At 42.4% G+C, this 482,079-nt stretch overlaps 36 protein-coding genes, 6 long non-coding RNA genes and 1 pseudogene across 53 annotated transcripts; 27 read left to right on the top strand and 16 right to left on the bottom strand.

Moving 5' to 3' along the window:
• Nucleotides 1-20,590: 20,590 nt before the first annotated feature.
• Nucleotides 20,591-22,993, top strand: tceanc (transcription elongation factor A N-terminal and central domain containing). Its single transcript, XM_084574832.1, has one exon. It carries the CDS (start codon nt 21,471-21,473, stop codon nt 22,440-22,442), a length of 972 nt encoding a protein of 323 aa, XP_084430958.1. The 5' UTR covers nt 20,591-21,470; the 3' UTR covers nt 22,443-22,993.
• A 1,718-nt stretch (nt 22,994-24,711) lies between these two features.
• On the top strand, nt 24,712-28,433 carry LOC311509469 (ras-related protein Rab-9A-like). The gene is made up of 3 exons (XM_084574693.1): nt 24,712-24,885; nt 26,653-26,687; nt 27,077-28,433. Exon 3 carries the CDS (start codon nt 27,161-27,163, stop codon nt 27,764-27,766), a length of 606 nt encoding a protein of 201 aa, XP_084430819.1. The 5' UTR covers nt 24,712-24,885; nt 26,653-26,687; nt 27,077-27,160; the 3' UTR covers nt 27,767-28,433.
• Nucleotides 28,434-29,478: 1,045 nt separating this feature from the next.
• Nucleotides 29,479-62,225, bottom strand: LOC311509468 (neuronal membrane glycoprotein M6-b-like). Of its 2 annotated transcripts, none has more exons than XM_084574692.1 (7): nt 62,111-62,225; nt 37,625-37,811; nt 36,349-36,508; nt 35,685-35,853; nt 33,283-33,356; nt 33,131-33,196; nt 29,479-32,498 (listed from the first exon to the last, which is right to left on the bottom strand). In XM_084574692.1, the coding sequence occupies exons 1-7, from the start codon at nt 62,112-62,114 to the stop codon at nt 32,346-32,348; spliced, it is 813 nt and encodes a 270-aa protein (XP_084430818.1). In that variant the 5' UTR covers nt 62,115-62,225; the 3' UTR covers nt 29,479-32,345. The 2 variants fall into 2 exon arrangements, with proteins under 2 accessions (XP_084430818.1, XP_084430817.1); XM_084574691.1 differs by lacking the exon at nt 62,111-62,225 and adding an exon at nt 50,978-51,109.
• Nucleotides 62,226-62,740: 515 nt separating this feature from the next.
• gemin8 (gem (nuclear organelle) associated protein 8) lies at nt 62,741-64,557 on the bottom strand (the record flags this gene model as incomplete). Of its 2 annotated transcripts, XM_084574739.1 has the most annotated exons (4): nt 62,741-63,580; nt 63,687-64,026; nt 64,205-64,275; nt 64,485-64,557. In XM_084574739.1, the coding sequence occupies 3 exons, from the start codon at nt 64,205-64,207 to the stop codon at nt 63,324-63,326; spliced, it is 600 nt and encodes a 199-aa protein (XP_084430865.1). In that variant the 3' UTR covers nt 62,741-63,323. The 2 variants fall into 2 exon arrangements, with proteins under 2 accessions (XP_084430865.1, XP_084430864.1); XM_084574738.1 differs by lacking the exons at nt 64,205-64,275; nt 64,485-64,557 and having other exon boundaries at nt 63,687-64,032.
• A 14,740-nt stretch (nt 64,558-79,297) lies between these two features.
• LOC311509113 lies at nt 79,298-81,579 on the top strand. The gene is made up of 3 exons (XR_014699797.1): nt 79,298-79,959; nt 80,253-80,376; nt 80,935-81,579. It is a non-coding gene; the product is annotated as an uncharacterized lncRNA (long non-coding RNA).
• Nucleotides 81,580-90,835: 9,256 nt separating this feature from the next.
• LOC311509200 (uncharacterized protein) lies at nt 90,836-92,648 on the top strand. Its single transcript, XM_084574289.1, has 5 exons — nt 90,836-91,130; nt 91,322-91,642; nt 91,913-92,060; nt 92,282-92,330; nt 92,414-92,648. Exons 1-5 carry the CDS (start codon nt 91,073-91,075, stop codon nt 92,525-92,527), a joined length of 690 nt encoding a protein of 229 aa, XP_084430415.1. The 5' UTR covers nt 90,836-91,072; the 3' UTR covers nt 92,528-92,648.
• A 25,963-nt stretch (nt 92,649-118,611) lies between these two features.
• LOC311509529 (nectin 1a-like) lies at nt 118,612-119,944 on the top strand (the record flags this gene model as incomplete). Its single annotated transcript, XM_084574768.1, has 4 exons — nt 118,612-118,648; nt 118,962-119,051; nt 119,205-119,456; nt 119,550-119,944. 4 exons carry the CDS (start codon nt 118,612-118,614, stop codon nt 119,942-119,944), a joined length of 774 nt encoding a protein of 257 aa, XP_084430894.1.
• A 2,318-nt stretch (nt 119,945-122,262) lies between these two features.
• Nucleotides 122,263-123,597, top strand: LOC311509528 (OX-2 membrane glycoprotein-like; the record flags this gene model as incomplete). Its single annotated transcript, XM_084574767.1, has 3 exons — nt 122,263-122,323; nt 122,759-123,100; nt 123,230-123,597. The coding sequence occupies exons 1-3, from the start codon at nt 122,269-122,271 to the stop codon at nt 123,595-123,597; spliced, it is 765 nt and encodes a 254-aa protein (XP_084430893.1). The 5' UTR covers nt 122,263-122,268.
• A 9,588-nt stretch (nt 123,598-133,185) lies between these two features.
• LOC311509467 (OX-2 membrane glycoprotein-like) lies at nt 133,186-137,777 on the top strand. Of its 2 annotated transcripts, XR_014699838.1 has the most exons (8): nt 133,186-133,874; nt 134,207-134,548; nt 134,678-134,986; nt 135,067-135,102; nt 135,187-135,277; nt 135,367-135,405; nt 135,507-135,774; nt 135,964-137,777. XR_014699838.1 is itself a non-coding variant. In XM_084574690.1 (7 exons), the coding sequence occupies exons 1-7, from the start codon at nt 133,709-133,711 to the stop codon at nt 135,721-135,723; spliced, it is 1,200 nt and encodes a 399-aa protein (XP_084430816.1). In that variant the 5' UTR covers nt 133,186-133,708; the 3' UTR covers nt 135,724-135,951. The 2 variants fall into 2 exon arrangements, 1 of the variants encoding a protein (XP_084430816.1); XM_084574690.1 differs by lacking the exon at nt 135,964-137,777 and having other exon boundaries at nt 135,507-135,951.
• Nucleotides 137,778-139,417: 1,640 nt separating this feature from the next.
• Nucleotides 139,418-142,428, top strand: LOC311509527 (OX-2 membrane glycoprotein-like; the record flags this gene model as incomplete). The annotated part of the gene is made up of 2 exons (XM_084574766.1): nt 139,418-139,778; nt 139,908-142,428. Coding segments are annotated over 2 exons (729 nt in total), but the record flags the coding sequence as incomplete, so codon positions are not given.
• A 96-nt stretch (nt 142,429-142,524) lies between these two features.
• On the top strand, nt 142,525-144,412 carry LOC311509526 (OX-2 membrane glycoprotein-like; the record flags this gene model as incomplete). Its single annotated transcript, XM_084574765.1, has 5 exons — nt 142,525-142,621; nt 143,333-143,674; nt 143,804-144,112; nt 144,219-144,254; nt 144,339-144,412. Exons 1-5 carry the CDS (start codon nt 142,567-142,569, stop codon nt 144,410-144,412), a joined length of 816 nt encoding a protein of 271 aa, XP_084430891.1. The 5' UTR covers nt 142,525-142,566.
• Nucleotides 144,413-145,316: 904 nt separating this feature from the next.
• On the top strand, nt 145,317-146,868 carry LOC311509524 (OX-2 membrane glycoprotein-like; the record flags this gene model as incomplete). The annotated part of the gene is made up of 4 exons (XM_084574763.1): nt 145,317-145,878; nt 146,071-146,409; nt 146,539-146,630; nt 146,863-146,868. The coding sequence occupies exons 1-4, from the start codon at nt 145,824-145,826 to the stop codon at nt 146,866-146,868; spliced, it is 492 nt and encodes a 163-aa protein (XP_084430889.1). The 5' UTR covers nt 145,317-145,823.
• Nucleotides 146,869-148,050: 1,182 nt separating this feature from the next.
• On the top strand, nt 148,051-149,617 carry LOC311509523 (OX-2 membrane glycoprotein-like; the record flags this gene model as incomplete). Its single annotated transcript, XM_084574762.1, has 3 exons — nt 148,051-148,069; nt 148,745-149,083; nt 149,213-149,617. The coding sequence occupies 3 exons, from the start codon at nt 148,051-148,053 to the stop codon at nt 149,578-149,580; spliced, it is 726 nt and encodes a 241-aa protein (XP_084430888.1). The 3' UTR covers nt 149,581-149,617.
• Nucleotides 149,618-152,383: 2,766 nt separating this feature from the next.
• LOC311509398 lies at nt 152,384-155,244 on the top strand. The gene is made up of 3 exons (XR_014699831.1): nt 152,384-154,119; nt 154,221-154,273; nt 154,447-155,244. It is a non-coding gene; the product is annotated as an uncharacterized lncRNA (long non-coding RNA).
• A 15,105-nt stretch (nt 155,245-170,349) lies between these two features.
• On the bottom strand, nt 170,350-173,479 carry LOC311509286 (uncharacterized protein). Its single transcript, XM_084574424.1, has 2 exons — nt 173,212-173,479; nt 170,350-172,050 (listed from the first exon to the last, which is right to left on the bottom strand). Exon 2 carries the CDS (start codon nt 171,931-171,933, stop codon nt 170,806-170,808), a length of 1,128 nt encoding a protein of 375 aa, XP_084430550.1. The 5' UTR covers nt 171,934-172,050; nt 173,212-173,479; the 3' UTR covers nt 170,350-170,805.
• Nucleotides 173,480-175,266: 1,787 nt separating this feature from the next.
• On the top strand, nt 175,267-176,985 carry LOC311509522 (OX-2 membrane glycoprotein-like; the record flags this gene model as incomplete). Its single annotated transcript, XM_084574761.1, has 2 exons — nt 175,267-175,624; nt 175,754-176,985. Coding segments are annotated over 2 exons (726 nt in total), but the record flags the coding sequence as incomplete, so codon positions are not given.
• A 126-nt stretch (nt 176,986-177,111) lies between these two features.
• Nucleotides 177,112-180,566, top strand: LOC311508989. Its single transcript, XR_014699774.1, has 3 exons — nt 177,112-178,237; nt 178,339-178,391; nt 178,566-180,566. It is a non-coding gene; the product is annotated as an uncharacterized lncRNA (long non-coding RNA).
• Nucleotides 180,567-182,805: 2,239 nt separating this feature from the next.
• Nucleotides 182,806-184,228, top strand: LOC311509521 (OX-2 membrane glycoprotein-like; the record flags this gene model as incomplete). Its single annotated transcript, XM_084574760.1, has 5 exons — nt 182,806-182,845; nt 183,102-183,440; nt 183,570-183,878; nt 183,959-183,994; nt 184,079-184,228. 5 exons carry the CDS (start codon nt 182,806-182,808, stop codon nt 184,225-184,227), a joined length of 873 nt encoding a protein of 290 aa, XP_084430886.1. The 3' UTR covers nt 184,228.
• A 2,653-nt stretch (nt 184,229-186,881) lies between these two features.
• On the top strand, nt 186,882-188,488 carry LOC311509520 (OX-2 membrane glycoprotein-like; the record flags this gene model as incomplete). The annotated part of the gene is made up of 5 exons (XM_084574759.1): nt 186,882-186,936; nt 187,244-187,582; nt 187,712-188,020; nt 188,219-188,312; nt 188,434-188,488. The coding sequence occupies 5 exons, from the start codon at nt 186,882-186,884 to the stop codon at nt 188,486-188,488; spliced, it is 852 nt and encodes a 283-aa protein (XP_084430885.1).
• A 4,648-nt stretch (nt 188,489-193,136) lies between these two features.
• LOC311509519 (uncharacterized protein) lies at nt 193,137-196,020 on the top strand. The gene is made up of 7 exons (XM_084574758.1): nt 193,137-193,194; nt 193,670-194,022; nt 194,074-194,446; nt 194,527-194,553; nt 194,629-194,725; nt 194,830-194,883; nt 195,050-196,020. The coding sequence occupies exons 1-7, from the start codon at nt 193,140-193,142 to the stop codon at nt 195,168-195,170; spliced, it is 1,080 nt and encodes a 359-aa protein (XP_084430884.1). The 5' UTR covers nt 193,137-193,139; the 3' UTR covers nt 195,171-196,020.
• Nucleotides 196,021-196,156: 136 nt separating this feature from the next.
• On the top strand, nt 196,157-200,820 carry LOC311509376 (nectin-4-like). Of its 3 annotated transcripts, XM_084574561.1 has the most exons (13): nt 196,157-196,609; nt 197,140-197,187; nt 197,273-197,611; nt 197,741-198,049; nt 198,130-198,168; nt 198,241-198,331; nt 198,478-198,525; nt 199,051-199,101; nt 199,301-199,360; nt 199,609-199,662; nt 200,009-200,059; nt 200,216-200,245; nt 200,493-200,820. In XM_084574561.1, the coding sequence occupies exons 1-13, from the start codon at nt 196,555-196,557 to the stop codon at nt 200,602-200,604; spliced, it is 1,287 nt and encodes a 428-aa protein (XP_084430687.1). In that variant the 5' UTR covers nt 196,157-196,554; the 3' UTR covers nt 200,605-200,820. The 3 variants fall into 3 exon arrangements, with proteins under 3 accessions (XP_084430687.1, XP_084430689.1, XP_084430688.1); XM_084574563.1 differs by lacking the exon at nt 197,140-197,187; XM_084574562.1 differs by lacking the exon at nt 198,130-198,168.
• Nucleotides 200,821-200,937: 117 nt separating this feature from the next.
• LOC311509377 (OX-2 membrane glycoprotein-like) lies at nt 200,938-209,529 on the top strand. Of its 2 annotated transcripts, none has more exons than XM_084574565.1 (11): nt 200,938-201,113; nt 205,686-206,024; nt 206,154-206,462; nt 206,655-206,748; nt 206,884-206,937; nt 207,506-207,556; nt 207,774-207,833; nt 208,081-208,134; nt 208,480-208,530; nt 208,689-208,718; nt 208,966-209,529. In XM_084574565.1, the coding sequence occupies exons 1-11, from the start codon at nt 201,059-201,061 to the stop codon at nt 209,069-209,071; spliced, it is 1,203 nt and encodes a 400-aa protein (XP_084430691.1). In that variant the 5' UTR covers nt 200,938-201,058; the 3' UTR covers nt 209,072-209,529. The 2 variants fall into 2 exon arrangements, with proteins under 2 accessions (XP_084430691.1, XP_084430690.1); XM_084574564.1 differs by lacking the exon at nt 200,938-201,113 and adding an exon at nt 204,903-205,055.
• A 2,251-nt stretch (nt 209,530-211,780) lies between these two features.
• Nucleotides 211,781-217,710, top strand: LOC311509378 (OX-2 membrane glycoprotein-like). 2 transcript variants are annotated; one of them, XM_084574566.1, is made up of 8 exons: nt 211,781-211,932; nt 212,551-212,889; nt 213,019-213,327; nt 216,412-216,450; nt 216,571-216,609; nt 216,690-216,789; nt 216,922-216,972; nt 217,186-217,710. In XM_084574566.1, exons 1-8 carry the CDS (start codon nt 211,878-211,880, stop codon nt 217,304-217,306), a joined length of 1,053 nt encoding a protein of 350 aa, XP_084430692.1. In that variant the 5' UTR covers nt 211,781-211,877; the 3' UTR covers nt 217,307-217,710. The 2 variants fall into 2 exon arrangements, with proteins under 2 accessions (XP_084430692.1, XP_084430693.1); XM_084574567.1 differs by lacking the exons at nt 216,412-216,450; nt 216,571-216,609; nt 216,690-216,789; nt 216,922-216,972; nt 217,186-217,710 and adding exons at nt 213,408-213,443; nt 213,528-213,618; nt 213,693-213,755; nt 213,993-214,458 and having other exon boundaries at nt 211,881-212,889.
• Nucleotides 217,711-222,231: 4,521 nt separating this feature from the next.
• Nucleotides 222,232-228,056, top strand: LOC311509297 (OX-2 membrane glycoprotein-like; annotated as a pseudogene). Its single transcript, XR_014699905.1, has 5 exons — nt 222,232-222,306; nt 223,082-223,858; nt 223,939-227,417; nt 227,531-227,618; nt 227,752-228,056. The product of XR_014699905.1 is annotated as an OX-2 membrane glycoprotein-like (transcript).
• Nucleotides 228,057-228,640: 584 nt separating this feature from the next.
• On the top strand, nt 228,641-239,662 carry LOC311509035 (nectin-4-like). The gene is made up of 7 exons (XM_084574075.1): nt 228,641-228,894; nt 230,117-230,295; nt 230,502-230,825; nt 231,186-231,515; nt 232,378-232,662; nt 232,842-232,943; nt 238,063-239,662. The coding sequence occupies exons 2-7, from the start codon at nt 230,226-230,228 to the stop codon at nt 238,065-238,067; spliced, it is 1,116 nt and encodes a 371-aa protein (XP_084430201.1). The 5' UTR covers nt 228,641-228,894; nt 230,117-230,225; the 3' UTR covers nt 238,068-239,662.
• Nucleotides 239,663-254,220: 14,558 nt separating this feature from the next.
• On the bottom strand, nt 254,221-259,506 carry btla (B and T lymphocyte associated). The gene is made up of 5 exons (XM_084574757.1): nt 258,925-259,506; nt 256,353-256,871; nt 256,085-256,213; nt 255,971-256,005; nt 254,221-255,887 (listed from the first exon to the last, which is right to left on the bottom strand). The coding sequence occupies exons 1-5, from the start codon at nt 259,022-259,024 to the stop codon at nt 255,561-255,563; spliced, it is 1,110 nt and encodes a 369-aa protein (XP_084430883.1). The 5' UTR covers nt 259,025-259,506; the 3' UTR covers nt 254,221-255,560.
• Nucleotides 259,507-260,232: 726 nt separating this feature from the next.
• LOC311509265 (splicing factor U2AF 35 kDa subunit-like) lies at nt 260,233-265,510 on the top strand. Its single transcript, XM_084574391.1, has 8 exons — nt 260,233-260,295; nt 261,112-261,199; nt 261,523-261,589; nt 263,239-263,288; nt 263,926-264,024; nt 264,135-264,268; nt 265,059-265,151; nt 265,230-265,510. Exons 1-8 carry the CDS (start codon nt 260,252-260,254, stop codon nt 265,336-265,338), a joined length of 684 nt encoding a protein of 227 aa, XP_084430517.1. The 5' UTR covers nt 260,233-260,251; the 3' UTR covers nt 265,339-265,510.
• A 1,072-nt stretch (nt 265,511-266,582) lies between these two features.
• LOC311509261 (cystathionine beta-synthase-like) lies at nt 266,583-275,744 on the top strand. The gene is made up of 15 exons (XM_084574387.1): nt 266,583-266,685; nt 270,039-270,321; nt 270,528-270,634; nt 270,869-271,003; nt 271,130-271,209; nt 271,512-271,716; nt 271,820-271,911; nt 271,995-272,120; nt 272,562-272,646; nt 272,737-272,842; nt 272,947-273,024; nt 273,122-273,256; nt 273,344-273,452; nt 273,571-273,655; nt 274,775-275,744. Exons 2-15 carry the CDS (start codon nt 270,047-270,049, stop codon nt 274,906-274,908), a joined length of 1,752 nt encoding a protein of 583 aa, XP_084430513.1. The 5' UTR covers nt 266,583-266,685; nt 270,039-270,046; the 3' UTR covers nt 274,909-275,744.
• Nucleotides 275,745-276,087: 343 nt separating this feature from the next.
• LOC311509258 (uncharacterized protein) lies at nt 276,088-286,207 on the top strand. Its single transcript, XM_084574384.1, has 10 exons — nt 276,088-276,443; nt 277,774-277,919; nt 278,763-278,844; nt 278,966-279,101; nt 279,229-279,431; nt 279,532-279,668; nt 279,776-279,917; nt 280,010-280,291; nt 280,424-285,350; nt 285,480-286,207. Exons 1-10 carry the CDS (start codon nt 276,318-276,320, stop codon nt 285,494-285,496), a joined length of 6,198 nt encoding a protein of 2,065 aa, XP_084430510.1. The 5' UTR covers nt 276,088-276,317; the 3' UTR covers nt 285,497-286,207.
• Nucleotides 286,208-288,522: 2,315 nt separating this feature from the next.
• On the bottom strand, nt 288,523-298,781 carry LOC311509262 (vascular endothelial growth factor C-like). 2 transcript variants are annotated; one of them, XM_084574388.1, is made up of 8 exons: nt 297,470-298,781; nt 294,552-294,813; nt 294,274-294,464; nt 293,809-293,939; nt 293,596-293,699; nt 292,238-292,372; nt 291,726-291,927; nt 288,523-289,944 (listed from the first exon to the last, which is right to left on the bottom strand). In XM_084574388.1, exons 1-8 carry the CDS (start codon nt 297,569-297,571, stop codon nt 289,833-289,835), a joined length of 1,239 nt encoding a protein of 412 aa, XP_084430514.1. In that variant the 5' UTR covers nt 297,572-298,781; the 3' UTR covers nt 288,523-289,832. The 2 variants fall into 2 exon arrangements, 1 of the variants encoding a protein (XP_084430514.1); XR_014699811.1 differs by having other exon boundaries at nt 292,238-292,370; nt 293,809-294,464.
• Nucleotides 298,782-299,558: 777 nt separating this feature from the next.
• Nucleotides 299,559-303,710, bottom strand: LOC311509263 (stomatin-like protein 2, mitochondrial). Its single transcript, XM_084574389.1, has 10 exons — nt 303,463-303,710; nt 302,886-303,038; nt 302,699-302,798; nt 302,555-302,613; nt 302,277-302,378; nt 302,053-302,187; nt 301,741-301,885; nt 301,380-301,459; nt 301,166-301,294; nt 299,559-300,798 (listed from the first exon to the last, which is right to left on the bottom strand). The coding sequence occupies exons 1-10, from the start codon at nt 303,502-303,504 to the stop codon at nt 300,691-300,693; spliced, it is 1,053 nt and encodes a 350-aa protein (XP_084430515.1). The 5' UTR covers nt 303,505-303,710; the 3' UTR covers nt 299,559-300,690.
• A 760-nt stretch (nt 303,711-304,470) lies between these two features.
• Nucleotides 304,471-305,924, bottom strand: LOC311509264 (trace amine-associated receptor 13c-like). Its single transcript, XM_084574390.1, has one exon. It carries the CDS (start codon nt 305,649-305,651, stop codon nt 304,665-304,667), a length of 987 nt encoding a protein of 328 aa, XP_084430516.1. The 5' UTR covers nt 305,652-305,924; the 3' UTR covers nt 304,471-304,664.
• A 2,673-nt stretch (nt 305,925-308,597) lies between these two features.
• Nucleotides 308,598-309,611, bottom strand: LOC311509266 (trace amine-associated receptor 13c-like; the record flags this gene model as incomplete). Its single annotated transcript, XM_084574392.1, has 1 exon — nt 308,598-309,611. Exon 1 carries the CDS (start codon nt 309,582-309,584, stop codon nt 308,598-308,600), a length of 987 nt encoding a protein of 328 aa, XP_084430518.1. The 5' UTR covers nt 309,585-309,611.
• A 3,973-nt stretch (nt 309,612-313,584) lies between these two features.
• Nucleotides 313,585-323,496, top strand: LOC311509260 (NLR family CARD domain-containing protein 3-like). The gene is made up of 12 exons (XM_084574386.1): nt 313,585-313,665; nt 314,140-314,229; nt 316,382-316,516; nt 316,627-316,749; nt 317,146-317,224; nt 317,368-317,593; nt 317,767-319,564; nt 319,659-319,832; nt 320,692-320,865; nt 321,344-321,517; nt 322,251-322,423; nt 322,610-323,496. Exons 3-11 carry the CDS (start codon nt 316,425-316,427, stop codon nt 322,420-322,422), a joined length of 3,012 nt encoding a protein of 1,003 aa, XP_084430512.1. The 5' UTR covers nt 313,585-313,665; nt 314,140-314,229; nt 316,382-316,424; the 3' UTR covers nt 322,423; nt 322,610-323,496.
• Nucleotides 323,497-323,881: 385 nt separating this feature from the next.
• Nucleotides 323,882-356,795, top strand: LOC311509267. Of its 3 annotated transcripts, none has more exons than XR_014699812.1 (4): nt 323,882-325,053; nt 325,325-325,504; nt 325,604-325,652; nt 356,650-356,795. It is a non-coding gene; the product is annotated as an uncharacterized lncRNA (long non-coding RNA). The 3 variants fall into 3 exon arrangements; XR_014699813.1 differs by having other exon boundaries at nt 325,315-325,504; XR_014699814.1 differs by lacking the exon at nt 356,650-356,795 and adding an exon at nt 326,043-326,097.
• On the bottom strand, nt 327,171-327,785 carry LOC311509270. Its single transcript, XR_014699816.1, has 3 exons — nt 327,759-327,785; nt 327,327-327,416; nt 327,171-327,239 (listed from the first exon to the last, which is right to left on the bottom strand). It is a non-coding gene; the product is annotated as an uncharacterized lncRNA (long non-coding RNA).
• Nucleotides 356,796-357,149: 354 nt separating the features above from the next.
• LOC311509268 lies at nt 357,150-357,856 on the bottom strand. The gene is made up of 3 exons (XR_014699815.1): nt 357,729-357,856; nt 357,351-357,397; nt 357,150-357,285 (listed from the first exon to the last, which is right to left on the bottom strand). It is a non-coding gene; the product is annotated as an uncharacterized lncRNA (long non-coding RNA).
• A 6,029-nt stretch (nt 357,857-363,885) lies between these two features.
• On the bottom strand, nt 363,886-396,481 carry unc80 (unc-80 homolog (C. elegans); the record flags this gene model as incomplete). The annotated part of the gene is made up of 66 exons (XM_084574383.1): nt 363,886-364,401; nt 364,534-364,748; nt 364,965-364,985; nt 366,676-366,781; nt 366,868-366,949; nt 367,952-368,008; nt 368,384-368,531; nt 368,623-368,802; nt 368,889-369,054; nt 369,130-369,314; nt 369,391-369,597; nt 369,690-369,813; nt 369,899-370,024; nt 370,095-370,218; nt 371,908-372,138; nt 372,215-372,433; nt 372,510-372,602; nt 372,679-372,849; nt 372,952-373,048; nt 373,136-373,274; nt 373,371-373,505; nt 373,609-373,874; nt 373,959-374,139; nt 374,264-374,365; nt 374,466-374,555; nt 374,683-374,777; nt 374,864-375,047; nt 375,137-375,223; nt 375,322-375,422; nt 375,533-375,676; nt 375,822-375,953; nt 376,079-376,265; nt 377,575-377,706; nt 377,791-377,972; nt 378,096-378,234; nt 378,338-378,445; nt 378,524-378,727; nt 378,816-378,913; nt 378,992-379,201; nt 379,303-379,480; nt 379,563-379,696; nt 379,910-380,045; nt 380,132-380,344; nt 380,425-380,597; nt 382,292-382,445; nt 382,528-382,634; nt 383,948-384,156; nt 384,364-384,462; nt 384,857-385,020; nt 386,077-386,225; nt 386,694-386,744; nt 388,584-388,731; nt 389,025-389,156; nt 389,243-389,572; nt 389,662-389,930; nt 390,283-390,423; nt 390,815-391,031; nt 391,100-391,234; nt 391,316-391,589; nt 393,708-393,850; nt 394,135-394,199; nt 394,280-394,403; nt 394,882-395,225; nt 395,587-395,743; nt 396,060-396,108; nt 396,390-396,481. The coding sequence occupies 66 exons, from the start codon at nt 396,479-396,481 to the stop codon at nt 363,886-363,888; spliced, it is 10,371 nt and encodes a 3,456-aa protein (XP_084430509.1).
• A 2,450-nt stretch (nt 396,482-398,931) lies between these two features.
• Nucleotides 398,932-451,943, bottom strand: LOC311509423 (uncharacterized protein). Its single transcript, XM_084574632.1, has 17 exons — nt 451,605-451,943; nt 432,757-432,819; nt 424,007-424,076; nt 416,851-417,035; nt 416,264-416,338; nt 411,504-414,134; nt 411,099-411,302; nt 410,853-410,990; nt 410,104-410,159; nt 409,207-409,324; nt 408,980-409,036; nt 408,193-408,503; nt 403,156-403,248; nt 402,496-402,588; nt 401,794-401,875; nt 400,881-400,993; nt 398,932-400,780 (listed from the first exon to the last, which is right to left on the bottom strand). Exons 4-17 carry the CDS (start codon nt 416,987-416,989, stop codon nt 400,571-400,573), a joined length of 4,320 nt encoding a protein of 1,439 aa, XP_084430758.1. The 5' UTR covers nt 416,990-417,035; nt 424,007-424,076; nt 432,757-432,819; nt 451,605-451,943; the 3' UTR covers nt 398,932-400,570.
• Nucleotides 451,944-452,781: 838 nt separating this feature from the next.
• On the bottom strand, nt 452,782-456,299 carry LOC311509001 (long-chain specific acyl-CoA dehydrogenase, mitochondrial-like; the record flags this gene model as incomplete). The annotated part of the gene is made up of 11 exons (XM_084574011.1): nt 452,782-453,695; nt 453,772-453,858; nt 453,933-454,060; nt 454,141-454,254; nt 454,339-454,440; nt 454,522-454,686; nt 454,762-454,828; nt 454,915-455,079; nt 455,176-455,313; nt 455,395-455,574; nt 456,211-456,299. The coding sequence occupies 11 exons, from the start codon at nt 456,297-456,299 to the stop codon at nt 453,602-453,604; spliced, it is 1,329 nt and encodes a 442-aa protein (XP_084430137.1). The 3' UTR covers nt 452,782-453,601.
• Nucleotides 456,300-456,729: 430 nt separating this feature from the next.
• On the bottom strand, nt 456,730-460,862 carry LOC311509000 (long-chain specific acyl-CoA dehydrogenase, mitochondrial-like). Its single transcript, XM_084574010.1, has 11 exons — nt 460,731-460,862; nt 459,896-460,075; nt 459,673-459,810; nt 459,419-459,583; nt 459,271-459,337; nt 459,021-459,185; nt 458,838-458,939; nt 458,170-458,283; nt 457,962-458,089; nt 457,803-457,889; nt 456,730-457,726 (listed from the first exon to the last, which is right to left on the bottom strand). Exons 1-11 carry the CDS (start codon nt 460,817-460,819, stop codon nt 457,633-457,635), a joined length of 1,329 nt encoding a protein of 442 aa, XP_084430136.1. The 5' UTR covers nt 460,820-460,862; the 3' UTR covers nt 456,730-457,632.
• Nucleotides 460,863-462,036: 1,174 nt separating this feature from the next.
• On the bottom strand, nt 462,037-466,285 carry mylz3 (myosin, light polypeptide 3, skeletal muscle). Its single transcript, XM_084574689.1, has 6 exons — nt 464,632-466,285; nt 464,221-464,248; nt 463,093-463,236; nt 462,829-462,999; nt 462,655-462,732; nt 462,037-462,574 (listed from the first exon to the last, which is right to left on the bottom strand). The coding sequence occupies exons 1-6, from the start codon at nt 464,632-464,634 to the stop codon at nt 462,546-462,548; spliced, it is 453 nt and encodes a 150-aa protein (XP_084430815.1). The 5' UTR covers nt 464,635-466,285; the 3' UTR covers nt 462,037-462,545.
• Nucleotides 466,286-466,848: 563 nt separating this feature from the next.
• Nucleotides 466,849-472,741, bottom strand: lancl1 (LanC antibiotic synthetase component C-like 1 (bacterial)). Its single transcript, XM_084574688.1, has 10 exons — nt 472,662-472,741; nt 472,241-472,383; nt 472,035-472,152; nt 471,017-471,227; nt 470,778-470,925; nt 470,497-470,643; nt 469,902-470,084; nt 469,628-469,804; nt 468,891-468,963; nt 466,849-467,323 (listed from the first exon to the last, which is right to left on the bottom strand). The coding sequence occupies exons 2-10, from the start codon at nt 472,325-472,327 to the stop codon at nt 467,247-467,249; spliced, it is 1,221 nt and encodes a 406-aa protein (XP_084430814.1). The 5' UTR covers nt 472,328-472,383; nt 472,662-472,741; the 3' UTR covers nt 466,849-467,246.
• Nucleotides 472,742-482,079: the final 9,338 nt, after the last annotated feature.

Raw genomic sequence — 482,079 nt, 5'->3', positions numbered from 1 at the left:
AGGTCGGCTTGAAGCTGGGTAAACAACAGCAAAGCGACACACTTACAGTGCGAGGTAGGTCAACAAAGGAGGCCGAGAGTCAAATCACAACATCAGTCCTCGCGCTGTCGGCGTTAGCGATACAAGAGATTAATTCTGACCGCAACCTTGGCAGTAGTAGACGACACAATCTATTAAAAGCATTAAGTGTAAAGCATTCCTTCACTATCGCCATAATTGTTGTTTACTTTGAAACATCCTGCTCAGGTGAATTCCCACTAAACTAGCAAATGTGTATCAATCCGCTGCTGAAAACAGTCCCCGACAAAAGCGCAATTTGCTTCTGTTCTGGTAACATTTGCTAATAACGACAGAGGCTAGCCAGGCAAGGGGTTGGAGGACACCTTCTCTGTTGTTAGCAAATAAATCCCAAGATAATTGAGAAATGAGACGCTGTTAATTTAGCAAATGCGTATCAATGCGCTGCTGAAAATAGTCCCCAACAAATTTTGCTAACAACAACAGCGGCTAGCTACACAAGGGATTGGAGGATACCTTCGCTGTTATTAGCAAATTGAAAAATCTGCCGCACCATTAGCTGTTAATTTAGCAAGTGGGTATCAATCCGCAGCTGAAAATAGTCCGCATCAAGCACTGTTTTGCTTAAAACTACTCAGACCTTTTTAAAAAGATGGCCATATCAATTAAGATTCATGGGAAATCAGGAATTTGAGATAAAACAGTTAGCATGCTAAATATGAAGCTAGTTGTTTTAGCATTGCAGAGAGGCTGCTATCAACCTTTGGCTATGTCCAAAGGTAACATGTTATTGCTCATCTCATTACAAAAGCTGACTTCGTTACCTTTGTACCGGCCTTTTCTTTCTGTTTGTATCTTCCCGCTAAGCTAGCGTTAGCTTCATATTCATAATCCAGACATGAATCTTCTCGTCTGACAAGAAAGTGAATGTTGAGCTGTTCTTTTAAAGGATAGCAATCTGATCTGATTTGGTTATGGATATTTTGTTGATGCTTGGCTGCACACATATAGACCGTGTTGACGGTAACACACACACAAACGCACAAACACACGCTCGTAAAGGCCCAGAGATTTTACCAGCGAGCACTGGCTGATTTCTCCCTCGTTAGCGGAAAGTTTTGCCCCGTCTTGAGGTTTATTGACGCTCTCACATCACAGCAGCGTGCCGGCGGCGTTCAAACGCGACGACGTCACTGATCTCGCAGCTTCGCTTTCCCTCAACCGCATCTGCTAGTCGTACGACAATGTAAACAACAATCTTCTTTTGTCGAACAATAGCAGTGGCCTTTAGCTGTCAAGCGTCCAGCGCAGCCAGGGACGTCAACGCAGATGCGGGCAACACAAAACCTTAATTCACCAGGCTCTCTGGCATCTTAGGAATCCTGCAGCACATGTTGTTTTGTCTAATGGAGGTCAGAGCTCCTTGTTGAGAGCGCTCATTCTGGCAAATGTTATTGCTATGAAAAGGGTTGCTCATTGTCAAGAATTGTCAAAATTCAAGCTTTTCTCTGATTGATCTGCGAGGACGTGTGGAAAAATAAGTTTTCGAAGGCATTTAAATCTCTCCAATCTCCTGGATCAGTGCCTGACCTTTGACCTCTGTGGTTCCAGACATAAACTCAACTAGCTGTGAGATTCATTATCATCGCAACAGTTTACTGGATTGATTTGTTGTCCGTTTTCTTATGCGGACCAAACCCGCAGATAGCATTCCAGGGCCCCAAGATCTGCTTCCTCTGCCCTATGAATGTCCCAGCATGCCTTTCAGCGTGTGCTCCTTCTTTTTTGTTTGTGTGTGTGTGAATAAGGCCTTTGTGTTCTCACTCTGTCCAAAAAGAGAAGTCTGGCTTTACTTTACTTCCTTTCAGTAATTACTGTGCTTGCTGTTCTTGGTAGCAGAGTTTCGGAATTAGTTTAGATGATATTTTAACTTGCCAAAAAAGCAGTTTCACCTCCATTTTCAAATGTCACAAGTCTTTTTTTTTTTTTTTTTACATAAAGGCTGATGTTTCGGAAAACAGCAGTGACTCTTGCCATCATGTGTAGCTCAAATCACTTCTGTTCACAGAGAGTGGGAACAACACATTGCGGCCTGCATTTTATTTTCCACCTCAGTCTAGATAGTTAGAAAGGTGTCAGACATGTTGCTAATGTTACGGTGCACGTATTAGGTCAGCTTTATTGCAATCAAAGTAACCAGGCCAGACTACAATTGGCCTTGTTTATCGTTAGATAAAGCGTTGATAGTACCAGACTGAGTAACTGATAGCGTGTGAGAAATCTAGGGCAACAACCAATCAATAAAGATAACGAAAACCTGATTCACTCAGGGTGTAAATAGTAATCTCAATTATAATAGTACAGCCAGTGACTATTGTTGAGGTTTTGTTTATTGTTGGTTGACCTCATGTTGGCAACAAAACGCTGAGCTTTTCATGCGGGGCTTGTGTGGTCTTATGTTTCTAGTTACGTAAGAGAGTCTCTGTCCTGACCCGCTGGAGTAATTCTGCTGATTTCACTGCACAAGGAAGTCAGGGGAGCTGATTGCTCTTCCTGTTTTCGGGTCTCAGGCTCTGCTCTCTCCTCTGCCAAGTTTCCTCCATTCGAGTATCAAAGGTGAAACCGCGTTGTTGGGATATCTAGATTAATAAAATTGCGGAGGTTAGCGGGCGTGTTAATGTGGTAGATACTTCCTATGACAGAAAGCCATGACCTAGGGACAAAGTTTAATGAAGGTACGCGCGCATAAAAACAAAACAATGAGAGAACTTTTTTTGGAGCATGCATGCTAACGCCGCTATGCTAGTACTCCAAATGAGCAAGCGTGGACTTCCTGCAAGCTGTAGTTCCCCAAAAATGTTGCAGCCGTTGTTGGGTGAATAGAATGCCAGATGCCTGAGTGCCCCTCCGTCTTTGCGGCGAGAAACAGCCGGTCCCTGTGTCTTTTTGTCCGTTGAGGCCCCCTCCTTACAGAAAGGCTTTGGTCAGACGTGTGCCTGCGTTCGCTCCCCCCTCCCCTCACCTCCACTGTTGCAAGTTCAACTGGACTCCTGCCCGGATGAGCGCCAACTCACCCTCTTTGTCCTGCGAATCTGGCACATGAGCGGCTCTGGCAACTGGCACCGCGGGCCGAGCTCCAAACACCACCCACGCCCCTATTGTTCCCTGTTTGTGGCCCGTTTTGCCCCAAAAAAGTCCCCGGCGCTCAAGCGTAGGCGCGGCGCCAATATGGGCACAACAACAATCGTGGCGTCATGTGTAACGATTTCGATTGGCACGGCGTTGTTGTTGTCTAAATTGTCGCAGTGTGGCTGAATTAAGACAAATAAGGCTCCAGAACACCACGTGATGCAGAAAAATTCAGGGATAACCATCTTTTACCTCGAACCACAAGACCTAATGATGCCTAAAATGTCAGCCAAACCAACTGTGCAGCACTATAAAGAACTGGCCTTCTAGAAATATGTGTTTCACTTTCTGATCTGAGCTAAAATACTTATTTTTGCTGCGGCATGGACGAATAGTGTGCAAAAACAGTGGTAAACCACAGCTGAGAAGGCGAGGTGTCACAGATACCGGCCTCATTTTTTTGAAATTGCTCTCATCAGAATGTAAATGTTTAGGTTGGCACGGAGAACGCTCGCTTCACCCCATCTGTTGCGCCGCAGATTAGCATTCCGATGTAGTTCGGACCTCGCTGGATGTGGGCGGGAAAGAAATTGACGTGGGCAGGGAGGGAATGCGAGCTGTGAGCTAGAGCGCCCCCGCCGTGGCGGAGAAGCGAATGTACGAACAAGAGGGGAGATTGGAAACGCCGCTCCGAGGCACAGTTCTTCCCCGTTCCTTCAATAAATATTTCAGTTAATAAAAGCGGCTGAATGAAGCTCAAACATATCCCCGCGATGAGGCACGTAAAAAGAAGCCAAAATATTCACCAGCGAGAGCCAGTAGAGTGAATTCCAATTCAATCTTGTTTTCATTTGATTTAGAGGGAGTATTTCTCCACACCGCAGCTTGTTATGAACATTGCATGGCCCTTGGCTTGGATGAGAAATTTGAGACAAAACAAGAGTGGATTAACATGAGAAATGCAGAGGGAGAGAGTTGGGCGGGGCGGGGCGTGAGCTGGGGTGGGTGGGGGGGGTCGAAGGGAACGAGGGCTGCCACGATCCCAAAGAATCTCCTCTTCCTTCGTCCACCATCCCCCCATCTTCTCCTTCTCAGAGGTCAGAGCGGGGTTATTTCCCAGAAACAGGCCCACCCTCGATCTCCGACTTTCCATAACAAATCTCCCCAAACACAAGAGCACTCGTTGCTCCAAGAGATACAACACTCTGATTGAGCAGGATGGGTTTCACACAGCTACAGAATGTAGAAAGAGTGTGTGAGGAGTGATATGTGTCGTCTGCAGCCCGTAGGGTTACTAAGTCTGTGTGAGGTCCCGTCATCCTGATGTAAAACCCACTGTGAGATTTGATATTGTTGCTTACGTGAACTTAGGAGTCAGCTGTGAGTATGACTCACGCTGTCCGTCCATTGTTTTTCATTATATAAACACATTGCGACTTAGTCTGAAACAGTTTCAGACTAAATTTGTCATTTGTCAGCTACAGAGACTCGGAAACATTATAATAACCCACAGGATTATTGTAGCTGTTGAGCTAAAGGCTAACTGAATAGCAAGCTGGAATCACACTGACCTCGCTTTTTTGTTCCGAGGATACTGTTAGCATGCTAGCTGTCAGTTAGCAAGTTCTTGGAGAATAGATGTATTTTTCTGCTTTTGAATGGATCTTGTCATTTAGTGGTTGCAAAAAAAAATCAACTGATGCATATAAATATTTATATGGGGAAGACGTGCTAAAAAAAACCTGCAGTTCCACAAATGGCCACTTGAGGCTAGCTCCAACAGCGAGTCGATCTCAATCCAACTTTATAGCATAAACATATCTACTAAATATGACTAAAATCTGGCCGCTGCACAAAAGAGTGCAGAACAAAATCAGCTGACATTTCAGAGAAAAAAAACAAAACATTTCTTGCATGTCACAGCTCGATGTCTTCCAGCAAATCCCTGCGTTGGTGGATCACTCTGAAACATGAACTTGTGTAAAGTCTCATATTACAAATGGCCTTCCAGTGTTTTGGCTTCTGATAGTCTGGCAATAAAACTCTTAATAGGATCTACTGTATTACTCAAGCTGGATTTCTTGGATTGTTTTTCATTGCCTCACGGCCAGTTAAAAAAAAACACCCCCGTCTTGCATTGTTTTAAACACAGGACTGCTACTGGAGGGCTAAATGTGAGCCAGTTAAGCTTTTTGGATTTGGGTGAAATTAGTTTCTAGACTTGGCATGACTGAGATTAAATAAGATCAGAACAGAATGTGTAAACCCTGTGTTCGCACACTTAGATCAGATACTGTATGTGTGCGCATCCTCATACTGCGCACATCTGTATCTCATCTACCTGGGTAATCCGATGTGGGAAGGTCCTACCAAGACTCCTGCTTTATCTTTGCTGATGCAGCCTGTGGGCAAAACATACTTAAGTACTTCAAATTAAAAGACCGAAACCAAACAACGTGGTTTTATAAGTGTGACTAAACAGTGAAAACAAAATAAACTTTTGAAAGATATTGTCAGAGTCGGTGGAGACAAATACAAGAGCGGTCTTAAACATTTACATTCATTCATGACATTGCATTCCTCCAAGTTGACCGGATGATGAGATTAGATAGTTTCCCCACAATGCATTGCCTGTCATCATCTTCAGCATCTGATATGGGAACAATAGAGAGAGGCTGGTAGGGAGACTGGCAGCCTCTTACATTCCTGAAGCCTCATAGACAACTCATAGCCATTAGAAACGAATCAATTTGCACAGTGACGGGAACAGCGCTGCTAAATGGATTCTCTCTTTTGCACTTCTGTGTCATATCAGGGCTCGGCTGTGCTCGCCCGGTTGCCAGAGGGGTTAAATGGTTCATCTGGACTGCGGGTCCGGGCTTGGTGCAGATAAATAGGACAACTGGTGCTTCTAGCTACAGTAATGCTGCATGTCGGGAAGCCCCCCGCACAGCGAGGGCTCACATTTTCTCTCTTTGCTCTCAGTAGAAGAGACATGCTGATGAATGTCCCTGACAGCGCTGAGAGCTTAGCATGCATGTATGTTTAAAATGATTTTAACTGTTAGCTCAACAGCACAGTGTTTGACGCTTTCATGCAAACTGACACGCCTTAAAGCTATACAGGAAGACTCACTGCAAGTATTATTACTATTAACATTGAACTCAGTGTTTCTGTTTTGCACGTGAAGTGTACTGTGAAGGAATATGAGCAGGAAGGAATATAATTGCTGACCGAATCGAATAAAGAATAGGCATTTTTAATTGGCAGCCACTCCAGCCTGTCAAAGAAAACACACACTCACACTCACACACTAATCCGCCCTGACAAGATGCCGATCACACAGAGGTGAGTTGCAGCCAGACTCCTCAGACAGACATGCAAGTCCTGTCAGTTTCATGCAGTGTGTGTCCTCAGGCTGGATCTTATATAACCACTGACAGACAGATAGCGAGACAGTAAAACAGATGGGGTTTTAGGTACCTCTGGGCCATACAACCCGACTTTTGTGCTTCCTGCACAAATTGTTTGAAGCTGATATCGCTTGCCCACATTTTTCACACCTGTATGACGCCGCTACCCACGGAAAAGTAGACCGATTTAGCATTCAAGGGTCTCAGCAAGAACACAAAGGAGGCGCTGTTTGCTGCAATGTCAAAGGTGAAGGAAAATTACCAAAGTAACTATTGACTTCAAGTGTCAGATCATTTTAAAACATAGGCTATACCACATGTTTTCACACTAAATGTCGAGCTACAGCTAGCAGATAGTTAGCTTAGCTTAGCATAAACAATAGGTAGTCCACTTCTTTTAAGCTAATCAGAATTTAAATTGCAGTTGTTAATTATCCAGTTAATCAACTGAAAAGCTTAATATAACAGACAAATCGGGCTACTTGTTTCCCCTGTTTTCGAACTTTATGCTAAGCTAGGCTAACAAACTAAATAAACTCTGCAAATTCAAATATGATCCAGTCCATGATATTTCTGATGTCAAAAACTCCCACTTACTTACATATAATATTGGCCTACTTCTTGCAGCTCGAAGGTTAGCTTAGCTTAGCACAAGAACCAGGGACAGCTAGCCAGGCTCTGTTCAAATGTATTAAAATCTACCTAGCATTTGTAAAAATCACAAATTACCACGGCACTTTTCATTTCCTATTTCATACAAAAGCTAGCCGCTCTCCGCGTTTCTAGTTTTTATGCTAACTTCTCGCTGCAGCATCAACATTAGCAGACAGCTCCCTCTCAGTTGAACTCTGTAAGCTATGAGCTAAAATAGATTACAGTTGGAAGGTCATTGGTGTCTTTGAAGTCCTTTAGTGTCTGGAGTACAGTATTTTGTCTCAACAATCAGTAAAGAAGTTTATACAATAGGCGGTTAACAGGCGAAGAGCTGCAGTATTTATATCTCCTCTTCCCGGTTTGAAATATACAATCTGTAATTAACAGCAAATGAAAGTGCCGAGAGCTGCGTTAGATCTACTCCTTCACTCTCGAAACGAGAGACAAACCAGACCCTGCAATTCACTGTCTATGTGTCTTACATCTAAACACGAGTTTCACAATATTTAAACAATTGCACAAGACTTATTTTTCACAGATGCTTCCCAAATCATAGAGGAGTATGTGCTGCATTATGACTGAGATCTAACACCTTCTTTGTGACACTTCTGCAACACCTCCTTCAGCAGGTTACGACGCTATTGAATCAGACGGCAGGTTGTAATCTGGAAAGAAAGCGGCTATACACGAGTGGGAGTGGACGAACCCCTGAGGAATTGAGAACTCGTGGTTAAAATGTGAGAGAAAAGGTCGCAGGAAAGCGGATCTCCTCGCAGACAAAAGGCGAGCGACCTGTTTTCATGGGAACTGGAGCAGCGGTGGGGATGTTCTGTTTTGTTCACAGGGCCCGGGGTGCATTTACAAAACCGCTGCATGAACTTCCCCTAAATATAAATTCTGGTTTGCTTTTAAGCAGAATCACAGCGGCGTGGTAGATACCAGCTGCTTTAAGGTGTCTCTCGAGAAAATGTATTCTTAATTCCTGAAAACCGTGATTTTTAGAAACGTGTTTATGACGACAGCCAGTTCCACTCTGTTATGAAAATGTTCATCCAGGATTACAGCTCACCAGCAGTCACTTTAGTAATCGCAGAAAGGAAGCTGCAGAGAGCTCACTTCGCCACATGAACAGATTGCAGACTTAAATAAGACTCCCCTCCATTTATCAACACTGCGTTGTCATGGAAATGTTCGCGGGGGCCAAAATCGAGCAGATGGCTTGAGAAATCGATGGCTACCGCTCAAACTAGCTGATCCGCTGATTTGCTTGGGACCCAGGGAGGGAGAGTGTTTGGGCTTGTTCTCAGCTTGTGTTTCACCGGCCTTGTGCGGGGGTGTGTGTCTTTGCAGTGGAAGATAGGGTCAAACATGCACAGGCCTGCTGCTGTCACCCATGCGAAGGTTTGTTATGTTATGTCTTCTTCTGTCTCAAAAATTCCCACCAAAGGTTTGGCTTACCTGTTATAGGTGAGAGTTTCTGAACTGTTTCAAGCTCGAAGTTGATATTTAATTGTATTTAATTATTTTTTCTGCTACAATAGCACCTGCTAAATTCATGTTCACCAACAGTTAGCAAGCTTATGCCACTCGCTTGCTCATTTTGAGTGGCAGCCATTAGCCTAGCTTGTCAGCTTACATTAGCTTAGCTTACCAAGGAAAATACAACCAGATTGGGTCTTCTCAAATGCTGGCTGCTTAAATTGCTAGCTGATAGCTAAATTAACGTGTGCTTGTTGACAAGTGCAGTAAAACGGCTTGTGAATGACAGTTAGCTTTATGCTAGCTCACTTTTCCAGTCAGCAGTTGGAGAGTCTTCGAGAGACATTGTTTCTGCAAAAATGTCTTTTAACCTTTTCAAAAAACACAAAATATCCAGTTGTAGCATGAATTTGTACGCTGACTGTGAAAATCAAGCTAGCAAACGCTGTCTTGTCCTGAAATTACTTTTTTGACGGATTTGATCGTGCTCTTATGCAACATTACATAATATTGTCTCAACAGTTCATCATTAATTCTGTTTATTGTTCTTCACTCTCCTGTTTATAATTTTACCCGCACACACTGTGGGGCTTTTATTTTGAAACCCTCTGCGCGAATACAGATTAATCCCCTTGTTTTCCCTGCTCAGCCCTGCCTAATGTGAGTATTAATATCAATAGTGCCCAGAGTAACAGAGAAAGCAGTCGGTCAGACGGACAATCTGCCCTTAATGCAACTTTCCAATATTACCCATAATCCTCTGCCTGTGCAGACCAGTCCAGTCATCATGCTTAGAATCAGCCAGTCAGACCTCATCTTATGTAATGCATCCCTGCATTCGTCTAGCGGCGCAACGACAGGAGACAAATCGTGGGGCTAGAGGTTTGCATGTGGGTGCACACGGCGATCTTCAACAACACCTCTTCTCCTTGTCCCTCGAGACAAGGAGAAGTCTCCCCCCCCACACACCTCTTTTGTTCTTTCAGCCATCTTGCACGCGGACGCACACCTCCGCTCCCTCCGGACCGGCCGTAATTGCGAACATACCTCCTCCTCCCCGAGCCAGCGTCTCCTGCCGTAACATTCCTCAGGCATTAGACCGAGCCCTGCTGCGGCAGATGGGAATTACTGTAACCGCTTTCTGCTCCACTTATGTCATCGCACATGTTGCATGTGAATTAAGGGTGACGTATAAATCCCTGGATGTTTGGGATGTTGCGAATGCCGACTTGTGTTTCGTTGACGCGGCGAGGCTCTCAACTGTGGAAATTAAAACTTCTAGGTGTTATGCAGCGGCGGGGTTATAGCAGCGAAGCCCGGCGTGTTCCATGCTATTATCATCATGGTTCACTGTGCCACATAAAGAAATCATATCACTGTTGATGTTTCACGACTTGCATGGCACGTGGTAGACATAGCGTTTTTTTGGGAAGAATGCTGGGGAGCTGCTGCAGCAATAAGGGATGAGAAAGTTGTTCATCTTGTGGCAGCTGACGTGACTCACTCATGTGCCATGCAGACCTAACTCCCCTCTGCTCCTTCGCTGCTGGTTGCTCTTTTTCTCTTTTTTTTTCTTTGTACAGTGCTAACACTCCCGCGGCGGGGAAAGGCCAGGCGTGCCATTGTCAGATCGGGGGGCGCCGTTGGCCGCGGACAACAGCCTACCAACGAGAAGACCCCCCCTGCCGCGACAGCTGCCGCGCTGCTGCACTGATCTGAGGGCATTCCTGCTCATTAACAGCCTCTGTTGTTGGGTTTCTTGCGTGGCCATGTGTGTGATGAATGAACCGTGGCAGGTAGAGTAAGAGGCACAGAATGAATATGGATGAGACTTCCCAGACAAACGGCTGAAAGCAACCCAGGAAAGTCCCTCTCACTAGTTTTGAACTTTCATCACTATTTCAGCCTCCACCTGGACTCAGGGGTATGTTCTCTTGTTTTCGTGCCATGGGCGGCGAAAAGCTTTCCCTTTCGGGGGCTCTATGTGGAAAACGCGCTCTCAAATATGTCGCTCTTACCTCATTTTTTTTTTTTCTTGCCAAGTGCCAGCATGCAACCATATTTGGACACGAACGAACACGCTCCCGTTTTCCCTGCAGGAATTTCTCATTCTATCCCCTTATCGGCCGCGCTCTGCTCCGTGATAAGATATAACGGGAGGAAGAAAGCTTCCAGAAACTCAAAGCACTGTTTCTTTCGTTAAGATTTGTATTCACATTTTTACCTGCACTTTTAACTTTTAACTGAAGTTTTTTTGGCCACGGGTCCTGCTATCATGTAGTTGGAATTTAACTCAGATAACAGAAAAACTGTTCCTGCAGGTTATCCATTTCAGCCTCATTAGTTTTTTTTTTGTGTGTGTGCCCACTTCTTTCGATTTTTTTTTTTTTTTAGTACACAGGTTTTCATGCATGAGGTCAGCTCGGAAGAATGCGGGCCGCCCCTTCCTTTGCTACACTGAAACCGGGCGGACAACCTGCCCATTTCAAGGACAATGTGTTACCACATCAAGAGGGACTTTTTCCCTCTCTCTCTCTTTCTCTCTCTTTACCCTGAGCTGAAGAACGGCTGTATTTGGTACAGAGAGCAGCCATTGTTTCAGGAATGTGGGAGGGATGGTGTGTTTATTAAGAGGAGGACATTAGATTAGGCCCAAAGAGTCGTTTTTGCTCCATCCGTTTATAGTCATATGGCTGCTTTTTATTTCCATATCCCATTATGTCAGCGTTATATGTCACAAATAACACACAGTTTAGTTGTGTGCAGCCTTCATAGTAATATGTCTCCCCATTTGTTGTCGATGCGTGGGCGGTGCACGCAGCACAGAGCAGCGGTTTGTTTTGCTTTCACTGGCTCACGGTCACGGAGCGTACACAAACAGTACAACTTTTCGCTGTTGTTTAACCGAGGCAGGTGAAATATTATACGCTCATGAGGTGAAGAACAGCCACCATGTGACACCGCGAATAAAGGTCGAGAGGTTACGGTCGAAACAAACAATAACTCGTCACATCTGACTTCCTATACTTCCTGACGAGACCACTTTTTGATCTCTTCGGTTCACGAAAGCGCACCAAACTTGCTAAACTTGCTAAAGTTTGAGAATATTTGTTGGGTGTGCATGCATAAGAAGGTGGAATAGCCGTTTATTTTGGGTTTTCTCATAAAACTGAGGAAGAGGATGATGATGAAGAGGTTCACATAGAGAACTGAGAACGACCTTTCTTCTGGTAGAGCCATTTACACTTCTGCATTTGAGGAGGAAGTGGGAGCACTGACTTCCTGTTGCCAACACAAGTGGGCGTGGTCAACAGGGGCCTTGTGGGCGGGGCCTGCTCCACCTCCGGTCCTTACCCAGAATCCCCGGTGTAAATTAAAGTCGCAGAAAGGCAGGAAGTGTGACCCAGGCTTGATAACGGCGGGGGCGGCTTTTTCTGAAAATGCAGAGCGCAGAGCAGACAAGGAGGTGTCTGTTCTGTTTCCTGTTGGTTGTTTTGTCAGATGTGAGCGGCTGAATGTGTCTTTATGTGTCAAAATGAACTGTTTGTGCTCGGAGGTCGCCGCGTCGGCTCAGAGACAGACAAAGAAACCACTGCCCGGGTTCAAAGCCCCCTTTTTTTTTTATTCTCATCAACGTAACAGTTGAGTTTAAAATCTTTGTTTACTTGCAGAAAAGGCCTTCAAGCCTCAAAATGGCTGACCTGATCGCCTCCAGATATTGTTATCCGGGCTATTCGCGCTGAGCTTGAAAGGCCGCTGCTGACTCCACATCAGTCTTGGTTTGATAAAAACCCGATGTGGAATTTTGGCCGTCTTTCCTTCCTTTTTTTCCTTCTTCCCCGCGATGCCAAATAAGGCCAGTTTGCCACATCTGCTGAAATTCGAGGCCTGCGCTGTAGCTGGCGTCTCGCGCCGACTGAAAGAATGAAGGGAGAGAAAAAAAAGTGTGATGTTTTCGCGTTTGCTCTGCTGACTTGATCGCCTTCTCGTACTATGAAATGACATCATCTGGTTTCTTTCACCTCCACCCCTCGTCTTTTTACTCCCTCTTCTATCTGTCCCCTCTTTTTTTTTCTGCCCTTTCTCTTTCTTTCACATGTTCGCTGTTATGTAACTCTGTCGAGGCAGCCAGGGAGAGATTGTGAACCTTTGCACCGCGTGGAGAAAACATTTCCCCTTTTCCACCCCTGGCCACAGCTGTTGCATTTCACAGAGTGTCGGTATCGGACACAATTAACCCCAAAGTCTCCGCTCTGCTTTTAGTGTGTTTAGATAAGGAAAGAAAATCGCCTAAAATGGGCATTTACCACTCGTCATCAGCTGATGTAATTGCTGGCTTTTAAAGGGGTTACATGCTAGATTTGTGTTTGCTTTGACGCTTAAAGGAAACATGAGTAGTGAACTGATACTCGCAAGGAGGTTTGTTTTCTGTAAAATGAGCCGCGTTTTGTTGCTTTTATAGATTTTTGCAAAGCTGCGGCAAGACGATCAATATCTTCTGCGCATCTGAGAAATGCAACATCGCTTTTACAATTACAAAATTAAGCCAGTTATTTCAGCCGTGCTAGCAATGGTTTCCGCTTGATTGAAGTAAAACAATCCTTGACGCTAGACGAGATGACTACATGGCATCTTCCTTCGAAGTGTTACTTCCCCAAAACTGTAAACTAGCACGATGTTTGTTTTTTTTTCACTGTAAAGTTCTCCTTTTTGAATGAGACAAGTGCTACATGTTGGCTCGTAGTGAGGAAGTGAGATGCAGTGCTGTGGTTTACCTCAGATCGAGCATGTAGCAAAGCACTCCAGTTCAAAGCTGAGGCGAATGAAAAGAGCATGACCTATGCTCCGTCTTCAGATGTCCCCCACTCGGAGGGAGCATGTGTGTTTCATCTTACCAGCATCGTCGTAGGAGTCGCTTTCATCCTCTAAATAGAGTTTTGGCCGCAGATTCAGCAACCGCCACCGTTTGTTCCTTTTGAATTTCTCACCACATTCTCCACATGTCTAGTTCAGAGGTTAACTATCAGCAGAGCTAACAGGGCTGGAAGAGACACCTCATTCCTGACAGCATGTTATCAAATGCATGCTGGTTGGCTGTTTGTCCATACCACGCGTGTTTGGAGAGGCTGGCCTGACTTCTGTACAACCAAGTCTTTAATTTGATGAAATGATGCCCTTTTTCTGTTATCTCTTCACAGAAGCAAAGCCTCCTCAGTTGAAATCTGAGATCATAATTGCACAATTTTCTTGAGATAAAGTTGCAAAAATTCTATTTGTTTGGACTCAAACCCACATAATGCTACAGCTACATGCTAGCGAGCTGAGCAACTAGCAGTTAGCAGCAGCATCAGGTCATATTAATTGTTGCTATAGTGTTAAAACCTCTATCCATCTTTCTTTCTTTCTTCTTCTATTCTTCTTCTATTATTATAAGGAAAATAAAAGTTGCACATCACCTTTAGAAAAATAGCAGTCTTGAGTTGTTGCCGTTGATGTTGTGCATGGCTGTGGATGTGTGCTGCTGAACTGAGGGCATGCTGCAAGAAAGTGGTCGTGATCAACGTATTGGGCACCCCTGATATAGAGCAACTCCAGATGTCGTGCATTGTGTGAATTTTGAAAGCGTTGTGTTGTTGTGTGAAATTGGACCACACGTCCTATTTAGCCACCGCTAGCTGCCACATTACCGTACAGAATCATTGCAGAGATCAAAATTAAAGCGGTTAATGTACTGATAGTGAATATACCATCCTGTGCCATTTGTCAACGTAAAGTTAGTCGGTATAGTAAAAGTAAATATGGATAAAACATGATTTCAAACAAAAGACTTTTGCTAAACAGCGGCCACTGTGGCCACAGCTGGTAATACACTTTGAATCTGATAATCATAATTTACCTGCGACAAAAAGGAGTCACAATATTCAGACATACTTGTAAATAAAATCTATTTAAAGTTCAGATGACGTAAACGGCAGGTCTCATATTACCTTGTTAGACTGTAGATGCAATAAGCCCTGAGTGTAAGAGGAGCAAAGGTACAGTTATTGCTTATGAATTTTTTACTACTACCAGGAGGAAGATAATTTCTTTCAGAAGTTGCATTCTGTTGTTTTAATCCTTGGTTTGCTTACACTGCAGATTTTAACGATAATGGAAGTGAATTCAAAAATAGATTCTGTTTTTGTTTTTGTTCTCTAGCAAAGAACCGTAGGTGTGATTGCACCCTTTCCGACACCTAAACTGATCACAGCTTTTTCTCATCTTGTGGCTCAAACAAACTGCTTGTATATTTATGTGAGTGAGTGCATTCCTTCATCGATTACACGAAGACACGAAAGAGGTGGTGACTCCTGCATACCGTTAAAATGTGTGTGGCTTTCGCAGCGTTTTCTACCTTCAGCTCTTTTTCTACAACACGTCACCCTGCAGCTCTGCACTGCTGATTCTCCTAATCGTGCCTCCATCAGACGGCTGAAGTGGCGGACAGGCGCCGAGAGGAGAAATGGAGGATGTAGGAGGGGAGGGGAGGAATGTGTTTATCTAAATCGGCAAAGGGGGAGACGAGAGAAGCGGGGATGTGGAGGAGGAGGAGGAGGAGAAGGTGAGGAGCAGGAAATGGAGGAGAAAGAAAAGACGGAAGGCAGAAGAGAAGAAAAAGGAAAGGTAGAAGAGAGTTTAGGGGTTAAAGAGTGTCCTGTGCACGCACACCGCAGGCCCATGAATCTTAACTGTGGGATATCTGGAATTCTGGCTCAATCACCAAACGGAAATTACAAGAAAGGAATGGGAGTCGGGGGGTTGCAAGCTAAAAATGTAAAAAGGACAGTACAATCTGCCTCGGTCTTTTCCAACTTGAAAACAAACATAAAGTTTTGAACTGTGCACAGGTGTATCCTCTTCCTACTCCTAGTCCTTGCACCAAGACTTAAAAAGAGACAAATGACTATCTCATGGGAATTCTGCTTTGGAGAAATTTATATCCTGAAAAATCTCCTGCTTCATGTCAGAGAGAACATATAACAGGTCACGCTGGACAAAAGCCTTCTGTTACAGTGGTCATTCACACACAGGGCACCGCCCTTCCAGACAAAAGCACTCTCAGTTCTTATCACCCACTTAGTCAATCACACCTGTTCAAACCTCGCCATTGCAGGTAGATATTTACCTGAGTGTGTGCACACGGCCGCAGAGCTTAGTGCAAAGGAGGAGGAAGGTTATCTGTTGGATTCCATGAGCTTCTTTTATGGATCGATGTGCTCTGATTGTGCTCTGCCACACCTTTTCTGTCATACAAAGACTACAGACTATAGACTGTAGGAAAAAATGGATGACACGTCTACACTTCTTCCCTCTGGTTCCAAACTGACGCTAGTATTCTGAGTATCGGGGCAGCGCCATTGTGAATCTGGAGCCAGAGTCTTAGCAGTACTGTCCAAGAGTCCTACACAGTCCGACAGGATTCCGTCTTGGAGCGGTTGTCGACGGCAACTGTCAATTATCATGATGTCACATCCTGTTTTATAGCGTCCAATAACTCAAATGACACTTGAACATACATCAGCATTAAATCAACTACATAAAATGACAGAAACCATCCGCTAACGTGGAGGGGGTAGTGCTTATGACCTATACCGCAGCCAGCCACCAGGGGGAGCTCCACATGTTTTGGCTCCACTTTTGAGGAGCTGTCATGGCGTCCATTTTTTTTTTTACACTCTTCAAAGTGAGGTGACGTCACAGTCGGTCTTCGTTGCCAGTAGTTCTTTAATGTCGTTTTGGTGTTTAATCTGAACCTTTACTTATTCGGGAATGATCAGTATTCTATGCTAGCTAATATTAGCAAACATTATATGGGTATTTAGCCCCTCTCCTGTGACTAGCACTGTGCATGAAACGTGCTTTAATGTTGTGTTTTGGCTGTTGCTCACATGACTTGGTTACTTAAGCTATGTCACAATTAGATGTTTTGAAAGAGTGCAGATTCCTCCTGTTTAATTTTGAACTAGTCGCTCGGACGTAGACTCACATTTGTCGCTGCTCCAAGCCGAGCGCAGCACAGCTGAACCCAACTAAAGAACAGGCCCTCACACCTGTGCACACAATTTGAGCCCTCCACTGTGATCGCATTACAAATGTAGGTCTGGTAGATTCTGCACAACTGTGAGCAACATGGGAGGAAGTGGTTATTTGTAACTCGGGGCCCGCCGGTGGTGGATTTCCCATAAGGCCGAGCATGTGTCCAGTTGGTGTGTGTGGGAGAGTGCGGAGGGGGCTTCATGGGAAAACAAATGTGATGAATCAATGTGGATAATTGTTGGTGCACTGGAGGGAACATAAGGTCGTAACCACAGGGGATTGGTATGTCACGTCTTTTAGAGTAAAGTCATGTGTGAGCAGAGTATTAAAATCAATACTCATGCTTTGTGTTCATGTTTCAGGTCACTGCTTTTAAAACAATGGCTTAAGAGAGCTGTTTATTTCAGAGTAAACAACTCAATCAAATGATTTCAGTTGGAGTGCAACTTTGCTTTGAAATGCTCCCAAGTGAAATGTTGCGCCATATCACAGAAGGTGTTGCGAAATTCGGCTTCTGCCGATATAAATTGCGTTGAGAGAAGAGTGAATGCATCTCATGTTTGTGCTTTTGACTCATTCCTCCACTGCAGACCGAAAACACAAACAAACGGCTATCTGCTGTACTTCCTTATTGTTCCCGGATTCAACAGAAGTTTTATCAGAGGGGGGAAAACTATTATGACCAGTCAGAGCAGACATAACATTTGCTGCTGCTTGCGGCTTCGTGTGTTGGGGGAGCCTCATTTCCTGCACGAGGCGTCGCGGGACGGCAGATTGTGACACTTTGCCGAGGTTGTATTAGAAAGTCGAGAAGCAGCTTGCAAAGTGTCAGTCAAAACACGGCGCAACCCGTGCGCTAGGAGCAGAGAGAGAGAGAGAGAGAGGAGACAAAAAATAAATAAATAAAAATCTTCCAGTCATCTGTGATCACCCTCAAGGTCACGATGAGTGGGTGGGGTGGGCACAACGGGCAGGAAACAGTCAGGCAACCCCCACTCCACACACACACACACACACACACACACATAAATGTCCTGTCACATCAAACTCAGATACAAAATTGAGGTTGCTCTCGCAGCATAAAAACCACAGCCTCTTTCACATGTGCGTCTCTGCAGCGGCATTGTGAACCTATGATGCATCAACAGAGACGACGTCAACAAATAAAATCCTCCTCCTGGGCACATATTTATCAGTACGAATTCAAGAATTCATTATATGACGTTTGAGCATTAATTCGCCCTTAGTTTAATGGGAAACATGAATATTTGTGTTCTTGCTGAGGGTTGGATGATAAGATTGATACCAATGCCATGTCTGTGGGATGATTTTGCAGCAGCAGAGATCATTAGCTTAGCTGGAAACGACTAACTACGGGTTACAAAATCCTACCAACCTCTCTAAATGTAATTACCACATGTTGTTTGAAAAACTGTGTTATAGCTAAAGACGGACAAAGCGTAAAGAACCATGACGCTACCTGTGTACAGTCCCTAAGTGTGCTGATCAGTGAGACAAAACACATCAGAGGTGGACATCACCTAAAAAACTCATGCTTTATTTGGCAAATGCTCCCAATATGTCTTTGTTGTACACGTTATACGTAAACAACCTACATATATGGGTTGTTGGGGAGTTTTCAGGTTGTGATGGTGGTGGGGGGGCCAGCAGGGACTTACCGTGTTGTCATGAATGTCTGCCCGTGAAGAATATGATCACTTTAACAAGAAGGCCTCCCTCCTCCTCCTCCTCCTCCTCCTCCTCAGGATTTCTCAAGCTCGGGGCGGGGTGGTGTGTTTATGTGTGTGTGTGCGTGTGTGCTCATGCGTGCGCACCATCAAGAGGCGGAGACAACAAAAGCAGGATGTGATACAGCAGGACTCCACTTCCTCATGCGGCCCCGTCGAGATCCAGCGCAGTGCAGAGGGCGCCACCTCTCGTCCACCGTCCGCCACGTCTGCGGCGTGCTGGTAAAATTCCATTCCCACAGATAAGTAGCCTACAAGTGCAAACAGGCCGCAGTGAAATGGCTTGATAAGATCTGAGGACCCTCGTGTTTTCGGGAATTCCAGTCATGTGTGGTTGGAGGAACTAAACGCAAAGGTCCTGGTGTGTTTAACAGCTGAGAGTTGAGCTTTTTTTGTGTGTGTGTCTTAGGTATGTTCACTGAACCCCACCCATCTCAATCCGCACACAGGGGCTGCGCACAGTTTGAGGTTGGGGACCCTCCTGCGCCTGAAAGGTCGAAGGTTCAGTCCTGAAAATCCTCCTAACAACCAAAAGATCACACAGCACAATTGTGAATCTCAGAAAACTCCTTAAGCCAGCACACTCATGTCCAGAAAAGTTAAACATTAACGCTGCTAAAAGCCCCCTGGAAGCTTTAACTTCCATTTGAGGTCTTAAAAGCGGCTGTTTGAAGACTTGAGAGCCAGAATCCATTATGCGGAGAGATGTCGTATCACGTTCCCCCCCCAGGGACTCCTCTGCTATTGGTCAAGCTGCATGAATCTTGAAGGCGAATTTTTAATATAAGTCTAAGAAGGTGATGTCATGCTGCCAGTTACGTAATGGCACCCTGCTCATCTGTTTTTTATGTCATGGAGGTATTTGTGTATGAATAATGACATATAGGCCTATAATTTGACTGTACTGCACGTGATTCAGTGAATTAATTTTAATGTAAAACTCACTTTCCGGTATATTTCATGTCTAATGTATGTACGCTGAACTGAACTCCATCTCATCCTCTACATACATGTTTTAAGATTAAATTATCGATAGATAGATAGATAGATAGATAGATAGATAGATACTTTATTAATCCTGAGGGAAATTCAATAAGGGACTGTCCAAAAATGAGTATAAATAGAGGATGATTCAGAAAATATGGAAGTAATTTTTCTTTTTTCTGAGCTCTTTCTCGGACTTCAGACTTAAATTTAGGCCTAACTTTAGCTTTGCGTTGCAAGATATTCATAAGTGAAACTGTAAACTTTAAGGCCCGATAGTTTGAGGAGAGTTGAGCTAGTGCACAGCTAAAGTGCAGGGAGCCAGCTCACTGGAAGTGTTGCACCATTATTATTATTATCTCTCATCTGCTAGAGAATAAACCGCTTCACAAAAGAGGAATGGTTTACAGATGGCTGCGGGACAAGTGTCTTATTGACCCATCAAATGAAGTAGCTTAAAAAGTCGGTTAGCAAGCAAGCTAGCCGGTTTTTCAATACAAAAACAAATATTTGATGACATTACGTTAAATTCTGGGAATCAAATGACAGGCAGTAGGAAACTGCACAGTAGAGTGAATATGGAAGAGCTTTTTAGCTGTTTAGCATCAGTTCCTGGTTACCTAGCTTAAAAGTAGCTCGCTAGCTAACTACAGTGGTTAGGCTCTACCTGTAAGTAAACACCTGTAGCTGTATTCAGCAATACATTGTTTTAAGATAAGTAATTTGTGATGAAATGAGCTGTGTTAATAGTGGTATGTTATATGAAGTTGTCAGTACGTGTGTACTGAAGTTTTAAATAGTTCAGCGAGAAAGTCTTGTACATTTGTAATAATACACATTTAAAGGCTTCAGACTCACTCCTCGCCTCAGTAACTTTCACAAATTGCATACAGTTTTTGGAAATTCCAGTTAAGTTTGCATTTCAATGATGTTCAAACAAATGTGTATGTAAACTTGGAGTGACACAAAGCTTCTATTTTTTCATTCACTCATGTCAAGTGTGGGATTACATGAAACTGTCGTGCTGGCTCAGAGGGCATAATAACAACCATCTGCAAACTAGTCTGTCCAGACTGTTTCAGGAAATACACCATATCAACCGTGAATTATCCAAAGCGCTCATTCATATTCTTCTCTCATAACATGTAATTTCACCACAGCTGAAAGACTCGCCTCATCTTGTTCGCTATACCTTTGACTTTTGCATTCTTCTCTGAAGGGGGTTTGTATACGAGGACTGCATGTTTCTGCATGCAGAATCCAAACATCTGACTCCAAAACGCCTGCAAACCATCAACCATATATAAATATACTGCTATTATTAATTTGTCCACTGTTTTAGTAAATCTTTATTAAAGTTTATTAAATGTAAACATTCTCTTAATTTACTTGTTCTTCTTTGCTCTAAAACAAATTTAATATCTGGAGTTGTTGTTACTTAAAGGTTACCATGCTATTATCTTACTGGTCCAGCCCATCTGAGATCAAACTGGGCTGTTTGTGGTCCCCAAACTAAAATGAGTTTGACACCCCTGCAATAAGCACATATCCTGCAGCACATTTAAATCAAATGACAAAATGCTTTTATGGATAAAAACACACCACACATTCCTTCATGTCTGTTTAAATAGTTTGCATTAAACTCCACTTATGTCGACATCAAAATACATTTTAAGAAACTAACTCCAAACTGATCCTACATCTTCATGGTCACACTCTGATTCTGTGAGGCTACAGCTCCATCTAGTGGCGAACGAGGGTCACTTTCGCTCCCTGAGAGACATCCAACATGGCGGCTTCCTTGTAGACGTTTTTTGGAGTCACTGTCAGCAGGAAGAAGCTGAAAACCATGAAGGAGATCAGGTAAACCTATAAACAAACATACAAATAAACATTTAAATGTGTTAAATTGTGCAGACACAACAGAATTTTGCAGCTAACTGTTCCCTCTTCTTTTTTTGCAGCCGCCATGGATGCAAAGGAAATAGTCCACTGTGCTCTTCAGATAGAGAAATTCATTGCAGACAGAAGTTATGGAAACATCCTGACACTGCTTGGTGACCTTCATAAGGCTCGCATCACAGCGGAGCAGCTGGAAATGACTGACATTGTTAAAGTGCTTTACCGGCTTCTGAAAAGCTGCTCAGACGGTGGCGTGAAGAAGGAAGTCAAGAGCTTGTTGTCTAAGTTGAAGAGAGAGTATGGCAAGGATACTCGAGGACTGAAGTGCACTGACAAGGAGGCAGAGCTGGTTTCTGTCCCAGAAATTGGGGATGGAGTTTCCAAGCAGGGGGATTTCCACTTGGACATTAAGGAGGAGAGTGCTGCAGAACAAGTAGCATCCTCCATAAAGTCTGAACCTTCCCTCCAGACTTCCTCTACAGAGAGCATCCCTGCATCTTCTGATTCTGTAAGAACCAAATGTGTCCAGCTCCTTCTCGCTGCCCTCTGTGCCGAACCCCCTGATCAAGACAAGGCCGCAGATCTAGCTGGAGACATCGAGCGGCACATCCACGAGCTGCACACACCCAACCAGCTCAAATACAAAGCCTGCGTCAGGAGCAAGGTGGCCAACCTGAGGAACCCCAAAAACTGTCACCTGCGACAGGGCCTCCTGAGCGGCTCGCTGCCTCCCCAGGCCTTCGCTCGGATGTCTGCAGAGGAGATGGCCGGCGCAGAGCTCCGACAGCTGAGGAGGGAGTACTCGACCCAGGGTGTGAGCGAGAGGCAGCTTCCACAAGGGATAGAGGGGACGCCCACACGGAAGATTCGCTGCCACAAATGCGGGGGTTCAGACTGCAGAGTGACGCAAGTCTCCAGGGGTGTGCTGTTCTTGCCTGCGTGGGTGAAGGGCGGCGGCGATGGCGAGGATGCAATGACCTTTGTGACCTGCAGCGGGTGTGGGCAGCAGTGGTACCACAGCGGCTGGGTCTGCCTCTAAATCATCATCAGCCTTGAAGGCACAAGAAAGATCAGCTTTTGTGACTTTTGACTGAACAGTGCCTCCAAATCCAACTGTTATGTGGGGCTTTCTATATTGATTCATCTGTTTTATTTTTAGTTTAGTCGATAAAATGTCAAAAACGCTGTAAAACACCCATCCATATTTCCTGGATGCTAAGGAAAAATATTCAGATTGCTTGTTTTGTTCATCCAAAACGCAAAGAAATTCAGTTTATTTTCACAGACAGCTAAAAAAAAAGTACATATTTAATTCTAAGAGCTGGAACAGTTGCGGTTTCTTTTGCATTTTGGCTTCATCCCCAGATGAAGGACTTAATTTAGTTAGTTTATGTACTACTGTAGCCACAAAATGAACAAGAGTTTGTCCTGCTAATAGTTAAACGATTCAAATGTAACAAAAGACAGAGTTGTCTTGAGTGATGGGGCGCATACTTGTGGATTAAAGAAGATTTTTAAAATTCCCGTTGGCTGTGAGACGAATGTCTTACTGACCCATCAGATTAAATAGCTTAAGAACACACGGTTAGCAAGCAGTTAGCAACCTAGCCAGTTAGTCACTTTTCAATACAATACAATACAAATATTTAATGAAAGAAATATTGGGAATAAAATGACAGGAAGCAGAAAGCTGTATAGTAGAGTAAAAACATAGGAGCTAGCTGATTAGCATGTCCCTGGTTGCCTAGCATAAAAATAGCTCGCTAGCTAACGACAGTGGTTAGGCTATTAAGAGCAGTGACCTGTTTTAGAGCCAAATGCTACACTATACACTCACAATTTCTGCTCTCCATACATTTGTCAAGAACTTATCTTACTTCTTCAGTAAACACTTGTAGCTATATCAATGAATACATTGTTTTAAGATAAGTAATTTGTGATGAAATGAGCTGTGTTAATAGTGGTTTACAAGAAGCTGTCAGTGTGTGTGTGTAATGAAGTTTTCAATAGATTCAACAGTTAAATACATTTAACAGTGACACAAATGAAACAAAAGACAGAGCTGTCTTGAAGGATGGGCCTCATACTTGTGGATTAAAGAAGATTTTTTTAAATTCTCATAGCTCCGTAACTGCAGATGAGTCACTGCTCACTGCAGCCGCAGACTGAAAGCGCAACATTTCAAGAAGTAGCTCTCGTCATCCTCTTCCCCACTCTTATCATTTCCTGCCTCTCCTAATGGCCCTGTATTTCGACTCATTTAATGGTGTTTACCAGCTTCTCTATCTCTTTCTCTTCCATTTCCTGGTCAGGAATAGTGTAAAGTCACTGGGGCCTTGACTTTAAGCGTGAATGGTTTTTATTCTGTTTGATTTATTCTGATCTGGGTATGAATGTTGAGTCAAAAAAAAAAAAAAAAGGACTCTTACAATATCCCATTCATGTGCAGCATACTGAATGCCATGGATGAGACATGTGACCTGAGAAAACGTCGATCATGTGAGCCGGTAATCTGCCTTCCAGAGCGGCCTCGGGGGCGGATATCCCATGGTTCTCCAGCCGACGTGGCACAACGGCTCACTCGCACATCGCCGTGACATCACATGAAGGGGTCTTCACTGTGAATGCCAGCGATTTTTAGCATCTCGGCCTTTCTCCTCTGTGTCTGGAAAAGTCCGAAAGATAAAACCCCCTGCAATGAAAATCATGCAGATATGTAGCTGCTTGGAGTATCTTGTATCTAAAAGTGTGTCTGTTTGGTATCTGAAGCCTGCGACATTTCTCTGCGCTGCATCTCCTGTCACGCTCTCCTTGTCTCTTAGGGCTGATAACTTTCACCAGATACAAGATAAAAACACACAGATCATACAGTAGAGAGAGTCAGGGCGAAAACACTTGTGACTGTTTTGATGAATCCTAGTTTAAAGGGATGCAAACCTGCAAAGATGTACAAATATAGACCATTTGCTGCAGCACATGGCACAAGGGATGTTGTGGCCCCATGAAACAAATCACTTAATGAGACAAAACATCACGAGAGTAGGTTATTAGAAACTGAAAGTGGTACAAAGCTCAAGATAAAAACTACAATTCAGAGAATATTAACCTAGTTTTGTCCGTCTGTAATAGATTTTTCTTTCTAATAAGTTATCATGTGGCCCCTCATATTTGTTTAGGGACATTTTGGAATATCCTATTTTTTTTTTTTTTGTTTGTTTTTTTTTTTGGATTTTTTTTCAGTAGATCACACTATTTTTATTAAAAATACAAATCATTTAATAAAATGCAGATGCCCTGACTGCATCCAGGAAGGCGCCTGATGTGAGGAGGCGTGACACTCCCGGGTCATATGAGCGTCACCAGCGGCTCCGGGGCCAGAGAGCAGGGGACACCGGAGCGCCATGTCACCGTATCACAGCCACGCTCGGCCGGGAAGAATGGAGTCGATTTAACCGCCCGGTACCCGGAGAGCACATCGACAGGTAACGTTACCGAGCTTCTGCTGGTGAAAATGCTCGCTTTGTTTCGTTTTGATCGGGAAGTAAAGTCGCGAACGCTCTTTGCGAGCGGCTCGCCCATTATCGGACAACTGTTTACGGCGAGGCTTCCATTATCGGACAGATTTTTACACGATTCATCAAAAATACTGACGCCGACTGGATACAAGTAAGCAAGCTTTAATAGACAAACAGCCATTTTAGAAGTAAATTTATGCTATTTAAAATCGCGTTCAAACTTGGTACTGTAGCCACGCCCCGGTTTGGCGCCTGTCCGATAATGGATCTACAAAGGCTACAAAGTTTACAACTCTGCAATGTGATTACTGCCGATCCCATGATGACCTTGTTTATTGATAAGACATAAGTTATGTTTAAGTCACGCTCACCTCAGGTGTCCTGTCGTGACTTTTGGGCCCTGCTGACTTAACATAATAGCTCCTGCACTGAAACCGCAACCAAAAACAGAAGCATTTTATTTTGAAGTTTCAAATTAACTTATATACTTGAAGTAGATAACGTTTTTATTATTATTGTGACTGGAATAAACCCACAGAGCAGCTTTGCCTTCACATCCTTCTGGGAAGGAAACACATGACTCCCATGTGTGTGGCCATTCATTCCTGCCTCTTTTTCTGCTGCTTCAGAAATGTTAATGCTTCTCCAGAACAAATGACAGGAGCTATGGTGACCAGGACAAAGACATCATTTACCCGACTTTAGCCCTTTGTTAGAAATGCTTTTTTACTGCTAGTTCATCTGATGGTGGGGCCTTATGGGAAATATTTATGGACTACAAAGAAATTGGGTGAGTAACATTAATCTAGCGGTCTTTTTGTTTGTTGTAATGAAACTTGTAGTGTAGCCTACTGAACATACAAAGATATTTCTCATGGTGCATATGGGTTTGTAACTGAAGTATCACAGGCCCTGCGATACAATACTGTCTGGATACTTATGTCACGATATGATATTATCACAATACACAACATCAAGTCACAACAAGATATTATGGCAATACTTAAGTCGCAATACGATATTATCACGATACTTAAGTCATAATACGATATTATCGTGATACTTAAGTCACAGTACGATATTTTTACGATACTTAAGTCATAATACGATATTATCACGATACTTAAATGATAATACGATATTATCACGATACTTAAGTTTCTATGCAATATTATCGCTATAGTTAAGCCATGATAAAATATCATCACAATACTTCATTCACAGTGAATATTATCACAATACTTTGCGATATATCACAACGCTTAAGTCATAGTAAGTCATGGCATCTGTATTATTAAGTGGGAAATACGCAACAGGTACATCTAGTGGGCCAATAAAGCAGTTAATGTTATTAGTTTAATGCCAAAAGTTTATTTATACCTTCAACATGGATACTTGGAGTGTGTGTGTATGTGAACATAACCACTTTAAAGGACAAGTATCTGCTGTTGATGCTTCCCTGAGTAATGAGGCTGACTATCTCTGTCACTGACCGTGATGGATGAGGTGAGCCTGTTCATGTAGAAAAGCTGTTGGATTGCCCACGTCCTCCTCTGAGATTTGGTCCGGGATGTAGGCGGGATGATTGCTCTTATCCTAAGCTGATATGTAAAGTATGCCAGCGTGTGGTGCAGGATTAAGTGCGCACTTAAATCCTCATTAGTCACTTTGCTGAGCCTGTGTGGGTGAACTTCTCTGGCCACTTCATAATAAGTCTCTCTTTCTCTTTTTCAGGTCGCCGATGCAGTGATCTGTGTGCAGATGTAACGGTGAGGAAAAGTCAATTCCCGTTGCTGACTCACTGGTCCTGTGATCAGGATCCATGTGATGATCATATTGCACCAAGTGTATGAAGTTCATTAGTTGTGTCATGTAATGAGTGTGTTGTGGCTGTGTAACAGGATTAGCCAGTCGACTGACTTGAATCAGTTTTACTCGCAGTGTGAGGAAATATAATTCTTGTTTACAGGCCACGGGTGGCAAAGTGAAACTTGGCAGAGAGGCACTTTGTTCTTATTTGTATGACTAAAGGTCAAACATAATGAAACAAACATTTGTCAGGCCTGTTGTTATTATGAGATGTTGTCTGACTAAAAATGATTTGATTGCACAGTACATATTTTGCTTTCTAAACTAACTGAAAGTTTTTCCTCCCCAGGGCAAACTGGGTTTTCCATCGTTCTCCAGATCTTCTGTGCTGACTCTTGGCCCAGACTACTAACCCCAGCAAACCCCATCAGCCATGATGTCCAAGTCAACTCTCCTGAAGGTGATCCTTCTGGGTGACGGTGGCGTGGGCAAATCTTCCCTCATGAACCGCTACGTCACCAACAAGTTCGACTCGCACCTCTTCCACACCATAGGCGTGGAGTTCCTCAACAAAGAGCTAGAGGTGGACGGGCAGAAAGTCATCCTGCAGATCTGGGACACAGCCGGTCAGGAGCGCTTCCGCAGCCTCCGCACGCCTTTCTATCGAGGCTCCGACTGCTGCCTCCTCACCTTCAGCGTGGACGATGGACAGAGTTTCCAAAACCTGGCCAACTGGAAGAAGGAGTTCACTTACTATGCAGACGTAAAGGACCCTGACAACTTCCCCTTCGTGGTGCTGGGCAACAAACTGGATGTTCCTGAGCGTCAGGTGTCAGGGGAGGACGCTCGGCAATGGTGTCGTGAAAACGGCGGACACCCGTACTTCGAGACAAGCGCCAAGGATGCTACGAATGTAGCTTCAGCCTTTGAGGAGGCAGTTCGTCGCATTCTGGCGCTGGACCACAGAGATGATCAACTCATTAACACCAACACAGTGGACTTACAGAGGAAGCGTCACCCTGAGCCCAGCTGCTGTTGAGCTGAATGCTACTTTAAGAGATGGCACATGAGGGTTTGAGTGTGCAAAGAAAGAGGAACGGGTGGTTTAGCAGTTACTGTTCAACACAGCATGTGATGTCCTCGGTTAGACTCTTGGTCAGGATCAGCATTTTAAAACCAATCTGGATATATTTAAGCTCAGAATGGAGGTTTCGTGACATTATATTCAGCATTTTTACACCATCAGGAGACACTATTCCTGTTCACTGGAAAAAACTACAATATGAACTGGTTGATGTGAACTGGTTGATAATGAAGCGCTCAGGATTTCCACTACAGTCAGTCTATAAGACGTGCTAAAGGCTAAAAAAACATTGATGAATCATTGACGGAGCGGTGCCTGCCAATTTCAGCCCATAAAAACAGAAGTCCTGAGATTATGTTTTGCCCAGATACTGATACAAGAGGAAGTACAGATTAGAAACTATACAACCTCATTTACAACCTTATTGTGAGGACAACCGTTGCAGTTTAACTCGAATAAACAAACCGGTGGCCCACAATAGAAGAGCCCATAAATACTCAGAATTATTTCAGGTCAGAAAAACTAAAAACAACAATGTCTATTTCTCTTGAAACGAGTGTTGATGATGTTAAAATTGTATTCATTAATAATACAAGTGATAAAACAGTAATTAAGTTATTAATTTCCTGTATTCATGCGTTGTTCTTAACATTCAAATGTGCCTTCATCAAGGTAAATGACTTCCACAATTTTTTACACTTAAAATAAAATGTCAGCCAACAAAGTAACTGGATAAATGCTTCAGTTTGTCTTTGGTTTTCTAGCAGTGCAGTACCCCGTTTTGTCCACAAGATGGTGCCCAGGTGTCAAGAATTGGAAGAGCTAAACCCCAGTTTGTGGCTTCACAGTCACATTAATCTCCATCAAATTGAAATCATGGGCTAAAGAGGAAGTGGACTTAAATTTCAGATTGAGTTTTGAGGCTCTGCGCTGTATTGATCAGGCTGTGGTTGGACATGTTATTTAAACGCTACAACAGAAGCAGCAAATTAGATACAAGAATTATTGGGATACCAATCAGCAGTAGCTCTTCAGGGAACATTAGTGAAAACACCTGGGTGGGTGTGACCTCCAGAAAAAGCTGAAACAGAAAGAAGCACAGGATGACCCAGATTGGCATCACCTGCTGCAAGAGTGGCCTACAAATGCTGACACGCTCCAAGCTTTTCAGCAGTTAAAAAAAAAAGCAAGCTAACATCAGCTAGCTTAAACATTGAACGCACAGGAAAACTTCGAACCTCCTTCAAGCTAAATGATATAAAGTAGCTCACCACGCTCATTAATAGGTATATTGTTCCTTTGATTCACGGTAGTCTTCAAGTTAAACCTGCTGTAGATTCACTCGCAAGCTAGCTCAATCATGAATGGGGAAAAAATGCTAACCTGCAGCCATCTGAAAGAAATGGTGCTAGCTTACAGTTTGCTGGCATGCTAAGAAACAGTATTTTTCCTTGCTTTTCTACAATTAAAAAATTGCCAGCTGCTTGAACTTAGTAGTAAATGGGGAAATTCAAATATAGAATAAACAAAAATTCATTTAGAACTAGCCATGGTGAACTTTGCCAGTATTTTTTATGATGGTTATAGATATAAGCGTGCAGTTGAGAAAATATTATTTTTTTCCTCATAAAAATCACGAACTCAAGAAAGAGGCAGGAGACGCACGGTGTCACGATAATAAAAAATATCGGTTTTACTAGAGAAGGTTACAAAAATCATCACTATATAGGAGTCATAGAACTATTTCCAACTTAAAAAATTAAAACCATAATGAAACACCTACAGGGACTACAATGCCATCAAAGTACAATGGAATTTTCTTTAGAAAAGAGTGGGAGGAAGGGGGCAAACACCGCCTACCATAGTTGTCAGTACATTTGACTACACATCACCTGAAAAACTGCAAAGACACAGTCATGTCTCCTTCATGCAAATAACGAGGAAACAACAACACCCTGACACGCATCGTCTTATAGGAAATTGAAATTTGCCTTTACATCAACCTGGTGGCAAAGCACGTATATTTATCAACATAACACACATGGCAATATAGTCCTTTTTTATACAGAATAGACAGCTGCACACATGGACGATACTGACATGCTTCATCTCATCGAAAAATTTGTCTTTTTTGTTTTTTGAGGGTAAACTAACCGGTTTTAGAATATAGTTCATGATTATTAAACAATATCTGGTTATAAAATCAATGTATGAAATTCCTGACTTGTTTTATTCAGAGTGTAAACATCCAAAAACAGTCTCTGTGGCTCATGTAAGAGGCATGACGTTAAAGGTAAAAAGAAAAAAAGAAAAAAGAAGCGACTCTGTTTTTTGTCAACGCGCTGACGAGTCACTTTGGCCGACCATTGAAAAATAAGCACAAATGTGTTTCATAAAATAATTGTTACTGAATCACAAGAAAACCTCAGCTGCCTAAAACTGATAAAACATTAACAAATCAATTTTGTGTTTTTTTTTATTTTGTATTTTAAAATGTATACGTCACAAGCACCTCAATCCATCATATCATATCATGACTGCACTGTATCCCTCTCACAACATATCATTTAAGATGTTACATTACAATTATTATATCAAATGCAGAACTAGTATTTGAGTGCTAAACACATATCTCAAAGGGTACATTTACATATATTGGTGGAAAAAAAGAATAGAAGAGCATGGCAAAACACTGATTGTGTTCTCCCTGTTTCGGGAGAGGTGTTAATCGAGCTTTTTAGGGTGATTCGGCTATTTACAGGTGAACCTTCATTCTCAAAAGGAAGAATTGATTGAACAGGTTTTTACGGTATAAGTCACACAGGACAGCGTACCAGTCTGGTAAGAGTTTCAATGGTGAGGCTTTGGAAAAGAACACAACTGGTGAAAATCTGATTTGGTTTGATACCTGAGGTGTGTGTTTCTTTTTAAGACCCGGACAGATTTATCTTTTATTTCTGCTGCCGCTGGTGAAGAGTGTAGCAAAAATCGCAAAGGTCTTAAACAGGATAGTTTGACATATTAGGAAGAGTGCTGGTTCGCTTTCTTGTCAAGAATCAGATGAGAAGTTTGATACCAATATAAATATCAAGTTAAAGTTGGCTAGCTTCAGCACTGAAAACACAGGCGACATAGCTAACCTGGCTCTGGTTCAATGATATAAAGTTAATAAGATAATTAATGAAAATTTATCTTGTTACTTTCATTAACACCAAAAGCTGTTGCTGTTTCACTGGTTCTGATCTGTATGCTAATCTTAGCTAACACACTTGGCACACCTGTAGCGTCACACCTTATTGTTTAAAAGGCGAACCTGTCTCCATCTTAAAGAAACAGAACTGGCTTACCAAGCCAGTGAATATGTGTATTATCTTTTCAGTTTAATTCACATAAAACAGTCTGAATTGTTCTAAAAAGAGCTTGCTGGTTACCTGGTACCAGTCTTCATGCTAATCTTAGCGAGCCCGGTACTGGTTCTAGCTTAGCAGCTTTGCTAGCCCAAACACCAGAATGGCTAACCTACAATATCCAATTGTTTCATTCAGACAAAAATGTTCAAATTAGGTATTGTTGAGCCATTAATCTTCTCCAACCCATGAAACGAAAGCAAATCAGCACTTTCCTAGAACTATTCCTTTAATAATAGCATGCTATGCCTCTGGTCTTAAATGAACTGTTAGAATCTTGGTGCTGAAAATAAACTGTTCATGTAAATGCACAGTAATCCTTGAGATACCACATGAATTGAGATTTAGGTAATTATATGAGAGAGGGGGGTCGGGGTGGTTTGTGTTTTTTAGGGATTTTGAATCTCCGTTATCCTTTTTGTTTGTTAAATAGTGCAACAACGTATCAAGCATTAGCAATTAAAGTTAAAGATGGAGAAAAAAGTAAAGGAGGAAAAAAAAGCTATGAGCGCAAATCATAAAGAAGAACAAAGATCATAATAATACCTGGCATACTTTTCAGAGTATTAAAAAAAACAACAACATTCGTACACATTCGCACAATATATTCATATTCATATATATATGCATATAAAACACCAAAAAAAACGGAGGAAGTTGGTCGCTGCCTGGCTTCCCTGTGGATGAAGCAGACAGTGAACAATGTTTTTAGGCTGTTAGGAGCTGTGTGTTGAGAGGCTGAGCTGGCTCAGGGCGCGAGGCCATCACAGCCGGGACCACGTTCACAAGCCGCCGCCCAAAAGCACGCGGGAGGAGACACTTCTGAACTGATGTACTGTACCTGAGCTCGACCCCGACGGACGAGCCCTCCCGTTCTGAAGCATCTGCCTCCGTCTGGGCCTGCCCGTTCTCCTGACCCTCTATTCTCTTCCCCTCTGGTGCGAGCAAGCGCCCACAACCCCTTAGAAACATCGGGAAGAGGATGGAGAGTCAGGAGTTTGGGGGACTATCAAACATGACCGAGGTGGTTTGTTTTAACTGAGGGAAGGATGGGCACTGGGTGTTGCGAGGTGGGGGTTCGAGGTCTGGAGAGGAGATGGATGGCGGTGGAAGAGGATCTCTTGTCCTTATGAGTAGGAGGAGGAGTTCTGGCCATCCTTGGAGCGCGCCTCAGCCTCCAGATCCTGGTCATCCTTGGTCTTGATGTCCTGGTACTCGTGCGTGGAGACAGCGCTCCTCAGATAGGCCCAGTTGGCTGCCAAAATCATCAGGTAGTGGACCTAAAGAGAAACAACATGTTTTCTTCATGCTCAAGGATAGCAAATAAAAGGGGTGACTAACTCTATACTACATTATATGTTTTATAATGTTGTATAATGAATAATGTTCTTTAAAGAGCTTGGTTAAAGCTAATGATCACATGTGACTCTACGAATTAGTCTGGGAGATCAAATGGGATTGAAACCTGGAGTTCAGATTGCCCAAATTTTTGCCCAATAATTTTACTTAAATTACACGGCAGGAGGTCTAAATATAAGAAAATAGTTATTATATAAAAAAATATGGAGCAAAGTAACAAACCAGTTGCTCTATCTACCTCCTGAACAGTTGCCTGTAAAGCATCACGGCTTCCAGATGATCCAGCACAATATTTAGAGAGGTGCTTATTTTTTTTTAGAATCTCCATTTCCCTGGACACAAAACAAAAAAGCCCGCCTCCACAGCAGAGTAAAACACTGACCCTCAGTACGAACACATACTCAAACACGGAGAGAGGCTGGCTGCGGGGCAGGATTTCAACCCATAGAATGACATACATGAGAGGCGGTGTTGCTACGGCAACAGATAAGCACGCCATGGCAACGTGCATATTTTCAGCAGCACATTATCGGCGCGATCATGAGGAGCTTACCAAAGCGATGACGGTGGCGCCGGCGCCGGCCAGCGCCACGATGTAGAGGTGGTACGACAGGTAGAACTGTGAATCAAAAGAGATATTAGTGAGGGGAGGAAAGGAAGGAGAGGAAAACAAAAAATAAAATCGAGAGGTCAGCGTCCTCTCACCTCGCTGGTGTTACAGATGTCGCCCAGTGTGGCTCCACAAGCTTTTCCTGGTGTGGCGTTCAACGGAATTACACCTGCAGGATCAGAGAGATGAAACGTCACAGGACTGCCGCTTCTCTCATCTGAGACAAGAAGCTTTTATCTCCCCAGAGACTGTATGATTGAAGGTATTATGAATTAGGCTCAGATAAAGATTAAAGGAAACAGGGCTGCTGCTGCCGCTGCTGGAAAAATATGGGTCATTATTTTGAAGCCCTTTTTAGCATAGAACTGACAGCTTTTTATATATATTTCTTATAGTTTTTCTACTTTGCACCCATATTAGCATTAAAATGTGCGACAGGATGCTTTGCACAAAAGGAAGAGATCAGAAATCTTTCCTCAGAAAACTTTATCTCCTGAACAATAATTTGATGACTGCCAGTAATTGGGGTTAATATTTCATACAGCACACTAGTACAGTACCGCAGCCAATGAAGCATATGTGATATGTGATGCTCATCCCACTTCATAAGCGGGCCAGCTGTCTTTCAAATGTGGGTCACGTATCATACACTGCGGCCATAAAACCGATAACCTCATACGCAATCACAGGAGAGCGTTGCGTTGCTTTAATACTTCATGGTTTGTTTTCACAGCGACACTATCAGGATCTCAATATTCTAAATGTACACGCTGACCTCATATGCGTAAAATGACATTTAAAGCAGCTGGAGATGAATATGTGATGTTTATAGGGAGAGTAAAGCCTTTCCAATCATGAAAAGTCTTTCTATATCTTGCTGTCCTGCAGGTAAAGCCTGGTCTCCGTGCGGGAAAACAGCCTGAGCTCTTTCATGTGCAGTTAAAAGCCTTTATTGCTGAGGGTTAGCCAGCGTGTTTGAGCACACAGGCCTTGATCAGGATTTGTCTTAGAGTTTGAAGACATAGCATGCATTTTTGTATCATCAGGGATGTGCGTTACATTGGGATTGAGTTTGTTATTCAGTGTTTATCTCATTGGACAATCCTGTAAGTGTGTTTTTAACCACTTAATTAGCATAAAAGCATGTTTTCTGTGTTGAAGTAGACGATGAGCTGTGTATGTAGTGAGTGTGAAGCCACACAGGGCCACATAAAGTAGCATTTTCATTGAAAGTCATTGTTTTAATAACCTAGATATCAAGATCCACCTGTGCTGCAAGTTCTGCTCCTCCACACCTGAGCCAATTAAACTCCAATTAAAATGTGTCACCCTTAATTAGATCAGGTGTTCAATCAGAGCTGGAGCAAAAGTATAAAGGACAGGCTGGCCTGGATGGCTCGAGAATGAGCTGAGAGTCACTCCATGCTTCCTGTTCCAACTGGCTAAAAATCCTGCTTTCAAACTGTTATTGGGGCAAAGGATAAAATCCACCTTGTCACACTGCATTAATAGTTCAACAGCCCTTGATTTGTTGGATTTGTCATCATCACATAATGTTTGCAATGCTCTAATGCTGAAAGTGGAAGAAATTTTAATTATCTGCAATGCTAATGACAAATATCTTTAGGTGACAAATGTCAAAACTGGTCATAGAATTTTTTTCTGCAACTAAATAATGTATTTTATTGAGGCCATTGTTAGCTAACTTTTAACAAATGTGACTAGTAGCGTATACTTGGTATTTGAGGATTTGTATTTGTATTAGATTTTTGATTTTAGACAATAAAAGCAGGAACTCATGGTGGCTAATGCAAGCTAACTTTAAACAACAGGAACAGCTCTTTGTGGTGACTAATTTTAGCTTAACTTAAACAACATGAACAGTAGCTTATGATGGCTAATGTTAGCCAATTTTAGACCAATACAACGAGATGCTTATGGCGGCTAATGTTAGCTAACTTTAGACCAATACAACAAGTTGCTTAAGGGGACCAAAGTAAGATTAAGTCAACATAACGAGTTGCTTATGCTAGCTAATTTAAGCTAAACTTAAATATGAACTGCAGTTCATATTTAAGTCTGCATGAAGGCTGTTAGCTAAGTTTAGACCAACACAACAAGTTGCCTGTATGGTGGCTAATGTAAGATAAGTTTAAATCAACAAAATGAGTTGCTTGTGGTAGCTAAACTTGGCTAACCATAAACAAATATGAACAGTAGCTTATGATGGATAATGGTAGCTAAGTGTGGAGCAATATGACCTGTGCCTTATGATGGGTAATGTTAGTTTAAACTAATGTAACACGTGACTTGCTATGGCTAACTAGATACAGAGTTTGGCTAAAATGACCAGTGTCAATAGGACTTGCAACTTACTAAATTTACTGACAAATATATTAATGCTTAAACAAAAAGTAAATTGAAGAAATTAATTAATGAATGCATACAACTCCACAAACCCATGCAGTATACTGTGACTCTATGTGGCGCTACTGACCATACTGCCTGACATCCACACAGATGGAATCAGGAGAGGTGATGTTGGCGTCAGGAGACTTCATGGCAGCACAGGTATTCCACATGTTAAAGAACAGGAAAACGGGGATCGCCGTGAAGCCGAAGATGGCAAAGAAGGCCAGAGCGAGGATGTAGGTCAGGAACATGAACTGAGGAGAGGGATTTAGATTTTGTCACTTTTTGCATTTCAAATAGGTTAATAATGCTCATTAAAAACCTCAGCCCACACAATCAGAGGCCTAATGCACATGTTAGTGGACGTCTGCAGCAATTAGAGTAATCAGGCCAGAAAGGACCAACTATGCCAGAGTTACCCAAAAGGCACAAGAGGACTTTGTAGTATTTGTGTGTGTGTGCATGTTTTGGTGTATATCTGTATTACTTATGTGGATGTAAATGTGTAGAGGTGTGTGATTGCGCCTCTGCATAACTTTTCATGATGACACTTGACTTGCAAAGCATAACGAACGACTGTTGTGCTAGAAATTCAAGCCAGTAGTCACTATTTAAAGCAAAAACCCTGTAAATTACACATCAAAGTAATTAAATCTAATTTAGACGCCTTCATTTGCAGCAGAACTGGGTCAGTGGGTGTGATGATTTGCTGCAGCTCCTTGTGTGTACGTGTGTATGTGTCGACATACGAAGGCAGTGATGCAGCGTCCACAGACGGTGGTCTTGAAGTCGCTCTGCAGCTCCTTCTTGATGGCGCTGGTGGTGTAAAAGCCCTCAGCCAGCAGGACGATGGCGTAGACGAAGAAGAAGGAAGCGATGCCATAGATGATGTACTGAAAGATCTGGATTCTGCACACACAGAAAAAGCACAATATTAGGAATATTAATATTCAAACATAGGGCTTTTGACCTGGACATGGCAACTTTGGATACCTGCAGCCCAACCAGAAGCTAATGTTTGCTAGATTTGGCCTTCATTTTTCTGTTGCGTGTTTTTTTTTTCTGTTTGTTATATCATATAAAAGAATATTTTATGAATTGATTTAATTACCAACTAACTATGACTGATGGTTTCAGTCATAGTTAATTTTAGAGCTGTGACTTAGGGTGGCTTATGTTAGCTAACTTAAGACAAACGCTGGCAGCTGCTTATGGTGGCTAATGTTAGCTAATTGTATACAAGTATGAACAGTAGCGTATTAAGGCTAAAATTTGCTAACTTATCAGTAGCCTATGACGGCTAATAACTTGAGACAAACATAACCAGTAGCTTATAATGTCTATAGCTGTATAACATTAGACAAATATGGACAGTACCGTATGCTAATGTTAGCCTGCTTTCGAAAAATATGACTTGTAGCTTATTCTTGCTAGTTCTAGACAAGTCTGGTCATATACTGTATCCTATGGTAGCTAATGTTAACTAACTTTAGAGATTTTTTACGATTAATAATACGTTTGGAAAACAAAACAAGACGAGTACCAGTATACGACAATCTCAAATTGTAAAGCTTTAATTAATCCCCTTAATTGGATAAAGTAGCAGAACTGTGTCAAACAGAATAAACTGTCTATCGTGGGAGCAGGGTTCATTTTTAATAAATGTAGCAAAAATATTGCATGTATTCTTTAAATGTCTTTGACAATTGAAATACTGTAAATGCCTTCTCCTTTTACTTATAACTGCATTCTTGCATGCTCACTCACTTAGCTGAGACATTTATTGGATTTAGTGCGCTCTGAATCATGACAGATATGTGGGTGGCTGTCCTCGACAGATTTCATAACTGCAGGGCGAGTACTGATGTATTCTGGTCCTACTAGAAAGCATGAAAGTAAATGAAATCTGGTGCCAGAACTCAACATCGATTCATTCTTTTCTACTGGAAACCTTGAAGCATGTGTTCACAAAACGGCTCACAGAGCACATGTGGATACTTGGATTGGAAGCATATGAGGACTTACACCACGGTGAGGGTGGCGTGGTCGCTGGTGACCCTGGAGAAGTGGTTCTCTAGCATGGTCAGGGTCCCAGTCAGTGCCACGTGGCCGCAGCCACAGAACAGGGCCACCCCTGAGAAGCAGAGGATGGTGGCCACCAGTGAGGCGTAGGGCACCCCGCCCAGACACTTGATGCAGCACTCGAAGCATCCTACAGGAGGAGACAAAGAGCATGAGTTATTCACTTCCACACCATTCCTCAAGCTGAAAGAAAGCTTAAAACTAAGAATGTAACAATTTAGGTCAGACTTGAAAGCACACGACTGGTAACTGCTTGAACAAGCAAGAGCAAAGAGAGCGGACTCCTGCAGTGTGACATCTCAAACCGATACTGGGTCGCCTCTGCTGATGACACTGGGTGCAACACTCAACAGCTTTTTGTCCACTGCCGTTACATTTTTTTTGACTTGTGCAGAAACCTGCGTGGATGTTCAAGCATGCACGCTTCAAGAGCGCTACTCTCGGAGAAGAACACCTCTCCCTGTCAGGCATGTCGAGCGACTAATCATAGCATCAGAGTGCGTTCGCTTCGTGCTCAGCTGGGAGTGTTGAATATTACATGTAAGCTGTGCTATATTCTCACATGTACCTTCCTACTGCGAAAAAAAAAAACGCTCCCTTTTGTCCGTTGAGTTGTTTTTCTTTCTTACGAGCGGATTGAAACACATAATTCTACCATTTTCTAGCATGTCCTGCTTCATTATTTTATTTGCATAAGAACTTGCCTGAGCCTTCCACATCTTCCTCCAGCACTTATCTAAACACCAAAATGACGATGAATAATTGACAATGATCCCTTGTGCGAGAGCGGTTTCTACACAGAGACAATGATGAATTAGTAAATTTGTTTTCCATTAGCCGAGCTTTCCTGCACGGGTTACAGGCTTTGGGGTGCACAGGTGCTCCAAGCGCATGCAGCGCATCCCGCCGCCGCTCCCGCTCGCTTCACAGTCAAGAGGATGAAGAGAAACGAAAAGTAACACATTGTGTTGTGCACAAGCGTTGCATCTTATATAACGCCCGTTTAAAAATAACTCCTCAGGCAAAGCAGGAAGTAACTACGGGGAAAAAAAACTGAAAAAAAAAAAAAGACAAATGAACTGTCTTGTGTGTGCCACTTTGCTGTTTCCATGACAACCTTTTTCCAATTGGCAGCTCTGAAGCATCATTATTTCATGTTCAGAGTGGTGAATCAAAACATTTGTGAGGCCTCGGTTTGCCACGTCGCAGTGCATGTCCCTCCAACCTGGTCATGCAGGTTCACACACATACACAAGATGATCGGCTGTGACATCCCCTGCTACTAAAGCGATACCAGGCATTATGGAATAACACACTCAGCGCCGGTCATGGTGCTTTATGATATATGACAGTCAGTCCGGTGAGAACATGAGATTCACTCCAACATCCATACAAGCAGGAGCGAAGACCCTCTGACAGCTTTTATTAACGTCATGCTCAATCGATAGAGTCGGACAGCTGATGGCGTGAGGCGATATCCTTCCACATAAAGCAATTAATCCGCAGAGAAAGAGAGAGGAGGCTCTCGAGAGAGGAGGCTCTCGAGAGCTTTCACCGCCGAGGAGAGACAAAACAGAAATCCTCACCGAAACACAATAAGTGTGTAATTTTATTTTGAAGTAAAACGCTTTCTGAACTGTTCGAGCTGGGTTGCGTTACAGGCCTGAGGGCAGTAAGTTATTGATGAGTTTAAAAGAGAGAATTGATTTCAGCTTCCCTGAGGTGAAGAAAGGCCGTCAACAGGAAGTGTAGGAAAAATGTAGAGCACCCCCAACCTAATAGACTGATTTAATGTCATGCTTTTATTTTGTTTTAAGCTCCTCTATTCACGAAATTAAATTCTACAGGCCTTTAATGTATGCTTTTGTGTACTCACGACAAAGACCGAGAGTGCTGTAACTGTAGAAATCTTTACAACCCAAGTTGTAACTCTTTATTTTCCGATTTGTTCTTGACAGAAAAGCCTAAACGTCAATCTAAGATGCTGCCACCCAAAGTGCACCGGCGTTGATGAAGATTGCGTAACGCAGCGGAGGCTCGTTGCGCAATAGATCCAAATCCTGTTAATGTTATTAATGAAGGAAGCGGGCTGATGGAGGAGCGCAGCCGATAAGGCCGGGCGGCTCAAAAATCCTGAGGCGAGAAGCAGGCCGGGCCCCGAGGGGCCGGCAATGGACTCGCGGGTCGATACAATGACGACCGGGGAGGCTGTTTAAAAGCCGCTCTGCACTGACACTCCATCCAGCTCGAAAAGGTCAATCTCAGCAGGTAATTTGGTGTTAGTCCTACCTGTCAAAGGGATGTAGTAATCCTGCTTTTTCAAATGCAAATCATGAAGATCCTGGTGATACTGCGTCTATTCACGGACTAGAAAGGACTTTGTTCACTGGAGACAAATTCCAACACTGCGTGACTGGTATTTAAGGATTATATTATTTCTGCTGTTAACTCTGTCAGGTCCCCGACTCCATGCAGCTTCATGGATGAATTCATGGGTTTCTTTTGAACGCCGATCGGGCCCCCTCATCCGGTGCGCCTCTGGCTACGACTGTTTGTCAGCCTCAGTTTAAAAGTTCGCTAATGGGAAACAGACGGGGGCCAAGTGGTCAGCTCCAGCCAGGCCTAATGGAAATCAATGGACAATTCATTAGAGCAGAATTTAGGTGACACACCGATGCCGGCCCATTGCTCTCGTTTTATACCTCGCCGCGTCTCGCTACCTCTGCCTTGGCCCCTGCCTGTCTTCGCTCTGCTACTGCTCTGAAACACGACCGCATGCCCACGCTGCACTTACAGTCGGAGTTAATAGCTGAGACAATATGTCACGCTCCTGTTACGATGCTATATCGTATATCATCTCAACAAGTCAGTGAAGGCGGATCGCCGGTGAAAAGAAATGAACGATGCATAAAAATGAAGAGGAAAGGATGCATGAGTGAGGGGGTTGAGAGGAAGCTGAAAAAGCAGAGGTGAATGGAGAGGAAGGCCGGGAAAAAGACGGATCATAAGTAAGCGGAGGAAAAACAGGATAGTAGAAAGAGGCAAGGAAGTGGAGAAGGAGGCAGAGCGAGCGAGGAAGAACAGAGAAAAGAACAAGAAGGAAAGAGGAAAGTGTAAGGGAAAAGCAGCCCTTGGCCCCAGGGCTGGCAAATGGCAGTTGCCATAGCAACGTGTTACCCACGACCCAGTTCAGCGGTAGCGTAGTCCTTCGCAGCCGCTTCACTCTTCTCACACATCGATGCGGAGTGATGTAACCTCGATCGAAACCCAAAGATTGGCGCTGAAGGGCAACAATGATCTTGATGTTGGAGCAAAAATAACAAATGAAGCAAGCGAAGGGATGTCAAGATAAAGGGAAGGAAGGAAGATGCAGTGGTTATACATATTTCCCCTCCATTTGGTTCCTGGGAATTGGGTCAAACTCAGATATTTGACCCAAAGTTTTTGCTCTGTTTTTGGTCTCCTCCTCCACTCCTGAGGACAATATTTGCGTCTTTAGCTAAAAAATACTACGCAGTTTTCACATGCTAACAACTAGCTTTGGCGTTCGAGCTGAGATTAACGTGAAGCTCGCTGAATAGCTGCCGGAAATGGCGTTCAGACCGGATCATACGGTAAAATTTGAGCGTGGTAAAACCAAAACAACGAGCTGAAAGACACTGTAATGCCCGACATAAAACAAAAACATAAAAAAAACAATAGTCGCTTTAAATTCTTCACCATCGTTGCTGGTTTTCTGCCACATCTTCCACAAAGCCAATACAAAACCTTCCCTTTTTTTATTCCAACTCCAGTCTTCTTATTGGACATTAAGCATTTCAGGCTGGATAAATGAGGCCTGGCACCCGGTAGACGCGCTTAGAGACAGAACCTGTCACTGAACGCTGACATCTTTTGTGACTGCGCTCCGCTTCCTGTCAATCACCTGACGCCCACGACGCGAAATGAAAAGTGCTCGCCATGAAATAATCCTTCAAATGCGCGTCGCCACCGGAACTTAATTGTAGCGTTTGTAGAAACAGCATGGAAAATAACAGAGGTAAACTGTCATCTCTACGTATTGTCTGAATTCGTCCACATCATGTCTCCAGCTACACTGATTTCCTTGCTGCCACTCCTATAAATCAGATTTGAATATAAACTGAGAGTAGAGGTGAGAGAGAGATTATATCGACCGTCCTGATAGTTAATGATTTGCCATAAACTGTACAACCCATTGGGACAGCGTGATTATCGCCAACTGTTAGCACGCACGGTGCATCTGCCAGGAAGAGCAGCATTATTAAAGCTTTGTGAATATTTCAACGGCCGATCTGGTCCCTGCCCACGGCTGATTTCATATTTAGAAGTGCAGTATTCATTATGGGGCAATTTCCTCACGGTGCATTATGGGTACAATTCAACAAGAGCTGGAAGAGAGAGAGAGAGAAAGGGAGAAAAGGTGTGGGAAAGTGAAAGGAAAACGAGACGGGGGGAGAGGGGGTGGATGGCGGTGTCTCCTCTGGTTGAGATGAAAAAGAAGCCCCATGTGTTTGATGGCAGCAGGCTCCAGCCACAACAACGCAACGTCTTTCAACTCGAGCGGAGGCACGAGGCGCTCCTTCCGAGCTTTTATGAGAGCTGCTTCATAAAAAAAAGCGAGAGAACATCAAAAAGCACATCATCGGGAAGCTGTTTGCTCCAGCTTCTTTCTGTAATTTTGGGCCATTTGTGTTACAAACCGCACAAGAAATGCCTCAAATCTGGGAACGCTGCAGTTGCACAAACAGAATCAACAACTCATAGCACGAAGCTGTCCAAGTGGAGACATGAGAATCGGACTAAAACATCATCATCTGCCACCAATGTTCTTTGTTAGAATGTTAATTAATTTAACTATAAAATGGGAGTAAAACATGCCTGTGACAAATTCCAAGAGCCCAAACAAAGGACTTATCCACGCAAGTCTTCATTCAGTGACCTGTGATGCATTCAGGAACCGTTCTGGGTGTCAGTCATATACATTTTGTCAATGTTCAGAATCAAGTCACTGCAGTTATGCATGATAAGATACTTATAAATATTCAATGAAACTCCTCGTACTTAAGCGAGCTTTCAGGGTAGTATATCTAATCTGATCAAGGCAAACGTTTTCATCAGGTAAGCCAAAGTCACCCTTTCAGGCCTTTTTTCTCTCTTTTTTTTTTTTCCCACGGTACATAACTGACCCTAATCTTCTGTTTTTGAGAAAACCTTGGCAGGTGATGCGGCATTATCAAAGTTCACAAGGTTGGCGTTTGGCCAAGCGCGACGGAGCACGGTGCTCTGAAACCCGTTCTTGGCGCTCTGCTCGGTGATCAATACCTTCATCCCGCCGACCTGCAGGATGTCGGTTCCCTCTAGCTCCCTCGCCCTGTCACCAGTTCTGAGCTAAACCCTGAGAGAGTTGGGAAAGCGACTCAAGTCCCAAGTTGCACACCTGACACATCTACTTCGTGCAAAAAAAACAAAACAAAACAAAATTTTGCTGAGATGCTTACACAGAAGGGGCACATACGAGAGTGGGTGCTCTTGTGCAAAGCACACACAGATGTAGAAAAACACACACAGCTGTTCATCTGGTGTAAATTACTATCAGCTTGTTGCAAGTTTACATTTGGACAGCCATATTTGACATTCCTGATTAAGCAGGAAGATATTTAAAGTCTAGTGACCTTGATTTATCGTCAGGCATCAGCGTAATTGACTGTAATTGACTGAATGGTTTGCTGACTACCAACTGGAAGGCTCCTACATGTTGAGTCCCAACTATATTATGTTACTGTTGCTAGGCTTGACAAACTTTAGTCAAGTGAGGGTCAGTTCCCATAGAAATATTACTAGTTTTCTCACCAGTTTACAGTGTGTATACACTGTAAATGTTCCACACTATTGAAGAATCACATTTACCTGGTTTCATTTGTCTAACCTAGCAATAGTAACACAGGAAGTTCGGACTCGACTAAGTGTAGGAGCCCTGTGGCCTGGTTGGTGGCTAGTTTGGATAATGAGGAAAGTACAATTAACAGCAGAGCACTAAAGGAGTTCATTTAAAAAGGTGCAGTGACTCGATCTAAGATATAATGGCAGAAAATCCACCAACTGCCTACACAGTGTAAAAGCTCTCTAACCGCCTCTCAATTCTCTGTCATCTCCTATTCAGGAGCAGGATCACCTGTCCTGAACGGCTGTCTGCTGGCTCAGCCGAGCAAAGTCTTGTTCCACCGTAATGTAAAATGGCCCCTCTGGCCAGGACCTCCGTGCCGTTCAAGTGAATGGCTCAATGGTTACGCAACCATCTTGGCTAATGTCGCTTGCCCTGAGATGTCAAAGAAGTCACTGGCCCACCCCTGGCCCCTCAGCCTCCGCTCCATCTCCCTCCCCCCGATGTGATTATGGAGATCCACTTTCCAGTAGCCTCGGGGGCTTGCCGAACACTGTGTGGCTGGCACAAGAGCCCAACTGAGCATGAACTCTTAAATATGAGTTACTGAAGAGAGGCTCATTTACCGTAAGGCACTTTCTGTGAAGGCATGTGCCTGCATCTCATGCACCCAGAATAAAATAATGCCCCGCCAAATAAACCACAAGATCTATTTCTTAGATAGTCATCTAGAACAAAGACCTGAAACTGAGACACAGGATGACCTGCACATCTTTCAAGTGAGTCATTTATCGATGCCAGTCATGGGTAATGATGACAAGAGCTAATCGGCATTGGGCGTTTTATCGACTATGGATGAGAGGAGCAGATTGGGCATCAGTGGGTGATGGAGGAAGGCCAGAGGAGGTTGGCTTCACTCAGGAACAAGGCATGCTGCGCCAACCTGCCGCTTGCTGCTATTCATATACACACTGCAGACTCGGGTTCAAACATAGATGCAATGTTGGGCGGTGGTGGTTTCAGATGAATTCTTTGTGATAGCTCATGGGCCTTTGTTACCAATCTTTTTGAAATACGACTGTAAATTATACATAAAGATGAAAATAAAAGAATAAAAGAAGAGCAGGACATACTGCGAACCTCACAAATGGCGGCAAATGGCTAATACTAGTTAGTGTTAGCAAATATTAGCTTACGTGGTTGTTATTCAGTTTAAGACAAGCTTGTTAACAAAAGCTAATGTTGGCAAGCCTAGAATATGGTAGCTAATATTGGCTAATGTTCGCAAATTTTAGGTATGGTGACTAATGTTTGCCAATATTAGCAAATATGACCTAAAGTGGCTAATATTAATCAAGGTAGCTAATGGCAGCAAAATTAGCTAATTAGCCAATATCCATAATGTTTGCAAATTGTAGACAATATAGTTAGAAGAATAACGTTAGAAGCTAACACAAAGCTCACGTTTAATGTTAGTAGCTTTAAATATTGTCGCTAATGTTAGCAAGCTTTAGAGGTGGAGGCTCCGTATTGGTTATGCCAGTAAATGTATAGCCTAATGATAACAGGTCCCAAATGTCTGCTAATGCTAACAACCAACAAATTTAGCAGCTACTGCCAGCTACTGCGATCAAACTTAAAAATTCAAATGTTTGAGTTTAACCCAATGGTGGCTCATGTTAGCGGAGGCTTGCAAAAGAAGCTAATGCTAACAAGGATTTAACGTTTTTCTTTTGTATGATATATGTAGGTTTTTTTTCCCAACCCCTGCAAGCTTTCATGCGCTCAATAAATGGTAAGACACTTATAGATACTAAATGCTGCTTGTTTTGTGCACGAAAGCCTGTTTAAATATAAATGTGACCACAATGTGGGGCTGAATATGAGCACAACGGTGCATCGCACGGTCTCGCCCACACACGTGTGCACAAAAATAGAGCTTTTCTTTTGATGCAAGCGAAGCACTGACACAGACATTCCTCTTAACCACTCCTGGTCATTGACACGTAAACAAATACAAGCATACACACACACACCGACACAGACGCATACACACACATATATCCAGATGGAGGCTGACAGCATGCTTTGGGCAAATGGCTTCAAATGAGGAACACATGAGCCTCTCTCTGTGTGACGGCTTTCACATGCTCCCACAACCTCACACACCTCCGGGGCGAGGGGAGGATAGGCGGAGGGTGTGTTGCATGAGTGTGTGCGGGGAATGAGAGATGAGCAGGAGAGAATCTGGACGGGACACAGAGGAGGCCGAAGAGAGGCAAATTTATCAGTAACAAATCGATTCGTGTGCACAGCCGAGATTTGAGCGCGCATAGCTGCAGATCCGTCAGAGCTGCTTTGAGAGCACGCAGAGACGGAATCGTGAGTTTAGTTTGTGTTTAGTTGTCACAATATTTTTGCAAGGGAAAGGATTTCCTTCCAGTTTTGCTTTTTTTAGCTTGCACGCAAACCGAAAGCATATACAAACTGAATTAAAGAGGCGCGTGGGTGCTTCTGTTCTGGCAAAAAGAAACGAAAGTAGGGAATTTAATTAAGAGGTGTTTTTTTGGTTGCGTTGAACTGTCAGTTAAAGGCAAGTCGGTGCATGAGCGTAGATGTGGGTGTGTGTGAGAAAGATTGTGGGTGTACGTGTGAAAGATTGAGCCACATAAATTCCATATCTGTAAATCTTAATATTTAGATCCAGATTAGACACATCAAATTCACTCATTCTTCATCCATAGCGTCCTGAGCAAAGCTACAGTAGATACGGGCTCAGAGAAGAATTTGCCCTTTCTGTGCTCTCTTCTAATGCTTACTCATTGACAAGTGTTTACAGGAAGCTTCTTAGGATTTGTGTGTGTTAGCAATGCTCTGCTCTGTAAACTGGATTAGGAGGCAGAATATCTGAGCATGGGTGACAAGTTTACCGCTGGCCACTGTCTAATACAAGCTTCAGCGCTGAACAGATGCACAAGAAGTGAAATGTGGAATTGCGTTAAAGATTAGAGGAGATTCTTCACACAACGAATGACCAAAAAAGGATTGACATATTAAATGTCAGCCCCAACAGGGAGAGCAGGCCAGCTCCTCCCGTGTCGCCTCACCCGACTGATGATCATCAAACAGGGGTTGGCCTTTAGATTCAAGGCCTCAGCCTCGGCTCAGCTGGACAGTCTTTGTTGAAACTTTTTTTTTTTTTCTCGGATGACCCTTGTCTTCAAGCAGAAATAAAAGTGCCCTGGGTGTCACTTGAGCTTTCAGTCAGGAGGGCTTGTGGGTGCAATTAAATCTTTTTTTTTTCCTAGATTGACTGTTTTGTTAAATTGCTCATGCTCCCACAGCAATTAGCAGAGGGAAATCAGCACATTTTTGCATTTGAGAAGCTAGGACCTCAGAGCTTTTAGGCATTTTTGATTAAAAAGAAAACCCCAAACATTGCAATTAACTAAAGTGATGCACAGCAATTGTTTGACAACGGACTTATCCAGTAAACCTTAGTTTTTTTGACTTGGGCGTCACTGAGGCATTCTGGGCTCCTGTTGTCAAGGCAACCCTCTTGTGTATTTCCCACCTCAAATGTTTCAGCAGAAACAAGCAGAACGTGAAAATATTGCTCGGGGAATGGACAGAATTGGACAGAATAACAAAGTCGCGGGGATCTGTGTCAACCGTATCGCTCCACATTGCCACATCTTCGCTAGTCCAGTGTACGTCTCTTTAATGTGGAAATAATGAGCGGTTTGAACATCCAAATGGTGAAGTTCCTATTACAAACTCTTTGTATTTGTATTCACAACTTTAAAAAGAAATGTATAGCATTTTCATGTGAATACGCTCAAGGTGAAACTGGAGCTAGTATTCGGTAGCTTCACTTAGCATAGCATAGCTAGCTCTGTATGTCTGTGTAAAGCTTGGTAATTAACACATTACAGGCTGTTTGTTCTGTTTTTGTACTGATTGAACAAATGAGACACAAAACTAATTAGAAGCTAGTGTTTCTCGCCCTTGTGCTAAGCTAGGCTAACAAGTCTCAAGCTGTTCTCCCTCCAGTGTTTTCTTCTCCCACTCAGTTTATTCATTGCTTATTCTCCTATGAAAAAAAAAAACAACAATCTGAAATTAGCATGTACTTGCTTTGTACTTCAGGAGCTGCAGAGGCTCTGCCCGTCCATGCAGAAAATTCAACAAAACCTGCAGCCCTCCAGACGGTGATGTAATCTCTTACGGTTCTGATCTAAACATCATAACCAAGGACAGCGAGCCAGCACTTACGTAAGAGCGGGCAAACACACACACGAAGGAACGAAGGAAGGTGTGTGTGAACAGGCCAATCATTTGCAACAAAGTGGAGGACAGACGTTGAAGTTGAAATGCACTCAGGGCCACTTTGAAGCACTCAACACTGATCAGGGAGTCACGTTAAAGGAAACAATAAAAACGTCACATGAGGCAATTGCTTTCTCTAATCAAACCATCTCATACTAATGGAATCACATATAATTGTACCTCTGAGAGCACGGTTGATGTCTCGTTACGCGACTCCTGAGCGCGGGGTAGTTCTACGCACATACAGATTAGAGATTATAGGAAGCAATCAAGCAAAAAGATCAATCCATACCCACCGCCCGCCCCCCCTCAGATTATAAACTGTGTTCATTTTGTAATTACTCACAGCTCAGTGTCATGCGGAGAGACACGACAGAGGTGCAATCAAGAACATGGACTCTTGTTTACCATAATTAGGCCAGCTAATAGAGCCTCAGCTAGTCAGCATGCGCCAGCATACTAGCCGAAATTAGCCATACGTCTTCAAAATTCATACTTGTCGTTCAAAAAGTTCTTTCTGTAATTCTTTTTTCTCTCATGTGCAATGTCTATACGTACTCCATGAGTTGAGTTGAGACTGATCGGTACAGTACTGCTGTGGATGATGCTACGCTAATGGTGTTAGGAAGTTGGGAAGCCACTTTTCCGAATTCATAGACACTACAAACGAGATGTGTATGTGTATATATATATTTTTGAGCACTTAAATGTCATGTGTTTCCGGTATTTGATTGACAGTGACCAAAAGTGTGGCGTTAGACACTGGTAGCTGACAATGGCGTAGCTAGGGAACATTCCGGGCTATGGTCGCCCAGGTTACGCCTCGTACATTTCCCACCGCAAATGTTTAAGACCTGTCGCTCCAAGCACGCTATCACCATGGCAACCAGAAGTTGTACTCCCATTGGACGTTGCTTCAGTCACACTGCGGGAAGTTGAGATTAGTTCGACTTCGCCCACTTTGCGTTGCCAAAGGTTTCCTTGGCCAATCGTCGCTACAATTCACTTAAAAGTCCATGGTGTCTTGTTGCCACATGACTACAAGTCTACGGCTCGTCTATGGTATTCAACCACTTCAACAAAATTTCCAGAGTCGGGATTTGTGATTCTGGGATTCAAAATCCATTGTGATTTTGCCATTATTGTTCTTGCCTTAAAACCCAATGATAATTTGTTTCCCCTACATTTAAACATTCACAATTTGCGTCTAACAACTGACCCGGCCCCCGGGGGCTTGTTACAGTGTGGTGCAGGATATACAGAATGATTCTCTACATGTGCTTTCTGATTCAGAAGCGCGGGCCAACGCCGACACAAGCTCCTTACATGACGGCTCCCATCTTCTTGCCCCCACTGTAAATCTTCAGCTTCTTAACGGATGCTACAAGCTTATGGTCGCATTCCAGATGTCAAATGATTGCGTCGGCAAATAGGCCATCCTCCGACCCGGTCTATTTTGAGTCGCCGGTGTAGGTGGAATCGGTTGCGCAACGTCACACCTGGAGCACATTGGAGGTTGAAGTGGGTGAAAGCGCAACGCTAATTTCGCTGCCTCTATAACGATTAAGGAACTCGGTTGAGGAACTATAAATATGGCTGCCCTTCTGCCCAGCTATCCTCAGGGCCCTTAAAACAAGCTCGCCCACACTGGCAATTGAAGCTGCACGGTGGCGAAGGCTCTCGTTTGGACACTGGCCGGTGGGGTGGGAGGGGAACGGTGATGTAATGTCTGTTTAAAACACCACTATTGAGGGACACCCCACTCATCTGCGCCTTACGTCATAGACAAGACTGTGACCCAGCGACATCCGCTGGGCAAAGTCCAAGATGTTGTGTGTTAGTGCACAAAAAAAATTAAATCTGAAGCTGGATCTCTGGTATCTGCAAAACAAGGAGGCAAAGGAGCGATGTCGGGAAGTGTGTGTAAAGGCCTCCAGGCCCTCTGACTTGGTATCAAAATCTCTAACAGCCTCATGACATGACTAATGCAGAAATAAAAAATTAAACGTGTGTGATCCACCCCCCCTCCAGCCAGCATCATTTTTTAATCTTTACCCACAAAGAAAGCAGGCCATACCCTGATGCTGCCTGCTGCTGCTGCGCCCTAAACTGAAAGATGTGATTTTACTACTGAGCCACGGTGAGAACAATTCGGTCACATCCACTCTGTATGGGCGTTGAGTCCTCCAACGCACAGAGACACACCTACACAACACACACATTCACCGTGAGCAACAGTTTGAGAAAAAAAAATGATTGATTTTTAATGCAAATTGGAAAAAATGGTTTAAAGAGGATGCCTCTAAGGGATTTAAAGGGTGAATAATCCTAAATTGATTGCACGCACTCTTTACGGAGGCTCCGCTAACATGTCTAAGTGGTGGGAACTGATAGACACAACCATCTCCCTGCGTCAAGTGCATCTTTTTCAGCCTCCAGCTCCGCTAATGGAGCTGATGACTGCGGCTGCATGACGGGGGGACCTGGTCTGTCGCGTCGCCCGTCGACTAATCTGACAGATCAGACACCAAAACCTCAATTGGAACCGCCGATGGTAATCGACGCGGGCTGCGGCGGGAGGATCCACCTGGCGGAAAACAATGCAGCCGCGCACGGAGCGCACGCAGCAGCGCGCAGCCTCCTCATCAGCCGCTCATTAAGCACAAATAAGCTCATGATCGTGCAGCAACGCAAAAGCAAATTGGCATTAATATGCGCTCCATAAAACCAGACGGAGCACCTTCCTCCAAGACAAGCCCACCCTCCCGCCCCCTTTATTTATCCTCCATCAGCCTGCAAATCCCTTCTAAGGCACGAAAGAGCACAATTACGCTCGACCCCGTCGGGAATAATGTCGGTCACCTGCAGAGCAGAGACCGTCGTCGCCTCCCAAATCGCCCTCGAATAGGTGAGGGACCAAAGGAAAGGGCTCCGCTATTGTGTCGCGCACGGGCGAGGAGCCATTGCAAGTAGGTTAAACCGCTCAGGGCTGGCGCAGACGCAAATGTCTCCAAAGGAAATAAAAGCGGGGGGGAAAAAAAATGTCAGCGGCTGATTGAGCGTACCTTTGCTCTCCTGTCCCTCGTCCTGAGTCTCCTCCGCGTTGGACTCCATGACCGGCTTTGTCCCATCCATGATTATAGAGGAATATAGTCTCCTTGTACTTGCACTTGTGCCTCACAGTAGGCTATGTGAATGGTGGAGCCTATCCTGGTGACTTGATGCTCTCTCTCTTTCTCTCTTTCTCTCTCTCTCTCTCTCTCTCTCTCTCTCTCTCGTTCACACCCTCCCTCTCCCCCAGTATCTCTCCTACTCCCTGTTAAACCTCAGCACCGTCTCTATTCCAGCAAACCAAAATGCAAAGACAGATTTATTTTAACCGTATAATGATGGCACATTACGCCTTTTTTGGCCCCTAAAATCACCCTCAAACTGATGTTCTTTTGCTAAACATCTCCCTTGACGACACATGATTGCCTTCATCTGGCGCGTCCTCTCCACTTAAAAGCATGTCATGCCATTTCATCAGCGGTATGTGTGGTTTTAAAACGACCTGTCTTCATTGTTTCGCCTCGGCAAATCAGAGGGGGCTATGAGGAGAAAATGTGCAGGAGATGTAAATATGCAAACTCATGGGTAACCATGCATGCACGAATACAACCGCGCACACACATACACACGCATACACACACCGCCCCCTCTCCATCTGGTGAGATGAGACAGAAAGAGGGAGAGGAAGGGAGGGAAGAGGAGAAAAGGACTATAAGAGAGTGTGGAAGATAGAAGAATCTGAGGCCTGCTTGAGCCTTTGGATGCTTAAAGGTGTTTGGTGTAACAGAAAGCTCAATCAGACCAACATATCTAGTTAAATGAGTCTGGTTCGGTTTGCTTGCTTCACTTAAATTGATCAGAGCTTTGATTGGATCACCTTTGGCCAATCAGGGCGTCTTAACTGCTCAACTAAAACCCTTTGTTTGCCTTGGAGTTTGCATGCTTATTGGTTAATCCCGCAGTCCAATGAGAAATCCAGCAAGTCTTTGAGAAACGGTTAAAAAGTGTTTATTCAGAAAACGTGTGTGGTGGTGGTGTTGGGGGGGGCAGCTTCCATCATTCACCCCGTTTTCTAATAATAAGCACATCCTCAAACAATGGGACACCATCTGTCCCGAATCCTCTTAAATAAGGGTTTAATTCGGGCCCACGTGGCCCTGTTTCAGACAAAGCTCAGCCCCGCACAGCAGTCTACCCCACCCCACCCCACCCCACAACGCAGACAGAGGTGACCCCAGCAGCCACTGATGTTTTCATCCAAGACAACAGAGGAGCCAACATGACATATACTAGTGGATCTGTTCGCCCCGAGGGTTGAAATTAACACCCTCTCTGCACCATATGCCGGTGAATACAGCAAGGTCTCCCGTCACAGTGACTTTTTGACATTTGAAAGGCCCTGGAACCTGATCTGCCGCTTAAACGACTCTCCCTGAGAAACATCACGAAAGACACAATGAAATAAAGGTAGAAAACATGTGTGCTATACAGTGAAAAATATAAATTTCCTTGTGTTAAGACAAATAAATGGAAACAAGTAAAGCAAATGTATTTAAAACCCACATTATACAACTTAAATAGGCCTTTTATAACAGCTGATTTAACACAGTTTAAGTCAGTGATTGTCTTTTTATATGAACTTTAAGTTAATAAATGTCTGCGCTGCAGTGCTTTGGTGTTTTGTAGTCCTTACGCTAAAGAATAAATGACGTAAGTTCAGTTTAAGTTCCCCCTTTTGTAGCAAACAGGCTTCAAGGGTGAGTTTCAAGTCCCATTTTTCTCTCAAAACTTCCATAATCCCTTGCTGGGTCACGCAGATTAAGGACTTGTCCAGAAGATGAGATACAGTGCTTCCTGGCACTCTTCACCACCACCCTGTCGCACACATGCGCACAAACACATAAAGATTGTCTGTGCTTGGACTCCGGCCCAAACCTCTAACCGTGCTGCATTCCAAAGACGTCAAAACGTCAGAAAGCTCATGATTCCTACCGAGCAAAATGCAACAATAGTTGGAATTCTGAGTGGGATTTATTTAACCTGGAGGTATTACAAATTTTTGTTAGATCACATTGCAGGTAAACTGAGATCATTTGTGTGTCTGACAAAAAAAAAGATCTCTGGGCAGGATTACTAAAGCACCAAAAGGGAATTTTAGATACACACCCAAATCTATCTTTATCTTCACCCCATCTCCTCCAAACAATGACATGCTAACATGCAAACAGTGACAATGTTAATGAATAGTTAAATATTCAGTGACTTCTCTGTTGTTTTGTCTGTTAGCATGCTAATAAGTTATTGAACTATCATAGTCTGAGTTGAATGGTCACAGGCTAACAGGCTAGCTGTGACAATACCTAATTTTAAACATGTTCTCTGTTGTTTGGAGACAGAGACATTAAACATTTATGAATTACTGCTACCAAAAGAAAAGTCCTTGTCCTATCATCAACTGTGACATGCTAACATGCTAAGAATGACAGTTTTAATGAGTAGTTAAATATTGAACACATTCTCTGTTGTTTAAAGTGTTAGCATGCTAACATTTACCAATAATTACTACAATAACAAAGGTCCTTGAACTATTATCATCTAATCCAACACAGGACATGCTAACATGCTAACAGTCAATGTGGACTAGTTTAATGGTAAACATTTGTTAATTATTAATAAGAAGTTCATGAAAAATCATCGTCTGAGTTGAATCATGACATGCTAACATGATTTATTACATTTACTAACAGTTACAATGTTAATATTGACATTAATAAATAAACATGTTCTCTTCTGTGTGCTGTATGCTAACATTTGCTAACATATGCCAGTTAGCACAACAAAAAAGGTGTTTGGTGGTTCTAGGTGAAAAGTCAAATGCTACCTAAAGTAAAAAAAATTCACCCATTTGTAGCTAACGCCAAAGTCAGGAGATCAGCAGGATTCATCCAAGATAACCATTAATATCAATACCCAGTTGCAAGAGAATGTATCAAATCAGATATTCTACTATGGAGCAAAGGTGAATCAAGCCAACGACATCGATAGAGCCACCCTGGATTGTTTCATGCTGAATGTACAGACACAAATTTGTAAGCCATGCAATGATTTAGCTCTGTAAAGCTCCTCATATCAAAGGGAAGAGGCCGGTTTGTGATTCATATATAATCCTCTTCAGCTTTATGATTGCACCTGTGCCCATTGTATTATCCAGACACGAAACAATACGGGACAGAGGACACCAAAGATAAATCCATGTCTGTGGCCCAAAGTTTCAACTTCAAACAGTGTCCTTGTTTGTGTGGGCACGAGTTTAAATGTCAGTGATGCCAGCAAATGTTTTAAATTCAAACTTTGTGTCACAATGTGAAACATTGTCCTCTGAACTGACCCATGCAGCAACTGATTTTGCTGAATCATGGGGCATCTAGGGCATTTTTAACTAGTTATTGGGCTTCTGAAGGAGCTCAGTGAGGGTTGCGCTCCTGCTCCGCTGTAGAAACCTTCTTATCAGCCTCCACAACTCTCAGAGTCCATTAAAGGAAAAGCCATGAGTGCCTGTCGAATGCCTGTCTTCCCTCATTACAGCGAGACAGAAAAGAAAGTGGAGCCCAAATGGGGTCGTACCAGAGTAATGAGGACATTGCAGCTCCTTTGTAGGAGCAGATGTGGAGTTAATGGGAGAGAAGAAGAAGAAGAAAAGGAGGGCACAGCAGCTTCTGGACAGCTCTGTAGAGATAGTCATGAGTGGCCTTAAATTGATTTCAATCTACTGTTTAAAATATTTCTAAGCTAAGTTGTGGCTCTCGTGTCACATCCTCAACATCAGAGCGGTCTGATCGGAGTGATACAGGCTCTGCTGTTGCCATGGAGACATGAAACACAGCAGTGATTCAGATCTTTCAGCGACGCCGTCAGTTCCTAGAAAACTTCTCACGTGGCTTTGTAACAGCTTGAGTCCGCCAACGGCCAGAAAATCCAAAACCAAATGAATATGATAGCCATGAAAGGATCTGACTGACTGAGAGGGACCTTATCGGGGTACCATCAGTGAAATGATTTCCGCTCCTGCGACCAGCTCGGCTGAAGGCTAGAGTTGTTCACATGCAGCCGATAGTGCCTGAAAACATCAGAGGAAAAATCATCTTGTGCACAGTTTAAGTGGGTGTAAATAAGTAAGTTATAAAAGGGAGCTATTCTGACAAGATGCTTCGTGCCGTCAAAGACTTGTACAGCTCAACAACTCGGATGGATTAAGCAAATGTTAGCACTAGTATGTTAGCATTTAGTTCAAGGTGCAGTCCATAGACAGTATAAAGATAGGCAGAACTGCTCCTCAAAAGTGAAGGAAAAGCAAGTATAGCTCCCCCTGGTGACCGGCAGCAGTATAGGTCATAAGCTCCACCTCCTCCATGTTAGTGGATGGGACATGTGCCAAACTAAAACACCAAAATACACATCAAATATTTTTATTTTTATTTTTTTTTCGAGGATGGTTTCTATCATTTTAGGTCGTTAATATAATGTTGATGCATGTTCAAGTGTCAATTTTGCTAAGTTTTGTTTTAGTGGCGACGCATTGTCAATATTTATATACAGTCTATGGTGCAGTCACGCAGAACAGCTAGTGTGGCTCTCTTCATAAATGACTGTACCAACATGTATTAGTACATAGACAACCAGTGGTCTTCAGATATTACATATGGTTATTTTGACTTTAAATTGTAGAATCCCTAGTCATCCAATCAATGTGCAAACTAAGATGAATACTTTTTAAAAGAGGATATACAGCATCAAAGGGGACTGATGTTTAAATCCTGGTTATTGTCTCCTGAGTGTAGCTCAGCCTCACTACAGGCATCGCATTGACCTTTTAACCGTCTCCCTGACACGCTCCTCAACGCCATTATGCGTCTCTTATGTCGAGCACTGACACCGGCGATCAAGCCACGAGGCTCTGATCCCAGAGGTTGACCTCACCATGACCTAAAGTATTCTGTTGTCCGACGCCTTGGGAAGTCAGCGCCGCGCCGCTCAGAGCTGTTTGCGTCCGTCTCTGTTTAACACAGGGTGCTAGGTCGCCAAGAATGAGATGATGCCGCTCCAGGGACAAGTGGATGTGGCGATCAGGCTGGATACTGTCTGCGTGACTGTAGTGAATGCTCCTGTGTTAAACATCAACAGGACATCTCTTCTGTCTCACTTATCGGTTACATTGATAGTGTCTGTTTTGTATATTTTACTTACTGGAGTCACAAATCAAATCTTCTCCAGCGTGCAACAGTCCAGGCATCTGTTCGATCACGGCACGCTTGTCTCTCCCTGTATGCTTCTGTCTCTTCGGGTGTCTGTCTCCATTAGTCACATATAAAGTGTTTTATCAGCCATGTTGAAAACAGGCCATCACTTAAGCGAGCGCAAACATGAAAAGACGCCGGTGCACACATTCGCGCACACACAAATACAGTGTCTCAGCCACGGCTTTACGAGCCTCCCGCTGCCGCTTTAGTCTAATCCTTGCCATTTTAATGGGCTTCTGGATCCTCTAAAAGGGAAACCTTTGGCAGAGAGCGAGGCTGAAGCGCTGCACCTTGCTCGTCTCTTGCCTGAGAAGTTGATCCAGTTTCTCAGCAGAGGTGTTTATGTCTGTGTATGTGTTTTTTTTTTTGCCGTATATACGTGTGTGTACGTGTCCAGATCCGGGGCCTTAATCTGTGATGATGACCCAGTTTTGCCCCCGCCCTCAGCCGCCAGTCGCCAAGGAGACGCTTCGCCCTCTCATCCCTGATCGGAACCATCGTATGCTGGCAAAGGTTAATCCACGGACACACCAACACGCATTGATTGTGTGAATACACTTAAACTCTTAGGAAATCAGCAGGAAAACAAACAAATAAATGAAAGTTGGTCTTATTGTGTTTTGTAGCTTTAAAGGAATGTTCCAAATAAATGTGATTAGCAGAGATTTGCTCTTTTTTTTCTCTTTCTCCTCTCACGAGTTGAGACAGAACACGGGCACAAGGACAACTTTAATGCAAATCCGCGCAAACCAGTCCCGTCATGATCGGGTTCATGTGTGCTTCCTGAAACACGAATTTGCATGAGCTTGCAAAGTTTCACTTTAATGTGAAGCGAAAACAATTCACCAAAGCTTCTGTTTCATCTCTCACGCACATAATCCCAACTGAACGCCCGCCTTCTACTGGAGCCATGTGCAGGAATATAATCAAACTGAGAGAACATCTCCAATATGTCTCGTCTTATTCACAATATCTGACTCCTGTCAATACCGGTGGCTTAACCGCCACACACCTCCACACACACACACACACACACGCCTGCACACCCATCCCCCCACCACGCCCTCCGCACAGCAATTTATCCGACGAGTCGCTAATCCCACTGGCCCAGATTTGGTCCACAGTCTGCTCCACATGATGTTACGTTGTCATCACCGTCCCAACGACAAGCACATATATTTACCCCCGCCCCCCCGTTCACCCCTAACCCCACTTCAGGCTGCATCATGTGACCCCTGCAAGAGTCATGTGACTCAGGAGCTGTGCTGCACCTGTGACCTACTGTACACGCCAGCAGCAATGTGGGATAAGAGCCTTTTGCCATCTACAGTGTGCAAGAGCACCATGAGTCACCGTGTGGAGGAAATGCAAAGCAGGGTGGGCTCATCATCTTCATCATCATCATCGCTGCACAGGTGGGGGGCAGAAGAGAAAGGTGATGGAGTACGACATTTCCCCGCTGTCTGTGGGTCACGTATATATATGTATGTATGAATATATATATTCATGCTCTGTCTATTTTTTGCCTGTGACTGTTCGCATGTGCCAAGATTTGAAATGACGCCCGCCTCCGAGCTTTGTGCATCGCTGCGTTGCCACGGCAACAGGTCCTCTCGACGACGACTGATTCCGACACATCAGAGTAGCCGTTGGGCTGAGCTTCAAATGCTCACATGGAGAACAAGGAAAAGACAAGTACGAAAGCAAATGTCAGGGTTGGGAGGTGGGTGTACGGAAGGCACACAAGGTAACATGTAGACTATGCAGTATTATGAAATAAACTCAATTCTAACAGGAAGATGAATAACAGATGCCGCAAAAGATAGAAAAACTTTGACCCTGGCAGGAGAACAAAGAAAGAGGACATAAAAGCAAGAATGGTCGTCTCATACTTGCTTATGGAGGCGTTTAATGAAATATTTTCTAACTGTGCAGGTCAAGGCTGAACACCACTATAAAGAAAGAACAATCATTTCAAAAGTCAGCAACTTTATTTAACTTTCAAGTTAGTCCAGTTCTTCATGCTACACCTAATCATTACCTGTCTACTACTGTACACCTGCCCCTGTCATCTCCTCAACCCTGCACACGTTCGTCAGTTCATAGCCACAATGTATCATAAAAGCTTTGACGTAATAATGTTAGCGTTTAAAACACAAAATGTTAAACAAAAGCATATTATCTATTTTTTTTTTATCAAATACTTGATACACACAAAAGTAATGCTTCTAAAACAGCTGCTTTGTTAGAAACCTAGCTAACAGGCTAACTAGCTAGCAAGCTTGTTGGCTACTCAAACAAATTATGAACAATTCTGAGAACAAAATATTACGTGGCACAGTAGAGAAATTATAGAAAGGTGCTGTGAGTGCTCAGTGACTGTTTAGCACTAGCATGTTAGCATTTAGCGGAGTTCACTGGTTAAAGATTTGAAGATTATTAGGGTATTTTGTAGCGTCACACACCCTGGTTACTGTTTCATTCATAAACACATTCAAATATAAAAACAGACACTAATTCTGATTCATATTAGACTTTTCCTAATAATATTAGCAATACTGCTGTTTGAGTGTATGCTGCTATTCTAATCAGGCCAGCGGATCGTTCCACTTTTCTCTTTTTCCCTCTCCCAACTGAGTGATCATTTATTCCTTCAGAATAAAACATTCCTTTAAACTCCGAGGCCTTTGAAGTCTGTCTGCTTGACGGCTGCTGCGTTCAGTATCCATTCTGCAGATCACCGCGTCGCGAATCCACAGGAGAAGATGCAAGAGGACACGAGTTTCCACATGCAGCCGAGGAGCAAAAAAAGCGAGCACAAAGACCGAATTCATGGCGGAGGGCGCGCAGTGGGGGGAGGAGGGTTAGAATAATGATGGAGACAATGAGCGGGGAGATGATGAGAGGAGCAGATGCAGATGAAAGATGGGATGATGATGCTGACGATGATGAGACGAAAGTAGCAGTTTTTTTTTTGGAGGGGGAGGATAACAGGCGAAACGGGGGGAGTTTTAGGAGGAGAATTTTACGATGGCTTCCTGCAGAAAAGTGGCTCCAGTTCCCCATCGCGGTAAATCATGTCACTGGGCTACATCCTGTCTGCTCTCAACTTCTCACCAGCCTAAAGGCGATAAACAGGCCTGCTGCCTTATTGGAAACAGATGTTATGAATGGAAACAAAGAAAGCAAGAGAGAGAAAGATCCAGAGGAGGACAGTGAAAGAGAGAACTAAGATAGATTCACTTCTAAAAAGTTGGTAGCCGTGGTCGAGTGGCCTAATGAGATTAAACTGACTGTTATTGATTTCAAATTGGAAAGCAGTGATCAAACATGTGGCCTCAGTCACAAGACATAGACTTCTAAATGAGTCATATTTATTATAAAATGACTGGAAAATGTTTCATGATCTCTCCGCTCTACTGATCGCAATCTGGATCCGGTTTCTGTTTCTTTTCTTTAAATTATCAGTAATTTTCTGTCAAGACTAAAGAGACCCATAATATTGTCCTGCTTGGTTTGTTTTGATTGCATTTTTTATGCTTGAGGAACTCCTATTATCAATGTCAACAACAATCCCTGTGTACCCATCAATTAATACTGTATACTACACATAAATGTCTGGGTATATAACCTTTTGGAGGTTATCTATTGAAAGTGGAATAGGGTGGCTCTCGTCAAAATGAAAAAAAAAAAAAACTCCATGTAACCTTTTGTTAAGGCAAGGGCATACCAAACCAAACTAGCGTTTACTAAGGCTGGCGGTGTCGTCTCTTGTTGTGCGGACCAGAGTTTTGCACTTAAACTACACCACAAACCAAGCCAAAATCGGACGAGGTAGCATTAGTTGGGAGGCTAGGAAGCTAGGAAGAGCTACAAACCGTTGTACATGCTGATCAGTTGTTCTATACAAGCAACAAAGAGGCACCTACAGTCGGACACCAGAGAATGGCCAACCATCGGCTTGGTGTGTCACTTTAAAGTAAACATTGCATCAGCATCATTGGTTTTCTGTCAAATGTAAAGCCCAGACCACGTAAAGTAATGTGTTAAAGCCCACTGCTTTGCTGCTGGCACTTGGTCGCTAATGGATGTCCCAGGCTCTGTCCCAGGCCTACCCTAGATGTTTCTGAGAGAAGCAAGCCGGGCATGAAATATTGCCAGTGTGTGGACAAAGCTTGGTCTTCTTACCATCACCACTTTCTCTTTCAAAAGAAAATACCATCAATGACACCATCGCTCCGTCTGGGTTCACCCAAGGCTTTGGTGGTTTCCTTGTGGTAAACGTTTACAAAACATTTGGCATGCGTCAGTCAACTATCACCCGCATCTATTGGTCGCCGTCTTGAGGCTGAGATCACTTCAGCTCGGTACCTGCAAACCATGGCCTCTTGTCACCACATCACTGCTAGCTTCTTCCTGTGTTTACACCGCTTTAACATGCTCCTAGAGTCAATTTAATGATAAAACGATGCCACCAAAAAACTACTGATCCTAAAATAACTTGATACCACCATCACTGTTCCCTGCATATCATTAAAACTCATAAATGCCATACTGATTCCTGTGTTAAGCGGAGTTTATACCTCTGCGGGACATTGACGCCATAGCCTACGCATGTAACTTATGCCAGTGTGACTCATTTATACTTGTGCACTTGTCAGTCTGGTTCGCTCTGTCAAAACACCACCAAAAACACTAGTCGGCACTGTGTCTTTTTTGCCATTCATTTAAATACAGGTTCATTTTTTCTACTTCTTGCTTCACTTTCAACAATGGCGACTGAAACTTTTGCCGAAATTTTGCAGAAGACCAGTCATATAAACGTTTGTATCTCCGAACCTCCTCAGTTAACCTTTCCTTGGTGTGTTCCATATTTATTGGTCCTAAACAATCAATTTGAAAAGTGCGGAGAAGGAGAATCAGCCAGAAATAGTAAAGCAGAAACACTAAGCAATTAGCTGCACCGGTTTCTGGTTGTTCACAGAAACATGTCAAGCAAGTTTCTAATGGGTTACCGACAGAGTTTCCTATTTAAACCTCAAACTTCCCACCAGTTCCCTAGAACTGACGAAGCTCGTTGGATGAGTGGTGAAACTACAAGTCCAGTTGCCTTTTTTGAACCCTTTTTGGATATACCACGACCTGGATGACTGAGAACCTTCACAGACAAAACTAATAATGCATAAAAAAAAGAAATGCGCACCACTGCGCTCCGTTTTCTTTTGTTTTGCAACATGAACGCGCATCTACACAACAACAAGCTTGTCCAGCCCGATTAATCCACGACCACGGAGCGGATCACTCCCTCTTTAATCCAATCAGCATCAACTCTCACATGAGGAGCTGACAGGGGGATGACGAGGTGAGACTTCATGCACAGCTACAGTGAGGGAATCTAAAGAATGTGGAACTTGCAGCAGGAGAAATACTCAGATGACCAAGCACAAAGATCTTTGCAAATATATTGTTATTTTGAATTTTCTCGCTGTATTGATTGTCTTTTAAAGTCCATGGACACAAACCACACGGACACTGCATATGGCTACATGCATCCTCTTTGCAGGACACACCATTCCTGCAGATGCACAGTGTGACATGAGTCAGAAACACACAGAGCTGCAGATATAACCGTGCACCAGAGAGTTGACGTGCGTGTCTGGACGGAAAAGGTGACTAAAAGTCCCAGAAGGGCGCAAAATATTCAGAGTGACTCGGTGAAAGTTCAGCAGGATTTAGTCCGCTACGAGAGCAGCGGCCAGAAAAGATCAAAACGCAGCATCCAAATTCATTTTTAAATAGAAAGCAATCAACAACAAAAAAAAAAAGAAAATCTAACTATAGATTGCTTACCCATTTTTTTTTCAGGTCCTGCGGAAACTGGCACGGAGACAAAAAGTGACTAAGATGATGTCCACAGGTTGTCCGAAGGGGGGCTGCATGAAAACAACTGGACGTCCCGTTTTGGAATGGGGGGGGGGGGGGCGGGGGCGGAGGAGGAGTGACGTCAAGGCCGCGGTTTGAACTGGATCATTAATCCAAAACGCACGAGACGAGCGGCCACCTCCCTCCCTCCCTCCTCCTCGTGCGTTGTTGAAAAGAACGCCGCGTGCTTTTATTAGAAAAAGGAAAGTTTCTCCATTTTTCGCGCATGCGCGGTAGGGGCTTTAATTTCACACTTGTGCGCTCATTTGCGGGCAATTAGATATTTTTTATTCATTTATTTTTTTCCATTAAATTATACAATAACGAAAATGCATAAAATATTTACTTTTAAGATTAATCCGAATTAGAAATACTTTATTATTATTGTTATGGACAGAAGACATGTGATTATCTTATTAAATATAATTATAGTTATGGTGATGTCTCTTCTTGTCATCTTCTTCAGAGACTGTTTTACAAATCTGTATTTTTGTGACATATTCGTGTATTCCCGAAGGCTGGAAGCAGTTACAAAGAAATCACCAACAACAAGTGAGCTCTTATCCAGACATAAAACACTTTATTATAAACAAAATTCATATTAAAAACACACATAAAAGATGTGCAAACACAAGATAAAACAGAACAGACGAAATCCCCTCCTGAGAAAGCACGCGAGCAGGAGCGAAATCTGAGAGGCGTCTTTTTGAAGTAGCGACGGTGAACCACTCTTGGTGCATGTTGAGTATCAGGGGCAGCCACGCAGGAAGGAATCTGAACAGAGGAGCGGGCTGGAAATGTTTTTGCGGTTAAACCAAGTTGACAGGCATAAGAGGAGCTACCGCAGCATGAAACATCAACCAGGCTAGACGGTGAACAAAAACAGATTAGGAGGAAACACGGGCACATGTTGTTTGAATATATTTGCATCACCTGCAGCACGGCTCTTCTGCACCTCTGACTGTCGTTCTTTCATGCCGCTGACTGCGTTCTGAGATATCTGTCCCAAAATTCAAAAGAGCGACTACACAATTACATCCCGAGAAATGTTCTGCAATATCATGAGGTAGTGTTTAATACTAGAAGACCCACCCTGCCAACCATCAGAGCAGGGATCTCCTCCGAATCAAACAGTTTACCGCTACAGTTTCAGCGGGATGACAGGCCAGTACTTGGGCTGCTTGAGGTCACAGTTCCTGTCGAAATTGAGCTGCATTGCCGCCTCCATGGCCAGGATCTTGGCCGCGTCCTTGCCGTACAGCTTCTTCATCTCGGAGGTGCGTCTCTCGCCGGGTCGCTCGGAGGGAGGGCCGACGCTGCTCCGCCAGGAGACGCTGTGCAGGTCCTGGTCGGCCGGCACATAGCTGTCCTGCTCGGCTTCCAACTGCTGCTGCTTTTCTGCAAAGGCAACATTAAACTATCATTTTTAACTAATTCCTTACATGTGCATCCTGTAAGCGGAGACAAGAAAGGAATCCCATGTTTTTAAACTTTTTATACTTACTCAGCTCCTCTCTGTGTCTCTCAGTGTGAGCGAAGTACTGTCGGAGCTCCTCGCTGATCTCCATGTTGCTGACGTCGCACTCGATCTCGCTATCCGAGCTGCTTTCCTCGTCTCCCTCCTCTCCTTCTTCAGAGTTGCTCGCCCCGCAGTGCCAGTCTGCGTAGCGCCGGTGGCTGCGGGGCTGCTGCCCCTGGCAGGAGCCTGGGCCGTAGGCGGCCTCCAAGGCCCTTCGGTAGGCGCGCCTGTGCCTCTGGTGCCAGGCCATGGCCTGCTGGTAGTGCTGCCAGTAGCGGTTGTACACAGGGCTGGAAAACCAGGACATCACCGTGCTTATGTCCTCCTGCATGAAAACAGGTTATATGTTTAGTTTAAAAGTTTAAGCAGAGGGAAAACACGAGCTTTAATTGTCACTTCCTGTGTCTTAACACCTGAATTTCACGTGGGCACCAGGTGTCTTTAAATGAGGACCTGCTACTCTCCTATGTTGCTATGGACACGACATAATCACGTCTCCTTACCATGACTGGAGATGCCCTGCTCGTCACTGGATCTTCTTGTTAACGTTAGAAACGCTGTACCATCCGCAAGCCTGCAATGTAAGCACGAAGACACACACAAACTAGCGTGAACAACTAGCATATATACAAAGTAAGAACTTTGTTCGGGCGAGGAAGACGCATGCTGACATCTTGAAAACAAAGATGGACGCGAACAGTTTGCCACACTTCGAACTAAAGTCAATATGCACCGAAAAGGGTGTATTCACAAGTTTAATATCTCTCATTATCAAACATTTACCTCTCTGTTGTCAGCTCCTTCCGTGCCTCATGATGCTTCCTCACAGCAAGTTTCCCAGCAGCCTTTGCGCCACAGAGGGAATGCCGTCTACGTGGCGCCACCCAGTGGATACTGCGCGAAAATGCACAATGTTAATAAAAATACATATTTTCTTTTTTCCAGCTTTGTTTACAAAATATTACAGTATTTTTTTCCCAAATAAATATATATAAATATTTATTTAAATAAAGCAATAAATAAGACAAGTTTTATCATATTGTAAACTCCTTTCCATTCATTTTCCATTAAATCATTAATATGACGCCATTTATATGCCGAAAACGAAATAGTTAATTTAACAAATTCGTTGTCATCATACATATTTTCAAAATATTATTCACATTTCTTATTTTTATTTTCATTTATTTATTTATTTCATTTCACTCTTTCCAACCGTGGTTTTATTTTGAAAAAGGAAATCTACCTGTTTCCGACACTTATATGGTCACCTGCTGTTGTCAATTAATGGCGCATTTAAATTCCCGCTGGTCATTGACGTTGTAAGTTCATGCATTTTGTTTTCCCAGTTTCTATTGCCAAGACATTTAAACGCTTCTCACTGTAATAAATTAAAAAACGTAGACTTATAGAGAGGTTCAGGTAGCTAGCTTTAGCATAACGTTACGCTAGCTACATAATAACTGAAATTGAGTGTCGTATTTTCTGGAATACCAGGTTAAGTCAATGGGTTACAGCAAATGGGTTACTTGCTTTTAATGTTTAGCTCAGTTTATTGTGTTTTGATGTTATATTTCACATTGTTTTGCTAATTTGATGTTCTTTTTATGTAAAGTGTCTTTGAGTATCTTGAAAAGCGCTTTTAAATAAAATGTATTATTATTATTATTATTAAATAACTTTATGCCCTAGCTGATTTACTCTACATCTAATTAATTCGAGCTTGGAGTTGAAGAGCCAACAACGTCCGAACTCAGCTCAAGGAAAAACAAACAAACAACTACTATTTTACAATGTTTTGGGGTTTGTTTGTTTGTTTGGAACGCAAAATTTCCGGAGCTGGACTCATTTACTGCTTCTGTTTGTGGACAGATGGCCCACGTAACTCGCAACAGGTAATTTATATTAAATGTAAGTTTTTACATTTTGTTTTTATCTGGTTTGTTTCTTATGACGACCAAAATGTTGGTTAAATGTTTGTATGAACGAAACAAAGACAAACCAGACAGTTTTCAGCTAGCTAGCATTAGCACAATATTGTTATGTTGGTTGCAGCTAGCATGAGTTGCTAATTGACGTCAATGGTCATATCTGTCTACTTAACTGTTATTTTTGTAGCACTTACAGCTAACTACAGCTTATTTAATGCTAAGTGTAATTAATTGTAGGATAGAGACTAGCCGTTAACTGTTGCAGGCAGTTTACACCGATTGATTAGGTGCCATTTAAAGTAGCGTAGCTGTTAAAAGCTAATCTAGCATTAGCCTAGCTAGTTAGCTTAATGCATTAGCTTAACGCTTGCTTCTTTATTTTTTAACAGCTCACTATGTATCCTTTCACATGAAATCCCTTAATATACATGTAGCCATGGCACACTGTATGTTTTTTTAGTTGTCGTCTTGATTTATTTCAGTAGTTTGCTCAAATAATTGTGCTTAGAATCGATCAGGGGTTTACAAAATGCAAAATGGCAAAACGTATGAGCGAGGACACTAACATATGTTAGGGAGTAATGAAAATTATTAGAGTGCGCGGGAGACATGTTTGACTGTGTATCTGGGTCATGCTTTGGCTTCAGGCTTCAAAGGTTTCAGAGGAAATGCAAAAAGACAGATGTGTCTTTTCAAAAGTCCAGCACTTTCTCCTGAACAACATGGACGTTATTAAACGTGCAGTTCATTTGTTTTGTGAATATTGCTATGATAGCGGTGTTTTATTGGTGAAGATATTACCCAAAACATGGTGCAGTGTGTAAAGCATGCCGCAGTATATTTTGGCATGCATTTTTAGGGCTAAAATGAACTTGCAGACTCTGAATGTTTCACATTACACCATGATTGTGTTAAGCCTCTGCTAGCGCGTCTCGTGTGATATGTGCGTGCGCCATAAATGCACCCTCGAGCTTGGACAAAGAAGTGAAACCAGTTGTGTGGCGCCGTCTCGGCCACCATTACAAGCGAGAAAGCTTTATCAGTTGGCAAAGTAAAAGCCACTAGACCGCAGGTGAAAATAAGGGATGCTACAGATTTCATCCAGATTCACACAATCGACCACAACTTGGTGTGTGTAATAATTTTCTAATCAGATAAATGTAACCCACATAAATCCTTATACTTAGTGATAGTGGCTGATCTAACATATATAACTATGAGAAATACTGTAGCTTATTGTGTCGTCTCTTGACTGTAGTGTATAAACGACAGTCAAGAGACAATACAATCCTACATCGAATACTACACTCAACAAGTGGCCCACATCTTGTCTGCCAGAGTCAAGACAGTACTGCCTTTGCTGCATCTGGGCCATGTCTGCTTCACATGCCTTGTGTCAGTGCCGAATAGGGCTTTGACTTTTGCCCAAAAATCATATTTGAAGTTCGTTTGTTTATTAATATTAAAATTAGAATATATTCGAATATTTATTAATTATATTTTGACCATTAAATTCAATTCAATTTTCAATTTTATTTATATAGCGTCAATAACAATACAAATCGTCTCAAGACGCTTTACAAAAACCCGGCCTGAAACCCCCAGAGCAAGCCTGAAGGCAACGGTGGCAAGGAAAAACTCCCTTTTAACAGGAAGAAACCTCGAGCAGAACCCAGCTCATATGGAGGGACCCATCTGCCTAAGGCCAGCCGGGTACAGACAGAAGAAAGAGAGAAGAGAACAGCAAAGAGAGAAGAGAAGAGAACAGCAAGATAAACATACATCTGTCATAGATACACATATCTGACTAAAGTGTACATGTGGAATCTTATGATACAAACTGATGATGTTACATGACAGTTTGAAAATGTAAGAGGAATCATAGGCAGGTTGGAGAATTGGAGAATACACACACAGCAGTAAACATTCTACATAGTAATAGCACAGAATTGTATGACTAGTAGTATATAGGAAATTAGAGGGCAAGAGCTCTGTGCCAGAGAAAAGAAAGTGGAGGATGCGAGAGAGGAGAGAGAAGAAAGAAGGAGGACATGTGTTTGGTGCATCGTCCCCCAGCAGCCTAGGCCTATAGCAGCATAACTAAGGGATGGTTTAGTCCAGCCCTAACTATAAGCCTGATCAAAAAGGAAAGTCTTAAGCCTGACCTTAAAAATAGAGAGAAAAATGTCTTCAGTAAGACTGATATTGGCATCAAACTTAAGTTCTATATGTTCTGTCCACCAGAGGGCAGTGTATCAGTCAATGTTAATAGACTACGTGCACGAAAGGCTGAGTATTTATTATTTATTTATTTATTTATTTTTTATGCGTGTTAAAATTTTTATTAAGCAAACAAGACGACTTCCAGGACGAAGGCAGAAGCATCAAACGAGGTGAAAATCATTATAAATCGGGTCACGTCGAGAGCTGTAGTTACACCAAGGGAGTTTTGGTCGGTTCTGTACGCGCCAGCATGCGGGACTTGTAGTTCGTTTAATTACGTATTTTCCATGTAGCGTTTTACTTAAACTATCTTGCGACAAACTGTGACATTCATGACATGTAAAATCATTTTTTATTCTGAAAAACAATATATGTATAATCCAAGGCACAAGTCGATCGGGACCAGAAAATAATTTATCTTTCGCCATAGACTGCCGTTCATATTTTTTTCGAAAGATAGGTCCCATGACCCGGAAATAGAGGGGGCGGGACTTCGGCTCTCTATGAGCTCGCGATTCTTCACCAGGCGTGAAAAAAAACAACTCGGAATCTGAATTGAAAACAACGTTTACAAGCAATCACATTTACATAAAATAATTCCCATACAGGTTCGAATATTAAGAGATCCCTAAAATTCGTTCGAATACCTTCAATATTCGAATTATATTCGAATAACGAAGTTCGGAGTCAAAGCCCTAGTGCCGAATCGACTGAGCTCCACCTGTGCCGGCTTCAAGCCAGATCCGGGGCAAATGTCACTGCTGTGTGGGTAGGAACGCTTAACCCAGTTCCATTTGTTCTTTTGTTCATCACTTGAATGTATTGCAGTATTCAAGGGCGCCCACGCTTAAGATCTCCTTCGGTGAGAGCTCCTGCACAGATGACAATACCAAGAAAACTTGCAGTTCTTTTTAGTTCCACATCCCTTGAAACCTGAATCTGTTTGAGTCATTGTGTAAGCCCCCATGTTTCTCTTTTATTTTTAGTTTGTATTGCTTTAGTTTGTGTACTGTACATCTGCCCACTTTGTCTGGTTGCAGTCCAGCTGAGGAACTAAGCCTGAGCCTGAGAGTAGACATGGTGAGGACCACTTCCTCATTGAAATGGGGCCTTGACACACCTAGTCACAGTCAGGACCTGGTCCAGTTCTGGGTGTTCTTCCAGGAAATTATGTAGCAAAGGTCACACTGCTAATACCATGGCACTCCAATACATAACAGATACATTCATTCCTGCCTTCAAAGGGAAGTCTTGAAACCCAAAGGCACAAAAAGGCACATCTTAAGTTTTTAGTTTCCTTTCCAGAGTGAAGTGTGACATCCTGTATGATGTAAAGCCAACCAAAAACTACCATACCCCAGTTACCAGAAGCTGAGGCATACCACGGTTTAGTCCTCCGCAAGGTTCAAGTAAATTAGAAGACGAAACTGGACATCAAAACACCAGTTTGAAATGCAACAAGCTGAACAGGATTTGGTAAGTGTTGTTGGGTTTGTGTTCTAGTTTGTCTATATGCATCTCTTATAATGGACTTCCATAAATATAGCTAATATTTAAAATTTTGAAGTGCTTTGACTTGACATGCGGCATTGTTTGGGACTAAAAATGACCCTCAAACTGAACAAGGTAAGTGAATGCTGAAAGAAGGATGTTTGAACTGAAATTGGTACTTTCGCAGAGAAAGGTTTTTGTAACTCACAGTGTTATAGGAAATTGGTAGTGGTCGTGTCTTGCACTTCCTGTTTAGGCCACCTCACTCATATGGTGCTTGTGTTTTTTCCACTGTAGTTTGAGGTTAAGGTAGCCAGACGACTACGTCAACACTTACCTTCCTCCTTTCAGTATAATTTACTGGTTTGTGGAGTGCCACTGTCATTTGGACTTTTCTGCCATTATGAATCCTGGGAAACAATGGTTTCTTCTACTTCTCCCCCTGTGTTGGTGCTTTGACACTGAAGGTACTGTATAATACATTTACGTTTTATAAATGCATGTCTTAGTACTGTCTTAGTTTTTCAGCGTAGCCTTTAAGCTGTTAAACTGGCTTCATATTTTCTCTAATTGTAGAAACTGTGGTGAAAACTCTTGGGAGAGAACCAGATGTTACTGCATTATGCTCCAATGCCACACTGCCTACAATCGTCCTGATAGTATGTAAGATCGAAACGAAGAGCAGAGGAGAAAACTGCAGTCTTCTCTATCAGCATGGACGAGACTTTGAACACGGCTGCGACTCCAGGTTCACGCTTATGTCAAATAATCAGAGTGTGTTTCTCCACCTGAGCGATTTAACACCAGAGGACAGTGGAGTGTACACCTGTGAGTGTTCCCATTCCCGTGGAACAGATACTGTCCATTTCCGTATCACCGTGGAAGGTACGTGTTTGCTTGGCTTTTTCACAGCTTTTGTCTTGTACTTGTTTCTGTTTGCCTCCTGAGCTGCTGTTTAGATCAGAGGCAGAATACTTCGAAGGCTGAGGGATGGTAATACAGTTGTGAACTAAATGATTATTAGCACTGGAAGTAATTTCTCTAGTCTGGCTGTTTTTTTGTTTTATGCAGATTTTACCACACATTGGTCAAATTGTTGTGCCCTTCAATTAAATCAGGAGTGGCTTCCTTCTGAGTTGACAGTAAAGATTTGATATAATACTGTGTCAAGGCACAGAAACATGAGAGTCTGTGAGGATTAGACCCAATCTCGACGTTGTTATATTTTAGGGGGACAGTGTAAGGCCGTGCTAGGCGCCGGAAACCCCTAGGAATAAACACTGGTGGTGGGGATGAGGAGAAGGGAATACTGAAGAGGTAGTCGTGAATGAGTGAAGTTAGGATAGTCTTCCTTATTGAACTTAAACTGAGCTTCTACATACTGATGTGGAGAGTATTTTCTCAATCAAAATGATGTGGTATGATACTATCATTACTGTATTTATTGCTCTATTTTCTGACCTTTATATTATTTTGTTTTAACAGATAAAGAGGCTCATGGTTCTTTTATGGCAAAGCTCATTTTTACCACCACTTTTACGGCATTTATCATTGTGACTGGAGTTTTCCTTGGACTTATGCTGAGGAAAAGTCATTGCAGGTAAAATCAATGAATAAAGAAAATGTAGACATCCTATTTAAAGTACCATTAAAGTACCAGTGTGTATCCACGACGAGGAATCACATGACCACAGGTTTGGTAGGGTCTCTTAGTTGAACAGGGCCTCTAAATGTGTCTTGCCTGGGATCTTGGCACAAGGGATTATAACATCTTATCCTGTGTATTACTGAATATTTCACAAGGTTTGAGTTAGTGTCAGCTGCTGAGCGGGCCATACAAGCCAGCAGCATTTACTTAGTTTATTTAGATTATAGGTTAAGCGTCATATTATATGACTGTAGGTTTGTTAGGATTTCTTAGCTGGACAGGGCCTCTAAAATGTGTTTTGCCTGGGATTTTGGCACAAGGGATTGTTACATCTAAATCCTGTGTATTAATGAATGTCATCAGCTTATCTTTAACTATGAATGGTTGATTTTTTTTTTTTAACTGAGAATAAGCTGCCCTTGTTTCTAGAGTGGTTCAGGATGTAAAAACCAAACACAGGCTCCTTTCCCCTTATTAACTGAAGTGTTGGCACTCAGTTGGTTGCAGTTATCAGTCTCACCACTAGATGTTACCACATCCTATTCCTTAAAATGGAGGCAGCTGGTGTTAAAGGGGAATTACCGTTTTTTTTTTTTTTTTTTACAACCTGGACCTTGTTTCTGCCATAAACTACGATCGTTTACTCACCCATATAACTTTGTCATTTGGAGTTGTTCGGAAGATATTTAGGTTCAGCGGAATGCCGCGTATATCCATATAGTGGGAGTGACTGGGGCACCGAAACGCAGCACGACGGTCGGCCTGTTTACCTGTAATTTGCTACTGCGAGTTTTTTGCAACATGGCTGAATATTTTTCCGATTCTGGGGTTGTGGAAGACAACTTTGTTTATGATGGACGTCCTTACCGTTTTGAGCCAGAGTATACGGATGAGGAGCTCAGTGAAAGGAGGATGCAGAGGCAGAGAGAGGAACAGCTGGCCAAAGAACAACAAACTGCTGCACTTGCGCAAATAGACAACAGGTAACTCTGAACTCAACAGGGAATAGCACTAGCGTATCATAACAAAATATTGGTGAAATGAACGAGTTTCGCGGCACATAATGCGTTATTGAGAGGCTGCGTTTCGGTGCCCCAGTCACTCCCACTATATGGATAAACGCGGCGTTCAGTATTTCCCCTTTAACAGTATATTGAGGAAAAACGCTTTAATTTAGAATATTCAACAGTTTTCTTGCTATAATAGGAGTCTTTTTGCAGAGAATAAAATGGATCTGATAGTATGTTACCTCTGATCGGCCTCTGATCTGTTGTTAATTTTAAGGTTGTTAAAACCCTGGTAGTGACTTGTAAACACACACACATTGAGAATCATTTTACAAATTGCTGCATCAGCTGCAGCTTGTCCAAGCAGTTTATCCTGTTGTTGTTTCAGGGATATCTACAAATATAACTCCAATATCCCCTCTTGTTTTCAGAAATCATACAAGGTCAAGTCAGTCTGCATTATCTGTAAGTGAAACCTTCAGTGCACGTGATTCTGTTTTAAACTTTACAACTCAGTATGTAGTCTGTTTCCTACGTGCAGTTTTATTTATTTAGGTTTGGTTTTAGTATGAGTCAGATTTTCACAACAGTTAGATTGTGGTGCCTGTTTTCAGCCTAATTTAATGTTAATATTTTATTAAATGGCATTATCTATGTATTTTTAATTAATTCTTTATAGATTACCTATAGCCTTCAGGGTGCCAGGCTTTGAATTCATTTACTGAGCTTACTGTAGTTTATAACCAAGCTACTGGTAATTTCATTCATATTAATGATTGATATTATTTTGCAAACTTTTTTTTTATTATTTAGAATGAAGACAACCCACATGACCAATACACAAGTCTCAGGCAACCACAAAGTGACGTCTACCAGGCCATATACCCGACATGCCATCAAGACAAAGCACATGTCAAGAAGACAAATTCAGCCAGCAACTATAAAGCCACTACCAATTTGGTGCAAGAACTGAATAGAAGAATTGAAAGAGAGACTGACCATCAGTGTGAAATCTATGAAAACATTTAAACCAAGTGTCAAGATATATCTGATATATGATGACGGTTTTGAAATGTCCAACTTTATTGCTGATACTGGCTGCAGACTGAGATTGCTGATTATTAAAGACCCTCAAACTGACCAGACATGGGTACCATGGTGTTGACTAAAATGTGCAATGTGTTTTTTTTTTGTTTTTTTTCTATTAATCATTGTGGTTTCGCTGAATGGTGACGCCTAAGGAAGTTATTAGTTAGAAGAAATCACTATTAGTAAGGTCCAGTTACCACGACACTGCACAGAAAGAAGACTTAGGATCCAGCCATTGGTTTAAAATTGATATTTGCCTTCTACTGCTTAAAGTTATAACACCTAACTGTGAAATATACAGGCATTAAACAAATGAACATACACAAAATGAGTGTCTTTGGTTTTGTGTCTCTATTGGTGTTTGGAAACCCCCCATACCTTTACTAAGCCAAGAAAGTGCATGTCAAAGATTTTTCCATTGATAAACATTAAGCGTGGTTTTAAGTTCACAGCAGCTTTGAATTTGGCCTTTGGCCGTGACGGAAGTTGCTGTGGTCTGTTGGCAGTGTCACACTTAAGCAGTTCTTCTTCAGACATTGAGTGTTGACATCAGAGGTGCTGTGCAAAGCCTACCATATTTCTATTTGTATGAATGCAGTTGTTTTTTGTTTTTTTTTGGTGGGCATGGTAAGTGATAAACTTGTGCAAAATTTTGCACAGAAATGCATGTGGTTCTTTATGCTAGTTGGAGACTGGTCTAGAAATCATCATGTTTAGTACATAGTATCCTGTGCCCAAAGGTGCTGCAGAGGAAAGTTGCAGAAAGAAGGATGATTTGATTTCCCTTCAGCCCATTGAAATATCTCAGTAATGACTTCTGCTCATGTGCATCTTTGTGCCTGCTCTAGCTTGGGATGTAGCTGCATAAATGGCACAGTATGGCCTGCAAAATGCTGGCACACGCCTTCACAGAAGCCAGGAGTCTCAGTGCTGCATGCATCTTTGTCTTCCTTATAGAGAGGTTTAGTCGCCCATTTAATTTGTCCTGTGGTGATATAGTTGTCTTCCTTTGGGGTGAAGGTCTTTAGTTAAACAGTAAGTCCTGCACATGTTGAGACCTTGTTTGAGACGCTCACGTCACCTCATACTTTCGCAAAAGCCACGAATCTGAGGTTTTGGCAGCAGTAAAATGCAGAGGGTTGTGTGTGCCTTCGCCTATGAACTACAATACACTGCTCACTAACAGCAGGAGCCTCATTGTTGTTTAGATCTCATTACCAGTATGAGTGGAGGAGGTAAACTGTGGTTTGTTCTACTTCTGCGGCTCATGTTTTGTACTAACGGCAAAGGTATTTTTAAAGGACCATTTTTATACTATTATACTTTATTATAATCTTGTTCCGTGAGTCTGTCTTATGCTCGTGAAATGTTTGCTGTTACTTTATATACAGCACTCATTAAATTAGATTTTTGTTTTAATTGTCTAATTGCAGATGTACTGGAGCACCTTATGAAGACCATTGGTAAAGAACCAGATGTCTCTCCAATATGCTTCAATATAACTGTGAACTTGATCATAGGTATAGTTTGTACGATTAGAACTGAGATGAGCCGGGGAGAAGAGTGTCGTCTGCTGTATCGATACGGAGGAGACTTTGTAAATGAATGTGGCTCCAGGTTCACGCTGATGGAGGAAAATCAGACTGTGTTTCTACACTTGATCAATTTAACACCAAAGGAAAGTGGAAACTACACCTGTGAGTGTACATATAATGGTGGAGCACACACTCTTCATCTGAATATCACTGTGGAAGGTAAATAATTCATTTATTCTATAAGAGTGACATATTTTTTATATTGCTGCTTATTTTCTGTTGTTTCGTAGTATCAACACGGATATGGCTGTTGCTTTATTTTAAAAAGCGTGGTTCACCTAAACCAATACTTGTGTTTGTGATAATACACTTAATATTAACAGTATAAATTGTAGTAATTCAGTATTGGATGATAACTGTGTTCAACAGAGAGTACTATCCTAACGTTAGTTATTAATGTTAAATACCTGTTCTACATTTCTGATCTTTTTTTTACATTTTAACATTTAAGAGGATGAAGATGAAGACTTGGTCAGAGCTACAGAAATCCCTCTCTCTTATGTTTATATTGGAGTGACGGTGTTCGTCTTTGTAACTTGCATCATCCTGGGATTTATCAACAGAAAAACTTGCCTTGGGTAGGAAATTAAAATAGTAAAACAAAAAGAACTATTTTGTTTCTGTATCTATTCAGCAAAGTCAAGCGAATAGACAATTTCTGGACAATTTCTTATAATTAGTTAAGTAATTAGTCCTTAGTTTGTCAATTACCCAACAGAAAAGAAATGGAGCTCATGACCAGTCACACAACCACCACTAGATGTTACCACATCCTAGTCCTTAAAATGGAGGCAGCTGGTGTTAAAGGGGAATTACCGTTGTTTTTTTTTTTGTTGTTGTTTTTTTGACAACCTGGACCTTAATTCTGCCATAAAATATGATCACTCACTCACCCATATAAGTTTGGTGTCATTTGGAGTCGTTCGGATGATATTTCGATTCAGCGGAACGTCACGTTTATCCATATAGTGGGAGTGACTGGGCCGCCAAAACGCAGCCTCTAAATAACGCATTATCTGCCGTGAAACTCGTTCATTTCACCAATATTTTGTTATGATATGCTAGTGCTATTCCCCGTTGAGTCCGGAGTTACCTGTTATCATCATCCGGGGTCTGTAGATTGACCTACTAACTTCTGACCTGGATGATGTCATCTCTGAGCGCTGCGCGCACTGCGACCGCCGGCTTGTTTACCTGTAGTTTGCTGCTGCTAGTTTTTTGCAACATGGCTGAATATTTTTACGAATCTGAGGTTGTGGACGACGACTTTGTTTATGATGGACGTCCTTACCGTTTTGAGCCAGAGTATACGGGATGAGGAGCTCGTTGAAAGGAGGATGCAGAGGCAGAGAGAGGAACAGCTGACCAAAGAACAATAAACTGCTTCACTTCCGCAAATAGACAACAGGTAACTCCGGACTCAACAGGGAATAGAACTAGTGTATCATAACAAAACATTGGTGAAATGAACGAGTTTCGTGGCGGATAATGTGTTATTTAGAGGCTGCGTTTCGGTGCCCCAGTTACTCCCACTATATGGATATACACGCCGCTCTGCTGGATCTAAATATCTTCTGAACGACTCCAAATGAAACCAAAGTTATGTGGGCGAGTAAATGATCATATTTTGTGCCAGAAATAAGGTCCAGGTTGTAAAAAACAGTATTTCCCCTTTAACAGTATATTGAGGAAAAACGCTGTAATTTAGAATATTCAACAGTTTTCTTGCTATAATAGGAGTCTTTTTGCAGAGAAAAAATGGATCTGATAGTATGTTACCTCTGATCGGCCTCTGATCTGTTGTTATTTTTAAGGTTGTTAAAACCCTGGTAGTGACTTGTAAACACACACACATTGAGAATCATTTTATAAATTGCTGCATCAGCTGTAGCTTGTCCAAGCAGTTTATCCTGTTGTTGTTTCACTGATATCTACAAATATAACTCCAATATCCCCTCTTGTTTTCAGAAATCATACAAGGTCAAGTCAGTCTGCATTATCTGTAAGTGAAACCCCCTTCAGTGCACCGTATTCTGTTTTAAACTTTACAACTCAGTATGAAGTCTGTTTACCACGTGCAATTTTATGTACTGTACATTTGAATATAGATATTTAGCTTGTGGTCTTATCCCAAGCAACATAATAACATCTGCGGCAGTAAAGATATGCATTCCAGATTAATTTAGGAAATCTCCTATCTGGTAACGATAGTCACCTAAAAATGACCTCAGTTCAACCAGGAATGACATGATAACTGTTTTCACACATGGTATGAGACAGGGGTTCACAAACTTTTCCATGCCAAGGCCCCCCAAACAGCATTAGCTTCTGGCCGGGGACCCCCTTTGCAAACCCAAAGACAATGCTACAAAATATGTAAAGAAACATTTCTTACTTTTATTTACTATTCAATAACCATTACATTTGTCTATCATAAGTGCTGCCTCATATTTTCAGATTATAGTTAGCCAGGGGTTTGTATGCTTTTTTTCAACAGTGTCCTCCACAGCAGGGCTGTTGGTCTGTTCCTTTGGCCTCTTTCATCTCAAAAACCTGTCCATTTTGCACGAGCTACGCGATATCTTGAGGAGCAAAGCAGCTTGATAAATGGTGCAAACCGCCAGGTCTACACAGATTATGATAATGATTAGATTAAATTCATTACATTATGTTTTATAATAATGTTGATGGAAAAATAATTAGATTTTTTTTTTATTTTAGAATTTGTTTTTTCTTATCTTCCCTCCAATTTTCTGAGGCCCCTTAGCGCCCCCTGGCGGCTCCACAGGGGGCTGCGACCCCCACTTTGAAAGTCACTGGTATAAGGTGTTAAAATGACAAGGAAGTGGCGATTTCTGAGAAATCAAAATGTCCGTCATATGCCCTTCTGAATGATTAAGTAAGCTGAAAACAATGCTTTTGTCTTTCCCTGAACCATATGAGAAGTGGGGGAGATACTTTACATCAAAAATAACTGTGCCACTTTTGCACATGTGCAGGGGTTTTTGAGGGTCAGTGCTGAAAAAAGAAATAGGTTTGGTTTTAGTATGAGTCAGATTTTCACAACAGTTAGATTGTGTTGCCTGTTTTCAGCCTAATTTAATGTTAACATTTTATTAAATGGCATCATCTGTGTTTTTAATTAATTCTTTATAGATCACCTGTAGCCTTCAGGGTGCCAAGCTGTGAATTCATTTTCTGAGCTTACTGTAGTTTATAACCAAGCTACTGGTAATTTCATTCATATTAATGATTGATATTATTTTGCAAACTTTGTTTTTATTATTTAGAATGAAGACAACCCACATGACCAATACACAAGCCTCAGGCAACCAGATAGTGACGTCTACCAGGCCATATACCCGACATGCCATCAAGACAAAGCACATGTCAAGACGATAACTTCAGCCAGCTCCTATAAAGCCACTACCAATTTGGTGCAAGAACTGAATAGAAGAATTGAAAGGGTGACTGACCATCAGTGTGAAATCTATGAAAACATTTAACCCAGGTGTCAAGATATATGTCAGATATATGATGACAGTTTTGAAATGTCCAACTTTATTGCTGATACTGGCTGCAGACTGAGATTGCTGATTATTAAAGACCCTCAAACTGACCAGTCATGGGTACCATGGTGTTGACTAAAATGTGCAATGTGTTTTTTGTTGTTGTTGTTTTTTCTATTAATTGTTGTGGTTTCTCTGAATGGTGACGCCTAAGGAAGTTATTAGTTAGAAGAAATCACTATTAGTAAGGTCCAGTTACCACGACACTGCACAGAAAGAAGACTTAGAATCCAGCCATTGGCTTAAAATTGATAATTGGCTTCTACTTCTTAAAGTTATAACACCTAATTATGAAATATACAGGCATTAAACAAATGAACATACACAAAATGAGTGTCTTTGGTTTTATTTGTGTCTCTATTAGTGTTTGGAAACCCTCCATATCTTAACTAAGCCAAGAAAGTGCATGTCAAAGATTTTTCCATTGATGAACATTAAGCGTGGTTTTAAAGTTCACAGCAGCTTTGAATTTGTCCTTTGGCCGTGACGGAAGTAGCTGTGGTCTGCCACACTTCAGCAGTTGTTCTTCAGACATTGAGTGCTGACATCAGAGGTGCTGTGCAAAACCTACCTTATTTCTATTTTTGTTTCTGTTAATGCGGTTGTTTTTTTCTGGTGGGCATGGTAAATAATGAACTCGTGCAAAGTTTTGCACAGAAATGCACGTGGTTCTTTATGCTAGTTGGAGACTGGTCTAGAAATCATCATGTTTAGTACATAGTATCATGTGCCCAAAAGTGCTGCAGAGGAAAGTTGCAGAAAGAAGGATGATTTGATTTCCCTTCAGCCCATTGAAATATCTCAGTAATGACTTCTGCTCATGTGCATCTTTGTGCCTGCTCTAACGTGGGATGTAGCTGCATAAATGGCACAGTGTGGCCTGCAAAATGCTGGCACACGCCTTTCACACAAGCCAGGAGTCTCAGTGCTGCATGCATTTTTGTGTTCCTTATAGAGAGGTTTAGTCACCCATTTAATTTCTCCAGTGGTGATACAGCAGTCTTTGTTTGGGGTGAAGGTCGTTAGTTAAACAGTAAGTCCTGCACATGCTTGTTTGAGACCCTCATGTCACCTCATACTTCCGCAAAAGGTGCGAATCTGAGGTTTTGGCAGCAGTAAAATGCAGAGGGTTGTGTGTGCCTACGCCTATGAACTACAATACACTGCTCACTAACAGCAGGAGCCTCATTGTTGCTTAGATCTCATTACAAGTATGAGTGGAGGAGGTAAACTGTGGTTTGTTCTACTTCTGCAACTAATGTTTTGTACTGACAGCAAAGGTATTTCGAAAGAACCATTTTTATACTATATACTGTATGAAATGTTTGCCGATTATATACATCACTCATCAAATTTGATTTGTGTTTTAATTGTCTGATTGCAGGGCCACAGGACCACCTTGTGTGGAAGACTATTGGTAAAGAAGCAGATGTCACTCCACTATGCTCCAATATAAATGTGAACTCTATCTTGTTTATAGTTTGTACGATTAGAACTGAGATGAGCCGTGGAGAAGAGTGTCGTCTGTGCCTACATGAAGAAGACTTTGTACATGAATGTGGCTCCAGGTTCACGCTGATGAAGGAAAATCAGACTGTGTTTCTACACTTGATCAATTTAACACCAAAGGAAAGTGGAAACTACACTTGTGAGTGTGTATATAATGGTGGAACACACACACTTCATCTGAATATCACTGTGGAAGGTAAATAATTCATTTATTCTATAAGATTGACATATTTTATATATTGCTGCTTATTTTCTGTTGTTTCGTAGTATCAACATGGATATGGCTGTTGCTTTATTTTAAAAAGCGTGGTACACCGAAACCAATACTTCTGCATGTGATAATACACTTAATATTAACAGTATAAATTGTAGTAATTCAGTATTGGATGATAACTGTGTTCAACAGAGAGTACTATCCTAATGTTAGTTATTAATGTTAAATACCTGTTCTACATTTCTGATCTTTTTTACATTTCAACGTTTAAGCAGATGAAGATGAAGACTTGGCCAGAGCTACAGAAATCCCTCTCTCTTATGTTTATATTGGAGTGACGGTGTTCGTCTTTGTAACTTGCATCATCCTGGGATTTGTCTACACAAAAGGACACCATGGGTAAGAGACGGATAAAATCAAATGAAGTTACTTTATTAATAGTACTTAAAACTTTGTGTACCTTATGTTTCATTTAATCAAACAGTTTTGAGCTTTTTGGGAGAGGTCTTTGCAGTCGTTTATATACTTTGTGATATTGGTGCTTTTTCTCATAAACTAACAGGAAAGTAAAATTGATTTCACATGTTTATGCGTTACTGTAGTTATTTTCCAGGGTGGTAACATCAGTATCAGTATGTCTGCACTGTATTGTAGGGAAAAAAGGTGAATTGAAATCATCAATAACGGGCATAATGCATGACCAACAACTTACGATAATAATAATAGTAGATGAAGAGTCCATCAGTTCTACAGAGATACCTCTAATGTTTTTTGAGCCACTGCGTTCGTCATTATCATTGGCGTCATCCTGGGATTTATCAACAGAAAAACTTGCCTTGGGCAGGAAATTAAAATTGTAAAACAAAAAAAACCTACTTTGCTCCTGTATCTATTCAGCAAAGTCAAGCAAATAGACAGTTTCTAATAATTCGTTTTTGTCTGTCAATTACCCAACAGAGAAGAAATGGACCTCATGACCAGTCACACAACCACCACTAGATGTTACCACATCGTAGTCCTTAAAATGGAGGCAGCTGGTGTTAAAGGGGAATTACCGTTGTTTTTTTTTTTTGTTGTTTTTTTTTGACAACCTGGACCTTATTTCTGCCATAAAAAATGGAGATCGTTTACTCACCCATATAACTTTGGTGTCATTTGGAGTCGTTCGGCTGATATTTCCATTCAGCGGAGCACTGCGTATATCCATATAGTGGGAGTGACTGGGGCACCGAAACGTAGCCTCTAAATAACGCATTATCTGCCGCGTAACTCGTTCATTTCACCAATATTTTGTTATGATACGCTAGTGCTATTCCCCGTTGAGTCCAGAGTTACCTGTTATCATCATCCGGGGTCTGTAGATTAACCTAACTTCTGACCTGGATGATGTCATCTCTGAGCACCACGCGCACTGCGACTGCCGGCTTGTTTACCTGCAATTTGCTACCGCTAGTTTTTTGCAACACGGCTGAATATTTTTACGAATCTGAGGTTGTGGACGACGACTTTGTTTATGATGTACGTCCTTACCGTTTTGAGCCAGAGTATACGGATGAGGAGCTCGTTGAAAGGAGGATGCAGAGGCAAAGAGAGGAACAGCTGACCAAAGAACAACTAACTGCTGCACTTCCGCAAATAGACAACAGGTAACTCTGGACTCAACAGGGACTGGAACTAGCATATAATAACAAAATATTGGTGAAATGAACAAGTTTCTTGCTATAATAGGAATTTTTTGCAGAGAATAAAATGGATCTGATAGTATGTTACCTCTGATTTGTTGTTATTTTTAAGGTTGTTAAAATCCTGGTAGTGACTTATAAACACACACATTGAGAATCATTTTATAAATTGCTGCATCAGCTGTAGCTTGTCCAAGCAGTTTATCCTGTTGTTGTTTCACTGATATGTACAAATATAACTCCAATATCCCCTCTTGTTTTCAGAAATCATACAAGGTCAAGTCCATCTGCATTATCTGTAAGTGAAACCCCCTTCAGTGCACGTTATTCTGTTTGAAACTTTACAACTCAGTATATAGTCTGTTTATTACGTGCAGTTTTATATACTGTACATTCATTTGTAGATATTTAGGTTGTGGTCTTAGCCCAAGATACATAATAACATCTGCAGAAAGATATGTATTCCAGATTCATTTAGGAAATCTCCTATCTGGTAACGATAGTCACCTAAAAATGACCTCAGTTCAACCAGGAATGACATGATAACTGTTTTCACACATGGTATAAGGTGTTAAAATGACAAGGAAGTAGCGATTTCTAAAAAAAAATCTAAATGTCCGTTATATATGCCCTTCTGAATGTTTAAGTAAGCTGAAAACAATGCGTTTGTCCTTCCCTGTATGAATTTGAACCATATGAGAAGCGGTTTGCGCTATGTAGGGGAGATACTTTTCATCAAGAATAAGCAACTGTGCCTTTTAAAGTGGCCACTTTTGCACATGTGCAGAAGGTTTCAGCCTAATTTAATGTTAATATTTTATTAAATGGCATTATCTATGTGTTTTTAATTAATTCTTTATAGATTACCTGTAGCCTTCAGGGTGCCAGGCTTAGAATTCATTTACTGAGCTTACTGTAGTTTATAACTAAGCTACTGGTAATTTCATTCATATTAATGATTGATATTATTTTGCAAACTTTTTTTTTTTATAGAATGAAGACAACCCACATGACCAATACACAAGTCTCAGGCAACCAGATAGTGACCTCTACCAGGCCATATACCCGACATGCCATCAAGACAAAGCACATGTCAAGAAGACAAATTCAGCCAGCTACTATAAAGCCACTACCAATTTGGTGCAAGAACTGAATAGAAGAACGGAAAGGGAGGCTGACCATAAGTGTGAAATCTATGAAAACATTTAACCCAAGTGTTAGAGTCATTTTGTTGGTTTATATGTGTATTTGTGTTTATTTTTTGTGTAACGCCTGTAAGCCACAGTAGATGGCGCTGTGTACTGTGTGTGCAGGAACTTGTTAAATAGACCAGCAGGTAATTACTCAGCAGGTGTGCTGCTGACTGTGGAAGCACACAGTTTTTGACCGTCGTCGTCGTCTTTTGTTTTTGCGTTGTGACAAACATGTGAGCCTTTGGTTTGATTTTACACTCAAGTTACAAACTTAATGTAAGTGTGTGTACAGTTCGGCTGAGGTCGCTTATTTGTTAAAGAGCGCAAACCAGGAATAAACAGTTGGTGACCGCATACGACGCTCGTGTTTAATTCATTCATTGGACCCGGAAGACGACGCGTCAACTACTTCCAAGTACCAGTACAGCAGCCCCTCAGTGGCTTAGATTCGTTTTGTTGTTTTATTTTGATAAGAACAAGTCACTACACCAAGTGTCAAGATATATCTCAGATATATGATAACAGTTTATAGCAGTTATAACACCTAATTGTGAAATATACAGGCATTAAACAAATGAACATACACAAAATGAGTGTCTTTGGTTTTATTTGTGTCTCTATTAGTGTTTGGAAACCCTCCATATCTTAACTAAGCCAAGAAAGTGCATGTCAAAGATTTTTCCATTGATGAACATTAAGCGTGGTTTTAAAGTTCACAGCAGCTTTGAATTTGTCCTTTGGCCGTGACGGAAGTTGCTGTGGTCTGTTGGCAGTGTCACACTTCAGCAGAGGTTCTTCAGATCTTGAGTGCTGACGTCAGAGTGGCTGTGCAAAACCTACCTTATGTCTTTTTCAGTTTCTATTAATGTGGTTGTTTATTCTGGTGGGCATGGTAAATGATGAACTTGCTGCAGAGGAAAGTTGCAGAAAGAAGGATGATTTGATTTCCCTTCAGCCCATTAAAATATCTCAGTAATGACTTCTGCTCATGTGCATCTTTGTGCCTGCTCTAACTTGGGATGTAGCTGCATAAATGGCACAGTATGGCCTGCAAAATGCTGGCACACGCCTTCACAGAAGCCAGGATTCTCAGCGCTGCATGCATCTTTGTGTTCTTTATAGAGCCCTGTGGTGATATAATTGTCTTCCTTTTGGGTGAAGGTCATTAGTTAAACAGTAAGTCCTGCACATGCTTGTTTGAGACCCTCACGTCACCTCATACTTCCGCAAAAGGTGCGAATCTGAGGTTTTGGCAGCAGTAAAGTGCAAAGGGTTGTGTGTGCCTACGCCTATGAACTACAATACACTGCTCACTAACAGCAGGAGCCTCATTGTTGATTAGATCTCATTACCAGTATGAGTGGAGGAGGTAAACTGTGGTTTGTTCTACTTCTGCAACTAATGTTTTGTACTGACAGCAAAGGTATTTCGAAAGAACCATTTTTATACTATATATTGTAATCTTGTCCTGTGAGTCTGTCTTACTTTTCTTTTCTTTGGTTTAAAGAGAGCGTCTGAATATTTTCTGTATTTTGCTTATTCTAATGAAATGTTTGCCGATTATATACAGCACTCATCAAATTCGATTTCTGTTTTAATTGTCTGATTGCAGGGCTACAGGAGCACCTTATGAAGACCATTGGTAAAGAAGCAGATGTCACTCCACTATGCTCCAATAATACTGGGAACTTTATCATAAGTATAATTTGTACGAATAGAACTGAGATGAGCCGTGGAGAAAAGTGTCGTCTGCTGTATCGACACGGAGAAGACTTTGTACATGAATGTGACTCCAGGTTCACGCTGATGAAGGAAAATCAGACTGTTTCTACACTTGATCAATTTAACACCAAAGGAAAGTGGAAACTACATCTGTGAGTGTTCATATACTGGTGGAACACACACTCTTCATCTGAATATCACTGTGGAAGGTAAGGGATTAATCTGTTTTATAATATTAATGTATTTTATATAATGCTGCTTATTTTCTGTTGTTTAGTAGTATCAACATGGATATGGCTGTTGCTTTATTTTAAAAAGCGTGGTTCACCTAAACCAATACTTCTGCTTGTGATAATACACTTAATATTAACAGTATAAATTGTAGTAATTCAGTATTGGATGATAACTGTGTTCAACAGAGAGTACTATCCTAATGTTTTTTATTAATGTTAAATACCTGTTCTACATTTCTGATCTTTTTTACATTTCAACATTTAAGAGGATGAAGATGAAGACTCGGCCAGAGCTACAGAAATCCCTCTCTCTTATGTTTATATTGGAGTGACGGTGTTCGTCTTTGTAACTTGCGTCATCCTGGGATTTGTGTACACAAAAGGACACCATGGGTAAGAGATGGATAAAATCAAATGAAGTTACTTTATTAATAGTACTTAAAACTTTGTGTACCTTATGTTTCATTTAATCAAATTGTTTTGAGCTTTTTGGGAGAGGTCTTTGTTTACAGTCGTTTATATACTGTATAATATTGGGGCTTTTTCTCACAAACTAACGGGAAAGTAAAATTGATTTCACATGTTTATGTGTTACTGTAGTTATTCTCCAGGGTGGCAACATCAATATCAACGTGTCTACACTGTATTGTAGGGAAAAAAGGTGAAATGAAATCATCAAAAACGGTTATAATGCATGACCAACAACTTATGATAATAATAGTAGATGAAGAGTCCACCAGTTCTACAGAGATACCTCTAATGTTTTTTGAGCCACTGCTTTCGTCATTATCATTGGTGTCATCCTGGGATTTATCAACAGAAATACTTGCCTTGGGTAGGAAATTAAAATAGTAAAACAAAAAGATCTAATTTGTTTCTGTATATGTTCAGGAAAGTCAAGCAAATAGACAATTTCTTATAATTTGTTCTTGTCTGTCAATTACCCAACAGAGAAGAAATGGACCTCATGACCAGTCACACAACCACTAGATGTTACCACATCCTAGTCCTTAAAATGGTGGCAGATGGTGTTAAAGGGGAATTACCGTTTTTTTTTACAACCTGGACCTTATTTCTGCCATAAAATAAGATCGTTTACTCACCCATATAACATCGGTGTCATTTGGAGTCGTTCGGCTGATATTTTGATTCAGCAGCGCGCCGCGTATATCCGTATAGTGGGAGTGACTAGGGCACCGAAATGCAGCCTCTAAATAACGCATTATCTGCCGCGAAACTCGTTCATTTCACCAATATTTTGTTATGATACGCTAGTGCTATTCCCTGTTGACCCTGGAGTTACCTGTTATCATCATCCGGGGTCTGTAGATTGACCTACTAACTTCTGACCCAGATGATGTCATCCCGGCTTGTTTACCTGTAATTTGCTACTGCTATTTTTTTGCAACATGGCTGAATATTTTTACGATTCTGAGATTGTGGATGACGACTTTGTTTATGATGGACGTCCTTACCGTTTTGAGCCAGAGTATACGGATGAGGAGCTCGTTGAAAGGAGGATGCGGAGGCAGAGAGAGGAACAGCTGACCAAAGAACAACAAACTGCTGCACTTCCGCAAATAGACAACAGGTAACTCCGGACTCAACAGGGAATAGCATTAGCGTATAATAACAAAATATTGGTGAAATGAACGAGTTTCGCGGCAGATAATACGTTATTTTGAGGCTGCGTTTCGGTGCCCCATTCACTCCCACTATATGGATATACATGGCACTCTGCTGGATCGAAATATCTTCGGAATGACTTTAAATGACACCAAAGTTATATGGGTGAGTAAACAATCGTATTTTGTGCCAGAAATAAGGTCCAAAAACAGTATTTCCCTTTTAACAGTATATTGAGGAAAAACGCTTTAATTTAGAATATTCAACAGTTTTCTTACAGTGGGAGTGTTTTTGCAGAGAATAAAATGGATCTGATAGTATGTTACCTCTGATCGGCCTCTGATCTGTTGTTATTTTTAAGGTTGTTAAAACCCCGGTCGTGACTTATAAACACACACACACATTGAGAATCATTTTACAAATTGCTGCATCAGCTGTAGCTTGTCCAAGCAGTTTATCCTGTTGTTGTTTCACTGATATCTACAAATATAACTCCAGTATCCCCTCTTGTTTTCAGAAATCATACAAGGTCAAGTCCATCTGCATTATCTGTAAGTGAAACCCCCTTCAGTGCACGTTATTCTGTTTGAAACTTTACAACTCAGTATGTAGTCTGTTTACTGCGTGCAGTTTTATATACTGTATACTGATTACCTATAGCCTTCAGGGTGCCAGGCTGTTTCGCAAATTTTTTTTTTTTTTTTTTTTTTTTAGAATGAAGACAACCCAGATGACCAATACACAAGTCTCAGGCAACCAGATAGTGACGTCTACCAGACCATATCCTCGAGGTGCCATCAAGACAACTTCAGCCAGCTACTATAAAGCCACTACCAATTTGGTGCAAGAACTGAAAGGGAGACTGACCATAAGTGTGAAATCTATGAAAACATTTAACCCAAGTGTCAAGATATATCTCAGATATATGATGACAGTTTTGAAATGTTCAACTTTATTGCTGATACTGGCTGCAGACTGAGATTGCTGATTAGGAAAGACCCTCAAACTGACCAGACATGAGTACCATGGTGTTGACTAAAATGTGCATTGTGTTTTTTTTTTCTATTAATTGTTGTGGTTTCTCTGAATGGTGGAGCCTAAGGAAGTTATTAGTTAGAAGAAATCACTATTAGTAAGGTCCAGTTACCACGACACTGCACAGAAAGACGACTTAGGATCCAGCCATTGGCTTAAAATTGATAATTGGCTTCTACTTCTTAAAGTTTTAAATATACTGTATATGAAAAATACAGGCATTAAACAAATGAACATACACAAAATGAGTGTCTTTGGTTTTATTTGTGTCTCTATTAGTGTTTGGAAACCCTCCATATCTTAACTAAGCCAAGAAAGTGCATGTGAAAGATTTTTACACTGATGAACATTAAGCGTGGTTTTAAAGTTCACAGCAGCTTTGAATTTGTCCTTTGGCCGTGACGGAAGTTGCTGTGGTCTGTTGGCAGTCTCACATTTCAGCAGAGGTTCTTCAGATGTTGAGTGCTGACATCTGAGTTGTTGTGCAAAACCTACCTTATGTCTTTTTTTGTTTCTGTTAATCCGGTTGTTTTTTCTGGTGGGCATGGTAAATGATGAACTTGTGCAAAATTTTTCACAGAAATGTACGTGGTTCTTTATGCTAGTTGGAGACTGGTCTAGAAATCATCATGTTTAGTACATAGTATCCTGTGCCCAAAGGTGCTGCAGAGGAAAGTTGCTGAAAGAAGGATGATTTGATTTCCCTTCAGCCCATTGAAATATCTCAGTAATGACTTCTGCTCATGTGAATCTTTGTGCCTGCTCTAACTTGGGATGTAGCTGCATAAATGGCACAGTATGGCCTGCAAAATGCTGGCACACGCCTTCACAGAAGCCAGGAGTGTCAGCACTGCATGCATCTTTGTGTTCCTTTATAGAGGCGTTTAGTCGTCCATTTAATTTCTCCTGTGGTGATTCAGCGGTCTTCGTTTGGGGTGAAGGTCTTTAGTTAAACAGTAAGTCCTGCACATGTTGAGACCTTGTTTGAGACGCTCACATCAGCTCATACTTTCGCAAAAGCCACGTATCTGAGGTTTTGGCAGCAGTAAAGTGCAGAGGGTTGTGTGTGCCTTCGCCTATGAACTACAATACACTGCTCACTAACAGCAGGAGCCTCATTGTTATTTAGATCTCATTACCAGTATGAGTGGAGGAGGTAAACTGTGGTTTGTTCTACTTCTGCGGCTAATGTTTTGTACTGACAGCAAAGGTATTTCGAAAGAACCATTTTTATACTATAATTTATACTTTATTACAATCTTGTCCTGTGAGTCTGTCTTACTCTTCCTTTCTTGGGTTTAAGGAGAGCATCTGAATATTTTCTGTATTTTGCTTATTCTAATGAAATGTCGTTTGTCGTTTTCTTTAGATACAGCACTCATCAAATTCGATTTCTGTTTTAATTGTCTGATTGCAGCTGTACAGGAGCACCTTGTGAAGACCGCTGGTAAAGAACCAGATGTCACCCCACTATGCACCAATACGACTGAGAGTATTATCACATTTATAGTTTGTAAGATTAGAACTGAGATGAGCCGTGGAGAAGAGTGTCATCTGCTGTATCTACATGGTCAAGACTTTGTACATGAATGTGACTCCAAGTTCACACTGATGGAGGAAAATCAGACTGTGTTTCTACACTTGATCAATTTAACACCAAAAGAAAGTGGAAACTGCACCTGTGAGTGTTCGTATCGTGGTGGAACACACACTCTTCATCTGAGTATCACTGTAGAAGGTAAGGGATTCGTTTATTCAGTAAAATTGATTCCACATGTTTATGTGTTCGGTTATTTTCCAGTGTGGAAGTGTCAATGTCAGTATGTCTGCACTGTATTGTAGGGAAAAGAGGTGAAATTAAATTGTTAAACGGGTATAATGCATGACCAACAACTTATGATAATATCAAGAATATAATACATAAGTAATACAATATTAAAGATAATGAACATGTGTGATAGTGATTTTCCTTTTAACGTTAAGTGGATGAAGATGAGTCCACCAGTTCTACAGAGATACCTCTCTCTTGTGTTGTTTTTGGAGCCACTGCATTCATTGTTATCATTGGCATCACCCTGGGATTCATCAGCAGAAAAACTTGCCTTGGGTAGGAAATTAAAATAGTAAAACAAAATATAACTGTATGGACAGCACCTAATGCCATTCCTTATGATTTATTGTAATTACATTCCCTTGTTTTTTTTAAGATCTATTTTGTTTCTGTATCTATTCAGCAAAGTCAAGCAAATAGACAATTTCTAATCATTCGTTTTTGTTTGTCAATTACCCAACAGAAAAGAAATGGAGCACGCGACCAGTCACACAACCACAACAGTGTACTCGGTAATATGTTGTTACTCCTGTAACTTTTGCCAGTCCTTTTAACGTCAAAGTACTTTGTTTGGATTGTGTGTTGTGTTTCAGGAAGTAGAAGGCACCGAGTCGCACAGCGTCTTCATGCAGAAATAGACGAGGCCGTTCAAACGCCAACGTGCTTGAAAGACATGATCCAAATTCTAAAGCCTTTGCATATATACTTGTATATATTTTTTTTTTTTGCGAAACAGTTCCTACAGTTTTACATACATTTAATTTTTTTGTCTCTTTGAAATGAAACATACCGTCTTGTATAACAGTTATAATAAAAGAATAAATTGTTCAAATAAAGTCGACTGTTGTTCTTTCTCTGAACAATTTTTTAAATTCATATATTATTAATTATCCCTTCAGTCCCATAAATTCATCACTCCATTTGTGGTGAAGGGCATTTGTCCACCTTAAAGGGGAAGAGCTGATGTCTATGATGTGATATTTTCTGTCAGAGTAGTTACATATAATAGTTTCTGAACCCTTCTTGATTTTCACCAAACAAGACAGCGAAGGTTTTGTGGGTTTGGGTTTTCCTGTTGTTGATTTCCTGTTTTATTTTGAAAATATCGTTTATCTCATGCGGCCATGTTTGTTTGACTTCCTGTTCTTGTGTTTTTTCCTCCTATTTTTTTTTTTTTGCGCATACAAACACAAAGAGGAGATGGATTGTACTGTCAATTGTACAGTACAACTTATTTAATGAGACGCACATAGACAGAAGTGACAAAAACAGTATATTGTTGCAGCTTTTTACTACAGTTGATATGCCGAGCAGCCGTCTTGGATTTTGAGATTGGGGTTTGTCTGACTATCTGACCCCTTAGTCCAACTTTAGAGGCTGCTTCCTGGTTGGCATGAAACACACCAGTAGTCTCTTCCTCGGTTCTTTCAGTTGTCAGTTCATCAGTGTTGCATCAACCTGTTGTGCCATGCTTTTTTTTTTTTTTCTTTTAAACTGAACCTTAACAAAAAGAATCGTGGTAGCCTATAAATAAATGTTTCTCCAAATGTTTTTTTATTGTTGGTTGTTTGTTCTTTCACAATTTGCATAAAAGCAGAAACTGAAACATGTTCCACTTCCTTTTCAACGACGTCACACCAGCCCATATCTTTGCGAAAGCTGTGAACCTGAGGTTTTAGCATCTGAAGTAAAGCGCGCTCTACTCTTGCATAAAGAGTACAGTACACTGTAAACTCCCAGCAGTTGCACTGCTGCTTCGGTGTCTTGTCCACTATGGTCACATGGAAACTGTGGTTTGCTCTGCTTCTGCTTTACTGCGCTGACAGCAAAGGTATCGTGAACTGCTTTTTATATAAGACGTTGTTGCTCTGTTGATCTTTGTTTCTGGAGTTTAAAGGGAACAGCACCGTGTTTTCTTGTGTTTTCTGTTGATTGCATTTTACAAACTCAAGTACAGGACATGCTAACTCATCAAATCTGTTTCATACTGAACTGATTTTTGTTTTAATTGTCTGATTGCAGGTGTACAGGAGCACCTTATGAAGACCATTGGTAAAGAATCAGATGTCACTCCACTATGCTCCAATATGACTGTGAACTTTATCATAAGTATAATTTGTACGAATAGAACTGAGATGAGCCGTGGAGAAAAGTGTCGTCTGCTGTATCGACACGGAGAAGACTTTGTACATGAATGTGGCTCCAGGTTCACGCTGATGAAGGAAAATCAGACTGTGTTTCTACACTTGATCAATTTAACACCAAAGGAAAGTGGAAACTACACCTGTGAGTGTTCATACCCTGGTGGAACACACACTCTTCATCTGAATATCACTGTGGAAGGTAAGGAATTCATTTATTCTATATTGCTGCTTATTTTCTGTTGTTTAGTAGTATCAACACGGATATGGCTGTTGCTTTATTTTAAAAAGCGTGGTACCCCTAAACCAATACTTCTGCATGTGATAATACACTTAATGTTAACAATATAAATTGTAGTAATTCAGTATTGGATGATAACTGTGTTCAACAGAGAGTACTATCCTAACGTTAGTTATTAACGTTAAATACCTGTTCTACATTTCTGATCTTTTTTACGTTTCAACGTTTAAGAGGATGAAGATGAAGACTCGGCCAGAGCTACAGAAATCCCTCTCTCTTATGTTCATATTGGAGTGACGGTGTTCGTCTTTGTAATTTGCATCATCTGCATCATCGTCATCATCGTTTGCATCATTGTCTACACAAAAAGGCACCATGGGTAAGAGACGAATAAAATCAAATGAAGTTACTCTATTAGTTGTACTTAAAACTTTCTGTGCCTTACGTTTCATTTAATCAAATTGTTTATCATACTGTTTGAGCTTTTTGGGAGAGGTCTTTGTTTTGCAGTCATATATGTACAATAATATTGGTGTTTTTTCTCACAAACTAACACAATGAAGAGCAATTTGTAACGATTCATTTTTCTATGTCCAACAGAAGACCAGCGGTACCCATAACCAGTCCTCCAAACACGATGCTGCCCACGGTAATATGTTTAACCTTCTGAACTTCACACTGCTCACGATTCTGCTTTACGAAAATAATTTCCATCTCCGCGTTCCTTTGCAGGAAGCGGAGGCCATCGAGCCGTACAGCGTCTTCTTGCAGAAGGAGAACGGCCTTTACGCGACTGCAAGAATACACAGTTTAAAAACAAGGACTAATAATGTGTTGAATACTTAAACCGTGCTGATTTAAGAATGTCTTTGTAAAGTTTCATTGTGCAACACACTGCACACAAACACAAAAACGCTATTTTACATGTATTTAATTCTTTGTGTAAGTCTAACATTTTAAAGGAGCTCTGTTGTAAAACTAATGCAGCAAAAAATCTAATAAAATATGTGCAAATCTGTTAAGGGATGGTTGATTCTTTTTTAATTCTATCAGCATCCTCGTGAAGTATGTTGATGATTTTACTCTTAACCGCTGCTCGAATAACATTCGTCGTCCCTACTGTGAGCGGATCAGAGATGTCAGTGGCCAACGTTGGGCGCTTAAAGTTCAAAACACGCTTGACCCGACTCTTTGTGTTTACATGCTTCCTGCCTGAGCTTCCTGTCCTCGCCCACGTCTACCTTAAATCTTTCTCTGCAGCCTGCGTGATGTCGCAGATCCATCGCATGTCTAAAACACAAAGCGTCAAAGCCAAAAACACTTTGCTTTTGGCCGAGGGTCCCTTGGTTACCCCTGTGAGCAGTGTGTTCTTAATCATTTTATGAACTGTCTGTATATTCTGTCTATATTAAGCATTTTGACATTCAGAAGGGATTCAGTAAAAGTAGTGTACACCTAAATTCCTGACTGATTCTTGATGATAATCTTTTGCGCCCCTCTTTTTCTTTTCATGCTCTGTTTGAAGTGTGCTGCAAGAATCAAAGCCTGACTTGAGAGACATGGCCAACGACCCTGGGACGCCCGCCCGGTCCTGGTGGTTTGTGGCAAACAAACCACCAGGACTTCATGAAGAAGAATGAGAAACGCTTGAAGAAACAAAGAGGGCTAGGTGAGTTTATCTTTTCATGCTTGGCCACTCGGGCAAATGAGGCTGCTCGGAAACTGGTGTCAGATTGACAAAAAACATCGGCTTTAAAGATGAACTAGATGAGGCTTACGCTTCCTGTCACAGTATAGTGTGGCTAAGGTTTGGGGTTTAGGTGACAAAAAGAGCTGTGCTGGTAACTTACCATCCTCCCAGCAATAGAATCATAATTTCTACAGCGAGAGACGTTATGGATCAAGCTTTTCGTGACATATTGTTTGCGACATTTGACAGACTTGCATCCAGCGAATAAAACTTTATTGGCTCATTCTAGTGCAGTCTAAGTGGGCTTTCTTTTTACGTTCAAACGCTCTTCTTTTATCTTTAGAGGGTGCCACACAAAGGCAGCACTCTAGAAGCACTTGACATTTAGGTTGAGTCCTCCTCCTCCGCTGTGCTTTGCCGTCAGCCTCCTGACCACCGAAACTGTTTTGTCCTGCTTCTGCCTCTTTCTCTGTGTTCTTACCACGCTTATCTCAAAGTATTCTGCACACGTTTGGTGTAAAGAGGACAACTAAACACACACTAGACACAAAGCAGCTCAGGCTGTTTGTCATGTTGATCGTAATCTGAGTGCAGAGGCGTTTGTGAAACATTCGCCAAGGTAAGAGGTGTCGCTCACAAGCAATAAAATCTGTTATCAGGCTGAAGCTGTGCAGAAGATCACAGTGATCTTTTCTCATACGTTCTCTAAGTCGAAGGTGATCAGTTCCCACCGGCTGGCTTTGTGGAGATCGTCGGTGTCAGCACTCAGGGATGTCCACGCGACGATCAGACCGGTTTCATTTTCCGGAACACGATGAGTACGCTGTTAACGACTGAGTTAATAAGTCAAACGTTGCTTTTAATGTCTGGAATACAACATGATTGTCAGGATGTTTCTTTTATACAATGTATATCAGACTAATTCAGAGTTTTTAATAGTTAAATGTGCAGTCTTACTGTATTCAAAGCATTAATGAAGCTAATGTTTAATGCAGAACTTTTACTTTCGAAGACCATTTCTTCTCACTTGGGGCATGAGTGACTATTGCAGAAGAAAGGCTGATGCTGTTCCCACAATACTTGCTTTGTTAAGGAACTACAAAAGAAGAAAAGAGATGCTGACTCATTGCCTGAACCATCTGTTAAGGTGTGGTGGATGAATGGCGTGAACGGAAAACACCCATGAGTCCAAGAGTTGCTGCTGTGTCATGGTCATGTGCAGTCACCTCCAGAGCTTCCTGATTCAGAGCCGTCGCTGTCAGATTTTGGGCCTTCTTAGTGATTTCAAGATACTGTTCTTTAAACAGAAGGGGTGATTGTGTGGCTTTTGGCTATGAATTGAACATATGCTTGCAAGAAGTCATATTATTTTTGTTTACTTGTGTTTACTTGTGATCAAAATTGTATCAATCCGGCTCAAACCGTAGTCTGAACATGTGACTTTAAAACCTGGTGTTCGACGACCTGACACAACTGTAAACTGAACGTTTTTTTTTTTTTATTCAAGCGCTTGCCCGTTTTAGAGCATCTTTTGAAAAAAAAAAAAAAAAGGAGCCGCCGCTCAGAGGCGCTTCCATTTTCGAAGAGGTGAAAGTTTGAGGTTTAGTTGGCGACAGTTCAAAGGAGTTTGTCTGTTCTCCGCACTGCAGTACGGTGCACTGCACGCTGCTGGCAACAGCCACTTCATGTGTGTACCCAGTATGGAGGTGTTGAAACTCGGCTTTGTTCTGCTCCTGCCACTGCCCATGCATCTTCACAGTAAAGGTAATCTTAAGTTTTCCTGATCTTACATTTATCCATGTTCATTTTCTCTTTCATCTTCAGTTTAAAGAAGAAACGTTTTCTCTAATTTGTCTGCTGTCGTCTTGTGGAATTAAAAATGTGGTTTAATATTCAACAAATTCATTAATATTTAATTAATATTTACATTTGGTTTAAATCGATTTCAGAGACTCCTGAGACAACAGCTGGGAAGGAATATGTCACTGAAATATGCACCAATAAAACGCAGCACATCGTCACGGTTGAATGTAAAATAGGTATAGAGAGGAGCCGGGGAGAAGGGTGTCATCTGTTGTATCGACACGGGCAAGACTTGAAAGATGAATGTGACCGCAGGTTCACACTGATGACAGAGAATCAGATTGTATTCCTCCGCCTAAGGAATTTAACACAAGCTGATCATAGGAGCTATAACTGTTCGTGCTCATATATGGACGGAACATATATTTTCCGTCATGGATTGACTGTGGAAGGTGAGAATGACTTTTTCTTCTTTTCAGCATTGAGTGGCAGATCTTGACAAATTTCAAATTTCTAATGAACTTTTTTTGTTTTTCATGTGGAAGATGTCACCCCCTCTGCAGGAAAAAGAAATCACGGTGCTGTCAGCGGTGTTGTGTTCATCCTCGCAGCTTTAGTTATCCTGGGATTTATCTACAGAAGACGATGCCACAGGTGAGAGACAATTACAGTAACTAGTTCATGTTTTTATTATATTTAATTTCAATAATTTTCTAGAACATGAATTTCAACTCATGTTTCATTACCTGTAATATTGTTTCTTCTTAAAAACAGCATTTTGGCGTTACTGGCACCTGGATTGTTTGTGAATCAAACTCCTGTGTCTTTGGTGAGTGACATTTTTATGTTCTATTCATTTTAAAGTCAAAGAATCTGCTTATTTCAAGTATTTGTGGTAGCAATAAATGCACTTTAATAGTATGGGTTAAAAACCCTGTGTACAGTAAAACTAACTATTGCGGTTTTAATAGATTGAAGGGGAATTACCGTTATTTTACAACCTGGACCTTACTTCTGGCATAAAATACGATCGTTTACTCACTGGTTTCATTTGGAGTCGTTCAGACGGTATTTAGAGCCGCGTATGTCCATATAGTGGGAGTGATTGGGGCACCGGACTCAACGGGGAATAGCACTAGCGTATCATAATAAGATATTGGTGAAATGAACGAGTTTCATGGCAGATAATACGTTATTTAGAGGCTGCGTTTTGGCGCACCAGTCACTCCCACTATATGGATATACGCGGATCCAGGTTGTAAAAAAACGGTAATTCCCCTTTAAGTCAAGCAATAATTAGCAATAATAATGGGAATAATCTATGGGAATATACCATAATATCCGTCTATTATCTAAGACAATAAATATGTTGCAGCTCATTCAACATGCAGCTGCCCAAGTTTTGACCCAAACCAAAAAGAGATTGCACATGCACCTCTTCTCAAATTACTGCTATGGCCACCCGCGACTTTTTTTTTTCAAGGCATTGCATGGTAAAGCGTCAACATACAGTACATTAGACAAACAGTACCGTGCAAAGGTTTTAGGTAAGTGTGGAAAAAATGCGGTACACTAAGAATACAAATAATTATTGTTTATTTTCATTAATTTACAAAATGCAAAGAGAAGGAACAAAAGAAAAATCTAAATCAAGCCAATACTTGTTACAAGCCATTGCCTTCAAACTGGCTTCAATTCTTAAAGGTACACTTTCTCAAAGTAAGGCATTTTGTAGGATCGTAGACGCAATGGTCGGCCAAGGAATCGCATCAAGCTTCGAAATCGGAAGATGTCCAGCAGTACCATCAGCTCAGAACTGGCAGAAACCAGTGGGACTCGGGTACACCCATCTACTGTCTGGAGATGCCTGCCCAGAAGTGGTCTTCATTAAGGATTTGCAGCCAAAAGGCCATAGCTCCGTCATGGACACAAGGCCAAGAGAATCGACCGTGCGCGAAAACAGACTGGGGTGCGGAAAAATGGCAGCAGCTGCTCTGGACCGATGAGTCAAAAATTTGAAATAGAGCTGGAGAGTGGTACAATAATAAGTGTCAGCAGGCAACAGTGAACCATGGTGGAGGTTCCTGGCAAGTTTCAAGGCTGCATTTCCGCAGATTGACTTGGAGATTCGGTCCAGATTAATGGTGTCCTCAATTCTGAGAAATACAGGCAGGTACTTGAGTGGTACCAAATGTATTCTGCGGCAGGAAGGACAACGACTCTAAACATGCAGCCAATGTCATTAAGGACTATCTTCAGCGTAAAGAGGAACAAGAAGTCTTGGAAGTGATGGTATGGCCCCCACATGGCCTTGATCTCAACATCATCCAGTCCATCTGGGAATATGCGAAGAGACAGAAGGATTTGAGGCAGCCTACATCCACAGAAGATCTGTGGTTGGTCATCCAAGATGTTCGGAAAAACCTTCCAGCCTTCAAAAAAGTGTACCTAGAAGAACTGTTGATGGTTTGACGGCAAGGGATGGTTACGCCAAATAGTGATTTGATTTAGATTCCTCTTCTGTCCATTCATTGCATTTTGTTAATTAATGAAAATAAATGGTTAACACTTTCAGGTTTCAATAAAAGTGACAAATTCTGTTTTCGAAAACCCGATTCATGTTCATTTGTTTAGGACCAAGTTGACCAAGATGACACTTACGCAAGCCTCCAGCAGCCTGCAGACGATCTCTACCAAACTGTGACCTCAGATCACCTCCGACACGACACCAAGGCAAATCCTGAAAACGACATCCAGTTTTATTATCAGGATTGTGACGGTTCGTCCAACCGGTGGTTGGACCCCAAGGCAGGAGATAAAACCGCGGGTAAAAGTCAATCAAGAGGAGTTTATTCACAAACTCGGTAAGTTCCAAGTCAACAAAACAACAATACAAAAGGGCAAACAAAAGTCGCTGGAAACTCCAGGAGTACCGACAAAAGAACTGAAAAAACGGCTGCCGGGACAGGACTCCGGCTCTCCCTGGGAGGCACTGGATGGAAGGAACAAGAAAACACGAGAGATAAGTCCCAAGTAGCAAAAGATTCTCTAGGCACGACGGAAACCGAAGAGCTAGCACAAACCATGACATGTGGAATTATCTGGCACTGGAGGGAAGCCACAGCCAGCCTTTTAAGGAGTGTAGATTGCAGAGTGAATGCGGCTGTGTCATGAGCTCCTGCCAGAATCCTGCCCAGGTGAGCCTAATGAGGGAGGGAGAGAAAGAGAGAGCAGGAAAAGAACAAAACACCAGCACTGGAAACCCAGGACCATAACAGTACCCCCCCCTCAATGGGCGCCACCTGGCGTCCTACCTGGCTTGTCCGGATATTTGAGATAGAAATCAGAGAGCAACTGGAGGTCGAGGATAAGAGATCTGGAAACCCAGGAGCGTTCCTCAGGGCCGAACCCCTCCCAGTCAACGAGGTACTGATAGCCTCGGCCCCGCCTGCGGACATCCAGGATCTCCTTGACCGTAAATGCGGGTTGACCATCAATGATGCGGGGAGGTGGGGGGGAGTCAGTTGGGGGATGGAGAGGGCTCTCCACCACCGGCTTCAGAAGGGAGACATGGAAAACAGGGTGAACCCTGAGGGCTGCTGGCAGCTTTAATCGGACGGCACTGGGGTTAACGATTCTTTCGATGGGATAGGGGCCAATGTAGCGAGGAGCAAGCTTCCTAGAATCCACCTGAAGTGGAAGATCGCGGGCCGACAACCAGACCTTCTGTCCCACTTGGTAATCTGGAGCTGGAACCCGGTGTCGGTCGGCTATGCGACGATTCCTCGCAGTGGTACGTTCCAGAGCGGCCCGCGTCTCCCGCCAAACTCGTCGGGCTCGGCGGAACTGAGCCTGGACAGAGGGCACTGCCACTTCAGCCTCCCGGCTAGGAAACAGCGGGGGTTGGAACCCATGGGTGACCATGAAGGGGGACAAACCTGTGGCAGAGCTAATCAGGGAGTTGCGGGCGTATTCAACCCACGGCAGGTGAGTGGACCAGGAAGCCGGGAGACGTGATGCCACGCAGCGCAGTGAAGCCTCCATATCCTGATTCGCCCGTTCTGCTTGTCCGTTGGACTGGGGGTGATAACCGGATGTGAGACTGCAGGTGGTCCCCAAGGACTGACAAAAGGCCTTCCAGACTCGGGAGGAGAACTGTGGACCCCGGTCAGACACGATGTCCTCAGGGATGCCGTGGAGGCGGAACACATGTTGCACTAACAGATTAGCGGTTTCTAAGGCCGATGGGAGTTTAGGAAGGGGAACCAGATGCACGGCCTTAGAGAACCGATCTACAATGGTCAAAATAGTTGTGTTCCCGTCAGATGGAGGAAGACCCGTGACAAAGTCCACTGCTATGCACGACCAAGGGCGGCGGGGAACAGGCAGAGGTCGCAGGAGGCCGGCCGGGGGGCGATGTGAGGCTTTGTTGCGGGCACAGACAGAACAGGCGGCAACAAACTCCCTAATATCTGCAGACATGGATGGCCACCAGAATCGTTGTTGGACCAAAGAGATCGACCGATGAGACCCAGGGTGGCAGGCGAGTTTGGAAGAGTGACCCCACTGGAGTACGGACGGCCTTACTGCCGGAGGAACAAACAGGCGTCCGGGTGGGCAACCCTCCGGGGTAGGATGTTGTTTAAGGGCATCCCGAACTTCCTGCTCCACCTGCCAACGAATGGCACCCACAACACAGGAGGAGGGCAGGATGGTGTTCGTGGTCACCTCTTCTTCCTCAGGAGGCGTGAACTGGCGAGACAGGGCATCAGGTTTCAGGTTCTTGGGTCCAGGTCGATAAGTCAGTGTAAAATTGAATCGCCCCAGGAACAGAGCCCACCGAGCCTGGCGGGAGTTGAGCCGGCGAGCCGAGCGGAGGTAGGACAAGTTTTTATGATCTGTCCAGACAATAAAGGGGTGAGCTGCGCCCTCCAACCAGTGCCGCCATTCCTGGAGAGCCAAGACCACTGCCAGCAACTCACGGTTCCCCACATCATAATTCCTCTCAGCTGGAGAGAGTCGACGGGAGAAGAATGCGCAGGGGTGAAGTTTGTTGTCCGCAGGGAGGCGCTGGGAGAGGACGGCCCCCACTCCTGAGTCAGAAGCGTCGACCTCCACGATGAATTGCATCTCTGGATCTGGGTGGACAAGCACAGGGGCATTAATGAACATTTTCTTCAAGTGATCAAAAGCTGACTGGGCATCGGAACTCCAAGCAAAAGGGGCCTTAACAGAGGTTAGCTGAGTAAGGGGGGCAGCTACCTTACTGTAGTTTCTAATGAATCGCCGGTAAAAATTGGCAAAACCAAGGAAGCGTTGCAGCTGCTTACGAGACTCGGGAGTAGGCCACTCTGCCACTGCCTTAACCTTCACTGGGTCTGGGTGAAGCTGCCCCTTCTCAATAACATACCCCAAGAAGGTCGTTTTGGTGACATGAAATTCACATTTGTCTGCCTTCACAAACAATCTGTTCTCGAGCAGCCGCTGGAGCACCTCCCGGACGTGTTCGATATGTTCCCTGGGGTTGCGGGAGAACACCAAAATATCATCTAAATACACAAAAACACGTTTATTTAACAAATCACGTAAGACATCATTTACAAGTGCCTGGAAGACAGCAGGAGCGTTAGTGAGTCCAAAAGGCATAACTAAATACTCAAAGTGTCCAAGGGGAGTGTTGAAAGCTGTCTTCCACTCATCTCCCTCACGGATTCTCACGAGGTGATATGCGTTTCTAAGGTCTAATTTAGTGAAGATGGTGGTGTTGTGTAGTGGCTCAAAAGCAGAGTTCATAAGTGGGAGCGGGTACTTGTTCTTTATTGTGATGTCATTCAAACCTGCGTAGTCAATACAGGGGCGGAGCGATTTGTCCTTCTTTTCAACAAAAAAAAAACCTGCACCCACCGGAGAGGAAGAGGGCCGAATAAGACCGGCGTCCAGGGATTCCGTGATATACTTCTCCATAGCCTCCTTCTCAGGTTTGCTGAGATTGTACAGCCGCTTGGATGGGAGAGGTGATCCTGGAAGGAGGTCTATGGAGCAGTCGTAAGGGCGGTGAGGAGGGAGAGAGAGGGCCTGGTCCTTACTGAAAACCTCCTGGAGGTCGTGATATTCCTGGGGTACGTTGACCAAGCTAATGTGTTCCGGTGTGGTGGGGTTCCTGGAGTCTGGACCGGGGATAGCTGACCGGAGGCAGTGGGCGTGGCAGTGGTGACTCCACCTCCGTATCGTCGATGTTCCCCAGTCCACATGAGGGTTATGAGTCTTCAGCCAGGGTAACCCCACTACCACCTGGGTCACAGGAGAGGAGATAACATACAGTTCAATATGTTCTTGATGATTACCAGAGATCAAGAGTTTCAGAGGTTCTGTTTTGTGTGTGATCAGTGTCAATTGTTGGCCATCTATGGCTAAAACCTCCTTGGGCGAGTCCAATTCCCTCAGGGGTAGATTGTGTTGCTGAACCAGGCCCGAATCAATGAAACTTTCGTCGGCCCCACTGTCCACCAGCACATGGACTGGAATGGCAAGATGGGGCCGGAGCAACATACCTTTGAGATAAGAGCGGGAGCCAGTTCTGGCCGAAGTAGCCGTGGACCGGACCACCTGGGTTCTCTGGCGCGGGGAGGAGTTTCCGGAGTTCTGAAGATCTGGGCACTTGGCCAATATGTGTCCCTTGTCGCCGCAATATATGCAAAGACCTTGTCTCAGGCGTCGCTGCCGCTCCGCCAGAGTCAAGCGGGCGCGCCCCAGCTGCATTGGTTCCCCTGGAGGTCCCATCGCTGTGGGTTGAGGCCGGCCGTCGGGTTCCGTGTAGTCAGTGGCAGGGAATGGCAGCCCCTTATCTCGTTGGTGGTGAGGAGCAGGGTCGAATAGTTGTAATCCGTCACTGGCTCTTTCCCTGCGCCTTTCCCTAAGCCGATTGTCTAAACTGATGGCTAGCCGAATCAGTTCCTCCAGGGAGGTAGAATTGTCCCTTACTGCTAGCTCGTCTCTTAATTGGTTGTTCAGGCTTCTGCGAAAAATGGCCCGAAGAGCACCATCATCCCATCCACACTCCGCCGCCAGAATGCGGAAGGTGATGGCGAACTGGGCCACAGGTTGGTCACCCTGCCTGAGCTCCAGTAGCTGCCCCTCAGCCTCTCTGCCTCTGACTGGGTGATCGAAAATCTGTCTCATTTCTCTGGTAAATAGCATGTAATTCGAGTACAATTCGGGTCGCTGGTTGGAGACAGCCATGGCCCATGTAGCTGCCTGACCGGACATAAGGCTCATAACATAAGCTACTTTAGCTGAGTCTGTAACATAGGTTGTGGTCTGTTGGCTGAAAACAAGTGAGCATTGGTGAAGAAATTGTGCACATGCCCCTAACTGACCCTCATACCTGGTGGGTGTGGGAATGAATGGTTCTCGAGGAAGGGGCGCCAATGCTGGATTAGACTCGGCTGGAGTGGGCGGTTGAGGAGGAGTTGCTGGGGCTGCTGAAGTGGTGAGCCGGGCAACGATGGTCTCTAGTCGCTTGTCGAGCTGAGTCATACCCATGGTGAGAGAGTCGAGACGGTCTGAAAGTGAGCGTAAAGCGGAATCATGCTGTCCCACCATCGCTCCCTGTTTGGAAAGGACGTCAAACACGCGGTTAGTCTCCGCGGGGTCCATTGTGGGGCCAGATAATTCTGTGACGGTTCGTCCAACCGGTGGTTGGACCCCAAGGCAGGAGATAAAACCGCGGGTAAAAGTCAATCAAGAGGAGTTTATTCACAAACTCGGTAAGTTCCAAGTCAACAAAACAACAATACAAAAGGGCAAACAAAAGTCGCTGGAAACTCCAGGAGTACCGACAAAAGAACTGAAAAAACGGCTGCCGGGACAGGACTCCGGCTCTCCCTGGGAGGCACTGGATGGAAGGAACAAGAAAACACGAGAGATAAGTCCCAAGTAGCAAAAGATTCTCTAGGCACGACGGAAACCGAAGAGCTAGCACAAACCATGACATGTGGAATTATCTGGCACTGGAGGGAAGCCACAGCCAGCCTTTTAAGGAGTGTAGATTGCAGAGTGAATGCGGCTGTGTCATGAGCTCCTGCCAGAATCCTGCCCAGGTGAGCCTAATGAGGGAGGGAGAGAAAGAGAGAGCAGGAAAAGAACAAAACACCAGCACTGGAAACCCAGGACCATAACAAGGATACTGAAATCTACGAAAACGCTTAAGTCATCTCGGTGTACAAAACGGACCGTAGGATGTTGTTCATACGGCAGTAACGGACAGCAAAGTCGTGTCACTCGCTTCAGTTGAAGTTATTGTTATGTTAGTATCATGTAGCCGTTTATAACAGCGCGAAGTGAAGGCGTCGTGGTTTCTTAATGAAGAGATGAGGAGCATAATCTGCAACGAGCTGCTCAGAGCGTGCTGTTTTATATTTACACCTCGAGCTCAGGCCTGATAATATGTGAAAGCCACAACTGCAAATATGTCGCTGTTATCATCTGTCTTAGTCTAACTCGCTGAAAACAACACATAGTGTAAGAAAGTGACTAACGTCTGAGTGTGGGATGCAGGTCTGATGTTTGATGACACAACCGCTTTTTAACAAACCCACACGTTTTTGAATTTCACATATAATCCGTTTTGAGTCTTTCACTTTCACCAAACAAGACAGTTTAATAAACGTATTCCAGCCTGAATGTGTTTCCTGTTTGTACTGTGTGCCTGCTTGCTGCTTTACCTCTAAGGTGTCTTAATGGGAAAGCAGAAGCAGACCCCGAAGCGCACTTCCGTTTCAGAAGTGTTCACACTGCTGCGCACCTCTGTGAGTGCAGCAGAGTTTGAGGTGAAGGTCGCTCGAGAACATATTTCAGAAGGCTTTGCTGGTCCTCCTCACTTCAGCGTTCAGTTCACTCCCAGCAGCAGTCAACCAGGATGGAGACACTGAAACTGTGCTTTGTCCTGCTTCTGGCCCAAACAGTGCACTCTGACACTGAAGGTAATGAACACACTATATATTTTATTACGGAAAAATGCATGGAATTTTTAAATTTTTTTTATTTATGTTTTAAATAATTTTTTGTAGTTTTCTCATGATATTAACTGTGATTTTCACCAAATGCAAAGTTACAGCGGTGGCTAACCCAGAATTTATTTTACACTGATTGTAATTGTTTGATTGTAGAGATTTATGTGAAAACAACTGAACTATTTTCTGTCTGATTGCAGTGATTCGGGAGCTATTTAAGAAAACTACTGGTAAAGAACCAGATGTCACTCCAATATGCACCAATAAAACTGAGAATGTTATCATATTTATACTTTGTGAGATCAGAACAGAGACGAGAAAATGTAGTCTTCTCTATCGGCATGGACAAGACTTTGAACATGGATGTGACTCCAGGTTCACACTAATGACAAAGAATTACACTGTATTTCTCCATCTGACCAATTTAAATTCAACTGATAGTGGAAACTACACCTGTCAGTGCTCATATCCTGGTGGAACAGATTCTCTCTATCTCAGTATCACTGTTCAAGGTAAGCACCTGTTTTTCTTCTTTTCATTGTACAGTAATTAGCCAAACTAATTCACGTTTGTGACTTAGCTTCAAGTTGCAGATCCTGATACATTTCTAATTTTCTGACACTTTCTTTGTTCCTGTTTAGCTGATGAAGTTTCCAACAATTCTCCAGGACTTAATAAGGACTTAATAATAATTAGCTGTGCTTGGACCGTTGTCGTTATCACTGTAGCTTTAGCTTTAGAAGACTCGGCCATAGATAAGAGGCGATTGAACTGAGACATCACCTTGTGTTTATTTACATGTTGAATATATTTTAAATTAACTTTAATTTACAAGGTTTCATATGAACCAGTAAAGGAACTCTTCGTCTTTCATTTCCTGTTCAGCCAATAGAAAATAATAACACAATGAGTAAGTAAACACCCAGATTTGCTGCTGCTGCATCTCTCTGTTTATCAACCAGAACCAGAAGTCACTTAAGCCAGGTACTGTCTCGAAAAATATGACACCCTTATTTTCTGTGGATTATTTAAATGATGGTTTTTGATTATGTGTCCATCTGAAGGCGTCACATCCAGACACTGAGCCGTACAGCACCTTCAGGTGGACAGAAAGTGGACTTTATTCAACCGTCAAGCTGCAGGTCTCTCAAACAAAACAGTCAAATGTGTCATTTTGACTGTAAATTGCAAAAGTGTGTCCTTCATGTCTGACAGCTCTACTGTAACAATGATCATAATCAGTCTGATGTATAAATGGTTAAAAAAAACATTAATTTGTATTCTTTTAATGCCAGCCTCAATCATATTTTATCCACGGTTATGTTTTTTTTTTTTAGTTATTCAGTACAGAGATGTTGACTACTTTATAGATAATGGTGTAAAATTATAAATTCAGCAAATGCAGTGCCCTCATTCTTTACTCATTTTTCTGCCTCTTGTGCGTTACATCAAATGACAACCAGTGCTGTATGTAACAGGACAATATCTGAAATTGAAAGATAATAATAGACATGAGTCAACAGTGTCACCTGCTGTCATATGCAAGAATCACTTTCTTCTCTCAGTTTAAGTATTTGATTGAACCCTCATACCTTTTTTTTTTTTTACATGAAGATTTTAATCAACTTAAATCCAACAGTGAAAAAATAGAGTATAATGGGATTTGTTTTTGAAATATCAACATTTGTTAAAAAATACACACCTTTGCCAAATATCATAGCAACAAGCATAACCAACGCTAAGTAATCAAAAAAATAAAATTTGAAAGGTACACTTTTGTCCATATCAGGTATGAGGGTTGTTCTTATTCATGGTTCTCATTGATTTACAGTAAAGTAGTATCTTCCAATTTGTTCTGAAGTGATAGTAAGAGGTAAAAAGGCCTGTCTTTATGACCCTTTAGAGGACATGATTGAGACTGTCAAACAAGCTTCAGTCTTATTTCCACAGAGCGACCAAATACTGTTAGTAGTTTAGGACCATTCAGTGTGTTGGCTGACCAGTTTCAGGTGGAGTTGACCGCACGAACCACCTGTTGAAGAGCTCAGGTTTCAATAAACGTGACAAATTCTGTCTTCGAAAAAACTATTCAGGTTCATATGTTTAGGACCAAGTTGACCGAGATGACACTTATGCAAGCCTCCAGCAGTAACGGGTTTTTACCATGAACAGCGAAGTTGTGTCACTTGCTTCAATTTATTGAATTTATTGTCATGTTATTGTCATGTAGCTGTTTATAACAGCGCTAAGTGAAGGTGCCATGGTTTGTTAATGATCAGATGAAGGACATGAACTGCAGCAAGCTGCTCAGAGTGTGTTGTTTTATATTCATGTGTGAAAGCCGCAACTGAAAATAAAGTGCTGTTACCATCTTTCCTGTCTAACTCACTGTAAACCAGAGCGTGGGACTGCAGGTCTGATGTTAGATGACACGACCACATTTTAACAGACCCACACGTTTTTTGTATTTCACTTATAATCCGTTTTGAGTCTTTCTCTTTCACCAAACAAGACAGTTTAATAAACGTATTCCAGCCTGAATGTGTTTCCTGTTTGTATTGTGTGCCTGCTTGCTGCTTTACCTTTAAGGTGTCTTAATGGGAAAGCAGAAGCAGACCCCGAAGCGCACTTCCGTTTCAGAAGTGTTCACACTGGTGCGCACCTCTGTGAGTGCAGCAGAGTTTGAGGTGTAGGTCGCTAGAGAACATATTTCAGAAGGCTTTGCTGGTCCTCCTCACTTCAGCGTTCAGTTCACTCCCAGCAGCAGTCAACCAGGATGGAGACACTGAAACTGTGCTTTGTCCTGCTTCTGGCCCAAACAGTGCACTCTGAGACTAGAGGTAATGAACACACTCAATATTTTATTATGGAAACATGCATGGAATTTATGTTTTTTGTAGTTTTCTGAAGGTATTAAATTAAGATTTTACTTTTCACCATATGCAAAATTAGAACAATGTCTAAGTAAGTATGTATTTCATAATGATTGTAATTGATTTGTTGTAGAGATTCATGTGAAGACAACTGGAAAGGAACCAGACGTCTTTCCAATATGCACCAATGAAACACAGAAAATCACTGTGATAGTATGTAAAATAAGAACAGAGATGAGAAGGGGAGAAGAATGTAGACTTCTCTATCAGTATGGACAAGACTTTACACATGAATGTGACTCCAGGTTCACACTAATGACAAAGAATCACACTGTATTTCTCCATCTGACCAAGTTAAAATCAACTGATAATGGAAACTACACCTGTCAGTGCTCATATCCTGGTGGAACAGATTCTCTCTATCTCAGTATCACTGTTCAAGGTAAGCACCTGTTTTTCTTATTTTCATTGTACAGTAATTAGCCAAACTAATTCATGTTTGTGACTTAGCTTCAAGTTGCAGATCCTGATACATTTCTAATTTTCTAACACTTTCTTTGCTCCTGTTCAGCTGCTGAAGTTTCCAACAATTCTCCAGGACTTAATAAGGACTTAATAATAATTCGCTGTGCTTGGATCGCTGTAGTCATCACTGTAGCTTTAGCTTTAGAAGACTGGGCCATAGATAAGAGGCGATTGTCCTGAGACATCACCTTGTGTTCAGCAAATGCAGTGCCCTCATTCTTTACTCATTTTTCTGCCTCTTGTGCGTTACATCAAATGACAACCAGTGCTGTATGTAACAGGACAACATCTGAAATTGTAAGATAATAATAGACATGAGTCAACAGTGTCACCTGCTGTCATATGCGAGAATCACTTTCTTCTCTCAGTTTAAGTATTTGATTGAACCCTCATGCCTGATTTTTTTACATGAAGATTGTAATCAACTTAAATCCAACAGTGTAAAAATAGAGTATAATGGGATTTGTTTTTGAAATATCAACATTTGTTAAAAAATACACACCTTTGCCAAATATCATAGCAACAAGCATAACCAACACTAAGTAATCAAAAAAATAAAACTTGAAAGGTACACTTTTGTCCATATCAGGTATGAGGGTTGTTCTTATTCATGGTTCTCATTGATTTACAGTAAAGTAGTATCTTCCAGTTTGTTCTGAAGTGATAGTAAGAGGTAAAAAGGCCTGTCTTTATGACCCTTTGGGGGACATAATTGAGGTTGTCAAACGAGCTTCAGTATCATTTCCACAGAGCTACCAAATACTGTTAGTAGTTTAGGACCATTCAGTGTGTTGGCTGACCAGTTTCAGGTGGAGTTGACAGCTCGAACCACCTGTTGAAGAGCTGAGGTTTCAATAAACGTGACAAATTCTGTCCTCGAAAACCCAATTCATGTTCATTTGTTTAGGACCAAGTTGACCGAGATGACACTTATGCAAGCCTCCAGCGGCCTGCAGACGATCTCTACCAAACTGTGACCTCAGATCACCTCTGACACGACACCAAGGCAAATCCTGAAAACGACATCCAGTTTTATTATCAGGATACTGAAATCACGGTGTAGAAAACCGACTGTAGGATGTTGTTCATACGGCAGTAACGGGTTTTACCACGAACAGCGAAGCCATGTCACTTGCTGAATTTATTGTCATGTAGCCGTTTATAACAGCGCTAAGTGAAGGTGCCGTGGTTTGTTAATGAAGAGATGAAGGACATGAACTGCAGCAAGCTGCTCAGAGCGTGTTGTTTTATATTTATATGTGAAAGCCGCAACTGCAAATAAAGTGTTGTTACCATCTTTCCTGTCTAACTCGCTGTAAACCAGAGCGTGGGACTGCAGGTCTGATGTTTGATGACACGACCACATTTTAACAGACCCACACGTTTTTTGTATTTCACTTATAATCCGTTTTGAGTCTTTCACTTTCACCAAACAAGACAGTTTAATAAACGTATTCCAGCCTGAATGTGTTTCCTGTTTGTATTTTGTGCCTGCTTGCTGCTTTACCTTTAAGGTGTCTTAATGGGAAAGCAGAAGCAGACCCCGAAGCGCACTTCCGTTCCAGAAGTGTTCACACTGGTGCGCACCTCTGTGAGTGCAGCAGAGTTTGAGGTGTAGGTCGCTAGAGAACATATTTCAGAAGGCTTTGCTGGTCCTCCTCACTTCAGCGTTCAGTTCACTCCCAGCAGCAGTCAACCAGGATGGAGAGACTGAAACTGTGCTTTGTCCTGCTTCTGGCCCAAACAGTGCACTCTGAGACTGAAGGTAATGAACACACTCTATATTTTATTATGGAAAAATGCATGGAATTTATCTTTTTTTCTAGTTTTCTAATAAATTAAGATTTTGCTTTTCACCATATGCAAAATTAGAACAATGTCTAACTAAGTATGTATTTTATTGTGATTGTAATTGATTTGTTGTAGAGATTCATGTGAAGACAACTGGAAAGGAACCAGACGTCTTTCGAATATGCACCAATGAAACACAGAACATCAGCATCATAGTATGTAAAATAAGAACTGAGATGAGAAGAGTAGAAGAATGTAGTCTTCTCTATGAGTATGGACAAGACTTTACAAATACATGTGACTCCAGGTTCACGCTAATGACAAAGAATCACACTGCATTTCTCCATCTCACCAATTTAACATCAGCCGATAGTGGAAACTACACCTGTGAGTGCTCATATCGTGGCGGAACATATCTTCTCCATCTCAATATCACTGTTCAAGGTAAGCACCTGTTTTTCTTCTTTTCATTGTACAGTAATTAGCCAAACTAATTCATGTTTGTGACTTAACTTCAAGTTGCAGATCCTGATACATTTCTAATTTTCTAACACATTCTTTGATCCTGTTTAGACGATGGAGTTTCCAACAGTTCTCCAGGACTTAATAAGGACTTAATAATAATTCGCTGTGCTTGGACCGCTGTCGTCATCACTGTAGCTTTAGTCATCCTGGGATGTATCCACAGAAGACTAGGCCATAGGTGAGAGGTGATTGTACTGAGACATCACCTTGTGTTTATTTACATGTTGAATATATTTTAAATTAACTTTAATTCACAAAGTTTCATATGAACCAGTAAAGGAACTCTTTGTCTTTCATTTCCTGTTCAGCCAATAGAAACTAGTAACACAATGAGTAAGTAAACACCCAGATTTGCTGCTGCTGCATCTCTCTGTTTATCAACCAGAACCAGAAGTCACTTAAGCCAGGTACTGTCCAAAAAAATATGACCCCCTTCTTCATTTTCTGTGGATTATTTAAATTATGGTTTTTACTTATGTGTCCATCTGAAGGAGTCACATCCAGACATTGAGCCGTACAGCACCTTCAGGTGGACAGAAAGTGGACTTTATTCAACCGTCAAGCTGCAGGACTCTCAAATAAAACAGTCAAATGTGTCATTTTGACTGTAAATTGCAAAAGTGTGTTCTTCATGTGTGACAGCTCTACTGTAACAATGATCATAATCAGTCTGATGCATAAATGGTTAAAAAAACATTTTTATTCTTTTAATGCCAGCCTCAATCATATTTTATCCACAGTTATGTTCCTTTTAGTTATTCAGTACAGAGATGTTGACTACTTTATAGATAATGGTATAAAAAAATAAATTTAACAAATCTGCAGCCGTCTTTCTTTACTCATTTTTGTGCCTCTTGTGCGATACATCGAGTGACAACCAGTGCTGTATATATCAGGACAACATCTGAAATTGTAATATAATCACAGACATAAGTCGACAGTGTCACCTGCTGTCATATGCGAGAATCACTTTCTTCTCTCAGTGTAAGTATTTGATTTAACCCTCATACCTGGTTTTAAAATGGTTACGTTGTTACCATTAAGGGACAAAAGTGTCCTCTTCAAAAATGCCATAAGAATGGCATATGTTAATATTTTTTTCTGCTTTTTTTTTTACATGAAGATTTTAATCAACTTAAATCAAGAGTGCAAAAATAGAGTATAATGGGATTTGTTTTTGAAATATCAAAATTTGTTAAAAAATACACACCTTTGCCAAATATCATAGCAACAAGCATAACCAATGCTAAGTAATCAAAAAAATAAAACTTGAAAGGGACACTTTTGTCCACATCAGGTATAAGGATTGTTTTGTTTTTTTGTATTCATGGTCCTCACTGATTTACAGTAAAGTAGTATATTCCAGTTTGTTCTGAAGTGATAGTAAGAGGTAAAAAGGCCTGTCTTTATGACCCTTTAGAGGACATGATTGAGGTTGTCAAATGAGCTTCAGTATCATTTTGACAACACCTACGCACTATCCAGGTGTAAATGCAGGAATCTAGTTGTCAAGGATTCCACTCCCTTTTATTTCCTTTTATACAGTTTGGGATTAAAATGGTGAAATGTGCTCAGTTTCCTTAAAGGGGAACTACTGTTTTTTACAACCTGGACCTTATTGCTGGCATAAAATACGATCGTTTACTCACCCATATAACTTTCGTGTAATTCGTATTCCTTCGGGAGATATTTAGATCTGCGTATATCCATATAGTGGGAGTGAATGGGGCACCAAAACGCAGCCTCTAAATAACACATTATCTGCTGCGGAACTCGTTCATTTCACCAATATTTTGTTATCGTACGCTTGTGCTATTCCCCGCCGAGTCCAGAGTTGCACGTTATCATCATCTGGGGTTTGTAGATTGACCTACAGACCCCTGATAATGTCTTCTGTCCTGGATGATGTCATCTCAGAGCGCCACACGCACCCGTGACGTTTGGCTTGTTTACCTGTAATATGCTACTGCTATGGTTCGTCCACAACCTCAGAATCGGAAAAATATTCAGCCATGTTGCAAAAAAATAGCACTCCTGTCCACCAACTTATAAAAATCGTGTTTCAAGTTCAGTGAATCAAAACCATATACTTGCTCTTCACACCGTCGGCAGTGACAACAATAGCGAAAACGCTAGCTTGCTACATAAACAAAACACAAGCATACAGATGACAGCTCGAACCGCCTGTTGAAGAGCTCAGGTTTCAGTAAACGTGACAAATTTTGTCTTTGAAAACCAGATTCGTGTTCATTTGTTTAGGACAAAGTTGACCGAGATGACACTTACGCAAGCCTCCAGCAGCCTGCAGACGATCTCTACCAAAGTCTGACCTCAGATCACCTCCGACACGACACCAAGGCAAATCCTGAAAACGACGTCCAATTTTATTATCGGGATACTGAAATCTACAAAAACGCTTAAGTCATCTCGGTGTACAAAACGGACCGTAGGATGGTGTTCATATGGCAGTAACTTGTTTCAGTTTATTGAGTTTATTGTCACGTTATTGTCATGTAGGCGTTTATAACAGCGCTAAGTGAAGGCGCCGTGGTTTCTTAATGAAGAGATGAAGGACATAAACTGCAACGAGCTGCTCAGAGCGTGTTGTTTTATATTTATATGTGAAAGCCGCAACTGCAAATAAAGCGCTGTTATCATCTTTCCTGTCTAACTCACTGAAAACCACATTTAGTGTATGACATTTGACTAACGTCAGAGCATGGCACTGCAGGTCTGATGTTTGATGACACGACCACATTTTAACAGACCCACACGTTTTTTGAATTTCACTTATAATCCGTTTTGAGTCTTTCACTTTCACCAAACAAGACAGTTTAATAAACGTATTCCAGCCTGAATGTGTTTCCTGTTTGTATTGTGTGCCTGCTTGCTGCTTTACCTCTAAGGTGTCTTAATGGGAAAGCAGAAGCAGACCCCGAAGCGCACTTCCGTTTCAGAAGTGTTCACACTGGTGTGCACTTCTGTGAGTGCAGCAGAGTTTGAGGTGAAGGTCGCTAGAGAACATATTTCAGAAGGCTTTGCTGGTCCTCCTCACTTCAGCGTTCAGTCCACTCCCAGCAGCAGTCAACCAGGATGGAGACACTGAAACTGTGCTTTGTCCTGCTTCTGGCCCAAACAGTGCACTCTGAGACTGAAGGTAATGAACACACTCTATATTTTATTATGGAAAAATGCATAGAGTTCATGTTTTTTGTAGTTTTCTAATGGTATTAAATTGTGATTTTACTTTTCACCATATGCAAAGTTAGAACAATGTTTAACTAAGTGTCTTTTATAGTAATTGTAATTGATTTGTTGTAGAGATTCATGTGAACATAACTGGAAAGGAACCAGACGTCTTTGGAATATGCACCAATGAAACAAGGAACATCAGCATGATAGTATGTAAAATAAGAACAGAGATGAGAAGGGGAGAAGAATGTAGTCTTCTCTATCAGCATGGACAAGACTTTACAAATACATGTGACTCCAGGTTCACACTAATGACAGAGAATCACACTGCATTTCTCCATCTGACCAATTTAAATTCAACTGATAGTGGAAACTACACCTGTGAGTGCTCATATCATGGCGGAACATATATTCTCCATCTCAGTATCACTGTTCAAGGTAAGCACCTGTTTTTCTTCTTTTCATTGTACAGTAATTAGCCAAACTAATTCATGTTTGTGACTGAGCTTCAAGTTGCAGATCCTGATACATTTCTAATTTTCTAACACTTTCTTTGTTCCTGTTTAGCTGATGAAGTTTCCAACAATTCTCCAGGACTTAGTAAGGACTTAATAATAATTTGCTGTGCTTCAACCGCTGTAGTCATCACTGTAGCTTTAGTCATCCTGGGATGTATCTACAGAAGACTACGCCATAGGTGAGTGGCGATTGTACTGAGACATCACCTTGTGTTCATCTACATGTTGAATATTTTCTAAATTAAGTTACGGTTTACAAGTCACGTTTTTGTCTTATTTTCAAAGACACTGCAGCCACAAACTTAAAGTATCATATGAACCAGTAAAGGAACTCTTTGTCTTTCATTTCCTGTTTAGCCAATAGAAACTAGTAACACAATGAGTAAGCTGCCAATGCATCTCTCTGTTTATCCACCAGAAATCAACGAAAAGCACTGAGCAGTCATTTAAGCCAGGTACTGTACCGAAAAATATAGCACCCTTCTTCATTTTCTGTGGATTATTTAACTGATGGTTTTTGCTTATGTGTCCATCTGAAGGGGTCAAATCCAGACATTGAGCCCTACAGCACCTTCAGGCGGACAGAAAGTGGACTTTATTCAACCGTCAAGCTGCAGGACACTCAAACAAAACAGTCAAATGTGTTAAACGGGGAGGACAAAAGTTTTGTAGAGTATTCCCATGTGACTTGTTGTTCAGCTGAAGTGTAGTTCGGTCTGTTGTCCACCAGGTGTCAGGATTTTGACTGTAAAATGCAAAAGTGTGTCCTTCATGTCTGACACCTCTACTGTAACAAAGATCATTATCAGTCTCATGAATAAATGGTTAAAAAAAACATTGATTTTCATTCTTTTAATGGCAGCCTCAATCATATTTTATACACGGTTATGTTTTGTTTCGTTTTTTTAGTTATTCAGTACAGAGATGTTGACTACTTTATAGGTGATGGTGTAAAATTACGAATTACTCATTTTTGTGCCTCTTGTGCATTACATCAAGTGACAACCAGTGCTGCATCTAACTGTACACAGGACAACGTCTGAAACTGCAAGATAATCACAGACATGAGTCAACAGTGTCACCTGCTGTCATATGTGAGAATCACTTCTCTCAGTGTGAGTATGTTTTTTTTTTTTTTTGTATTCATGGTCCTCATTAATTTACAGTAAAGATCTTCCCGTTTGTCCTGAAGTGATAGTAAGAGATAAAATGTTTTTATGACACTTTAGAGGACATAACTGAGGTTGTCAAACGAGGTTCAGTATCATTTTGACTGCATCCATGCACAGTCCAGCTATACACGCTGGAATCAAGTTATTGAGGATTCCCCTCCTCAAGCCGGTTTATCACCCGGCTATCTCTTACTGTATGTGACTGAAACTTGATAATGTTTTGGTTCAAAACAAACCATTTAAGCTGAATAAAACTTAACTTTCAGTTTGCCATGCCTGAGGTGAATGCATATTACAGGTCGTGCGAGGTATCTTGTGTTTGTAATTCCAGTTTAACATGTAAATTCCGTTTGCTCTCGGTGCAGCAGCGTTGGTGCAGGATCCTGCTGCCGTGTGAGGATCAGACATTGGACATTATGGGGTATTTCCTTGGCACTGCCGGTTCTGGGTGAGGATGTACGTTTGTCACATTGCAGGATGTGTGGTGCCGTTTTGCCTGGCCTTTATTTCCTTTTATACAAATGGTGACGTGGGCTTAGTTTCCTTAAACAAACCAAACTTCTGTTTCAGCCTTAAAAAAAAAACCTTGTCTCTACACTGCAGAAGAATTATACGTAGATATTCCCTTACTTTGCTAAATATCGACCTTTTTTTAACCCTATATTGTAATCCATATAAAGGTTATTTTCAGAGAAAATATTGCTGCTGTTTACCCTTCTGTCACATGTGAATACATCATTTCCTGCATCTTGTTATTTTGAACTGAAAGCCAAATTTGTGACCTCTTTTTAACCGGACTTGTGCTAGCCGAACCTCGGCTGCAGTTAATTTTAGATCGACGCCAGAAGGTATGTTCTTTTATTTCCTTCCAGAAACACTCAGGTAAATCAATTGTTGTTGTTGTTTATTCATCTGGTATTCCCCTGTTATATTTGACATTCCCTTTCATTTGTAGAGGAAGTAACAGGTCGATAACATTTGACCTGAAACCCCCCACTGTTCGGTAAATGGCGTACACCTTTATCGTCTGTTCTCTCTTAGCCTACTCGTAGTCTATTCATATAATACGTGCAGTTTATTTACATTTCCTGTATTTGGAGGTTGACTGTACAAAATTGGAGTACTGAAGAAACGAGAGGGTCAAGAGAACTGGTTTTCTCAGCACAATTGACATTTAGGGAAATGAGTCAGCTATCTGGATTAGATGAGCAAATTCAGCACTATGTTATATGCATTCAACCGTGCACGGAAAAGGCAACTATAGGGCGCCGTGATGGCTAAATGGTAGGAGACACAATATTAAAAATGCCATCTTTTGCCAGTATCAATTTTCAGAATAGTTTTAAATACAATCAAATACCAATTAACAGGAATACAGTGAATAGCTTCAAGGCAAGAAATGCAACTCAAATCATTTCTTAAGATTGCAGAACTTTAAAACTAAAAACAAGAAGCTTAAACTGCGACTTCCTGGCAGGATGTGTTCATTAAAATCAGAGAAGTGACCGCGGCAACTAATATGTCATACTTTCTGGTCTAATTTTAACGATTATAGGGCCGGGACTTTAATACTACTAATATAGTTAAACCACAAGCCACTATCTACGCTTATACAGGTTTTACAGGTGTCAGCTGTCAGGTAAATAAGGTACTTTCCTTCAAGTAGATTTTATATCTAAAAGAAAAGAATGTTTCACGATCTATTATCTGTAATCAAGATAAAATAGTTCCAGTGCATGGCATGTATTACATAATGCACTCCATCAGTCTGTGTCAGGATTTATGGATGAGTAGCTACAATATTAAAAATGAAACTGATCCTTTTAATATTTCGCCCGAGGTTGAGACACTTACTGTTAAAAATGTTGGCTCTTACATAAACTGGAGTAACCCTTCCACAGATCACTTAGGTTCTTTCCTAGTATATGACACACCTCAGAGGAATCAGGAGAGTAACTTCCCTCCAATGCCACTGCATATGGTAAACAAGATTGCACAAGAGTGTTAATTATGGTAATAGTGGCTGTTTATTGCATGCAAACATGATATCACACCTGACCACTAAACCTCAAGGGTAAATCAGTGCTGCAGCATCTATTAGTGCATGATCCTCCTTGTGTTTTTTTTTGTGATGGAGGTTAAAATGGAGAAAATAATTGAACGAATCAGCCACTGACAAAGCTTACAGGAATCTTATCTTTTTTTTTAATTTTTTTTTTTTTATTATTAATGATTCCCGGTTTATTAATTGACATCTGTCAGTACTGACATGAATCATCAGTTCTGAGATCAGGCTGTGATCAATTGCGAGGAATCTATTTCCGCTTTTAATGCTGGCAAACATGAATCATGATAGAAGTCAAGCAGTTTAGGTTGAATTTTTTTTTTTTTTTTACTATTGTTTTATTGAAGTGAAACAGAGCTTACCAAGAACTTTCACACGCGAAACATGAGTCAGTGCTGAGAAGCAGCGTAGTAAGATTTAACACAGGACCTTGATACAGCATTTTTGGACAGATACACAGGTGTTTATACCAGCACCAGCAGCAGCCATTCTCCACTTGGGATTAATCCCACAATATCATGCTGACTAAGCTGTGTTTTTTTTGCATGTGACATACTTCCATAAAGCCACCAGAACCACACTGACACGCAAGACTATTTGATGGATAGGAACACGGTTTTACACCGTTAAACTGTTACACTGTTATTTTCTACACTGTTTAACACATCTGTTTAACTTAGCTAGAACAACATCCCGTGACTGTAGTCACACTCAAAACATAAATATGGTCATAAAAGTCTCTTGGGACACAGAGAGGTGTTATAACGTCAAAACACAGTTCTACTTCTGCTTCTGAAAGGCGCAGGGTTTTTTTTTTTTTTTTTGACCACTTGTGATTACTGGAGATGCTGTCAACACAGTACAGTAAGTCTTTCTTTGCCTTAATGTTGACAAAAAGGGAAATGCCATACGAGTAAGTGGGTTTCAACTGAAGCTGAAATGCCGTACCTTACCTGGAATATCAGACTAGTCATGCAGCCATCCCGTTGTTCCATGAATATAGTTGAAGTCCCCCCGCCGCGGGGGCATTTACATTGTTAAAGTGTGACAGAGAATCAGAAAACGTGTAGTCATGTCGTAAGTCCAAAAAGACGTTCATGGTGTCCACTATCTATCCTCCCTGCCCCCAAGTACCCAGTGGTCTCCAGTCGCCATGAAGTGCTCGATTTCTAACAGCTTGCACACACTGCACTCACCTACCTGGACATATTGAATGGTTGCTCTTCCTTCAAAGGCTGAGCTTGTTCATCTTCGACGTCCAATTCCAGTTTGCCAATTCCAGATTGCCTGACCACCCATCCTGTGTGCTGGGGAAAAAGTACACGAACATACTGTTTTATTAGATTAATTCTGCTCCCTGGTATTTATATACACACAATAAAACCCTTTACTGTGGTGACATCTCCCTTTACAGCATGTGATTATATCCTGGAGTTTCATTCACATCCACAATAAAACAATAATCCTGGTGCAAGATGAGTTTTCAGTAAAGACATCAGTCTGCACGTATTTGATAGTGCAGCGTATGTGCCATCAACCGTAGGATCGTTTTTCCTGAAAGAAAACCAAAATGATCATCCAAGCATGATGAAATTGCAGTGTAACCCCCCCGCCCACCCCACCCCCACCACCCCCACCGCCGCCGCCACCACCAGTATCATCACCATCACCACCTCAAGCGTGTTCAGTTTCATTTCGTCCATGACTATTTAAAGGCTGCTCAGACGCAAAACAGAAACTATTGACTGTACAACAGAGGAAGAAAATGTTGCTGCTCCTCATAACTGTTTGCCTCTTCAAAGGTAAGGTATCCTCATCTATATTACTACATTACTATGACTTAATCTTTTAAAAAAATGTATTACCCCATCATATCACATGTTAATTTCATTTATGGGCTACATTTAATATGTGGCAATATTTAAAAACATCTACATTTAAAGTGCTTTGAATGATGTTAATGTTTCACTGGAAGTCAAATAAAATGTGTTCTGTACTTTGTATTTTAGTAACAGTTTATTAAGTGATCATTGATCGGAAGTCTAATCTTATTTAGTGTCTAAATATTTGCTTAAAGTCTGCAGTCACTGGCTAACAGCTGTTCTTCTGTTTTAGCCACAGCCTCCCAAATCAGTGGAGGTGGAAACGCAACAGCTGTCTACGGCGGCTCCGCACATTACAGCTGCTCCCTCGCTAATCCAACAGGTGTGGAATGATTTATTTATTTATGAAACCATATTTTAATCTCAGTGATCTGAAGGATGTAGCCCAGGTCATCATCAGTTTTAAGAGTTTAACCCACCCTGAATCCAATCCTGGACTGTTTTTTGAGGATTCTACTGTTTGGCTTCCCGCCAGGTGTGCTGCAGGTGACTTGGCAACGCCTTTTCCAGGATGAGTCCGTGGAGAACCTTGCCACGTACAGCAAAAGGTTTGGAGAGAGGATCAACGAACCCTTCCGTGCAAAAGTCAGCTTCACGGAAGCTTCCCTCAGCTCAACATCCATCACTCTTAACAACGTAAAGTGGGAAGATGAGAGCTGCTACATTTGCTCATTTAACGTGTATCCCGATGGCTCGAAACGAAAGCAGACGTGTCTCACAGTAAAAGGTAAAAAAAAAAAAATATATATATTAATGTCATAATTCTGAGGAAAAGGTCACAATAAGATGCTCAAAGAGACCGTTTCAATTCTCCCTGAAGGAATATCCAAAGCCAATACAAGCCACGCGGTCACCAGTGAATTTGACAATAAAGACCGGGAGGTTGAGTTCAACTGCACCGCCACGGGAAAACCGGCACCGACCATGGAGTGGGAGTATTCTGACGGTGTCACCGTCCAACGTGAAGCATCGAGAACTGAAGAAAAGAACAGCGACAGCACGTTCACCAGCTCCGGCAGCATCTCTCTGAGGCTGCCCACCGGCTGGAAGGGAAATGTGGATTGTGTGCTGAACAGTGGACTGGAGTCACAGAGGCGGGAGACGATATCCATCCCTTCCATTCAAGTGCCTGAGAACAAAGGTGTGTATTCGTCAGAGGGAGCGTTCATTCATTGTCCAGGAAGTGGAGTTCCCGAGAAACTTCCAAGAGAATGATTCATGCTGACGAGGAAGTGGAATGTTAAAATCTCATTGCCCCAAATTTAGAGCGTCATGCCTAACTGTAAGAGCGTCGTCACACAGTGATCACGCCTTTTATATATGCACAGCTGTGTAATAATACAGCTGAGCAGTGACTCACAGCTTACGGTATATCCAGTTTCACTTTGAACTCGGTTTCGTGTTTGAGGAAATCTCTGCGTCACAGTACAGTGCGCTCATTATCTGTAACTCTGCGGGGAGGTTCGCTGACACGATCAGGGAAGTGAGTGCTTAGCGTGTTAAAAGTGAGAATGCTGTTGTCAAAATCCCCCCGTTCCTCTTCTGGGAAAATGTTATTTATCTTATTCCTGTACAGACAAACCAACGTGCTGTTTTTCTTCTAGGGGCGGGACCGTCAAAGTCCGGGACTGCATTTCTCGTTATTGCAATTGTCTTGATTGCCTGTGTCGTCGTTGGAGCTGTAATAAAGTGGAAAAGGTGAGGCATTTTACACTGCACTTACCTGTCAGTTCATTAGATACACAAATTCCTCGTAATGTAAGAGTCCTGCAGCAAGTTTTCCTGAAGGTTATGGTATTCAGCATTCATTTCAAATAGTTGAGAGAGTGTGTAGATTTTTTTTTTTTTTAGTTAGCATGCTAGGCTAAATAGTATAGCGGACGGTTGAATTATCACCTTTGCGACGTTTCTCAACATAAACTGAAGCAGGACTCATTTATATATTAGAATGTATTTATATTTACTAGTGTTATTTATACAAATGTTCTGCCCACAGCATAATAGCCTGTTTATTTATTTTTGTCTTTCTGGCAGGTCGCAATGGAAAAGACAGCCGAGGCCTGCAACATGTGAAGCTGTGTAAATTCAAGCATGCGTTCATTGCATCTCAATGGTTCATTAAGCTAAAGTTAAGGTTGCATTATTCACAGATAGTTTTTCAACTAAAACAGAGACTGGTTTGTTTTGTACTTTTGTCCCAGCGTACTTGGCACTTTAACTTTCAAGAGCTTCAGGCAAAATGCTTGTTTATGCCTCCCTGAATGTGAAAATCCGGTGAGCCCAGCGGACTTTGACGGACCATTTATTCTGTGTTACACTGACTGCGACGCAATAGTGCAATAGGAAAGGTTTTCCTTCAGCCAACCCAGACAGGCAGATTGCCAGCATTAGCGGGGTGGTTTGGTGATAGGAGGAAACTGGAAGCAGGGAAATGCCCCATGTGGGGCACGAATGTCAAAGAGTAGTCTGTAATGCCATCTAGTGTGCGTTTTGGGGAATGAATCTGAATCCAAAAATGCAGAGATCAGATGAAAATATATTTCAGTTTCAGTCTGTTCTGCAAATGTGACAGATATATACCTCAAATAAGTGAACTTTATTTGAAATCATATATAATAACTGTATGTTTTAATGTGTGTTGTTTGGTGTGTTGGCAATTTTGCACTTTTGCACTTTCTTGCGGTTATTGGCACTTTTTATTGTTATTATTATTATTATTATTTGTTATTTATTGCTTAAACATGCAGAGACAATGCACTGAGTGGACACAGACACAGACTAAGATAGTCAAACATATGAATGTGTTATTAACCTGTGTTTTAGCTATATTATTGTTTCCACAATGTGACGATTTAATCATTTTTGTTGTGGCGTGTTATTAATTTATTTAATAATTTCAACTGAATATTTCTGACTGTCCGTCTAATAAAAATGTTTATTGTGTACAATGTTTTTTTGTCAATTAATATGCCTCAGTATGCTCTTTCACACTGCTGAAACACCAACTTAAGATCCGTTTTCATTTAGTCAAGAGTAGAGTTTGAAGATTCAGGGCAAGATTCAGAGCAGCTACATACTCATCAATATCTCATCAACTATGAGAAAACAAACCAAAAAAAAAAAAGAAACAACTGTATTACTGCTGTGACTGCAGACGACATACGTAATGCACCAATCAAATTTCCTTTTTGTGTAGTAATTCTCCACTCTGACCCAGTTGCTGCCGACCACAAGATGTGCTGATTATAACAAATATGAAAGTGAAAGTAGTGAGGTTGTTCCATTGTGGTGTAAACAGGGATACCAAGAGACATGCGCTGTAATAAAACACATTTTAGAGCAAAATCATAACTATTTATTTCATCTGTTGCTTTTTGGACATGCCAGTGAACCTGTTATGTAATGTGTTTAGTGATTATTTATTGAAGGAATGATTTTTTACATTGTTGTCTTCCTTGTTAACACCCATCCACAGAGTAGAGTGGTAGAGCCATAAGTGAGGAAGCAAGTTTACCCTCTAGTCTCTAGTTGTATTCAGGATGCCAGACAGTGCAGTCTTATATTTCTCTGTTCTGTTGGGGATCTTTTCAAAAGGTGAGATAGAAAACTTGTGTTCACGACTAAAACTGTACATTATGATTTTAAATTTTTTTTATTGTGCCTATTAAACTAAATATGCACTAATTATAAAAAAGTTCAACTTTATAACACTTGTAATAACATTTTATGTATTTTTAATTAATTGAACTAATAAGGGTTAGGGGGTTAGGGTTATGTTGAAATGAAGTGTTGTATTTAACTGTTGATATTTTTATTAAATTGAAATGGGACAACAGTCTGCATTCAGATACTTGATTCATGACCCCTATCTAGGATATATGAGGTGGGAAATATACAAGAGGGTTACCTACTGTAGGTAACCACACATCCACTAGCAACCAGTGGTCAGCTGGATAGAAGATGATGAGAAGACGAGAGCTTTGCTCTAAATGTGGGTGGACCTTAACCGTCATTATTTCCTCCATGCAGGTCTAACAGCTGTGATCCAGACACAGCAGACTGTGATGGCAGCAGTGGGAGACAAAGTCTCTTTAAAGTGTCAGCTCATGGAAACTAAAGATATCCTTCAAGTCACATGGCAGAAGTTCTCAGCTGATAGAAGAAAGATGAATGTTGCCACCTCCAACAAAATCTTTAACCAAACAGTGAATCCTGTCTTCAGAGATAAAGTAGAGTTTGAAGATGCTGGACTTCAGAGCAGCTCCATAGTCATCAATAATGTGACGGAGCAGGATGAAGGCTGCTATCTCTGTTTGTTCAACTCCTTCCCTGAAGGAGCTCTGACAGGAGAGACATGTCTCCAAGTTTATGGTAAGAACCTGACTGCATTCCAGTTTGATGTTGTTTCATCGTAACAGGTGACTCTTGATCCTCAGACAAACTACCAGACTGGACACAACATGTTCATGGTGATATCTGTTCAATGTCTTTTCTTTGCAGAGCTGCATCAACCTGTTCTACATGTCAGAGGATCAAACTCTACTGAAGAGTTAGTTGTGTCCTGTTCAGCCACAGGTCGACCTGCTCCCACTGTAACACTGAGAGCTACACCACAAGACCACAACTTGACTCACTACAACAGCGTCAGTGTGTCCAACACCAATGGTACAGTCACTGTCACCACTACAGCTGTGCTGTCAGCTCTCCATCTAAACAGCACACAGGTTGGATGTACAGTTGGAGTGCTCTCTGGTCCTCAGATAGAGGTGTTGGAGACGATTCCTGGGCTCAAACCGACGTCTGCTGATGGTGAGAAACACTTTCAGAGATCACACATTTATAGACTGATGATTACTTTGAGATCCTGATGTCTGAGTTTCTTTGTTCAAGTTTGGACGATGCAGTTAATGTTCATGTGGTCTCAAGTTAGTATTTCTATTCATTCTGTTGTTACTTTATTATCATTGCTGAGTCTGTCATATCAATGTTTGTTGCTCTTTCTCTCATAGGAGGACGTTTATTCAGCATAGTCTCTGTGTTGCTGACCACTGGTCTTGCTGCAGTGATCATTGTCAGGCTTTGAAGAGAAACTCATAACAGGTACGTCTTTCAAACAGTATCATTGTTGTGTCTCAATCAGCTGATCAATGTTTAACTGTTCTTAAATCCCTCAGTCGGTCACACAGGACAATTCGGTGTCCACTAGTATCATTACATAGAATTACATCTGTAACTGCTTGTCCTGTAGGATCGCCAGGGAGCTGGACTCCATCCCAGCTACTACTGAGTGTGGGGCACACCCCGGACAGGTCGCCAGTCTAATGATGTCAGTGACTCCAGCTCTCCCCCTACCTACCACAGATCTGACTTGACGTGATGCATGCTGGGTTGAACAAGTTCATTTTAACCAATCATATTCGAGGTCTATGAGCATGAGCAACCCAGCATACATCACGTCAAGTCAGATCTGCACAGATCTGCATGAAGTCGAACACGCCTAATGTCAAAGAGGAGTCTGTAGTGCCATCTGGTGTGCATTTTGGAGAATGAATCTGAATCCAAAAACGCACAGAGATCAGATGAAAATATATTTCAATTTCAGTCTGTCCTGCAAATCTGACAGATATATACCACAAATAAGTGAACTTCATTTGAAAGCACATCAAATGACTGTATTATTGGTACTTATTATTACTATTATTATTATTATTTGTTATTTATTGCTCAAACATGCAGAGACAATGCACTGAGTGGACACAGACTAAGATAGTCAAACATTGTATAAATGTGTTCTCAACCTATATTTTTCATTATTATTGTTTCCACAATGTGACGATTTAATCATTTTTGTTGTGGCGTGTTATTAATTTGTTTTCTAATTTCAGCTGAATATTCCTGATTGTTCGTCTAATAAAAATGTTTATTGTGTACAATGTTCTTTGTCAGTTAATATCCATCAGTATGCTCTTTCACACTGCTGAAACCATGAAACCACAACTTAGGATCCTTTTTAATTTAGTCGCTCTTACTCCATTCATGTACATGGTAGTAGTTCTCAAACTTTTTTACACCAAGTACCACCTCAGAAAATACTTGGCTCTCCAAGTACCACCATAATGACCAAATTTAAAATATAGTTTAAAAATAAAATACAGTAGTGTAGTAGGCCTAAGTATTCATTAAAAACAAGGCAGAGGTTTTATTTAACAAGTACGTTTAATATTGTTGGCCACTGTAACATTACACACAGTTTGAACAGTAACACTTCTTAAATATAGGCAAATAAAAAAACTGTACTTAAATAATGGTCCACACTTCCCTTCGCAGATTTAAGCCATGACAGTAGTTTTGTCGTACTCTTCATTATTAACCACCTCCACTTCTTCCCAACCTGTAGGATAGGCTACCAACGGCGGATAATAACGTCTATGCGGAAACGCTTCGTTCGGCTACCCAGAAGCTAGGTAGGCTATCAAATTCCTTTGTATCTCCTTAAATTTTCTTGTCATAGGTTTATACGATATTTTCATCTATTCTAATATGTTGGATAGTATTTCACGTTTTAAATTTATTTTGTTTTATTTATAATTAATTAAGTGATTCTCTTGCGTACCACTAGAGGGAGCCCGCGTACCACACTTTGAGAATCACTGCAATGGACAGATCACGAATAACATCCGGTTAGTCTTAGATTTCCTTGACTACCAACATTTGATTTCAGACAATAGTTTCTTACTTTTCTTAGATTTGCTTTTGACTCTGTTGAGCATAATTTTATTTTTCACTCATTAAGGAAGTTTGGCTTTGGAGATTTCCTTTGTAATGCTATTAAAAGAAATCTCCAAACTGTACCATAATGCAAACTGTTCAGTTAAGCTTAAACATGGAACTTCCCCCAGATTTGAGGTGGAACATGGCGTTCGACATGGCATTTCTCCCAATCTATTTCTACTTGCTGCCCAGCTTTTATGTGAACATATCAGATCTAGTAGTTTGCAGCCTTACAGGAAGCATTCCCCCGGCACAACCTGCTACTGTTGGAAAAACTGCTGAGCAGTGCTCAGAGGCAAAACAGGAAGTATTGACTGTACAGCAGAGGAAAAAAATGTTGCTGCGTTTTGTTAAAACGTTCTGCTTCTGAAAGGCTCAGGGTTTGATAAGTTGTGAGTACTGGTATAGTGTTGTCAACACCTCCGTCTAAGTGTTTCTTTGCCTTAATGTTGACAAAAGGGAAAATGTCATACGAGTCGGTGGGTTTCAAATGAAGCCGAAATGCAGACACTGTAAAAAAGAAAAGGTCAAGGAAAAGTAAAATATCAAGGCAACATGATGCATGACGGTTTGCCAAGAGTTCTGCCAACTTGGATCTTCTTGTTCACCTTATTAGGATGATTCTGTGAGACTAATAAAGAACTATTTGCTTGAATGCCGTGTATTTCTACTTCCATCAAACAATAGTGAAATTCTGTTATTCACATGTATGACTGTCATAAAAGATTTCTTCTTACTCTCCCTTCTATGAGGCAGAGAGACAGAGCGGAAGAAACTGTATGTACTGGATATGGTTTGAGGGATTACATGCAGTATCTAAATATGTGAATAATACAACATCAAAATGACATCACCCGTATTTTTCTTGAAAGGTCACTTGAAGCAGCCATGCCCTTAATTCTGCAGAACTTCAATCCTTGATATAATGTACAGGTTTAGAATTAACAGGTGACTTATATATTGGTCAGGTTCATGTTGATGTCATGTTTAGCAGTTCTTTCATTTGTTTTGATGGGACAAACTGAGCAAGCATATAGGATACTCCATAAATTACTGCAATCATACATGTGCTACATACATAATGCGCCTGTGGCTGGCTGGTACGGTCCAAACATAAACTCCAAAACACAGAAAAATCGAACCCCACCTTTTGGGGAATGTAAAATAAATAATCAAATGGGAGGAGTCCCCAGAAAAGCTTAAATCCTATTGGCTGGTTTTGCCCTCCAACTATCCAGAAGTCTGCCTGCTGCCCGACTGCACGTCCCTCCCCAAGTGTGTGTTCAGGTCATATGTCTGGGCTATAAAAGCAGCTCAGAGGCAAAACAGAAGTATTGACTGTACTGCAGAGGAAGAAAATGTTGCTGCTCCTCATAACTGTTTGCCTCTTCAAAGGTAAGGTATCCTCATCCATTGCCAGCATGACCAGCTTGGTTTGGTGTACATTTGGAGTATATTTTTTTCAATTGTTTGCTACATGTTAACAATCCCACTGATGGTTTCACCCACACTTGCGTCCATAGACAGTTTGATTCTTGGCGGAAATGAATAATAACCACGGTATGCGGTACTGTCTTCTATTCTTTTTTTTCTTTCTTTTTTTTCAAAAGATGAGAAAGAAGTTTTGGAAATTTGAAAATGGGTTCACTCATTATCACTCTGCTCAGTCTTCCGGTGTTAATCTGTCCATCCACCTTACCTGTCCTTCTCATAACTAAAGAGAGAGAACAAGCACAGATCCACACCTAAAACCTTCATGTTATTTCCTCCTAGTGGGTCTAACAGCTGTGATCCAGACACAGCAGACTGTGATGGCAGCAGTGGGAGACAAAGTCTCTTTAAAGTGTCAGCTCATGGAGACTAAAAATGTCCTTCAAGTGTCATGGCAGAAGTTCTCACCTAGAGGAGACTATAATGTTGCAACCTACAACAAAATCTTTGGTCAAACAGTGAATCCTGGCTTCAAAGATAAAGTAGAGTTTGAAGATGCTGGACTTCAGAACAACTCCATAGTCATCAATAATGTGACGGAGCAGGATGAAGGCTGCTATCACTGTTTGTTCAACTCCTACCCTGATGGAGCTCTGAAAGGAGAGACATGTCTCCAAGTTTATGGTAAGAACCTGACTGCATTCTAGTTTGATGTTGTTTCATCATAACAGGTGACTCTTGATCCTCAGACAAACTACCAGACTGGACACAACATGTTCATGGTGATATCTGTTCAATGTGTTTTCTTTGCAGAGCTGCATCAACCTGTTCTACATGTCAGAGGATCAAACTCTACTGAAGAGTTAGTTGTGTCCTGTTCAGCCACAGGTCGACCTGCTCCCACTGTAACACTGAGAGCTATACCACAAGACCACAACTTGACTCACTACAACAGCGTCAGTGTGTCCAACACCAACGGTACAGTCACTGTCACCACTACAGCTGTGCTGTCAGCTCTCCATCTAAACAGCACACAGGTTGGATGTACAGTTGGAGTGCTCTCTGGTCCTCAGATAGAGGTGTTGGAGACCATTCCTGGGCTCAAACCGACGTCTGCTGATGGTGAGAAACACTTTCAGAGATCACACATTTATAGACTGATGATTACTTTGAGATCCTGATGTCTGGGTTTCTGTTTTTTTTTTTTTTTTTCAGATTGAGACGATGCAGTTAATGTTCATGTGGTCTCAAGTTAGTATCTCCACTCATTCTGTTGTTACTTTATTATCATTGCTGAGTCTGTCATATATTATACTCAATATTCGTTGCTCTTTCTCTCAACCGAATATTTCTGATTGTCCGTCGAATAAAAGTGTTTATTGTGTACAATGTTTTTTGTCAGTTAATATCCATCAGAGTGGTCTTTCACGCCGCTGAAACCATGAAACCACAACTTAAGATCCATTTTAATTTAGTCACAAAAAGCAGCTCAGAAACTAATTAGACCAGATTAAAATTATGTGTTTTTTTTTTTTTTTGTCTTTTCTTTTTTTTGAAAGCTCTTACTCCATTTATGTATGTGGTATTTATATTACAGTATATCTTTTCAATTGTTTGCTACATGTGATGGTCTCACCCACACCCTTGCCCGTTGAGAAAGTTTGAGTCTCGGCGGAAATGATTAACCATGGCCAGCAGTACTGTCTGTTATTCACTGTATTTTTTAGCTTTTTTTTTTTTTTTTTTTTTAAAAAGGTGAGAAAGACGTTTTTATTTCCATAATAATATTGAACGATTTAGTTTCTAAATTATTGAGCTGTTAAAATTTGAAAACAGGTTCACTCATTACAAGCAAAGCAAAAGTTACTGGCATGGCGTCTGATTTACAGACACAAATTTCAACAAAGCATGATGAGTACACCTTGTGCTTTATCGTACTGGTCTATCTTTGTTGGGAACATTTGTTGGAATGAACTTTGGCTTTTACCAAACAAGTTTTGTTTAACCAATAAGGTCAAAGAGATCTCCTTCAAAATGATCCACAGATTTTACCCTACTAATATTTATATACAAAGGCTGAACAAAAAGACATTGATGTAAAATCAATATCTGACAACACTAACCAAAAAGCAATTAAAACCACTACAACTATCGAGAAGCCTCGCCTGCTGCACCCATAAGCTGTGTGTTCAGATACATTTCAAGACTATTTAAGGCTATTCAAAACAGAAACTATTGACTGTACAGCAGAGGAAGAAAATGCTGCTGCTCCTCATAACTGTTTGCCTCTTCAAAGGTAAGGTATCCTACATTCCTATGATTTCATCTTTTCTAAAAATGTATTTATTACCCCGTCATATCACATGTTAATTTGATTTATGGGTTACATTTAATATGTGGCAATATTTAAAAACATCGCCATTTAAAGTGCTTTGAATGATGTTAATGTTTCACTGGAAGTCAAATAAAATGTGTTCTGTACTTTGTATTTTAGTAACAGTTTACAAAGTGATCCCTGATCAGAAGTCTAATCTTATTTCGTGTCTAAATATTTGCTTAAAGTCTGCAGTCAGTGGCTAACAGCTGTTCTTCTGTTTTAGCCACAGCCTCCCAAATCAGTGGAGGTGGAAACGCAACAGCTGTGTCCCTCGCTAATCCAACAGGTGTGGAATGATTTATTTATTTATGAAACCATATTTTAATCTCAGTGATCTGAAGGATGTAGCCCAGGTCATCATCAGTTTTAAGAGTTTAACCCACCCTGAATCCTGGACTGTTTTTTTGAGGATTACTGTTTGGCTTCCCGCCAGGTGTGTTGCAGGTGACTTGGCAACACCTTTTCTAGGATGAGTCCGTGGAGAACCTTGCCACGTACAGCAAAAGGTTTGGAGAGAGGATCAACGAACCCTTTGGACCCAAAAACTGTTTGCCTGCACAAAGTTAAGGTATCCTTATATATATATATATTTACTACATTCCTATGAATCCATCCATTGCCAGCATTACCAGGGTGGTTTGGTGATAGAAGTTAAAATTTATTGTAGTATTTATTATTGGAGTATATTTTTTTCAGTTGTTCGCTACATGTTAACACACACACTGATGGTCTCACCCACACTTCCGTCCGTAGACAGTTTGAGTCTTGGCAGAAATTAATAATAACCACGGTATGCGGTACTGTCTTCTTTTCATTTTTAGAGTTTTTCTTCAAAAGGTGAGAAAGAAGTTTTTGAAAATTTGAAAACGAATTCACTCATTATCCCTCTACTCAGTCTTCAAGAGTTAATCCGTCCATCCACCTTACCTCTCCTTCTCATAACGAAAGAGAGAGAACAAGCACAGACCCACACCTAAAACCATCATGTTATTTCCTTCATGCAGGTCCTCTCTGGTGTGTCTCTGGTCCTCAGATAGAGGTGTTGGAGACGATTCCTGGGCTCAAACCGACGTCCGCTGATGGTGAGAAACACTTTCAGAGATCACACATTTATAGACTGATGATTACTTTGAGATCCTGATGTCTGGGTTTCTGTTTTCAGGTTTAGGTGATCAATCTGGATCTGATCACAGAGATTTCAGTCAGTCTGGGTTTGATTTGTGATCAGTTTATAAATGCTGTTCCATGTCACGTTTTCCTTTTTTTCTTGTAGACTTCACTTGGATCGTTATATTGTTGGTGGTGACCTGTGGTTGTGTTGCTGCATTCTGGATCATTGCCTATATTAAACAAAGAAACGAGAAAAGGTCATTTTCTTTTTAAGGTGTTTGTAATGTTTGCGTCTTGAAGTTAATATGTTTATGATTTATTGACTTATTGACTGTGAGGCCACATAGACAAACCCATAAATAGCTAAGAAATGTTTAACTGTTCTTAAATCCTTCAGTTTGTCACTCAGCGATGCAGTAGTCACCACACCTAAAACTACAACCAATGACACTCAGCAGTAAGAATCTCTTTTCTTTCATCCTTCTCTTGGAGATTTTGTCTGCAGTCTCTTATTATCACATTTATATCTTCTACTTTTTATTTCATTGTCTTTATGGCTGATATAATGTTTACTGAACATGTCAACACATTCAGATTGAAGTTAATATATTAGTAATTTACTGTGTTACGCTACATAGACAAAACCTTTAAATAACTGATATACATTTGTTAACTGTTCTTAAATCCTTCAGGCAGCAGCACTGTGACCTTCAGATGGATGAGGCGCTTGATGGACTCTGTCAGCTGTAAGATATTTTGTTAATTCTATAATTCTTCACTCTGTTGTAGATTACATTTTAGATCTACTTTTTAATCTTCTCCTTTGCTGGCTAATCTGATGGTTACTGCATATGTCAACCAGATTCTAATATCACTTTACTTTAGAATACTGGATGTGTCACTTGGTTCATTTAATCGTTTGTGCTGCTGCATCACTGACCAGCTTCAATAAAGAAACAAGAATAGGTCATTTTAAATTGAATATCCTGTATGTCTTCCTGTAATGTAAGTGTCTTGACATTAATATGATTAATTGACTTTGTGAGGCTACACAGAAACAACATATAACTGTTCTTAAATCCTTCAGTCTGCCTGGAAACGTTGAGGGGGCAGAGATGTCAGAAACTACAACCATTGAGGGGTAAGACTCTGTTTCAGTCATTCTTTACCTGCAGAGTTATTTAATCTTTCACATTTATATCTTCTGTGTTTTATTTTTCCTTCTTTGTGGCTTATATGATGCTGACTGCATATGTCAACACCGTCTGATACATTCATTACATTCTGTTGGTCACACAGGGTTACAGTGTCTGAATCACCCATTAAGAAGTAAGACTCTCTTTATTCTGTCATTCTTCACCTGCAGAGTTATTTGAACCCTTCACCTCTCTCTTGGAGATGGTCACATTTGAGATGTTAATTCTGTTCTCCTGGCTAATGATATGTTTACAGCATATTTAAAGCTAATTCTGATACCTATAACTTTGCTCTCTTCAGAATGATTTAATTGTGTGATATTGATTGAATGATGAAACACACGGAATGAAACATGTTTTGTTTTTGTTTTAAGGACTATGGTATCTACACTCTATGTCGCCAGATGGCGCAGATGTAGGAAGGATGAAGAAAACAAACCAAATCCATCATCTTCAACCGAAAAACTTAAATCAGTGTAGTTTTGATGCATTTTAAGCATCAAATTATTATTTTTTTCTGAATAGTTCTGACCATCTCTTACGTGTTTATGTGTTTCTATATATTTTTTGTGTACATCTGTAACAGGATCTATTCAGTTTTATGCAGATTGTTGAATTCTGCATTTTAAATAAATATATGTCACTATTTACTGTTGTTGTCTGTGCTTGTTATTTTTCATATTTATTGGATTATATGATAGATAGATAGATAGATAGATAGATAGATAGATAGATAGATAGATAGATCCAATTATCCAATTTCACCTAATTGGTCTAAAAACATTTTTGAAAACGAATGAATTATTATCTGCAAATAATATGCCATTGTCAAGTGTCTGTGTATACCTGTGTACCTATAGGCCAAGAGCTGTGTTCATCCAAACAGGCTCAGGTTTCACACTGAATGAACAGAAATATGAAAGATCATAAGACTTTTTTCTTTGTGTTTATTTGATTTCTATTTAAGACACTTTGACAAGAATGACTATTGTTATATTGATATTGTTAATATACGCTACAGAGTTTCCTTTTTTTTAACATTTTCTGTTGGTGGTGTGCCTTGTGATTTTTTTCAATGAAAAAAAATGTACCTTGGCTCAAAAAAGGTGGAAAAACACTGGCATACAACACTGTCAGACATACATGTAGCCTACACAAATTGTATATTAAAACAGTGAATAAACCCCAAATACGAAACACCCAGAAAATAATAATAATAATAATAATAAATATTGTGACTGTACATACGTGGTTTGTTATTGCATAAATATTGTGATTGCACATGGTTTATTGCGAGAGAAAAATATTGAGAGAAAAATACCAACTGCACGTTATTATTGCACCCTATTATTGCAGATTATTTAGAAAGGTCAGAGAATCAGGAAATAAGGAAACTGGCTGTCCCGTTCAAAAGTTCAAGGATTTATTTTTTATTTTTTTGCAGAGACGCATCCCGTTCACAGATGCGCTTCTCAACACAGTTTGGCGCCTCAGTGACGGACGAAACAGCGTCTGTGTCGGTCACGTGACTTTTTCTTAACCGATACGCGCACCGACACGGGGGGTTTCTATGGCGTCATAGGTTTCGCTCTATGAGCCCGACACATGCGCCGACGCATCGGTGTTGCCGGACCCATCACTAGAGTTTACATGGAGCACAGAGAAACCCGTTTATTCATATCCCTGCATACATGATAAATACCAGAAACCCGTTTTCTGATCGCTGCATCCTATCTGCGCATGCGTGTTTTACGTATTTTTCAATGTTTTCTAACTTGTTCAACGGAGCGAGGTGGAAAACCAGCGTCACGTAGCTTTTCCGCGACAGATTTGAATACATCAGTATTTCGGTGTTTTCTGCCATCTAAACACGTAGTTATGTTTAGTTCTTTCATTACTTTAAGGGAAAATTCTGTCTCTTCGTCGCTCCAAAACTGAGAAGTTCTCGTTGCCGCCATGTTGTTTGTATATCTAGTGCGTCACTCGCGCCAGCGCAGACAGCCGTCAGAGATCGGGATAAGGTGTATACATGCTCCAGTATCCCGGCTTATCGGAGTACTCCAGGTGGCAAAACGGGTTTCTTGAAATCGGGAAATGGGCATATCCCGATTTCTGAATTCGGGATGTGGTGTTTACATGCACAAACACAAAAACGGGATACTTCAAAAACCTGATCAAAACCGGGATACTAAAGAACATGTAAACATGGTCAATGATACGTTGTTGCGGTTGCTTTTCCTGTTTTGGACTTTTTCAATGGGTGAGACAGATTATTTGTGTTAAGATATAAAATGTTAGGTTTTAGTATTTAACTTATGTGCTGATTATATGTTAAACTTTTACTTTAATTATTATAAATTACCAATTTAACAACTTCTCAATTTATATTAAAATTAAATAATTTTATTTAGTGGTTTATTTTGTTTAACACTAACGTCTTATGAAATAAAAGTGTGGGTCAATCAGTAGTCGTGTTGTGGAAAGAATGCAGAATCTGAAGTGTGGTTGTGGTAAATAATTTTAGCCAGAGATATGTTTTCAGACAGGCAATTTAAGGTGGACATTTAAAACCATCATGTTATTTCCTCCTAGCTGGTCTACCAGCTGTGATCCAGACACAGCAGACTGTGATGGCAGCAGTGGGAGACAAAGTCTCTTTAAAGTGTCAGCTCATGGAAACTAAAGATGTCCTTCAAGTCACATGGCAGAAGTTCTCACCTAGAGGAGACTATAATGTTGCCACCTCCAACAAAATCTTTGGTCAAACAGTGAATCCTGACTTCAAAGATAAAGTAGAGTTTGAAGATGCTGGACTTCAGAGCAGCTCCATAGTCATCAATAATGTGACGGAGCAGGATGAAGGCTGCTATCACTGTTTGTTCAACTCCTTCCCTGATGGAGCTCTGACAGGAAGAACATGTCTCCAAGTTTATGGTAAGAACCTGACTGCATTCCAGTTTGATGTTGTTTCATCATAACAGGTGACTCTTGATCCTCAGACAAACTACCAGACTGGACACAACATGTTCATGGTGATATCTGTTCAATGTCTTTTCTTTGCAGAGCTGCATCAACCTGTTCTACATGTCAGAGGATCAAACTCTACTGAAGAGTTAGTTGTGTCCTGTTCAGCCACAGGTCGACCTGCTCCCACTGTAACACTGAGAGCTACACCACAAGACCACAACTTGACTCACTACAACAGCGTCAGTGTGTCCAACACCAACGGTACAGTCACTGTCACCACTACAGCTGTGCTGTCAGCTCTCCATCTAAACAGCACACAGGTTGGATGTACAGTTGGAGTGCTCTCTGGTCCTCAGATAGAGGTGTTGGAGACGATTCCTGGGCTCAAACCGACGTCTGCTGATGGTGAGAAACACTTTCAGAGATCACACATTTATAGACTGATGATTACTTTGAGATCCTGATGTCTGGGTTTCTGTTTTCAGATTTGGACGATGAAGTTAATGTTCATGTGGTCTCAAGTTAGTATTTCTGTTCATTCTGTTGTTACTTTATTATCATTGCTGAGTCTGTCACATTAATATCTGTTGCTCTTTCTCTCATAGGAGGACATTTATTCATCATAGTCTCTGTGTTGCTGACCATTGGTCTTGCTGCAGTGATCATTGTCAGGCTTAGAAGAGAAACTCCTAACAGGTACGTCTTTCAAACCGTATCATTGTCGTTGTGTCTCAGTCAGCTGATCAATGTTTAACTGTTCTTAAACCTTTCATTTGGTCAAACAGGGAGCCTCAGAGGGATGAGAGGCCAGAAAATACTTGGAAGTGAGTCACTCTTCATTCTGTCACTCTTCTTCACTCACTACATTTTATAGTTTTTATTTTTTCTGACTAATTTGGTGGCTACTGCCTGTTTTTATCTCAAGGGCTGAATCACCTTCAGTGACAAATGAGAACACCGGGCTCAGAAACCGGACACCACCTGAGAACAGCACATCAAGTTCACCTTCAACACCATCAAGGTTTGATTTAGATGACTCTATGATGGACGACTCGAGAAGCAGCGACCAGTCTATATCTGATGAATCTGGGAATGAACCCACTGTTACTCCCAGCCAGTTTGTTTCGCTAACGTCTCCATGACGGATCATTCATATGACAACGGCTACTGAAGGACACTGACAGGACAGAGAGGTAGGAACCACAAACAGGCAGCTCAAACGCCTCCAATATACTTAACGGAGGGTTTTTCTTTTTTGTTCATTTGATGTTTACACTTGTTATACACTGTATGTTAATATTGTTGTGGTGTTTTGTTTTCGTTAAAGACTTTTTCTTTAGTTTCATTTATTTTGGTTATTTCTTTGGGTTCTCTTTCCTTAGATGGCCACGTTTCACTTCCTGTCCTTGATGTTTTTTTCTGCCACGGTCGTCTGCTCCGCCCTCTTCATCTTCTTCACCGCCTTTTCTGTCATGTCGGCCATGCTTCTATGGTCAGGGTTTAGTTTTTGAATTATTCTGCTTTACTTTAATTTCAGGTGTAGTTTCCTCTTAATGTTTTGGCCATTTTATTTTATTTTTTTCCTTGGGTCCTTCCTCTGTCTGAACTGACAACCTAACAAAACCCATGAGGAGGGGTGGGACGCTTTGCATTGTTTGCATAGTTATCATTTAGTGCCACGTGTGAAATTGTGTGATGCATTTCTAACTAAGAATTCCTGCATTTTCAAGTTGTCCATCCCTAGCTCTGTCCCATTTTTGTGAAGTATATATCTCAGGAAAAACTCCTAGATACTTCTTCAGATATGACATTAACTTCACCAATCACTAAAAGCTGTGTCGCCTTTTCTCAAACCTTCCACTAAACAATACACATAGCCATCACATTCTTACCTCATCAAATAAACTCTAATGTGATCGACTCAAAACTCGACTGCCACCAAAAGTGTTTATCATGAGCCAAATAAATATACTAAGTGTTCCTCTTAAAAGGACACAGGATTGAAGTTCTTCCTGGTGAGTTTGAACGAGGTAACATGAAGTAACGGTGTTTCTTACTTTTAAAGCCAGGAGGCAAAAAAAAAGTGTTGAATGATTGTGAGAAATGTTTGCGTCGAGAGATTTAGGATGTCTGAGTGAGAACCAATGGGATTGTGCTTAAAATGTAGCATCTTGGAGTTTTACAAATTGTGACCGTTGTGCCTTTTTTTGATATGTGCACTGTGACAAAGTGGGTGAGAGAACGCCATTTGTCCACATCTACAACAACATTGCTGGTGTAACCATGCTTATAATTTATTTGTTTGAGCCGTACAGTTTTTGTAAAAGACTGAGTTCTATTATTATGTGTTGCTTCTGCAGCTAGATAGTCCTGTCTGTTGTTTTGTCTGTAGATATTTTTTCTACTATTTTATTTTATTTATTTTGCAGTATTTTTTTTATTGTTTCTATTTTTTAACAACAAAATAAAAATGAGAAAAAAAACGAAATATTGTTGTCTTGTTTAGAGGTCTCTTAAACTTAGATCTTTAACAGAACAACTGTATTACTGCTGTGACTGCAACCAACATCCATAATGCACCAATCAAACGTCCTTATTGTGTATTTACTCAGAATTAATTCTCCACTCTGAAACAACGTGTTGCTGCTGGAATAGTAATGACACACCATGACCACAAGATGGTGCTGTGTAAAATAAAAATAATGATGAAAGTGAAAGAAGTGAGTTTGTTCCATTGTAGTGTAAACAGGTGGATATCAGGAGACGTGCTGTAATAAAACACATTTTAGAGGACGCAGGGGAGTCGGCCATCTGGTCAACTGTTGACTGATGAATCTGGGAATGGATCCACTGCTCCACCCAGACAGTCGTGATTTTTAATGTCAGAGTGACGGATCACTCAGACCAGAAGAGATTCAAAAGGAAAGAATGATGGGACAGAGAAATACGAAGCACAAACAGGAAGCTACAACACATTTAATAATAATGAAGTGAAACTGTAAAATCTTTCTTTGTGTTGAATCACAAGCTGCTGTAAATTTAGAGCCAAAGCTACAATATCTGTAAATGTACTTCTAATATACATCTAATAGAATTATATGGGGTGTTATTTTGATTAGATTTTAGAGGTCTCGTTTGGCAGCCAGTTTAATTAAACTTATGAACTTGTTTATTTTTAAACAACTGTAAGATGCTGTAAGGTGGATATTACTGCTGTGACTTCAAACACTACTAAAAACATCTATAATAAACCAATGAAATGTCCTTATTGTGTATTTACATGGAATTTATTCCCTACTCCCAACTTATTCCCACAAGATGGTGATGTTGATCCACATTTGCCGAATTATCGACCAACAGAGTTAAGTTTAAGAATCAGCTTCCCCACTTCCACAGAGTCACATATTAATATTTGTCGAAATAACACTTAGTTGTAGGTTCAGTTAACAGATTCAACATGTCTTTGTTGTACATGTTGGGTTTTTATTTCCCGACCCATTAATATCCATTGTAGCGTAAGTAAAGGCCAAAAATATGTATAATATTTCAATTTAACTGAGCAGCAGACAGACAAATTACAGGTAAACAAGTCGACTGTGGTGGGTGCACGCGGTGCTTAGACGACATCCTCCAGGACATAAGACATCATCCAGGGTCTGTAGGTCAATCTACAGACCCCAGATGATGATGACAGGTAACTCCGCACTCAACAGGGAATATCATTAGTGTATCATAACAAAATATTGGTGAAATGAACGAGTTTCACAGCAGATAATGCGTTATTTATAGGCTGCGTTTCGGTGCCCCAGTCACTCCCACTATATGGATATATGCTGATCTAATTATCTCCCGAAAGACTACGAATTACACAAAAGTTATACTGGTGAGTAAACGTCCATATCTTATGCCAGAAATAAGGTCCAGGTTGTAAAAAACAGTTGTTTCCCTTTAATTCTCCACTCTGACTCAATGTTGCTGCTGAAATGGTAATAACACAAGATGACCACAAGATGCTGCTGTATAAAATAAATATAATAATGAAAGTAAAAGTAGTGAGGTTGTTCCATTGTGGTGTAAACAGGGGGATATCAGGAGACATGTACTGTAATAAAACACATTTTAGGGCAAAATCATAGCTCTTTATTTCATCTGTTGCTTGTTGGACATGCCAGTGAACCCGTTATTTAATTTGTACAGTTATCATTTATTAAAAGGATGACTTTTTATATTGTTGTCTTCCTTTTTGACACCCACAGAGTTCAAAGTACTGGCTGTGAGTGTGTAACCGCCAGAGTGTGATCATTTTGGCGCACATTCATTCAAAATGTCATACAGTGCAGTCTTATATTTCCCTGTTCTGTTGGGGATCTTTTCAGAAGGTGAGATAGAAAACTTGTGTCCTCTACTAAAACTTGACATTTTGGTTTTAAGATTTTTTATTATGCCTGTTTTGAATAAGTTAAACTTTATAAACAGTAATAGCTTTTTTAAATATTTTCAGTGAATTGAACTCCTAATAACTCTTCTGATACTTTATATTGAAATGAAGTGTTTTATTGAACTGTTAATCTGTTTATTAAATTAAAATGTTAAACAGCAACAACAAATATTTTCAGACACTCATATCTTCGACTGTTTGTGATAACGCTACTGGACACCAAATTTCCCACGGGATAAATAAAGTATCTATCTATCTATCTAGATATCTAGACATATGAGGTGGGAAATATACAAGAGGATTACCTAGGCAACCACACTCTTGCAACCAGTGGTCAGCTGTATAGAAGATGATGAGAAGACAAGACATTTGCTCTAAATGTAGGTGGACCTTAACCTTCATGTTATTTCCTCCTAGCGGGTCTACCAGCTGTGATCCAGACACAGCAGACTGTGATGGCAGCAGTGGGAGACAAAGTCTCTTTAAAGTGTCAACTCATGGAAACTAAAGATGTCCTTCAAGTCACATGGCAGAAGTTCTCATCTGGAGGAGGCTATAATGTTGCTACCTACAACAAAATCTTTGGTCAAACAGTGAATCCTGACTTCAAAGATAAAGTAGAGTTTGAAGATGCTGGACTTCAGAACAACTCCATAGTCATCAATAATGTGACGGAGCAGGATGAAGGCTGCTATCTCTGTTTGTTCAACTCCTTCCCTGATGGAGCTCTGAAAGGAGAGACATGTCTCCAAGTTTATGGTAAGAACCTGACTGCATTCCAGTTTGATGTTGTTTCATCATAACAGGTGACTCTTGATCCTCAGACAAACTACCAGACTGGACACAACATGTTCATGGTGATATCTGTTCAATGTGTTTTCTTTGCAGAGCTGCATCAACCTGTTCTACATGTCAGAGGATCAAACTCTACTGAAGAGTTAGTTGTGTCCTGTTCAGCCACAGGTCGACCTGCTCCCACTGTAACACTGAGAGCTACACCACAAGACCACAACTTGACTCACTACAACAGCGTCAGTGTGTCCAACACCAACGGTACAGTCACTGTCACCACTACAGCTGTGCTGTCAGCTCTCCATCTAAACAGCACACAGGTTGGATGTACAGTTGGAGTGCTCTCTGGTCCTCAGATAGAGGTGTTGGAGACCATTCCTGGGCTCAAACCGACGTCTGCTGATGGTGAGAAACACTTTCAGAGATCACACATTTATAGACTGATGATTACTTTGAGATCCTGATGTCTGGGTTTCTGTTTTCAGGTTTGGACGATGCAGTTAATGTTCATGTGGTCTCAAGTTAGTATTTCTATACATTGTGTTGTTACTTTATTATCATTGCTGAGTCTGTCATATCAATATTTGTTGCTCTTTCTCTCATAGGAGGACATTTATTCATCATAGTCCCTGTGTTGCTGACCATTGGTCCTGCTGCTGCAGTGATCATTGTCAGACTTGGAAGAGAAACTCATAACAGGTACATCTTTCAAACAGTATCATTGTCGTTGTGTGTCAGTCAGCTGATCAATGTTTAACTGTTCTTAAACCTTTCTTTTGGTCAAACAGGGAGCCTCAGAGGGATGAGAGGCCAGAAAATACTTTGAAGTGAGTCACTCTTCATTCTGTCACTCTTCTTCACTCACTACATTTTATAGTTTTGATTCTTTCTGGCTAATTTGGTGGCTACTGCCTGTTTTTATTTCAAGGGCTGAATCACCTTTAGTGACAAATGAGAACACCGGGCTCAGAAAACGGACACCACCTGAGAAAAACCAAACAAACAGCAAATCAGATTCATCTTCAACACCAGTAAGGTTTAATTTAGATGCCTCTGTGATGGACGACTAGAGAAGCAGCGACCCAGTCTTCATCTGATGAATCTGGGAATGAACCCACTGTTACTCCCAGCCAGTTTTTTCGTTAACGTCTCCACGATGGATCATTTGAATGACAACGGCTACTGAATTCCTTCCTTCCTGTGATGCATTTCTAACTAAGAATTCCTGCGTTTTCAAGTTGTCCGTCCCTAGCTCTGTCCCATTTTTGTGAAGTATATATCTCAGGAAAAACTCGTAAATACTTCTTCAGATATGGCATTAACTTCAAACCTTGGACTCATGGATGGAGTGATTAGATGATGGTTTACTAAAGTCACAGACCTCAGAAAACAGAATCCTAACCATCACTTTCATCCATATCTACTACTACATATCTATTGTACCACATCTTGTTTAAGGGAAAATATGAAGAGAGTTTACCAATCACTAAAAGCTGTGTCACCTTTTCTCAAACCTTCCACTAAACTATACACACAGCCATCACATTCTTACCTCATCAAATAAACTCTAATGTGATCGACTCAAAACTCTACCACCACCAAAAGTGTTAATAATGAGCCAAATAAATATGCTAAGTGTTCCTCTTAAAAGGACACAGGATTGAAGTTCTTCCTGGTGAGTTTGAACGAGGTGCCATGAGTGACACTAGTTTGTAATGACGGTGTTTCTTACTCTTAAAGCCAGGAGGCAAAAAAATGTGTTAAATGATTGTGAGAAATGTTTGCTTTGAGAGATTTAGGATGTCTGAGTGAGAAGTAATCGGATTGTGCTTAAAATGTAGCATCTTGGAGTTTTCCAAACTGTGAACGTTGTGCCTTTTTTTGATATGTGCACTGTGACAAAGTGGGTGAGAGAACGGCGTTTGTCCACATCTACAACAAGTTGTACAGTTTTGTACAAGACTGAGTTCTGTTATTATGTGTTGCTTCTGCAGCTAGATAGTCCTGTCTCTTGTTTTGTCTGTAGATATTTTCTACTATTTTATTTTATTTATTTTGCAGTCTTTTTTTTATTTTTTCTAGTTTTTAACTTGGAATTTTATAACAGAACTTCACAAGAGGTCATTCCTGCCTGTTGCCATCAAACTTTATAACTCCTCCCGCTGAGTGTCACTCACCTTTAACACTTCAGATGCCGTTAATTTATTTACAACCTCTTACTTCTGTATTTTGTGAATACTTGTGCAATGTTGTTCTTTTAGAGGTCTCTTAAACTTAGATCTTTAACAGAACAACTGTATTACTGCTGTGACTGCAACCAACATCCATAATGCACCAATCAAACGTCCTTATTGTGTATTTACTCAGAATTAATTCTCCACTCTGACTCAATGTGTTGCTTCTGGAATAGTAATTACACATCATGACCACAAGATGGTGCTGTGTAAAATAAAAATAATGATGAAAGTGAAAGTAGTGAGGTTGTTCCATTATGGTGTAAACAGGGGGATATCAGGAGACATGTGCTGTAATAAAACACATTATAGGGCAAAATCATAACTCTTTATTTCATTTGTGGCTTTTTGGACATGCCAGTGAACCTGTTATGTGAATTGTATCATTATTATTTATTAAGGGAATTAATTTTTTACATTGTTGTTTTCCTTTTTGACACCCACAGAGTTCAATGTACTGTTTAACATGAGCTGTGCAGGGAAAGGCCCAGTTTTGTCTTCCAGATGCAGCTGTATTCAGGATGCCAGGCAGTGCAGCCTTATATTTCTCTGTTCTGTTGGGGATCTTTTCAAAAGGTGAGATAGAAAACTTGAATATTTTGAATAAGTTAAGCTTTATAAACAGTAATAGAAGGTTCTGGGTTCGAATCCAGGCAGACTAGGACCTTTCTGTGTGGAGTTTGCATGTTCTCCCTGTTTCTGTGTGGGTTCTCTCCAGGTACTCCAGCTTTCTCCCACTGTCCAAAGACATGCTTGTTAGGTTCATTGGTGATTCTAAATTGGCCGTAGGTGTGAGCGTGAATGGTTGTCTGTCTCTCTGTGTTAGCCCTGTGATGGACTGGAGACCTGTCCATGGTGTACGCTGCCCCTCCATCGATGACAGCTGGGATAGGCTCCAACTCTACCCCCGCAACCCTTCACAGGACAAGTGGTTACAGACAATGAATGAATGAACTCCTAATAAGATTATGTTGAAGTGTTTTATTGAACTGTTGATCTGTTTATTAAGTTAAACTTTTGAACAGCAACAAATATTTTCAGACTCTCATATCTTCGACTGTTTGTATGTGATGAAGCTACTGGACACCAAATTTCCCATGGGATAAATAAAGTAGCTATCTATCTAGATATCTAGATATATGAAGTGGGAAATATACAAGAGGGTTACCTGGGCAACCACACATCCTCTTGCAGCCAGTGGTCAGCTGTATAGAAGATGATGAGAAGACGAGAGCTTTGCTCTAAATGTGGGTGGACCTTAACCTTCATGTTATTTCCTCCATGCAGGTCTACCAGATGTGATCCAGACACAGCAGACTGTGATGGCAGCAGTGGGAGACAAAGTCTCTTTAAAGTGTCAGCTCATGGAAACTAAAGATGTCCTTCAAGTCACATGGCAGAAGATCTCAGCTGATAGAAAAAAGATCGATGTTGCCACCTACAACAAAATCTTTGGTCAAACAGTGAATCCTGTCTTCAAAGATAAAGTAGAGTTTGAAGATGCTGGACTTCAGAGCAGCTCCATAGTCATCAATAATGTGACGGAGCAGGATGAAGGCTGCTATCTCTGTTTGTTCAACTCCTACCCTGATGGAGCTCTGACAGGAAGAACATGTCTCCAAGTTTATGGTAAGAACCTGACTGCATTCCAGTTTGATGTTGTTTCATCATAACAGGTGACTCTTGATCCTCAGACAAACTACCAGACTGGACACAACATGTTCATGGTGATATCTGTTCAATGTCTTTTCTTTGCAGAGCTGCATCAACCTGTTCTACATGTCAGAGGATCAAACTCTGCTGAAGAGTTAGTTGTGTCCTGTTCAGCCACAGGTCGACCTGCTCCCACTGTAACACTGAGAGCTACACCACAAGACCACAACTTGACTCACTACAACAGCGTCAGTGTGTCCAACACCAACGGTACAGTCACTGTCACCACTACAGCTGTGCTGTCAGCTCTCCATCTAAACAGCACACAGGTTGGATGTACAGGTGGAGTGCTCTCTGGTCCTCAAATAGAGGTGTTGGAGATGATTCCTGGGCTCAAACCGACATCTGCTGATGGTGAGAAACACTTTCAGAGATCACACATTTAAAGACTGATGATTACTTTGAGATCCTGATGTCTGGGTTTCTGTTTTTTTTTTTTTTGGTTTTGTTTTTTTTTCAGATTCGGACGATGCAGTTAATGTTCATGTGGTCTCAAGTTAGTATTTCTATTCATTCTGTTGTTACTTTATTGTCATTGCTGAGTCTGTCAAATCAATATTTGTTGCTCTTTCTCTCATAGGAGGACATTTATGCAGCATAGTCCCTGTGTTGCTGACCATTGGTCTTGCTACAGTGATCGCTGTCAAGCTTTGAAGAGAAACTCATAACAGGTACGTCTTTCAAACAGGATCATTGTTTCTGTGTCTCAGTCAGCTGATCAATGTTTAACTCTTCTTAAACCTTTCAGTTCGTCAAACAGGGAGCCTCAAAAGGATGATACATCTGAAACTACAACCAAAGATTCTGAAAAAGACAATTTTCATTCTGTCTCCTTCAGAGTTATTTGGTCCACATTGTACTTTTTATTCTTCCACTCTCCTGTCTCATCTGATGGTTACCTCATCTGTCAAGCAAATTGTGATTAAATTCCCTTTTCTTTCTGTTAAGGTCTGAAGAGAACAATAAATGGACACTTAAGAAAAAAACAAAACAAAATCCACAAAATGAACCAGACTGGACAGTGAAAGTCTGTTATTTATGTGTGTCTATCGAGATAGATAGTTGTACATGGTTGTAAGTAATTATATCTGTAATTTGTATTTCTTTATTGCTTTTATTACTATGAGGAAATGCTAACAACAATGTTGAGAGCCACATTCCTGCTGTTACACTTGATTATTGTTTAAATATGAATAAATATGTCAAAATAAATTAAACCATAATAGTCCCAGTTTCTTCAGTTCATCTTGATAACATATAATTCTTTTTTTTTTTTTTTTTTATCTCCGAGCTGGAAATGTTGCTGGACTTCATTTCAGAAATCTGGTCACCTTATAGCAGCACAACCAGCTACTGTAATAACTGTTGTTCTAGTCTACACGCAAAATTTTTTTTTTCTCATTCATAAAATGGTAATGCTGGCATGTTATTAATTTATTTAATAATTTCAACCGAATATTTCTGATTGTACGTCTAATAAAAATGTTTATTGTGTACAATGTTTTTTTTCTTCTTTGTCAGTTAATATGCATCAGTATGCTCTTTCACACTGCTGAAACCGATCTATTTTAATTTAGTCACAAACAACAGGTCAAAAACCAACTAGACAAAACAAAAATTTTGATTCATTTTTATCGATTTTTATGTGTTTTTATTTATTTATTTATTTATTCATTTATTTATTTTTGTCTTTGTGTGTGATGATGATTCTGTTATTCAGTGTTGCTCTTGAACCATTGACTGTATATGGCATGAACGTGTTCACTACGCTCTGTCGTCACGAATCAGGTTGTTCCATTACGCTGTGAATATAGGGGGAGTAATGTGCCGTAAAATTGCTTGCTACAACTAACTAAGTAAGTAAAGACTTACTCGAATCGGCTGTTCGTTTAAGGCCGCAAGTGAACACTCTTACTCCATTTATCTACGTGGTATTTATTATTGGACTATATTTCTTTCAATTGTTGGCTACATGTTAACACCTAACACCCGCACCGATGGTCTCACCCGCAGTCACAGCGCCCTTTGACACTGACAGTTTGAATCTCGAGGGAAATGAATAATTATGGATTCCCGTACTGTCTTTTATTCGTTATATGTTTTTGCTTTTTTTTCAAAAGGTGAGAAAGAAGTTTTTATTTCCATAATAATATTGAACGACTTAGTTTCTAAATTATTGAGCTGTTAAATTTTGAAAACGATTTCACTCATTATACCTCTGCTCAGTCAACCGGAGTTAATCCGTCCATCCACGTGTCAGAGAACAAGCACAGACCTACACCTAAAACCTTCATGTTATTTCCTCCATGCAGGTCTACCAGCTGTGATCCAGACACAGCAGACTGTGATGGCAGCAGTGGGAGACAAAGTCTCTTTAAAGTGTCAGCTCATGGAAACTAAAGATGTCCTTCAAGTCACATGGCAGAAGATCTCACCTAGAGGAGACTATAATGTTGCCACCTACAACAAAATCTTTGGTCAAACAGTGAATCCTGGCTTCAAAGATAAAGTAGAGTTTGAAGATGCTGGACTTCAGAACAACTGCATAGTCATCAACAATGTGACGGAGCAGGATGAAGGCTGCTATCTCTGTTTGTTCAACTCCTACACTGAAGGAGCTCTGACAGGAAGAACATGTCTCCAAGTTTATGGTAAGAACCTGACTGCATTCCAGTTTGATGTTGTTTGATCATAACAGGTGACTCTTGATCCTCAGACAAACTACCAGACTGGACACAACATGTTCATGGTGATATCTGTTCAATGTCTTTTCTTTGCAGAGCTGCATCAACCTGTTCTACATGTCAGAGGATCAAACTCTACTGAAGAGTTAGTTGTGTCCTGTTCAGCCACAGGTCGACCTGCTCCCACTGTAAGTACCACCATAATGACCAAATATAAAATATAATTTAAAAATAAAATACAGTAGTGTAGTAGGCCTAAGTATTCATTAAAAACAAGGCAGAGGTTTTATTTAACAAGTAGCCTACATTTAATATTGTTGGCCACTGTAACATTACACACAGTTTGAACAGTAACACTGCTTAAACATAGGCAAATAAAAAAAACTGTATTTAAATAATGGTGCACACTTCCCTTCGCAGATTTAAGCCATGCCAGTAGTTTTGTCATACTCTTCATTATCAACCACCTCCACCTCTTCCCAACCTGTAGGATAGGCTACCAACGGCGGATAATGTCTATGCGGGAACACTACGTACGGCTACCCAGAAGCTAGGCTAAGTAGGCTATCAAATTCATTTGTATCTCCTTAAATTTTCTTGTCATAGGTTAATACGATATTTTCATCTATTCTAATATGTTGGATAGTATTTCAGGTTTTAAATTTATTTTATTTATATTTAATTAAGTGATTCTCTTGAATACCACTAGAGGGAGCCCGCGTACCACATAATCACTGCAACAGACAGATCTCTAATAACATCCGGTTAGTCTTAGATTTCCTTGACTACCAACATTTGATTTCAGACAATACTTTCTTACTTTTCTTAGATTAGCTTTTGACTCTGTTGAGCATAATTTTATTTTTCACTCATTAAGGAAGTTTGGCTTTGGAGATTTCTTTTGTAATGCTATTAAAAGAAATCTCCAAACTGTACAATAATGCAAACTGTGCAGTTAAGCTTAAACATGGAACTTCCCCCAGATTTGAGGTGGAACATGGCGTTCGGCAAGGTTGCCCCATTTCTCCCTATCTATTTCTACTTCCTGCCCAGCTTTTATGTGAACATATCAAATCTAGTAGTTTGCAGGGTATTTCCATTTCAGATAAAACTATTGTTATTAGTCAACTAGATGATGACACAACCTTGTTTCTAAAGTACAGCTCCCAGGTCTCTATAGCTATCAACATGATTGATCAGTTTTCTAAAGCATCTGGTCTACGTCTAAATCTAAAGAAGTGTGAATTATTAGCCATTTAAGCTTGCTGTGTTGACTCAATCTCCAATATACCAGTTAAAGATTCTGTCACATATTTAGGTATTATAAATAAAAATGAATCTCAGAGATGTGATAACTTCAGTCCAATCATTGAAAAAACAAAAACAAGATTTAATCAATGGCTCCTTCGTGACTTACCCTTAAGAAGTAGGATCCTTCTGTCAAAGGCTGAAGACGATAGTTGTGTAGCCTTACAGGAGGCAGGTTCATGGTTAGGTTCATGTTGATGTCATGTTCAGCAGTTCTTTCATTTGTTTTGATGGTACAAACTGAGCAAGCATATAGGATCCTCCATAAATTACTGCAATCATACATGTGCTACATGCATAATGCGCCTGTGGCTGGCTGGTACGATCCAAACATAAACTCCAAAACACAGGAAAATTGAATCCCGCCTTTTAGGGAATGTAAAATAAATAATCAAATGGGAGGAGTCCCAAGAAAAGCTTTAATCCTATTGGCTGGTTTTGCCCTACAACTATCCAGAAGTCTGCCTGCTGCCCGACTGCACGCCCCTCCCCAAGTGTGTGATCAGGTCAAATGTCAGGGCTATAAAAGCAGCTCAGAGGCAAAACAGAAAGTATTGACTGTACTGCAGAGGAAGAAAATGTTGCTGCTCCTCATAACTGTTTGCCTCTTCAAGGGTAAGATATCCTCATCCATTGCCAGCATTACCAGCTTGGTTTGGTGTATATTTGGAGTATATTTTTTTCAATTGTTTGCCACATGTTAAGACGCCCACTGATGGTCTCACCCACACTTCCGTCCGTAGACAGTTTGAATCTTGATGGAAATTAATAATAACCACGGTATGCGGTACTGTCTTCTATTAATTTTATTTTTTTTTTTTCAAAAGGTGAGAAAGACGTTTTTGAAAATTTGAAAAAAGGTTCACTCATTATACCTCTGCTCAGTCTTCCGGTGTTAATCCGTCCATCCATGTTGCCTGTCCTTCTCAGAACTAAAGAGAGAGAACAAGCACAGACCTACACCTAAAACCATCATGTTATTTCCTCCATGCAGGTCTACCAGCTGTGATCCAGACACAGCAGACTGTGATGGCAGCAGTGGGAGACAAAGCCTCTTTAAAGTGTCAGCTCATGGAAACTAAAGATGTCCTTCAAGTAACATGGCAGAAGTTCTCACCTAGAGGAGACTATAATGTTGCCACCTACAACAAAATCTTTGGTCAAACAGTGAATCCTGGCTTCAAAGATAAAGTAGAGTTTGAAGATGCTGGACTTCAGAGCAGCTCCATAGTCATCAATAATGTGACAGAGCAGGATGAAGGCTGCTATCTCTGTTTGTTCAACTCCTTCCCCGAAGGAGCTCTGACAGGAAGAACATGTCTCCAAGTTTATGGTAAGAACCTGACTGCATTCCAGTTTGATGTTGTTTCATCATAACAGGTGACTCTTGATCCTCAGACAAACTACCAGACTGGACACAACATGTTCATGGTGATATCTGTTCAATGTCTTTTCTTTGCAGAGCTGCATCAACCTGTTCTACATGTCAGAGGATCAAACTCTGCTGAAGAGTTAGTTGTGTCCTGTTCAGCCACAGGTCGACCTGCTCCCACTGTAACACTGAGAGCTACACCACAAGACCACAACTTGACTCACTACAACAGCGTCAGTGTGTCCAACACCAACGGTACAGTCACTGTCACCACTACAGCTGTGCTGTCAGCTCTCCATCTAAACAGCACACAGGTTGGATGTACAGTTGGAGTGCTCTCTGGTCCTCAGATAGAGGTGTTGGAGACGATTCCTGGGCTCAAACCGACGTCTGCTGATGGTGAGAAACACTTTCAGAGATCACACATTTATAGACTGATGATTACTTTGAGATCCTGATGTCTCGGTTTCTGTTTTCAGATTCAGACGATGAAGTTAATGTTCATGTGGTCTCAAGTTAGTATTTCTATTCATTCTGTTGTTACTTTCTTATCATTGCTTAGTCTGTCACATTAATATTTGTTGCCTTTGTCTGTGAAGGTTCTCAGTCATCCAGGTCATGGTATATCCAAAAAAGGTTTAAAAAAGGCAACTGGACTTGTCGAGTTTGTTCAGAAGACGTTTCACCACTCATCCGAGTAGCTTCTTCAGTTCTGGTGGACTGGTGGGAAATCTGAGGTTTAAATAGGAACTCCTCCTGAAAAAACTTGCTTGTTATGCTAATAACCAGAAACTGTGTTAGCCAGAGGCCTGAACTTTGCCATCACACCAGACCAAATTCCAGTGGTGGACCTCATCACTGCCACGGAATCAGCGATTAAGAACAACAAACTCACCCACACAGAAGCAGAACAACTGAGACTGAAGGTAACAGCAGCCCTTGCCAGTGCTAAAACGCCACCTTCCAACATCACCACCCAGGAAAGGAAGGCGCTGGTGTCACTACAAAGAGACCAGGACATCACCATCTTGCCAGCCGACAAGGGAAGGTGCACCGTGGTGTTGAATACAACGGATTACCACACAAAGATTAACAGCCTCCTCAGCGACAAGGACACATACGAGACACTGAGGCGAGACCCAACCAACACCTACAAAACCAAAACAATAAACTACTTACAACAGCTGGAGAAGGAGAAGGCAATCGATAGACGCCTTTACTATCGTTTGTATCCCGGGGACGCCATCCCGTGTATTTATGGACTTCCGAAAATACACAAGGAAGGAGCACCTCTCAGACCCATCGTCAGCAGCATAAACTCGGTTACATACAACATCGCTAAACACCTGGCATCCATCCTGTCTCCGTTGGTGGGCAACACTCCCCACCACATTGACAATTCCAGGGATTTCGTCCACAAAGTTAGTAGCATCACACTGGGTCCAGAGGAAACCATCGTATCCTATGATGTAACCTCCCTCTTTACGTGTATCCCCACCGGAGAAGCCACTAGAGTAGTAAGGGAAAGACTACTAAAGGATGACTCCTTGGCTGATAGGACCACCCTCACCCCAGACCAACTATGTTTGCTACTCGATCTGTGCCTGACGACCACCTATTTCCAATTTAATGGAGGATTCTACAGGCAAAAACACGGCTGTGCAATGGGGTCACCGGTGTCACCTATTGTGGCCAATCTCTACATGGAGGAGGTCGAGACCAGAGCCCTGAACTCTTTCACAGGTAACACCCCCACACACTGGTTCAGGTACGTGGACGACACTTGGGTTAAAATCAAGACGCCGGAAGTGGAATCTTTCACACAGCACATCAATGCAGTGGACAGCAACATCAAGTTCACTCGGGAGGACATCAGCGGAGGTAGTCTGGCTTTCCTGGACTGTCTGGTGCATGTGGAAGAAGACCGAAGCCTCAACATTGAAGTGTATAGAAAACCCACCCACACTGACCAGCACTTATTATTTGATTCCCACCACCCTCTGGAGCACAAACTAGGGGTCATCAGAACGCTCCAGCACAGAGCACAGACTGTACCCACAAGACCGGATGGCAAGGAGAAGGAGCAGAAACACATCAAACGGGCACTTAAGACATGTGGATATCCCAACTGGGCCTTTCTGAAAGGCTCAAAAAGATACCCCAAAAGGGACAGAGAGGAGGAGAACAACAAAAGAAAAAACATCGTCATCCCGTACGTGTCTGGAGTGTCCGAAAAACTCAGGAGAATTTTCAGAAATCACCGTATTCCAGTCTATTTCAAACCAGGAAACACACTTAGGCAAAGACTGGTCCACCCAAAAGACAAAACACCCAGGCAAAAACAGAGTAATGTGGTGTACGCTGTTCAGTGCAGTGAGGAGTGTACAGATTTATACATTGGGGAAACCAAACAACCCATCCATAAACGCATGTACCAGCACAGGAGAGCCAGCTCATCAGGAAACGATTCAGCGGTCCACCTACACCTGAAGGACAAAGGACACTCCTTTGAAGATAACAACGTCCAAATCCTAGCCAGAGAAGACCGATGGTTTGAAAGAGGAGTAAAGGAAGCCATCTATGTCAGACTGGAAAAACCTTAACTAAACAGAGGAGGTGGACTGAGATTTAATCTGCCATCTATTTACAATACAGTTTTAACTTCTGTCCCCAAGAAGTTTCAGTCTCATTCACACCTTGACACTGGAGCCTCTGACGGACAAGAGTCGTTAGAGAACCATTCATAGGAAAGAGGACAGGAACAACACAGTCCCCCCCTCCACTACAGGTAAGTACCCAGTCGTTAAGGGAAATTAGCTGCACCAGTTTCTGGTTATTAGCATAACAAGCAAGTTTTTTCAGGAGGAGTTCCTATTTAAACCTCAGATTTCCCACCAGTCCACCAGAACTGAAGAAGCTACTCGGATGAGTGGTGAAACGTCTTCTGAACAAACTCTACAAGTCCAGTTGCCTTTTTTAAACCTTTTTTGGATATTTGTTGCCTTTCTCTCATAGGAGGACATTTATTCAGCATAGTCCCTGTGTTGCTGACCATTGGTCTTGGTGCTGCAGTGATCATTGTCAGGCTTTGAAGAGAAACTCATAACAGGTACATCTTTCAAACAGTATCATTGTTGTGTCTCAATCAGCTGATCAATGTTTAACTGTTCTTAAATCCCTCAGTCGGTCACACAGGACAATTCTGTGTCCAGTTGCATCATTAAATAGAATTACATCTGTAACTGCTTGTCCTGTAGGGTCGCCAGGAAGCTGGACTCCATCCCAGCGTTCATGGGTGAGAGGCGGAGCACACCACGGACAGGTCGCCAGTCTACTGATGTCAGTGACTCCAGCTCTCCCCCTACCACAGAGCCCTCCTTCTGTATCACTTTGTCCAGCCGTGAGGTGAACCTTCATCTTAGTGCTGCCTCCCCAGCACACCACAGCGCAGCAGAGGACACTGGCAACCACTGGCAGTTCTACATTGAATTACGCCCCGGGCGAGACCCCCTCCGAGCTTCTGGCAGATGTTAAACGACCTTAGCCACCTGAGGTAATACAGACGGTCTGACCTTTTCTGAGTACTGAGTCTATGTTAGCCGACCAGTCCAGTCTGTGATCCAGCTGTAGACCCAGGTACTTATTGGTCTGAACCACCTCTACATACTCCCCGTTGATGGTTACAGGCTGCAGATGGGGCTTGGTCCTCCAGAAATCCACTACCATCTCCTTGGTTGTAGCTGTGTTGATGAGAAGGTGGTTCACTAAACACCATGAGACAAAGCTGTTCACCAGTGCTCCTCCAGGAAATTGCAGTAGTAAAGGTTTTCCTTCAGTTAACCCAGACAGGCAGATTGCCAGCATTACCAGGTGGTTTCCTTGAAACTTGAAATTACTAGGTGGTTTCCTTGAAACTTGAAATTACTAGGTGGTTTCCTTGAATCCACCTGGTAATTTCCTACTGAAACCAAGGGGATGAATCATGTGGGGCACTAATGTCAAAGAGTAGTCTGTAGTTTCATCTAGTGTGTGTTGTGGGGAATGAATCTGAATCCAAAAAAGCACAGAGATCAGATGAAAATATATTTCAATTTCAGTCTTTCCTGCAAATCTGACAGATATATACCTCAAATAAGCGAACTTCATTTGAAAGCACATCAAATGACTGTATTATTGGTACTTTTTATTGTTATTATTATTATTTGTTATTTATTGCTCAAACATGCAGAGACAGTGCACTGAGTGGACACAGACTAAGATAGTCAAACATTATATGAATGGGTTATTAACTTATATTTTACATTTTTATTGTTTCCACAGTATGATGATTTAATAATTTTTGTGGTGACGTGTTATTAATTTGTTTTCTAATTTCAACCGAATATTTCTAATTGTCCATCTGATAAAAATGTTTATTGTGTACAATGTTTTTTGTCAGGTAATATGGATCAGACTGCTCTTTCACACTGCTGAAACCATGAAACCACAACTTAGGATCCTTTTTAATTTAGTCGCTCTTACTCCATTCATGTACGTGGTATTTATATTAGAGCAGTAGTTCTCAAACTTTTTACACCAAGTACCACCTCAGAAAATACTTGGCTCTCCAAGTACCACCATAATGACCAAATTTTAAATATAATTTAAAAATAAAATACAGTAGCGTAGTAGGCCTAAGTATTCATTAAAAACAAGGCAGAGGTTTTATTTAACAAGTACGTTTAATATTGTTGGCCACTGTAACATTACACACAGTTTGAACAGTAACACTGCTTAAATATAGGCAAATAAAAAAAACTGTACTTAAATAATGGTCCACACTTCCCTTCGCAGATTTAAGCCATGACAGTAGTTTTGTCGTACTCTTCATTATTAACCACCTCCACCTCTTCCCAACCTGTAGGATAGGCTACCAACGGCGGATAATGACGTCTATGCGGAAACGCTACGTACGGCTACCAAAGAGCATAGAAGCTTAGAAGAGAAACTCATAACAGGTACATCTTTCAAACAATACTGTTTGAAATGATACCATTGTTGCGTCTCAGTCAGCTGATCAACGTTTAACTGTTCTTAAATCCCTCGGTTGGTCACACAGGAAGCCTCAAAGGGATGACACATCTGGAAATACAACCAAAGACAGAATGAAAAGTAAGACAATTTTCATTCTGTCTACTTCAGAGTTATCTGGTCCACATTTTAGATTTTTCATCTTGCCTTTATAGCTACTTTTTATTCTTCCACTTTCATGACTCATCTGATGGTTACTTCATCTGTCAAGCAAATTCTGATTAAAATGTGTTGTTTTTTTTTTTTCTGTTAAGGACTGAAGAGAACAATAAATAGACACTTGGGAAATAAAAAAATCCACAAAATGTACCAGATCGGACACGTTCAGCAGCAAGAAGACTTTCGAAGACTTTTTGCTGACAACAAACAATGACCTCAGAGACTGTATAGTGCTGATGGTGAGACAGTCAACCTGAACAAAACTGCATCAAGTGTTGAGACAGAAACTTGGATTTGAGAAGCAGCAATGACACTTTAATGTTCATGGATCATCATGAGGAGGACGTCAGCTGTAGTTTTCATGTTGATATTTTGTGCATTTGCATTGTCTTTACCATACTGTATTAAATTTGGACTTATTTCATATTTGTTTATATTTTTACACTGGGGAATGATGCTTGAAAAAAAAAGTGCAATAAAAATGTGATATTTTCTTGTCTTGTTCCAATGGAACTTTTGAAAATACATAGATAGATAGATATATTCCTGTTGTTCTAGTCTACACGCAACATTTTTATTTTTCTCATTCATATAACGCTAAAATCTGGGACATTTTCTGGGACAGATTTAGGTCATCCAAAATGGGGACTGTGTAATGATTCATTGATTTGTTTCAAAACATGAGTAGCTGTGATATTAAAAATGAAACTGATTCTTTCGATATTTTGCCTGAGGATGAGACTCTGTTATTAAAAATGTTTGCTGGTCCTTATCACTTCAGCGTTCACTTCACTCCCAGCAGCAGTCAGCCAGGATGGAGACACTAAAATGGTGCTTTGTCCTGCTTCTGGCCCAAACAGTGCGCTCTGAGATTAGAGGTTATGAACACATTCTATATTTTATCATGGAAAAATGAATGGAATTTATCTTTTATGTAATTTTCTAATGGTATTAAATTATGATTTTACTTTCACCATATGCAAAATTAGGAGAATGTCTAAGTATGTATTTTATAGTGATTGTAATTGATTTGTCGGAGAGATTCATGTGTTTTGTTTTTTTTTGTATTCATGGCCCTCATTAATTTACAGTAAATATCTTCCAGTTTGTCCTGAAGTGATAGTAAGAGATAAAATGTTTTTATGACACTTTAGAGGACATAACTGAGGTTGTCGAACGAGCTTCAGTATCATTTTGACTGCATCCATGCACAGTCCAGCTATACACGCTGGAATCAAGTTATTGAGGATTCCCCTCCTCAAGCCGGTTTATCACCCGGCTATCTCTTATTGTATGTGACTGAAACTTGATAATGTTTTGGTTCAAAACAAACCATTTAAGCTGAATAAAACTTAACTTTCAGTTTGCCATGCCTGAGGTGAATGCATATTACAGGTCGTGCGAGGTGTCTTGTGTTTGTAATTCCAGTTTAACATGTAAATTCCGTTTGCTCTCGGTGCAGCAGTGTTGGTGCAGGACCCTGCTGCCCTGTGAGGGTCAGACATTGGACATTATGGGGTATTTCCTCGGCACTGCCGGTTTTAGGTGAGGATGTACGTTAGTCACATTGCAGGATGTGTGCTACTGTTTTGCCTCGCCTTTATTTCCTTTATACAGTTTGTGCGAGCCATACTGATTCAGTACTTCTTTCATTACTGAGAGAACTGATTTTCTCAGCACAATTGACATTTCAGGAAATGAGTCAGCTATCTTGATTAGATGAGCAAATTCAGCTTCTGCATAAGGGATGCACTATGTTATATGCAGTCAGCCGTGCACGGAAAAGGCAACTATAGGGCGCCGTGATGGCTAAATGGTAGGAGACACAATATTAAAAATGCCATCTTTTGCCAGTATCAATTTTCAGAATAGTTTTAAATACCAATTAACAGGAATATAGTGAATAGCTTGAAGGCAAGAAAAGCAACTTAAATCATTTCTTAAGATTGCAAAACTTTAAAACAAAAAACAAGAAGCTTAAACTGTTTTGCAGCTTCCTGGTAGGCTGTGTTGATTAAAATCAGAGAAGTGACTGCGGCAACCGATATGCCATACTAACGATTTTACTGATTATAGGGCTGAGCTTCAATACCGCTAATATAGTTAAACTACAAGCCACTGTCTGCGCTTAAACAGATTTTAAAATGACAGGTGTCAGCTGTCAGGTAAATAAGGTACTTCCCTTCAAGTAGACTTTATATCTAAAAGAAAATAATCTTACACAATCTATTATCTGTAATCAAGATAAAATAGTTCTAGTTTGACCCATCCAGTTGGAGCAGTGGGCTGCAGCCTCTCAGGACCGCGCCCGGGGAGCAATTTGGGGGTTAGATGCTTGCTCAGGGCACTTCAGCCATGGACATGGCGGGAGTCGAGCCTGGGACCCCCCGGTCCCAAGCTGCACCTCTAACCACGACTCCACAACCCCCCAAATTGCATTCGGATTTGTTCCTGATTTGCTTTATAACATGAGTAGCGATATTAAAAATGAAACTGATCCTTTTAATATTTTGCCCGAGGTTGAGACACTTCTTGTTAAAAATGTTTGGCTCTTCCATAAACTGGAGTAACCCTTCCACAGATCGCTTAGGTTGTTTCCTAGTATATGACACACCTAAGAGGAATTAGGAGAGTAGCTTCCCTCCAATGCCACTGCATAAGGTGCATAGATTGCACAAGAGTATTCATTGCGGGAATGGTGATTGTTTATTATGTGCAAACATAAAGAGTCATCAGTATCAAACCTGACCACCAGACCTTGAGTGCAAATCTGCCCTGAAGCCTCTATTAGCGCATGATAGAGGCCGAGTTTCTTTTTCTTTTTTTCACATCTGCAAATACAACCAAAGATTCGGAAAAGTAAGACAATTTATATTCCGTCTCCTGCAGAGTTATCTGGTATTGATGGTTACAGGCCACAGATGGGGCCTGGACCTCAGGAAATCCACTACCATCTCCTTGGTTGTTGCTGTGTTGATCAGAAGGTGGCTCACTCCGCACCATGAGACAAAGTTATTCACCAGATTCTTGTACTCCTGTGCTCCTCCAAGATAGTCAAGGTTTTCCTTCAGCCAACCCAGACAGACAGATTGCCAGCATTAGCGGGGTGGTTTGGTGATTGGAGGCAAGGGCGTAGCACCAAATTCTGGGCCCTATACAGTTTTAATGTCAGTGGGCCCCTATCCATTCCAGTAAGCGATCAAAATAAATAAATAAAATAAATTGGGGGCATTTATTTATAAATAAACAAGCATAAATCGGGTGTTAAGCTAAAATCAGATCAGATTATATTGATAACTGGTTCTTTCATTCACCACCTGAATTGATGCATTTGGCCTACTTGTGCTCAAACACCTTTAAACGTTAGGCTACATCTGGTTGGTGTACTAACGTTTTGATCCATGACACATTTTGATTTAAAAATATTTATTCTTGAACAGGAGCCAACAACTGTACACAGAGAAGGAAATCATTTTTCAATAAAATTGCTCTTCAGCTTGCAGAAAAAGAAATAAAGCCTTGCTAAAGCCTTACATGAGATGTAAGGATGTAATTTACTGACTCTGGATTATGACAACGTTAATTGGATGCAGTTACACAACAAGTAAACTCGGTTCACCTTTCAGAAAGAAAGCAGTTAACAGTTGCTTCCCCTCATTCTGCCCCATTTCTTTTCTTTCTGCTCTTTATTTTTCTGGTACCCCGATTAGTGTTTGTGCCATCTGGTGTGCGTTGTGGGGAATGAATTTGAATCCAAAAAAGCACAGAGATCAGATGAAAATATTTTTCAATTTCAGTCTGTTCTGCAAATCTGACAGTTATATACCTCCAATAAGTGAACTTCGTTTGAAATCATAATAAGCAATTAATATGCACCAGTACCTATGCTCTTTCACACTGCTGAAACCCCAATTTAAGATCCATTTTAATTTAGTCACAAACAACAGGTCAAACACCAACTAGACAAAATTACAATTTAGATTAATTTTTATCTATTTTTATGTCTATATATATATTTTGTTTGTTTGTTTTTTTGTCTTTGTGTGTGATGATGGTTCTGTTATTCAGTGTTGCTCCTGAACCATTAGGCGCGTTCGACTTGATGCAGATCTGTCTGAGTCTGACTTGACGTGATGCATGCTGGGTTGTCATGCTCATAGATCTCGAATATGATTGGTTAAAATGAACTTGTTCTACCCAGCATGCATCACGTCAAGTCAGATCTGCTCAGATCTGCATGAAGTCGAACGCGCCTATGTGGCATGAACGTGCTCACTACGTTCTGTCGTCATGAATGAGGTTGTTCCATTACGCTGTGAATATAGGGGAGTAATGTTCCGTAAAATTGCATGCTACAACTAAGTAAGTAAGTAAAGACTTGATCGGATCGGCTGTTCGTTTAAGACCGCAAGTGAACACTCTTACTATTTATTATTGGAGTATATTTCTTTCAATTGTTCGCTACATGTTAACACCCCCACCGATGGTCTCACCCACTTACCCGCCCTTTGACATTAGGCGTGTTCGACTTCATGCAGATCTGTCCAGATCTGACTTGACGTGATGCATGCTGGGTTGTTATGCTTATAGATCTCGAATATGATTGGTTAAAATGAACTTGTTCAACCCAGCATGCATCACGTCAAGTCAGATCTGCACATATCTGCATGAAGTCGAACACGCCTACTGACAGTTTGAGTCTTGGCGGAAATGAATAACCATGGTTTGCCGTACTGTCTTTTATTCGTTATATTTTTTTGCTTTTTTTTCAAAAGGTGAGAAAGAAGTTTTTATTTCCATAATAATATTGAACGACATAGTTTCTAATTACTGAGCTGTTACATTTTGAAAACGAATTCACTCATTATACCTCTGCTCAGTCTTCAAGAGTTAATCCGTCCATCCACGTGCCTTTTAGCCTAGAATCTAGACGCGCCCCTAGCGGCAGGGGCGCGTCTAGTTACTCTCCGTTGAATTGAGATTAGGCGTGTTCGACTTCATGCAGATCTGTGCAGATCTGACTTGACGTGATGCATGCTGGGTTGTTCATGATCATAGACCTCGTATATGATTGGTTAAAATGATTAAAAATTAAAAATGATAAAAATCAATTCCTTCCGCCTACTCTTTCCCAAGGATTATTAACCCTAATTCCAAAGCCTAAAAAAGATTCCCTACTTATTGATAATTGGAGACCAATTTGTCTACTCAATAACGACTATAAAATTTTAGCTCAGATTTTTGCAAAAAGAATATCACATAATTGATGAAACCCAGTCTGGTTTCTTAAGACATAGACACATCTCTAACAATATCACACTTGTACTGGACCTTATAGATTACAATGACCTTTACAACGACAAGGCCTATATTTTATTTCTAGATTTCTGTAAGGCCTTTGACACAGTCGAGCACAATATCATTTTTCAGGCCTTAGATAAATTTGGTTTTGGTCCTTTGTTTTGTGCATCTATTAAAACTATTCTGGGACCTCTCCTAGGTTTGAGGTTAATCGTGGTGTCAGACAGGGTTGTCCTATCTCCCCCTATTTGTTTCTGATCTGTGCTCAGCTACTTTCTGATCTTATTAAAATTAGCCCCTTAAAGGGTATCTCAATTGCTGGAAAGGAAATCATCATCAGTCAGCTTGCAGATGATACTACCCTGTTCTTAAAGGATGCCTCACAGATTCCAATAGCGATAAATACAATTAAATTATTCTCTCAGGCCTCTGGGCTATACTTAAATACCAATAAATGTGAGCTGCTCCCCCTTAAAACTTATAATAGTCCATCCATCTCTAACATCCCGATTAAAGAAACTGTCACTTACCTTGGTCTAGCTATCAACAGTAAACAAGACACTAGATGCTCTCTGAACTTTAATCCTATCATAGAAAAAACACAGAAAAGATTTAATCAGTGGCTTCAGAGAGACCTCTCCATTAAAGGGAGAATTTTGTTGTCCACAGCAGAAGGCTTATCCCGCTTGACATATGCAGCTCTATCTCTTGATGTAAACAAACAAACATCTATGTCCATTGACGAAATTCTTTACAACTTTACATGGAGAAATAGAATCCACTACTTAAAAAAAACTGTTTTAATGAACTCCTATACACACGGTGGCCTTCACTTTCTTGATTTCTCTACCTTAAATAATACTTTCAAGATAAATTGGACTAAGCATTTTCTTATGAACCCTAACTCTATATGGAACCTCATTCCTGATCACGTATTCTCTAAACTTGGTGGCCTCGAATTTCTTTTATTGTGTAATTATAATATTGAAAAAATTCCCTTAAGTCTTTCTAATTTTCATAAACAGATGCTTCTTTCCTGGAACATGATATATAAACACAACTTCTCACCACACAGATATTATATCTGGAATAATAGAGACTTGCTATATAAACACAAAACATTATTTTTGGAAATCTGGTTTGGTCATGGTATTTACCTGGTTACTCAGCTGCTCAACTCTAGTGGTGATTTAATGTCCTACACTGAACTTCTACACAAGTATAATATATTCCTCCCAGGGAGTATGCTATAGTCTTTGATGCTATCCCTTCTGGTGCTGTCTCTCTTCTTAAAAATTCTTTACATGACTCCTCTGTATTACCTTTGAATCCCACTGTTACTGAGATTGGCCAAATCTGTTTCTCTACTAATAATAGAAATAACAACCGTAATATACGCACTCTTTTTCTAAAAGACAATGTATCTATCCCAACAGCACTTTCACACTGGAATAACCTATTTTCTGACATAGAATGGAAGAAAGTATGGTGTTTATCTTCTAAATATTTGATTACGAATAAAATTAAAGAAGTGTCTTTTAAAATAATCCATCGAATTTACCCATGTAAGACTTTTATGCAAAGATTCAAAAAGGACATTACTACAGACTGCTCGTTCTGTCAACAGGCTCCCGAAAACCTTGATCATTTACTCTGGTCCTGTCCCCATGCTTGTACCTTTTGGCAAGATCTCTGTGCATTCATTTCTCAACATATTCTCTCTGATTTCTCTTTCTCCTCTCTATCTCTTAAAGATGTATTGTTTGGCTTCTCCTCATACCCGACGTCTAAATCCAACCAATTCTATATTATTAATCTAATTTTAATACTAGCTAAAGCACATATACACAAAATGAAATTTTCTAGTTCCAAACCTTCCTTTGCAGCTTTTGAACGAGAATCCAGGCAATACATCAAGAGTATACTATTCTCTAAGAACTCCAAAGCTCTCAAAACCCTCAATTTATGTATATTATTCAATATATTTCTTTCCTAAAGTTCTGTATGCGGTTTATACCCTCTGGCAATGTTGGCAATGTTTGCTTTTAGTCATGTTTGCTGTTATTCATGTATTGTAATCTGTACCTTACCGTACACACCTTATTATCTGTATTTTGTACCATTTTTGTACAATTACTTCTATTTTGCAAATAAAAAAAAAATAATAAAAAATGAACTTGTTCAACCCAGCATGCATCACGTCAAGTCAGATCTGCACAGATCTGCATGAAGTCGAACCATTGACTATACTAGTCGAACACGCCTATTTCGAAAAAGTGGGCGGGCTTAACATGATGACGACTGACCTGCGACCATAAATTCCGTGACTTACGCCAGACGGGCTCTGATTACGTGTGAATTCCCCATCCTGCTAGAACTACCAGAGCGATGGCTGCTGCTAGCGAACAACTTTCTTTCGAATCGGCTTTGGCCGCCACTCTGAAAGACTTGAAGTTAAGCTTTTCTCTGAGAAAAGAACAAGAAACTGCACTGAGGTCGTTCTTACAAAAGAAGGATGTATTTGGACTTTTGCCAACCGGATACGGCAAAAGTTTGATCCACAGCTTAAAAATGATTAATGCAGGAAAAACTCAACCTGTAGGCGAACTCATAAAAAAAACAAAAACAGGATGCAACAAGAACTATTTAATATCTATTAGGATAAGTTTTTTCCACAACACATGCAAGGAACTCTCTTTTCCGTCGCTCTGACTACGTCACCTTCTTCGTTGCTCTGATTGGTTGTAGCGCTATCCTATTGCGTGGAGAGGGAGTTTGAAAGACAACCGTTTATCCCACCCCTCCAGTTGAGCCCTGTCTATGGAGAGTGCCCAGACCCTACATTTAATGTGGGTCTGGCTCGTCAGGCTACGTGCCTGTCCTTCTCAGGACAAAAGAGAGAGAACAAGCACAGACCCACACCTAAAACCATCATGTTCTTTCCTCCTAGCTGGTCTACCAGCTGTGACCCAGACACAGCAGACTGTGATGGCAGCAGTGGGAGACAAAGTCTCTTTAAAGTGTCAGCTCATGGAAACAACAGATGTCCTTCAAGTCACATGGCAGAAGTTCTCACCTAGAGGAGACTATAATGTTGCCACCTACAACAAAATCTTTGGTCAAATAGTGAATCCTGGCTTGAAAGATAAAGTAGAGTTTGAAGATGCTGGACTTCAGAACAGCTCCATAGTCATCAATAATGTGACGGAGCAGGATGAAGGCTGCTATCACTGTTTGTTCAACTCCTTCCCTGATGGAGCTCTGACAGGAAGAACATGTCTCCAAGTTTATGGTAAGAACCTGACTGCATTCCAGTTTGATGTTGTTTCATCATAACAGGTGACTCTTGATCCTCAGACAAACTACCAGACTGGACACAACATGTTCATGGTGATATCTGTTCAATGTCTTTTCTTTGCAGAGCTGCATCAACCTGTTCTACATGTCAGAGGATCAAACTCTACTGAAGAGTTAGTTGTGTCCTGTTCAGCCACAGGTCGACCTGCTCCCACTGTAACACTGAGAGCTACACCACAAGACCACAACTTGACTCACTACAACAGCGTCAGTGTGTCCAACACCAACGGTACAGTCACTGTCACCACTACAGCTGTGCTGTCAGCTCTCCATCTAAACAGCACACAGGTTGGATGTACAGTTGGAGTGCTCTCTGGTCCTCAGATAGAGGTGTTGGAGACGATTCCTGGGCTCAAACCGACGTCTGCTGATGGTGAGAAACACTTTCAGAGATCACACATTTATAGACTGATGATTACTTTGAGATCCTGATGTCTGGGTTTCTGTTTTCAGGTTTGGACGATGAAGTTAATGTTCATGTGGTCTCAAGTTAGTATTTCTATTCATTCTGTTGTTACTTTCTTATCATTGCTGAGTCTGTCATATCAATGTTTGTTGCTCTTTCTCTCATAGGAGGACATTTATTCATCATAGTCTCTGTGTTGCTGACCATTGGTCTTGCTGCAGTGATCATTGTCAGGCTTGGAAGAGAAACTCATAACAGGTACATCTTTCAAACAGTATCATTGTCGTTGTGTCTCAGTCAGCTGATCAATGTTTAACTGTTCTTAAACCTTTCATTTGGTCAAACAGGGAGCCTCAGAGGGATGAGAGGCCAGAAAATACTTTGAAGTGAGTCACTCTTCATTCTGTCACTCTTCTTCACTCACTACATTTTATAGTTTTTATTCTTGTCTGGCTAATTTGGTGGCTACTGCCTGTTTTTATTTCAAGGGCTGAATCACCTTCAGTGACAAATGAAAACACCGGGCTCAGAAACCGGACACCACCTGAGAACAGCAATTCAAGTTCACCTTCAACACCATCAAGGTTTGATTTAGATGACTCTGTGATGGACGACTAGAGAAGCAGCGACCCAGTCTTCATCTGATGAATCTGGGAATGAACCCACTGTTACTCCCAGCCAGTTTGTTTCGCTAACGTCTCCACAACGGATCATTCATATGAGAACGGCTACTGAAGGACACTGACAGGACAGAGAGGTAGGAACCACAAACAGGCAGCTCAAACGCCTCCGATACACTTAACGGATGTTTTTTCTTTTTTATACATTTGATGTTTACACTTGTTATACACTGTATGTCAATATTGTCGTGGTGTTTTGTTTTAGTTAAAGACTTTTTCTTTAGTTTCATTTATTTTGGTTATTTCTTTGGGTTCTCTTTCCTTACATGGCCACGTTTCACGTCCTGTCCTTGATGGTTTTCCTGCCGGGGTCGTCTGCTCCGCCCTCTTCAGCTTCTTAACCGCCTTTTCTGTCACGTCAGCCATGCTTCTGTGGTCAGGGTTTAGTTTTTTAATTTTTCTTCTATACTTTAATTCCAGGTGTAGTTTTCTCTTAATGTTTTGGCCATCCACTTCCTCTGTCTGAACTGACAACCCAACAAAACACATGAGGAGGGCTGGGAGGCTTTGCATTGTTTGCATAGTTATCATTTAGTGCCACGTGTGAAATTGTTTTCAGGTTGTCTGTCCCTAGCTCTGTCCCATTTTTGTGAACTCTATATCTCAGGAACAACTCGTAAATACTTCTTCAGATATGGCATTAACTTCAAACCTTGGAGTCATGGATGGAGTGATTAGATGATGGTTTACTAAAGTCACAGACCTCAGAAAACAGAATCCTAACCATCACTTTCATCCATATCTACTACTACATATCTATCTACTGTACCGCATCTTGTTTAAGGGAAAATATGAAGAGAGTTTACCAGTCACTAAAAGCTGTTTCGCCTTTTCTCAAACCTTCCACTAAACAATACACAGCCATCACATTCTTACCTCATCAGTTAAACTTTAATGTGATCGACTCAAAACTCTACCGCCACCAAAGATGTGAATAATGAGCCAAATAAATATACTAAGTGTTCCTCTTAAAAGGACACAGGACTGAAGTTCTTCCTGGTGAGTTTGAACGAGGTAACGTGAGTGACACTAGTTTGTAATGATGGTGTTTCTTACTTTTAAAGCCAGGAGGCAAAAAAAAAAGTGTTGAATGATTGTGAGAAATGTTTGCGTTGAGAGATTTAGGATGTCTGAGTGAGAACCAATGGGATTGTGCTTAAAATGTAGCATCTTGGAGTTTTCCAAACTGTGAGCGTTGTGCCTTTTTTTGATATGTGCACTGTGACAAAGTGGGTGAGAGAACGCCATTTGTCCACATCTACAACAACATTGCTGGTGTAACCATGCTTATAATTTATTTGTTTGAGCCGTACAGTTTTTGTAAAAGACTGAGTTCTGTTATTATGTGTTGCTTCTGCAGCTAGATAGTCCTGTCTCTTGTTTTGTCTGTAGATATTTTCTACTATTTTATTTTATTTATTTTGCAGTCTTTTTTTATTGTTTCTATTTTTTAACAACAAAATAAAAATGAGAAAAAAACGAAGTATTGTTGTCTTGTTTAGAGGTCTCTTTAACTTAGATCTTTAACAGAACAACTGTATTACTGCTGTGACTGCAACCAACATCCATAATGCACCAATCAAACGTCCTTATTGTGTATTTACTCAGAATTAATTCTCCACTCTGACTCAATGTGCTGCTGCTGGAATAGTAATAATAACACACATGACCACAAGATGGTGCTGTGTAAAATAAAAATAATGATGAAAGTGAAAGTAGAGGTAGAGGTTGTTCCATTGCGGTGTAAACAGGTGGATATCAGGAGACATGTGCTGTAATAAAACTCATTTTACAGCAAAATCATAACTCTTTATTTCATATGTTGCTTTTTGTACATGCCAGTGAACCCGCTATTTCATTTGTATAGCTATTATATATTAAAGGGATGATTTTTTACATTGTTGTCTTCCTTGTTAACACCCAAACAGAGTAGAGTGGTAGAGCCATAAGTATAGGAGCAAGTTTACTCTCTGGTCTCTAGTTGTATTCAGGATGTCAGACAGTGCAGTCTTATATTTCTCTGTTCTGTTGGGGATCTTTTCAAAAGGTGAGATAGAAAACTTGTGTTCACTACTAAAACTGTTTTAAGAGTTTTTATTGAACTCCTAATAACTTTTCTGATACTTTATATTGAAATGAAGTGTTTTATTGAGCTGTTGATCTGTTTATTAAATTAAATACAACAACTAATATTTTCAGACACTCATATCTTCGACTGTTTGTGATAACGCTACACACAAAAAAATGATTTGTAGAATTTACTTAAAAAAATCTTTGTAACAAATTGCACTCATTAAAACTAAGTAAATGTAATGCTGTAATATCAAGTACAACTTACTTGCCAGAATCAATCAAAATGTACTTGCTACTATCATTGACATTTATGAAAAAATTAAGTAAGTTTTACTTAACCATGTCAATACAGAAACACCATGGTCATGAAAATATGGAGTAAATCTTACATGTTTATAATAAGTAGATTTTACTAGATTTGTTTTTGTTTTAAGTACTCAGTTGTATTGAGAGGTCTTACACACCAAAATTATGTAAATGTTGCTTGTTTTGTTCTGATAAATGTTACTGAATGGCAAATTACACGGATCACACTATTGAAGTAAAAAGCAATTACACTTTTATTTTACCAATTCAAACAAAAATTCTCTATATAACAAACAAAATATCACTGATATTTCAAGTGAAGATACAACAAAAACACTGGGGTGCAGTCAATTTGATGGAATAAATATACAGACGAGCATCCATACCAACTGGACTTCAAGTACGGAAACTAGTGTACTGACAGAACCACAAAACCTCCTGAATCACTACTATTTTCCAGAACATGTGACAAACAGAGAGAGAGAGAGAGACTCAGAGAGAGAGAGAGCCTGCCTTCCTGAACTTCACTATTTTTTAGAACATGTGACAAACTTGGAAAAAAACAAAAAAAGAGTATACATTGGAATGACTTCATGCTTTTCATCAACTATACACCAATGGTTCAACTGGATCCTCTTCGGAATCACCATGGACGACCATAATCTTCAAAACGTGACCAGTAGGATCACTGTGGTGGGTCCTCCTGCATACAATTGACAAGAAAAGACAATGCTAATGAGGAACAAAACCAAATTCCTTCAATCATTCATATCAACTTCATTTCCACAGTAAATCCTATTTAGTTCACTGTGAGCAGGAGGTTGGGATACCACATGGTATTAAGATTATTACCTCCCTGGAGGGAGAAAGCAAAGAGCACTCTGTTTTTAAAATCAACCAATGAGCAGTATCTCCAGCAAACAAAACACTCCCCAACACCAAATGTTTGACTAGAAGACTAGATTCATCAGAAGGCTCTATTGATTTGAGAAGGGCACATCCATCTTCCTTGAATTTCCCCTTGGGTATCAATAACGTTTACTATCCATCTCATCTCATCTTGGATTTTGTGATGTGATTGTACATATACCTGGCAATCTTCAAACAGTTCCTCCTCCTTCTCGCAATAACGCGTGACAAATCACTGATTCCTGTTGAGAAAAATACAATAGTAAGACTCAAATAATCACAAATTAATATTACCACAACATTTCCAGTCAGTATTTGAGTATACTGTACTTATATAAGCATAATGTAACATAAGAGCCAGACAAGTTGACGTTTTGGAAGGTAGATCAGAGCTAGTGAGCTGAGCGGATGGAATTTTGGTGGAGCGCTTGTTAATTTAGAGGCCGGAGCGGGCGCTCTGTTCCGCTCACACCATTCGCCTTATTCACCTCGAACGTTCCACCGAGCCTGAGGGGTACACTTACCACTTCCGGGAGTTCTCCCAACGCGATTTCCGGATTTCGCTCAGTGCAATGGCGCCTCACTGCTGTGTTCCCCAATGCACTTCATCACACAGAAAAAAATCTAACCGAGGACAAACGTTTCACCGTTTCCCCAAAGATAAGGGACTACGTCGACAATGGATAATAAACATCAGAAGGGATCCTGGTCGTAATTTTAAGGTAAGTTTTATATGTCTGGTGCTGTGAGGCTGAGCCGCCTGCTAGCCAACTAGCTTGTATCGCTAGAAGCTAGCTAGGCTAGAACTAGCAAGTTTTAGTAGATAGATTAAGGCAGAGAGCCAGGTTGTTGAAATATACAGCCTAGTCCAAAATTAGTAGTATGTTATTAAAATCTACCACCACAGATTCACTAATATAAGCATATTCTGAGTGACCTTGTTTGTATTAGCTTCTAGTCACAAGCTAACCTAGGGAACACATCACATCAGTTTTCCTAGCTAGGAGGAGGATGTACAGGAGTCAGATTGAGTCTGATCAATAAAATTATACATGTAAAAATGTTTATATGATTACATTTTATTTGCTGATGTAGATAAACACATACACTAAAGTGTGCTCGGAGCATTTCCTCCCAGACTGCCTTGTGAAAAGCAAGACTGGCATCACCAAGTTGAGACAGGGAGCTGTGCCAACTGTGTTTGCATGGAGTTCTGTCAGACCAGAGAGGAGGAGTGTTGTTAGAACTGCAAGGTAGTATTTAGATGAATTAAGTCTCTAGTTTGGTTGCATTTATTAACTGTGTAGTGACAGGATTTCTCTGTTGATTTCTCTGTTTTCCAGTAATGTTTCCACGGATCTCGATGATCGACATGGTGTGAATGTGTTGAGGTATGTAAAAGATGTAATTGTTTACATGAATTGAGCATGAGTATCATTGTAAAACACCTAATGTGTCCATCAATATGTTTCTCTTATACTTCCAGTGAAGAGACACCCCCTCCGCACCCAGACCATGAATATGCTGCACTGCCTCCCTCACTTCAAGATCAACTTGAGGAAGCCCGCAAGACCATCGGTGATCAAGAACTTTTAATTTTAGAGCTTCAACAAAAACAGTTTTTGATTTCAAATTTTCAAGGTGACGATAAACAGATTTCATTTTATACAGGGTTCCCAGATTATGATACATTTAAAGCTGTGTTTATGGCCCTGCAACCTACTGCAGAAAATATGGTGGGATGGAGTCAGGCTCAGCGACTTAAACATACAAGTGAGGAGGTACTTCGTCAAGGCTTTAGCGCCTCTAAATTGTCCACTATGGACCAGTTTTTTCTTTTTCTTTGTAGGTTGAGGCAGGGATTTCCTGAGCAGGATCTTGCAACCCGTTTCCATGTTTCACAGTCAACAGTAAGCAGGATCTGTGTGACCTGGGTCAATTTTTTGTATTTTATGTTGGGATCACTTCCAATTTGGCCTTCAAGGAAAACTGTGGACGAACTTATGCCAGACTGTTTTAAATGCACGTTCCCGGCTACTAGAGTTATATTGGATTGCACAGAAATTCATGTACAGAAACCTAGCTCCAAGGTCCTTAACTCTGCGATTTATTCACACTACAAAGGTAACACCACATTTAAGGGCCTAATAGGCATTGCCCCCTCAGGTGAAGTGACTTTTGTCAGTGATTTATATACAGGTTCAATATCTGACAAAGAAATTACCAAAAAATCAGGTATCCTTTCTGTTCTCGAAGAAGGAGATATGGTAATGGCCGATAAAGGCTTTCTCATCGAGGACCTTCTCTCTGAAAGACAGGTCTCCCTTGTAATCCCTCCTTTTTTAGGCCCAAGTGGACACTTCACTGCAGACGAAGTTCGAAAGACTCAAGCGATAGCAAGACTGCGAATTCATGTAGAGCGCGCTATTAGGCGGATTAAAGAGTACCATATTTTTGATAAAGTCTTACCCATGACACTGGTGGGATCCGTTAACCAACTGTGGGCCGTCTGTGCCCTTTTGACTAATTTTCAAGGTCCTCTCTTTTAAAATTGTAATGTTAATGTAAATATCTACCAATGTTAGGTAAATCTCTACAACTGAAATCTTAATATCCACAAATGTATTCAAACCTTGAATAGAAAGTGTTCATCTTTATGAATCTATACAAATCCTTTACCATCATTATTGTTCTTCTTTATGAATCTATACAAATCCTTAACCATCATTATTGTTCTTCTTTATGAATCTATACAAATCCTTAACCATCATTATTGTTCTTCTTTATGAATCTATACAAATCCTTTACCATCATTATTGTTCTTCTTTATGAATCTATACAAATCCTTAACCATCATTATTGTTCATCTTTATGAATCTATACAAATCCTTTACCATCATTATTGTTCTTCTTTATGAATCTGTACAAATCCTTTACCATCATTATTCTTCTTCTTTATGAATCTATACAATATGTGAACTTGTATTGTTACCATAGCACCTTATCATAGTCAGTGTATCACAGGATCAGTCCCTGTCAGACCTTATAATCACTTCTCATGCTCTTTACTTTTACATACCTGTGAGTGATTTGATTGTTTTACGTGTATGTGTGTGTATGTATAAGCTACTGGATGTCTATCTATCTAAAGAATAAAGTACAATTGTATTACACATGGATGATGTCCTTCATAACTTTATAATTTAATATACCGGAACCAGAACAGGTCGGAACATCAGAAAACATTAAAAAAAAAACACTGATAGGCACACTGGTCTAGGTTTGTAAAGGTAACTTTGTACATAGAAGTATGGAAAAGGAACCGGAACAGGTCGGAACATTAGAAATTACATTAGGAACAAACCATTTAAAAAACATTAACAAAAGAGAACTATATACATAAACAGATTATCAGTGATGTATTACATGATTTTGTTACACAAAGAAGGCAGAAAGTGAGAGAAAAAGAATGTGTCCAATTTACATTTCATGTTCTCCCACTCCTTTGGTTGGAAGTGCACCCGCTCCAAGTGATGGTCATCACTGCACTTCACAAAAAAGTCACACCATTTCAAACCAGTGATGCCCATCTGCCCCATCACTTGAAAATAGTACTCGTGTGTGGTCTTCAGGCTAAGGCTACCATCAGCCTTGCAACGCAAGTATTTGCAATCCTTCACGCTGCCTTTGTTGGGACACTTGATCTCCAGGAGGCCGTGCATTGGTGAGGCACTGGGGTCAATCACTTTTCGGTCAGGTGAGGCACCTAGGTGTGGGGCATGGTGGTTGATGACGAACCCACAGGGGAAGATCTCATTGCCAGTGAGGTCTTGATATTCGGCCGCAGCAACAGGCTCCAGTTCCAAACCTCTCTTCATCACCTTAGTCTGCACTATTTTCTTTTTCAAATCGGCAGCTAATGCGTTGTAGTCTGCCACCCTTGAACAAATCCTCTTGAAGGAAGAGGAGGTAAGACGATTGGCTCGAACTTTATGCCAGGTCTTGCTATTGCTCTGTTCCCTTGTCTCTATCTCCAGCTGTACTGCAACAGCCTGAGTGACCACCAGGCCACCATAGTAGCACGACTCGGTGTCATCCAGGACAGTGTAAAATGAGCATGGCTGTGATGGTAAGGGAAACAGGGGATCATCATTAGCCCTGGAAGACTGTGTTGCGTGGTAGGTAAGCACAGATCCCTTTGGAAGGTCTCCAAAGTCGGTAGAGACAAGAGCAGCAGGCTGTTTTCTGTTCTCCTCCAGCAGCTTGAACATCTGACTCCTGCTTTCTATTTGACTCAGGTTTCGGTGTAGGCTCTCTGCAAAGGCATTTGATGGAAGCGGGAGTGGCACAGGACAGTACAGGTTTGACATCACCCCTTCAGACGAGCGTTGCCTCTTTGGCGGAGGTGCGTTGGTCACCGGTGGTTTTAGCTTTGAGACACTCACAGAGCTCACCGTTCTTGCACTGACACCCAGGGCCCTCGATGGAACGTGCCAGGCTTGAGGCAGTGACGTCTTGCTCGTTGTTGGGGGGACAGATGTGTAGCCCATCTTGGCAAAGTGAGCGAGAGTGTAGAGCAGCCCGATGAGATGGTTGCACTGTCCCAAGCCAGCTTTGCAGTTGCACTGTGTCTCCCTTATAAATGGCTGCTCAAGTGACAGCTCCACCTGAAAAGATAATCAAACTTTAGACACTTGACACTTCAGAGTTGCTATTAACAAATATATGGCATAAATATATATATATAACGTAAACTGAGTGTGCAGTGAATCAGGTACATCTGGCATTTAATTGATCGGTCATGAAAATATTACAGCTACATGCTGGTATTGGTAGGTTGTTTACAGCTGTGATACTTGCGAACACAACTTGAAAGATACCTAATATCTTGGACACTCATTGTACAAAAAAGTCAGGGTTGTGGAAAAGCTCATATGTGACCCTGCAAGGCGAAACCAGTCGCTTTGCGCACGGTGCTATTTTGAGAAAATTCACGATAAACAAACGTATGGGTGAAAATGTTGAATTTCACGTTTTCGCATAATTCGACAGTATACAGAGCACAATAACTTAATTTTGTAAATTTTACCAAAGCGACTGGTTTCGCCTTGCAGGGTCACATATTAAGATTGAACAGTATGGATTCCATATTATGTCAATTTTAAACAGACAAGTGATTTGTAAGCTAATTACATTTTGAAGAACCTTCCTCAACCCTGGATACACTGCTCCAAGAACTGAGCAACTCTTATCTTAACATGAATGTTAAAACTTACCTTATCACTTACCTGATAGTTATACTGTCATTACACTATCATTGTCAACAAGCAATAGCAACATGCACCTAGCCCTGTCTGGCTTTGCTCATTTGAAACAAGATAATATTTGAGTAGATATCAATGAAGCTTATGTGATATTACATCAACTACAGATAACATGTTAATGAGATAAAATCAACATGTTATTTTCAATCAGACAGGGAAAGGTGCATTGTTGATATAAACTCATAATGAACATTTAGCAAGCTGGTTTAACTGTGGCACTGCTCTGCGAACTGAGCAGTTTGTCCACTTAGCACTATGATACCTGTATGTTGTAAGGTGCCTCATTTTTCCGCACCGAGGGAAAACACCTAGCCCTCACAAATATGTGTGATGGGCTCCTATTAACTGTCGATTAAATACATGTTAAGTGTTAAATAAAATCTGACATAGTACACAGTCAACAACTCCATATCACTGCTAAGCTTACTACCCCTAGCTGCTATAGTAACGTTACAAGCTAGCAGAAATTAGCGTAAATTAGCGTAAATTAGCGTCCATTCATACCTTCAATGTCGTGGATAAAACCTTCGATCCAGTTACTGTATCCCTTAATTAACACTGCCCGGGGGATGTTGCAGTCGGTACTGGCCCACTGCTCCACATTTTGTATGGTTAATTCGGGCAGACAGGAAAGATTGGTGGTCCACACTGGAGTTTCCATTGCTGGTGCAGCTGAATCTCTGAAGATCGTATGCGTCAGAGTCAAACTTCCGGGTTTGTGTACCCCTCAACGGCGTTCGAGTTTTCAAAATGGCCGCCAGGTGAATAAGGCGAATAGACATAATAAAGAGTAGACGCCGCATTGGCTGCTGGGGCACGAGAAATGCGGCCGCCATCTTGAACCGGTCATCCTACCAACGCGTAAACCTAGCAACCACCAAAGCAACAACATGCCTGAGCACTGTGCAGCGTATTTCTGTAAAAATCGGCGGACTATTTATAACAGAGCTCGGGGGATTACTTTTCACAAGTAAGATTGAAAATTATCCTTTTTTGTACTTTGTGAATAGCCTTATAGGTACATGTATGACGTTTGCAGCAAAAAAACCCGCGTGAAAATCAGTTAAGTATTCAGCGAGTTATGATTGATTAAATGCGCTGACACTTCACTGCGCCTGCTAAACAGATTACACTGAGTGGAGCGGGTGACCGGTCCAAGATGGCGGCCCCACGGCTCGTCAGCGCCAATAGGCAGTAGCGGTCGATGCGGCGTCTACTCTTTATTATGTCTATGGCTCACACCACCAGCCTGACGCGTGCCCAAATCCACCCAGAATTCATTTCTTCCTAATAAAACCAAGACCGTTCATTTTCAAAAAAAAAAATGCCATGGCAAGATGGAGTTCGTGAAATATTTTAGAAAGGAAACTGATAGGGTTATTTCTCCCTCTTTTAAATTGGAGCGAGCGTGGAGCGATTTCGCTGGAGCGGGAGGACTTTTAGGTGGAGATTGAGCGGAGCGGCCTGACGTGAATTTGAGCGGATGAGCGGCCGACTGAACAGCCACCTGAGCGAGGAGCGGGAAATTCGCACCGCTCAGCTCCGCTCACTAGCTCTGGTAGCGCTACATATGTGGACTTCAGTGAAATTATAGCTAGGCTAGCGCTGACTTAACAGTTTAAGGCTCAAGTCATAGCACTACATTGCCGCCAAAAGTTTCAGAAAGTACTTTGTTTCGACTGGACCTCAACCACAAACACTTAGATATAAAACCTTTATCGTTTTTGTTTTGAGAGAACATATTCTAACTTAGAAGTTGCCGTGCTTATTATCAAGATAACCTCCAACTCACCTCAAACGTTTGCAGACGTTAACTGAGTAGCCTAACTTTTGATCACCCGATATCCAAACTAATTGTAGCCTACCCGAACTACGAACAGTAGCGCTAATGTGTGCTACTGTACGTCAAGCAGACAATTATCAAATTACCAACATGTACACGAACTCCTATACGACCACAAATATAAAACAAAAAGGGAATACTCACTCGTTTCGACAGTCAGGTGCAGCAAAATGGCGACTTCTTCGGCGACAGGTCTTCAGTTCAAGTGTGCCCATTGACTGTATATAGTGTGCCTCACTACCACTAGGCATTGTCCAACGGCGCATGCGCGAATTCAAATGCGCGAAGCTTTATTTAGTAAAAGTTACTTAAAATTTTCAGGTGTTGGTAAATCATTTAGATACTACGAGTAAATATCTAGTAAAAAATACTCTTCCAAGTCAAGAACATTTATTACATGAATATGTTGTGTTATAGTTTCATGTTTTTTTCTAGTCCCCACTGAAACTTGATATTACACTGTAAGAATTGCTACATTTGAATAAGTAAATATTACAATGCCTAAAAGTCTTTTTTTTCAGTGTACTGGACACCAAATTTCCCACGGGATAAATAAAGTATCTATCTATCTAGATATCTAGACATATGAAGTGGGAAATATACAAGAGGATTACCTAGGCAACCACACATCCACTAGCAACCAGTGGTCAGCTGTATAGAGACCATGATGAGAAGACAAGACATTTGATCTAAATGTGGGTGGACCTTAACCTTCATGTTATTTCCTCCATGCAGGTCTAACAGCTGTGATCCAGACACAGCAGACTGTGATGGCAGCAGTGGGAGACAAAGTCTCTTTAAAGTGTCAGCTCATGGAAACTAAAGATGTCCTTCAAGTCACATGGCAGAAGTTCTCACCTAGAGGAGACTATAATGTTGCCACCTACAACAAAATCTTTGGTCAAACAGTGAATCCTGGCTTCAAAGATAAAGTAGAGTTTGAAGATGCTGGACTTCAGAGCAGCTCCATAGTCATCAATAATGTGACGGAGCAGGATGAAGGCTGCTATCACTGTTTGTTCAACTCCTTCCCTGAAGGAGCTCTGACAGGAGAGACATGTCTCCAAGTTTATGGTAAGAACCTGACTGCATTCCAGTTTGATGTTGTTTCATCATAACAGGTGACTCTTGATCCTCAGACAAACTACCAGACTGGACACAACATGTTCATGGTGATATCTGTTCAATGTCTTTTCTTTGCAGAGCTGCATCAACCTGTTCTACATGTCAGAGGATCAAACTCTACTGAAGAGTTAGTTGTGTCCTGTTCAGCCACAGGTCGACCTGCTCCCACTGTAACACTGAGAGCTACACCACAAGACCACAACTTGACTCACTACAACAGCGTCAGTGTGTCCAACACCAACGGTACAGTCACTGTCACCACTACAGCTGTGCTGTCAGCTCTCCATCTAAACAGCACACAGGTTGGATGTACAGTTGGAGTGCTCTCTGGTCCTCAGATAGAGGTGTTGGAGACGATTCCTGGGCTCAAACCGACGTCTGCTGATGGTGAGAAACACTTTCAGAGATCACACATTTATAGACTGATGATTACTTTGAGATCCTGATGTCTGGGTTTCTGTTTTCAGATTCAGACGATGTAGTTAATGTTCATGTGGTCTCAAGTTAGTATTTCTATTCATTCTGTTGTTACTTTCTTATCATTGCTGAGTCTGTCACATTAATATTTGTTGCCTTTCTCTCATAGGAGGACATTTATTCAGCATAGTCCCTGTGTTGCTGACCATTGGTCTTGGTGCTGCAGTGATCATTGTCAGGCTTTGAAGAGAAACTCATAACAGGTATGTCTTTCAAACAGTATCATTGTTGTGTCTCAATCAGCTGATCAATGTTTAACTGTTCTTAAATCCCTCAGTCGGTCACACAGGACAATTCTGTGTCCAGTTGCATCATTACATAGAATTACATCTGTAACTGCTTGTCCTGTAGGGTCGCCAGGAAGCTGGACTCCATCCCAGCGTTCATGGGTGAGAGGCGGAGCACACCCCGGACAGGTTGCCAGTCTACTGATGTCAGTGACTCTCCCCCTACCACAGAGCCCTCCTTCTGTATCACTTTGTCCAGCCGTGAGGTGAACCTTCATCTTAGTGCTGCCTCCCCAGCACACCACAGCGCAGCAGAGGACACTGGCAACCACTGGCAGTTCTACATTGAATTACGCCCCGGGCGAGACCCCCTCCGAGCTTCTGGCAGATGTTAAACGACCTTAGCCACCTGAGGTAATACAGACGGTCTGACCTTTTCTGAGTACTGAGTCTATGTTAGCCGACCAGTCCAGTCTGTGATCCAGCTGTAGACCCAGGTACTTATTGGTCTGAACCACCTCTACATACTCCCCGTTGATGGTTACAGGCTGCAGATGGGGCTTGGTCCTCCAGAAATCCACTACCATCTCCTTGGTTGTAGCTGTGTTGATGAGAAGGTGGTTCACTAACCACCATGAGACAAAGCTGTTCACCAGTGCTCCTCCAGGAAATTGCAGTAGTAAAGGTTTTCCTTCAGTTAACCCAGACAGGCAGATTGCCAGCATTACCAGGTGGTTTCCTTGAAACTTGAAATTACTAGGTGGTTTCCTTGAAACTTGAAATTACTAGGTGGTTTCCTTGAATCCACCTGGTAATTTCCTACTGAAACCAAGGGGATGAATCATGTGGGGCACTAATGTCAAAGAGTAGTCTGTAGTTTCATCTAGTGTGTGTTGTGGGGAATGAATCTGAATCCAAAAAAGCACAGAGATCAGATGAAAATATATTTCAATTTCAGTCTTTCCTGCAAATCTGACAGATATATACCTCAAATAAGCGAACTTCATTTGAAAGCACATCAAATGACTGTATTATTGGTACTTTTTATTGTTATTATTATTATTTGTTATTTATTGCTCAAACATGCAGAGACAGTGCACTGAGTGGACACAGACTAAGATAGTCAAACATTATATGAATGGGTTATTAACTTATATTTTACATTTTTATTGTTTCCACAGTATGATGATTTAATAATTTTTGTGGTGACGTGTTATTAATTTGTTTTCTAATTTCAACCGAATATTTCTAATTGTCCATCTGATAAAAATGTTTATTGTGTACAATGTTTTTTGTCAGGTAATATGGATCAGACTGCTCTTTCACACTGCTGAAACCATGAAACCACAACTTAGGATCCTTTTTAATTTAGTCGCTCTTACTCCATTCATGTACATGGTATTTATATTAGAGCAGTAGTTCTCAAACTTTTTACACCAAGTACCACCTCAGAAAATACTTGGCTCTCCAAGTACCACCATAATGACCAAATTTTAAATATAATTTAAAAATAAAATACAGTAGCGTAGTCGGCCTAAGTATTCATTAAAAACAAGGCAGAGGTTTTATTTAACAAGTACGTTTAATGTTGTTGGCCACTGTAACATTACACACAGTTTGAACAGTAACACTGCTTAAATATAGGCAAATAAAAAAAACTGTACTTAAATAATGGTCCACACTTCCCTTCGCAGATTTAAGCCATGACAGTAGTTTTGTCGTACTCTTCATTATTAACCACCTCCACCTCTTCCCAACCTGTAGGATAGGCTACCAACGGCGGATAATGACGTCTATGCGGAAACGCTACGTACGGCTACCAAAGAGCATAGAAGCTTAGAAGAGAAACTCATAACAGGTACATCTTTCAAACAATACTGTTTGAAATGATACCATTGTTGCGTCTCAGTCAGCTGATCAACGTTTAACTGTTCTTAAATCCCTCGGTTGGTCACACAGGAAGCCTCAAAGGGATGACACATCTGGAAATACAACCAAAGACAGAATGAAAAGTAAGACAATTTTCATTCTGTCTACTTCAGAGTTATCTGGTCCACATTTTAGATTTTTCATCTTGCCTTTATAGCTACTTTTTATTCTTCCACTTTCATGACTCATCTGATGGTTACTTCATCTGTCAAGCAAATTCTGATTAAAATGTGTTGTTTTTTTTTTTTTCTGTTAAGGACTGAAGAGAACAATAAATAGACACTTGGGAAATAAAAAAATCCACAAAATGTACCAGATCGGACACGTTCAGCAGCAAGAAGACTTTCGAAGACTTTTTGCTGACAACAAACAATGACCTCAGAGACTGTATAGTGCTGATGGTGAGACAGTCAACCTGAACAAAACTGCATCAAGTGTTGAGACAGAAACTTGGATTTGAGAAGCAGCAATGACACTTTAATGTTCATGGATCATCATGAGGAGGACGTCAGCTGTAGTTTTCATGTTGATATTTTGTGCATTTGCATTGTCTTTACCATACTGTATTAAATTTGGACTTATTTCATATTTGTTTATATTTTTACACTGGGGAATGATGCTTGAAAAAAAAAGTGCAATAAAAATGTGATATTTTCTTGTCTTGTTCCAATGGAACTTTTGAAAATACATAGATAGATAGATATATTCCTGTTGTTCTAGTCTACACGCAACATTTTTATTTTTCTCATTCATATAACGCTAAAATCTGGGACATTTTCTGGGACAGATTTAGGTCATCCAAAATGGGGACTGTGTAATGATTCATTGATTTGTTTCAAAACATGAGTAGCTGTGATATTAAAAATGAAACTGATTCTTTCGATATTTTGCCTGAGGATGAGACTCTGTTATTAAAAATGTTTGCTGGTCCTTATCACTTCAGCGTTCACTTCACTCCCAGCAGCAGTCAGCCAGGATGGAGACACTAAAATGGTGCTTTGTCCTGCTTCTGGCCCAAACAGTGCACTCTGAGATTAGAGGTTATGAACACATTCTATATTTTATCATGGAAAAATGAATGGAATTTATCTTTTATGTAATTTTCTAATGGTATTAAATTATGATTTTACTTTCACCATATGCAAAATTAGGAGAATGTCTAAGTATGTATTTTATAGCGATTGTAATTGATTTGTCGGAGAGATTCATGTGTTTTGTTTTTTTTTGTATTCATGGTCCTCATTAATTTACAGTAAATATCTTCCAGTTTGTCCTGAAGTGATAGTAAGAGATAAAATGTTTTTATGACACTTTAGAGGACATAACTGAGGTTGTCAAACGAGCTTCAGTATCATTTTGACTGCATCCATGCACAGTCCAGCTATACACGCTGGAATCAAGTTACTGAGGATTCCCCTCCTCAAGCCAGTTTATCACCCGGCTATCTCTTATTGTATGTGACTGAAACTTGATAATGTTTTGGTTCAAAACAAACCATTTAAGCTGAATAAAACTTAACTTTCAGTTTGCCATGCCTGAGGTGAATGCATATTACAGGTCGTGCGAGGTGTCTTGTGTTTGTAATTCCAGTTTAACATGTAAATTCCGTTTGCTCTCGGTGCAGCAGTGTTGGTGCAGGATCCTGCGGCCCTGTGAGGATCAGACATTGGACATTATGGGGTATTTCCTCGGCACTGCCGGTTTTGGGTGAGGATGTACGTTAGTCACATTGCAGGATGTGTGCTGCTGTTTTGCCTCGCCTTTATTTCCTTTATACAGTTTGTGCGAGCCATACTGATTCAGTACTTCTTTCATTACTGAGAGAACTGATTTTCTCAGCACAATTGACATTTCGGGAAATGAGTCAGCTATCTTGATTAGATGAGCAAATTCAGCTTCTGCATAAGGGATGCACTATGTTATATGCAGTCAGCCGTGCACGGAAAAGGCAACTATAGGGCGCCGTGATGGCTAAATGGTAGGAGACACAATATTAAAAATGCCATCTTTTGCCAGTATCAATTTTCAGAATAGTTTTAAATACCAATTAACAGGAATATAGTGAATAGCTTGAAGGCAAGAAATGCAACTCAAATCATTTCTTAAGATTGCAAAACTTTAAAACAAAAAACAAGAAGCTTAAACTGTTTTGCAGCTTCCTGGCGGGCTGTGTTGATTAAAATCAGAAAAGTGACTGCGGCAACCGATATGCCATACTAACGATTTTAACGATTATAGGGCCGGGACTTTCATACCACTAATATAGTTAAACCACAAGCCACTGTCTGCGCTTAAACAGATTTTAAAATGACAGGTGTCAGCTGTCAGGTAAATAAGGTACTTCCCTTCAAGTAGACTTTATATCTAAAAGAAAATAATCTTACACAATCTATTATCTGTAATCAAGATAAAATAGTTCTAGTTTGACCCATCCAGTTGGAGCAGTGGGCTGCAGCCTCTCAGGACCGCGCCCGGGGAGCAATTTGGGGGTTAGATGCTTGCTCAGGGCACTTCAGCCATGGACATGGCGGGAGTCGAGCCTGGGACCCCCCGGTCCCAAGCTGCACCTCTAACCACTACTCCACAACCCCCCAAATTGGATTTGGATTTGTTCCTGATTTGCTTTATAACATGAGTAGCGATATTAAAAATGAAACTGATCCTTTTAATATTTTGCCCGAGGTTGAGACACTTCTTGTTAAAAATGTTTGGCTCTTCCATAAACTGGAGTAACCCTTCCACAGATCGCTTAGGTTGTTTCCTAGTATGTGACACACCTAAGAGGAATTAGGAGAGTAACTTCCCTCCAATATCACTGGATAAGGTGCATAGATTGCACAAGAGTGTTAATTATAGGAATGGTGATTGTTTATTATGTGCAAACAGTCATCAGTATCAAACCTGACCACCAAACCTTGAGTGCAAATCTGCCCTGAAGCCTCTATTAGCGCATGATAGAGGTTTCTTTTTCTTTTTTTCACATCTGAAAATACAACCAAAGATTCGGAAAAGTAAGACAATTTATATTCCGTCTCCTGCAGAGTTATCTGGTATTGATGGTTACACGCTGCAGGTGGGGCCTGGACCTCCGGAAATCCACTACCATCTCCTTGGTTGTTGCTGTGTTGATCAGAAGGTGGCTCACTCCGCACCATGAGACAAAGTTATTCACCAGATTCTTGTACTCCTGTGCTCCTCCAAGATAGTCAAGGTTTTCCTTCAGCCAACCCAGACAGACAGATTGCCAGCATTAGCGGGGTGGTTTGGTGATTGGAGGCAAGGGCGTAGCACCAAATTCTGGGCCCTATACAGTTTTAATGTCAGTGGGCCCCTATCCATTCCAGTAAGCGATCAAAATAAATAAATAAAATAAATTGGGGGCATTTATTTATGAATAAACAAGCATAAATCGGGTTTTAAGCTAAAATCAGATCAGATTATATTGATAATTGGTTCTTTCATTCACCACCTGAATTGATGCATTTGGCCGACTTGTGCTCAAACACCTATAAACGTTAGGCTGCATCTGGTTGGTGTACTAACGTTTTGATCCATGACACATTTTGATTTAAAAATATTTATTCTTGAACAGGAGCCAACAACTGTACACAGAGAAGGAAATCATTTTTCAATAAAATTGCTCTTCAGTTTGCAGAAAAAGAAATAAAGCCTTGCTAAAGCCTTACATGAGATGCAAGGATGTAATTTACTGACTCTGGATTATGACAACGTTCATTGGATGCAGTTACACAACAAGTAAACTCGGTTCACCTTTCAGAAAGAAAGCAGTTAACAGTTGCTTCCCCTCATTCTGCCCCATTTCTTTTCTTTCCGCTCTTTATTTTTCTGGTACCCCGATTAGTGTTCGTGCCATCTAGTGTGCGTTGTGGGGAATGAATCTGAATCCAAAAAAGCACAGAGATCAGATGAAAATATTTTTCAATTTCAGTCTGTTCTGCAAATCTGACAGTTATATACCTCCAATAAGTGAACTTCGTTTGAAATCATAATAAGCAATTAATATGCACCAGTACCTATGCTCTTTCACACTGCTGAACCCCCAATTTAAGATCCATTTTAATTTAGTCACAAACAACAGGTCAAACACCAACTACACAAAATTACAATTTAGATGAATTTTTATCTATTTTTATATGTATATATATTTTTTGTTTGTTTGTTTATTTTTTTGTCTTTGTGTGTGATGATGATTCTGTTATTCAGTGTTGCTCTTGAACCATTGACTGTATATGGCATGAACGTGTTCACTACGCTCTGTCGTCACGAATCAGGTTGTTCCATTACGCTGTGAATATAGGGGGAGTAATGCTCCGTAAAATTGCATGCTACAACTAAGTAAGTAAAGACTTGCTCGAATCGGCTGTTCGTTTAAGACCGCAAGTGAACACTCTTACTCCATTTATGTACGTGGTATTTATTATTGGACTATATTTCTTTCAGTTGTTCGCTACATGTTAACACCTAACACCCGCACCGATGGTCTCACCCACAGTCACAGCGCCCTTTGACACTGACAGTTTGATTCTTGAGGGAAATGAATAATTATGGTTTGCCGTACTGTCTTTTATTCGTTATATTTTTTTGCTTTTTTTTCAAAAGGTGAGAAAGAAGTTTTTATTTCCATAATAGTATTGAACGATTTAGTTCCTAAATTATTGAGCTGTTAAAATTTGAAAACGATTTCACTCATTATACCTCTGCTCAGTCTTCAAGAGTTAATCCGTCCATCAATGTGCCACACCTAAAACCTTCATGTTATTTCCTCCATGCAGGTCTAACAGATGTGATCCAGACACAGCAGACTGTGATGGCAGCAGTGGGAGACAAAGCCTCTTTAAAGTGTCAGCTCATGGAGACTAAAGATGTCCTTCAAGTCACATGGCAGAAGTTCTCACCAAGAGGAGACTATAATGTTGCCACCTACAGCAAACACTTGGGCCAAACAGTGAATCCTGGCTTCAAAGATAAAGTAGAGTTTGAAGATGCTGGACTTCAGAACAGCTCCATAGTCATCAATAATGTGACGGAGCAGGATGAAGGCTGCTATCACTGTTTGTTCAACTGCTACCCTGAAGGAGCTCTGAAAGGAGAGACATGTCTCCAAGTTTATGGTAAGAACCTGACTGCATTCCAGTTTGATGTTGATTCATCATAACAGGTGACTCTTGATCCTCAGACAAACTACCAGACTGGACACAACATGTTCATGGTGATATCTGTTCAATGTCTTTTCTTTGCAGAGCTGCATCAACCTGTTCTACATGTCAGAGGATCAAACTCTACTGAAGAGTTAGTTGTGTCCTGTTCAGCCACAGGTCGACCTGCTCCCACTGTAATACTGAGAGCTACACCACAAGACCACAACTTGACTCACCACAACAGCGTCAGTGTGTCCAACACCAACGGTACAGTCACTGTCACCACTACAGCTGTGCTGTCAGCTCTCCATCTAAACAGCACACAGGTTGGATGTACAGTTGGAGTGCTCTCTGGTCCTCAGATAGAGGTGTTGGAGACCATTCCTGGGCTCAAACCGACGTCTGCTGATGGTGAGAAACACTTTCAGAGATCACACATTTATAGACTGATGATTACTTTGAGATCCTGATGTCTGGGTTTCTGTTTTCAGGTTTGGACGATGCAGTTAATGTTCATGTGGTCTCAAGTTAGTATTTCTATTCATTCTGTTGTTACTTTATTATCATTGCTGAGTCTGTCATATCAATATCTGTTGCTCTTTCTCTCATAGGAGGACATTTATTCATCATAGTGCCTGTGTTGCTGACCATTGGTCTTGCTGCAGTGATCGTTGTCAGACTTAGAAGAGAAACTCATAACAGGTACATCTTTCAAACAGTATCGTTGTCGTTGTGTCTCAGTCAGCTGATCAATGTTTAACTGTTTTTAAACCTTTCTTTTGGTCAAACAGGGAGCCTCAGAGGGATGAGAGGCCAGAAAATACTTGGAAGTGAGTCACTCTTCATTCTGTCACTCTTCTTCACTCACTACATTTTGTAGTTTTTATTCTTGTCTGCATAATTTGGTGGCTACTGCCTGTTTTTATTTCAAGGGCTGAATCACCTTCAGTGACAAATGGGAACACCGGGCTCAGATGGACACCACCTGAGAGAAACCAACCGAACAGCACATCAAGTTCACCGTCAACACCATCAAGGTTTGATTTAGATGACTCTGTGATGGACTAGAGAAGCAGCGACCCAGTCTTCATCTGATGAATCTGGGAATGGACAGACTGTTACTCCCAGCCAGTTTGTTTCGCTAATGTCTCCACGACGTCTCATTCGTATGAGAACGGCTGCTGAAGGACACTGACAGGACAGAGAGGTAGGAACCACAAACAGGCAGCTCAAACGCCTCCGATATACTTAACGGAGTGTTTTTCTTTTTTGTACATTTGATGTTTACACTTGTTATACACTATATGTTAATATTGTCGTGGTGTTTTGTTTTAGTTAAAGACTTTTTCTTTAGTTTCATTTATTTTGGTTATTTCTTTGGGTTCTCTTACCTTACATGGCCACGTTTCACGTCCTGTCCTTGATGGTTTTCCTGCCGGGGTCGTCTGCTCCACCCTCTTCAGCTTCTTCACCGCCTTTTCTGTCACGTCGGCCATGCTTCTGTGGTCGAGGTTTAGTTTTTGAATTTTTCTGCTTTACTTTAATTCCAGGTGTAGTTTCCTCTTTATGTTTTGGCCATTTTATTTTATTTTTTTGCTTGCATCCTTCCTCTGTCTGAACTGACAACCTAACAAAACCCATGAGGAGGGGTGGGACGCTTTGCATTGTTTGCATAGTTATCATTTAGTGCCACGTGTGAAATTGTTTTCAGGTTGTCCGTCCCTAGCTCTGTCCCATTTTTGTGAAGTATATACCTCAGGAACAACTTGTAAATACTTTTTCAGATATGACATTAACTTCAAACGTTGGACTCATGGATGGAGTGATTAGATGATGGTTTACTAAAGTCACAGACCTCAGAAAACAGAATCCTAACCATCACTTTCATCCATATCTACTACTACATATCTATCTACTGTACCGCATCTTGTTTAAGGGAAAATATGAAGAGAGTTTACCAATCACTAAAAGCTGTGTCACCTTTTCTCAAACCTTCCACTAAACAATACACACAGCCATCACATTCTTACCTCATCAAATAAACTCTAATGTGATCGTCTCAAAACTCTACTCCCACCAAAGGTGTTAATAATGAGCCAAATAAATATACTAAGTGTTCCTCTTAAAAGGACACAGGATTGAAGTTCTTCCTGGTGAGTTTGAATGAGGTAACATGAGTGACACTAGTTTGTAATGATGGTGTTTCTTACTCTTAAAGCCAGGAGGCAAAAATAAAGTGTTGAATGATTGTGAGAAATGTTTGCTTTGAGAGATTTAGGATGTCTGAGTGAGAACCAATGGGATTGTGCTTAAAATGTAGCATCTTGGAGTTTTCCAAACTGTGAACATTGTGCCTTTTTTTGATATGTGCACTGTGACAAAGTGGGTGAGAAAACGGCATTTGTCCACATCTACAACAAGCCGTACAGTTTTGTACAAGACTGAGTTCTGTTATTATGTGTTGCTTCTGCAGCTAGATAGTCCTGTCTCTTGTTTTGTCTGTAGATATTTTCTACTATTTTATTTTATTTATTTTGCAGTCTTTTTTTTATTTTTTCTAGTTTTTAACTTGGAATTTTATAACAGAACTTCACAAGAGGTCATTCCTGCCTGTGGCCATCAAACTTTATAACTCCTCCCGCTTAGTGTTGGTCACTCTTAACACCTTGAACACTTCAGATGCCGTTAATTTATTTACAACCTCTTACTTCTGTATTTTGTGAATACATGTGCAATGTTGTTCTTTTACTTTAAAATGCACCTTACTTATTTTTTATATATTTTTGTGCAACTTTTATTCTGTTGTATTTGCAATAGCAACAAAACAATTTCCCTGAAGGATTAATAAAGTATTCTGATTCTGATTATAACAAAATAAAAATGAGCAAAAAAAAAATCTAAGTATTGTTGTCTTGTTTAGAGGTCTCTTAAACTTAGATCTTTAACAGAACAACTGTATTACTGCTGTGACTGCAACCAACATCCATAATGCACCAATCAAACGTCCTTATTGTGTATTTACTCAGAATTAATTCTCCACTCTGAATCAACGTGTTGCTGCTGGAATAGTAATGACACACCATGACCACAAGATGGTGCTGTGTAAAATAAAAATAATGATGAAAGTGAAAGAAGTGAGGTTGTTCCATTGCGGTGTAAACAGGGGGATATCAGGAGACATGTGCTGTAATAAAACACATTATAGGGCAAAATCCTAACTCTTTATTTCATTTGTTGCTTTTTGGACATGCCAGTGAACCTGTTATGTAAATTGTATAATTATTATTTATTAAGGGAATAAATTTTTTGCATTGATGTCTTCCTTTCTGACACCCACAGAGTTCAATGTACTGTTTAACATGAGCTGTGCAGGGAAAGGCCCAGTTTTGTCTTCCAGATGCAGCTGTATTCAGGATGCCAGCCAGTGCAGCCTTATATTTCTCTGTTCTGTTGGGGATCTTTTCAAAAGGTGAGATAGAAAACTTGAATATTTTGAATAAGTTAAGCTTTATAAACAGTAATAGAGGGTTCTGGGTTCGAATCCAGGCAGACTAGGACCTTTCTGTGTGGAGTTTGCATGTTGTCCCTGTTTCTGCGTGGGTTCTCTCCGGGTACTCCAGCTTCCTCCCACTGTCCAAAGACATGCTCGTTAGGTTCATTGGTGATTCTAAACTGGCCGTAGGTGTGAGTGTGAATGGTTGTCTGTCTCTCTGTGTTAGCCCTGTGATAGACTGGAGACCTGTCCTGTTAACCTTCATGTTATTTCCTCCATGCAGGTCTACCAGCTGTGATCCAGACACAGCAGACTGTGATGGCAGCAGTGGGAGACAAAGCCTCTTTAAAGTGTCAGCTCATGGAGACGAAAGATGTCCTTCAAGTCACATGGCAGAAGTTCTCAGCTGGAGGAGACTATAATGTTGCCACCTACAACAACATCTTTGGTCAAACAGTGAATCCTGGCTTCAAAGATAAAGTAGAGTTTGAAGATGCTGGACTTCAGAACAACTGCATAGTCATCAATAATGTGACGGAGCAGGATGAAGGCTGCTATCTCTGTTTGTTCAACTCCTACCCTGAAGGAGCTCTGACAGGAAGAACATGTCTCCAAGTTTATGGTAAGAACCTGACTGCATTCCAGTTTGATGTTGTTTCATCATAACAGGTGACTCTTGATCCTCAGACAAACTACCAGACTGGACACAACATGTTCATGGTGATATCTGTTCAATGTCTTTTCTTTGCAGAGCTGCATCAACCTGTTCTACATGTCAGAGGATCAAACTCTACTGAAGAGTTAGTTGTGTCCTGTTCAGCCACAGGTCGACCTGCTCCCACTGTAACACTGAGAGCTACACCACAAGACCACAACTTGACTCACTACAACAGCGTCAGTGTGTCCAACACCAACGGTACAGTCACTGTCACCACTACAGCTGTGCTGTCAGCTCTCCATCTAAACAGCACACAGGTTGGATGTACAGTTGGAGTGCTCTCTGGTCCTCAGATAGAGGTGTTGGAGACGATTCCTGGGCTCAAACCGATGTCTGCTGATGGTGAGAAACACTTTCAGAGATCACACATTTATAGACTGATGATTACTTTGAGATCCTGATGTCTGGGTTTCTGTTTTCAGATTTGGATGATCAATCTGGATCTGATCACAGAGATTCCGGTCAGTCTGGATTCATGTTTGATTTGTGATCAACTTATAAATACAATTCCATGTTGCATTTTTCCTCTTTTTCTTGTAGGCTTTACTTGGATCTTTGGCGCGTTAGTGGTGACCGGTGGTTGTGTTGCTGCATTCTGCATCATTGTCTATCTTAAACAAAGAAACAGGATGAGGTAATTTTCTCTTTAGGTGTGGCTGTTGTAAGTGTCCTGAAATTATGATTTATTGACTTTGAGGCTACATAGTCAAACCATAAATAACTGATAAATGTTTAACTGTTCTTAAATCCTTCAGTGTCCGTGACCATGGGGAGGACCATACATGGGAAACTACAGCCAATGAGGAGTAAGACTCTGTTTCAATCATTCTTTACCTGCAGAGTTATTTAATCTTTCACATTTACATCCTCTGCGTTTTATTTTTTCTTCTTTGTGGCTTATATGATGCGAGAGTTATTTAATCTGTCTTCACTCTATTGTATATTATCACATTTATATCTTCAACTTTTTATTTCATTGTCTCTGTGGCTGATATAATGGTTACTGCACATGTCAACACATAGTGTTTGAAGTTAATATATTAATAATTTACTGTGTTACGCTACATAGACAAAACCTTTAAATAACTGATAAACATTTTGTTAACTGTTTTTAAATCCTTCAGTCAGCCACTCTTTGAGCTTCAGATGGATAAGACTTAAGGTGCACAAACAGTCGTCTGACGGGGCCTGCTGATTGGTTGGTTAGGACCCGGGTCATCCAATTACCATCCAGGGCCTACATTAAAAGGGATCCAGCTTGAGGCTCCTCGGTCGCTACTTATCTGGCTGCTCAACTCTGGCTTACCTTCGTATGGTCCACTTTATCCCGTCTCTGCTGGTTTGCATGATCCAGTCTCTGGTCCCTGCTGCTTTATTGCTTGACCACCATGTTATCAAGACATGTGGACCTTTGAGTACTGTTTAAGTTGTGGTGGAAGGTGCGGACTATAGGTAAGTTTGGGGTACCCTATACACCTGTATAGACCCTACACACAAATAACGACTAAACGACAAATCAGATCCGTTGCATTCAGCAATCAGAAAACTTAATTTCAACTCGTGACTTTTGATGGACGAGTGGAGAGGACGCAGAGGAGACGATCACCGGTCGGTTGACTGTTGACTGATGAATCTGGGAGTGAAACCACTGCTCCACCCAGACAGTTGTGATTTTTAGTGTCAACGTGACGGATGATTCAGATCAGAAGAGGTTCAAAAGGAAAGAATGACGGGACGGAGAAATATGAAGCATAAACAGGAAGCTCCAACACCTTTAATAATAATGAAGTGAAACCGTAAAATCTTTCTTTGTGTTCTTTAGTTGAACAGTTTACAAGTGAATCACAAGCTGCTGTAAATTTAGAGCCAGAACTATAATATCGACTATACAATATACCACAAACTCTATGCATGTACATACAAAAGAATACCTTTATATTCTATTTTATATAGGGTATTATTTTGATTAGACTATAGAGGTCACTTTTGACAGCCAGTTCAATTAAGCCTGTAAACTTGTTGATTTTTAAACAAATGTCAGATGCTGTAAAATATACTCTGCCTGGCCAAAAGTCGTCACCTGGATTTAACTAAGCAAATAGGTAGGAGCCTCCTGTTGGATAATTACAGCATGGGTGATTATCTTTCAGCTGGCAACAAGTTATTTAACCCCAAGCATAAAGATTGAACTCTGGAGCAATGGAAGGAGGTCATGTGGTCTGATGAGTCCAGATTTACCCTGTTCCAGCGTGATGGGGGCATCAGGGTAAGAAGAGAGGCAGATGAAGTGATGCACCCATCATGCCTAGTGCCTACTGTACAAGCCTGTGGGGGCAGTGCTATGATCTGGGGTTGCTGCAGTTGCTCAGGTCTAGGTTCAGCAACATTATGTGCCCAAAGAATGAGGTCAGCTGACTACCTGAATATACTGAATGACCAGGTTATTCCATCAATGGATTTTTTTCTTTCCTGATGTTCACGGGCATATTCCAAGATGACAATGTCAGGATTCATGGGGCTCAAATTGTGAAAGAGTGGTTCAGGGAGCATGAGACATCATTTTCACATGGATTGTCCACCACAGAGTCCAGACCTTAACCCCATTGAGAATCTTTGGAATGTGCTGGAGAAGGCTTTGAGCAGTGGTCAGACTTTCCCATCAGGACTATATTTCAGACCTAAAGGAAATAACAACAATTGTGCTACAAAATAAATTTCAGCCAAAAATCAGTTATGTGCCTTTTGTTTTTTCTTTAACCAGAATTTCAAGGCAACCGTAACACAGTAAACTCTTAAGGACATGATTTACAACAACAAAACACCTTTCGAAAGTTCTCCATGTCATCAGTCAATAACATTTCGGGTCATTACCTGTGGTAATTAATTTATGTCCCAACAGTTCAATGAAAGTTAAATGCCCCACCATACAAAGCAATTTCAATGTTCCTCAAAAATCCCCAGTTCATAAATCCCCCCCTCTGAAGTTCATGCAAAATCACATTCAGTTCTATGGCGATGTGTAATGATATGTATCTAAGAATGTAGAGATTTCACCGTTGCTGCTCTAGGATTTCAGTATCCCCATATAAGCTCCAGATTACAAAGACTGACTGAATTCACCCACTCTGGCTTCCTATGTGCTTTCTTTTTCAGTCCTTGGCAGATATATGACTTCTTTAAACTATTTTTTTTGTGTGTTTGTTTTGCTCTGTCCCATTTTTGTGAACTCTATATCTCAAGAACAACTCGTAGATACTTCTTCAGATATGACATTAACTTCAAACCTTGGACTCATGGATGGAGTGATTAGATGATGGTTTACTAAAGTCACAAACCTCAGAAAACAGAATCCTAACCTCTCCACTCTGACCCAACGTTTTGCCGCTGAAATGGTAGTTACACACCATGACCACAAGATGGTGCTGTGTAAAATAAAAATAATGATGAAAGTGAAAGTAGTGAGCTTGTTCCATTGTGGTGTAAACAGGGGGATATCAGGAGACGTGCTGTAATAAAACACATTATAGGGCGAAATCATAACTCTTTATTTCATTTGTTGCTTTTTGGACATGCCAGTGAACGAGTTATTTAATTTGTATCGTTAGAGACTGATGACTACTTTGAGATCCTGATGTCTGAGTTTCATTTTTCAGGTTTAGATGATCAATCTGGATATGATCACAGAGATTTCTCTAAGTTTGTATTCTTGTTTTGATTTGGGATCAGTTTGTGAATGCTGATCCATGTCACCATGTTTCCTGGTGACTTATTTAATCTTTATTCACTTTCTTGAATATTATAACATTTTAGATCTTTTGTCTTACCCCTATAGCAACTTGTATTCCTCTAATTTCCTGGCTAATCTGATTGTTGAATGAATGGTTGTTTTTTTAAGGACTGCATCACCTTCAGTCACACATGAGGACAGAGAGCTCAGAAAAAGGTCACCTCCTGAGAAAAATCAACTCAAGAAGAAATCCCACTGCTCCACCCAGACAGTCGTGATTTTTAGTGTCAAAGTGACGGATCATTCAGACCAGAGAGATTCAAAAGAAAAGAATGATGGGACAGAGAAATATGAAGCACAAACAGGAAGCTCCAACACCTTCAATAATAATGAAGTGAAATTGTAAAATCTTTCTTTGTGTTGAATTACAAGCTGCTGTAAATTTGGAATCAAAGCTACAATATCTGTAAATGAACTTCTAATATACATCTAATAGAATGTTTTTATTTTATATGGGGTATCATTTTGATTAGATTTTAGAGGTCTCGTTTGGCAGCAAGTTTAATTAAACTTGTGAACTTGTTGATTTTTAAACAATTATAAGATGCTGTAAGGTGGATATTACTGCTGTGACTTCAAACACTACTAAAAACATCTATAATGTACCAATGAAATGTCCTTATTGTGTATTTACATGGAATTTATTCCCTACTCCCAACTTATTCCCACAAGATGTCGATGTTGACTCACATTTGCCGAATTATCAAGTTTAGAGTTTAGTTTAAGAATCAACTTCTCCACTTCCACAGAGTCACATATTAATATTTGTCGAAATAACACTTAGTTGTAGGTTCAGTTAACAGATTCAACATGTCTTTGTTGTACATGTTGGGTTTTTATTTCCCGACCCATTACTATCCATTGTAGCGTAACTAAAGGCCAAAAATATATATAATATTTCAATTTAACTGGGCGCCAGACAGGCATATTACAGGTAAACAAGCCGACCGTGGTGGGTGCACGCGGTGCTCAGATGACATCATCCAGGTCATAAGACATCATCCGGGGTCTGTAGGTCAATCTACAGACCCCGGATGATGATGACAGGTATCTCCGCACTCAACAGGGAATATCACTAGTGTATCATAACAAAATATTGGTGAAATGAACGAGTTTAGCAGCAGATAATGCGTTATTTAGAGGCTGCGTTTCGGTGCCCCAGTCACTACCACTATATGGATATACGTTGATCTAATTATCTCCCAAAGGACTACGAATTACACAAAACTTATATGGGTGAGTAAACGTCCATATCTTACGCCAGAAATAAGGTCCAGGTTGTAAAAAACAGTCGTTCCCCTTTAATTCTCCACTCTGACTCAATGTTGCTGCTGAAATGGTAATGACACAAGATGACCACAAGATGGTGCTGTATAAAATAAATATAATAATGAAAGTAAAGAAGTGGGGTTGTTCCATTGTAGTGTAAACAGGGGGATATCAGGAGAAGTGCTGTAATAAAACACATTTGAGGGTAAAATCATAACTTGTTATTTCATCTGTTGCTTGTTGAACATGCCAGTGAACCTGTTATGTATATTGTACAGTTATCATTTATTAAAGTGATGACTTTTTATATTGTTGTCTTCCTTTTTGACACCCACAGAGTTCAACGTTCTGCCCGTGAGTGTGTAGGCGCCAGAGTGTCGTCATTTTGGCGCGTATGTATTCAACATGTCATGCAGTGCAGTCTTATATTTCTCTGTTCTGTTGGGGATCTTTTCAAAAGGTGAGATAGAAAACTTGTGTTCACTACTAAAACTTTACATTTTGGTTTTAAGATTTTTTATTATGCCTATTTTGAATAAGTTAAACTTTATAAACAGCAATAGCTTTTTCAAATATTTTAAATAAATTTAACTCCTAATAACTCTTCTGATACTTTATATTGAAATGAAGTGTTTTATTGAACTGTTGATCTGTTTATTAAATTAAATTGTTGAACAGCAACAACAAATATTTTCAGACACTCATATCTGTTTGTGATAACGCCACTGGACACCAAATTTCCCACGGGACAAATAAAGTATCTATCTATCTAGATATCTAGACATATTAGGTGGGAAATATACAAGAGGATTACCTAGGCAACCACACATCCACTAGCAACCAGTGGTCAGCTGTATAGAGACCATGATGAGAAGACAAGATGTTTGCTCTAAATGTGGTTGGACCTTAACCTTCATGTTATTTCCTCCATGCAGGTCTAACAGCTGTGATCCAGACACAGCAGACTGTGATGGCAGCAGTGGGAGACAAAGTCTCTTTAAAGTGTCAACTCATGGAAACTAAAGATGTCCTTCAAGTCACATGGCAGAAGTTCTCACCTAGAGGAGACTATAATGTTGCTACCTACAACAAAATCTTTGGTCAAACAGTGAATGCTGGCTTCAAAGATAAAGTAGAGTTTGAAGATGCTGGACTTCAGAACAGCTGCATAGTCATCAATAATGTGATGGAGCAGGATGAAGGCTGCTATCTCTGTTTGTTCAACTCCTTCCCTGATGGAGCTCTGACAGGAGAGACATGTCTCCAAGTTTATGGTAAGAACCTGACTGCATTCCAGTTTGATGTTGTTTGATCATAACAGGTGACTCTTGATCCTCAGAAAAACTACCAGACTGGACACAACATGTTCATGGTGATATCTGTTCAATGTCTTTTCTTTGCAGAGCTGCATCAACCTGTTCTACATGTCAGAGGATCAAACTGTACTGAAGAGTTAGTTGTGTCCTGTTCAGCCACAGGTCGACCTGCTCCCACTGTAACACTGAGAGCTACACCACAAGACCACAACTTGACTCACTACAACAGCGTCAGTGTGTCCAACACCAACGGTACAGTCACTGTCACCACTACAGCTGTGCTGTCAGCTCTCCATCTAAACAGCACACAGGTTGAATGTACAGTTGGAGTGCTCTCTGGTCCTCAAAAAGAGGTGTTGGAGACGATTCCTGGGGTCAAACCGACGTCTGCTGATGGTGAGAAACACTTTCAGAGATCACACATTTACAGACTCATGATTACTTTGAGATCCTGATGTCTGGGTTTCTGTTTTCAGGTTTAGATGATCAATCTGGAGATTTCAGTAAGTTTGTATTCTTGCTCTGATTTGTGATCAATTTGTGAATGCTGTTCCATGTCACGTTTTCCTCTCTCGTAGACTTCATTTGGGTCATTGGACCGGTAGTTCTAATGTTAGTGGTGACCTTTTGTGTTGCTGTGTTCATCATTGTCCAACTTAGACAAAGAAAACGGAGGTAATGTCCTGTATCTCTTCTTGTAATGGAAGTTAATATGTTTATATATATTTGCTTCTCAAAAACCACAAGTAACTGATAAATGATTGACAAAAATCCTTCAGCCAGCCACACAGAGACTTTGAGATGCCTGAAACTCCAATCAAAGACTATCAAAAGTAAGACTCTCTTCATTCTGTCATTCTTCTCCTGGTGACTTATTTAATCTTTATTCATTTTCTTGAATATTATAACATTTAGATCTTCTGTCTTACCCCTATAGCTACTTGTATTCCTCTAATTTCCTGGCTAATCTGATTGTTGAATGAATGGTTGTTTTTTAAGGACTGGATCATCTTCAGCCACACGTGAGGACAGTGAGATCAGAAAAAGGACACCTCCTGAGAAAAATCAACTCAAGAAGACGTTGTTGCATTCAGCAAGCAGAAAAATTAATTTCAAATAGTGATGACTTTTTGATGGATGAGTGGAGAGGACGCAGAGGAGTCGGCCATCTGGTCGACTTTTGACTGATAAATCTGGGAATGAATCCACTGCTCCACCCAGACAGTCGTGATTTTTAGTGTCAAAGTGATGGATCACTCAGACCAGAAGAGATTCAAAAGGAAAGAATGATGGGGCAGAGAAATATGAAGCACAAACAGGAAGCTCCAACACATTTAATACTAATGAAATGAAACTGTAAAATCTTTCTTTGTATTCTTTAGTTGAACAGTTTACTACCCAATCACAAGCTGCTGTAAATTTAGAGCCAAAGCTACATTATCTGGAGATACACTACAAACTGTGTGCACGTTCATCGAATAGAATGTTTTATTTTATATGGGGTGTTATTTTGATTAGATTTTAGAGGTCTCTTTTGGCAGCAAGTTTAATTAAACTTGTGAACTCGTTGATTTTTGAACAAATGTAAGCTGCTGTAAAATGAATATCACTGCTGTGACTTGAAACACTACTAAAACATCTATAATGCACCAATGAAACGGCCTTATTGTGTATTTACATGGAATTTATTCCCAACTCTGACTCAACGTGTAGGCCTACTGCAGAAACTCAGTTGAAATTACACGACCTGGCCACAAGATGTCGGTGTTGACTCACATTTGACGAATGATCGACCAACGGAGTTTAGTTTAAAAATCAACTTCCCCACTTCCACAGAGTCACATATTAATATTTGTCAAAATAACACTTTGTTGTAGGTTCAGTTAACAGATTCAACATGTCTTTGTTGTACATGTTGGGTTTTTATTTCCCTTCCCATAAATTTCTTTTTCTTTTCACGGTGAATTGAACTTCATCGGGTCGATTACGCTGTTTTCAACGATTAGAAAATAATTACTATGAACACATGATAGATTTCTGAATTCATTAAGGTGTCAACTTTCTTTATATGGAAAATTAAGCGTTTTTTTTTTGTTTGTTTTTTTGTTCTTGTTTTTCACAAAGCATGACTCATATTTTCTTGGTGACGTTTCAACCGTAAAAACAGATTTTAAAGACGATTTTAAAATTTTTCTTAACATCACAAATCCGTCTAAGATTACTCTAGATGGTGTTTTGGTTTATTACGGTGTGTTCTGAACGCCTTCTGGATTATGAGGGGTTATTATGGAGGTTGTTTTTTTTAGCACTTCCTGTTTAAAACTGAAAGAAGTCTGAAGCTGATACACCCGAAGGAATTAACTCACTTCGCTCTGACATTTATCAAAACGAGGTGTACACCGAGGACGCTCAGGAGTCATGAGCTGGAACGTGACATTTTAGAACAATAATAGAAATGGTGCTTCACTTTTCTGGTCGATATAAAGAGGTGTAGCTCTGCAACGATGACGCATAGTGCTGCCTTGTGTTTCTTCATAGCGTTTGGGATCTTTTCTAAAGGTGAGAGAGATGGATTCTTCTCTGTAATGCTACCACACTGGACATTTTTACTTAATTTCCTGGTTTGTTTGCGGCCACTTGTAGATTTTCTAGGACAGTCCGTAGCTTGATATTAGTCTCCTGTTCGGATCGCCCTGGAGAGAGTTAAGTTGCTGCAAATACAAAGACGGGTGTGTTCCAGTGGACATTGGACGATGGTTGTCTTGTTTTCAACACCGTCTTCAAACAAATAGCTTATCTAAAAATAAATACTTTAATTCTTTTGTAGGCGTGATCGGATTCTTTTTTATGTGTCACTGAAGTGATATGATCTGCTGAAAGAAAAACAGTCCCTTTTCCTGTTAGATCAGCTGGAAGCCAGGCAGACATGCTGCATTTAGACTTTTTGGAAGGACTTTTTTCCATTCAAATACATTTTCAGTCGTGTAACTGAATACATTGGACAGAAACTTCACAGATCAACGTTTCTATTACAAATTATGTTGTTAATGATTATGAATTTCAACTGAACTGATGTGTTGCATTTATAGAAAGATTTTCATCAGTCAAATCTTCCTGTTCAAAAGTCAGAGCATGCAGTATGTCCAAATATGGAACCATTTCTCTATAATACACAGACTTTTTTGTCCTATCAAGTATTTAACTTTCATTTTCTCTACACAGGTCTACCAGCTGTGATCCAGACACAGCAGACTGTGATGGCAGCAGTGGGAGACAAAGCCTATTTGAAGTGTCAGCTCATGGAAACTAAAGATGTCCTTCAAGTCACATGGCAGAAGATCTCACCTGCAGGACACTATAATGTTGCCACCTACAACAAGCCCTTTGGTCAAACAGTGAATCCAGGCTTCAAAGATAAAGTAGAGTTTGAAGATGCTGGACTTCAGTACAACTCCATAGTCATCAATAATGTGACGGAGCAGGATGAAGGCTGCTATCTCTGTTTGTTCAACTCCTACCCTGATGGAGCTCTGACAGGAAGAACATGTCTCCAAGTTTATGGTAAGAACCTGACTGCATTCCAGTTTGATGTTGTTTCATCATAACAGGTGACTCTTGATCCTCAGACAAACTCCCAGACTGGACACAACATGTTCATGGTGATATCTGTTCAATGTCTTTTCTTTGCAGAGCTGCATCAACCTGTTCTACATGTCAGAGGATCAAACTCTACTGAAGAGTTAGTTGTGTCCTGTTCAGCCACAGGTCGACCTGCTCCCACTGTAACACTGAGAGCTACACCACAAGACCACAACTTGACTCACTACAACAGCGTCAGTGTGTCCAACACCAACGGTACAGTCACTGTCACCACTACAGCTGTGCTGCCAGCTCTCCGTCTGAACTGCACACAGGTTGGATGTACAGTTGGAGTGCTCTCTGGTCCTCAGATAGAGGTGTTGGAGACGATTCCTGGGGTCCAACCGACGTCTGCTGATGGTGAGAAACACTTTCAGAGATCACACATTTACAGACTGATGATTACTTTGAGATCCTGATGTCTGGGTTTCTGTTTTCAGGTTTAGATGATCAGTCTGGATCTGATCACAGAGATTTCAGTCAGTCTGGGTTTGATTTGTGATCAGTTTATAAATGCTGTTCCATGTCACGTTTTTCCTCTTTTCTTGTAGACTTCTCTTGGATCATTGTATTGGTTGTGGTGACCTGTGGTTGTGTTGCTGCATTCTGCATTGTCTATGTTAAACGAAGCAAGGAAAACAGGTAATTTTCTCTTTAAGGTGTTTGTAATGTTTGCGTCTTGAAGTTAATATTTTTATGATTTATTTACTTTGTGAATCTACATAGAGAAACCCTTAAACAACTGATAAATGTTTAACTGTTATTAAATCCTTTTGTTTGTCACTCAGAGATAAGTTGGTCATCACACCTGGAACCTCAACCAATGATATTCAGCAGTGAGAATCTCTTTTCTTTCATCCTTCTCCTGGAGATTTTATTTAATCTGTCTTCTGTCTCTTATATATTATTACATTTATATCTTCTACTTTTTATTTAGCTGTCTCTGTGGCTGATTTAATGGTTACTGAACATGTCAACACATACTGATTGAAGTTAATATATTAGTAATTTACTGTGTTACGCTACAAAACCTTTAAATAACTGATATACATTTGGTAACTGTTCTTTAATCCTTCAGGCAGCCACAGTGTGATGCTCAGATAAATGAGGCGATTGATGGACTCCCTCAGTTGTTATTCTATAATTCTTCACTCTGTTGTAGATGACATTTTAGAAGCTGGCTTGTACAGCCCACTCAGCAGCTAACAAACAAAGAAATATAGCAACCAACCGAGAATAGATCATTTTAAATTGAATATCCTGTATGTCTTCCTGTAATGTAAGTGTCTTGACATTAATATGATTAACTGACTTTGTGAGGCTACACAGAAAAAACATACAACTGTTCTTAAATCCTTCAGTGTCTGTGACGTTAAGGAGGTCGATAAATCGGAAACTACAGCCAATCAGGAGTAAGACTCTGTTTCAGTCATTCCTTACCTGCAGAGTTATTAAGTCATTTACATTTTGTTGTCTTCATGGCTAATTTAATGGTTACTGAACATGTCAACACATTCTGATTGAAGTTAATATTTTAGTAATTTACTGTGTTACGCTACAAAACCTTTAAATAACTGATATACATTTGTTAACTGTTCTTAAATCCTTCAGTTTGTCACTCAGCGATGCATTAGTCATCACACCTGAAACCTCAACCAATGACACTCAGCAGTAAGACTCTCTTTTCTTTCATCCTTCCCCTGGAGATTTTATTTAATCTGTCTTCAGTCTCTTGTATATCATTACATTTATATCTTCTACTTTTTATTTCATTGTCTTTATGGCTGATATAATGGTTACTGTACATGTCAACACATTCTATTTGAAGTTAATATATTAATAATTTACCGTGTTACGCTACATAGACAAAACATTTAAATAACTGATTTACATTTGTTAACTGTTCTTAAATCCTTCAGGCAGCAGCACTGTGACCTTCAGATGGATGGCGCGCTTGATGGACTCGATCAGCTGTAAGATATTTTTTGTTAATTCTATAATTCTTCACTCTGTTGTAGATTACATTTTAGAGCTACTTTTTAATCTTCTCCTTTGCTAATCTGATGGTTACTGCATATGTCAACCAGATTCTGATATCACTTTGCTCTGTTAGAATACTTGATGTGTCACTTGGTTCATTTAATCGTTTGTGCTGCTGCATCCATCACTGTCCAGCTTAAAGAAAGAAACAAGAATAGATCATTTTAAATTGAATATCCTGTATGTCTTCCTGTAATGTAAGTGTCTTAACATTAATATGATTAATTGACTTTGTGAGGCTACACAGAAACAACATATAACTGTTCTTAAATCCTTCAGTCTCTGTGATGGTAAGGAGGATGATACATCAGAAGCTACAACCATTGAGGGGTAAGACTCTGTCAATCATTCTTTACCTGCAGAGTTATTTAATCTTTCACATTTATGTCTTCTGCGTTTTATTTTTCCTTCTTTGTGGCTTATATGATGCTGACTGCATATGTCAACACCGTCTGATACATTCATTACATTCTGTTGGTCACACAGGGTTACAGTGCCTGAATCACCCATTAAGAGGTAAGACTCTCTTTATTCTGTCATTCTTCACCTGCAGAGTTATTTGAACACTTCACCTCTCTCTTGGAGATGGTCACATTTGAGATCTATTTTTTTATTCTGCTCTCCTGGCTAATGATATGGTTACAGCATATTTAAAGCTAATTCTGATACCTATAACTTTGCTCTCTTCAGAATAATTTAATTGTGTGATATTGATTGAATGATGAAACATACGGAATGAAACATGTTTTGTTTTTGTTTTAAGGACTATGGTACCTGTATGCTATGTTGGTGACCTCAGACAGCGTGGACGTAAGAAGGCTGAAGAAAAGAATCCAAATCCGTCACCTTCAACCGAAGAACTTAAATCAATGTAGTTTTGATGGTTACATTTTAAGCATTAAATTATTGTTTTTTTCTTATCATTTCTGGCCATCTGTTATGAGTTTCTATATTTTCAAAAAAGTTATTTCCACATGTTTTGTTTTTATGTTTCTGTAATAACATTTTTTTTTTGTGTACATCTGTAACAGGATTTATTCTGTTTTATTCAGATTAATTGTTGAATTGTGCATTTTAAATAAACACATGAAAGTTTACATTTCTCACTATTTACTGTTGTTGTTCATTATATGGATTTATTTATTTATTTATTTATTTTTTATTTGGAGCACTTCCTGTTTAAAGCTGGAACCAGTCTGACAACCTGATACACCTGAATGAATTGACTCAGTTCGCTTTGTCCTTTATGGAAACGAAAGCATTTTAGGACAATAGCAGTAATGGTGCTTCAGTTTTCTGGTAGATGCAGAGAGGTGTAGCTCTGCAACAATGACGGATGGTGCTGCCTTGTGTTTCTTCTCAGTGTCGGGGATCTTTTCTAAAGGTGAGAGAGACGGATTCTTTTCTGTTTCTATTTAACTTCCTGGTTTGTTTGCGGCTACTTTTAGATCTCTGATTTTCTAGAATAACCTGTAGTTTGATTTAAAATGGTTAAAAGCCTAACACATTACAACGAGGTCTTCTAAGTAACACGTGCCTTATCTGAAAAGAAATATGTTCATTCTTCTGTAGGTGTGACCAGATTTCTTTTCATTGCACTGAAGTGAGAATGTCTGCTGAATGAAAACTAGGCCTTTTTCCTGATCGATCAAACTGGTTTATGTGATAACGTCACAGTATAAATAGTTACATTTATAGAAAGTCAAATGTTCTTAAGGCTGGACATGCTGTCTGTCACATACTGAACTCTCTCTCTATAATACATAGACTTTGTTGTACTATCAAGTATTTCATTTTCATTTCCTCCATGCAGGTCTAACAGCTGCCTCTTTAAAGTGTCAGCTCATGGAAACTAAAGATGTTCGTAAAGTCTCATGGCAGAAGATTTTACCTGATATGGAGACAAATGTTGTCTGCTACGACAAATACTTTAACCAAAGACTGAATCCTGCCTTGTGTAACTGTGTTATGATCATGAATTTTATGTAAAACTATGTGTTGTGATGGAGATGACGTTGCGTGGTGGAAAGACAGAACATGTTGGTTCATTTTCATTCTTGGTTGTCTCCTTCTTTCTCGTTGTTATCCTACTGTTGTCATCACGCTCCAGAAATTATGTAATTTTTTTTGCAGATTTTGTTGCATTGCAATTTTAAGGCATACTCGAGTTTGAGTGGTTGTTGTCACATTTGTTTTCATCAGCTTAGGAGAGGACCCAATCTCCTTTTTGGCACGGCAGAGCAGGCGTTATTTCTTCAGCAGCTTACCTGCTAGAACTTTAGAGATCACTTGCCGAGCTTTAGCAGTGTGCATATTTTGGTATTTCTTTTTTAATCTCTAAAATAATTGTGTTCTGAAACAGGAGAGCTTTGTTCTTTGCTTCATCTGTTGTTTTGTTGTGAGCTCAGGGGAATCGGCTATATCCATTTTCTTCTGAAGTCAGTCACACCTTTTCTTGTATTTTTCCACCTTCCGTAAAGTATCTTAAAGCTTCACAGTAGTTGCGTAAAGATCTCCTGTTGACCTTTGCCCTTGTCTTTGCAACCTTGTTCCTCCCTCTTCTTTGCGTACAGTTTTTATATGCAGGCAGGTGAGGTGTTTCAGGTGGCGCAGTGGAGCTGTACTCGTTGCCCATTGAGACATATACTGGGTCTAGGTCCGGGGGAGAAACACTTACAAAGACCACACATTTGAGATCCTGATGTCTCACTTTCTTGCTCCAGGTTTGGTCTGAATCACAAGCTGCTGTAAATATAGAGCCAAAACTACAATATCTGTGAATATACACACTACCAGTCAAAAGTTTTAGAACACCACACTTTTTCCAGTTTTTACTGAAAATTATTCAGTTTAGTGTCTCATTGTACTCTGAAATGAAAGCATAGAACAAATAAGCAACTTGAGTTGAAAAAGAAATCATGGTATCAATTTATAGACCAAAATGTATTCTAAACTTTTGACTCATCAAAGTAGCCGCCTTTGTCAGATATAACAGCTGAACACACTCGTGGCATTCTTTCTACAATAGAAATCAAATATTCTTCAGGAAGTTCCTCCCAAGTCTGTTGCAGAAGTTCCCATAAATGTTTGGCACTTGTAGGTTGCTTGGCTTTCACTCTTCTGTCCAGTTCATCCCCAACCAGCTCGATGGGGTTTGAGTCTGGAGACTGTGCTGGCCACTCCATGTTTTCAAGCTTACCATCTTGTTCTTTTTTCCTGAGGTAGTTCTGGCATAGCTTGGACTTGTGTTTTGGGTCATTATCTTGCTGTAGGATGAACTCTGACCAACTAGGCGCGTACCAGAGGGTATTGCATGGCGCTGCAGAATGCTGTGGTAGCCGTTTTGGTTCAGGGTGCCTCTCACTCTGTACAAGTCGCCGACCCTGGATCCAGCAAAACAGCCCCAGACCATCACACTTCCTCCTCCATGTTTGACAGTTGATGTCACACACTGTGGAACCATCCTCTCGCCTACTCGACGGCGTACAAAGATCCTGCGTGATGAACCGCAGATTTGAAATTTTGATTCATCAGTCCATAATACCTTCTTCCAGTCTTCAGTAGTCCAATGGCGGTGTTTCATGGCCCAGGTGAGCCTCTGTCTTATTCTGACATCTTAGCAATGGCTTTCTTGCTGCAACTCGTCCTGTCAAACCTGCAGCTCTAAGTCTTCTCTTCACAGCTGAAACTGAGACTTGCTTACTACGACCACTATTAAGCTGTGCTTGAAGCTGTCGTCCTGTGAGCCGCCTATCACGCAAGCTGTTAACTCTCAGAAACTTGTCCTCTGATTCAGTTGTGGCTTTGGGTCTGCCAGACCTCTTCCTGTCAGAGTTTCCCCCAGTTTCTGAGTGCCTTTTGATGGTGAAGAAAACTGTACTCACTGACACCTTGACTTTCTTTGCAACTTCCCTGTAGGAAAGACCTACATTTTTAAGTGTTATGATGGTCCGTCTCTCTTCCATTGTTGATTGCCTTTTTCTCCCCATTTTTGTAGCAACACACTACTTTCTACAGTACAATACTGTTCACCTGATGCTCATGAGGGTCTGGTACCACAGCGTGTTCCAACACTGCTTTTATGCAGGCAGAGGGGGTTGTAGATAGATAGATAGATAGATAGATAGATAGATAGATAGATAGATAGATAGATAACTTTATTGATCCCTTTGATCCCGACCAAGAACCAAGTAACCAAGAAAAGTTGGAACACTGATTCAACCTTCATTGCTGCAGAACAGCTTTAAATTGTTAACCCACTTCGTATTCCCTGAAAGAGGCCTTTTTGTATAATTCTGAAATGTACATTATTTTTTAGTTTTGGGTAACCAAACCTTTTTTTTTTTACCTCTGGCTGTTCAGTACTTACCTTTGTACCATTTTAAGCTATTCACTGGACTTGCACAACTTGAATTGCAATAAATAACTGGAAAAATTAGGCTGTTCTAAAACTTTTGACTGGTTGTGTGTATACACAAAACGGGATGGCTGCCAAACAAGACTTGTCCTTTTTGGAAGTCTTGTTTGGCAGCCAGTTCAATGAAAACTTGTTGAGTTTTAAGCAAATGTAAGATGCTGTAAAATGTATATTACAATACTGCTAAAAACCTTTGTAATGCTCCAATGAAACGTCCTTATTGTGTACATGGAATTTATTCCCAACTCTGACTCAACATGTGCTGCAGAAACTCAGCTGTTGCATCACATGGCCACAAGATGTCGTTGTTGATCTACATTTGCCGAATTATCGACCCACAGGGTTTAGTTTGTACTTTACTTTAATAAATTAATCAACATGGACATATGATATATTTCTGAATTAGTCCAGGTGTTGACTTTCTTTATGTGAAAAATTAAGGGTTTTTTGTTTTGTTTTGTTTTTTACAAAGCATGACTCACTGACATGTTGGTTTGTTGGTGTCATTTCAACCATAATTGTAAAGACGATTTTAAACGTGTTTCTAGTTTTTCTCAACATTACAAATACGTCCAAGATGACCTGAGATTGTGTATTAGCCTATTACGGTGTGTTCTGAATGCTCAGTGGATTATGAGGGGTTATTATGTAGGGGATTTTTATTTATTTATTTCGCAGCACTTCCTGTTTAAAACTGAAAGCAGTCTTACTACCTGAGACACCAGAAGGAATCAACTCACTTCGCTCTGACATTTATGAAAACAAGGTGTACACCGAGGACGCTGAGTCATGAGCTGGAAAGTAACATTTTTGGACAATAATAGAAATGGTGCTTCACTTTTCTGGTCGATGTAATGAAGGATGGTGCTGCCTTGTGTTTCTTCATAGCGTTTGGGATGTTTTCTAAAGGTGAGAGAGATGGAATATTTTCTGTAATGCTACCACACAGACATTTTTAATTTAACTTCCTGGTTTGTTTGCGGCCACTTTTAGACCTTAGACCTTTAGACCTTGATTTGAAATGGTTAAAACCTTAACACATTTCAACAAGGTCTTCAAAGTAACACTTGGCCTATCTGAAAGTAAATATTTTCACTCCTCTGTAGGTGTGACCAGATTTTTTTCAGTGCACTGAAGTCAGTATCTCTGCTGTAAAACATGGCCCTTTTCCTGGTTGATCAAACCGGTTTACATGATAACTTCACAGTAAATTTTTTTTTTTACTTTTTGGAAGCCATGCAGACATGCTGCAACTTGACTTTTTTCAAGGGCTTTGTCGTTTCAAATACATTTTCAATAGTGTACTAAATGCCAACATTGGACAGAAACTCCACAGATCAACATTTCTAATAAAAATTATGTTGTTAATGATTATGAATTTAAACTGAATGGATGTGTTGCATTTATAGAAAGATTTTCATAAGTCAAATGTCTTTTTCAAATGTCTGGGCATGCAGTATGTAAAAATACGGAACCCTCTCTCTATAAAACAGACTTTGTTGTACTATCAGGTATTTCATTTTCATTTCCTCCATGCAGGTCTAACAGCTGTGATCCAGACACAGCAGACTGTGATGGCAGCAGTGGGAGACAAAGCCTCTTTAAAGTGTCAGCTCATGGAAACTAAAGATGTCCTTCAAGTCACATGGCAGAAGTTCTCACCTGCAGGACACTATAATGTTGCCATCTACAACAAACCCTTTGGCCAAAGAGTGAATCCTGGCTTCAAAGATAAAGTAGAGTTTGAAGATGCTGGACTTCAGAGCAGCTCCATAGTCATCAGTAATGTGACGGAGCAGGATGAAGGCTGCTATCACTGTTTGTTCAACTCCTTCCCTGAAGGAGCTCTGAGAGGAGAGACATGTCTCCAAGTTTATGGTAAGAACCTGACTCCATTCCAGTTTGATGTTGTTTCATCATAACAGGTGACTCTTGATCCTCAGACAAACTACCAGACTGGACACAACATGTTCATGGTGATATCTGTTCAATGTGTTTTCTTTGCAGAGCTGCATCAACCTGTTCTACATGTCAGAGGATCAAACTCTACTGAAGAGTTAGTTGTGTCCTGTTCAGCCACAGGTCGACCTGCTCCCACTGTAACACTGAGAGCTACACCACAAGACCACAACTTGACTCACTACAACAGCGTCAGTGTGTCCAACACCAACGGTACAGTCACTGTCACCACTACAGCTGTGCTGTCAGCTCTCCATCTAAACTGCACTCAGGTTGGATGTACAGTTGGAGTGCTCTCTGGTCCTCAGATAGAGGTGTTGGAGACGATTCCTGGGCTCGAACCGACGTCTGCTGATGGTGAGAAACACTTTCAGAGATCACACATTTACATGATTACTTTGAGATCCTGATGTCTGGGTTTCTGTTTTCAGATTTAGATGATCAATCTGGATCTGATCACAGAGATTTCTGTCAGTCTGGATTCATGTTTGATTTGTGATCAACTTATAAATACAATTCCATGTCACATTTTTCCTCTTTTTCTTGTAGACTTCACTTGGATCTTTATATCATTAGTGGTGGCCTGTGGTTGTGTTGCTGCATTCTGCATCATTTTCCATGTTAAACAAAGAAACAAGAAAAGGTAATTTTTTTCTTCAAGGTGTTTGTAATGTTTACATCTTGAAGTTAATATTTTTATGATTTATTGACTTTGTGAGGCTACACAGTCAAATCCATAAATAACTGATGAATGTTTAACTGTTCTTAAATCCTTCAGTCAACCACGCTATGATGCTCGGATAGATAAGACGCTTGATGCACTCAATAAGCTGTAAGATATTTTTTGTTAATTCTATAATTCTTCAGTCTCTCTTGTAGATTACATTTTAGATCTACTTTTTAATCTTCTCCTTTGCTAGCTAATCTGATGATTACTGCATATGTCAACCAGATTCTAATATCACTCTGCTCTGTTAGAATATTTGATGTGTCACTTGGTTCATTTTATCATTTTATTGGTATATTTTGTGCTGCTGCATCCATCACTGTCCAGATTAAACAAAGAAACAAGCATTCATTAATACACAGGATTAGATGTTACAATCCCTTGTGCTAAGGTCCCAGGCAAAACACATTTAGAGGCCCTGTCCAACTGAGAAACTCTTAACAAACCTACCATCAATCCGTTGTGAGATATCAACTAAACAAATGATGCTGGCTTGTACAGCCCGCCCAGCAGCTAATCAAACAAAGAATTATAGCAACCAACTGAGAATAGATCATTTTAAATTGAATATCCTGTATGTCTTCCTGTAATGTAAGTGTCTTGACATGAATATGATTAATTGACTTTGTGAGGCTACACAGAAACAACATTTAACTGTTCTTAAATCTTTCAGTGTCTGCAACGTTAAGGAGGTCGATAAATCGGAAACTACAGCCAATCAGGAGTAAGACTCTGTTACAGTCATTCCTTACCTGCAGAGTTATTTAATCTTTTGCATTTGTATCTTCTACTTTTTATTTAATTCTCTTAATGGCTGATATAATGGTTACTGAACATGTCAACACATTCAGATTGAAGTCAATATATTAGTAGTTTACTGTGTTACGCTACAACCTTTAAATAACTGATATACATTTGTTAACTGTTCTTAAATCCTTCAGTTTGTCACTCAGCGATGCAGTAGACATCACACATGAAACCTCAACCAATGACATTCAGCAGTAAGACTCTCTTTTCTTTCATCCTTCTCCTGGAGAGTTATTTAATCTGTCTTCAGTCTCTTTTATATTATTACATTTATATCTTCTACTTTTTATTTCGTTGTCTTAATGGCTGATATAATGTTTACTGAACATGTCAACGCATTCTGATTGAAGTTAATATATTAATAATTTACTGTGTTACGCTACATAGACAAAACCTTTAAATAACTGATATACATTTGTTAACTGTTCTTAAATCCTTCAGGCAGCAGCACTGTGACCTTCAAATGGATGACGCGCTTGATGGACTCGATCAGCTGTAAGATATTTTTTATTCTGTCAGTCTTCACTCTCTGTTGCAGATTACATTTTAGATCTACTTTTTAATCTTCTCCTTTACTGGCTAATCTGATGGTTACCGCATATGTCAACCAGATTCTGATATCACTTTACTTTAGAATACTTGATGTGTTACTTGGTTCATTTAATCGTTTGTGCTGCTGCATCCATCACTGTCCAGATTAAACTAAGAAACAAGAATAGATCATTTTAGATTGAATATCCTGTATGTCTTCCTGTAATGTAAGTGTCTTGACATTAATATGATTAACTGACTTTGTGAGGCTACACAGAAACAATATATAACTGTTCTTAAATCCTTCAGTCTCTGTGATGGTAAGGAGGATGATACATCAGAAGCTACAACCATTGAGGGGTAAGACTCTGTTTCAATCATTCTTTACCTGCAGAGTTATTTAATCTTTCACATTTATGTCAACTGCGTTTAATTTTTCCTTCTTTGTGGCTTATATGATGCTGACTGCATATGTCAACACCGTCTGATTCATTCATTACATTCTGTTGGTCACACAGGGTTACAGTTCCTGAATCACCCGTTAAGAAGTAAGACTCTCTTTATTCTGTCATTCTTCACCTGCAGAGTTATTTGAACACTTCACCTCTCTCTTGGAGATGGTCACATTTGAGATCTATTTTTTTATTCTGCTCTCCTGGCTAATGATATGGTTACAGCATATTTAAAGCTAATTCTGATACCTATAACTTTGCTCTCTTCAGAATGATTTAATTGTGTGATATTGATTGAATGATGAAACATACGGAATGCAACGTGTTTTGTTTTTGTTTTAAGGACCATGGTACCTGTATGCTATGTTGCCACATGGCGTGGACGTAAGAAGGCTGAAGAAAACAAACCAAATCCGTCACCTTCAGCCGAAAAACTTAAATCAATGTAGTTTTGATGGTTACATTTTAAGCATCAAATTATTATTTTTTTCTTATAATATCTTACCATCTGTTATGAGTTTCTATATTTTCAAAAAGTTATTTCCACATGTTTTCTGTAATAACAACCTTTTTTGTGTGTACATCTGTAACAGGATTTATTCTGTTTCATTCAGATTAATTGTTGAATTCTGCATTTTAAATAAATATATGACAGTTTACATTTCTCACTATTTACTGTTGTTGTTCATTATATGGATTTTTTTTTCTCTTTCTTTCTTTTTTGGAGCACTTCCTGTTTAAAGCTGGAACCAGTCTGACAACCTGATACACCTGAATGAATTGACTCAGTTCGCTTTGTCCTTTATGGAAACGAAAGCATTTTAGGACAATAGCAGTAATGGTGCTTCAGTTTTCTGGTAGATGCAGAGAGGTGTAGCTCTGCAACAATGACGGATGGTGCTGCCTTGTGTTTCTTCTCAGTGTCGGGAATCTTTTCTAAAGGTGAGAGACACAGATTCTTTTCTGTTTCTATTTAACTTCCTGGTTTGTTTGCGGCTACTTTTAGATCTCTGATTTTCTAGAATAACCTGTAGTTTGATTTAAAATGGTTAAAAGCCTAACACATTACAACGAGGTCTTCTAAGTAACACGTGCCTTATCTGAAAAGAAATATGTTCATTCTTCTGTCGGTGTGACCAGATTTCTTTTCATTGCACTGAAGTGAGAATGTCTGCTGAATGAAAACTAGGCCTTTTTTCCTGGTTGATCAAACTGGTTTATGTGATAACGTCACAGTATAAATAGTTACATTTATAGAAAGTCAAATGTTCTTAAGGCTGGACATGCTGTCTGTCACATACTGAACCCTCTCTCTATAGAACATAGACTTTGTTGTACTATCAAGTATTTCATTTTCATTTCCTCCATGCAGGTCTAAACAGCTGCCTCTTTAAAGTGTCAGCTCATGGAAACTAAAGATGTTCGTAAAGTCTCATGGCAGGAGATTTTACCCGATAGGGAGACAAATGTTGTCTGCCACGACAAATACTTTAACCAAAGACTGAATCCCGCCTTGTGTAACTGTGTTATTATTATGAATTTTATGTAAAAATATGTGTTGTGATGGAGATGACTTTGTGTGGTGGAAAAGACAGCACATGTTGGTTCATTTTTATTCTTGCTTGTCTCCTTCTTTCTCGTTGTCATCCTATTGTTGTCATCATGCTCCAGAAATTATGTAATTTGTTTTGCAGATTTTGTTGCATTGCGATTTTAAGGCATACTCGAGTTTGAGTGGTTGTTGTCACATTTGTTTTCATCATCTTAGGTGAGAACTCAATCCTCTTTTTGGCACGGCAGAGCAGGCGCTATTTCTTCAGCAGCTTACCTGCTAGAACTTTAGAGATCACTTGCCGATCTTTACCAGTGTGCATATTTTAGTATTTCTTTTTTAATCTGTGAAATAATTGTGTTCTGAAACAGGAGAGCTTTGTTCTTTGCTTCATCTGTTGTTTTGTTGTGAGCTCAGGGGAATCGGCTATATCCATTTTTTTCTGAAGTCAGTCTGTATTTTTCCACCTTCCGTAAAGTATCTTAAAGCTTCACAGTAGTTGCGTAAAGATCTCTTGTAGACCTTTGCCCTTGTCTTTGCAACCTTGTTCCTCCCTCTTCTTTGCGTACAGTTGTTATATGCAGGCAGGTGAGGTGTTTCAGGTGGCGCAGTGGAGCTGTACTTGCCCATTGAGACATATACTGGGTCTGGGTCTGGGACTGGGTGAGAAACACTTTCAAAGACCACACATTTGAGATCCTGTGTCTCACTTTCTTGCTCCAGGTTTAGTCCGAATCACAAGCTGCTGTAAATATAGAGTCAAAACTACAATATCTGTAAATATATACACAAAACTGGATGTTGTGTCTTGTTTGGCAGCCAGTTCAATGAATGTTGTTGATATCACTGCTGCGACTTCAAATGCTGCAAAAACATCTATAATACACCAATGAAACGTCATAATTATGTATTTATATGGACACACTCTGACTCAACATGTGCTACAGAAACTCAGCTGATGTTGCATCACATGGCCACAAGATGTCAATGTTGACTCACATTTGCCGAATTATCAACCAACAGAGTTTAGTTTAAGAATCAACTTCTCCACTTCCACAGTCACATATTAATATTTGTCACCTAGTTGTAGGTTCAGTTAACAGATTCAACGTATCTTTGTTGTACATGTTTGGTTTTTAATTCCCAACCCATCAAATTTCTCGTAGGCTACACATTGAATTCAGTCACACCGAGTCTTGGGATCACGCTGTTTTCAACTGTAACAAATGAATCAACATGGACATATGATACATTTCTGAATTCGTCAAGGTGTTGACTTTCTTTATGTGGAAAATTACGTTTGTTTTTTTTGTTTTTTTTTCACAAAGCTTTACTCGCTGACATGTTGGTTTGTTGGTGTCATTACAAAGACGATTTTAAACGTGTTTCTAGTTTTTCTTAACATTACAAATACGTCCAAGATTACCTGAGATTGTGTATTAGCCTATTACGGTGTGTTTTGAATGCTCGATTGATTATCAGGAGTTATTATGTAGTTTTTTTTCTTTTCTCTTTTTTTCGCAGCACTTCCTGTTTAAAACTGAAAGCAGTCTTACTACCTGAGACACCTGAAGGAATTAACTCACTTCGCTCTGACATTTATGAAAACAAGGTGTACACCGAGGACGCTCAGGAGTCATGAGCTGGAAAGTAACATTTTAGGACAATAATAGTAATGGTGCTTCACTTTTCTGGTCGATGTAATGAAGGATGCTGCTGTCTTGTGTTTCTTCATAGCATGTGGGATCTTTTCTAAAGGTGAGAGAGATTGATTCTTTTCTGTAATTCTACCACACAGACATTTTTTTTTTTTATTTAACTTCCTGGTTTGTTTGCGGCCACTTTTAGACCTTAGACCTTTAGACCTTGATTTGAAATGGTTAAAACCTTAATGCATTTTAACAAGGTCTTCAAAGTAACACTTGGCTTGTCTGAAAGTAAATATTTTCATTATTCTGTAGGTGTGACCAGATTCTTTTCAGTGCACTGAAGTCAGATCTCTGCTGTAAAACACGGCCCTTTTCCTGGTTGATCGAACCAGTTTACATGATAACTTCACAGTAAAAATAGTTATTTACTTTTTGGAAGCCATGCAGACATACTGCAACTTTTTTCAAGGGCTTTGTCCATTCAAATACATTTTCAATAGTGTAAATGGCAACATTGGACAGAAACTCCACAGATGAACGTTTTTAAGACACATGATGTTGTTAACGATTATGAATTTAAACTGAATGGATGTGTTGTATTTATAGAAAGATTTTCATAAGTCAGATGTCTTTTTCAAATGTCTGGGCATGCAGTATGTAAAAATATGGAACCCTCTCTCTATAAAATATAGAGTTTGTTGTCCTATCAAGTATTTCCTACTTCCAGGTCTACCAGCTGTGATCCAGACACAGCAGACTGTGATGGCAGCAGTGGGAGACAAAGCCTCTTTAAAGTGTCAGCTCATGGAAACTAAAGATGTCCATCAAGTCACATGGCTGAAGTTCTCACCTGGAGGAGACTATAATGTTGCCACCTCCAACAAAATCTTTGGTCAAACAGTGAATCCTGGCTTCAAAGATAAAGTAGAGTTTGAAGATGCTGGACTTCAGAACAACTCCATAGTCATCAATAATGTGACGGAGCAGGATGAAGGCTGCTATCTCTGTTTGTTTAACTCCTACCCTGAAGGAGCTCTGACAGGAAGAACATGTCTCCAAGTTTATGGTAAGAACCTGACTGCATTCCAGTTTGATGTTGTTTCATCATAACAGGTGACTCTTGATCCTCAGACAAACTACCAGACTGGACACAACATGTTCATGGTGATATCTGTTCAATGTCTTTTCTTTGCAGAGCTGCATCAACCTGTTCTACATGTCAGAGGATCAAACTGTACTGAAGAGTTAGTTGTGTCCTGTTCAGCCACAGGTCGACCTGCTCCCACTGTAACACTGAGAGCTACACCACAAGACCACAACTTGACTCACTACAACAGCGTCAGTGTGTCCAACACCAACGGTACAGTCACTGTCACCACTACAGCTGTGCTGTCAGCTCTCCATCTAAACAGCACACAGGTTGGATGTACAGTTGGAGTGCTCTCTGGTCCTCAGATAGAGGTGTTGGAGACGATTCCTGGGCTCAAACCGACGTCTGCTGATGGTGAGAAACACTTTTGGAGATCACACATTTATAGACTGATGATTACTTTGAGATCCTGATGGCTGGGTTTCTGTTTTCAGATTTGGACGAAGCAGTTAATGTTCATGTGGTCTCAAGTTAGTATTTCTATTCATTCTGTTGTTACTTTATTATCATTGTTGGTTATATCCTATCAATATTTGTTGCTCTTTCTCTCATAGGAAGACATTTATTCATCATAGTCTCTGTGTTGCTGACCATTGGTCTTGCTGCAGTGATCGCTGTCAAGCTTAGAAGAGAAACTCATAACAGGTACGTCTTTCAAACAGTTTCATTGTTGTGTCTCAATCAGCTGATCAATGTTTAACTGTTCGTAAACCTTTCAGTCGGGAACGCGAGGAGCCTCAGAGGGATAAGATGTCTGAAAGTACAACCAAAGATACTCAGAAGTAAGGCCATTGTTATTCCTTCTCCTGCAGAGTTATTTCATTATCCTTCACTCTCCTGCACATTGTCACGTTTTTAGATCTTGCCTCTATAGCTACTTTTTATTCTTCCTGTTTCCTGGCTAATCTGACAGTTAATGCATATATCAAGCAAATTCAGATTTTTGATTATGTCACATTGGCTGCGTAATAAAGCTTATTATGTTATTTTTGTTTTCTTTTTTTACTTTTCATTTCAAGAACTGAAGAGGACAAAGAATGGACACCTGAGAGAAATCAAGATAGCAATGAACCAGATCCAGCACACCCAGCAGTAAGAACACTTGTCTTTGACGAAGACTTCTGATGCTGATGCTGAGGCCGTTGAACCTGAACAAATGTGCGTCAAGTCTTGAGACACCAACTTGGACTTGAGAAGCAGCAGTGACACTTTCATGTACAGGTTCATGGATAATCATGATGATGATGTACAGTTTTCATATTATCATATTTTGTTCAGTGTTGTTATTTTTTGTATATATGCATTTTTTTATGTAAATGAATGTGTTTGTAATACTTGTATATATTTTTATGTTGGGAAATTGTGCAAAAAGTATAATAGCATACAAGCTGTATAAACATGTGATACTTTGTCTGTCTTGTTCTGAGGTAACATTTGACACCATGTGTTGACTTTAACATTGCTGACATTGGTTATTAAATATATTATCAAATGACTGACTGCTTCTGTGCTGTTTTTATTGATGAATTAAACAAAACAATAGTATTATTCATGTTCCTGCGTATATTACAACTGTTATCAACAACATCCATAAAGAACCAAAGAAACGACTTTGTTTTTCTTAATTTAATCTCAACTGTGATGCAGAAACTCGACTGAAATTGCACAACATGGCCACAAGAGGGCGGTGTTTACACAGATTTGTTGAGGAATGATTGAAAGACCACAGATTTTATATAAACAAGGGTGAAACTTTAGAGTTTATAGTAAGAATATTTATCATACTTTTGTAAAAACCATAAATAATTATGGAAAGGAAAGAAAACGTAGATTTTATCACGTTTTTCAAAATCTAGTAATATTAAACTGGATTATTTTGTCAGTGGACATCAAATTATGGAAGGTGAGACCTTTACTATTAAATAGATGTAAAACAAATTGGATTTATATCCAACACCCAGGTCTTTCGTGTTGTTTTCGACCTAAACACACAGCAACTGTAAACTATTTTAAATTAGCACGCATGCTCAGTACGCACTGCAATATGGGGTCAACCGTCAACAAAAGTGAAAGTGTTTTTTGTGAGGTTGAACCACTGCGCTGTCAACGTAGGGGACATTCAGAATTTAAGAGCTGAAAAATAACATTCTAGACCAAAATAATAAACCTTTATCGAGTAAGGTGTTCATCCGTGACCCATGTAACCACACTTTTATAACTCGTTTAGTTATCATTTATTCAAGAAACCTGTTATTTCACATGTTATCTTCATACTAACGCCCACATAGATAATGGTCTAATCCACACCTGAGTTAGCTGAAGATTTTGAATCTAGGCGGCATACGGTAACAATGGCAATCGTTGCAGCACGTTTATTTCTGCTGGTGGGCGTCTTTTCAAAAGGTGAGAAAGTCTTTTGTATTCTGTCTGTTAATCTTGGTTGGATCAATCAACATCAGGCTGCCCCTCATGTTTAAACAGTCTTGTATTTTAAACCCTGTTTTACTTGTACGGTGACCTTGGGTGCTTTGAAAGGCGCCTATAAATAAAATGTATTCTTATTATTTTCCTCCATGCAGGTCTAACTGATGTGATTCAAACACAGCAGACTGTGATGGCATCAGTGGGAGACAAAGCCTCTTTAAAGTGTCAACTCATGGAAACTAAAGATGTCATCCAAGTCACATGGCAGAGGATCTCAGCTGATGGAGAAAAGAATCTTGGCTCCTGTGACAAATACTTTGGTCAAACAGTGAATCCTGGCTTCAAAGATAAAGTAGAGTTTGAAGATGCTGGACTTCAGAGCAGCTCCATAGTCATCAATAATGTGACGGAGCAGGATGAAGGCTGCTATCACTGTTTGTTCAACTCCTACCCTGAAGGAGCTCTGACAGGAAGAACATGTCTCCAAGTTTATGGTAAGAACCTGACTGCATTACAGTTTGATGTTGTTTCATCATAACAGGTGACTCTTGGTCCTCAGAAAAAAACTACCAGACTGGACACAACATGTTCATGGTGATATCTGTTCAATGTCTTTTCTTTGCAGAGCTGCATCAACCTGTTCTACATGTCAGAGGATCAAACTCTACTGAAGAGTTAGTTGTGTCCTGTTCAGCCACAGGTCGACCTGCTCCCACTGTAACACTGAGAGCTACACCACAAGACCACAACTTGACTCACTACAACAGCGTCAGTGTGTCCAACACCAACGGTACAGTCACTGTCACCACTACAGCTGTGCTGTCAGCTCTCCATCTAAACAGCACACAGGTTGGATGTACAGTTGGAGTGCTCTCTGGTCCTCAGATAGAGGTGTTGGAGACCATTCCTGGGCTCAAACCGACGCCTGCTGATGGTGAGAAACACTTTCAGAGATCACACATTTATAGACTGATGATTACTTTGAGATCCTGATGTCTGGGTTTCTGTTTTCAGGTGTGTATGATCGATATGGATCCGATCACAGAGATTCCAGTAAGTTAATGTTTATGTGGTCTCAAGTTAGTATTTCTATTCACTCTGTTGTTACTTTATTATTATTGTTGATACTGATTATTATTTTGTGATTTTAAAATTTGAGTTTTCTCTTTATAGGTATTTCTAAGAAGTTGTCATCTAATCGAAGAGAGTCCAGTAAGTTTGTATTCCTGTTTGATTTCTAATCAAGTTGTAAATGTTGGTCCATGTCACATTTTTTCCTCTCTTTCTTGTAGGCGTCAGTTTCATCATTGTTTTGGTCGTGGTGTCCACGATGGTCTGTGGCTGTGTTGCTGTGTTCATCGTTGTCTGGCTTAAAAAAAGAAATATTCAGAGGTAATTTTAACTTTCAACTCAATATCTTGCATGTCTTCTTAAAATGTAAGTGTCTTGATGTTTTTGTGCTAAAGCTTCATTAAAAATAACTGATAAACGTTTGACTGAAATTTAAATCTTTCCGTCACTCAGTGACCTTGAGAAGACCAAAACCCCACTAAAGGCACCCCAAGACATTGAAGGGTAAGGAACATTCATCAGTACTGAACATATTTGTTATTTATTGATTCTTTGCAAGAAGATTAAATCTGTCATTTATTATTTTCTCTTCAGTTTGTCAACCCAAATGTCAGACTGTAGTTCTCTTAACTTATCACAGTCATCTTTCTGTACTTTGTACAGGAGTAATGTAATATTTAGAATGTGAATTAACCAATTCCTTGTTTTTGTCTGAAGGATCAAAACACCTTTAATCAAACAGGAGAGTGAGACGACCAGGATGCGAACATCGACGAGGAAAAGTCCAAAAGACGAGCTCCCAAGATCATCAAATTCAAAAGGAAAAAGGCTGTTTTAAGACTGTTGTTTTATCACCTCTCTTTCAGTTTTGTATACACTTTACTTTTTGCACCTGTCATTAAGAATAAATGAATAGAAATTTGGATTATTTGAAATCAAGGTAAATAAATAATAGATATTTCTTATTACTGGATTAAATACATGTTAAACAAAATGAAGAAATCACCAGAGAATCGAATATTATAATCGTGTTCCATTGCATTCACCATATCTGGCCTGAAAGAAAAACATTTTTTTTTCCTATTGTTTTAAATGGAAAGTAACATATAATTGCTTTATTTAAACAAAAGAAATTATTAGTAAGCGTGAACATACATTTTTAAAAAAGTTCCTATGAGATTAAGTCATTGTACATAATGTTATATGCTTTTGAGATATGTGCAATAAATTAAAAAAGCTACATTGCAGCTGCATGTTTTTTTTTTACATCAATAGACCTCTGTTACCATTACCCATATATTAATCAAAAACTGATTAGATGAATGAAAAATTAACCACAAAAAATAAACTTATGTTGTTTTTTATTTCTATTGTTGGCAGTCTATACATGCTTGCATTGTTGTAAGACAGCCAAGAAGCCATGGCAAATAGTTGAAATGAACCAACTGGGTGGAAAGCTTCAGTGCTTCATGAGTCTTCATTTGGCCATCATCTGAAGTGTGGTTATGGTAGATAACTTTACCTGGAAATCTGTTTTCTGACCAGCAAGTTAAGCTGGACATCCAAAACAGTCATGTTATTTCCTCCATGCAACTCAAACAGCTCAATATTATATACACTGCTGAAGATTCATAAAAATCCTCAAGGATCAACAGAGCCCATTTCTCATTTTAGTGATTTTTACGTTAAATTATTTATGCAAGAAAATAAAAATATACAGAATGGGATGTTGCCTCACAGCAAGAAGATTCCGGGTTTTATTCCATCGGCCGACAGGGCCTTTCTGTGTGGAATTTGCATGTTCCCCCTGTGTCTGCGTGGGTTGTGGGTACTTAGGTATTTAGGTTCATTGGTGATTCTAAACTGTCTGTAGGTGTGTGTATCTCTATATTAGCCCTGCGATTGACAGGCAACCTGTCCAGGGTGTACCCCGCCTCTTGCTGGATGACAGCTGGGATAGGCTGTTTTCAACAATTAAAAAAATAATTACAATGAACACATGATATATTTCTGAATTCCTTTGGGTGTCCACTTTCTTTATGTGGAAAATTAAGTGGTTTTTTTTTATTATTATTTATTGCTTTGTTTGTTTTTACAAAGCACGACATGTTCATGGTGATATCTGTTCAATGTCTTTTCTTTGCAGAGCTGCATCAACCTGTTCTACATGTCAGAGGATCAAACTCTACTGAAGAGTTAGTTGTGTCCTGTTCAGCCACAGGTCGACCTGCTCCCACTGTAACACTGAGAGCTACACCACAAGACCACAACTTGACTCACTACAACAGCGTCAGTGTGTCCAACACCAACGGTACAGTCACTGTCACCACTACAGCTGTGCTGTCAGCTCTCCATCTAAACAGCACACAGGTTGGATGTACAGGTGGAGTGCTCTCTGGTCCTCAGATAGAGGTGTTGGAGACGATTCCTGGGCTCAAACCGACGTCTGCTGATGGTGAGAAACACTTTCAGAGATCACACATTTATAGACTGATGATTACTGTGAGATCCTGATGTCTGGGTTTCTGTTTATAGGTTTGGACGATGAAGTTAATGTTCATGTGGTCTCAAGTTAGTATTTCTATTATTCTGTTGTTACTTAATTATCATTGTTGATTATATCTTATCAATGTTTGTTGCTCTTTCTTTCATAGGAGGACATTTATTCATCATAGTCTTTGAATTTGAATTGAACAGTGTAGCAGTAGATTAAATAAAAAAAGGTTACACCATCATCCACCTAAACTTGAGTGTCCTATCCTATTTTTAACGTAACAGGTACCAGACGAGTTATAAATCTGACCACTGTGTCAACCGTAGTATCATACCACAAGTGAGAGGCACACAACTAGTCACCACTAGTGTTGTAATGTCCTACCTGCTCCCTTACTGACAAACACGTCAGTTATTTTACAGCACTTTGCTGCATCTGTGGCCAGTACTTTTATCTTTTTAATTCTCTCCCTCTCTACTCCACCTTTCCTCTTGACCTGTTGACCTTGCTCTATTTTGCATATAGACCTAGGCTACAGGTGCGGGCGGGAGGCGGGGGCGCAACTTGGTGTGTGTATGTCTGCAGTGCTGTGACATACACACGGTCCTCAGAACCTCTTAAAAATAGAGGAGGAGGTGTGTTTGTGCGGTTTGTGCCCAATGTTGCTGCTCAGTCTGTGTGAGCTTAAGCGGGACAAATGTCCTAATGAGCCGCATGAAGGATTGTTTATTTAAAAATCAAGCAAGACCCCGACCTGACCATCGGCAATTGCCGGGCGGGCCAGTTCGACGGCCATGTCCCGGTGCTCCCGATGGCCAGTCCGCCACTGATTATATACATAGGAATGATGGTAAGGTGCAATATTGTCCATTAACATGACTAACATGGAGTTATCTGTTACAGAAAGGTGAGTTGTTGTACAGCTGGACTGAAAATGGTATGAATGAAGTAATTTAGTGTTCAGTGTGGGAGCAGAGCTGGATCAGTCTGTTAGAGAATGAGCTCTGCTGTCCCTCTGTTGTCTGGTGTAGTGGATGTGACGGATTGTCCATTATGGAAAGCAGTTTGTCTAGTGTCCTCTTGTCTCTCACTGAGACAAACATCTCCAACTCACTGCCAATAACATGACCAGCCTTTCAGATAGATCAATTTGTCAATCCTACTTATGTCCTTTCTGCTGGTGCTGCTCCCCCAACAAACCACAGCAAAGTACAGGGCGCTCACAACAGTCTGGTAGAAAATCTCAAGCAACTTGCTGCGTACATTAAAAGACCTAAGCTTCCTCAGGAAGTAGAGTCTGCTCAGGTCCTTCTTGTACACAGCATCACTGTTGTCCCTCCAGTCCAGTCTGCTGTTCACGTGGATGCCCAGGTACTTATATTGATCCACTGCTTACACCTCCAGGCCCTGGATGGTGATGGGCTCCACCAGTGTCCTCTTCCTCCTGAAGTCAATGACCAGCTCCTTGGTCTTGTCCACATTCAGGAGTAGGTGGTTTGCCTGGGACCACTCCACAAAGACTCCGATCAGTGTCCTATACTCCACCTCCTGTCCATCACTAATACACCCAACCACTGCAGAGTTATCAGAGAACTTCTGCAGGTGGCAGGACTCAGAGCTGTACTGGAAATCAGAGGTGTAAAGGGTGAACAGAAATGGAGACAGGACAGTCACCTGTGGTGCCCCCACATTACTGACAACAGTATCAGACAGGGAGCCCCCCCAGCTGCACAAACTGGGGCCTGTCAGGCGAGTAATCAGCAATCCAGGAGACTGATGATTACTTTGAGATCCTGATGTCTGAGTTTCTGTTTTCAGATTTGGACAATGAAGTTCATGTTCATGTGGTCTTGAGTTAGTATTTCTATTCATTCTGTTGTTACTTTGTTATCATTGTTGAGACTGATGATTATTTTGTGATTTTAAAATTTGAGTTTTCTCTTTATAGGTATTTCTAAGAAGTTGCCATGTAATCGAAGAGAGTCCAGTAAGTTTGTATTCCTGTTTGATTTGTAATCAAGTTGTAAATGTTGGTCCATGTCACATTTTTTTCCTCTCTTTCTTGTAGGTCTGTGGCTGTGCTGCTGTGTTCATCGTTGTCTGGCTTAAACAAAGAAATATTCAGAGGTAATTTTAACTTTCAACTTAATATCCTTCAAGTCTTCTTAAAATGTAAGTGTCTTGATGTTTTTGTGCTAAAGCTTCATAAAAAAAACTGATAAATGTTTGACTCAAATTTAAATCTTTCCCTCGCTCAGTGGCCCTGAGAAGACCAAAACCCCACTAAAGGCACCCCAAGACATTGAAGGGTAAGAAACATTCATCAGTACTGAACATATTTGTTATTTACTGATTCTTTGCAAGAAGATTAAATCTGTCATTTATTATTTTCTCTTCAGTTTGTCAACCCAATGGTCAGACTGTAGTTCTCTTAACTTTATCACAGTCATCTTTCTGTACTTTATACAGGAGTAATGTAATATTTAGAATGTGAATTAACCAATTCCTTGTTTTTGTCTGAAGGATCAAAACACCTTTAATCAAACAGGAGAGTGAGATGACCAGGATGCGAACATCGACGAGGAAAAGTCCAAAAGACGAGCTCCCAAGATCATCACATTCAAAAGGAAAAAGGCTGTTTTAAGACTGTTGTTTTATCACTTCTCTTTCAGTTTTGTATACACTTTACTTTTTGCACCTGTCATTAAGAATAAATTAATATAAATTTGAATTAGTCCTGTTACTCTAAATGTTCTGAATTATTTGAAATCAACCTGAACAGCAGACGTGTCTTATTACGGGGTTAACTTGTTTTTCTTAAACAAAAACTTATTAGGAAGTGTGAACATAAATGTGAATGTAAAAGTCTTTCCTGCGGTACGAACATACTGTTACAAGTTTTGCGATATGTGCCATAAAGTTAGAGAGAGAGGAATGAAAAAAGATGCCCTGCCTGGATCGGTTTTATGATTGTGCGCATGCTCAGTGCGCTGCCCTCTGACTTCCGTGAACAACGTTAGGATGTTCCACTGCACGCTTAACACTGGGGGCAATGACTATCAAAATAAGCTAAAAATGACACTTAACTTGACGGTTTGTACTGAAAGCCAAGTGAACGCCGTCATATTACTTGTGTACCGTTTAATTGTCGCAAGGAGCGTTTTGTTTACATTTTTTTGTGTTCATAGCTCCCCCCACAGAGATTGTGGTATGACCCAGCGGTTTAACTACGGGCGCCGGTCATTTCAAATACCGTGTTTAGTGGCGGTTCTGGATATTGGCGGGTGTAATGGCAGTCGGCGCTGTCCTGTTCTTCGTTTCTCTGTTTGTCATATATTCAAACGGTGAGATAAACGGCTTGTTCTTCACTCATCTATACATATGTTTTAGTTTTTTATGCGTTTGTTGTGGGTACATTTTTAGCCCTTGGTGTGTGAGGAGAAGGAGTCTGAGAGGGGAAGTTGCTTTTAGACATATCAGATTCATGTTTTAGAGGTTTAATCACTGGTGGTTTCTCAAATTTATTTTCTTTTTACTTTCAGATTTCTTTTATTAGTTTTACGACTTTATCCAAGCTAAGCAGGTTCAGACTATGAGACTTCAGCATAAGGTGCGGTATGAAGAGCCTGTTAAAGGAGTGGATCTCAGAGAATGGCACAGAACTGGGGAGTCAACTCTGCCTTCACAGTCTTTACCTGAGTCTCTACTCCGTAGCAGTAGTTTGGGAATTCAGGGAAATTCCCGAATTACTGCTCAGTAGTTTGGGAATTTCCCTGAATTCCCGAACTACTGCTCCCTAGCAGTAGTGTTGTGTAATGATGGGATGTACTCTGTTGAAAAATCCAGGAAGTATTTTATGAAGGACGTAAATGAGGCTTGCTTCTTCAAGGGCGAGTGACATGACTGATGAAGCCTCACTGGTTCAGAAGTCGGTTTCTGAACATGTATATAGTACAAGAGATTCCTGCGACATGCGTGTCTGGGCTCGTGTTGGACTGTCAACCGTTTGCCTGTGACGTAGATTGGCTTGTTTCCATGTGGCCTACTGAAAGGAGGAGGGTTTCCCCTGTATTGCAACACTTGGTTAAAAAAAATAAAAAATATTTTTTTTTCATGCAGGTCTACCAGCTGTGATCCAGACACAGCAGACTGTGATGGCAGCAGTGGGAGGCAAAGTCTCTTTAAAGTGTCAGCTCATGGAAACTAAAGATGTTCGTCAAGTCTCATGGCAGAGGATCTCACCTGGAGGAGACTATAATGTTGCCACCTACAACAAACCATTTGGCCAAACAGTGAATCCAGGCTTCAAAGATAAAGTAGAGTTTGAAGATGCTGGACTTCAGAGCAACTCCATAGTCATCAATAATGTGACGGAGCAGGATGAAGGCTGCTATCTCTGTTTGTTCAACTCCTTCCCTGAAGGAGCTCTGACAGGAAGAACATGTCTCCAAGTTTATGGTAAGAACCTGACTGCATTACAGTTTGATGTTGTTTCATCATAACAGGTGACTCTTGATCCTCAGACAAACTACCAGACTGGACACAACATGTTCATGGTGATATCTGTTCAATGTCTTTTCTTTGCAGAGCTGCATCAACCTGTTCTACATGTCAGAGGATCAAACTCTACTGAAGAGTTAGTTGTGTCCTGTTCAGCCACAGGTCGACCTGCTCCCACTGTAACACTGAGAGCTACACCACAAGACCACAACTTGACTCACTACAACAGCGTCAGTGTGTCCAACACCAACGGTACAGTCACTGTCACCACGACAGCTGTGCTGTCAGCTCTCCATCTAAACAGCACACAGGTTGGATGTACAGTTGGAGTGCTCTCTGGTCCTCAGATAGAGGTGTTGGAGACGATTCCTGGGCTCAAACCGACGTCTGCTGATGGTGAGAAACACTTTCAGAGATCACACATTTATAGACTGATGATTACTTTGAGATCCTGATGTCTGGGTTTCTGTTTTCAGGTTTAGATGATCAATCTGGATCTGATCACAGAGATTTCTGTAAGTTTTTATTCTTGTTTTGATTTGTGATCAATTTGTAAATGCTATTCCATTTCACGTTTTCCTCTTTTCCTTTTCTCATAGACCTCACTTGGTTCGTTACAGTGTCTGTTGTGTTTGTGGTGATCTTTTGTGTTGTATTCCTCATTGTCTGTTTGAGACAAAACACAAGATTTAAAGGTTTAAGTTCAAAAGAAGACCCAGAGCAGAGCCAAGAAATGATACAGGATGAGTAAACAACCAAAAGTGACTTTAGTAATATTCCAATTCAGTCCAACTATACCCTTACTTACCAGTTCATTAGTTACACAAGTTAAAACTAATGCATTCTAATATAATTACATTACAGTTTAGCTTCATGGAGGTTATGATTTTCGGCTTTTCTTTAAAATAACCGAGAGAGCTGTTTCAGTTTTCATGTTGGAAGCAGCTGTTCGTAGTATTATTTATTTTAATGTTTCTGTTATTTTGACAACCATGTTTTAATTGAATCCAGTTTAACACCACCACAAACCACCACAAACTACACCACTACACATCAAAACAACTATCTAGTGAATTACCACTTTTCTTACAATGTTTTAATGTAAACTTATAACATTATAACCTCCATGAAGATAAGATTTTGTGCACGACTGTTACATTAGAGTACATTAGTTTTCAAAGGCATAAGTAACACCACTGAGACTCGAGGAGACGGGCAGGTAGTGCCCAATAGAGCTAATGGAATAATGAGACACAGGTGACAAGAAAGCAACACATACCACAAGAACACAGGAAAAGAAGAGCCAAAAACAAGTCAAACAAACAATATGTCTGTCCACCCACTCACTCCAAACGAACTGAGAGACCCTGAAGAAGCTGTGCGGGAGAACGGCGTCGAGAGCAGTGACCCTGAAAGTTGTGTGGGAGAAGGATGTCAAGGGCAGTGGTGACAGCAACGACTCTTGAGACGACATCAAGAGCAGCAGTTCCCAAGGCCATGCAGGAGGCCATGCCCACGACACGTGGTCAGGGGCGCTGACTCTAAAGATCGTGCAGGCGAACTGCGTTGAGCCCAGGGACTCTGAAAAGACTGTGCGGGAGGACAGCGTAGAGAGCAGTGACTCACGACCTTGTTTTTGAGGGCACTGTCGTGCAGGAGTATGGCTCGAGCAGGAGAAGAGGCTGCCTGAAGCCTGAAGAGGCAGTGCGGGAGAACGGCCTATAGGCCAGTGACCCACCGCGCTGTCGCCGAGGGCGGTGACCCACCGTGACCCTGAAGAGGCTGTGCGGGAGAACGGCGACCCTGAAGATGCTGTACGGGAGAACGGGTTGAGGTCAGTGACTCACGACCCTGTCGTCGAGGGCACTGACCCTGCTGGTCATGCAGGAGAATGCCGTAGATGGCGCCGACCCTGAAGAGGCTGTGCGCGAGAACGGCGTCAAGGCCAGCGACCGTGTCCTCGAGGGCACTGACCCTGAAGGTCGTGCAGGAGAACGACCTATAGGCCAGTGACCCACCGCGCTGTCGCCAAGGGTGGTGACCCACGGGAACCCTGAAGAGGCTGTGCGGGAGAACGCCATAGATGGCGGCGACCGTGAAGAGGCTGTGCGGGAGAACGGCGTTGAGGGCACTGATCCTGAAGGTCGTGCAGGAGAACGGCCTATAGGCCAGTGACCCACCGGGCTGTCGCCGAGGGCGGTGACCCACCGCGACCCTGAAGAAGCTGTGTGAGAGAACGGGTTGAGGTCAGTGACTCATGACCCTGTCGTCAAGGGCACTGACCCTGCAGGAGAACGCCGTAGATGGCGCCGACCCTGAAGAGGCTGTGCGGGAGAACGCCGTAGATGGCGGCGACCGTGAAGAGGCTGTGCGGGAGAACGGCGTGGAGGGCGGCGACCCTGTCGTCGAGGGCACTGATCCTGAGGGTCGTGCAGGAGAACGGCCTATAGGCCAGTGAGCCACCGCGCTGTCGCCGAGGGCGGTGACCCACCGCAACCCTGAAGAGGCTGTGCGGGAGAACGGGTTGAGGTCAGTGACTCACGACCCTGTCGTCGAGGGCACTGACCCTGAAGGTCGTGCAGGAGAACGCCGTAGATGGCGCCGACCCTGAAGAGGCTGTGCGGGAGAACGGCGTCAAGGCCAGCGACCCTGTCGTCGAGGGCACTGATCCTGAAGGTCGTGCAGGAGAACGGCCTATAGGCCAGTGACCCTCCGTGCTGTCGCTGAGGGCGGTGACCTGACGAGTCTGTGCGGGAGAACGGCGTGGAGGGCGGCGACCCTGAAGAGGCTGTGTGGGAGAACGGGTTGAGGTCAGTGACTTACGACCCTGTCGTCAAGGGCACTGACCCTGAAGGTCGTGCAGGAGAACGCTGTAGATGGCGGCGACCCCGAAGAGGCTGTGCGGGAGAACGGCCTATAGGCCAGTGACCCACCGCGCTGTCGCCGAGGGCAGTGACCCTGCTGGTCGTGCAGGAGAACGGCCTATAGGCCAGTGACCCACCGCGCTGTCGCCGAGGGCGGTGACCCACCGCAACCCTGAAGAGGCTGTGCGGGAGAACGGGTTGAGGTCAGTGACTCACGACCCTGTCGTCGAGGGCACTGACCCTGAAGGTCGTGCAGGAGAACGCCGTAGATGGCGCCGACCCTGAAGAGGCTGTGCGGGAGAACGGCGTCAAGGCCAGCGACCCTGTCGTCGAGGGCACTGATCCTGAAGGTCGTGCAGAAGAACGGCGTGGAGGGCAGCGACCCTGAAGAGGCTGTGCGGGAGAACGGGTTGGGGTCCAAGAGCTCTTGGGCTGCCACTGTGCCACTGATCAACCGTGGAAGAAGCATGGGGATTTTTTTTATTTATTCTTTTTAAGATTTGTATCCTATTTGATTGTTGCATCCTATATTTTCAATAAACGTGTTTTAAGTTGTGTTTCTTCATATTTACTGCTCGTTATTCTTGCTACTTTTTTCCCCCAACTCCCAGATCACAAAGAATTGATAATGTCATGCTATTATAAGGTCAAATTGTGTCAAAATGAAGAAGCCACCACCACTGGAGGATTAGGACTATTTCTGTCTAACAGATTTCAGTGAATCTTATAAGTCATGAAGCATTGCCACTAAAAGTTTAAATAGTTTCTATGTTGGTCTTTGAAAATGTATGAAATTTTCCTATTTTGTTATTAATAATGTGACTTCTTTGTTTTTGATTTTTTCTTTTCAAGACCATGGTTGAATCTTTGAGGCAGATTCTTGGCATCAGTTGCATATTTGACCACTTGTAGACAGCTTGAGACTGTTTGCTAAGATTCGTGGCTAAAACGAGGCAGCAGGAAGACAATGCAGCTCACTTGCAGTTTAGTATAAGAACCAAGCTGTTCCACTTTCATAATGATTGTAGCAGTGGGAGCATCTCAGTCACTGGGAGGCTGATTCATCTCTGTGAAGTAACTTCTGTCAGCAGGTAAGTTTGATGTCTTTGAGAGGATAAAAACATCAGTTAAATGCCAATTAAAATTAATTTAAACGACAAAAGCCACATTATCCTCAATGCTTATTTCCTTATTTTGTTTGCAGCTGCAGCCCTTGTGTGATACTGAGAGTTGGTGACCCAGCTGTTCTCGGCTTGTGCTGCCCCTGGACTACAGGAACCCTGCAATTTAAGGTAGCCTCTGCTTTTAGATGGTGCTTTTTAAAATGCATCGTTGCTCGTGTTTTGGACGCCATTACCGATATAAACCGCTGTCTTTGGAACTACATATTCATTCTGATGTTTTTCTAATGTCTTTCTTTTTCAGAGCTGCAAGAATGACCGCTCTCTGGTGCTCGGGTAGAGGCAGAACCGATGTCTGCTAATGGTGAAAACACAAGATCAGACTAAGAAACGGGGAAGCTCCAAGGAAACGCGAAAATAAACTGATGCAAGAGAGAGCTACGTGATCGATGAATTGATTTACATATAGTTGTCATCACTGTGACTCCTGTTTAGAGATATTTTGGTGTCTTTGTCTTCACTTAAATTAAGGATTTTAAATGAAGTGCAAGCCTGATGTTTCTGTTGTTTCTATTGGAGAAGAAAATAAAAGTGAGCCATAAAAATTTATATTTGTTGTCTTGTTTTGAAGTAACTTTAGGCCAGGCCGCAGATGCTACTAACTACATCAATAACGGACCAATGACACCTTCATATTGTGCATTGAGACGGAATTTATTCCAGACTCAGAGTCGATGTGTGCTGCTGAAATTCTCCACAACGACCACAAGAGGGCGCCGTTTATTCACATTTACTGACAGTAGGCTCAGTGAGCTAAGGTTGTTTCACTTCAGTTTTTTTGAGATGATTGCTGTCCTCTTCCTCTGTCCTCTCCCACCTGATTGAAAGAGCTTGGTAAGTGCATGCCCCTCTGTAAATTTGCATTATTATTGTTTTGCTAACTATATGTGTTACTGTTGAACTCTCACAAATGATACAATGGTTGCCCCAGTCCATTTTGTTCCAGCACAGCCAGTGCCACACTATACTGTGAAAATAATTAGAACGTGTTGCTTATCTATTGTTTATTGTATTTTTTTAATCACTGATTGTATGTGATAACATTAAATTAAATACACAAATAATTGTTATTGTTATGAATTACACACGTTGGTGATTTATCAAAATAATTTAGGCTTAATAAGATTGTGTCTGTGTCTGGCAGATGATTTTTAGCAGCAGTTGCGCCACTTGGCCGCCAGGGGTCGCAGTTTCCTCAAAATTCATGTCCACAAATTATTTTTGCAAAGATCCGGGAAACCAGGCACAGGAACTCAACGCGGCTCGGGCGCAGTTTCATGTATGAACCCTGGATTATGCTGCTCCAGTTTGGGATTACTCGCGGCACAGCGAGCATCTCAGTCACTCTGAGCCAGCTTCGTCTCTGTGGACTGACATCTGTCAGCGGGTAAGTTGGACGTCTTTTAATCAACCATTTAAGTCCCAGTTAGAACTTATTTGAATAAAAGTTTAACAAATGTGTAGTTTTAAGTTTTTGCTTGTAAATTTATCAATAAGCCATTAATAATAATTAAAAAAAAAAACACCTGCAGTCAGTATTTAAAGGGTAATTGAACTTGTTTGATGTTTTTGACTGAACTAATGTAGTTAAGCTTCATAACTTTGCCATAAATGTTCTGAAACTGTTTAGAAGAGTTGTTAGACTTTTTCTGTGTACATTTGCATGTGGTGTCAGTATTATCTTGTGCATTTGTAATGATTTACTTACAAACGCACAAGCTTTTACTGTTTTTAAATGGGAAATGATCCCCATGGGTCTTAACCATGCTGTGGCCAAAGTGTTCTGTCGCACATCTGGATGTAGAGCAGACTCTTTAGGATTTAAGTTGGTGGCAGGGTTTTCACGCCTTCTCTCAAATCCTCTATATTAAACGGCTACATTTTGACTGATTGATTGAATCAGATCGGAGGCAAATTCAGACATCAGTGGAGTTTTTTTTTTTTTTGTAGTGGAAAACTGCTGCCCAACAGGAGCAAGTCTGCAAGTCTGAAGCCAGATGTTTGGCACCGTAAAAGAGCAAATAACGCCCGTAAAGCTGTGAGGTCTGCGCCTGGTCTGTGTTGTGGTTTTAGTTTGGGTTCCTCTTTTCCCGCTTAACCCCCTCTGCATCCTCATCAAAGGCCAGTTTGTGCAGTTCTGTCCAGGATGCGAGATGTTGATCAGAACCCTGTTCGTAAACATATTTCTTTTTGTTGTCTCCACTAAACAGTGAGCAGCAGTGATGATGTGTAAAGCCAGCTAACCACTGGGCTTGGCTGGTGGTCATGCTCTGATTACACACACACCTTTTGCCGTAAACGTGTTGTATTCACCTGAGTGACTAACGTCTTCTCATCCCGTCTTGCAACATGAGATAACCTCGCAGGTATCGATTTTGAAACGTCCTCACCTGATGCTGTCTCGACATGAAAACTTGTTTTGGTGTCAGGTAATTACAAGCTCGCTGAGGTTAGAGTGCGTGCTGTGGATTAACATTAACGCCTCCATTAGACCCCAGGTGATGTTTCTTGAATCAGCAGCTCTTCGCGGTCGAGGCTTACGCGTTACCTTGGCAGCGACTTTTAAAAGCGTGCCCTTACGATGCTGTCCCCTGGCTTGGTGTTTGCAGCAGACGCCGTGCCAGTAAGATGCAGCTGCGGCCGTTTCCCAGTGAGATTTAGGCCGTGGTCGGAGACTCCGGGTCAGCGAGTGGGCTGCTAACCCCTCTTCAGTGTGCGATGTGTGGACGCCTTCCCCCCCTGTGCCTCCTGCTCTGGATCGCCGCGACACATGTCTCTACGGTGCAAGGTATCTCCTCTCAGATGTCTTACATGTCTACAAATACAATACACCAAATCAGAGGATGTATGACTACTAAAGGACAAGAGGAAGTTAGAGAGTGTCTACATACATTTATTGTGTGAGATATATTGCAATTTAAACTCATTTATGATTTCAAATCTGGACCTATTTCAGTTGCAGCCTCAGATCTCATTGTTTGTTTCCTACGTCAGGTGGGGTCGTAGCCCCCGCCAGCCTGACGGCAGAGGCAGGTCGCCCCCTCCTGCTCGGCTGCAACATCACCTTGGCGAAAGGTGACACCGTCCGGCAAGTGCGTTGGCTCAACAGGCACAACAAGGTCCTCGTGGCGTACGAGCCAAGCGTGCCGCTGCGCCTCAGCCGCCAGGATCCCATCGTGCAGCTCACGGCCTCCCACAACAACGCCAGCTACATCACCATCAAGAGGGTGCGGCCGGAGGACGAGGGCTGCTACCACTGCGTCTTCGATGTGTACCCCGCGGGCTCGCAGCAGGCCTCGACTTGCGTCAGCGTCATCGGTGAGCGTTTGAGGCTCGAAATCCGTCAAACGCGGCGTTTGCCATTTCCTCGGGAATGCGTTTGATCCTGATTTAGACGATGAAAGTTTTAGTTCTGCAATTAAGCGAGCAGTAGCAGGTCTGATCTCAGAGATCAGAAGACAAGAAAAGCCACCCCACCCACGCACTCACCCACCCAGCGCTGCATCCTGTTCGGGTTAACACACATTTTGTAATTACTCACAGATTCCTTCTGAACGCACACACTGTTAAGATTGTATTTTAATGAATCCCCCATCTTTAACCACGCAACCGCACCCTGTATCGTCTATTTTACGTTAAATAATAACAATAATAACAGATGAAGTTTCTTTCTACCAGGTAAGGTGCACCTGGAGGGAAACAAGACGGCCATAAGTGGGAAGCAGGCCACGCTGTCCTGCTGGTACAGCCTCCCCGAGCGGGTTCACCAGGTGCTGTGGAGGAAGACGGCCGAGCAGGGCGACACCGTCACCGTGGCGTCCTACGCCAAAAACGGCCACCAGAAGACGGAGGAGCAGTTCAAGGACCGGGTCAGCCTGAGCCGGGCTCTGGGGGACACCCAGCTCACCGTCCATCCGGTCCAAACGGAGGACGAGGCCTGCTACACCTGCGAGTTCCACACGTACCCAGACGGCACCAAGAGAGCGACGGCCTGCCTCACCGTTTATGGTGAGACTTCTGTGTCCTTTTTTTCTGTCTTAAATGGACACGTTCGTGCGCTGGGAGGAAGACGCGAGCTACGAAAAAGCACTGCCACAAAACATTAGATTCCCAAAATGCAACTGCCATGCAGAAAACCTGCCGGCACATTGCTTCTAGGACAGATTTATAGTGACTGTAGGCTGAAAGGAAATGTGTGCGTAGTTTCCAGATGTAGCTCAGGAAAGGGAAGCTCTGTACATAAACAAACCACAAGCAGATCTGAGGTGAGTGGCACAAGGGTGGGTCATTAAGCTACCGTTCTGAGCTGCCTCGGAGACGGCGCTTAGTGTCCCTCGCCAACCCTTATCCACTTTTGACTCTCTGTGCTGCTGCTGTGCTAGAAAGAAGACTTTTCAAAGTAAGCAAACCTTCCACGAGTATGCGCTGATCTTCCTGTGGGGGGGGCATGTGCTTGGAGCGATAATGAGGAAAGGGTGTCACTGAAGGGAAAGTGGTGATTAATTTGGGATAAATCCCACAGGATGAGTGCTGCACTGTTTCCCTGGACACAAGGCCTCAGTGTGCGTGTGTGTGTGTGGGTGTGTGTGTGGGTGTCCTTCTTGCTCTGCCGAACAAGCTTTGCTTTTGTCTGGACTGACGGAACCAAATACCCAGACACACACATGAACACACACACAGTCAGTAAAAGCTGCTCCGCTTCTGTTCTCTGTCTGGCCTTTGTTTCCACGTCGACTTGTGCCACTATGTCCTCGGGGCAGAGGGACCGATGGACGGGCTGCAGATATAATAATCAACGCTTGATAAAACGAACCCAAATAAACATTTTTATCTACAAGAAGCTGCTAAATCACACCTTTCTCCCCCTCAGTGTTACCCAAACCGGAGGTGAGCCACGTGACCACGTCCCCTGGAGTCACAGAGGCCAACTGCACCTCCCAGTCCCGTCCCGCGGCTGAGATCACGTGGGACGTCGGCGACGACAACCGGACACTCGGGCCGCCCATTTCGTCCACATACGTGCAAGGCGACGGCACGACAGTGGTGACGAGCACGCTGCTCTTCCAGTCGGCGCTGCTCAGTGACCTGTCCGTCAAGTGCATCGTGCACCACCAGGGTTTGGAGAAACCCCTGACAGTGTCCCTCAACACAAATGGTGAGGAGACGGACAGTAGTGCCAAACTTGATGGGACTCAGTCTGAATACATACGTAGTATAAATTTACTGCTCCTTTCTGAGTTTGTTTCAGAAATCTGACTAGCTGTACTTCCCCACATGTTGCTCATTGCACTTTTACACAGTGTTGTGGATGAAATGTGTGTTTCTGCGCCGCAGTGGCTCCAGCCATGGTGATCCTCCTCTCGGTGTGCGGCGTGGCGGCGGTCCTCCTCCTGTGTCTGTGCGTGTGTCTCTGCAAGTGCTTCATCTGCACCGACGGTGAGTTGAAACGACTCCCCTCGGACAACTTTGGAAACCTCAGCGGTGCAGCGTTTGCCGCCGCTGGGTCGTGCCCTCTCCTCCGCGGTTTCTCCGAAGGCATTTGAGGAAGTGCAGGGGTTGTGACTCGCAGTTACTCAGAGTCATCAGAAATACTGCAGCTCTCGTTGTGAGAGTGAAGGTTTTCCCCAGTTTCAGCACCCTAGTAGGAAAACGTGGGTGAACACAAATATTCCTTGAACGTTCTGCAGAAGGCTGAGGTTGTTCCGGGAATTGAGCCGAGAAATGACATTAAAATGACACATTCACACATTTTCTCTTTATTACAGGATGTTTATGAGTGCAGAGCAGTGTTTGTCTTGTGGCCTGTTGTGCTGCTCGCCAAGTTTTGAGCACGTCTTGTGATTAGAGACTTTGATGAAGAAGTGTGTCCTCTTGGTTACGTAAACAGAAAACATCCTGGGATTCATTAGACCCCTCTGACACACCAAGCCGACCTCTCAGAACGACAGTAGCACAAAAACTTAGACCGCAATAAATACTTTTGTGATATCAGTTGCACTTAAAGCTGCATCACACGACAGAAGCTAGCTTTCCCTGCTGTTCCCTTCAGCTTCGCTTTACATTTTAATCCTTCATCCTTTAGATCATAGTTTTTGTTTGTAAAAGACAAATCCAGCTCTTAAAACCTGACCAGCAGCAATCGTATTTCCAACTATACTGATCAGCCGCAACATTAAAACCACCAACCAGTGAGAAGTATTGATGATCTCATCCAGATGGAACGCTATTCTGACACATCTGGGTCGTACCACCCTCCTGAGCATTGTTGCAGACCACCGCAACTACAGGAAGTGGGTGGTCCTTGCATCCTGGTGCCATGTGTTCCCCAGACAGCCTACACGTTCATGACACCATGCACACATGCTACACAACGTGTGTTCTGGCGCTTCTCTATCACGACCAGCTGTCACTTTTCCAGCAGTTTGAGCTACAGTGGCTCGTCCGTTTGACCAGACCGCATGGGTCAGCCTTTGCTCCCCACACATGCGTCGGTGAGTCATGGCTGCCCATGACCGTGACTCTGGTTCACTGCTAAGAGATACTGACCGCTGCAGACCGGGAACACCCCACAAGAGCTGCTGATCTGGGGATACCCTGACCCAGTCGTCCGGCCGTCAGAATCTGGCCCAAAATCACTCAAATTTGTCAACTTTTTCCTGCTTCTAACATCAACTCTGAGGACAAAATGTTCAATTGCTGCCTAATACATCCCACTCACTGGCGGGTGAACTGATAACCAGTGTAATTCACTTGACCGGTGATTGGCCAGTCATGGTGTTATGGCTGAAAAGGGAGACCAAAAACAACAAGAGCCTGGGAACACAAATATGCCTCCAGATTAAGGATAATGTTGACACTCAACTTGATATGATAACAAAAACTAAAGACTGGTTGCCAACCACTGATGGTAACCTTGTTTTTTCCCACCTGTGGGAGGAGAAATAAGTTGTCTGTATTCACACAATCCGATGAAATACCTCACATCAACTGGAAAGGTCGGCTCACAGCTGCTTTCCGCACTTAGGGGTCAGAGTGGATGCTCACTCCCTCCTGTTGACACCTTTTCCACAATCCTATCTAGCCGACATGGAAATGGACGCAGCGCCAGGATAAATGCGGCACGTGGACTGTGGCCAGTTTCCTCTTTATTGTGAATTTTCTGCGCTTCAGGGGAAAGCAAATGTATGCGTCAATGACAGAAAGCTTGGCTGGGCCTGGTGCTCCCGGTGGCCAAACAAGAGTCGTAAAGGAAGACAAACAAAAGCGGCGCTCCCGTGTCAAGGCCAGAACCGTCCCCCGTCTGCTCTCCGTCTTGGCAACGTTTAAAGTTTAGCTTTACTATTGTTTTTTGTGGCACACGAGTGAACCAAAGTCTCAAGAGAAATACCTTAAATATCTCGTGTTTTTCTGTCAAGCACTAATTTATGTGTTCCTTTTTTTTCTTCAGCTACCCCTCGCGTTGTTTCCAACACAATGTGAAAGCGGGCTGCACATGCTCACATTTCCTTGCCGTCTTAAAGATGAGAAGTCACTGACACATTGCATTCCAAACAAGCTCCAAAACCAACTTTCGCCCACATGCTTTGCACATAACAAAGGCCTCAATCACGCTGCTGATTTAAGAGTGTTTATCTCAAATTATGATTGATTGTCTTGTTCAAGACTTAAAAAGAAAAAAATCTTGTGAAATAAAGCTCCAGTCTGCTCCAGATTTCCTTCGAACTACTCCGCAGATCCTGAGCAGAATAACAAGTGGTCGCGCTGATTGTCTTGAGTTAGCAGCCGGAAGAAAAGAGACCCCTTTTCTCAGTCTAATCCCTTAGACTGGGGAGGAAGACAGACATTAGAGGCCTCGTTGAGGGAACAGGGACAAAGTTGAAAGGCTGCCCAGTTGATAACAACGTCCCCTCTCACACTCGACTGTACAGACACACACACACACACACTGTATTTCCCAGTCTTGGCTTAGATGAGATGTTCCAGGAACACAGGCTCTTACTGTGATGTGATTCAGATTGCAGTCAAGGGAGAAAATACTGTGATGCAGCTGTGATGTCTCCAGTGCCTATTTGGAGCTGCCATGATAATTTAGCACTTCATGATTGTCCCATAGTTTAAGCATGGCTCATCGTTGACATCAGCGTAGTTATTCGTGTAGTCACAGTTGAACATCGGAGGGAAAAAATATAAAACCTAAACTCTTATATTGTTTGCTCATATTCAAGCGAGACAGTTTTAGTCTAATAAAACTTTTCTCATTTGAATTTATACATTAAACACGTTAGCGGCTTCGTGAGCCAAATGCTAACATTCTTGCTAACGCGTAAGTTGTCAAACAAGGTAAGTAAACATGTTAAATATCACCGTGTTAGCATGAAAGTGTTAGCATTTAGCTTTCAAAGCCATTAGCACGTTGGAAGTGTCAGTTCAAATGAGCGCTTTGCCTTGGTGATACTTTAACGTGTTTATTTACCTTGTTTGACGACTTACTTTAGCGTGTTAATGTTAGCAAAGTGTTATATATAATGTACAGCCACTGGCAGTAACTTAATGGTGTGCAGTCCATCAAATAATTGTGTAGACATTTCGCTATGGCCGTAGCTGAAATCCTGTGTAGCAGTAGTCTGAAAATAAAACTCTGTGTTGACAAAAGTCTCTGAGGCAGAGAAACCCATTGCGGACGCACTGAAGAGCTGTCATGTCTGCGGCTGAAGTCAAACCACGAGCCGGCCACAAATAGACCTCTGTGGTTCCTTTTGAAATCAGCGGGCAGGGTAATTCAGCTTCTGCCTGCTTCGATCGCGGCTGGGAAGAAAAAAAGGCTGAGGTCCTTCCAGGAAAAAATGCTGCTGGTCTATTTGTGGCCGGGTTTCCAAAAGGTACAATGGTGACAAGAGATAAGATGTTTTTTATTGGTGGAGCCGATGTTTCCGGTTGCACCTTTCAATCTGTAGCACCCCAGGAGGTAAAGGGCAGCCACCGCATCCGGTCCGAAACACAAACGTGATAAAGAAGGAGGAAGAGACCTTTCCTAAGAGATTAGAAGGAGGAAAAGAGAACAAAACTTAAAGGAAACTTAACATGATGACAGGTGACACCTGCTGGCCGCTGCACCACAAAAACAACAGTCGTCTTTCCAGAAACACTTATGAGTCTCTATAGTGTAATGTTTTTCTCCTGCGCTGTCGATTCAGCTTAAACGCCATACATTTCTTTTGAGCCTCCTATAAATAACTTGTACTGCTGCTACATGCACACTGAGGAGTGGCAGGCACTTAATTATGGTTGCAGAATTCCTGCAGTGTTTCATTATTTTCTAGAATGGGAGTGGGCGTTTTGGGAATTGTGTCTGTGTGTGTATGTGCGCACACAGACATGTATGTGCTTGCTTTATTTATTTTTGCATTCCTTTGTGGGATTTCTATCAAAAAAATCCAACCTCTGCCCATGATGTTGAGACATTCTTGCATTCAGAAATTCCTGAGTTTTATTTTCACTATACACCATTTTCCATCTCACATCTAGATGAGATATGAACGATCCTGTTAGCATCAAAACTATCATATTTTTACTTTTGATATCCCAGTGGCATTGTCATTTGCTTCCTTGAGCCCAGAGTGAAATGTCTACACAATTATTTGATGGACTGCGCGCCATTGTGTTACTGCTACAGCTTCAGTAAACTATGCTAAAAGTGGCTGTACATTATATATAACACTTTGCTAACATTAACATGCTAAAGTAAGTTGTCAAACAAGGTAAATAAACATGTTAAAGTATCACCAAGGCAAAGTGCTCAATTGAATTGACACCTCAAACGTGCTCGTGGCTTTGTAAGCTAAATGCTAACACCTTCAGGCTAACATGGTGATATTTAACCTGTTTACTTACCTCGTTAGCAAGAATGTGTTAGCATTTGGCTCACAAAGCCGCTAACACTTTAAGGTATAAATTCAAATGAGCGCTTTGACTTTATTAGACTAAAACTGTCTTTACATTATCTTGTGTTTTTCTAGTTTGCTCATATTAGCAAACTAACAGGCGGTTAAACATGTAATTTAATCGAGTCTTGTTAGCATGAAGGCGCAGCATTTTACTTATAAAGCAACTAGCATGTTTGTAATGTGTAATTAGCACTTTTATTAGAATAATACTGCTGTCTATATATTTTAAGGTTATCCAAAACTCTTCATTTTTAGCTTTTTAGTAACTTTAATGTATGTTATATGTAATTTTGTTAAGATAGCAGGTAAAAGTAAACTTAAAAGCGAATTAAATCATTTTCAGTCAATATTAGAGCCATTATTAGAAGAGGGTATTTAATTTCATAGTGCTCCCAGCACAAAATGGTTGACTTTTTGCTAATGAAATCCAGTAACACTCAGACAGGATAAAGGTGTAACACCCACATAGGACATGCTGACTCCTGCTGAGGAAATATTGCGTGATTAATGCAAAGTGAGAAATGAAACATTGTGGAAACTTTTTGTCGGTCCTGGGACAAAAGGGGGCAGGCCGACCAACTAACTGTGTGTTTCTCTCTGTTTCTGTCCAGACTGATTTGGAGTTTGGCGTCACCGCTGCTTTGATGACGGTCCAGCGGAGCTCCAGTCTGACCTAGCTGCTCAGCACCGTGCCCTGCAGCTCACTGTGCAGAGGAAGGGAACAGGGCTGAGCCAACGCTGCTGGTTCTGCTCCCAAGAGCTAGTACCAGACACAGATACACTACGAAGTAAACAGAACTAAAACACATTATTTAATGCTAGATAGCACACTTTGGATAGAACAACGATTTTTATGAAGTTGTTTATGAAGTTTCTTCTGATGAGAGAAGAGTTTTGGAGTTGCATCAACGAGCTCCGTCGGTCAAGAAAAAACAATGCTTTCAACCTTAACTTGTGTTGAAGTGTGTATTTGAGTACATGTAAGGTTGGACCTCATGCAATAAGTTATATTTTAGATAGACAAGCTTGAGAAAGGAAATTTTAAATGAAAAACTAAATCAAAACTGGTTAGCTTCAGCAGTTTAAATAGACGCCTTCTTCACGCCTTCTTCATTTTACAACCTACCCAACCCATGAAACCTTTCAAATCTCAAATTATTCATAACTAAACTAGCAACAACTGAAAGTGTAGGTGTATGCTTAGGTGTACTTTAATGAGGTGTAATGCTCAGATTAACAGATGGCAGACCTTGAAACAACCTCGCAGCTGCGATACGATTTTAACCGAAACACCAACATGGAACTGAAATAACCCAAACACTTCTGGCCTCGGGTGAAAATTTAGTCTTCCTTTTGTGGCAATGCTATTTCAAGGCCTTTTAAGGTGGCTGGAGATGAATTTAGGATTGCTGCGGGGCACCAACATGGCCATACGCAGGCTGTTGCGTCACCTGAAAGCCCTTTTATTTGTGGTTGTCAGATAGAGGAGAGGCAAGTTACGGGAAAGCCAAAAGAAGCACGGGGGAACTGAACCTAAGATTTGACTTTTGGTGAACCAGCCCTCTGTGAGTCATGCAGCAAGGATAGTCTGGGTGGGAAAGAATGAAAGGTTTGTTATTTATAGCTTAAGCGCGCGGGACGGAGAAGGGTGGTCGACCTGTAACCCCGGCGTGCTCGGCGGTGAACGCCGCCCCAACGGTTCCTGTGCAGATGTGAATCACTGCCTTCATGTTTGTACTGCATGTGAGGCAGACAGAAGACTTTTGTGTTTCTTTCTTAATGTTTGTCATGTTTGTGTGTGTCTGCATTGTTGTACAGTATTACGACGTACAGAGGTGAACCGTAGGGAGCAACAGTGTTATTATCTTTTCATTAGGGAGAACATTAATATAATCCTGCAAAGGCTGTGTACAGTATTATTAATTCTGCAAAAAGATTATATATTTTAACATCTAATTTTATAGTGTCTGTATATAGCCTATGAAGACAGTTTAAATATTAATAAACGCCATCACTGAAGTTAAATCAGCTAAACTCCTCTTTCATTTTTATTTCAGTTTATTAGTTTAAACAGTCATTTTGAACTGTATTCACTTTTTTTTCTATCTGTAAAGATGATGAATAGTTTGAGTTAAGGGTGGATCAGCACTGTGCTAAAGACATAAAAGATTTTGTGTAAGAATATCAGAATAAAATCAAATGAAGCCCTCAGATTTGTGAATGAATTCTCCAGACGAGCTCGGATTCTTTCGACATCGTCGGGCGATGATGAACTGTATGCTGTGGGTGGGTACACTACACAATAGGAAACTCATATCCCCCACAGCCCACTGCAGTGACTTTACTTATTTCACTCTCACATCCTGCGTCTTCATGCCTTTAAGAAATGACATGTGGGACACCAGTGCAAACATTTAAATCTTTAAATAGCTTAAAATAGCTTAGAATGGGTGCGTGCATAGGTATTATCTAAGTGAGTCAGCTGTGAGTCAAGTTTCATTCCAAAATAAGATTATTTAGAAATCACATTCTTAAGCTGACAGGATGTTAATCACAGTCGTGTGTTTTTGATGCAATATGTGATGTTGGATTCACACTCTGATACGATGATGAATCATGAATAAAACAATAGAGGCTTATCTGCAGGAAACTGTGCTTTTATTGTCAACTTCGCAATAAAAGCATTAGGCAGATTTATGCTTGGAAATAACAATTACTCAACTTCCCATTATATTATATTATATTATATTATATTATATTACAGTTTACAACAAATTACTACTTATTTTATTAGTTGCTTTTAAAGTTCAGTATACTGATGCACCACTAGATGGCGACTACATTTAAGTAGCTTTAAATTGAAAGTCCCAAGTTTTTAACTTTTCCATTCAGCCTCAGTTAATATTTTTTATTTTTTATTTTTTTTTCTGTGCACAATTCCCCCACTATGCTAAAATACTATAATAAACACAGTATATGTTAATCAGCGCACAGCACAATAACGCACACACTTCCTTTCCTGTTGCACTAAAGGGACAAAAGTTCTATGTACCTGTTTGTTTCTCATGGCGGTTGGTGGGTGATACACTCACTGGGGTGGGATGTTTGTGAGTATGTGTGTGTGTGTGTGTGTGTGTGTGTCTTGCCGTGCAGGCGATGCAGCGATGTACGCCGGCTTTTGACACTTTCAAAACCACAAATGTAACACATCCCACAGGCCATGCTGCGCTGCATGCTTCCTGCAGCCCTGCTCAGCTTGTGGGACCCCTCGTCTCACTGCCTCCCCCTTCGCTCATATGATTTATGTTTTTGTTTTGTTTTTTCAAATTAACCTGCAATCTGGTAAATTTTGTAGTATTTTGACAACACCCGTTTTTTCTTAATGATTACGTTGAAAGTCTTATCTTAGGATCATTGTGGTGACAGCCACAAAATAATTGAAAGTTCACAACCCGAACTGAAGTGATCTCTTATTGTTAAGCATCTGTGTGGCATTTGCATGATCAAAAGCCTAAAACGTGCAAGATGTAATTTGCACTATTATATATTTAAAATTAACACATACAGTGGTTTCCTTTGTCTGTCAAGTCACTTTTGAAGTGGTTCCTGTTTCAGACATTAGATGGCTGGAGACCTTTAAGAGGAGGTTGTGAATATTTTTTGTTCAGTTTTTTTTTTTTTTTTTTCCAAAGATTGCAGCTAGTTTCAGTCTAGAATGAAAGGTGTTACTTCCTGAATTCAAAGCGTCAGAGAGTCTCTTACTCATACAGTAAACGCTTCAAACGCTTCAGCCAATATCTGGACCCTGTTGTCCTCCGTACGTGGACAAATCCAAATTGGGAAGCTGACAATTGGATACTGGTGTGGATAATTGGTGTGAGATCATAGTCTTAGTCCAGATCTGTCAAAATCCCTGTTATCGAGAGCTTATAGTAAGTCAGCAGTGACAACGGTGTCAAAACATGTACTACAATGTAGATGCTGTTAACTCTCTGCATCCTTTGCCTTCATTTAAAGTGTGGCCACAAGGTAACGCCGTGCATGATTGACAAGTGGATCCTCAAACAGCTTTCAAAGAACCAAATTAACCCAATGACAATTGCAAATTTAGACAGGTATTAGCATATTAGCTGCACTTTATTTTCAGTTAAAGTTAGTGAATGTTAGGATGCTAACAGGCTAACTTACAATGTGAAGTATTTAGCTTTGCTCAAAGCAGCACTGTCCCCAGGTAAGGCCTCACAGGTGTGCTAGCAAACAAAATGTCAACATTTCTTAAATGTTCATGTATTTTTCTACAGATATTCATGGTCCCCGGAAGATTAGCCTCTGTGACTCAGGCTGGTCCCCTTATTTTTCATCTGGTGCCAGTTTTTGTACAATAAGTTGCTCCCATTAGCTTCAGCTGCTGTTTGTGTTTAGTTCTACTTAGCAACTGTTAGCATGCTAACAAACTAAATTACATAGATGTGCTAGCATTAGCTACTGATGAAATCCCTCACAGCTCTCAAAGAGTGATAAGAAGAATATTATGTTTTGTTTTGTTTTGTTTTGTTTTGTTTTTTTAGCCAAGGTATTGTGGCTGTGTAGGCTAGTTGATGCGCACCTTGAGCCAAAACCATTTCAACATTTCTTGTATGTCTGTGACTTTTTTCAGGAACAGGAACTACAGCTGTTCATGACTTGCAAACTGTTGTCCAAGAATGAGTTTATGACAAATTCTCAACAAATGATTCCCTTAAGATTCAGCTGCAGTTTGTGCTACTCAGTGCTACTTAGCATGGCCTAAATGTTAGCGTGCTAACACACGTTTAGCTTCACTCAAACCACAAGGTTTAACCTCACAAATGTGCTAGCATGTGTGTAGACCCTTAATCTTGTTAATTATCAGCTTGCTTACTGCTAGGTTTAGGGTTACCATCGTCAGCTTTCACAGTGAATTGCTTTGTTGAATTAGCTTTTAAGCTAAATGTTCCATTAACCACTGCAGCATTTACAAAATCTCTATTCCTCTATTAGAATTTATATACACAAAAAATTAGTTGGTAAATATTAGTGAATTAGTTAGGATTGTTTTTTTGAAGTCCAATTGTAAATGCAGTTTTTTTAGTTGTATGAAATCTGTAGCTATATCTTCCACTGTCAAACAATTCAGCTGTAGTGAGATGTTCGTGTGATGTGTGGTTAATTCTGTTTCCTGTTCGTCAGTCGACACAGTGTCTGCATCAGGTCTACTTCCAGATGCACCACAGATACTTCTTTAAACAGCATCGACGGGCGGCTTAAAGAGGAAAGAGATGCAGAAACACACACCAATATAGACAATCACTTCATTTAAAAGTGCAATTTGCAACGGATGTGTGCACAACAAAAGTTACCTGTACAGGAAACTATTTTCCTCACTCACCGTCACTGTGTACACTCGCACTCACCCTTACACACACACACACACACAAAGAATTTTCACTTCTGTCTTAGTACAGTTTGATTTACGGGAATTGAAAACCACCACACACCAGCAACGGTGACACACCGTATGAAGGAATTTATTTTTTAGATGATTTGATTATTACATTTTTCACATGGCATTCTACATTAGTACGCAAAGCAAAGCCACTCATTTAACACACACATTGATTAAAATGTTAATATATGCAGAAGTCTAGCTAAGCAGATGGACTTCAGCGCACAGACACGAGGATTAACGGACATTTCCATAGACGTGAGTGCTGAAGGAGGTCTGATGGGAGCGCGGGTGTCTTCGATCAGGTGTGTTACTGGATTTTCCTGCACAACGGACACAAGATGAGATCAGTTACTAATAATGGTGAATATAAACTGCATTGCATATTTAATATTATTGCTTCTGACACTAATATGTTATGTTAATACGTTTTGTTTGTCAGGTGAGATTTCATCCTGTCACCAAGAGGTCTGTGTGGGAGGAATCCACTGCTGACTGACACTGAGGAGTCATCCAGTTACTGTGTGTATACGTCACAAGGTCTCACCTTTACATCCTGGTTTTGCTGTAAGGCATATAGCGAGCACTATGACGACAAACACCGTGAGCCCAATAATGCGGTACACATATGGCCAGACTTGATCTGCAAGACAAAAGAAGATATTAGATTCATTATTCATACGTTAAGAAACTCATTTAGTCTTAAAGGTAAGCCATACAAGCCATGTGAAGCGGCAACAATATGATGTATTGCACTGTAGTAACCTAGTATCTGGTCCAACATTGGCAATAAACGTGTAGGTATTCTTATTTATATCTTACTGATATTGTAGAGATTGTAATTTACTGGTAACTCCTGGGCACTTGGGGGAGAAGGGCTCTTTTTGCATCCACTGAAACGCTTTCTCTGATTTTCATGTCCCTCCCTCCCTCCGTGTCTCTCCTTCAGAAGCCCACTCAGGCCATTTTAGCTGACCAGTCAGAGCAGACTAGGTTTTTCAGAAGTGGGGCAAATACCCTTTCCCTTTTTTTTGAGGAAAATACACAACATATGAAGAAACAAACAGCACTCTCTTAGATGCTTCATGGGGAAGTAATTTGCAAAAAGAATGGTCATGAATCCCCAGTCTAATTATTTGAGAAATAGTGAAGACCTCTGAATGAACAAGTGTTTCCTGCATCAGTACAGTCAGAGAGGATCACTTACCGTAAACGTTGATGTTGATGGTATGACTCACGCTCCCTTCACTGTGACACTGATACTGACCAGAGTCACTCAAGAGAATGTTTCTGAAGACCAAAACTGACATCCCCTCCATCTCTTCTAACATCTCCCACTCCATTTTTATGTGACTGTTACTGCTGACGTTGAATAGGAGATCAGTTTCCCCTAATTTATACCAAGAGACTGTTGGTGGATTGTTGCAGAAAACAATCGTGCAGTTAATCCTAAGATCCTGTCCAACTGTGGCATTGTAAATTGTGTTGCGGCGTACTCTGATTTCAGGTAAACACTCCCCTGCAAAGACAAAAAAATCACAAAAAACAAATTGTTTACTTCTTGTCTGATGATTCCTTTTAGTTAATGGCAGATGTGACAAGATTTTGATCCACAGTTTATTTTAAAAGCTACAGGCGAAAGGAAAAGTACGAGTTGTGCAATAATACAAGATGTTTCACCTGCCATAGAAAGAAGACAAAACATTCTTTGCTAAATGAACGATGTCTGAACGAGATCACAGTTGAAGCTCTGTGGGTTTTGCTTGATGCTGCTGTGTCCACCAGATAGAAAATTTAGAACAGAGAGTCATCTGTGGTATCTTTGTGGTTTGAGCACTTTGCTCCTTTGCATTTAAAGTAACATATTCATCATCCTGCAACCACGTTTCAGTCAAACAAAATAGATCAATCAGATGATCGGTGAGCAAACCATTCACTGAAAGAGATTTAGAGAAGAGAGATCTGATATTTAAAAGATCACGGTTTTTCCCCCCTTTAAAATTGTATTGATTTGAATTAGTTACTTATGAATAACTCCTCTTTAGTTGTTTTTTGGCTTTGGGAGCAGACCAAGCCTCTATGGGTTGTGGGGAAGTGTGGGGGGTTCTGGTTGTGAGACAGTGCTAGTGAACCTGCAGAGAACTATGTAAGACCCTAGTCCGCCTCCTGGCCTCAACTCTGGATTGTCAAGATTTCGGGGGGTTAATAAAGTCAGCCAGATTAGATATACCTGTAGAATACATGCCTTCTCTCCTAATCAGCCCAGGCCTTCCACAGAAAGTGTTCCAATTATCTATGAAGGCCACATCGTTTGCTGGACACCACCCAAATAACCAGCGATGGAATGACGACATGCGACTAAACATGTCATCATTGGTCAGATTGGGCAGAGGTACAGAGAAAACTATGACGTTTATACTCCATAGATACTGTACTTTTGGCAAACTTACACACCGATTCCACATTAAGTGTAGTGACTTCCTATTGGCGTAACCGGGTGTCATTACTGCCGACGTGAATAATCATCTTGCCGTATTTTTCCTTAGCCGTAGCCAGCAGTCGTAGATTAAATTCAGTGTCATTTAATGTCTCCCACACAATTTTAAGGTGACTTTTACTGTTGACATTGACCAGGTCTTGGACAAAGGTTTAACTCAGTCTGAGAGTAATAAATGACAATAAATTGATGGTTTTGGCATCAGACTAAAGTTGAAGCATTGAAATGACAGTATCTCTGCTCAATAAAATGTACAGATATACTTTTCTTACTTGTGACATTGTTCTTTGTGACATTGGCGGTCTCGTTATTATCTGTGAAACAACCCAGAGCTAATGTACTGAAAACAGATATGTTTTATGATTTAGATAAGCAGATTTCTAATCTGGACTGTATGCAGTGAAAACTTGTTTCTTGGATCACTGAGAAGTCAAACTCACCGTGGACGGAGATGTTGATGGTATGACCCACGTCTCCTTCAGTACGACACTGATACTGACCAGAGTCACTCAAGAGAATGTTTCTGAAGACCAAAAACGTCATCCCCTCCATCTCTTTTAACATCTTCCACTCCATTTTAATGTGACTGTTACTGCTGGAATTGACTAGGAGATCAGTTTCCCCAAATTTATTCCAGGAGACTGTTGGTGGTGGATTGTTGCAGAAAATAATTGTGCAGTTAATCTTAAGATCCTGTCCAACTGTGGCATTGTAAACTGTGTTGCGGCGTACTCTGACTTCAGGGTTACACTCCTCACTTTTCTGGGTTTCACTCGTCACTTCCTCACCTGCAAGAGAATAACATACAAATAACAAATAATTTGTTAAATTCTAGGTTGATGTTATCAAATGGCTGAATTTCCTTATTAGTTAATGACAGATGTGACAAGATTTTGATCCACGGTTTATTTTAAAAGCTACAGACGAAAGGAGAAGAAGTACTTCTTGTGCAATAAGATGAGATCAGAAGGCAAATGTACGCGAAGCCTGACTGACGAGAGTGAAATTGAAAGCTTAAAAACTAATTAAACAGTGAGAAAAATCACTTGGTGACATTTCCCTTTTATGATGAGTGGAAACATAATTTGCATGAGATCCAGTGGTTGAGGGAACTGAGAGCCTGAAGCAGGCAGTGTCAAGGGAGAATTTAACTTTACTTTTTTGCCGGCGCAGAACTCATTTATTCAACAGCTGGATAGCTTTCTTGACCTTTTACGTGACGTAATAATTTTGCAATCGTCATGTGGGGTCCATTTTGGTAGCTATAGTTGAGCTTTATGGTGATGGTATGACCCACGTCTCCTTTAGTACGACACTGATACTGACCAGAGTCACTCAAGAGAATGTTTCTGAAGACCAAAAACAATATCCTCTCCATCTCTTTTAACATCTTCCACTCCATTTTAATGTGACTGTTACTGCTGGCATTGACTAGGAGATCAGTTTCCCCTAATTTATACCAAGACACTGTTGGCGGTGGATTGTTGCAGAAAACAATCAGGCAGTTAATCCTAAGATCCTGTCCAACTGTGGCCTCGTAAACTATGTTGCGGTGTACTCTGATTTCAGGGGTACACTTCGATTCCTTACCTGCAGTAGAAAGAAGAAAAAATATTCTTTGCTAAATTAACCTTTCAGAAACAATGCCTGAAAGAGATAACAGTTGAAGTTGTATGGGTTTTGCTAGCTGTAGCTGTGTCCACCAAATAAATTTAGATCAGAGAGTCATCTGTGGTATCTTTGTGTTTTAAGCACTTCGCTCCTTTCCGTGACAGATTGTTCCAAATTAAACAGAGATTAGTTTTTACAATACATTACTGAACATCAGAGTCTGTTTTGAATGAAGTAGATTAGGATCAAAAAGGTTAAATTTAAGATAACGAAAGTGCTTCTGTACTTTATTTGTTGGTGATTATGAGTTCTGTAATACAAGATTCTGTCATTTTTCCATGTACAATGTAGTGTTGTTTTTAACCTGACAAAGTCTTCACCATTTTCCGAAACAACAATCTTAAACAGTGACATACATGCGGAACTTGGTCTTTTGATCAGTCCTCTTAAGCTTTGAATCACCTATTGTATGTACCGTGAGACTAAGACTGTAGGCCGTAACAAAGACCTGTTCAGACTTTGCGATTTAGAAGGAATAACAATGACTTACTATCAGCTTCCAGAGCGAGGACGAGCACGAGCACTGCTAACATCAAGACCCGATGGACCGTCCGACTGGAGTAAGATTTCATGGTGGACACTCGAGGAGAAAACTACTTTTCGAAAACAGCTTCGTGCGTACTATCTGACACAGTATATGTGTGGTTGTCTCTACTTCCTTCCTGTTTTTGATTACGGTGGGCTTGTGTATGTACCAACAAAAAAACATGACACGCACAGGCGTTCTTTTAAACCTTACCTGATGTGAACCTTTGGGTATGCTTTTGCTTCCTTGTTCGTAGACAAGTTTCATTAAAAAACAGCACAAGAGCCAGGTGTGATGGCATCATACAGTATAATCTAAATTAAAATCAAACAGTCATTGATATACATTATATTATTTGATTGCACAAAAATTAATAATATTACATTCACCTCTCCCCAAAGAATGACAATCAATAATTACGAAAGATCATTCATATAGTCGGAAAATGAGTCAGTAGCTATACGGTACAGGCTGCAGAAATACAAAACCATTACTGTCGCTTTGTGTTTTCTCAAGAGCAAATTCAAGTGATGTCCTCACGTACAAAAGATTCAGGTAAATATTACAAGAATCCTCATTACATTTGTAAATCTTTCACATTTGGTCACAAACTTGTATTTTCATAAATTAAAGCTACAGTGTGGAGCTTCTGTCTCCCCCTTCAGGCAGTTAGAGTGATTACACTCTAAACACGTTTGGCACATGCGTATGTTTACATTGACCCCAACAATATCCGTGTTTATCCTAATGATGAATCCTTTCCGTGTTATATTGCAATTCTTCCTCTGAAAGACGGATTCATTTTCATCTGGAGCATCGAAATTGATCTTGAATGGTTTCTTGGTACCTTTTCATTCTTCCTGACCACCAGTGACAGTGAATTCATCGAACCCAAGTTACTTTGGTCACTATTGTTTCTCTGCTGTCCTCTAGCTGTTGTCTACTTCGTCTCTGTTGCTATGATTGCACTTCTGTTCAGCTATGGCCAACAAATATTGAAATTTATCTGGTGCTGATTAGCTAAGATCTGCTGGTAAGTGCTTGAATTGAAAAGTCCTGCAGTCGGCCATAGTATTAAAGTACTCACCACTTTCGTAGAACAGCTGGAACTGAAGGTTTTGCTGTTGAAACATTCAAAAATAACTCCGATGGGAGTAAAAAGCACATTTCTTTGGGACCATTTTCGCTGCTCTGGTGAGAATTTACAACAGCAGGATGTAGATTTGTACCAACGCTGGAGCACTAATATGACAACCTCATATCATTTACCAAAAATAACACACCAATAAACTTAAAGCACCAATGATTCTGGGTAAATCAAATAAAATAATACAACTTACTGCAGCTTATTTATTTATGTACAGTGCGTAGTTGTTTTTGGCCTCATAGCCTAGCTATTGCTTGCTCTATGCCAACAATAACTATTTACTTTCATTTTCCAGAAGTGTTAGCAAGAGAAGCAACGGCGGGGGGGATTCAATATGGCATTTTAGCACATGTGTGATCCTATTATGTTGATAAAGGTTGTGTATTGCTGTTGAGTCGTTTTGCAAGTCGGACTGAAGGTGAAGAAGCTAATCTGTGTTTTTACAAAAATGTAAAAGAGTTTTCTGTATCCATACTCCTTGATGTTGCTTTGTTGAATTTGAAGTGCAATTGTAAGTGCAGTTTTTTTTGTTGTATGAAATTTGTAGCTATATCTTCCACTGTAAAACAATTCAGCTGTAGTGAGATGTTCATGTGATGTGTGGTTAATTCTGTTTCCTGTTTGTCAGTCGACAGTGTCTGCATCAGGTCTACTTCCAGATGTACCACAGACCCTTCTTTAAACAGCATCGAAGGGTGGCTTAAAGAGGAAAGAGATGCAGAAACACACACCAATATAGACAATCACTTCATTTAAAAGTGCAATTTGCGATGGATGTGTGCACAACAAAAGTTACCTGTACAGGAAACTATTTTCCTCACTCACTGTCACCGTGTACACTCGCACTCACCCTGACACACACACACACACACACACACACACACACACATTTTCAAAGAATTTTCACTTCTGTCTTAGCCCAGTTTGATTTACGGGAATTGAAAACCACCACACACCAGCAACGGTGACACACACTTATGAAGGAATTTATTATTTAGATGATTTGATTATTACATTTTTCACACGGCATTCTACATTAGCACACGAAGCTCAATAACAGCAAAGCCACTCATTTAACACACACATTGATTAAAATGTTAATATATGCAGAAATCTAGCTGAGCAGATGGACTTCAGCGCACAGACATGAGGATTAACGGACATTTCCATAGACGTGAGTGCTGAAGGAGTTCTGAAGGGAGCGCGGGTGTCTTCGATCAGGTGTGTTACTGGATTTTCCTGCACAATGGACACAAGATGAGATCATTTACTAATAATGGTGAATATAAACTGCATTGCATATTTAATATTATTGCTTCTGACTCTAATATGTTATGTTAATACGTTTTGTTTGTCAGGTGAGATTTTATCCTGTCACCAAGAGGTCTGTGTGGGAGGAATCCACTGCTGACTGACACTGAGGAGTCATCCAGTTACTGTGTGTATACGTCACAAGGTCTCACCTTTACATCCTCGTTTTACTGTAAGGCATATAGCTAGCACTATGACGACAAACACCGTGAGCCCAATAAGTACCACATATGGCCAGACATAGTTCGGAGCTCTTGGTTGCTCTGCAAGACAAAAGAAGACAAAAGAAGATATCAGATTCAATATGCATACATTAAGAAACTCATTTAGACTTAAATGTAAGCCATACAAGCCATGTGACCATGTGAAGCAGCAACAATATGATGTATTGCACTGTAGTAACCTAGTATCTGGTCCAACATTGGCAACATTTGGGAAATAATGAAGATCTCTGAATGAACAAGTGTTTCCTGCATCACTACAGTCCTCATGTACAGAGAGGATCATCTCTTTTAACCTCTTCCACTCGTTTTTAATGTGACTGTTACTGCTGACGTTGAATAGCAGATCAGTTTCCCCTAATTTATACCAAGAGACTGTTGGTGGTAGATTGTCACAGAAAACAATCGTACAGTTAATCCTAAAATCCTGTCCAACTGTGGCCTCGTAAACTGTGTTGTGGCGTACTGTGATTTCAGAGTTACACTTCCCTTTAAAGACAAAAGATAATAATAACAAATAACAAATTGTTAAATTCTAGTCTGATGATTCCTTTTAGTTCATGGCAGATGTGACAAGTTTTTTATCCACAGTTTATTTTAAAAGCTACAGGCGAAAGGAAAAGTACTAGTTGTGCAATAATACAAGATGTTTCACCTGCAGTAGAAAGAAGACAAAACATTCTTTGCTAAATGAACGATGTCTGAAAGAGTTCACAGTGGAAGCTCTGTGGGTTTTGCTTGATGCTGCTGTGTCCACCAGATAGAAAATTTAGAACAGAGAGTCATCTGTGGTATCTTTGTGGTTTGAGCACTTTGCTCCTTTGCATTTAAAGTAACATATTCATCATCCTGCAACCACGTTTCAGTCAAACAAAATAGATCGATCAGATGATCGGTGAGCAAACCATTCACTAAAAGAGATTTAGAGAGATCTGATATTTAAAAGATCACGATTTTTCTACCAATGAAATTGTATTGATTTGAATAAGTTACTTATGAATAACTCCTCTTCAGTTGTTTTTTGTCTTAAAGACTTTAGGAGCAGACAGAGCCTCTATGGGGTGTGGGGAAGTGTGGGGGGTTCTGGCTGTGAGACAGTGCTAGAGAACCTGCAGAGAATTGTGTACGACTCCAGTCTGCCTCCTGGCCTCTGGATTGTCGAGGTTTCGGGGGGTTAATAAAATAGATTACTAGATATGAGAGCTGCACCTGTACAATGGATGCCTTCTCTCCTAACCAGCCCAGGCCTTCCACAGAAAGTATTCCAATTATCTATGAAGGCCACAACGTTTGCTGAACACCACCTAAATAACCAACAATGGAATGATGACATGCGACTAAACGTGCTATCATTGGTCAGATTGGGCAGGGGTCCAGAGAAAACTATAGAGTTTATACTCCATGCATACTGTACTTTTGGCAAACTTACACACCGATTGCACATTAAGTTTAGTGACCTCCTAGTGGTGTAACAGGGTGTTTCTCTTAGCCTTAGCCAGCAGTCGTAGATTAAATTCAGTGTCGTTTAACGTCTCCCACACAATTTTAATGTGACTTTTACCGCTGACATTGACCAGGTCTTGGACCAAGGTTTAACTCAGTCAGAGAGTGATAAATGACAATAAATTGATGGTTGCATTGGAATCACAGTATTTCTGCTAAATAAAATGTGCAGATTTACTTTTCTTACTTGTGTTATTGTCCTTTGTGACACTGGCGGTCTCGTTATTATCTGTGAAACAACACAGAGCAAATGTACTGAGTGAAAACACAAATGTCTTATAATTTAGATTAGTGGATTTCTAATCTGGACTGTATGCAGTGAAAACTTGTTTCTTGGGTCACTGAGAAGTCAAACTCACCGTGGACGGAGATGTCGATGGTATGACTCACGTCTCCTTCAGTACGACACCGATACTGACCAGAGTCACTCAAGAGAATGTTTCTGAAGACCAAAAATGATATCCCCTCCATCTCTTTTAACATCTTCCACTCCATTTTAATGTGACTGTTACTGCTGGTATTGACTAGGAATTCAGTTTCCCCAAATTTATTCCAGGAGACTGTTGGTGGTGGATTGTTGCAGAAAATAACTGTGCAGTTAATCTTAAGTTCCTGTCCAACTGTGGCATTGTAAACTGTGTTGCGGCGTACTCTGAGTTCGGAGTAACACTCCTCACTTTTCTGGGTTTCACTCCTCACTTCCTCACCTGCAAGAGAAAAACATACAAATAACAAATAATTTGTTTAATTCTGGTTTGATGTTATCAAACAGCTGAATTTCCTTATTAGTTAATGAGGGATGTGACAAGATATTGATCCACGGTTTATTTTAAAAGCTACGGATGAAAGGCGAAGAAGTACTTCTTGTGCAATAAGACAAGATCAAAAGGCAAAAGTACGCGAAGCCTGACTGACGAGAGTGAAACTGAAAGCTTGAAAACTAATTAAACAGTGAAAAAATCACTTGGTGACATTTCCCTTTTATGATGAGTGGAAACATAATTTGCATGAGATCCAGCGGTTGAGGGAACTGAGATTGTCGGATTCAGAGGACGTTCTCGGCCTTGCAGTGTAGTTGTATTGACTGTCACATGGTAACAATCCCCCTCCTGCCGAGCTTCTATTGAATGCGAGTCGTATTTTCATTCAGTATTTGAGTTATGTGCGTGAATAGTGAATTGTGTGGGGTGTTATTTGTCTCTGGACGGCCATCGCGTCTTCTGTTATTAGCTGTACTTTGACCAAAAACGATACCCTCCATCTCTTTATTCCACTCCATTTTAATGTGACTGTTACTGCTGGCATTGACTAGGAGATCAGTTTCCCCTAATTTATACCAAGAGACTGTTGGTGGTGGATTGTTGCAGAAAACAACTGGGCAGTTAATCCTAAAATCCTGTCCAACTGTGGCCTTGTAAACTGTGTTGCGTTATACGCTGATTACAGGGATACACTCCGATTCCTCACCTGCAGTAGAAAGAACACAAAACACTCTTTGCTAAATGAACCTTTCAGAAACAATGTCTGAAAGAGATCACAGTTGAAGCTGTGTGGGTTTTGCTAGCTGTAGCTGTGTCCACCAGATTGAAAATTTAGATCTGAGAGTCATCTGTGGTGTCTTTGTGGTTTAAACACTTCGCTCGTTTCCGTGACAAATTGTTCCAAATTAAACAGAGATTAGTTTTTACAATACATTACTGAACATCAGAGTCTGTTTTAAATGAAGTAGATTAGATCACTAAGGCTAAATTTAAGATAATGAAAGTGCTGCTGTACTTTATTTGTTGGTGATTATGAGTTCTGTAATACAAGATTCTGTCATTGCGCTGTTATTTTTCCATGTACAATGTAGTGTTGTTTTTAACCTGACAAAGTCTTCACCATTTTCCAAAACAACAATCTTAAACAGTGATATACATGCAGAACTTGGTCTTTTGATCAGTCCTGTTAAGCTTTGAATCACCTATTGTATGTACGGTGAGACTAAGGCCGTAGGCCGTAACAAAGACCTGTTCAGACTTTGCGACTTAGAAGGAATAACAATGACTTACTATCAGCATCCAGAGCGAGGACAAGCACTGCTAACATCAAGACCAGATGGACCATCCGACTGTAGTAAGATTTCATGGTGGACACTTAAGGAGCCAACTATGTACTTTTTCACCTTTGTGCGTACTATCTGACACAGTATATGTGTGGCTGTCTCTACTTCCTTCCTGTTTTTGATTAGGGTGGGCTTGTGTATGTACCAACAAAAAGACATGACATGCACAGGCGTTCTTTTACACCTTAGCAGATGTGAAACTTTGGGTATGTTTTTGCTTCCTTGTTCGTTGACAAGTTTCATTAAAAAACAGCACAAGAGCCAGGTGTGATGGCATCATACAGTATAATCTTAATTAAAATCAAACAATCATTGATATACATTATATTATCTGATTGCACAAGATTAATAATATTACATTCACCTCTCCCCAAAGAATGACAATCAATAATTACGAAAGCTCTAAATCATTCATATAGTCGGAAAATGAGTCAGTAGCTGTACAGTACAGGCTGCAGAAATACAAAACCATTACTGTCGCTGGGTGTTTTCTCAAGAGTACATTCAAGTGATGTCCTTACCTGCAAAAGATTCAGGTAAATATTACAAGAATCCTCATTAGATTTGTAAATCTGGTCACAAATTTGTATTTTCATAAATTAAAGCTGCAGTGTGGACCTTCTGTCTCCCCCTTCAGGCAGTTAGAGTGATTACACTCTAAACACTTTTGGCACATGCGTATGTTTCCTTTCCGTGTTATACCTCAATTCTTCCTCCGAAAGATGGATTCGAGTGTCGAAATTGATCTTGAATGGTTTCTTGGTACCTTTTCATTCTTCCTGACCACCAGTGACAGTGAATTCATAGAACCCAAGTTACTTTGGTCACTATTGTTTCTCTGCTGTCCTCTAGCTGTTGTCTACTTCGTCTCTGTTGCTATGATTGCACTTCTTTTCAGCTACGGCCAACAAATATTGAAATTTACCTGGTGCTGATTAGCTAGGATCCTCTGGTAAGTGCTTCAATTAAAAAGTCCTGCAGTAGGCCATAGTATTAAAAAACTCACCGCTTTCGTAGAACAGCTGGAAACTGAAGGTTTTGCTGTTGAAACATTCAAAAATTACTCCAATGGGAGTAAAAAGCACATTTCTTTGGGACTATTTTCACCACTCTTGTGAGTATTTACGACAGCAGGATGTAGATTTGTATCAACGCTGGAGCACTAATATGACAACTTCATGTCATTTCCCCAAAATAACACACAGTAAACTTAAAGCACCAATGATTCTGGGTAAATAAAATAAAATAATACAACTTATTGCAGCTTTAGGATGCAAACCAGAATAAACCAGAGTTATTTATGTACAGTGCGTAGTTGTTTTTGGCCTCATAGCCTAGCTATTGCTTGCTCTATGCTAACAATAACTATTTACTTTCATTTTCCAGAAGTGTTAGCAAGAGAAGCAACAGTGGGGGGGATTCAATATGGCATTTTAGCACACCGCCAAAATGTATGATCCCATTATGTTGATAAAGGTTGTGTTTTGCTGTTGAGTCGTTTTGCAAGTCGGACTGAAGGTGAAGAAGCTAATCTGAGTTTTTACAAAAATGTAAAAGAGTTTTCTGTGTCCATATTCCTTGATGTGAGAGTTATTCCCTTTGAATGGGGTATAAACAGTCTCATGTGCTTTAATAGTGTGATTTATTCCAGTAGGTTTAGGATCTTTATGCGACACGGATCGCTGCGTACTCCGAGTTCTCCTCGACTTGCAATCTTGCCCGAGCAGCGGGCCTCGGGGGCTGGTGATGGTTGAGAGCAGCGTACACTATAGAAGCCTCCTCCTGTCCTGTGTTACTCTGTCTCATCCTGTCCTCTTCCATGTGGCCGTAAAGCTGCTCATTACCTCTCGATAACCTCAGCTCGTTGGTTTGCCTTGGCGGCGTCTTTCTCTTGGTGGATCTCCGAGACGGAGGCACGGAGGGGCTTCCTCTTGGCGAGGCCTGGAAGTTGGCACGTGGCGAGGGCTGCTGGACCACGGGGAGCTCGATGTACTGCAAACAATCAAAGATTTTACTAAAATAAGCTACAGGTTAATAACAGGATCAGTTAAGCTTGAAATGCCTTCATGTCTTACCTGATTTTCTGGCTTTTTCTTTTTCTTTGATTTCCCTGCAAGATTTGGTGAAATTAGTTACTTAATTACTAATCATTAGAAGAGAATAAAGAAAAATAACTTGGTGTGCCTCACCTTTACACCCTCGCATTGATATGACAGATATAATTATCACTATGATGACAAACGTGGCAATCCCGGCAGCGCAGTACACATACAACAGGATGTCTTCTGAGATTTTAGCATTTGACTTTGAACCTCCTGCTAGAAAAGACACACAGTTTGACTCAGTCTGAGTGTAATAAACGACAACAAAACTAATGTTTTAGGCGTCATACTGAAGTTGGAGCATTAGAATCACAGTATTTCTGATAAATAAAATGTACAGATATACTTTTCTTACTTGTGTTATTGATCTTTGGGACATTAGTGGTCTCGTAATTATCTGTGAAACAACACAGAGCTAATGTACTGAGTGAAAACAGATATGTTTTATAATTTAGATTAACTGTTAGAAATCTGGACTGTATACGGTGAAAACTTGTTTCTTGGGTCACTGAGAAGTCAAACTCACCGTGGACGGTGATGTTGATGGTATGACCCACGTCTCCTTCAGTACGACACTGATACTGACCAGAGTCACTCAAGAGAATGTTTCTGAAGACCAAAAACGTTATCCCCTCCAACTCTTTTATCATATTCCACTCCATTTTAATGTGACTGTTACTGCTGGAATTGACTAGGAGATCAGTTTCCCCAAATTTATTCCAGGAGACTGTTGGTGGTGGATTGTTGCAGAAAATAACTGTGCAGTTAATCCTAAATTCCTGTCCAACTGTGGCATTGTAAACTGTGTTGCGGCGTACTCTGATTTCGGGGTTACACTCCTCACTTTTCTGGGTTTCACTCGTCACTTCCTCACCTGCAAGAGAAAAACATACAAATAACAAATCATTAGTTTAATTCTAGTTTAATGTTATCAAACGGCTGAATTTCCTTATTAGTTAATGACAGATGATATTGATCCACGGTTTATTTTAAAAGCTATAGACGAAAGGAGAAGAAGTACTTCTTGTACAATAAGACGAGATCAAAAGGCAAATGTACGCGAAGCCTGACTGACGAGAGTGAAATTGAAAGCTTAAAAACTAATTAAACAGTGAAAAAAATCACTTGGTGACATTTCCCTTTTATGATGAGTGGAAACATAATTTGCATGAGATCCAGCGGTTGAGGGAACTGAGATTGAACCCCGCCTGAAGCAGACAGTGCCAAGGGAGAATTTAACTTTACTTTTTTACCGGCGCAGAACTCATTTATTCAACAGCTGGATAGCTTTCTTGACCTTTTACGTGGTGTAATAATTTCACAATCGTCACGTGGGGTCCATTTTGGTTGCTATAGTTGAGCTTTAATGATATATTAAAGTGCTCATTCTCCAAACAAAATAATTAAATAAAAAAAATTGTGAGAAAATAAAAAAAGAACTTTCAAATTTGTTCGCTTATGCAAAGAGTTCATGATTAGTTATTTTGACGGTTGTTTGGTGTTGAAAAAAATGTAGGGGTGAGCATTAAAACAACTTCTTATTTCTAAAGGTGGTAATATTGAGTCAAGTCCTTTTAAAAGTAGTTAAAATAATGTCAGGGTCACATGACAACGGCACATTTAGCGCACAAGACAACCACTAAAGGCGTAGAGTAGATAATAAAACTGAGTTCACCCTTTAACAAAATCATGAAATGATTGAAAACTGTATCATTTTACAATCATTACATTATTTTAATATTAAACTTAAGGGTATTTGGTTGTATATTTAGTTAAATGGAGGCTCTAAAGTGCAAGCTCAGTCTGCCTTTTATTAGAGAAGTTCCATTCCTTTACTTTTTTAAATTTTTCGAGACCCGGATGGAGAAATCTGTCTTCAGCTGCTGCTTTGTTGCGCTACTTTCCACCTTAAAATGTTCTACTGTCGGATTCAGAGGACGTTCTCGGCCTTAGGTTGTAGTTGTATTGACTGTCACATGGTAAAAATCCCTCTCCTGCCGAGCCTCTCGTGAATGCGAGACATATTTTTATCCAGTATTTGCGTGAATTTTGTTTTTCAGAGTTGTGCTGCGTGAATATTGAATTGTGTGAGGTGTTATTTGTCTCTCGACGGCCAGTGCGTCTCCTGTTATTGGCTCTACTTTGACCTTAAAACCGTTACCGCAGCCAGGTTTCGGGTTCCTTCTTTAGGAGGCCTCACTTCTACCTTTCTTCGTAGGTAATTCGTTCTCCGCTTCTGAATAATAAAATCTTCAGAGTTCAGAATGAAATACATGGGGCGATCAATAAGTCAGTCAGTGCCTTGTTGGACAGACTATCAATCAATGAGTGATCTGTGAAATTTGACAAATTACCTTGGTAAGGAAAAAATCAGATTAGAAAGGAAAATAGCCTTCCTAATTTAAGCCAACACAAAAACATTAAGGGATTGAAAGGAGGTTCTTGATAGAGCTAATGAGGAAGTTCAGGGAGACTTTTTTCTGCCTTTTTATGTATAAAATGTCTAATTGTTTCCATCAAGCTCCCACTCACACTGTAAACACCCCCAGTTGTGGAAGAAATTAACCAAAAGTAGCATTTCTAACATCAGTGACAGACTTTTTTATGATTATCTTTTAGCTAGCCGTCCTAGAAGAGTTTCAAAGATGCCATCTTTGCGGTACACTTAAGGCCGAATCAGGATTCACTCAGGTATCTGTTATAACATTGACACAAAAACTCCATCCTTTTAAAGACTGTCAGGTTCCACTGTAAATCTAAAAGATGTGTCGACATGTACACAGCGCTTTAGAGTTCACTTCTTTTACACGGATAAGGCCTCCAGCGCGAACTGGAGAATTTAGATCGTGGTCACGAAAAGCTGACTTCACGATCTGAATACCTGTACAAACACTGAGACGGCACAACAGGCAGAAATGTCAACTTACTGTCAGCGTTTATGGCGAGAAGCAGCGCTGCCAAGATTGACACATGCAGGACGATCCAGCAGTGTTTCGGCCCCATGATCAGAAAACTCCCTCCCGTCATATTTCAGTCACGTACAGTCTGAGAAATGTTCATCCGAGCACATCTTGGCTTGCTTTAACAAAACAGAGAGACGCTTCTCTAAAACCTGCCGCTTCCTCTTTCAACTCTCTGCTCACTCCCTTCCTACCTCTTTCCCCTTTAAGGTAGTGAATATAGTGGAGGTCGGTGGGTGGTCTCTGTCTTCTGTAAAACACTGAAACATCTCAAAACAGGGGGTTCCCACACGACCCTACTGCTGCTGCCACTCAGTTAACGAAAAAGATCTCATGCGACACTAAAATCTCCCTCTCTCACACACATTCTTCTCATTTCCGAGTCTTGTGTAACCCTGTGCACCTAGACACCTTCCTCATCACTTCTTGGCAGCATCTGTGGTTCTTCAAACTCACTTCCTCTCCCCTCTCCCATCCTTTCATCTTCGCCTTCTGCGTCTCCTGCAAACGCGTGCGGCCTTGTGCAGAGCTCTGTGGTTTCGGTGGAGGATATACAGTGCACTGAAGAAGAGATGCGGCCTCCTGGGCTTCAATGCCCACTCCGTTGATGTGTGCGTGCATGTGGTTGCTATCTGACAACACCATCAGCCCATGGACTCGGTTTTCTGACAGTGACTCAGCTTCATTCAGGTTTTAAGGGAGTACTCCACCAGCTTTGTAAAGCCTAAAAAAACGTTGCCCCCAACATTTGACCTCCAATGTTTGGAAGAAATGCTTAAAGAAGTGTTTAAAATAGGACCCAAGCATGAACACATTAGCATAAATTAACATTAGGGCAACTTCAGAAAAAATGTATTAATGTAATACTTTACACCATGTCATGAGATTTTTGTATGTTGTAAACTTAATATATAATATTATTCTAGCTTTCCAATATAGAAAATATCGAATTAAATGTGTTAAATGAAATGTTAGTATTGCTGTTTTTCCTTTACAGCTAAATTTTTTACATGTGGAAGAAAAAAAAGAAATATTCTCGTGTTGTTGCGTACTTCATTGAGAAGAATGAAAAAATTGCAAACGGGATCACTTTAACGCCATCTTGAGGAATTTCGAGAAGTCTGTAAGGTGGCGTTTTATTTTAGGAAAGAAGAAAACGACTGGCATCTTTTTCTGGGCAAACAGCGCACACTTCCGGTGTTTCGGGCTCAGTGCAAGCCGGGGCGGCAACGACTGCGCAAACTCCCTCCCTTTACGTAATGACGTAGGGGAGAGCATTTCCGACGAGCCGAAAATGGCGGAGTACCTGGCGTCCATTTTCGGCACAGAGAAAGACAAGTAGGTTTTAGTTAATATTTACACTTTCTGTCGCACCAAACAACATGTTTTGTATTAGGTTTGTTTGCAACGGAGTTTATTTACTGCAAGCGGGGCACAGTTTGTTGCCGCAGCGCTCCGGAGTGTTCTAGTCGAGCTAATATTAGCACGAGGAAGCTAACGGTTAGCTAACACATTGAATGAAACTCCTAAATGCATCTTGGCTAACCTGCAGCTACACTGTGCGTCCGGTTTCCGCCTAAATGTTTTATTTGATTAAATGTCTACGAGTGTGTTTGCGCACGCGTCAAAGCTGGAAGTGCATGTTTATTAAGCTAACATGTTGCCTGCTCCGTTAACAAGCTTATTAGCAGAGTAGCTTCCTTGCTATCCGGGTTGTTTTGTTACACGAGTGGAGTGCAGCAAAAGGCACAGTGACATTTTGTGGCTAATAAACTAATTGCAACTTTAGAAACAAACATTAAGGGCGCCGTTTGTTTGGTCAATTCATGTGAGAAAATGTTATTTTGAGTAAGACTGCTTGGCTAGTGGTTCAAGGAGGAGGGGTCCATGGGATAAACTTTTGCAAAGATGGCCAAGCAGAGACCTGTAATAATCCTCCCACGACTAATAATTGTGTGTTAATTTAATTTCCAGGCAACATTTAGGTGTCTACAGTGAGGTTGTTTAAAGGGATATGCAGGAACACCATGGAAACACAATCCATTGACAACTTATGGATTGTTTATGGTCTTGTCATCGCTTGACAAGACCACGGGTGAAATGGCAGATGATGAGTGTGTGTGTGATGTGATGACAGTCCCGCTCCTTTTCCAGGGTCAATTGTTCCTTCTATTTTAAAATTGGAGCTTGCAGACATGGGGACCGTTGCTCGAGATTGCACAACAAACCAACCTTCAGCCAGGTGAGAATCAAAGCGGCAACCCGGCTCATCCTTCTGGGCTGCGGCCGTTCAATGTCTCACCAATGCATACACCCTTGAATGTATCATTTGTGTCAAACATGCTTATATTTTATATCTGAGGGATAAAATGTTGATATCCTCTTAAATATTAATTTATTTTAAGTAATGTGTATAGACAGTTCTCTACATTTGAAGGTTGCCAGCTTTACTTTGGCCTTAAACACATCCTACTTATCTTTCTTTTCTTCAAACTCCTTTGTGAACTTGATTGCACCACCCACCTGACCATGTATTGTGTTTTTTTTCCCCCGTGTCCTCCGCAGACCATCTTGATCCAAAACATCTACCGCAACCCTCAGAACAGCGCGCAGACGGCGGACGCCTCGCGCTGTAAGTAAAACGCTCGCCGCCGGCTTCCCTTCCCTTCCCTTCCCTTCCCTCGCCCGAAAGCCCCATTGCCTCCCGGGAGTCCCGAGTGTTCAGCGCTCGCTTTTAATAACGCGACTGAAAGTGCAGACACCAGCGTCGGGTGCCCCCGCCGTGTGTTTACTTTGCGTAGGCGAGCCTTCACATCATGCGAAACAAGCGTCGTAACCACTGCGGCGAAGCAAACGGCGTAATTGTGGTTGAGGACTTAAGACGTGTGAGTTAACATGCTGAGCCGAGCGTAGTAGAGTTGAAGCTCTGTGACAGGTGGGGGTGTAGGAGAGAGTCTCTTGAGATTTCAGAGCCGGCTTGTCTGTTTTTTCTTTTGATTTCCGTATTCTGTGTACAGCGTGTTCGGAGAAATTTGGAAATTTTATTGGTACTGATATAAAGCGTCAGCGTTTCCTATGACTCTTGGAACTCCCAGTTAAATTGAGAAAAGAAGCAGCTGTGGGTTATTTAAGATAAGGTTATCTGTAACGTAGAGTATCTTGCATTTGGGGTTTTGCAAGGTTGAATCAGTAGTTCAGTTGGAGAGTAAATATTAATGTAATTCAGTCCTTGAACTGTTGTGTGTTTGTTGTTCTTGTTAGTCATCTCTCGAATTAAAGCCTTCAGTCAACACAAACCTGCTCTATCAACATTAAGCTAAGCTAAGCTAAGCTAATCATTTTCTATTGCGTATTTTAATTGCTAACTTGAGGCTTAAAGACACTAACGGAGAGAGAGGCCTTGGCCGAGCAGTTACTCCTGAGATCTTTTGTGAATGCAGCTTTTTTTTTTTTCCCCCCCCGTCGCTTCCTTAGCTAGAGCTCAGCTCAGTAGTTAGAAAACCAGAACAAATATCTAATCACATTTTTTCCTCCCCAGCTCTGTTTTCGGTTGGACTTATATCACAGAAGCTTACGTTTTGTATTTCAGACCATTTCCCACTTGAACATTTACCTTCATAACCTTGAAAACTCCAGTCTGCTGGTGGTTTACACTGTAAGTTCTCCCTTCATCTGCAGGAACCCTCAGGCACTGACTGCTCACACCTTCCCCACATAAATCTGGTTTTAGCGCAGGAACATGTCCTCCTAGAGACGCCTACAACGCAGCACACCACTTCCTGGAGTTAGCTAGCCGGCCTCATGCTGTGTTGCATGCTGCCCCGGGCCTAACTACTTGAGTCAGTGTCACGCAGTAGTGTGCAACGAGAGGCTTTTGTTTCACATCCTCCTTTTTGGTTTTGTGAATTAACTTAACTGTTTCCGTGTTCTTTACACTTAACAGTTTCACACCACTGATTTGTAGACGTAGGCTTCTTCCCCAAACGAGGAGCCTCCCTTTTATGCAATAGCCTTTTATGCATAGCAGATTTGTTTTGCGGTCTTACATCCTGATCCTTCTGTGTTCAGTATAAACACAGTTACACAAACAGTTTTGCAAAGGAGGTAAAAGTTGTTAAAGTTAAACCAGGAGAGAATGACTAAGGGCGATCTGCTTTAACTTGTCTATGCTTAAATGAAGTACATTTAATTTGATGTTTAGAGGGTGTAACCATTAGATTTGTTTCTTCCACCAGTGTCCATCTGGCTTCACTTTGACCGTCTCTTGTTGACGTTTTGTAGGTGCCGTCAGCGATGTGGAAATGCAGGAGCACTACGACGAGTTCTTCGAGGTGAGCGACCGCTTGGACGCGCTTCTATTTTTTTCGCTGCACACGGTGCGCTGCATGGCGTCATCGTCGCGTCTTTAGTAACGGCAGAAAGGAGGCACAGGTCATCGCCGAGATCGATTCGCTGATGATGCAAGAATCGCTTATTGATTTGGAAGCTAATATTTATTCAGCAGCTGTAAAACTGGATCAGACGACAGGAGTTTTATAACTCTGCCTGCCTTCACACTGGGTATTGCTACTGGTTTCCTGATTCGGTTTCTAAACAATTAATTCAAGCTAAAACTGTCAAAACTAAAAGATCATGGAGCATTATCTCACGAGGATGCGATTGCAAACAAAACAGAGACTGTAGTGCAACAACTTTTTTGTAAATCTACTGAAACACACTCCAGTCCAGTAGGTGGCTCAGGCGTTCAGACCATAGACGGTATAAAGAAGGACAGCAGAACAGTCTTAGCCTACATAATAATGGTTGCTGTTCAGATGTTAACAGATAACAGAATAAACCACTGCATTAACACCGCACGGTTTCGCCTCAGGAAACTGGGTAGGCGGTGTGATTTCTTGGCAAAAGCACGTTGGGAATAACAAGAACCTGTCGGGTGGGTTAATTGTCGTCTTCTTGTTTCCGACACAGGAGGTGTTCACGGAGATGGAGGAGAAGTACGGAGAAGTGGAGGAGATGAACGTGTGCGATAACTTAGGCGACCACCTCGTCGGCAATGTCTACGTTAAGGTTAGCGAAGAGACGGTCGCATTTAGTGAGATGATGTTAGTAAAAAAAAAAAAAAAAAAAAAGCCTCGTTAGCTGCCGCGAGTCACATTTCAAGTGTCCTCTGCGTCTAGTTTCGGCGCGAGGAGGACGCAGAGAAGGCGGTTATGGACCTGAACAACCGCTGGTTCAACGCTCAACCCATCCATGCAGAGCTCTCCCCCGTCACTGACTTCAGGGAAGCCTGCTGCCGCCAGTATGAAATGGGGTGAGTATGTTTAACAACCATTTAACCCGTCTTCTTATTTCCCCCAGCTATAGAAAGCATTTTTTTATTAATTTCACCTTTGTATTCATACTGTGAATACTGTTTAGTCCTAGCTGAGAGGCTGAGAGGCAAGTGTATCTCAAACCTTGTCTGTGTAAGGATATCCAGTCATTGCAGAAAAAGCTGGAGTATGTGATGTCGGCAGCGGGGCGGTGAGGTGGGAAGAAAGCCGAGACAAGGCTTCACTGTTCACCCCGGAGGAGCTTTAAAGCCACAAGGCTTACTGCACCCGTTTAACTGAGAGCTTACTTGGCAATATCCCTATCAGCTCACATGATAAGGATATAGAGCATAGGAGAACTGTACATATTGCACACAGTGGGATGAACGTGCGGTAAATGGCGGCCCAGTGCGTCAAATTTGCCCCAAGGACATCCTCCGGGTCAAGGGGTCCACGAGAGATGGAAGTGTCACTGTGCTGATGTGCAACAAGGCGATGAAACATGAACGCAGCGCGAATTATTACACTTAAACAACTTTGCACAGTGGGAGGGAACTTCCGATTATGAGCCGCTCGGTGATTTTCCATTGGCTCGGGTGTTGTTTGTTTTGCCAGTGATAGGAAGCACTCATTGAAGAGGAAGAGGTAGATAAAGATTAGGTGTTCTTGGTGGCGAGCGGGCGTGCTGCTCAGCATGTGTAACAAAGAGACAGTTTTTCCTCATGGCACAGCTCCATCGAATGCAAGGCCCGATACGGTTTAACCCTCTGTGAATCGTTTTCTCCGCAGAGAGTGCACCCGCGGTGGCTTCTGCAACTTCATGCACCTGAAACCCATATCGCGAGAACTTCGAAGGGAGCTGTACGGCCGCCGCAGGAAAAGGTGCGGATATACCCCGGCCGAGTTGTTCTCGAGCGCTGCTTTAAGTTCGTAAATGAACCTCTCCCTTTCTCCGGCCAGGCACCGCTCCCGCTCGCGTTCCAGAGAACGACGCTCCCGCTCCAGGGACCGACGGCAGCACCGCGAGAGGCGGAGGTCGAGGGACAGAGAGCGCTCCGGAAGATTCTAAAGGAAGCCCGACCCACCTTATCCCTCCTTCTTAGCCCGGCAGTGACGACAAAGTTCTTTTCTTTTCAGTGAATTGTTGGAAGTGTTTTTTTTTTGTTTTTTTTTTTTCTTTTATTCCCTTTTTTTAAGACAAGCTTGTGTTGCTTTCTCAATAAAACAGATTTGTAACTCTGCACTGGCACGACTTGCTTATATGAACATCTGTTTATTTCCCGTTTAAAAAGACAAAATTACTCAGCTCTGGAAAGACGTGAACAGCCAGTTTGGTGACTTGGTGCGCTGTGATATCTAAGCCCCAAGATGTGTTGTAAAAGTGGTTAAAATATAGCGAGTCACTTCAAGAACAGAGTATAAAATCTGTAAAAACGTTTTCTATTGCACTGCTTTTTTTTTTCTACTGAAGGAATGATGCAATACTAACTAAAAAAACTATCAGCCAATCCTCTGGGCCTTTCCCCTTCACCTTGGTCGGTTTTCTTATGCAACACTCAAAGCAGTTTGCTTTAAATGAAATGTTTAGAATGACGTGTTTGCTTTATAATAAGATGTGGTTATTTGAGTTTAAAAATGAGTTTTAAATATGAATACACTATTAGAGAGTGCTGTGGCTATCTAGAAAAACAATTTAGTCAATTCTGGTTTATTATGCAACACTGACAGCAATTTGCTATAAATCAAAACCTTATCATAGTAATATCCTCAAGTGTCAAAAAGTTTATGGTGCGTTAAAAGGGAATGATGACACATCTTTCATTGTGCTTATATATTAACTTCTAATTTTAAAGGTTGTGGATTAAAAACTAATAGTTTTTAATTTGATTTTTAATAAATAAACTGGTTATTTGAGATTAGAATTGACCCCACAAAATCGCAACATATGAAAACACGGCTAGAAGGGTGTGCAAACTATTTATAGAAATAAACTAAATTAAAACGAATTATAAGTTGACAAAAGTCCTGGTGATCCAACGAACTGTTTTCTAATAACAGATCGCCTCATGAGAAGTTCTCAAGGTGTCACATGCGTGAACGTCCGTGAGCTGCGTGTTTGGTCAATAAAAGGTAAACAGCTGCTGCGGGCAACTTAGAACTCAGCGTTTTTCACGAACCCCTTATTGAGAAATCTGAGCTCTGATTGGCGGAGCGGGCCAAACAGACGCCTCCGCCTCAGCCAATCGGAGAGCGGCTTCAAACTTTGCCCCACGTCCTCCCCCGTTTGGTCCACGTGCGTCGTCACGATAAGCACAGTCTTTGTCGGAAGTTGTCTCACTCCGCTGTGTTATCTTCGGCTCGGCTGTTCGTCGGGTGTTTTTTTCTTCCAGGTTAACAGACGCATTTCGATTTTCAGGTGAGTGAAAATAGACGAAACATAGAAGGACGCGAATGCTTTATGTACATTTAAACACGTGCTTTTTGGACATTGGCTGTCTGAAAAATTGAGGACGTTTTTCTGATGCAACATTCGGGCTGCGCAGCTCAGATTTCAATTAAATGAATGTTTTTTGTTTCCACGTTCCCACCGCATACATCATAATTTAATGCTATTACTCACTAATATATTTTTTTGTCATTCATTTGCAGTCATTTCCTCCATTTAATTCTGCCAAGTCGTTTTTTTATAAACCACGGTGCTTTTATTTTGTCGTGTCTTTTCCGCGTCACCTTTGTATTATATTGTGTGGGACGTGAACAGAATATATAAATAACTTGCACGCGAATTTACGCATTATTTTCGCCTTGGCAAGCGTCCAAAGGAAACGAAAGCCAGTATTATTTTTAAAGTGTTTTTTTTCCTGGTGTGTATTTTTACTTGCGAAATAAAATAATGCGTTATTTTTTTCAGTTAAATATTTTTTTTAGTCAAGTATCTGTTAGGCGGATAGTATTACCATCAGAACATACTTATCTAAAAAAAAAAAAAAAACGTATTTTAATGGTAGCATTTTAGCTAAACCTGAACAAAATAACGAATTTAATATGATTATGAGACCTAGAGAGGCAGCAAATTGTCAAATATCCAACATTTTAGTTCAAGACATTATTAATCAATTATCGAAATGATGGTTTCGATCACGCAGTTATCTTAGGGTCCATATGTGAGATAAAAGCTGGTCCTATTTTGGTCTCCTGACCATGTGTTGGAGGTTGTAAGGTGTCCAAATCTGCACTACGACTTGTTTTGGGGTTTTTTAATTTTTTTCCCCCATTAAATAATTATTTTTTAATCAAGTATTTGTTTAAATATATACAAAGACGGACAGTACTACCGTCAGAACATTCCTAGCTTAAACATTTTTTATTAAATTATTTTTAATGGTAGCATTTTAGCTAACCTCGGAAAAAAATAAATAATGTAATGTGATATAAGACAGAGAGAGGCAGCAAATTGTCAAATAACCAACGTTTTAGGTCAAGACGTTATTAATCAATTGACGAAATAATGGTTTAGATCAAGTAGTTGTTATTTTATTGTCCCTGTGTAAAAGCTAGTCCCAATTTGTTCTCCTGGCCATATGTTGAATGTTTTAAGGTGTCCATATTTGCACTACTCGGTTTTTTTTTTACTGCCAGCATTCCTGCTGTTCACATTTGTCCTATAATTTGTTATGGCTGAGCGATTATCCCTAGGCAGCGCTTCTTGACCAGCTGATACTCTGTGCTAAATGCTGACGGAGCAACTATCTGAGCCGCTCTAATGCGATTTTTAAAGTCATAAAAGGCTGTGGCACCTTTTGAGTGCAAAGAACATACCGAAGGTGATTTGAAATGGCACAACTTAAGCAGATAAAAGAGTCTGATACGGGGCTTTTCGTCAGATTAGGTTTGCCAAACTCTGATCAGGTGATTTTTTAATACCCGGTGGGTAATTGGCTTGAATCTGTCTTATTAAGTTTCTCCTTGTTAAACCCTCTTGTGAACCATTCTCGCCTTGCAGCCGAGCTCAGAGCCGTGTGTGCTTTCACAGCGGATCATATTGCCCCGTTGAACCATGTAAGGCCACCACATGCCACCTACTCTTTCCCACATTTACCACAGCAGTTGCCTTAATTAACAACATGAGCAGCAATGGCTGGAGGTATCAAGAGTTGAATGTGGGCAGGAGGTGAAGGTGTTGGTTTCTGCATGTTTTCCTTTATCTAATGGTGGTTTCAGTGGATTAGAGTTTTAACAAGAATAAACCCCAGAAGTGAAAGTTCACCGAGTGCTTCATGCACCAGGACGGTGTTGTCTCCGAAGCAGAGCTGTTTGCTTAAGATTAAGTCCGTTCACAGCGCGTGAACATCGCCTGAACTCATGCCGGGTTCGGAGAGGGGGCCCTGGCTTTAACAGCTGGCTCCGCTGTGTGCACCGTGCATTAGTGAGGGTTCATGTGCTGCCGTGTAAACTGGGTGATGGAGGAAACTGCTGGACGCGTTGAAAAGAGATGTTTGTGAACGCGTTAGGCGATGCTAAATAATTGGTGGGTGGCGTTTCGTCCCTAAAATACGATAAAATATTGGAAAAAAACAGCTTGTTCACTATTTTTGCATGTTAGAAGATTAATTAATTACCTTTAGTGTATATTCCATGCATTTACTTCATGATCTGATTTAAAGCTACTGTTTGGTTAACATAAGTGGTAATCTTTATCACTCATCCTCAATGAAGTCATATTTGGTTATATATTTGCGACGTTTACAACTGGTAATAACTCATTTTAGAGCCGTCTCCGGGTTCACATTAACCACGTTCACAGACGGGAAGATAATGTGTGATTTTTAGTGGTTGATAATAAACTTGAAAGTCTTGTTTTACTGGGCTCTAACTCAGAAAGAAGGTGAGGAATGACGCTCTCGCAGCAGAGCCGAAGAAGAGTGAATGACGCAACACCGTCTGAAGCTTGACGTCGTTGGTTTCTGTGCCTCACTCTCAGTTCTGTATCTCCGTGTAGCTGCCGGCGACTTGATCTGAAATCTGTTTTCTCACCGTGACTATGTGAATCGTGAAGCGGATAAACTGCGAGGGAAGGGGAAGCTCGGAGTGGAGCATGATCGAGCATTTTTTTTTGTCGGTTCTGAAATGACTCAGCTTTGAGAAGGGAGTGGTGCTGTTGTTTTAACCTTGGTCCTACTTGTAGAGGACAGTAAATCAATGCCTTTGTCGCCTTTTACACTGACAGCTTTATCAAAACAGTTTTTTTTAGCTGTTATTATAAAAAGAAATGGCTCCTTTTATAGGGATGGGATCGTTTCCATTTGTCTGTACTAACCTAAATATCATATTTCTTACACTATTACACCATTTGAGGTTTGGTCAGACCTCAGTGTTATAATCTCCATCTTTAAAGAGAAATGGACACGTTTACAGCCTGGTACAAGAAAATAGATTGGTCCAGGCATGACCTGTCCAACGATGGCTGCAGTCATCCTCCAGGGGTGAAACCTGTGGGTCATGGACTGAGGATTCGTCCATCTTTATATTTTATACAGTCAGTGTGCTATACTAAGACAGAATGTTAGCATTTAGCCTCTATGCCTAAACAATAGCCAGTATAACAATGGGTGGAACTGCTCCTCAAAAGTGAAGCCTGCTAAAGCCCTCTACACGTGTCAGATGTGAGCAGTTGAGAAAGCATTTATTTACTCTGACTGAGTCACAGTTTGCGCAACAAAAGACGTCAAGGCTGTCTACAAAGTGTAGTTTTATTTCCTGATTTCCCAGGTTAAGCCATGCCTTCAGTTCCTTCATCCAAGGAGACGGCGGTCAAAAGCCCCGTGTGCCCGCATGCTGCCAAGCTGCTCAACCACGCCAACGGAGATGCCAAACTGTACGGAGTGGACAAGCGGGCCGCGGTGGAGGACCCGGAGGAGTCCAAGACGAGCATTCAGATCGGCACAAAGAACGCTTCTCCCGAGAGGAAATGGATCCGGCCGGACCTGCCCAGCCGCTGCACATGGAGCCTGGGAGGCTCGAAGGCCGACTCCCCTCATGCGCAAGTTCCAAGGTCGGTCTGCTGTTCACACAGCTTTCACACGTCAAACAAGAACTGTTATGTATTCTCGTACAGATGTATCTTTATTTGCATAAAGCAACGAGTGCCAGTTCCTGTGGGAAGTGGCGCTTCGCACGGACACCTGTTAAACTTCTCAAACCCGTGAAACGAGTGTTGTTATCTCGTCACTTTCTACAAATTCCACTTTCTCCCCCCAGAAACGTCCCGTCAGCCGTTCTCCCAAACATCCTGCACAAGATTGGCGACACTCCCATGGTTCGCATCAACAAGATCCCCAAAGCCTTTGGACTCAAATGCGAAATCCGTGAGTCACGCAGCGCTCAAGTTGAGACATATCAGACGGAAGGTGTGACGTTTGGTCATGTCTGACTCACTCCCACCCTGTAAACACGCAAGCGGTGGGAGATTTATTAGCTGTTTCCGTTATGGTTAATGAATGAGGGGAAAATAAAACCTGTTCAGGGCTGATTGCGTGATCTTATCTTTCTGAATCCTCTCTTGCAATGGCGGCTTTTAAAGTAACCTTTCTGTTTTGCAGTGGCCAAGTGTGAGTTCTTCAACGCCGGCGGCAGCGTCAAGGACAGGATCAGCCTGCGGATGGTGGAGGACGCGGAGAGAGCCGGGCTCCTCAAGCCTGGGGACACCATTATAGAACCAACCTCTGGAAACACTGGTGAGTGACTGCATGTGTTTGCACTTGAGAGCGTACGTGGAAAAAGGCGTTTTAAAGCTACCAGTGGTATGTTAATTGTCAGACAGCAGCAGTGTTGTAAAACCTACTTATATGACTGTACTTTAGGTATCGGACTGGCTCTGGCTGCGGCTGTGAAAGGATACCGCTGCATTATAGTCATGCCTGAGAAAATGAGCATGGAGAAGGTGAGTCTCGTGTGTGTGTGTGTCTGAACCAGCAGCATTTTCCCTGAACTTGTTGTGGCTATATTAATTTTGAGGCAGTGCATGGGAAGCGCATCTGTTTCTTCTTATGATCCAATCCTCTTAATCTCAACAGAACGACACACTGCGCTCCATTTAAGCCCTCCTCTCCACACACATATTATAAAAACGTGACTGTAGGTGCATCTCTGCATGTTGGTTTATAAAAGCTAACGTGCTCGTCGGGATAATTGCGATATACCGCGGCGTGCAGAACGTAAGCGTTGACGTGTGTTTCTGCGCAGGTGGACGTCTTGAGGGCCCTCGGAGCAGAGATCGTCCGCACGCCCACCAGCGCCCGCTTCGATTCGCCCGAGTCCCACGTGGGCGTGGCCTGGCGCCTCAAGAACGAGATCCCCGACTCGCACATCCTGGACCAGTACCGCAACCCGAGCAATCCGCTGGCTCACTACGACACCACAGCCGAAGAGATCCTGGAGCAGTGCGACGGTACGAAGATCAGACATTTTTCAGCCGATCTCGGTTAAAAGTGCCACTCCGAACCTGAACCATATTCTTGTCATACGTTTGACTTTGAACTCTGTCCTCACAGGTAAAATTGACATGCTGGTGGCCGGTGCAGGAACAGGGGGGACGATCACAGGCGTCGCTCGCAAACTGAAGGAAAGATGCCCAAACATCAAAGTAAGTCCATCTGATTCATTCGTATTCCAAGTGTGATCGCAGTCACTGAGAAACGTGTTGCTCATGAGTGTTGCATGTTGCAGATTGTTGCCGTTGACCCAGAAGGCTCCATCCTGGCTGAGCCTGACCATCTTAATAAGACCGATAAGACCCAGTATGAGGTGGAAGGCATCGGGTACGACTTCATCCCCACCGTCCTCGACAGATCAGTGAGTCCATTATTTATTTATTTATTTATTTATTTATTTATTTTTATTTTTTCTCTGTGTCTACTTTTTGGTGCGTTCCTACCTTATCCCATAAGCAGTATATGGATGGACGATGGAACTGCTCCTCAAAAGTTCAGCCAAAGCAAGTAGAGCTCCCCCTGGTGGCTGTCTGCAGTATAGGTCATAAGCTCCACCTCCTCCATGTTAGTGGGCGGGACTTGCGCCCCAAAAATATACTTATACAATCCAACATTTCTGTGAAGGTAGAGCAGAGCATAGTATTAATTAAACGGAAATGCTCCAAAGTCGCAAGATGGCGCTGCCCGTATCCCTGGGAAAATGGCGTCAGCTTGGCCAATGCAAGGAAGTGAGGGCATGTTTATATACAGTCTATGCCTTATACCATTGTAAGCTTTTTTTTTTTTATTTCATTTTTTCCAGGTAGTTGACACCTGGTACAAGTCCAACGATGAGGAGTCCTTCAACATGTCTCGTATGCTGATCAGAGAGGAAGGCCTGCTGTGCGGTAAGTTCCCACTAACGCAAACACCACACGTTTAGTAGGTGAAGTAATACTGCTTCACTCCGACTCACCTTTTGCTCTTTACCCCAACAGGTGGCAGCTCTGGGACGGCCATGGCGGCAGCTGTGAATGTTGCCAAAGAGCTGAAGGAGGGCCAGCGCTGCGTCGTCCTCCTGCCAGACTCCATCCGCAACTACATGTGAGAATCCCACACGTCCACTAACTAGACAGAGATAATGCACTTCAGGTTCAAGGAAGGTTTTCATGGTCATCATGTTGACGTTGATGTTTTCTCCCTTCAAGGTCAAAGTTCCTGAGTGACAAGTGGATGGTGGACAAGGGCTTCCTGAGAGAGGAAGACCTCATGGTGAAGAAGCCATGGTATGTCTAATTAAAGGGTATAAATATCTGCTTCCTGTGCAAATATCCTCTGCGTATGTCTGAGTCATGTCCCTTCTTTTTTTTGTTTTTCCTCCAGGTGGTGGAACTTGAAGCTGCAGGGCTTGAACGTGTCGGCCCCGCTCACCGTCCTCCCGACTGTCAGCTGCCAGAAGACCATCAAAATCCTCAAAGAGAAAGGCTTCGACCAGGCGCCCGTCGTGGACGAGGCAGGGTGAGTTGCCGCCACCCGTCTTTGCATTTTTTTCAGAAAACGGTCTGCGCAACACGCTTCAACTTCCACCCCTGTGTGTTTGTGCAGGTTAATCCTGGGCATGGTGACTTTAGGGAACATGTTGGCCTCCATTCTCGCAGGAAAGATTAAGCTGTCTGACCCGGTCAGCAAGGTCCTCTACAAGCAGTTCAAACAGGTCAGGAAAATGTGGAAATATGTTAAAGGGAACCCCCTGAATTGGCAACTCTTAACAAGTTAGAATATGAAACAAGATTGGGCTAGAAATCTGAGCTGTGTTTGTGTGTCATTCACAGATCCGTCTGACTGACAACTTGGGAAAGTTGTCACGCATTCTGGAGACTGATCACTTTGCTCTGGTGGTGCATGAACAGATCCAGTGTAAGTATTTGTTTATGTAATCCTTGGATTAATGCGAAAGATCTTTACAGTAATCCGTGGGGTTAAAACGGGGAAATGCGCAGACGTGAATTTGTAAACAGAACCTCTGTTTATGGCCACATGCATGGGAAACGTTTTCCCGAGAACACGCCGTTGACTGCCGTCGTCTCGACACACCCGCGGTTTCTGGCGATAACATTGGCAGAGCTCAGTGGGTCAACTGGTACACGGGTGACAAAGTCCAGTCAAAGTGCAGGGCAAGCGTCCAAAACAAAAAGGGTGTTTTCGTCTGATAGCAGTCACAGCCAAGGTTGTGTTTAAACACTATGGACATGTTGTTTATACTGTATTTAACTTTCTCCAGCTCTTTTAAAATTACTTTTTTATTTTTTTAAACGTGGCAATGCTGTATACGCCCCAACCCTGAAATAGCCTGGTTTTATTCAGATGCGGGAAAGTGCTGCTCCGGCATTTTTTTTCCATTTCATTTGATACACGGGCTCAAGTGTAACATTACTGATGTTCAGCTTGACTGCCATCATTCAAGAAACTGTGGCCAGCTGTCTCGTAATGACCCCTGGTTTATTTGGCACGTGTGTTGAGACTGGGCTGCCAGTGTTTCAGAGCATTTCCTGATATATTCACGAATAGCACACAGGAGACAGTTAAAGCTGCGCTAACTGTTTTGCATATATTTTCCAACTTTCGTGTTTGACCAAAACAGCTCCAGTACCCTCTCTTTAAGCTTTATTCCCAACTCCAAGCTGCTAACGAATAAAGGCAACAACCAGTAGGAGGACTTGAGAAAACGCTGAGCAGCTGAAGATATTTCCAAAACAGAGCTGAGGTTTACTGCCCCCAAGTGGCCACAAATTGACTATGCGCTGCTCTTCTTGCTTTCAAAGAATTTTATTGAGGATTTCCAGATTTATATAACGGACAATAAACCTAAACCCTTGTCAGAGAGTAAAATCCACTCCAGATGACTTTCCTTACTTGCATTAACCAACCACAGATACTTTGGATTTTTTATATGTGCATACTTGTCATGAAGTTTGCCTGCTGCAGCTTTTTAATCTCCAGCTTCCTCCGTCTTCCCGTCCTTCTTTTCTCCCCCAGACTTGACAGACGGCTCTCCGACCCTGAAGCAGATGGTTTTCGGCGTGGTGACGGCCGTCGACTTGCTGAACTTCGTCACAGTCCGGGAAAGGAGGGAGCGCTCAATGTCGGAGTCCACCGACGAGCTGTGCTAAAATCACACTTGTACATGTCTTACGTTAACATACCAAATGATGAAACTTAAAGATGGCAAAAATAATCTTATGTTCTTACAGATTGGACTGAGGTTAGCTTCTTTTTTCCACTTGGGAAAAAAAAATGTTGATTAATTTTCTCTTTTTTTTTATGTTGAAACTTGAGTCTTAAGATAAAAAAATATATATTAAAAAAAAATAATATTGTGCCACTTTGTCAGCTTGTACTTTGGTTATTTGCAGTAGGTGATTATTACTTATTATATTGATTGTAGTGTGCTTTTTTTTAACTTGTAGACAGATTTTTGTTTTGTATTAGGCTTAAATAGAGCCCTTTGTGTTGCTTTTTACTTGTCTTAAAAGTACATGATTGTATGCCGGTGGCCTTTTGAATCAGTCAAACAAAAGCCACACTCAATCAGTTTATTGTAATCATACTATACAAGTAGGGAGTTTCTGTATATAGGCATATTGTCTTTTTTTTTTTTTAGTGGATGTTGCTTTCATTTTTGTGTAAATATACACAAAACGTGATGTATAATCAAGTTTTCTTTCAAAGAATGATCTGGTGTTACTTCCTTCTTCTGTTTCAACCAACACAGTCCATGTGATGTAACTGTAAAGCGGTCTGGACTATTTAATCTGAGCTGCGTCCAGGAGAAAACATTTTGTATTCCATCATTATTCCTTAATGATTGTGTATGACTAAATAAAATAGAAAGAAAGCCTGTAACTGTATGAGAGTACTGCAATTATTATTATTTTTTTAAGTTTTTGCATTAACGATAATAACCCGCTTTACACAACTACTAAAAGAATAAAATACAAACTTTTAACTTTGTAAGAGTGCTTATATATTTTTAATAGTCAACATAGTTTCCAACTGTGAACCATTCAAGGTGAATCAGGTCTTTACGCTTTCAACGTTATGAAGTGTACCAACGCACGTACTTCTAATTAATTATAAGAAAATAAATTAATGTCAAATAAATTAATGAATGAAAATAAATAAATAAACGTGATTAAAAGTTTTAGCATTAAAGACTTTCGTGTTCATTCATACTTAAACGATGAGCTAATTGTTTCATTCCAAGTTTCTACGACGGAACGTGAACGCAAATATTAACGGTCATTAACGCGCCGTGTTTGTGTCTGCCATGTGGTTTGTGACGCATGTAATGGTTTTCTGATTGCACCGTGTCGGCGGGGCACCGTTGGGAACCTTCGGTGCAGCATTGCAACTAGAGATTCCGCCCTAACTAGCCGTACGTCGGGATACGCCGGTGTAGTAAAAGGAGCGCGCCCCTTCACGTTAGCAGTATCCAATCAACGCTGCCTAATACCAGTCGCTGACCGTGGCGATGTATGTGTTGTGTGGTAGCTGCTACGAGCAAGGCTAGACAGGCAGTATGGCGGAGGAGAGCAGTGTGTACGAGTTACAGGAGCTAGAAAAACAATTACAGAGTTTGTTGCAACGCTACTCAAGTGATGGACTGCGAGCCGGCAGTGAACCCTTCTGCTCGGACTTTTGTAAGGTAAGGAGCCGTCGCTGAAGTTGGTGACAAGCTTGTTGTCGAAGATAAGAGCATAAATGTTAGCCGACTCCCCTCCCCCAGAACTGCTAGTTAAACGGCTAGCATTAGCAGGTAAGCTCGCTAGCATCAAGCTAACTAGTCGCTTTAAAAGCAAGCACATTTACGTAACGCATCTTAATCGGCATAGCTAGTAGCCCATGCCCCGATACAGATGGTTTTATGAAGACATTCATGTTAGCACATCAGCCATATTTTCACAGTAATTGTTTACTACAAAGCTAGCAAGCTAACTCGGCTAACTGCTTGAACCAGCTGCCCACCTAGCCCCAGAATATGCCTGCAAGTTAGCTTAGTTTAGACGTTGAATGTTTGCCAAACTGCGGGCCTGGCAACGTTTTTTTTTTTTTTTTTTTTTAAACGTCAGGCAATCATTATCTAGTGCGGAACTTGGGCGAAGTTACTGTGTTCAGTAGCAGCATGTTTTATCTGTCGGTGGCAATGAAGCCCACTTTCGATATGTGGTTTGATTATCTGTCTAAACCCCTCAGCACAAACAGGATATATGTGGGAGCACTGGTACGTTAAGATACAAGATACAACCACACAGATATGCTGTTTTGCTTTGGGGGCTTTGTCATTCTTTAAATGCAAACTTTAACCACAGTTTGGATCAAGTGAGCTGACAAACAGGCTGCTGAACTAATGAACACGCCGCTGAACTGGAGTGAGGATGCTTTGTGACGCTGTGCAGCGGCTTGACTTGGAGGAAAACCGGTTGTAGTGATTTGTCAGAGGCCCGGGATCAACACTGTTGACAGTTAACATTCACTGGATTCCTCTGATGTCCTGAATCTCCACCATTAGAGGGCAATATAGGCTCATTGTCTTTTTAGGCATTTCACAGTCGGCTGTGTGTGTTGTGTAAAGCAGCACGGACTCGCTGTCTTTATCATTGTGCAATGTGGGAAAAGGGAAAGGGGGGGAAGCTGGAATCTAACAATTCCAGTCCAAAAAATTGCATCAAAACATTATGGATTGGCCTTTATGGGTTTAATTTGTGACTTAGGTGGTTGCCTATACAAAAGCGGTTAGCTATTATTGATCAGTTTTAAAAATATCAACAATTTTGTTTGAGAAATTACCTTATCAGAAAAGTTGCTGATCGTGATCACTGCATCCCTTAATGGTGCTGGTTACACGGCTTAAATGCCGCTATCTGCGTTCTCATAATCTCAGTCAAAACATCAAATCTTGCCACAGACTCATCCGTGTTCAATGATACAAACCGCAGATTGCCCCAGTAACCTTGTTTTGCCTTTCGCTCTTGCAGTTGGTGGAGGAGTACGCCTCTCGCTGGCAGGTGCCGCTGCCCCAGCTCAGGGTCCTTGAGACAGCCCTCTGTTATTTTGCCCGAGCCTCGGCCGTCTTCGCATCAAACTGTGACCATGTGCTCGGCACGCTCAGCAGCCTGGCTTTGTAAGTACGCAAGACGTCGCCAACGAGGCTGCGTTCGGTCCTCCCGGGTCAAAGTCATTTCCACAGATTTGCTTCCTTCAAAGACAACTCGCTGAATTTAGCAAGAGCGGATTTAACTGCTGACAGGGTTGCAAACCCAGCCTTTTATATCTGATTGCTTTCATATCTTCACTTCACATTCAAGCAGAACCTAGACAGCGTGTTTGAGAGCAAAGTTGAAAGGTTGACGAGTATTATTTCACTGCCACATACCCCCAGTTTTGGTGATTAACCACACTGTCAAAGGTTTACCAGTGCTTCAGGTTTAACCAGAAAGGTGATGCATTTTTTTTATGAAGATCTTTTAGATAATCTTCTAAAAAAGAAGCCTGAATGTGTCTTTTGGGATTATGTTTGGTTGTGTTTGATCTTTCCTTCGCTGTCTAAGTTTCACTTGCCTCAGCTGTGAATGAATGAATTACCATTTATTGCCCCTTCGGGAATTAGCCTGAAACAATAGGGCCTTGAAAAGGAGGCCTTGTCGAACACAGCACCAGGAAAAAACACACCAGGCCTCAGTAAGACAGGGCAATCATTTTTCTAGAATGTGTCCAAAGTAAATAGACTGGGTATATCACTTATCAGTATTGCCATAGAGAAGTGGAGTAAGACTTTTGCCGACCACATCTGAAGTATATTCTCACCTGGCAGTGGCATCTATTGTGAAGCACTGTAGAGAGCCAGGAGAAACTGTGATTTGTTGACGCTTCATGCTACAATCCGCCTCTTTTTGTAACAGATTAAGAATTAAAAGTAGATTTAAACTGTTAAAAATGTTATTTTGTTCTTGCGATGTCCTCACAGGAGTGTTTTTGAGTTGCTGCTGTTCTTTGACCAGAACGATTTCCATCAGGAGCCACTGAAACAATTCACTGTTACATTCCAGGTGAGAGAAGAAGAAGAAGAAGAGAGTATTTATCCAACATAATGGGTGTAAAATAATTAAAATCTTTTTGTTTTGGGGCCTAACCATTATGTTGTTTATTACTTTCCTCTCACGCCACTAGGAATGTCATTTGGTCCTTGCAAAGCATCAGAATGTTCACTTACTTCAGGTGGAGCATTCGGTTCAGGGCGGCGGGCCCTGGGCCGGCCCAGCCTTACAAGCAATCCTCAGCGAGTCCAGCTTACCTCAGAACGAAGGTCAGTACCGTGGTGTTTGAGCTTCACCTCGTCTCAGGAGATATTCAACACTCAAAGTTGTGGAGTCTCATATTGAGGAATGTAAACCGAAGCTATATCTGTCTCTTATGTCTTGGCCTTACTTCAGTGGATGGGTACATCAGCTCGGAGCTGCCGGTGTTCTTCGAGCTCCGGGTGCGATATCTTTTATCCCGCGAGCGCGTCAGTGAGGCTTTGGCCCTAGCTCGGTGTTGTGCTCGGCATCCCACAGCCGGGCAACACTTGTTCTTCCTCCAGGTCTACCTCACGTGGCTTTACAAAACTTCACAGCATGACCGCCTACATAAAGAGGTGAGTGACTATATGCTGAAAGCTGGCATGTCTCAAACGCATGCCGCAGAATTTCCACTCAGCTATTCTAACATTTTATGTATCTTTTATTGTGTTTTAGGTGGCTGACCTCAGTGGTAAAGATGCGGTGCACATTATCTGTAGCTTGGAATATGATGAAGAGGATGAGTTGTTACTCGCCCTCAGCACAGCCTTTTTGTCACAGCAGCTCCGCAAGGGAGACATGTACGGTTTGTGGTAAGTGAACTTAAATTTGATGGTAATTTAAAGAGAAATCAGTAAATCATAATAGCAAATTAGGCCTTTTATTCCCTGAACAATTCTTAAAACTGGTCTCTTTGCAGTGATCTTGTCTTCGTGTGGACTAAACTCCACAGCCGGTTGAACACATCCAAGCAAGCTTTGCTACAAGAGAGTCAACAGCTGATGTTGTCCGCGACTAATGTCAACTCAATCTTCCCATTCATCAGGGCCATTCTACAAGAAGTGAGACTCCTTTTTTAAAAAACTGATTATTAAGATGATGAGATTTCCATATGTAGAGACTTGAATATTTAACTGTGTTTGCATGCCACTAGGTGGGTGAGGATGGTATTCAGTTCTGCGTGGAGCTCTGCGCGAACGCCCTGGAGTCGTGTCTTCCTTGCGACATCATCACCAAGACCCTAATCTACACAACTATTGCCGGCTTGCTCCCCAACGATCTGGAGGTGTGCCGGGCGTGCGCTCTTCTCGTCTTCTTCCTGGAGCGCACTGTTGAATCCTACAAGATGGTGTACCTCCTTTACATGCATCCTGATCAGGAATACGACACGGAGTACAGCCCAATCAGAAACCATGTTCGCTTTGAAACCCTGCAGGTAGAGCACGTGTTCCAAACACCATTTTATTCCATTCCTAACGTGCAATAGTTGAATCTCCTGCTGATGGTAATTGGCAGTGTGTGTGAATAACTAATGGCTCAACATGTGTTCTTTTTTTTTTCTTCTCAGATCTTGAAGAAGGATCTGTATTTTGACCCAGAGTTTTGGAACCTCATTGCTTTGCGGACCAATTGCTTGAAGCTGATGAGCGAGAAGGTGGAGAGTGCTGCCCTTGAGGAAATCATGGAGGACAAGTGGATCTCTAACTACTGCACCAAAGAGCCTCGATCCCGATCAAACGCATCATTGTGTCAGAAAAGAAGAAGAAGTGCACTTCAGGCAGCGGCTAAGAAAAGGCACCATAAGGAGGACAGGCATCATAAAGACGGTACAGACATTGAACTCAAAAGGCTAAAGGTGGGACCAGGCAAAACGCGCCTAAATGTTGATCACACTGGAAAGAAGAAGGTCAACAAAGGGTCACGGCCTTTGAAGGAAGCATCCTGTCAACCTTTGAGGCGCTCCTTTTGGCAGCTGGACAGGACGCGGGACAGTGTCGCCATGAGGTATGCCGAACAAAGGCGAACTACGCGGCTCTCGGAGAAGAACCTGCCAAAAAGGAGGATTAGAAAACCCAGGTGGCTTGTGGAGGACTCAGCAACTCTTGAACAGAATAATGTTCCTCTAAAGATGAAAAAGAACGGGTTGCAGCACGAAAAGCACCACCGGTCCTGTGTCATGAAGAGATCTGAAATGGGTCAGATCAAGAACAATGGCAATCACAAACCTTCAGCTTATCTAAAGGCAAGGGAAATAAACAACAAGCACCAGAAAGGATTTTATTTGGACGGTACTAAATCACCACCGTCTCCGCAAGTGGTTCTGGAGCTCTCGCTACCTGACAATGAACTGATGGGCACCTTTACGGAGGAACACAGAGGGTTCCCTCAAGTGCTTCTTTACAAACCTACGGTGAAGTTTCCTGCCGCATCCCAGCCCGTCAAGACCGTGCATCGCAAAGAGGTCGTCCTCAGAGCGCGGGACGCGGCCATGTTCGTGCAACAGCTGCATTGCTATGCGCGGCGGCAAAAAGGAAAAGGCAGCGGGCTGAGTGTTCACGGCTCTGTGTCGACGATCACACGCTCCTCTGTGCAGGGAAGTCCTCCGAAAGATCCGCCGAGAGAGCTGTGTGAAAGGAGTGACGCCGAAGTGAAAGGCGGGACCGCTGCTCGGACGACGGCGGCCAAAGATGCAGAATCCCCCGTTCTCCAAGCTCGAAAAACACCTTCGGCTCGAGGACTGTGTGAAAAGTCGGCTGTGGAAATGAAAGTAGGTGTTGCTTCACAAAGGCCGGCAAAGGTGACCAAGTCTCAAGATCAAAGCACAGGAAACATCTCGAGAAGCATTACCTTAGTAAGAGAACTTTCTAAAAAGTCCACTGCTGAGGAACAGCATGCAACAGCGTCGCAGACTTTGGCAGCTGCTAAAGCCCCGAAGTTAGATGTACCTCCATCTCAAACTGTTGCATCGTCGGAAGAACCCTGTGACGAGCCTGCTGTGGAGATGAAAGTCACTATTGCCTCACAATCTCCGGTTTTAGACAAGGTCTCCAAATCTCCAACTGTAGGAGATGCCTCGGAAACGGGGGGGTCACAGACCGAAATCTCTTCAGCCTCCAGCAAAGCCAGCGTTTCTCGAGATGTCCTGCGTGGAGGTGGTGAGCTAGACGTCAAGTCGCTGTCGTCGCAGGCTGAAAGCGTCAAAAAAGACTCGAAGGGACATGCAACGTTTAAAAACGACCCAAGCCCTGCGAGAAGTGCGGTCACTCCGAGTAAGGCGTCTGGAACAGACCAAGGCAGTATAGGGGACATATCTGCTCTGACGTTAGTAACGGAAATGGTCACCGAACTTGCACCCGAGCGGCTTTCGCACAATCTGGAGAACGACAAACAGCGAGCTCCGGGAAATAGTGCCTCCAAAGTGTCGAGGGTCGGGAGCAAACCGAAAGCTCCTCACAGAATACGGACTACCTCCGGCTGCTCTGTGCCAGAACAGGAAGCCTCTGTCGATGATGTCCAAGGCCAGAAAGGGACAGAGAGAACCCTGGATATTATTTCGGATCCATTTGAGGACAGTGAGTTTATGGAGAATCCACCAGAATCGGAGGAATCCAAGCTGGAGTACTGTTGCACCTTCTGCAGCAAGGACTTTAAGGGAAGTCGCGTTGTAGCACACGCAATGTTCCATTATCGCAAGGATGAGTGCATGTTCTGCGGGACCATGTTCAAGGACGACCTCCTGGCCATGATGCACCTCTCTGATCACATAGAGAAGCTGAAGAGGATCAAAGCCCAAGAAAACGGGGTCTCCGACACCAAAGACGTCTCCTCGCCTAAAACCTCTGCCAAAGCTAAGACCACTAACATGTCTTCTGGGTGTCGAAAGAGACAGAAGATAAACGTTGACTGTTCTGAATCGATAAATCCACCAGATGTAAGCCAGTCTGAAACCAGGAGGTTACGATCTAATGATAAGGCAGTGGATGGTCCGTCTTTACAAGAAAAACAAAAAGCAAAGCACCTTAAAAGTAAAACAGCTGGTCATAAGCTGAATGGCCACATTGGTAAAGAGAAAGAATTACACAGATCAAAAATTAACCTGGAGTCTAAGCCGGCACGTGTGCAGCAGGAGGTCTCTCAAGGAGGAAGTAAGGGAGCTGTGAACCCCAGGTTGCAAGAAAAGCAAGATATCAAGATGGAATCAATTCAGGTGGACAAAGAGTCTGCCTGTTCCTCAGAAAATAAGGAGAAAAAACCTCTGGGAATCCCGAAGACGGCCACAAAACAGAGCGTGATGGTTGGTGAAGAGAAAGATGTAGCGCCGCAAGAGAAGGTTTGCTGTCCCGTAGATGGGTGCTCTTGGTTTACAGACCTGTCAAAGAGCCGCGTCGCACCGTTGTACCACGCTCTTGACGGTCACTACGGGGAGATCGAACCTTTAGAGCTGGCGTTCCGTGTTGGAAACGGCAAATGCAATATTTGCATGAGGGTCCTGTGGAGTTTTGAACATTTTCAGCACCACGTTGAGAGACACCGACTCACTCCGCGGCACCCCTGCCTTCATCAGGGATGCACTGCCAGGTTTAAAACCGGAATAGAAATGAGGCGCCACACCAGGAGGCACAGTCCGCTGCAGGCAGCATGCTGCCTCCCTGGATGCTCTCAGCTGTTTATTTGTCTTTGGGCGCTGAACCTTCACGAACGGGAACACTATGCCGCCAAATCTAGCAAACCGGACAAAAAAATAAACGTGCAAACGGGTGAGAGAAGTAAAACGGTCGGAAAGAAACAGAATCAGGGTTCAAAACATACTCCTGCCCCTACTGATGTAAATGAGACTCTCAAGACTGCTCCTAATTTAAGAGAACAGGCTTCACCGGAAAGCAAACGGGTCTCTCCTCTGCCTGCATCTCAGATAAAGCAGGAGTTAAAGGAACGTAATGAAGGGAAGAATTCAAACGTGTTGAAGAACCTCTCAAACAAGGACACCTCTGCGCAGCCCGCCGTTCCTAACCGTAGACTGAGGCATACTTTAAGAAAAGGCCAAGTAACGAGTGCAAACCCGGCAGCTCCCAGAGCTCACAAAGGCTTTTCATCATCATTGTTGAAACACACTAGAAAGGCGAGGCACAAATTAAGGAAAAGGCAGGTCAAAGTAAACACGAAGTGGCCTAAAAGAAAAGGCCGTCCTCCCAAGTTGAGCGTGGTCGTGCACGATGAAAACACTCAGAAGGACGAAGCCGCCCAAGGAAAAGCTCCTCTGCAGGACGATCAGAAGAGCACCGAGCGACTTCTTTCTCCTGAAACGGTCGAGGCAAAGAAATTGGCAGCCAAGCGGACGAAAAGGAATCAAGAAAATAATACTTCTTCGTCGAAGGTTAAAAACCGTCCTGCACCTTCAGACTCGAGCAAGGCCAAGAGTGTAAATAGTAAAATCAACAAGAAGCCCGCCACGTCCAAATCTGGTCTTCCACAAGAGGACAAAGCAGCGTTGGTAGAAAGTTCCGCGGTTGACAAAGAAATGGCAACGGTAGAAAACACGGACTCGACAAAAAATGCCTCCAGCACCTCGGAGCTTTCAGTCCCAGACAGCAGCGTAAATGTGCCAACCGCCGCAGAGAAACAGCAGAAGGTAAAATCAAAGGAAAAGCCGAAGAAATCGCTCCACCCTAAAGACGTCGACAAAAAGGGAGACAAGAAGCGCGTCAAGGAAAACCGGCCGCGCAAGGACAAAACGTCCGCCTTGAAGAAATCTGTGAAGTCAAAATGTGAAGACCGACAACAGGGCGAAGCCAAAGGTGCGGGAGCTCAGAGCACCCTTGGCGAGGAGGGAAAAGGAACAGAAGAGGCAGCGCTCGGCAGCTCCGGTCCCTCCGTGCCTGCCGTCTCTAACCTCGTAAAAGAAAAGGCTAAGGCGAAGACGCAGAAGGTGACGAAAAAAGAGAAATCGAATGTCACGAAAACTAAGAAGCGCAAGGACGTTAATAAGGACGATGGCGCGAAGATTGCCAAGAAAGTCAAGGATAATGGTTGTGAGTCGGCGTCTAAGAAGCCCGAGAATTCTTTAACTGAAGTCCAACCACTCGCCGAGGGCAAGGCAGGCGTAGGAGACGGTTCCGCAGGTGAAGGGGACAAACCACCACCCACAACCAGTGGCCCTGGTTACCATCTAATAAACGGACAAGCACAAAGCGAAGCTGGGAAGTCCTCGGTTTGTAAAGACACCCTCGCGAAGTACGGTAAGAAGCCGTACATGCGCCTGCCGCCGACAGCCTACCTGGATGAGAAGTACATCACCATGCCGAAGCGAAGGAAGGAGGCCGCCGGCAGGCCGTCCCCGAAGAACCCCCTCCCCGAGCTGACGTCCGTGGTGACCGCTCTGCAGAGGCAGCGGTGCGCCAACTGCTTCGCGACGTTCAACAGCGCGGAGGAGCTTCAGAGTCACGTGCAGCTGCAGAAGTGCTCAAACCTCTTTGGGTTTGACTCTGATGACGAGGGTGAGTATGGAGCTTTGATTACTTGAGAGATCTTTATGTTAATATTGTATTAAAGCATCTGTATAGTAGAAATTGGTCCAAAAACAAGACCATCCTTTCAATCAGCTGTCTTCTGTTTTCCTGTTTCAGGCGTCGTATTTAATTAACTCAAGAAGAATTTAGGTTTTGGATAACAGACTGACCTGTGGACCTGCGCGGAGCCTTTGAATGGACTGTACCTCAACACATCGTCTTCATTAATGTGGGCAAACACTCGAGAACTGAAAGGGTTTGGAAAATGTTTTTTTTTTTTTTTTTTTACGGCATTTGCCTGTAAATCAAGGCTGGGGAGCGGCCCGAACTTGTGACATAATATGCCAATCTCTGAAAAGACTACTGACCTGAACCCCAGTCAGATTGTTTAGAAGGACAGCTAGTACTGAAGTGCCTGCTTTGGAACCGTGATGCTGTTTTCCCCCGCGGCTTCACCCGGTTTGGAGATTAAGCGTTGTGGCTTAAAGACTCGAGACTCTTGAAAGCTGTGAAAAAAGTAACTGACGCAAGACGACAAGGCGGCTCCTGCTGTCACACGTAATTTTCACATCAGTAAGCCATAAGATTTTTTTTTTTTTTGCTTTTTGCACTCTTATAATTTCTGTTGATTTGCTTCTCTTTAACTCAAGTGGTTGGGATGTACAGTGGAGAAAAAAAAAAAAAAGCCTCTACAAGTTGTTGCTGTTTTAACATCCTGTGGTTACAAACTTAATCTAGACTGAGTCTAAACTCTTAATTTGTAAGATCGCTGTATCGGAATATTCTTTGAGAAGTTTTTAACGTGTAATTCTTGTTTAATTGTATAAAAATAAGTTCCCAACAGGGCTCAAGTCTCAGCTGCGTGTTCTCATCATGAGCAACCAGTAGGGGGCAGTGTGCACCAACAGTTCTTCACATTTTAGCAGGGTGCATTTTTGCTTTCATTAATAATGTTTGCATCATAATGCTGTCTGCTCTACTGTATTTATTAATGTACAGCCTTCAGACATGGCTTCACTTCCAGTCACATCTACTATAGCTCATTTTGCAATAATGGCTACGTCCCACTAATTTATCGCTGCGTTAGTACGTTCATTTTAACGCTTTGCTATTTGTTCAGGGAGCAGAGCAGCCGATATTCTGCTTTCTCACTTAAACATTTAATTTTTTTTTTATCATCACTGACCTAAAACCATAGAAACATTGCAAGAAACTGACGCGGCAGGCACACACTGCCGCAAAGTGTTACCGGGAGGCCGCTCAGGTCTCTCACGAGCAGCAGGTTATATTTATTTATGTTTTATTTTCTATCTTTTGTAAATATTTGAAGAGTTTCAATGGCTTATTATATAAGGGGAATGTTGGAGTTGGGTTTATATTTTGTTCTTGACGACAAAAAAATAAAAGTTATTTCAAATGGCATCGATTCTGTTGAAAATTGCACTGTTGTGTTTTCATCTGAGCAAAACGCAGCTTAGTCTTGAAGTAGCACAAGGAGTATTGGGACACCTGCGTGGGAAGAGAAGATATTGAACTATGTCCTGAGTAGACTGATCAAACTCTCTAAAGGTTGCAACATGTGAAACTAGTTTAAGGCCAATATAAACTATATATCTATTAAAAGTGAATAGACACTTTAGAGCAGTCTCATTGAAATTATATAAAATAATTCCCTGTTTTTGTCAGTTGATCTGCCAAAGCAGAACCAGTTACATAATTCATTGATTTTGCAATGAGATTAAATATGTTTTAGGCAGCTGTGGCTGTTCTGTTTGATGTTAGTAATTACTGTTGAGACATTATTCACTGTAATCAATCACTGTAATCATAGCTGTAATTAGCTATTGAAGCCCAAGCAGAGATCAGAGCGGACACAAAGGTGATCTCTTTATTTTCCACCTGAATCAGCATTGTTTGTTGTGGTAGAAAGGAAGGGTAGGGGAGGTGGACCACGTGAGTGAAGTTCCCACCCGCAGGTATGTGTGAAGGAGGAGTGGTAGGTGTCGCAGCCGTAAATCTGAAGAACGCTGCTGCTAGGCAACTACAAGCCGCCCAGGCTAACACTTCAACATGCTAATAAACGCTTAAAGAAATGGCAAATACATAATGAGGGGATGACGCTGTTGGGTATATCAACATTTTTTTTCATACATTAAAAGATTATCAAGAAAACGTAATACTGCTAACCCCGTTTTAAAAAGGAGCTCTAATTACGACATCAAAAGCTCACAAAATGCTTGACGGTAAACTGCAGCCGCAAGTCGTGACAACGCTGCTGCTAAGCAACTGTTTACATGGAGAAGTCACGGAAGCTAACAGCCTAGCAACAGTCAATGGTTAGCAAGCGAACGGCCGTGTAACTTAATGTAGGAAGAGTAAAAAGCACAAAAAAAGATTACGCTGTTTTGAATACCCATATTTCTTCTTACGCATATTATAAAATATTCTAAAAATGTATGTGTATATTTTTTTATAACAAAGGTTCAAGTTCACCGCTTTGTTTGCTAACATTAAAAAAAAAATGGCGGAAGCTAACATTGTTAACATATTGTAGTATAGTCCTACATTGTTTACGACAGACGACATTTGTCGAGCACCGTAAGGTTTACTTTATGGGACTAAATATTATCATCTTAGGAAAAATATTCCCATTTTTATTTTTTTATTTTTTTATTAAGTTACTCTGTCGTTAGCTTGCTAAACTGTTAGCTTCTGAGGCTCCTGCCGAGCAGCGGTGTTCTCCCAACTTCCGGAAATCGTCACCACTTGGACGCGAAAAAGTTTGTTTCCAACAACTTCCCGGGTCTTAACTACAATCTGCCGAGTTCTGTTGAAGCCAGGGTAAGTCTGATAAGACATATTGCATCGATGTGGGCGTTTTGTCGGTGTAATCAGTTAGTGCGAAACAGGTGCTAAGGATTAGCTCACTTGCAGCAATAGCGAATCCTGGGCTGCAAAAGGTGGCATTAAACGACAAAACATCGTGTAAAATAGTTCTCTTAATACTGTAAAAAAAAATTGACAGAGATTTGCGACCTTTCGAAGTCTTGTTTACGGCCTTACTGGTGGCAACACGTGTGTCTTTAAAAGCAGTATTTATTTGTCTCAAGTTTAACATGAGTAAAGTGTTAACGGGCTGCTCTTCTACCGACAAACAGTATCAGTCTGACAAGGCTTTAATCAATGCTTCAGAACTACTTTTAAATAATGAATCACGCTTTCAATTTTTGTACATCGACACAGAAACAAAACACTGCGCTGCATACATCTCCATCATCTTAACAATTAATGGCTTTATGAGACCGTCATTTCACAAACGGGTCTGAACAGCCTGTCAGATTAATGTATTTGCTTTGCAGGCAAAACAGACGATCAAAAACGCAATTCCAAAATGTCCATAATAATTAAATCGGCTTGAGTACAAAGACATGTAAGTAGTTTTGTTCCATAAACAATATTTAGATAGGGTAGTGACTTAAATACAGTATCTTACAACTACACATGATTCCATCTACAAAATAAAATACAATAATTATTAAATATACACAGACGGTATTACTTACAGAGCGAGTTAAATAAGTAGACCCAGAATTTCACCCAAGTAATAGTGTCAGTGACTGGATTCAGCCATGTAATGAGGGAAATCTTCAAAGAGCAGCACTGCAGCGGAGACAAGTAGAAACTGGAGGATATAATAACTGTTGGGAGTGTTTAGGGCCTGGCATTCTGCTGGAGAGAGAGGAGTTTTATTGTAAGGCTAAATAAAGAAGAAAAAAAAAAACCCCATGAAGTTCACTTTCTCCCTCAGTGTAGATTTGTGAAAATGAAACATCAGCCTTAACTAAAAGTGGTAACATAAGGCCCTAACAACATGCAGGGCACGTCACGTTACATGATTTCTGCAGAATGAATCGTCCAGCCTCTCGAATGTCTCGTCCCTCAAGGCGGCCAAAGTGTGAAGTTTATTTATTTGGCTTTTTTTTTAAGAAAAAAAAAAAAAAGTCTACTCTGTTATTATCTTCTTCCACTTTCCATTTCACAGCAGGTTGGATTTCTTGCATGAACATGTTGGAGCCAGGATGAACGCTGGCTTAGAGTCTGATTGGTCCATCCCGCTTCATTGTCATGCTTTTTTGGGCTTTCTCCAGACGTGATTGGCTGTTTCCAGTCAGCGTTGTGTTATTAACAATGGCAAGAAAGGCATGGGTATTTTCAGACAAAAGTCCCGGAGAGTCGAAGCTTTCTGCGCACACAGGTGGGTGTCTGGGCCTCTTTGTTTCGCTGGGAAGCTCTCTGATCCTCCTGTGTCGATTTCAAACTCTTCCAAATGTTGCTTTGTCGTCACCTGACAGCCAGTACGTGTAAATGTGCAGTTCCGCTTCCTGCCCTCTTGTGAGGCCGACTGCCTTGCACCTTTTCAGTCCGAGAGGTCAGTGGGCAGCATCTGCGCTCCTGCTCCCGTTTCAGCCTTTAATTCCACGGAGGCCTCATGTATTTGGGGATGCACTGACAGACTTGGTGGCTGTAGTAGAACTCCGGCTGGCACGGACGTCTGGGCTTCCTGCACGGCAACCTGTAACAGCTAGAGTCGGGAAGGATGGAAGAAAAGATAGGATCAGGAGAATTTGAAAAAGAGCGGAGAAGAAAAGCGGCCGTAGAGGGAATGAAAACGAGGACGGAAAGGCAAGATGTTTGAGAAGGGTGAGGTTTAGAAGAGGGAACAAAAATAGGACAAAGGAGATTATTATCTCTTGGCATACGCACTATTGATTATTCAGATCGCACATCCCTTTTGGATCAACCCTGGTCCAAGTTTTGTTTGTGGGTGCATCAAAAGAGCCTGTGTCTGGAAAAACAAAGAAGCGGGAGGATTCTAGGAAGTCTCCTCTTTAAAAAAAATCACAGTTGGTGTACAGTTTCTCTGCGCGCCACCTCCTGTGACCAGATGTCATATCAAACTATTTTTTTTTTTTTTAAAAAGCAGACAAAACAATGAAAAGAATAATAACTAACCTATGTAGTTGGATTTGATTTAGCTAGCTGTTTTTATGTGTGAACCAAATAGCATTCCCCTCGTCATTTCGTGTGAACTTATGGGAAAATATTTAGCTAATAGCAACAAATCAACTGCTGTTTTAGTGTAAATCTCCACATGGTATGCCCTACTTTATATGTAGCGTACAGTAGAAGGACCAAACCTTCAAACTGTATAAAGCTGGATTTGACTTCGCTGATATAGTTAAAAAACACTCCGGAAATCTCAGTTATTCTGAGGTTCAGTTTGAGAAAATATATTATTTATTTCCTTCTTAAGCTGAGAAAGTTTAGGAGAGGTCACTTATGTGTACGTCCGAGAACTTTCCCACATGTAAGGCCACAATGAGCATAAATCCGTCATGTCAAAGCTCGTGTCCGCTGATATGTTTTCTTAGTGCCTGTCCCTCCGCACGTCTCCGAGCTGCCTGCCGGCCTGCCCCGACGGCCGCTCTGCTCACTGTCATCAAGTTCACCCGGTCTCCCTCTCCGTCTCTCCGCAGGCCTCCCGGGGTCAGAGGGAGGCTGATCCCTCGCATGCTGGCTGTGGGAACCGCGACGCGCGTGCAAAAAAAACGCGCGCAAACGTTTAGGACGTCTGATGTCCATAAAAGGTCGCATGGGAACATGCGAACGGAAGAAAACGGAGGGAGAAAGTTTTCTTTTTGGTGCGTGGAATGCTTGACATGTCCATTGAGAGCTCTTTCTCCCGAAGCTCGAGTTCTCTCTCCTTCCAGGGCTCCCAGGGTGAAGAGTTGTGATGGCACCCTAATGACCCACCATTCATCTGAAGCCCCATGTACAGGAGCAGTTCTCCCACTATAAGCCACTGGTTTGGGTCACTCATCAGAAACAGATGCTCGACAACATTTATTCCACCAATATGAAGCATTGTCTAATTCTTGTTACATCACCTCTATGCCAATGACGTGTTTAATGCGCTCCAAATCTCTGTGTGTGTGTTCTGGTCCGCACACGTTAGACCTTTACGTAACGTTGCTGGAATGCTGTGCTACAAAACCACAGGTTTACGTCAGGATGGGGATTTTTAAGTTTTAATTTTATGCTACTGTGGAAGTAGGAAAAGAGGAACTAAAAGCTACAGTTAATTGTTTTCAGTGCACGCATGGATACCAGACCTTGAGCAAGTGCCACAACTGGCTGCGAAATATTTTGTAATTACAAGATTGATGATTTACCCTGTACAGAAAATCTGATTTAAGTTTCTTTTACCTTTAGTAACAGTAGACAGTCTATCTTTGCTTCTAGGGTAGGATATGATAACTTCAAACCACAGCCAGTGAGCCTTGCCCTTCTTGTAGGCCTTACCTGCACGTGCTGGAGTTGAACCTCTTTCCCTGGCGCAGGCACGACTGAGGGCTCTCCCTGCACTGACACAGGCAGGTGTCGGGATTCAGGGGCTGATTCCCGGGACAGTCGGCGGCACACACGCAGCCGCACAGCTCGTCGTCCCACCGCTGGCCGGCAGGGCACAACTTCCCCTCGCCTTGGCCTTCGCACTGGCACTCACCTGGGAGAAGAGAAGATCAAAATCGAGGAGGAAAGGAGGGTGAGGTGAAATTATGAATTAAAACTGATATTGCATTTCGCCCTCTTCTCTGCAGTGCTGTGCTAAATATTTGATTGTCATGTTCCTACTTGTTAGATCCTTGCAAGAAGCACTGCTTCCCAAAACTCCCCTCTGTCTGTTTATTTTTCCCACTTGCTCAGTCATTTCAGATTGACTGCCCTTTAGGCGTATTTACAGTAAACCAGAACCTATTGCTCCCTGGTGTTCCCTCCCAATTATATTTATGTTATATAACCAAAACTCTCCTTACAGGTGTTGTGGTCCAGTTTCCAGCCTGGATCACAGCTGGCTTCCGTGAGTCCATTTTGACAGATGCACTCGCAAGTGGACTCTTCCAGAACCCTGTTGGGCCCACAGAGAGCCAGCAGGCCCGAGTCCAGCGCCTCTGGAAAACACATGGGAAGAAGAGGCAAATGGTATTGACTTGTTTTTTTTCCCCCCATTTTTATGAAATATTGTACACCACGTTCGTGGTCCAAATGACTTCGCTGATTGTATCCTCTGGTGATCCACAACCTCTCACTGGTTGTGGGAGGAACACAGGTTGTACAGTGCAGCCAGATTTTGTTGTGCTGTTCCGCGGATGCCAGTAAGGCAAGCAGCTACAGCAGCTGTGGTCGAAGTTGCAGCAAGGCTGGCATTTTGTTTTCTTTTTTTTTTTTTTTTAGGTTGTCAGCTGAGGTTGTTGCATACCAGTGGTAAATCCGAAGAAGGGAATATATTTTGCTTTAGGTGGCTTGGGAAAAGTTAAGTTTTGAATAATGGCTTTGCGTTTGTGAGGATTCAGACTTTTTTTTTCCGCTTGCTATATGAATATACACGTAAAACGCCACCGGCACTTTAATCTACGCCTGTTATATTTGAATAAACATTGCTTCCGGGAGATTTGTTTCATTTGCCGCCCAGGTGTCATCATCATTGTTTATATGGCAGCCCTAAAACCTGCTCAGTGGGTTTTTCTGTGTGACTTTGCATTCTGGTTCAGAGCGACTTAGAAGGCGCATTTCCTTCAGTGAGATGATCTCTGTGGCCACTTACAACATGTTGAGGGAGTATTTGTGCACGCAGCGCTGCAGGAGGCATCGCACTGCGCCAGAGCCTTCCACTTCCTTTAGTGAAATCATCTGCTGTTGTGTTTGTTTGAGGGTTTAAAGTTTCCACTCGTCCTACTGCAGTGTTCTACCCATGAGGTAAATCCTGTTTTTTATTTTTTTTGGTAATGATGCTTTATATCCGAGGCACCAAGCCAGCGGTTGGATGTTGGCCTGCGTCGAGCTGCGGCCCTAGCTTTTGCGGTGTCCGGCTCCGTCGTCACTAGCCGGACCCCTGTTGGCGTCGGTATGCTAAATATGTTGAATCATCGGCGGAGCAAGTCAGTGAGCGAGATCTCTGTGATTGGCTGTCCTGCTGAGCGAACCGTTATACAAGAAGAGAAATGCGTGCCTCTTGTTTAACAGCCCGGCCACAAGTTTATTTCTAGGCATATATCACTTGCTATCACAGCAATAACAATAGTCAGATTCGTCTTGGTCTGGATCCCCAGCTTGAGTAGCGCTGACTGTCAGCTGAAACTGACGCGCTAATTCAACCAACATGACTCCAACTTACCCGTTTCTCTCTCCGAGTAGTTTATCGTGTCTGCAGAGACGCACACGCAGTTCACCGGATCCCATAAAGAGCCCGAAGCGCAGGGAATATCGGGCGGGGAGCACCTACACACACACACACACACACACACACACGCAACCGCATGAATACAGGAGCAGCAGACGCATGAATATTTGTACACGTACTCATTCATGACTCCTCATTCCAACTCACAGGTGATCTGTCGCTGCTCGTCTTATGATGGAGTGGAGCGGCCGCTTGGAGAGGCATTCGCACGAAGTGTGGTTGATGAAGGTCACCATGACGACGGAGCGGTCCATCCTGGGCGGGGACAGTTCCATCAGCTGGCAGCGAGGGGAGACGAAGGTTAGGGAACATTCGTTGTAGTTCTTTTTCTGCTGCTCTCATTGTTTCCTGTGATGTGTCGGGGGGTTGACGTAATCGTTTAAAGGTTGTGCAACTGTGCGTGACTGTGTGTACTGTATTGACTTGATGTCCAGCCGCAGCCAAAGGCTGTCCCACTGGAGTATGGGCGGGTTGTGATACACATGAGCTAGTTACAAAACAAGCCAGATTGGTTTCTGTCCACTTTCTCGAGGCGGTATTAGGTGTATGAGCTGAACATACCAGCACAATCATGTAATCCAAGCGCTTAAACAATCCAGCTATGTTACTTACGGTCTTGTTGACAAGTGTGTGACTTGTGTTCGTGCAGTAAAAAGCCTCATTGGTGCAGCATCCACCACAGCGGTGCAGCGCCACACAGCGAGGGAGGTAGAATTTACTCGTAGAGTCGGGGTATTCTTTGGCGACCTCGATGCAGACCTCTCTGGGCTGGCACGAGGTTCGCTGGATCTCCTCCAGGATGACTAAAAACATGACAGATCGAGTGACTGGATTGTGTTTGCTGACGCTCCGAAGCGCAATAAATACTTGAGGAGCGTCTTGGCGCTTACCTTCCAAAGTCCCGTCGACTTTGTAAAGAGCCTCCTCCCTCGGGAGACCCCAGAAGTCGTCTTTGTTAGAGTGGACTAAAGGGCTCGCCGAGGATGCGGAGAATGACGAGGACGAGGGGTAAGAAGAGGAAGCAGATGCGTGCCATGATTTCTTCCTCATGCAGTGCTGAATCAGATTGTATTCGGGGTACAGAAGCTGCAGCAGCTCATCGACGCTCCTTATGGTCTCCAAGCTGGGCTGGTCGTCTGACTGCGCCGGAGCCTGCGAGATGAAACCGCGAAAGAATGGGGAAAAACAGGAATTGGAGACGCTTGTTTTTGGTTATATAACACTTAAAACAAGCGCGCATTTTCTGTTGTTTTTTGGGAAAACTATTAGTTACGACAGAATTTACGGTGTCTGCTTTACAGGTTGGTGCTGGATGAGCAGGGAATGCCTCAGCTACCAATGTGTTGCAACATGTTGGCTACTGTTGGTTATTAAGAGTGCACGTGTCCTCTCTTCACCTGTTCATTGTTGAAATTGAGTACACATGGAATCAGCAAAATTTTCTTTACGCCTCTGTGCTTTTTTTTTTTTTTTTTTTTTTGCTCCCTGTCATACAAGCTCGAATCTGTGAAACTTCACCTCAAGCGAAATGAGAGACTATCTGATCTCCCCCTGCTGTACTGCCCTTGAGCAAGACGCTGTAACCAGACCTCGTTTAGACAAGTGAAACTACACAATTCCAGCCTCTTATGTTAGAGCTCCTGAGGAGTCCTTTAATGCAGCATTCGGCTTGCTCAAATGGCCCAAACAGGCTGTCAGCTCACTCACAATATTAGTATGGTGGACCAGGTTCGTACAGGAAATCTCAGTTTATAGTAGATATCGTTCTATAAACCATTACTGCCGTGAGTCATCTCAATAATGATTTCTTTTTTCGCCGTCATGATAGATGACTCCGTTCTGCTCCATAGTGATGCGGTAGTTGACAGATAAGAGGTTAATTGTGTAACAGGCTGGCTAATAGAGGCCGCCGTATCCTCTGCGGGTTACTAAATGTTAGCTGGGAGTTGTTATCGTTGTCGGAGTGTCGCGTATTAATTCTTGCTCCGGGGAGTGAGAGTGGTTGTTTCGTTTCCCAGCGTGAGAAGGATCAGGCTGGCACTGCTGGCATGAGCTAAACAGAAACCAGATCTCTGCGCAGTTATCGCTCGTTTCATTTATCTCTTTCTGTCCGCCTCCCCCCTCTCTCTCTCTCTCTCTCCCTTTCTGTTTCCGTCCATCCATCTCATCTGTATCAGCATACTTTTCTGTCACTATTTACCTCCACATCTGGTTTGCATCACGTAGCTGTTTATAAACAGCCATCCAAACTCTTTAATTCACTATAACATTTATATTTAGTCTGTTAATAAGCTAATGATGGCGTACTGACGTGCTAACCACGAATGCAAATGTGCTCAAGGGTTATCCTTTGGGGACCATGATTCAAAAGAAAAAGGGACACTTCAGTCCAACCGAGTGACCAGTTTGCCACTCCTGGAGCCACAGTTGGGCTGGTGTGACTTTTGTTTTGACTGTAAATAGTTTTCAGGTGGCAGCCATATTGGACATTCACCATTGATAAAAGAAAAACTACTATCATCAGAAATGAGAATAAGTTGGTTCAGTTTGTTTTCATGTTGTTATGTGATCTTATGATCTTATGAGGTCACTGCTAAGGGACTGACCGTGAGCTCAGTGCTCTGGGGTGTGTCCGACATCAAATACATCTGGCACATTTACACACACCCTTGCATTTGCCTGTTTTCTATTATAAATATAACTTGTCTGAATCAAACACAAAATATGTGACTGGAATCCAGTCATTCATTCATTTCCAGGAGCTTAAGATCTTCGCCCATAACCAGAGAGGGTACACATTCCTTCTAAGAAACCGATGCAATTATTTTAAAGTTTCTAAATCAAAGAATCACCATGAGTCACTGTGGTCAAGAACTTGTATGTAGACTTGGCTTCCAAACAAGGATGTCCAAATTTTAAAGGAGATGTACGTTGAACACGAGTTGTTTCCTTGTTGGCTCATAACCACCATTCCGGTTTCGACCATGCCAACTGACGTCTTTTACACAGAATCATGATTCGGCTGTTTCTAAATTGCGTCACGGAAACAAGTTCTCACCCTAAAGCATGGAACTTCTTGGCTGTTATTTAAAAGAAATATCCTTGTTTGATGGCGCTGTTTGATGACTATACTATTCAGCTAAATAAGCTGCTTTTGTAAGTTTCGGTGCCTTGCGTTGGATCATAGGCTGTTTAAGGCTTCAGGTATCCCACAAGGATCAGTTCTGGGTCCACTGACGTTTAGGCATAAATAGTACTCATGGTCCACCTGAATATTTTTATACCCATTTTTATGCTGATAACACCCGCTGATATTCCATCAGTTAGATTAAACTTTGCTTCTGGCCTTTTGTTATTTGTTATTCATTAAGAAAGATTACTCTCCGAAAATAGAAAATGTCTGCATCTCGCTCAGTATGCGATCTGCTGCATGTCATGTTGATATCCTGTCATTAATGAGGTCAGGTGCACAACCGAAGCTCTTCATCATAGAAGAGTTTATTTTTAAAAGTCCGGGTTTGTGTGTGGCAACGGCTCCGGTTTTGATTGCGTTGTAATGCGTTGCGGTTGTATAAGAGATCTTGAACTTAATGAGAATTCCTGTTGAAAATAAATCTCTATTAGTTGGCTTGAGCACACAGCAATTATTGTACATGTTATAATACCATGTAAGGAAATAAAGTTTCTTCACTTATTCATTCCTTTAATGTTTCACATCTATTGACAAAATTGCCAGGCACTAGATGTGAGGGAACCTTTTCAATAGGTCCTTTTTATAAAAGAAAAATAGTGAAATGAAATGATTTACCTCTGTGCCCATGTCTCCAGTTTGGTAATAGTCTGTATAGTCTTGTCCTGAGCACAAATTGCTGATATTAAGAATCCATAACAGCACAGCTGGTATCCACATAGTGAGGAGATGGAGGGGAGAAGGAGGAGGAGGAGAGGAGATATCAGGATGAAGGAGGTGGAAATTGGTGAATTCAAAGCTTCATGCAAAAGACAGGAAGGAGGAGAGGAAGGTGAAGGAGTCTGGGAGGAGAAGGAGATATCACAGATCTGGCAGGTATCGCTTTGCTCCTCTCTTCATTCTATCCCGGGACGAAGTTGCTCTTCCTGCGCAGGTTGTTGGAATCCGGGAAGTCGGCTGAATAAATCATGATGAGGAAATCCTCTCCTCTCGCTCGTGTCAAGCACTTCTTCTTTTCTCGTCAGAGGACGTCTCTCCTCTCGTCTTTCTGCTCTTCCATTCCTGCTGTTGCTTTGATAATGATGTGTCTCTGGTTGAGTTTTGTCTTCCCTTCGTGTTCCCCCTGGCCTTCGGCTCGAATAAATCCTCAGTCTCTCGCTGATTTTTCCCGTTTATTTTCTCCCCAGCCTTGGTTGTCCTCGTCAACCTCTCCCCCCCTCGCCCTTCACACTTGTGCACTTCCCCGCGTTCTTTATCTGTGTTTTTCTTTCCCTTCACACAACAGCTGTGCTCTTCACTCTCTCCTTGCGCTCAGATTATTGCTCCCTCTTTATCTGTCTCCTGTTTCTTCCTCAGAAACCTTCAGGGCAAATCTCTCTCTCCCTCTCTCTCTCTCTCTCTGCTTTTTTTTTTTTTTTTTTTTTTTTCCCGCTTTCTAAATCTGTCACAACTTTTCTGTCAGGCTGTCTGATCCGTAGCTACTTAGAAACGCATCAAAGAGAGAGAAAAAAAAAGTTGAAGGGGCTTATTTCAAATCCTGTTCCCAAATAGAGTTTAAAGAAAAAAAAAAGGCAGGAGCTCTTGGTATTAAGTTCTTGTCCAAACAGAGTGAAAGTGCGTCCTGCTTGTAGACGTCCTGGTGGAGTGAATGAGGGAAAAAATACAAGAATGGAAAGCTTGTATCTTGTGGGCGGAGTGAAGGATCTAAGATGTTTCATGCGTTACAGCTGATTATACTCCCAGAAATTGCAGGCCAGGCACCGTCTCCAGCCTTGGCACTGGCTTACTTTCTCTTAACGCGTACCATCTTCCTCTCTTTTCTTGCATGATTTCAATTCGGGGTATTTTTTGCCCGGGTCTTCCCAAGAAAAGACTCGAAACGGGTTAAACCGTCAGTCATACGATCGGATTATCCTCCCACGTCTCCTTATCACCTCTCCCGCTCTCACACATTTGTTATCTTGACGTCCGTGTCATTCCGTCTCTGTAACAGGAGCAGCTGCTGCTGAAAAATGTGTGTTCGGTTGCAGCCAGTGGTGATGAATGCGACTGCGGTTCTGCGCCGTTCTTTTTTTTTTTTTTTTTTTATATGAGCTGCTAATACCTTTTGCTCGTCCTCTGCTTTATGTCAGCTCGCCCCAATCCCTGCTGATGTCTCCTCCATAATTTCATATTTCATTAAAACAGCATGTGTGTGAGAGAGAGAGAGAGAGAGAGGCAGAAATGAAGCCACAAAATTGCTCCCCCTCTCACTTTTTTCCCCTGCTTTTGTCCATTGAAGGTCCTAAAAAAGACAAACTTTACATACCTCCTTAACTATACTGCCCTTAGGCTGTGGGCATGTGTGTCACGGAGGAGGAGGAGGAGGAGGAGGAGGAGGAGGAGGGGAGCAGCAGCTTACATCTTTGTCTAAATTATAAAATCTTTTTTTATCCTCTCCCCGAGCAAACGCAGTTACCGACAAAACCGTAAAACAAATTACGGGGAAGACGGACGGAAGGGGAGAAGACGAGGCAGAGGAGGCCGAAGAGGAGGGTGAGAAAGAGGTGTGTCTGGGAAACGCTTGAATGAGAAAACATCCGATTTTTGGGCTAGTCGCTGCCAGTCTCTGAAGGATTAAAGACGCACGCACATGCACGAACACGGTGGCAAGTGGCTGCTTGCAGTGCGCTTTATGTGTCGAAATCCGCACGACCAAATTCCACATTCCAGTCATTGCTTTCTCCATTTCATCATGTGAGCTCGGGGATGAGACGGAGGGACGTTCGTCTTTGTGAAACGAGGGGCTTTATCTCGGTCAGAGCAGTTCTGCGCGACGGACGGCGCTTGCAGACGTTTGTGTTGTCTGGTAATGAGAGAGGAGGATTAGCCGTTTCCTTGGAGGCTTGAAGGAAGAACTTTCATGAGAAAATATTGATTTAGCGCAATCTTTTCAATGCCTGGCAACAAACCAAAAAGAGGAGAAAAAAAAAAAAGCTCAACCGTTAGATATAGCATGAGAATGGAGGAGACATCTATACTTTATAATCTAGGTTTAATCTTACTGTAAAGCTAAATAAACCGCTGCTGATAAGAGTTAGTTTTGATTTGTGTCAGCTTTACTGAAAAAACAAAGCCATAAACTCACACCTCAGGTATGCAATAACTCTTAGATGCATTACAATAATACTTTAAAAATAAAACTGTCCAAAAGGTCACTAAAACAGCCGAAGCAATTCCATGAAATAGTACTAACAGAAACCCGAAATGTGACAAGCTAGTGGAGCTAGGATCGAGGTGAAGATGTTCAACCACGATAGCTGCTGCTCTTCTTGGAAGTCACACTTTTGTACATGGAATAGCTGCCGAGCCTGTCTGGACAGATGAAAATCAAATGAACCTAGCTGGGAAGTTTCCGTACGGCTCAAGTATTTGCGGCAAAGCCACAGCAGAGATCCGCATGATCCTCAGCAGAGAAGAAGATAAAAGAGAACTCTGTGTTAAAATCACTTCCTGAAAAAATCAATTTCAACCACTTAAATAACAAGCATGAACCTGACATTTACAGAGCAAAAATTTTATTTCTTAGTGGTCATAGACTCTCTGTCGAGCAGCAAGTGTCCGTATCACGGTTACAATTCACACTGGACAAGTTCAACACCTGACCAACAAAAGTAACACTTTTTAAGTCGCAGTTTCTCTTTGCCCCGCTGTCCTTGCTTGGTAATGATCTCGGTTTAGCAAGTGTCGCTGGTCTCTTTGGACATCCTGTCCTCAGCGGTGCGCCAGACAGTAAAGGCGTCCAAACAGCAGAGTCATTGTACTCTGTAACTGTGGAAGAGTGCTTCCTCTCTTTTCAGCTACTGAGCTGAATGGACTGAAGACTCTTCAATTGGCTCCTCTGTCCGGGCGCGTACGTTCTCAGCTTTTAGCCTCGGTTTGGATAGAGTGCTGTAAATGGTCATGGCCTGAGGGCAGAAGAACAGGAAGCGTTACCACCATGCAGCAGGAAGTTATAATTCATGCATTTTTAATAGTTTGTTTTACCCAGAGATGACTGAGATAACCTTAATGTAGAGTGAAACAGTGTGCAATCTACAGATGAAGAATCCAAGACAATAAGAAGTTGAATGTAGAAATATAATTCAGTTTGTGCTGCTATAAATCGTTGGAGGGGTCCATTACACATGAAGCTGCAAACAGAAGACACTTGGCTTAGGTAAAGACTGAAAATAGGAGGAAACAGCTCGCCTGGCGCTACTGGACAATAACAGAATCGACCCACCAGGAGATCAAAACCTCCTTTCATTTTGTCTTATTTAAAAGTCAGGATACCTGCGAAACCATTGTGCTGACGTCCCCGGTGCTCGAGGGTAGGAGGACGGTGTTGGACTCTTTGGCGAGTTTGGAGAAAGCGGAGACGTACTGTTCGGCAACACTCAGCGAGGCTGCCGCGTTTCCGTTCTGCCGAGAACACAAACCACTAATTTCCACCTCACACAAACTTTCACGATGGTTTCTAATCCTGAAATAAAACGTGACGTCGTACCTGTTCAGCCAAAGCCTCTGACAGCAGACGGATGGCCTCAGATTTGGCTTCTGCTTTGGCCAAGACGGCTTGGGCCTCACCTACAGAAAACATTTGTTTTAGATTGCAGGCTTCAGCGTTCTCTCATTTTTAATGTAAGTGACCATTTGTGTCATGTCTGAGCTCCTTGTGTTCCAGTGTTGTAACACCACACAACTGGCACGTAATTAAATGCTTTGTGGATTCAGTGTAATGACGGCTTAAGTCCCAAGTTAGCAAAACCTTCAATTACATCACATGATCACATGATTCACGCACGTAACCCAGTTCGCGGAAAACTCCCAGTTGTCCCTTTAAGTCAGACGTGAAACGCAAAACCCACCAGCCGCTCTGTTGATCTGCTCGGCCTTTTCGCCCTCCGAGGCGAGGATCTGCGATCGCTTGCGACCCTCTGCGACGTTGATGGCCGCCTCGCGCGTCCCCTCAGACTCCAGCACCGTGGCCCTCTTCTTGCGCTCCGCCTCCACCTACACAGGACGCACAAAGACAAAATAATATCCTCCAAGGGAACAGAGTAATCCTAAAATCACCCGGTGGTTAGGTGCAACAGCATCACTTGTCATTAGTTGTCTCATCCTCATGTGCATCCAAGTTCTTAAAGTGTTAACGCGACTGTGAAATGACCTTGTGTTACCTGCATCTGCATAGACTCTTTAACACGAGGCGGAACTTGTATGTCTTTGATTTCATAACGCAGGCAGCGGATCCCCCACTCGTCTGACGCCTGGTTGATGTGCTCAACGATGTTGAAGTTAAGAGACTCCCTTTCCTTGAAGACCAAAGAGGCAGCAGGTTTAAGGTACTTACCTTTAATGTTATATAATGCAATGCACTTTGAGTGGTGCAGACGTTTCCTACCCTGAACACTTTATCCAGCGTGAGTTTGCCCAGTTCTGAACGCATTGTGGTTTGTGCAAGCTGAGTCACTGCATATTCTGGATCTTCTACACCATAACTAGCCTGAGAAGACAAAAAGCGATGAGGCTCAGTGAGGTGGCTTCGTGACAAAGGCGACCAGCTGATGCCACCTGCTGGCTAAAACACGACACTGCACTTAAATGATTCTGACCAGAGATTCAGAACAATGTTTTACCAACATTTACTGAAAACAGAATGAATAAAAATCCTTGACATACCTTAAAAGGATCTAGGATTCTCAAAAACAGGACTCCATCAATCTCCAGCGTCACATTATCTGCAAGAACGTAAACAAACACCTGCTCATACAGCTATAATCATCCATTAAAGCAATAATAAACACACACATTCGTAGCATTTACCGAGGGATACGGCCGACTGTTCGGGGATGTCAATAACGATCTCTTTAAGGCTTTGCACGTAGCGTATTCGGTCAAGTATGGGGATGAGGAAGTTCAGGCCCTGTGAGCGCAGACAAAAAGAGTGGACATTTATATATAAATATGACGGGCTTGGTGTTGCTGAAGGATGGCCTCAAATAGGAAATACCGGCTCTAAAATGCGGTGGAAGCGCCCCATCCTCTCGACCACCCAGGCCTCTTGCTGTGGCACAAACAGGACGGCGGTGTTCACAGGTAAGCGAGAAGCCCATCGCCGCTGGGCCGGGGTCACCCACAATCTGGGGACTGTCCGCTGGGTGTTCTGCAGAGGGGGGACACACACACAGTGATGCACAAATCAGTTCATGTACCCCGGTTAGTGAATTCTCTTAAAACATATTCAGGTGTAAGATATGAGCTCATTATAACACACAAGTAAGTGATGCATGTTAATACTGTCACACCTGGACCCTCTTGATTACAATGATGAATGGCCAATATGACAGGAGCAGCTACTGTTAGCAATCTACTCTTACTCTACTGATAACACTAATATCTTATATAGCTTACTGATATACTACATACGGATATAAATGCAGATATAGAGGAGAATAAAATGCTGCTTCAGCAAAACTGCCTATTAAATACTTTACCGGCTAAAGCAAGCTAGCAACTTAGCAAGCTAGTTATGCTCTTTCAGCTAGCACAGAAAGACTGTATCACTACTTAGTAAACAGAGTCTTTACCTTAAAAACGGCCCCACCGGCCCGACACATTGTCCGCAGCATATTTTAAATAATTGTAAATCAAATGTTAATATTAAACAGAAATGTGGGGGCGTCTGAAGCAGTGGCTCAGGGTCATGTTTAGCTGCTGAGCTAGCCCCAACAGCGGTAGCTATCAGACATTAGTAATGCAACACTTCCCCCTGCTGGCGCGGATGACGATACTGCACATTCACAAACTGTACAAAGCACCAAATTGCTGTTATGTCTATTATAGTGTGAAAGTAAATAAACATGCTTTTTAAATTATGAATAGAAAGTATTAAGGAGCAATTTAATCACTCAGTAAAATAGATTACATTTCTACTTGCCTGTTAAAAGACTCCTTAATGTGTGCAGATTTATGAATTTGTACAGATCCAGTAAACAGGCCTTGTTAACCTTAATAATTATTAATATTATCAATATGCACTGAAAATTGCTTTCAAAATATTATTGCGTGCACAGCTTAGGGTTATTATTGTCAAATACATATATCAGTTCAATTACAGTTCTTTACTATACTATCATAAAGTAATACCACCAATACTGTCTCTTATTGGTAAATCAGTGGAAGAAAAACTTGAAAGTACCATTTTTTTAAGTACATTTGACTTTATTATTCTCACACAGTCTGTTTTAAAATTAAAATAACAATTAAAATCTTTAAAGACGAGAAATGAAGAGACAGAGTTTAACAATATCACAGCCTAAAAAGAGGAGTAGATACAGCCTTAACAAGAGCCATTATAATCAAACCCAAGATATTAAATGTTTTATAGATATTATACTGGAAGAAAAATGGTGAAACATAAAAAGTAGCAATGTTGATAAGGCTTCTGTTGTGCAAAAATCTCATTAGTTACACATGAGTGGTAGGTAAATTATTTATAAAGCAGTAGTAATATACAGTATGGTACATAGATGAACTTCTGTGCTGTTTTTAATGCGTAATAATGCATTAATACAAGCTGAAGATACTCACACATATGTTGCATATATTTGCTTTTTGTGTGTTGTTGATGCTTGTGAACTAAAAGCAACACAAATGTACATTGCAAAACACAAGTGCAGTGACATTGTCAAACATTTTCAGCTGAACTCACCGTTGAATACACAACACTTCTGTCCAAACAGCACATACATGCGTCGTTAAAACAGAAAAAAATCAAACCCAGCCCTGTTTACAGGATCTTGGCCTCCCGTGAGTGAGGCTGCAGTATTCTGAGGGTGAAGATTAATTTGATGGCTTTTCTAAACCAGGGATAGAACAGAGCATAAATTAAAGGATTAACACAGGAGTTTGTCAGCATGATCCAAGACAACACAGCAAAGTACGACAAGCTGTTTGAGGTGTCTGCGCCTGCGAAGGAAGGGTAGTAATACGGGCAGAAGCACATTAGAAACACAGCTATCACAAACCCAAGAGTCCTGGCTGCTTTTCTTTCAGATTTTTTAGCAGTTGGAGGTGTTCTCGCAGTGGTAGCTACCACCTGCATACGAATGACACGGATCTGAGACACAGCAACAAGAAACACCCTAATGTAAAGAATGACCATGACAGTGCAGGGACCGACAAAGGTGATGAAGAGGTCAACAGTTCCTGAGATATGGCTGATGACCACCACACACTCACCGTGACAGGAGTTGAACCTATCTGGCTGCCCTAAGTGGTGCATTAGAATCAGCCCATTGTAGGTGATTGAACAGATCCAACTGACACCAATAAATATTTTAACTCTGTTCAGGGTCATCTTAGAGGAATACAGCAGCGGGTCACAGATAGCAACATAGCGGTCTATAGATATGAGCACCATGTTTCCTAAAGAGGCAGAGAGAAGGCAGTAAGAAATATAAGGCGTCACGGCACACATCAGCCTCCCCAGCAGCCAGCACGTCTCCATGTAGCGCAGGCCCTCGACGGGCATCACCAGCAGCCCCACCACCAGGTCAGACACGGCCAGGGACAGGAGCAGGGCGTTGGTCGGGGTGTGGAGCTGCCTGAAATGAGAGATGGAGATGACGACGAGGAGGTTGAGCATCACGGTGAGCGCCGAGATGAAGGCCAGCAGGGCGTAGAGGAGAGCGGTCTCAGAGCGGGGTTGCAGCAGCCTCCTGCAGGAGGAGTTGCGGTTAGGGAAGCAGAGGGGAGAAGCTCCAGTGTCGTCCATCAAGGAGGAGGTGCAGAGAACACCGACCTGACTTCAGACAATTCATTTATTTATCATCTTCAGACATCCCTCCCATCTCTCCAAACGCCTGATGACTGATGCAAGAAGTTGCATCAGTCGTCATTTACTTCATCAATAGTAAATTCTCTTCTGTTTACAAGTAGTAGTACTTTATTTATGATTAATTTAACGCAGCGAAATTCAGTCTCTGGGTTTATCCTGTAAATCCACTCAAGACTCACAGTGACATTGTTGCAGGTTAAATACATGAATGAATACATCTAAACAGATGCAGATAAAAATACTAAATATAAATAATCAACGTGTTAAAGTATCAACATAATGTAGAGCAAAAAAAGTTGCGGATGAGCAGTGCAGAGCAGAGCTGTTGTATTTTTGTTTTTTCCACCAAGACACATAGTTACCACTTAACGTATGGTCACAACAAACCAACACAACAAAACTACGAGCAACTAAAGCCAACCTTGACACTGCCTGTGTCTGGGCCTGAGCGCAGCGCAACGACTACGTCCAGTGTCCAGTTGGCTAATACATTCTGCACTTGCGCGAAAAGAAATAACCCTTCATACCAGCAGGTGGCAGTAGTCTGTATTCGTGATTCAAAAGTAGAAACCAGAAGAGTAGCTTTTAGCTGGGAGGCAAGGAAGAGCTGCAAACCGTTGCTGTCCTCTCCTGAATCATGCTGACCAGCTGCTCTACAGTTTATGAGTTCTAGATGATCACGTGGTATCAGTATTTCTGCGTTTAAATGTTCACATTAGACAGATTGTTTTTATTTACTTTCCGCACTTCTGTTTGTTTTCTCATGCACTTGTTCTCTAAGCTTATCAGCCGACCAGATATCTCTCCCACTGTGTCGTTCCGACGCAGATTCAACGTGCTGAAATGACTGAAAAGCTGGTGACAGGGGTCCTGTCGTGCCAGTAGGTTAGGACAGTAGTTTTCAAAGTGGGGGCTGTGGCCCCCTGGGGGCCGCCAGGGGGCGCTGGGGGGGCCTCAGACAATTGGAGGGAAGATAAGAAAAAAAATTTGAAAAATGAAAAAAAATATAATTTCTTTTTAGCCATTGTTATAAAATATAATCTAATTATTTTATTAATCATTATTATAAAATATAATCCAATTATTTTTAAACCACTATCATAAAACATAATTATTAATAATATATCATGTCTAAATGTTATTTGCCATGCTCATCTTTCTGATTCTCTGCCAGTCAAAATATTCTTCATGACCTCATAATCTGTGTAGACCTGGCAGTTTGTGCCATTTATCAAGCTGCTTTACTCCTCAAGCTAGCGTGTAGCTAGCACAAAATGGACAGGTTTTTGACAAGAAAGAGAACGAAGGAACAGACCAACAGCCCTGTTGTGGAGGATACTGCTGCAAAAAAACCTAAGAACTCCTGGCCAACTAAAATCAGAAAATATGAGGCAGCACTTATGCTAAACAAATGTAATAGTTATTGAATAGTGAATAAAAGTAAGAAAGAACATTATAAAAGATGACGTTTCTTTACATTTTTGTAGCATTGTCTGTAAGTTTGCAAATGGGGTCCCAGGCCAGAAGCTAATGCTGTTTGGGGGGCCTTGGCATGGAAAAGTTTGGGAACCCCTGGGTTAGGACACACCACAAAAACTCGGGCCACTGATGCTACCTAATGGCCCGACAACAGAGAAAGGCCGCCGTCGGTTTGCGGTTTGGTGTGTTATAGCCCTTACAATTCTTTCACGGACCTTTATAATGACATTTTGGGTTATCATCAGGTCTACAAGCTATCTCTATGAGTGGCTCATAAAAATAGCAAATCATTTGCAATTTATATATATATATATATATATATAATATCTGTAGGAGAGGGAAGATAATCTGTTCACTCATAGAACCAAGGTTACAATGTAACCATGAGTTTTGATTAGTTGTAATTTGAGCTGGGGGAGTTTCAGTTGTCACACTAGTCTGGTGACAAGGAAAAAGAGACTTGTTGGATATTTGAAAAGTCTACCATGTTTCTCTTATCCATAAAGTCCAGGGTTATTCATATTTTGGCCTTACAGCTTTGCACCCGTCTGTAAAATCATTGTCGTCTTTTGACGTTCGCAGGGGGCGAAATGTCTCGGAAAAGTTCGGCCTGGGGACGCCGCTTCACACAGACACCACCTGGGTGCAGCTCCCTCGCAGGTGAGTCTCTGGATGCAAAGCATAATATCAAAATGTGTGTTATTCGAGTACACGGGCTAATATTTATAGCTTTATATTTTGGGATGAGTTATTACACAGTGGCGGTGGTAGAGGGTTTCTGTGACGAGCAGCGAGAGAAAAAGTACATTAACCATGGCAGAGATAAATAGCATTTAATATGACGGTTATTTCAAAGACATTCACACAATTTCTTTTACATTTTCCCACTCAAAGAAAATAGCTGAATTATTTTTAAACTATCTTCATCTTGCAAATAAACGTCTGTCGCTTCGTATTTGTCGTTGTAATGCACACAAGGTCAATAGAGACAGACATTTGGAGTGAGACATTGCCTAAGCCAAGTGTAGAGAGGTAGAAACTCTGTATCTGGGGTGTAGCCGCCACCAAAAAAAATAATAATTATATTCATAAACCACTTTGTATTAGACACTTTTCTCATTTTGCAGAGTGCTTCACACAAGCAAGAGAACGGGCAAATTATAATATCAAGCAGAACAATGACCTATGTGATAGTACAGTATAAAATAAAGTAACATTTCAGAAAGAAGTCCCCCACCTGGGGATCTTAGTCAGGATAGTCAGATCTTTAAAGACTAAAACATACTGGGAGCAGAGCAAGAAGACAAACAGGTGTGATGCAGAGGAGTTCTGTTCATTTTGGAACTGATTAATAGGTTATTAGTTGAGATTAAAAGACCAATTACATAGTAATTCCAGCCCTGTTTACAGGATCTTGGCTTCCCGTGAGTGAGGCTGCAGTATTCTCAGGGTGAAGATTAATTTAATGGCTTTTCTAAACCAGGGATAGAACAGAGCATAAATTAAAGGATTAACACAGGAGTTTGTCAGCATGATCCAAGACAGCATGGCGTAATAAGACAAGCTCGTTGAGGTGTCTGCGCCTGCAAAGGAAGGGTAGTAATACGGGCAGAAGCACATTAGAAACACCGCTATCACAATCCCAAGAGTCCTGGCTGCTTTTCTTTCTGATTTTTTAGCAGTTGGAGGTGCAGGGGCGGCCGTAGCAGCTGTCTGCACCCGAATGACACGCACCTGAGACACGGCAACGACAAACACCCTGCCGTAAAGAAAGACCATGACAGTGCAGGGACCGACAAATGAGAAGAACAGGTCAACAGTTCCTGAGATGTGGCTGATGAGCACCACGCACTCCCCGTGGCAGGAGCTGAACCTGCCCGGCTCTCGTAAGTGTCCCATCAGAATACAGCCGTTGTAGAGAAGAGAACAGGCCCAGCACACACAGATTACAATTTTAACTCTGTTCAGGGTCATCTTGGAGGAATACAGGAGCGGGTCACAGATAGCAACATAGCGGTCTATAGATATGAGCACCATGTGTCCTAAAGAGGCAGAGAGAAGGCAGTAAGAAATATAAGGCGTCACGGCACACATCAGCCTCCCCAGCAGCCAGCACGTCTCCATGTAGCGCAGGCCCTCGACGGGCATCACCAGCAGCCCCACCACCAGGTCAGACACGGCCAGGGACAGGAGCAGGGCGTTGGTCGGGGTGTGGAGCTGCCTGAAATGAGAGATGGAGATGACGACGAGGAGGTTGAGCATCACGGTGAGCGCCGAGATGAAGGCCAGCAGGGCGTAGAGGAGAGCGGTCTCGGAGCGGGGTCGCAGCAGCCGCCTGCAGGAGGAGTTGAGGTTAGGGAAGCAGAGGGGAGAAGCTCCAGTGTCGTCCATAAGGGATGAGGAGCTGTCACAAGAACTGGTCAAAGGAGTCCATTTATCTTCTTCTGACACCACCCTACTATTTTTTTTTTTTAAACCAGAACCCCACAATGATGTGACGTAACCTCCCCCCCCTCCTTTGTTATCTTTTCAGCTTTATCCTTTGGGTTTTAAGTACGCTATAGATTCCTCATTAATAATTTTATTATTTCCTTAAAGTTGAAGGTTTTAAAACAGTAAGAAGTCTTGTGTGAAATCCTCAACACAATAGAGGTAACAATGGTCTGACCTGCCTAGATGGATGAATGATAGATTGGTGAAATACAGATTTATGTCCCTTTTAAGACTAGGCCGCTATGGCTCATACACACCTGCTGATGGAGACTCATTCTTAAGATGATTACCAGCTATACAAGCTTGACTAAAACCCAGCAAACGGCCTTAAAAGTTATTTTTTCCGTAGTATGAAGGAAGAAAATAAGAATTGGAACAACTCCTAATGCCCTCAAAACTTTTCCTTAGTTTGCACACGTTCATGATGCTTACCTGTTGTTTTGGCCCGCGTCCCATCACTGTTGCATCATTGTTTTCTTAACACCTCAGATTGGCCCGGTGCCTCGGTGCCGTGGAGGTGTCACAAAAAAAAAAAAAAAAAAAAACAAGCGAACCCGCTCGTCTCCGCTAATGAGGGCTTTGCGGTTTGATGAGAAGCTGTAATATTGTCCCTGAGGTATCAGTGTTTGTGTTTGCGTTCACAGTTGCGTATGTTTTGTGAGCACAGATGTTGCATCATGTGTTAGCCTCACAGCAGTCTAGAGGTCACCACTAATGGAAATAAGAGTGGTCAGTGTGCAGGGTTCAGGTCAGGTTTATCTAATGATGAGTTGGAGTCACATAATAATTGCACTATATTTAACTGGTGCTCCATGCTGCTTTTATACTACTGTAACACTAAATTGATGTGTGTTTTCTGCAGGTGTGGTTTCTCTTCAGCGTGGACTTGTGGAGTGACAGGTCTTGGAGGTGTCACATAGTGTACACCAAAGGAAAGCCCACTTTACGGGTGACCCTGGGACTGCGAGGCCAACCAGTGACTGACCGGGAGGCTGGAAGCGTTTGCCAGAAAGTGACCCAAGCCCAGAATGTGTGTCCCGTCTGTCAAGAGGAGCTGCTGGAGAAAAAGCAGACTGCGTCTTACTGCAGGTGTGTTGGAGGCTGCGGTCAGAGATGTGCTGTCCAGAACAGGACCCCATGCAGATGTGTTAGACCCACTGGTAACTGTTTTGGACACAGTACGGTAAATAAGTGTTTGACCCATGCTGATTTTGTTAGTTTGCCCACTTACAAAGAAATACAATTCAATAATCTGTATTGTAGGTTTATTTTAACTAAGAGAAACAGAATATCAACAAAAAATCCAGAAAAACACACATTAAATAAAGGTCAGAAACTGATTTGCATTTGATCAAGTGAAATAAGTATTAGATCCCCTACCAGACGGGTTATGTGCCTCTGAGGCTCACAGATTAGTGCTGTTACTTTAACAAACTACTCCTCATCTCAACTCGTTATGTGTATAAAAGATAGGTCTAAGATCAGGTCTAAGATCGTTCAGGTCCTATGCAGTTCCCTTCTTCAGGATAGGAATCACTGTTGAGTGTTTCCAGATCGTGGATGGAGACTGTGCTGCTGGTCGAAGAGCTCTGGAACAGATGATGAAACACCCCCGCCAGCTGCTCTGAATTAGGTTTCCGTCCACTGATGTTGTCTTTTCCTGGAGCTGTGTCCATGAGGAGCGAGGAGTTGACTGATTTTATCTGGGTGCTGTTGTCTTTCTCATATCTGGTGAAGAAGGAGTTGAGGTTGTTGGGGAGTGAAGTGAAGCTGCTTGCTGCAACCTGGATGGGCCTGCTGCTGGTGGAGACAGAGTTCACTGCATTAAGGGTCTTACGAAAAACGTTCTTCGTCTGGCCCTTCACCTGGGACCAATCTGCCTTGGGAGACCCTACCAGGGGCAAACAGCCCCAGACAGCATAGCCCCAAGGATCCTAAGGGAAGTGGTTTTCAAAGTAGGGGCCGCCAGGGGGCGCTAGTGGGGCCTCAGACAATTGGAGGGAAGATAAGAAAAAATTTGCAAAAATAATCTAATTATTTTAATCATTATTGCAAAATATAATCTAATTATGTTTTTAAATAAGTATCATAAAATCTAATTATTTTATACAATTATTAAAAATATATCATATATGATATATACCATATGTTTGGGGGGCCTTTCAAGGAGGAGGTAATTTAAATGTCTACATCATAACATGAACATATTTTAGAGTCTTGATCATCATTTTATCAACATTTCTATATCTGGTGTTTTTCTGAACTTTGAGTCGAAAGTGTAATAAACGTCAGAGGGTTTTTGCTTCCAAGGAATGGACTCAAACTTTGCTGTTCTTTAGCTGAAGTCTTGGAAATCACCCCTCCTGATGTTCTGGAGCGACATAAGTAGGTGGTTAGTATTACTATCCGTTACATTATCTAGCTGCTCCTAGCTAGATAATGTAACAGAAATGTAACTGCTAGCTGGATCTGCGTCCTCCAAAGTTGGCTGAACGAAGGAGGTTCTTCTATGCCATTTATGTATATGGCAGGATCATGTCTATGAACAATTCTGAAATGAATCTAAGATGGAAGCTTATGTAGGAGGAGAAATGATTAAGTACACAACAACACATAAGGAAATACAATCGTAACACGGCCCAAAGATCAATTAACAGTATAACGACAACATCTGTTTGAAGACGAAAAGGAAGTGCTGGATAACAGTGACAGTGAGAAAGCATAAGAAAAGCATAAGAAAATTGATAGCATATTTATCTGGTTCATTTGAAACAACAGGAAAGCTAAGTTATTATATGAAAGGGGAAGACTCCACGCAGTTTCTGAACAATAGACCGAGGGGTAAGATGGGTCTCTGCTCTTTCACCAGCTCTGAACGAGAAACACATCGTTCATTTGACACTGAAAATGCAAAAAAAAAAAATTTAAACTCGCAAGACTTTCCTTTAACCCCATCACCAATATCAGTCAGAGCAGCTGTCATTGCACGACTGGCAAACGATCACTGCCCTCTAGTGGTCACTGTCGGTAATGACTACACATCCAATAACTGTGAGAAATGAGCAACTTATGAGACATCTAGAGTAGAGTTTTATGATGTGTGCTGTTAAGATCTTACCAGGTCCGTGATGACCGGCTGCTGGGAAACACTGTTACAGGATGCAGTCTTTGCTGTGCACCGAGCTGCAGCAGGATTCACATCAGTGCAACTGAAACAGAAACACAACATTAAAATGTGTCCAATCCCCCACCTCCAAACACACACAGGGGCGATAATCAATGAAGAGGAGAAAACATGGCGCCCGGCAGCTTCAAAACTACCGGAAAGAAAAATCACAGAAGAAGAAGAAAAGGAGGAAAACGTGGCAAACAACTGCGCCCGACCTTATCAGCTGCAGCCGTTCAGAAGTCTCCTCGTCGTGCGTGGGAGTAAACTGGCGTGGGGTAACTTGTACACATGTTCACTCACATCTGCTCCCCGACTCAACAACATTTAGTTTGCTAATTAACCTTGTATTACTTCCCTCTGCAGGATGAAACCAGTAACTTTAACAGTGTGTCTCAAATTAACATTTTCATGAACAGATGTGTCACAATTTAAAAATATAGGCTGTCAAACAAGTGGAATAGACTATTTGAATATATGTTCTCCTTTTAAGTGTAAATTGCACAAAAGTGGACATACTACATTAATGTACGTCTGACTTTCAGTTACATTCAGTGTCCATATGCAGCTGTGATTTTCCAATCTGTGCTGCTCATTTTTGTTATTTCATTTATGACCAAAGACTGTATCTCTGTTTTGTGTATATCAGCTTAAAACATTGACAGAAGGCGCACGTCCTGAAGTTGCACTGCCGCTCATGCTGTCGTCTTTGTGATTCTGTTTTATGTTCGGAACAGGGAGGTAGAAAGACCCAGTGACCCAGGCTCCAACACTCAGAGGAAAGACTGAAAAGCACTATGATAGACTAAAAAGGTGTGTGGTCATATGACAGGCTGTTAGAGGACTGAATGAGTATCAATCAGAGTCGTAAGAATGTTTAATGTCACAAAGTGACACCATAACTTGTCTGACAGCATATTTTCATAGTAGGAAGTTTGTTTCCGACTGAAGGATATGTTTGTTTCCTTGTTGCTGGGAATAGTTTCGACGTAAATACAAATTTTAGATGGAGAAGTGTCTAAAAATGAGAATAGTAAAGATGTTAAAGTCCAGATGAAGTGGATGCTTGACAATATCAGGTCTGTAACTGACTCAAGCATTCAGCAGAAAAAAACATCATCAGTCCCGACTCAGTCGAATCTGAACAAACAAACAAAAGTTTTAGACTGAGTGTGACTCGATCTAAAACTATTTTACGAAGTGGATTTTTTTAATGCTGCATAAGCAAAAATGAATTGGGCTGCCAGTCCTGTTGAACCTGTCCAATCTCTTCTTCCTCCATCATAGGTGGAGCTGGGTCTAGCTCACCTGTTTCAGAGTCTCGAGTGTCGAGGGGAGAGTCTTCTTCTTCTGCTCTTTGGACTCTTTGAATAAACTGTAAGTTTGACTTCTTTTAGACTATAACTTCACCAACAGTAACTTTACTGTTTGTTTATGCTCTAAAATGTTTGTAGTAGATACTTGTTTCTTATTTTATCACAAAGTTTGAATCACTCTTATGTTTTAAGATGAAACTACGTTATTATTAGATTACTAATGATCAGTAAAATCACAAATAGTTAAGACATTTTTCATGTAAGTCCCTAGATGTAGATACGGCATTGCTGCCCTGTCCCTACGATAATTGATAATTACTGCATGGGTGATTATCTTTCAGCTGACAACAAGTTATTTAACCACAACATTTCTCAAACAACCATGTCTAAAGACCAGTGTTGTTTTTGGCAGCCATTTTAGATTTAGTCTTAGTCTTTTGGACGAAAATGCTTATTAGTTTTAGTCACATTTTTGTCATTTCTATACGTGATGGTTTTAGTCTAGTTTTAGTCGACAAAAACTCAAAAAGGTTTTAGGCTAGTTTTAGTCAATTTTAGTTAAAAGAAAAAACAGAAAGTATTTTCACCAATAATTACAATAATAAAGGAATGGTTTCAGACAGACACGTTTTCCACCCAACAGCAAATACTTTCTGATCTACTATAAGGATTATGCATTACACACAGATAAAATGGTAACAGTGGAATCGATGTTCATTACTCCAAAAAAGCCAAGAACAAAAACATTCTTAGTTAGCAGTGCAACCAAGCTAGTTGTAGCCTGAAAAACCAGAGTTATGTGTTACAATAACCAATTCAAAGTGATCTACCTGTATAAGATAAGACTTTATTCATCCCCGTGGGGAAATCAGGGCGTTACGGCGGCAGGAAACGACAGTACGAGATGCAGAAGATACAAAAAAACAGAATAGAATAAAAATAGAATACGGCCAACAAATATGTTATGTACGAAAAATATTTACATATTGCATCAAAGAGATTCACAGTGTCTGGTCTGAGTTGAAACAACCAATTTGGATTGAGGAGTTAGAGTGTTAAGGAGGTTAAATATATATATATATGTTGACATTCATGAATATCATGAATAAAAACAACAACACACTCCAGTAGGAGTTAAATTACCACGTATTGCAACTAGAAGGTGTTAGAATATGGTTATATATACTGTACACTGTGCATAAGTCCTGAAAAGAAGCTCAGCAGCTCAGCAGCAGAAGAGTTAGGAAATGCTGATGTGAAAGAGTCTGACTGCTGAGGGGACCAAAAGACCTCTGGAAGCGTTCCTTCTTGCACTGTGGGTGCAGCAGTCTTTGGCTGAAAGAGCTTCCCAAAATATATGTGTGTGTGTGTGTGTCATATAATCATATTAATTGGTGCTATAGTGTTAAAAGCTCTATCCATCCTTGTTTTTATTTTTATCAAGAAAAATTGGTGCACTAAAGATGAACTTTAGTCTTGTTGTTTGTCTTGGAGGTGCAACAGATAAATGTTTTAGACTAACATCTAAAAAAAAATATTTTTTTTGGCACGCGATCTACCTGCACTACCTTCGCGATCTCACGGTCGGTTGTGCAGAATGTGCACCACAGATACTGGCGTGATGCCATGTGGTGGGTGTGACCAAACAAGGGTAGGATGCAGCACCACTGCTGATACTTTTTAGCTTTTGACAGATAATAATAGGCAGAAATGTCATGCATTTTGAACGTCTGACAGACCGCCCACTAACATTTTCGTCCAGTCTCAGCTCGTCAACAACAGCTTACACACGTCTAGTCATGAGACATCATTTTCACACATTGTGCAGCCAGGCACTGTATACTGTTTGATCTGTAGGCTATTAATACTATTCCACTAATATATGTACATTTAACTTGTTTCATTTTGGATATAGAAACTTTTACGTTGTCATTGTGGAGCCATCGTGGAGACATCTTCAGAGAGATGAAGTTGCACAGTTGGTGTCTGTGTTGCTGCTCTTCACTTCTCTGCAGCTTCATGACTCCATCTTCTAGTGGACTGACAGTAGAAGAACAGCTGATAGTAGAATCTCTGTCTCTGCTGTCTGACTGCATTCGCTGACACTGATATGAAACGGATAATAAGAACCAGTCACAGGAGGAGCAGCTGATGTCATGTCATGGATGATTTTCAGTTGATGTTCAGGTGAATGATTTGTGTTTCCTCTGCAGGTGAAGGTAGAAAGTGTGTCTGAGCTGATGTGAATCCAGCAGCATGGATCAGTGTGAGGACAGAGAGGAGAGAGTCCCTCCCTCTAAAACCACTCTGAGTGGGAAACCAGATGAGAACCAGACCAAAGATCAGAGGTGAGATGAACATCTCTAACTGTACACTACTCTTCTACATGTCAGAGCTCAACTCTCAAATCACTGCTCCTTTATTATTATCACTCAAATCTTTGTGTGTTGTGTTGAAGAACACAGCAGCAGCACAGACCAGACTCTGTTGGACCTGGACCCAGCTGTGTGTCTATGAGGAGTGATCGGTCAAAGGAGGAGGACTTGGTGTTTAAAAGAGAAGAACCCTCTGCTGTAAATAAGTAAGATATAAGTACAACTGGTCTTCTGTGTCCGACATTTAAAACTAGAAGAAAACCATTCAGGCTGCTGTCATTTTGTCCCCATGATGAAGTGATACTGTTGCAGTTGTTTGGAAACGGATGGAGACCATTTTCTATCTGAAAGATGAAGATCTCAGTTGTTAAAGAGATATTGTAAACAAAATATCTGAGAGATGAGTTTTAGTGTCAAAAACAACATTTACATCAGTTCTCATGTGCTAACATGAAATATGGACTTTCTATGATCCTCAGTCATCAGGTTTAGAATTGATCACTTGTTTCATCTCTTTATAAATGTGACAGTAGAGTTTGTTCTGATCAGGACAATCACCACAAAACAATGTTTAACTCAACGTTGTTTCTATTTCTGTCCAGAGTGGAGCAGCAGAGTTTAAATGTTCCCAGTGGTCAGTCTGTTCATCAGCATCAAACACACCTGGACTCCATATTTAAGGTCTGTACATGGACAACAACTACTTTACATCATCTCCATGCTGCTCTTTGTAAACCAGTGGACTGTCAGTCTGTCCAACATGGATCTGATGTTTGTCTCCATGATTTCAGTCTGGTTGCCAATCATATAGTTTTCTGTTCCAGCTGCTGGAGGACAACATTGTGACTTTTGTGAAGAACGAGTTGAAGAAGATTCAGAGGGATCTGAGTCCAGATTACCCAGAATGCTTAGAGAGTCAGAGGGATGATGAGGAGGTGTTGGAGGGTGACGATGAAGAGCAGAGGAGGAGCAGCAGAGATGCATTTGTGAAGATCACATTGAACTTCCTGAGGAGAATGAAACAGGGGAAGCTGGCTGACTGTCTGCAGAGTAAGTAAGAGGATTTCTCTGAACATTGAACCTGATGTATAAACTAAACATTTACTAATGTCTCAAGAGATGAAGCAAGATATATTCAAACATGTATTTTTTAGGGGAATGAAATATTAGAATACTTACTGTGTAATATAGTCATATATTTTATTTCATGTTTGTTCATTCAGAACGTCCTGGTGCAGTTTGTCAACGTAAACTTAAATGTACTCTGAAGAAGAAGTTCCAGTGTGTGTTTGAGGGGATTGCTAAAGCAGGAAACTCAACTCTTCTGAATGAGATCTACACAGAGCTCTACATCACAGAGGGAGAGACTGCAGAGGTCAATGATGAACATGAGGTCAGGCAGATTGAAACAGCATCCAGGAAACCAGACAGACCAGAAACAACCATCAGACCAGAAGACATCTTTAAAGCCTCACCTGGAAGAGATAAACCAATCAGAACAGTGATGACAAAGGGAGTGGCTGGCATTGGGAAAACAGTCTTAACACAGAAATTCACTCTGGACTGGGCTGAAGACAAAGCCAACCAAGACATCCAGTTCACATTTCCATTGACTTTCAGGGAGCTGAATGTGGTGAAAGAGAGAAAGTTCAGCTTGGTGGAACTTGTTCATCACTTCTTCACTGAAACCAAAGAAGCAGGAATCTGCAGGTTTGAAGAGTTGCAGGTTGTGTTCATCTTTGACGGTCTGGATGAGTGTCGACTTCCTCTGGACTTCCACTACAATGAGATCCTGACTGATGTTACAGAGTCCACCTCAGTGGATGTGCTGTTGACAAACCTCATCAGTGGGAAGCTCCTTCCCTCTGCTCGCCTCTGGATAACCACACGACCTGCAGCAGCCAATCAAATCCCTCCTGAGTGTGTTGACATGGTGACAGAGGTCAAAGGGTTCACTGATCCCCAGAAGGAGGTGTACTTCAGGAAGAGATTCAGCGATGAAGAGCAGGCCAGCAGGATCATCTCCCACATCAAGACATCACGAAGCGTCCACATCATGTGTCACATCCCAGTCTTCTGCTGGATCACTGCTACAGTTCTGGAGGATGTGTTGAAAACCAGAGAGGGAGGAGATCTGCCCAAGACCCTGACTGAGATGTACATCCACTTCCTGGTGGTTCAGACCAAAGTGAAGAATGTCAAGTATGATGGAGGATCTGAGACAGATCACCACTGGGATAAAAAGAGCAGAAAGATGATTAAGTCTCTGGGAAAACTGGCTTTTGATCAGCTGCTAAAAGGAAACCTGATCTTCTATGAATCAGACCTGAAGGATTGTGGCATCAATATCAGAGCAGCCTCAGTGTACTCAGGAGTGTTGACACAGATCTTTAAAGAGGAGAGAGGTCTGTACCAGGACAAGGTGTTCTGCTTCGTCCATCTGAGTGTTCAGGAGTTTTTGGCTGCTCTGCATGTTCATCAGACCTTCATCAAGTCTGCTGTCAATCTGCTGGAAGAACAACAAACAACTTCTTTCAAGCCTAAAATGTTTAACAAACCAGATCTAAAAAATCTCCACCAGAGTGCTGTTAACAAGGCCTTACAGAGTCCAAATGGACACCTGGACTTGTTCGTCCGGTTCCTCCTGGGTCTTTCACTGGAGACCAATCAGACTCTTCTACGAGGTCTGATGAAGCAGACAAAAAGCTCACAGACTAGTCAGGAAACAGTTCAGTACATCAAGAATAAGATCAGCGAGGATCTGTCTGTAGAGAGAAGCATCAATCTGTTCCACTGTCTGAATGAACTGAACGATTGCTCTCTAGTGGAGGAGATCCAACAGTCCCTGAAATCAGGACGTCTCTCAACAGATAAACTGTCTCCTGCTCAGTGGTCAGCTCTGGTCTTCATCTTACTGTCAACAGAAAATAATCTGGACGAGTTTGACCTGAACAAATACTTTGCTTCAGAGGAAGCTCTTCTGAGGCTGCTGCCAGTGGCCAAAGCCTCCAACAAAGCGCTGTGAGTACGGAGAGTGATTAATAGATACACAGCAATCTTTCAACTGAGGAAAATAAACGTCTGACTAGTTCTTTATCTGTTATTTTCTCTGCAGACTGAGTCGCTGTAACCTCTCAACAAGAAGCTGTGAAGCTCTGTCCTCAGTTCTCAGCTCCCAGTCCTCTAATCTGACAGAAATGGACATGAGTAACAACAACCTATTGGATGTAGGAACTCAGCATCTGTGCACTGGACTGAAGAGTCCAAACTGTAGACTGGAGACTCTGAGGTCAGTTCAGTGTTTTTTATTTTATTTTACTTTGTTTCCTGAATTCCAGAAATAAGGTCCAGGTTGTAAAAAACGGCAATTCCCCTTTAAAGGGGAACTACTGTTTTTTACAACCTGGACCTTATTCCTAGCATAAAATACCATAGTTTACTCATCAATATCTTATCTTAATATCTTACTCATCAATATCAATATACTTTTGTTTCATTTGCACTCGTTCAGGAGATAATTAGATCAGTTTTCATATTCATATAGCGAGAGTGTTCAGGGCACCGTGAAACTCGTTCATTTCAACAATATTTTGTTATGATACGCTAGTGCTATTCCCCGTTGGGTCCGGAGTTACCTGTTATCATCATCCGGGGACTGTAGGTCAATCTACAGACCCCGGATGATGATAAATGATGGTATTTTATGCTAGAAATAAGGTCCAGGTTGTAAAAAAACAGTAGTTCCCCTTTAAGAGACAGAAACTCAAAGAGAGAACTTTGTTCTACAACAAACTGATTAGTGCCACAGCGTCAGACTGCCGAAGCATCATGTTGGTGTCAGAGCCCCAAAATAATTAGGACATAGTTCAGCTGTGCATTTGAAACCTGAACACACCTTCTTCAATCAGATTGAGTTGTTGCAGGTTGTCAGAGGTCAACTGTTATTATCTGGTCTCGGCTCTGAAGTCACATCTCTTTCATCTGAAATATCTGATTGAAGCTGCTTCCTGTTGGTTCAGATGTTTAGAGTTTCTATTTTCTAAACTTGTATTTTCTGAACCTTCTTCTGCTCTGAATAGATGATGAAACGCTGAATGATTTCAAGATGTTTTTGTTTTTTAAACAAACATTTTGTATTCTTTATTCAGATTGAGATGCTGCATTTTGTCAGAGATTAGCTGTAATTATCTGGGTTCAGCTCTGAAGTCCAACCCCTCCCATTTTAAACATCTGGATCTGAGTTACAACGAGCTGAAGGATCCAGGAATGAATCATCTGTGTGGTTTTCTGGAGAGTCCAGACTGTAGACTGGAGACTCTGAGGTCAGACATCATCTTTTATTTGTGTTCTCAGATCAATAGGATGTGAAAGTTGTGTTGACACTGATCAAAATGTGTTTGGATTGAAAAGCATTGGTCAAAAAACAGTTTAAAGACGTCCCCTTATCTTTTAAAAAGCTGTCGGGGTTCGAAGGTTGGACCTGATCTACAACCCCCCCCCCCCCCTGTTTTTCGAAAAAAAATAAAAATAACCCCACTGAGCTGTCAGAGTTTCAGAGCTGAAGCCACGATGTCTTTATTGAAGCAGCAGCTTGTTGTCATTAATATTAATGAGAACTTTTTTTCTCTTGTTCTATTTGATTGATTGAAGCTGCTTCCTGTTGGTTCAGCTGTTTGGACTTTTTATTTTCTTAACTTGTACTTTCTGAACCTGCTTAAGCTCTGAACAGATTATGAAACACTGAATGATTTCAAGCAAGAACTTTGTCTTTTAAACCAACATCTTTTATTCTTTATTCAGACTGAATCGCTGCAGTTTGTCAGAGATCAGCTGTGTTTATCTGGTCTCAGCTCTGAAGTCCAACCCCTCCCATCTGAAACATCTGAAGCTGTGTGAAAACAATCTGAAAGATTCAGGGATGAAGCATCTATGTGGTTTTCTGGAGAGTCCACACTGTAGACTGGAGACTTTGAGGTCAGACATCGTGTTTTATTTGTGTGATCAGATTAATATGATGTGAAAGTTGTGTTGGCACTAATATACAGACATCAGGCTGATATTCTACTGATCCATACTGAGAATCTTCTTGGTTTAGTCCATTGACTGTGGCATCTTCTACTGGATCATTCACTCTAACACATTATATTTTCACCTTCCATTTCACTTAATGTCTTTTAAAACTAAAACCTGGGCAGCAACTAATCATTTGTTGATTTTACTGATTGTCTTTTGTCTTTGTTCTAATAGTTCAGTTTATAAAATGTCAAACTATACACTTACACTATATTTGATTTGGATTTGGTTTGATAACTAACGAAACTATTGTGAAGATGAATGACAGATGAATCAGTAATGAAATGTATTTTCATGTTTAGTCCAAATTTAAATGTCTCCATCTTAACATGAATATAATTTAGAGTCTTGATCATCGTTTTATCAACATTTACATATTTTGTGCTTTTCTGAACTTTTAGTAGAAAGTGAAATAAATGTCAGAGAATTTTTACTTGTGTTTGTTGATCAATATGAGTTTGTATAGATGGATCCACTGGTGGAGCTACTTCCTGTTGGTTCAGATGTTTAGAGTTTTTATTTTCTAAACTTGTTCTTTCTGAAACTTCTTCAGCTCTGAACAGACGATGAAACACTGAATGATTTCAAGCTGGAAATTTGCCTTTTAAACTAACATCTTTTATTCTTTATTCAGATTGAGTTGGTGCAGTTTGTCAGAGATCAGCTGTGATTCTCTGGTCTCAGCTCTGAAATCCAGCCCCTCTCATCTGAAACATCTGGACCTGAGAGGAAACGGTCTGCAGGATTCGGATGTGAAGCAGCTGCTCGATCTTGTGGAGAGTCTAACTGTAGACTGGAGACTCTGATGTGAGTGGAGAGTTGGAGTCAGTCGATGCTGCTCTCAGTAAATATCCAGTGTTTCCTGTAAATCTGCAGCTGTTTTCTTCAGTGAAGTTGTCAGAGGAGAATAGTGAAAATTTTCAGGACTGGGTAAACAGAGACACTAGTCAGCCAATCAGATCATCCTGAAGTGTGTTGTGTTCATCTTTTCAGGAAATTAATTTGGATTCCAGCTGACAGCCTTACAAGATGAAAAGAGACAGTGGTCCTCATTCATCAACCTGATCTCAGACTGTTTGTTCTCTCACCTCAAAACTAAACAACTGACCAGTGTCATTTTTGTCACAGCTCTGTGATCAGTCTGCCTGAATCCTGTAAATCACAGAACCATCATTACATTTAGTAACCATGTGGTCTTTAAGCAGAGCAGAACCTCTGCTGAGGTCCAGTCATCACATCTGTATCTTTGTCATTAGTTTCATCAGATGTCATCTGATTAATTAGAAACACATGAGACGTTCATCAACACACTCAGACTCTTTATTGAAATGGAACAGCTATAAATCCATCGCTGAACTGTTCGTGCAGTAATGAAGTCTTCATGACTCTCAGCAGTTTATTTCCTCTGTGGACTTGAGAGAAATCTGTAGAGGAAACAGACTTGATGCTAAAAGTCTGTTTGATCTGATTTGGCAGATTGTCATGATAACAGACGCTTTTCATCTTTACATTGTGCTTTACTCTTCACTGGTTACCAAAATGTTATTTTAAACGTTCCTGTTTTAAGCGCGCAGAATCCTTGTATGTTGTAAAAGTGTTGTAAAAGGCAACGTTTTAATGTAAACTTTGAAAATGGAGGCAATTAATGGCACTTTTGGGTTTTCCATAAGGATAACTGCTATCACGTTATATATATAATATAAATCATGTAAATCTGAAACCTGTTACTGTAGATGTATGTCTGGACTTTGAAATAATGTCACTGTTTGTAATTCTGGATTTTATAGAAACATGAATAAACCGCTGAGTCTCTCCTTTCAATTTAATAAATACAGTCAGTGTCTCACAGCAGCAGAAACAAGAAGATAGATAGATAGATAGATAGCTAAATACTTTATTAATCCCGAGGGAAATTCAAGCATCCAGTAGCAGTAACATACATTGAACAGACAATACAAAAGCTATATAAAAAATAGAAAGTAACTAGAAATAAAATGTTTTATACAACTATAAACTATGTTAAAAATAAAAAGTGACCAGTAGAAGTAGGTTTTTTTTTTTATAAATATGAGAGCTACAGATGGGGAGGAATGTGTGCAATTAAATTAAATTAGTTTGTAAACAGATGAATGAAATTAAAAAAATGAATGAAAATCACAGTCACCACATGTAGCAGAGGTAGACAGACAATATATATATATATGTATGTTTCTAATAATATTATAATACCCTGCTCTGTATTTTTGACAGTTTTAGTCAGCTCTTTAAGTAGTGTAATTGCTGTAGCGTTACCTCTTTGGGAATTTTAAAGAAACTTTTTTGTTTTCCCCGGTTTGACCGGTTTGTACAGCCATATACTGCACAAAACTTTGGCATTTTCCTGCCGTTGTCCTGCCACCCATCTGCTAACCTCCTATTGGTTGCGTTCTCCTCATTAAACTTCCAGTTAAAATCCGTAGAAGTTAAATTACAAATGTTTTGCGGCTGGCACATTCGGGTGACGTCTGCACTTGCAATCACTGCGATAAACGGAAACACCTGACGAGTAGCCAATCAGGAGAGGGAGGAAGGGGAAGAGTTAAACGGGGACCAATCGCAGGTCGACACGTCACTTCCTGTCCACCGTTCACGCTTCATATACCCCTCTCGACCGGCTTCAGATGCTCTTTGGACAGCGTTCTAGTCGGGACGTTGTTTTATGAAGACGAGATATAGCAGGGAAGTGCTTCAACTTATGCCAGAAGTACTTTATTTTACGATACGTGTCTGTTTGGTAGCGTGGCTTTCCGTTTATGTGAAAGCTGTGCTCAGCTTCCCGTATGTTTGACCTACTGCAGCTAGCTTTAGCTCAACTTGTCTTGCTGTAAATGTTGCAATTAACAGTAATCTGAACGATGGTAAGTTAAAAGAAGACGTAGGGTTTGCTCGTAGGTTTGAAGCGCGAAGCTGAGAGGGCTCCAAGAAACGGGTAAGTGGTAAAACCTAATGTGCTAACTGGACATGCTAAAGCAGGAGCTGTGAATGACGCGCCTGCGCAGTGGAGCTGCTCCTCACCTGAATGTTGTATTAGATTCTACATGTATGATGTTTTTCCTGCTGCTGTGTTGCCTCGAGACAACTTTATTGTTAAATCAATAAAATTGCCATTGATTAACAAGGTGTCTGCAGCTGTGAAGCTCAATTTCTGGGATTATCTCCAATGTGTTTCTTGCATTACTAATGAGTCCTTTCACTGCAGGTAAGCCCAGGTGTTGTGCATTTCAGAGGTCCTGCTTCCCTGCCATGTGTTACAGATCTACCATTAATGCATGCAGTGCTCTTATTGAACAGGCAGTTTTAGTCTTGCCTGATGTGTCTAACTCTGTGTTTAGGTTTCCATCATGGCTTCCAGAGAAGGTCCGAGAGCAGCGACTTTCAGCCTGTCATTACCAGATGAGGTAAAATTGTGTCCCTCTCTGAGTCATGTTGACAATGGACATATCTTTTTGCACCACTTACTGGACACTGTCATTACCATTTATTTCATTCAACTGTTTCCAACTAATTTAATTCCACACAGCCCTCATAGTTATAAAAAAACCTACTTCTACTGGTCACTTTCTATTTTTATATAGTATGTTCAATGTTTGTTACTGCTACTGGATGCTTGAATTTCTCTCGGCATTAATAAAGTATCTATGTTTTGTGTCAACTACTAGTTTGTTTCAGCGTCGCCTTGAAGTCTGAAATCCGTAAACTAAACATTGTCCACGTGCTGATCTGGGTCCTGATGGCAAAGTTTTCCAGTTTTGATTGCCTCAACGATATCAGCTGACGGTGAGCCAGCTGTCCCCAGCTTCTTGGCATCGCAGGAAGAAGAAATGAACTGAAGTGTGGTCTGGCTTTGAGGTGAGTAAAGACTGCAGAGAACTATTGTCCAGAATCATTTTCTATTTGAAAGTGCTGCCTTTTTCATTAATGACTGCAAATGTCTGTACCTCATTGTAGGCTCTGAGAGTGTAAAGTGCCTGGGAGAACTGGACGGAGGCCCTAGTATGTAAGTCCATTAAGAAACTAGTCCAACTGTCATTTTTGAATGTTTTTATTATTCAAACCAAAAATAAAATTTCAGTATCCAACATATGTAATTGAGTATTATTGCAGAGTACATTTGGCATCAATGGTAAACAAAGTGAAGCTCTTAAAAGTAACGCTAATGGTTAAAGAGTAAAGTTTAATGTTACATGGTAACAAAGAAATTTTCATAGTGTTGACTGTCTAACTGACAGTGTTCTTGAGCTTCACTTAAGTGTGAATGTGTTTTCCCCTCAAGATCTGTTGTATGTGGGGGACCAAAAGCAAATGTTAGCATTGATTGAGTGTGTAATGCTATGCTGAAGTTAAGTGTTTGGAGATGTTACCTTTTCACTGTTTTTTTTTATTCCAGGGTCTGCTCTTTTTCATGACTAGTTTGTTATTGTGACATTGTATTTCCATTGAAGGTTTGTAAAGAAAGCAATGTAATGTGTTTTATTTGTACTGTTTTGAAAAGTCAATAAATGGCATGTGTGAAGGTCTGACAGTTTCAACAATTTTTTCGGTTGCTAGGCAGTGGTGCAGAACCTATCTTCTATCTTCTATCTTCTATCTTCTATCTTCTATCTTCTATCTTCTATCTTCTATCTTCTATCTTCTATCTTCTATCTTCTATCTTCTATCTTCTATCTTCTATCTTCTATCTTCTATCTTCTATCTTCTATCTTCTATCTTCTATCTTCTATCTTCTATCTTCTATCTTCTATCTTCTATCTTCTATCTTCTATCTTCTATCTTCTATCTTCTATCTTCTATCTTCTATCTTCTATCTTCTATCTTCTATCTTCTATCTTCGTGGGGCCTCCATAAGCCCATTCATTCCCTATGGGGAATTTCCAAAAATATTGCTCTTGCTGCTTACAATGGGCATGGAAGGAGACCAAACAGGTTCAACACATTGCTATGCTTTATTCTGTAAACACAATGAACCTTAGTTACATAGGAAGCACCCATCTGCAGCAGACTCTGGATGCAGTCACCAAACATCTGTATGAACAGGGCTTGTCCAGAGACCACAGCTGAATAAAGAGTCAAGCCTGCATACACAAAGGACAACATTAAATCACCTCAATGACATGAATAACTTCAGTATTACAAACACTCACCATCATAGTTGAACATGTCCATAGCTTTCCCAGCCCTTGCAAATGACAACACATTACAAGTCAAAGGTGGATGGCACAAAGATTAACTACAGCTAAGTCAATACAACATAACAGTCAAACATGCAAAGTAAAGTCTTGAAAGGAGTTCTCTTCACTAAGTACATAAACTCATTTCTATATAAATCTTTTAGTAATTTAAAAAGCAGCTGAAGTGAAACACACAAATACTTTTGGATTACACTTAAGAAAAGCTATTTGTAGCAGTCATTCATCTAAATAAATAATATACACAATACTTCTGGTGTTACCTTTAAACAAGGCACTTCTCCTATATTTGATTTAAAGGCTGAACTCAATAACACACCTGAAGACGACACAAATGACCTTTCTGAGCGGGGAGAGCGACCCCAGAAGTCTCTGGTGTTCATCTGAGCAACAGCAGTCTGCACATAGAGACAGAGTACAGCTGAGATTGGGGAAAAAATATCAACCTTTACGCATTTAAAACTACTAGGCCTGAGCATCCTTACCTGTCCGTTGTGTTCCTTTAGATCCAGGGAGCCACATCTGGCCATCTTAGCAGTCAACACGTAAGCCATAGCCCGTCTATGTGGAGAAACCTGCAAGACAAAACAGATATGCATGAAAATGACAGTGCTTTACTTGACTACAGTTTAATCTAAAGCATCGACAGTGTACTCTAAAATAAAAACACCCACCGTGCAGTCAAACACTCTCAGTCAGTGTTTACCATTAAATAATTAGTATTTAACTGCTATGCAAATTAAAGTCTGAGGTGTCTCAACTATCACAATCTTTTCATAATTAAATACTTTATTTTGAAAGAAAGGTTTTGTAAACTATGGCGGTAACAATTATTCCTTCAAAGTAGTTCTATCTTCTTGCATAAGCCCAGTCATTCTCAATGGGGAATATCCAAAAATATTAATGCCACTACTGACCTTGATGTTTACAATGGACAGTGAAGGCAGTTGAGCCAAGTCAGGTGTGCTGCTGCATGGTTGGACTGAAAACCTGCAGCAGCCCTTTCACAGATCAGTTTGACACCTGTGATTTAGAGGAGGACGTTCCATGTGGAGTCAACCAGGAGTTCCCGCCTCAGACGTTGATCATTTGTTCCTGTTGAAGAGTTAACACATGTGATAGAAAGTCCAAAATATTAGAGACGCTGTTTATCTAATTATAGCTGCTTTTACAGACGGAGCCTCAACATTTTAATTTATAGACCAAGTATTGATTTAAATGCTCCATCTACATTATTCTTGTTATTTACAGACAGATACAAACTTGATGTTCAAGTTCCTGTCAGATTTAACTCTGACATAACTGTATGTAGACAGGTGTTTGATTTTTATTATTTTATATTTCTGGTTCATCTTATCTGAAATAATCGCCCCATGTCTCTATAATTTTGAGATGATTGCTAATAGACTCAACTGTCAGGACACTTGTTTCTTACACACTTTACTTATTAGTTTTATTGTTGATCAAACACAGAAAGTCTGCTTTAAATCAACATTTATTTTGTCAGTTTATCATTTTTCTAAACCCAGGTGGATTTCACCAACGTGTCCGATTTGTCCTGAACGCAGCGGAGCAGCAACACGTTGACTCTGTCCGTGTGTTGCTTTAATGTTTCTACAGTGAGTTGACCAACTGTCAGTTCAGTGACTTAGTAGTGAACACTGAGAGGAAGCAGCAGGTCAGTCTGCAGAGTCTGGTTTTGCTCTTTAACGAGCGGATTCAAGAGGCAGGAGGACGCTCGCTGCTCTGAAAACAGACTCACCTGCGCAGGTGAACGCAGCCTGTTCATCAACACAAACAAACTGACACCAGAGTAAATAGTAGAGGTCCTGGGTAAGATTTGTATGCGCTTCATTTAGCGGAGAATATCTCAACTGTTATAGACTAATATGACCCCACTGAACAACGTGGGATGTGTGCCAAAATCTCCACCCGGGACGAAAGTCCTGAAAAATGACCACAATAGGTGACACTATTATCACACTACAGGTGAATGGGACTTTTTCTTCCCTTTATAGATATCCTCATAAACTTCTACCAGATTAATCTTCGTATTAAGAGAAATACTTTTTATATTACACTTTGTCTTAAAAAAAAAATAAAATGTAATATGCAAATGAGGCAATATCTCATTAAATATGCGTATATAAACTAGCAACAAACAGGAATTGACAGTTATTTATTAACCAAAGCTCTCCCAGCACTACATGCGCTGACTGGGTGCGATACAACCAGCAAAATATCAACCAAACTTGCAGCTCTGAACACTGTCCGCAAACCAGACAACTCTTCTTTGATTCTCAATTTCAACTGTCCACATCTAACAGAGAGTGCAATTCAAATGTCTCAAACCATCAATGGACATGGAGACATTTGACAACCTGCGCATTGCTGCATCCGACAGTAATGCCCTTAAGGTGGACTTTGAGAGGACCGCTTGCACCTCAACTAAGGCAAGAAAACATATACAAAGAGCCTGTTATCAACTGCAGCTTTGGGTCCAAGCACCATTTACAGACGCCACCTCGATCTTAAATGCAGATGCTTATGGTTTTGTAAGAAAGGGCAGTTTATTAGTCCCTGAGATTGTAATCTCAAAACCTGAAAGTTTGCCAAATCCCTGCTCGTGTGGCAAGTGTGCACACATGAATGGCTGCCCCTGTCGGGTAGCTTGTATCCGTTGCTGCAAGTACTGCAAATGCAAGGGAGGCAATAGTTGTAAAAATCCTATCACTGAATGAGTTCTCATCATCCCCATACCTGGACTCTGTTGAGAAAAAGTTGAAAGTTGTACCTTGCAACACAGAGAATAAACATGTTGTTCTGTATTTTTCACTTTAAGTTAATGTTCCAATGACAATAGCAAGGTTGGATATAAAATGTCTGCATTAATCAAATGCTTGTATTCTTTTAAAAAGCCCCACACACACAACATCCACACTGAACATCTACAGAAACACAATTAAACATATCAAACCAGAATTCTTACACTACATGGTCATTGTAAACACCTCAGAAAATCTGTAGCTTCAAGAGTTTATATGTACGCATATTTTATTTTATTTTTCAGACAAAGTGTAATACAAAAAGTATTTCTCTTAATATGAAGATTAAACTGGTAGACGTTTATGAGGTTATCTATAAAGGGGGGGAAAATCACCGTCCCCAGATGCACAAGCATTTCACTCATTTTGTAAATATATTCTTGTATTTCTATCAATCTTATAAAAGAAAAAAATCAAGCATTTCAAGATGCACATACTGGAGATCCTTTATTGTTAACCCTGATATGGACAAAAGTGTCCTTTTCAAATTTTATTTTTTGGATTACTCAGTGTTGGTTATGCTTGCTGCTAAGATATTTGGTAAAGGTGTGTATTTTTGAACAAATTTTGATATTTCAAAAACAAATCCCATAATACTCAAAAGTTACGTTGTTACCACTAAGGGACAAAAGTGTCCTCTTTTAAAATGCCATAAAAATGGCATATGTTAATATTTTTTTCTGCTTTTTTTTACATAAATCTTTTCATCTACTTCAGTCCTAATCATAAATACCAAATGTTTGATTATTTTCAATATTTTAACCCTTTATATGCCAGTGTTTGTGATGGCATCACAATGCATTACATACAATGCATTTCAATTAGGAGTGCAGTGTCCAACAACTTCGATCGCTCTAGAAGTAAAACATAAATACATAAATATTTAAAAATGTGGAACAGAAAAGTACATCAATGGCATCAGGAATGTTGTGTGTGTGTGAGTTCAGTTCACCCTCATACACAGGAACTGCAGCAAAAGGATGTGTGAACTTTGCAAATGTGTTTTCCACAGTTGCTGTGATTTGGAGCTCCCAAGTTTCTTATGATATAAAAGTGATGTTATTGGTCATGAGGAGAAGGGGATCCTTGCATTGATGGTGTGTGTGTATGTTCAAGATTCAAAGAGTTTATTTTCATGTGCTCAGTGTAGAAACATGTTTCCCTGTACAATGAAATTCTTCTTTTGCCGTCCAGCCAAATGCCTACGAATATAAAAAGATACATATAATACAAAAATATAAGATAACTAGTGCAAATATTGTATCGAGTGAAGGTAGGAGGGAGCAGTATCTGCAGTGATGTGGATACTTAACCGGTCGGTCGTGGTGAAGAGAGAGCTAAGCCGAAAGGTGAAGCTCTCAATTTACCCGTTGATCTACGTTCCAACCCTCACCTATGGTCGTGAACTTTGGGTAATGACCGAAAGAACAAGATCGCAAATACAAGCGGCCGAAATGAGTTTCCTTCGCAGGGTGGTCGGGCTCAGCCTTAGAGATTGCGTAAGGAGCTCGAACATACGGGACTAGCTCAGAGTAGAACCGATGCTCCTCCACGTCGAGAGGAGTCAGTTGAGGTGGCTAGGTCATCTGGTAAGGATGCCTCCTGGACGCCTCCCGGGAGAGGTGTTTCGGGCATGTCCCACTGGAAGGAGACCTCGGGTCGGACCCAGGACACGATGGAAGGATTACATCTCTCGTCTGGCCTGGGAATGCCTGGGGAGAGGGCTGTCTGGGCTTCCCTGCTGAAGCTGCTGCGACCCGGATCCGGATAAGCGCGAGAAGATGAAGACGAAGTGCAAATATCGATGTGCAAATGAAATGAAAACAAGGTACTGAAAAAATGTAAACAGAAGCTGGAAAGTGAACATAGCAAGATTTTAGTCTGTGATTGTAGACTCCTGTCAGCTCTTGAGGACTCTGATGGCAGTGGGGAAGAAGAACAGTCTCAAGGTCCTATATTTCACACTCCTGCACCTCTTTCCTGAAGGTAGGAGTGTGAACAGTCTGTGTTGGGGGCAGGTGGGGTCCTTAGTTATGGAGGCAGCTCTCCTGCGGACTCTGTGCTTGTAGATATTCTGCAGAGAGGGCAGTAGAGTCATGGTGAATCTTTCTGCAGGTGTTTGGGGTCCCGGCCATAGTGCTGCCGTACCGCACGGTGATGCAGTGTGTGTCTAATTGAGGCGTTTGATCTATAACATGTATCCTTTTACTTCAAAGACACACAGGCGCAGGTGCAAAGTACAAAACAGTAGGCTCATTGGATTTCAATGGGAGTTGTTTGTACACAGCACAAAAAAACAATACTAATACTACTAATAATAATCCATCAAAATCAATCTTGCTTCCATTTATTGACATATCCAAGGCTCTAATAATCCCCGCAAGAAAAATCCACTTTGCATTTAGATTATTGAAAATATTTAATTTTTTGTGTGTTTTTTTACGAAAAATTTTGGATGCCATCACAAACACTGGCATATAAAGGGTTAAAATATTGAAAATAATCAAACATTTGGTATTCATGATTAGGACTGAAGTAGATAAAATATTAACATATGCCATTTTTATGGCATTTTAAAAGAGGACACTTTTGTCCCTTAGTGGTAACAACGTCACTATTTTAAAATCAGGTATGAGGGTTAAGCAAACAACTTTCTGTTTCACGACCCGTTTCACGTGAATGCTATGTATAATATTATCCAGCAGATGTCGCCACATTTAATTGTATCAATCAAATGCTTCAAAACACCTGAATCATTTCAACACAATTGCTTCAGATTGATTCAGTTCAGAAAGCTTCGGTTTCTCCATCGCTACCTTCAGCTGGAGAAGAAGCCACGACGCTGAGACTGAAACATCCAGAGAAGCGGAGGAGGAAGAGCAGTGATGAAGCTCAGATACATTAGAGTCACACCTGATCCTGATCGATTTAATCAAAAGAGGACAGGAAGTGGTTAGAAACTATTACCGCGATTACTGCCCCCAGTGGTCACTGCCAGTAACTACATCTATAGATATCCCAGTAACTCCTTGTTCTTGGATCCTCTCGATCACGATGTGAAGCCTTTCCTCAGAGATTCTGAAGGTTTGGGTTAAAGCTCTGGATGTATTTTGAATATTAATACCAAGATGACAGACTGAAAAGATGTAAAAAATATAAAAATAGATAAGTGTTGTATGAGCCCTGGCTTAGTGACTTGGAGATGGGTGGATGAAGCTTTTGGGGCTTCTTCCTCAAAAAAGATTCAAAGCTTCAAAGCCTCAAAGACAGACACTACCAGTGACACCCAGTGGTCATCTGCAATTATAGCAGCCTTCCAATGATTCACACACCACGTTGAATCCAGTTCCACAAACAACAACAACAACAACAACAACAACAAAACAGAGTCAGTCAAGACTGAAAGGCTCTAAGAAGGAGGAAACATATGGAGAAACCAAAGCCTTCTGAACCACTGAATCAATCTGAAGCAGTTGTTTTGAAATGGTTCAGGTGCGTGAAGCATTTGATACAATTAAATGTGGCGACATCTGCTGGATAATACTATACATGGCATCCGCGTGAAACAAAGGGTCATGAAACAGAATGTTGTGTTTGCTCAACAATAAAGGATCTACAGTATGTGCATCTTAAAATGCTTGATTTTTTTTTCTTTTATAGAATATAACATACTTGTATGAGTTTGCCATCATATAATACTGTATGTTGTAGATATATGCTTTTAGAAGATTGACTTGTTGCAACAAAAAACATTACTATTTTATTACAACCTGTTACTCTACGATTATAAAATAGTAACAGAGCATGTAAAAAAATAAAATAATAAAAGTCTACAAACATCAGGAGTTTTACTGTGGAGTAAAAAATAAATAAAAAATGATGGAATTTTGAAAACAGTTTTAAATAGTAATGTAATATACTGCACCTATATGGTGTCATTGGTTGCCAAGTTCCTGTTCTTTGGTTGAAGTCCTGGAAATCATCACGGCCGTGTCCCCTCTAGATGTTCTGGACCAATAGAAGGAGGAGGTTAGAACAAAACTGACTGACATTTATTAATGTCACTATTTTATTACTATCTGTCACTCTGCTATTATAAAAGAAGTCATAATGTCACAGTATAGTATGTTGAAAGAAAATGGACATTTCAGTAAAAGTGAGGCAGCAACAAAAACACAAAGAGACATGAAGGACTGCCAGAGTCTCTGGTCCGCCTGGTTATGTTACAAGCTTAAAGGCAAATGTTTTCACGTTCTTCAACTCGTGTATTCTTTAGTCTAACTTTAGTCTTTCATCACTTAGCACTAGCTGTCTTCGTGTGTCTTCAGTTGTGGTTGAACTGGTGGTGGGGGACAGTCTGGCCTTTATTACTGTAGTGGTTTGAATGGGTATCAATGAATTTTAATATATAAATGTGAAGTTGCAAAGAAAAAGTTTTGACATTGGACCTTCACATAAAAATTAAAGAGACATGAAGACAGCTATTGCTGCTCGATAAAGGACTGAAGTTGTGACAAGGTTTTGTTGAGTGAATACCAGAGTCTCTGGTCTGCCTGGTTATGTTACGAGCATAAAAGTGACAACAGAACTTTCAACAAAACGTCACAACTTCAGTCTTTCATCAAGTAGCAGTGGCTGTCTTGGCGTCTCTTTCATTGTGGTTTCCTGTGTTGTTAGTTGATTTTCATCCTCACATTTACAGCTGGTGGTGGGGGACTAAACTTCTTCGCTAAACTGGTTCGAATGGGTATCAATGAATTTTAATCTGGGACTTTTTGTTAAATGATTTCATTGGTAAATGTTTGATTTGAAGGGTTTCAGGTTAACTCAGAGAAATAAACATTCACATTCAGTCTCATTCATTCGTAAATTCAAATTACCCAAATGTTTGTTCCATGTGCTCCATCCACACCTGTCCAGGTAGAAGGCCAGACTGACAAACAGGAAGTGGAAGATTCCAATGTGATTCACAGAAGGGAGGGGGCTGGACTGTACCAAGCTGGGCATTGTAGAATGGGTGTTTGGTAGTTGTAAATCATACAAAAATATCCATTACATGCATTCATACAATTTCAGCATTTCAGCATGTGGCAGCTGCTTCTTCTTAGATGTTTCACCTCTCTGAATCATCAGATGATTCTTTCTCTGAAATGACTCAGGTGGTGAGGGCCATCCTTCCTCTGGGTGAGGAGGACTTCCTTCGAGTCGCTGTCTGACCTGGAGATGAACACGCAACCTCCAAAACTTCACCACACCTGAGTGACACGGTGAACGACAGATAAACGTCCTTTTAAAGCCTCAGACTGATGTTTCACCACCAAACCTCAATGCAGCGCTTTATCGGGAACACCAGTCCGACGCCACAGACCTTTTATTTTTCCCCACAAACATTATTTCTGCCTCAGTACTCGATACTTATTTTCCAGAAGGCAGAAACGCATTTTGAAATTGTTCAATTTTAAAGCTTCAGTTTCACATTTAATAAAAATAAATCTGTCCACAGAAAGCGACTTGACTGTTTCTGAGAGGTGACTGTGCTGACCTGAAGTCAAAAAGTTTACATCTTACTTACCCCAGGTGTGTAGCTCCTCTGCTTTTTGTCATACAAACGGAGGTCCTCTTGGACACAATCCATGAGCGAGACCTCACACCATCTTTCAAGAAGGGCACGGCTGACTGGAAAGCTTTTGTTGGTGAATAAAGCCGTTTCCATTCGTATTCGTAATTTAGCAAATGTAGCCCAATGTTGCCCAATGTTAAGGTAGCAATAATATTTTGTTAATGTATTGAGAGACACATTGGTCAGATAGTCATGTTAATGTTAGCCCAAGACCCTTATCTTGAATAAGCACTTTGTAAGTGTATTGAGGGGACAGATGTCAGATGTTCATGTCTGACTGTAATCCATGTGTTACACATATATGGCATGTTATGCTATGTTTTTGCTATGTTTTTTTTTTATTAATTATTATTATTTTATGACAGTCCCATACATACTGTGAGCCAAAACATGACTGCTCCAGTCATACACTACATGCTGTGAAGTCTCAGTGTAACTGACTAACTGCACTTAATTGTAAGAGCTGTTTACTCCTGCATTTCAGAGCTAAAAATGCATGTTCTTTCTTATGCAGATAAAATAAATATTTGTTTGTTTAATGCAAGATTTGTTTTCATTGTAGGTGGTTGTCTTAAATCTAGTTGTAGAGCTTACTGTAAGTTAAATGCACTTGAATTGAGATGAATTGTCTTCTTAATATGAGTATAAAAATGAAACTTCAAGACATATTTTATCCTGAAATCTAGGACAATGTCACTATTTTAGAACTTAAAATAAGCTAAATGCACTTGAATTGAGATGAATTGTTTCTTACGATACAAAAGCACTTCTTAATGTGAGTAAAAAAATGCATTATATGAGTATTTCCAGCTAATTTCAAGGCATATTTTATCCTAAAATGCTTAAATAATCACTTCCTAATCCTATTTCAAGTTGGTGATGGTCTGAAATCTAGGACAATGTCGCTATTTTAGAACTTAAAATGAGTTAAATACACTAAAATATAGCTCAAAATAATTTTTTTTCTGGCTAATTTCAAGATCACCTTTATCTCAAAAGTCCTAAATATCAAATCTTATTTCAAGAAATCTTGACAAGCCAATTTTCACTAGTTCCATTGGCAGATTTTTTTTGCTTATTTCAAGCAAAAACGTCTTCTATTTGTTGTTTTTTTTGCTTATTTTTGGAGGGGCATTTTTTCCAGTTAGACTGAAGAAACTACTAAAACTGGGTTAAGAACTCTCCAACGCATGATTAAAAACTGGAAGGATAGTGGAGAACCAGCGTCTTTGAGGAAGAAATGTGGTCGGAAAAAAATCCTGATTGATCGTGACCTGTGATCCCTTAACGTTTGGTGAAATCCAATGGAAGAAAAACAACAGTAGAACTCAGGGCTATGTTTAATAGTGAAAGTAAGAACATTTCTGTACGTACAATGTGAAGGGAACTCAAGGGACTGGGAATGAACAGCAGTGTAGCCTTAAGAAAACCACTAATCGGTGAGGTTAACCGGGAAAAAAGGCTTCAATTTGCTCGGGAGCATAACGATTGGACTCTGGAGAAATGGAAGAAGGTCATGTGGTCTGATGAGTCCAGATTTACCCTGTTCCAGAGTGATGGGGGCATCAGGGTAAGAAGAGAGGCAGATGAAATTATGCACCCATCCTGCCTCGTGCCTACTGTACAAGCCTGTGGGGGTAGTGCTATGATCTGGGGTTGCTGCAGTTGCTCAGGTCTAGGTTCAGCAACATTATGTTGCCGAAAGAATGAGGTCAGCTGACTACCTGAATATACTGAATGACCAGGTTATTCCATCAATGGATTTTTTTCTTCCCTTATGGCATATTCCAAGATGACAATTCCAGAATTCATGGGGCTCAGATTGTGAAAGAGTGGTTCAGGGAGCATTAGACATCATTTTCACACATGGATTGGCCACCACAGAGTTCAGACCTTGAACCCATTGAGAATCTTTGGGATGTGCTGGAGAAGGCTTTGTGCAGTGGTCAGACTCTCCCATCATCAATACAAGATCTTGGTGAAAAATTAATGCAACACTCGATGGAAATTTTGTGACATTGCAGAAGCTTATTGAAACAATGACACAGAGAATGAGTGCTGTAATCAAAGCTAAAGGCGAAATATTAGAGTGTTTGGCCTTTTTTTGTGGCGGTGACTTTTTTTTTTTGGCCAGGCAGTGTCTTTAGAGTGAAAGATAGAATAAAGCAAATCTAGACAGTGAACAAACTGGAAAAACTTGTATTGTTTTTGTTTGATCAACGACTCAAACCATCATCACTTTGGTTTTTGATGTTTTGTACATGTCCTCTAAATATACACATTTTCCTTTTTCAGTTTGAGTTGCTGCAGTTTGTCAAAAATCAGCTGTGATCGTCTGGTCTCGGCTCTGAAGTTCAACCCCTCCCATCTCATAGAGCTGAACCTGCGTGGAAACAAGCTGCTGGATTCTGAAGTGAAGCAGCTGTCTGATCTTAAGGAGAGTCCAGACTGTAGACTAAAGACTCTGAGGTCAGTATAAATAAAGGATAAGTTTATCTTGTGCTTCTTTCCATAGCATTGTAGTGAACACAGGTAGAATTAAAGCTGCGAGCTGCGCCAAACGGGCCCTCGCGCCCCGCACCCGTCGGGGACTGGCAACGGCGTGGTTACTGCAGATCTCAGGGGATACACTGGAGTAACAATGCACTGTGGCACGATGCATAGTCTGTGCAGTTGAATATTTTTCAGAGCACATCATCTGTGACAGCTGTAAGTCTTGGCTGTTTTGAATGTATTCTCTCTGTGGCATCAAAGTATGTTAAAACAGCTTCACACATACAGACAGACAACCCACCAGAGAGAAATGCAATGGCTCAATCTGCTGGACAAAGTAGCACACTGCTTGAAATGATGACAGAATTAAGGAGACGGTCAGTCATTTCACTTTGACAACCAGAACAGGCCCAAATTTCAACGAAAACTCACCAGTTTTGCAGTAAGTCATCATGACAAGCGTAAGGCTGTCCTGACAACATTTGAAGTGAATCCAATCACCCTGACAGTAACAGCAGGTCACACAACATACTACAAAATAAGACATTTCCTGTTCTCAATAGGTGGCGCTACAATAATTATATAAATATTAACATATGGATGTGTGAAGTTAGGGACCATTAACAATACTGTAAAGTTTGATGCAGTTTGGACAAAGTATGGCTAAATTACAGCACGTTTAATGCAACTTCCTGTTTCATGGCGAGTCGTGAAACGTTGATGGGCCAGAACGGCCACGCCCCTTCAATGAAAAGTCAAAAACTTATGTCATTTTCCTTTGCCTATCTTTTGACAACTTATTTCCAACTTTTGAAGTCAATCTGATAAGGCATCAAGCCTGGAGGTATAAAAATCCAAACAAAAAATATGTCCAATTTTCACAGTTTCAATCAAATAACAGGACATAATTGACTTTTTTGTGCGTCCTGGGATGTTACTCCAAATTTTGCAAATTTTCTGATTTTTAGGCGCAACAGGACTCAGGGGCTGGTCCGTAGATGGCGCTACAGAGCCATTTTGCCGCGCCCATGCTCAAGACCCGCGCAGATTACATTTTTTTTGGGTGAACGAAGGCGTCTGCAAATTTTCAGGACTTTTTGTACATGTTTAGGCACTGATAATGCTGAGCAAAGAGGCAGAAAGTATGAAAACAATAGGGTCCTTGCAACTCCCGTTGTATGGCCCAACTGGGACCCTGCTACTTCATTGCTCGGGCCCTAATATAATATCCAGTATCTCCTGTAAACATGCAGCTGTTTTCCTCTGTGAAGCTGTGAGAGGAGAATGGTGGCAAACTTCAGGACTGGACAGAAAGACAGAGACAACAGTCAGCCAATCAGATCATCCTGAAGCTTGTTGTGTTCATGTTTTCAGGAAATAAATCTGGATTCCAGCTGACAGCCTTACCAGATGAATAGAGACAGTGGTCCTCATTCATCAAATCTGATCTCAGACTGTTTGTTCTCTCAACACAAAACTAACCAACTGATCAGTTTCATCTTTGTCACAGCTCTGAGATCAGTCTGACTGAAGCCTGTAAATCACAGAACCATCATTACATTTAGTAACCATCGGTCTTTATACAGAGCAGAACCTCTGCCGAGGTCCAGTCATCACATCTGTATCTCTGTCATTAGTTTCATCAGATATCTTCAATGTTTATTAGTCAGCTGATGCTTCAGAAACACATGAGATGTTCATCAACACTCAGATTCTTTATGTAAATTGAACAGCTGTAAATCCATCACTAAAGTGTTTGTGCAGTAATGAAGTGTTCATGACTCTCAGCAGTTTATTTCCTCTGTGGACTTGAGAGAAATCTGCAGAGGAAACAGACTTGATGCTAAAAGTCTCTGCCGGTCTGTGAGCTTCCAGCTCCAACATGTTAACATGAGAGCTGAAAGGAAGCTGGCTGAGCTCCTCAGCTGCTCCAGAGTCAAAATATGATTTATTTATATGTACGTGTGTTCACACACAAGGAATTTGTCTTGGTGTTTGGTGCAGTTAACACCGAGTAGTAGTAGTTAAGTATATTTAATAGTAAAACTATACAGATTGTGCTTCAATGTTCAAAATATTCACAGCCCAAGAATCCTATGAACTGTGAATATCCGTAGCTGCTCTGATGAAGTGATTCTCTGTCAACACTAACGTATCTCCTGTTGTTCTTCTTCTGTCAACAGCTAGTGGTCTTTGCAAATATGAGGGTGAACATAATGATGTGCGGTGAGAGAGGATGAGCCGAGTCCTGACGATCCAGAGAGGTTGAATCAGCAGCAGCTTGTGTGTAGAGAGACTCTGACTGGACCATGTTACTGGGAGGTGGAGTGAAGAGATTTAAGATCCTCAACAGATCTGCACAAACTATTCTAATAGCACCAACAAGTAAAGATCAGTCCCTCTCCTGAATTATTTAGACACATTAATAAACCAGCATCAACAGTTAGAAAAACATAAAGGTAATGTTTTAATGTGAAATAGGGACAATTAATGGCACTTTTAGGTTTTCCATAACGATTATTGCACGTTGTTATATGGTTGTTGCTGTGGCTCAGTAGGTAGAGCGGGTTGTCCACGAACCAGAGGGTTAGCGGTTCGATCCCCGGAATGTACCACATGCCGAAGTGTCCTTGAGCAAGACACTGAACCCCCTGTTGCTCCCAGTGCGTGGCACTGGTGTGTGAATGTGTGAGTGCTTGTGTGAGCGAATGGGTAGATGTGTCTGTGACTGTAAAGCGCTTTGAGTGCCAATAGGTAGAAAAGCGCTATATAAAAGCAAGGCCATTTAGTTGCTTCTTCTCTAATTTTTTATGTACTTTCTGTTGCATAAGCTTTTGACATATCTTTCAAAATATAGATTTTATTATAACTTATGCAGATCTGAAATTTGTTAATGTAGATTTATGTCTGAACTTTGAAATAATGTTTTTCAGGTGTCAGTGTTTGTAATTCTGGATTTTACAGAAACATTAATAAACCGGCTGATGTCCGGTTTGTTACCACAATATGTCTGAGTCTGTCCTTTGAATTTAATAAACACCTGCAGCATCACAGCAGCAGCAGAAACAAGAAGTTCATCTTTAGTTGATCATTTGCTTCATTAAATTCAATAACAGATCAGTCAGGATCTGACATAATGTTATTTAACTTAACTCTCAGCATATAAAAGAGCTTCCTGATGTATACTGGTCTCACTTATCGCCAAAGGTATTCCTATTTTAGTGCGGTGGTCTTTTATGCTTCCTCGTTGAATTTCACTGTTTTGCTTGATATGGCTGTCCTGTCTGAAACTTGTTGAACTTGTTGATTTCTCAGTGAACACAGTAGTGTCTATCCTGTGAGTAGATGTATTGCAGTGCGGCTCTTCGGTTCCATTTTTTACAGTGCATCTGTTGGGCGCTAGCTGTAGTTCCTTGCTGTGGCCACCAGAGGGCAATAAACACTAGAGAGAGAGCAGTATTATTTTGGATGTGGAGAGTTGTAATTACTGACAGTGACCACTGGAGGGCAGTGATCGTGATGATTTCTATGTGTTAACATTAAAGCGACGTCATGCAGTTCATCGTTTCACCGCGAGATGGAGGCAAATCTCCATCACAGGTCAGTTAAACGTTGATTCATGTTTTAAATTGATTTCTACGATTTTAGAGAAGAAGGTTTTTACTCAAGAAGTTACAGTTAGTGACCAAAACAGAGAATGTTAATTCTCTTTGTTTCCCTGTAATCTCATGTTCCACCAGACCAGTCCAGTAGGTGGCGGTAATGCACCTTTAAGATGGTTTGCTAACCGCTATTAAACATCAGAAGAAGAAGAAGCCGGAAGTAGTGAACAGGTGTCGGTTAATTAGTCTGATTCGTATATACAGTCAATGGTCTGATTGATGTGAAGTTTACAACGTGACACGCTAACGTGTCTTTTGTCCTAAAATAAAATAACTTGGGACTCTTTAAAGAGGAAATAAAAAAGTTTAAATAGACACGGAGACACCGAGAGTTATGTCTGGTGATGGGCAATCGAGGCTTTGTTGAAGCCTCGACACGTGATTCAAAAAAAGGTTCATTACTCGAAGCTTCAATGACACAGTGCTCTATTAGGACATCTAGTGGACAATAAAATGTAGTGCAATGGAGACGTGTCATACTGGTTCATGCTTGTATGGGACTTGATTTGCCATGCACATTCCTATTCGACTACATTACATGGATATGTGGTTTAAAGTGTATTATAAGAAAATTATATACATATAACAATAAAATAAATAATAAAGAACAAATGGGAATCGAACCCTTGTTTCGCTAACGAAAGACCGTTGATTTCACAGTGTACCACGAACCTCATCAGTGATGCACCATTGTCGGTGGACCATTTTGATTACGTCACTGCTACACTCCATGAACCTTTGCTAACTTACACTAATGATTATGTTTCAGCGCTTACATCAGCTATTTTCATTTGCTCTTGGTATCATGGTTTAGTAGTGTTAGAGAATATTTGTACTGAATGCAACAGTGTCAAACCAAATCTCTCTTGACTCAGTCATTATCTGCTTCGAAGACTCATCTCATCTCTCCCGAAGAGCCGAGACAACCAAACCAGTGACAGGGTTTCTGAATGAAGCAGTGAAATGGTTCATACGTCACAAAACACGTGATTTGTCCGAACCAAAACTATACACGCACTTCTGACTATATGTCTATATCTTATCTGTATCTCTCTCGCTCTCTATCTTATCTATATATAACGCTATTTAGGACTATCTATGTAACTATGTCTATCTATAAATCTAGTGTTGTCTAACTGTGTAACTATTTTATCTATTTCAATCTGAATCTTACGATCTATCTCCACAAAATACGCAACTAACTCCAACTACAGCAACAAACCAACCTATTATGCAAAGAAACATTCAAATGAGCATCACTAAATAAGGATAGGATATCCGAGATGTCCCTGAACACACTCGATCCCACCAGGTGATTCACATGACAAACCGAACCCCTCAGGTGATTCGTTTGCCGCTGAAGCGTTCGAAGCACTTGAACTGCTTCGAACGTCACTCAAGTGCTTCAAACGTCACTAGTCACGTGACCGAACCACGCCTCGGCACAGTGGTTCGATACAATTGCTTCATGAGCTACCGCGCATGTGTCGGAGCCTCGGGTGTCAGACGGCCATCACCAGTTATGTCCAGGTACAGTAATATTCAGTTAAAGTTGACTACCTGTTCGTGTTTACCGTTTAGCTTCGAAGCTAATAGCGGAGTAGCTTGTGTTGTTTTGCTTAATTTAAGCCTCGTGCTACCTTTGGGGTCTCTGGGACCCCAAGTGAATGGACAGACGGAGAGAGATTATGCAAGACGGTAGCACGAGGGTTAAGAAGTTAAGAAGAAATATTCTGTAACTTTGCACCTGCTTCATCCTTAATATATTTAATAAATAGTTTTATCTGCAAATGTTCTCAAACCCTGTACATACATGTTGTTGATTTGTAAATGCTGTGACAGGATGTTCAGGAAAACCACCTGGAGGAAAACAGTCAGTGATGCAGTGAGTCTCCACCAGGACCAAGCCCTCAGCACAACCATGTTACTCCTGAAATCCTGCTCAGAGAAGAGGGAGAGGTCAGAGCCTTCAAGGTAAATCCTGCGGGGATTCAGGATTCATACAGTTGACACTAAATTAATGAAAACATTTTGATTTCATTTGACCCTTGTGCATGTCCTCATGTCTGTTCCAGATTAACTTCAGCATGGACTCATGGAGAGACAGGTCTTAGAAGTGCTCCGTGGTGTTCACCAAACCGACAGATGATCCCTTTGCTTCTTCTGGGACTCTGAGCCAAGCGGTGACTGACCAGGACGCTGGAAAGTGACCCAAGCCCAGGACATGTGTCTGATCTGTAGAAGGAAACACAGCCAGCGTCTAACTGCAGGTGTGTTGGCTGCTGTTGTCAGATACAGTCATGTTTCAGGATGATGTGAAATGATTTCATCAACTTTTGTTGCACTTCTGACAAGAATACGACTGAGGAGTCATTAGCGTCTCTTTATCCACTGACTAATGATCAAATTATCATCTACATGTGTCCTTTAATGAGAGGATGTCTCTTCTTTATTGTAAGAGCAGATCTAATATGATATGAAGAAACTGAACACTAACTTTCAGCATCAACATGAGCTAAAGTTTAATCTGTTTATCACTTGAGACATGAGACATCAACACATCCTCCTCCTTCTGTTTCAGGTGGGTCTGTGGGATTCTCCTGGTTGCTGCCAGCGTGATGGGCATCATGTGCTGGTCTCCTCCAACTTGAGAAAACTGTTCAACAGCATCAGGAGCATCCAGTTCTTCATGGTAAGTTCAGCTTTTTGTTGTCTTCTTTCTGTCTGACCAGCAGTCTGCAGCCTAAAGATCACTATCTCAGTTTATCATAGAAACCAAAGGTGGAAAAGTATGCATTTTTATTTAATCACCTGTTGTAAATGATCTGAAATCAAAAACAGTAAACTGATCTATGTTTTTAGCAGGTGGGGGAACACGCTGATGGACGAGCACCATCTACTGCAGCCTTCAGGACAGCGCCGCAGAGAAGAACCTGGACGTGATGCTCTGAGGGCAGCTCTGCCAATCGTGTCATGTGCGTTTGTGACTAAATGGAATGTTTTAATAAAAGTCAGAAAAAACAGCTGAATGTGTTTCTGGTCATTGATAATATTGAGTGAATGCTGCTTTTTAAAACATGAACTCAAACAGCTCTGGCTGTTAGAGAGTTAAACTGTTAGAGAGTTAAACAAAAGGTAAAGCGCTTCGCCTCTGACAAACCACGCCGCTTTAAGACATTTGCAACAAGAACTCTTGTTGGCTAACTTTATGAATTATAATAGCAGCCTACCAGACCAGGCGTTAATGTCGGCTTGAGTTGATTGCATGCTTCTAGCTCACGTTAGTTAACCTTACCGGAACACAAAAACAAGCTCGTAACAGTAGCCTATTGTAATAAATGCCATTTATATACCGGGTTGCTGAAGTGTTGCGTATAGGGTTGCCAACTCCCTGTCTGTTGACTTGTTGAACTTGTTGATTTCTCAGTGAACACAGTAGTGTCTATCCAGTGTATCGCTGGTTTATTATATGTATTATATGTTGTATGTGGTTGCTAACTGTAGTTCTTCGCTGTGACCGCCAGAGGGCAGTAAACAGTAGAGAGAACGTTAGAGAGACGAGCTGCATGAAAAATGTGCTCCTGAATTCATCTCAAGCATGGACCTGAAAAGTTGGACATTTTCCAAAACAAGACCATCGAATTTTCTTCAAAAAGGACTCTAAAGAAAAGGTAAACACTTTATCAGCAAAACAGAAGAAAGAAAATACCATTTTTGGATATATTTTTTCAATGAAAACAACCAGCTGACTGTCAAAAGCTAGCCGGCAACTGCGTATCAACTGCTGTGGGCTACCACCTGCCACAGTGGAGAACATTTCTAAGGAGGAACCAGACTAAATAAGATAACAGAAGAGGTGTTTTATGAAGATGAGGAGAAGAAAAGAACAAATCAAAAACCATAACATTAATAACTGTATTTAAAGGCTAAAAAAGCTAGCAACAGTAAAGAGTTAGCCCACTAGTAAACAAACAAAGTGGTCGCAATGGAAACAGCCAAGCAGAGAACAGAGAGCAGCAGCCAGGGAGAAGTTTAAGGAAAAGACACTTCAGGAGAACAAAGAAGTCTTGTTCACGGACTATGCTCTACACAAAGAAGGGAGGAAGAAGAACAACCTCATATTCTTCACAGACTCCATATACACCTGGAAGGAAAGTCTACGCAAGAAATATCCTTACATCTCCAGTGAGGGCATCGGCTCAGGAGGCCGATTGAAGATTTGCAAGGATAAACACATGAGCAAGGACGACCCCCTGCTCACCATCACCGACTACATAAAGGGAAAGGTGATGGTCCAGGGGAAACTTGAAATCCTTTGAAGAAGTATTCTCCCTGATCAAAGCTGAGGTGGAGACCGAGAGGTGCAATGTTCTCTGTGGCAGTGAAGATGATGAGAGCCCAACAGAGAACCCCACCACTTTGTCCATCTCTGCCCCTCCCACGCCTGCCAGCTCCACCAACCAGCTGAAGGAGAGCATGGCCCTGCTGGAGCTGGACTTTGCTGAATTCAAAGAGCTGACCCAGGCCAGGCTGTCCGCCCCCCTAGACAACATTGTGCAGCAGCTTCAAGAGGAGCTCCAGCAGCTCAAGAGTGAAAACCAGGCCTCGACATCTGAGCTAAGAGGAAGTGTAGAGGCACTAAAACAGGAGAACAGTGTGCTCCGGGCTCAGTTAGCCAAAGTGAAAGAGGACGCTGAGAACAGAGAAAGGAACTTCATCGGGCAAGTCCGACACCTGACGGATCAACTCTCATCAGTCCCCAAAAAGACAACTACAGAGACAGAGACACAGACTCTCCCTGCTAGTCTTCCAAAACCCCTCCCTTGTCTCTGTCCCACCATCTCTGCTCTGCACCCTACCAACACCCACACAGCCAGCTCCCAGCAGCCAACCCCGTCCATCCCAGCTGCCCTCCACTCAGCCTGAAGAACAAGCCCCACAAGTGGTCCTGCTGGCTGACTCAAACGGGAAATTCCTGGACACTGACAAGCTTTTTCCTTCTAAGAAAGCGCTGTCTAAACGTTGCAGCAGCACTGGCCAAGCAACGAAGCTGTTGAGAAAGGACATCAATATGGAGATCAGAAGAGGTCGCGCCACCTTACCCAACGTCCACCTGGCCCTCCATCCGACCATCGGCACCTGGGACCTCTACGATGGACTCCATCTACACAGAGAGAAGGTGAATATCTTTGCAAAGACCCTCAAAGACATGGCTCTGAGACGCAGCCCTTCCACCCTCTCTTCTACCAGAAGCTTCAGAGACCATCACAGACCTCCTCCCCCCTATCTCCAGCCCCCGGTGCCCTCCATAAAACTAAAAAACATACGCAAGGGCAGAACATCGGGGGGGATTTCGGTGTGGTATAAAGGAGATCTCACCAGTAAAACAGGGTAAATCGCACATTTGGTTGAGGTTAGAGCAAACCCTAGGCATGACCGATAGGGATCTGTACCTCTGTGCAATTTACATACCCCCAGTGGATTCTCCTTATTTTGAAGAGGACATTTTTGACACCCTAAATTCAGAAATCGCCTATTTCCAGGCCCAGGGAAATGTACTTCTCACCGGAGATCCGAATGGACGTACAGGAATTGAACCTGATATCACTGACACACAGGGCAACAACCATGTATTTGGTCAGGCCCCCCTGTTTACCACACCAAACATCACCCGTCGGAATAACCTTGACTCAATATTGAAATCAAAGCGGCAGGGAGAGGGTGCACCTCTGTCGGGCCTTAGGCCTGTACATAGTTAACGGTAGGTTCAGAGGGGAGTCTTTGGGGAGGTTCACATACTCCTCAGCTCTCGGGTCTAGTGTCGTAGACTACGCAATCATTGACACGGACCCCTCAAGTATCAGTGCATTCACTGTCAGACAGCAATCCCCCCTTTCAGACCACAACCAAATGAATGTGTTCTTTAAATTGTCAGGTCAAATTAGTGACACAAAAAGGAAGCCCAGTAAGCTGTATAAATTAAATCCTTCTTACACATGGGCCCCAGACAGTGGAGACAAATTCACCAAGGCTTTAAACTCCCCTGATCGGATGAACTACATATCAACATATACTCAAAATCAATATGTCCCTACCAGAGATGGGGTAAACAAGGCCACTGATGATATCAATATGATATTTCATAAGGCAGCTATGAGGGCTGAATCTCGTAAAGCAAAGACGGAGACCTGTTAAAAGGCAAAATACCGACAAATGGTTTGATCAGGAATGCAAAGAAATCAGAAAAGAGCTGAGAAAAATAGCCAACGAGAAACATCGCCAACCGAACAACCCAGCCCTGCGCATTCGATACAATGATATTTTAAACACATATAAACACACAATTAGGATCAAAAAACAAAATGATACCCAATTGAAACTTGAAGATATTGAGAATGCCATTAACCAACAAGTTCAACACAAAGCAACAGCAGACATGACCCATCCAAAACGGTGACATCTGGAGATCACATTTTGAAAATTTATACAAAGACATACCAATCAATCAAATCAATTCTGATCAGTGTATTATGAAAGAAAAACTCCAAAAATTAGAAGAAACAATTAAAGACAACCAAAACCCCCTTGATTTCAAAATTACTTGGGAAGAAATAACCACACAGATAAAATGTCTGAAGACAAAGAAAGCTTGTGGTCCAGACGGCATTAGAAATGAAATGCTCAAAAGCAGCACCCCAGAAATGCAGGGCGCAGTGTTACATTCGTTCAACCTTATACTACAGGCAGGATGTTTCCCCAACATCTGGTGCAAAGGGCTCATTTCCCCCATTCACAAGAGTGGGGACAAATCAGACCCTAATAACTACCGTGGCATCTGTGTCAGCAGCTGTCTGGGTAAACTATTCTGTAGTATTCTTAATACAAGAATACTAGATTTCCTTGAGGAACAGTCAATCTTAAGTAAAAGTCAGATTGGCTTCCTCCCAAAACACCGCACCACCGACCACGTGTATACCCTTCACACTTTAATCAACAAACATGTACAACAAACTAAGAATGGAAAAATATTCGCCTGCTTTATTGATTTCAAGAAAGCTTTCGACTCTATTTGGCACGAAGGGCTCTATTACAGACTTTTAAAATGTGGCATAGGTGGCAAAATGTACGATCTGGTTAAATCGATGTATTCGGAAAACATGTGCGCTGTTAAAATTGGAGACAAATTAACTGATTTCTTCCCCCAGAGAAGAGGCGTTCGGCAGGGTTGCGACCTAAGTCCGACGTTATTTAATCTGTATATAAACGAACTGGCTGTCGAGTTGGATAAACGTGCTGCTCCGGGCCTCTCCCTCCTAGATAGAGAGGTGAAGTCTCTGTTCTATGCTGATGACCTTGTTCTACTGTCTTCTACTGAACAAGGACTCCAGCTACAGCTGGACGTAGTAGAAAAGCACTGTCAGAACTGGGCCCTGGCAGTAAACGTGAAGAAAACAAATGTCATGATTTTTCAAAAACGCCCCAGGTGTCATGAGAGCAAACACCAATTTACCATCAATAATCATGTCATTGAACACAGCATGAGTTATACCTACCTTGGTATAACTATAACAGCATCAGGGAGTTTCAACATGGCAGTGAATGCACTAAAAGAAAAAGCTCAAAGTGCTCTATATGCAATTAAGAGAAAATTTTATAATGTCCATATTCCAATAAAAATCTGGCTTCAAATATTTGATGTTGTCATCCAGCCCATTGCGCTGTACGGTAGTGAAGTATGGGGTCCACTCAGTCATCAGAGCTTTACCCGTTGGGACAAACATCCAACAGAATCTCTCCATGCAGAATTCTGCAGATACATTTTACACGTACACAGAAACACACCAACAAATGCACGTAGAGCAGAATTAGGCAGATACCCACTGATAATCAACATTCAGAAGAGAACGCTCAACTTTTTGAACCACCTGAAGTCCAGCCCCAGAGACACCCTCCACTCCAAAGCCCTCCAAACCCAAGAGCTGAGCCCAGAGAAGAGTCCCCTATGTCGGTTGGTCCTGAGGCTAACTGCCCCCTCTCAGACACAGTCTGACCAGCCTCACAACAACACCGCTCTACAAACAGTAATCAGAGTAAAGCAAATTATAGCACAATGTAAAGAAAGCTATCTGGACCACTGGGAAGAAACAACTAAAAGCCAAAGTAGATTGGAATGTTATCTTGCCCTTAAAAGAGATTATGAATTAGCAGAATGTCTCTCTACTGTCAGAGATAGAAAGCAGAGACAGATCCTAACCAAGTACAGGCTCAGTGACCACAAACTGGCAATCCAAACAGGAAGACACAAAAAGTCATGGCAACCAAAAGAAAACAGAACATGTGGTCACTGTTCGACAGGTGAGGTTGAGACGGAGATGCACTTTCTCCTACAATGTACAAAATTAAATGACACTAGAGAAATTTATTGGAACAAGTTCAGCTCTTTGGTTCTAGGTTTCAAAGAGCTGGACGACGTCTCCACATTAAAAATACTCCTCGGAGAAGGAGAGCGGGCACACCTTGCTGCCCAGTATGTGTTAACATGCCACACCCTGAGGGACAGTGAGTGATCGAGGCGCGCACACACACACACTGTATATAACTAATAGAATGTTCATAATGTATATATCTTTGATTTATTGTATTGTACTTTAATGCTTTGCTTTGGCAATATTGTTTTTTTAATAAAATTTCATGCCAATAAAGCTCATTTTGAATTGAATTGAATTGAATTGAGAGAGAGAGAGAGAGAGAGAGCAGTATTATTTTGGATGTGGAGAGTTGTAATTACTGACAGTGACCACCGGAGGGCAGTGATCGTGATGGTTTCTATGTGTTATTATTAAAGCGACATCATGCAGTTCATCGTTTCACAGGTCAGTTTAACGTTGATTCATGTTTTAAATTGATATCTACGATTTTAGAGAAGAAGGTTTTCACTCAAGAAGTTACAGTTAGTTAGCCTGGTCGTTACCATCCGACGTACTTCCGCCCAAAATTTGATTTCGGTCTGTGCGGAAACGTAGGATGGTAACGACAGAGAGGGCTCTGGTAACGACCAGGCTAACAGTTAGTGACCAAACCAGAGAAAGTTAATTCTCTTTTTTTTTTCTGTAATGTCATGTTCCACCAGTCCAATCCAGTAGGTGGCGGTAATGCACCTTTAAGATGGTTTGCTAACCGCTATTAAACATCAGAAGAAGAAGAAACCGGAAGTAGTGAACAGGTGTCGGACGGTTAATTAATCTGATTGATGTTGAAGTTTACAACATTAGACTGCTGGGAGTATGGGCGACCATCACGCAGCTTTGGGTGGCATGGGAATAGGCAGGCTAAGGAGATGGAAATTGACTTCATTGAGTGTTGCAAAACTGTCAGTAGACCAACTATTCCACCCTGGATGTTTTGTTCTCCTAGGGTAGATCTGGAGGCTAAGAACATAATGAAGTCAGGAGTATATCAAAACGTTCAGCAATATATAGATATAATGTATGATGACGCAGTTCAGATTTTCACAGACGCATCAAAAGATCAGGTTGGGAAAACAGGGGTTGCAGTCCACATTTCAAAATACAATGTTAATATTAAAAAAAGGACAACAGACTATCTGGCCATTTTTACAGCAGAGATGTTAGCAATAATTCTGGCTCTACAATGGGTGGAAGAAGTAAAACCCAATAAGGCGGTAATTTGTTCAGACTCAATGTCCTCACTTGCATGCATTCAGAGTGGAAAGTCTACATGTAGACAGGGTCTACTACATGAAATTAATCAACTCATTTTTAAAATAAACCAACAGAGAAAAAGCATAGGTTTTTTATGGGTCCCTGCACACAGGGGAGTGGAGGGGAACGAGAAGGCAGATAAACTGGCAAAGGAAGCTGTTACTTCAGAACTGGTTGAGCTGGATATTGCATTAAGCAGGTCAGAAATGAAAAGTATTATTAAGGACAAAATCAACAGAATGTGGCAAGAGAGATGGGATAAGGAGGGAAAAGGCAGACACCTGTATAACATACACAAGGAGGTAACAGCTAGTAAAATCAGTGGATTGGAAAGGCAGGAGGAAACATGGTTAAACAGATTGAGGATGGGACACACAAGTTTAAACAGTGGATTACATATTATAGGGAAACACCAGACTGGAGTATGCACACACTGTGGAGAAATAGAAAACGTAAAACACATACTGCTAGACTGCACACAATATTCCAGAGAGAGGGAAAAGATGAAGAGAGTGGTAAAGAAAGATCTAACAATAGGAAACTTGTTGAGTACAGCTTGCACACAGTCCACAGTTAGGGCTGTTATAGCTTTCCTTAAAGAAACCCAACTAGCAAGTAGAATTTAAATTTTATTTTATTTTATTTTTTATTTTTTTTCTTTATTTGTTTAAATAGGGTATAAATAGCATCCCATTGGGTCACTCCTCAGCCCGGAAGATGGCGGTAGTGCACTAAGTATGCAAACTGCCAATAAACATTACAGAAGAAGAAGAAGAAGAAGTTTACAACGTAACACGCTTGCGTGTCTTTTGTCCTAAAATAAAATAACTCGTGACTCTTTAAAGAGGAAATAAAAAAGTTTAAATAGACACAGAGACACCGAGAGTTATGTTCAGGTACAGTAATATTCAGTTAAAGTTGACCACGTGTTCGTGTTTAGCGGTTAGCTTCGAAGCTAATAGCGGAGTAGCTTGTGTTGTTTTGCTTAATTTAAGCCTCGTGCTACCTTCGGGGTCTCTGGGACCCCAAGTGAATGGACAGACGGAGAGAGATTATGCACGAGGGTTAAGAAGAAATATTCTGTAACTTTGCACCTGCTTCATCCTTAATATATTTAATAAATAGTTTTATCTGCAAATGTTCTCAAACCCTGTACAGACATGTTGATTTGTAAATGCTGTGACAGGATGTTCAGGAAAACCACCTGGAGGAAAACAGTTAATTGTCTTTTTTTCCTGTAATCTCATGCTCCACCAGACCAGTCCAGTAGGTGGCGGTAATGCACCTTTAAGGTGGTTTGATAACCGCTATTTAACATCAGAAGAAGAAGAAACAGGAAGTAGTGAACAGGTGTCGGCTAATTAGTCTGATTGATGTCAAGCGAACGTGTCGTTTGTCCGAAAATAAAATAACTTGTGACTCTTTGAAGAGAAAATAAAAAAAAAACAACATAAATAGACTCGAAGACATCGACGCCGTTATGTCCAGGTACAGTAATATCCAGTTAAAGTTGTCTGGTGTTTACGAGTAAGTTCAGAAAGCAGAGAAGCACACCGTCTGTCAGTTGTTTGTGTTACTTAATAGTATCACTGTGCTGTGAAAAACAGATCTTATCTGTAAATGCATAATTCCTTTTCTCTGTCCTTTTTACCAACAGATTGTCAGAATCCTGCTCACACGTTGGAGCAGTTCCATTGAAGCTGGTGTTAAAATGAAAGAGTGAATGTTGTACTATGGAAAAGTGCAAGTGGATATCTAAGTCGGCCTATATCTCCCACTCTGCAACATTGTCAAAATGAATCAAATGTTTATATGTTCTCACGTCTTTACATGTATGTCCATAGGTTTTCATAGAATGTGACCACAATAGGTCAAAATCTTATCTATCACAAAAAAATAAATGAGTTTCTGAAATGTACCAAGGCCACTTTGTGATGTCAGTTTAAAGAACTGTTATGAATTAAGTATGGGAGGGTGATGACTCAATATTGTCTGTCATCTTTCACTGGAAGCACATCAGGGTGATTTTGGGATATTATGACACAGTTTTTAAAGAAAGTATGAAATATTTTTAATACCTATCTGTAAGAAGACAAATATAAAAAGTACACACCTTCTTTACTCAGTTGGAAGAACAGACACTTGTGTAAAATCAGACTCATAAAGTAACTCAATTGATTCAAATTCATTTAGATAGACAACTTTATTATTCAAGTAATAGTATTAAAACATTTTAATTTCATATCTAGAATATATTTTGCAAAGAGGACGAGAGGGAGAAAGATAGGTTAGTTGTATAATTTACAAATTGTATTCATGGAGGCGGTGGTAATTGGCCCTCAATCTTTTCTCAATCTTTCGTCGACGTGACGCCTCTGTCGCTGGTTGACCTCTCTGGTAGCCAAGATGAACGGAGGAGACCAGTCTGGAGAGTTTACATCTGGGACAGCACTTGGCCAGCCTCGATAAAATAAATGTGATTAACACCCTGTACTGAGAGGAAGGAGGGACAACTGTAGTTTACATCATGTTGTTACAGTCTGAAATAATTCTCTGCCGTTTTCACATTATGTCCGTAGGGCCGTCTCAATCAGAGATCTGACAATATTTTTTTGTTAGATGATTCTGACCAGACTACCAAGACTGTATTGTACACAGATAGACAATGACTACAATTTGAGAACCACTGGTCGTGATAGCTAACGTTAGGTAGCAATGCTAAAAACAAAGACACTAGAGATCGCCACATAGCTTAACGTTGGGACTTCAAAGGGTAATCACAAATATATATATATATATATATATATATAGCTAGATACTTTATTAATACCGAGGGAAATTCAAGCATCCAGTAGCAGTAACATACATTGAACAGACAATACAAAAGCTATATAAAAAATAGAAAGTAACTAGAAATAAAATGTTTTATACAACTATAAACTATGTTAAAAATAAAAAGTGACCAGTAGAAGTAGAAGGTTTTTTTATATATATATAAATATGAGAGCTACAGATGGGGAGGAATGGGTGCAATTAAATTAAATTAGTTTGTAAACGGATGAATGAAATAAAAAAAAAAATGAATGAAAATCACAGTCACCACATGGAGCAGAGGTGGACAGACAATATATATATGTGTATATATATATATATATATATATATATATATGTATGTTTCTAATAATATAATACCCTGCTCTGTATTTTTGACAGTTTTAGTCAGCTCTTTAAGTAGTGTAATTACTGTAGCCTGACCTCTTTGGGAATTTTAAAGAAACTTTTTTGTTTTCCCCGGTTTCTACAGCCATATACTGCACAAAACTTTGGCATTTTCCTGCCGTTGTCCTGCCACCCATCTGCTAACCTCCTATTGGTTGCGTTCTCCTAATCAAACTTGGAGTTAAAATCCATAGAAGTTAAATTACAAATGTTTTGCAGCTGGCACATTCGGGTGACGTCTGCACTTGCAATCACTGCGATAAACGGAAACACCTGACGCGTAGCCAATCAGGAGAGGGAGGAAGGGGAAGAGTTAAACGGGGACCAATCGCAGGTCGACACGTCACACTTCCTGTCCACCGTTCACGCTTCATATACCCCTCTCACTCGGCTTCAGATGCTCTTTAGCCAGCGTTCTAGTCGGAACGTTGTTTTATGAAGGCTAGATGTAGCAGGTAAGTGCTTCAACTTATGCCAGAAGTACTTTATTTTACGATACATCTCTGTTTGGCAGCGTGGCTTTCCGTTTATGTGAAAGCTGTGCTAACCTTCTTGTGTGTTTGACCTACTGCAGCTAGCTTTAGCTCAACTTGTCTTGCTGTAAATGTTGCAATTAACAGTAATCTGAACGATGGTAAGTTAAAAGAAGACGTAGGGTTTGCTCGTAGGTTTCACGCGCGAAGCTGAGAGGGCTCCAAGACACGGGTAAGTGGTAAAACCTAATGTGCTAACTGGACATGCTAAAGCAGGAGCTGTGAATGCCGCGCCTGCGCAGTGGAGCTGCTCCTCACCTGTGGTCGTCGAGCAGCCCAGTCTTCGTGGCCTGCAGTTATCCACTGATTTTTGCAATCTTTGTCAGCTGACAATTTTGTTTGGTAAACTAAAGTAACATGCGTCACCTGAATGTTGTATTAGATTTTACATGTATGTTTTTCCTGCTGCTGTGTTGCCTCGAGACAACTTTATTGTTAAATCAATAAAATTGCCATTGATTAACAAGGTGTCTGCAGCTGTGAAGCTCAATTTCCGGGATTATGTCAAACGTGTTTCTTGCATTACTAATGAGTCCTTTCAGTGCAGGTAAGTGTCCTGCTTCCCTGCCATGTGTTACAGATCTCCCATTAACGCATGCAGTGCTCTTATTGAACAGGCAGTTTTAGTCTTGCCTGGCAGTGACTTTCAGCCTGTCATTACCAGATGAGGTAAAATTGTGTCCCTCTCTGAATCATGTTGAACATGGACATATCTTTTAGCACCACTTACTGGACACTGTCATTACCATGTGTGTGAGATTTTCATTTATTTCATTCAACTGTTTTCAACTAATTTAATTGCACACAGTCCTCATAGTTATAAAAAAAACCTACTTCGACTGGTAACTTTATATTTTTAACATAGTTTATAGTTGTATAAAACATTTTATTTATAGTTTCTATTTTTTTGATATAGTGTCTTGTATGTTCAATGTTACTGCTACCGGATGCTTGAATTTCCCTCGGGATTAATAAAGTATCTATGTTTTGTGTCAACTACTTTCTTGTATTGTTTCAGCATCGCCTACGTGCTGATGGCGGCTCAGGTAAGGGCAAAGTTTTCCAAGTGTTTCAGTTTTGATTGCCTCAACGATATCAGCTGAGTTACAAAGTTGTCTTTTGTGTCCCCTCCCTACCTCCTTGGCGTTGCCCTGTAACAACATCAGCTACCAGGTGGCGATCGTCATCGCAGGAAGAAGAAATGACCTGGCTTTGAGGTGAGTAAAGACTGCAGAGAAGTATTGTCCAGAATCATTTTCTATTTGAAAGTGCTGCCTTTTTCATTAATGATTGCAAATGTCTGTACCTCATTGTAGGCTCTGAGAGTGTCAAGTGCCTGGGAGAACTGGACAGAGGCCCTTGTATGTAAGTCCATCTGTCATTTTTGAATGTTTTTATTGTTCAACCCAAAATAAAATTTCAGTATCCAACATATGTAATTGAGTATTATTGCAGAGTACATTAATGGTAAACAAAGTGAAGCTCTTAAAAGTAACTAAATCTAAGTTAATACATGAATTTGTAAAGTAATGCTAATGGTTAAAAAGTAAAGTTTAATGTTACACAGTAACAAAGAAATTTTCATAGTGTTGACTGTCTAACTGATTGTGTTTTCCCCTCAAGATCTGTTGTATCTGGGGGACCAAAAGCAAATGTTAGCATTGATTAATTGTGTAATGCTATGCTAATGTCAAGTGTTTGGAGATGTTACCTTTTCACTGTTTTTTATTCCAGGGTCTGCTCTTTTTCATGACTAGTTTGTTATTGTGACATTGTAAAGAGCTAACAATGTGTTTCCATTGAAGGTCTGTAAAGAAAGCAATGTAATGTGTTTTATTTGTACTGTTTTGAAAAGTCAATAAATGGCATGTGTGAAGGTTTGACAGTTTCAACAATTTTTTCGGTTGCTAGGCAGTGGTGCAGAACCTATCTTCTATCTTCTATCTTCTATCTTCTATCTTCTATCTTCTATCTTCTATCTTCTATCTTCTATCTTCTATCTTCTATCTTCTATCTTCTATCTTCTATCTTCTATCTTCTATCTTCTATCTTCTATCTTCTATCTTCTATCTTCTATCTTCTATCTTCTATCTTCTATCTTCTATCTTCTATCTTCTATCTTCTATCTTCTATCTTCGTGGGGCCTCCATAAGCCCATTCATTCCCTATGGGGAATTTCCAAAAATAAGACCATATCGCTCACAATGGGCAATGAAGGACACAGATCAAACAAGTTCAACACATTGCTAAGCTTTATTCTGTAAACACAATGAACCTTAGTGGCAGAGTCTGGATGCAGTCACCAAACCTCTTCATCAACATGTATGAACAGGGCTTGTCCAGAGACCACAGCTGAATGAAGAGTCAAGCCTGTGTACACAAAGGACAACAGTAAATCACCTCAATGACATGAACAACTTCAGTATTACACTCACCATCATAGTTGAACATGTCCATAGCTTTCCCAGCCCTTCCAAATGCTCTGCACAAGCAACAACACATTACAAGTCAAAGGTGGATGGCACAAAGATTAACAACTCACAGCTAAGTCAATACAACATAACATTCAAACATGTAAAGTCTTTAAAGGAGTTATCTCTTCACTAAGTACATAAATCTTTTAGTAATTTAAAAAGCAGCTGAAGTGAAACACAAAAATACTTTTGGATTACACTTAAGAAAAACAATTATAAATGGCTCAAATTTGTAGCAGTCATTCATCTAAATAACTAATATACGCAATACTTCTGATGTTACCTTTTAACAAGACACTTCTCCTATATTTAATTTAAAGGCTGAACTCAATAACACACCTGAAGATGAGACAAATGACCTTTCTGAGCGTGCAGGGGAGAGCGACCCCAGAAGTCTCTGGTGTTGATCTGAGCTCCATGCGACAGCAGGTGCTGATTGGCGGCAATCTGCAGAGCAGTCTGCGCATAGAGACAGAGTACAGCTTAGACTGGGTAAAAAAAAAAAATCAACCTTTACGCATTTACAGCTACTAGGCCTGAGCATCCTTACCTGTCCGTTGTGTTCCTTTAGATCCAGGGAGCCGCAGCCAACACGTAAGCCCGTCTACCTTGAGCCACTGCTATGTGGAGAAACCTGCAAGACAAAACATATGCATCAAAATGACAGTGCTTTACTTGACTACAGTATACTCTAAAATAAAAACACTCTCAGTCAGTGTTTACCATTAAATAATTAGTATTTAACTGCTATACAAATTAAAGTCTGAGGTGTCTCAACTATTACAATCTTTTCATAATTAACTACTTTATTTTGAAGGAAAGGTTTTGTAAACTATGGCAGTAACAATTATTCCTTCAAAGTAGTTCTATCTTCTTACATAAGCCCAGTCATTCTCAATGGGGAATATCCAAAAAATAATACTGCCACCACTGACCTTGATGTTTACAAGAGGACACGTGAAGGCAGTTCAGTTGATTGAGCCAAGTCAGGTGTGCTGCGGCCCTTTCACGGATCAGTTTGACACCTGTGATTTAGAGGATTCGTCGACGTCCACAAAATTCTAATTCATCTGAAAAATGACTGAACTCAGTCTAAATGACATGAACAGCCACAAACAAGAGGAGGACGTTCCATGTGGAGTCAACCAGGAGATCCCACCTCAGACGTTGGTCATTTGTTCCTGTTGAAGAGTTAACATATGTGATAGAAAGTCCAAAATATTAGAGACGCTGTTTATCTAATTATAGCTGCTTTTACAGACGGAGCCTCAACATTTTAATTTATAGACCAAGTATTGATTTAAACACTCCATCTACATTATTCTTCTTATGTTCAAGTTTCTGTCAGATTTAACTGTGACATGACTGTATATAGACAGGTGTTTTATTATTTCATACTTCTGCTGCATCACTTTTAAATAAAGGTTCATCTCACCTTAAATAATCAGTCTAGAACAGGGCCACTCGTGATTTTGTACTGCCAGGTAAATGAATGTTTTATTTATCAACGGAATCCTTTCTACAGGGCGTCTCTTTAATCTGGTTCATCACTGCCATCTGGTGGTTGCACAGTGGCATTGCAGCTAAACGATAATAAAGACGCTGATTCTGTCAACACAACAAACAAATCATTCTTCATGAGGTTTCACATTTTGTAATGTTGGTTTACACTTCCCGGCCACCGCGGGGGGGATATAAATAATAATACTATACCTGTAGGACGAAGCTCCTCTTCTTCAGGTGAAGTCTTGGAAACCATCATGGCCGTGTCCCCTCCTGATGTTCTGGAGTGATAGAAGAAGGAGATCAGAACAAAACTGACTAACATTTACTAATGTCACTATTTTATTAATATCTTTTACTCTACTATTATAAAAGAAGTCATAAAGTCATAGTACAGTATGTTGATAAAAATTAACATTTTACTAAAAGTGAGGAAGCAACAAAAAACACAGAGACATGAAGACAACTATTGCTGCTTGATAAAGGACTACCAGAGTCTCTGGTCTACCTGGTTATGTTACGAGCATAAAAACTTTCATCAAGTAGCAGTGGCTGTCTTGATGTCTCTTTAATTGTGGTTTCCTGTGTTGCTAGTTGATTTTCATCATCACATTTACAACTGGTGGTGGTGGACTAAACTTCCTCACTAAACTGGTTTGAATGGGTATCAATGAATTTTAATCTGTAACTTTCATTAAATGATTTCATTGGTAAATGTTTCATTTGAAGGATTTCAGGTTAACTCAGAGAAATAAACATTCACATTCAGTCTCATTCATTCATAGATTCAAATTACCCAAATGTTTGTTCCATGTGCTCCATCCACACCTGTCCAGGTAGAAGGCCAGACTGACAAACAGGAAGTGGGAGATTCCAATGTGGTTTCTAGAAGGGGGAGCTGGACTGTACCAAGTTGGGCATTGTAAAAATGTCCATTACATGCATTCAATCAATTTCAGCATCAAGTTTGAAAATCATAAAATGTCATTGTCTTAATCAGCCAACTTGTTTTAAAATCACAAACACAGAAACAACATCCAAGAAAAACACAAAACATCTGGAAAAACGAAACGACCGCACAACTTTTCAAGTGTGACAGATTCTTTTGAGTAAAAACAACCTGTCTTCATTACAAACACATCAGTGATGGATTTACAGAATCAGCTGACTAATAAACACTGAAGATATCTGATGAAACTAATGACAAAGATACAGATGTGATGACTGGACCTCAGCAGAGGTTCTTCTCTGTATAAAGACCACAGGGTCACTCCATGTAATCATGGTTCTGTGATTTGCAGGCTTCAGTCAGACTGATCTACAATGAAGATTATAGAATTGTATTTCTTTGTAAGCAGTCAAACTTACAAAATCAGCATGGGTCAAATACTAATTTACCCTACTGTGTCCAGTTACAGTTACCAGCTGTATGAGCGGGTCTAACAAGTGGGTCTAACACATCTGCATGGGGTCCTGTTCTGGACAGCACACCTCTGACCACAGCCTCCAACACACCTGCAGTAAAACGAGCTTGACATTAATCAGACTAATTCGTCAACACCTTGCATTAACCGGAAATGCGCTACTTCCGGTCAGTGCCAACATGCAAAACCAGACTAAATTGCTAAACTATTTCCTCAAGTGTTCATAACTCGAAAGAGTTGAATACCGGTCTTTGTTAATAACATGTGTTAATCCTAAAGACCAGCTGCAGTTACTTTGCAAGCCAATGATTTGAAAAACGCTGCAGCCACGGTAACTGTTGCTATGGAGTCTGTTTTTCCCTGCAGAGAACGCAGTTGCTGAGAAATAAAAACATCTATGCTGATTGGTCTATTTTCTACATCCAGATTTATTATAATTTTATAATTACTATAATAAATATTACTAAATTTAAAAAATTCTGTTGTGTATGTGTGTAATCTTTCTCGTTATTTGGTCTTCCAGTCAGCAATGTGAATGCTGTTGTTGTATTATAAATAATACCCTACTACAAACAACATGGGGGATATAACAAATAGAAAAAAAATAAAATAAAAAAATCTTTCAAAAATGTAATCGAACCAAAGGCTATGTTTTTTCATTATCTAAGCATCTTTCACTCAAGAACACCTGAACAGGTCTCACCACTTCGAGCAAAACACAAGCTACTCCTCTATTAGCTTTAGGTAAACACGTGAATATAGTCTGGGAAGGTCGCTGACAAATTTAACAAGGAATGTTACTGTATCTGGAAATAACTCCAAATGTCTTCATGTGTAACTTTTTATTTTCGCTTCATACAGTCAATAATTTGTTTTATTGGACGACAGCGAAACGACACGCCAGCTTGAGCCCGAATTTCCGTTGCGAGCTTAACATTAATCATGCTAAATTGTCAACACCTAACATTAACCGGAAGTGCACGACTTCCGGCCAATACTAACATGCAAAAACAGACAAAATTGCTAAATAAAGCTTAATAAACAATTTCCTCAAGCGTTCACAACTCAAAACAGTATCTGCCAGTTATCTGTCTTTGTTAATAGCCTTTGTTAACCCTAAAGACCAGCCGCGGTTACTTTGCAAGTCGGAGCTGGAAAAAAGTCGCAGCCACGGTAACTGTTGCTGAGGAGTTTGTTTCCCTGCAGAGGCCGCAGTTGCTTAGATACAGAAAACTCCATGCTGATTGGTCCATCTTCTGCATCCTTCCAGATTGATTCTGATTCTGATTACTGCTAAATTTCAAACGTCCTATTTTGTGTGTTGTTGTCTCACCTTGCCAAAGCTCCTCCCAAAGGTTGAATAAAGGCAACTAAAAATGGACAAAAAAACTGAAAAACATTGTAAACAATATCCATTTATTTAGATGTTCCAGAAATATTCTGATATACTGTAGCTTTATTCTACCATTGCACAAAGAAGACGTAATTTGACACAGAAACGTTACATTTAAAGGGAACTCAGATACAACAATTCAACGGCCCTCTGGCCAAAACAATTAAAACTGATGCTTATTTGCACATCTGATTTGGCGAATTGGAAAAATTGAAACAGGAGTTTGCCGAGACGCATTTAGACAACAGGATGAGAAGGCTTTACATGAACACCTGCCAGGCCGTGCACATATACTGTCCTTCGTTCGTCTTTGTGACATTTTGGTTCAGGAAGAGTCTGATTTCTCTGAAATGGGATTGTAGGAGCTACTTCTTTAGAGAGCATTACCTATAATAGATGGTGGGTGGCTTCAGGCGCTGTTGACAGAAACAGCAATTTTATCTCGCAGAATAGTGCAGTTTTCTGGTCAAAGACTGCCTCTATCAGTCTTTGACCAACCACAGAAACTCCTCCGTTCTGCTAGGTAAAATTACAAGTTCAGTCAACGGAGTCTGGCGGCTTCAGTATCCTGTGGAAAATCTATAAATAGTCACTGTATTACATCTAGCTGTTGCCTCAGCACCAGAGTCTATTGACAAAAACAGCAATTTTTCTCTTCCTGATTCCCAAACTGGGGCCATGCCGACCACCATCTACTCTAGGTAATACTAATGCACAATTATCTCATACAACCCCACTTCAATGAACTGAATCATCTCATTAACCTCTGCAAGACCTGCATCATTTCCTTTATATTCTCACTGCATAATTAAAAATTAATCTCCATGTATCCAAGCGATACAACATTGTCACAAACACTGACGCGAACAGCAAAAAGAAAGAACAATAACCGAACACTCACAGTGCGTTGGTGTGAATTATGGCACGTGATGTATCTTTCACATGATCATTATTACTGTAGATACCACAAACAGTGACGGGCTGCGGGGTTTGGATGTGAGGCAGGTCGGTATCATTTCATGGACAGGGCAGATAGAAAAGCACAGCAAATGTGACCCTTTCGCCGCCGCTCGACCACAACTCTGTGGCGTCACCTCAAACAGTGGCAACAGGTGAAAGGTGGCGAGCTGGTCGGTGGTGTGTTTTCCGGTAGATACTTCGGAGGTATGAGGTTTTCACTGGGGTGGATGAACTTGACACGCGCTTCCCTTGTTAAGGCGTGGAAAGGGGCAACGAGGTAATCTACTGCAATCGCTTCGTCACGGTCGCATTTAAAGGAAGTCTTTCTGCTCTGCACACAAGACGATATCACAAGCGGGGCGGCGCGAGCAGCGCTGCGACGTCGGGACATTAGAACTGCTAGTTTTAAGCCGATACACGCACGAGATAGAGATACAGTCTTTGGTCACGAATAAAATATTCTGCCGGGACACTGAGCAGCACGACGCACACCGTAGAGTTAAATGGAGGGGTTACTGATCGCACAATGAAAAGCAGCGGTTGGTGCTCTGCCTGCTGCTGAATAACTGCACTACATTTCCCACAATCCCACAGTCTCTTGATGCCTTTTTGTCTTTTAAATCTTCTTAAATATTTTCTTCAAACCTAAAAAAAACATCTTCAATATATCCAGGTAAATCAAAAACAGATTTAGATTCTTCTTAAATATAAACTCTCTCGATATATTATGTTTAATTCTTTTTTCCACACGACCACATATAAGGTTTAAAATCCTATACTGTATTGTATATTTATTCCCTCTATTTGATAAAAAGCATTAGGTCCTTAAATAAAAATCCATTTCTCATCTTTTATAAGTTATTATTTGCTATGAATACTAACGTTTTGTATGACTGAAAATATATCTGTGTAACTGAAAATAATCATCTTGGGCTTTCCAAGGAGACGAGATGTAATGAGAGTAGATTGCTGATATGATATACATTCAGTCATCAGTTTAAGGACAGACAGAAAACCAGAAAGATGCTGAGGAGATGCACATGGAGACCAGCGGAGAGATGTTCACTCAGGAGAAAAACCTAAAACAAACTGGACTGAGGAGAGAGCAGTTTAGTTTCAGGCCGAAGCCGAGAGGGACACAGCTTTTAGGATTTGAGTGAGGGAACTATGTAGAAGCTGTGCCCGTACATGTCTGTATGGCATTTGGGCACCTCCCTCACACGTGGGATTCATCCAGGTCCAGGTCGACGGGGGAGAGAGGAAGAGGAGAGCGGCGAGGGGAGCGGCGGGGCGAGCGGCGGGGCGAAGGAGGAGACAGCAGCGGGGTGAGGAGGGGGTTCTCGGTGCCGTCGTCCTCGCTGAGCTGCAGCAGGGTGCTGCCGCGCGGCAGGAGCGCCGTCGTGTCCTCGTCCCCGGGGCTTTCCCGGATCCTCGAGGGCCCCGGCGGGGGCGGGGGGAGGAGCGGGGCCGGTGGCGGTGGCGGTGGCGGCAGCGGCGGCGGGGGCGGGGGACCCGGGGCGGGCGCCGTGCCCAGCACCGGGAGCGGCGGGGGGAGGGGGGAGGAGGTGCGGGACAAGGGGAGAGGGGAGCAGGTTCGGGAGAGGGGCAGCGGGGAGCAGGTTCGGGATGGGGGGGTGGGGGTGGAGGGGCGGGAGATGGAGGGGGGAGGGGAGAGGCTGCTGCGGAGCCCCCACTGCTCTCTCTTCTCCTTGCTGCTTATGGCTGGAGGGACCTGGGTGAGGACAAACTTGTTCCTGTAGCTTCAGCGTGCATAGCTAAGAAGGCTATACTTTAAAATGAACTTCATTATTGCCATATTTAAATACAATTTCAATTTTCTATCACCTCTCTCGGCTGGTCATACCTGTGTGTTTGCAGGTCCGTGTAGGTCGGCAGTGACTGTGGCTGAGGAGGCCGGGGGCACTTCCAGGGTCGGGGACTTCGAAGACGCGGGACTCGCCTTCCTGCCCTCGCCCGGAGGCTCCGCGGCGCCGGGGGTCGGGGGCTTGCCGGCCCCCGCGGACGCCTGCTGGCCTTGACTCTCTGTAAAGGTCACTGACCTCTTTTGGTCTCCATGCGCTGTGGGCACACATGCATGCGCAGGTGGTCAAACCATACAGCGCCAGCCGGGGGGGGGGGGCTCGCTAACACATCAGCACCACCAATAGAGAGTGGAGGCAGGGGACGGGACAGGAGGGGGGCGGGGACTGGGAGGGGAATGCAAGACAGACATGCAGAGCGCCCTACTGGGTGAGGTTGCAGGGTGGAGAGTAAGCGTTAAGGGTTGTGTCTCACCTTCACAGTCCAATAAAGTTTCTTTATTTCGAAACATAAGGCATGAGACAGAACAAGAGTGAGAAGAGTCAGTCTGGTGACAGGGGCACAACAAACAGCACTGGAGCGAAGACGGCGGCGGGGATTGGGGGAGACGGGTCAAGTTCAAGTCAGCGCGCACACACACAGACACGTTCATTTGTAAGCCCAGGCAGAGGTGTCAAGTAACGAAGTACAAATACTTCGTTACTGTACTTAAGTAGATTTTTCAGGTATCTGTTTACTTGACTATTTCTTTTTCTGACGACTTTTTACTTTTACTCCCTACATTTCTACACAAATATCTGTACTTTCTACTCCTTACATTTGAAAAACAAGCTCGTTACTTTTTTTTAACCTCCACGTAAAAGGCGAGAAGGAAAGTCGACGATGCGCTTCCTGTGTTCTTCTTCTACTGTTTTGAACAGGCAGCCTGTTGGTTAGTTTGAGCTCTGCTGCCACCTAGTGACTGGAGGCGTGTTTATCGTTCAAGCGTCAATAAAGACAGTAATACTGAAAGTCCACCTGACCCCACTATTTGAGAACTACTGGTCTAATGTGAAACAAACAAATTCAGGTATGGTGTGGTTTCTGTTGCTATCATTAGCTTTTTGAGGATTTTTTGGAAGCTAGTTTCAGAGGTGGAAAGAGTACTAAAAATTTGTACTCAAGTACAAGTACCATTACATTGCTTAAATTATACTCAATTCCAAGTAAAAGTACTGGTCTTAAAAAAATACTTAAGTAAAAGTAAAAAGTACTCTTCTCAAAAACTACTCAGAGTATTAATTACTTTTCAACCAGATGTTTTATTACATCGATAGCAGGCAGATCATTTTCACTGTTCACTTGAACTTCTGTCTCCATTTTGGCTTTTTTCCCTCCAAATCTTCATTCAGTTAAGCACTCTCTGGCTGTGTACTGCCGCAGCTGCGGAGTTGTCCTTCCCTTACGTCATCACGTTAATCAATTGGCGCGGTCGCGGATTGGGGGCGTACTCAGTAGCGACTTTTAATTCTAAAAGTAGCGGAGTAGATTACATGCTGCAAATTGTACTCAAGTATGAGTAAAATTACACACTTTAAAAAAATACTCAGAAAAGTATAAGTACCCAAAAAATCTACTTAATTACAGTAACGTGAGTATTTGTAATTCGTTACTTCCACCCCTGGCTAGTTTACAACATTAGCAATGCTATGGAAACACACCTTTTGATAGTTTATAGCTAACACTAGCTAGCGGTTTAAAAACAACAACCCAATAACCCTCAATTTATTATTAAAAATTATTCAGATGTTCATGCAGGACATCTGGTCAATTCAGTCTAGATTATTCTGCTAGAACTTTTTCATTTTGCAAAATTAACGGATGAATTGTTTCATTAATGGCAAAATCATTTTTACTTTTTACTTAAGTACATTTCAGAGCCTGTACTTTCTTACTTTTACTTGAGTAAAGGAGTTGAATCACTACTTTTACTTTTACCAGAGTATTTCTTTACACAAGTATCCATACTTTTACTTAAGTACAGAATGTGAATACTTTTGACACCTCTGAGCCTAGGCTCGTTGTGTGCTTGATCTGAAGTGCACGGTGAGTTAGCTGTTCCTTCAATCAAAACGCTAAGAGACACTAACATGTGCTTTCATCGTCACTGATCTACAGACACAGACGAGAGCACGTGTGCTGTTACCCAGTGGCTTGTTCTTGGGCTGGATGCTCCTGCGCGTCGTGGAAAGCCTCGCTCCGGATCGGCCGCGGGGTTCGTTCTTCGGAATGGACAGCAGGGGGCGGCGCAGCTGCAAGAAATTTACAAATTAAATAAATCTTTGTTTCAAGTGTACATTTTTTTTTCTAATCCCTTAAACTAGGCGTATTTATCCACCTGTCTGAGTCCTCGCTTTCTTCCTAAAGGAGGCTGGATCAGGAGGTTCTGCTGGCCCGGCTCACTCTGCACGCTGGCGACCCTGTTTTAGCCAATTGTACGAACACGTGCGCACACACACACACACACACACACACACACACACACACACAAAACACGCGGAAATGAGTTAAGACGAAGGAACTCGACGGCCACCGCACCCCCCAGCTGTGATCGCTCGCTACGACTTTAAACCACAACGAAGACGTCGCCGCTATTCTACCCATTCGCTCACTACTACTACTACTACACAAGACACCCAATCACAGCGCAGGAAACGACAACAACAACAAAAAAAACAGTGCTGCCACGATTCATACACTGAAAACACATAAAAACAGGGGGACAGTAGGGGCTGGAGCAGCAACGCTGACCAAGTGTTTTTTGACTTTCGTACACTTTCACACAATTAAAATTCCGCCGTTTGATTGTTTCCAGTCCAAACGTGAACCGGTTCTAGATCTGATTTAAAGCAGTGTCCTTTAATGGTTGCCACCCCAATTCCCCCTTGTCCCTACAGATTGGTATCCACGGTAGGACGCCCAATTTGATCAGCGAGAAGCCTGAGAGACACGTAAACAGTATGAAACACCATGGCACCAATGGGAGAGAGGCTGACTCTGGTGATGGCACATCGACTGTAAAGACCCACAGCTAACAGAGAAGGAACGGAGCTCCCTGGCCCCTGGGCTGACGGGGCCCGATTTAGGGATTTTTTAAATTTTTTTATTTATTTTAAAGGAGGGATTGACCTGGTTAGGATAGCGCAGCAGATGAGCTGAGAAGATGAGGGTCAGTGTGGAGCTCAAAAGGAGGTGATTAGAGGTAGGGGACAGAGACAAAGGCACAGTGGACCCACACAGAAAGAGATAGAGATAGGAGGGGGGAGGAGGGAGGGGGTGACGGGCCAAAGGCGATTTGACTGGATGGGTGGATGAGTGATCGACCAATAGAGGAGGCCGTCCCGAGGTGATGCCCCTCCCAGTGGCGGACAGATGCGGGAATGCACCAACGGGACACACAGAGAGAGAGAGGGCCACTGTACCTAGAGAGGTTACCCTCCTGCAGAAGGCCCTGGGACTCATCTAGCACATTGGGTTCACTGTGAAAAGGGGGCGAAGGGGGAGAACGGGAGTTTAAGGAGTGAAGTTGAGATCCGCCACCGCCCTGAACCCATTCCTTGTTAAGGTGGAAAAGCCAGGGCGTTCATTTGCTCTTAGCACAGCGAGCTAAAGATTAATGCTTTTCATTCTTACCGCTTCACAGCGCTGCCCTGAGACTGCTGAATGGAAACGTTATAAATCAACAGAGATATACAGAGATAATGACTGTGAGATATGGCTGGTTTCAAAGTATCAGTTCTCAGCACAGCGTAATAAACAAGGCAAGGTTTTGACCCAGAAGCGGATCCTCGATTGTCTTTTCTCAGTGAAGAAAGAAGTCTGAAATGTAGACTTGTCTGCACCGGGATTGTCACCTGTGGCTGGGCAACATGGTGGCGCGCGGGGCCTCGGGCTGCGAGGCGGCCGAGCCGGTGGCGTGGCTGGAGAAGCGCCGCTGCGACATCACCCGCGGCAGGAACGCGTCGTGCTCGCTCACCACGCTGGGGATGCTCATGGAGTCGTCTGGGAGCGGGAGGAAGGGAAAAAGGAAGCGGTGAGATCGTATTTACACATACAAACGTGAAAGAAAATGTACGAGGGAGGCGTTTCTGACTCTCTTCGTCATCCTCATCGGTGCGGCTGAGCGTGTCCTGCGAGGGCTGCCGCGACGGCTGGCTGTCCTGCTCCCACACCGTGCCGGTGCCCGTGTTGGAGCGCGACATCGTGGCCAAACTGAGGCGGTACGCCGACGTGGAGGTCCCCACCGTGCTGATGGACGTCTTGCCCTGGTACGCTGTTGAGAGGGAGCACGTCAAAAGGCTTAAACGGGAGACTAGGAGCATCTCGGAAGAAAATAGCTAACTTCAATGTGTTTCTGACCAGAGCCACTGTGCACGGCCTCCTTCAGGATCTTGAGCTCGTTGTTGAACTCTGCGAACAGGGAGCTCTTGCAGAGAGGCCGCGGGATGAAGCGGCGCTCCAGCTGGTCGGCGATGTGGTGCCGTGCTGTAATCTCCTCCTGGGAGTCGGCGGGCTGCGTCAGCAACTAGAAAGCACGAGAAGATGAGTTAGTAAGGTAGAAGAAAGCACGAAAAACAAAAAACATTTGAGAAATCTTTACCTTGCACTGTATGAACGGTCTCAGCAGGACGAAAATAGGGATCCGAGTCCGTACGATGAAGTCGATAAAGTCCCAGAAGGCCAAGCCGCCCACTTTCCTCAGAGCCATCTCTTTCACCTGCAGGCTCAGTCGATACCACTGGTTTCCCAGCGAGCGCTCGAAGCAAACCAGCACCACCTTCAGAGCTGCGGCGCAGAGGGAAGGGGATTTAGAAAACGAGGGGATAGAAAGTCGTAAAATGGCGCCACCTGCCGCCCATACCAAGATACGCAGCCTGGCTGGTGGACTCCGCCAACCCCTCCCTGCGCAGGTCTTTCCCCGTGTCGCCCGGAGTGGAGCAGTGAGCCGGAGACGCGTCCAGCATGAAGTTCTTGGTGCGGGAGGTGGAGATGATCCGAGGAGGCAGGAGGATGTTGATGACCGTTTGAAGGAGCAGGAAGATCTCCGGCTGCTCAAGGTGGGGGCTATCTGCAAAGGAAACACATTAAATATAAATATTTTAGCGCTATCAGCCAATAAATTATTTCTCAAACTCAGCAGTCAGGAGAGAGATCACATACCTTTGCTTCCAGATCCCACTGTCAGTACAAACGGAATAAGAAGGTTGAGCAGCATCCCCTCTCGCCTTTCCTGATTGGTGAAAGGTGAGATCACATGACTGAGAGGGAAGTCGTCCTTCAAGGCCTTGGAAGGGAGGAGAAAAACAAAAGCTTTAGTGTACAGAATGTGGAGACGATTGTTTATGAGAGGATGTTTATTTGAGGTTTACCTGGATCTGCAGAGCAACCAGCCGCACCACAGCCGTGCTGAAAGGAAGAGGAGGAGAGAGGTAGGGGCTGAGGTGGAGGAGAGGCAGCCCGTCCGCCACGCTGGAGGGACCGACCACTCCCATCACCTTACGAGAAACAAATTTTAAAAACACTCCGAAACAAGAGGATTGTTCTGCGTCCGTATGCTCCCCGTACCAGGTTGACGCAGACGTTGATCAGCGAGCGAAGGTGCGGCAGGAAGGAGATGATCGGCTGCCGCTGCAGAGTCAGGCAGATCCCCTCGATCAGGTTGCTCGCCGCCTCCCACTCCACCTGTCTCCTGCAGGACGCGCGACCACACGCCGCCACCACCACCCCGGACCCAAATAAAAGCACACGGTCACGAATTTAGAAAAGGCTCCATTCACAGAAAGGTCCATCACCCGATGACAAGAACGTGGAGGAAAAAAGGAGAAACAGGCTATCTGCTGGTACCTCCCAGCGTATCATCGTCACTTTTAATGACTGTGTTCAACTGACACCAAAGGCTGCAAAGCTCACAAACACAGCCAGCTAAACACTGCAGCAACAGATCACTGTGGGAACACACACCGGTGACCTGTGTCCCTCTGACGGAGTGTGTCCAGTCCTGTGTCACGGATACATACTGATTTATTTCTTTTTAATATTCAGGTAACTAACAAAAATAAGAAACAAAGAAAAATAAGCACATTTAGTTTTTTTGTTTTTATGTAATGTTCTTTGAGCATAATTTTATATATTAAATGTACCTGTTATTATTTTTAGTAAATTAAATAAATTAATAAATAAGTCTAAAGTGTATGAAACAAGTCACTTGTGTTACTTTACCTATTAGCATGTAGCATAACGTTAGTAGCACAGATGCTAAACAGTCACGGCATATATTGAAGGACAGTGGTAATGTCCTCTCATCTGCTTTTAAAATCAAGGTAGCCAAGAGATTCACAGTCTCTGTAACCTAGGCAACATGAAGACCAGTGGGACTCATGTTCATTATAGGCGCCAGTTGCTGGTTAGCGGTGAGGCCAGTATGCTAGCTAGCAAAAGCACCGTTCTCCAACTGATCCAGCTAATGGGCGGTTTAGACTTCTGCGACAATTTGACGCCGTAGCTATGGCGACAGCGCAGAGAATACGCAAACCTAGCATCGCAGCGACGCAGACCGCAAGAGCTGTGATTGGTCCGTTTGTTAGTAGGCTAGCGTGTTTCCGCTTTAGCATTTCCGGCTGCTTCTCCAAAGGTTAACTGAGGAGGTTCGGATACACAAACATTTGTACGACTCGTCTTGGCGAAATTTCAGTCGCCATTGTTTAAAGTGAAGCAGGAAGTAGAAACAAAAATGAACCCGACTGGCAGAAAAAGACACAGCGCCACCTAGAGTATGGGTGGTGTTTTTACAGAGTGAGCCAGACTGACGAGCGCACAACTACAGTATATATGCTCACACCGGCATAGGCTATGTGCGTAGGTTACGACATCTATGTCCCGCAGTACTCTAAAAGAGCCTCTGGTTATACCATTGGTTAGCCTCGTCAGTAGAGATCACTGCTATTGGTAGCTAGCTAGATGCTAGGAGACTGAAGGGACATGACATGGGCTTTAAATAGATAGTGGATTTACTCGACGTAATACCTTTGTTTCATTTATAAATGTCGGTCTATTTTACATTAACGCCTATGTGTTTGTTTCCCTGGATGTCTGGTCTATTGTGTTCCCTGGTACAAGACTGGCTTAGAGAGGACACTGCCAGTGATCCATTGTTACACACACCACACGCTCATTTACGCTTTTACCTCCTCTCTCACTCCCACACGTGCCCGCACAAAAACACACCACAGCTGGACTTACGGTACAGCACCCACGAACGGCAGCGCTACAGAGGACAGTGCCAAGAAGCCGTCTATCTACTGTACACACCACGGTACCGGCACAGCACGATACACTCACAGGGAAGACGGTGAAAGAAAAGGGATTGTATCCAACAGACCTGGTGCATAATGCCTGTGGGCGAGCGCACCTGAGCGTAGGCATCTTGTGGATTTTGTTGAACATGCGGTCCAGCCTCTTGAGGATGAGGATGAGGGCAGGACGGACGGCCTCCGATGACCAGTCGGTGATGGGCAGCATCTCCATGATGTAGCGCCGCAGCCCTCGGCTCTCCATGGTCAGGGTGTCGTAGGGCGCCAGCTTCAGCAAGGCATGAGCAATCTCCGCTAGTCTGAAACACATTCAGAGCGTCTTATGCTTAAGGAACTTGAGGTATACCTTTTTTATCACACTGACATCAGCCTCACCTCATGTGGGACTTGATGTCCAGGAGCTCCAGAGCTATGACCCGCGGCTCCCCAGCAACGTTCTGCAGGATTTTGAGTCTTGGTCCACAGTGTTTGTAAAACTCAGTGCAGATGTTTAACAGGGACTCCCGCGGCCGGCGGAACTCCTCCCGGGCGATGCGCTCGTCCAGCTCCTCCCGTGGCATCCCTTGACCTTCCTCCAGCAGGTGGAGGTTGTCCCTGGGACACAAACCGTTCATCAGACATTCAAACCCCAGAACTACGCCCTAGCTACCCAACAAAAAAAGGTTCTGACCTGGTGTTGACTCCTCCTGACATGGCGTGGTTTGCAGTAGTGCCTCCCTTATGGCCCTGATCACAGCGAGACAACTGAGGTGCTGTCATGGGCCTAAAGAGGAGAGTGAGTACAATATTAGCAGGACTGAAAATAGCATTTAATGTGGTGTTCATGCTAAGAGACAAACCTCGTGAGCGCCTCGGAGCTGTAGAGAAGGGCCTGCAGAGATGTGGCCAGAGCAGCAATGGCTGCGATCTCGTCCCTGGCAGCCGAAGCAGACTCCATGGTGATTGTGTTGCTCTTCAGCTTCTGGAGGAAGCAGGGAACCAAGGCCTCCAGCACCATCAGCATCTGGAGACTGGAGGGACGCAAGGAAAACATCGGGACAGAAAATTCATTGCTGTAGAGTTAAAGATATACAAAAAAAATAGGAAGTAGTTGCCTCAGTATTTTTCCATACCTCCTAAAGGATTCAGGGGCGTAAGCAACTACGGTGACACAAAGCTTGATGGCCTCAGTGATAGAAAAGGCCAAGTCCTCATTGCCATAACAGAAATCTGTGAAACAAATATGAAAGGTTTTGTTTGCACACGTCAAGTACATGTATGCTACTGACAGAGCTTTCCATGACTAAACACGTTTACCTAGAGATCGCAGAGGTTTCTCGGCCTTGACCAGCTCCAGAGCGTCCAGGGCATCCTGAGTTTCACCTTCCAGAGAGACCAGCAGGTCGAACAGACATTGGGCGGACACTCCTTTGGATAGACCAGTACTGGTGCTGGTCTGGGAGGAAGACAGAGAAATCCATGGTATGAAACAATATCAAGGAAAACCAATTGATTTCAGATTTATTTGAATGAATATATATATAAATCTCACAGTGAACTCCAGCAGGGGAGCGACGCTGGCAAACAGCTGCAGGATGAAGGGTTTTCTGTGGAGGATGTAGAACTGCCGGCAGCAAAACTCGACGCCCTGCCTCAGTAGAGGGTTGCTCTCATAGTCAGCATAGACCTGTGACAGCAACACAGAAGGAACCATGATAAATCAGAAAATACTACAGTTTCCTTTAAGACATTTCAGACGCAGGCCCAGTCAGTGTCAGGGGTGTTCGCACCTGCAGCATGGTGGGCAGGATCCACTGGTAGCCGCTCAGGGAGAAGAGATGGTTGAAATGCACGGCGGTGTTGATAGCGGTCGCCGTGTACTGCCTGAGCAGGGCGCTGTCCTCGGGGTGGAGCAGCAGCGCTCCGTTGAAGACGTTGAGGAACAGCATCATCTCGTCGCCCCACGGGTACTCGCTGGGCATGCCCAGAAACATTTCCTCCAGCAGCTTGATCCACAGCACCTTGTGGAGGGTGTCCAAACCAAACAGCTCCTTGCCTGGAGATGGAAAACATGAAAGTAAATTATAAACTGAAAGGTTTATGGAACTTTTTCTGATGATACACTCGGTGCTTGTCTCACCTTGAGGCTCGTTGAACAGGGAGAACTCTGCATCGATGGCTGTGCGCGGGAATGAGGGCAGGCGAAGCAGGTCTTCCTGCAGCAAAGAGACGTGGGATTGCTTGTGCACAGCCGGCATGTGTTGCGTGAGGGAGATGAGGAACAGGACGCGGCCGACTTCTTCTAGTTTACGAGAAAATACCTAGAAAAAAAGAACATAGGAAGCAGAATTTAAACTAGACATACTTTTACAATTTTAGGCTCTAGTGGCAATTGAAGCAGACAAATTTCATTGAGATACATTTGGGTTACATTTGAACCCTTACTTGTTTCTGGATGAGCTCCTGTCCTTTCTCAGGCAGCATGTGGACCAGGTTGAGCTGGGGAGACACTGACCTCCGGAAGGGGTAAATGTCCCTTACATAAGTCTGAAGCAGGGAGATTAAAGTGATTGTCATAGAAAAATCAAGTAAAACCTACAAAGCAGTTCTCTCAACAACAAATAAAGTCCCTGAACAAAGCAACCACCTTGGAATAATGGATGAGGTTCCATCGTTTGTCCATGAGGAAGTAGTGCGCTGATCTGGCTTCGGGAATGTTGAAAAATTCAAGACACTCCTGTTTGGAGAAAGAGGAGACATTTTATTTATGGTATTTAGTTGATTCTCAGGCAGCGAAATTTATACTTAGCTACAGCAGAAGATGCTTAAACTCCCAGATTAGAGAATGAAGTTGGTGTGGTTACCTTCAACAGGGCTTCAAACTGAGTGTCTTCGTGGACTGGTAGCTGTGTTGGGATGTCACATTCATTCTGCCCGTGCACCACTAAGGTTTTGGTCCCTGCATCGACGAATAACAGAATAGATCAGTGTATTAGAATATTAACTTCGGTTAATACTGTGATAATTTAGTATCAACAGGCTCACCTGGCATGGACGCAGTGACCAGGAGCTTGACCTCACACTGCTCCTTCTTCATGGTCTGCTTCAGGTCCTTGAAGAAGAGCCCCTCCACGTAGCCCACCACCTCCCACAGGAAGGTGAGCGTGGCCGAGATGGCGTCCATGCCCCATTCGCACGGCGTCCGCACGAAGTACATTATCAGCCCCACCTGGGTGGCAGTGAGAGAATCGACATCTGGGTTCATTTAAGATGAATAAAATTAAAAGATTGACAACACGTAGTTGCATCTGTTCTCACCAGGTAGTTAAAGAGGATGTGAGAGGTCTGAGCTGGCAGATCTCCGATGTTGAGCAGGAGCTTCCTCAGCATGTACATCAGCTCATCCTGTCACAAAGGCACAAGGCAATCAACTCAACTCACATGTCATATCTGTCATTTTTAACTTGCAGCTGCATCTGTGTGTTCTTCAGATGTTTGCCTACCTGTCTGTTGCTCACTGTTAGTTTTTCCAGGAAGTGGCGCAGGACCAGGGCCGGATCTTCAATCAGGCAGTTCCAAAGGATTTGCTGAGCAACGGCACTCACTGAAGAAAGAAATATTCAGTTTGTGAATATTTTAGGTCCACAACTTAGCTGCCAACTTTTCTTTTTATTGAATCTGGAGGCAAACAGTTTGACGTAAAACGACACCTACCGGCCACGCCGTCCTCTCGAACCTCCCCGTCCTCCATGAGGTGCACTATCGGTAGGACGGCGGCACAGATGCACGCCGGGAAGACGGCCTGCGGTGGCTGCAGCATGTGGTGAGTGGGAGTGTGCTCTGTTGTGTTTTCTTCGTCTGAAAAAAATAACAAACCAGAATTATCGCCTTGTGTTCGTACGCCTCCGCCAACCTGTCAAGTTGGACCGTACGTCCATGACTCTAACTTCAGACTTTTGCGAGGTCACTGGGACTTGTTTGTCGGGACGTTCAGCTGTCATACCTTCAGCACTGGCCAGCGAGCGGACGGACCACACGGAGCCCCGACGGAAGGAGTAGTTCCTGTGGGAGTTGCTGGAGGCGCAGGATGGACTGACGGACAGGCGGCGTGATGCCAGGTTCACCACTTCTTCTGCTGGCGGGATCAACGTCAAACAGACAGTATGGATACCAAAACAACATGCCGCCAGGGTGCAGAGCTATCACCGGCGTGCCAGTTCCCGTCAAACTCCCGTGTGTGTGTGTGTCTGCTACACCCACCTTCCTCCTCCTGCTCAGGCGGAGGGCTGCACGTGGGCTCGTAACAGGCCTCCTGGGCGACGGGGATGGCCGTGATGATGCTGGCCTCGCGGCCCAGGCGCCGCTTCTCCTCCTCCTGCTGCAGGTTCTTGAGGATGTGCTCGGCCCGCTGGTGGGAGCGCGACACCGCCCGCGCCGAGAAGGATTTCTAGAGGGGGGGAAGGGGGGGGGGATTGGGGCGGTGGCGTTGGATCAAACAGCGCAGAGGCAGAGCAGCCGGTGTGCACATACAAAAGATTCAAAATGATGCACAGACTAACAGTTTAAATCTTTCAGGAACGTGTGAGCACAGCTACTCTAGGCTTATGGTTACATCTGAGGAGCATTTTGTAAATGTAAAATGACCGGACAACACATTAATACAGTAAGTCTCCTCCAGCACATTGATCTCATGCTCTAATGCCGCCCTGAGCATCGTGAAGAACACCGTTGAGGAGTCGAATCGGCTCAATCATGACAAATTGTGACACAAATAAACGTATTCAGACTGGAGTACGGAGAATTTACTGTATCTTGTGTACAGTAAATGCCTCACAGCATTCGCACAAGTGCTCATACACATCCAAGTAGGCTGAACGCATGATATGAAAAACATACACGGCAAAGTCATTCTCATCCAATGACCATGCATCAACAGCACAACACACACAAAATGTCTGTATGTCCGATGCATGCTGTTATTTTTTCTTTTTTTTTCTGTTCTCAAAGCAAGTGCTAGAACACTTTTTAAATGTAGTCAAGATGCAACTATCCGAAATGACCCATGAAACTGCCCCAGCTTCTGGTCCATGATGAAAACCTATGGCTCCCAATGGGCTAAAGGCACTTAATGGAGTTAATTTCCCCTCCTGTCATTAATGATCTGAGGTAACAAGATGCATCAGCACAAACATCCGGGACAGAAATACCAACTTACTATGGTATGGACTGACTGAATTAATGTGGGGTACTAAAAACAAAGACAGTCGATAGATAAATTATAGAACATGTGCTCGCAGGTCGTCATCAAAATCTACAAAAACATATTTTGATCATCATGCTCTTTAACAAAAACGACAAGAAAGGAAAAGCATACACCAAGAAATCTGGTTTAAGACTTTAAAATGATCATTTTAACAAAAAAAAAAAAAATGTATTACATATATTTTTTTTTTTCCAACAGACAACATCAACAGATTTCTTGTGTCCAGATTACAATTGCGGAGAAGTAGTAATACATTTTGAAGCAATCTAAAGTGGATCTGCTTTTGGTACGTTTTTAAGCAGAATCGGAAAATAAGCTTCAAAATAAAATATTCACAATTAAAAATACGGTTTTGGGATTTTAATGATGAATTCTCACATCTTTAAGAAATGCTTTTTGTCCGCATGTTGTGAGATTTCCGATTTATACATATATGCATACATTTTTTAAGAGTAATATTTGTATATTTATACATGTTCAGGCTTAGACTTACAGACTGGTCCTCGTTGATCGGGTCCTGGACGCTGCCGGTGTTCTGGGGCACCCAGGGCGGGTCGAATATGGGGACGCAGGGCATGCCCAGTATTGGAGACGGCAGAGTGAAGTTGATGCTGGGTGGAGGGATCTGAAACGTTACATAAAGTTATGATTTAAGTTGCCGTGACCACCAGTAAATCAATTCAGCTTGGTTCGCATTTTTATTCTGTACCTTAAAGATTTGCTGGGCTCCTTCCTCCATGCGAGGCCACACCTGGTAGCGGAACCGCCACAGCGTGTAAAACTTCAGGATGGAGTTGATGCGCTGGCAGGCCTCCTGGTGCTGGAACTCCGCCGTCATCATTTCGGTCACCGCGTCGGGAACCTTCACCGCGCACAGGAGGAACATGGCGGCTGGAGGTGGGGAAAATGACAGGGAGGGAGAAAGCCAGAGTATGTGTTTGAGTCCGAGAGACGTTTATGAACTGTGAAGGGCGCGGCGACCTACTGGGACGGGCCCCTCGGATTCAGACTCACCCGCAGCGGCTGCCATGTGTTCGTCCACGCTGAGCAAGAGCTCCCAGGCCGCCGGCTGGATGTCTCCGTACATGTCGTCGGTCAAGATGGGGGCTGCCTTGATCAGCAACGAAAGAGGAGCTGGAGATAAGCTCATCACCTGAAAGAAAGCAGAGATATAGATTGATGTTTTAATTTTCTGCAGCTGCAATAGGGATAAAACAATTAAAAATGTATAAATCATAGTAGCTGACTCAATGGACCTGGTTGCGGATGTACTTGAGCATGCCCGTATCCTTCTTCCCCTCGGTGTTGGAGTCAGTGGGTCTCCTCTTCATGGATGGGGTCCTCAAACAAGACTTGTCCGAACACTGAAGGCAAAGACACTTTCGTAAACCACCAAATCGCATGTCTCGTCATTTCCGAAAAAAACGGTTTACGGAATGCACCTCTTTGCTTTTCTTGGCGCGCCCTCCGATGTTGCCGGAGGAGGCGCTGTCCTCCCTCAGGCTGTCCACCGTCTCGCCGTACACGAGCTTGATGGCGCGGACCAGGCGGGCGCAGGAGCGGCTGTGGTGCTGGTAGCAGCGCGGGTGGCAGAAGTCGATGTGGGTGCATATGAAGCTCTGCTGGTTGCACAGCAGGATCATAATCTGTGCCGAGACGGAGCAGAGAAGAAGGGGAGTCAGCATCGAATGAGGAATATATAGACATCATCGCTACAGGTAGAGACGCACGTACATGAAGCCAGGACATGTTGCGGTGGTAGTTGTCCTCTAGTCCTCCTGAGCCCTGACCCTCTGGCTCGATGCTGGGTTCACTGGTGCTGAAGGGACTTCCTGCAACATCAGAGGACACAAACGCTTAAAATAAACCAGTTAACCATTTACAGCTCATGGGTTTTATCTTCATCCTACCAATGTCAGTAACAGTGTCCCTGCTGTGTGTTTGCGACAGCAGCCCTTCATCGTTCTCAGAGGAGGAGTCCTGCCGAGACAACTTGGTGCTCTTGAGGCTCCCCGCGCGCCGTATAGAAGACAGGGAGCCACCTTTCTTCACGCGAAAACTGCGGGCGCCTTTAATCTGAAGAAGCCGGGAGCCTCCGATGCGAATCTTCCTTATGGGTGCTGGAGAACAAGGAAGCGGGGGGAGATTATCTATAATCATCAATGAGCAATGATCGGAGGGAGCGGTAAGGAGCCGAATGAAAGGTGAAGGCGGGTCCCACCTTGAGCCTCCTGCGTCTTCTTATCATCGCCGGTGGTGTCAGATTTCAGAGTGTGGCTGCTGCTGTTGAGGGAATCGTGTCCGTCTTCGTCGTCGAGGATTCCCGCGAAGCTGATCTTCCTCTCGTAGCGGTGGCGGCCGAGCTCTGGGTCCAGACGCAGGCGGCAGCTGTCCAGATCCTACAACCAACACGGGAGAGTCTCAGTATGAAAAACAATATCAGTTTTGAACTTTTGATGACAAGCAGATTTCACTACTGACCACTAGTGGTTCGGTGCGTGGTCTTGGTAGGCAGGGGAAGGTCTCTCGCAGGAAGGTGGTGATTTCTAACAACAACTGGCAAGCCGCCATCTTCAGGGCGAAGGGGCAGCCACATTTTGTGGGATTGACCGTGTCTTTGGAGCGGAAATGGAAGAAAAGTTAAAACAAGTTACTGAGCAAGACAAAAATGGAACTGCCACCTTGCATTTGTATGCTGCCACCAACGAGTCAAGCTGCAGTTTATATCCATGACTACACTGACATTTATGGGAACACAGTCGCTGGGACGGAGGCATAGCAATCAAGTCAAGATGAACCCACTTCTAGGCAGGTCGTTAAACACTCACTGTCATCTAAATAATCTTCTTCCTCATCCTCTTTTCTCATCCTCCGTTTGGTCTCCTCGTCGTAAATGTAACCCAGGATGTTAGCGGGGCTCTCGCTGTCCGAGTGGCAGAGTTCACTGAGCCTCGTGCCGATGGCCTGAGCGGATCAAACGCAGAAAGACACGCTTGAAATCAATCCTTACTAAGTGTCACCATGAGTAATCTGTCAAATATTCAACTCACATCTCCCCACTGGCAGAAATGTTTGGCTGCGTTCCACTGGAGCTTCTGGTTTCTTTTGTTGCCTACGATAGGGGATCGGCCCCTAGACAGGCCCCGCTTGGTGATATTTACATGATGGCCCTTCATCCATTCGGGCCAGTTGCCACGGTTGCAGCGGTGGACAAATCTGGCACACTCGAGGAAGAGGGAGGCCCGGGCCACAACCGGAGCTTCCTAGAAGAACCAGGAAGTAAATAAAGATTTTAAAGTGGCAGCTTTTATTGAGCATTTATTGTTTCTTAAGTGAAACATACCAGGTCCAGGGCAGCGGCAAGGATGGAGGCGTCAGGTATGGTCCCCGGCTCGCAGCAGTTGAGCAGGAACTGGAAGCGTTTCATACCCTGTCGGATGGCGCCCAAATTCACCACGTTCTTGTTCTTCATGGCCTCCTGACTGGCGGCCAGACGCTCCTGGAAGCCGTGAGGTCCTGGAGGAGATGATGGAGAAGATAGAGAAAGGAAGAGAACATAACAGAACATGCAAAGCGAATTTTATTGAAAAATACAAAGCATGTTCGTCATATAATATATATATGCAAAAGAAAGACTGCACTGGAGGCTACACATAGACATTGCATGGAGCAACATCACCATCCAGGACATTTAACAAATAGCACTGAAGAGCCACCGACAAATGAAGCTGAGTGAGAGATGACACACAGCCATCGGCACAGGTTACACTTGAATTTTCAATTTTACTTCAGATGTAGAGATTCTTGAAGGATTTGATGGACTGGGTTATTTCCAAGCACCCTGTACGATGCGTTCTTTACAATTGGATCTAATGAATCATACTGAAATGACAAGTGTAACCACAGCCGCGCAGGAGGAAGCTGTATGTGGACCATCGTGTTTTATCACTGAAAAAACCCAGGCACCGGAAGATACCACCAGACGTCACCACAGAAGAGACGGAGAGAGCGCCGACGGGCGTCATGCGCGACGTAGCACAGAAATACGCTCCACAGCAAGAAAGATGGTTTCGTGGATGCGAGGCACCGCCAACGCACCGCCTTTCCTCTCTTTTCACCGCCGGGCGAAAGAAAGAGGAGCGGGTTCAATGTCGAAAAGAACAGGACGTGCACTGGAGGGAATGCAGAGTTTGGTGACACGACACAAAAAAAGTTGCGACAAATCAAATGAGAGTGCTCTGTTATTCTATTACTACGCTAAAAAGCTTGAGAAAGGGTGACAAATTTTGGCAACTTACGGTCATACTCCAATACAAGGGGGCTTTCAACGCATCTGAATGTCTGTCTGAGGGATTTTTGGCAGAATATTTCCACAAAATGAGGTTTTTATTTTTGAAAGTTGTGTGAAATTTGGTTTTATTTGTTTATGGTAATTACATTATGTCTCTTAAAGGGGTACTGCAGCAAAAAGTTCAGCTTCTTCTAGTGGACATCGTGGGACCTTATTTACCTTAAATAAAAATATGTATGGAAGTCAATGGGGTCAAAAAAAAGACACAATACCATTTAGTACCATTTCTACATTACCAACATCTACAATTATCTATTTGTTTATGTATCTATGTCAGGTTTATGTAGCTTGTGCAGAGAGAAGAAAGTCTAAGTACTACAATTACAGTGTAATTCATGGAGCAAACCATTGATTTCCACTAATATTGCCATTGAGTACAATACATATTTCTTCTGAAATAAGGTCCAACAATGGTCCAGCAGAAGGTTTATGACTTTGCCTCTATTATAGTTTAGTATAAACTCCCAAAACTACAATAAGACAAACTAGTAGTATGGTGTTTTCATCTTTTGTTAAGGTTATGATGAATAGTTTGAGTATAATGTGCAAAAATATAGTACATTTTACATTTTTAGCTACTGTGATAAAGGTTCCAGCAGGAATTGTGTGTTTTCAGACTCGACACTCGATGGGTTGAAAAGAATACATTCAGGCTAAGGGCCTTAGCGAGCAACTACACGACAGAGCTGACATGGAAAACGGGCAAAAGACAACAGGCCACAACTTGTGAGGCGAGACAAAACACCACACGAGACAAAACAGAGGTGGGGACAGGACGAGAGGTAAAGAAAGAAATAAATAGACAAAAGACGATGGGTTGTGGGTGGGCAAGGGGCACCCCGGGGTCGGGGAGGTCTACCATCTTTCTCTTCTGTGTGGTGAAGCTTGGATGGATTCCTCCTGCCAGACCTCCATTTACCGAGCCGCTTGAAGAAATTCTCCTCCTCGTCCCTGCCGTACTCCGGCCCCGCCGCGACCCCTTCGGACAGCTTCACCGCGCTGGTGAACTTCACCTGACGCACATATAAAATAAAGCCGTATTTGACGCATTTACTACAGTTAACTGTTTTGTTTTCTGCTGGCTTTTTAACCCACCTTTGAGCTCTGACGTATGAAGGACAGTCGATCCACTGAGCTGATATCCAGCAGGTCCTCAACACCGTCCGTCAGTCCAGATAGAGAGGAACGCTTCAGCCAGTTGCCTGAAGAAACAGGAATTTAAAAACTGCATTTAAAAGACTTTAATCCGGAGATGTAAAGCCACCAATGTACTGAACACACTGGGTTGAGCACACATGCACACAAACAAGGGTCACATAAAGGAAGTATAGGACGAGGGCATTCACTCATTTTTGTCAAAGATTCAGTGGCTGAGGCTCATTCAAAACTGGTGCAGAAAATATATTGTTGCTTGCAAAAGACCCTGGTTGAGTGGTATTTGCAAATACACTCTGATGGTATGTTCACAGATGGATGGAGCTGCTCTATAAGGTCAGAAATCAATAAGTACGAAAGTGCTTCCGGCTGGAATTACATAACCATCAGTAAAAATGCTAATATTTCACTGCTTAGAATAACTTAACTTAATTACTACTCATAAAATATTTGAATGAAAGTCAATGTGATTAGTTGGCAAATGTCTGGCAAGCTAACCCAGTTTCGCTAATGGATGGATGAAAGTCAATGGAATGAATTTAACAATTTAATACATGGTAACATGCAATTTAAAAGTATCTATAACTACTAAATGCCACTCAAAAGCTTCGATGTTGCTAAGTGCTAAGATATCCATCATTTTTACTACATACTAGCAGGTAGCTGTTGCCCTATCACATGCTAACACTAGCTTTTTTTAGCATTAGCTGTGCAGCAAGCCGTTCCTGCGTTTCTTTTTTTTTGGCCCTACAAAGATGCGCCATCTATCCACGCGGTGCGACTTGCAAATACGATCCGAGCCAGGCCTGGAGGCAACGTGCACACTTGGGCGAGGCGACCAACAACGGCTAACGACAGACGCGGCACAAATACTGTATGGAGATGGGTCCACATCCACATACGTAAGACAGAGAGAGTGAGTGGCAGGCGGACAGTCCGACGGCATGCTACGGCACAAGAAGGAACACAAAACAGACCAAAGAGATGAAGTGACTGGGCCTCACGTCGGGCAGTGTTACAATGTTGGACATACAGAACACATCATGTTAGAGTGGATTTTGGCAAAAATGGCAGCAATGAGATATGGTCATGGAAATGTTTTCTGTGTCTGGACATGGGAGAGAATGATTTGTAAGCTTTGTTAAACACATTTTTTCCTTTAGGTTGCCTTTCTATTTCTTTTATTTGTCCCAAAATATACAATAAATAAACTTACGGATCTGACGTCCATTGGTTATGGAACTAGTGTATGTATTTGTCATTGATACGCTGACCACAAGTGTCAATAATAATAGCTCGTCCAACCATTTAAGGTCGACGCTTTCAGGAGCGTTAGAGGTGGATTAATGACCACGCTCACCTATAGGGAGCTTTAGCTTCTTGCGCAGTGAAATGCGCCGGGATCTGGATCGAGAGCGCCGGTCGGTGGTGGTGCCAGAGTGCGCCGTGGTGCACTCCGACGTGTCCTGCTCGGACTGGCTGCTGGTGTCGCTGGCGGCGCTCTGCGACTTGAACATCTTCCTCCAGAAATCCTTCCTGCCCAGGAGAGCGCCCGGGATCTGCTCCTCACTGGAGGGGAAGAGAAAGAGACAAGGAAGGGGCGGATTTAAATCTTGACATACAGACGAACATTTTTTCGATTGATATTGAGCACCGTGGGCGGGTTCTTTGCTAAAAAGCAGGCAGGAGGAGGTTTTTCCTATGTTAAGCAGAGAAATGGCGGCTGAGCTCGACATAGATGATGCTATACGGAGATGGTGAGAGGTGGACACTCACTGTTCGGGTGTCTGGGGGGGTCTACTGGAGATGTAGCTGCGACACTCATCTGCAGCACTGGACACCTGACCCTTCTCCCCGGACACACCCGCCTCTGACCTGCACACACACACACACACACAACCCCAGCACAGATAAAGCCACCTCTCCTGATGCAGCAATGCCTCCCTCGAAAACCGGAAGAGTTTCGTTGTTTAGTTTTTGAGTAATCGGAGGCAGGTTTGTCTTCGGTTGTCAATCTTAAAGTGGTTCTAAAGCGTGACAGAACCGTCTTATGCTAGTGGCCGGAGTTTTCAAGTGTGGTGGGTGTGATATTACTCTAAGACACAAGAACAGTCACTCAAGCAAGAAAGGACAGATGCGGACAAGACAGAAAACAAAAGAATGAAATAAAAGAATTCAAGCAGTGATGAGAAGCGTAGCTCTGATTTGTCAGGAAGGGAGAATTCTTGAGTCTTTTAACAAATGTTTGCTGCCAGACATTTTGAAGTACCTCCTCGGCCCGGGCTGCTTTGACTCTTCCTTGTCGTCGGGCTTCTTGGTGGCGGTGACCTTCTCCGCGCTGTCCAGGAGCGCGCTCAGTGCCACCCTGCGGAACACATTTCCATGGGCCTCCTTGATGAACTGGACCAGCTGGCGGATATCGCAGTACAGACCCTGGGGAGGAAGGAAGTGAGAAGCACAGCGAGAGCGAGGGATGTGTGAGTGAGAGAAAGCGTGTCAGGGGACGGCACAGAAAAAAAACTGACAGCTAGAATCAGAATTGCTTGGCGCTTGACGTCGTACCCTGTGTGTGTTTTTGCACGCACGCGATACATGTGCGTGGTGTGGCAGGAGCAGGCTTTGTCAAAGCACCAGCTCCAGCTTGTGAGTGGGTGGCCTTTGATTCTGTGCCATGATAAAGCCTGCCTTGAAAAGTGTGTCATCTCCCGCCAACGTACGCCAGTCACGCCAGCCTTAAGGCGTTCCGGGGCACCACAGAGAGGAGGACTTGGTACTTCACCGCCTTCAGATGAGTCACGGAGAAGATTTAGCAAGACTGCACGCACTGTTTTAGATTAGCTTTGACTGAATACATAGCAGAATAGCAGGTATTTTTTTTAGAGATACAAATTAAGAATTTTTTAGCTCGTCAGTCTGGCTCACCGTGTAAAAACACCACCCAAACACTAGGTGGCACTGTCTTTTTTTGCCAGTCGGGTTAATTTTTGTTTCTACTTCCTGCTTCACTTTCAACAATGGCGACTTACGCAGAAATTTCGCCGTAGACGAGAAGTACAAATGTTTGTATCTCCGAACTTCCTGTGTTAGCCTGTCCTCGATGTGTTCTATCTTTATTGATCCAAAACAATCAATTCGAAAATTGCGGAGACGGAGAAATACTAAAGCGGAAACCACGCAACTACCAAGCGGACCAATCACAGCTCTTGTGGCCTGCGTCGCTGCGGCGTGTAGTTACATTTTTGGGAAGGTGCGCGTCAGTTACGGCGCTAGGGTCTGCGTATAGTCTGCGCTGTTGCCGTAGCTTCTGAGTCAATTTCACGCAGACGTCCAAACGGCCTATAAGGTGGGACTAAGTTGCCCAGGAACAGATGTGTTCCGCAAAGTTGACACTAGTCTGACCCCTTTTAGCTTACTTAGCTTACTGCCAATAAGGTCAGATTAAGTAACATGTTATTACATACGGCGCATGACAATTTCCACACCACGTACCAGGTTCTCCGGGCTGTGCAACTCGTGCGTGGTCGAGGCGCAGCGGGTGATGAGGGACTTAAACATGCAGCCCACCACCACCGCCTCCATATTCTGGGCCACGGACTTGTTGTCCCCCGTGGTGAAGTTGTTGCCGAAGCCCGCCTTGTCTGGAAGCAACGGGGGAAGCAGGAGAGACCACGGATCACACAGGAGGTGGTTTAGTTATCAGGGGGGGAGAACAATTATTGACAGCTGAGCAGCTTGAATATAAAACAGTGAGCCCATACAACAGGGAGGGAAGGGGTGGGGGGGGCAAAGGAAAAAGGGTCATAAAAAGCATATGGGGAAGAAGCAAACTGAAAAGGATTCTAGGTAGGGAGTAAGGAATACATGCAAGTGACTAAGGCCTGCTTTAAATACATATAGCCGGGGCTTATTCTCTTGGTCCAGTCAGATAAAACTTCTGTAGAAAAAATATGATAAATTTTGGAGTCGCAGGCGAGGTTGTCACTTTCGCACAGAGTGAGGGGTGCAGCAATGAAAGCGGTGCCTAGGGAAGGGTCTGATCGGGTGAGTATGTTCATCTTATCGCTAATGTTATTGACTGTTATTGATTATTGATCATGTGTATCTACCGATGTTTCTTTTTTTCGCCCTCCTGGACCTCTCACCTGCACTGCCGTACTCTGCAAGAGAAAAGAGGCGGGGCACAAGTTGATTGACATCAGGCCAGCACAGACATGTCGGTGGTGTCAGAAAGGACGTGGCACCCCACCTCCGGGTTGGAGGTGAACCCGAGTTGCACACACACAGACTGACACGCTCAAAAATGACACACACACACAGCAAAACTAAACAAGGTGTTCACTTTCTGATTTAAAACACTCATCGGTTCAGTAACTTGCCAATTGCACATTATATGACTCGTAAACCAAACACTTTAGGTGTCAGTGCAAAACTGAATTGGCATGTACGATGTGTCTCAATGCTCAGCGATAAAACCACTGATTGAGCAGAGATGTAATGGGTAAAGCTTTGGATTGGCAAGTGTACAGAATGGATGAGTGAGTAAGGAAGGCAGGAGTCGGCTCGTTTGTAGTGGATGGAGGAAAAGAAGGAGGATGGAAGCAGGAGGAGGACGACAAAAAGGGGACGCGGACAAGCGGAGACGGAGTGGAAGGAGGAAGGGGGGAAAAAACACATATATCAACAGAGACAGCGCTGGAATGCAAAGTCGGAGTGCGGAGTGAGACAGCGGCAGTACAATTCAGCTTTGTCAAACTTTTTATGGCATACTGTCCCGTAATGGGGCCGCGTTAGACCTTTGAGTGTGTGTATTTTGGAAATCGATTAATTGTTTAAGCCTCTTATCAAATTAAAAAAAAAGTAAAATTTTGCTTGGATTTCTAAGATCGTGAGGGGAAGTGGTTTGAGCCAATGAAATCTGGGACACATGTCTCCACAGGACAAAGTGCAGAAGTCCAAAGGAAATTAAATTTCACGTCATCGTCATCTACGGACCAGTATCTGCTCCTAAACTGACAAAAAAAAGTAGTTTTGTAAGTATTATTAATTGTATTTTAGAGTTTCCTCCTCCATTTCCTGAAAAACTACTTTAAAATGTCGATGACTCATCCTGCACTAGGGGGCGTGGCCTAGATTAACATGCAATAAGATGCGATCTTGGATTTTCACGTCCCACCCTTCCTCCTCGTCTCTCCTTCACCAGTATCACTGCCAGCTTTGTCTTTCTGTTTGAACAATTATGGGCGGTGTCTGCGCAGGCCGCTGAAGCTGACCAATCAGAGCAGACCTTCTCACGGTGGGAGTGGCCTCTCTAGTAGTTCTGTTTTTAACTATTCTGAAATAGACTCTTCGCTGTTTCATGGGAACTAGCAGATGTGAATTTGTTATTTACTTTGGTTCAACCGGTTCGTCCAATGCTAACATGCTCACAATGACGATGTAATGCTCAGAAGGTTTAGGTTAATGTTAGCATGTTCAGCATCTTTGTTTTGCCTGTTAGCATGCGAGCATCGGTTAGTTAGCACTGCTGAAGCTGATGAGAATGCGCAACAGCAATATAGCTAATAGGCTATGACAAAATGCTAACACATTAGCTTGCAAACACGCTTAATGGTGAACATGCTAGCATACCTGCTAAACCGGAGCATGTTAGCATTCTCTTAAAGCACTGTGAACTTTTGTATTTGTTGACATTTTGTAGACTAAACAATTAATCGATTAATTAAAAAAATCTTAAAAAAAATAATAATAAAAAAAAATAAAAAAAAATAATTAATAATAAAAAAAATATTATTAGTTATAGCTCTACTGTACAGGATATATTTTTGCAGCATTATCCCTAACCTTATCGTTATAGGCATTTAAAACCAGCGTAGTTCAAATTCTGGTCCAAACCTATTTCTATATTTGTTATCAGCGCTTCAGCAATTTTTTTTTTTGTGTGTCAGGATCTGCATCTCACTCACACACACACACACACACACACACCATACACTTACTGTCAGTAATGGGCTCCATACAGAAGCCCAGCAGTGCATGCAGAAAGTCCACTATGTTATTGAGGGAGTCTTTGTTGACGTATTCGCGCATAGTCTGACGGAACTGCAGCTTGTCCAGCTTATACAGGTTGGTCAGGCAGCTCTGAGCCTGAAAGGAAAGATTTTGGACAGGGAGCCATTAAAAAAAAGTTTGTTTGCTTTTTTTCAGTAATAAGATGGGTTTCCTTACAAAAATATGCTATTCTCATCCCTTTTCATTGGTTCTCAGTCTTACTGAAGTTAGAAACTGCGCCATCACAGGATTAATTTCAGTTTCATGAAATTTTTATCGAAGTAAAGGAGCAGCACAGTAAATAATTCATAGAAAATGAATCCATGTCATCATCAGAAACTGTGCTGATTTGTGGAAACTGAAATTAAACACAAAGGAAAGAGCCTGACCTGCATCCTGAGCCGATCCCCTGATAGCCCGCGGTGGCCCTCGCCACAGCCGTAAGCACAGCCCAGAGACTTAACTATCTTTATCAGCATGGTCAAAGCCAGGCGGTGGGGGCTGAAGCCAGAGCCCTCTTCCTGTTCAGGGCAAAGGGATGAACGAGACACGTTGATATATTTAAACATACAGCCCGCATTTACACCTGCTTACAAGTACACAATACCTTTTTATCATTATCCTTGTTATTCTTCACGTCATCCTTGCTCCCTTGACCACTCCCACCGCCGCTCCCGCCTCCTCCTCCACCTCCATCTCCCCCTCCGCCCGCTCCCGCGATCGAACCGCCCCCCTGCGCGCCTCCTCCGAGCCCCTGCGCGGACGGGTCTTTGGCTCGCGCCTCCTGGTTCTCCTTGTTGTCGGGCTTGGACAGCTTCTTGCCCATGTCGGGCACCACGCCCAGCTGCAGCAGGCAGTCGATGATGTTGAGGGCCACGTCGCAGATCCTGGAGCTGATGTCGTGGCTGAGGACGGCGTAAAGAGCCCGCAGGACAGCCTAAATCAGAAGGATATAGACATAGGAGAGAGATAATGAATTGGACCATAAAGCCATAAAGTCTGTCAGCTGAATTATGGATCACTCACAGTGAGGTCCAGCATGCCATTCTTCAACACAAAGTTATTGGTCCCCTCGATGTTCTCCCCTTCCTCTAGACAGGAGTAATTGATGCAGGAGTCGGTGAGGCTGCGCGGGAGGTTGGCACAGGCCAGCGGCTCCACGGGGATCTCGGGCACGGCCACGGGGTTGCAGAGCTTCTTCATGTGCTCGGTGAAGAAGTCGGCGTAGCCCACGTTGAAGGACGCCACCGTTGTGTTGAACGCCGCCATGGTGATGGTGGAAATCTGAGACCGAACTGCGGACAACGGGAGAAATAATGATTTTCTTGGGTAATAGGTGATGAGGTCTGGGTGTTCATATCACTGTGTCTGCCTTCTAGAGTGGGAAATGTGCAGTTTCAGAAGTTTGAAAGACAAATCTTAAGCCAGCGCTGATATTTACTTGTAAATTAGCATTGTCACAACAGTATTTCCGTTACATAATCCTGTCCTACTTCTGCTCTGCTCGTCAGGCCTCAACGGAGCCAGCAGCATCTGTCCTCCCTTTGTTGTGCTTCGTTTAATTTGCTATAAACAAACTGGAAATTTTTATTTTTTAACGTTCTTGGGCTTGACTCGCTCATATCAAAGCCCGTCTCCGCCTCTCACCCTCTTTGACGGTGTTGTCGCTGTGGCTGTTGGAGTGGTCGGGCATGTCTCGGAGCAGAGAGTGGTGGGAGTGCGAGTGCTTGGCGCTCAGGCTGTCCGCGTCCGCAGCCGTGTCCGTGCTGCCCCTCCGCGTGAACTTGCCTGGAAAGCGACGCAACAGATGAACGTGTTCAGAAAAAGGCACGGGTACAAAAACACACAGAGGGAAAACGCAAGCTGTTCGGGGAGGAAAGAGATGCCGCTCATGAATATATAACAGTTTGGTGAAACGGTCCGCTGGGTTCATGGAAATGAGGCTTTAAAAAGTCACTGACTCTGGATAATAATAAAAATGTCTTTGCGCCTTGAGCGCATTTTAATCACACTTCTCAGCGAGAGCTAACACTGAATACAAATGCTAATGAACTGACCTAATTCACTAGCCGACAGCCAGACCCAGACAGAATCCTCTGACTCACCAAAGCTTAGGGGAGAGGAAGCAAGACTGCCAACTGGTGGCATGCAAACTGTCCTCATTATGAGCTCTGCCTACCCATGATGGTGGCCTGCCAGCCGCTGCGGTCCAGAGCACGACGATCGTCTCCTAAGCCCGAGAAACTCCCGAAGGAGAAGGTGCTGCGGGTGGGCGAGACGTCCAGGTGGTCCTCGTGCAGCAGGAACGGAACTCCCATGCGACGCTGCCGCTTCTTTCCTGTGTGGTGGAAAGGGATGGAGCCCTTTCTCTCCCGGTCTTCACGTCGGTTCTTAAACTGAAACAAAAACACAGCTTGTATAATGCAGATCTTTTCATGTTAGCATGTGTTTGTGAGCGTCAAACCTTCTTGAAGATGTTCATTCCCAGGTCGGAGGCCAGATCGGGAACCGCTTGCCGCCGCAGGTTCGTCAGGGACACCTTCGCGAAGGTCTCTGTGCTCAGAGATTTTCCCTCTTCATTGCATTTCAGACTCATATCCTGCAAAACACAGCACAGGGCACAAATAAACGACATGAAGGCAAGGAAACGGGACCATGGGCTGGATTTCCTCCTGCCTACCTGCGTCTTGTGGGTGTTGACCAGCGAGGGCGTCGCAGCCACCATGGAGCTGCTGCGCGGGCGCGGCAGAGGCGCGACCAGGGGCTCCGGCGGGCGTTCGGGTCTCTCCTCCAGGATCTGCCTGAGGCGCTGCAGGTAGAACATCAAGGCCCAGTGCACGCCCTCCTCCGTCCAGTGCGGCTGCAGCAGGCAGCGCAGCACGGCCACGTCAAAGTAGGTGGCGTAGCGCGCCCGCTGGGCCAGGGATGCCGGCAGCCCGGCGGGGGCCGAAGTCCTGGAAGGTCATCGCAGTTAAACTTTTCACAGTGTACGTTTACCATGACGTAAACGTATAGCACCCGTATAACATGCTGCTAACTGACTTCACAGCAGGCTCCACTTCCTCTGCATTGCCCGAAGCTTGGAGCAAACATGGAACACGTGACCTAACGTGTAGCTGAACTGGGAAATCAAGAAAGAGCTGTCAAAATGCAGCACAAATTGTAGCGTTTTGCTTGTTTTTGTCTTCGCTGCCAAATAACTACGAACGCTGACTCTATATTATGTCCTCGCCTGTTTTATTAGCCTGTCATCAAGTCCCGCCACACGGCTTCATTAATAATGCATCAAAGGAGGATGGTAAACAAGGGCAGAGCCCCCCTTCAGCATCATTGGGAGAGCAGCAGGGACAGAGGGAGCCTACGTGAGTCCACTATAAATAAGCTGGAATGAAGGTCAGCGGTTGGCTGAGGCTGCAGAGCGAACGGGCCGCTGCAAGCCGAGTAGGGAACGTATTGATATCAGTTCGAGGGACTCAGAGGAAGGCGTTTAATCTTCGCCGTCGTAATAAATGGAGCAAGAAGAGGTGGTCGATAGCAACATGAATCACTCTGAGAGCGGACAGCAGAGGGAGGCTGGATCATGTTTCACCGTTTTGCCCGGCACACACACACACACACCCCTGCCTACTGCTGTTGTCAGGTTGCCACGGAGACCGAGTGACGACAGCCGCCCCCCCCCAAAGCCATCCGAGGGGCAGGCGGGCCCAGCCCCCGACTCCATGCGGTAGCGGGGATGCAGCAGCGGTTGCCGTGGAAACTGCCTCAGCATCAGCAAGCAGCAGCTCTTGAGAGGCGCGGGATGCGGCGCCACAGGATGAGCGAGCCGCATTAACCACAGGAACCTGGTGCCCGGAAATGATTTTGTCTGGGGCCGGTGTGCAGGAGCTTGAGGAGCAGATGTGAATATAAATAAAGCTGCCGGCGAGGGCCAGTTTTATATATATATATATATATATATATATATATAGTGCAGAAATCCAACATTTACATTCAGCTCACCGTCCTCAGCAGCCGGAGTTCCCACTGCCGACACATAAAGGAAGCAATTAATCTGCCTTTGTTGAGTGTGCAGAGAAACAGTGGGGATAAATCCCTCGCTTCCCGCATTACCATGTGACTGCTCAGAAAACCCTTTGGTGTTTGAGAGTGTGAGGATATAGCTTTCCTGGGGGGGAGGGGGGGGGGGGGGGTTCAGGCTCATTTGAATGCTCATTCAGCTGCTGGCTGTCAGAAGGATCACGGGAAGCGTCGGAACGATTTCTTCGGTTGTCAGAACGAGCTCGGATGAGCAGCGGACGGCTTGCGAGCCGCTCTTCGCCTCCTCCCACGCCACGTGACTCGGGGCGACGGCAGAAACTGCCGCGACGAACTTAAAAATAACTCCGGCGCGGCCTCGCTTTAACCGTTTTTCCGAACGAAACCAGAATCAATACCTTAAATTTGCTGTTCTCCGACACTCGGGCTGCACTGATTTTAGACAGAACAATGCCAGATTTGCCGTGGGCAGGCCCGGTCGAGCCAGGCCGCGTCGTGCCAGGCCAGGGACACTGCCAGCACTAGACATGTAGCACATTACTTCAGCGTAATTACCCTGGTTATGTGGGCAAATGTCAGATGGGTCTGGTGATGCTCAAGCTAGACAAGGGCTGTGTGTGTGTGGGCTGACTGAGGAGACAGCGCTGCTTAGAGCAACACATTACACAGGGGGAAGGAGGAGCTATTCGTATAGCTCTTCACGAGCTAGTGGAGCGAGCCGCGCCGCCGCCGCAGGGCTGAGCGTTTAGCCATCAACAAGAGGACGGCACCGGCTCCGTGTCAGAGCGGGTCCCGCGTAAATCGCTGAACTTCTGCGCTGCTTGGCTGCACCCCTGAGATCTGATTCATTCATGGCCGTTTTCCACTCACTTACGGATCTGCAAGTGCTTGTTCTGAAACATCTGACCCTCCTCCTGCACAATATCAAGCCCGGAGTGGCCTCAAAGCTTCAACATAATCCCCAAATCAAAAGATCTACAACGCAACCGAATGCTAACCGCCTCGCTGCTTCTTGAAAACTGAATAACAGTGCTCACTTTTTCTTGGAGGGGCCTTTGACCGGTGGGGGTTGCTGGGAAGGGCCACCTTTCTCCACCGAGTTACCACGACGACAGCTCTGCTCCCCGGCAGAGGGGGAGGAGGAATCCGACTGGGCGGCTTCGCAGACCACCTGGAAACCCTGGGGGGGGTAGAGAGAGAGAGAGAGAGGGAGAGAGATGGACAGATACTGCAGATGAGTAGATTAACAGGCAGACACTTCCTGATAATTAAAGGCTCTGAGGTTGGAGCGAGGTTTCCGTCCTGACCCCGGCTAACCACGCTCCCGAACGGCTGCCGCTAATGAAAATTAGCAGCCAGGCCCGGAGGGAGCGCTGAAAAGGGGAGGGGGGTAAAAAAAAAAAAAAGCCTCTTGCCTGAACACGAGGGAAGTGGAATCTGACGAGATCTGAAAAAAAGGCTCACCATGGGGCCCGGGTTGCCAGATCCACAGGGGCTGCACTGGTTGTTGACTGGGGAGTTCCTCTTTGCTGTCGAGACAAGGCACAGCAGATTACACGTCTTAATTGCGAAGCAAACAGATTAGGTCTTCGTCTGGGATTATCTTCACCTGTCACGATGTTTCTGACGGGCTTAATGAGGGCGGTAAAGGCGGGGATGTCGGGCTGGCGGTGCTCCCACATGGGCTGCCATATCACCAGGCCGCTGGCCAATCGGAAGGTCAGATCTGACTCCTGGAGAACGTGCAATAAAGCGAGGCACACGTATTTTTGGACACTGACACATTTCATTTTAACTGAAAAGATTAAAGTTATATAATAGTTATATAGGGTAAAGTACAGCCTTAATTTGAGGGCGCTGACATCCAAGTTGAAGGAAAGGTGTAGGAGTTCTAGCCCAAGCTAAACAGCTGTATGACAAGATCACTTACAAGACACAGCAATTCATTGTACAGTTGGGAAACATGGTGCAATCCCAGGAGTATTGTAACCCGACCCTTTATCTGTTAGTACACACAGATCAATAGGCAGAGGGTGACCCTGAGTGTAAGTGTACGCGCAAATATAGGAATATTTTTAGCATGAAACTAAGGAAGTCAGCTGAAGTTTCTTGAGATCTACAAATATCTCCACGAGAAATTATTGATTCGCTAGTAATGACTTCGACTGCGCAGTTTTGGCTCGATTGCATTCTGTATCAGCTCCTACGGACCTTTATGCGATGAATGAGCGGCGCGAACAGGAACACGAACAGCTCCACCGTGGCCATGCTCTTGTGGAACAGCTTGGTGCGGGTGTGCTCGTCCTCCTCCAGCAGGGAGCTGCCGCGCTGGGGCCCCGAGCCGCCGAGGGCCGAGCCCGAGACGGAGCCGGGGGCCCCCGGGGAGGAGCCCTGGTTCCCCACCGGCTGGAGGAAGGCGCTGCTGCTGCTGCTGCCCGCCGACCAGCCGTGGCCCAGGCTCGGCTCGTGGTTGCACTCCTGGGCGGCCTCCAGCAGCATCCAGTGGAGCGTGTGGAGGAGCTTGGTCTCGGCGACGCCCAGCTTGTCCTGGTGACCTGTCGGGAGGTTGAAGGTCGGAGGGTTAATGTTCAGCGGTGTTTGGTGAGGTGATGAATGGGCAGTGTGAAGGTTGAGTGCATGAGTGGGTGGTGCTTTATCGCTTCTTGTGATTCTTTAGTTAAAAGATTAGATGATTTCTAAAAGCATTAAGGTTTACCGCCTTGAACATGCAGAAAATGTCAGATCCAAACATTACTTAGAGAGCAGTCTCACATTGGACTGTGGCTGTGACTGCGACTATGTGTCCAGTAGCTGAAAGAACATCGGTTTTGTGTTTTGTCGAATGAGGATAAGCTGTTACAAGGCTGTCAGCCCGACGCCCGAGGTGACGGTAAAGCGTGTCCCGCGCGTCCTCACCCAGCTTGTTCCTGTTCGACAGCAGGATGGAGGTGCAGTGGAGCACGTGGGGCAGGGCCGCCTGGACCAGCTCCCAGCGGGAGATGCTCTGGATGGCCTCCGACAGGGCCGGCGACAGCCCGTGGAGCTTGTTCTCCACCAGCACCCGCTCGAAAGACTGGGGAGGCGGCCAGAGGGGAGGAAAAAGAGAGACATCAGCCCGGGGAACTGAAGCCTCTTTCTTTGAATAAACGTCCCGCACGGCCTCAAGCAAGGCAAGCCCTCCGGGAGGGACAGTGGCAGCTCTGTTTAGGTCCGAAGGGGCGATTACAAACACGAGTTTCCAAAGGTCTAGCTGCCGCCTAATAGGAGGAAGCAAAAACTAATTTGCTAAGTGGAAAATCACTTGCAGGTGCATTAAGGTAAAAACAGATTACTGGGAGGGGAGCGATTATTTCCCCTCATCACGCACATGGCATTATGAAATGACTTACCACACAAGATGCCTCATACTGTTTCCCCAACTTCGGCCGCAGAAACGCACTGAAAAATACAAAACAAAATGAGTCACTTCACCGCAGCTGGCTCGCTCGATTTATCCGGCACACTTTATTTTTATGTTTTTACACATCATACAATCTGCATCTATTACAGTTTCCCCAGCTTCCTTCATTGAGGCAGTGACACGGTTTCTCACTCACTGTTGCGCCCTGATCTATTTTGACGCCTGTCTGGATCAAATCCGGGCGTGTTTTCACGTGTCAGGCGTGCCTCCTCCTCATCCCCAGCCATGGCAAACACCTGTTATCATTTCCCACACTAACCTGGTTTGCCTCCATAGGAAGGTCTGGATGGGGAACGGTATTCCCTTCCCGCACTCCGGCTCGTTCTCATCCAGGCTCTTCCTCTTCACCATTTTCGCCCGGACCTGCCCGCCTTCCTGCCCTCCCCCCCCCTCTGCCTGTGTGCGACCACCGGGACGCGCGGCGGCGGCTGCTGCTGCTGCTGCTGCTGCTGGCTGTGCCCAGGTAAACCGGCGAGCTCACGACATGATTGGGTTCCTTCCTGCGTAAAATGGCTGCAAGTGTCGATCGGCGGCAACACCGAGATAGGGAGGGAGGGAGGGAGGGAGAGAGAGAGAGAGAGAGGGGGAGGGAGAGAAAGAAAGAGAGAGAGAGAGGTAAGGGGAGTGAGGGAGAAGAGAAGGAGCTCTGATTTCAGCACCTCCCTCACCGGACAGCGACAGTTGATCAGCCTGCTAATTTATCGGCGGCGGCGCTTAAAGACGCAGTGTGCAGCTGCGCCAGATGTTGTCCTCCGCGAACTGGCTTCGCCGTGGCACAGAAACGCGGCGCATATGTCCGAAACACAACCTGCTGCAAAAAAAACAAAAACAAAAAAACAACAGAAAAACAAGAACAAGCCGAGCCGTATCCAAATGCTGCATTCAAATCACGGCTAATCCCCCATGTGAATCTTATCAACAGGTAGTTTAATAATCCGGCAATAAAGCTTCAATAAAGCCGCAATAAAATATCAAATTATACTGCGCTAAAGTGGAAGTGCATTACTGTCAAAACGTATTATTAATGCAATAAAAATGAATTTGAAATTACCTTATATAAAACAGGTTACTTTTATCTACAAGAGAGCAGCATGTTATTTAACCTCAGTGTAGAAAGTAAAACGTACCCAACGAGAAGAAAACCTCAAAACGTTAATAAAAACAACTGGACTCACACAAAATGCATATATTTTAAAGAATAAATAAACTGAAGGAGCAAATGTATAAATGTTATTTTGTGTGGAAAGCAGAGTATTAATCCTAAAAAGCTGAATATTCATTTTTAAACTACTAGCTTAATTATTAGCTAATGCTAGCTACCTTTATACTACTGCTGATGCAAATTTAAAGTAACATTCGTGTTACAGAAAGAGTGAAAAACATTAATTCCTACTAAGAAAATATTCCATGAAAGCATTAAGATATTTTAATTAATTTATTGTAATGTTTTACTCAGTTAGCAGTATTACCTTCGTGGTGAAATGCACCCATCTGTGTTATTTTAAATATGAAGCATATGAAGCTAGCAGTGGGCTAACCTCTGTTAGCTTATCACAATTATTGGAAAACACCAAGGAATGCTGATGTTAATTTTGTCTGTTAAAAAAGATGCCTACCGCTTCCGCCTGAATGCAAAAATGTAAAGTCTGTAGGATTGTTAGGACTATTTCTTAGTTGGAATCAGTAACCTTCCTGAAGCCACTGCTCGCCAACTACTCAAGCTAGCTCTGTACCGCGTTAGCTAGCCTTGTTTTAAGCTAATTTAGCCTATCTTTTCCTCTAAAGCCAAGTAATATATACATCTCTTTTAGCACGTCTCTTTAATTCACATTGACATCACGTAAAAAAATACAGTCTATGGTAAAAACATAAAATCTCTGACCAAGACCATTTCTTCCTTGGGATCAGCTATCTTTCAGGAGTTTCCACTGGTAAATGCTAAAGCTAGCTTTGCTCTAAGCTAGCTGGCTATACGTTTGCAGGGTAGGAAAACAAATTATTCATCAGGCCCACTACGTTTTTATGATTAAAATACAGAAGTTCATATAAATACGATTGTTATGATTACATTATGTTAAGTAAATGGTCAAAATGGGTAAGCGCCCTTTGCAAACCACTGAAAATGTACATGTATGCCATCATTTTAACACTGTCGACAGCAAGACAATCGATGTTGTTTTAAGTATTTGCAAGCTTGGTTTCCGTACATGTACAACCATACCTCCTGACATCCTATTTTACGCAGAACAGTAAAACTGGAAAGACAACCTAGCATGATTAGCACGTCAAACCATAGACTGTATAGATACGGACAACGTGTCCCCACTTCCTAGCATTAGCCAAAATGATGCCGTCTTCCCGGGGGTGTGGGCGGCGCCATCTTGTGACTTTGGAGCCAGAGTCTGCGCAGTACGGTCCGAGAGTGGAGCCAGGCGGAGGCGGAGCCGCGCTATCGATGACACGCCCATACTTCCGCCTCTGCTCGGTTGGCATGGCAACTTCTGGTGATCATGATGTCACGTCCTGCTTCTATAGCGTCAAATAACTAACTAAAACGACACTTCTCATAAAAATGGACACTTAAATATACATCAGTATTATATTAACGAGCTAAACTGACTGAAACCACCCTTGAAATTGCATTTGACATGTATTTTAGTGTTTTAATTCTGCCTAAGTCCCGCCCACTAACATGGAGGGGGTGGAGCTTACTAGCTATTCTGCAGCCAGTCATTAAGAAAAGCTCTACTTGCTTAGGCTTCACTTTTGAGGAGCTGTCCCGCCGTCCATTTTTGTACTATCCATGTGTCAAACCAACGCAACATATTGTTCCAGTGTTTCAATTCATTCAAAAGACTAGAGCGCAGCAGTTTTTATTTTCTTTATTTTTGTCTTCATCATCCTGTAGGAGCATTTGTCATCATTATGTCTCAAACATCAGAAAGTGTGCACACATCTACATGGTCTTTTAAATACACTTACACAGGCGAAGAAGGGCGGGAGAGGCGGGAGCATAGGAAGCACAGAAAAACATCAGGAAGGAAGGAGAAGGAAGGGGAAGAGGAGTTTCACAGAAGTGAGCAGAGAATATGCTAGAACTGTTTTCTTTTATTCTTTTAAAAAAAATGGATTCTAACAGCTGCAAATTGTGGGTTTCTCCCATTCTTCATCTCTTTGTCGTTTCCGCTTTTGTCCCCTTTCAAAACAGCCAACACCGGCACAATCACAGAAATGGGCCACGGCTAGCTGCTCTTTCAAATGGAATGTTTTCATATAAAGCTTCATACTTTACACTTTTTTTTTTTTTTTTAAACAAACTTAAGGCCCTTTACTCATCCAAGTACGCCGTACAACCCAGAGTTTTGCAAAAGGAGAAAAGGTCACAGGGTTTTTTTTTTAGCATTGACCTTGAAGAATCGACTCTAAAATGCACCCTGACCATTTACACTCACACTGAAAAGTTTAAGATAGCTTCAGATAGATCTAATTTATTTATCATTTGCCATGCCAGCATAACAGCATTGTTGTAGCCTAAGAAAACCACAGCGCTAATGTAAAAACCATACATAAAAGGGCAGCCCATTGGTTTGCAGAAAACAAGAGAAGAGAAAATCTATTGGAAAGCTAGCGTTTTTAGCGCCTGACTCGACATAACTGCAGTGGTTATCCACATTTAAATGCTAATAAGCCAGAGCAGCCACAGGGAACGTACAAAACCGCAACGACTTCCACTACAGTGACATTTATAAAAAGAAAACAACACAATTTATCCAACAATTCAGCACATATCATGAAATCATAGGATTAAAATCCAACGAACGAAGAAAATGTTTGACTTAAAACGTCACATTTTAGCAGACATGCTCATCAGCCACTCTTTACGCAGGTCAGTTACACGCCATGTTCCTGCAAGTTAAGTCCGCCAAACAATCTTTTAAGACTAGCATCTACTATCTAGTAGCTATACCTTGCATCCAGTACCATGTAAATTCTGAATGGACGTTATGCATGAGTTCACCCTCAAATTTTAACCCCATACAAGTGGAATGTGGTGATATTTTTCACACATACACACGAAAAAAATCACTGTACAATCTTAAAACCACCATCTTAGACAAACACATCCACTCAAACCTTCAGCTGATTTAAAACAAAACCAAAAAGTCCATATTTGAGTGAACAGCGAATGAAAATTAAGAGTGACAGGGCGTGGCCCTTTCGAGGGAGGGAATGAAGATTTTTTTTTTGAAGAATTCAGTTTTTAAAATCCCACTGGAAGTGCTGGAAGGGCTGTTGACGGACGAGGCAGCCAATCAACGACAACTGTAGAACCTGTGGGAGTCGGAGTGAGGGGCCCGGGGGCAACACTGGACGCTTATGAGTGAAGGGACGTGGGGTGATGTGGATTTGTTGAGGGCATCTTAAGCGGGAGCAGCCGGCTCATAAGCCCTGCTTGGCCAGGGCAGCGGTGACGTCCTGGGCCAGCGTGGAGAGCTGGGGCGACTCCAGGAGGTTGATGCTGCCGGCGGAAGACATACGAGGGGAGGTGCCTCCTGTCTCAATGCCGGGGGAGTGGGTGACAACGATTTCTGCGCCGTGGTCCACACGAGCTTTGGCCGTTTCCCGGAAGGACAGCTTGTGGCTCTCGATCTGGTGAATTGGGAAAGACAGTTTAGGTCAAGGTCTTTTTTTTTTTTTTGGCAGTGACATTTGAGACTGAAGACATTTGCGTCCTTTTTTTTTTTTTTACCATAATATTCCCCCCTCCAGGAGTGTGGGTGGCATTGTCCAGGGAGCGGACCTTGGCGTGGGCCTTGTCTTTAAAGTCCAACTTCACATTCTCAATACGGATATTACCTCCCCCTGGGAACATGACAGCAAGGAAGAGAAGAAGGAATGCATCAAACCCGTGAGGAATCAGTTGCCTGCAGGCCAGCTCTTCTTCTAGGCAACTCCCGGGGCCAAGAATCTAAGTCTGGCCGCTGTGCTCCGAAAGGACCAGGATTGAGTCGTTATATTGTGCATACAGTTTCATATTCACACCAGGTTTTCAGTCTTTCATTTTGCTCACTGTATGAAACTGTCGCATGACTGTAGCCTACTAAAAAAGAGCAAATCTATATTTATTTTATTGACCAATCCATTTATATCTTGTACCAAATGTTTACCGTAGGGAAACGCTTGGTTAGCGGGCTAAAAGACAGAGCTCCGTCCATGGACTAGCAACATTTTCATGTTCTGCTTGTTTCACCTGGAAACGTTTCAAGTGGAAAATATACAAGACGGTTTCCAAGTCAACCGAAGCCTAGAACATGCCCTCGAGACCAATCTATATCGTTTGTGTAATTACCCTCACAGCCAGAAGGGGGAGACAAAGGTAATGTAGCTTTAACTTTGATATACACTTGTCAAATGTTGCACTATAAGGCAAGATCAAGAACAACCTTATTGTATAAACTGGTATATCAGATATTGGGTATGACATTACATAAAAATATAGGTAATAATTATTTTTAGTTGTTCCCATTAAATTCCCATTAAAAAACCCTAACCTTTAAGGTGTCTACACCCTTAGATACCCTGTCCCATGTGAATATATGGTAACCTTAATCAGAAAAAGTGTATATAATCATCTAAATTTCCTTAAAGTGGCTGTACAGTACCTGGTCTGTGGCGAATGTTGGACATGGAGCCACATTTGGCGGTGACGTGGCTCAAGTCTATCTTCTTGGTCTGGATCTGGACCTGTGGGCAGCAGCAGGAACAAGGCGCGCAAATTAGCCAGTGTTTCCCAGAAAAAGACGGGGCGGAAAACGAAACCGCTACAAAAGTTACTACAAATTCACAGACGGTCAAACAGACGACACAAGATAAGCCACGAGGCGACACAACATGAATCTGCGATGGTCAATCAACGTAGGTCCATGGAAGAGCCTCAGGGAGGCTGATGTCAGTTCCCTGGGGAGAGGTTAACATGAAAGCAAGCGGTGACGGCACAGACATCACACAGACACAGCACAGGCACTACGTGGAGCTACAGGGAGCAGATGCTTCAATTAAACTTTATTGTCCATGGGTGATGTGAATTAGTGTAAGTACAAACACCGTTAAGATACGCTGACAACCCTGCATGCTGTAAAGGTTGTAAACGAATACGAATTTTACACACTACGCAGAGACACCGTATGTCGTGCCCTGTGTGAATAAAAATTATGTATTTCTGATGGAGATGTTAGTGAGAAATTAATAGCTGGTGATGATGAGACACCCCACAGCTACAGTTCACAGGCATGCCTAAACGTAGAGGGTTATCAGAAGGGCAGAACGTGGAAGAAAGGTTGAATTTTTTCCGCGGAGTCACTCACGTTTCCCCCGCCTGCCGTGTGCTGGAGTTTGTCCAGGGAGCCACATTTAGCTTGTACGTGGCTAAAGTCCAGCTTAACACTTGGAATCATGACCTGGGAATGACAAGTTGACTTCTTTAACTGTGAACACTGAGGGCTTCTGAAACAGGAAGGGGGGAACAGTGAAGGGGCTTAAAAAAGGCCAATCTCCTCTGTCCTTTAAAACCCAACATAATCTTGTTAAAGTGTCCCAATTTGACATCCATGACCTATCGAGCTGTCAGCACTCGGCAGCACTTGAATTTGAGCTGATCTAGGGAAAAGAAGACAAGCTGAAGCCTCCTGCTTGCATGGAGTTTATGCAGTGATCTTGAACCTGAGGCATATTTGAAAGAGTTTAAGTCCCAAGTGCGACATCCGTGCTTGTACTTCAGTAAATGAATGCAGCGAAACAAGGACAGGAATCCTTACTTCTTTGCTGCCAAAAAAGCAACAATGACGCATCACACTTTGGAGATAAACCCTGACTGAGAAGAAGCCAGGCAGACAAACAGATGGGATTCACAGATGGGATTCACAGATGAACACGTAAAAGTAGCACGAGAGAGGGCTACAGCTGAAAAGAGAAGAAGGTTGGAAAAAAAAAAAAAAGAGAAGGAAAAGAGAAAAAGGCGTACATACATTGCCTCCTTTGGGCGTGTGCTTCAGATTATCCCTGGAGCCGCACTTTGACTGAACATGACTGAAGTCCAGCTTCTCGCTTAAAATTTGAACCTAAAATACAGTCGAATAACCAAAGAAAATAAATAAAATGAAAACACTATATGTGCCTCATTTAGTTAAATCAAGTGTGCAATGAGTGTGTTCACATGCATTTACATTTTAACAGGGTGGGAGTGTGACTACAATGCCCATTTCCACTACAAAGCCGCCTTTAATGTTGGCCAGTAGGGGCCGCTAGAGCAGCAGCAAAGACCACTGAGCCAACGGAAATGGGGGGGCGGGATTTCAGCCCGTGGGAATAAAACCTTCCGAGGTTCTATTTTAGAGATACACTGACATTTTTGTTTTACATACGTGTAGCTCTGGACGCAGAAACATTCTCACTGGCCAAGTTAAACAAAAAACAACAGTTTTTATCTGATTCAAGGTTGTACGCCTACACCAACCAAGCAAGTCCGTGTGTCGCCAGACTTGTATAGCAACGTTTGAGCGAAATGTTGGCAGTGACAATGTTTCTGCCCTGTGCACCATTTTGTGTTGTTTGTCAAATAAAAATAATATATTGTAGTGGACACTATGGACACAATTCACCTCGTTCCGTGTTTTAGGGACGCTGTCTCTTTAAGAACACGCTGCTGGTTTGTTGTTGTTATGGGCAACGCTTTGTTGGTTTGGAATTAATATAGTTAGGATGAATAAACGACACGCCGTTGCGTTGTCAACGTGAGACTCTTTCTCCACCTCATTTATCACATCCTACATTGGTGACCCCGACGTTTATCTACTGGACGCATTCCAGTGACATAAAGACCAACTATGTCAACGAACGCTGTTACGTTAAAACTTCCAGAGTTCTGGGAGTCGTCGGCTTCAGCCTGGTTCGCTCAGACCGAGGCGCAGTTTGCTCTGCGGGACATCACCGCGGACACAACTAAATACTACTACGTCGTGTCAGCCCTCAGCAGCTCAACAGCGACAAGAGTGGTTAGCCTCCTAAAAACCCCCCCCGCAGTGGATAAGTATACAGCACTCAAGGCTCACCTGTTAAAGACATTTGAACTCTCTGATGCTGAGAGAGCTAGCCGGCTATTTTCTCTGCGAGGCTTGGGTGACAGCAAACCCTCTGAGCTTATGGACAGGATGTTGGGTCTGCTTGGAGAACACACACCGGATTTCCTCTTCGTCCAGCTTTTTTTGCGACAACTCCCTTCTCAAGTCCGTGCTGCGTTGGCCAACACCACCATCACTGACTGCCGTGCGCTGGCTGAGGAGGCTGACAGGTTTTTCTTGGCTGGTCAAAACTATGACATGACTGCTGCTGCGCTCAATGCTGCCTACGCCGCCACGACTGCACCGGCACACGCTTCGCACGCCGCCGCCCCACTCCCTGGTGATGCAGCGCTCGCTGCAGTGACGGCGGTTTCTCACCGGGAGCGTTCTGACAGCGGCCTGTGTTTTTACCACGCTAAATTTGGATCCAGAGCAAAGCAGTGCCGATCGCCGTGCAGCTTCAGGGGGACGGGAAACGCCAGGGCCGGCGCTCAGTAGTGGCCTTGAGCGTCGGCCGCACCGGCAGGCTGCTGTTCATCCAGGACTCCGCCTCCGGGCGCCGTTTTTTGTGTGACACCGGCGCGCAGAGGAGCATTCTGCCTGCATCGAGACTAGACATCGTGGCGCCATGCTGCTTTGCGACGTCTCCACCGGACAGCCGCGGCCCATCGTTCCCACGGCATGGAAACGACGGGTTTTTGAGGCTGTTCATGGTCTTTCTCACCCAGGTCGGAAGCCATCTCAAAGGTTGGTGGCAGCTAAGTTTGTCTGGCATGGGCTCAAGAAAGATGTGCGGGACTGGGCAGACTCTTGTGTGGAGTGTCAGCGTTCCAAAATTCATCGCCACACCAAAGCACCCCTGGCACATTTCCCTGTGCCAGAGCGGAGATTCGATCATGTCAACGTGGACCTGGTGGGCCCCCTTCCCTCTTCTCTCGGTTTCACTTACCTCCTCACCATGGTGGATAGGACCACTCGATGGCCGGAGGCGGTCCCACTGACAGCAACGACTACTGCTGAGGTGGCTCGGGCGTTCGTCGGGTCCTGGGTCGCCCGGTTTGGCACCCCATCTGACCTTTCTTCTGACCGAGGCTCACAGTTCACCTCGGAGCTCTGGAACGCCGTTGCGAACAACTTGGGTGTAAAGCTCCACCGCACCACCGCATATCACCCCCAGGCTAATGGACTGTGTGAGCGCTTTCATCGTGCTATGAAGGCCTCCCTTCGGGCCAGCCTCAAGGACAGTGGCTGGGTGGACAGGCTCCCTTGGGTGATGCTGGGCCTTAGGACTGCCCCTAAGGAGGACCTCCAGTCCTCATCAGCAGAGCTAGTGTACGGCCAGCCACTGCGGGTTCCAGGGGATTTCATTGCCGACACCACAGTTCCCTGGTCCGCTGCCCATCAGCGAACTGTGCTCCATGATACGGCTAGACTTTTTGCGCCTGTACCCACTTCGCGCCACGGCCTCCCGCAATCCTACACTCCCTCCCGTCTGCAGTCAGCGGACTACGTTTTCATCCGTCAGGACGCACACCGGGGACCGCTGCAGCCTCCCTACGACGGGCCGTTCCGCGTTTTGGAGACGGGGGAAAAACATTTTGCGGTGGACATGGGTGGTAAGGCGGAGCACATTTCTGTGGACCGCCTCAAGCCGGCTCATCTGGATTTGGACAGGCCGGTGAGGCTCGCCCAGCCTCCACTACGGGGGCGCCCTCCGGCTCGGCCCAAGTCCCGACCCCACCTCCCTCCCTCCAATCACAAGGCCTCCGGAACACCACGCCTGGGTGCCTCAACCCACATTCCGGTGCGAAGGAGCCGTAGCGGGCGGATCATTCGCCCACCTACTCATTGACCTTTGTTGTTTCTCTGTTCTGGTGAATTCTGGGGGGACGTATGTAGTGGACACTATGGACACAATTCACCTCGTTCCGTGTTTTAGGGACGCTGTCTCTTTAAGAACACGCTGCTGGTTTGTTGTTGTTATGGGCAACGCTTTGTTGGTTTGGAATTAATATAGTTAGGATGAATAAACGACACGCCGTTGCGTTGTCAACGTGAGACTCTTTCTCCACCTCATTTATCACATCCTACAATATATACAAAAAAAAAAAGACCATTGCTCAAAGAGTCGAAGTGAGCACAAACAGAAGGTAGAAGAAAAGAGAGAGAGAGGGGTTCGGGGAAAACGCACAAGACTCCGGAGAGCCAGCCTTGATCTGCGGTCTACGCTGAACTGACCTGGATTCTTTTGACAGCTCTTCGCATTGGCTGTACACCTTACACAAATTGACACCCAGTGTTCCGATTATCAGTCTTTTTTGCAGTTCATTGTGTCTTCTACACTGCTGCTGCAGCACAGACAGCAGCAAGGTCACTCAATGACAAAGCACACGAATTGAACGCTGTCTCTTTAAAATGATCAATCCAATATATGTTTTGGTGTGAAAAAATATATATATTATTTTTAATTTACATAACAAATCACTGTCTTCACTGGGAGAAGAAATTAAAGATGGAGTGGATTATTATTTTTATTACTGATTAATCTGGCAATTATCGCCTTTAACAATAAATTAACTGGTTGGCTTATAGAACCAGTTTTTTTTTTTTTTTTAAAATATTTAATTAAAAGTCTCACAATTCAGAAGCTGGAAACATACATTTTTTTGCCACAATTTGCATGTTTTTTTAGATTTTTTGTGCACATTTTTTGCACAAGAGGCCTTTTTGTGAGTAAAGCTACTTAACACGTAATTTTCATGTATTATATTTTTTATTTTTATTTAATTCCAGCTCTTTAGTCTGACGGGTTTAACGCGGTGTGGTACGGAGCTCCTGCACATCACAGGCTGTCCTCCGTGGAGCCTGCTGTGCCCCTGATATAAGCCGTGCGTCACCCGGCTTCATTAAAAATTTCTGCCACTATGTCACATTTCAACTCAAAGAAAAACGACCGGCCCTCTCCTCCTCCCCCTCCATACATCACTGGGGTTAATATTAAGTCTCCGCCCTGCAATACCTTGGGACCATTAACTTGGCTATGTGATTAAAAATTTACATGCTATTAGCCGTTCACACATCTGTTAAGAAGATGAGTTATTGTGTCCTACTTTTAAATCCTCCCCTTTAGGGAATTTCTCTCAGTTTAAATTGTTTATTTATTTTTTTTTAACTAAAAGAGGAAGTGCAGTGAGGTGATATATTGTAATTCTGTGTCCTTGGCGCATCTTCTCAATAAGTAATACCCAGAGCCGGAGGGAAAACCCTGCACTACGATGACAAAGGCAGCTCCCCAGGGGAAAAGAATCTGCACTGCTGACTGTTTTTAAAGGCTTATTATTTTTAGAAAACATTAACATATTGAACTTGAGCTCCTTGGATGGGGAGACATTTGAGGAAAGCAGGATGGAAGTGAGGGGGAGAGGGCGGAGTGGGCCACCGTCCGTTCACCCAGACTGACGGAGATGACAGCCGACAGGGAGAGGGCAGAGGGACAGGGGACAGTCAGAGAAGGCAGACACACAGTGGCGGCAAAAGCAGAGGTTCAGAGGAAGGCCAGACGGTGAGTGAGGGTGACCATGTGAGGAGAGTTGTCCGAGCATCACAGAGAGGAAGAAGGGAAGGAAGAAGAAGCCGAGAGAAATGGCTCAAGTTTCTTATGTTAGAAGCTGTTGCAAATGTGATGCTCTGCAATGGACTCTAACAAATCCCTTATTGTTATAAATGCAGAAATGATATTATTAGACATTATATTCAATAATATTAATGGTTGATTTGCAGTAAACGTCCAATGTAAGATTTTTCAGTTTCAATTAAATTTTATTTTAGTGTCCTTTACTGCCCCCATGTGGCAGAATTTGGTGCATGCTTCAAATTTTGAAGGACTTCATGTAAATTTAATTTAGATATTTTTAAACTGTCGTGTTCCAGGATTGTGCCTTTTACCTGTCCACCCTTTGGCTGATGTTTGAGATTAGAGGTGGAACCAATCTTGGACTTTACATTCTTCAGGTCAGGCAGGGGCTGATTGAGAACCTTCAGCTGCCGCTGGGCGGACGACGGCGACTTGGGCGGGGTGCGGATCACCGCCACCTTCTTCTCCTGGAGCACGCTGAAGGACTTGGGTGTGTGGCTGCCCGGGGTTCGCGAGCCTGGGGTGCGGCAGGAGTAGCTGGGGGGCGTCCCGGGTGTGACGGCGGTGGAGCCCGGGGTGGAGGCGCCGCTGCGGACTGATCGGGAGCGCGCAGAGTCCGTACCTTACGGGGAAGAAGCACATTGTTGGATTGCAATGATGTGAAGAAGAAAGATGGACGATGTGAATGAAGGGAATGAAGAATAGGCTTCCTGGAAGCAGACAAAGAGAGGTAGTCAAAAAGCAAACAACCCCCGATCAAACATGTTTGATGAGGAAAGCACACAGGCAGCTGCTGGCCTGTTGCTAGGTTACCTGGGCAGGACCAATAAGATTTGAGCTAACAAGGTGCTGAATTAGAACAAGAGACCAATGTTTCATGCACCTGTTCCTCTAATAAGATAACGGCAGGTCTGACAAAACCAATTTATACACATTTTAAAGGTAAATGGATGAATGCTTCTTGAATGGATGATGCAGACTAGCTGATACAAAATATATATGAAACAAAACCAAAATAAAAAGCCTAATAAGAACAAGATGTCCCGTGTGGATAAGGAGGATATGCTGGATCTAAACAGGAACTACCAGGTGGTCTACCTGCAATACTAGGGGCTCTTCCAGACCTGCTGTCCGCTCTGTACTCGGTTCGGATCGCTTTTAGAAGGGAGAGGGAAAAGGACAAAGGAGGACAAAAGGGAAAAACAGCAGGGGGGGCAGGAGGTGGAGGGCGGTGGGAGTTAAAATATAATATTGAGCGAGGAGAATCATTCGAAAAAGTGCAAGCAGCTGAAGGTTAAGCATTGTGTTTGTGTGCGCATTCTTACAGGTTGGCCTGGAGGGGGTGCTGTTGTCCTCCTGTTCAGCAGCAGGGATGTGGCGAGTCAGAGACTTGGCCGGCCTCGGGAGGGACGACCTCTTCTCAGGGCTGCGGTATGCCCGCTCCTGGATCGACACAAACACCGCAGAGTCGATACGCATGCTCCGTCACGTGTACACTGTGCACAGCTACCTTCCTACCCCTATTTTCCTATCACTTTACCTTCTCTGCCCACTTGCTGAGCAGAGGAGACCTGCGGGAGCAAGCAGAGGCGGCGCGGGCCTCGCAGAGCTCCGCCTCCACGAGGGGGCTCCGCTTAAGGCTACAGGCAGAGCCAGGCCGGGGGGGCTGTTGATCGGACCCCCGGCGCTGCACTGCCATCTTTAACAGAACAGCCCTCGTGGGGCTCTGCACCCGATGGCATGGGGGAGGAAGAGGCATGCAGGAAAAGATGGAAGGAAGGAAGGAGGTGACAAACATATGGAGAAATGAAGAAATTAAGAAAGAACAGAGCGGAAATGGAACTACAGTTTAGAAAGTAATAGCTGGATACTTTCGTAAATGATAAAGTAAGTACACTCAACAATGCAAAAGACAAAAGAAGGTTGAATGAAATGTTGGGGTTTTTCTGTATGATATAATTTCCTTTTGCCATTATTCTGTAAAATGTACAAAAAGCTCTGTGCTTTAATTCGATTTCTATACTCACAGATTTTCTCTGTCGAGACTGAGGACAGAGGCGGGCATGCGAGACAAAACAATTAAGCAGAGACAGAAATAACACAAAAAAGACATGCAAAAAAAAAGAAAACATGCCAACTATTTCATCTCCTAAATGGTTCTCGAAGTTACCTATTATTGATAGATACGATGAATGCGTGTGTTTAAAGATGACAGTACTTACGGTGGTTCTCTCCCTGGACTGATGGGCCACACTGAGAGGCTGATGGTGTTCAATACCTATGCAACAAAAAGAGCAATGCTGCAGCGATCAGACCAAACCAGCAGGGGGAGACATTTTAAGCGTTGCACGTCTAAATTCATCACGAGGAGCAAACAGTGCTTTGTGCGTTGACTTCAAACAGCAGAGACACGCTCAGGTGACAAAGATCGGTGAAAACGCCCACATCACGGTAGTTTAGTCACTCTCACTTGACATTCTCAAACTTTTTTTTTTTTCACACCGTCGGACCAAACACACAGTTTTCAGCGTAAAGCCATTTTTTCCAGCAAGTGGCTCAAGGAAAGGAATGAAATCAGAGCAGCTATTTCTACTAAAGGACACATTACCAGTCGAAACAACATCACAGAGCAGAAAATAAATGTGAAGATGAAGCCAAGCAGGAGCGAATACCCCATTTTTGACAAATGAGAAAAGAAAGACAAAGCAGGTGAGCTTGTAAAAAAAAAAGACGAGACGTGGTTATTTTTAAATGGATCATCAGCACATGATGTTTGCCAGCTACACTGCGCCTGCTTAATTCCCCAATGAGCCATCAATAGAGAGAGAGCGAAGTGATCAGAATATTCAGTACCTGTTACTTGTTGTTTAAAGCTACAAACCAGAATGTACATTGTCCTAATTTTGAATTTTTTTAAATTCAATTTGACTCTCTCTCTATCCACGGCACTGATTCCTGGTGAAGTGTTCACCTGTGGCCTTGCGTCTAGCAGAGCCGTGAAGCGGAGCAGGCCTAGGATGTCTGGCCACCACTTTGGCTATGCTCTTTCGAGATGGAGAGCGACTTTGGAGGGCTGACACCTTATTCTGATCAGCCCTCCTCATGCCTACTAGCAGAGAGGAAAAACAGGATTATACCAACATAAAAACCTCTGTTAAATGCCTGCTGAACATCACAAGTAATAATAAGTAATACTTCTTGAACACAGAAATGGAACCTTTTTTCTTTTTCATCTCCTCTCTCGGCAGATGGTGGCTGGGTACTTTGCGGAACACTTTACAATCAGTGGTGATAGGGTGGCCCCTCCCTCTGCCAGGGGTACGTCTATGGGGTCTGTCCACCACCACCACCGGTGTACTGGTGGGACTCTGGGTCTGAGGAAGCGCTTCGATTTGCTCTGTCATGATACTTTTGTCATCATCTGCAGTGGAGAAGCATCAGAAGAGGACTAATTCTCCACACGCCTTGCTAGCTAGGAGCTAGCTTAGTACAAAAGAAACAATGACTAGTAACAAGATTTCTGATGCTAGCTAGATTTTGATATTCAGTTAAATATACATCAGAGGCCGTAAACAATTACTGTACAAGTGATTTGTTTAGAAATTGTACAAGCTGTGGGTACCTTGTGAGTCCATCCAGCCACTGTCTGTATCTAGGACTGATGTGTCCATGGTGGTTTCATCGTTAGTCACCCGACTGGTGTGGCAGAGCACCTCAGAGGTCTCTTCCACCTCCTCCTCCCCCATCCTCTCCTTCCCTACATCATCTTCCTCCAACCTTTTCTTCTCCTCCTCTACACCAGAACTGACATCCTTCTCTTCCTTCTCCCTCGCTGGGTCTTTCTTTACTCCTTTGTCTTCCTCTTCTTTTCCTTCCACCTCATCTATCGGTACGGCCTCTTCTATTTTAACCACTTCCATGTCTTCATCTCTGCTTCCTCCCTCTGTTTGCTGTGGTAGGTCATGATCAGAACATGGAGACAAGTGTGAACTGTCTGTCGCAGGTTCCCCATCATCACTGTTTTGGGCACTGTGACTCCAATCTTCTGCTCCAGACTTAGGGTCATCATCCAGCAGCTGATCGTCAACCATCAACCTTACTTGCTCTTTCTTCTGCTCTTCCTTCTCACCTTCTTTAATTTGACAATCCTTTGCTTGATCACTTCTGGGGCATGCAGGCTCTTCGGCTTCTTCCATTATCTCTTGAGGCTCTTCAGCAATCTCAATATCATCGTCATCTTCTGCTTCTTCGTCTACATGTGCTTGAGGTATAATGATGATTGGAGAAGATATTTGTAGTTTTGGTGCTGGAGGTACATCTTGTAACTGCATTTGGGCATCTTTCTCATCTGAGGGCTTTTTAGTGCTGAAATCCTGAGAGACATTTGATGTCTCTTGCTTTTCTAAACCTTCTATTCTTGCAGGTGTCCCCTGCTCACTTTGAATCTTCTTGTCTTCTTCTTCTGTGCTCTCTTCTAAAGACTGAGATGATGCTGAAGGCGTGTCTCTGCTTGGCATTTCTGGTTCATCACTTGTTCCTTTAAATACTTTCTGCTCAGATTTCAACATTTCCTTGCCAGTCTGTTCATTATCAACCTTCTCAGAGTCCAGATCATCTGAGACAATTTTCTTTGCATTTTCTTCACCTACTTGGGTTTCTAAGGGTTTAACGTCTGGGGATTTTGGGGTGGTGGGAGTAGTTGGCGGCTTGTTTCCGGTTTCTACTGGAATGAAAGTAAAGGAACTGTCTGGTGGGATGGGAGAAGCTTCTCTTGAGGGATCTCTTTCAACGTCTACCTCAGGGATTGCTTGGATCTTAATGTCTCCAGGCAGGCCACTCTCCAAACGGAATTCAGTCAGCCGGTCTTTTGTCGGAGTCATTGGGATTCTAAGACGATCTGGTTTTAGTCCACTTGTCACAGCTCTTTCAAGAATCAAGGAGGTTTTGACTGGTGAATCCTTCTTTTCTAGCAATGCTTTTTGAGAGATATCAGGCGCAATTTCTTTAAGATCTTGTTCTTGCATTCCTTTTTGAACACCTTTAACTCCCAAGACACCAAGATCCTCTACTTCACCCTCCACAGGAGGGAAACACTGATGTGGAGAATCTCCAGGACTTGGTACGTCAGCAGGAGAAGGCATGGGCCCCGAGTACTCACTGAAGACGCAGTAACCAAGTTCTTCCAGCTGGCTTTCTTTTGCCACCACTCTTGGGGTTTGGTCCGCCAAGGAAAGCTTGGCCAAAGAGCTCCCCACTAAAGCGGACACATTGGCAGGGACTGACTTTCGTCTCATGTGGTCAATTTCCCTCCTCTCAAGGGATGGGCGAGGCAGGGCACCAGCCAGGTCTAACATCTCAGAAAGACTTCCAGATTGTTCGAAACCGGAGGTGTGCTTATCAGAAACTACAGGCGCTTCAGCCGTAGTGGGGAAATCTTCAGGTGATGCAGTGTGAGTTGGGGTAATGGAGACAACCGGGGGAATCTCCACAGACGGAGTTGTAGGGTGAACCTCTGCTTCATCAACACTTCCACTGATTGGACTCAAGCTTTCTGAGAAGGTTCTTGACTTTTCTCCCTTTGCTGCTTGTCCCGCTGTAGTAATGTTCAAGGAGAGACTTTTAGCAGGAGAAGTCCTGATTTTTTCTTCCTTCAGCTCTTGCTCCACTCCACTCAATTTTGCCTCTGTTGTTGTGCTGAGTTCATAATAGCTCTGGGTTTGTGGGGACTCCTCTTCTTGGCTTTTTGTTGTTGATGATGTCTCAAAGTATGTTTTTGATTGTGGCTCATGTTCCACAAAAATATCTGATGTGGATTTCAACTCACTTGACTCCATGGTTTCTGTAATTTGCTGAATGCTAGTGACTGATGTTTCTTGCAATCTAACATCACTACCACCATCTTGGCCCTCCTTATTTATTGCCTCGACCGTTGCTGTTTTTTCCTTGTTTTCATTTGGTAAGTCATCTGTCATTAAAGGTTCTTTTGCTTTAGACTCCACAAGCATTTCTCTCACAGTAGGCTCTTCTACTGAATCCTTTCTGTCTTGATTAGCTTGTGCAATTGAGGAAGTGTCGGAGAGATCTTTCTCTTCCACAGAAGGAAGGGGAGGTTCATTTGAAGTGTGTTCTTCTCCTCCTTCAGGTTTTGCTCTTTCACCAACCACCTGTTTCTCACTTAGCGACGGCACGTGAGGTTCATCTTCTTTCACGGCGGACTCACAAGATGCCTTGCCGATACTCTCTTCGGGCTGGGCTGCGAGTTTGAAGGATACTGTACAACTCTGGGCTGAGTCAAATTAGCTAAAAGCTTTGCTTGCAGCATCCACAAAAGCGAGCCAATACAGTCAAGCCGAGGCCTTCTGCACATAGATACAGTAGCTCTTCATCAAGCAAAACACACAGCACAGTGTATTTTGTGCCAGGCCACAACAGCACAGGGGGAGTCACAGCACCCAAGATAGCGTGCAGAACTGGAATGAAGGAATGAGTTGCATGATTTTAGATGAGAAACAAAATAGTGGTACACCAGTATATTGAATTCCTATTGTAAGGATTGACAATAATGGTCAACCTAATTACAAAAAAGATATGTATTTTGTAATGGTGTTATTACAGTTTCTACTGCAAGCATGGGCATGCTGTGGATATAAATTAATCTTTATATGATGTTTAAGCTATTTTCTGTATTAAGTTAAACTTTGGGCTGATGATTCATGTCCGGTGAGGGTGAAATTTAGTAACAATAGGAAAACAGAATTATCCTTTGCCTCGGGATGAAATGAAAACGACAATGAAACTTGAAGAAAATGATATTCAACAGACTAAAAATACATTCAGAACTGATTCGTGAAGCGCCCATACAGGTGGGCGTTCTCAGAAAACGGCTTCGTCAAACACACAAAAATATTCCAGCAAAACCCACGTAAAGAAAATACAGACAACCAAATCCAGCAACATCTACATCTGCGACGCTCGACAGTTTAGACGGTGGTATCAGCATTTGCAATGTAGCTGGCAATACAAAAGTGCAGAAATGATCAACCGCATTGTTATGGTTGATCAGGCGTTCGAATGTAGCTCCAATGAGAAGCGAATGGTTATGTGTCGCATGATAAAGCACAGAATCAAAAAGCTTCAGGTACTGAAGCAGAAGCTTGAGGATTACAGAGCAACAAAGCTGCAGGAAGGTTGGCAGCAAAAGCCTGAGTTGCAGTACAATTTCTAGTTGTGCCCATTAAAAGAGCACAAGGATCATGCACAGTAGGTAATAGACAGACTCACACTCACTCAGACACATACAGTACCCCCACACCAGTTGGATGAATACGCACAAAACCACACACACCTTTTTGTGACGGGCTGTGTTCACCTTGATGACTTCCTCCATTGAGGACCTCAGGTGTCTGGGCTTGCGGGCAGCCCAAAGCCTGGGGCTCTGTTAAACAATCGCCCTGCTCTAAGAGCGAGTCTCCCGGCTGCTCACATGCCACCTCCTCCTGGTAACTGCCGGGCTCCTCTTGAGCCTGCTCCTGGTGCCGACTGGCAACCTCTACTTTATCCTCTTTGACCGCGGGGGAAGGGAGACACGCAGATGAGACATGGAGGACAACAAAAAGTGGGCGCACATGGGTTACGAGACACTTTCAGCTCAGATGGAGAAGCATGGGATGCAATCAGCACACGTCCTAGGTTTTTAGCCCTTATAGATACATTTAAAATATAATTTATTAAGAGAAACATTCAACATATACACATTATAATGTATGCAATCTATCTGATTAAAGATCGGTGTTGCCTAGAAATATGTCCTGTTTCTAAATATAAGAATACCATGCAACGTGACTATCTGCACCTTGGCGATTGCATGCCGCATGCTAAAAGCAAAAGAAAAAGAATGAGTAAAGAGCTGAAAGTTACTGCTGTGTGATTTACAAAGGAAAGACCAAAGGAACAAAACAGGAGATGCTGAGAGGGTAGAGCAGACTAATGAAATGAAGGGCTCCAGTGGCAGGTTATGTGCTACAGCCTAAGGGGAAGAGGAATGTTTGTGTCGCTGAGTCCTTGTATCTGGGGTTGACTCTGGTAAATGCTGTTAGAAAACTATTGCTGAAGTAAATATTGGTAAAATGAACCAAAGCGTGGATAGGACACTGTGGAGGACATGCTGCAAACTTCCTAAAGGTGATTAGCTGACATGCAAAGAGACAGAGTAGCATGAAATTAAACCCTAAGGGACCAGGAGAAAGAGGAGGAGCGGCCGCCGCGTCTCAAGACAGTTTGGCGTCTTCTTTTTTAGCAACATTTGCGCCCCCCCCTCGCATCCAGCATTCACACTGCCATCGCGGACGGTCTGGGGTGGTTTTTAAGTGTGCGGAGGTGTACCTTGTGCCACGGGCCCAATCTGCTCAGCGGATGGAGAGGGGGGAGGGGAGGGAGGCAAATTGGCTGAGTCATCCACTGCGAAAGGGAGAGAGAAAGAGAAAGACACACCGGGAAGACAAGACGTGGATGGGAGGAAGGAAATGACTCTGATGGCTTTATCTCTGCGAGGCGTCCCTTTGAGAGCATGGGTGCAGAGCACAGATCAGACGGAAGCGCCTCTGGGATTTGATTAGTGTGGCCTTTTGTGTTTACCGTCCAGTGAAGATTGATGTAAATGGAACCTTACCTCAGAGGGTGCAGAAACACCAAAAAAAGGAACACATGTAGCTCAGTATTCAGAAACATTAAGGAATTAAAAATAAATAACGTGGAATCATGGGTTCTCCTAGATATGGACTAATTGCACTAATGCCTCTTTGTTCATGATCAGCACTCTTTCAAATGAGAAGCTGTTTGATCTGTTCAAGAGCATTCTGAGGATTGACTGCCCCTTCCCGCCACCGTGGAATTTATCACATTACCCGCAGCTGCAGACCCATCTGGTGGCGTGTCCAGTCAATACCGCTGACACAGTGCTGCATGCCTACCTGTCGTCCCAGGGTGCGCAGCCGCCCCGCCGTGGTATCCGTTCTCCCTGTAGCCAGAGCTGTAGGCCGAGTAGCCGTTCTCGCCGTTCTCCTGGCCGTTTGGGGCCCAGTGGTCCTCCGGCTGCCGACCGTCTGCCATGACTGCCTGCTGGGAAACCCGGGAGTGGACGGGTCACCTGTTGTATCTGGTGATTTGGACAGAGAAGCAGATGGTGGTGGAAAATAAGTAAAAACATGATACAGACGAGTCAACTGCATGATGAAGTGCACAAATCCGCCACCAGGGGGAGTAAAGCGCCACTTTTGCCCTTTAACCGGCTCAACCAAATGCTCTTTGTTTCAGCATCCATGTGCTGAGGCAGGAGGGAATAAATAAAATATCTCTATATTGGTCATGATTAATTGTTTTTCCCTTTTACAGGGCAGGCATGTATATCATTTACGCCAAACTGTACATCAACCAAAAAACACAGCAACAAACAAATGCAACCAATCAGCAAAAAGCCTTTGAAATGTATGCAATTCCAAAAAAAAAAACAAGTGTGATACCCATCCTGCTGTAGAATACTTATGAAATAGAAAAGGGGGGAAAAAATCACAGCGAACACACCCTTCACATGCCCTCCTTGCTGATAAAGAGGTTGTTACCACGGCAACCAGAACAGGTCTTATGGAGGGGTCGAGCAGATGGGTCTGACAGCATCGGCCCATTCAGACAAAAAAAAAGAAAAAGTGCTCCATACACGAATCCGGGTAGAAAAGTGCTGCAGCTATAAGCGTCCACTGTTGACACTACAGTGCAACAAGCTCATTTCCACCAATTATGATAACAAAAAGCTTTGTCCCATTCAAGTACTTTATGCAACGCTAAAGCATCTACGCCCTAATCAAGCATGTACTCTCATAAAAGTGGGATTTTTTTTCCCGGTTTAGAGCAAACACATAATGTTGCTTTTTAAATACAATTAGCAGGGGGGCCCCCGTGCCTGGCAGCTTAGCTAAACAGAGTCATTATCATCAAGCAGCTGCGGCTAATTTCATCATAACAGATCATCAGGAGGACTCCTTTCTTCTTCCTTCCTTCACCTCCGCGTTAGCTTACGCTGCTTCTCGTCATCTTTTTCCACTCAGCTTTCATGTCCATGTATTTATTTGTATTTTTCGTCAGCTCCTTCCTTTCCTGTCTTCATCTCCGCCTAAACTCCAGGTGATGATGCCCAATGTTGCTGTCTCTGTCCTAGCAAGGTTAGATAATTCGCTATGCTTCGCTGAGCATAAAGCACGGAAACGAGGGAAAATTGCTAGCTTCAGTCCATATGACGGTAATGAAGCGAAGTATATGAGGTATAAAAACAATTTTACAAGAGCCAGGCTCTTTAAGTGAAGCTAACCTACTGCTGTCTCTAGCCACAGACATGACATTTCCCAAAATGTCAAAGTATTGCAAATAAAATCCAACTTGTGAATATATGAGTAATATTTAGATTTTTCCTTTCTTTCATCCCTTTCCCTACTCATTCCTTCCTAAAGTCTGCCTCCTCTCCATCCCTGCAGCGCTGCATGACGACAGGCTCACAGCGATCGGGGCTAATGTCTACTGCATTGTGAGGATCAGAAGAGAGAGAGAGCAAAAAGGATGAAGAGGAGAACGGGGAGGAGGAGGAGGAAGACCTACTGACACTCAAAGATACTGGGCCAAACTGTCTGAGACTGAAAATCTGAGCCCGAGGCTCTGACCCAGCTGTTGCTAAGGAGAAAGAAAACTGGTGCGCTGACAGCCACACTGTGCTGATGGTGGTTATGAGTTGACCCGCTTTCAGCTGCTGTTTTGGCAATACCATGCCACACTTAGCATTCACACATTGTCCCTGTTGTACAATGGATGTCAAATTGTGTCTGTTTACATAAAGCGTCTGTGTTTTCATTTGATAAAAAGGAAATTAACTGATGAAAAACACAAACACAGCAAACCCTTTTCTTGCCAATTCATTAGCATGGCCAGGATTCCCAGGTCTAAATACTTATTTTTTATTATTTGCTGGTTATATTTCCTCTTCTTCCTACCTGAACACTGCAAAATGACAACAACCACTGACTGGCAAAGTGGCTTAAGGACACTAGCCACCATGGTCATCAATTTAAGCAGGACGTTATTTAATACAGTACAGAAACTTAAACATTATTTTAAGGTAATTCATCTTTGCAAAGTACATCAATATTTAAAGCTAACCACTACATTTAGTTATAAATGATTTTTTAGCTAACTATATAGTTTATACTTTCAGCCGTTTAATAATTGACCCTTACTTTTGACTAATGAATAAATGAACGCACTTCTTATGTATCGCATTTAGCTTATTCATCTTCTTTTGTTGCTAACTATGTCAATTTTCTAGGCTAACCATTACCTTTAGCAATTTCAGGAATGATCTTTTAGCTTACCATAGAGTTGACGTTTTAGCGGTTTATACTGTTTGTCCATAACATTTATCTAAGTGAAACATTTTCTTAGCTGTTAGCTAGCTTTAAATGTTAGGAGGCTAACCATTATGTTTAGCTATAGCAATTTCGGCTAATTATCATGTAGCTAACTATAGAGCTCATATTTTTAGCTGTGACTACCATTTGTCCATTACTTTTGACAAACTATTTAAACAGCTTATTCAATACTTCTAGCTAAACTGAAGTTAATTACTGTCGCTAGCTATGCCTACCATTTATCCCCTCCTTTAAGCCTATCAAGTCAAGTTTTTATTTGACTATTTCCAATAATAAATTAATTTTAACCTCCCGGGGTAATGGTTCCTGTTGGGAACTGGTACTTTAATGACCACAGACTTAAATTTATAGCTAACTTCTTTGGTCTCAAATGCTATTTTTTACATTTGGAAGACTAATCACAATTTCTTTTTACCTAATACACATAAAAACTTTTGCCAAAGTACGAAGGCAAATTCCCGTGCATCTGAGTAAATTTAGGCTCATGCCACATAGCAAAAAATGTCAATGTCAATATTTGACATTTAGATTAGTAATAACAGACAATACTGAACTCTTGACAGTTTATTTTTATTTCCCCCCTGATGTTTGGGTTTGCCCACTCCCAGACCTTGCTCTCCAGGCTCACCCAGTCATCCTTTTGTGCCTAATGTTAACCGACATTTCCCTTTAGCTGTTTCTAAGTCTTATTGAGTTACAGATAGATAAAAAAGAAAATAATGACATCTTTCAAAATATTTATACGAAAGAAAAAAAGATGAGGATTAAATGGGACATATTACGCACTGTTAAAAAACCTTAAAATGTTTTATTTTTTTCTCTCCACAGCAATGACTCACTATGGAGACTCAACATCAATTACCAACACACCCTGTAGTGCCAGTCTGTTATTTGCTTTGCAGCTATCATTGCTTTATGAGCAGGAAAATCCAATCCTAATCCATTAAATAATGGTTGACTGTTATATTTTCGGAAAGACTGCAAAACCCAGCAGTTAGCCCATAACTGCTCAGCATGTGAACCCAATCTTGAGAGGGTTAAATCAACAGCACTGGGAGTCAAAAAAATGCTGTCGAATCCCATCACATCTCGAGACTGATGTCTTAAACTGAACATGCTAGCGTGCTCTCTTAGACAGACGAAGAGAAGGTGTGGCGGCAGGCCCGCGGCTCATCTGACTGGCTTCTTTGCCTTTCCTCCTTCTTTCTTTTGTTTTCTCGCACTTTCACGGCCCCCTGCTCCGGTCCGCTCTACCTTCCAGCCACTGCCGACTTCGCCCCACCCCAGCCCCTAATCCAACCTTCCATCCCTTCCTCTCTGAGCCTCACCCCCCCCGCCCTCCAACCCCACCCCAATCTGGGTCACCCATCACGCCTCCATGGAGCGCTGCTCCCATCGGTATGTCACCATCCATTTAGAAGGGAGGATGGAATCCCTGGCAGCCTGTCTCAGTAGGCCAAACCTGGCCTTAATCCTCTGTGGTGTATGTGTCTGAAAACCTTTGTTTGCAGCATGGATCAGCAGGGCCTCTACACATTCATGAGAACTGTCTCACATTATGGTTTTATCTCTGAACACTTTGTCTGCATCCACGCTGACTTCTTAGTAATGCTGTGTTTTGTCCTTTAAACTAACGAAGACTTTCTAAGACCTTTGATCTATTGAACATAAAAAAGCTTTTGTCTTCTCCGTCCCACATTTGGCAGGCAGGCCAAGGATTTGAATTGCCAAATGTCTAGCTCATGCACATATGACCTAAGATACTGCATGAAAAATAACTGGCTAAGAGCCTTTTTTTAATATCATAAAGCTAATGTGGCGGCAGTAAAGACAGATCAGGTCTCTAGCTTGATAGGAACAAAAAAGGGCCTTATCAGTACACTATCACTACAAGCCAAGTAAACACAGTCCCTGTAAGGTGACAGTGAAGGTTGCGCCGACCTGTAATCAACCCAGGATCCAGCGGCTTCCTGCAGCAGCCGACGAGCGGATTATGTTTCATTGACTCAGCAAGACATGAGGGGGGTTTGAAGCATAATGAGCGCTGCCAGTGAAGTGTGAATGAGCTCTGTAAATGGTGAACGGCAGCATGACGACAAAGGCACGCGCGCACACAAACGTATGGACAGGAGGTAGGGGAATGACTCCACTGCTTGCAGATTAAGTACCGTAATAACAGCAGTATAGGAGCACCTAGATTATATCACAATTCACAGAGGCTGGTTTTGCAGTCATAAAACTCTTAAACTGTGACAATTTCATGATCCACTTTAGGATATCAGCAGAAATAGTTTCTATAAAAGAACAAGCCTTTGAATATGAGTGAGCATTTAGGGACCTCCTGACAGACACATCGCCCGCTGCTGGTGTTGAACATCAAGGTCCGTCCACATATAAAACGACTCACTCATCACCCGCCGCTCTGTTGGTTTCTAGTGGACGCTCCAGGCTCTGCTTGCCAAGCACGCTCTCGTTTCCCCACCACAAATGTTGTCAAAGACAAGTAGTGCATCAAAATGTTAGCATACGGATTGAGCAAGCTCTTCTTGCTGTCACCACTCCCGTCCTTTGAAAGAAAATACTGTCAGCGATGCAGCTGCTCCATCTGGGCTCCCCTGACGCTCAAATCCCGCTATGAGCATGGTGAATTTGGAGGTAGGAACCAAAATTGTGGACGGCGTTTCTTTGACGGATTTGATTGATACGTCAATCAAATCCGCTACCCACTCATTTTCTGTGTGTATTTTTGTAGAGTAAACGGCAGACTGAATTTCAAAAACATCTAAGTTTGACTTTAATTCAGACTGATTGTTGTGTTTCTCTGCATGCTATCTCCCATATCTCCCCTTCCCTTCTCTTTAGCTTCAGCACCCAACCTCATGAGACGGGTAGATGCTCCCTGACGTACACCGCCCGGCCCCACCCCGCGGTGACGTCATTGTTCCCATGGCGACATTAGAACAAGCGCGGGAGGGGTCGGCGGTGGTCAGTGGAGGATGAGAGCGGACTTTGACCATGTTACGGATCCAGAAATAGGTCACCAGATCCTGCAGGCGCGGGCCCTGGGGGGACCTTCGTAACTGCACTCACACAAATGGGAGCCGAGCCATTTAAATCCATCAATACACCGATAGCTGGTTGCTGGTCGGGCTCTTGATGTAATTTTAGGCCTGTATGCTGGTGCTGCTGATGGGGGCGGTGTGTATTACATATTTTTATTTGATAAAACTATGTGTGTTTTTACATTTTTCCCCTTGTGGAACTATCTCGCTGTAGGAGAGCTGTTAATCGATGATTTTTAAAGGGGTAAAGAGGTTAAAAATGTTTGGTTTTTCCACAATAAAAAGACAAAAACATGGAGAAAAGTCTGAAAAATAAAATTCGCTGTCAGATTTAAGCTGGCTTTATGATTAACGTCTACAAAAACCCACAAAACTCAACAAACAAACACACCCTACAACTGACGCCGCCGAATGCATCAACAAACCCCCAAAGTTTCTGTCTGGAAGCAAACACACGTGAAGCTAAATATAGCCGAAAATCCCACAACCAGCCGCTCGCTCTGTCAGTTCATTTCCTGTCATGTAACATGTTTAAGCAGGCTGGAACATGAGACTGGAGTCTCAGCCTAACGACTTGAAAATATCCCGCATGAGATCAACCCAAACAATCGCTCCTCATCTCCCTTACGCATGTTGCCGGAGCATAATTCCTCCTCTATTACATATCCATGAAGCGCCGAGCTAATCATCTGGCTGAGTGCGGCCACTTAGATGTGACTAACCCCTTAACCTGGGGCCCCATGAGTCATGGGAAAAGTGAGTGTGAAATGTCATGGGGGGATAGTAGTAGAAGAAGTGCAGAGCGTTCCATCTGGCAGCGGGCCAGACTTCTATGCTTTTGCTATTTCTTTAAGTTATTTAGGCGTAACATTTAAATATCTCGTTTTTTGGGCCGGAATAGCAGCGACGTATCTTGTGGCTCAAGATAAACAGCTCTGTAGGTGGTAATGTTGATTTGTCGGACATTGTCTTAGTTAGAGCAATATAAGTCTACTGTACTTGGATGGATTGACATAAAAATCTGTATATATATTCATGGTTCCCAGATGACAGACCCTTATGACTTTTGGTGATTCTGTGTGGCAGTGAAATATCTAAACTACTCGTGAATTAATCAGGTAAAACTTTATTTTTCCATTAGTTAGGTTTAAATACCTTAAAGGTCCCATAATATCAAATTTAATGTTTAAATCTTTTTATATTATATGTCTTGTACTATATAATATGTCTGCACTAGGCTAGTATCTGGACCAACATTGACAAGAAAGTAATTTTGTAGGTATTCTAGAATCTGTAATGTCTTGCAAAATGATTTAAAAATGTAGATGACTCATTCTGCACTTGGGGGCGTGTACTTATGTTTGGTCCGTTCTCTTGTCCTTGCCTCTCTTGTGTATTTCCTTTACGAAACACGTAAACATGTAGAACTAAACACATTCCCATCAACTTCAGATAGCGTGTTAGCATGCTATCGTCCCACCATGACACCTCCCCCTTCAGCTTGTTAGCATGCCGACATCAGCATTTAGCTAAAAGCACTTACTTACAGTAAGTCTTGGTTCTCAGTTGAAGTAAATCACACTGTGCTTGCTTACCTGAGCTTAAGAGCTGTTTCCACGGATCAATGCAACTGACAAGAGCCGAGTTCGATGTGTCTGCTCAGAACTGCCGGGATAAAAGGGACAGGAAAGAAGAGAGAATACTGGTTAGGGCGGCTTAAAGCGGCAGCACTACAATTTAAACATACAGAGCACTTCTCTTTAACAAGAGTTATATGTCACTGGGTCGGAGACAAGCCTAAGCCCATTTAATTTACCATTTCATTTTTTTTTTTTTTTTTAAGACGACAGCTTTCATCTCTGCCTTGTGTTCAACACACGCCGTGCACGAGGCGTGCATGTACGCAGCAGCTTAACTCTGTCACCTGGAGTCTGCCAGCAACATTAATCCAAACCTCAGCGCGGCCTTCTCTCTCTTTTAAGATGCCGCTAATGGGCTGTGCACAGCAACAAAGGCAGTCTGATCTATTTACAGCGTGTGCATGCGAATAAGCAGATTCATATCTTTTTGTTGTCCCGTTGCCTGGATTGTTTAATGCATTATGCTAACTCATTTTCAACAACACGTGCATATTTTAAATTGAAACGAATGAAGCTAAGCTAACCAAACCAGCTACTGCCTATAATATTCTCCATAAGATCTAATTAATTTAATTGTTTTTATATGCTGGCTCTATATGTAACATATCTGGACCAAAATTGACAAAACAAAAAAAAGTTTTGTAGGTATTCTTAATAGTATGCAATTTCCTGGAAAATTTGTTGATGACTCATCCTGAACTACGGGGCATGTACTACTTTTGCAGCCAATGAAATTCTTTCTTAGATTTTGTTGTCTTTTCCTAGAAGATAGCTTCGGGTTGAACATATATCGGTGGTGCCTTGTTGAACAAACCACTGGAGCAAACCAATCAGGACGCGCTGGGCATTTTGGGAGGGGGCGGCCTCCTTAGCTTCCTGTTTTTTCAGGAAACGCATAAATGTAGCTATGCTAGCCATTTTATGAGGACTTTAACGGACAGTACTGTGACCTGAAAAAATATAGAAACAAAACAGAGGGGTGTTCAAGGTAATGAAAGAGTACATGTACCCCCGTGAGCCAAATAGACAGACTAAACTAGCGCAATGTGTTTAAGATTTTTAAATTCTTGGACTGGTCCACCGGGGCCGAGCCAGGGGATGAGTTAAGGCTCAGGCCAGCCATGAAGAAAGCCAGACTTGCGCGTTTGCTCCGCTTTGGGACCCTAAGGAGGTGGAACACAGAGCATCCTGTTAACATTAAGACGCCGTGAATGCACCGTCGGGGGGTTTCTGGCTCCAAAACGGGCATTTGGACAGAAAAAGAAAGAGATAGAGGATGGACGAGAGAATACACAAAGAGCAGAGCAGGGATTCTCCAAACAGGAAGGAGGCTGATTTATTTGAGGAGAGAGAAAGAGAAGCCAGGAGTGAAATAGAAAGAGAATTCACAGAGGAGGGAGTTCTGGTTTACAGCAGCTTTCATACTTTCAATTCTAAATAATGGAATTTATTCCCTTAATTCTTTATGGATGAGTTCTTTATTATAGAATTATAGATGATTATATTTCCAAATTGCTAATTTGTTAGTGTGTAGACAGTAATTCTGTCTCATGCAATTTTGGCATTTTTTTTAAAACGATTAAGTACAATTACATGTGCTTTAGAAGTTGCCTTATTTCCTACTCTGGTAATAACATAACGTTTAATTTCTCATTAGTGAACATACAACACAAATTGGCTTGTTTAGGCTTTTAATTTGAAGGAATGATTAATTGGACTGGGGACAAACCAGCCACCGAAACAAACAGGGCCAACGGAAGACGAGGCATTTGCAATACGTCCCTGCGCATTTATTAAAGTCTGTTAATTAGTTGTCTGTCTAGATGCGGACAGAAGGAGACAGAAGGCAGGAAGTGTGAATGAAGAGAAAGACACAGAAGAAGCTGAGGTCACACAGGAAGTATTGTGGGGAGGAGGCCTGGCCAGCCAAAAATACAAAGAGATGTGTAGTTTCAGTCTGGCCCAAAAATATCTCGAACGTGGACTGAAAAGCCGCATGTTCTGAAGAGTCAAAGCAAACGATCCCTCTCTCTCACAGCAGCTTGTTTGTTTCTTATAAAAGTCCCTCAACACAGTTCACCATTCATTCTCTTCAAACGCATTTTGGCGTTTTTAATCTGGGCTGTCGGTTAAGTCACGATAGATTCCCCAATAAGTGGAACTTGTAATCTGTGTAGCTGAAACCAGGCCAACAATTTGAAGCGTAAAGTTTGATGCGACAGCCGCCCGCTGATCATTTCCAAATCTTCCATATCTTAACTCCAAACTCATTAATTGCAGCTTTTACAGGACGCACTGCTGATAATTTGACATCTCCACAATCTTATCAGCCATCCAAGGGACCTTCAACCCACTAGGACGTCATGTTGGTTGCTTTAATGGAGAACACAAACTGTGATTCCCCCTGAGTCCTTAGCAAGGTGGAAAACAGTTGACTAGGCACTTTTCATCCGTCCTGACAACCAACTTGACCTGAATGTTCCTCCCAGGAGGAGGTAGGCCAAATGGGTCAAACAGAAGGCAAGAAGAGAAGGAGTAAGAGGGGGGGAAGGAGGTCAGAGGCTGTCCTAATCCACAGATTTGTCTTCTTCAGAGAGGAGGAAAACAGGAAATGATCTTGGCGCGGGTGCTAAAAGGCCTGATAAAACCGTGCTGAAGATATTTTAGAGTTATCTGCATTAGTGGCACAATCTCACCGGCTCAACCTTAATCATCCAAATCTTAATTGAGCCTTTTGGCTGCATGAAAGAATAATCACAGCAGAAGGCAGTATATCAGTCCTCACATCACGCAAGAACCAAGTCCATTTGCCTTTGCTTTAGCATGTAGACATGTTAGCATGTAGACATGTTGACGTGTTAGCATGTAGACATGTTAGCATGTAGACATGTTAGCATGTAGACATGTTACTGTGACCTAGATGACTGGAATCCCCAACGGACAATTCACAACTTCGTTAGTGACGTTTGCGCCTTTGCTAATGAGAGAGCAACTTGTGCAAAGCGACCGATACCGACGATAACCAGAACTTTAGGCTTGTATTTGCATCCCAGGTTTCTGAGGACACTGAATAAAGCTGACAGTGCTTGTATTATGTCACCCAAAGGCTGTGTCACCCCTGCCAGGACTACTTCCCACAGGAATCGCGTTACACGGATGTCCAACAGTACTTTGAACGATTGAAGCGCAGCTTGGGATCCTCAGCAGATTCAGTTTGTTTAAAAATGAAAAATGGCATCTCATATATTAGTGATTTATGATAATAACGTGAGGTTGCAGTGGCTTGTAGTAGTGATTTGTTCCGTTCTGTGTTTGTGGTGTGTTTTGGTTCAACCTGGGGGTCCAGCCAGCAAATCTGACAGAGCCTCTCCTCTGAGGTCTCTGCTTCCTCCCTTTTAACTTGGCCGCCGCCCCCGTTTCCTCATCCATAATTCACACAGAAGACAGTCGCGTTCTCCCCACACACGGACACACGCATGTTTAACACATCAAATCCACGAGCAGCGCCGGGTGAGTAAATGTTCAAAAATACTACGACGGATATATCACAGGGGGAGATCTCCTCATTTCAAATCCTTTATAACTGCTGCAATTAAAGAATATAAACCTCACATGTGTACTGAAGACTCCTTCGTGCGCTCGTAACCATTTCAGACGTGGCGCTTATGACATCTCATTATCTTTTCATCACCGACGTTGCTCGATGTGAGCCAGTGAGTAATTGCGTCCGAGATTCATTTTGCCTTTTCCCTAATCACGACTCTCCATGCGGCCCATAATAATCAGTGCGGTTTTACCGGTGCAAAGAGAGCGGAAGCTGTTTTTTTAAACGTACTACATGACGTACAGAGGACGCCGTGGGGATAATGAGCCAATCTATGCAGGGAAAGAGGTTTCATTAATTCATTTTAAGGGAAGAAAATGAGCATGAGATCGCATATTTGGTGATAGAGACAGAAAGAGGGACCAAATTTGCAAAAATAAATCTCAAAAAGGTCCCAACCACCTGGCAACTTATTGTACCGTCATTCTCGTGCCATTCGTGTGTGCAAAAATCTGCCGGAGAAGGTCAATACCGGCCTAAAAATGTGAATAATTTCTCTGGGGTGCGCGCTTGGCGAGCAGCGCTCACTGGAAAGAATGGGACATCGGCCTGAAACACTGAATCCAGTTCTTTTAATGCTGCCATTAAGTCCAACCCCAGGGTCAGGAGCTGCTGCTGCTGTGGAGGAAAGTAATATCCTGTTTGTGACATGAAGCGATGGGAAATGTGCTTTTGATTTTGACATTTGCTGTCGCACGCCATGGGAATGAAAAAGAAGGCAGCATAACCTTTAACATATCTAGATTTGAACAGCAACATGGTGTTAGTAATGAACGATGGACTACTCTACATGCCTACGAAGTTTAGCCGCATCTTACTAGACAACTAAAATTATCGCCTTGTGATTTTACGCCTCTGCCAACAAGTCAAACTGCAGCTGATATCCATGTCTGTCCAAACATGTATACGAAGTGAACACTTTTTGAGATGTTTGTATGAAATGTTGACATAATTAGAGTATTCATTCTTTATTCATGGCCCAAAAGTGTGTTTCGCGAGAGAGAACTCGTCCGGGAGTTCTCGCAGCTTGTTCTCGTCACATAAACCGGGCAGGACTTTTTTTCTTGCGTGCTGTCCGACAACTATTCTGTGATTGGTCAGAAACTGGAAGTGGGCGTGGGGTAATACGAAAAAGCGGAAACATGGGTAGCAGCCACTCTGTGAGCTCCCAGATGCTAATATTGGCAGAGTGACCGCTAATCAAAACGACTGTCAACGTCCAAAAATAATAAGAAGTGACTCTCGTCGTCGATCTCCGTCAGCTCCCACAATGCTTAGCACGTGTGATGTATGATGCGGTGGGAGGGGCCTATGAGGACTTTCCCCAGAGTTCGGCACTTGAGTTTGCCGTGAAGTATAAATGACCTGGCCAGAACAAACTTTTATCTTGTTCTTGCAGCCTTAGGAGCGAGAACAACTTTCTCGCGCCGTATGCAACAAGCTTTAGTCCAAGTGTGCAATTGTGCCAAATGTCAATAAATTCCCTTTAGGTGTTCCTGAGATATTACCTTTATAAGAGTGGGACGGGCAGGCGTATGGACAACCCAACGACACAAAGCCTCTGGTCAAGGTTGTCGCTTTTTTTATGGCTGCGCGCGAGCCATAAAAAAATAAAGGGCAAACACAAATACACATGCTTCATATCACAGATGCAGACATCAAACACACTCCACTGCCAGTCTCATAATCTACAAGCCATAACACATGCAGGCCTTTTGCAAGCTATGCAGGCAGTGCCTTGCGCTGGTCTACGTGCCCTCAAGGCGACAGCTGCGCTCAAGAGCGGAGACAGGTGGTTGAACTCGTAGATGTGCAGGGTTTTTAGTTTGCCTCAGAACATTACTTGAGCATTCATCAATCAACGTGTTCGCACAGAGCGGGCCAGAATGGTGTCCAGAGGCCATGAATTTATTAGTGTGGAAAACTTTCAGCCTCAGGAATGCAAAGGATGGTGAAAGATATTTTTTTTGCGGGGGAAAGGCTGCAGTTGTTAAGTGGTTTCTTTGGTTTAGTCTTTAACTATGTGATAGAAATTTGCAAAAATGCAAGCATCTTCAGAAATCTGCACCTCCTCGGGTTGCACGATCGCAAATTCCCCAGCAACGCTACAAGTCTGCGTAACCGGCTTCTGCAACTTCGCTGCAGTCCATCTCTAAATAACACGCCGACTGGCATTTACTCAGCCGCATCTGTCTCTGCGGCTCATGGCTCCGACATACGAATTCATACCCATCAAGCATCACTTCTCAGCAGACACTTTAGGGCGCCCCGTCAAAAGTCGAGGGACTGCGGCGCTCCTTTCTGCTGTAGTTTGCCTCGTCGAATAAAACCTATTTTGCATGTTAACTAACAAAAAAAAATAAAAATACTGCAGCATGAGAAGCTGATGTTGGAATATGCTGCTGCAATTGCATTGCTTGAATTGGGGCATTCACATTTTTGGAATAATTCAGCAACAAATCAGACATTTATTTCAAAAGCGTGTCTAACTGACAGTTGGAGAAATGAAAGAGCGAAAACAAAGCCCTTCTTTTTCCACACTTTCCATCTCTGCTACACCTACATCCGTCATTTCAAATGCCTTGCTGACTAAGAGCAGTTGGAAACAGGAGCCTCGATGACTCCGAAACAATGTCCCTCTCTTCCCACCGCTTTTTCCCCGGCGAACGTAGCAACAAGTTGTCCACTACGGCGTCCTCTGCGCCAAACGACGACCTCGCTCTGAGGGCGCGAGCTTGACAGGAGCGGGAGAGGGATGCGGGGGAAAGGGGGCGATCGGGGGCGCAGGCCTATTTGTGAGCCCAAAAATGAGGACAGGGAGAGAGGGTGCGTTTGCCCCTTGCTCGTCCTCCCCTCCCACGCCACGCCGTTGTCATTCGAAGTTGGTTCCCAGGAAAGAGACAGCTCGCCTGAGAGCTGCCCAGCAACCAAGCAGGCAGACGGAGACAGAGTTAGACAAGGGGGACGTGGTGAAGGGGAGTGAAGGGGGGGGGGGGCGATATGTCAGGGCAGATGTGACAGACACCGAGGTGACGTCTAGCACAGTCATAGATGCAAACACATGTGCTGTTGTACAAATGAACTGGAAGGCAGAACAGGAAGGGTGATCTGCAAGATGCGTGAAGATTTGTTTTTCAGAATTCAGTGTATTTAAGTTAGAATGAGGAGACAACCAGGATGCTACAAAGAAGATGTATTGTATTGTTTTACGTTTATAGGAGTTTCTAGCATTTGCATGACAAGGAAAAGCTAAACTTTATGTCTACATTTGCTCAAAGGCTCACTTACGTTCACAACAACTTCACTACCAACATATTTGGCGACTGTCCGAGTTGTTGTTAATTTTACTGCCTTGGAACAGATTTGTTCGATTTTCCGCCATGAAACAAACGCAGAATTAGCCGAACTTATGAATTAATTCTGCAAATAAACTTTTGCTAGCTAACAGAATACATCTTTGTAGCTTGCAAGCTAGCTAGCTAGCAGCTGACCCCATTGACTGGGAGCAGAAGCTAGCGGATGGTAAATGACAGTTGGAATAATAGTTTTAATATCACATGAATATTTGAATCCCCTTAATCTGGTTCCTCTAATTTTCAGTTAATTTAGGGAATATTCGCTTACATTAGCATTAGCATTAGCATAGACAAAATGGAAGTCTTAAAGAAGAAATTTTGGCCATTAATCGTCAGATATGCTTATCAAGTGTTTGTCAAGTTATTATTTAGTATTAAATAGACTCAGAGGATGTTACCACTATGCACCGATCAGGCATAACATTATGACTACTGATAGGTGAAGTAAATAACATTGACCATCTTGTGACAATGCAGTGTTCTGCTGGAAAACTTTTAGACTAGGTATTCAATAGGATGCTACTTAGACATGTAGCACCCACCTAGACCAGACCAGGCACCCCCACCCCATAGCAATGACACTCCTTGATGGCAGCAACCAACAAAACGGTTTAAGAGCAACTCAAAAAACATGAAAAACAGCACAAGGTGTTGACCTGGCCTCATAATTCCCAAGATCCCAAACTGATCAAGTATCTGTGGGATGCCTTGGAACAAGCTTGATCCACAGAGGCCCCTCACCTCAACCCATAGGATCCAAAGGCCCCCCCACTAACAACATTCTGTTGCCAGACAACACAGGACACACTCAGAAGGCCCATGTCCATTCTGACTCACAGCTGTTTTGGAGGCACAAGGGAGACCTACACAATATTAGGGATGTAGTCATAATGTTATACCTGATCGGTGTATATATTTCTGCTAACAAACGCTAGCGAGAAACCATAATATAACAACCAATTCTCTCTCAGTCTAACATGTTACATGAGCTCATTGTCTCCAATAGATGGAGCCTGGAGACAATCCTAGCTTAAAGACTGGTGGCGACAGGAAGGAAAGACAAATAGAAAGAAAAAATTGGGACCAGAAAGAGTGGGAGAGAAATGAAAGATCAAACCAGATGACAGCAGGAACATACAGGGGGAGGACTAAACCGAGTGGGAGGGACGTAAGAGAGAAAAAGAAATGAAAGAGTGGGAGAAAAAGGGTAAAGAGAAGGAGCTGGCGTCTCGACGCTGCATCGCCACCTGCTCCAAAACTCGTTCCGACCGAGCCGTCAGCAAAACTTGTGACAGCCAGCTCTGCCGACGCTGACAGGGAGGGTAATGCGTCCTACGGTCTCGCTCGGCTTGGTGTCACTCCCGCGGAGAAACCGCCAACAGTCTGTTGGCCCAGGAGTCGCTAACGGCCAACGGACACATGCCATCGCAGCCTCTAAATACGTGGCCATCATTTCCAAATGAAATGAGCAGCCATCACTTAAGATCGTGGGTTTTGATAAAAAACAAAATTACACACACATGCAAAGCAGCAGCACGCTCGCGGTGAATAATCAGGGATGTCTAGACGATGAACGTCACGAAGACTAAAAGGTCACCAAAACACAGAAACAGCCCCTGGCTTATCACAACATCAGCTTCCACTCTATTGTTTGAATATGTCAGTAGCAAATATCCTGGGGAAAAAAGGCAGATTGCTCCTGATTAAAAATTGTTGCATATCAAAGGAAGTATATAATATCTTACGTGCTGAGGTGGGAGAGTGATTCCAGCAAAAACGCCACGAGGGAGGGGGCAAGGCAGCGGCTCCTGCAGAGAGAGGAAAAGAAAGAAAAGGATGAGGCACAGACAGAAAGAGGAGCGAACACAAGTCATTGGGGCAGCGCCACACTGACACGGTGGATTTTTTTTTGCCGGCGAGCGCACTGCTGCAGCTTACACACTCACAAACACGCTGCCTCGCACAGTGTCTCCCCTTCCCAGCCACACACAGACACTCACAGAGGGCTGCAGCCAAGCCAGTGTCTGCACTGCATTGAGGAGGGGTGGAGATGGGAGGGTCCTGCCATGTCTGAGCACGAGAAACGTGTGTGTCTATGTTTGTGTGTCACATTAATTCGGGTTATGAAGCTCATTCGCCCCGCAGGGAATTGAGTTCCATGATAAAAGAGCATCTCTATCCAAGAACTGTTTTCCAGAAGGATATTTCACTCTCCTCTTTGTGTTTATCTCGTCCACCCTTTAGTTCAAAGACGTTCACATTATGAATGCATGAAACATTCAAACATGACAGCGAAAGAAGTGTTTATGTGTGCGGATAAAGGAGGGGTGCGGGGCTTGCCCAGTGCTGAATAATTGCTCTGTCCCAGTGCTCATTTGCAGGCATGGCCAAATGCTGCAGCAGCACTGGAACAAAGGCAGAGAGGGGGAACCAGGGGGGAAAAAAGAGGGTCTGAGCGAGAGTCTGGGAGGGAGAGAGAGAAAGAGAGACTGCAGAGGCCAGACAAGCAGCGCGGAACATGCAAACCAGTAGCACCGAGTGCTGACTGCCGAAAGCCTAACTCCCTGCTCATAACTCCAACCTCAAACCACATGAAATGAAATGTATTTATAGCGAAGAGACTCACAAGGGTCCCCGTCTAGCCATCCATCACCTGCACTACTAGAGATGTCAAAGATGTGTATAAATACAGAAATTATGAGCTGAAACGTGGAAAAACGGATGAAAGAAAAAGAAAACCGAATGCAGATGAGCGGACAGATTGAGATTTTTGCAGAGCACACGTGTGCTATTGCATGACATTGCAAATTCAAGTGGGGGCTGTCAAGGTTATGGCCAGTTTCGCAGAGAATACCCTCAAAGGTGTTGCTGAGCTGGAGAGGGTTTACACTTCCTGGTTGTCATATTGAATGTTTTCTGCAAATTTAGCTAAGCTTTAGCTAAATTTCTTCCACAACTGACTCAATACTATTTTTGTATTGTCTTGTTCACCATCCTTAACCATATGCTGCGGTAACTCTGCAAATTTCCCCACTGTGGGCTAATTTACAGGATTATCTTAAAGGATTATCTTAAAGGATTATTTTATGATAGTCACCAATATGTTTTATGACTACAACCCGCATGTTGGACAGAAGCTCTGTTGTTATGTATAATTTATGAGCATATTAACAGGCTTTTTTCTGAATTACTTCATCAGTATCGTTAGATTAATAATGTAGCGCTAATACTCAATAGCTCAGTAGAGATTATTAGCAGCTAAATTTTCATTGTTAGGTTATCAGACACACCTAATGCACCTATTTTCAGAATAAAAGCAGTAAAAGCTAACTGCCTGTATAGCCCCTAATTGCTCATAAATAAGGTTAGCTAACAGCTAGTAAACACAGGGGAGCATTAAGTAGCTAAAGGCTAACAGCGAAAACAGAGCTAAAATGTGCGCCGTGTCTCCAAATTACAGCTAATTTAATGTCTAAATTGGCAACTGTAAGAGGTTGTGAAGCTCGACCTGCTTTGTCGCGAGTCTGAACCTAAGGAACAAGCCGCTAAAGCAAACCAGTACGAGCGGACTGATGTCAGGAGGCACTCCCCGACATGATCGCCAAACCTCAGGAAGACCACTGAGGCTGAATCATAAGGATACAGTCATATGGTTCCCAAAACCACTTCAAAAATTAGAGGAGGAGAGGGAGACGAGGCCTTCTCCGTTTACATCCTTTGCTAAGTTTTAGTCATTGGTTTGTCCTGCTCTAGGGGGGTAGAAAGAGCCATCAGTGTGAGACTATAATCAAACTGTCAACGTTGTGGACTGGATCAAGTTTAAAGGAAGCAATTGAGATATCTAAAATGGCAGAGGGGAAATAATTTACGTGTCAAATTGAGTTATAAGAAAATATTCAGGGTTCGGTGTTCGAGATGAACCAAGAAGCTTGGCAGATGATTTGGACTTCTGAGCAAAAAGGTAAAAGAACGAGGGGCGATAACGAAAAAATAAGAAGGTTGGGTGGCATTTTGAGAGAGGGACAGAAGGAATCAAAGCTTGAGGAGGCTCAGACAGCCCTGTCAACGCCTGCCGCCTTTAGCGGGGCCTTTTGCCAGCACTGATTAGAGACCGAGGACTGAACTGGTGCTGCAGACCCTGCTTGCATAGCCGGTACCGTCTAATCTCCAAGGAAGCAGATGCTAGCCACGCTAACGCCAATCTGCCACAACCGAAGTGTCGACAGACACAGCAGCAGACTGAACTCGCTCCTGCCAGTGTACACATCGTCTTGTTTACCCTGTGGTTGACATGTGGACAGTGAAACATCAGACACACCCTTGCTACATAGGTGCAAACTAGCCACAACAGAATTGACTGTCCTTTTAAGGAGATTATAATAATGTTTAGGAGATTTTAGATTCTTTAATCAAATCAGTGCATACTGTCATCCCAGATCAGTCTTACAAATCAGAATTCAAATAAGAAATTATAGGTCAATCTCATTTGCTGTACTGGAATTTTGGGTTGGTCAAAAAAGCTGGTTGGTGCCTGAACTCCCAGTAGATATGACTGGGACACAGCCAACTCAATATGATCAGGATTAGCCAAATGGATCATCTCAGCCTCAGTGTAATCTGCCTGGACCCTTTCATCCAGATTTAGGTGAAAGATTTAAACGCTGATCAAAAATGTTGTCAGACTCCAGTAGTCCTGTCCAGTTGCTGTGTTGTTGCATGTCCCCCTATTCCATTTGACAGAAAAGCCGGCAAATGAATCATAATGACCAAGGAGAATAAGGCCTAGAAGAAGTCTGTATATTCTTTGTTTTAAGTTTCTCTGATGCAGGTTTTTTCCTCTCCTGAAAGTCCTTCCTCACCAATAGTCAGTGTCCTTAAATACAAAACACCTGCTGTTTTTGGAAGCCGATCACACACACATACACCGAGCGAGCCATGGATTAGCCTCAGAGAGAGGCTGCACCCTAAAGCAAATCACTGCAGAGGGAAGGATAACAAATTAAGCATCGTCTGGCTCTCTGGGAACAGGTGCTGACCGATACTGGAATTCATGTATACGCCGGTGTATCGGTTGTGTATCCGAAAAGCTGTGGATCCCTCGTTCGAAAGCATGACTCGAGCTTTTTCTTTTTTTAAAAAATGCAGCATTAGCAAAAGCTGTGTTTGTCTGAGAGGGCAAATTTATTGCAGGTGCTTGACTTTCTGCTTCAGTGGTTCTGCAGCATCAAGTATCATGACAGAGGCAGTTCAGAGAGTTTTCTGTCATGTATAAGAGAGCAGGGAGCAGTTGATATGAATGTACTAGTTTAAAAATTGAGTGCTTTGGGTCTATAAGGTCCAATGTGTATAGTACATCAGCCCCAGTTCCTTATGGCTTTTGTACTTGAAATGCGATGCCCAAGCCCAAGCTCAGAATAGTGCGGTTATACTACGTAATGGATTGCCTTAAGCATACATACCTAAAACATGATTAATCAAGGCCAGTGCAGCAGAAGCAAAGACATCTAACTTTCAGTCCCTTGTATAACTCCTAAAACACTCTATCCTACACTTCCCATAATGCAACGGAAAGCATCTCTTAAATCCCAAGCTTAATCCAAGACAACCTTCACCAAAACACAGTAGCGCCAACACAACCGTACTCACAGGTTTAGTCATTTTCTCAAAACCTTAGTCATTAGGTACAGGTCTAGTGATTTGGTGTCTTGAACTGAAACTAATTATCTCATCTCTTGAAGAATGTGTGCACATGTTTATCTTTTCCTTTGAGCGCTAGACACGTTAACTGTAAGCCTCCCAGTTAAAGCCATGCTAATACTTTCACCCAGACATGGACCTAGTAATCGCTCATACTGGCAGCCGGATGGAAATGACTGATTGGATCACAGCTAGCGTCAACGGGGCCGCGGGAGCAATCTGCACGAGGCCGGCGTCCAATTCCAACAACAACTGCTCCCTTTGGCCAGAAATGGTAGGAAAAAAATGACAGCGGCATCTGCTTGTTTTGTTGTTTGCCTTAAACAAACGCTAAATTAGGATCTAAGTGTGTGGAAATCTAATTACACAAATCCACACTGATCTGGCTGTGTGTTTAAAGGTTAGCAGCCACTCATCTGTCAGTCATATCCAATTCATATCATTTCACCGAGGTTATTTATTATTATTAGATGGCGTAATTCCCTTTGATATGTGATCAATTTGATGCACCAGCTTAAAACTTTCTTTATTCTGAATTTTAGTTTATTCCAGAGACTTCCCTACTAATGACAATTTCTCCCCCTAAAGATCAATCTATGAAAGATCTACTGCTGATGTCGGTTGGGGGGAATTGGGGGGGTTGTTTCTAGACGCTCAGATGTCAGAGGTCAAAGGCGAGTGTGTTCAGAGCAGGTAGGCCAGACACAAGGAGCTAATCCTCTCCATCCCCTAAGAGCCTTCTGCATATAGACACAACAGCATGACTCACACCAAATCCAGAATCCTACACCTCAGCCTGGTGCACAACTTGCTGATTATCACCTTAACACTGGGATCAACACAACAAATCTTTAGAAATCCAATGATTTCCATTGATTTTTTGAGCTGTTCATTTACTGTGCAAAACATAGTGCAAAACTATACTATCTTTCTATGCATTTTTGTGTTTTGTCAGAAAGGTTAAGTAACATTAGGACACAGTTAAGCAGATTATGACTCATTAGCTGGATGCTGTGTCCATTGTCAAGCTGTTTAAAAAAATAAATAAATAAAAACTTTAGTGTCCCTATAACGCATCCCTGAGGATCCCCAACCACCGCCTACTCATGTAATTGGTCACAAGGCTGCAGTAACATGGAAAAATCTTCCCAACCCCATGGTTCTTTTAAATCAGCACACTAAGATCATTTCACGAAGGACGAGAGGGTGTCACCATCTTTGCGACCTAATGGTCAAAGTTTTGAGGGTGCATTGCGACTTCATTTATTCCTAAGAGGCTTTTTAATGAAATGAAAATGTCTTTGAATAAAAATGATTACTTCACTCCATTTTCATTCACAGGAGAATGAGAAACCAGATTAACTCTGCCCTATTAACATTTTAGGAAAATAAACTAGACATCGTTATTCAAGAGTGCTTCTCCAACTGCGTTCGTGAAAGGCTCTCCAGTGAATTAAAAACCCAAGCGGTTTGTGAAAATGCAGCTTTTCTTGTTCGCAACTGCCAAGAGCAAACAGCACGCAACACATTTGCCAAGAGTGAGCGTCACACCATCTCAATGGCCGGCCTGCCATTCATAACAAAATTGAAAACACAACCAATGAGCACATGAGAATGTCCAATGTCAGTCCTGTGCAACAGCTGGACCACCACTAGTTAAAATATTGAGAGTGACGGATGGATGGGAAGCATTTTTCCTCTCTACCACCCAGCAAGATGGCCTCTCGGGGGTATATAGTGTCCCACTTACATATGCATGTATACACTGAGGAGGCACAATAACACACACACTCTCCCACATGTCTAAAGATGGCCTGTATGTGTGCGCTACTCTGGGACCGTCATTCCTCACTGATATAAGCAGAACACAGGAAATTCCTTAAAAGTGAAATATGCCTCGGAGTCTAAAACGGAGACTTTAGGAGAAAGAAAAAGAGAGGAAGTACGTGTTTTACGGCAAAGGAAGAGGGGTGGGTGAAGGGGACTGACACTAAGACAGGGAGGGAATTCAGGGGGTGAGAACGCAGTCAACGGATTTTATGGACTTAAATAAATTTGCGCCTGTCTGAGGGTGTGTGCCCGCCTCACAATGTAGAGGGGTATGCTGTTTATATTAACCGTCTGCCAGGTTGTGTGTGCGAACATTGCGTGTTGCCTGGCTTTACGCTAACCACAGGGTGTAGCCGTGGGGCTTTTGAAGTCGTCTCTACACCCTGGCCTGAACTCAAACACAGGCTACTGTACGAGAGCCCATATTACTGCATGGAAAAAAAAAATCACAACACGAGTGTTGCTTTGAGAAAATACTGCTGTCTGTATTTCAGTTGTAAAACTCCACTAGGTAGAAAAAAAAAATGAAAAACAGGACTAACCCAAAGATTCATAGTTCAAAGTATTTGAAACAATATGAAAAAGTGGTAAATTGTCTTGTTCAGGATGCCGTTTTTGTCCTGATAAGTAGCATCATTTATCGATTATCAGATTTAGGAATGGTCATTATGATAGAAAATGTATAATTTAGCTTCAAATTTAGCCCAATTAGCTAGTAGCCATTCTTGTATCCCTGAATGTATCTTTTGATATTGAAGAAAACCTAAAATCATGAACACTTTCAAGCTAGCTCTGGACTTGTAAAATCCCTTTTTTATGATTTCTAAACTGATTTATGGACATTTATTCAGATTGACCTTAATTTCCTCTAAAACTAAACATACTTCCTGCTCTATGCCTTCATTACTCTCCCACCTTTACACCCTTAAACCACTTTGCTGAACTTTGGCTTCAGGTGCACAATCTCCACGTGTAAAAGGGTCTTTTTCTTCTATATGATTGTTGTCTGCACCTGCAAGGCACCCGAATGCAACAAAGAAATCATTTATGAAGTAGAACACTGACTCCAAAAGGTCAGAGATCCTGCGATCTCGCCTACAAGCGCACGGAAATAGCTAATTCAATTGAAACGAAACAATAAATCAAATGTGCCCAAAGAGGAAAACATTTCCCATTATTGCCTCACCTTTCGGCTTGATATTTGCCCCGAGTCTTTCACTAATAATGTCATCTCTCTGTGGATCAGTGAAAGGGCAGGTTACTAAGCAAAGGAGGGTAAATGGTGGTAATTTGTAGCAGGGATGTCCCTGCGTCTAAGCCTTTTCCTGTTGATGGGAGATCTGAACCTCAGCGTCCACACGCCATCTGTTCTAAATTAGCACCTACACAGGGAGCACTGAGATCTGGGCACCAGTGGTCAGACGCTGGGGTTTTAGAGTCCTGAATCTCCAGGACTCTAAAACCTCTCTCTTTTTTTTTTTCTTTTTTTTTTTTGTGCAAATAAGCAAATGCAAATTTTTTGGAAATGGCATCCAGAACAATGGACGCCTTTCAGATTTTTTTCATTCAGTTCTCACACCCCTAAAGGTCTGGGAACCACCTGCACAGATGACACCGGACGGTTTATTAAATGATGTCTCAGTCCAGATGTTGGATTGTTTCTCCAGAGAAAAATGTGAGAAGGTGAAAATAAGCACAGCTGAGCTGCTGCTGCCGCTGCTGCTGCGTTCACGCTTGGTGGAGAGAGGACACACGTGTCACTGAGACTGAGTGAAGTGCGGAAGTTTCTGGAAGTCATCAGCGGCAGGCAGGGCGGAGGGGGCCAGCTGCACAGGACTTTTACTGCAGAGAAGGAGGATGTCACAACTCAGCAGCGCACACACTTGGTGATATACAGCTTTCGAATATATCAAATGAACATCATGCACAAAATACTACTTGGTGAGACACACAAAACTACATTAGCAAAATGCCACATCCTGGACTGGCAGGTTACTGACCCGCCAGCCAAGCGTTAACGCCAACAAATGATAAACAAACACATCTCTTAGTTGGAGTCAACAACTGTCAAAACCTTATGGGCCAACTCTGTCATTCAGGCGCTGCATGGGAAACCGCCCTGTCAGTAAAGCATCCAAAACAAGCAAGCCAGCAGTCCCTCCTCCCATCCCCCAAACTGGAATGAGTCATGGCAGGAGGCTCGGGAATAGGGATGGAGTTTGTTGGCCGAGCTGAATGGGGAAAAACTGTAAGAAGCACCACCCTCATGATAAATGAATAACAATGTGTTATGTTTTGAAATCTATTTTTATTGGGAGCAAATTCTCAGCTGCAACCCAATGCCGCCATGCAAGTGGTTTTGCAAGTTTTAGATTGTTTACTGACCATTTTGCAAACCACCATTTTCAACTTTAGAGTAATGGGTGCAGCTTTTCTGTTTTTATCCATATCTGTATGGTATGAAAAACTGCAACGTCAGAAAGTTTCGCACTACAATAACTTAAACGACAATTATTTTTCATCAAATTTGGCAAAAATGGGATTCCATACCAAATCCTTAGCTATCTTAACAGAGGGTGTTCTATGGCGATTCTAAAAATAAACTGAAAATGAATTTGAAAGACTATGCCTGGCTATGTTTACCCCAGTTTTTATGAGTTGTAAAGCAGCCTAGCATTCTAGCCTCTATTTTCTTGCTAACTTCTATTTATTATATCGGAAAGGGATGCAAATTAAATTGCAAATGGTTTCTCCCAAATGCTATATATATAAGACTACAGTGTAAGTAGAGCATCTAAAGCTACACTGTTAAAACATGATTTGAAAATGCTTCTCTCAAGTACATTTGTAGAATGTAACTCACTCTATGGTGCTTTAGATGAACTGCAGCTCAAAATAGTCACTTAGTATTTCCAAAAACTCGCCAAGTCAGCAAATTTGGCAAAAATGGGCTTCCATACAAAATCCTCAGCCATCTTAACAGAAGCTGTTTATTTCAATTCAAAAAACAAACTGAAAATGTATTTGAAAAACTATGCCAGGCTATGTTTACTCAAGTCTTTATGAGTTGTAAAGAACCAAACAATTTTCTTTTAGTTGGTGTTTTCTTGGTTTTTCAATTTAAATTGAGCTAACCGGCAAACCAGCTCCTCTTTTCCAGGAGGAAAGTTGATAGCCTAGCATGGTAGCTTCTATTTTTTTGTCTAGCTTCTATTATGCAAATATTTTCTTGTGTTTCTTTTTCTTTTTCTTTTTGATTTTAAATTAAGCTAACTGGCTAACTAGCTTCACCTTTCCAAGAAAAAGGTTAATTACACTGCAGTGTAATGCTAGTGTGCTAGCATTAGTTTTCTTGCTAGCTTCAGTTTTCTTGCTAGCTTCTGTTTTCTGAATGCAAGTTTTAATGGCGAAATGGCTCCTCCCAAATGCTATACATAAGACTACAGTGTGAAAGTGTAAAATTACACTGTAAAACATGATTTGAAAATGTTTTTGTCAAGGAAATTTGCAGCAGTTAAACCACTCTATGGTGCTGTACAGATGAACTGCAGAACTACAGGACAGAAACGAAGAGCATCACCAGCAATGGTGTTTGCAGCGCCTGGAGGAGTGGAAACATCATAGCTATTCAATCAATCAGCCTTTTAAACTGTATTTTAGTGGCAAACACGGGCGGTCAAATGTGCAGTCCTTCTGCATCTTTTCCTCTGTCGACAGGAAGCATCTCAACAGGGCTTTCACCTTAAGATAAGTGCTAGCTATTAGTGTAAGTGATACAGCAATGTTGTGGTTAGAGTAAGAGGAGAGGCGGCATGACATCCACGGGGAGGCAATAACGTACTCAAGCCTTTAAGAAGTAGGTAGATGAGGGAAGTAGGGCCAGGTGGGGTTTGTTCCCTTCTCATCACTTCCTACTTATTTCCATTAACAAAATCAGATGAAGACGGAAGCTGGAATTATTAAGAATAAAAAGCACAGCATCAACCTAAGTACTGTGCACTGATGAGGGGTTTGGCATGATGAATGTCTTCCTGCACTTGACCGACCCAAGAGTGAGGTCATTCGTCATTAACTTACTTGACTTATACAAGCTCGCAGCCAACTGCACCTCAGGACACCTCTCTCTGGTTACTTCTGTGGGCTCTGTTAAGTCAGATTATGTCTCCTAACAAGAAAATCAATCTAGCTCATGCCCAGTCAGGGTGGATTTGTCAGGATTATCGTCTGGAGCCCAATGCTTTGAGTCGCCTCAATATTCTGTGGCGCTCCGAATCTTAAAGTGACCGAAAAACAACGAGGCGATTAAGACAGTTCAACCCAAGTCTACCATTAATACTGTAGGGCGCAGCTGGGGACGACGTGTGGGCTCCGAGATCGTGCGGGGTTCAGGAGGCCGCTGCTACTGCTGTAATGATAGTACTTTGTTTCCATGACACTGAGATGAGTCACTATGGCTACGGCTCCATCGAGAAACCAAGTTAAATGGAGAGGGAAGGACTGCGACGGCGGAGCTCTTTATTGGCAGAGAGGTGATGTTGTGGGAAATGAAAAGCTTGGTGTACGGCGAACTCAAGTGCTTGGAATATAACAAAAAATGTTTTTGAACTACTCCATTCGACGAGTTAGGTGAATAATACATTTGACGTCAACTTAAGCCTGCTACGAATGCCAAAGGGTATATGACGCATTGTAGGTGGAAGGTATTTCAGGTATGTGAACAGCAATTCATTAGATTTGAGAAGCTATGTTGATGTTTAACGGTTTAAGGACAATCAATGGTTCTATTTTCCGCATCATACTGGGTGAAATCTTAAGTTTCGTCAGCATGCCATATTCACCCCTATCAACTGAACAAAGAAAGTGATGACACAGCCAGAGTGAAGGACTGCCACACCGACTAAACCCCAGCGCAGGTAAGTTCATCTGTCAGGAACGGACGCCAAGCACTGCTGTTGTCAGTGCACCATCAGCTTCCACAGAGCTGTCCTCGCCAAGACCTGCAGCAGGATGACGTCGCCGACAACGCAACAGACTGCCACTTTGGCTTTGCACAACCGGACCAGACACACACGTTGAAAGGCACACCCACGGCGGGGCCGAGGAACTCACGCACAAAAGCAGAGCCGCACGCAGACAGAACGATGCAGGGCAGGCTCAACCGGGGCCGTAGCGTTGTGTTTTCATTACTCAGATGTGGACGCAGATTAAAGCGCCTTGCATCTCGAGCCCCGCGCCTTTGTGGTTCAGATCGCGAGTGGTTCTCATGCCTGCCGACGAGACGCCGCCCACTGCAGGAAATAGCTGGGCCCGAGAACATGGGAGCTACCGATGATAAAAATGCATTCCGGTCTGGTCTGAAACGCGCGGAGCTGTGCCGAATTAGTGCGGAGAACATGGGGGGATAAAGGATGGCGGGAGAAGCAGCAATCTGAAGGGTTTACTTTCCTGTTTGCATCAATCCTCCTTTAAGTTTTCATCTGATCTGTTTTGGAAAAATAAGAGGGCAGGGAACTCTGTGTACTTTCGAGGACCTTTATCACAGCCATTATCGGGGCAGCAATGCTTTCATTCACCCTCAGTTATTTACATTTTTTTTCCCTTTAGAACTTGTGTCTCCAGTGGTTTCATTGCACTGTATTATTCAATGTAGCCATGGGAATCTGTCTATGACGATCTAAACAACAATCTGCAGTCCCCAGTCGCTAGCTATGTAGTTAGCATGTCCATACCTGACATCTTCGTATCTTTGTTAGGAAAATTTGCACCCAGCCCATGAGTGTCTTGCAAAGTTATGTCCATTGAAACTGTAAAGGGCTGCACTGGCCTTAAGGCATCAGTATACATCAATTGAAACCCTCTAGTCATAACTGAGGAGGCCGCAACCGACAATTTTAGTACCCATTTGAATCCAATAATATCTGGTTTCAGGTTTTCTGTATAAAGCATACTTCAGCCTGACAAAGGAGGATACTTACTGGACGCATAAAAAATAAAATGTTTCTCAACACAACAATTTGTCCGCATGTCTTTTGAGCAATCATGCTTTGGCTTCATCCACGGCAGAGGCTGATTTACAATAAACTAAACAGGATATATTATATTCAATAGAGAACTGCCTTCTAAATACAGGCTACGACCGTGAAGAGGAACGTCGAGCAGCGGCGGCCAAAATATGATCTATTATGTCACCCCGGAGCTGCGAATCCAAGCACGATCCCACACACAGCATGCAGCCACTAATACGATATGTTAAAAAAAAAAAAATCAAATCAAAGAAAGCCTGAAAAGTGCTCCCACTCAAACAAGTGGGAGCCAAACCTCCAGCGATTCTGACGCTACGTGTAAATCACATCTGCTTCATTTGATCAGCTCGGAGACTGGCAGGTTTGAACGGCCCACAATGCTGCAACCGGCGGTGATTAACTCATCTGGATGGAAGGCTCTTTGACCGAGGGATGCGACGGGTCATGCAGAAAAAGAGGTCTATTATGCAAGGGTCCGCTGCCTGTGAATAGAGGACGTAACTTGTGTGGATTCTTTCTGAATCTCCTCTATGGGTGACCCCTGTGTCAGGGAAAATGGGGTGAGAGAGGGAGCCTCAATTAGGGGCCAAATGTGGAAATGAGCCTGGCAAAAGTAGCTTGGGGATTTTCCTCTGCACCCCACGGAGGCCGCGGACAGGAAGGAAGGCACCACACGCAACCACCTTCCGCGGTAGAAAGCAGATGGCGGCGGATTAGCATCTGAATGTGGGCATGCAGATCCGCAGGGGTCCCCCCGCCCCCCCTGCCTCCCCACGGGGGATAGGTGAGCTGAGGAAAAGAAGGCTCTTGGGGGACAAAAATCAATAATCGGCGACCCGCGGCGCGCAGACAAAAGACCTGGGAAAAGCCGGTGGCTTTAAACAGCAGCGATTTTTGCAATAGAAGCAGCTAATTACAGACTGTCAATCGGAATACGCTCCTCAGATATTTTTACTGGAGGCTCCGCGTCACACGTCACACAAAAACCTGAAAGTACAACAGCACAGAAGCAAGGCTGAGATGGCGATCAGAGCCTAGTGTTATGTAGACATGACAGCAACAGAGATAACATCAGGACACATACCAAAGGAAGGGATGTCTGTAATGTTTGGACTTGTACTCCAAGGTCGGAGAAAAACATGCGGGTATCAACAATGAGCTACAGTCGTACGGTGAAAATCCCTCATTTCATTTAAAAAAAAAATAACTTTCTAACCTGATACAGAAAAATACAACTAACTGGAAGCCTATTGAACGCCATTCAAGCTTGAGGAAAACAAAAGGTAACAGTAGAGGAGAGGTCGATACATCCACAACGCTACGTTGTGTAATCTTTTTCCCTACGCCGTAGTAAAACCTTGGCTCCCAGACCTCCTTGAGAAACACGTCACACTGTTTAGATGCAGGGGTAAAACACAGCAGACGGGTTTGCCGTCCCTAAGGGACCCAGAAAGTCGACGGGCTCAGCTGTACGATCTGTAAAAAACAATAAAATATAAGGTTTACAAGGAAACTGGGGCTACGTATAGTACGGATGCCAACATGTATGTCATGACTCAAAAACTAAATAATAGGCCAAGCATTGTGGAAAAATAACTTTTGGAAGCTTTTCTTAAAGACTTTAAACACATAACACAGCCTAGAATTGCACATTTTCTTATTTTATCTTTAACAAAATGGTAAATAAAATAATATCTTTGGGTCTGTGAGCTCCAGTTCATCGCCAGTTTGTCCCCGGCCACTGTCAGCCTTCAAAAGCCTGGCCACGCCGGGGTCAATGACACCCACAAACACAAATCTCTCCGGGAGAAAAAACCCTGTCGCAGAGCTCATTGTGGCAGAGAACAACCCTCTCCTACCCCTGAGGCCATTCATAAACATCTGTTGATGCTTCCAAAATAAAGCTCCTTTTTTTCCTAACCAGGATTTACGCTCTTTGATTTAATGAGACGACCTGGCAGACAGTGCCTTAGGGACGGCTCAACGTGGCTGGGTGGCATTTAATATAAGAGGAATACATTAGACAAAAAAATAAAAATAAAAAAATATGATGGGTAAGGTCTAAATGGACAGAAATGAAGGGAAAGGCAATTTTCCAGTGAGTATCCTCTTACTACGCAGCGAGGCAGAGCCACACAGAGGGTCTACGCGCCGGTACTCATAAAGGGTCATTCCTTTGAAGGGGCTGGTTTCCATGGCAGGGGTTGCCGTGGTGAGGGGGGCCCTTGACGGTCCCAGCGGAGCAGTGGGCGCAGTAGTCAACACTTCAAAAACAACACAGAAAGTCCACGTTGGAGGGTACTTGTGAATGAGAGACCCACCACGGCAGTGCCGCGTCACCCTAGTTGTGAATAACCAATCAATTTCTTGGTCTGTCAAACACCAGAAACACAAAGGTATGTCATTTACTAGGACAAGGAAAGGAAGCTGGAACCTCCAAACAGACAGTAGATTGGCAATCCAATGTTCTGCTGGGAACCTTCTGGACCTGGCATTCATGTGGATGTTACTTAGACATGTAGCACCCACCTAGACCAGACCAGGCACCCCCACCCTATAGCAATGACAATCTACCATCTACCATCATCTGACTAAAACTGAATAATCTATTAATTGTTTCCTGGGTAAAATGAAGAGTAAATGCAACTCTGCAGATCCAAAGTGGTTACACCGGATTTAATGATGCGTTCAATTACATCCTGCGTATTTCTATATCCGTCTGTTGCATGTCTGGTCGAGTGAGGAAGTTAGCTGCACACATTCAAGCAGTGGTCACAGTTTTTTTTAAAAAAAAAAAACTTCCTGGAGGCCAGCCAGGACGTTCACTACACACAGTCAGCTGCTGTGTTCCTGCAGTTCCAGCTAAAAAAAACTGTCTCCCCGAGAACGTGATGTACCATCGACGCATTCATGCCTTCCATCTGTTTCTGCGTTTCACACCGGCTTCACAGAACCGCTGTGTGTGAAGTAACCACAAATTGGCGGTTTCCATTCATCCAGCATCCAGCCCTGACAAGCAGATGCGCTCGAGCGTCCACACGAATGCATGCTAACACGGTTAAGAGATGTTCTGGTTTAGTTAGGGAGATTCAAGAGTCCTTGGAGACTTATTTCCATGACATTACAACCCGACCTTTTCCCCTGAGTGGATGAAGTGAAAATACACTCCAAGTGAGATGTGACTGAGAACAAATGTCCACAAAAGTGTTGAGAAACCTGAGAAAATCTTCACGTTCTAACAATACCTGGACTCCAACAATGAGCCTCATTCAGTCCCGCAGCTCACTTCACCCAATATATTAGCCTTTCAACTGCTGCCGCCCGGCTGTTTGCAAAAGGATGGAGGAAACAATCTAGCCGTTTAGCCTCCACATCTGGAAATCATAAAAAGGCCAAGCGCGACGTAGCTTAGCTGCTACGCTAGGCTAACAGGAGGTCCCTTGCCCATTCAGGAAGAAGCCGAGGCTCATTAGTGGTTTCTTCCCCACCGTTGGCCCGGGTCAGAGTCCGAAAATCAGTCCAGCCTCACATGCTGCTACTAGTACATCGTTTAGACTGCCATTAAGTCCTAAAATAGCGAGCTCACGCTACATGGAAACAAAAATGAACATGGGTTTGCTCAAAAATGTTTGAAAAAAACCCACAAGATCCAACTGTTTCATGATTTCCAGTTATTTTGTACATCATAATATAACTAAATATCTTAGCCAGGACTGTGTGCAAAAGTCAAAGGATTTTGCAATATTTTTTTGCATTAATCTAACCAGCTGGCCACATACGGACGCTATCATAATATTATCCAGAATATGTCAGCAGCCCAGTTGCTCACATTCTCTTGCGCCAATTAGGGGTGTGAAACCTCAAAACAGCGATTCGAGGCTGCACTATATGTCATACACTTATAAACTTCCTGTAATAGCTCCGTGTGAACGTACAGCATGCTTTTTGCTTGGAATGTGTCCACACAAAGTGCTAAAATCAACCTATGCAAAGCGAACCACTCCAGTAGGCGTGTTGTAGGCGCCTTTGTCTCCCAGAAATCCAGAATAACTTCACTGCTTTTCTCTTCCACAGCCTCTTGTGCACAACCTGCCATTATCACACTGACCTTAAGGATTAGCTGGCAAGGTTATAACACAGAATCGGAAGTGAGAGGAGAGGAATATTACAGTTGCCAATATCTGAGGGAGTTTGCTGGCGAGTGTGAGAACGCCCCGCATGAGTGTCCTCTCTGTCGAGGGGCATCGTCCGTGAGGAATGAAATGTGACAGCGGCTGTCAGGGCCTGTTTGGGAAACTGGCTGCTAGTCAGCTATGGATGGAGCTCTGGTACAAGGACAAACAGGGGTGGATGAATGATTGGAGAGAGTGTCCCGCACCAAGGAGGTCACAGGACGTATCTCCAGCAGCAGATAAACTGTCTTCATGCAACTTGGTAAACTCAACAGAACCTGACTGGTTGGTTGGACGTTTTAGTGCTCAAAGGTACAGCTGTTAATCCTCATATTAACGCTCGTTTCGACTACATCTGACATAAAACAGATGGCAAACTGTTCATGGTGGTGAGACGAGATGGAATGCAAAAACCTTTAGGGAGTTTTATTAGATTTTCACAACCACTTAACCCTAACCCTCTGTTGTTCTAGCATGGTGGTTTACTTTCTCTACTGAGAGTCATATATCAATTCAAAGAGCCCTCGAGAAAGACACTTCCTTTTTCACCATTTGACAATACGTTCATTCATTCTTTGGATGTGAATGGCGTACGTAGAACTTGTTCTTCTATGCCCGACAACAAAAAAGTCCAAGGAGACCGATTAGCGCTCAACTACGCCAAGAGGCAGGGCAGGATGTGTGTTTGAGAAAGTGTTTGTGGGTCATCTCCATATGCAGGTCAGTGGGCCGTTCGGTCCGTCTGACGTACGTGAATTAGATTAGGTCCCTCTCGCAGTCGAGACTTAATCACGTACTAAAGCGCAGTCCTGCCATCTCCCATTAGGCACCTGTGGCGCAGAAGGCCTCCGACGAGACGAGCAGCAGGGGACAAAGACCTAAAACACCTGTGATCACAGGACCGGGGTGCAACGCGTTCACTGAGCACACCGCAAAGCGCGCCAACTCCTGCAAATCAGACGGACATTACTCGAAAAACTCACAGTTTGTCCTCCAAAACCAAGCAGAACAACGAATCCCCAAACAACCTCAGGGACTGGGCTCCTTTGTCCAAACAACTCGTCCCAACACAATCCCTTCACATGAGGTCGCACCAGCCAAGATGGCATGTCTTAATTTCAGTGGAGCGCGGAGCGGTTGTGTGGTTTTCAGGACTTTGACAGCGCACCTAACCAGAATTGACGTGGGGAAATACACTTAGCGTCTCTGCGTGGTGGAGGGAGGCGGATTGGGTTTCCCGGCGGTTGGAAAAGTACGAGGTGGCTAAACATACGGCTCGCGCACATAATTCACACGCTAGTAAATAACATAGATTTAAATAAGTTTGCGGCTTATGTGAGCGAGTGCGCAAGACACAACCTGACCCGATTAAGGTCATTTCAATTACTCCATCAGTGATTAGACTCTTTAGACCCCAATCTGGATTGAGGGAGGCTTGTACTTAAACAAGAAGAAGTAGGTGAAACTTAATACACATCATGCCTTCCCCTTAATGCACTTTGTCAACCTCCATTTGGGCCGAGCCAAGAAACACCTAATCTATGTTAAACGGGCGTAAAAAGGAATCGTTTCCAGTTCTTGCCAGGCCTCAATTACATGTGTACAACCAGGATGTGTAAATCTAAATCATGCCTAAAACATATATTTGAAAGGGTCTTCTTCTTTTCCCTATTGTTCTGCTCTTGGCATGTGAGACAAAAGCCAATTTCATCCACTTCCTGCCGGACCTTTAATTTAGTCGCCGCCAGAGCAATCCCAGCACTTGGGATCAAATTGAACCGGACAGAACAGGCAAACACGGCGGATTACGCCGAACTTTAAGACGGTCTCGGGTTACTAAACCCCGCGGCGGGCATAAACACGACAAACCCAACATCGTGAGCACGCAAAGGCGGTGTTTTCGTTGCATATCTTGTCCGCGGCTGAGGTTTTAAGGGGCTGCAGCTGGAATGTGCAACTCCCACAAGCTGGGAGTCTGCGGGTCCTGCTTCTCCTCATCATGTGGAGGATGGAGGGAGGCATGTCAAAATGGATCTGTGCATTTTCAGATCATTATCAATGACTAATACACATTATACATTAAAAAGACATGACAATCCATTAAGGGAGGACTCTAATTATATTGGGAGGCTATATCTGACTCCAAGAAGGCTTATTCCCTATCAAAATAAAGTGATGATTATGATTAATTCCACTCTCCTATTAAAAATGCACGTGTGTTTTAAGGCATGCATCCTTTTTCTGATGCAAGGTGGGCAAGAATGGGCTACTCCCATATCCACAATGCACAGCCAAGCCAAGAGCAGGACAATGGCCAAAAATCCAAACATGACCACATTTATAAGAGCTTAAAGTGTCGGTTGGGTTCATTTCCTCAGTCACGTCTGTGAGGTGCTCTGCTGGCGTTGATGGCTGACTGCAGAGCCGGTTTCAGCACCCTGCAGGCGTGGACCAGAACAAAAGGCGCAGGCTGCAGCAGCAGCAGCAGCGGAGGAGAAGACGCGCACCAGGACGCAGAAGCAAGGCAGCGACAAATAACAATTTATTTATTTTTTTCTCTCCACCTGACTGATTGGAATTTTTATTCTAATCGTCTGTGAAAAGTAACAAATCCCACGAGATTTTAAGCAATCAAATTTGTAAACGCACATCAACGCGCAGCAGCAGCAGCAGCAGCAGCACCAAAAGCGGCGGAGGCGCAGGAGGATGAGGATTAGTAGATGGCAAAATTAATAAATAGACTTCTGCGGGAACTTTAGCAGCTGTCATTGTTGGATTAACATGTCTCAAACTCCCCATTCGCATTGGTTTGAGTCATCAGAGAGAATAATTTCAAAATAAAAAAGGCAAATAAAGCGGTTCAGCTCTTACCTGGAAGGTTCAGACTGCTGAGCGGCACTAATGCACTTAGTGTGAAGAGAGCCGTAGTGACAATGAGAGCGGTATGGGGCCCTGTGATCCCTCCCATTGCAAATTAAAGTACCGTAAATGCACCAATACGGGCGCATGAGGATTTCATGGGTGCAGCGCGCATGGCGCTGTGACTATATGTGCATCTGCGCAACGTATCTACAGATAACGCAACATGATTGCGTGGAACAACCTTGTGCAAAAGATGTATTCTAGCAGCAGACGTGGCAGGTTATGGTTAAATGGCTCCTGCGCGCACACTTAGCTGGGGAAACACAGTGAATAACACGAGTGCAGGGCTGGAGCAGTGGGGTGTGGCTGTTGCTGAGGAAAGATGGAGAAGAGAGGAGGGTAAATGTGGAAGTGGTGCCAAGGGGGGGAAGGATGGTAAGGAGGAGGGGGTGCATCAGTGAGCATTAGCAACTCTTCTATCCCCCACAGGTGAGGCGTGGCAGGGATGCTGTCTGTTTCCCTGATTCGCCCCTGGCATGTTGTACAAGGACGTGCATCCACATCGAGGAGGAAATGTATCTTGCGCAAAACAGTTCATGAGACACTTGAGGCTGAATATGTCAGAAAAGACATGTAAAATTTAATATCATCCCTAACCTGCAGTTAAACCTTTGCAGAGGTGCTTTAGAATCATCCACTCACATTCAACAGTCTGTTTTTCCCTGCTGTCTGTGCTGCAATGGAATCAAATAGAAGACTGGTGATTTGTCATTCCTCCACCGATTTAGTCCTTTCACTTACTGCCACCTATTGGTAAGAATAAGACAATGCACTCAGGCTTGATTTGGCGCTGAAGCTTCCATTTGAACTACTTTCTTATTATATATGCATGAACTGGTGAAGTTTTCTACACAGAAGACAAACCCAGACACATAAAGACATGTTCAGCAATGTGGAATTTGCACCATCTGCTATAAAAAGCTTATAATCTGATATGAAATAGTGGCTAATTTGCAATATTTAGCTCAAACAGGCTCAAAGCTACGCTAACACAAAGTACAATTGTTACAAGTGGGAAAATTATTCAACTTTAAAGTCCATATCCTGTTAATTTCAATGAACACTGGCCAGTTAAACAAATTAAATATTTATTTGGTGCACAATTACAACACAGATCAAATAACAGTCTCTTTCAGTATATATAAACAACAGCAGTGATTGAGAGTGAGGCTGACATCATAATTAAAAAAATAATTACAATCTGAATTTAATTTTTGATTAAGGCTTTGTTGAGAATCTGTAATTGTGAGGAAATACTGGCCCCAAATAAATGCTATTGTGGCTGCTAAGTGCGTAAATGTTAGCTAACTCTGTGATATTAGCTAAACAGCAAAATCTGTCAAACGTTTGCCAACGTTAGCTAACACTAGCCGTCGTACGCTAGTAGTAGTAATGAGAGGACAAAATGCTAATGTTGCTTCTGGACATGTAAATGTCAAGTCAAATAGAAAGTATGTTGACACGCCAGTCAAAGCAGCTTTTGGGGATTTAACGTGAGTTTAAGCGCTACAAGATGAACTTTGTAGGAAAACAGGAGAACAAGTTGCTAGCTCAGCGGTATTAGCTGAACAGCAATATCTGTCAAAAGTTTGCTCATGCTAGCTAGCCATCATATCCTAATGGTAATGCCTGAACAAAATGCTAATGTTGATTCCAGATATGTAAAGTCAAAAAACTAATTACATTGTGGCTATCTCAGTGATATTAACTAGCATTAGCCAGTTAAGGCTAATGGTCGTATCACAGTCACAGTGATGCGGCTAAACTGTTAAAAATCAGTTAAAACAAGAAGAAAGAAAAGAATAAAGAGTTTTCTTCAGTCGTTGATTCCAAAAAATATTCTAAAACGATTTCACCACATTTGAACTTTGAGGCAATTTACAAACACATTCAAAAGTCTGTGCAAACCCGGTGCTCCTCCATCACAAAAAACCTCTACATGCGTCTCACTTCTGGCTGACGATGGTGCGCGCAATGAGCTCCTTCATGATCTCATTGGTGCCGCCATAGATGGGCTGAACGCGGGAGTCCACAAACGCCCTGAAAATACAAAAAGGCAAGTTTAGCATCGTGTTGGTGGAGTGTAGTACAATCGGACGGGTTATGTTGCACTCACTTGGCGATGGGGTATTCCCACATGTAGCCCCAGCCTCCGTGGAGCTGCAGGCACTGAGTGGCCACCTTGTTCTGGAGGTCGGACGCCCTGGAGATAAAAAAAATATTAGCACACGGACGCAAGATAGTATCTGTCTGAGATTAGAATCTGGTAAATCTCACCAAAACTTAGCCATGGAGGCTGTGGAAGGATCAAGACGTTTCTCAGAATGGAGCTGAAGGCAGTTATCCAAGAAGGCTCGGCCCACGCAGATCTCAGTCTTCATTTCCGCTAGCTTGTGCTGCACAGTCTGCGGAAGCAACGGTGTTACGGTCGCAAAACCCATCTTCAAACTCGCTTTTCAAATCAATTAACGAAACTTTTACAGACCTGCAGGTGAGCGACTGTCTTGCCAAAAGCTTTCCGCTGCAACACGTAGTTTCTGGTTTCCTCAAACATGAACTCGCAGCTCGCTATGGCCATGTCGCCGAGCATAAGGCGCTCCTAAAAGTTTATTTTTTTTGTCTGTGATTGCTACAACTCACTGAATTTCAGGCCCTTTAAGTGTTACTGTAGTGGAGCTATCACCTGTGGCAGTTCATTCATCAGGTAGTAGAAACCTTTGTTGAGTTCCCCCAGCAGAGCACTAGCTGGGAGACGCACATCTTCAAAAAACAGTTCAGCTGTGTCCTTTAAAAGAAAAAGAAACAGAAATAAGTGAGAATTAAAACCGTCATATGTGCTGATTAAAGCAAAGCTGAGCTACGTTACCTGGGCCTTCAGACCAATCTTGTCCAACTTGCGTCCCTTCCGGAAGCCCTTCATGCCGTCCTCCACCAGGAACAGGCTGATGCCGTGTGCCGCCGTCTTGGCCTCGCGGTTGGTCACCGTCACCACCACCACCAGGTCAGCCATCCAGCCGTTTGTGATGAACACCTGAGGGAGAGTCGAAAGACTTCAAGCTCACGTTGAGATGTGATGAAATGATTGTTTCTTTGTCTTGCTCGTGACCTTGTTGCCGTTGAGGATCCAGTCGCTGCCGTCCTGCTTAGCATACGTCCTCACGCCCTGAAGATCACTGAAAAGATAAAATGTCAGCCTTGTCAGTCTCGTCAAAGATCACATTAGTGTCAGTTTCTTTCGTGCTACAAGTCCAGTCCTGACCTGCCTGCTCCCGGCTCCGTCATTGCAATCGCGCTGATGCATTTCCCAGCAGTCATGTTGGGAATGAAGCGCTCAATCTGCTCCTTGCTGCCATAGTGGGAGATGTAGGGCATGACGACGTCAGAGTGCAGGACAAAGCCAGGACCTGTGCAGTTGCAATACATTCTGGAGGACAAAAACAAAATCTTATATTTTAAATATTAGACAGTGTTTGATATGATTAATAGAGTTTTTTTATTTTTTATTTTAAGGCCAACTCACTGCTCCTCCCATGCGATTGCAGCAGAAAACAGATCTCCTCCAATCCCGCCATGCTCCTCTGGTGTCATAATTCCCAGCAGGCCTTGCTCACCAGCCTTCTCCCACAATTCCCTGCTCACCTGACCTGCCTTCTCCCACCTGCAGCAAAAAAAAGGGATTAGTCTAACCTAATATGCAAATATAAATCTGCATCTATAACATTCACTCGCTTCCACACACTCTTTATGGTGGGGGACCACTTCCTCTTGAAAGAAGCGCCGCGCGTTTTGTCTGAAGAGGTCATGGTCCTCGTTGAAGATCCGGCGGGTCCCGATGTCCATCAGGGTCTTGGCGCTGGAGGTCTCCGGCCGGGTCGAGGGGACGTACTGCCCATGCTGCTCGGCCTCACTGTGCTGCAGTCTGGTAGGAAACCCAACCAATCAGAGTCAAAGTCAGGTAACGCAGCAAGGGATTATGGGAGTTGTGAGATTCATTAAAGGAAATCAGCATTAAAACCAAAAATGTCCTCTCTCTTTGTTCACTATTTTTTTTTTTAATAAGTAACAAATCAATTGCCAAACCAATAGTAAAAAAATTAAATATGTTCAGTTGGTTTAGCTTCATAAAACGAGGAAATGTTCCTCATAAACAAATACTCATTAATAAAAACAATTTATTGAGATATTATTTTACATTAATGATATCAGAACAACATCTAAATGTTAAAATATACACAGAGTAAATATATTAAAATTAATAAAAAATATAAAAGTCGCTTAAAAGACCACGTAAATAATTTTCAAATTCAACTTTTAGTTCACAGGTGACTCTTCACAATAAGGGCACTGTGTCAAAGGTCATTGTGACGCACTTATCCAAACTTTTGATTAAAAGCGAAAAACTTTCAAAGTGCAATGCAAAAACAGAACTTACGTCCTAAAATGAATAGTTTAATCAAGTAATATAAAGATCCCGCACGTAACCGTAAAGATATTAATATCTACTGTTGATATGCGTTTATGTCTTATCAGGAGCTATTTAAGCGACAGATTTTACCTTGCAGCAGCCGCAGACAGTATCTCTCCTCGCCCTGAAGCATTCCTCAGCCCCAAAAGACAAGGTTTGATAAATCTTTTTACAAACATCTTCGTAAAATTGAAGCAAATTCGGACGCGGACAACACAAGGCAAAGGTCGTCTGAGCCGCCTCCAGATTCAAGACCGCTCACATCATCAAGTTTAAAGTGCGTGTAATATTTGGAGCAAAGTTTTTTTTTTGTATATATATATTTTTAGGAAAGCTGTTTTAATTCTGTTTAACATCTCTGTCATTTTTTTTTCAAATTAGTTAAAATAGAAATGCGACTCATTTTTTAATTTTTTTATGAATTATTTGCATATATGTGGTTTTGTGCACAGAAAAACAGCGGAGTGATACCTCCTGTTTCTTTCTTAAGATTTCTTCTTCTACTAAACACCCAGAGGTATTGTTGCTCCCTGCTGCCACCTCGTGTTGGAAAGAAACAAACGCCTACAGGGAAGTGCATTAAAAAGGTGATAAGCAACAACATTGCTGCAGCAATTTATTCAAATAAGTGACATTTAAACCACACAGATTGGCATTTGAAAACAAATATTAATACATATATATTGTGGAAATTGGCACAGCTTGATGCCTGAACACACGCTCCACGCTTCTGAAATTTTTTGACACACTCACTACCTGCCCAATAAAATTTGGGACACCTTCCCCGGATAAATCATAGTCAGTGTGTCAATTTGGCCTTTAGGCTTATGATAAAAGCTTAAAAAAGTAAACTGTAAATGTATTCTCATAACTAAATGTTCTGTCTTAAAGCTGCCCTTAACTTGGAGCAGCCACCATGCCAAACATATGCCAAAAAAATATTCTTAAATTTGCTTAGTCTATGTGGCTTCTTTAGCTCTAAACAACAGGTTGGTGTTTAAATAGGAAAATCTGTTTAACAGCTTGTTTTTTGGATTCCTAATGTGTGCTAATATTGGCTAGCATTAGCCACCATGAGCCAATAGCAATGTAGTTTCATAGATTTCATGTTAGTCAGTTTGCTCATTTTAGCTAACCATCATATCCTAATGGTAATGCCAGAACAAAATGCCAGTGTTGATTCCAGATATGTAAAGTCAAATAATTAATTAAGTTTTGGCTATCTCAGTGATATTAGCTGACCAGAAACGTCTGTCTGTTAACTAGCATTAGCCAGTTAAGGCTAATGTATCACAGTCACAGTGACGCGGCTAAATTGTTAAAAATTCAGTTAAAACAAGAATAAAGAAAAGAATAAAGAGTTTTATTCAGTCGTTGATTCAAAAAAATACTCTAACACGATTTCTCTACATTTGAACTTTGAGGCAATTTACAAACACATTCAAAAGTCTGTGCAAACCACCCGTCTCTCTACCCGGTGCTCCTCCACCACAAAAAACCTCTACATGCATCTCACTTCTGGCTGACGATGGTGCGCGCAATGAGCTCCTTCATGATCTCGTTGGTGCCGCCATAGATGGGCTGAACACGGGAGTCCACAAACGCCCTGAAAATACACAAAGGCAAGTTCAGCATCGTGTTGGTGGACTGCAGTACTATCAGAGGGGTTATGTTGCACTCACTTGGCGATGGGGTATTCCCACATGTAGCCCCAGCCTCCGTGGAGCTGCAGGCACTGAGTGGCCACCTTGTTCTGGAGGTCGGACGCCCTGGAGATAAAGAAAATTAGCACACGGACGCAAGATAGTATCTGTCTGAGATTAGAATCTGGTAAATCTCACCAAAACTTAGCCATGGAGGCTGTGGAAGGATCAAGACGTTTCTCGGCATGGAGCTGAAGGCAGCTATCTAAGAAGGCTCGGCCCACGCAGATCTCGGTCTTCAGCTCTGCCAGCTTGTGCTGCACAGTCTGCGGAAGCAACGGTGTTACGTCGCAAAACCCATCTTCATATTAGCTTTTCAAAATCGAATAATGAAAGTTTTACAGACCTGCAGGTGAGCGACCGTCTTGCCAAAAGCTTTCCGCTGCAACACGTAGTTTCTGGTTTCCTCAAACATGAACTCGCAGCTCGCTATGGCCATGTCTGCGATCATAAGGCGCTCCTAAAGAAAAAAATAACATGGTTTTTTAAAGTTTTTTTTGTCTATGATTGCTACAACTCACTGAATTTCAGGCCCTTTAAAGGGGAATTACCGTTTTTTTACAACCTGGACCTTATTTCTGGCCTAAAATACGATCGTTTACTCACCCATATAACTTTGGTGTCATTTGGAGTCAATCGGGCAATATTAAGATCCGCGTATATTCATACAGTGGGAGTGAATGGGGCACCGAAACACAGCCTCGAAATAACGCATTAACTCCGGACTCAGCGGGAAATAGCACTAGCGTATCATAACAAAATATATAATATAATGAACTAGTTTCGCAGCAGATAATGCGTTATTTAGAGTCTGTGTTTCGGTGCCCCATTCACTCCCACTGTATGGATATATGCAGATCTAAATATCTCCCGAACGACTCCAAATGACACCAAAGTTATGTGGGTGAGTAAACGATCATATTTTATGCCAGAAATAAGGTCCAGGTTGTTTATAAAAAAAAAAAAAAAAAAAATTTAATTCCACTTTAAGTGTTACTGTAGTGGAGCTATCACCTGTGGCAGTTCATTCATGAGGTAGTAGAAACCTTTGTTGAGTTCCCCCAGCAGAGCACTAGCTGGGAGACGCACATCTTCAAAAAACAGTTCAGCTGTGTCCTTTAAAAGAAAAAGAAACAGAAACAAGTGAGAATTAAAACTTTCATATGTGCTGATTAAAGCAAAGCTGAGCTACGTTACCTGGGCCTTCAGACCAATCTTCTCCAACTTGCGTCCTTTCTGGAAGCCCTTCATGCCGTCCTCCACCAGGAACAGGCTGATGCCGTGTGCCGCCGTCTTGGCCTCGCGGTTGGTCACCGTCACCACCACCACCAGGTCAGCCATCCAGCCGTTTGTGATGAACACCTGAGGGAGAGGTGAAAGACTTAAAGCTCACGTTGAGATGTGATGAAATGATTGTTTCTTTTGTTTTTTTTTGCTCGCTCGCGACCTTGTTGCCGTTTAGGATCCAGTCGCTGCCGTCCCTCTTGGCGTGCGTCCTCACGCCCTGGAGGTCACTGAAAAGATACAGTGTCATCGTCGTCAAGGCTACATCACATCAGTGCCGATTTCTTTCGTGCTACATGTCCAGTCCTGACCTGCCTGCTCCCGGCTCCGTCATTGCAATCGCGCTGATGCATTTCCCAGCGGTCATGTTGGGAATGAAGCGCTCAATCTGCTCCTTGCTGCCATAGTTGGTGATGTAGGGCATGACGATGTCGGAGTGCAGGGCGAAGCCAGGACCTGTGCAGTTGCAATACATTCTGGAGGAAAAAAATAACTCTTATATTTTAAATATTAGACAGTGTTTGATATGATTAATAGTGTTTTTTTTATTTTAAGGCCAACTCACTGCTCCTCCCATGTGATCGCTGCAGAAAGCAGATCTCCTCCGATCCCGCCATGCTCCTCTGGTGTCATAACCCCCAGCAGGCCTTGCTCACCAGCCTTCTCCCACAATTCCCTGCTCACCTGACCCGCCTTCTCCCACCTGCAACAAAAAAAATAAATGGATTAATCTAACCTAATATGCAAATATAAATCTGTCTCTATAACATTCACTGGCTTCCACGTACTCTTTATGGTGGGGGACCACTTCCTCTTGAAAGAAGCGCCGCACGTTTTGTCTGAAGAGGTCATGGTCCTCGTTGAAGATCCGGCGGGTCCCGATGTCCATCAGGGTCTTGGCGCTGGAGGTCTCCGGCCGGGTCGAGTGGACGTGCTGCCCATGCTGCTCGGCCTCACTGTGCTGCAGTCTGGTAGGAAAATACATTCATCCAACCAATCAGAGTCAAGTCAGGTAACGCAGCAAGGGATTATGGGAGTTGTGAGATTCATTAAAGGAAATCAGCATTAAAACCAGCGAAACAAACATATTTTAAAAATGTCCTCTCTCTTTGTTCACTATTTTGTTAATAAGTAACAAATCAATTGCCAAAACAATAGTAAAAGAATTAAATATATTCAGTTTAGCCTCATAAAACCCGGAAATGTTCCAACTAAACAAATACTCATTATTAAAAACAATTTATTTAGATATTATTTTACATTAATTATATCAGAATAACATATAAATGCTAAAATATACACAGAATAAATATATTAAAAATTAATACAAATATAAAAGTCGCTTAAAAGGCCACGTAAATAATTTTCCAATTCAACTTCCGCTTTTAGTTCACAGGTGACTCTAAGGGCACTGTGTCAAAGGTTATTGTGACCCACTTCTCCAAACTCTTTGATTAAAAGCGAAAAACTTTCAAAGTGCAATGCAAAACAAGAAGTTACATCATAAAATGAACAGTTTAATCAAGTAATATAAAGATTCCGCACGTAACCGTAAAGATATTAATATCTACTGCTGATATGCGTTTATGTCTTATCAGGAGCTATTTAAGAGACATATTTTACCTTGCAGCAGCCGCAGACAGTATCTCTCCTCGCCCTGAAGCATTCCTCAGCCCCAAAAGACAAGGTTTGATAAATCTTTTTACAAACATCTTCGTAAAGCTGAAGCAAACTCAGACGAGGACAACACAAGGCAAAGATCGTCTGAGCAGGCTGGCAACTCAAGACCGCTCACATCGTCAAGTTTAAAGCAGGTGTAATATTTGGAACATTTTTTTTTTCTTTTATTTAGAAAAGCTGTTTTGGTTTTGTTTAGCATCTGTCTTTTTTTTTTAAATGTTCAGATTAGTTAAAATAAACCAGAAATGTTACTTATTTTTTTGTGAATTATTTGCATATATGTGGTTTTGTGCGTGGAAAAACAGCGGAGTGATACCTCGGGTGTCTTTCCTTTCTTCAGATTTCTTCTTCTACTTAATACCCAGAGGTATTGTTGCTCCCTGCTGCCACCTAGTGTTGGAAAAAAACAAACGCCTTCAGGGAAGTGCATTAAAAAGGTGATAAGCAACAACATTGCTGCTGCAATTTAATCAAATAAGTGACATTTAAACCACACAGATTGGCATTTGAAAATAAATAAATATTAATACATATATATTGTGGAAATGTGTTTTCATTTTGATAAGTAAGAATAACAAATGCATTATTGATTTTTTTCTTATATACAGTATGTATATTATTCAGAATGTACGTGGTAGCAGGAATACAAGCATGTCGACTTCCCACCACGCCAGAAGAGGGCAAGCTTTCCTAAGGTTACAATTGGGAATTTATCTCTTGTGGTTCTGTATTTACTGTCGGGAAGTAAAGCAAAAACTATAAGTAATTTGGCACAGCTTGATGCCTGAACACACGCTTCACGCTTCTGAAATTGTTTGACGCACTCACTACCTGCCCAATAAAATTTGGGATACCTTTCCGGATACCTTATGATAAAACCTTAAATAAGTAAACTGTAAATGTATTCTCATAAAATTTTGTGTCTTAAAGCTGCCCTTAACTTGGAGCAGTTACCTATTCCAAAAATATGCCAAAAAATATTTTTAAATTTGCTTAGTCTATGTAGCTTCTTTACGTCTAACCAACAGGTTGATGTTTAAATTGGAAAATCTGTTTAACAGCTTGTTAATGTGTGCTAATATTGGCTAGCATTAGCCACCATGAGCTTATAGCAATGTAGTTTCATACATTTCCATTTGTAAGAGTCTAAATGTGCGGTTTACTTCCTTAGATATGGTCTCCTTTGAGATCTATGGCTTAAGTGTCTACATGCGTGTGCGGGTAATGAAAGATCAAGGATTGCACCAGATGGGATGTAAGTTGGAAAAGTTTATTCTGAAATAAACAGCGTAAATAAATAAAACTGTTGAGGGAAGCGGGGAGACTTCTGGCGCTCTTTTCCACGGCCGCTCTCCAGCACCTTTGGCATTGCTGGGCCAGTGATGGCGAGACTGAATGAGGTGGTGGTGGGAAGGGAGGGATCTACCCTCACTTGATGAGCGGTCACCCCTTCTCCCCCGTTCCTCACCCCATGCGGCGGGTGGAGTGGAAACGCGCCCCGGGTAGTGGGGGGAGTAGAGGCCGAGTGATTGGGGTCTACAACGGAGAGGTGGCGGTGGCGATGTCCCGAGAGAGGAGGGCTTGAGACGAAATGGAAAGGAAAACAAAATAAACAACAAGATGGGTTTGCTTCAACATCCCTTGTACAAAGTCTTTGTCTTTCCTTGGTTGGTCTTTGGAACAGTGTAGATGTCCTGAACACTGACGGGCTGTCTGTAGACGAGCTACAGTTTCTTCAGCACTCCTGCTGCTGGCCTCTTACACAGACATGATGTGCTTGACGAAAGCTGTGGGGAGAAGTTCAAACGTTTAGCTTCACGAGGAGTCAGAAACGAACAACAAGGCATGCCGGGAGATGAAAGCGTACCCTCGTAGTGCACACTGCCGTTCTCGTCCTCCTGACCGGCCATGAGGGCGTCGATCTCGGGCTCGGTCATCTTCTCTCCTGTGGACGCGCACGGATCCATGTCAGTCTCGATTTCAAACACCGTGCGTGCTAAGCAAACTATATTTGTGCGCTTCTATATTTGGGGGGCCTCACCCAGGGTGGACAGCACGATGCGCAGCTCAGCGCCCATGACTGTGCCGTTGCCCTCCTTGTCGAAGACGCGCAGGCCCTCAACGTAGTCGTCGTAGGTTCCCTTGGGGAGGGCGTCGACCTCCTTCAGCATGGGCAGGAAAGCGTCGAAGTTGAGCCTCTTGTTGGCCATGTCTGCGGATTGAGCAAATGCACAAACACCGTCGCCTTAAAGAAAGACAAAGAAAGCACCCGCGCCTTGAATTCTTTCGGCGCCGTGACCCTCACCGTCGGCGTTTGGGTTGCCAAGAATCTTTGTAACGTCCTTGTTGGTGGGGTTCTGGCCCAGGGCGCGCATGATGTCGGCCACCTGGTTGAAGGCCACCTGGCTGTCACCAATTCTGTCAAAGAGACCAAAAGCCTCCTTGAAGTCTGGCCAAGGAACAGAACAAGGGAGAGGTTAGGGCTCCGAATCAAACAGCAAGGAGATCATTTGCTAAGCCAGAATCAGTGCCTCTGTCCTTTTTTTGGGTGCTCGTTAAATCCATCTCCTTTGGGCTTTCTGTTCTTTCTGTGGCACACTGCATGCATTGGGGGATCATAGGCAGCCGGGGCCGCATACTTCCATCATTGTTCTCGGCTAATTGGGGGGGCGACAGCTGTAGTCAAGCGGTTCAGACGAAGGCCCGAACAATGGTTTGCCGTTTCTACGAATTCCGCCGATCGGAGTGACCTTTTTGGCGGATTAATGCGGCTTCGACGCGGCGGCGGGAACAGCTGCCCGGTTCATTAAGGGAAACATTGGGAGAAACTGATACACCCCTACAGAGAGGCCATATAGAGACATGACCCCTTGGCTCCGCTCGAGTTAAACACAAGAACGCTGAGTGTCTCGTAATCAACACCTTGCCGTAGTGCAACTGTACCGGAATGTGCGCAAGCGGCACTTTTCCTTTTTGGGCACTGGGACTAGAATTGCCCAACCGGACAGGCGCAACAAATTCCTTCCGGCAAACATAGGACATGTTTATAAATGACACGTCTTTGAGCCGGGAACAAAGGGGGGTTTGGGGATGGTTTGGATTCTCTGCCCACCTTAAACCTTGACCTAGGGATTAACACCCGGAGCGACTGAGGCGCGCAAGACAAGGCGAGGTCTGAGAATAGACATATCTGAAATCCTTCGCGACAACTGGACAAGCCACTTGCACGGCACGTCCTTATGGGGGGAGGGGGGGGTCTTCACTCTGGGATTTTCTTCATCCCTGCTTGCACTCTTTAGGAGTTAGCGGAGACTTAAAAGGCAAACCTGACGCTACTCTGGGAGCTTCTGGAAGGAAACGGGAAGGGATACTCTCTACTCTTTGCTTACAATTACGGCGACGAACAGCGAATCTCGCCGTCTTCTTGACTTACCCTCAATCTGGTCCGCTGAGAACTCGGTCTGCCACGTGGAAACACACAAAAACGCACACACACGAAAACAAAACAAAACACAGAAACGGATAAAAACAGATGGTTTAGCTCAGGTAAGACGTCTTAATGAGGAACTTTTAGCGCTTAACTGTCAAAAAATGACTAAATAAATATGATTTATAGTTGTTGTTTTTTTAAAAAAAAAAGCCTGCATATATATTAACGTTAGACATGTGGACGTATTCAGGTCCAATCTTTTTAAATCATTACTCCCAAGCATGTTTTTGAGTGATGCCAATAAAGTCCTAATGTTGGGACTATTTGTCAAAACAGGCGTCCACAATCCCAAGACGAAGAAAAACTCCACAAAGAAGAGGTAACTCCACCCAAGAAACACAATTTTGTACACACCATTTTGGAGATTAGGAGCTGGAGGAGCGGAAAGAAAGGAGACGAGAAGCCGAAGTCCCAAGACAGAGTGGTCCTGAGCCACGGCCAAAGCCCCCCTCTTATTTATCCCAGGCATGTGATGTCACGTATGCTAATGGGCAGATCGGGTGACACGTTGGAACATCTTTAACTTTCTTAGGGCAAACGGGAAGGAGAGGCCGGGCGTCCTCGGAGCAGAGGGCCTTTAGAAGGGGACGGGGCTATTTTTGGAAGAACCGTGTCAAGACTCCGTCGCCAGATCCGAAGCAGTCGCTTGAACTCATTTCCAATCGGGAGTCTCAAATCCGGGCCCCCCCGGGGATAAAATGCGCCGCCGGCGAAGTGAAAATGCAGAAATTCGCTTCTCTTCGGCGCAGGTTCAGAAATGTCATTCAGAAGGAGGTATTTTTAAACAGAATGCTCCTCCCTCCTCCTCCTCCTCCTCCTATTATGGGGAAATAACAGCAGTGCAAAAACAGTTGACTCAGTTCAGGCAGGTATTAAGAAAGTCCACTGTGAGCAGCTTTTCATTTAAAAACAGTTGATTTCTTTAGAATACAGTTGAAGGTTTGGACCCTTCAAGAAGAAGAAGAAGAAGAAGAAGAAATCAGGAACAAATAGTTTAAGAGACCTATAACGTTGCGCTTTAACCTCAATAGGAACTTATCTATGTATGAACGAATAGATGATCATACCGGGGCTAAGTTGAGCTGATGCAAGACCCTTGCTGGATCATTTATGGACGTTTAAAAGCCTGCATGCTACCATCGTCAACAGAGCTATCCATGGTGCTGACAGCAACGTGGAAATTAAACGATTGCATACACAAACAAGACAAAAGTCTCACAGCATACGTAAATTTAAGACTGTTTAAGTACTACACCACGTAGGTTTGGACTTGTTTCAGGTTCAGTCTGAAGCACTGTAACTAATCAGCTGACAAAACAGCAGTTTAGACGGAACAAAGAAGCTTCTGACGGCCTCTACATATCTGGGAGGTTATTGGATATATAATAAGACTATTAAAAAGTCATAATAATCAATGGTATTTAGATATGAGCCGAAAATATCAAGCTGTTAGCCGAGAAAATTGCACCGTTGAGGGTTTAGTTGTTTTCTTAAATCCATGTAGCTATCCTTAAATGCACCAAATGTTTTACACCACAAACTGTTTTAGTGTCCTTTATGCTCCAAGAACATTTTGCAGCTTGGAAATCATCGGCCAATTGGAATATCAGGTTCATTTCACCGAATTACTACAGTAAATATTCCTTGTACACTTAAACCTTTGATATATTCATATATATATATACACCTATTTCTTCTTTGTTATGTTAAGAAAATACCAATTTCTAAGCATTTAATTGTGCTTTAGATGCTAGAAAGACTAAAAGGAGACCGCACGGGGTTATATAATTCACTGACAGTGTGAGTACTTGTTGTGTTTGTTCTGCCAGGTCGCGGTTAAGTGCAACTCATCGTGCGTAACACACGACGGTCCGCCGCCAGCCGTCAGAAGGACATTTGTAGGAGCGAGTGCACCGGAGTGAAAGACTCGTCTGGGAGGCCACGCCCCCTCCCTCCCCCGGACAGATGAGCTCTATTTTTACTCCCGCGGAGGAGCAGGAGAAACCGAACACCTCCAGCAGGTCGCCTCGTCTCGGGCCGAGGCGGGGAGGGGGGGGCGAGGTGGAGAAAATGAGATGACTGCTCCCGTTTCTCGAGGCGCTAACCCCCCGCCTCTCCCCGGCTCTGCCCGACCCCTGCTGGCACGGGGTCACAAAGAAGCAGGGGGCTTAAAAAAGAGCGACGGCATTGTGTTGTGCTTGGTTTTCAGGGGCTTACATGAGCCTTATTTGGAGAGGAGGCAGCGCGAGTTGAGCCTAGCGTCCGCCGGAGGAACGTTTTTGGACATTTCTAGCATCTAAAATCCTTAAAAATTGTTGTTTTAGAGACATGTTAGTCTCCTCTATTCTTGTCTTATCGTTCACAAGGACAAATTCTAACATAAACACATCAAATCAATCCATATTCATAAGAAAAGGGATCATTTAAGCATAAATCTATCTAATGAGCTCTTAGTGAAGTGAGTTTTCAAGGTGAGCGTCTTCAACTTCAGCCGCGTTGTCAGCTCTCTGCTGCCCCTCTGTGGTGTCTCTTTGCCGCTGCACGACAACAAGAAGCGCGCTTCTACATTCATTCCAGAGCAACAGTTGTAAAACGTTTATTGCTCAGACAGTGCAAAGAACACATGACACTACCGTATTATATCTAGATCTGCTGCTGCTTTTTTTTTTCTAAAAAGAAAGAAAGATATACAGTTAATTACTAACAAAAAAAAAAAAAAAAGAAATTTGTTTTCATCACATTTTTATAAAGCAGGAGTTACATTTATGCACAAACGGGATCCAGGATTCTTCTTGTTAATAAGACGTCCCAGTAGAGAAGAGCGGGAAAAAACATGGCGCAGTGCCGGAAGCAGTGGCCATAAAGACTTGTACCTTTTGCCAAGTCCCAGAATGCATGCAGGTGTGACAAGGAGCAGTAAGGGTCTTCTTGTTGTTCTATTATCTGCAGCGTGGGTGGAGGAGGGAGAACTACACCTCAAATGCTGGGAACCTCGCTTTCATTGGCTGCAGAAGGTCGGCCAGGAAGTAGATGGTGCCCGCCATGCCTGCAACGAGGATGCATTTGTTTTAGAGAAGATTTTTAGTTCCGCCTTTTCCCCATCAGGAGTTATTAGAAAACATTAGCAATGGCCACAGGTTGAAATAATTATCCAGATATATACTTAGTTATTGGTAATTGTCCATAAATGTATGCTCATTTTTATTCACAATATATTTACTTATTGTTTTTTAGATGTTCGCAACATCTTTTTTAAACTACTGAAATGAGACTGAATGTAATCTTAACTAAACTGATTAAATTGAATCCGATCTAAACTATTCCAATCTGACCAAACTAATTTCTAAATCTGAACTATCAAATCAGGTTTAATTATAACCTATTTAATTACATGTAAACTAAACTGACCTAATCTAATATGATCTGGCCATCTGTTCTAATCTGCGTCATCCTAATGTAATCTGATCGAAACTATTCTGATCAACCTCTGTCCTCAGTTCTGTTCTGATCTAATTTCATTCCATCTAGTTTAAACTACTAAAATTTTTAAACTACTACTAATTAACTATTAATTACTATTTAACATGAACTATCAAATCTGATTTAATTTTTTCCAATTTAATCAGATGTAAACTGAACTGACCTAATCTAATCCGATCACTCGATCAGATCATTTGACGTGACCTAATCTGATCTTTTTTTCAACTGCTATAATCTGATTTAACTGAATGTAAGATTAATTGAACACATCAAATGTAATATATCATAATCAATCATATTGAATTAAATCTAATCTGATTGGACCAAAACTAAATTGATCTAATTTAATCTGACCATCTATTCTAATCTGAATCAACCACATTTAATCTGATCTAAACTATTCTAAATAATCCCTGTCCTCGGTTCTGTTCCAATTTCATTCCATCTAATTCAATCGGATTTAAACTATTCTAATCTAATCCAAACTTAATTCCATTTAAACTATTAAATCCGATTTAATTTCATCCAATTTAAACAGATGTAAATTTAATTGACGTAATCTAATCTGACCATCTATTCTAATCTAATCTGATCTAATCTGATCACCTGATCAGATTATTTGACATGATATACTGTGATCTTTTTTTCAACCATTAGAGTCCGATCTAACTGCATGTAAGATTAATTTAACCCACCAAATGTCATAGATCATAATCGATCATATTGAATTGAATCGAACCGAATCTAATCTAATCTGATCAGACCTAAAGTAAACTGATCTAATTTAATCTGACCGTCGAGTCTAGTCTAATCTGATCTAAATGAATCTCATTTCCTCCCAAGCAAGGCTAGATTTAACTACTAAACTGATCTAAATGAATCAGATCTAATAAAATAAAAATAATCTACCCCTGAGAAACTGTGAATAGTAACAAATGACACAAAAACTAAATTTATAGAGATATACGGTTGTTCATTGCAGGGTTGTTCTTATCATTTGCCCGCTGCCTTGTATATGTACCCTTTGTTAATTAAAGATGATCTGTCCGGTACTGCAGCTCAATTGAGCGACACAAGAATAAAAACCTTCTAAATGTATTATAATGAAAGTGGGATTTGTCATCACATATTACCTTCAAAAAGAGAGAAGGGAGTGTCTGGGGTCCGGCAGCCATGTTTGCCATAGTTCATACACCAGTCGGCAAACTGCAGAAACACAAGGAGACAGACAGAAGTGATGCGATAACAACAACACTGAACACTGAACTGGAGCCGAAACCGTCTCGGGAGGCCGGGGAGCGATGTCAACAACCGCTAAAAAACCCGCGCTCCTCTCGGCGAAATCCCGAGCATCTGTCGAGGTATCGGATTATGACCACAATGTCACTGCGCTGCGCCTCGGAGGATGCTGCCGAGCCCAGGCGGCACATCTGAAGAGTCTATTTCCATCCGCCGCTATGAATAGATTCATATTAATGAAAGTACACGCGGGACCGGCGCCACCTGGAGCGCAGCCAAGCGGCGCTCAAACCCCGGATCGCTTTGACGCCGACTCGCACGGACAGCTTCCCGACCCATTGTCAATAAACATAAAAGGCCCTGCCTCTCACATGTCCGGCGCTTCTGGAATAATTTTCAATTTTAAGGCCGGTGAGCGGCCAATTGTGCGTCGGGCGGCTGCGCCTCGGACGAAGTTTAAAATTCTTACATCAAAGTCAGAGAGGGGCGAGGATAGGCACAACAGGGAGCCTCAAAGAAAGAATTATAAAATGACCTCTTAGATGCGTTGAGGCTTTAGACTTTAAAAAGAGTCGCAACACACTTTAGATCTGCAGGGGAATGACGTTTTTGTTTTTGTTAGTGCTCTCACCATGCAGGCTCTGTACAGGTGCTTCGGGTCGTGCGTATGCCTGTAGAGGGCCAAGAAGGTGTAGGCGTTCCCGGCCGCTCCGTGGCACAGCCCGTAGCCCTTCTTTAGCAGACCCCACCGCCACACCACCTCGCCGCACTGCAGGGCGTACTCCAGGTACTGGGGGACGCCGAAAGCCTGGAAGAAGAGAAAAAACGCGACCTCAGCACACCACAGGACGGCACTACGAGCTCTCGCCAACCTCTGAACTCAAAACGATTTCGCCCCCTCTTACCTTATAGGCCTGCAGGAGCATGTAGACCACCCCCGGAGAGCCGTGGCACCAGTGCACCAGCAGGTCCCGGTCGTCCCCGATGCAGGCTGGGTAGTTCCCCGAGGGGAACTTGAGGCGGCAGACGTGGTCGACGCTGGGCTTCACCAGCCTGTGCACGTACTCCTCCACGCCGACGAAGCCTGGCTGATGAAGGAGGGATTAGCTTTTAACGGAAGATGAAGGGGAAGCAGGCGGCCGCTTCGGTGCAGTCGGAAATTAACCTCTGAGCTCTAATAGCATGGATTTGTGGGATAATGGATGAATAAATAGTAGGGATGTCCCGATGGGTAACGGTTTGTAGTTATTTAGGTCTGCTAAATAACAAAACCATGTCCCTGTAGCGTCAAAACTTCTTCTTTTTCTGTTTTAATGACAGCTGGCTAGCGTCAAAGTTCGGATTGTCCGATACTGAATAGTAAAAATCGGTATCGACAAAAAACTTGATCAGGACATCCCTAATAAATATGCCTAACTTCACCCTGTGTGCATTTGCTCATTTTCTCAGACCAAAGCAGCCGAACGACGACTTGAAACCCAAGTACGGTGCCTGAACTACCTGCATGAGGAAGTAGTAGATGCCCGCCAGGCCGTGGGCAGCGCCAACGTACCGCTCCTGGTACCACTCGTACATCAGGGGGCTCTGGTTCTGCACCCTGAACTTCCTGCTGAGGTGCTCGCCCGACGCCAGCACGGCCTCGCTGATCTGAGGAAGGAAACAACAAATCCCAGCTCAGAGTCACACCCAATCTGGACGATTGGAAAAAAAAACCCAAAAAAAAAAACGGTTGAGCGACAAATTAAAGCCACACGTCCAGAAGGGCACAAACGCGGACTCACCTGTTGGATGTACTGCAGCGGGATCCTGTCGTGACCGAGCTGCTGGTTGATGAAGATGAGGGAGTAGAGGTAGCCCACCCGCCCGTAGAGCATCTCGTCCGGCAGCCCGCCTAAACCCTTCACCACCGACTGGTAATACTGCAGCAGTCTGAGAGAGACACGTGAGCCACATATTACAACAGGAAGACTTTTATCAAAGCCTACGCTTCGTCACCATCGACTTCCCGTTCTTCACTGACCTGTTGATGCACTCGTCAGTCTCTTGCGCCCTCTGAAGGCGGTAGTAGACCACGGCGGCCACGGCCAGCGGGCCCGTGTCCCCGCACAGGAAGGTGACGTCGTGGCGCTGCGTCAAACACTTCAGGCTGTGGCTGACGTAATCTAGCGCTTTCTGGAGGAAGGAGGGCTCCTTGAACACGTCGTGGAGGTGCAGGTAGAGCAGAGCAATGCCTGCGGACGAAGAGGAAACACATTACTGCAGTAAATGTTTCAAACTATTGAGAGGGTGTACACACAGGATTTGACTAGCAGCCATTTATGACAACTCCTCAAAAGCCAAAGCATGTGGAGCTCCCCCTGGTGGCTGCCTGCAGTATAGGTCATAAGCTCCACCCCCTCCATGTTAGTGGATGGGAAATGGGCCTAAAACTAAAACACTTCAAGGTGTCCATTTCTCTGAGAAGTTTCTTTTTTTGTTGCTATAGAAACAGGACGTGACATCATGGGTTGCCATGACAACCGCTCCGAGTGCCATATTAATTAAACACAAAACGCCAGTGAGTCCAGAGGAAGAGTGGGTGGGTCATTGTGTTCTAACGTGTCATCACAGACTCTGGCTCCAAACTCAAAAACAAAATGGCGCTGCCCACATCCCAGGAATTCTAGCGTCAGTGTGGCCAATGGGAGGAAGCGGAGACGTGTCCTCCATTTTTTTATACAGTCTATGCTACAGACCTAGTAAAATCAAATTATAGGTTTGATAATTGCCTGTGATTGTACACTACATATTTGAATCAATAGAAGGTTTCTGGTTGTTAGTGGGACAGATCAGAACAAAGAAGATTTTAATAATATAGATGAATACAGATTTTATAGACGGAAATACACTGCACGGGCGGTGAGGTTTTCACCTCAGATTCATATTTTCTGAGCATCTCAATCCTGTGAGCAGCCTCAATTCCTGACATGGAGGTGCCATGCAGCCACATTGACATTAACGCAACCACATGCACAGTGTAACATCGGATGTGTCATCACCTGCCCAGCCTGTGTAAGTGGTGCAGTCTCTTGGATCAGCAGACCTCAGCCCATTTTCCATGACAGATAAAAGCTCGCTGACCTTGCTGGTCAGCTGATGGGCGAACTCTGACGTGATCTGGGGGGGCACAAAACGATTTTTTTTAAAATAACGAGGTGGACTTCAAACGCGGCCACGAACACGACTCACACAGCCCACGGCTTACCTGTCCCTGAGAATCAAACAGCGCCTGTGTGCACGCAGGGCTCCCATCACAGTCAGGATATGGGTTCTTCAAGGCTCTCGTGTCCATTTTGACCGCCTCGTTGCCGATGCTCTATTTTATAACTGGGTCAGGCACAAAACAATCTGCGGAGAAAATAGGCAACGGAAGTCAGAGGAGCAGAATAGTAACCTTTCAATCTTAGTAGTAGCTACCAATTCTGCTGCGCACGGCTACACGCCCCCACACACTAACTCATAACAGCTTAGCGCGAGCTAGCTTAGCCGCGCCGCTAAAGCTAGCGGCTAAAACCAGGCCGCACCAGTTACGGCCTCAACGTGTAAGAAAATACGTTATAAATAAGAAACATGCCATTCCCACGACAAGCAGACAACTGTCATAAAATGTGCAAATAAACGGATACCTCTTCAGGAGCTTTAGTGTTGATGTAAAGTCTTCTTTGTCCGTACATTTCTCTAACCGGAAGTGGCCTCGCTAGCTCGCTACTGACATCTGCTGCTGCGGAAGTGGTATTACAACTCACAGAACTGGATTAAAAAAAGTGGGAAAAAATATTAAATATATATTTTAAAAAGTATACATTTAAATGAAACAAAACAATAAAATAATTACAAACAAAAAATATCCCAAATACCTTAATAACATACGGAATAAAAGTAGAAATCAAAATCTGAGATGTTAAAGGAAAAGTAACACAGCAACCATCAACAACAAAATCTCACCTATTCTACGACTCTTTATTTTTTTCAGCACCTTTCAAAGGCAACACTCACCATGTGTTGATGGAGCTTACTCACTGCCATAGAGAGGAGTTCATCTGAGATCCATGTTTCCTTAAAGCTGCCACGAAATCCTATGTTTTTGTATAATATGTCTCGCATGTCACCTATTCACGACCAGTGTCTGACCAAAGATTGACAAAAATGTATTGTTGTTATTCTTTTAGAGTTTCTGACTTCCTGGAAAGCAATTTAAAAATGTCAATGACTCATCCAGCACTTGGGGGCGTGTTCTAATTCTGCATCCAATCAAGCACCTTTACCACTGTCAGCAAAACCTTTCTCTGCTTGATCCATAGACTGTATGGATGCTGCATCTCCACTTCCTCCCATTGGTCAAGATCTTGCGAGTTTGGAGCAAAAGTCTGAGGAGTGCTGCCCGAGGGTGTAGCTGCACAATCAACTCGACTCACTGGCGTTCACGCTTAATCAATAAAGAAATATTGGATTATATGATGCTCTTATTTTTATTAAATTTTTCTTACGCTCACACTCCAATGGGACCGCTTCACGGATCAGTTTTTAGCGGCACCGTCAATCATCATGATGTCACATCCTGTTTCTACAGGCTAGCTAGCTAACTAACTAACTAAAATGAATTAGAATCAACATTATATTAACTGCCTAAAATGACAGAAACCATCCTTGGAAAACAATTTATTTGACGTGTACTTGAGTGTTTTAATTTGCCCCAGGTCCCATCTACTAACATGGAGGAGGCGGAGCTTATGACCTACACAGCAACCAGCCACCAGGGGGAGCGCCACATGCTTAGGCTTCAATTTTGACAAGCTGTCATAGCGTCCACTATTTATACAGTCTATGGCTTGATGTTTGGACAGTGCATGCTGAGGCCATCGGAGTTGACCAATCAGAGGAGACTGGGCTTTGCCGGGTGGGGTTGGCCTCAGTAACTGTTTTTAAAGGAAACATATAAATAACTTGCCAACATTTTTAAAAATTCAAATCAACCCACGTAACTACCGATAAAGGCTCAAAGCCATGGAACAATAGCTAGTAAGTGGACTTTGATTTGTCATTGTGGTGTGAAATCGGATGTCCGTGTTTCTGAAAGTATTATTATTATACTAACCTTTTTTAGGAAATAAATACACAAAGCTCAGATATTCCTCAAATAAAGTGACAAAATATATGTCAATATCTTCGGCCATAGCCTACATACTACGGCTGATACATGTAGTTGACGTTGCAGGCCTGCCTTCATTTGATTTAACTGTGATTTAACTTTAATTACCTCCGTTAAGTTGTGTCCCAGCTCCATTAGACACAGTTCAGCTTTGCCATCTCGCCAGTGAATGATATGATAACACAGTCAGAGATTGTGAGGACTGCTTGGGTCTGAGGTTACGCCGGAGTGATTAACAAATCAGACCGAATCACGGGGTTTCTTGCACTTGCACTCATGTCGAGTAGCTCTTGTTGATACAGAATTGAGTGGTGATTTATGGCCAACAACAATAGCCTTCTTCAGTGGATAATGCTCCCCTCGGCGATGGGAATGAACTTTGTCACACAGGTGTCTAATCTCAGACATTAGCCCATCAACGTGTAATGCTTCCAAAGCTTCAAGGTAATTGCACAATCACAGTCACGAGTGTCACTGAATGCACCACGGTTAATCATTTCACCTTTTTAGCAATTCCCTGACGACAGCGGGCATACCAGTCATGCTAATGACTCCCAGTACAAACAGAGATGCCTAAATTCATGATCACAGGGTGGAGCGGAGCTAACACAGGCCGCTGCCATGGAAACATCGTGTGCCACCAATCTGCTCTTGACCTTCTGCGAAGCCCAAACAACATGGTTTTCCTGCGGATGGTGATGATAATTACTGTAGTCACATGGAGCGCGGGGCTGGTATTGATTGGCGCTCTGCTGGGTCCCACTGCCGGCGTTCCACATCCTCACTTATTGCAGAGATGGGAGCTGCCCCGGCCCACGTAATCTCCCCTTTGAATGTTCTGCCCCATGAACGGCAGGATTCAGGGGACGACTCCACTGCTGTGGCAGGATGCCGCTGCACATTCATGAGAGAGATTGCGACGGGATACATCATCTGAAAGGCTTTGATTATTCTCCGCTTTTAGACTTTGGAATAAAATCATCAAAGCTGAGTCCTAATTAAACTATATTATGGGCCAGCTTTATTAGTTTCACTTGAGTAGCTTGAGTAGTAACAAGTAAGAGTGCAGACGTGCAGAATGTTCCTCCTTGCAGCATATTTAAAAAATGCTTTTGACAATACTTCTTAATGTTTTTAGGCCTTGAACTGAAATCTTTAACACTTGACTATTTTTTTTGAGTTGCTTATGTGCAGGATTGTTTGCCGGCCCTCAGCGCTTCCCGTCCTGATGACTTGTGCAGCCTTGTCTTTGAAAAGTGCAAATCAAGCTGACAATTAAGATTTGCCTCAACCATCACCGTCAGTCTTTTCTTTTGTTTGTTTTTTTTCGTTTACCTCTCCGTTTTCATGCCTTTATGTCCAGACATTTCCATATCAATGGACGGGGGCTGCAGGTGAAGGCTCGGCGCAAAGTGTAAAGCCTTTGCTCACATACCATGGGACCTTGCCCCCCCCTCGAGGGACGGAATTCAGAGGGAGACCTTCAGGCCTGATTAGAGCTTCTCGCTGAAAAGACGCATTATTGAACTGCCTCCCTCTGCACCGCCGCGGAAGCCGGCCTTGCGGAGGAAAACATATTAAACGGAGGAGATATTGATCATTGCTTTGAGTCTCCAGCACAGGACAACACTCAAGCTGAGATTAAATCATGCATTTGGTTTACTGTATTAGAGCGAATGCACGGGTGCTGTGAGCTAATCTTTAGAAGGATAAATATCCAAAAGCAGGAACAAATTAATCCCACCAAGAATCCCGTTCGCAAAGTAAAATGCTTCTTTTACACGGACATCCAGAAACGATTAAAAGCTAGCCTGTAGCAGCATGTTTTCTAGCCAACAGTGCCATTGTTAACATGTTGAGTAGGTAAAATGTTGAAGATCTGATAGTCCTTTAAGATAAAGATAATCCTTTAAGATAAGATAATCCTTTAAGATAAAATAATCCTTTAATATATGTCACAGTGGGGTAAATTTAGTGTTTTGGCATGCTAACATTGGCTAGTTAGCACATGGAAGTCATTACCAATTGACCTGTAATGGTCAAACAATGTCCCCATTGGTCCCATTGGTTTACATGGACACTGAATAAAATCTAATAAGACTGACGCGTTTGCAAGCCACATGTGCAAAGTGGTTCTGACCGCTGCTGATTATTTTATTCCACTCATTCAACAGAAGAAAAGACCAAGACAGAGCCATGTTTCTAACATTTATTCCAAAAACACATGTTTGACGACTTCTTGTTGCTGCTACCTCCGGGTATCTGCCCCTCCTGGAAACTCCTCCCCTATTTGGAGACACATTTAGAAAGAACCAGAAGGGAACGATCAAGATAATAAGTTTACAAGTATGTATATCATTTAATCTGATCTGGTCAATCTGTTCCAAAATTAGGTGTTTTTTTTTAGTCATACTATACCTCAAACCTTCATTCCTCTCTGCTGAACAGGATCCACTTCAACACATGTGACAAGCTGAACTTCGGACACTTCCTGACTGCTTACCCCTTCACCCATCACTTTCCCTCCCTGCCAGCATCCCCCTCTTTCTGTCTCCCATCACTCTTTGATATTCGCACGGACAGCCAACCAGCTGCGTGAGCGCTGCCAGGGGAGAGTCTCGGCAGACTCCAAACCGTGAGGCACAAAGTCGACCACTTGACCCCCAGCTGTAGCCTGTAGCCAGCACAGAGAGAAAAAAAAAGAAACTCAGTCGCAAAGGGCCACTTCCTTGTCTCTACACTGAGGTTGGAGACTGTGAGTGAATCACTCCCTGACTCCCTACAGTCAGAGTATTACCAGGGGGTATCTTGTGTGAATGTGCATGTGCAGACTTGCTTTTGGCCTGGGTTAGAAATTCACTTTCTAGGACAGAGCTGTGCCATCGTTGGATATTACCAAACCTCCCCTTTACAAAATGTGGCGTGTTAGACCATTTTCTTTTTGTGCAACTAGTAATATGTACTGATATCTGCTGCGCTCGGGCCTTTCAGCGAGCTTGTGATAAATCTCTTTTTGTGCCGAGGTATGACCTGCAATTTCAGCTCCTCTTGATCATAGGTTTGGATAAAGCTTCCACGGAGGAGCTGACACAGCAGCGGCGAACGTTTCCTTTCACCGCCTTCCATTTGCGCTCTCTCCAGCTATTGGGCCACACCAAAGGACACAATTAAAGCCTCAATTTGAGGAGAACGCAGGAGAGCGCGAGCGCTCCTGGTGTCCCCCATTCCTTCCCGTTTTCCACCCCATGTGAACGGGATCCATTTTGGTCCCGGGGAACGGTCTGACAGCTGAGATAAAGAACATTCTGGTCTCTGACATGCTGCCACGGCCCCATCTGTGGCAGCGCTATAAATACACGCAGTCTGGCGTCGCCATACCAGTCAACTGTCTTGGAGGGGGAAGGAGACAAGGAGGATGAAAGAAAGGGACGTGACAGACAGACACAACTTGAATCACTGCAGACGGAGTAAAATAAATAACTGAGACAAGAGAGAGGAAGGATAGAGGATGAATGAAAGCATTACAGAAGGAACAGATAAGGGAGAACCTAACAGCGAGGGGAGGGTGCTACTGTGCTATTAAACCATGTCTGACTGATTGTGTTGGTCCCATAAGACATGCATAATTAGTGTTGCATCTCTTATCTCAGGAAATGATAATGTAGCCTTTAAAATATAATTTGTGAACACATGTTTAGCAACTACGAAAACATGTCTTTGCCATCCTGATACTCTGCTGCCAGGGCAACATCAAAAGGTAGGGTGCTGCGTATCCTTTGTTCTGCTGAAAAGATAATTTGGTGACCTGTATGCCTCCCAGAACCTTAAGAGGGCAGAAATTGTCTGGGAACACTAATTATGCTCAAACCTTCTGAGATACTTACCTCTGGCAGGAAGCCACGGTCTGCCAGGACCAAAACCTGATGCAACAAGAACAGTTTCTTACTGTCTGTAGCTGGCCTGGGATGCAGCTGATGAGGACGCTTATCCTGCTCCATTGACACCGAGCAAATACAAACCTGCTCCATTGACACCCAGCAAAAAAACCCTGCTCCATATACATTCAGCAAATACAAACCTGTTCCACAGACACCCAACAAATACAAACCTGTTCCATAGACATCCAGCAAATACAAACCTGTTCCATAGACATCCAGCAAATACAAACCTGTTCCATAGACATCCAGCAAATACAAACCTGTTCCATAGACATACAGCAAATACAAACCTGCTCCACAGACATCCAGCAAATACAAACCTGTTCCATAGACATCCAGCAAATGCAAACCTGCTCCATAGAATCCAAGAAACACAAACCTGCTCTATAGACATCCAAGCAATACAAATCTGTTCCATAGACATCCAGCAAATACAAATATGTTCCATAGACATCCAGAAAATACAAACATGTTCCATAGACATCCAACAAATACAAACCTGTTCCACAGACATCCAGCAAATAGACATCCAACAAATACAAACATGTTCCATAGACATCCAACAAATACAAACCTGTTCCGTAGACATCCAGCAAATACAAACCTATTCCATAGGCATCCAGCAAATACAAACCTGTTCCATAGACATCCAGCAAATACAAACATGTTCCATAGACATCCAACAAATACAAACCTGTTCCATAGACACCCAGCAAATACAAACCTGTTCCGTAGACATCCAGCAAATACAAACGTGTTCCGTAGACATCCAGCAAATACAAACCTGTTCCGTAGACATCCAGCAATAGACACCTATAAAATACAAACCTGCTCCATAGACATCCGGTGGACACAAACCTGCTCCATAGACACCCAAGGTTATCTTTGGACCCTCTCTGACAGGGGGCTGCACTCCATTAGTACCAAGGACCTGAAGCAACACACTCATCACTGAGGTCTAGGATCCCAGCAACCACATCATTTATCCTTCGCTATAGACACTACATATAAAATTCATGTAGCCTTTATTAATGCATCCTTTTATATACTATAAGCATTGTAGAGTTTTTGTACTGTGAACATAAGAAAATATTATTCTTCGTGTTTTGCATGTCTGTCATCAGCAGATGGAGTTTACTCAGTTGATTTATGGATATTTTAAGGCTGTGAGGTATGGCTGGAAGCTTCTTTGGGTAGTAGCGTTCAGATCTGACACAAAAGCCAAAACCACTGATGTGTACCCTTTAAGGCGGCGCCAGCAAGGTGTTGTGCAAATGCTTTCATCAGTGTTACACACAAAGTGAAATGCATGCAGACTAAGAAAGCTGATTAGCCGGCGCACAATTTTGCATGTCCCTCTTTCTCCCCGAATCCTCCCCACAGCAACTCCCCCACCCTTCTCTCCCTGAAATTGAGTTATGAAAATTTGATCAGGGCCTTAGTCCAAAAAGCACTCTTACATTTTAGCAGCAACCTGCGTGACGGGGCAACGGGCTAATCAAGGAGGCATTTATTGTGTGGATATAAAAGGAGACTCTGTGGCAGAACGGTGTTAATTTTCCCTGTCAACATCCTCACCACGGCTGTTACGCTCACTAGTTCTGGGAGGCATGTTTTCCTCCCGCCCACACTTAAGAAGGTTTGAAGACCGCATGCGGAGAACATGATGAAATGGTCCTCCCAGTTTCAGCAGCAGCTTAGACAAATAAAGCAGATGATGAAAGTGAGGCTTTGCAGTTTTGTTGCAGACCACTAGGTGGAGTCCTTGCAACAACTTGGGCTTGCTTGATGACTTTACCCTCACTGTACCCGCTGGTGAGCTGTATGTGATTGTTTTCATCATAGTTTCTATGGTCCAAAAAAACATTCCACCTATTGTTATTGCTTTTTCCTCCACCTCCACCTCCTTCCTCCGGCATTTGCCTCATGAAAGCTCATGCACATACACGCTGAGTTCCTTCTTTCCCCCCTAATGGTTGATCCCCAGCAATTGGGACTGTTTAGCTTCCCTAATTAGAGAGCAAATGCTAAGTACTTGCACAGCCTCCCTGAGTGGACTTAATAAACAGGATCCTCATTAAAAACAGGCGCCGCTCTGTTTGTGCAGAGAGAGATGAGGCCCCCCTGGAACAACGCCCGTCCAACCAGCGCCGTCCTCCCATCCTCTTCCTCGCTCAGCACCCCAGGAAATGCGGAACCACGGGCGGATTCAGGGGGGGAGTCGAGTTTAAGATTCTTCCCCGGCCTCCCGACCAACGCTCGGAACAACGGCAACCGAAAAACACACGAGCGCCGGTTTATGAAGGAGAAAAAATGAAATTGAGAAAACAAGCACAGGGGCGCAGAGGGTGACTCGTAGCGTTAGAAGCAGCAGCGGGTAGGGGAGGTAGAGGAGGGTGAGTGACACAGACTGAAGCAGCAGCAGATTATGAAAAGAAGCGGCTGATGAGTCACCAGATTTGTGTGTTTTTAGGTGCAGGTGGGCACGGCGTTGTGTTTGCATGCAAGCAACACGAGAGAGATAAACAGTATTAGTATTTGAAACGAACAATTTCAGCACTTGCGCTTTATCTTTAAGCTAAATGCTAATACTAGCATGCAACATTTGGTAATCAGCACTAAACACAAAGCGCAGCTGAGGATTTTGTGCACGCTTTTATCTCTGCAGGTATAAATAATCCGTCAAGTTTAAGCTTTGATTTGACGATTGGTGCTAGAAGAAATGTCAGAGGATCAACAGCTGAAGCAACTTCTGCGTGTGGTCCACGTTCTTACCGCAGCACCCCCCCCCTTGCATGCACTATTACCTCCACTAGTGTGCGTCTCAGGCTGCGTTGCAATTGCGCCAACCTGTGCAGAGTCACACGCTAACAAACTTCCCCCCCATCACGCAGGACTGATGACAAGATCTGGAGGCAGCGCACGATTCTCATCGCCTCCGTCTCCCTCTCCGTCGGCCCCCCCGCCGAGCCGAAGTTCTTACCTCGCCGCGGGGGGAAGCAGGCTCAGGCGCTTAGGCTAACCGCCGGTTAACAGGTAGAACTACCTGGAACCCCTCTGTGAGTTAGGAGACACGCTGAGCGCGTCTCATCATTCAAAATCACATTAGTGCGCCACGCCTGAAAACATCACAGCGAAAGGGAGAGGAGAAGAAGAAGAAAAAAACACACATCAAAGGCTGTTAACTTGTCTTCTGCTTAGGCTTAAATTAGACTCTCAGCCTATGGCAAAGTGTTTTTGTGTTTAACAGCCACACTGGAAACAAGAAGGTGCTCTTATTTGACCACTTTAAAGGGAGATTTGAATGATTTGTTGCAGGCAGACACGGCGACGGAACATGGAGTTAGTCCCTCTGGGAGAGAAACACAAATTAGATTTGTATTATGGATTCAATTTACACGTGTCCATCCGTCTACTCTTGGTCTGTCCATCCACACATCTCTATATCCATCCTGTCGGCTCCACTCGGCTCCAGGATTCAGGAGTTAGGCGGAGTCAGGCGCTTCCAAGATGGCGGCGACCGGTGCCCCCTCACTGGGCTTCAAAACCAACACATCTTTGCATCCTTCCTGTCCAAATCGTAGTAATTTATGCGTAATTAAGGGTGTGGCTGCTTTGGCTGACAAGCGGGCATCATCTCAAGGTTGTCAACTCTCTGCATATGTGTTGCCTCAGGTCCACTCAGGCTCCACCTCCTAGTTTTTGAATGACTCTGAAGTTAGGCGGAGTCAGGTGCTTCCAAGATGGCGGCGACCGGTGCCCCCTCACTGGGCTCCAAAACCACACGTCTTTGCATCCATCCTGTCCGCCTCCAAGTGGGATTAACACTCCTTGTAAAAGGACCAGGCAGGAAATGATGAAGAAAAGGAAAAAGGAGAGCTCCCCCCTATACCTCACCCGGTTGAGTGGCTGCCCCATTTACCGAGGCTGTATTACTCATCGCGGTGGTGGAAGTTT

Source organism: Chelon labrosus (genome assembly GCF_963514085.1).
Source record: "Chelon labrosus genome assembly, chromosome: 24".
In the NCBI taxonomy this organism is placed as follows: domain Eukaryota; kingdom Metazoa; phylum Chordata; class Actinopteri; order Mugiliformes; family Mugilidae; genus Chelon; species Chelon labrosus.
The sequence above is the reverse complement of the archived record's forward strand: the minus strand, read 5'-3'. Positions and strand labels throughout refer to the sequence as shown.

What these genes read in the sequence shown, in the direction of transcription:
- LOC311509261 (XM_084574387.1), top strand. Translation starts at nt 270,047, where the DNA reads ATGCCTTCAGTTCCTTCATCCAAGGAGACGGCGGTCAAAAGCCCCGTG. An exon ending in AAAGATGCCCAAACATCAAA is followed by an intron (nt 271,912 to 271,994) that starts GTAAGTCCATCT and finishes TGCATGTTGCAG; the next exon opens with ATTGTTGCCGTTGACCCAGA. An exon ending in TCTACAAGCAGTTCAAACAG is followed by an intron (nt 273,453 to 273,570) that starts GTCAGGAAAATG and finishes TGTCATTCACAG; the next exon opens with ATCCGTCTGACTGACAACTT.
- LOC311509260 (XM_084574386.1), top strand. Translation starts at nt 316,425, where the DNA reads ATGGATCAGTGTGAGGACAGAGAGGAGAGAGTCCCTCCCTCTAAAACC. An exon ending in AACCAGACCAAAGATCAGAG is followed by an intron (nt 316,517 to 316,626) that starts GTGAGATGAACA and finishes GTTGTGTTGAAG; the next exon opens with AACACAGCAGCAGCACAGAC. An exon ending in GCTGGCTGACTGTCTGCAGA is followed by an intron (nt 317,594 to 317,766) that starts GTAAGTAAGAGG and finishes TTGTTCATTCAG; the next exon opens with AACGTCCTGGTGCAGTTTGT.
- LOC311509469 (XM_084574693.1), top strand. Translation starts at nt 27,161, where the DNA reads ATGATGTCCAAGTCAACTCTCCTGAAGGTGATCCTTCTGGGTGACGGT.
- LOC311509200 (XM_084574289.1), top strand. Translation starts at nt 91,073, where the DNA reads ATGGTCACATGGAAACTGTGGTTTGCTCTGCTTCTGCTTTACTGCGCT. An exon ending in TACACAAAAAGGCACCATGG is followed by an intron (nt 92,061 to 92,281) that starts GTAAGAGACGAA and finishes TATGTCCAACAG; the next exon opens with AAGACCAGCGGTACCCATAA. An exon ending in CAAACACGATGCTGCCCACG is followed by an intron (nt 92,331 to 92,413) that starts GTAATATGTTTA and finishes GTTCCTTTGCAG; the next exon opens with GAAGCGGAGGCCATCGAGCC.
- LOC311509377 (XM_084574565.1), top strand. Translation starts at nt 201,059, where the DNA reads ATGACGGATGGTGCTGCCTTGTGTTTCTTCTCAGTGTCGGGGATCTTT. An exon ending in GACATGTCTCCAAGTTTATG is followed by an intron (nt 206,025 to 206,153) that starts GTAAGAACCTGA and finishes TTTTCTTTGCAG; the next exon opens with AGCTGCATCAACCTGTTCTA. An exon ending in CTTGATGCACTCAATAAGCT is followed by an intron (nt 206,938 to 207,505) that starts GTAAGATATTTT and finishes TAAATCTTTCAG; the next exon opens with TGTCTGCAACGTTAAGGAGG.
- tceanc (XM_084574832.1), top strand. Translation starts at nt 21,471, where the DNA reads ATGGATGCAAAGGAAATAGTCCACTGTGCTCTTCAGATAGAGAAATTC.
- LOC311509263 (XM_084574389.1), bottom strand. Translation starts at nt 303,504, where the DNA reads ATGCTGCGGACAATGTGTCGGGCCGGTGGGGCCGTTTTTAAG. An exon ending in GAATCCTAGATCCTTTTAAG is followed by an intron (nt 302,379 to 302,554) that starts GTATGTCAAGGA and finishes TTGTCTTCTCAG; the next exon opens with GCTAGTTATGGTGTAGAAGA. An exon ending in CAGAGGCTTTGGCTGAACAG is followed by an intron (nt 301,295 to 301,379) that starts GTACGACGTCAC and finishes TGTTCTCGGCAG; the next exon opens with AACGGAAACGCGGCAGCCTC.
- btla (XM_084574757.1), bottom strand. Translation starts at nt 259,024, where the DNA reads ATGACGGGAGGGAGTTTTCTGATCATGGGGCCGAAACACTGCTGGATC. An exon ending in CCCAAAGATCAATAACACAA is followed by an intron (nt 256,214 to 256,352) that starts GTAAGAAAAGTA and finishes TGTCTTTTCTAG; the next exon opens with CAGGAGGTTCAAAGTCAAAT. An exon ending in ATCAATGCGAGGGTGTAAAG is followed by an intron (nt 256,006 to 256,084) that starts GTGAGGCACACC and finishes CAAATCTTGCAG; the next exon opens with GGAAATCAAAGAAAAAGAAA.
- LOC311509035 (XM_084574075.1), top strand. Translation starts at nt 230,226, where the DNA reads ATGTGTGGACGCCTTCCCCCCCTGTGCCTCCTGCTCTGGATCGCCGCG. An exon ending in ACATGTCTCTACGGTGCAAG is followed by an intron (nt 230,296 to 230,501) that starts GTATCTCCTCTC and finishes TTCCTACGTCAG; the next exon opens with GTGGGGTCGTAGCCCCCGCC. An exon ending in GACTTGCGTCAGCGTCATCG is followed by an intron (nt 230,826 to 231,185) that starts GTGAGCGTTTGA and finishes TCTTTCTACCAG; the next exon opens with GTAAGGTGCACCTGGAGGGA.
- LOC311509376 (XM_084574561.1), top strand. Translation starts at nt 196,555, where the DNA reads ATGACGCATAGTGCTGCCTTGTGTTTCTTCATAGCGTTTGGGATCTTT. An exon ending in ATCTGATCACAGAGATTTCA is followed by an intron (nt 198,169 to 198,240) that starts GTCAGTCTGGGT and finishes CTTTTCTTGTAG; the next exon opens with ACTTCTCTTGGATCATTGTA. An exon ending in GAAACTACAGCCAATCAGGA is followed by an intron (nt 199,102 to 199,300) that starts GTAAGACTCTGT and finishes TAAATCCTTCAG; the next exon opens with TTTGTCACTCAGCGATGCAT.
- LOC311509264 (XM_084574390.1), bottom strand. Translation starts at nt 305,651, where the DNA reads ATGGACGACACTGGAGCTTCTCCCCTCTGCTTCCCTAACCGCAACTCC.
- LOC311509519 (XM_084574758.1), top strand. Translation starts at nt 193,140, where the DNA reads ATGTCATGCAGTGCAGTCTTATATTTCTCTGTTCTGTTGGGGATCTTT. An exon ending in CAAACCGACGTCTGCTGATG is followed by an intron (nt 194,447 to 194,526) that starts GTGAGAAACACT and finishes TTCTGTTTTCAG; the next exon opens with GTTTAGATGATCAATCTGGA. An exon ending in CTTAGACAAAGAAAACGGAG is followed by an intron (nt 194,726 to 194,829) that starts GTAATGTCCTGT and finishes AAAATCCTTCAG; the next exon opens with CCAGCCACACAGAGACTTTG.
- LOC311509265 (XM_084574391.1), top strand. Translation starts at nt 260,252, where the DNA reads ATGGCGGAGTACCTGGCGTCCATTTTCGGCACAGAGAAAGACAA. An exon ending in TCGGCAATGTCTACGTTAAG is followed by an intron (nt 264,025 to 264,134) that starts GTTAGCGAAGAG and finishes CTCTGCGTCTAG; the next exon opens with TTTCGGCGCGAGGAGGACGC. An exon ending in TACGGCCGCCGCAGGAAAAG is followed by an intron (nt 265,152 to 265,229) that starts GTGCGGATATAC and finishes TTCTCCGGCCAG; the next exon opens with GCACCGCTCCCGCTCGCGTT.
- mylz3 (XM_084574689.1), bottom strand. An exon ending in TGGCAACCCAAACGCCGACG is followed by an intron (nt 463,000 to 463,092) that starts GTGAGGGTCACG and finishes CTCAATCCGCAG; the next exon opens with ACATGGCCAACAAGAGGCTC. An exon ending in CATCGTGCTGTCCACCCTGG is followed by an intron (nt 462,733 to 462,828) that starts GTGAGGCCCCCC and finishes GCGCGTCCACAG; the next exon opens with GAGAGAAGATGACCGAGCCC.
- LOC311509467 (XM_084574690.1), top strand. Translation starts at nt 133,709, where the DNA reads ATGGGCATATCCCGATTTCTGAATTCGGGATGTGGTGTTTACATGCAC. An exon ending in AACATGTCTCCAAGTTTATG is followed by an intron (nt 134,549 to 134,677) that starts GTAAGAACCTGA and finishes TTTTCTTTGCAG; the next exon opens with AGCTGCATCAACCTGTTCTA. An exon ending in TAATGTTCATGTGGTCTCAA is followed by an intron (nt 135,103 to 135,186) that starts GTTAGTATTTCT and finishes TTTCTCTCATAG; the next exon opens with GAGGACATTTATTCATCATA.
- lancl1 (XM_084574688.1), bottom strand. Translation starts at nt 472,327, where the DNA reads ATGGACACGAGAGCCTTGAAGAACCCATATCCTGACTGTGATGGGAGC. An exon ending in CGCTGCAGTACATCCAACAG is followed by an intron (nt 470,644 to 470,777) that starts GTGAGTCCGCGT and finishes TTCCTTCCTCAG; the next exon opens with ATCAGCGAGGCCGTGCTGGC. An exon ending in TCCCTTCTCTCTTTTTGAAG is followed by an intron (nt 467,324 to 468,890) that starts GTAATATGTGAT and finishes TCCTCGTTGCAG; the next exon opens with GCATGGCGGGCACCATCTAC.
- LOC311509468 (XM_084574691.1), bottom strand. Translation starts at nt 51,047, where the DNA reads ATGGATGGGACAAAGCCGGTCATGGAGTCCAACGCGGAGGAGACTCAG. An exon ending in ACATCTGTAACACCAGCGAG is followed by an intron (nt 33,197 to 33,282) that starts GTGAGAGGACGC and finishes TTTGATTCACAG; the next exon opens with TTCTACCTGTCGTACCACCT. An exon ending in GCGCCACCGTCATCGCTTTG is followed by an intron (nt 32,499 to 33,130) that starts GTAAGCTCCTCA and finishes GTTTCTCTTTAG; the next exon opens with GTCCACTACCTGATGATTTT.
- LOC311509286 (XM_084574424.1), bottom strand. Translation starts at nt 171,933, where the DNA reads ATGGGCTACACATCTGTCCCCCCAACAACGAGCAAGACGTCACTGCCT.
- LOC311509378 (XM_084574566.1), top strand. Translation starts at nt 211,878, where the DNA reads ATGAAGGATGCTGCTGTCTTGTGTTTCTTCATAGCATGTGGGATCTTT. An exon ending in ATCCGATCACAGAGATTCCA is followed by an intron (nt 216,451 to 216,570) that starts GTAAGTTAATGT and finishes TTCTCTTTATAG; the next exon opens with GTATTTCTAAGAAGTTGTCA. An exon ending in GCACCCCAAGACATTGAAGG is followed by an intron (nt 216,973 to 217,185) that starts GTAAGGAACATT and finishes TTTTGTCTGAAG; the next exon opens with GATCAAAACACCTTTAATCA.
- LOC311509423 (XM_084574632.1), bottom strand. Translation starts at nt 416,989, where the DNA reads ATGGCAGACGGTCGGCAGCCGGAGGACCACTGGGCCCCAAACGGCCAG. An exon ending in ACACGCCCAAAGGAGGCAAT is followed by an intron (nt 402,589 to 403,155) that starts GTATGTACGCCT and finishes TGTCATTCCCAG; the next exon opens with GTCATGATTCCAAGTGTTAA. An exon ending in CAACATTCGCCACAGACCAG is followed by an intron (nt 400,994 to 401,793) that starts GTACTGTACAGC and finishes TCATGTTCCCAG; the next exon opens with GGGGAGGTAATATCCGTATT.
- LOC311509262 (XM_084574388.1), bottom strand. Translation starts at nt 297,571, where the DNA reads ATGTGGATACCAGCTGTGCTGTTATGGATTCTTAATATCAGCAATTTG. An exon ending in CTGGAGACATGGGCACAGAG is followed by an intron (nt 294,814 to 297,469) that starts GTAAATCATTTC and finishes TTCATCTCGCAG; the next exon opens with GCTCCGGCGCAGTCAGACGA. An exon ending in CGAGCAGCGACAGATCACCT is followed by an intron (nt 293,700 to 293,808) that starts GTGAGTTGGAAT and finishes GTGTGTGTGTAG; the next exon opens with GTGCTCCCCGCCCGATATTC.
- LOC311509258 (XM_084574384.1), top strand. Translation starts at nt 276,318, where the DNA reads ATGGCGGAGGAGAGCAGTGTGTACGAGTTACAGGAGCTAGAAAAACAA. An exon ending in GGAGACATGTACGGTTTGTG is followed by an intron (nt 279,669 to 279,775) that starts GTAAGTGAACTT and finishes GTCTCTTTGCAG; the next exon opens with TGATCTTGTCTTCGTGTGGA. An exon ending in TCAGGGCCATTCTACAAGAA is followed by an intron (nt 279,918 to 280,009) that starts GTGAGACTCCTT and finishes GCATGCCACTAG; the next exon opens with GTGGGTGAGGATGGTATTCA.
- LOC311509000 (XM_084574010.1), bottom strand. Translation starts at nt 460,819, where the DNA reads ATGTTTGTAAAAAGATTTATCAAACCTTGTCTTTTGGGGCTGAGGAAT. An exon ending in GTGGTCCCCCACCATAAAGA is followed by an intron (nt 459,811 to 459,895) that starts GTACGTGGAAGC and finishes TTTTTGTTGCAG; the next exon opens with GTGGGAGAAGGCGGGTCAGG. An exon ending in GCGATCACATGGGAGGAGCA is followed by an intron (nt 459,584 to 459,672) that starts GTGAGTTGGCCT and finishes TTTTTCCTCCAG; the next exon opens with AATGTATTGCAACTGCACAG.